This window comes from Phocoena sinus, chromosome 12, assembly GCF_008692025.1.
Source record: "Phocoena sinus isolate mPhoSin1 chromosome 12, mPhoSin1.pri, whole genome shotgun sequence".
NCBI classification, from domain to species: Eukaryota; Metazoa; Chordata; class Mammalia; order Artiodactyla; family Phocoenidae; genus Phocoena; species Phocoena sinus.
The window spans coordinates 2,341,820-2,918,535 of record NC_045774.1 but is presented as its reverse complement, the minus strand read 5'-3'; the positions used below and the strand labels follow the sequence as shown (position 1 = coordinate 2,918,535).

Here is a 576,716-nt window from a genome sequence, read left to right as displayed (position 1 = left end):
GAGGAGGGGAGAAGCATCTCCTTGCGTCTCTGAACACGCAGAGCAGAGCCATGCAGAGCGGAGCTGGGCAGCTTCGGAATTGCTGCCTGTGTTGGTTCCCCCCAACTGGAGCCAAGGCCAGGGGTCCTGGGCCCCTCCCTTGGGCTGGGGCCTCAGGCTCACACGACCTCTGGTGTTTTACAGGCACCTTTGCTGGATGCTCAGTGGGGATATGGTCAAGCCTGTCATCGCTGCAGCCCAGGAGCTGCAGGCCCCGAAGGGCTGCCAGGAGCTTCCTACAAGGGTGGTGGCCTTTGCTGCAGTATCTGGGTGCAGAAGTAAGCAGTCCTGCTAACCTTGGCTCTGAGTTTGGCTGCAAACTCATCAACTATGCAAGGACCTTTTTTTCCCCAGATGGGTTGTCCTTAGTCATCTGCGCTTCTAAGAATCTGAAATCTTCACATTTCCACGTACACAGTATGGGAAAATGTGAGCAAAATAAAGGAACAATGAGGCATATGAAGGTTTTTGAAAACCTGGTCTTGCATCTTTTTAAATTTGAAATTTTGCAGTTCTTATTCGTTAGAAAAGTGAACAGGGTGTCTCCCAAGTGCACAGATTAAATATTACAAAGTGCTCCCAGGAGCTGGGGCCTTGGCTTCTAAGAGAGCGTTGGTGTCACATTGGTACCCGCCACGGAGCTCCCCACTTCTCTGCTTGTGTGCAGGAAATGGATCAGCGGACTGAAGAGGAGACCTTGACCGTCCATGATTCAATCACGTCTTGCTGCGTTTCTGTAATTATTGGAGTTGGTTTAATCCAAAGAAAGAGAATATTCTGAAGACATTCAGCCAAATTCTTATGGACAGGACAGCCGGCCAAGGGAGGCTCTGATCTCCTGGGAGCTGTCACTTGCGGGAGGGACAGGAGCTGCGTTTGCATTTCCGAGGCCAGACCACACTTTTCCCATATATTGCCATTTCCCCAACTATTTGCCCTGATTAAAGGAGGGTAGAAAATTACTTACGCCCCTGAATTGCAACAACAAAGGCTGGGTTTCTCTTTTCAATCAAAACGGCACGGCTGCCTGATTCAAATGCTAATAGCGGGGGTCTGAATTGGCCACTAAAAGAGGGAGACACTTTTCTCTGCAAATGACCAGAAAGTCACTCCATTGCCCAAGAATCTGCAGGATCCTTCCAGCTGGACGTCTGTGAAATTGCTTCACGGGAAACCTCCCGGAGGTGGTCTCAGGCTGCAGCCTGCGTGGGGTGCAGCTTCTGGGGAAGGGAAGAGGACCTTCAATTTGAGCAAAGCTCTGACCCAAGGAACGGGGTCTCTGCGGAAACGCCCCTTCTCCCTGTTGCACATCCAGGAAGAGGTGAACACCTCTGGAGCAGCTTTGGATTTCTTTGCTGGAAAAGGCGGCAGTTTGAGGGTTGGCTGCCATCATCCCAATTCATCCTGATTCCCAGGTGGCCTCGATCCCACTGGCTTTAAGGAGAAAAGGAGGTGTCTCCTCAGCTGCTGCGGCCGCATCCCCCCAGGCCCTCCCACCAGGCAGCCCGGTGCTCTGCTTTCTTGCGGGGGTAGCTGGAGACAGCCGGGCTTCAGCCGATGATCCAGGTTCCAGCCCTGCCGCTTGCTCGGGCCGTGACCAGGCTCTGCCCTGTGTGCCCCTTGCACGCTGCGTCCTCAGGAGTGCGGTCTTAGGGCAGAGGGGGACCAGCGCCTACCTCCCCACTCAGGTGAGGGGCTGTGCCCACACACGCATGGGGACCCGGGCCAGACTGACTGCAGCTCCACGCTAGCCCGGCCCTGACCAGGTCGGCTAGCGCTCCCGCCCGAGTGCCCTTCCACGTCACAGCCGCTCCCGCGACACCAGACGCCGCGCCACGTGTGGGCGCCTGCGCTGTGGGACTCGGGGACCCGGCAGGCGAGGCCTCGGGGGGATGACACAGAGGTTTTCAAAACTTCTCAGTCTCTACGCCTCGCTGCCATTATCACAGTATGTGTCTTTTCAACGTTCGCTTTTTCACCTTACCCACCAATCACGCAGTCGTGCACATGTAGACTTTGCACCCACCCCGTGCCCAGCTGGGGCGCCTTGCTCGCCGAGGGCTACACCCTCGAGCCCCTGGTGCATTGGCTGGACCCGGCTCTATTCTGGAATCTTGCGTGTTGGTGGGAGCAACGCTGATTTTAGATCTCCATGAGTTAAGAGGCTTTAACAATTTGCAGTCCCAAGGGAGCTGTTACATGATCCTCCAAGATAGCCATCCCTTTCTCTCCTCTCTACCCTCCCCCGCTACAGTCCAGGCAACCTCAAAGGACAGGGGTTACTTCTGTTTACTTTTCAGATTTACACTATGCTGGTTACTTTCTTATGGATTATTTATGACGCTTCTTTTACTGGGAAATAGTACTGAAACCATACTGTGGAGTGACAGTTCTTTCATATACCTGTGAAAACACCATGAATATGACTGTGCAAAAGGTATTCAGGATAGGCATTCATGCATGTGTTAGAAAAGGACTTACCTCCTGGAGAACTGCATGTTAGCAAGGGAAGTAGAATACATCTGACGTAAGTGACCAAGATACCTTTTTCTTCGAGAATCCTTCTCATCTGACTTACAGATAGTCTCGTTCTGAAAGAAATGTTTTATTTTTATTTTTTATGTTCATGTCTTACCTCCAAGGCCAGACTTTAAGACTGTCTAAAAGGGCACTTATCCCTCTTTATATTTCTAATGCACAGATTCACGTGTTACACACAGTCAGTGTGCCCTGCATTGTTGTGATAGGGAAGGACCCTTGTCTTCTATTACAAGTTAATCACTAAAGGGATATTGCCAATAAGCTTAAATCATACATAATGGCCCATCTTTGGGAACCCTGCCTTGCAGGTCATGAGCATTAAGCTAAAATACCTTGTTTAGCTCACAGGAAACATTATGACCAGGCCCATCTGTGAATGACTGCAGGAAGGAAGAAATTAACACATTCCCTCCTGAGGTGGACCAGAACCAGGAAGTGTTTGACTTTACTCCCTCCCCTTTTAGTATAAAAGAAGCCTGAATTCTAACTCAGGCAACATGGTTCTTTGGGACACGAGTCCACCACCTTCTCCGTCTGCTGGCTTCCTGAATAAAGTCGCTGTTCCTTGTCCCAACAGCTCGGCTCTCGATTTATTGGCCTGTCGTGCAGAGCAGTACAGCTTGGACTCAGTAACGTTGTTTCTTACGATGAGTAAACCCAGTAGTTATTCTCCATACTTTACATTTATAACGCTTTTGGATGCATGTCAAAATATTCTTGGTATGCTATGAATACTTAGACATCTCTGCCTTGGCCTTCCAGTATAAATTAGTTGACAAGATAACACTGATGCCATTGGACAGCAAAAACATCTGACAGACAGCTAGATCCCCAGGCTAAGTTTGGTACAAGCAAAAAGATATTATTTAGCATAGTGTAATTAAGGGTGGTATCAAGTGCAGTATTTGAGACAATATTTTAAAAATCCAAAACTAGTGATGTAAATTACATCACTGTAAATGTAGAAGATGAGGAGAAATTTAAAAGAACAACATAGAAATCGCTGGAAAGCTAAAGTAATCCCATGTGGTAGAATTTCAGGTTAGAGAAAATTCCAAACAGATGAAAATAAACCTACAAGAAACAAGTAGGACCAGGAAGGCAGAAGAATGGAAGGACTGAGAAATCAATGGCAGAGTGCTGCATTTTCAAACCCTAAGACCTTGGTGAGGAAACTTCATGGCTAACTCAGAACTCATTCTCATTCAGTGCTCCAAGGAAGGAGCTCTGTGATCATGAAACATCCTTTAATTTCATGTCTGCCAGATCGAATCAGCACCGGTGGTCACAGCCAGGTGCATTGATTCAGGATTTCTCAAGTTTGTCTAATCGTCACAGGCATTCACTGAGAAGCTTGATAACAATATAGATTCCTGGGTCCCAACACAGACCAACTAAATCAGAGTCTTCAGGCAAAGGCCTAGAACTACACATTCTACCAGGGGCCCCCAGTGACCATTGTGATCCAGCACATTTGGGGGACACTCGTTCAGCCAAGGATGACTCAGGAAGAGAAACCGGAAATAAGGAAAGAGATGGGTACATTTTTCAGACAGCCCCAGAGCATGTGCATATGACCTACCATTATAGTCTTTGCTTAAAGAATCAGATTTAAAGCTAGACTATACTAGCAATAGGACAAGGTTCGTTTTACACATGAAAGGCACTAGTAAGTGTGTGTGTGTGTTTCCAGTTTACTTGTCCCACTGGGGTGGTGGTATCTGGTCCCTAGATTTCTAGACATGTATATTCATGGCATTTTACAGTCTGAATGAGTCTCTAAGAAGATCATCTTCTCAAACTCCCTCATTTGACAGACAAGAGATGCACCTGTGTGCTTGTAAGTTTGCACATCTGTGCATATAACAGTACATATTATGGGTGTGGGTCTTTGACCCTTTTCTGAGTTTAGGGGAATTCTGGAGGCTACACCCTTAACCTATAGCCTGTAAATGAATTAAACAGAGTCCAATGCTAGCTTTCATAATCCATGACAGTAAGCCTTTGGAAGAAAGTTTGTTCATTAAATTCCACAAGTTTCAAGAATTCACATGCACCCTAAGAAGCTCAAATATGGCTCAGGTTATCCTAACGTGACCTCAACATGCCTTTGGGAGACTGAGCCAATGTATCTGGCTTTGAGTCTGAGGCTCCAGATCAGTAAAGATAGCCCCCCATAGGAACATCTATAGGACGGGAACGTTTGCTCAGCCCTCAGCCAGGCTTTGTGGGTATTCTCATGATAAAGAAAAGCATTTGTCTGTGACCTTCCTTTTCTTCTTCTCCACTACCGCCTCAGGCCTTCTCTCAGGCTGAACCAGCTGAATCCACATGGGGCCCAGTGTGGAAGGAAGGAGGCGGACGGGGAGGGAGGGCGGCGGGGAAGTGTGGAGGGGTCCAGCAGAGAGTGAAGGAAACACACGCACACAACTCACCTTCTCTGGGCCTCGGGGTCACTTGTCTGCAGTTTCTCGCTGTTCACACTTTTCCCTCCACTCCGTAAGCCGAAAAAGAAGGCCCTTAGAGGGAAACGTGAGATATCTTTTTACAAATATCCTTCAATGCCGCAGTTTATTAACACTGTCAGCCGAGCTGTGTCCTTCCAATTTCCACCACAATGTACAAAGTGGGAAACTTGCCTCACCGTTTTGTACCGGGCCAAGGGGCAAGGTCCCCTGTAATTTAAGGCTAAGATTCCAAATGCAGCCCAGTGTGGCCAAGACCCAAATTTCGGTAATAACTTCTCATCCCCAGTTTTAAGATGTGTGCATCTTCTCTCTGGCTTGATGGTGCCAGAACCTATCTTTCTGAATTATGATGATGGCACCGCGTCTTATGCAGAATGACCGCGGCTGTGTTTGCTCTCTTGTTCTCTGGTTAAGTATGAATGCAGTGTATCAGATCTATAACAGTACTGACGATTTCCTGCTTATTTGTTTTGGTTCCTCTCATTGCTGGTTCTACAAGCATTCCGAGCACCAGGTGCAGGCGCTTCACGGCCATCTGCCCGGTGTCAGTGTGGAGTCACTGCCAGGCCCGGCGGGTGGCCAGGACTCTCGCTTGGTGGCCTCACTGCTGGCGGCCCACCCAACACCTGTCACCCATTTTCTTCCTTACTAAGAGTACCCTGGTATTGCTCTGGGGTACAAGGTACCCAGATGAAGAAAACTTCATAGTACACGAGATGCTCAGTGAAACTGGTTAGTTGTGATCCTCTTGTGCTAACCCGCTGTGCCTGGGACTCAGGACCAGGTCAGTCTGTCTGGTTTTGCTCAGTCCCTTCCCTCTCAAACTGGCCCAAATTCCTGGAGCCAAATGTATGCTCTGTCTAACCTCGGGATCAGTGTATTTGCCAGAAAGCATCTAGTCTCTCCCACCCCAGTAGGCCTATCCTTCCAGTCCTCCAGGCAAAACAAATGTAAAGGTTTTCAAATATTGTATTTCCTTGTTTTAGTCTAGAATTTTTTGTATCTCAGAGTTTGTAAACATTCTCAAATATGTCTAGATATTGCAATCTAGATCTTAGGTCACTTAACGTGCTTTCCCTTTATGACCTGTATTCATTTTCTCAACCCATTTTGAAATTTTGCCTGCACTAAAGGGATCAAATCAGTCACCTCCATTTCCAGAAACGTGCTCTTGTTCACAAATGTTTCATGGGCTTACCCACTTTAATCAGAGTACCATCCAATCCGCTGCCATATCTGTATAAGAGCTTAGTTGGATTTCTTCCAGTCTTCAGCCGCAGAGAACTTATTGGCCTACGGCTTCTGTCTCAAATTATTTCTAATTCACAACAAGCTTGTCAACTGGTTTATGAAGAGGATGTTTTCCCACAGGTTCTGCACATCTTAAACAATATCACTGGACCGTCCAAGGGAATCAAAAATGCCAAATTCTGTTGAACTGTTTTCTGTGCTTGGAAACAATACTGACTACTGATTATACTTGCAGTTAGCATTGTAGTTTTGTTTTCATTCTATCTTTACCAGTAATGCTAATATACTGAAGAAAAATAGAACGAAGGCTATTTTTATCTTGGAATCTATGATATCCCCAGGTAAAATTGAGAGGGAATTATCTTTTTAACTCTAAGGTTTTTCTAACTGTTTATTTTGAAACAATTTCAAACTTATACAAGGGTACAAGAATCGTACAATGAACTCCCATAAGTCCTTCAGCTAGATGTATCAATTGTAAACATACTTCATTTTGTGTCACATAAAATGCATGTTTTATGTCTCCCTTTCTCTCTCTTTACATATGTTTTTATATGTAAACATGTATGTACATATACATATAATTATATTATTATTAGTTCACCATTTAAGAGAAAGTTACAGACATAATGACCATTTACTCCTAAATATTTCATCATATATTTCCCAATAAAAATGTCATTCTCTTATATAACCTCAGTAAAGTGACCAAATTTAAGAACTGAATATTGCTATAACGCTATTATCTAATTTACATCCTAAATTTCACCAATTGCTCCAATACACTGATAAAGTTATAATGTTTTAAGGACATGTAGAAATTTAGTCAACATAGACAAGTGGATGTTAACTTGCTTTTGAAAATGAACCTATTCAATATATTATAAAGATAAAAAAATTTATGTGAGAAACAGGTTCTGTGGTGAGAAACAGATTCAATCAACAAGAATTATTTAAGTATTCAAAAACCTATTGGAAGGATCACTTTGGCAATACATACACTAACACTGAAACAATGCAGAGATTAGCATGGCCCCTGCACAAGATGATACACAAATCCTTGAGATGTTCAATATTTTTTTTCAGAAAGGGAAAGAAATGGTTGAGTGTTATGGACTGAATTATGTTCCCCCCAAGTCCTTATGTTGAAGCCTTAACCCTCAATGTAATATATTTGGAGATAGAGCCTTTAAAATAGTAAGTAAGGTTACATAAGGGTGGGGCCCTAACCCAATAGGACCAGTGCTCTTTTGGGAGGAGGAAGAGACACCAGGGGTGCTCTCACACAAAGGAAGGACCATGTGAGGACCCAGGGAGAGGGAAGCCCTTTGTAAGCCAGGAAGAGATCTCTCACCAGGAACCCAACCATGCTGGTACTTTAATCTTGGACTTCCAGCCTCCAGAACTGTGAGACATAAACTTCTGTGGTTTAAGCCACCCCATCTGTGGAATTTTGCTATGGCAACTCTAGCAGTTTAATTCACTGGGTAAAAATAGAGGTAAAAATCATAGACTATCCTTCTCATGAGATTCTTAAATTAGATTTGATGGTTGAAGCAAACATTATAACACTTAACACTATCTGATGTAGTGCTCCATGTGTATAGAGGAAATACTTAAGATAATTTTATTTAAAAAGTAGAAAAGTGTTAAAGGTACCCAAATGGGAGTAAACATTCAATACTTCACTCAAAGTAGTAAGATGTTGATGTAAGGAGGCTGTGATGAGTTACTTATATATGTTGTAATATCTAGAACAACCACTAAGGAAGCTATATAGAATGATATGATCAAAAACATTATAAATAAATAAAAATGCTATTCTAAAATATGCTGAGGTAATCCACAAGAAAGCAAGAAAAGAGAAACAGAGGAATGAGAAACAGAAGAAACAAAACAAAAATTGAAATGCCAGACATAAGCCCTAAGTTTCAATAATTGCTCTCAATGTAAAGGGTCTAAATACACCAATTAGACAACAGAGGGTGGCAGAATGGATAGAAACACACAACCCAAATATACACTGTCTTCACAAAACTCACTTCAAATTTAAGTACAAAAGTAGTTTGAAAGTAAAAGGGTGAAAAAAGATATATAATGCAAAATCAAAAAAGGAATGGCTACATTATATCAGATTAAGTAGACTTCAGAGCAAAGGAAATCACTAGGGACAAAGAGAGACATTGCACCATGAGTAAAGAATCAATTCACCAAAACGATATAGCATTCCTGAATATGTATGCACCAAACAACAGAACTTCAAAAACATGAAGAGAACACTGAAAGAACTTAAAGAAGAAAAGGAGAAATCCACATTTACAGTTAGGGGCTTCATGACCCCTCTGTTAGCAATTGATAGGACCTCTAAACAGAAAACCAGCAAGAATACAGAAGAACTGAGCAATGTCATAAAACAACATCACCCAAGAACAGCAGAATGCACATTCCTTTTAAGCACCCATGGAACATTCACCAAGACAGACCATATCCTGGATAATTTTTTTTAAATTTAGCAAATTAAAAAAAAACTGAAATCATACAGAGTTTGTTCTCTGATCATAATGGAATCATAGTAGAAATCAATGAAAAAAAAAAAAAGAAATCAATGACAGATGGAGTCATGCTAGAAATTGATGACAGAAAGACAAAAGGAAAATCTTCAAACATGGAGAGTAGCCAACACTCCTAAATAATCCATGGGTCCAAGAGGAAGTCTAAAAAGAAATTTCAAAATAAATTGAACTGAGTGAAAATGAAAGCACAACATATCAAAATTTGCGAGATGCAGCTAAGAGGGAAATTTATAACACTAAATGCATACATAGAAAGGAAAAATCTCAAAATGATGTTCTAAGTTCTTACCTCAGAAAACTAGAAAAAGAAAAGCAAAAGAAACCCAAAGCAAGCAGAAGGAAGGCAATAATGAAGATAATAGTGTAACTCAATAAAATTGAAAATAGGAAAACAATAGAAAAAACATCAACGAAACAAAAGGTAGCTCTTTAAGAAAACTCAATAAAACCTGTAAACCTCTAGCAATACTGACAAAAATAAAAAGACATAAATCACCGCATCAGGAATGAAACAGGAAATATCATCACAGATCCTTCAGCCATCAAAATGATAGTAAAGGGGCTTCCCTCGTGGCACAGTGGTTAAGAATCCGCCTGCCAAGGCAGGGGACATGAGTTCGAGCCCTGGTCCGGGAGGATCCCACATGCCATGGAGCAACTGAGCCCATGGGCCACAGCTACTGAGCCTGTGCTCTATAGCCTGAGAACCACAGCTACTGAGCCCGCATGCCTAGAGCCTGTGCTCTGCAACAAGAGAAGCCATGGCAATCAGAAGCCCATACACTGCAACGAAGGGTGGCCCCTGCTTACCGCGACTAAAGAGAGCCTGCATGCAGCAAAGACCCAACACAGCCAAAAATAAAATAAATTAATTAAAATTTATTAAAAAAAAAAAAAAAAAAAAAAAATGATAGTAAGGGAATACTGTAAAATTTATATGCATAAATTTGACAACGTAGAAGAAATGGATCATTTCTCAAAACCCACAAAGTACCAAAACTCAGCCAAGATGAGAAAGATAACCTTAGAAGTCTCAAAACCATTAAAGAAATCGAATTTATAAATCCCCAGACCCAGATAGTGTCACAAGATAATTTTATCTAACATTTAAGTGAGAATTAACACAAAATTTTATACGATCTCTTCCAGAAAATAGATGAGGAAGGAATGTTTGCCAACTCATTTTATGAGGTTAATATTACCCTGACAGCAAAAGGAGAGAAAGACAGCCTCCCTCCAAAAACATGTACAGAGCAATCTCTCTCATGAACATAGACTCAAAAATTCTCGACAGGGGCTTCCCTGGTGGCGCAGTGGTTGAGAGTCCGCCTGCCGACGCAGGGGACACGGGTTCGTGCCCCAGTCCGGGAAGGTCCCACGTGCCGCGGAGCGGCTGGGCCCGTGAGCCACGGCCGCTGAGCCTGCGCGTCCGGAGCCTGTGCTCCACAGCGGGAGAGGCCACGACAGTGAGAGGCCCGCGTACCGCAAAAAAAAAAAAAACAAAAACATACAGCTAACTTCATGTTTAATGGTGAGAAACTAGATACTTTCCCCCTAAGAACGGGAAAAAGGCAAGCATTTCCCCTCTCACCACTCCTAGCCAACACTGTATTGGAACACTGTATTCTAGCTAATGCATTAAGGAAAGAAAAGGTATATAGGTTGAGAAGGAAGAAATAAATGTCTTTGTTCATGCATAATCTGACTGTCTATGTAAAAAAATCCCAAGATTGAGCCCCAAAAATGCCTCGAATTAGGTGATTATACCATGGCTATAGGATACAAGGTTAATATATAAAATTCAGCTTTCTGATATACCAGCAGTGAACAAATAGAATTTAAAGTTAAAAACACAATACATGAGCGCTGAAAAAAGTACTTAGGGATAAATCTAACAAAATATGTACAAGATCTATATGAGGGAAACTACAAAACTGAGAGATTGAAGATTTAAATAAATGGAGAGATATTTCACATTCATGGATAGGAAGACTCAATACCATTAACACATCAGTTCTTCCCAAATTGATCTATAGGTTCAATACAAAATCCCAATCAAAACCCTACCAAGCTATTTTGTGATTATCAACAAAGTGATTCTAAAGTCTATATGAAAAGGCAAAGGACCCAGAGTAGCCAACACAATAGTGAAGGAGAAAAAGAAAGTCAGAGGGCTGACCGTACTCGACTTCCAGATTTACTGTAAAGCTACAAAAGTTAAGACAATGGGGTATTGGCGAATGAAGAGACAAATGGATCAGTGAACTGGAGTAAAGAGCAGGACACAGACCCACTCAGACCTACGCAACGGATCATTGACAAAGGAGCAAAGGCTGTTCAACAGATAAAGAGCAGTCTTTTCAAGAAATCATGCTAGGGCTTCCTTGGTGGCGCAGTGGTTAAGAATCTGCCTGCCAATGCAGGGGACACGGCTTTGAACCCTGGTCCGGGAAGATCCCACATGCAACGGAGCAACTAAACCCGCACGCCACAACTACTGAGCCTGCACTCTAGAGCCCGTGAGCCACAGCTACTGAGCCCACGTGCTGCAACTACTGAAGCCCACGCTCCTAGAGCCTGTGCTCTGCAACAAGAGAAGCCACCACAATGAGAAGCCCGTGCACCAAAACGAAGAGTAGCCCCCGCTCGCCGCAACTAGAGAAAGCCCGCGCGTAGCAACCAAGACTCAACACAGCCAAAAATAAAATTAATTAATTATTTTTTTTAAAAAAAGAAAGAAATCATGCTGGAACAACTGAACATCCATGTGGGGAGAAAAATGTAGATTCAGACCTCAAACCTTTCATAAAAATTCAACTCAAAATGGATCAGAGACCTAAAAGTGAAAGGCAAAACTGTAAAACTTCTAGAAGAGAACGTAGGAGAAAATCTAGGTGACCTTGCTTTGGAAATGAGTTTTTGAGATACTAAACTAAAAGCAGCACAATCCATGAAAGAAAAAATTGATAAGCTGGACTTCATTAAAATTAAAAACTTCTGCTCTGTGAAAGACACTGTTACGAGACTGAACAGACAAGTCAGAGGCTGGGAAGACATACTTGCAGAAACATATCTGAGCGTTTGTATTGCAAATATATGAAGAACACTTGAAACTCAACAATAAGAAAACAATACAATTTAAAAATGGGCCAAAGATCTTAAAAGACAACTCACCAAGGAAGATATACAGGTGGCAGATAAGCATATGAAAGGATGTTCCACATCATATGTCGTCAGGGAAATGCAAAGTAAAACAACAATGAGATACCACTACACACCTGTGAGAATGGCCAGGGTCTGGAACACTGACAATTCCAGATGCTGACCAGGATCCTTTCACTGCTGATGGAGTGCAGAATGGTACAGCCACTTTGGAAGACAGTTTCAGCTTCTTATGAACCTGAACATACTCTTACCGTATGATTTAGCAACCATACTCCTTGGTATTTACTCAAAAGATTTGAAAACATATGTCCACACAAAGACCTGCACACAGATGTTTATAGCAGCCAAAACTCGGACGCAACCAAGATGCCCTTCAGTAGGTGAATGGATAAATAAAGTGTGGTCCATCCAGACCATGGAATATGATTCAGCGCTAAAAGAAATCAGCTATCAAGCCTTGAAAAGACATGAAGGAACCTTAAATGCTTATTACGAAGTGAAAGAAGCCAATCTGAAAAGGCCACATACTGTATGATTTTAACTATAAGACAGGAGGAAAAAGGAAAAACAATGGAGACAGTAAAATGATTATTAGTTGCCTGGGGCTGAGCAGTGGGAGGGATGAATAGGCAGAACACAGGGGATTTTTAGGGCAGTGAAAATACTCTGTATGACACTCAAGTGGTAGATACAGGATATTACACGTTTGTCAAGACTCATAGAATATACATCACCAAGAGTGAACCCCGATGCAAACTATGGACTTCAGTTAAAAATAATAAAATGTGGGCTTCCCTGGTGGTGCAGTGGTTGAGAGTCTGCCTGCCGGTGCAGGGGACGCGGGTTCGTGCCCCGGTCCGTGAAGATCCCACGTGCCGCGGAGCGGCTGGGCCCGTGAGCCATGGCCGCTGAGCCTGCGCGTCCGGAGCCTGTGCTCCGCGACGGGAGAGACCACAACAGTGAGAGGCCCGCGTACCGCAAAAAATAATAACAAAATGTGATAATTTTATCTTTGCTTTGAAGGATCTTGGTTAGACTTTTCTTTTTAACTCTAAAAGGTAGCAATCTAGCAGTCATTTGTTATCACAGAAAAGGTCAGCAAACTTCGAACACTTTCCCTGTGTAGGAGGAAGGTATATAATTCATCAAACATTGAAATATCCCAAGTGCTCCTCTGTGAGGTACGAGAGTGCCACTGCCAGGGCCCATGTCATGACACGTGCCATTATAACAATCCTGACATATTTTATGTTTTATTTTTATAATCATATTAATGATATCCTACTTTTCTTTGCCCATTTCTGGATTCCACTCATTCTGCGTGAGCTTACCTAGGAATGATGCAATGAATTAATTTCACGTATGATGCTGTATCTATAACCTTGCCCCCGAGTCATTCTCTGTAATTCCTGTCAAAGCTGTCACTATATCAGCAATTGCATTTTCACTGATTTTCCATAATTTTTAAATTAAGAAGTTATTTACTCTTAAGAATATATCTTTATTGTATACACCCATGGGTGCTATTCAAAGTGTTTAAAAACGGTATTGCACAGATACCTAAGAGTTCGACCAGAAGCTGACTGTCCCTGGGGTTCAGCTGCTGGACTGTGGCCTGAATGGGGGACGTGGGAAATATTTCCTGGGAGCAGAGGCTGTTCACCAACCTGCAGAGAAGTATTTCAACGTGGTGTCGCCTCCAAGAGCCCACCAGTACATTCAGACTGACCGTCCAGGCACTGGGTGGCCTCAGGGTACTTCACTTACCGGTATGAATTCTTTTTGGTAAAGAGTTCCTCAAATCCCACTTTTGTCCCCAGAACTGTATAAACTCCAGGTCCCGCAATTCCTGGCCCTGCCCTGGCGCTGTGTGACCCACTGACACACGGGACAGTGAGCTCGGGGTCAGTCTACATATTAAATGGGTTACATTTAATTCCTTTTTTATTTTTAGAAAAAAATTATGGATAGACGTTTTCTCCCTCTCCTAAATGGGAAATTTTGAGCAGGCTATTTTGGAGGGCACTGACTCCCAGGCTTACGTTTCTGAATGATGCTTCCGTTTGCCAGGGAGTTCTTACCTAAAAGGCAACCACGGTGGCTGGTGACCAGGCCTCCCTGGGCCACCGCAGGGGATGCAAATCCGCAAACCCTGAACATGAAGTCACAAACAGTGATTTATTCTGCTCATTCAGTGTTTAACGAACCTGTCATATCTGGGGAAGATGCAAAAGGAATACAAGTGTTCTGCGCTGTTGGGGTTTGCAAGCAGCTAGGAGGAGAAGACAGGGTGAGGAGAATGCCAGGTGGACCCGGCAAAGGGAGGTGCGTGTTTTCAGTGGGCAGCTGGACTGTTGGGGGAAAGGGAAGGTGGGAAACAGTGGAGAGAGTGTGGCTTCGGGTGGTCTTTGATGGGAACGCTTTGAACAGGTGAGGGAGAAAAAAGAAGAGTTAAGTGGTGGGAAAACCCTTAAAGCCTGGAATGTAAATGCCAAAGTCAGAGGGCGGAGGGTGAGACAAAGTTCGGGCCAGTGAGACAAGAGGGTGGCTGCCAACACCCCTCCAGGGATCTGTCCTAGCCCAGCAGGCAACTGGGCGGGACTGGGAGTGGTGGCCCGCCAGTGGAATCTTCCAGTTGGGAGGACGGGTGTGCGGCCTGGGGAAGGACTGTGGAGGATCGAGGCGGGGTGTGGTTCCAGCGGTGCCCCCGGGGAGGGCCCAAGGCAGGGCTAAGAGCTTCCCAACAGCAGAGTGAGACGTGCCCCATCCCCGCCCCAAAGGTTTGCAGACCCTGCAAAAGAGAAACTAAAAGTTCCAGATCTCAGACTAACTGTTGACTCAAATTAACCAGTGAATCACTTAAACTTTTCTTCCTTAAAGTATTTTCTTCCTGCGAAAGGATACAGCTGACGTAGATACGATACGACCGAGGGCCTGGGCCCTTTGGAGCTGGTTTCCTTAATCAGGCCGTGGCAGCAGGCGGGGTGAAGGTGGCCATGGGGGTGGGACGCAATCCGGTCCGGCGGGGCTTCCTGTTGTTCTAGCATTAACATACCTACCCGGGATCAAAGGGAGCCTGGCTTCCCCGCGCTCTCCACAGGGGAGAAAAAAGTCTAATATAATTAAAAATAAGCTGCAATTTGGTATCGTCTGCAACTGTGACGCTTTGTTACTGAGGATGAAGGTTTATGGAGAGCAGTTGACTCAGTGCTAGTGTAGGATACTACTGCCACTTTTCTGTGGAAAATGTACTGTCTTTGTGTCTGCTAAGACATTTTCTCAGGTTCGCTTATATCGAATGATCTAGAAATCATTTGGAAGGTAGATGCCATTTCATTTCCCTCCACATCAAAGGCAGTTGGCGCAAAGCCGCATATGTCGTTTAATAGGCAACATGATCCTGTCTGATTGACACAAAGGACAGGAAAAAGGAAATATATATGTAAAAGTGCGTCTTACATGTCAGACTCTGTTACAGGCTTTATTACATTTCTCGTCCACTCTGATGAATATTCCATCCACGATTTATTGAGCGTTTGCTGAGACCTGTGCCAGCCGTGGTGGGCCCACTGGCGAGCAACAAGATTTCTGTCCCCAAGGAGCCCAGAGTTCCTCAGGGGACACAGATGTTATTAACCAAACAGAAATACACCCACAGCTGCAGCTGGGAGAGCAGAATGGGGACCCCGCCCGAGAACCTAGAATAGCAGGGGGACGATGGGCAGAGGAAGGGCTCCTCCAGGAACGAGGCCCACCTGCGAAGGATGAGCGTTTTCTAGGGAGGCAGATGGAGGAGGAGGGAGCAGAAGGGAAAAGCGTGCGCAAGGCTCCCCGTGAAGAGCTGTTCCGTCCACCTCGGGGCCCAAAGGCCAGTGAGATGGGAGCTGAGGGCATGGGGCCCACCAAGATCAGGGTTTTCGTCTTTATATTAGGAGCACTAGGACAGCACTGAAATGTTTGAAGAGGAGGCTGACATGATCCTGGGCGTGTTTTGAAGCCACGATCCTAATGAAAATCCACATCACAAGGACAAGAGTGGATGCAGAGGCCATTGGTCTGGGTGCTGATGACAATGGCCAGGCCCAGCGTGGGATGCGGAGATGGAGAGAAGGCTTGGACCTCAGTGACATTGAAGTCTGGGGTATAAAACACAAGTCTGCGGGTGGACTAAGTATGGGGACGGGGAAGATAGTGAGGGGAGGGGCAGTCCCCAGGGTTCTGGCTCCATAACAGTCCCTTGGTGTTACCACACTGAACCCTCAGGAGGACCCAGCAGTTCACCCTGTGGGCACAGGACCAGACGGCGGGGCGGGGGGGATGGGGTGAGGGAAGTAACATCCATGCCCCCAGCCCCTGGGGCACTGGGTTCCCCCACGGCTTCCCAACGCCGTGCTACACCCACTTCACGAGCACCCCGAAATTCCCTGAAACCCCAACCAGATTAGCCCACAGCGCTCTTTGAAATATACTAACAGGCACCAGGGCCACCTGAGCCAAGTGGCAGGACCTCCGTGTGTGACCACGTGGCTCTATCCACCATCAAGGTGACAGTTATCAGGGGTCATCTGTATTTGTTTCCTACTGAAGCCAAGTGTAGTTATAATCAGAGTTTTATAATTTAGTGAACTATTTACATAATCTGGAAAACTATGTGAGAGGGAATTATTTCTAACCAAAAAGAACCGCCATGCTGACTGCTTTGTGAAGACATGATAACAGTAAAAGACCCCAACGGACTGGGTCAATCGAGAAAACTGTATCAGAGTCTGAAAAGGATTCTGCAGTCAGGTTGGATGCCAGGGGTGTTTAAGTAATCACATAACCAGAAATCTAAAATGTAGACAATGCATCGAAGTTGTCGGTGATGCGAGAAAATACACAGGAAACCCATCAGCCGACCCAACCTCAAAGGAAAAGTCCTTGTGGCCCCGTCAAAGCTGTTGAATGAACTATGCACATTTAGCTTTAAACATATTTGCGTTGAATGAGCCAAGAATAAACCAACTTTTAATATTAACTCACTACCAACCAATCCAGATGGCTCTATCGATTATTATATTCAGACCATGACTTTCTAGGTCCCCTCTACTTAATCAACCCAACTTGATGAGTGCTATTTAAAACATGAGTTCTGGGGCTTCCCTGGTGGCGCAGCGGTTGAGAATCTGCCTGCCAAAGCAGGGGACACGGGTTCGAGCCCTGGTCTGGGAAGATCCCACATGCCGCGGAGCAACTAAGCCCGTGAGCCACAACTACTGAGCCTGCGCGTCTGGAGCCTGTGCTCCGCAATGGGAGAGGCTGTAACAGTGAGAGGCCTGCGCACCGCGATGAAGAGTGGCCCCCGCTCTCCACAACTGGAGAAAGCCCTCGCACAGAAACGAAGACCCAACACAGCCAAAAATAAAATAAATAAATTTAAAACATGAGTTTCCACATCCATAAAAGTAACCAGGGAGGATTCATTCTATGGGATACTGTAAGGTGCTCTCACAGGAATCAGTCAGACAGAATAGAAAGTTTAGACGAAGCCCAAATGTCTTTGAAAGTGTCGTCTGTGGTAAAGATAGCATTCCAAAGAAGTTGGGAAAGATTGGATTATTAAACAAATGGTTTTAAGACAAAGGGCTAAATATTTTGGAAATATAATGTCACATCAAATAAACATAGAATATGGAATTATAACACTACTAAAAAATATGAATCATGGGGCTTCCCTGGTGACGCACAGGTTGAGAATCCGCCTACCAATGCAGGGGACATGGGTTCGAGCCCTAGTCCGAGAAGATCCCACATGCCGCGCGGAGCAACTTAAGCCCATGTGCCACAAGTCAGTAGTCTAGAGCCTGTGCTCCACAGCAAGAGAAGCCACCGCAATGAGAAGCCCTCGCACCGCAACGAAGAGTAGCCCCTGATCGCAACTAGAGAAAGACCGCACGCAGCAGCAAAGACTCAACGCAGCCCAAAAATAAAATAAATAAAAATTTTAAAAATTAAAAAAAAATGTGAATCATGGCTTTCACGCGTGGCTGCAAGGTGGAATTCCCTGGGTAGCTGGGTGGGTCCCAGGTATCCATATTTCTTCAAGCTCCTCAGAGGAATCCCCGCTGCCGTCAACGTGCAGAACCACGATATAGGTCAGTATTTATATAATATTTGCTTTGGGAAGATATACAGCATAAAGGAAAAAAAGGAAACTTTTAAATTACCTAAGAATTAAAACTATCTGTTGCTTCCATAAGTTTAAAATATAGAAGCATTAAAAGGGAATTGACAGACTTGAAATTTTTGCAACTCTACGGCAGGCACAAGGTTAATATTCCACGGAAGAGATCGTAGAAATCGAAAAGAAATCAGACCATCAATACACGCATATGTGTGCACCGCCGCAACTGATGACGATGAAAGTGACCTATGAACACGTATCAGTGAAATAACGCAAGTGTGTTCTATCTCACCGGTAATAAAAGAAATGCAAAACTAGCCATTTTTTATTTGCAATATCGAAACGCCTCAGTGTTGGCCGAAGTGTGAAGATTGATGCTCTTCTACTGTCAAACAAGAAAGTTTAGGCACCAGTTCCTGTAGACACATCATGCACCTTAACTCAGCAACACCATTTCCGAACCTTCGCCTCATGGTGCCCTTATGTAATAATTTGTGCACAAACTTTTGTCCCCCACTGAGGCTTAGCTTCCTTTGGGAAGCATCCCCTGCACGATGCCCTGCACCCTCCGTACAGCTGTCCGAGCTGCTTCTCCATTTGGGAATTGTTCATTTGCTGGTCTTCTTTTGCAGGCAGTAGGCACCTAGCACACTAGCGTGACGCTTTTTGTCCTTATGTCCCCAGCCTAGGGCACAATTCCTGGATCACAGCAAGTGCTCATCACATGTGTAAGGAATCAATGACTCCGCAGAACTGTTGTGGTAAATAACATAATAGTGACTCAACAAGCTTTCAACGACAAGGGGAGGGTAAGAAGGTTGTGATTGGAGCCCAGCTGCCTGGACCGCCCTGGGTGCTGTTTCTCGGGTTGTACGGTGTCACACACTTACCAGCCAGCCCTGTCCCACAGAACTTTCCCTCCCCACTCTGCCTGGTACAATAGCCACTGGCCACTCAGGGCTGTTGGGCACTTGAGATGTGGCCGGTCGACTGTGGGACTAAATTTTTAACGTTACTTAATTGTATTAAATTTAAACTGTCACCCGTGACTAGTGGCTACGGTATCAGACAGAAGAGGTGGAGACCACTTGCCTTACGTTTTCGGAGTCCCAGGGAGTTAGGGATTGGTTTGAAGTCTAACAGCTACGTTGTAACAGCTACGTTGTAAGTGCTCATCACTGAGCACTTCAGTGATGGAACTGTGAGGATCCATGGATTGGTCTCTAAGTTAATTCCCACCCTACAAAGAAGGATGCAAGTATTTATGTTCCTTTTAATAGTTTTGGAGAAAAAGTAAGAGAACTGTGAGGTTTTTTTGGTTCTCTCTAAACATTATGCTGGCCTGGAAACAGCCTTTTATAATGACCCTAATTTTTATTTTAGAACTGAACATCAAAGAGTCTAAATTTGATCCATTCTCCCTACATTTCATTAGACAGAAAGTTCAGAGCATTGTTAAAATGAATGAAGTGACATCTGGAAATCACAACGCTACCAAATATAAGGTATGTTATGTAATTTGAAAGGAATCTTTTATGCTTTTCTCATGTGCGTGGTTCAAACTGGAGACTCAAATCCCACAATCCAGCAAGGTCTTCCCAAGATCAGCGCTATGGGATTCACACACACACACACCCTCCGGGACGTTCCGTGCTAAACTGTACAAAAGTGACAGAACAATGAAAATCCCAGACTCCTTTTTTAAACAAAGAGAGAAAAATACTGAAAGAGAAGTAGAAAGGAAAAGCATTAAAGGGAAATTAAAATTGAGATATGAAAAAAGAGGAAAACATAGCGCCAGAGTTTCAATTCCCTTTCTTAGTTCTTCCTTTAAAGGACAAAAGGCCCAATGCAGAGTAAACACGTGGGAAAGATGATGGGGCTCAGTGATGGCTTGTACCCTTTAACCTTAAACTTGAATCCAGAGAGCTCTCTGTATATGTGTGGGTGTGTATTCTCAGTGCATCGTCCTTTAATATACACCTCAGGCAAAATGCCACACTTCTCATCTGCTTCTCACAGACGTCTCTGAAATGAAGGCCACTCAGCTCTGGAATTAAAATGCTGAGAACCACGAAGCCCCTAAGTGTTGGGAGGAAGTGGACCTTTCCTTGTAAAGTTAGCCGATAGCTGCTCTCAACATACCTGGGACACCAATTTAAAAAGGAAAAAGGAAGTGGTCAAAGTCATGCTTTTTTGTAAACTTCAAAGGTTATCTCTCCCTCCCCCTCTTTACATTTTACTGTCTGGTGAGCTGACTTGTCTGCAGCTGTTGGCAGAGACTGTGTTCCGTGGCGTCAAACCTGCCTCCTCACGGCCCATAAAATTACAGCAGGGAACCAGGACCGGCAGGTGTGGGAGGCCGAGGCCAGGATGCCCCCTTAATGATTCCCCTGACACCCCATGCTGAGAAACGGGAGAGGAGCTGGGGAGAACGGAGCTTCCCTGCCTGGGAGCCGTGCCAGCTCAGCTCAGCTCCCCAGCAAGGCTTTTAGCTCCTAAAATAATTCCCAAAATTTCCGTGCTCCATGTGCCGGGGCATGGGGGGAGCCAGAGTCTCATGACCCCCTCAGACCCTTAAGTCTGCGTGGCTTCCCAGCAGAAAGCTTTAGTGTGGCTCACGTCCACCAAAACTCAGGCCACAGAAGGAGGGAAGTGGACGGAAGCCAAATTAACTCTGACATTTATAACCCAAGTTTAAAAAATGTCTTAAACAGCATCAAGTACCATAACAAAATGCTTCTAAAATCTACAAGACCAGGTTCTTTTACTTCCTTAAATTGGGAGAGATGAATAAACATCATATGTGTTTTCAAAGATGGCAGATCCCTGCTGGTATTTAATAGTAAGAATGTAAAAATAGAATGTATATGTATGTATAACTGAATCACTTTGCTGTACAGCAGAAATTAACACATTGTAAGTCAACTAGACTTAAATTTTTTTTTAAATAGTAAGAATGTAATACATTTTGCCCTCTTCCTTTTCTTTTAGTGATAGAAGAAATTAATAATTATACACCACGTGTCAGTCAATTGTAATCAGACTTTGCAAACCCCTAGCTCTTTATGCCTCATGGCTTAGTGCCAATATTTTTTTTTAAGAAAGGGGGAAAAACAGAAAATAAATTTATTTAAAGCAATCTTAAATTGTTCATATAGTGTTTGACAGATTGAGAAATACACACTTTTTTAAAGAAATGGAGAAGTGGTTGCAGCATTTTTGCAAAAAAAGAAAGGAGAATGGAAAGAAGAAGAACCATCTTGGAGAGAGTCTAGAAGGCCAGTGCAAGGGGTCTGCAGCATTTATTAAGCCCCCACTGTGTGCTGAGTAGTGAGTACTTTGCCACTTTGAGGGGAGGAATGAAGGAAAAAAGAAGCATGAAAGAAATAAGAGAAAGAAAGAGTCCTGGTTTTGCCCTCAGAGACACTACTTTTTAATCAGAGATACCCAACAAATAAACACAATATGGACTTAAACACATTTTAAAAATCAGCGGCCAAGAATTTATCTTATACCTTTAAATTATTTTCACTCTCTAATATTGTGTTTGCACTATACATAACTATTGCTCATAGAGGTGATAAATAGTTTTGATAAATTGTATCTGTTAGGTTCCATACCTTAAATTTTACAGAAAGCTGGTAGGGTTGGGATGGCCCAGGAAAATATTTCTATTAAGGCTGATTATAAAAAAAACCCATCTCTCAGAATTGAAGTCACCCTTTCAGTACTGTAGGATTAGATGAAAATAAGAAATGCTATTATATGGCAAGTATTTTCTGAAAACCTACCATGTATCAGGCATTGGGTTAGGATCTTAGCATATAAGGATAAACATAATAGAGCCTGTGGTTTAGACAGAAGAATGCAATATCATAAAGAAGGTGGCTTTGGTACTTATAGATTCCAAAAGATGCATGACATATTTCAATTCATTCTTCTATAATTTAAGCCCAGAAAGGAGAATCGCCAAGTTAACATACTAGATCAGAGGTCTGCCAGCTATAGCCTGTGGGCCAAGTTTGTGGTTTTTAGATTGTTAAAGAGCTTTTGAAAGAAAGAAAAGAGAGAGAGAGAAAGAAAGGAAGAAAGAAAAAGAAAGAAAGAAAGAAAGAAAGAAGGAAGAAAGGAAGAAAAAGAAAGAGAGAAAGAGAGAAGGAAAGAAAGAGAGAAAGAAAGAAAGAAAGGTGCCACAGAGATGAACGTGGCCTGCAAAATCTAAGATGACTGCCATCTGTCCTTCCCAGAAAATGTTGGCCTCAATTAGAACATCCAGAAGAAGGGCCACGCTTCTCCAGCTTATCATCTTCCTGTTCCTAGAGTTCTCAGGGTTTCAGATATTTGAGTGCTAATATAGGTTAATTTTAAATTTATCTGAATTCCTGGTTTACCATTGATTATGTCACATTTTTCTTAATGAAGGCATCAGTACATTAAACATTTTAACAGTATTCAAATGCTGTTGATTTCTGAAAGATCTTTCTGGCCACTCCACCATGCTACCTCTTATAACCCAGACATTTTACCTGCTTAAAATAAATACATATATTGAATAATATACATTTTAAAGAGCCATGATATCTAATTGCAGTTAAACCACAAAGATTGTTTCATCTGGGGACAAAACTACTTTTCAGATATAATTGAAGACAAGTCTTTATTTAATCACTAAATTATGTCTGTGCTCCCTAATAAAATACATCGTTTAAGCAAAATCTCAGACATTGTTGATTTCTACCAGGAGTAAACAGTGAGGCCGTTTAGATTTCCATGGATAGATTTACATGCTCTCCTTTTCATCACTCTTTTCCAGTTGGTAAACTACTCATATGGTAAAGTTGGAAATTTTAGAATTTCTACTTTATGAATTTTCTATTACTTTTAAGCATACTTTAATATTTATATACTTGGGAGTGAAGAGGGATTTATACATTTTGCGATATTAAGGCAAAAAAAATCAGCCTGGATTTCTTTATGCATATGTAGAGCATCTGCATAGAAAGTAAATCAAATTAGAAGAAAGTTTATTTGGGACTTTCCTCGTCTTACTGATGACATGTTTGGTCAATATAAACATAACAAAACGTGTTTTCCTGGAAGTAGGCAGAATAAAAGTTTGATCCTTGATCTAAGTGGAGGATATGGTTAGTTCCTAAAACCAATGACTCCATTTGGCTTATGCCTGTTTGAGGTAATTAATGCCATTTGTACTACCCAGGGCTGCAGCCACATTTCACAGCCGGCCGGACCCAACAGGGACAGGCACTGAGTTATAGATGACAACTTACCTGTGGGACGAGCAGGGTCTGATTAAGTACACGTTGCCTGCCACAATTAGGCAACTGCATGTAAAATTCCCAACTGAAGCTATAAACTAAGGACAAAAAATGTTGTTTTCAAATCTGCATAAAGGGGCTTCCCTGGTGGCGCAGTGGTTGAGAGTCCGCCTGCCGATGCAGGGGACACGGGTTCGTGCCCCGGTCCGGGAAGATCCCACATGCCGCGGAGCGGCTGGGCCCGTGAGCCATGGCCGCTGAGCCTGCGCGTCCAGAGCCTGTGCTCTGCAACGGAGAGGCCACAACAGTGAGAGGCCCGCGTAAAGAAAAAAACAAAAAAAAAAAAAAAAAAAAAAAATCTGCATAAAGGCAAGCCATCCTGTCAGCTACAGCTACACGCTTTCCCAGAGTTTATCGTTCAATCCCTCTGCATAGAACATAATGAGACACATTTTTTTGTGGCCCAGAGGATTCTGCCAACTTAGAAGTTCAGGGGAGAAATGCTACAAAATAGACACAAGTCATTATTTAAAGATTATTGGAGTAAATCGGAGGACAAAAGAGGCTTGCCGACTTTCTTAAATGCTCCAAAGAAATTTGAGGAAAAGAAATTTTGAGGAGCATGAACGTGACTCTTCTTATTCAGCAAAACCGCCTAAGTGAGCAGAACACCGTCTGTATTTGACGGGCAAGCAGCTAACTCCCCTCGGCAGGAAACCAGGCACTCCTTCAGGCAAGGAGAGCCTGGTGTAGGAAAGCACATGGAAAGACTGAAAGGCGGCCTCACCTTTGATTGTCAGCACCCATCTATTGCCCATCAGCTAAAGCTTCCCATCCCAGCTCTACCTGTAAAAGAATAAAATTGTGCGTTGGATCGATGTGATATGGGACCATTTCCTACATTTATGAAACAGTTAGAGAAAGTGGCTTGTAGCGTCACCTGAATACTGAGTTTATTCTGACGACAAACTTATAAGCAGAGGTACAGTACAGTGTAATGCTCTCTTTCCACTGTTTTCAATTCTTTACTTCACACTCCTATCAGGGCTATTATTTTTTTAATTGAACTCAGTTGGAGAAATAAAAAAAGAAGCAAACACAGTCAATGGGCGGTAAGTCTGTGAGCAGAACTTCGTATGATTTAATTTGTTTAATTGAACTCTGTAATAACCAAATGGGGTAGGAATTACTGCTCCCATTTTACAGATATGAAAACTGAGATGCAGCAGACAGAAGGGACTTACCCAGGGTATGCAACAGACAACTGGAAGAACCAGGCTCAAAGCCCACGACTGGGGCTTCCCTGGTGGCGCAGTGGTTGGGAGTCCGCCCGCCGATGCAGGGCACACGGGTTCGTGCCGCGGTCCGGGAAGATCCCACATGCCGCGGAGCGGCTGGGCCCGTGAGCCATGGCCGCTGAGCCTACGCGTCCGGACCCTGTGCTCCGCAACGGGAGAGGCCACAACAGTGAGAGGCCCGCGTACCGCAAAAAAAAAAAAAAAACGGAAAAAAAAAAAGCCCACGGCTGGCTGACTCAGAATACTTCAACAATATTGCACTTTGCAGTTTAAAAACTTTTCCAACAAAGCTAAAAAAGCGAAGTGCTCTTAGGCATAATTGAGAAAATCCTATGTGTAGGCAGTAAGTAAGCTTTAAAAGAAGATTCTTCCTACCTCTCTCTTGGCATCCTGATTGAGTAGAAAGAATTTTGAACCTTCTCAGCGGTAGGGATTGTGTCTCAAAAGTTGCTGACCTTGCCTTGAAATGAAGCCACGAATCTACAGGTCCCAATGAAGGGCCTCATGATGTCATCGACGCTGGTGACAACTTGTAAGATGTTGCCACACGTGTCATCATAGATGATCCTCGTAACCCAGTATGGTGGGTCAGGGCTCATTCATTCATTCATTCACTCGTTCCTCATACTTTAATATTTATTGTGTCCTACTAATTCTGTACCTGCGACTGTGCTAGAACGTAGATACATAAAGATAAAAAAAAAGATCTAGTTCAGGCCTAAAAACATTCAGTCTCGTACACGGATTAAATAAGAAAACAAGATGAGTGAAAACACTCCAAATTGAATCCACATAACTGAGAATAATTAGTATATTCCCAAAGGAAAATGAAACACTTTAAAAACAGACGCCAGCACTGGTGAGATGATTCTCACCACTTATTTTTTCTTCACTATATATATTAGCCCTTATTCCTTCCATTCTAAAGGCCCACATTTAGGTCTCACAGAGGGTCTCACATTGCTTATGAAAGAGTATAAAGGCTGATCACTTCTCTCAAGCCATGGCATGTTCTTCATTGCAAAGGAAGAAGAGATTTCCTAAAATGGAATTTTGGACCGAAAGACAAGTTCTTAGAAAAGGAAGGTGACTTCCACAGGCCGTCTTTGAGCGCTAACCATCGTCACAATCACACTTGTCCGAGGTGCTGTGCTGAGTGCTCTCCTGGGGATGACAGGCTGAGGATAAAACCCCGCGGACTAAGCAGACGAGCTGTGCGCCCACAGGGCCAGCCATGAGGACTCCCACCCCGGGTGCTTCCTGGCAGAGAAGTCCTGGCAGCCCTGGGCAGGAGCTGAAGCAGAAGAAGCGGCGCACCCCATCTAGGCGTCTACAGCCTCCCGTGCGGGCTAAACTGGAGAGGAGAGCGCACGTCATCAGCGGGATCTGTGGGGGAGGGTTTGCGGCGAGGCGTGAGCTTGGCCAAGGGAAACGTCTGGACGGGTGGAGAAGGACAGCATGGGGGACGGGTGGAAGGGACAGAGGGGCCGCGTGGCCAATGCCGGGAAGCCCAGTGACCACATCCACAGCTAAATGTCTTCATGTGTCCAGGCTCTTGGTTCAGAGACTGTGTGTAATGAAAGAAAATGAAAAGTATTGCCAAGGAAAAAACAGTTTTTAGAAAATTCCCGAATCTTTTCATTTATTCATCAAGTATTTCTTGAATGCCAGGCACTTTTCTATGACACTGGGGATTACAGAAAACACTATGTAACAGAGTGAGAAAGATGCTCGAAGGTAGACGGTAGAGAAAAACACCAAGGAAAATAAATAAATGAAACGTGTATTATGTTGGATGGTGGTTAAGTGCTGAGAAGGGAAACCAAGGCAGGCGAAGGTGATTTAAATACGGGCAGGGCGTGGAGGCAGTGGGGAAACATCACATGGTTTCCTTGGTGCGGCCTTTTTTTTTTTTTTTGCGGTACGCAGGCCTCTCACCGTTGTGGCCTCTCCCGTTGCGGAGCACAGGCTCCGGACGCGCAGGCTCAGCGGCCATGGCTCACGGGCCCAGCCGTGATCGGGGCATGAACCCGTGTCCCCTGCATCGGCAGGCGGACTCCCAACCACTGCGCCACCAGGGAAGCCCGGTGCAGCCTTTTGAGTAAAGACCAGAAGGAAGTGAGGGAGTATGGAGGGGAAGTCTGCGGGAAGTTATTCCTGGAAAATGGAACTTCAGTGCAAAGGCCCTGGGGTAAGAGGACGTCTGCTGTGCTGAGAGAACAGGAGGCCCGTGTGGCCAGGAGCAGACGGCCAACGGGGTGACATGAAGTAGAGGCAGCTTCCTACTGCAGCTCAGAATCATCTTTAGACCTATTTCTGCTCACCTCACACAATGAAGAAATCGATGAAGCACGAACTACAGAAGAAGGAGGAATCCTCCAGGAAGTAGCCCATGTAGGGAGGTGGGTTTCTCTCAGGAACAAACCCTGAAACAATGCGTTTTCTCAGATGCCCTGTAAATGACGGGCGGGGACACCGGGTCTACCTCCTCTGCCCTGACTCAGCCCTGATGAGTCAACAACGAAGAAAAGTGCGTTTGAGGCTGACTGGAGAGCGCTCTAACGTGGGGCTTTGGGGTTGAATGTGAGGTCTAAAGGGGCCGCCATCCTCGCCCTCGTCATCAGCGGAAGTGCCCGCTCTCAGGGGGGCCCTAAAACCAGCAAGAAAAGCCGAGTCTGGTGAACAAAAATGAAGATTTTTTTAGGAACGGACAGACCGCAAGCGCATGTGGCAAAATGGCATCGACTTGAAACCGGAAGAGGAATAAATGGCAGTGTTTACAAGCCAAGGCAAATGTTCAAAGGGAGACTCAGACACAAAGCACAGATGGCGGTGAGAAAGCCAGTGCGTTCTGCCGACGCCCACAAAATGCAGATGCTTTAAGTGCCCTGAAGGCTGTTTATGGCCTGAGCACCCACGACTCACCCCCTCGGGCTCAGGCACCGGGAAGCGGCTCACAGCGTCCACACCTCGTCCTAGAAGGGACAGCATGCAGCCTCTTCTTAGGGAACTTTATTTTTCACGCCAACACCACCTCTATCTTGTAAAAGCCAGTCAGAGTCTCTCCACCTTTTATTTTACAACGTGAAAAAGGAGGAAACTCTTTGCAGCGGGCGATTTGCCTGCTGAAATTGCAAGAAAAACGGGGCAAAAACCCTTTTCTGTCTATTCTAGGGGGTTGTCCACAGCCTGGGGGACCCTGGAACTCCAAGATTCTTTACAAGTCCAATTATGGGAGCTGCAGAAAGGGCTCTGTGTTTTTTACCTCTTAGCAGCATCTGCAAAAATCATTCTAAAGTGTTCCTTCCACGTTTAATGAAGAGCCGTTTAGGGTGAGTATTAAAGTACAGATGAAGGATGCTGATAAAATGAAGGACAAAGCACACAGACAGCAGTAATACACAGCCAGCTTCATCTCCACAGAGAAAAGGCCGTCTCATGGACAGCGTAATTATCAAGCCCACAAACTTAGAGATTGTGCAGTGAACGTCTTGGGGAGGAAGACCGCTTTTCACCACGCTCAGTCCTGGTTTGGTTATCAAGTGGATAAATAACCTTAAGCTTTCCAGGCCGCACTGAGACGTCTTCTGTCACTTACCCAGGGAGGGGGCTGTCTCCCGTGCTGATGCTGGGGGAGACATCAGGGTCTGTAAAGAACAATAAATCCTCAATTCCAACAGCCGGTGAGCTCTGAAGAAGAGACACCTCATTGCACAAAAGCATTTCACAAAAATAAAACACTTCTTATTTGGAGATATTATCATGTATTTCAATATTTCTGGAGTTAAAAACATATTGTCACATGTCTATTTGGTATTTGGTAGTTGACATAACTTTTCCCCCTCTCAAATAAATGTAGTCTTTATATCTGTCTGGTTTCTCCACATGTAACAAACGCCCGCACATAATAAGATGCCCCAAATGTACTGTTATTTCGCATCATTTTTAGAGGAAAATTATCTCTGGTTCTTGAAGTTCTTTTCTGTGAATATTAGCGATGAACAATATTTGTAAAACATAGAACTAAGTATTCAAAAGCCGTATTATTTTACTGCTTCTCAGAATATCTAGATATGCTTTCGGCACAGCCCTCTGGTCAAAATAAGGATGGACAGACAGACTGTCAAGAAAATTAACTTATCATTAGAAAAGTTGAACTAATATATTTTGCAATTTCAGATTCATTAAAACTGGGTCAAATCAAATTAGACTATATTTAACATAATGATAATCATTTTGTCTTTTCATTTTTGAAGTTAGAGAAGTTTTATTATTCCTGATAAATCAACAGCAAATATTTTTTTCCATTTACATTTAAGGAAATGCAGATTTCAACATTATCCACTAAGAGCGAGTGTGTGCTCTAACCGAGTGGATTGACAAAACTTCACCGCTAAACTATAAAGCCTTCAAAATTGTGAAAGGTAGGTAAAAATGACAATTTAAAAGAAATGAAAAATAAAAAGAAGTAAAGAATGGCTAGATAAGGGCTTCTAAAAGAATCTCTCACGTCTTTCCGACATTCTTGGTGTTTTAGAAGCATAAAGAATTCCTTATTACTATCATCCTAGACACACTATTACTATCACTTGTTGTTACCTCCATCCGTCTGAAAACATCAGCAGGTATCTTCCCTGTAGTGTAAAAACTAACGGTCCTCCCAAATGTAAGGGCCCTATTGTTGAACAAAATGCCACGGACGAAGCTTCGAGAATTAGAACCTGGTGTTTGCCATTTATCACACTCTGTAAATAGACTCAACTCAGGTTCTCAGCTGAGTGGCTTAACTACCACTCACCCCAAAACAAAGGCAACGGAAGGAAAGAACTCAGCTCTGGAGATCCCCTGAAGAGCTAAAGCTACTTTATTGCTATATGATATTAACATATTTTCATCTTAAAACTGCCACGTTTTTGTTTACCAACCAGAAAAAGGAGAAAAAAGATTCACTTGATAAGAATTCACAAATTAACAAGATACCGGGGAAGGCGAGAGTCATCGCTCTAAGGTTGAACACTAGTTTAACAGGAAGAGAAGCTTCGCTGATAAATCCTGGGATGCAACAGGCCCAGTCTGGTCCCACGCGGTGCTGCCTTCCAGCACCCACGGGCCTGGGTGTTGTGTCATTGTTCACTGTGGATGACGGCACAGGCAATGCCCCACTGTCCCGTGCGGGCTGAGTTCTGCGCACTGCGGTAGCCAGGGTACATGGGACCCCCCCCCCCTCCAGTCATGCTGGGCTCTCAGCTCAGTTACACGTTTTCTTCAAAACCTCAACCCAGCCAGACTCAGCATATTTTCTGTCTCACATATGTCACAACAACCAGAAGTTAAGGGCCTTGTCTTTTTTTTTGAGCGGCATGTGCGATCTTAGTTCCCTGACCGGGGGTAGAACCTGTGCCCCCTGCAGGGGAAGCGCGGAGTCCTAACCACTGGACCACCAGGGAAGTCCCACGGGGTATTGTCTTATACAGCATCCTTCAGGGCATGCTTATAAAATACAATCTGGGGGCTTCCCTGGTGGCGCAGTGGTTGAGAGTCCGCCTGCCGATGCAGGGGACACGGGTTCGTGCCCCGGTCTGGGAGGATCCCACGTGCCGCGGAGCGGCTGGGCCCGTGAGCCATGGCCGCTGAGCCTGCGCGTCCGGAGCCTGTCCTCCGCAGCGGGAGAGGCCACAACAGTGAGAGGCCCGCGTAACGCATAAAAAAAAAAAAAAAAAAAAAAAAAAAAAAAAAAAAAAAAAAAAAAAAAAAAAAAAAAAATACAATCTGCTCTCAATGTCACCTGAGAGTATCTCTAGGGTTTCCTTAGAGACCAGAGAAGGCTGCAGAGCCAGTTCACAGATGTTGAACTCACAGGTGAGCGGAAGTGAGAGCGGTATCTATGACACTGTCGACTGGATGCGCCAGCTGCTTCAGATGCCCTCTCTGCAGAGAAAGGAGGAAAGAAAAGAAAAACACAGAAACAGAAGCTTCTGTTCAGCACCTCAGTCGTCCACACCAAGTGACACTACTGGCCCGGCTACATTCTCCACCTGGTTTTATGTTTTCTATGCTTTTGTTTTGCTGCTGTAATTTTTAAGTATTTGAGTTTGGACAGATTAGCTCTGGGGGGAGGGGTTTCCACAGTGTGAAGGGGAACCAAGAAAGGTTTAAATACAGTGTATTTTCCAGCTTCTTGTCTTTACACCAAAATAAAGTATTGCCACCCACAAGAAAAAAAAATACAATCTGGCAGTTAGATAAAAACATATGTCTGGATTTACTCGAATGTGTACTTTTTTTTACTCATTCAACAAACATTTGTTGAGTTCTTCCTACGTGCCCGGCACCACGCTGGGCATTGAGGACAGCAGGCAACAAACGGATAGAAATGCCTGCCCACAAGGAACCTGCATCCAGGTGAAGAAAGACAGACAGCAGACAAGAAGCAAATAAACAAGTCAGCTTGCAGACGAGACAGGACCTTGGCTTTTACGACACGTGAAGCCGTGGGAGGGTTTCGGCCGGGAGTACACAGGAGCAGGCTTGCAGCCCTGGGAGCTGGTCTCCGAAGGCAGCCCCAACTTCTCCATCTTTGCCCAGACATGTGGCTGCTTCCATCAAGAGGTGGGATGGATTTCCCTCCTCTGCACCTGGGCAGCCCTGTGACTTCCTGATTCACAGAAGATGACAGAGTGAAATTCTGAGACTTCCAAACCCAGGCCTGAAGAGCACAGCCAGTTTCAGCTGCCTCTTTCTTAGAAGACAGGCACCATTTAGGAAACATGGATGCCCTGCCAGAGAGAGAGAGAGAGAGAGAGAGAGAAAGGGGGTGGGCAGAGAAAGACAGAGGGAGAGAGAGGCAGAGACAGAAACAGAGAGAGAGAGAAAAACAGAGAGAGAGAGAAAGGCACAAAAATAGAGACAGAGACAGAGAGAAAGAAGTCTAAAGCCATCTCAGATGTAATAGAGTCAACCCAGCTCCCAGCTAGATGCAGCCACGTGATTGAGCCTCGGGGAGACCGATGAAAGAATCCTCCACTAGAGCCCCAAGCGGCGCTTAGAAACAGTCCAGTGTTGTTTGAAGCCACTGGGCTTGGGGGCACTTTGTCGCACAGCAGAGACGGCTGAAACGCTGCCACATTGCTCTGCACCTTGTGTTACGTTCACTACTTTCCCCTCTCCTTCCCTCCCCTTGCTTTCTCTCCAGCTAATTCTCCTCTCCTCTCCCGGGACAGCGTTTACACAGAGCCTGGCCGGTGCCAGTTCTACGTCTCGTGCTGTGGAGACAAAACAACGGATCTCACTTAACTGAGCAGAGGAAGAGCTGAAAGCCCACCGGGTACCCTAAAAGCGCGTGGAATCCTGGGTAGAACGTGTGAGGGCTGTCGGCAGCCGTTATTAGTAATAACAGGGTGTAAGACTGAAGTCGAAGCCCTGCAGAGGGTTCAGGGTGTATGCAATTCATGCGATCCGGAAGCACATGCAAACTCCTCCGGGAACCAGTTTTGGTCACCACCCTGTGCTGGGAGGGCCCGGGACCTGTATTCTAGGGAGTGCGGAGCTGGGATTCCCACACACACTTGTTCACATCCCAGGTCTCCTCCTCTCCCCGCTCCTCCCGGCAGGAGAGGCACCTCGCAGGCTCACCGCAGCAGCCCCCAGGGCTCAGACTCGTGCTAATGAACCAGGGTCGGCGGCGTTAGCACAGGGGCCAACAGCTTAACCAGCAATGAATTTCTCATGATACGCTCCACTTGTCGCCGGGTAACTGGACCGGCCAAGTCCACTGCCACCAGTAAGGAGACACCTCAGAGCCCGGCCACCTGATGGCTGATTGGAGTGCAGGTGTCCTACAGCAAAGGCATGGGGTGGGGGCAGCAGCGAGAGCCCCCCCCCCGCCCCTGGGGCTGGCGGGCAAAATGGAAAAGACCCACCTTCAGAGGCAAGCCCTGGTGCGCATTGCCTAAAGGCAAGCAGGTGCCCACTGGCAAATCCAGAAGTGGACCCCGTTCCTACAATCAAATGGGACAGTTAACCCCCCGAGCAGGGTGCTGGCCGGGGCCCTGGTTCTCACACTCGAGCCTGCATCAGAATCACCGGGGGGGGCTTCTTAAAGCAGACTGCTGGCCCCAGCCCAGAGTTTCCGATTCAGTGAGTGTGCTCTGAGCCTGAGAATCTGCATTTCTAAAAGTCCGCCGGGGTTGCTCTGGTCAGGACCGCTCTTGGAAACTACTGATGCCGTGTAGGTATGGGGTCGGGTGTGCTGCTTTCTGATGGGGGTGCAGGATCTATCCCAACAAATACAAAAAGGAGCAAATTTGCTAATACTCCCACATCTGTGCACACAAGTACATTACATCATTCCCGGCAAAGCCAGTCCATCCACGTGGTCAAGGGCTAGATGTCAGAATGCAGGCACTGAGCGGCTGGCAGAGGGGCCCAACTTCCACCAAAATGACAGGCGGCCTCATCCCAGGCCTTCCGAGCTGCCCCCAAGCAGCAGAAAGTACAACTGTCGTGTCTATGAAAAGCAAGACTGCTTGGTGTCTGGGTTTCCGGGAGGTGACACAAGGCCTCTCAAAGGAGACCTATGGCCACGTGGGCCAAGCTGCTTGCCACCCACGTGACCTGGTTTCAGCATCTCAAGGGCATCCCTTTGGGGATTTCTGTGAGGCTTACTGGTTAAACATCGCCCGGCCCTTCATACCGGTGACCGTGCTCACACGTCCGCTTGGATCACTTCGCCCACAGAAACCACAACCCAGTGCAATGTGGTTTTAGAAAGAAAACATGAAACCACGCAGGCAAAAATGGTACAGCTGCCCACACTGCAGGCCACAGATACGAGCATGAATTACGCAGGCTGGCCACGTCCCACTCTTATTTTCTGTTTCTTTAATTTCCTCCCTGTCATTCTTCTAAAGCCTGGCTTGTTCACACTCATTTATCCTCTCTGTTGACAAACTGTTAGAGGGACCACCTTAAACTCATTTTGAATTTAATTTCAAGTGGCACTTCTCCTTTTCATGTTAAGAGGGGTCTTGCCTCATTTCAGCTTTGTTTTTTTCTCGCCTTTCTGTGAACAGTCTCCTCCTTAGGTCAGCTCTGGAGCAACAATATTGAGTCGGAGATATATTTGCCGGGGTGCAGGCAAACCAAACAGGAGCTCGAGGCCGGCAGAGACCCACGGGCCAGATGAAAGGCCGGGAGGCTTTCTCACAGCTCGGTGCGAGCTGCACCCACCAGGCTTCAAATTCACCTGAAGGGTCCTTGTGCAGAAAGGCTCCAGGGGAAAATACTTACACGTTGCCAAAAGCAGTGATCAGAAATGGACTTTCGGGCTTGAGAGTCACTTTCTATCATTTTTCTAAATTGGGAAATGTAGAAAGAAGCCTTCTTATTTTCAGCATACAAATAAATGTTGTGTTCTACGGTTTATAGTTTTGTCTTGTTTCTAATGAAGGCTTTATTTTTTAGAGCGGATTTAGGTCCACAACATGATTGAGGGGAAGGTACAGATTTGGTACAGCCTCGTTGTTTATCAACGTCACTCACCAGGGACCTATATTTGTTACCAAGGATGAACCTACTTCAACACAAAGTCCGTAGTTTACATTAAGGTTCACTCTTGGTGGTTTATGGGTTTGAACAAATGTATAATGACATACAATCAACATTATAATATCGTACGGAGTATTTTCACTGCCTTAAAAATCCTCTGTGCTCCGCCTATCCATCTCTCCCGACCCCAACCCCTGGCAACCACTGATCTTTTCACTGTCTCCCTAGTTTTGCCTTTTCCACAATGTCATACAGTTGGAATCACACAGTATGTACACTTACAGATTGCCTTCTTTCACTTAGTAATATGCATTTAAGTTTCCTCTATGTCTTTTCATGACTTGACAGCTCTATTTTTTTGGTGTTGAATAATATTCCTTTGCCTGCAGGTACCACAGTGTGTTTATCCATCACCTACTGATGGACATGCTTCCAAGTTCTGGCAATTATGAATAAAGCTGCTATAAACATCCATGTGCAGATTTTTGTGTGGACATAGTTTTCCACTCCTTTGGGTAGATGACAAGGAGTGTGATTGCTGGGTCGTATGGTAAGAGTATGTACAGTTTTGTAAGAACCCACCGAACTGTCTTCCAAAGTAGCTGTACAATTTGCATTCCCACCAGTGATGAATGAGAGTTCCTGTTACTCTGCATCGTCACCAGCATTTGGTGTTATCAGCGTTGCAGATTTTGGCTATTCTAATAGGTGTGCAGTGATATCTCATTATTGTTTTAATTTGCAATTCCTTGACGACATATGACATGGAGCATCTCTTCACATGTTTATTTACCACCTGTATATCTTCTTTGGTGAGGAGTCTATTACAGTCTTTAGCCCGTTTTTAAAATGCAGTTGTTTGTTTTCTTATTGTTGAGATTTAAGAGTTCTTTATATGTTTTTGTATAACACTCCTTTAGTAGATGTTGTCTTTTGCGAATGTATTCTCCTAGTCTTGTGGCTTGCCCTCTCGTTCTCTTGACATTGCCTTTCACAGAGCAGAAGTTTTAAATTTTAGTGAAGCCAAGCTTATTAATTAGTTATTTCCTGGATTGTGCCTTTGATGTTGTATCTAAAAAGTCATCACCATACCAAGGTCACCTACGTTTTCTCCTATGTTATCTTCTAGGAGTTTTACAGTTTTGCATTTTACATTTAGGTCTATGATCCGTTTTAAGTTAATTTTTGTGAGAAGTGTAATGCCTATGTCCAAGTTCACTTTGTTGCATGTTGCAATTGTTATAGCATGAACATTGAAAAGGCTATCTTTGCTTATCTGCATTGCCTTTATCCCTTTGCTGAAGAGCAGTTAGCTAGATTTATGTGTCTGTCTCTGGGCTTTCTATTCCATTCCATTCATCTATTTGTCTGTTCTTCCACCAATACCACACCGCCTTGACTACTGTAGCTTCATAGGGTAGTGTCAAACCTCCAACTGCGTTCTTCTACTTCAATATTGTATTGACTATTCTGGTCTTTTACTTTCTATATAAACTTTAGAACCAGTTTGTTGATATCAACAAAACAACTTGCTGAGGTTTTGATTGGGATTGCACTAAATCTATAGATCAAGTTGGGAAGAACTGATATCTTGACAATACTGAGTCTTACTACCCGTGAACATGAAATATCTCTCCATTTATTGTTATTTGATTTTGTTCATGAGAACTTTGTACTTTTCCTTATATAGATCTTGTCCCTATTGTGTTAGAGGTATACCTATGTATTTCATTTTGCGTGGTGCAAATGTAAATGCTATAGTGTTTTTAATTTCGAATACCACATGTTCATTGCTGGTATATAGTAAGGCAACTGACTTGTATATTAACCTTGTATCCTGCAGTTTTGCTATAACTGCTGATTAGTTCCAGGTGTTTTGTTTGTTTGTTTGCTCATTCTTTCAGATTTTCTAAATAGACAATCATGTCATCTGCGAACAAAGACAGAGTTATGTCTTCCTTATCAATCTGTATACCTTTTATTTCCTTTTTCTTGTCTAATTGCATAAACAAACTTCTAGTATGATGTTGAGATGCAGTTGTGGGAGAGGACATCCTTGCCTTGTACCTGATCTCACAGAGAAAGGTTTGAGTTTTCACCACTAACTATGATCTTAGCTGTAGATTTTTGTAGACAGTCTTTATTAAGTTCAGGAAATTCTCTTCTAATTCTGGTTTACTGAGAGTTTTTATCATGAATGGGCATAGGATTTTGTCAAATGCTTTTTTTGCATCTACTGATCCTGGAAAATCAGGATATAGCAAAATTGCAAAATTGTAGGATACAAAATTGCAGGATACTGATCACATGATCATGTGATTTTTCTTTTTAGTCTGTTGATCTAATGAATTACATGCATTGATTTTCAAATGTTGAACCAACCTTGCCTACTTGGGATAAATCCCACTTGGTCAAAGTGTACAATTCCTTTTATACTTTTTTGGATTTGATTTGCTAATATGTTGAGAATTTTTGCATCTATGTCATGAGAGATATTGGTCTGTAGCTGTCTTTTCTTGTAATGTACTTTATATCATTTTATTAACTAATGGTAATTATGAAGTCGGTGGACTAGTGCTCACTGGTCATAAGCTCCTTCTCTGTGCATTTGTTGTACATCATCGGGTAATTTCGTGTTCTATCCTAGAACAGTACAACAGTGATACAACAGTGTGGCTACATCTATGGGCTTTGGAGACAGGCTAGATTTGGGTCCATGGACACAGGGTCCATGCTGTGCTAACTGGTTATCCTGGGCAAGTGAGTTATCAATTGTCCTAAGTTTCCATTTCCTCATCTGCAAAATGGGTTTACTAAAAAATAGTAGGTATACCATTTCACAGGATTTGTGCAGATCTAATTGGGATAATCCATGCACAATGCTTGAAATATCACATTAATAAATATGTAGTGTTATTACTGTAGTCATTTTCCTAGACCACATCTTTTGCTTAAGATAAGAACTGACAAGCCTCTTAGATAGACTTATCCACCAGAGGGCAGACAGCAGAAGCAAGAAGAACCACAGTTTTGCAGCCTGTGGAACAAAAACCACATTCACAGAAAGACAGACAAAATGAAGAAGCAGAGGACTATGTACCAGATGAAGGAACAAGATAAAACCCCAGAAAAACAAATAAATGAAGTGGAGATAGGCAACCTTCCAGAAAAAGAATTCAGAATAATGATAGTGAAGATGATCCAAGACCTCGAAAAAAGAATGGAGGCAAAGATCGAGAAGATGCAAGAAATGTTTAACAAAGACGCAGAAGAATTAAAGAAAACAAACAAACAGAGATGAACAATACAATAACTGAAATGAAAAATACACTGGAAGGAATCAGTAGCAGAATAACTGAGGCAGAAGAACGGATAAGTGACCCGGAAGACAGAATGGTGGAATTCACTGCCATGGAACAGAATAAAGAAAAAAGAATGAAAAGAAATGAAAACAGCCTAAGAGACCTCTGGGACAACATTAAACACAACAACATTCACATTATAGGGGTCCCAGAAGGAGAAGAGAGAGAGAAAGGAACTGAGAAAATATTTGAAGAGATTATAGTCAAAAACTTCCTTAACATGGGAAAGGAAATAGCCACCCAAGTCCAGGAAGCACAGAGAGTCTGAGGCAGGATAAACCCAATGAAAAACATGTTGAGACACATAGTAATCAAACTGACAAAAATTAAAGACAAAGAAAGATTATTAAAAGCAACAAGGGAAAAATGACAAATAACATACAAGGGAACTCACATGAGGTTAACAGCTGATTTCTCAGCAGAAACTCTACAAGCCAGAAGGCAGTGGCACAATATATTTAAAGGGATGAAAGGGAAGAACCTACAGCCAAGATTACTCTACCCAGCAAGGATCTCATTCAGATTCAACAGAGAAATCAAAAGCTTTACAGACAAGCAAAAGCTAAGAGAATTCAGCACCACCGAACCAGCTCTACAACAAATGCTAAAGGAACTTCTCTAAGTGGGAAACACAAGAGAAGAAAATGACCTACAAAAACAAACCCCCAAAAATTAAGAAAATGGTAATAGGAATGTACATATTGATAATTACCTTAAATGTGAAAGGATTAAATGCTCCAACCAAAAGACACAGGCTCGCTGAATGGATACAAAAATAAGACCCATGCATATGCTGTCTACAAGAGACCCACTTCAGACCTAGAGACACATACAGATTGAAAGTGAGGGGATGGAAAAAGATATTCCATGCAAATGGAAATCAAAAGAAAGCTGAAGTAGCAACACTCACATCGGATAAAGTAGACTTTAAAATAAAGAATGTGGGAGCTTCCCTGTTGGTGCAGTGGTTGAGAGTCCTCCTGCCGATGCAGGGGACACGGGTTCGTGCCCCGGTCTGGGAAGATCCCACATGCCACGGAGCGGCTGGGCCCGTGAGCCATGGCCGCTGAGCCTGCGCGTCCGGAGCCTGTGCTCCGCAACGGGAGAGGCCACAACAGTGAGAGGCCCACGTACCGCAAAAAAAAAAATAAATAAATAAATAAATAAATAATGTGGGCTTCCCTGGTTGTGCAGTGGTTGAGAGTCCGCCTGCTGGTACAGGGGACACAGGTTCGTGCCCCGGTCTGGGAAGATCCCACATGCCGCGGAGCAGCTGGGCCTGTGAGCCATGGCTGCTGAGCCTGCGTGTATGGAGACTGTGCTCCACAACGGGAGAGGCCCCAACAGTGAGAGGCCCGCATACCACAAAATAAATAAATAAATAAATAAAGTGGGGCTTCCCTGGTGGCACAGTGGTTAAGAATCCGCCTGGCAATGCAGGGGACATGGGTTTGAGCCCTGGTCCAGGAGGCTCCCACATGCCGTGGAGCAGCTAAGCCCGTGTGCCACAACTACTGAGCCTGCGCTCTAGAGCCCTCAAGCCACAACTACTGAAGCCCACGTGCCTAGAACCCATGCTCCACAACAACAGAAGCCACCACAATGAGAAGCATGCACACTGCAACAAAGAGTGGCCCCCAGTCACCACAACTAGAGAAAAGCCCACATGCAGCAACAAAGACCCAATGCAGCCAAAAAAAAAAAAAATACATAAGAAAAAAAAAGAAATGAATGTTACAAGAGACAAGGAAGGACACTACATAATGATCAAGGGATCAATCCAAGAAGAAGGTATAACAATTATAAACATATATGCACCCAACATAGGAGTACCTCAATACATAAGCAAATGCTAACAGCTATAAAAGAGGGAATCAATGGTAACACAATAATAGTGGGGAACTTTAACACCTCACTTACACCAAAGGACAGATCATCTAGACAGAAAATTACTAAGGATACACAAGATTTAAATGACTCAATAGACTAGATAGGTTAATTGACATTTATAAGACATTCCATCCAAAAACAGCAGATTACACTTTCTTCTCAAGTGCACATGGACCACTCTCCAAGATAGATCACATCTTGGGTCACAAGTCAAGCCTCAGTAAATTTAAGAAAATTGAAATCATATCAAGCATCTTTTCCGACCACAACTTAGATATGAGACTAGGTATCAATTACAGTAAAAAATCTGTAAAAAATACAAACACATGGAGGCTAAACAATACATTACTAAATAACCAAGAGATCACTGAGGAAATCAGAAAATACCTAGAGACAAATGACAACAAAAACACGATGATCCAAAACCTATGGATGCAGCAAGAACAGTTCTAAGAGGGAAGTTTATAGCAATAAAATCCTACATCAAGAAACAAGAAAAATAAAAAATCTAACCTTACACCTAAAGGAATTATAGAAAGAAGAACAAACAAAACCCAAAGTTAGTAGAAGGAAAGAAATCATAAACATCAGAGCAGAAATAAATGAAATAGAAACAAAGAAAACAATAGCAAAGATCAATAAAACTAAAAGTTGGTTCTTTGAGAAGATAAACAAAACTGATAAACCTTTAGCCAGCCTCATCTAGAAAAAGGAGAAGACCCAAATCAATAAAATTAGAAATGAAAAAGGAGAAATTACAAGACATCACAGAAATACAAAGCATCATTAGAGACTACTACAAGCAACTCTATGCCAATAAAATGGACAACCTGGAAGAGATGGACAAATTCTTAGAAAGGTATAACCTTCTAACACTGAACCAGGAAGAAATAGAAAATATGAACAGACCAATCACAAGTAATGAAATTGAAACTATGATTAAAAATCTTCCAACAAACAAAAGTCCAGGACCATGTGGCTTCACAGGTGAATTCTATCAAACATTTAGAGAAGAGCTAACACCCATCCTTCTCAAACTCTTCCAAAAACTTGCAGAGGAAGGAACACTCCCAAACTCATTCTATGAGGTCACCATCACCCTGATACCAAAACTAGACAAAGATACTACAAAAAAAAGAAAATTAATGACCAATATCACTGATGAATATAGATGCAAAAATACTAGCAAACAGAATCCAACAACACATTAAAAGGATCACACAACATGATCAAGTGGGATTTATCCCAGGAAGGCAAGGATCCTTCAATATATGCAAATCAATCAGTGTGATACACCATATTAACAAATAAAGAATAAAAACCATATGATCAAAAAAACAAAATAAAAGAAAAGGAAACAAAAACCAATTTGATCGTCTCAATAGATGCAAAAAAAGCTTCTGACAAAATTCAACACCCATTTATGATAAAAAACTCTCCAGAAGGTGGGCATAGATGGAACCTACCTCAACATAATAAAGGCCATATATGACAAACCCACAGCAAACATCATTCTCAATGGTGAAAAACTGAAAGCATTTCCTCTAAGGTCAGGAACAAGACAAGAATGTCCACTCTTACCACTATTATTCAACATAGATTTGGAGGTCTTAACCACGGCAATCAGAGAAGAAAAAGAAATAAAAGGAACACAAACTGGAAAGGAAGAAGTAAAACTGTCACTGTTTGCAGATGACATGATACTATACATAGAGAATCCTAAAGATGCCACCAGAAAACGACTACAGCTAATCAGTGAATTTGGTAAAGTTGCAGGATACAAAATTAATACACAGAAATCTCTTGCATTCCTATACACTAACAACAAGAGATCAGAATGAGAAATTAAGGAAACAATCCCATTCACCATTGCAACAAAAAGAATAAAATACCTAGGAATAAACCTGCATAAGGTGGTAAAAGACCTGTACTCAGAAAACTATAAGACATTGATGAAAGGAATCAAAGAAGACACAAACAGATGGAGAGACATACCATGTTCTTGGATTGGAAGAATCAATATTGTGAAAATGACTATACTACCCAAAGCAATCTATAGGTTCAATGCAATCCCTATCAAATTACCAATGGCATTTTTTACAAACTAGAACAAAAAAATCTTTAAATTTGTATGGAGATACAAAAGACCCCAAATAGCCAAAGTAATCTTGAGGGGAAAAAAAGGGAGCTGGAGGAAACAGACTTGCTGACTTTAGACTATACTACAAAGCTACAGCAATCAAGACAGTGTGGTACTGGCACAAAAACAGAACTATAGCTCAATGGAACAGGATAGAAAGCCCAAAGATAAACCCATGCATCTATGGTCAACTATCTATGACAAAGGAGGCAAGGATATACAATGGAGAAAAGACAGTCTCTTCAATAAGTGGTGCTGGGAAAACTGGACAGTTTTTTTTTATTTTATTTTTTTATTATTTTATTTTATTTATTTATTATAAATAAAATTTTTTATTTTATTTTATTTATTTTATTAGAACACTCCCTAACACCACATACAAAAATAAACTCACAATGGATTAAAGACCTAAATGGAAGACCAGACACTGTAAAACTCTTAGAGGAAAACATAGGAAGAAGACTCTTTGACATAAATCACAGCAAGATCTTTTTTGAGCCACATCCTAGAATAATGGAAATAAAAACAAAAATAAACAAATGGGACCTAATGAAACTTAAAAGCTTTTGCACAGCAAAGGAAACTACAAACAAGATGAAAAGACAACCCTCAGGATGGGAGAAAATATTTGCAAGTGAATCAACAGACAAAGTATTAATCTCCAAAATATATAAACAGTTCATGCAGCTCAATATTAAAAAAACAACAACCCAATCCAAAAATGGGCAGAAAACCTAAATAGACATCTCTCCAAAGAAGACATACAGATGGCCAAGAGGCACATGAAAAGATGCTCAACATCACTAATTATTAGAGAAATGCAAATCAAAACTACAATGAGATATCACCTCACACCAGTTAGAATGGGCATCATCAGAAAATCTACAAACAACAAATACTGGAGCGGGTGTGGGAACCCTCTTGCACTGTTGGTGGGAATGTAGATTGATACAGCCACTATGGAGAACAGTATGGAGGTTCCTTAGAAAAGTAAAACTAGAATTACCATATGACCCAGCAATCCCACTACTGGAGATACACCCAGAGAAAAACATAATTCAAAAACACACATGCACCCCATTGTTCATTGCAGCACTATTTACAAGAGCCAGGTCATGGAAGCAACCTAAATGCCCATTGACAGATGAATGGATAAAAAAGATGTGGTACATATATACAGTGGAATATTACTCAGCCATAAAAAGGAACGAAACTGGGTCATTTGTAGAGACATGGATGCATCTAGAGACTGTCATACAGAGTGAAGTAAGTCAGAAAGAGAAAAACAAATACCGTATATTAACACATATATGTGGAATCTAGAAAAATGGTACAGGAGAACCAGTTTGCAAGGCAGAAATAGAGACACAGATATAGAGAACAAACGTATGGTCACCAAGGGGGGAAAGGGGGTGGTGGTGGTGTGATGAAAATTGGGAGATTGGGATTGACATATGTACAACAGTATGTATAAAATAGATAACTAATGAGTACCTGCTGTATAAAAAAAATAATTAAATTTTAAAAATTAATTAATTAAAAAACATAAGAACCATTTTGCTCATTATACTATTATATGTAGGATATTTTTTATTTTTAGTTCATTCTCTAAAGCCTTTTCCCATAGCCCTGTAAATATCACAGACTGAAGCCTGTAAGTCTTATTTAAATTCAGCTATTTTTTTATATATATATGTAAAGTCTTACCATCTCCTAGAAAGCTATAAAACGGAAAACTCTAATTGTAGGATCACACATTAACAAGCACTTACATGTGTATCATGGGTTCTGGTTTAGGAACTAGTGTATATATGCAGTCTTCTGTACAGGGGTTCTCTGTTTAGTGTGTTTGTTTTCCACATTGTGTGTTTTTATTTTTCTAGTTGTTTTTTCTCTGTATTTAGATGATTATACGCTTTGAATTGGAAGAAACATCCACTGAGGTGGATTCACCTAGCATCCTTAGGTGAAACTCCATCACTTAGGTGAAACTCCATCTCAAACCTGAAATTCCAGGGTGGGCAGGGTGAAGGGGGTTAGTTAGGGAGAAAAGGGGATGGTAGTGTTTCCTTTAGGCTTCTACACTTCCAAGTTACCAAAGGTCAGCCTGGACCAAGGATACACCTTTAGTCATTAAAAAAATTCCTCTTATATTGAACTGGAATTTACTTCTTTGTAATTACTTCCCACTGGTCCTAGTATGGTCTCTGAAGCTACTTAAGATAAATATGAAATATGTTCATTGGAATATGAATTCAATACGAAATCTGCATGAGAACCCCAAGTGTATGAGGCCACTTATGCTTCCTTAAACATGTCTTCCCAGGCTCAGGTCACCTGTTTGAGTCTTTCCTGTGTGGAAGTTTCTAGAGCCTTACCATCCAGCCCAGTTTTTTTGTTTCTGGGGGGATTTTTTTAAAGCGCATTTCCATCCTTGTCTTGAAACTTCCATGAAATCTTATAAGTTGCCTACCAAAACCTTTCCCACTGTTGCCAGCATAAATACTTCTATACACATGCATGTACGTGTGGACAAAGAAACGGCATTCATTTCTTCTTTGAATGCAGAGGGGTGACCAGAAACCATTAACATCAAAAACACTTTTAATTTCTTCATTTCTGCAGAGACAATAAAGCCTTACTTTCAGGTGGATCATGATATTTTTTCAAAAGCTCCACATTTCTAACATTATTTGAGAAAACCATCCTTCCTAGTCTAATATGTAAGGTTTATCTTGATTGAAAAGTGTTAAATGGAAGTTCTGAGTCTGCAGTCACGAAAGCATCTTGTCTTCTTTCCAGAGAATGCAGGGCAGAAGACGAATGTTGGCTGCAAATTAAACTTTCAGCCGTCTCCAACCGTCCGACAGAGCGGTCCCCAAATCCTGCCCTGTCAAGCGATGGAAAAGGTTGTGCTCCTGACACCCGGGTGCGAAGGTCCGGCCCACCGGGCTCCTCTAGGAGGGCCCAGAGACCGGTGCGCTGGCCCACCAGCGCACCGCAGGGACAAGAGACAAACCGAAACACCTGCCCTCCACCAACGGCTTTGAGTACCACATGCACCCACACAATTTTCTGGTGAAGAAAAGGTTCAGGACACAGCATAACAAGTTGTTCAGAAAACGATTTTGATTAAAAAAAACATACACAACAAAGTAAAATCTATTTTAAACAGCATACACTCTTCACTTTTGTCTTTAAACGAATTTGTGCTGGGCACTTGCCCCTAAGGTTCTTCTCATGGTAACCTCATGAAATAGGCATGACCATCACCACTTCCTAGATGCACTCAGGGGTCTTAGGACCTGCTCAGAATGCCTGTAAAGGAGCAACGCGAGGAGTCAGACCCAGACTGTCTTACTCCAAACCTGAGGGGTCCCTCTATCCTTGCCACTATGTCTGAGTATGCAAATAAAAGTCCAACACTATGAACCAACTCAAAAAAATGATCTCATTTTGAAACCCAACCGGTGAAGTACAGGTATGAAAATACAGCTCTTGATATTTTACATTCTACCCTAGATTCTCCTGTCTTTCAGTTTCTAAGTTGGGCCATGCTAGCTTGCTGAAGATGTTATCTGAGCTCTGGAATAGCAGTTAAAATGCCACTCGGGAGGGAATGGCGATGCACAGAACAGCAAAGGCAGAAGGATGGAAAACACACATCCTATCAGAAGAAACCCATTCTCAGGTCCGGTAGTAGTGGAGCTGGGAACTTAGAGACCATGCTACCTAAACTCACCAGAGACACACGGGACGAGCCCTCTCCTTTCTGGAAAAGCAAATCCTTTAAGACTGTACTAAAACCTACGATCTATAGGAAACCTCCTTAGTTTGTTTTCACCCTGATTTTATATAATAAAGGATAAGAATAATTTATTTTCTTTCTCTCTAAACGCGTTTCTATTTGGTGATTTCATCATTCTCCTTGAGTCACGTTTAGTGTATGTTTTTTCTCCCAGACATGCTACAGTCTCTTTGGAGTCAGGGATCATGACTTCCTTCTTTTACATCAATCAAATGAAACTATTTGGATGATGCAAAACATTATCCCGAATACAGTAAGAATTTTTAAATGCTCATTACGCTAGCCACTTCTCTGAAATCAATATGTTAATTCTAAGTAATTAAAAAGCCTGGGACACAGTAGACATGCAAAAAAAATTCCCGAATGAAAATTAAAATATAGTATTAGAAAACACACTTATCATCAATAAGAGAAATCTCACCTCTTTCCTCTGATCAGCATTGACCAATAGCCTGGTTCCTCTTCTCCTAGGAGAAGACACTGGAAAGAGAACATTTCATTATCAAGGTCCTATTTGCTCGTGTAGTAGTGTATTGTAGCATTTCATATGATAACTTTTCATTACCTTATAAACAGAAAAGAATATGAATTCACATTGACATATACTGCTTAATATTTAAGGCCAAGTTTAACATTTGAACAATAAGTTCTTCCTTTTGGCACAAAACTGGAAATTTACTGTCCTTTCAACTATTCAAGATTTACTCTGGTATTTCAGTATTTAATCTTATTATTTATAAACATAACTGCTGGTAGATTTTTAAATTTGTCATTGTATAAACGTCAAAAAATACATCAATATGTTTTAATTCTTAAAATTCTGAGAGAAACGAAACGTATCTTGGTAGAGACAAAAAAAACACATTTTATATACACCATTTAAATATTCCAACACTAAGGACCTACTGTATAGCACAGGGAACTATACTCAACATTTTGCAATAAGCTAGAAGGGGAAAGAATCTAAAAAATAATAGATATATACATATATGTATAACTGAATCACTTTGCTGCACACCTGAAACTAACAGGACATTGTAAATCAAGTATACGTCAATAAATTATTTTTTAATTCCAAAATTTAGTAAACAACGTTTGTAGACACCTATTTAGATCAAAGTCCTGTACTTTCTAGAAAGTGTACAATTTTTCTTTTGTGAGTGTCTATGAACAGGCTGCCAACCTGGTGCTCAGATTCCCTCATGGTGGACACCTAAGCCTCAGCTCCCAACTGTGACATCTTTGATTGCCAACGATGACTGAGATTCCCAGCGGGAGTGAGGACCCCTTCATCACACTGGTCTGTTACACAACACAAAACAACTTGCATCTTTCACCTTCACACATACACAGTCTCAGTAGTGAGGAAGGTGTTTTTGTTTGACTTTCTATCTCTAATTTAAAACCCTTGTTCATGTAGCCCAGCTTTCTGTGTCCATTCAAAAAGGTACACCCTGAGTTACCAGGATTACGTCCTGCTTACAGAGAGAAATGGGCAGCTCAGCGTGAACACGCATAAGCCTGCATTCAACAGTGACCGGCTCCAGGCTGGGTCCCGCACTCCTTGCTTCCCGACCAGGATCAAACCGCTGGCTCCTTTCCAGAATTGTCTATTCAGAGGAGCTTCCCCAGAAGCCGGCATGCCATCCCCTCCCTTCAGGAGGGCTGCGAGCGCAACACACCACTCCCAAATCTGCACTTGATTTTTCCATTCTAAAAAAAAAGTCACTCTAAGTGTTGAAATCTTCTCTGGAAATTTCATGTTAAATGGATTAAATGCACAAATTACTTAAGAAATATGCAAGTTTGAGCAAAATTTCTTTAGACATTTCTATGGAAACAGCACACAACCACATATGGGGTAATGTGAAAGATAATATTGCTTGTAAAACCCGGAACGTAGTGTCAACTTAAAAAATATTCACAACCAAAAAATAAAAATAAGAAAAATATTCACAACCTAAAACTTGAGTTATGTTTTATTCAGCAGGAATTTTTAGGACTTCAAGCCCGGGAGGAAGCATGTCAAGTAACCCTGAGAGAGCTACATCCTTTGTTTACCGATATGGCAGGAAACAGTCCATTTATCAGTATGTTAGAGAAGAGAGACTAGAATATTCATTCCTGGCATTAACGTGAATGCATAGTTAATAAAAGGTGATGCGCACCTCAAAATACTTTGCCTCAGCATTTTGTCCATAGAAAAACTATCAGTGACTATCAGCCTGTCGTGTTCCCCATGGATCTACATTGCCTAAACCAGTCCTGGCACGGTGAGCAGTTAATAAATATTTATGCAAGAATCCAGAGGGTTTCATCATAGAATACTGCAGACCTAAGGGAAGGTGGCACTCAACCACCGAACTCTATGAGGTTCTCATGAAGGTCATTTGAACCAACCAGTTTATCCAAACGAGCCACGAGCCATGCAGAGGTGCCGGTGTAAGTTTCACTTACTTCCAAATGATTGCAGCCTCTTACTTGCTGAAAAAGTATGCTTCCATTAGCATAAGTGATGCTGTGTGACGTTACTAGCATTACATGACTCAATAAAGAAGCGTTAGCTTACATATTTCCTTGCAGCCTTACTTGAAAATCTCATGTTCTCAAACTTCAAGCAGGTTTGGGGAACCCTGGTTTCTCATCACTCAGGCAATCTGCATTTGTGCGCAGTTCTGAGCAAGAAGTGCGTGCTCCACTTTTAGTGAGATGGATTTCTTCTTTGGTGAGAGAAGCAGCCCAAGTAACGCACTGAGGGAAAAAAACGTGTAGTTTTGTTCACCCTCTGAACTGTAGTTTTTTGTTTTTTTTTTTTTTTTAAATATTTATTTTTTTATTATTTGTTGCACTGGCTCCTTAGTTGCGGCATGTGGGCTCCTTTAGTTGTGGTATGCGAACTCTTAGTTGCAGCATGCATGTGGGATCTAGTTCCCTGACCAGGGATCAAACCCAGGTCCCCTGCATTGTGAGCGTGGAGTCTTAACCACTGCGCCGCCAGGGAAGTCCCTGAACTGTAGTTTTTGATGATTACTGCTATCACTGATGTCAGTGCACTAAACAAAACATCGAACACATAAGCACATTAGAGGGCTTATTTAAGAAATGACATTAAAAATCAATATAGTTTTAAAAATATAGTTTTAAAGTATTTAAAAAATGGTTCTCCTGTAATATTAACCTAATTGGAAGGCAGATTATAGCACTATTTCCCAGAATTAACTGCTAAAAAGTGAAAAAAAATTATTCAAATTCAGAAGAAAAAAAGGATAAATACAAACTTTTTAATTTTATATTCTGGAGTTTTTGTTTGGTTTCTGTTCCACAAGTTTCCTCCTGAATCAGCTTCCAAAACTTCTCACTGGCGTTCATGTTCTTCAAGATTCCACATTCGGTCGGTTCATTTTGCAACCCTACAATCTTATTTTTCAAAAAGAACAGTATGTATGTATGCTGATACATATATATAGCAAAGTGACATTTTTAATGGCAAATTATGTCAGTGGGTAATTAGAAACTTAAAATCCCATTTCTAAGCACCAAAGGATAACATCTGGATAACTTCCAACTATCTAGTTAGGAAAGGGTTATTTTCAACAGTAACTGACACCAAAAAAATAACATCTTTGTAAGTCTCTGTCCCTTAATTCTAGGGGGTATTTATATTTTAAAACTAAAGGAAACAATTTGAGGGGTAGTAAACTGTTCTCCTTTCTTTCTTTAATCCTAGGTAGTGGTAACTAGGAGTTAATACAAGGGGAATTCTTTGGAGAGGATGACAGGGGAGAGGAGGGCTTTAGGAAAGGAAGGGAGAAAGGGGTGGGTAGGCTTGAGGGCAATGAGAGGAAGTAGACAAAGGTATCTTTCCCTTAAAATTCAGTTTCTAGCTTTATCTCCCTTTGACATGGAGACGCTAGAACTACCATACACTGTAAACCAGTTGTCCCATAGGAATACGCTGCTTGTGATAAATGACGTGTTTGCCAAGTTCATAGAAAACAGGCACCAGGAGTCTCACCTCTTCTAAATATCATTTCATCTCTTAGAAATTGGGGGCCACATCAAACTGATAAGGCCTGTTTTAGGAGGTATAACTAGATTTATGAAATAGCTTCTTAAAATAGCACCTCCCCAGAAGAATCCTCTAATTTACCCAAGGATTTATAACTTGAGGGTGGAATTTTCCATTCAAGTCAAGACTACAGTCAGGAAGCACAGGGCTCTAAAAAGATGGGGGGATAAGTTTTGGAGGTTGCCAGTGTAGCTTACATCAGCACCGATCAGACAATTTTTTCAGTCTGATGTCTAGGGCAATTCCTCATTTATTAATACATGAGGTTGTTTTATGCGGACACCTTGGACTTCCTCAGATACTCAGGGCAGGGGCCCCTGCAGGTAGGTCCCTCCCTCCCTCACAGGGAAGAGCTTTCTCCTTCACCAGGGCTGTTCTCAGGACTCTGCTCAAAATGAAGTGTCGGTCTGGAATGAGATTCATCACCAGTCCGCGCTTTGGCACGGACAGCCCCCCAAGAGCGTAAAGCGTTTGGGGGCCGTGGTGTTCGGGTCTCTCCTACTGTCCAGCTCCCAGCATTTCACGTGACCCCGAGAGGCTGATGAGGGCCGGCATTGCTCGCACCTAAGCCTGGGCAGAGGGGCTCCAAGAGCAAAGCCTTGCCCCAGAAGGGTTGAGGGGGCCCGGGACCCCCAATTCCTGAGTCACTCTGACGATGAAGCGCATTTGAGGCCGGACACACAATACTGCGGAGTGAGAATGCCTGTCCCGGGGTTCTCAGCCGTGCGCCCAGCCCCGGCCCGTGTCCTACCAGGTAGGCGCCGGAGCGCGGGGTACCCGCGGGGCGCCCGGCTGTGCGCGCGGAGGCTGTGCGCTGGGGCGCCCGTCCAGCTCCAGCAGCGCGCTGTAGAGAAGGAAAGAGAAGTCGCGGTCAGTCTGCGGTGCAGTAGCTGGGAAACAAAGGCGAAAACAAATGACAAGTAAACATCCAGCCACAGGAAGCCATTAAGCAGAGTGGGCGCTAATGAGCGCGCAGCGGGGACCCGCCGCCCGCCGCGCGCCCCGCCCGTCGAGGAAGCGGCCCGCGGCCCCCAATCCTCCCGGAGCCCCGCTGGCGGCCGTAAACCTGCCGCGCTCTTCTGTCCCCTTCAAGTCGAGCCATTAGAAGCCGCAATTACTGTCGTCCCCAATAAGAGGACCCCGGGGGGACAAAGAAAAGAAATTGGGATGCCTTGATCTCGCACGTTCGCACGCCTTGCCGGGCAGCGAGTGGAAACCTCAGCGGAGGGGGGCGGGGAGGGGGAGGAGCCTCCACCAGCTCCAAGGTAAAGGGACTCGGAGATGTGAGTGCCAGCGCACGTTCCAGAGAGTCTTTTGAAACAGTTTCTCGTAAAAATCAGTCCTTTTGAATAACCAAATGTTCCTTTGTGCTCCCTTAAATTTTAAACCATTCTTTAAAACTTTTTTTCAAGTAGCAGGGGTTTGTCAAGCAAGGGTTGACGGCCTCACTTTAACTCTGCCGTCTGAACTATTTAAGATGCCTTAGAGCTCGCTTTGATTTGCGGAGCGATGGTTCTTTCCCCGGACTCGGGCGGATGCGCCGGGGCAGGTGGCGCGGCACCCGCGGTCCCGGTGCGTCCTCCGCGGGGCCCAGCCCGGGCCTCGGCGATGGGCCAGGTCTTTGCTGCAGCGACACCCCGCGGTCAGCCCGGGCGTCCCAGTCAAACCCCTGCCCCGTCCGCCTCGGCCCCCGGGTCCTTGGGCCCTGGGAACCCACAGGGTCTTCCCTCCCCGGGTTCAGCACCAGACCACACACGGAGATGGGCTTAGAAACCTAGAGAGCTATGCAAAGGAGCTTCCAACAGAACCTGCCTTTTAAGCCTGTTTACCTTTAACATTTTTTTAAGAAAGTGAGAAAGTGCTTACGGTAAATTTCAGAAAAATCTGCATTAGATGCTCCGGCAAGCAAAGATTCACTAGGCATCACCTAAGACTTGAGAATTATTTCTTTATGGTGTCTTTATATGTGATAAGTTCCCTTTGTAGGAAGAAGAAAGATATTTAATCATAAATCTATAGATACATATGAAGATATGAACATTGGTAAAGTTTAAGGAGAGATAGCCACAAATCACTTTTTTTTTTTAAACCACAAATCACTTTAACTAAATAATCCTAAAAGGAATTGCAGTGCAGCATGGTTATTTCCCCACTAAGGCGATTCTACTGTCTTCTGGGTTTTTGCGCCTTTATGTTTTTGTAGGTTTGTCTTTCTCAATGAAAACTCACTGCTTACCAGCCACTACATAAAGCTTCATATGTGAAATTCTCTTTTGAATCGGTCTTAACATCTTATCCCCTTATTAGCTAATTAGTTGAATTAAATCTTTGATACATGTTTGGGTTTTTTTTACTAAAAAAAAATCAGTTCACCCATTTCTCCCACCTTCCAACTCCCCACCGATCTGTACTCTGTATCTATGGGCTTGATTGGGGGTGGGGGGTGTTTTATTTTTTAGATTCCACATATAAGAGAGATCATATAGTATCTTTCTACATTTAATTTATTTCACTTAGTATAATGCCCTTGAGGTCCATCCATTTGTCACAAATGGTAAATTTTCATTCTTTTTGATAGCTAAATAATACGCCCTTGTATATGTGTACTACATCTACTTTATCCATTCACCCATCAACGAACACTGAGGTTGTTTCCATGTCTCGGCTATCGTAAATAATGCTGCATGAACATGGGGGTGCAGATATCTTTTTGAGTTAGTGTTTTTGTTTTCTTTGGATAAATACCCGGAAGTGGAATTGCGGGATCATATGATAGTTTTATTTTTAATTTTTTTGAGGAAGCTTCGTACTGTTTTCCATAGTGACTGCACCAATAAACATTCCCACCATGAGTGCACAAGGGTTCCCTTTTCTCCACATCCTTACCAACATTTGTTATTTCTTGTCTTTTTTATAATAACCATTCTAACAGGTGTAAAGCGATATCTCATTGTGGTTTTGATTTACATTGCCCTCATGAATAAGAATGCTGAGCATTCTTTCCTGTACCTGTTGCCATGTGTATGTCTTCTTCAGAAAAATGTCCATTCAGATCTTCTGCTCATTTTTTAATTGGATTGTTTGGGGGTTTTACTATTGAATTGTATGAGTTCTTTATATATTTTGGATATTAGTCCCTTATCAGATATATGATTTGCAAATATTCTCTCCTTTGCTAGTTTTTTTTTTTTTTTTGGTGGGGGGGACCTCACCACGTGTCTTGCAAGATCTCAGTTCCCCGACCAGAGACTGAAGCCGGGCCATGGCAGTGAAAGCCCAGAATCCTAACCACTAGGCCACCGGGGAACTCCTGCCTTGCTAGTATTTTGTTGAGGATTTTTGCATGTATGCTGACCTGTAATTTTCTTTTCTGTGGCATCCTTGTCTGGCTTTGGTATCAAAATAATGCTGACTTCATAAGATGAATTTGGAAAAGTTGCTGAAACAATAAAGGAAAGTGTTTGCCTTTCCACTACTCATGTGTTCAACACAATTATGAAAATTTAAAACTATTTAAAGATCCTCCTTTTAAAAAATGTATTGGTAAAAGTTAATAGATGAATAAAACTGAGGGAAAAGAATCTTCTACCTCTCTAACACTTAAAATTTTTTAAAATAAACAGCATAATGTATGGTAAAGGACATAAGTTTTGGGGGTACACCTAACTTGGGCTCAAATCCAAGCTCTGCCCTTATGGGCAAGTTACTTAACATCTCCTACCCTCCGTTTTTCAGCTTTATAACTAGACTTAGTAATAATATCTTTCTCCCAGGATTGTTCTGAGGATAAGATCATGTCTGGAAAGTGCCTGGAACTATCTGGTAAACAGTAGGAGATCAAAGCACAATAAGTAACCCTTTTACACCCCATGAGTCTACGTTGATCTAGTAAACTATCAAACTAAAACTGGAGGGCTAAAAAATACAGAAAAATTACTACTATGTGCAAATTGTCTTGAAAATCTTAACATTTATCTATTTCATAAATTAACTGGGCTATAAATATTCTAAAGATATACTCAGATTAATAAAATAATGATGCAGCTAATGATCATATAGCCATTGAAATTTTTACCATTTATTGGCATCACACCCTTTACTTGTGTTAAAGGAATAAATTGCATGCACTAATTATGTGTTGCTGTGTAACGAATTACCACAGCTGTAACAGCTTCAAACAATACCACATTTATGAGCTCCCAGTTTCTGTGAGTCAGAAGTCAGGGATGGATTAGTGGGGTCTTCTGCTTGGTCTCACAAGGTGTTGGGCCAGGCTGTGCTCTCATCTGGAGGTCTGACTGGGGAAGCATGCATACCACTGCTCATGAAGATGTTGACAGTATTCAGTTTCCTTTAGTTATAGGACTATGGTCACCAACATCTTCAGAATCAACAAAGGGAGAGAAAGTGAGTTTACTAGCAAGATGGAATCTTGTAGATTGTACCATGGTCACCAGAGCGACATCCAACACCTTTGTCGTGAGCTATTGATAAGAAGCAAGTCACAGGTCCTGTTCTGTGACTCAGGGGAGGCATTAAGTACCAGGAGGCAAGAATCAGGGGGCCACCTCAGAGTCTGTCTGCCACCATCCACCCTCTGGCCTTTATTATTCATGTCCCTGTCATATGCAAAACACATTCAGCCCCTCCCAGGGTTCCCAAGATTCTTATCTCTTATAGCATCAACTCAGAGTCCCAAATCTCCTCATTTAAATCAGGTCAAAGGTCAGAGAAGCCTCTTGGGAATAATCTTTAAGTTCAATTTCTGCCCATCTATGGACCTGTGAAACTGAAAAGTCGTGTCCTCAACTCACCCAATGTACAAACCGTGGGACGAGGCAGCAGATAAGGGACTATCGACAGTTCAGTTTGACAGAGGAGAAAAAGGAAGGTAAAGGGAGTCTCTGGCTCTATAGCAGCTCTGAAGCCAGATGGGTGAGCTTGGAAGTTCCTTGATTAAGCTTCAAGGCCTGAGGATAATTCTCATGGCTTCACCATCTGGGTTCTTGGTTCTACCTTCTGAGTCTTTCCTTTGTTTTGAAATGAAAGGTAGCACATGTGTACAGCTGAGTAGCCTTCTCAGCCTGCTTCCTGACAGTGGAATTTTGGGGGGGTTTGTACTCTTCCATTCCTTTCTGCCCAAGCTGCCAGTGTTCTTGCAGAAGTAATTTTCTCAGAAACGTTGTGTGTCTCCCATGGGACTTCAATGGGATTCACTCCATGAAACTAAACCTCGCTCATAGATCTTTTTGAGAAGACCCCTTTTTGTCCTGGATCCTGCTGAGATGGACCCTGGGTCGATGCCCTGAAGTTCCTTAGAGGCCCCAGGATTGGTTGATAGGCTCTGAGGCTCCCCCTTAACCCCTTGAAAAGGTCCTGGTGTGACTGGACTCCCCGACCTTGGTGTCTTTCTGAGGCCTCATCAAAACTTTGTACAGTCGCGTCCTTGGCTTCTCCTCCCAAACATAATGTCTTAATTTTAATACGTTTTACCACATCTGGAGAGGTTGACACCTTGTTTTCAGACTTCTGGACGCCAGAACTGTGAGGGACTAAACTTTGGTATCAACCGCCCAGTGTGTGGCCACGTGTTCTGCAGCCCTAGGGAACTACTACGCTGAACTAAAGAACAGATGCAGCTGTTTTTGAAACCGGCGAGCAGTGTACCTGGAGTAACATCAGCTGGTGGTCTCGTGAGGTCATCTTCACTTCCACGCAAATGTCATTTGCGTATGTCTACTTTACACGTCGCCCGCCAGTGTGCCTCTGTCCCCTCCTGGGCTGAATTCCTGAGAAATCTCCTGAGTTTTGGAATGTGGCCTCCCTCACCAGACTGCCTGAGCCCAACTCCCAGCTCCACGCTTTCTAGCTGGGTTTCCGGGACATACCTGACCTCTGCGTGCTCCATTTTTCTCATCTGCAGAAGGGGAAGCGGAATAGCAGAACCCACCCCACGCGGTTGTGAAGACAGCTGAACTGACGCATGCAAAGTGCTGCAAGAGCGCCTCCCTGGAGAGGGCAGTGGGGGGCTTGCTGTCGCGCACGTGTCATACCTCTCGTGCTGAGGATGCAAGCATTTGTGGAATGAGCGATGATTTAATATTATGTCCTAAACATTCAATTCGGTTTGGTATTTTTTTCAAGGTATCATTATACGTGTTTGTGTGTCTTTACCATAAGCCGCATCAGATTCCTTCGGGCAATAGTATAAATTAAAAACAACAATTCATCAGGCCCTCTTCTACTCCAGAAATCTAAGAAGTAAAACTTCAGCCATTCAGAGGCTTAAAGGATTGAGATAAGATAGATTGTCAGGGTGCCCAGATGACAGGATTTTGAATAAAGTTTGAAACATTACATTCGTTTTTCATTTGTTCTTTTCAAAAATGCATCAGCTCCTTCCCCGGCTTTTTCTTTTTCGCTGTGTATTATTATAGTGAGTTTTACAAAAAATAAACATATAAGACTAAATCATCAACGCTTCACATTATGTTTCTAAAACGTAATCAAAGTGATTTCCACTTTCGAGCACCCTCCAAGTCCCCTGCAGTCTGCTGGGTTCTGCTTTCATTACCTAATTCGACAGCTGTGTGTTGAACATATTATAAGCCAAACCCTGTTCTGTGCTCTGGATCTATTGAACTCAATATGAACCCACAGCAACCTTGCAAGATGGACATTTTGTTTCATAGGTGGGAAAACCGCCCTAGAACCAGGTCTCTCGGTGACCCCAGTGCAGGCTGGTCTGACTGGGTTGCCCCACGCATCCTCTTGTGATGAGCTTCGACACCTGTCGTCTACAGAGTGGAGCTGGTGTGCACAGTTTGGCGTTTTGATTTTTTACTTATATGGTGTGCACATTTCCAAGTAATGTAGGTTTTACATAATTATTAGGGTAACATTATTACATCCCAGTAGCTACCTGGATTCGGCTAATTTCCATTCAATAAATATTTTTTGACTGCTTATGTGCTGGCTCCTGTTAAATGCTGGGGACACAAAAGTAATCAATATAGGGTCCCTACCCTCAAACTTTTATCTCTCCAGGAGACAAACATGTGAAAAACTAAGTGTAATGCAGTGTGATACGTGTGTTTACCAATGATTAGACACGGAGCTATTGCTATCTCGGCTGTTACCAATGCCGCTAATACACATATTTTCTGTCTACCCCAGGTGCTCATTTCACAGGTGGGACTGCTGCATCAGAGGGTGGGGACAGTTGCCCAGCACAATCTGATGACCAGACTGGTCCCCAGAATGAGGAATCTGCTTACTTGGTCCCCTGTGGCCTCCCCAGGGTGGGGATTTTTATTCTGGCTACTTTGATAGTAAAATGGCTATAACTCAAGTGACTCCAATTTAAGTTTACCAGTTGAGTTGCACATTTTTTTCTTTTTTTTTTTTTTTGCTGTACGCAGGCCTCTCACTGCTGTGGCCTCTCTCATTGCAGAGCACAGGCTCTGGACGCGCAGGCTCAGCAGCCATGGCTCACGGGCCCAGCTGCTCCGCGGCATGTGGGATCTTCCTGGACTGGGGCATGAACCCATGTCTCTTGCATCGGCAGGCGGACTCTCAACCACTGCGCCACCAGAGAAGCCCGAGTTGAACTTTTTAATGTAGAAGTCTGTTTTTTCTATTCCCTCACGTCCAGGCTCTAGTCCTGGTTCTGCCATGTGCCCTCTGTCCCTCACTGTGGGGTCATGAGGCTTCATATAATCTGTAAACACACGTTGTTGCTGTCGATGTGGAACTGTTAATATCCTTTGAATATCTGATTAGCCAAGTGTGTTATATGTTTATCAGTATCAATCCATATATATTTTGGATGTAAACTTTTATCCTGTTTTCACATTTATTATTTTTAGATTTCAGTGTCTTTCTTATTATATGAAGTTTCTTTTCATTGTGTATAAAGGTTTTTATAATGTTATTGGGTTAAATCTAACAGCTGTGTCTCTGACTCTATTATTTATATCCAATAGGCAAAAATTAACTTCTCCATCATTGAGATGAACAAATTGATCCACTAAAAAAAAAAAAAATGTGCTGTTCACTGTTCACCTGGCTTGAAATTGGGGTGTGTGAAGAGTAAACCTAAGGTAAGGCATTTATCCTGTAGCCCTTCCCTCCTCCTCTGGTTTATTATTCCAGTTTGTTACAGATTCGGCCTGCGTGACTTTGGATTTCTTTCTGCGGTTGGTTCCTGCGGCCTGTTTCACAATTCCGTACGGATAATTAGCACTGCACGATGGCCGTCTCCCTCTCGTTACTTCACTGGGGAGTAGAGGGCTCACCTTCTAACCCGGTCCAGAGAGTGGAGAAGGCGGGGAGTGGGAGCCACTCAAGGACACGCAGACGCTCGGGCCCTGGACCCTCTCCACTCTCTCCGAAGCCACGAGCCTCTCCCCGTGGCGGCCCCGAAGCCCTGCCCGCTGTGTGTGTGTGCTGCCACCCCGCTTCCCACCGGTGGCTGGTTTGCCACGGCCGGCCAGGTCCCCAGAGGCCTATTTTCCTGCTCTGGGGACAGAGGTGCCACTCTTTGTCCCCCCAGCTGCCCCGTCTTGGGCCGCTGCTGTCTCTGTGCTGCCCATTGTGTCCCTCCCCAAGCCTCGTCCCCACTGGGTTGAGGGGGAGGGGCAAGGTTGCCCCCATACGTGCTCACCGCTCTGCCGTCTCCAGCTAAGGGGCAGCTCCGGTCCTAAGTTCCGAGAAGGGAAGGTGGAAGGTACTTTAATGACTTAAACATCCGATTGTTCTTTCCTGCTGTCTATCAGTCGGTGGCTCAATCCTTCAAGTCTAGGGCTCGTCTTGAGGTGCCCCTGCGGTCCTGTGGGCCCCAGAGTCTCAGGTCCCTGCATCCTCATCACCTCAAAGGCCTGTGAGGGGCGGGTGAGGGCCCAGGCCGGGCCTGCCCAGGGCCTCGCTAGATTTCAAACAGGGAGAAACGTTTCTCACAACTCAGCCACGTGCCTAGGTCCACAACCTGTGCATTACTGTGTTGACTATCTCAGGAGCTATGCAAACCATCCTGGTTGCCTTCTTCTCTCTCGGGTTTTTTGCCCTGAGACTGTCATTCTTACTGTTTTATTGCATCCTCTTACCATGTTAATTCTCTACTTCTAATCTGTCATGGGCTGGGAAAACAGATACATATCTGTTAGAATTGGATAGAAATAAGAGTTTTTAAAAGCCTACAAGTATCATGACCATATTTATAAACAACAGCAACAAAATCAGATACTTGGTTGGCCAACTGCACGGAAAATAAAAAGTCTCCACAAAGTCCTGATGAATATTTATCCTGCCTACCAGGAAAATGCATGAGCTTACATGAATGCCTTTATACAAAAGGCCATTTGAGAGGCTGGAAGGTCAACTAAAAGAGTGTGTAGGAGCTTAAAATCTAGAGCCTTCTGCCTGGGTTCAAATCCCAGCTCTGCCGCTTACAAGCTACATCACTTTAACAAGTTACTTCACTTCATGGTACCTCGATTTTCCTCATCTGTAAAATGGAGTTGAAAATAACAGCGTCTAGCTGACGTGGTTTTTGTAAGAGCCAAGTTAGTTGATAGATAAAAGCACTTAGAGGTGGTCTGGCCTGTAGAAGTGCTTGCTGTTACTATATTTTTATCAATTTTATCAATATCAATTTATATACAGTACGTGGACTCTATGACATCTGTTTTGTTTCTTTAAGGTCGTTGAGCTTATTTCCTATAATCGGTAAAGTTCAGAAGGGCTCAGGGTGCTGGATAGTTAATCCTGTGTGGGAGAGAGATCACAGATGCTTCAGGGATGGATTAACGATGTGATAGAGAGGGTTGATCTCGTCCTGTCTTTGCAGTATGATTTTAAAAGTTACACACGCGTATTGACACACATACATATACATATGCACACATCTCAGGCATTCATTTGTGCAAAATAATAAAGGCAGATTTAATGTCATCATGACTAGCAAAAAGCACTCTTCTGAGAGCAATGAAAATAATAATGCTACTGTATTGAAATGGATTGTCTCGATTTAATTCTGATTGCTTTCTTTTCGGGTTACAATGTAGTCTTTCATTGTAACCCAAGCATAGTCTTCTCCACTGAGTTCAAGGCCACAGGAAATTGTAGATTCCCTGACACAAAGCACCGTTTTGATTTTTTTAAAAAATCAATTTTTTCAGTGTTTTGTAAGCAAAGCCCATAAAACAAATATTTGCTGTTCACCGAATGTATGCAAAGTAGCAAAAGAAATAGAATTTTCTATTATTTTGAAAACCAATTATTTCTGGTACCAGAAATAATTTAATTATAATCCTTTTTTCCATTACTGATACCTATATTTTTATTATCTATTTGATATGTCTTCAAGTACAATTATTAATAGAACAATGCCCACCTGAAAAATGTTTGCTGAAAATAATGAATGATATGCTATTTCTAACCCATCAAAGTCTGCCAAATGCTAGCACTTTCCCATAAGTCTCAGTTCCTACTAAATTATTCACATTTATTATATTAATATGCTTTAAGTTATCAATTTCATCTTGGGAATTACTGACTCTCTGAGAGGACAAGCTTATATCAGGTTCTTCTTTTCTGGGAGTGGAGGTTGGGAAACCTCCTCTTCTATGGACTGGGTTAGGGCGGGGCTGGTATCTTTCATTCAAAGCACTGGCCATGGGAATTCCCTGGCGGTCCAGTATTTAGGGCTCCACGATTCCATTGCAGGGGGCATGGGTTCGATCCCTGGTTGGGGAACTAAGATTCCTCAAGCTACAAGCAGCGTGGCCTAAAAACATTTTTTTTTAATTAAAAAAAAAAAGCACTGGCCGTGTGTATGGAATGACTGTCCAGCTCATTGAAAGGAGCCCTGGCATCACAGTCCCTGGAGAATCGACGGGCTGATGCCTGTCGCCAACTCTCCCCAAAATATCTTGCTTTGCATTTGTCCAGCTCTCTCCTCTAGAAACTTAATCCTCCTAACAACAAATGCCACCACCGCTACGCTATGCTTGAGACAAAGAAGTGGCATACATGCTCACAGCTACTTGAAAAGAAAAAAAATGGGCACTGAATTTTCCCAGCAAAGATGGTGGCGCCCAGGAAGCCCCTTCGTGGGCCCCTCTTGAAACACATGGTAAGAGAATCTACATGTGAGGGGCTGGAGGAGGGTGGGGGAGGCCGTGGGTAGTTAGGTGTGGCCCCAGTTCCCACTAATTCTATTTCAACAGTCTGCTTGATGTTAATGTCTATTAATTTGGTTAAATGTGGAAGTCTAGATCTTTCCAATGAAGGAGAAAATCAAAACCATCGAAATGTAAAAACAAATTCAAATTTAGCCATTTAGCAAATGTAGCACAATAGAACTCCAAATCACATGTCCTTAAAAGGTGTCGTTACATCCTAATGAAACTAGGCAGAAGAACTTCAAAATGGAAATGCTGAAAGAAGAGATCAATAAAATATAGTATGGAGGAAATTACCCATTTTTAAGGTTTAGCTAATTCAAACCAACATACATTCATTAAAAGCTTAGAATATATTCATGGCGTAAGTGTAATTAAGTAGATAATGAAATAAACGCATGGCTTGCTGTTGTCCGTGTGCCATGTACTAACTCCCCAGTGAGTCTGCGAGCCCCTGGCAGGGAGACCAGATGGTCCCGAACAAGTCACTCCAGGCTCTGGGCGTTAGCTCTTCTCACTGGAAAATACAAGTCCTTCCCTGAGCTGATTGAAAAGGTCCTCCTCTTTCCTCCTTCCTTACAAAGCCCTATGAACCAACCCATTGCCTTCCCCCGCTCATCTTTCTGTTCATTCCCCCAGCATCAAGAAGGCGCTGTGTATGCGGTGATGATGAAATGCCTGTGGACCTCACTGTGCTACGAAGTATACCTTTTTGTATTTCAGCCCAAGATATTTAGCTTATCCATAGACAATAAAACAAAAACAGTTGTTTTGCCTTTTGCCAAATGACACCACATCCCTCTCAAATAGGTTTGTATTGTAGACGTGACTCATTGTACCAAAGACACATAGTCTGGAAATTCGAGGTACGATGGAAATCATATCTTAAATACACAAACAAGGCAACAACGGGGAGTCATTTGAAGCATCTGGATCAGACAGAGGGCTAAGCTTGGAAAGAACTTCGGGAGGGACCCCCCTCCGCGCTCTCCTACTGGGAAAATAAAGTGCTGGACCAAATGATTTCTAAGCTCCGTCTAACTCTGCAATTGTACAAATTTTAAGAGTTTCACATCCTCGGTCATGAGAAAGATGACGTAACTAAACAAGTCCACTAACGTCTTTAAGATCTTCAATAAATCAGTCTCAGAGACAGGAAGATTTTGTCCAAAAAACTCCCCCTATTTTAACTTCTTGGAAGCATCGAAATTTTACCGACAATATTTGCTGGACATGATTAAACACTTTAAACCTTTGCGTTAAAAGTTGATGTTTTTTTCTCTTTTTACTCTCCGGAACCATTTTTAATCTACTTTAACCATGGCGTGTTATTCTGAGTAGGAAATCTATTCTTTAACGTCCATAAGTATTTGGTTAGAGATCTTTTTATAACTTCCTCATAGGAACATGGTTCAAAGTCTACCGCATTTCAGTAATTGTTTGCCCCGCCCCAAAATAAAAGCATTAGTTAGGTGTTCGTATAAATTCCACACAAAATGCAAGTCCTTTGTAGTCACTAAATTTCCTCAGAATATTTTCTAAAGGGTCTCACCTACGGCTTTAAAAAGGAGGGCAGGAAAAACGCCAGTTGCAAACTCCCGCTCTCATTAGGGCTCCCTGTCAGAAATTGGTTAAGGAGCCGGGAATAAGGGGTCATTTTCCTTTAAAATGGAGAGGAGTTTCTTTGGGAAGGAAATTCCCTGAGGAAGTTGTTTTAGAACAAATCACTGTTCAGGAGGAAGCCAGCAAAAGGTGGGAAGAGGTTCCCTTTGATTTCCCAGGCTGTGTATTTGGGCTGAGACCAGACAACGTTTTATGCACATATTAATAGAATGCAAATGAGCCTCCCGAAAGGACAGTGGTATTTGACACGAAGTATTGTCAACAGAAAGGGTTTGGGTGTATTTTTTAAATCCCATCAAGGTGCCTGTCAGGGGGGTGGGGGTGGGGGCGGTATTGGGGGCTCCTGGGAACGAATTCCGGGTTTGCCTTCCAGTTGGGTGGCGAGCAAAGAGCTTTGCAGTATGACCTCCACATCAAGGAGGTTTCTGAAGGTGTGAGCATTCCTTCAGAGTCCCCAGGTGCCGGTGTTTATTTAGCCCCACTCCGCTCGCCGAGAGCAGGGCTCTGAACCAGGGGCCTCACCAGAATCGCCTGGAGCTTCCTCCCACCCTTTGCCGTCCCCGCCTCGCCCCCGGGCTCTGATTCTGCAGGTCAGGGCGGGCGTTTCCCACTGACGCCCATGCCGCTGGTCCAAGGACCAAACTCGGAGAACCACGGCTCTCAGCATCCATTAGATTCTCAGGCCGCCCCCCGCCCCCGCCCCCCGCAAGCTCGCATTGTTCCTAAAAAGGCGGAAGAAAACTGGAGTTTGCACTACACACGGGATGAGGGAGTTCTGCTCATCGGTGCCAGTAGGAAGCCTAGCCAGCTCCACAGGGTGAGGCCTGTGGGTCAGGTCGTGGGTGAGGAGGTGAGGGAAACCCACGCTTTCAGGTCGTGCAGTTGTGGGGTTTTTTTGTTGTTGTTTGTTTGTTTGTTTTGCAGCTGTCTTTGTACAGAACTGCTCCCTGGTAGGGATATAACAGCCATTTAATTACAGGTTACATTGTTCTATAAGCCATAGACACAGGAGAAACACTAATTGCGTTTCGTTGCTTCACAAACATTTCTTAAATGCCTCCTCTGTGGCAGGCACTGTTGCGGGCTTTCGGGAAGCACTGAGGAACAAGACAGATCAAACAGATAAACCCTTTCCTCCCCAGTGGAGTTTAGGTGGGGCAACCAGTGAGAAACATACTAAGTCAGTTATGCGGCCTGGGAAGGTGGCCGGTGCTGGGGCAGAAGGAGAAGCAGAGGAACGGGGCGTGGGGAGGACAGCTGAGCAGGCATAGCAAGGGGAACAAAGATGAGAAGGTGAGGGGGAAGAAGCCGGCTGTCTGGGCAAAGTTCCGACCCTGGGATCCACCTGTGGACCCAGGAGGTAGCAAGGACGCCAGAAAGGCGAGCGGCCCGGACCAGACTGAGTGTGGCTACCCGACAGAGATGGGACCGCAGTGGCACAAGGTGAAACAGGGCCGGTAATGAGGTGCCACCGTCGTCTGGGGGACGTGGCCTGGACCGGGGCCGTGGATAGGTGACCCCAGGGACAGTTTCCGCATACGGGGAAGAGCCATGAGGTTTGGATACAGAGAGGAGAAGGGGTTGCCGGGCGGGTCCGAGGTTTTGTGTGATTTCCCAGCACACACACACACGTCCGAGGAGGCCATCCACGCTCCACTCAAGAAAGCAGTGGTTTCTGAGCGCGCCCTGACAAAGCAGCAGAGACGGGGCCTTAGAACAACAGAAACGACTCCTCTCGTGGTCCTGGAGGCCAGAAGTGTGAAACCAAGGCCCTAGAGGAGGATGCTTCCGGCCCCTCCAGCTTTCCGTGGTGCAGACAGTCTTCGGCAGGGACCCCAGGCCCTGGAGACACCTCCCCTCTCTGCCTCTGTCCTCACAGGCCTTCCCCTGCCTGTGTCCAGATTTCCCCTTTTATTGGGATGCCAATCACATTGGATAAGGGTCCCCCTCCCGGACGACCTCATCTAACTAATCACACCTTCCCTGACCCTATATCTGGGTTACTGGGTGTAAGCCTTCAGCACCTTTCTTTGAGGGGACCCAATACAACCTATGACAGAGAGCTCATTCATGACACACTTGTTTCTTTGTGGGCCCTTCTTCTCCCTCCACCGTTTGCCAAGGCCTGTCAACTGCCCTGTGTGGGGTCCGGATCCCAAGAGCCACCTGCCCAGCACAGTTAATAAATGTGGATTTTGTGGCCTGGGGCACGCACTGGATTCTCCTGAGACGTGATGTCTCCCCACAACCTCACAAAGGTGCACGGCCAGGGACTTCCCCTGGCGGTCCAGTGGTTAGGACCTGGTACTTTCACTGCCAAGGACCCAGGGTTGATCCCTGGTTGGGGAACTAAGATCCCAGAAGCCTCGAGGCGCAGCAAAAAAAAGAAAGGTGCCATCACACCTTAGGAGACGGACGCGTTCCAGACACACTCCAGCCCTCAGTGTGCTACATTCAAAGGAAACACAGCACAGATAAATACACCTGAGGACACCCAAACAGCAAGAGGCAAAAACACTTGGAAGCATCAGACTGGATTCTGAAACTTGGGAATAAACTGTGAGCTCGTTAATGGTCTGCACCTCTCTCTGCGGAAAGCCTGCAGTGGCGCCTTGTCTGACCCGGAACAAAGCCAGAGTCCCTTCTGGGCCCTGGAGGCACGTGATCCGTGCTCCGTCCCCTGACCGTGGCGGCCCTACTCTCCAAACGCTTTGGTGTCCTCACTGTTCCCTGCACACCACACATACCCCAGGGCCTTCGCACTCGCCGCCCCTCTCCTGGGGTGGTCGGACCCGGATACCCACAGGGGACACGGGAAGGAGCTGCTCCTGGCCAGCCCCTCCCAGCACCCCAAATATCCTTTAACCTGCCCTGTATTTTTTTCACAGCATGTATCCTCTCCCATCATACTGTCCAATTTATTTTTTTATCTTTGCTTTAAATTTTTACATGATTTTCCCCTCATCTGCACCAAGTAAACTCCACGAAGCCTCAAAGTGCATTCGTCACGTCCTCTAGAGAAGGCCCCCACGTGCTCGGAACTTGGGGGCTTGGGGGCTGGTGACGGGCAAGAGGCCCGAGGCCGGCAAACTTCACAAGCGGTTCTGTGTGCGTGGTGCTGCTGGAAGTGGACGAAAGCTCCCTGAACCGGAGGGTTGGCGGGTAGGCCCAGGCCTCCCGCCGTCGGGCACACAGTCTGCTGAGAAGAACCTTGAGTTAGGGAGGAGCAAATATTAGAGCTTGAACATGTTTGAGATGTTCGGGTAGCCTGCCTGGGGAGCCTTGAGAAGGAAACTCAGACAGAGAAGGGATTCAGAGATGGACTCGACTCTGGGCACAGGGATGCCGGGCCTGGACAACGAGGGCGTAGGCGGGGTGGACGGCAGCCATTGAGATCTCGTTCTGCCAAAGGCAGTGAGGAATAGTAACGGGCCTGGAGCAAATCCTGGCTCTGCCACCGGCCAGCTGCGCCCCGGTCGATTCTCTAACCTCTCCCAGCCAAGTTCTCATCTGGGAAATGGGTCTAAATAAAACCCAACTGGAAGGGCTTGCATGTGAACAAAATAGATGAAATGTAACCAGGCACGTGCTAAGGATGGAAAGCCTGAAAGTCGCTTCCCAAAGCACGTTAAAGGCAGTAAACAAATCCAGCCTGAAAGCACGACAGGAAACAGAATCCCTTTCTCTTCTGATTCTCAAGGTCCTGTTGAAATTCAAGGTCAGGCGTTTTCATCTGCACCCATTGCTTCTTCATTTTCTCATGGAGCATCTTCACACACAGAGCGTTTCTTAGTCTGTGCTTGTCCTTGCGGCACTCAAGGTCGTCCTAAAAGAAATATCCTGTTAGGGAATTAGGAATTAGTCATTAAAACAATGCCCACAGCACAGGGGACTTACTAGGGACAGGGTATCCTATATCCTGATTAGGGTGAAGGTCCACAGAGATATACAGTTGTCAAAAGTCATCCATTGGTACACTTAAGATGGGTAAATTTTTGTTGTGTGTAAATTACACCTCAATAAGGTGGATTAATTATATGATTTTTTTAAATAAAATAAAATTTGTCTCTACCCTCTTATTTTACATCATAGATGATTCTTCTGGTAAGAAAAGTTCTATATAAACACGCTTTAAGTATAAAGAAATAAGGTTAATACCCTTAAGCTGGCATGAACATCAGCCGTATTATTTTATAATCAAATAGTCAAAAAAAGAATATAATACAGGACACAATCTATTGCATGGGTAATTTACAGTCGTCTTTGAGAATCACATTTATCCCTTTGACTTAACCTTAAAAAATGACACGTTTGGGCCCAGGAAGAAGATAGAAAGAAAGCAGGAGGGAGCCAAGACCTCCCAGATCGCTCTCTACCCTCACTCAGGGAAAAATAGGAGGAAGGACTTGAAGAAACGTTCACTATCCAAAATTGAGACACACTTTTTCCTGGTGATCGGTGGGCTGTCATCCACCACGCTCGGGAACACTCCACCCCAGAAAAGCAGTACTCTGTCTCAGATCAAGACATTTTTTATCTCTCTCAGAGCTGGGGAGTAGCCATGTTATTTAAATCAAAGGTGTAACTACACTTTAACTTCTTGTTGCTTTTGTCCTTTTTAATCCTTTCACTTTGGAGGAAGTTCGCCTCAGTGAAGTCTCTTCCTCTTTGAAGAGGTAGGATGTTGGATACCCAGTGCCATGAACCACAGTGAGAACGCTCACTGCCTGGGCACCAGCGAATGGAAATGTGCTGAGTCCATGCAGTTGACACATAACCGACTGTCAAGTCCAGAGCTCTTAGCGATGGGAACGCCACACAGCTTCCGTGGTAGGATCGGCCTCAAAACTTAGCACTACACACGTATAGGTCTAGGATAACATGACATACCAGCAATCACTTCTTCAGGTACTAGCGGTTTCACTTTTGACATTCAAATCTCTGAAGCATTGGAATTTATCCTGAGTACAATAAGGGATAATATGGATGTAAATTTACATTTTTCCAAAGGCTATCCACGTGTCTGAACATCATTTAGTAAAAGCCCATCTTTTCTCCCACTAAGATCTAAGGTGATGCATTTATCACCCTAAATTTCCATATGCACAGGGGTCAACGTCTTGATTTTCTGTTCTGTTCCAGTGATGTGCTAATACTACCTTGCTCTATTTATAGAGACTTTATGGTGTATTTTAATGTCTGGAAGGGCTAGCCCTGTCCCCCAAGCTAAATTCTTCTTTTTCAAGGTTTTCCTCTTTGTTCTTACTTGTTTATTTTTCATGTAGACTTTATAATCAATTTATCTACCTTCAGGGGAAAAATTGTTGGTTTTTATTTGGAATTACATAATATTTTGAAAATTGGGAGAATTGACAACTTTATGTTGCTAAGTCTTCCTATACAAGAATATTGTATGTCTTCCAATTTGTTCAGATCTAATTGTGTGTATTTCAGGAGTGGTTTAAAGTATTTCATATGTAAATATATCCTACACAATTTATATATCTTTTATACATTTGCACATATATAATTTGTTTTCTAATTAAACTTTCCATTTTGAGCTATTCGTAGAGTCACGTGATGCAAGATCTGTGATAGCGTCACAATTTCACCCAACGACAGCGTCTTTCAGTGATAGCGTCACAATTTCACCCAACGACAGCGTCTTTCAGTGATAGCGTCACAATTTCACCCAACGACAGCGTCTTTCAGTGATAGCGTCACAATTTCACCCAAAGATAGCGTCTTTCAAAGCTATGGTTCACTATCACAACCAGGATACAGACATCGATATACTCAAGATACAGGTTTCCATTCCCACAATGATCACTCATGTTTCCCTTTTGTAGCCACATCTATGTCCCTCCCTGCCACCACTCCCGCCATAACCCCTGGCCACCACAAATCTGTTCTCCATTTCTATAATTTTGTCATTTGAAGAAAGTTATAGAAATGGAATCATAAGAGTATGTAACATTTGGGGGCTTCTTTTCCACACTCGGCATAACTCTCTGGAGATTCACCCAAATTACTGAGTGTCTCCATAGCTCATTCCACTTTACTGCTGAATAGTATTCCAGTATGGTTGTTTAACTATTCACCCATTGAAGGACCTACACAGTTCAAAGCCATGTTGTCCAAGGGTCAACTGTAGACACAAAAATCTGTAACAAAATATTAGCAAATAAAATTTAGCAAATACATTTTTTAAAATGCACCACAACCAGCTAAGTTCTATTTCAGGTATATAAGACTGCTTGGTATTCTAAAATCAATCTATTTAATCCACTATGTTAACACGTTAGTTCTTTACAATAACACTTATAAGATAGTTTCAAAATAATAATTTTAATATTATGACTAAGAACAAAATGACTATATGATGTTGAAGATTTCTTTGTAACTCCCTTTGTACTTTGACTGTATTCCTCTAAACAAGCACAGAAATATAAATCATAAAAATCTTATGCTTTACGGACCCACGAAATGATTGCTCTCTCTATGTGGTTACGTTACCAATTTGACATATTTACAATTAGCCTCACTAGTTATGGCTTTCAATTTTGCGGTTTGCTTTTTTCGGTTAATTACATGACACATTTACAGGATTTGAAAATCAAGGAGGATTCGAGAATTAATGATTGAAGTCTCATTCTCATTCCATCGTTGTTCTCCCTGAATTGTCCCCATAGGTAACCGTGGAACCGCGAGCTTGTGGTTCATCTGTTTCTCTTTGGGTATACGTGTACATACCTATATCCTATTTCCCACCCACAGTGAACAAGAGGTAGGTTCTGTTTATTCTGTTCTGACTCTTGCTTTTGTTCACCTGATACAAGACCTTGGAGGTCTTAATGTTTCTGTACACAGAGACCTTCCTCTTTCTTGTGTAGCTTCAAATCCAGCCCTTTATTCACGGGTATTTCGGTTGTTTCCAGCCTTGTACTAGCACAACTAACTCTGCAATTGGTAACTTTGTCCTTGTGCAGGTACACCTTCGTGATAGATTACCAGAAGCGGGCTTGCCAGGTTGAAGGGTAAATGCAGCTGTTCTTTTGTTTGTATTGCTTTTAAAAATGAAATCGTGTTTTTAATCTGAAAGCAATCTTTGCTGACCTCACCTCTGTTAGATGAAATAATGTCTCAAACAGGATGAGGCCTTTAGTTGTTTTCCCCTGTATTAAAAAGTAAATTTGTTTTGTATGATACTAATTACTCTGAAACCTCAAAACGATTCCCCTGTCCTACACCTTTGAGTCTTTTCTGTGTCTGGTCATTTGTTTTCACTGTCTTCTTATTCTTCAAGTGTGTCTGTGTGTGTATCTGTATGCTCATGTGTGTGTGTGTCTGTGTGGGTCTGTGTGTATGCTCTCATATGCTCACATATGTGTTTGCGTGTATATGCCCCGTTGGTGTGCATTTGTAAGTTCATTAATTTCAGGCATGGGAGGTGGTGCTTTAGGGTGGAAGGGCCTATGCTTTTTTCAGTATTGATACTTTGCGTTTTTAACTTTTTTCGAAATTTGTGGGTCTCCCATTCGTATCTTTTAATCTACCGACAAAATAAGGGTCAAAGTTATTTATGTTGCTTAATCTAGTCAACTGGAGGTAAAGACACGGCAAAGGAGCTAGCAGCTTTACCCAGGTTTCGTTTCTGCGGCCCCGAGTGAGGACGGAGGTGGAGGTCCTTACTGAATTCCGCGGTGTGTGACGAGATCGCCTTTGTGCCCCCAGAACCCTCGCTAGACTGGCTCAAACATTCTCATCATCACCACCTTCACGGACCTTAGCTTCCTCGTGGTAGCCGTGTGCCGAGCGCGCAGGCACAGTTCCAAGTGTTTTATACAAATTAACCCGTTAAACCCTCAGGGCAACCCAAGATGTATAATAGGTGTGGGTAGTAGTCTAACTTCCAGTCATACACACCTCAGCACAGAGGGATTAAGCAACGCGGCCCGAGCCACACAGGGCAGAATGTGAGCTGGGAAATCAACTAGAGAAATATTAAAGGCCACGAATTCAACTTGTTAACACGAACACAGGTACCACCTGCTCCAACAAGCTTCCAACCTCTGCCGTCCAGTCACACCCCCCAGCCTCACCCGGGCCCCGCTCTGGCCTTTGCTGGCTCACTCTGTGCAGTGTTCTGGAACATCTTCCAGTGTTCCCAAACTACCCACACACGTGGGCTGCAAACCCTGGCGCTCCCTCATAAAGAACACAGAAAGCTCCGGGACGACCTCAGGCTCGCTCCATCCAATCCTGGGACCTGCCTGCCGCGCCCTAAAGTCCCGCTAGAGCGCCGGTGGTTACGGGGGGGAGGGACTAGGGTCTCCCCGCTGCAGGGTCCTGGCCTCAAAGAGCCAGGGTGGACACAGCCTCTCTTCTCTGGATGCGAGTTTCTCAACTTGAAACTGAGAGGACCCCTGAGCGGTTGTACAGCCTGAGATCCCGCCTGCGGACACAGCTGGCTTTCCCAGGAGCGCACCTGCTCGCATCTGCTGCACCTCGACGTCCCGCCCGCCTCGCGTCGCTTCCCCTTTCCTCCTCCAGAGGGCGCCATGGACCAAGGAGCCGCCGCTCCCTCTGCTACTTAGCGCAAATCTTGACACAGCAGGGAAAGAATTTAAAATACGCAACATCTTTGGATTTTCCACATTATTCGTTGACTTCAACTCATGTTCTCTTCTGTGACTGTGGATGACCAAGAGCTGTGTGAAATTTTCACATGCATTCATGTAAAGTGACCTTTTTCTGAAAGGTTTGTTAGAAGGTGCAAATTTATACTCTCAAAGAAAGTTTTAATTTTGCCAGAACTGTCGGCTTTTAGTATAAAGGCACAGGGATATTTCCCGCCACTAATCATGGCCATGTTGTCACATATGGACAGAGGACATTAAATAGACAAATATAAAGACTACAAGTTCAACTTGTGACACAAATGGCTACCACCTACTCCGGCAGGACCTGTTGTATTTCCTTTGTCTTCAGCAGCATGAAAATGTCTGTTGCTGACATTCTTTCCCTTCGCTGTTTTAGATCTTTCAGATTCGTGACGTATTAAGTCACACATTTAAAAAAATGTATCAAATGTTGGATCAGGATAATTTCTATTCTAAGACATGGCTCACGTTGTGTTTTTCCCCACACTTTACAAGCGTGGTCCCTGCAATGTTTGGATGTTCAGTCTGTGCAAACTCACAGCCAGAAGGATGAGCGGGCAGATGACAGAGACAGCCGCCAGCGCCGGCAGGAGGCCCTCCTGCGCCAAGGCCCGGGGAATCTATCAAGCAGAAGACGGCTCCGCAAACCACCCCCTTCCGGGCTCCTTTGGGGCACAGAATGGGCTCAGGACAGGAATGATGATCTTTACAAAAGAAGAAGGCTGTGGACAGGGAGAGGAGCGGAGACCCAGGCGTACGGGACGCTGCAGAGGGAATGTCTTCCCAAGCACAGCAGCCCGCAGTCCAGACCCGCTCTGCCCGCAGAAGCCGTCACCAGGGCTGGGCCCGGGGAGCTCAGCCACCAAGGAACCTTTGTTCTATTTCTTGGCTTTTATCCTTCCTGGAATTCGGAGCCTGGCAACAGCATGGAGTCCTTAGCAGGTGGCTCAGCAAAGGCACCGGGAAACAGTCAGGAGGCCCAGGAGAGCTACAGGAAACACTTTCTTCGTGATTTTGTCCTTATTTCTCCTGTTTTTCTCCCACTGGCGGCTATATTAACCTCTTCTGGAGGTTAGCAGAATATTGTTTTTTTAACTGAGAAATATAATTCACATATCATAAAACTCACCCTTTTAAATTCACAAGGCTGTGCGACAGTCACCAGGATCAGTTTTAGACCGTTTTCATTGCCCCCCAAAAGAGGCCCCTCCCCATTAGCAGTCACTCCTGTTGCCCCTCCCCCCTCGCCCCTGGCACCCACTAAGCCTCTCCTGTCTCTAAAGATGTTAGGGGCTGAACTGTGCCCTCCTCCTTCCTGCCAAATTCACATGTTGGGGTCCTAACCTCAGGACCCCAGAATGTGAGTGTATTTGGAGATGGGCCTTTAAAGAGAGGATCGTTGAAATGAGGCCCTTAGAGTGGGCGCTAATCCAATCTGACTGCTGCCCTCATAAGAAGAAGAGATTCGGGCACAGAGAGACCCAAGGATGCAGGTGCACAGAGAAAAGTCCATGTGAGGACACAGCGGGGAGACGGCCGTCTGCAAGTCAAGGAGAGAAGCCTCAGGAGAAACCAAACCTGCTGACACCTTGATCTTGGAGTGCCAGCCTCCAGACCTGGGAGAAAATAAGTGTCTCAGCCCCCCAGTCTGGTCTTTTGTTAGAGCATCCCCAGCGGACTAATACAATAGCCTTTCCTATTATGGATGCTTCATACGAATAGAATCACTTCATACAAATAGAATCAGATGTAGTTTTTCACTTAGCAAAAGGGGAAACTTTTCCAAGGTTCATCCGTGTTGTAGCAGATATATAAGAACTTAATTCCTCTTTATGGCTAACTAGTATTCCATCGTATGGACAGACCACATTTTGATTATCCATTTATCACTAGATGGACATTTGGGTTGTTTTCACTGTTTGACTATTAAGAATAATGCTGTTATGAAAAGCATGTACGAGTTTTTGCATGAACATATACTTTCAATTATCTTGGGTATATACTTAGAAGTGGAATTTCTGGGTCACACGGTGACTTGATGTTTAACTTTTTAAGGAACTGTCAACTGCTTTCCAAAGCGGCTCTATCATTTTACATTCCCACCGGTAACGTGCAAGGGCTCCAATTTCTCCATATCGTCACTAAGGCTTGTTACCGTCTGTCTCTTTTATTAGGCCACTCTAGTTAGTGAGACAGCTGGTTGTGGTTACGGTGCTCTTTTGGGTCGAGAGTGGGGAACGTAACATAGTTTCCTTCTCTGTGCCTCTCTTTCCAATGTTTTCACAAACATCAGAAACATAATCGATGGTCGTGAGGCCCATTGTCGAATCTTACGTGACGGTTTTGTAGCTCACCCAGGTTGGCAGCGTTGACCTTGTCTAAGTGTGCATGTGCACACGTGTGTGTGCGCGTGGGGTGTGCGTGTGTGTGCGCACACAGACATGTACATGTGTGTCCTCCTCCCACGGGAAGAGATCATCTCCTGCTCAGAGTGACTTTGTCGGTTCCCTGGACCATCCTCCCCACACAAGGTTGCAAACTCAGCTGGTGCTTGACAAACACTGAGAGCTTCTGGGATGGGCTCTTCCAGAGAGGCTCTGAGAGCCCACTCCCACCGTGACGGTCCCTGGGCTGCCCCTCTCGCTGCCCTTCCAGAACACAGCTCTGTCGCCCCTTTACTCCCTGAGACTTGCTGCCACGGAAGTTCCTCTGCCCCTGTGACCTGGTCCTTATCTGCATCCCTGCTTCGTTTTCCTCCATACTGCTTATTACATCTTAGCAAACTATTTATAGATATATAATTCACTTGTGCGAGATTTTATGTGGTTTCATAAATGTTTTACTTTTCTGACTTCCTGGCCGTCTCCCTCCGCCAGAATCAATGCCCACCAGACCTGGGATTTGCGTTTTGTTCACCTGTTGCACCTCTAGCACCAGAACACAGCCTGGAACACAGAAGGGGCACCATGGTGTCCCTTGAGCTGAATGTGTGTTACACTGCTCCGAGGAAGAAAGAAAACCCGTCAAGCTGATGAAAACCCTGCTCACTCTCGTGATAATCTTAATGCCGTCAGAGGAGAAAATGAGAGGCAGTAGCTTCAAGTTCAAGTACCCAGCGACTCTGATCATCTTAAAGGAATGTGTTTAAACCTGGGTCATGAAATACCATAATAGAATTGAAATCTTTTCATGTCAAACTTGAACCTGTGCTTTTAAAGCAATTATATAAAGTCCTTGAGATCTCCATAAACTTCTTCCTGACAAGTGTTGGGCTTCGCCCTGGTAACAAAAATGGGAGGGCTTCAGAGGAAGAAAAATCTTAAGATGCAACAGGTGGGAAATGTCACACATGATTAAAGTACAAATATACGCAGACCTTCTATTTCACAAGCAGCAACATTCCAAATGACGTCTCAGAGGTTTACGAAAAGAAATCATCATCACGTTAAACCCAAACGTTTCTTTCCCAGCGTTGCATCAGAACACGGCGGTCTGGTCGAAACAGGACTAAAGCCAGCACGACCAAGGCATTTCTGAAATCTGTTTTTTAGCGTCGTCACTCTCACAGAGCCCGCTGCTGATGACAGAATTAACCTCTGAAAATCTGAGGTCTGGGTACACATTACACTAAAAACAAGCTACAGTTCATAAAGGAAAGATGGCAACAGTAATTGGACTGCAACTCTGACGAGCTGACTTGCCTTCACTAAAATTCCGATGTTGACGTCTTAACCCCCAGAACCTAGAAGGTGACCTCACTTGGAATAGGGTGGCTGGAGATGTAAGGAGCTAGGATGAGGCCATACTGGAGCAGGATGGGCCCTGATCACATAGGACTGGGGTCCTTATAAACAGCAGAAACTTGGCCACAGACACACCCACGCAGGAGAGCGCCACGAACGTGAAGGCGGACTTGGGGTGCATCTACAGCTCAGGGTCACTGAGGATCGCCAGGGGCCGGGGCCGAGGCCTGGGGCAGATTCTCCTTCACAGCCTCAGCGGGAACCAGCCCTGCCCACACCTCGCTCTCCAGAATTATGAGACGATAAAGTTCTGCTGTTGAAGACACCCAATTTGTGTCACTTCGTTACAGCAAACTAATATAGTACCCATGTCTGAAATTCAGGTATCTTTGTCTATTTGGCTGGGGGAAGCTATTTTTAAAATCATAGAATATTCTGTGTCAAATTTTGACCTGAGGGTTGGTGCTATGAATGCCGCTAATTTAAGGAAGGAGAAACCTAAACTGTTAAACTCTACTGAGATCCCAAATCAAGGAAACTGCAATTCCATTTGTGTGGCCGCACTGTCACCTTGGAGACAGGAGACCTGAAGGGCCAGAGGCACATGGAGGCTGCTTCTGGGAAAGCCACCCCTGCTTCACGAATGTCCTCGAGACACTGGCCGGCTCTTCTTCTAGAGGGGCAGCCACGGGCTCAGAACAAAAGGATCCCCATCCTGCATCCGTCCAGTGCAGAAGTGCAGCCCTGGCCGTGGCTCAGAGGGACCGTGATGACGGGCACAGGGACGTCCTCTAACAGTCCAACCAAGGACGTCAGGAATGTCTCTGAGATGTTAGTTTATCACAGATTCGTCTCCTGTTAAATTAATAAATACTTCTTAAGGCTTCTGTTTGTTTTGTTTGTCGTTTGTTTGTGGCCTGCTAGTCTTGGGATAAGATGTGGAAGTTCACCACTTGCTGGGTAAAGCAGTTCCCAATCCATTTCTACCTTCAACTTGCCTCTCCTTTGAGGATCCCCTTAGTTCTAGAGGCTGCACCTGTCTTCTCTCCCCGCATTTCAGTCGTTACGAGAGTTCAGGGCACAGAGAGTAGTGGCCTGTGAACCGGCAGCCCTCAGGACGTGGTCCAGTGTCGCCAGAATCCCCAAGACCCTTCCGAGTAGTCCAGGAGAGCAAACCAATTTTCTCCATAGTCAGAAATTTTTCTTTCTTTCACTCTCATCCCGTCGTGAGTGTACATTAGAGTTTTCCAGGGGCTTTATGACATATGATTTTCTAACAGATCAAATGAAGAAGCAGGTATGAGAATATGGCTGTTTTCTATTAAGCCAGACATTTAAAGAAATTTGCAGAAACATAAAACAACGCCATTTTTCTTTGGTTTGGAAAATATAGCGGGTTTTTTTCGTAAAAAAATGTATGTTGACGCGCAATGGCTTTATTACTGTCTCAAAATAAATTAACGAGTTGACTGAAAAAAAGAGAGAGTCCATCGTGGGTGACATCACCCAGAAGCACGTGGACGGCTGGTGTCCCTGGGCCCCGCTTCGCACCATCGTTGGTCACCGAGGCAGAGAGAGGCCAGCGGTTCAGTGTGAGCGGTGCAGGCAGGCTCGTCACCTGCTGGCCTCCTGGCCAGCCCGTCCCACACGGGGATCCGGGTGACGTCCGCGTCTGCCTGGGCAAGGCCCGCCCTGTCCCCCTGCACCTTGCCCGCCTCCCCCTCCTCCGCTGTCACCTGGAGCGCCTCCATCAGAAGCAGCGCCCCGGGCCACGCCACGTGCGCACCCTGCTTTGCCTCCGTCCTCGGCCCTTCGGCCCTTTGCCCTCCACGCTCGCCCGCGCCAGGGCCGCTGTCCGCACCTTCGGTGGCCAGGCCGAACCCCTGACGCAGCCCGCCGCCGTCCTCTCGCTCGCATCTGCGCGCGGACCCCGCCGACCAGCTTCCCAGCGGCCAGCCTGCAGCGCAGCAGGGGTCCCGCGCAGCGGCGGCTCGTGATCCCACCGCCCAGCGAGGTCTCCAGCTCCCAAGTCCACTTCCTGTGGCCTCTCTCCTCCCTGCACTGCTGGCTGCGCACCCCCCCATCCCCCCCCACCCCCCGCTGGATGATGCAACCTCAGTTTCTACTTCACAGGGAGAAGCCGGCCCCCCGCAGAGCCCTCCACTCCCCGTCCCATCGCCGCGCCCGCCTTGACCCGGCCCCTCGTCCAGCATCCTCTTCCCTCCCGTTATCCCCCCTCCTCACGGGCGTGCCCCCACCTTCCCACCTCCCCAGGGCCTCGCTCTGTCTTCTCCTGCCGTAAGCCTCTCTCTGTCTGCGTTTCTCTTCATCATGATTTAAACATGCTCAAACCTCTTCCATGTTAAAAAAAAAAAGAAAAAGAAAAAGAAAAGAAAGCCGGCATACCCCGCACCGAGACCCCGGCAGCCGCTCCCTTCCCTGCAGAGGGGAAGCTGAGAGCGCGGCCCCTGCAGCTGCTTCCAGCCGCACGTCTCTTGTCCATCTGTCCACCCTCCCCAGTCTCGTCTTCCTTCCCCCAGTGCACGGACATGGCTCTTGCAAGGATACTGGTGATCTGCATGTAGTTAAATCTGTGGATGCTTCCCGGTCCCTATCTCACATCTGATGCTGTTACCCAAACACGCAACTCTCACCCAGTGACTTCTGTCTCACTCCATCCTCACACCGGCCCCTGCCCCCCACCTGGAACCCCCAGCCCCCCAGAGCCCTCCCCTGTCCTGTCGCTGTCGCTGGAATTCTCCAGACACCCCGCCCTCCAGACACTGTCTCACCTTCTCTCTCTTCAATATGTAACAGTCACTGGGTGGAAATAGTTGGACATCTCAGACATACCTGGAAGGCAGCACGGCCCAAACTGACTCAGGCACACGCCGTCCCCGGCGTGCTCCTGCCGGGCGCACAGCCCCTGGTGATGCAGCATGGGAGCTGGGAGCCTGGTGACCGTGCTCGGCCCCTCCCTCCTTGGCCCTCAACCAGTTCAGCTCTGTCACTGCTGCGTCTGGACCCTCTGAGACCCATTATCCCCTCTGCATCCCCTCGACACCACATCAGTTCAGGCCTTGCTCACCTGGGCAGACCCCACCACCTGGACTTCCGGCCCTTGGTCTCCAAACCAGTGCCCACTCCTGGCCTCAGAGCAGTGTCTCCAGGACGATGGCCGCGTCACATCAGCGCCCCATTTAAAAAATATCTCATGGCCTGCTGCTCCCAAATGCTTTAGTGTGACCTAATGGAGTCCCTCATCATTTAGCAGCTCCCATCCCGCCACCCCATGCACAGCCCTCTCTCATCTCTGTGTTTTCAACTGCCCTTCTCTGTGCCCGGGAGGGAAGATCACCAGGCTTCTCCTGCTCGACTCCCTCTTCCTCAGGGAAGTCTTCGTTGTCCTGGCGGACTGGCCTCCCTGACGTGCTCAAGGCTCTGGGCCCCCCAGCTCTGCGTGCACCACACGCGTGCAGCTGTGCAGGGTCACACCCGCCCCCAAAGCATGTCGTGGTGAGCAAACTGACACCCTGTCTCGTGCTGGAGGAGAATCTCCTTCTGGATCACACAGCTTCAGTTATGCTGCCGAATTTCCCTCTTTGAGGATGTGTGTGTGTGTGTGTGTGTGTGTGTGTGCGCACGCGTGTGCACGCGTGTGCACGTGTGCCCTGGCCAAGGTGTGGTCAGACGCTTCCCTGGTTTTGTTTACATTCTGTGATGGCAGCTCTGTTCCCTGCAGAAGCCCAAGAAAGGGAGCTGTTCCCAGCTGGCTTCCGGATGCAGCCGTATCCCTCCATCTTTAACACTTTATCACCCTCCCCGCCCGCCCCCATTTCCCAACCTGCCACCTGACCCCAGGGAGAGAACGTAACCTCTGTCTGTGGTTCTAGTGGTTTGTTTCCACCAGGCGCCTGTCAGTCCCTTCCCTGCAAGCAAGGTTCTCACCCCAACCCCTGAATGTAGCCGTAGCGCAGGATGTACAGGACAGGCGCCATCCCTGAAACGAGAACAGACAGCAGACGGGATGCCCCTCTCGCTGGCGACTGTCCACACGCCCCTCGAGTCCAGATTCCTTGGATTTTGGCAACTTCATTTCACTGCCAGGAAACCAGTTTTCAACTTTTTAGTATTTCTATTTCGTCCCCTACCAACTAAAACATTCAGATTTTCATACCAACGGGATTTCGTAGAAGAAAATAGTCTTAATTGAAGGCATGGCTATTAAAAGCATTATAATTATTATGCTATTTTCTGTGTGACAGAGTATTAAATACTCCTTTTTCTGTAGTTAACTTTCTTGAAAAAAATTTATCTGAGTACGTAATTTGTCAGTTTTAAGGTGTTGGAGCTAAATTCCTGAAGTAACATGGTTATCTCTAACAATAGTGATTCCATAACATGCGTGAATATGTCTGTGACCCTTAACCGCTGTAACCGAAGAGGATTTCAGCTCTCACATCTATCCTTTTCTTCTTTTTGGCATCAGATACTGATTCTGAGCGAATGGGCTGCCACTGACTCAAAATTTCATGGAGGTTTCCGTAGTAGCACAAGTCCAGAGCTCCAAGACCCAGTTCCCTGTCTGGTGAGAGTTTGACAAATTGAACTGTTGCTTTGAAAGGGAATTTATGCAACCATAAATGCCAATATCCCGCTTTCCAAAACAGTTGCAAAGCCAGTTTCCTGCACAGGGACACTGCATGGGGACACGGTGCTCCCAGCAGAGGGAACCGTGCGGCCAAGGTCACTTCGCGTCATGAAGGACAAGGACTCCACCACAAACTGCAGATCCCGTTTCTGCCCCACAAGCTGTTCTTGAAACTTGGGGAGGGAAGTGGCAGCTGTCTGTGTGCAAGAGAGTTGGGGGGACTTTGAGTCCTGTGTGGAGAGGGGATCAGAGCGGCTCGTGGGGATGCATCACTTGCTTCTAAGCGATTAGCACTTAGGTACCTTGGCCTCTGCTCCTAAGGGATTGTTATGAGCTGGCCTTTCACAACAGGTCGGTGGATTCTACATTAAAAGCTGATGACTCGGGGCTTCCCTGGTGGCGCAGTTGTTGAGAGTCCGCCTGCCGATGCGGGGGACACGGGTTCGTGCCCCGGTCCGGGAAGATCCCACGTGCCGCGGAGCGGCTGGGCCCGTGAGCCATGGCCGCTGAGCCTGCGCATCTGGAGCCTGTGCTCCGCAACGGGAGAGGCCACAACAGTGAGAGGCCCGCGTACCGCAAAAAAAAAAAAAAAAAAAAAAAAAGCTGATGAAGAACCTAGGGGTAAGATGGGAATAAAGACACAGACCTACTAGAGAATGGACTTGAGGATATGGGGAGGGGGAAGGGTAAGCTGTGACAAAGTGAGAGAGTGGCATGGACATACATACACTACCAAACGTAAAATAGATAGCTAGTGAGAGGCAGCCGCATAGCACAGGGAGATCAGCTCAGTGGTTTGTGACCACCTAGAGGGGTGGGATAGGGAGGGTGGGAGGGAGATGCAAGAGGGAGGAGATATGGGAACATATGTATATGTATAACTGATTCACTTTGTTATAAAGCAGAAACTAACACACCATTGTAAAGCAATTATACTCCAGTAAAGATGTTAAAAAAAAGAAATTAGAAACTAAAAAGTAAAACTGACAAAAACATTTGTTATTATAAAAAAAAAAAAAGCCACTGACTCATCGTGGGATTGCTGCTTAGCTCTGTCTCCAGCAGGTACTATGTCATCTTTCCTGATGGTGGTCAGCACAGCCCAGTGGCCAGGGAGCAAGGCTGGTGGATGGGCCGGGAGCCAGTCACCTCCCCTAACCCCTCCCACGAGAAGTGAGGTCATTGCCGACTGCAGCTGTTCCCACACACCCCTAGGGAAGCCTTGTTTCCCCAAAGAAAGATGGCATTATTATCGACTGTTTTTGTCACATCCAAACTCAGCATTCCCTTGCTAAACTCCAGGACCTTTTATATTTTCACTTTAGAGGGAATCTTTGTAAATGGTGCTCTCCGTTTCATTTCATCAGAATTCCTGCCTGTGCTGGGTCTCTGGACAGCTCAGACCTCATCGCTGTGAAGGTGATGAGGGTGAAAAAGAAAAAGACAGAAAGGTGAATGGCTTGGATGTTTAGCTGGACTATAATACCAATGACTAAAGAGAAATATTGCTGCCATTTCAAAGCAGACAGTCATACTCAGCCTCAAGGATGGATGGGAAGGAAAGAGATTAAGTGGGAAAAGAAAGAAAGAAAGGAAGGAAGGAAGGAAGAAAAAGAAAGAAAAGGAAAGAGAGAGAGAGGAAGGAAGAAAGGGAAAGAAAAAAAAGAGAGGGTAGGAAAAAAATAGAGGGAAGCACAGAACCAGCTTTTGCAATTTGAAATAAATATTACACTCCTGTGAGAATTCTCATAATTTTGTGCTTCTTTGCAGAGTTTTATTTTTTCAGTAAGTAATTATACTAATGGCTCTGGGCCCCTCCTGATTTACAATGGCTCTGGGCCCCTTCTGATTTACCATGTAGATTACCTACAACCTAGAAGCTTGTAGCACTAAATTCTAAAAAGAAAGCAGAAGAATTTAAATTGAATGAACTCAATTTTGAAAACACAAATAAAGAGAAATTGAAATGCATTTCTAGACAAAAATGTTTTGACAATGTACCTAACCTTTCTAAACTGGAGGAAATCTCCCCAGAAAACTTTCTAAACTTTGAGGTGAACTGCTTTGGGAGACTTGGAAATCCTAAAAATATTAACTCTTATCCCTGAAAACAAAATGTTTTTCAAGAAAAGCAAAAAGAAGAAAGCAATGACGTTCTGGTGCCTTTGCGGACCAGTTAGAGCCCTACAGTAAAGGCTGATGTATTTCAGCCTTAACTTTACTAAAACCTCAGTGTTGGAAAGCAAAGTTCTCGTTTGCAATTGGACGCTCCTTCCTCCCTGAGAGGGGAAGCAGTGGATGCCGGGGAAGCCCCCGGCCTGGCTGCCCAGGCCCTGTCGCCTCAGCCGGGACCACAGGAGGGCACACCGTGAGTCTGTGCCTCAGTTTCCCCCCACCTGAAAGACGAAAGAAAGAAAGCGAGCCTCTGACCCCCTGGAAGTCTGTGAACCAACAGGCGTGAATTCAGGATCGTGGGCTGTTCGCCTCCCTTAGCTGATCCTTCCTCCTGCTAGGCCGCGAAGCTGAGGACGGGAGAGCCAAACAGGACGCGGAGAGAAGGGAAGCCTGAGCCCCCCACGCCGGGCATAGGCACGTCAATTCGGGCAGTTTTCCAGACCTCAAGTCTGCAACCCCTCGCTCCACGTATCTAGTTCAGGGGATCTGGCCAGCATTTTGCAATGTAATAGAAGAGAAAACAAGGTAACATATATTCTATATAACGTAAATGTAACAGAGCAGAGACTGCATTTCACATAGTAAGGGTGAGGGTGGTATCGTTACATTTTGGTTGTTTCAGACACACACAGTCCCAGTGTAGAGCACATTTCCTCTGCAGGTCACAGTGAAGGTGTGAGGGGGCCGGGAGAGGCTCCCGCGACCCTCTAACCACAAGAGGACACTCTCACCCACCGAGCAGACAGAAATCAGGCTGTGCGTGTGCAGACTTGGCCTTTCCCTGGGTTGCCATGGCAAACTGCTCCCGCAGTCTCCACATTTGCAGGATCCTGTCTTTCTCCCCGATGGGCCTGTGAGAACCCGCTGTCTGGGGGCTCCGTGCATCCCCGGCCCCTGACACCCACAGACCCGGGGGAGGAGGGAGCCCGATGGGAAGCCCCCGGGCCGAAGCCAGCACAGGAGACCCGCCCCGGGGCCCAGCGATTTGTTCTCATCAGCAGGCAAAGCTCTACTGTCGTGTTTTTTCCTGTTACATGAGAAATGCGTTTACAGGGCTCGGAGCGGGTGGAGTGGAAAGAACAGAAGACAGTCCCTGTTTCCCTGGCGACAGCCTGAACCTGTGGTGCAGGATTGGACAGCAGCCTCGGGCCGGGGCTCCCCAGCCTCGCTGATGAAAGGAGAGGGCACTGAGCGCCATTCCTCACGCTCCAGAGACGGAAGGGCCACAAAAGCAGCCCCTGGGGACCACTGTAAAGTGGTCTCATCGAGACGTAGATTCAGTATTTCTATTCAGAGCCCACTTCTTCTTCACGACCTAGTACCTGCATTTTCATCTCAGTCACTGAGGAAAGAAGACGCCTTCATAAGGACAAAAATACCAGAGACAAAGGAGATTAAGAAAACCACATCCAAACCACATCCAACAACTGCATCTGTGTAAGCGTAGTATGTTCTAAATCTAATCCCTCCTCATCAAATATCTGATGCCTTTTCAGTGAGTTCAGGGACTCCTTAAGATTAGAATGAAGCTAATCAGAAAACAACCAGTTTTTTAAACGGGCAAAAGATGTGAATAGACGCTCCTCCCGGAGAAGACCAAGGGCTGGCAAATGAAGACGGTGTTCAAATCGGAAGCAAGGTGAGACGCTACCACAGGCTTAAGAGAACAGCTAAACGTCAACAGGCGGCCACACCAAGTGTGGGCCAGGGCGTGGGATTGTGCCTCCGGTGGTGAGGATGTAAAACGTGCAGCCACTCTGGAAACCAGCTTCAGTTTCTTAAAAAGTTAAACGTACATTTACCATTTGAAGCTCTTTTCTACTTCGAGGTATTTACCCAGGAGAAAGTGTCTGTGCCTATGTGTACATGCGTGTTTATAGCAACCTTACATGTCACAGCCAACGACTGGAAATGACCCAGCATCCATCAAGAGGCACGTAGACAGCAGAGCTCGTAGGCCACACGACGGAATGCTACCCAGCAGTGAAAAGGGGTAAGTCATTGATACACCTGGCACCCTGAAACAAGACCGATTCTCCAAGAGCAAAAAAAAAACAAAAACAGACAAAAAAAAAAGTAAAGAATGTGGGCTTCCCTGGTGGCACAGTGGTTGAGAGTCCGCCTGCCGATGCGGGGGACGCGGGTTCGTGCCCCGGTCCGGGAGGATCCCACATGCCGCGGAGCGGCTGGGCCCGTGAGCCATGGCCGCTGAGCCTGCGCGTCCGGAGCCTGTGCTCCGCAACGGGAGAGGCCACAACAGTGAGAGGCCCGCGTACCGCAAAAATAAAATATTAAAAAAGTAAAGAGTGCATGTGGGAAGATACTTCTTGGATAGAATTCTAGAAAATGCACACTAATCTATTGTGACAAAAAGCCAATCAGTGGAGGATAAGGGGGAGGACTTCCAAAGGGACACAAGGAGATTTAGGGGGTGACGACACACCTACTGTTTTGAACACGGTGATGGTTTCACAGGTGCACACATGCGTCAAAACTGACCAAAGTACATGGGTTTACGTAAGTGCAGTGGGTTGTATGTCAATGACACAGCAAAAAGCTATAAAACAAAAACCCTCCTTTGCCTCTCAGGCCCCTCTTACCCCTGTCAACCATCTTATTCCCTCTAAAGATGACATTCACCTCCTTCACCAGCTCGCCTCTTATTTATTGCCACTGTGATCTGATTTCTACCCTCGCAGCTCTACCGAAACCACTCTCGCAAAGGCCACTCATTATCCGCGGAGTGTGAGACCCTTCTCCCACCAGCTCGCTGTGGCACCCGACCCCTTGGCCCTCTCCTGTTTCCTCCCTCAGCTGCTGGTCCTTTTGTTCCCCTCCTGTCTCCGTGGCCTCTCACCTCCGTCTACCCCGTGGCTCCTCCCACTTGCTCACGTGCAGTTGGTTAGTCGGGGCTCTGTTCGGCCCTTTGGCCCTTCTGCCATGACCCCCAGGATGCTGAGGGGTCCACACCCCAACTCCACATCCATCGGGAGGTCCCGTCAGCCCCCGGAGCCCCATGCGCCCACACCTGAGCTCCTTCTCTTCTCCTGAGGGTCCCCCGCACACCAACACTCCCTGTCTCGGGCAATATCACATGATCAACCAAATCAGAAAACTGGGGGTGCTCGGACACACCTCCCACTGCCCGTAATCAACCAGCACATCCTGTGAAATCCCCCCACAAGGAGCGTTCAGATTCAGTCCCTCTGCTCCAGGTGCCCCGCTGCCCTTTGTCTCGGCCCTCACCCTCTCTAAGCGGCCTGCCTAGATTCCTCCGCCTGCCAGAGCGATCTTTCCAGAAGGGGAATCTAATCACCCTCTCCGCGCGCACACTTACAAAGCTTCCTTTCCCAGCTCTTCCCATCTCTGCGGCACTCAGACTCTAACGTGTGTAAAATCATCTGGGAAGATTGTTGAAAAGACAGGGTCTAACCTCACATCCCAGAGGTTCTGCTCCAGGAGCTCTGACGCGGGCACGGGAACCTAACACTTTAACAAAACTCTCGAGTGGGGTGGGGAGGCCGCAGGCAGGAGGACGGGGGTGTGCTTGTGGTGTCCAGTGAACAGAGGCGGGATGCTGGTCAACATCTCCCAGCATGCGGGGCAGTCCACCCGCCCACCAGCACCGGGAGCGCTCCAGCCTAAGGCATCAGTGTCTGGGCTCAAAGTTACGCTGAATTCATACTGTTCTTCTGTTCCCTATCTCTTTCAAACAACTCGCTGGACCGTTTTTCCGGTGATGTAATTGTGTTTAAGGGAAGGAATTTCTTTAAAACAACAGTGCATCTTTTTTTTGGTTCTAATCTTTAAACTAGCCAACATTTCCCACCTGATTCTTGTTAACCTTTCTGTAGGATAGAATAAAGTCTGCAATCTGGTTACTCTTTTGAAAAACATAAAATAAAATAAAGCATCAGCGACGTGGAGGTTGGGGGCTCCATCCCCTCCTCCGCAGGACACATGAGGCCCTCCGACTCCCCTGAGCGCTGTCCCCGGGGAAGACCCTCAACAAGACCCATGGTTGGTTGCTGTCCCCGTGCTCGTCAGAGCCCCCGCCACCTTCTTTCCAAATCCCCGGTCCTGGCAGCTTCAGCCGGGCGTGGGACCTGCACCTGCCCAAACAAGAGCTTTGGCTTGGATTGTGATTCCCGAGGGGGTGACGCAGAGGGTGTGGTGGCCAGGATGCAGCAGGGCGCCTGCACCCCAGCAGAGCAGGGTCAGTGGGGGCACTAGATGACTCTGCCTGTCTATGACTTTGCCCACACCCGGTCTCCTTCTGTCCCGCTCGCTACCTAGACCCCTTGTCGGCTCTGTGAGCTGCTCACCGCCCCTCCAATCAATTCTCTTTTTTATGAAGTTACTCAGAATTAGTTTCTACTGTTTGTAGCCAAGAGTCTCACTGGTACAGCCCTTGTTACTCAATGTGTCTGGCACTAAAAAGAACTCAATAAATATTTGTTCCATAAATGTCATTACTAAGAAGGAAAGTGAAAAGAATGCATGGTTACATAAAACCAGGGAAATCTGGACGTTCCAGTCCACCAGCAAGGCAGCAGTCACCCTTTCAGCGGACGTCATAGCATCGTGGATGGGGCATGACGGTTATCGCCCAAAAATACAGTTGGCCTCTGTACTACCACGCTGGCTTTTCAGAGTAAACGGAAGATGGATTAGATTATAGCCTCATCCCAAAGCTAAGGAAGTATTTTCCAAAACAGAGTCAGAAAAAAGGAAAATGACCCTGCAAAGGATGGGTGCTGTGGTGGACACACGCACCTCTGGGGTTAAATCCAACGAGCCCACACTTGCTGTGCACATGAAATAAGCCGGAAGAATGACTGGGAACTGTGTAAAACTAATGATTTAACTGAAAACAACACAGAAGAATATTAAATAGAGTGGGGCTTAATGATAGACATACGGTGAAGCCTGAAGCAAAGGTCCAATAAAAAGTGTGCCGTGCAAGTCTCCTAATCCGGAGAAATTCTCTCCTTCGGTTTGTCAGGAGCTGAGTTCAGTCTCCTGATCATTAAAAAAAAGCCACATTTAGAAGATTCTAAGATTCTACGCACATGTGCAAACACACAAAGAGGCAAAGGTCCTTCTTCAGAACAAGGATGCTCAAGTGTGGTTCATGGGACATAAGTACAGAAACTGACAGTAAGGAATGAGAAACTGTTTAGAAAATTGAATGTAGATACTTTACACCTGTGAAATTATAAGAGAAAATGTTGCCTCGCATTTTGTAGGTCTTTTAAAATTTCATTGAAATTGAGAATAGAAAAAACCTGATTCTTCACCCCAGACAACTTGAGAAGCAAAGATACCATATAAAATAATGGGCTGGGCTTCCCTGGTGGCGCAGTGGTTGAGAGTCCGCCTGCCGATGCAGGGGACACGGGTTCGTGCCCCGGTCCGGGAAGATCCCACATGCCGCGGAGTGGCTAGGCCCGTGAGCCATGACCGCTGAGCCTGTGCGTCCGGAGCCTGAGCTCCGTAACGGGAGAGGCCACAACAGTGAGAGGCCCGTGTACCACAAAAAATAATAATAATAATAAAAAATAATGGGCTGATCGATGGAAGTAATAGTTTGTAGAAAATCGGTCAGATCAGTATTTCACCTCTAACAGAACAATCTTCAGGGGGAAAAGCATAGAATGAAAGTACTAAGAAGGGGCAAAGCTTGATGTGGTAGAGTGAGCTCTTTGATATTCTGTTACTCTTCCCCCGGGTGTTTCCCTACCAGGAAAATGAAGAACCTTCCAGAAGCCTGAGCCAAAAGCCAGAGAACACGGCCTGGGACCTACTTCCAGGAAGAGAAGCCGCAGGAGCTAATCGAGGAACACTCCATCCCTCTGCCCCTGGCAGCACTGCCCCTGGGATTTCAGAACCCTCAGTCCTGGACGTGGAGCCTGGGGGCCCGGGGAGGGTCTCCCTTGGGGAGGAAGCAGTGTATTCTGCACGTGGAAGAGAAGAGAAGCAATTCCTTGTGACAAGGAGGAAGAGGATGGTGGATGGTCTTATTTGTTTCCCATTTGCTGTCTGCCTCTCCTGGGCCTGCACTTCGGGGGCACGGCCCCCAACCCTGAAGTCAGGCACTGGGCCTTGCCAGCGTGTGCCCGGGCAGACTGTCACCAAGTTGCACCACAGTTCTTTCCTCTGCCCTGAGCACCATCCCTGCCAGGCTTCTCCGCCAGCCCCAGGCCCCTCGAAGGGAGACGCTGAGGAGGGGGCAGCCTGGCCTGCGGCTGATGTGACTCAGACGCCACCACCGAGCTGTAGGGATCAACACCCCAGAACGACCACACTCAGCGGACACTCTCACCATGGGATCAAAGCTCTAGCCCTCCCTGTTGTTTGCAAATGTATTCACACGGAACTTGGATACATCCAGGGTAGCATGGCGCAATCCATCTCAGCTTGGGTGTGCTGCAGCGGGGAGGGAAACGGAGGCTTCTGTCTGCAGTGAGGCGGGGAAAGGGGAGCCATGCCTGCGGTTACAGCGTGCGGGCCAGAGGCACAGGGTGTCTCCTGCGGGGACTCAGGTTTGAACGTCGGTGAAGCACAGTCTGGCAAGTCACAGGACAGAGCCCATGGCCCAGCGTCAGGCGCACAGAAAGGAAAACCTAAGCCGCCTATTCTGAGGTTGATGGTGTAAAACTGGACAGAATGAGCCGACGTAGAACTGGGTCGTGAACTGTGAGGGAGGGTCCACAGGCAGCCACTCCTGTGTCCCGGGAGCCACTGCAGCACCTTTGATTCCTAAGTGGGGGCGAGCTTGACTTCCGAACCTGATGGCACCTAAAGGGAGGCTTCAACATGGCCGGGGGAGGGCAGGGTCTCTCTCCACCAGAGCAGCCGCCGTGACCCCTATGTCGGGACCCACAGAACACCAACGACCATCTCCAGATGAATCCTTCTAGCCCCCAGCTATGTGACCTCAAGCCTTCATCTTAGGTAGGGGACCAAGAATTGGGAAACGGTTCAGCCGTCTTCTTGGAAAGTGTCCTCCTGCAGAGTAGGATATGCACCATCTCAAGGGACCTCGGTCAAGATGTTTCCATTTGCCCGACACACAGGCCAAGCTGCAGGTTTCTCAAGAGCTCCACCCATGTGACCAGGGACCGCCCAGATGCTGTGGGTCTCCACCTACTTACGTGCAGACATTTCAGGTCAGAGGAAGAGGCCCAGCTTAGGGACAGATGGGTGATTTGAGCCCCATACCCTCAGGAGCACCCATGACCTCCATGAGGTCCGGGAACACAGGGAGAATGCGGGAAGGAGCCTGGAACCATCTGGTCTCTTCACAGATTACACGTTCACAGTTAGAGAAGCTCCAGTCTCCAGGGCCCACATCCTCTGAGAGGGGCCGTATCCAGAGCTCCAGAAACATCATATACAATTCGAAGATGCTCTGCGGATTCTTGCACCACCCCTTCCAGGCCCACCTTCACTCACAGGCCTTCTGCTAACGCCCTGGGACTCAGCACCAGCTGGGAGGGTCATCGCCAAAGCTTTGCAGAACTTGGGATTTCTGTTTTACCAGGATATGCAGGGGGCCTTGGAATGAAGCTCAGCGTTTTACAAACATACAAAATATTACCTATCACTGGGAACAAGTTGTAATTGTGTTAAAATCAACATCAACATTTTATCTCATTAAGACTAGCCGCTTGGGAAGCAGAGACCATCCGATGTGTCGTTGAGTGCTGGGTCTCTCCACAAACACCGCGTCCCTCTACGTGGCCAGCTCTCCATGACTCCCGCCTTGCCCTGAATTTCCACGCACTTTCTCCCATCCCAAATCTGACTTTATTAGAGGCCGGTCATGGAGATAGTCCCAAACAAATGAAGGGGGAAAGACAGGGGGGCGCACCGTTCCATTTCTATAACTGGAATATACTTACTTCCTCTGTTGCCAGTTATCCAGTATACGACAAGTTCATGAGAGTGACACGGCAGGGGCCACTGGGAGAGAGGGAAATGTGATTTCTTGGTAAGGTGAGGGCCAGCCGCCGTCACCTAGAAGGGGCTCCACCACCTGCTGTGAAGAGAGAAGGCAAAGTCGGATCGGTTTTCCCGAGGACACTCGCCAAGGTGTGACACACCAGAGTAGGGTCACAGCCATTCCAAGGACCCCCAGTTCCACCGTCCTCCCCGCAGACCATGTTGGGACGATGGCCAACGGGAAGATGAAGAAAGAGCAAATGGCTGCTACTCTAGGGACATGGTTTACTCCTGGGCAGTCTCCCCGGGCGGAGGGGTCAGGCTGGACAGAAGGTCAAGGCTGACCTTCGGTACCCGCAGGAAAACATTCAATAATAACATGTGCTCCTACGATGATGAAAAAGATGATCTGGTCCATGAGGGAAGCACCTTCGAGCGGAGGGAAACTCAGGGGCTTCTCAGGAGCTCTTCCAGCAGTTGGGGTGCACGTGAGGGGTCCCTCAAGGCTCTGTCGTCTGTCCCGATCACAGAGAAGGCCTGGGGGCAAGGGGCTCCTGGAGTGATGAAAGGGCCCTGCAAGGCGGGAGGCCTGGGGCCAGTGTCCAGGGTCTGCCCTTAACTGTGACTTTGGCCACTCAACTCCAAGCTCAGGTAACCAAGACGTGGGAAGACAGGGGTTCTCCCCTGGGACTCTGACCCCAACTCCGACGTGTATTAACTCTCTGGTCTGTTAGGGACCGCTCGGCCTCCCTTTAAATTCAGTTACCTAATTTCTAATTGGGATTGGAAGAACCCCTTACCTGCCGGAGGCCGGGAGTCCCAATTAATATCTTGGGACCTTGTGGCTTCAGACTCTAAGGGGCTAATCCTGTCCACACCCCTAACCAGCTGGGAGGTGACTGGGCTCTGTTTTGTTCAGTAAAATGTGTGGCTTTGCTCCCCATCGCCTTGGACAAGTTTCAACATACTGAAAGCCAGAACACTGCTTCCCCGGGTTTTTGTATCGGGAACTGAAATTCCCCTGCATCTCTTTCTATTCCCCTCCCACCCCCATTACACCGTGAACATGGCGCTCTCCTGGGACCTGCGTTTCCAAGGTTTCTCCTCTACAAATGATGGTGAGGAAGGAAATAAAACACACCCGGGTTTTAAGTTGCTGGTGTGTGTAATGTATTTAGAGAACTACATAAGGCAGGGCGGTTAGTGTGGGAAGTAAAGTTTTAGACAGAGATTCCCAACTCTGGCCGCCCATTACAATCACCTGGGCAGTTTCAGCCTGATGTCCAGGTCATCCCGGGATTCTGAATCACCGGGCGTTGTCTCTTGTTTTGTTCTGTTTTGTTTCTAATTACCCAGGGGCAGCCAGAGTTGAACACAGATCACCCGCCCATGACACAGAACAGCCATTAACTCAGCTGGGAAGGAAAAAGATAGTTTAATGGCACTGCCACTTAAAAGGTCATTTTAATGACTCAAAAAAAAAAAAAAAAAAAAAAACCCCCCAAAACCCTCCATGTTATTGCCAGGAGTATTTAAGAATATAATACATTTCTTTTTTTTTTTCTTGAATCTTTTTTCATGAAAATTAGAGGAGTATAACAATCTAATCTCCGTTGCTCGATTTATTTTTGCAAAACAAAAACAAATCCAAAAGCTACCAAACAAGGTGATGTTTGTTTTTCCACGGTGCTATTTTAAATAAAGAGGCCTCACAGGCCTGCTGCAGCATTTTCATGCGTGATGTTAATCTCCTAATTCCCTAGAGAAACAGGCCAGCAGTCTTTCCCGGGCCAGCACAGAGGGTGCCCAGGTGGCCTCACCCGGGAGGGGTCGAGGCGCCCATGCCCGTGTCCTTCCCATCTTCTCTCCTCCGCTCCCTTTCACCCTCCTCACGCCTCGCTCCAGCCCTGATCTTGACGACGACCCCCCACCCCCAGCCCCAGACGCCCTCCTGGTGCCCCGCGCGCCCACCTCCCCTCTGCGCTCTCTGGGGCGCAGCTCCAGCCGGCCGGTCCCGGTGCGCGCGGCCCCAGTCCCGGCACGTCCCAGCCCGGGACTCACCGCGGGCCGCGCGTCTCCATAGCCGGTCGTCACAACACACGAGCAGTGCTTGGTGACACCTTGGTGCTCCCAGGCGCTGCTCCAGCATCCTTCGTTCTCATTTACCGTTCTATCAACAGCTGCTGGTTCATGTGGGAATTTAGTGCTGGTTTGTCCTCGCTGTATAACTTTCTTGCTCTTGTTAGATTCCTTCCCCCAAGAAAGCTCCTTGAGCTTTTGGACCTTTGGTCTTGCCTCGAAATTAGTAAGCACTGGGGAACACCCCCAGTGTTTGCATTTTCAAAAGCTGCATGCATTTGTGATACTGAGAATTATACTAAATATATAGTGTGGTAATACCTCATCAGGCTAAATAAGTATGGGAATAGAAGTTACTTTCTGTTTATTATTCAATCAATCACATCATTCCATCCTTTCAGGTGCTTTCATGAATCCTGGCATCAGGAGGGTGAGGAGTGTGGCTTGGGCAGATTTGGGAGCCGGGAAGCTCTGAGTGGACCCACATTCACGGAGGGGCGAAGGTTCTGGTGGCAGGAAACACATCTGAAGTTCCTCCCTTTTGCACTCAATTTGTTTACTCCAGCTGGGAAGAGTGAACAGTTACCCTCAAATGGAGGCTTCCTGTCACCCCACACAAACCTTGTCCACGGGACTCTAAGGGCAGAGCGCTGATCTAACAACTCAAAGAAAAATAGAACCGTTTGGAAGGGGATTTCTTTATTGATTATAAATCTACAAGCCTCCTTCCCTCCATCCTTAAATCCTGTGAGACTGGACGTGTAGCGGCAGTTAGGAGCAGACTGGCCCAGGCTGAATCTTCGCTCCCACGCTCACTGCTGTGTGACAGTGGGCAAGCTGAGCAGCCTCTCTGGGCCTCAGTCTTCATGTCTGCAAAATAGCGCCTACCTCACAAGGTGTCAAGATAATTCAATGAGTTCATATACATACCGTGTGTGGCGTTAAAGAAAAAATTATTCTGGCTCTTGTGAAAGCGGTAAGGAAGATGCTATTCGGGGCTATTGCGTTACGGTCAAGACTGTCACGACAGGGAGAAAGACTGGGCTCAGCTCCAAATACAGCAAAGGCAGCCGGGGGTTCAGAGCCGGGGTACAGTGATGCACGCCCCCCTCTCAGACCAGTGCCGGCACGTTTGCATCTGGTAAGTGAATGCCTGTGGCCACCACATGAGACAATGCACACAGGTGCCCAGCGCAGAGCAGGTGCTCTGCGTCACTGAGTTGCAGTGGCCGGTGGCATCCACACTGCCCTTCTGCGGGCAGACATCCTCACTTCCCCACCCCCACTGGGTGAGGACAAACCACAGCCGTCTTCTCCCCAAAATCTGCAACCTGCAGGGAGTGACACAGAGTCAGTCAAGGCGGGCTCCCCATTAGTGCCTGTGCCCCGGATCCCCGAGCCTGCTCTGGTCCCGCCCTCTCCAAAGCCTGGTTCCTCAGACTTTCCTCCCATTCTTTCTATTTCTTTTTTACATTGAAGTATAATTGACTTACAATCCTACAGTATTGCATTAGTTGCAAGTGTACAGCATAGTGATTTTATATTTTTATGCATTACAAAATGATCACCACGATAAGTCTAGTTACCATCTATCACCATACAAAGTTGCTCCAATATTACTGACTGTATTCCCTATGCCGTGCATGCCCCTCCTCGTTTATTTATTTATTTATATATATTTTTGCGCTACACGGGCCTCTCACTGTTGTGGCCTCTTCCGTTGCGGAGCACAGGCTCCGGACGCGCAGGCTCAGCGGCCATGGCTCACGGGCCCAGCCGCTCCGCGGCACGTGGGATCTTCCCGGACCGGGGCACGAACCCGTGTCCCCTGCATCGGCAGGCGGACTCTCAACCGCTGCGCCACCAGGGAAGCCCCACCATCCCCCCCTCGTTTATTTTAAAGCTGGAAGTTTGTACCTGTCTCTCTCCATCACAGATGTCTCTCACCCCTCCCCCTTCCGTTCTTTTCAGAGTCCATAACCTTCTCAGAACTCTCTTTTCGTTCATGTTGAAGCAAAGTTAGCTTCTATTTTTAGAAACCAAAGAACACTACAAGTAGATTTTGCTTTCTCCATATCCCTATTTAAATGCTCTTATGGATGGTGAAAACCAAAGTTAAAAAGTTGTTTGTTTTTATTTAATAACTGGACTGAGTGTGTAGTTCCTGCCCAAATAACCCTTGACTGGTCACCTCCAAGAGCTGGAAAGCCACAGAGCAACCCCACATTCTGCAGACTGTGGGAGCCGCTCAGGGGCAAGCAGGGCTGTAGATTATGCCTAGCGGATGCATGAACTAGGAGTTCTAGTGTTCATTCTAGCAGGACCCAATACCGAAGAAATAAAGTCAAAATTCTCCCGTCCACCCCAGGGCCCGGAGCCCTCACTCACATCACGACCCTGTGGGCAGAATGCACATCATTTCGTCTGCCCACAGCTCTGGCTGGGACAGGGGCTCCCGGTGAACTGATTTTTGAGTTACCAGCTCTCTTGCTGCCATGTTGAGAAGTCATCAGATCACCATCTCATTTGGCTACTTAATGCTTTAGGTAAAGATGGATGTGAAAGATAATTGAAGAGTGAACGTGGCGAGTTTTCAAGAACTAACTGGAGTGCTAACGTCTATCGGTGATGGGTAGTCCCACTCCACCTAAAACTCTAACAGATCAGAGGGACGGTCGGAACGAGTTGGGAGGGAACTGGGTGAACAGAGCAACACCGTTTCATTGCTGGTTCTCCAGAAGCGTTTGCTCGGTGGTCCTACCTGCCTGTAGATTTCTCCACGTGCTGAGAAAGGAGAATCCGAGTCCCCTTTTACGGGTGTTGTACGAACGATTTCTGATTAGTGAATTGAGCCAGATGGATTGCTCATTTAATCAAAAGGCATTTGCTCACTCATTCACTATTCACTCATTCAAGAGGCATTTTTACACACTGACAACGTTCAAGCAAGTGTCGCAGGACCGGTATTGTGTGTAGCGATGAATCCCAGCTCCCAGCTCCTGCCCTTGGCGGGGATGTGTCTAAGAAGCGAGAAGAGAACGGTGCAAAAATAGCTCCAACTCAAGGCAGAAGACGGCCCACGTCAGGGGAGAGCGGGGCAGAAAGGGAGGTAACTCTGCTGCGGGTGCCGGGACAGTTCCAGCTTGGAAGGGGGCGCTGAGATGTCAGGTGTGACAGTGACGTCTGCTGTCATTAGCACGAGCGCAGCAGGAGAGCCGCTGGGGGCTGGAGGTTGCACAAGAAGAGCCCCTGACACGAAGGGGCCCCAGGGATTGAACTGCCCGCTCTAGGACAGCCCTGAGGGGCAGAGCCAGGCGCCTGCTCAGAGCAGCTCCCAGTCCCTGCCCCTACGTTAGCACCTGTCCTTTAAAATCTCCTCGGACCCTCACACTTAAGGTGGGAGTTAAATATGAGTACAGTATGAATAAATGCATTTAGAGGAGCTGAGAAGGCCAATCAGATCTTAATTAAGGGGACAAACGTGGTTCTTCCTGACATCCAAAGCAACAGGAAGATTAGGGAAGGGTTAATCCAAACTCTTTCATCCTTAGAATTAAACCCCAATTTCAATCTGAACCACAGCAGTGCTCAGATTTGAATTGATATTTAATTCCAAGCACATAACGCATGAAATACTTTTGTTTAAATCTTATTTCTTTCCCTGCTTGAAGAAAATAAGAAAAGGGACGACAAGAGAGAGTTAATCTTTTTGAACAAGATCACGGGATCGCGGGGAGCCTTCCCTGCGTCTTTGCTCCCAACTGATCCTTTATGTTTTTGATTTTAATATTTTGCATAGCTATGCGGGGAAATCTAGTATTTCTGTTCACTGTAAATTATAAGCTGTGTACTTGATCATAAGCTTTTATAAGATACTAAGTTTTTTGAGAAAGGAAAAGCCAAATGAAGAGGGTCCTGCAGTCTAATTAGTTGATAGACAAATAAAACCAACTTCTTGAGAAGCCGGGATCGTGGAGACCTTGGGAACGGTTTTCCTGTTTATGATTGTTTCCATGGTGGCTTTAATCCACTCTGCCCTGGGCTCATTCTTTATTGTGGTTTTGTTATTTTACGATATTATTATTTGACCAAGACATAGAGAGAATTCTGAATAGAGGCGATCATTTCCTCCCTCTGTGTAAGCGTCCCTTATTTATTTGCAATGAGCTGGAAGAGGCTACTACGGAGGAGTACATCGGGGCCTTCTGGATCCTTCCAGCTGGCAGCGGAAAGAGGAGGGAGAAAAATGAAAGAGGCCTGACCTGGGCAGTGGCCCTCGATTTCTCCCAACAGGAGGTAAAGTCGACGTGGGGGAAGAATCTCGGTGAAGCAGAACGTCCCTGGAAAGCCCGGAGTTTGTGGGTGTGGTGACTGTGTAACTGCGTTCCCCTCCATCTCCTCCCGACGGGTGCGGATGAGGCCCCCATGGAAGTAAGGCCAGGGCAGCTGTTCAAACAGCCCACTGTCCTGGCAGCTTGCATCCCAGTGGCTGAGACCTTGACAACCACCAGCACGTTTGCCTAGGGTTTTGCTGACACATGGCCCGGGGCCCGGGGCCCCTTTGAGTCACACCCGTAACCATCAAAGTCTTTCGGTGGGCAAATGGGGGAGTCTTTTTTTCTAATATCAGACGAATATTTTTAATAAGGTTTAAAAAAAACACATAATTTCATCTGTCTTCAGTTTTTTTAATTTTGCAAAATGCACAGGGTAGTAACCCCAGCAGCTGAGGTAACGGCAAATCTGAGGTCGAGTGGAGAAAGCTGGAAGGAACCCAGTCTGGGTTCATCCTGGCGACACAGACTCCTTTTTCTTTAAAAATCTGGTGTCTTTGGTCACGATCAGCACGTGTCATTTTATAATTTTTAAAAATCTGAGAAAGCAAGCTGCGACTGAATCCTCCTCCCGTGTGATGCCTGCTATCCAGTTGACGTGGGAGAACTGCTGTCTCCATCCCGTATCTGGGATTGCAGACGGTACGTGGGACAGCTTCTGGGTCCTTCCAGCACCACCGGGAAATGAACACGGGCCAGCTTAGCATAACCCACTAGAACACACCGCTCACAGCTCAGCGACGTCCGGGAGTAAATCTGCGTGACCCATTCAAGGTCCCCAAAAGACCCCTGGGTGTGTCCCTGGTAGCACCAGCACATCACGATGGCACGTGCCCTGGGCGGGCGTCCACGGTACTGAGCACCGGGGCTCCTGATCTCTTGAAGGAGCAACAATACTGACCAGAGCGAGCAGTCATGTTCTGGAAGCAGTGGGCTCTGCGGCCCCAGCTGAGCGAACAAGCCCTTCATTCTCTGTGGTTCAGTGTGGGACGTTAATGGTTCTTCACAGTTAACGGACAGTCAGGGCTCTGTGGCACGGCCAGCCTCACTGTGGTGCTGTGCAGAAGGAAAGAGCCGCCCGGGACATACCAGTCACCCCGGCCAGTGGGCCGGCATCTGAACACACGTGGTGTGCGTGCCCCCAGGCGGGCACCCCGCCAGCAGGCGTGCCCGGAGCCTCTGCTCACGCCCCTCCCAAGAATGGGGCCCCCAAACATGTCTTACGCTCAAATATATGTTTGAACAATGATGTCATGGTACTGATTTGGGTGTGTTTCCTGAGAAACGGACTCAGGGTGCTTTCCGTACAGAGGGATCCAAACTGCCTTAAGCCTTGGAGAGTTTGCTCAGACCTGGAGGATGAGGGCGAGGGAGGTTTTGGAGGGCGCCTGGCCTGTGCCCTGCCCAGGAGGGTGGGCCACTGGGACCCCCGGGCACGTTACAGAGCCCGCCCCTGGCGGGCCCACCCCCTCCCTGCTCACTGGCTTTCTCCTGCCCCTCCTGCAGGGCTGGCAGACACAACGGCCACAGTGGACGCGGCTGTCCGGATCCTGCATCCCACCTCTCCTGGCCCTGACGCTCCGCCCACCCTCCACCTCCTCAGATGCATCGTGTTCCCCACTCCACCCCCTGGGAGAAAACATCCCATAGCTTGTCCTGGAGCAAACGGGCCACCTCCTGTCGGCCTTGCATGCACAGCTGTATGTAGACTTACCTGCGTTTTAGGGCAGAACTAGAATCTTCACACCACTGACAGTAAGCACGTGCACGCCTAGCTCAGTGACGGGGCGGTGCAGAGCATCCGTACACCAGGCCGACCCCGGCCATTTCCCAGCTCATTTACTTTCCTAACGAGGATCTACTGGTGATTCTAGAACAAAGGTCAGCGCAGCTAGAAGACCACAAATGGCGAAGCATCACTCACTCATGTAATCACAACTCCGTTTTTGCCCGGACGTCTGTTCGTCTTTCCTTTCTACCGATGAGGGGTCCCTTCTCTTTGTGCTGCGTATTTAACATTTTGAGGGCATTTTTTCTAAAATTTGGTCAACTATTCTGTTGTTAGTGGAAGAGCGGGTGTAATTTCTGCCAGGAGCTGCTAGGCTCTGAGAACAGACAGGCGTCCTTGAAAAGGTGCCCCTGACTTTCAGACACGCCTTCTGTGGAGACGGAAAGGGAGGGACGCGGGTGAAACAATCTCCTTAACGTGGCTTCGACCGTGGGGCGGTGGGCGCCCGCCGGCCAGTCTGCCCGGGACAGCTGTGCTCTGTAAAAGGATGAAATCATCTGATTGTCTGTCGTTGGCCCTTCCATCACCCGTGGTGTTTCTCTGCAGGCGCCGGGACAGCACAGCGGTGGGTACTGGCTGTGCTTGGTCATGAGTGAGCCCTTTGTTGGAAGGCCTGTCCCCACCACTAAGAGATTGTTCCAGCACTCTCTGGCTGGGCCTTCTCTGCTGGTGCGGTGCTGTGGTCGGCGGGGTCACGTTCAGGGGTCTGTGCCCAATGACGGCGAGCACTGCGTCACCGTGTGCCAGGCCCGGTCCCCCGGCCGGAGCTCCCATCGCCCTGGTCCAGAGGGGGAAGCCGGGAAGGTGGTGACCGAAGAGGTCACTGAGAACGTGGGGACCAGGGATGGGCCAGGCACTGGGCTCTGTGCTGCCAGCCCACTGGCATCACCGGGTGACACCTGGACACAGAGACCCTCAGGTCACTGAGTCTCCCTCAGGGTCTGCTTTCTCTTTCACCCAGAAAGTTGGTTTCTTCTAAGAGTGCCTTTTCAGCAAGTCCCTGGAATAAGGTTTTCATGTTTTTGGCCTGGAGACCACATCACCCCATCCCGACCCCTCCGCTGTGTGACACACCCGTGGGTCTCAGGTGACTGTAACACCTCACAAGCATCATAACTGAAGGGTGCGGCCCCCCCGACTCGTGAAACTACGGAGTGAAACTACAGAGTCCAGGTCAGGAGGCGTCCTGGGCAGACTTCCCTGGACGCTTCCCTGTGGGCGTGGGACACAGCAGCAGGGGGGAGGGGCGGGCACACCCCCCTCTGCCGCCTCAGCACCTGGGGAGCACCGGCCACAGTTAGGTTGTTGCCACTCATACCTGAGTGCTTGGGACACATCACAGGTGCCCCTTTTGTCTATAAAATTGGCCAAAGTGTTTCATCCAAACTCGTGATGAATGTAAGAGCTCTGAAATGAAGGCTAGCGTTGTTACTGATGCAATAAAAAGGCAAAACAGGGCTGCAGGCAGGCAGCTCCACAGCGCCAGGGACCAGGACAGAGACTCAACCCAGTGGCTCGACAGAGCACAGACTGCTGTGGGGGAAGAGTGAGCCCGAGCGGCCCCGGGGCAGAGAGGGGGGATGCCCAGGGCACAGGAGAGGCCCCGCACCGTGAGTGACGTGGCCCTCAAACCAGGCTCTCCTTGCAAAAGGGAAGTGGTTTTTTCCAGCGTCTCTGTGACTGTATGTTGGAGGCTTTCTGTTTCATCTTTTGCTTAAGGAAACAAGTAAAATCCTCCTTGCAGCCAAATGAGTCACAATGCAAAATAAACATTTATGCCTCAGACATGCAAATATCAGGTGCTTTTACTGTTCGGCAAACTAGATATTGACCTTGAAAAGTAACTTTTTCTAAAATAAACACCGAACACTAACAAACACTAAGAAAACACGTTGGCCAGCGCCTGCTCTGACCAGCACTGCCGGCGGTGGGTGGGAAGGCAGGCCTCCTTCTGTCTCCCGGTCTAACTGCCCTTTTAAAATCTGTGGGATTTTGCAGTTAAATCCCTCCTCTTCCTTCTGATCTTGGCGATTCGTGCTTTTTTTTTCTTTTTTTTTTTTTTTTGTGGTCACACTGCACAGCAATGCAGGACCTTAGTTCCCGGACCAGGGTTCGAACCCACGCCCCCCGTTGTGGAAGCTCGGAGTCTAAACCACTGGACTGCCAGGGAAGTCCTTCATTTTAACTAATCTTTAAAAAGAACCAACTTAGGGCTTTGTAAGTTTTCTCTATTGTAAGTGTCCTACTTTGTTGATTTCTGGTGTGATCTTTGTCTATAAAAGGTTTTAAATCTAAGCTCCACGGAAAATTCAAGATTCCCAAAACCCACCGAGGGAGGTTCCTAGAAGGGGCGCCGTGTGAGAGTCCTCCCCACGCTCGCCCACGTGCCCTCCACATTCACTAGACCCTCTGTGTGAAGGTTAAGAAGTTGAATCCGGAGACCTGGGTATGAGGTCAGCTCTGCGACTGGGCGGTGGTACAGGTGCTGGAGTGAGTTGCTTTCCCCTCTAGGACTCGTCTTCTACATCTGCAGATGGAGACAAGGCTGCTGTGTCCTTGCAGCCGGGGCTGCATCCCGAGCCTTCTACTTGCGGAGGCTCCACCTGGGGCACATGGGGAGGCCCCCCGGGAATCCCGCAGAGGCCGCAAGCCCCGGCTCTGTCTTCTCCTGCGCGTCTCCACCAGGTAGAGCGCGCTGCGGCCATTTCAGGCAGAGGGAATCTAACACCGCACGTGGGTTTCAGAACGCAGAAGGGCTGCGGCAGTGGTGGCGCCACGCAGTCGGCCTGAGTCGCCCACGGTGGTTCCTGCAGGCCACGCGGCTGCCAGGTCCCCTTCTGCCGGAGCAAGAGCCCCTGAGAGCTGCCATCTGAGGCTGCTGGGCCCCGAGCTGCCCCGAAGCTGGTCCTGCTGTCTGAGCCGGCCCCGCCTGAGGTCTGCTTAATTAGGACGTCTAGATGGGGTCTGGATGGTCTGTGTCTTCAAATGCTTCCCCAGGATTTCAGACGTAGGCCTCCACCCCCCGCAGAGATGACAGGCAGCAGGAACTGATGATACACGTGGTGGAAACGAGTGGTTCTCAAAGCGGGCTCCAGGGGCTTCTGAGGGTCCCCAGATTCTTCTAGGGTCTTGGCTTGTATTTCTAATACAAGAAGTATTGATAGAAATATAATCTACATAGATTTAAGCTCTTTGGCCTCCTTCAATAACTTTTAAGCATAGTATGTTTTTAAAAGTTTTGGTCTTGAGACCAAAAATCTTGGGAACGGATTTGCAGACAATTTTCTGGTGTTTTAGGCTTGTCGTTGCTAAATAGTTAAGCAGATCTAAAACTACTTCCTAAAGACTATTATTATTTTTTCAGGTTTCCATATAATCCACCTCCATCGCGTGGGACAGCCCAACATGAGAGAGGATGCAACTGAATTATCCCATTGGCTTTCATTAAGAACTAAGAGTAATATGAAGAACATTTATGCATCTTCTGGAAACTGCATTTAAGGATTCGGTCTACCGTATTGTATGTAATACAAATATATACGTAACACAGAAACAGTTTCCTCTAAGAAAAGGTTTGTCTCTTGTAATGTGTTAGTGTGTCTTGTTATTAGATATGGAAATTAACAGCTCACTACTTTAAATTTTGCCTTTGCTACCAGGAAGCTCAGAGCTAAATTTTGTGTTTGGCTTGAAAAAAGTCTGAAATAAGGAGGTGAACCACAAGACAGGTTTTTATTTTAAACTCCTCAGGGAAATAAATCTTTAGCCCTCGCCACACATGTGCATTCAATGGTTAGAGAGAAAAATCTCAGAATACTCTAGCCAGGGAGGGTTTTGATTTTGCACACATAAGTGCCAGAGAATCATGTTTTTGGAGAGTAAACATTCTCTAAAGTAGTAATTACAGCTGACCTTGAGCTGGGGATGCACCGTGTGGTCCCAAACGCTTCACACACACACCTCAGCATAATCCTTACCAGGATCCACCGTGTCCTCTTATCCCCATAACACTTAAGAGATGGAGACGCAGAAATTTAATGAGAGGTGGCTGACAAAGAACAGCAGGCTGGACGGCTCCAAAGGCCACCTGTGACCTCCAAGTGAACGTTCTCCTGGACCACACTGGGGAGGTGCTCAGTTTCTAAGCTGAACACAGGGCCACCATGCCAGGCCACGGGAACAGCAGCCCTCTTCACCGGGCAGCATCTGGACAAAGGCAATGCTGGTCTGAACCAGGCCACTCTGGGCCCCTCACTGGTGACAAGGTGTTTGTGTGCAGGTCTGTAACACGCAAGTGTTTTTACTGCTCATTTCACAGTTGGCAGAAATGTCCATGCTAACGTCAAAGGTACAAAATTACAATTTCAGAGTCAGTTTAATAGAACCAGATCCCACAGGTCACCACCTTCCACAGAATTGTATCATTTCTTGTGAAAGCACAAAACTGAAGTTTCTGATTTCTGGCATCTGCTGTTTCCGGAAAAGACGCATCTGCTTTCCAGCAAGACGCTCTGCCACTTATCCTTAGGAGTATATCTGAATGTGGCTTTCATGGGGGGGTCTGTGCCACGACAGGAGGTTGAGTACCGTTGCCAACCTTATTTCAATACTCTTTGACCAGCATTAGAATTATTAAAATCCTGGTCACTGCTGGCAAGTAATTAAGGCCAATGACCCTTTGCCAACCCCTGGAAATTCCAGAGCCCCAGGTGGGGCAGCACCACGGAGAGACCATCTCAGATGAACTTTATTTATTTATTTGGTCTCACTGCTCAGCTTGTGGGATCTTAGTTCCCTGACCAGGGATCGAACCTTCGCCCTTGGCAGTGAAAGCACCAAATCCTAACCACTGGACCGCCAGGGAATTCCCTCAGAAGATCTCTAAATACCTCGGTGATCTCTTCCTGACCAGTGTTTAATATCCTCCTAAAAAGAAATACAGTCATCAAATTTCTCTTTTATTTAAGCATTGAGAAGCTGCAGCACAGTGACTTAGAAAACATCCTCAAAACATCAGTTACAACATGAACAGACGTCACGTGTCATGTGTAGAACCTTTCTCGTGTTTTACTGAGGGTCGTCAACCAGCGTAGTATAAACGTTCCACACATCTGCTTTTAAAGTGACGAACAAGGCACACAACTCTCCCCGACGTCGCAAGGGAGAAACATGTGCGTGGTGTCTTCCTGCTGCCAGTTAAGAGCGAGATGGGGCTGGGAGCCCAGAGAAGGGGGGAGGGTGAGGAGAGGGAAACAGACAAAGGATAACACAGGGGCACGGAGACCACGCATGACCAGCAGCAGGACCCAGACACACACGGGCAGACGCAGAAAGACGCTCTGCAAACGTCGATTCCTTTAGCAAAGTCTTTAAAATGCTGTTATCGTCACGATGGGCAGGACCCTGGGCCTCTTAATCACCGGTATTTGCACTAAGTGCAAATGAGACCAAGTTACGACTCTGCCCACCTTGAACTCACAGTTCACGCTCAACCTGCTGGCTGACGTCCAGAACGAGCTTTCATTTCTCCCCCAGGACCCAACTCTGCAGACGCCACCGGGGGTGCCCGGAGCATTCATGAGACACGTGTCTTAATTTCACCTCCGAACGATTGCTGACTTTGCCTCTCTGGTAGTAATACACTCATTTAAAATAAAAGACAGTCTGCTCTGTGCATTCAAACAGGAGGCAAGCTATTCAGTGGGCGGGGTATTTGGTTTTGCATCTCATCTGGCGGCTGATCTAGCTCCCACAAAATTAGATGCTCCATGTCTACCTAGATTTGTGCCTGGCCCGAGAGAGAGAGATTAGAGCAAAGATCTCCACAAGAAAAATACAAACTGGTTTTTAAAATTGTAAAGCTTCAACGTAAATATAATCAAGACTTGACACATTAAAGTCTAATGAGATAAACATCAAACTAGTTATTAACTTTTACAAAATAAGCCCAAAATTGAGGTAATACATTACACTGTTCTATAACGAGCTTTATCTGATTATAACATTTTTCCCCCTTCTCAACCTTCCAGTGAAATAGATGCATGGAAAAAAACAAATCTAGAAAAATCAGCCTGGAGTTAGTGGGGAAGAGCATGACCCCTGAAAGGCGGAAGAGTCTCACCCTTTGTTCAAATAATAGAAATTTCCTTTTCTCAAATCACTATATACAAATGTGCAAAGCCACCACGTCACTGATTTTCACACAGCGATTAAAAATACTGAAAACACACATCTGCTCTGCACTCCCCACTTTTCTCCCTGAACAAGTGGCTCTCTGGCCCGGCACATCTTGTCCTGCGTCTGGGTCCAGCTCTCTGCGCTCTGCCCCCTCCCTCTGCCTACCCTTCCTTTCTGTAGCACAAAAGACATCTGTGAGCAGCACTTCAAGTACAGAGGATGCATTTTCCAGAAGCTGAGCCTCGCTCCGGCTCACACCTTACCCCGGGCGCTGAAAACAATTCCCGCAGCTGTGCTTCAGAAAGCCTCGTGTGTGTGTGCGCGCGCGTGAGGTTTGTGAGCATGCACGTGAACCAGTGTGAGTGTGAGGACGTGCGAGCATGTGTGCCTGTAGGAGCATGAGTGTGAGGTGTGTAAGTGGGCATGAGAGCACGAGTATGAGTGTGAGAGCTGAGTGCGTGTGTGAGGGTAAGCATGCGTGAGTGCGCGTGTGTGTGTACCTGGGCTCGAAAGCCCCCACGAGTCAGTGTTGTGACCACCGGGCACTGTGCCCGTCACAGCGCCCACTCTCCAGGCGTACCTTCCTGGTTGTCACTACCCTCCCCCTTCCCGTTGGGAAGTTCGGTTCACTTGAGCCCCCAGACCTTCCAGTCCCCGAGACATGCTTCTACTCAGCAGAAACAAAATCCTAAGTGCGGCACCGTGCCCAGCTCTGCACCAGACGGCCACCCTCCTGGTTCGCCCCGCACCCACACGTGGCTGTCACCCACTGCTCGGACCAGGGCACCTGGCGTAGCGCACCCGCAGAGCGACACCCACAGACGGGGGCCCGCGCCCCGCGGAGGGTCTCCGGGACCTACGCGAACCTTAGGAGTGGGAGCTGAGAGGCACCTTCACCCCCGCTCATCCCCCCCACCACCACGAGCCCCGAGGACACCTGTGGGCGTGGAAGAGACCCGCAGGTGCAGAAGGCAGACCCACAGGCCCCGGCGTGCGGCAGGGAAAGGTCAGCGGCCGTCCGCCCCCGCGGGAGGTGGGCCGCGTCCGGCGTGGGCCCCTCGGCTCCCGGGAGGGGCGCGGGGCGTCAACGAGGCCGAGTCCCCCCGGGAGCGCGGTCACAGCGAGCTCAGGTGCGGCAGCGCGTCCAGGGGCCCCACCCGGTCACGCGCGGCGGCCGCCGACTCCACGCCGCGCAGCCACTCGGTGCACTTGCGCACCAGGCCCTCGTCGGCGGCCGCGACCTCCTCCTCGTACTCCACGTCGTCGTACTTGTGCCGCTCGTTGAGCAGCGACACCTTGAGCAGCGGGCGCAGGTCAGCGGGCCGCGGGCCGGGGTCGGGGCCCTGCGGGCCGCCGGGCAGCAGCGGGCGGCGGCCTAGGCCTGCGGCCCGGGCCCGGGGCCAGGGGGCGAGCGGGCGCCCGGCGTCGGTCGAGGGCGTGGGCGCCGCCCGACGGGGCCGCGCCAGCAGCTGCTTCTCCAGGTGGCGCCGCTGGATGACCAGCACGGCCTCGGGCGTGAGGCTTAGGGAGAAGCGCAGGGCGGCGTCGGGCCCGGCCCCGGAGGTGGCGACCCCCGCGGGGCCGTCGCCGGAGCCGGCCGGCCGGGGCGTGCACGGAGCCGGGGCGCGCGGGCGGCCGGGCGCGGACGGGGGCGGGGCGCGCGGGGAGGCCGGGCCGGGGGCGCGGCGGGCCGGCGGCCTCTTCAGGGTGGCGGAGGGCCAGGAGCTGGACAGCAGCACCGGGGGTCGCTCGGGGGGCCGTCTCTTCTCCGCGGCCGCGGCGGGCGGCAAGGGCCCCGGCGGGGCGCAGGCGGGCACGGCCGCCTTGCGGGTGGCGCCCGGCTTCCGGGGCGGTGGGCGCGCGGCCGGGACCCCCGGGGCGGGGGTGGGCGGCGGCGGCGGCAGGGGCGGGAACGGCATGGTGCTGCCAGGCCGGCGGGTCGTCAGCGCCCTGGAAGGAGAGGAGCGGCTTTAGTCTCGGTGCGCGGGGCTCAGCGCCCTCCCCGTGGGTGGCCGGGGTCTGGCCCTCGTCCTCGCTCCGCACCCACCTCGGTCCGGCCGCAGCATCTCCGGCTTCCTCACGTCCCGGCGCCCACAGCCAGGGCTTCACGCCAAGGCACCCCTCCCTTCCTTCCTCCCTCCCTTCTGGGGCCGGGGGCTCTGCCCCGACTCGGGTCTCCTCGCCTGGCTCGGCGGGCACAGCACCGTCCGCCCGGGCCACGCCGAGCCAGACGCGCTGGCGGGAGAAGGAGCCGAGCGCGGTGGCCGAGGACGCGGCGGGGCGAGGAGCCGCTGCGCCCGGCTGGTGTCACGAGCGACTGGACCGGGCGAGGCTCCCCAGTCCAGCTGGCCTTCCACCGCCAGGGGCTAGATTTAATCCACCAGAGGCGGGGAGAGCCGGGCGTGTCCTAAGCCCTAGGCGGAGTCCTTGCACGTTGGAGAGAAAATCCTGAGCAGCCTCTCGGTGCCTTTAAGATGGTGGGCCAGGCGGTGGCGGCGGGTGGTACCTATGGCCGGGCCGGCCTCGCAGTCCGGTGTCAGAGGAAAAAGCTGGCTGGAGCTCAGAGGTGGGGAAAAGACATTTCAGGGAATCTTCCTGCTTTTGCTTTTATATAATGTTGATGCCACTGCTGAAAGACTGTCATTTTAAAATTAAAAACCTAGTTTTCCTTGAATAGGCAAAATAGACCAGTTTCAGTTAAATCATGATATAGGAAGTACCAGACATTAAGTTCTTTTCAGGAGTGATTCCTGTGAGCAAAGGAGAGTATTTATTGCTGCAACAGTGGTTCAGAATGAATGAGACAGCTTCACCGTCAACTTAGATTCTAGTGGTAGAGACATGAAAACACTCCTTCGATATTCAAACGTTTGTTGAATACATGAATAATTCAGTGAATAATTACAGAGCAATACGTCATAAAGTCAAAGTTTCATACAAGCAGTCCCTGCATTACTTATGGAGAACTGTCGGTTGTTTAGATCTGCAAAAAAACATTTTCCATAGGATATGCTCTTCTGGGCTAACCCAGAAACGTAAGTAGGTTGTGTGGGGTATGGCCCCAGCTTAGCTAAGAGCATTCAAATGTGGGTAAACTCGTATGTGACCAACGGCCCCAGTGGCCCCGCCCAGCTCTCTGAACGCTCCTGTCGTGGCACCAGCACCTCTCTGTGGTCGGTGGCCACGAGGGCACTGGTCACTTTCCCCCCTGCCTACTCTGATGTGTCCCCACTGGGTCAGGCACAGCAAGAAGGAAACTTGATAGGTGACCAGAAACATTTCTCATGACGGCTGGGGGCGGGGGTAGGTTTAGGCCCCATCATGTCCACCAGCACCCTCAAAACCAACACCACCACCCCACCACACACCCCACCCCCCCCGTTTACCTCTTCTGCATAAAATATACAAACACAGCTTCCAGACATGGACCTTCTCCCCTTCTCCACCAGGGCCTCGAGGCAACCTGTCTCCTCCCATAGCCCTGGGTGAATACGTTTGAGACCGTTTAGGTCATAAGATATCTGTGTTGTAGGTCCCGAAATCACATATGCATTTTATTCCAGGTATTTCTGGGTGGGTGTGGACTAGGTATGTTAGCCGTGGCAGCAGGTGGACACTCCTGCCGGGAGTGTGGAGGGCAGGAGATGAGGTGAAGCCAGTGAAGACGGGGCGGGGGGGGCGGGCTGGAGGCCGGAGGACAAGGAGGGGGCTATGGTACCACTTCTGCAGGCACAGCCCAGCGGTAGCTGGACGCCCAGCGATTTGAGTAGGGACCCCAGCAGTTCAAAAGCTGTAACCGTATCAGCGACTGGGTTTCTCTCCTTCCGATTTCCTAATTCTTAGGCTGCTTCAGAAGTAATGACAGTTGAAGGGTGAGGGTCGGAGGTGAGTGTGGATTGGCATCTCATAATTATAACAGCTAAGGGATGTGATTGACGTGCTACGTGGCAGGCACTCTCCTGACCCCTCTGACTATCTCCAATCTACTAGAAAATGGGGGCTTAGGTGCGGAAACACCTCCCAACAACACACGGCTCCAACTGGATGGAGATGAGCCTCAGTACCAGCGATGGGGTTCCAGAGCCGTGTCTGAGCCATCACACTAACGAAGAGAAGGACAGTCTTTGGGCAGGGGTGATGGGGCTAAGTAGCCTCCACCACCCACACCAGCAGAGACTGAGCAGTCTCCCCCAAGAGAAAGTAAGAGTCCTCAGTTTGCCCAGCACATCTGACCAGACTTGTCACTGGGATTCTCCCAGGCACCCCCCATGTCTTGTCCCAGCCCAGAAGCTTGGGGACTTGGGAGGCTACAATCCGCGAGACCTCTGAGGCAGGAGAGTAAATGCTGAGTGCCTGCCCCCCGTCACCCGCCCAAGTCGGAAGGGCATTCCTCTGCCCCCTCCCTGCTGAAAGCCCCACAGTCCCCCCGGACCCATGGGGGAAGAGGAGTTCCCGTGCCTCGTGGCGGGTGGTCTGCTGTCCCAGGAGCCACAGGGGAGTTAGCATTTCTGAAGGGCCTCCGGCCTGTAGACTCTGCTGACGCACCCAAATGACAGCATTACCGGTCCCTGCCCGCGACCTCTTCTACCTGAAACCTCCAGCCCCTCGAAAATCAGAAACCCCAGCAAGGGCCTGGGAGGGAGCCTGGGAAGACAGCACGGGTCTCGGCACTGTCACAGGCAGCTGGCTGTTAAAGAATCTATTTACACATTCTGTTTGGTTGAGTTGCTAGCCGGTGACAGTTACCAGTAAGGCAAGTCACACCAGGAGAAGACTGCCAAACTTACGTTCAGATGGAAAAGGGATTAGTCAAGAAATACAGTACAATTTAATTCATAATTTACATAGGATTTTGCATAACAAGCCCAGAACACAACATTGGGGATAAACTGTTTATATATTAAATAGTCCAACTTAGCACTAGAATCTCGTGGTGAGCTTATCAGTTGCACAAACGGGTTTCTGGGATCATCAGAAAGGGCTGATCTCCAAAAAACACGACGATTACATTTCACCTCGAGGATGCGAAATTTACTATTTCAAATAAGTTTGTTGATTTGAAAGGAAAAATCAGATATATGTATTTGAACTGTCCACATTTTTTATGATATTTAATTTTCAAATTATGTTTATTCTATTTTCAAATTTCAAATAAGGACGATACTTTTCCACCGTTTGGAAATTAATGGTAAGTTTTCCTCCTACTATTGTAGCAGAGCCAGTGTATGGAGAAAGACTCTCCACTGTAACAACCCTTTAAAGTATTTCCAGGATGAGTAAAATAAATGCAGAAAATATTTCAATCATTAAAATAAAATACCAAGAAGAGTATATCCCAAGTAAAACTATAGAGGGTTACTGGTCCACAGGTTTGAAACTGAACTGAAAATTATGGAGGCTGTGGTATGATGACCCCGCTCTGCAAATAATGGCTGTAGACATGCTCCCACTTCACACCTGGACCCCACAGATACATCCAAAACGGACGTGTGCTCTTTATCACACAGACATGTGTGATCAACTGGTCATCACCAGAGTTACCAGTTGATTAAATTACAGCCAGTGATCGCACCATAATACCAGGAAATTAGCCATTATTTCAAGAAATGTTTCATTTTCCTCATTAACGTTTTAGGTTCTTGGTTTTACTAAGGCATATACTTCAACGTTCAGAAAAATTTCAAAAAGGAAAATAAATCAATCTCATTTTTCCAGTTACACCCTCTTTCCATTTCTATATTTTGATTCAAAGCATTTTACTTTATAATAGAGCGAGAAGTAAATGTTCTAGATCCAACATCTAGAACTAAAACTAAATCTGAATTTTAAAACGTGGAAAGCTCATTCTAGTTTTAAAAATCCTATTTTATTCCTGAGACATAGAGAATTTGGCCAATAACTGGAAAACACCTCCATTTTTCCTTGTGACACTGGTCTGTTACTGTGAAAGCCTTCGCGAGCAGAAAACATTTAGGAAATTGTTCAGATATTATTTGCTTTAGTCTTTCTTTTTTCCCATCATTAAGATAATAATCCGCTTTACCGAGATTACTGCACTGAAACCTCTTGAGAGTCTTATGAGAGAAGAAGCAGTAACACTTGCATTTTACAGATGAAGAAACTAAGGTTTACCCAAATAGCCCCAGAGCATGGTGGGGGCAATACCCGTCCAGGGAGGGAGAGCCCAAAGCACGCTCACCACTCAGCGCCAGTGGGTCTCAAGACCCCTTTACACTCTCAGGACCCAAAGGGCTTCTGTTCTGTGGCCTCTATCTACTGATGTTAACCTTGTTAAGAGTTTAAACCGAGGGGCTTCCCTGGTGGCGCAGTGGTTGAGAATCCGCCTGCCAATGAAGGGGACACGGGTTCGAGTGGTGGTCCGGGAAGATCGCACATGCCGCGGAGCAACTAAGCCCGCGAGCCACGACGACTGAGCCTGCGCTCTAGAGCCCACGAGCCACAACTGCAGAAGCCCGCACGCCTGGAGCCCATGCTCCGCAACAAGAGAAGCCACTGCAGTGAGAAGCCCACGCACCGCAGCAAAGAGTAGCCCCCGCTCGCCACAACTAGAGAAAGCCCACGCGCAGCAACGAAGACCCAACACAGCCAAAAATAATGATAAAAAAAATAGTTGGCTTAAGGATTTAAAAAAAAAAAAGAATTTAAACCGAGACTTTAAAAAAAATGTTTACTAATACATTTAATGAAAATAATATTTTCTAAAACAAGTCAGAGATGAGTGGCGGGCTCTGTGCTCCATCCCTGTGCGATCGCACGCCCACAGCCTCGTGACTCCACTGTGCACTCACGGTAGAGTGAACAGTGCAGTGTCGGGGTAATTACCAAAGTGGACCCTGAAAGGGTCTCCGGGACGCCCAGGCATGTCGGTGGCCTGGGCCACACTGAGAACTGCTACACTGCCTGCCAGGCGGCACAAGGAACACCTCTCTGATGTCGCCAACCATCACCATCATCATGTCCTCCTCTTTGAAAGCAACACTTAATACTTGGTTCCTTCTTGTAACAACCTGGAAAAAAAGGGAAGCAAGTAAAAACATGAGATCATACAGGAAGAAAAGTCACAAGCTGTACTATTAAAAATGATACGCCTTCAGTTTATATTACCCCTTTTTCTTGCAAAGCTCAGGCTTTTAGATGTATGAAATGTACTTAGAGTCTTCCCACAGGGCAAGGAGAAGCAGCAGCTGTAAGTCTCATTTATCCTGTGCTTGGGACGTGTGTGCAGGTGAGCGCTTTCTTGGAAACCCCAGGCCAGCAGATGCTTCCGGGAATGGAGAAATGGAGTTAGGTGGCTGCAGTCCTGGTGGAGTGAAAGAAATGGGGCTGGAGGACAGAAAAGCAGTGGTCCGAGCGGCCCTGTGGAGGCACCGCTGCCGTCACCTGGGCAGGTGTGCCTCGCTGGGGCCTCGCCGCCCACATTACCCGCAGGTGAGCGTGCTTTCTCAGGGCGGAACCCTTCTGTGTGACTGCGCCCCTGCTCACCTCCACGCACCCCATGACACGTTAAATACACGTCTCCACGAGAGGTAGGTAGCGTGATGTGCTTCCTCACCCCACAAAAGCATCTCGCTGTAAGCTGTTCCTTAAATAATTCACTTGAAAGAAAAGTGCCTACATTAAGGATGGCGAGAAGGCCACTGAGGACGGCGCTCTTTAACGCAGAGAGTCCCACGTGGGCCGCGACTCCCCTGCGTGTCCCGTACCCCCAATCCAGCACTGCAGGTGCAACGACAGCCTTAAAGCGGCTTTGTAGAAGCAGACCGTGATTTTAAATGACCTTGCAGATGTTTTCACAGCTAGTTCATATGTCAAGAGATGGCTTAATTACCACTGGAAGAGAAGAACAGAGCGAAGTCCCCATCTTCCCGGGTTACACGAGTCGGGGAGAGAGAAGATGAAGGATCTGCAAACAGGAGCTGCTGTCTCTTCGCCCTGCTCCACCCTGACTCCGGTGCGGGTCCTTCTCCCAGACCCCCACGGGTCCTCTGTGGACACCGCCACACGGGGCCCGTCATCTCCCAGCCCAGTTCCTGACTGGACGCCAGCCACTGACGCCCCAGGACCTGAGAGGCCGCCCCAAAGCCCTGTCATCGCTGCCATTTCCAGCAGAACACCCTTGGCCCCGCTTCCCGCGGAAGCTCCTACATGGCGATCCTGACGCCCTCGGGCCTGTGGGGCTGGGCAGTCCTGAGGGTCACTCTGGGGCCTCTCGGGTACAATGCACTGTGTCCCAAAGGTTCGCAGAGATGAGTGTAAAGCAGCCTTTCCAACAGATGCCCGCAGGCTCTTTTAATCGTCTGTCTACAGAAGGCTGCTGCCAGGCACTGCTCACTCCTTTATTCCTCCCAGCCGTCCTGCCGGGCAAACACCGGTAGAACCCCATGTTTAGACATTTTCTTGAGATGAGGAAATGGAAGCTGACAGAGGTAAGCACCTTGTCCAAGCTCGAATAGCCAGACGTGCGAGGGCCACCCCACGCCCGAGACACGCTGTCCTCCCAAGGGTGGCCAAGCTGCGGGCAGTCTTGGTGAAGGTCACCGAGCCCCGCTTCCCCTCCTGACGGCTGCCGCGGCCTCAAGCGGAGGCCCCTCAGGGGTTACGGTAGATTGTAACTTCAGGGAGGAGTGCCTTTGAGGAGCTGGCAAAAGCGATGGGACACAGGAACTCTAAGGTTTGCATACGTGCGGGGACGAGGGGAGCCTCCCCAGGGACCAGCCAGGGGACCGCAGCAGCACGAATTGCTCTCGGGGAGGCCAAGAGGGAGGCGCAGGCAGGTGCCCGGGCCGCCGTGCTCTCCGTGAGCGCTGCCGGCTGGCCGCAGGGCCAGCGGTGACCCGGAGGTGAGGGCCGCTCTGGGGCTGATCCTGCTGTGGATCGGACCTCCGACCACAACAGGCCCCCTCCCAAGGGGGACCCCCCTGCCGAAGGGCTGCTGGAAGTAGTCTGACGAGGAATTCTGCAAGTAACGAGAGACTGGTCTGCACTTCCACGCAAGGCAGGGCCCAGCGCGGCGCAGGCAGACCTCGGACACCGTCCCTTCCTGCAGGGGTCACACGTGCACCGTGTCCCACTCATGCCAACAGGCTCTGAAGCTCACTGAACTGTCCCCCCACCCCCTGTAGGGGGACACGGAGCAGCTACGGGGGGGACGCCAGGAGCATCTGCGCTGCTGCCGCCTGGCTGGACAGAGGGTCCCCCTGAAGCCGGAGAACTCCGAGGGGCCGCAGCCCGGCTGTCTCAGGGCTCTGTCCCTCCCTCCCGCACCATCGCAGCGGACACAGTGACCCTCCCCCCGGCCCCCCCCCCCCCCCCCCCCCCGTCCCGAGGCCACGCCCCACCTCCACGGAGCACGTCTTCACCCGAAGCTGCTCTGTACCGTCCCGGGATCCTCTGCACCCACACAGCAACGGGCTTCCAGTCGGCTCTGCGGACACGTGGCTCTAAAGCATGACTCCAACAGTGGGCTCGACTGGAGACGAGGACCCCGTCCAGGACGGGGTGTGTCTGCTCTCTGCTCACCAGCCCAGCCCTCGTGCTGGTCCCCAGCAGACCCCTCACCCACTCAGCAAGTCCTTCTCCCACACCCTCCCGGGAGCCCATCCTCGTCCTCCCCCGCTCTCCTCACCGAGGCCGCCTTCCCTCTGCCCAGGGAGGTGTGGTGCCGGCACCGGGCCCCGGGCCAGTTCCCTGCAGACGAGCTGGCGCAGGCCACGCAGGCTCTCCCTCCTCGGCGGCCCGGCTCCTTCCTCTCGGCAGGCTTCCCCGACCCAACCTGGCCGGTCAGCCCTCCTCGCTCCTCTGCTCCGACCCGCCTGCCTCCTCGGGCGGCCGTCCTGGCCGGCTCTGTGTTTGGGCTCGCACCCTGAACAGCACACTGATGAATAAATGCTCTCACTGTTACTCGGCCCTCTCATCCTTCACAGATTTGTGCTCAGCCCCATTATGAGGACAGAGATTGTATCTTACTCGTTTTTCTGCAGAAAGATTGCATAAGTGTCCAAACTAAATTTTATTCAACTGAATCAATGTACCACCCACTTAAAACATAAATTTGATCAAGAAAATGTTTTTCCCAAGTGTGGGTTTATTTCAAAATTATAAAGATTTATATATTATTTTTATTACATATAATTAGCAATTTTTAGCTTATAAAAATTTTCACATTTAAAGTTTTTATTTTAAAAAGATATTTTTAAAATGTAGACATTTTAAAACCACCAAAAAAGCTGAATATATCTTGCAGCATAGGTTTACCCTTAAATATACACATCTCAGATGCTGTTTAGAAAAGATTAAAAAACTGGCTAAAAATCATTTACAAGTGGCAATGATTAAAATCTCCTTATCTCTGGAAGAGCATCTTAATGACACAAAATGAATTTAACATCACAAGCATTTAACACTTTAATTAGCATGCAGTTTTTATCAGTATACAAAATGGTCTTAAATGGTCAGTGCAGTTGTTTTTTTGGAGTGATTACTGTATCAGGAAAAGTATACTTCACCAAAAACAGAACATCAGCTTTCAAATGGCCTTTTCAAAGAGTTTCTGATTTTTAACTCAGCAAAGAAGAACAGCATTTAATTACCGCATCCCTGGTGAAAAAACAAAAGAGGAAAAACAATATAATAATCTGCCTCCAGAGTGAACTTGCAAAAAGATTCCTGCCGAGAGACAAACACACGATCACCTTTTCCCATCAGAACTCAGTGGAACCCCCAGTACTTTTCCATAGTTAAAACTTTGTTGAATATCACTTGAAATCAAGAACTGAGACATGGAAATAATTTCTTAGTTGCTAAAATGGTATTTGTTTCGAAATCTTAAACAACACATATGCTAAGAAGAAATAAATGTAAATACCCAAAACAACAAAAGTTATTTTTAAAAAGAAACAGCGAACTGGATTTTAAAAAGCAGAACATTTATAACTATGTCCCTAAGAATTCCAAAAAAATTCATGTGAAAAACCTCATTCGCCTTTCACATTTCTCTTCACAACAGTTAGTTTGAACTGTTGTTATGTGAATACGGACTGTTAAGGCGAGCACCAACAGACTGGAGATGTACGGACAGACTGTATGCTGCTCTCAAGGGCAGGGTCCGACACTTCTGGGGAGGGTGGTCACTGCCCAGACACCCTGCCCTGGCTGTGAGCTCCAGCCCTACTGCAGTGGACATCATTTGGGGCACCTTTTCCCCTCGTTGAGAAACAGCAAGAGCTCTCCCAGCCAAGGTCCTGAGGACTGACTGGCAAGTTACCTCTGCGCTCCTGTTCTAAGCCTGCTCTCCTTTAGTTGACCCTGCTTTGCTTTTTCTCCTTTTAAGTGTTCATCAAAAAGAATCATCCATTTGAAACTGAATAAAAATAGAACCGCTATCAGTTTCCTTCACTGTTATATCAGGCACACAATTCTGCTGTTTTTCATATGCAACCTATGTTCCAAGTTTCACGAAGAAACAAAGCTGTGCCTGAACTGAATATTCCTCCAAACCGGTCAGACTGAAGACTGCAAGTAAGTATTGGTTTTTTCCTCCATAATTAAATTAGAACCTTTCTCTGAATAGATACAAGAAAACAGCAATTACCTCTTGATATACAAAGGGCAATTACCTCTTGACACACAGAATAAATATGTTTCTACTGGCTTAAAACAAACATTTCTATATCAGATTCATTTTTTCATTAACTTTCTTTTTTTTTAAAGTAGAATTTATTTTTGCTGAAGTCTCCATATCCTATTTACTGAATACTTGCAGTCGCGGAAGGATCTAGAATCTCTTGCCAAAATTCACTAGCTGCAAACGTTCAGGTGGTAAATCAGAAGTACATTCCCAGCCTACCTGTTACATCTGTTCAACATGTTTTTTACTTCATATGGCAAGTTTCTATCCCACTCATTTAAAAAATAATTTCCTTCTGGGAACAAAGTCAACCAAAACCAGCCTTTTAAATCACATTTTAATATGAAAATTATTAAAATTCACGTATCTGTGTAAAGAGAATTAGAGGAGCAGAAACAAGACAGAATTGAAACAAGCTCACCTTGCATACGGGATGTATGACAGACTATACCTGCAAGAAAAATTCAAGAACGTTGAAACTAAATGAGATGTTTTCCTTTTTACCAAATGGCCATATTCTAACACTATGAAAAATGAAGCAGTAGACTACTGCACAGTGATTCTCAAAGTATGACCCCTGACGGCATACAGCATCACCGGGGAACTTGTTAAAAACGCAGATTCCTGCCACCCCCCCCACCTCCTGAATGAGAAACTGCATCTCAGTAAGCAACGTGCTTTTAAAAAACTCTGATTCTGATGCCTGCTGAAGCCTGCTGTAATAAAAAGCCTGTTGTATTACCCCTTTCGAGTTATTTTTTTAAAATAAAAACTATAAAATACAGAATAAACTGCACTCTCCTTCAGGGATAAGGCAATCATTAAGTACAGATTAACAATAAAAAGCAACATATTAATAGAAAATAACAAAGATTTAAATTTTCCCACATTTCACTGAAAAAGAGTAAAACATCATAAGGTTCTTTTGTAACACGTAGAGAACTGCATTTAACATCTGTTGACATTCCATCAGCGGAAAGGTAGAAACAGCCTCAAAACAAAGACTGGGGCTTCCCTGGTGGCGCAGCGGTTCTGAGTCTGCCTGCCGAGGCAGGGGACACGGGTTCGTGCCCCAGTCCGGGAAGATCCCACGTGCCACGGAGCAGCTGGGCCCGTGAGCCATGGCCGCTGAACCTGCGTGTCCGGAGCCTCTGCTCCACAACAGGAGAGGCCACGACAGTGAGAGGCTCGCGTACCGCAAAAAAACAAAAAACAAAAAACACTGATCTCAGATTGGGTGATATCAAAAAGGAGAAATTTAAAACAGCCAAGTCAGGAAGGGGTTTACTGATGATTGCAAGGAAGCAAACAAGACTGAGCTCTAAAGAAAAAGGAAAAACACTCGTAGAAATATTTTGTACGTGAAGAACACCTTTCTGGCCTGACGTGGGAGCGTGCAAGGAGGGCACATTCAACTCAATCGTATTCGCCGGGCAGTCAGCTCAGGACCTGAACGTGGCCTGGGGAGGGAGCGATCAGGAAGGACGGCGTGACTGAACACTCGGAGGGGAGGACACCTCAGGGAGAGGCAAGGGCAGAGCAGCCTCGCTGAGGAGTCGGCACCACAACGAACTCAGTCGGCAGGTGCTCAGCAATACCAGGCAAAGGGAGCGGTTCCCCGCCGTGCCCTCGGGCTCTTCCTGTGACTCGGCCTGACTTCAGGGCTCGTGTGGCACCACCTAGCATTTCTCTTTCACACATTAGAGAAGAAGTGAACGCAGCCCTGTGTGCCTGGGCAAGCACAGCCCCCAACTCTCCTCAGCTCTCCCACATTTAGGCCCCCCAGGACACACTGCAGACCTCAGGTACCTGACCTCTCAGGAGGCCCTTCCCCTCCAAGGCACAGGCTTACCTGACCCGGTAAAATGCCAATGACCTTCCTAGGCTTACAGGCTCGGAACAAAACGCGTGGCACTGCTTAGGAAATTTTAACTTTCTATTTAGTGTAAGACTTACCAGGTCATTGACAAGAACTGCAATATGCAGAATAATAAGGCCAGCCCCTTCTTATGCCACTGACAACAGCAAAGACAAAGAAATAATGAGTTAAACATTTTTTAAAAAAGTACTTTTCACAAGCAAGTTCAGTTCCCCCCCTTCAAAAATATAAACGATAGCTCCAACTTATTTCATTAAATCCTAGTATGACAAATTTAAGATTCAGGAGATCTGAGAATTACATATCCATAAATTGTATCTTCTTTCTAGAATCCTCTGATTCCATTTATTCAAATGCTGCTAAGTATATGGCATTAAACATTAATGAAATAAATGTGCATAGGCCGAAAATATTAAATCTCTCTCATGTTAGGTCCTTTAAGTCAAGGTTAACCTTTCTAAAATACCCACTTGGTTATTAGATCTGTATCCTATGTGGAATTTACGTATCTTTCTCATTCACACTTGTTCATTTTCTTGAGTTATTTTTTGAACTAAAACTGTATTTTATTGTGATCTTCTGGAATAATGTAAGATAAAGTTTCCACAGTTGTTTTAAAATGATCTATTTTTAGAATTTCTTGTCCATCTTTCTTTTAAATTTTTATTTATTTACTTTTTCACTTATTTTTAATCTACTGCTTATAAACAGACTGCTGGACCTTTCCAAACCAGAAATCAATTTTCCATAGGGAAATGCGAAGATTGTTTACGAAAATTCTTTTAAGTTATCACTGGGAAATGAGGTATTAGGTGCATTCTTGCATAACTAAAGTCCGGTCCTTAAATCATCAAAATTAAAAGCAGAACATTTTTGATGAACGTTTCTGCAGTGTGTCGTACGCCACCCCATCTTCTTTAAAGTGCGCTGTGTTCTTGGGAGCTCAAGAACCTCCTCAGACCCCTTTGGAGGTAGATAAGGAACAATAAGCAAATGTAATGAAGAATCAGGAGCATCGACGAGTAAACTGAATTGTAATAAAGTAACTTCTCTGAAGGCTAACGAGGAGCCGTTCACCTCATCCGTAAGTGGTGCAAGAATAATTTAAGTCCTCTTGTCCCTCCGTGTTAATCTGTTTGGGCTTGTTTTCCGGCCCTTTCTCCTCACTGTGTGGACACCCTGATGCTCACGATACCCTCCCCACCCTAGAGCCACAGCTCAGCGAGGCTATCAGCACAGCAGACAGAGCACGCAGACCCTCAGCGAGGGCCTCTCATGGCCCTGGGCCTGAGAGAGGGGCCAGTCTGACCTGGACGCAAGCACGAGCTCACTTCTGTCTGTTTTAGGTGGCAGAATCCACTGCAAGCCTAGCCACTAACTAGGTTTTAGGGACACCCAGTCTTTGGTGGGTTTTAAGAAACCAGACTTTGAGCTCCTTGGAGATGATGGTGCGATGACAGTCTACCTGGTGAGGGGCCAGTTAGTAGAAAACAGATATGGTTGAGGTAACTTACCCAAAGAGCAGCGCACAGGGTAAGTATGAAACACAACTACAGGAAAGGAAAGAAAAATTGTCAATTTGAGCCTTTTCCAAAGCTTAACAAAAATGCATACACTATTCTGCATTCATTTGCATGACAACACACTAGAGAACAAAATTAATGAGACCGCTTACTCTAGTTGTCCTTATATATTCCCTGAGTATTATTTTAAAGTCTGTGACTGCTGCAATATTCCTTGGCAAACTGAAAGCACATAATAAATCACCTGTTGACTAAGCCAACAGAGAGACTGTCTCAAGAATGAATGAGAGTGACAGCAGCTGTTGTTATGGATTTATGAATGCTTGCGCTAACATTTACTAATTCAAGCTGCCACCACAGGACTCAGTACTACCGCTCCTGCACAGTAAGTTCTGTTTTACTTAGCTTTACATAGGAACCTGTTATAATGATTTCACACAGAAAGACTGCACTGTCATTCCACAGCTATGTCCCCCAGAGGAGGCAGGGGAGAGACGAGGAGAGGCAGGGAAAGCAGTGGGGCAGGTGTGGAGACAGAGGCCTAGGTATTTGTGCAACAGTCCAACGGGGGAGCGACAAAGGCCAGGTGACAGGCCACCAAAATTAAGCCAACTCTCGCTGAGAAGCCTCATATGGACCCAGAAGTGACCCGCCTTCCAGGCCCACCCTCCAGAAAGTACACACAGGGGTCCATTAAGGTGCTCCATGGGGCCCGAAAATGAAATACATGCAGCTCTCATTTTCACGTGCAATACACAGAGCTACACAGTTAGAATACACAAAAGAAAACAGGATTCACCCAGCCAATCATTTTAGGTAATGCTACATAATCCAAACTCTTCAAACACACAGCCTGAAGAATGTGACTGTCATATTCCACAAGAGAATTATAACATTAGTACCTCCCAAAGTAATGCAAAAAGAAAAGAAAAACTCGAAAAAAGTTTTTTAAAAGTATCATTATTTACTTACAAGCATAACAATCGTTGCAAGCAATCTCGTTGTTTCAAACATTTTCTTCAGTTGTTTCACGGGTCCCATTAAAAAGCATGTACTATTTGAAACGAATAAAAGAAATGAGAGAGGGAGCTATTGCGCGGCTGTGTAAAAATAAGTACTTTTAAGAAAAGAAATCCTATGTTAGTTTAATTAGAAAATCTCACTAAGTCTGTTGCATTTCTCCTTAACATTAGAAGGAAGCGTTAATCCTTCTGTCTTCTGCGACACAGGAACGCCTCTCACAAATCACTCACAGCGCCGGTGAGCGCGACCGCTGAGGCCAGTCCAGGCCGACAAGGCAGCCTGCTCTCCGTTGGTGCCAATTCAGCCACTGCTTCCTCACCTCTCCGCACGCTCCCCGTCATAACAGGGAGCACAGCCCCTCAGGCACTGTCGGCGTAAAGCTTCTAAGGGCAGAAGTGTGCAACTGCGCCCTCAGGCCTCTTCCAGGCTGCGGTCTGAGGAGGGGCATCGGGGCGAGCCCAGGAGAGCGGGCCGAGCTTGGCCACGGCTCACACCCCTGCACTGGGCAGCACCTCTGATGCAGAACGTCCCTGAAGAGGCAGGAGCTCACTCTGAAAGCTGAGAGCTCGTAAATGTGACAACTACGCTAACAGACATCAACTCCCCCAGAGATGCACCCGAGGCCCCCAGGGGGGACTCCCTGAACGCCCAGTGCACAGTCCTCAGAGTCACTGCCACTGTGTGGTCCTGTCCAACTCCTGGGCCCGGCACTGCCACCCCCGATCTGCTTCCGCCGCTGGTCGGCTGGGCATCTGACGGTCCCCTCGCCGAGGCAGCTACAAGCCGGGGCTCCGGAGGACTCTCGGGTGGGAACCAGGCCTGGTCACCTCACTAGGCACCCCCCCCGGGGAGTGACCCCCCGCCCCGCCCCGTGCTACTACACCCTGCTATAAGATGGGGTGATAACAGTGCCCACCTCACAAATGGGGTGACAGACACAGAACACTTAGGATAGGGCCTGGCACACAGTAAGTACCTCCAAATGCTGGCTATTCTCACCATGAACACTCTATGATGGCAGCTGGCACACAGCAGGAGTCTAAGTATCTATTGAATGAATGTAAATTTTGAATTCACAGTACGTGTAGATCTACAGAAATATATCCTATTAGAAAAGAAAATTTTGATAATGATAGCAAATGAAATATTTTGAGAAGCCAAACTTCTGTACATACCTGGCTAAGGCAGCAATATTTCCAAGGGTATAAAACACTGCAAAAAGCTTTATGCCACCAGGAAGCCACAGCAATCCAGTTCCCTGAGTTAAGACATTATAGTTATTTAAAAGTAATTTTACCACTGTAATAGGTTAAAATATAAATGTGCTACTATAGTAATAATAGAACAGTAATAATAGAATATATATATATTATAAAGTTTAGGTATAAATGTGTTAATATATAGTCTCTAATTATATAGTTTTTTAAAAAGTAGTTAATTTTCAATGTTATTTGCTAATTTGAATCTTCTGCCTATTTGCATATAAGTATATATAAATGAGCCATTACATAACTAACTTTATACATCTGAGTCTCACTCTACTTAAGTATTCTTTTTATAAATGGCAAGTCAAAAATCTAAATCACATCTAAATCACTGACTGCAACTCTCCTAATACACACTGATCTTTCTTAAATGAAATTATTTTAACAATCCATAAACCCTCCAAAATATTAATCTCTGCATCTTTTTATTGATCTCTACCCCTTTATTTCAGGGGACTAAATATGTCCCATCAGAACAGTCCAGATAAAGTGGACTGCATGTTGGGACTAAATGGAATGATCAGTCTCACGCAAAACAGAAATTACGGAGCAACATACAGCCTTAACGCACAAGAATAGAGAAGACGATGCCACTGGCGAAGCATATGGCAAACCATTTCAGCCTGGTGTTGAAACTGAGGGACGAGGCGTCCAGGACCTGAGGAAAGAAGAGGAATTAGAACGTGTTTTTAAATCATCACTTGCTGACCTGATGCTTTATACTACATTAAAGCAAAGCTTCATGTTAATATAGACAATGAATCTGTTTTACTTTGCACATTGTAGTGTTAAGAATATTACAATTCCATGGCCGTAAAGGGGAATATCAACAGGTCTGGGAATGAGACGGTCCTGAGGAGTCACTGTTAACTTTGCCAGGTGAGATAACAGCATTATTGTGTTATACAGTTTTAGAAAGCTCTCACCTGTTAGGGACAGGAGAAGCACTGATGTGGATGAAATGACGTAAGCTATGAGATACCTTATAAAATACTCATTGATTGAAAAGTAGGGGAAAGATGAAACAAAACGGGCAAAATGTTGACAGGTGTTGAGGTGGACTCATGGACACACACCTTCTCTCAACATCTCTATGTCCGAGGGCATCTGGGCAAAGTCCCTACACGCAGAGCCTGACACAGGGACTGTCCTGCCGGAACCTCTCTGGGGGCAGCGGAGGCGGGGGGAGCCCTCAGGCAAGGGAGGGAAGCTGGCCAGAGAAGGGGAGGGACGAGTGAGGCCCTGCTTGCAGCTGGAGCTCAGTGAACACCATACCTCACTGTCTGTGCCGCTTGAGGCCAGGCCGCCCTTCTGGAACCCTCCTCCCAGCAGCTGGTGGCTGGCTGCAGGCAGAGGGCAGAGGGCCCAGGCTGCTGCAGGAGCTACAGCGTGAGCACAAGAGGACAGCTGTGAGCTGCAGGGCGGCGGGCACGTCCGCCCAGTGACTGGGACCGGGGGAGCCCCCGCAGCGTCTACCACGGGGCACATCTGACAACCTCAGCTACAAGTCACGGAAGCCCTGGCGTCCTCACAACCATTATTAGAAACGCACTTTGGAACGCATGCAAATTAACTGCAGGGGGACGACATCCCCGCATGTCACATGGACTCCAACCAGATTATACGGGGCCGCACTCCACACACGTCACACAGAAACGATTAAGCACACATTTCCTTCCACTGAAGTACAGTGGAACTGAAGTACTAACAATATTATTATATTATTTAAATATTACATTCGTTTCAGCTGTACAGCACAGTGATTCAATATTTTTATAAATTATATTCCCTTTAAGGTTACTACAAAATAACGGGGATATCCTTGTGCTGTACATCTCAGCTGCTTAGCTATTTTATACACACCAGTTTGTATCTCTTAATCCCCTCCTCCTATATGGCCCCTCCCCCCTTCTCTCCCCACTGGTAACCACTAGTTTGTTCTCTATATCTGTGAGTCTGCTTCTGTTCTGTTATACACATTTGTTTTATTTTTTAGATTCCACATATAAGCAATAACATACAGTATTTGTCTTTCTCTTCATTAAGCTTAATACTCTCTAGGTCCATCTACATTGTTGCAAATGGTAAGCACACATTTACATTACTAAGTACACCATTAAAACTCATTTTCCCAACAAGGCTGAAAAAGTATCAACAACAGATGTTTCAAGAAACTAGAAATATACAATAAGGATTTATATTCCCAAATTATTATTAACTTGCATTATCATATACTTAAAAGACCACATGCTTATAATGTATTTTCAAGAATAATGATGCAAAAATACCAAGTTTTATATGCAAAAGCTCAAAATTCCTTACCTCAATAGACTGATCTGTGAATCCTTATGCAGCATGAAAAGCAGATAAAAACAACTAAAGATTCTGTCAATGTAACATCCATCATTTTTGAACACATTTTAAATATTTTTTAAAATCTGATTTAATCCACAGACATTCTTGTTTCCAGCAATGTCATCTGTTTATACTAAAACTGATCACTGTCTTTTAAACAAAGAATGAACCTGCCTATAAAAACATCTAAATTTCATTTTTATCTGATCAGGTAGAATACACATAGAACAGAATAAAGCCTGAAGACTGCATATCGCACAGGGAATCTACTGGTTTGTAAAAAAGGAGAAACGGTACCCTAAGTAAGCAGGGTTTCTAAGTGGTCAGTGCGAATACACGATGACGTGAGGACTTAATGAGAGTGGAAGAAGCATCTGTTTTTACTTCCTTTACAAGTTTCAATCACCCCATTGTTCTTAAGTTCAACTCAGTATTAAGCAGAGTCATTTGTATAAACAGTAGATATTTTTCCTGTCATTACCATCAGCCAAGTGATCTTTAAATCGAAACATGTAACAAATTCTTTCCATTTGTAAATTTGGAATATTTGATCCACAAGCAAATGACCTGTCGTAAGCCCTTCAGATTGCCCAGGATACAGAAACAAGTCACAGATTCCCTAACTCCCAACTGGGAAAATGATACAGTGCCCACCGTGCAAGAAAACCAGGCACTGCCCTGTCCATGAGGGAGACGGAGGGAGCCCTGACCCCGCAGACCCGCGTTAGCATGAGCTTGTAGGTGTGACGTGCTTGTCCAACGGGATCAGGAAGGAACCCACCAAAACCAGCAACTATTCTGATCTTGTAAATTTAGTCTTAGCAAAGAAATACACATTGAAGTGGCCACCAGTTATTTTACTTATTTGTTATCAAAGGAAGAGGAAGCCAAGAATAAACCTCGTGAGAGCAGGAGCGACTCTCCCATTCGCCGGTGCCCTCTTCCTGCTGCAATAAGTCAACCTCACCTGGAGCCAGAACTTATTAAAAAAAAAAAAGTTGGAAACAATGGAGGAAAATGTCTTCACCGCAGCACCAACATTACAGGTGAATGAATGAACCCATGGCACAGATACGAGCTGCCTTCCTAGGGGATGGAGAAGCCGGGAGGAGAAGGACACCATCACAAGGGAACAGCGTGGGCACCTGGGCCTGGCTCCCGGGCCACCACCACTCGAATAAAGGGAACCACCGCGTACATGGAATTCCTAGAACTGCTCCTCCAGAGACCGTGGTGGACGATGAGATAAAGACGAGAGGACAGCGAGCACAGAAGCAGGCGCCCACGGCCCCTCCAGTGCGGTCCTGACCCACCTCCCCAGGGGTCCCCTCCCCTACTCAGAGGCTCCTCATCGCCGTCACCCACCGCTCTCCCAGGCACCCCCTCTCACTCAGCAGCCCCGACCACAGGTCCTGCCCCAGATCCTAGCAGAGTCTCGGGTGCTTTCTACATGCACGTTGACAGCCCAGCCTTTCTGTTCCTCACTCTCTCCTCTCTAACAGCCTCTGCTCTCCCCTCCACTCAGAGACACTGGGACTCGCACTCCCCGAAATCACTCCAAGTCCAGGCCACACTGCTCTCCAGCTGCGACATCCTCCCCAGGGCACTGATTCAAGGGCTCCTGCCTGGATGCTTCGCAGCCTCTCGGGCCCCTTTATCCCCTCCTTTACTTCAATACAAAAGCGCAAGTTCCCTTTCTGCTCTATCCACCAGCAAAACCCTGGCATGACTCAAGCCCTCCTTCCTCTTCCTCTGGGTGGAGTCACACGGCAGGACGTGGCATCCTAACCAGGGCATCGCCAACTTCAGGGGGCCCTGGGCACTGCCTGCCAGGCGTCCCAAGTGCACTGCTGTTTAAGTTGACCTGCCTTCTCACTGTCACCCCCTGACCCTGCCAACCCACCTCCATTTCAACCTCCAGTTCCTGCCCTGGCACCTCCCCAGTCAGTAGACACACTGCCTCTATTTCCCACAGAACACAGAAGCCCCGTGGGGATGCCCTGCACCGCCTGCTGTTGCCAAACACCAAGCTCACCCTGGGAACACTCACCCTCCCTTCCTGGCCCCAGACCACAGCACAGGGGCAAAGGCCAACGTGTCCGCCCTGCTTTAGACAAGCCCTCTGACGTCCCAGGGAACTGACACGGCTGGCTTTTCTCCCCGTGTACAACAGTGAACCACATTCTTGCGGAGACCCCCTTCCATCAACCTATGAACACGCGTAAGCCTCTTCCATCTCAAACAGACAAAAAGCCTGACTTCACCCTCCAGCCTCTGCTCAGTCATTCACTGATTCACTCAACAAATACCTACTGGGTGCTCCTGGGTGCTAAATGCGGGGTGAGGGCCTGGCTCTTGGTTAAAAGGTGCGGGTTGGGGGGGAGCCTTCCCTGGTGGCGCAGTGGTTGGGAGTCCGCCTGCCGATGCAGGGGACACGGGTTCGTGCCCCGGTCCGGGAAGATCCCACGTGCCCCAGAGCAGCCGGGCCCGTGAGCCATGGCCGCTGAGCCTGCGCGCCCAGAGCCCCACAGCAGTGAGAGGCCCGCCTACCCCAAAAAAAAAAAGGCACGGGGGCGGGGGTGGGGGGGAAGCTGCCGGGCCCACAGCCCCTGAGAGGAGCTGCAGGCAAGGACAGCGGCTGGTCCTGGCCTTTCACCTCCCTGCACCCCCAGCCCCGAGGCTCTTTGTCTGAGGCCCTTAGGAGAGCTCCCTGTCCAACAGGGGACACGCTCCTCGTGACTCGTCCCCCTCGGCCCTCCCAATCGCCCTCCTCCCCCGACCTCAGAGTCCATGAGACTGCCTGACCCCAGGCCTCCGCTGCCCCATCAGACCCCAGATCACCGCCCGTCCCTGGTTTTAGCCCCGGGCTGGTTACATCGCAGGAAGTGATCTGCGGCTGAATTAGCCCCTTCATTTGTGGCTCTGCTTGAGCTGCTGAGCTCCTCTCTGCCAGGACCTGGCCCTCTCCAGGTTCCCAGTCTCCTGAGCTCCTCTCTGAAAGCTCCAGAGGTCAAACCCTGGGCCTCCTCCCTTTTCTACTTACCTACAATCCCTTGGTTATCTCAAGTATTTCCTCCCAGGAGCTCTAGAATCTGCACTCAGATGCTAGCTGGCATCTCACTCAACATCCAGATGACCCCCCAACGTGCGCCTTCCATGTCCCAGTCAAGGGCGACTCCATCTCTCCAGCGGCTCAGGTCAAAACCAGAGGCACCCGGGCCCCTCCAGCAGCACTCACACCCAACCCGTCAGCTCTGCACTCGGACCATTTACAGAGCCTGGCCACTCTCACTTTAAGCCACCGTCACTCCCACCTCCCTGACCCAGGTCTCCTCCCAGGACCACTACCCTAGTCCTCTGACCAGGCTCCAGCTGCCACTCTTGCCCCTGCAGTCTGTTCTCCTCAGACCAGCCAGGGCGACCCTTTAAAATCCAAGGCAGTCACATGCCCGCTCTGCTCAAAACCCAACGGCTCCTCAGCACGCTCAGAGTAAAGGCTGAAGTCCTTACGGTGTCCTGCGAGACCCCACATGACCTGGAGCCCACCTCCCACCTTCCCTGGCCCTTGGCTCCAGACACCCTGTGGCCTCTCTACGGGCCTTGAACGTGCTGAGCCTGTTCTCAGGATCTGTATTTGCATGAGTTGGGAGATATTTACTTGTACGGGTTACCCAGATATCCCAGTGCTCTTCAGATCTATGCTGTAATGTCACCCTAACAGACCATCCAACACAACAAGATGATCCCAACCTCATCCACCCACTTTACCTTCTTCCATGGCACTTATTATCACTGGCTGACATATTTTTATATTTACTTGTTTATTAACTGTTTTCCCCAATTAAAATGTAAGTTCCATGTAGGGGAGGCCTTTGTTTTGGTCACCGTTATAACACCAGCATCTTGAACAGAGCCAAACATATGCAGGCACCAAAATATTTGTTGAATGAATAAATGATCACCTCCTCTGAACTCAATGCACTTGTCCATTCCAGTCAATCACTCCAATCTTTGGTCAATGACTTCCCTACATAATTTTTCTCCCCTCTAGAGAGTGGGCTCAAGAGAAGTGGCACCACCACCTTCACGCCCCCAAGGTTTAGAGCAGCTCCGTCTAACAGGACTTTCTGCAATGGAATGCCCCAAGCATGTACTGTCCTATGCATCAGCCACTAACTTACTTGCCCACCCAGCACCTAAAACGTGGCTGGTATGGCTGAGAAAGGAATTTTAAATCTTATTTAACTTAAATTTAAACAGCCGCATGTCGCTAGGGCTACTGTTAGTACAGCACAGACCTAGAGCATAACGTGAAGCACAAAACAGTGGTTTAATAAATGAGCTGGGGGCTTCCCTGGTGGCACAGTGGTTAAGAATCCGCCTGCCAATGCAGGGGACACAGGTTCGATCCCTGGTCTGGGAAGATCCCACATGCCACAGAGCAACTAAGCCCGTGCACCACAACTACTGAGCCTGCGCGCTAGAACCCGTGAGCCACAACTACTGAGCCCGCACACCACAACTACTAAGCCCACGTGCCACAACTACTGAAGCCCGCGCGCCTAGAGCCCATGCTCCTCATCAAGAGAAACCACCGCAATGAGAAGCCCTCACACTGCAAAGAGGAGTAGCCCCGCTCGCCACAACTAGAGAAAGCCCGTGCGCAGCAAAGAAGACCCCACGCAGCCAAAAATAAAATAAAATAAATAAATTTATAAAACAATTAAAATTAAATTAAAGAAATAAATGAGCTGGGTAAGCCATTGCTGCCTAATGGACGTTTCTCATATTACCATTTATAGGTTCTTGTACTACCATTACGATTTGCCAAACTGGTTAGAGTTCACTTAGAGCAGATGCCTGGCTTTCAGTCTCTGAACCCTCACAGACTAGTCCAGAATCCTGTTCACAAGAGCTGCTGTTTATAACAAGAAAGGAAGTTAGGACAAGAAAAGGGACAAACAAAAGGTCCTTATGTAATACCGTTTCATTTTAAATGTTCCACTTCTGTGACAGGCAGGCAAGAATTTGTCTGCATGCAAATAACAAAGATACTTATAAAGCAGTTCCTCCTGCACTATTTTTATCCCTCCTTTTAAAGGAAGTAACCCTTTTCAAGTCTCGTGGGTAAAGTACGCAGACAAGGATTGTTTTTTAAAAAAACCGCTTATGAGGGCTCAACTGACAACTTTTAATTCAGTATTATTTCACTTCTCAATGACCTGTGTTTTTTTCTTTTCTCCCTCCAGTCTCCCTCCTTCCAAAAAACATACACTCACAACACCTCACTTAATTCCAGGGTCTAACAGATGCAACGAAGCTTTAAGATTTCAGCTTATGCAGCTGGCAGGACGAGCACCCGCACAGCTACTGCGCTGCCAGCCCGAGTTCAAAGTCCACACCAGGCGCAGAAAACCAAGCGGAGGCTCGGGGAGAGCAGCGTGGGGGCAAATGGGTTATTTGGGAAAGGAAGGCGTGCAGCGAAGTACGTTCCTGAGAGTCGCAAGGCCAAACTGGAGGGGGGGGGGGGTCTCAAAGTGAGCTTCTGTAGACTACATGGAAACCTGGAAAGCGCCCCAAGTTCTTCCCGGGAGGCCCGTGGCGCCCTCCCGCATCACCTCTGCAAGTAGAAGCGGCCCGCTGCCCACGCTCCGCGGCCCCGCCCCAACACACGTTCACCCCAGAGGCCGGAGGCAGGCTCCCTACCTGTGCAGTCAGGTCCTGCTCCTCGTCGTCCTGGCCGCTCAGGACTCGCCGTAGCTTCTCCATGGCCCTGCTCCCGGGCCGCGACGGCCCCTCTCGCCCGCCGAGAAACCCGGAACCGGAAACGGAAACTCTTGGGGTCGACCGGAAGTCCGGGTATCCCGCTTCCGGCGCGTCGGCGCGGCCCTTGCGGCCTCCGTAGCGGCGTGCGCATGCGCGTCGGGTTCCGCCGCTGGCCTGTGTGGGCCCTGTGGCCGCGGGCGGGGGTGCGTAGGGTATAGCGTCCACGTTGTGCTAGCTGCTCGCCGGCCCGCGGGGCGGAAGCTGTCAGGGAAGGACGCGGAGAGCCGCGGTCTCCCGCGCTCGGGTTCAGCAGTCGCTGCCTCCCGCCTCCGGGAGTCGGGACCCAGAGGTGCGCACAGCCGTTGCTTGTTGGATGAATAGACCCACGAACGCGGATCCTCACGAGTGTCCTCGAAGCCGCGTGCCTTGCGCCCACGTCCAGGCCTGCGGACCCGGGCTCCAGTGCCGGGACTAGAAGTCTAGGTCTGCAGACTCAGGTCCAGTACTGAGGCCCCGTGCCCTAGACCCGCTTCCAGGCCCGACAGAAGAAGGCTGGGGCCCTTGTGCCAATACTGGCAGGGATTCCTTTCTAAACTGCCGTTCGCCGAGTATCTTCGCTCGAAGGGAGTCCGGGGACAAGGGGCAGGCTTTGGGCGCTGGTGGTGTAATAGGGAAGAGCTAAATCCGACTCCCTGTTCCGTCTGTTTCTTTGATTTCAGCCTTTGCTTTTCGTCGCTTTTGTTGGTGTAATCATATACATATATTATGGCCTGCCCCAGGGAACCCTGCCCCTCTGCCTGAATGTTAAACTAAAGACCCTCTCTTCGTTTTCCAGGGAGACAGTCTCACCCTGCCCACCTGTAGATGGCTGCCAAAAAGAAAAAAAAAAAAAAAGACATTAACACATCCCCTCGCTCAGGCTGGCAGTTCCAGGGAATATTTGCAAAACGTATGGCCTTTTTACTTTGCTTCCTCGTCTCTAACCCCTTTCTGTGCTATAAAAGAAACTGGCATCCAAACCCCGATAAGATGGTTTATCGGAGACACTAGTCTGCCATCTTCTCGGTCTGCCGGTAGTGACTTCTTTTCTCTCTTATTCTCTACCTTGCTAAGGAGAGAGGAGAAACTAGGGCTTCCTGTACAGTGTGAATTCCAGAGAATCCAGGGGTTTTCCATAAATACACTCCTGCTTTCCAGTTTGGTGTGATCGTGATGAAATGCCTACTGTTTTGTTTTATTACGTCACCAACTCCGTTCCTTCCCTAAAATGTAACAATTAAAAGGTGGAGCCCCAAAGGCTTTTATTGCCCATCCTTACTGCCTTCAGTAGAATTTTATCTAATCTCAATGAGATAGAAAACACATGGTAAGACCCCTAGAAACACAGATGATACACTTGCTCTGATAAAACAGTCCAATGTTCAGCATCTTTTAGGTGGAAGATACTTATATTTGGCCTGTTTATACTGAAGTGTGAGATCCTATTCTTTTGTCCTTAACTTAAAAAGATCAGAAAATAGAGCGGAAAAAGTGCTATGAAATAATAAACCTGTGTGCTTCTATAATAAGAGTACATCTATACATTCCCTAAAATTTTTCCATTTGAAGTATAGTATCTTTAGTTTTGCGTATGCAAAAAGATGAAATAAACGGATACCTCTACCAATGGGGAGAAAGCTTTCCAAGGATATGTGAGGTTGAGCTGTGGAATTTGCCAGTGTCCAATTGTGTTTAACCTAAAAAGGGCAATTTCATAATTTTCAACCTGTACCTGGGTGTAAGAAATTTTACTTAGAAAAGAATATTGAAGATTTAAGAATGTGATTTGGGCCTTTTCACTTCTCATGCCCTATGAGCCAAGCTTAGTGTCCTAAAAAAATACCACATAAAATTTACTGAAGTCATAAGCCAATGGAGATAATTGAATAAGAGTCTAGGCTCCATAGTCAAACTGCCTGGGTTAGAATCCTGGCTCCCCCATTTTGTAGCTGTGAGGTTTGGGGCAAGTCAACCTAAACTCCTGTTTCACTTTCTGACATGTGAAAATCAAGGTGATAATAGTTCCTACCTTGCAGGGTTGTTATGAGGATTAAATAATACATCAATCGACCCTCATTACTCAGGGGTTCCATATTACAAATTCACCTACTTGCCAAAATATATTTGTAACCCCGAGATCAATACTTGCAAGCACTTTCGCAGTCACTCAGGACATGTGCGTAACAGTGAAAAGTTAGTCACCCGACACTCAGCGTCACGGCTGGGGTGGAACAAGGCGGTGATGTGCCTTCTTGTTTCAGGTCATACTGCAAACAGGCGCGGTTTCTGCGGTCTGCTTAGTGCTACATTTTCTCGCATACTTGTGCCTTTTCTTGGTGATCTCACTGTTTAAAATAGCCCCCAAGCCTAGTGCTGAAGTGCTGTCTAGGGTCCGAAGCACAAGAAGGCTTATGGGAAAAAAAAGTATGTGTTAGAGAAGCTTCATTCAGGCTGTTGTATGCTGACGTCTGTGAGTTCCACATTAATGAATAATACATACTGAATACGAAGTTTTTAAACAGAATCACTTCAGACAAGGTTATGGGTTGATCAGTTGAGGAACGCGCAGTCAGAGGCTCGCAGGACCCTGACCTGTGTCGGCAGGGGTGGGGCCTCAGTCTTTGTAAACCAGTGTTTGCAGCGACTTTATCAAACGTAACCTGCAGATGACAAGGATCGACTATAGGTGTAAGGACGGGGCCTACCACATGCCAAGTGCTGAACAAATGCTGGGTTTTGTGATTCTAACCATTATTGTTGTTTCATCGTGTCTAATGTCTGCTCTGGGTCCCCGTCTCCCTTCCCATCTGTGGAAGGAAAATCTAAACAGAGTCATTATTGCTCAGAGAGCTCTGTGACCTGGAACCAGGAAGCCACGGAGGAAGGTGACGTGCATGCCTCAGCCTGGATGGACTCTGACCTTTTGACCTGATGAAGTCGTCCAGAGCACCTGCCAGAAACGCAAGATACTTATCGGACCCTTACCCTAAAATAACTTGAGACAGTCTATCTCCTTATTGGACCCCTGCCCTAAAACAACTGACGGTGCCTTAAGGACAAATCTTCCCTCACTTGCGACTGTCAATCACGGTTCTTGCCAGGCAACCTTTAACAGCCTCCTGGCTTGTTTTCTTTTTTCCTGGCTTTGTGTCTTCAGAAGCCCCTGATCCTTTCTCTTCCTTAGAACACTCCTTTGGGGTTGCCCTGAATCTGTCTCCCAGACTGCAATTCTTAGGACCCCAAATAGATTCTTCCTATTTGCACCCTGCATTTTTTTTTTTTTTTTTTTTTTTTTTTGGAAGCCCGAAGTTAGCTTGTACTTCGTGCCCAGAATCCTAGAACAAAAGCCGGGAGCTTCCTACTTCCTTCCTCTTCCTGCTTCTCAGCCACAGAGCTTTCCAGAGGCAATGGCCTATCCAAACATGAGGCAGCCGGACAAGAGGAGACGGTTCCAAGTGGTGAGATGCGAAGCTTGAGAACATCTTTCCTGGGCCCCGAGATGAGAGTCCCCGCTTCCTTCCAGGCCCGCCAGAGGGGGTCTCCGCACCTGCGATCGGTCCCTCCTCCCTCCTCCCTCCACCCACCCTCCCTCTGTCCCTTCACCAGCCCGCAGGGGAGCCTGAGTGAAGGAAGCAACAACAAGTTCCAGCAGAGCCCCCTGTCAGGGAAGCTGAGGTCCCCCCTGGGAGACGTGTGGTCCTTTCCGGAGGCAAGCCCAGGGCCAGCCCACCCCCAGAGGCCACTCCATCCCACGTCAAGACCTCTGCCCCCAAGGGGCCCCACGCACAAACCAGCACCCCTTCACAAGCTGACTGTGGTGAAAGAGGCTGGGTTCCCAGAGGGGCCTTAGGAGAGGTAACACCTGGTGAGCCTCTGCGGGAACCCTTCCCCATGGAAACATTTTAAGCATTTTGAAACAAAGACAATGCAAAACATCTCAAGTTTCCTATTCCCATTTCTTAAGTTTCAGACAGTACTTTGTAGAAAAATGTATCAGACACTCTCCAGTGACAATTCAGGTAGGAAATTACACTTGAATCTGAGCCCCTGAGCGGCTAGAGGGGCCTTAGAAAGAGTGCAGCAGCCATGAGTTGGGATAGAGCTGGTGACAGTTCATCATTGGCCCTTTACTCTGTCTCATAAGCTTGCCTTAATCCCTTCTCTGGACATGATAGCAAAGCTGGGCACAAAATGTAACACAACAGCTTTTCTTCCTTGAGGACTGAGGCCCCAGAATGCTTTGTGAGTGAACCAAGTCGGCTGCCCGTTAAGGCCGTGAGGCTGCCCCAGGCAGAGGGTGGGGACCAGCTGTCATTGTGCAGGGGTGGGGATGGAGAGACCTTCATTCCTTTCTGCCTCCCGACCACACCCCTGGAAACAAAGTGGAGCGCCCTGACAAGCCCTGCCATAAGGGCGACACTCAGAGTGTCTCACTGGAACAGGAGGTGGGCACCGTCGCCACGCTCCTGGGTCAGCAGGGACCCTGAGATGATCGCCAGACCGCTCCCGCACCCAGGGGAAGGCAGACGGGCGGGCAGACAAACAGCATGTGGTTTGGCAACGCCACTGTCCCAGGACACACACGGCACAGAAGTGGCCGACGTCAGCTCCAGCCAGTCCCTCGTCTGGCCCCGCAGCCGGCCGTTCTCCACATGTGGCGTGGAGGTCATTGTAAATCTATTCATCTCACTCCTCTGCTGAAAAACCTCCAAGGACTCCACTCCAGCCTCAGAGTAAAGGGCGCTATCGTGATAACAAAGGGCAGGGTAGATTAGAGAAATGCACAGAGCTGGTCCTGACCCAGCCCCGGCTCTTCTCTCCAGCCTCACACATCACCACATCTTTCTTTCCACAGCACATACAGGGGCACACGTACGTGCATGCCTGCACGCACACCGTGTAAACACACGTGGAGACCCACCTGTTTAGCCAGGCCTCTGTGCTCAGTGTCTGCAGCATCCACAGGCCTGTTCTCGTTGCTTGAAATCTTGCCTCCCGTGTCCCCCAAGGCCCACCCCCAACTCCTCCAAACTTCCTTTCTTGGCCAATGCCCACTTGACCTCTGGGTCTCCTCCTCGGGGGAGCCCTCCCGGACCTTTTACGATGTGGCCAGGGGCCCGAGCCCAGAGCCCTCCTCATGCTCTGTCCATCCCTAAGCAGGGTCACCAGTCTCTTCCCAGCTTTGCCTGGCCGAGGTCGGTCATCCCACTAGACTGCCCCGTGTCCAGACCCCACCCCATGATAGAAGCTCAGAGGATGTTTATAGAATGAATACATGAGTAACAATAACGAGAGCATATTTAAAGAATCTGAGACATAATTTGCCTCAATACAACATCTAAAGTTAATTGTAGGGGTGAAAGTAAATCTAGGTGTCAATAAATGAACAATTATGTGTTGAGCATGTTCTGTGTGTAGCTGTCCCTTCAGCGGGCTGGTGAGGTCTAGAAAGATACAGCTGAGCATTCAAACGGCCCAGATAAGCCAGGCATTTCTTCCACCGTGGGTGCTCACGGGGCCTCACTCCACTACGGAGGAGGAGAAGGTCCGAACGTTTGCCATGTGTGAGCTAAGTGGTGTGCAGTGTGCTTTGACCCTCAGGCTCCCTTCTCACACACTGAGCCGCGTGAATCACTGAGTGCTGAGTGAAGGGGTGTGTCCCCCAAAGATCTGCTCTTTTGGAAAATATCCTGCTTCTTAGTTTTGCTCAAATGTGTTATTCCAAAGAGACACAAAGGTGATTCTTTTTATGATTATCTGTTGGGCATTATGTCTTTCCAGGGTAGAAGGGTTTTTTTGTTTGTTTTTCTTAAGATTTTTTGATGTGAACCATTTTTAAAGTCTTTATTGAATTTGTTACAATATTACTTCTTTTTTTTTTTTTTAAATGTTTTGGCTTTTTTGGACCCGAGGCATGTGGGATCTTAGCTCCCCGACCAGAGATTGAACCCGCACCTCCTGTATTGAAAGGCAAAGTCTTAACCACCGGACCTCCAGGGAATTCCCCAGGGGAAAAGTTTTTGCAACTCAAACCCATTGACGAGAGAAAACGCCACCCCCAAATCCTGTTTCCTGAGAGAGAGCAGAGAGCCTGGTAGGTAAGAACAGAACTCTGCTCTTTCTCTGTCTTTCTGTCAACAGGTGGTGTTGTCAGCCATAAAATCCCTGCTGAGGTCACAGCTCTGCTGTAAATGGAGCTTCCAGTCACCCTATTAATGTCCACTTGAGGTCTTCAGGAAACTCCTTTACTAGTTCCTCAAAGCAAGGGACCCTCTCACGACTTTGAATGAGTGAACCAGCTATAAACGAGTTTTGGATGTTGCTTGCTTAAAAGCAAAGGTAAATCCAGCATTTTGATAATTTATTTCTCCCGCTCCATTTGCTATATCCCTACTGGATGATGGAAACATGACTGCAGTATTACACGAATGGTTAAAATATGTTCCCGTGGTAACTGCGACCAGGATGCAATCTATAGAAAAAGAGTGTATCAGTGCAACTAAATTACAATCCAATTAAAAATAACCCAATCTGCCTTTTGAGGAATTAGTAGATTAACGTGCGTTTGTTGTTACTTGTTATTTTGTTCAGAGAAGAAAAAGATACTATCTCACCCTTGAAGAAGTTGCAAATTAATTTTTGAAATGATATTTAATCATAAATGAACAAAAGCAAGACAGCACAGGGTGAATTTTAACTTTGGACATTCGTGGCCCCTGAAGGCAGCGCCTGGGACGGTTTTGGAAGCGTAGAGCCTCAGGCCCTGGAGTGAGGGCTTCCCGCTACCGGGCCCCTCGGGTGATGAATATGCACAGTGAAGTGTGCAAGGGCTGGCCTCCACTAGGGAGACAGGGAGATCCCTAGGCAGCTTTATTTAGGAGGCGGATTTGGAGGAATACTCGTATAAAAACAAGGATTTGCTGCCGAATTCCAGAGACCTTACTTTCCAAATCTGTATCGATTCCGTTCTTCTTTCTCCATCTCAACTGTCTCGGCCGAGCCCAAGCCTCGGCCCCCCTCGGCGGGCATCCCTTCTCCTACTCTGATGCGGCTCCCATCCCGCTGACCAGTGAAACGCAGGTGACAGCCCCTCGGCTTTCACACCTGCGTGCGGCTCCCTTACAGACAGGTCAGGTCCTTACCACCTGCCCCGACTGGGTTCCCACGGAGACAGTGCGGCAGGTGTCTGTGTGCAGGATGCAGGACCAGCCCCAACAGGGGCGTGACAGGAGCAGGGGTGCACCCAGACGATGGCATAGAATCTAGGCAGAGGCTTCGAGCCCATCCCGCGAGGCAACCCATCATGAGGGCAAAGGTCCAGGCCTCCACTTCTGTGTCCATCTGTCACTGGACAGTACTGCCCCTGGGGACAGGCGTGACCTGGTGTGAGGCGGCCATTGCCCAAGAGGACTCAGCCAGCACTCAAGTGGCTTCACCGAGGTTACGTGTGAGAGGGGCGGTCAGCCTGGGAACCAAGGAGAAGTGAGCACCGCCGTGGGGCCAACTGCAAGGTCAGTGTCAGGAGCTAAGCCACCGTCAGCAGCAGCCACGGCCAGCCGGCCAGTGTGAGTGGGGCGGGGAGATGCAGCTACAGCCGCCGTGGCCAGAAAAGGTTACTGGCCACAGGGGGACTCATGTGGGAACGGAGAGCGCTGAGTTAGACCCATACCCCTGAGTCCTGGAAGCTGGTTTGGCTGAAGAGGAAGTCAGTTTACAGACAGCTTGGGCACCGCTTATACCAATGTTGGGTCTCTGTTTGAATCCTGTCACTTATATGACCCGTTCACTTCATATCTGTCTCTGTCTCCTTTTTCTTCTCTGTAAATTGGGAATCATAATAGTACTGACATGATGGGGATGTTGTGAAGTAGTGATCTTGGACTGTGCCTGCTACACACTGAACGCTTGCTCAGTGATGATGGGTATTAGCATCATTTATTTGGATAAACCTGTAATTATATTCCAGCCTGGCCTCTTAGGTGCTGTGACCTTGTGCAGGTTTTCCATTGCTGTTTTTTTACTTCATGTCTCTGCTTAGAAATAACATTATTTCATGCACTTTTCGTTGATTGCATCTTTTGGAAATTCTATTCCCTGATTAAGAAAATGAATTGCAAATTTGTATTAAGATAAGCAAAGATTAAAAGGAAACATCTGTTTTGTGCTGCTACAAAGAATATTAACATCCAAGATGCATGAGCTGGGGTCTCACTTAGCACCCAGCACTCTCTTTCTTGGTGCTCCATTACGTGGGCTGACTGAATCACAAGCTATCTTTACACCAAAATAATGCATATTTCAACTTCAGAAAATGTATTAGACGTCTGTCACGATTGTCAAGTCTGTCTTTGTTTTCCTATCATCAGAACAGTGAATGTATTTTACAGGAATTTAGGCAGGGACTTTTCCTATGTTGTATAAAAAGCTCTTGCAAGTGCAGGAAATATAACTGATGCTGATAAAAGTTAACCGGCAAACTGTCCATTCTAGGTGCTTATATGAGTTTCTGTTGATGTAAATGGGATGATTTGTGACAATTATTATAAAAGCCAGGGTAACCCAAGAGATGTGTGCACTAGTTTTCTAACTAGGCTTTCAATAATCCTTCTAGAACCTTTGCCAGGGGAGCACACCTGTATACCTGGATTAAATGTCCACGGGGGCTCTCCAGCTTTACCCGGCGGTTGGTGTATTGCAGTAAGTAGAGGGTCATTTTTCCATAAGCTATGAGGTGTTTGAGCAGGTACAAGGTGATTTCCTCAGCTCTTTGCATGGTTTTCCTAGGATCAGAGTCTGGACTTATGATTGTGGTATCCCTGCCCATTGACACTGTACACTCTTCCCAGTGAAGAGGGGGAACAACTCCCCTCAGGGTAAGCTTGTTGAACTCAGGTACCACATCGATGTCATTCTGTTTGTTTCCTTTTCTTTATGTATTCCCAGAGTCTGGCAGAGTCATGTAACATAGTAAATGTTCCATAAATACTTTTTGCATGAATGTACGAACAAAAAGTTATAACTCCAACAGTTCACTAGAAATTATCTCATCTTTCCTCCTTCTTAAATAAATAAGGCAAGCATCCTCATTCAGTAACATTCTTACAGCTGGTTAAGAGCTGAGCAAATGTCACCCACATCAACAGACCGTTGGTGACGAGACTGGCTCATTTTGCTCGGCCTGAGTGGGAGAGAGGTCATGAGGACGGTTCCCAGACATCCTTCCTGACATGCAGGGTCTTCTTCACTCACCACTTGCGTTTCCTGTCCAGAGATATTTATGGAAGCAGACGGTGGTTAAGGGGTAGATTTGTTTTTGCATCAAGTTCATTGTTAATCACTCTTGCAGAAGGGTTGGTTACGAGCAAACAAAAAAATAAAAGTTGTACAATCTAAAGCACTTTGTTTTCAGACAGTCTTGGCCCTGCCTGAACTGGCCCAGACGCTAAATCTGAGAAACGTGTGAGCTTTTTGTCCTAGGTTTTCATGTGTATGTGTGTATGTGTTTTTTAAAGTGTTGTTATATTCCTTACAACAAACATTAGCTGAACACAAATCACAACTCCGTGACCTCAGGGTTTGAATCTTGTGAGGCCACAAGGGGGCGTAATTTGGCCACAAAAGAGTCTCAAGCCTGGAGAGAGCCGAGGAGGGCAAAGCCGCTTTGGGAACCACCTGCATCCGGGAGGAGAAGCGGGTGTCTGCGGTTTCCACCTTCTCCCTCAGGTGCTCCTTGCTCCCAAAGCCGGGGGCAGAGTCTCTTCCAGCCCAACCCAGTGACTGTGTCCCTGGGGCATCACAACTTAACACAGAAAGGAGATCTTAATGATTTGTGTATTTTATTGAAAACCCCAAATATTTCATTGGCTGCTAAAACCTACGACACACAAATTCCTCCCTCCTTCCACCCCCGCCCCTTCTCTTTCTTTCTAACTCATATTTAGGAGACTCCATCCCCTTTCTTTCTTTCTTTTTTTTTTTTTTTTGCGGTACGCGGGCCTCTCACTGCCGTGGCCTACCCGCCGTCGCGGAGCACAGGCTCCGGACGCGCAGGCTCAGCGGCCATGGCTCACGGGCCCAGCCGCTCCGCGGCATTTGGGATCCTCCCGGACCGGGACACGAACCCGCGTCCCCTGCGTCGGCAGGCGGACTCTCCACCACTGCGCCACCGGGGAAGCCCTATCCCCTCTATCTCTTTTGGCCCTGATCTTGCACCTCTGCCTGGGGACCAGCCCACAAGTGCCAGTGTAAACAGGGGAAAGCGCAGAGGGTTAGGCCTGCCCTGGGAAGGCAGCTCTGTGCTCCAGGCTTTCTGGAAGGACTTCTTCTCATACTGGTTGTGCTGCTTCCACAGGATGAAAATTATTTTCTCTGACTGTTGTGTGTTATCTGAGTTCCAGTTAGGAAAACTCCAGCTGGATGGCAGATGCCCGTACTCTTCTTATGGAACTTGAGCTGAGATCAGGTAAAATAAGACAGACGTCTTTGCTGCTGCGACTACCGGCAATTAACAAGTCAGAACTTGTCTTAGGTGAACGTTCCACGATTACTGGGGACTGAGGTTGACCATGTTGCTTAGCGGTTGGGTGGTGGGCTCTGGTCTTAAAGACCTGGGTTCAAACCCTGAGCCCCGTGCTGTGTGACTGATCTCAGACAAGCTATCTAACCCCTCTGTGTCCAGTCTCTATCTGTGGAAGAGGGAACATAGTGGGATGTAAAGTACCCAGAGCATCTTAAGTGACTCCTATACACTTGTTATTATAATGTCCTAATTTTTATAGGAGCTCATCTTTGTCCTTCAGGAGTCTCCTTTCAGAATAACTTTAGACTTGAAAAAATATTGCAGACATAGTAGAGTTTGCTCATAGCCTTCACCTAATTCTGCCTAGTGTTGACATCTTACATCACCAGACCGCAGAGATAAAACCAGGAAATTCACGTGGATGCAGTACCATTAACTAAGCTGTAGACTCTATTCGTGTTTCTCCAGCTGTCCCCCTAACGTGCTGCTTTGTGTCCGGGACCCAGTCCCAGTGGGTTCAGTGGCCACGACTCCTCAGCCCCTAGCGGGTCTGCAGGCTTCCTTCCTCTTTCACAACCTGAGCCCTTTGGGAGATTCCTGGCAAGTGATTCTGTAGAATGTCCTTTGCTTTGGGCTAATCTGATACTTCCTCACAATTACACTGAGCTTACGCATTTTGGGGCAAGAATACCGCAGAATTCTCAGTGCATCCTGTCAGGAAAGACGTGTGTTGATATGTCTTATTACAGACACAGTCGGTCCTCCGTATCCATGGGCTCCGAATCTGGTGGATTCAACCAACTGAGGTTGAATGAAAACATTAAAAATAAATTTTTCCAGAAAGTTCCAAGAAGCAAACCTTAAATGTCAGGTGCCAGCAAATATTTACATAGTATTTACGTTGTACTTACAACTACATGGCATTGACATTTTAATAGGCATTGTAAGTTATCTAGAGATGATTTAAAGTATAGGAGGATGTGCATGGGTTATATGCAAATACTACACCATTGTATACAAGGGACTTGAGCACCTGTGGATTTTGGTGTCTGAGGGGGGTCCTGGAACCAATCACCCTCGGATAATGAGGGACGACTCTTCTGTTAACTTTATTCCAGTGGCTGTAGAGTCACTGTTTTCCCATCTGTAATTGGTACACACCTTGGAGGAGATACATTGAGACTGCAGCTATGCTCTCTCATCATGACCACACCCACCACGCTTAGCACCAGTAGATGGTTCTGGCCTAGGCCCATTATTACTGTGGTGTCAGCCTAAGGGAAATTTTCTATTTCCATCATTTACATTTACCTTTGTAATTCTGCTATAAGGAAGAACTGGCCCTTCTCTGCTGCATGTATGTGTGTATGTGTGTTCATCCATCCATTCATTCGTTCGTTCTTCATTGATATGACTATGGACTTACAGGTATTGATTTTTTTCTATGGGTTGGTAATTACTATCATTATTTTATTGCCAAAATTGTCCCAGATTTGGCCACTGGGGCTCTTCAAGCAGGCTCCTGTGTTCTTCCAGCATATGCCCTCATGATTTTTTCAGCACTTCCTTAATTTCTGGCACCATAAAAATGTTCCAAGCTCATCGTGTGTTTTCCTAACCCCACGCTGGAGTTGACCATTTTCCAAGGAGTACTGTTTCCTTTATTGGAAACTCATACTTAGAAACGGGTATCTGACCTCTAGGTGTGCTCACTGCCCCTGGGTGTCCTTGACCCTCAGCCACCCAAGCAGACAGAACTGGATCAATATATAGACAGCATGAGTTGATTCTTATACCCCCCATTCATCCTGTCCTCCCCTTTGCCTGACTCATAACTGTCTTTTTCTGACAGTGAGAAACCTGGCTTTTATCATCCGTGGTGTATTTACATATTTGCTCCATCCTAGATTAAACATAATTCAGTTCACAATTTCTTACCCTCACTCCTTGGGAAACACGTTTCCTAACGAGAGTGAGATATTTGAACATGGATCGTTTTGTCCTGAGCTTCACCGTGCAGTCGATATACCGTTTTCCAAACGTAACGGGTTAGTGATTTTCTTCCCCACTCGCTTCATTGCCTGTGTCATTCAGTCTCCCCACAGCCAGGTTCATCTGGAACCAGTGCACTACATCCGGGCTACCCCACATCGTGGCTGATTTGAAGTACTTATTTGAGGGAGTTGTTCTAGAACCAAAGGATCCACAGAGGTGTCTCTCTCCCCTCACCTCCTTTTCCTCATTCCCTTCCCTTCACTGTCTCCACCCCATTCCCACACCTGCCTGGCTGGTGACTAATCTCATTAATTTCTAGTTTGTGCTTCTGCGTTTCTTTTGCACAAAGAGCAGATACATGCGTATTTTCCTGGGTCACCCTTCTCTCTTACACGAGGCTGGTATACTAAGGTACTCTTTTGTATTTCACTTTTCTCACTTAGCAATATATTCTGGAATATCCATATCAGTTCTTAGAGGTCATTTTCTTCTTCTTTTTTTAACAGCTGCATAATGCTACATTGTATTCTGCAGTTTTCTTAATGACTACTTAGGTTCTTTCTGCATTTTTTTCCATAACAAATAATGCTACAATGAATAACTTAATGCATACATATATAGATACATGTATATACACATACATATATGCACATACATACACATACATATACACATATGTGTGTGTGGAGCTATGAGCTATCTACTGCTGCCTAACAAATTCCCTCCAAATATAATATCTTAAAACAACGAACGTTTATCACCTCACGGAATCCAGGGCTCAGGAATCTACGCACGGCTTCTCTGGGTCTTCTGGCTCGGGTCTCTCCCAGGGTGCTGTCGAGGTTCCAGCAGGGCGGCGGTCTCAGCCGAGAGGACACAGGTGCAGGCTCACTCACGCGGCTGTTGGTAGGATGCCGTCACTCGGTGGCGCTGGGCTGAGAGCCTTGCTGGCTGCAGGCTGCTCTCAGTTCCCAGGTCATCCACAGGAAGCTGGCTTCCATCAGCGTGAGCGAGCAAGACAGGACAAGACCTAAGTTACAGGCTTTTTGCGGCCTAATGTCAGACGTGGCATTCCATCCCTTTGCCACACTCTGTTCATTAGAGGTGAGTCACGAGGTCCAGGTAACACTCGAAGAAGGGGAGTGCACGAGGGCCTGAATTCCAGGCGGTGGGATGCCGGGGAGCCGTTTCAGAGCCTGCCTGTCACAGAATGTATCTTCGGGGTAAAGCAGAGGATTGCTGGGCCAGAGTCCGTGTGTGTAGGTTTGCTGGACATCGCTGAATTCCCCCGCAAGGTAGGTTACACAGATCTGCATCCCCACCAGTCACATGTACGAGTGTGTTTGCCCACAGCCTGGACAACACGATGCATCACTGGGCATTTCTATTTATACCCATTTGACAGGTAAAAAATATTTCAATGTTGTTTTATTTTGATTTCTTTAATTATGAGTGAGTGTGAACATGTTTTACATACATTTAAGTACCATTTTAATATCTTTTAGGTGAATTGTCTGATGGTATATTTTTCCTATTTTTGTATCGCAATTTGGTTTTTTGTTCTTCAGTTTTAAAGAGTTTTTTATATATTATAGTTATTAGCCCTTTCTCTGTAACATGAGTTGCAAATATTGTCTCCCAGCTTGACAGCTGCCTTTTGACTTTGCATGTAGTGCTTTTTCCATGCAAAATTTTAAAATTATTTTGGTAAGTCAAATTTATCACCTTTTTTTGTATTACTTCTGAATTTTGAGTCATAGTTAAAAAGCCTTTCTGTCCACTAATGTTAAAGAGGAATTCACCCATGCTTTCTTCTAGTGTTTGAATGGTTTCCTTTTTCACTTATGTCCTTGTTTCATTTGGTGTTTATCCTCCTGTATGGTGTGACGTAGGACTGTGACAATGTCTGTTTGCAAATGGCTACCCAGTTGTCCCAGCAACATTTATCAAAGTCCTCTTTTTTTTTTAGAGTTTTGACTGTCTTCTTCTTCTTTTTTTTTTCTTAACATCTTTTTTGGAGTAAAATTGATTTACAATGGTGTGTTAGTTTCTGCTTTATAACAAAGTGAATCAGCTGTACATATACATACATCCCCATATCCCCTCCCTCTTGCGTCTCCTTCCCGCCCTCCCTATCCCACCCCTCTAGGCAGTCACAAAGCACCGAGCTGGTCTCCCTGTGCTATGTGGCTGCTTCCCACTAGCTATCTATTTTACATTCGGTAGTGTATATATGTCCGTGCCACTCTCTCACTTTATCAAAGTCCTCTGGTGTCCTGTTTTGCTATTGAGAAGTCCACTTCAATCTGACTTATTCTTTGCCCCAGTGACCTGAGTATATTACATTTTCATATGTGCTTGTATCTATCCCTGGGCTTCCTGTTCTCTGCCACTGGTCTCTATCTACTCATGCCCCTGCACCACAGTATTGTAACTTCAAAGGTTTCTGGCAGAGATAAGCCACCCTCATAGTTTTTCTTTTTTAGTATTTTCCTAGCTATATTTACATGTTTAATTTAACAAATGAACTTTTTTTTTTGTTTTTTGCGGTACGCGGGCCTCTCACTGTTGTGGCCTCTCCCGTTGCGGAGCACAGGCTCCAGACGCGCAGGCTCAGCGGCCATGGCTCACGGGCCCAGCCGCTCCGCGGCATGTGGGTTCTTCCCGGACCGGGGCACGAACCCACGTCCCCTGCATCGGCAGGCGGACTCCCAACCACTGCGCCACCAGGGAACCCCCCCAAATGAATTTAAAAAATTTTTTTTATTTAGTTTTGGCTGCATTGGTTTTTTTTTTTTTTTTTTAACCGTACGCGGGCCTTTCGCTGCTGTGGCCTCTCCCGTTGCGGAGCACAGGCTCCGGACGCACAGGCTCAGCGGCCATGGCTCACGGGCCCAGCCCCTCCGCGGCATGCGGGATCCTCCCGGATCGGCGCACGAACCCGTGTCCCCCGCATCGGCAGGCGGACTCCCAACCACTGCGCCACCAGGGAAGCCCTGCATTGGTTTTTTGCTGCTGCGCGCGGGCTTTCTTTAATTGCCGTGAGCGGGGGCTACTCTTCGTTGCGGTGCGCGGGCTTCTCATTGCGGTGGCTTCTCTTGTTGCAGAGCATGGGCTCTAGGCGCGCGGGCTTCAGTAGTTGTGGCTTGTGGGCTCAGTAGTCGTGGCACACGTGCTCTAGAGCACAGGCTCAGTAGCTGTGGCGCACGGGCTTAGTTGCTCCCCCGCATGTGGGATCTTCCCGGACCAGGGCTCGAACCCGTGTCCCCTGCATTGGCAGGCGAATTCTTAACCACTGCGCCACCAGGGAAGTCCCCGAAATGAACTTTAATATTAACTTGTCTAACTCCATAAAAAAAGCCTATGGATATTTTTATTTCTATTGGGGTTTTATTGCATTCATAAGTTAATCTAGGGAGAACTGACATTTTTATAAGCTTGAATCATCCTATCCAAGAACAGGTGGTGTCTTTCCATTTGTTCAAGTCTATTTTTGTGTCTTTCCAGAGTACTTTAAAGTTTTCCTCCTATAGTTTTTGCATATTTCATGGTTTTTTTATTCCTAAGTATTTCATCTTCTGTTTATTCCTAAGTATTTCATCTTCTTTGTTGCTTTTGTAAATAGGGTTTTCTCTACTACCGTGTCCTCCAATTGGTTATTGTTTGTGTAAAAGAACTCTTGATTTCTGTATGTGAGGTTTATATCTTGCTACTACATTAAATTATTTTATTGAGTTAGTTTTGTCATTGATTTTCTAGGGTTTTCCTGGTATGCTTTCATATCATATATAAAGAGAGAGTTTTTACTTCTTCTTTACCAATTCTTACACCTGTACTTGATTACTCTTCTCTAATTGCATTGCCTAGTATCCGTATACAGTGTTGAATAGTTGAGGAGATACTGGGCATCCTTAACCTTGTTCTTGATCTTAGTAAAAATGCCTCTAATGTTTCTCCATTAAATAAGATGCTGGCTTCAGGACCAAGGAATATGTATGTTATCTTTATTATTATTATATTAAGAAAGCATCTGGGGACTTCCCTGGTGGCACAGTGGTTAAGAATCCGCCTGCCAATGCAGGGGACCCGGGTTCGATACCTGGTCTGGGAAGATCCCACATGCCGCGGAGCAACTAAGCCCATGCACCACAACTACTGAGCCTGCGCTCTAGAGCCCGCAAGCCACAACTACTGAGCCCACGCACCACAGCTACTGAAGCTGCGCACCTAGAGCCCGTGCACCGCAATGAAGAGTAGCCCCCACTCGTCAAAACTAGAGAAAGCCCGCGCCCAGCAACGAAGACCCAATACGGCCAAAAACCAATCAATCAACCAATCAATCAATTTATCAACAACAAGAAAAAAAGAAACCATCTTTCAAAACCATTGAGTAATTTTGATCAGGAATGTGTTCTGAATTTTGTCCAAGGCTTTTACGGCATCTGTGGAGATACTGTAATTATATGATGTCTTCCTGGATCTGTAAATATGTGAATAATATTAATGGATTTTCGAATATTGAACCAACTTTGCTTTCCTGGAATAAGTCACACTTGGTCATGGTGAATTATTTTCCTAATGTGGTATTGACTTCTACTTGCTACCATCTTATTTGTATTTTTGTCATCCATTATATGCAATTTTTTGGTACCTTTCTGTTTTAATTATGTCTCTTCTAGACATCATATTATTGGACATTTTTTAAAATAGTCAATCTGAGAGTCTTTATCTTTTATATTTGTAAGTTTTATCTATTTATAATTATTATGGTGACCATATACTAGGATTTATCTTATTTCATATTTTGCTTTTATTGAACTTTTTTTTGGCTTCCTTTATTCTCTTTTCCTGTTTTCCTTTGGTCATTTTGAGTATTCTGCCAGTTTAAAAAGTTAAACATTATATTTTCGTTCTTACTGTGGCTACCCTCTATTTAAAACCTATAATTATGCATGTTTACCTGCAGTAGTAAACTTAGAAATGTCTTATTGTGCCCTTATAAGTCAGGATTTCCTGCCCACGATCAGGTCCCTTGGTCTCCCTCTTCCCTCAGCCCCATAGTGCTATTTTAGTTCTAGACTTATGGACAGTCTGTTTCCCACTTGGGTCCTATAGTGGACTTTACCTAAGCACTTGGTTATCCTTAATTCCACACCTCTTATAGCAATCTCCTGGATTTGTCTCTTTTCTTGTCTGAAGCCTTCCTTCAAGAGCGTTTCCACTGTGTGATAACATTTCTGAGGCCTTATATGAGTGAGAATATTTATATCCTCACATCTGAATGACAATTTGGATTAAAAAATCTGACATTCAAAGTTCTTTACTTTTACTACTTTAAAACCATTACACCAGTATCCCCGTGTACCATTTCCCTACCAGTCTGTCTCTTACTCCTTTATAGGTTAGGGTGAAGATAAAATTTATCGTTCAACCAGGACACATTTGAGAGTGAAGAGGGCACTACCAGTAATTAAGCTTGGGCGGTCGGTGTAAACCAGGATGACCCTGCGTAAACTGAGACATAATACTCTGCTTACTTACAGGTGGTTTAGTCACCCCACTTATAGATGATTAATTCTTTCTCTCTGGAAGCTTTTAGAATTTTCTTTCATTTGATATTCTTGGGTTTTGCTATAACACTTTTAGGTGTGGTTTTCTCTTTTTTTAAATATTTATTTATTTATTTATATTTTTGGCTGCGTTGGGTCTTAGTTGCAGCAGGCAGGATCCTCTGCTGTGGCCCGCGTGCTCAGTAGTTGTGACCCATGTGCTCGGGGGTTGTGGCACGGGGGCTTAGTTGCCCCGAGGCATGCAGGATCTTAGTCCCCCGACCAGGGATCAAACCGTGTCCCCTACATTGGAAGGCAGATTCTTAACCACTGAACCACCAGGGAAGTCCCTAGGTGTGGATTTTCTGTTGTCCCCTACTTGGTCTTCTATGAATTCTTTCCATTTGAGCCATATCTTCCTCCCTCCCTCCCTCCCTCCCTTCCTTCCCTTCCTCCATCTATGTCCCAGTGACTCCTGCTGTAATTTCTTTCACTCCCAGACTCTTTATTGTAGTCAAATGCAGAGAGTCACTTATCCTGCCAACAGGAGCTCTTTCAGTCTATGTGAGACGTATATTTATTATTGCAAATTTTTAAAAAGGATTTTGTTTTGCACCTGTGTCTCCAGTACATTTTAATTTTTGAGTGCTTTCACAGCCTTAGGCACTCTGGGCCTGCGGAGTCAGGAGCCCCACCCCCTGGCCTTCCCTAAGAAGACATTACACTAGGCTAATCGTAAAGGATATTTCCAGATGCCCATGGCTCTACTGACGTCTCATCAGGAATCGTGGACATGAAGCCTAAGACGTCACGTCCCTTGTCTCAGGATGGTTAGAGCTGCTGATTGCAAACAGTGGAGTCTACTTGGACCAGTTTAAGCAGAAAAGGGATTTACTAAATGCTTTGAGGTCCACCACGGGATCGTGCAGGACGGAAATGAGTTTTAAGACTATGTTTCCAGGACCAGCACCTGGACCGTGCGATGCGACTGGACAAGTGAGAAAGCAGCCTCCACCCGATTGAAGCCTGGGCATCTGCTGCCGGAACTGACGCCCCTTCTCAGTGACGGAAGCTGCACGGGGACCCGCAAAGTGGACGCTGTGTGGACAGCCTGCTTCCTGGGATCTCGCTTCCAAACGCGGGGTCACGTGGGAGGCCTGCGTGGCACAGAGGGAGCCCTCCAAGCCTCCCGGCTGCCAGGGAGGCTTAATTAGAAAGACTTTTAGAAGAAAATGGAATGTGGTTGGATTTAAATGGAGCAAAACTTGAAAGACTGGATCCATCCATTATAGACTGTTATTATCGTCTATATAATAATGCAGATTATTATATCTGTAGTGCTGGTTTAACAATACAGAGGAGGGACTTCGGCAGGCCCAGGGCAGGTGCCTGGAGCCTGTTTGAACGTGTTTCACCCCGTGCTCTTGTTTCACTCTTGGCCAGAAGCAAAGATACTGCAGCGAAAAGTCACTGCTGCACACATTAGACTTCCAGCTGGCTCGCTTGGACCTTTACCCTGACTTCTGGCAAAAATTGTGTCAAAAGTGGTGCTGCTCTTGCAAACTAAGCACATGTGGTCAGGCTAAACTCTTGTGTTTTATTTGTATTTTAAAAAACGTAACCATAGTCACTATAAGGTTTGAGGTGGGTGAACTACTTAGAGGGTATTTGATTGTGCTAGAAAATATATTAAAAAAGCAAACCCTGCATTTTGACTTCTGAGCGAAGAGAGGATTTCAGACAAAAATTTAAAAAATAAAGAGAGCTTGTTTTTACATGTGTTGCCTTTGCTTACCCTGTGGAATCTTGGGACCATGTGTCTCCTCAAAATCTCCCTACAAGAAAATTAAACACTGAGTGCATGCGGTTAAGGAAATACCAACTGAGAATTATTTGAATGTATGTAATGTAAGCCTTGGTGTGAAAATACAGAGCGTGGTATGCAGAAAATTTGGATATTATTTTTATTTAAAGAGAAAAGCGATAGCTCAAAAAGGGCACAAAACTTGCACGTCAGTACCAGATTAAAAAATTAAACTATGTAGGTTGTAACAGTACTAGAAATTAAGTAGGAAAAGGTAGAGTTGATTTGTTCAGCCAGAACCCATGAGTGTAGACAGACTTCACCGTCTACACTGGAGAATTGAAGCGATCATAGAGATGGAATTTCCCGGATAGTCATTTAACTGTTAGCCTGGCCTCCAATTTCCTGTACTAGGAACACGAGCCAGGAGCTGCCACCTTCTAAGAAGTAGCAGCTGCTAGAATGCAAGAGCCTTCACAATGAAAACAAATACGAACAACTGTGTTGAACTCTACATTGGGGAAGTGCTTGCGTAGCAGAGACAAAACATTATTTTAAGTGAATTTAGAACGATTACTTGGAACCTACATACTTGGGACGTTCATTCCAAGGACAAAGAATAAGGGAAATTTCGGGCTTGTATTCAGTAGTTTCATTGTTTACAGTAATAAGGGTGTGACCGAGAAACCATTTTTCTTTATATTGTTGGGTAAAGCAAGTAAGTAATGAAATGTTTGTGTTAGAAATAATGCAATTCAGTATAAAAGATTCAATTACGAAAGTGAAAGAAAGTAGAGGTACTATAGTAGAATTGACAGGGAAGTATCAGTATGAATGCATGATTTCTTTTTAAAGTCCTTTTGAGTACTGTGCGCTGAACTGGCCAAGGAGCCCTGTACCTCTAGCAGCAAGTGGGTACCGAGAGCCCGTGTGTAGGGCGCAAACCCCACTCCCCATATACATGGAGCCCGCGCTCCCCATACACGTAGAAATGTCTTCGTGGTGGGGAAGCGAACATTCAGAGTGGGCAGGAGGCATCGTGCCAGGAAACGTGGAGGCTTAATGGGATCAAAGCCCAAGAGACCTGGAGGGGGGCTCCCAGTGGCCAAAGTTACGACAGTTCAGCCAAAAAATGATAATAAACACTGTTGATAAAAACACTTTCAATCTATGAAAATTCGTGAGTCTGTTATGCTCAAAAGGGAAACTGCCAGAAAAATTAATTCAAAATAATGTGTTACAACTGAAACAGCTATTGAACCAGTTATACTTTAAAAATTGGGCAGAAAAGGAAAGAATTATTTATCCTGCCTTTTCAGTAGGGCCCATGTCCAGGTTAGGGTATAGTCTTAGTTAATGGAGTAAAGCCCTAGTTTATAGAAGGCCCTCTGATAACTGGACATAGAACACCACTGTCTAGCGGCCCTCATGAATGATTAGGTGAGAAATACTAGTTGGGGCTGAAATATTGTCTCGATGGCCTCAGCTGGACCTTCAGAGCAACTGAGAGGAATCAGAGCCGGGCTCCATCAGGAATATAGACCAACAGCCCGTTTTGTGCCCGCCGCCTTAGGAACGTTTGCCCAAGGTGCCTGCCAGCAAGCAGGTCTTGGCTTTGAGATCAGCTTTTGTAGTAAAGCTCTCAGGGAGGGTAGCTGATTCTCATGCAGCTTTTCTGTGGAGCTGGGAGCGCCATCACAATCCTGGGAGCCCCGTGGCCACCCCTTGGCCGGCACCTCCCCCCAGGCCATCCTCCGCCCTCCTCCCACCCCCCATGGCTCCAAGGCCACGGCCCTGCCTGGGGCTACCGCCCCCCAGTCACCAAGCTTTGCTCTTGTTGGCTCTCTCCTGGGCCTGAAAAAACAAATTATTTTGAGACAATGAAATTGATCTCAGAGAGGCAGCAGTGGCTGGTGGCTTGAAGCGCAATCTTAGTTCCCTGACCAGGAATTGAACCTGGGTAGCCTGGATGGAAACCAGGAATCCTAGCTGCTAGACCAGCAAGCCACCAGACAAGCAAATTTTCCCTGGCTCTTTCCCCCACTGAAAAATGCATTTCTCCCATAATTCAAAAAGACACATGCACGCCAATGTTCACTGCAGCGCTATTCACTATAGCCAGGACATGGAAGCAACCTAAGTGTCCATCGTCAGACGAATGGATAAAGAAGATATGGCACATATATACAATGGAATATTACTCAGCCATTGAAAGGAACTGGGTCATTTGTAGAGACGTGGATGGACCTAGAGAGTTTCATGAAGTAAGTCAGAAAGAGAAAAATAAATATTGTATATTAACACATACATGTGGAACCTAGAAAAATGGTACAGATGATCTTATTCGCAAAGCAGAAGTAGAGACACAGACGTAGAGAACAAATGTACAGACACCAAGGGGGAAGGAGGGGTGGGAGGAATTGGGAGATTGGGATCGACACATATATATTATTGATACTGTGTATGAAATAGATAACTGAGGAGAACATGCTGTATAGCACAGGGAACTCTACTTAATGCACTGTGGTGACCTAAATGGGAAGGAAATCCAAAAAACGGGGATATATGTATACGTATGGCTGATTCATTTTGCTGTACAGCAGAAACTAACACAACATTGTAAAGCAACTATACTCCAATAAAAATTAATTAAAAAAATAAACAATGCTGATGGGAAAAATAAAGAAAGAAAAATGCATTTTTCCCAAGGAGGCAAAAGCTGTAAAAACAGGTACAAGTTTATTATTAGAGATACGGCACCACAAGTGGGAGAGCACACAGAGAAGCAGTTTGTTTAGTTAAGACAGAAGCAGGGCAGAGATGCACCCCGGCAGAGAAAGGGTGTGGGCGCCCCCCACCAACGAGGAGGAGCGCGGTAAAGAGGCAGTTAAGCCATTGACAGGACACTCCTTCCAGGTCTTTGTTTGCCTTAGGCCAATTATCTGGTATCTTTCGCCACACCTGACCTCCCCTAGGACCCTCCCCACCGTGCATGTGCAACTTTTTTCCAAGATGGATTCCAGCCCAGAGGCCTATGGGGGGCCTTGGCATCACATATTATGGGGTGGTGCCCCCTCCTTTTTGACCCCCAAGGAGCCTTTCTGCACATGCGCAATGTCTCCCTTGCCCCAAGGATGGGAGATACGTGACCTGTGGATCTATTACTCAAACAAGGGTTAGCTCCTCTCTGTTCCTGCCGCTACTGTTATCTTAAAGTGTCCTCAGGAGGCAAAATCCAACTATTTACCCTGGTCCTGTTGTTACTTCTATCTCAAAGTACAAACAGAGGGCTGGTTGTAAATATCTAGCCTGGAGCCCACTTGCCTCCCGCCTCAGGAAATGTAACCAGGAGGCTGGTTGTAAATGCCCAGCCTGGAGCCCATCTATCTCCAGCCTCAAAATGCCTGGGAAGAGCTCTGATGTAATGTCGGGTGTCAGGACCTCAGATGTTGTAACAGCTCTTGCTGCTTTCCCGCTACTGTCTGCAAACCTTCCGTACACATGCACCTGAGAAAACGACTAAGAAATCCTGGATGAAAATGTAGAAAGTCAAAAGGAGTCATTGAGCTCTGCAGGGAGGCGTGTGGCAACTGTCACCACCGACGCTTATCACCTTTTGCTCCCAGGGAGGCACACGTCCCAGCCCAGGACCCACGCTGTGGGTGGGAAAGATGGGGCAGTGCAGGACGCACTTCACAATGGTCACCTCTGTCCCGTGACTTGTCAGAGGAAGGAAATGCTCCTGGGCTGAAGCCCTCGTGGCACTTTGGCCCTGACAGTCAGTGTCCCTTATCATGGAGGTGGCATAGTGCATTCGTAGCTTCAAATTCTCTCTGTATTTTATTATTTGAAATGAAAAATATTTTGAGATCTTGAGTATTTTTAGAGACAACGTTATATGTGGTAATTTAAAAATCTGGAAATGTATTTTTACCGACCCAAATCTGGGTCCACTTGCCCGCACGGTAAAGCCAATCCACTGACCCCGGGCTGTGGGGAAGGAAAGTGCAGAGTTTACTGCAGGCGCCAAGCAAGGAGTCCAGACAGCTTGTGCTCAAAACACCCGAACTCCCTGATGCATTTCAGGAAAGCATTTTCAAAGGCCAGCTGAGGGAGCAGGGGGGGTCCCAGGGTGTGTGATCAGCTCGTGCAGTTCTGATTGGTTGATGGTGAGGTCACAGGGCGGGGTCACAGGGGGTCACATGATCAATCCTTAGGTGCCAGTAGGGCTGGGGGCTACGTGCCCATGGTCGTCAAGTAGTTAATTTCTTCCATTTGGTGGCGGTTTTAGCATCTGTAAAACAACTCGGGAAAGGTGCATCAGATACTATGATCTGGGTACTTCAGAGCGGAGCTGATGAAGAGGACCTGGGGGAGGGGCCTGTTCCAGGAAGGCCCCATCGGGTCCTGCTCGGTTACAGGATCATTGGGCTTTTAGAGTAATTACATTTTGCATCAACCCAGTCCTTGTGTTTTCATGTTTTAGCTGTGCAGCCGTTACTGTAAATGTGAACTCCTATTCATTGTTAATGTATTTACGTATTTACATTGCTGGCAGTGTTCTCTACTAATACACCCCCAATGCTCAGGTATGATGCCCTGAGGACACCCTGAAGGGAGCAGGCACTGCTCTCACAGTGTAGACCAAAGAGCCACATTTTTTCTTTTAACTTTATTGGAGTATAGTTGATGTACAGTGTTGACCACCAATCTGTGATGACACACTTCAGATGTCTCCACAAGACAGAGCTCTTTAAGTTCCCAGGAAGAGCACTGAGCTTGCCCAGGCCCTGGAGTCGGTGCTCCCAGGAAGGCTCCTGTCCAGTCCCCACGGCAACGAAGTTTTCATGCCGTTTGGTCAGTCTGCTTGACTAGGCTTTCAGTTATAAATGGAACGCCCACTTGTTTTAAGTGTCCTGTTTGCTAATGAGACACTGGTCACTTTAAAGGAACCAAGAACCTTTACAAAATCTTGTTCCAGAGCACAGTTTTTCCTGTTGGTGTCGACGCTGTAGGAAATTAGGGGTCAGATGCCAGCCGTGGAACACTGCACACCTGCCCCACCTTTTCTCATTGTTCACTTGGAATCCTTGCCTCTGTCCTTGCCAGTCCTCGGGACACTGTGCTCAGAGAAAGAGGACAGCTGGGGGCTTCCCGAGACCCCATCAGGGAGCTGCCAGGGTACGAGACCCGCGTCCTCTGTCTGGGCCCCTCAGGACCCTCTCTGATGTGGGCCGTCCACCTTGAGGCTCCCACGGGACCCCTCCCCGCACACCTTCTGCCCGCGCACACGCCCTGCTCATCCGTGTTCATTCACAGCCTTAGTGACCTTGCTGGCCTCTGCCCCGTTTCCTCCCCAGGTGTGAGAGCAGCTCAGGGAAGCAGACCGTTGACTGACGTTATCGGGCCCTCTCCTGCTCCCATCTCTGCAGCATCTCTCCCGGGCCTGGGGCGGCATCTGTCCCGGCCCTGGGGCGGCATCTCGGTTTCCAGCTCGGCTGACCCCCGCGGGCTATCCCTGCTCCTCACTTAGCACTAGAGACAGGTAGGTAGGACGAGTTTCCCAAGGTGAAAAGGGAAGCGGAAGGTCCAAAACCACAAAAGCTAACAGTGGTGACTCCGGACAGACGGGACAGGAAGAAAGGCATGAGCGTGCTGTGGCTCCTTTGTATGCATCTGTATAGTTTGAATTTCTTACCAGTTATACTACTTGTATGTCAGATTAAGCAGGACGCACGGCTTTAACTGAATTAAACCCATCTGGGCTCTTATCGCCAGCTGCTTTCAACCACCCTCAACTCCAGCGAGCTGTGGAGGAATGCGCCTGAGGGCCCCCAGCCCCGGGTGGCGGGGCAGACGCAGCCGGCGTGTCAGGAGGCCCCGCCACGCACACCCCCTTGTACCCCGTGTGGAAGCGCACCAGTCCGGCTTCACAGGGCTGCGTGTGGCTCAAAGAACGCATCCGAAAGCGCTTTGAAAGCGGTGTAACGCCTCTGAAGGAAAGAAAAAGTGACAGAAGTGATTCAGAGGGGACAGGCTAGCTGAGGAGGTGCTGGGACACAGACCCGCCGACGTCAGCCCTGCGCCTGCTGCTCTCGTCCACTATTGCCAGGAGATGGGAAACCGTGCTCACGTTCACGGTGAAGGTTGAAAAACTCCAACTAAGTGCGTGATGTGACCTGAGGCGTGAGGACTGTGCTCTCAGGACGCTCTCGGGCCGCGGGTCCACCCCTGCCCCGCAGAGCTGGCTCCCTGCCCAGAGGTCAGCCTCCACTCCCGGGGCCCAGCGCGGCGCTGGCCACCAGGCCGTCGACACGTGCTGTGGGACTGCAAGCCCCACGGCTTCCCTGGAAACAGCACAGACGTTAGCTGACCTGCCTCGGGGGGAAACTCAAGCCCAGGATGCTTCCGGGCAGCCTGCAGTCAGCTAGTTCGGGGCAGTTTTAGGCGCAGTGCTTGGGTGCCTTTTCTAATACCTGCCCATTGCAAGAGCGCATTATGGATAGCTGGGAACGTGGATGCTTTCCCGAAACTGGCCCCCAGCTTGTCACTTCCCTAGCCATCTTAATCATTTTCAAGGAGCTCCACTTTTCACCTGTAATTGACCTTTTAGGGATATGGTTCTTCAGTTTCTTAAAAGGCATTTAATCATGCTCATTTGACAAATATTTAAATCATTTATTGCCATTAATTTACAGCATTTCAATATACACACTGCATGGAAATACAAATACCTTTTCAAACACTGGCAATGTGATTTTAGCTATGTGGCCAGCTGCCAGCTGTCTCATGGTCATTAAACGAAAGGTCAGGATTTCTGAGTACTTAAATGCTGATGGTTACAAATTTTGTTCTCGTCGGTTTTTCATTAAGTAACTTCTCACAGATAACATACATATTACTGCAGACAGAACCACCTCTGGGAATCATTACATTGATCGCATATGTGAGCTGTGCTTTCTGAAGAGAAGTAAAACATTCAGTACTTGAGTGGGTTTGGGAACTCCCTGCTATTTCTAGAAGAATCGTCTGGTTAGTAAAAATAGCATTCCGCATATTTCTCTTAGCAAGACTATCCACTAGGGCGGAATCTGTGACGCAGCGGCAGCTGGCAGTGCCACTCCTTCAAGAAGCCGGTCCTTCATTTTCCATTGTTATGCTGAGGCATTTTTAGACATCCTGGGAAGGAGCACAAAGACAAATGCAATGGGAAACACAACTTCACCGCCAGCCTCGAAGGCCTTGGGGGGCTTTAAGAAGACACCTTTACGTTAACGTGTATTTCAACTCGCGATGTCGTAAGAACAGTAATACCCTATTTCATGCTAATTTTCACGTTTGATAAGTGAATTCTCATCACACTGTCTCAACGGCGCAGTCGCTTCTCAGCGTATTTCTGCTCCGCGAGTCTCCCCAGCTGCAGTCACAGCCCGCCCCGCGACAGACACAGGCCTCCCCAGCTCCTCAGAACACAAAGGCTCAGCGGGATCTACTTACTCGTGCCGGAGCAGCCGTCCCCCCTGGGTGAGCTGGGCTACCTCGTTGGTGGCGTGGCAGGCGAAGAGCAGCCAGTTGCGAGGCTGCACCTTGTAGGCGAATCTCATGAACGTCAGCGAGTAACAGCAGAGGGCTGCCGGGGACATGCAGGACAGTGACCTACAGCCTCCAGCTGAGGGCTGCCGGGGACATGCGGGACAGCGACCTACAGCCTCCAGCTGAGGGCTGCCGGGGACATGCGGGACAGCGACCTACAGCCTCCAGCTGAGGGCTGACAGGGCTCAACTGCCTCAGAAAAAGAAGCTCTTCTGCTAAAACCTTTACAGATGATAAAAGCTATTGCTTAGATGCTTCCATGAATGGGAAACTCATCAGATGGTTGGCTCCCCTGTTAGGTATTCTGTTACTTATTACTTAAACAGTTAAAGAACATAATGGCAGTAAACTGACATCAGTTCTAACCTCCTTTTCTGTCCCCTAGAGTGGTTTATAGTCCCTTATCTGAAAGAACTGCTATTTAATCCCCTCAACGAGTTTTACGTTCAAATATCAGGATTTCAAGTAAACTTTAAGATACCTTTTCCACATAAAGTTCAAGAGGACACACTCCTTAACTAGGGGGACTACATCTGAAAGGCAAACGGGACCTTAACAAATACTTCCAACTACAGTAACCCTTTTCCTTCCTTACCATGAGGAGTAACACCCATCAATGACGTCAGGCGCTCTACGTTACTTTCTAAGAGTGACTTTAGTGTCTGGTGCTACAAACTTGAAATGTAAGCAGGAGCTGTATTATGCTATAATTTTATATATAAAGATCCTCCCAATTATTCAAATCTGCATCCTTACCAAATGTCATCCGCCCACTGATAATCTCCGGAGACTTTTTCATGTCATTGATGGCGGCAATGGGAAGACCCCAGTTGGCTACTGGGCCCCAAAAGTGCTGTTAAAAAATGAGGGGAGAAAGAAGAGGAAAAGTGAAGACAGAGCATGAACAGCTACAACTTCTCTTAAACAGTGACGTGCAATGTGCGGTTAACTGGGGAAGGTTACCGGCGCAGGCGTTCAGTGTGCAAGTACGGGCCTATGAATCAGCATTTCTCACAAGGTGAGCGCCCCAAACCAGAAGGGATCAGACACTTTACCAAGGTCCCTACCAGCTTCCAGATCACAACTAAGTAATCTCAGACCGTCCCGTTTAGAGAATTTTCAAATGAGATTCAATTCTTACACAAGTCACTCTTGCTACAACTTAAACCTGTTACGACCATTCTCTGTAATGTAACGTTTAAATCTATCAAACTTTTTTCAAATTTTCATTAAGGTATTTATTTGTGAACATCTCTTAAGATGCAGACCCTAAGTTGGATACTTTTTCTGAAGAAAGTAACTTAATAAGGGAAGAACTTGCTTTTCAGCTCATACGAGCTATATGAAGATCAGAGAACCTAAAAATCTACACTCAGAGCCCCAGATAATGAGAAATTAAACTGAAAATTAATTCTGAAGCAATCGGAACAGCCTATACTTAAGAAATGATCAGGAGTTTCTCATGCACGGCCACGGCCGTCCCAGGGTACCGAAATGAACAGCCTATACTTAAGAAATGGATCAGGAGTTTCTCATGCGCGGCCACGGCCGTCCCAGGGTACCGAAATGAAGTCGTCCACGTTGATCAGTAGCGACATGCAACTTAGTTTAACTTCCGAGGTTGAAATGAGTCCAGGGGCTTTCCCCATTAAATTAAAAATTGTTTTATTTATGTACGATTTGCAAATAATGCTTTAAAATATGAAGGAGGGAGTTCCCTGGCGGTCCAACGGTTAGGACTTGGTGCTTTCACTGCCCTGGCCCAGGTTCCATCCCTGGATGGGGAACTAAGATCCCGAAAGCAGTGCAGCACGGCCAAAAAAAAAAGTGAAAAACAAAAAATAAAATAAAATATGAAGGAAACCACACAGTTTTGGGTGAAGACCCTTTTCAGTTATCAGAACATTAAACAGTGCTTTATTTCTGCCTATCAGAGCATTTAAGATACACGCAGACTGCAAAGTACCTTTCTAGACCTGCATTTCTAATACTGACCAAGAGTCATTAAAATCCAAAAACTCCGTAAGAATGAGAAACAAGGAAATGCAAGAAAAATAAGTGAGAATTACCTTCGTCATGATTTAAGAATATTTTGAAACATTTACATAACGTGTTTAATGTAAGCACGAGGCCTCTGCCTTAAATAGCTATAAAACTGTCAGAGCTTTTCTACTGCCAGCATGGTGAGTACTGCAGAATCCCACACCTGAGTTATGGACGCTGCACCTCAGGCACAGTTGGTATAAAGAATCTTTGAGGTTCTGGGGAAGGCTATTTAGTCCTCCTGCTTTCAGACTGGATTTTGTCTCAGCTACTCATTGCTGACACTTTAATGTTTCTTGTACCTAGATGAAGCCTGGCCATTTTCCTCCTTCCTCATCCTCCAGACCTCTGGTGATGGAGTATCTATCCCTCCTCACCTACCCACCTGTTTCCCCTCCTGTCCTTTCCTTTGTGTCCCTTCACTTTCAACTCTCTTGTTACTCCAGTGATGTTTCTCTCCTCCTTTTTTTGACCACGTCAGTCTATTCCCATCGCTTGGCTGTTTAATCACTTTCCACCGCTCTGCTCTACTCTGCACGGTGGCCCCCAGATCCCCGCATTATGCACTCAGCGCTGCCCTGAGGGGCTCAGCCATGCCAGGCGTCTGCGCTCACAGCTGCAGCCAGGTAGTAAGAGGCCACGGCATAAATCTGAAACCTGAGGCAGCCCGGGGGACTTCTGGTCACAAGACAGTATTCAGAGTTTTACTGTGGTGAGTGTAGGGTTATATGAAGCAGCGCTCTGCAAGTTAAGGGCTATATATACACTCGTGATTATAAGCATTGAGATATACTTGAGACAGTTCATAAAAAGAACATAAAAGGCAAAGATAATTTCAACACTAGTTACTAAAATATCTAACCACAGGAAGTTAATAATGCATCTTTTCTATGGAGTACAAGACTCTAGTTCTCACTTCCCTTTCCTGGAATACATGTTTGGTCTGTGCTCTGTCAGATACTCGTCAGTCAATGCACCGGTCCTGCAGAGAAGTCAGTGTCCAGAGTGGAACCGGAGGACCAAGGGGTCACTGGAGGTGCCCTTAGCCCGGGACCCACAAGGATGTGGCATGATGGCTGTCTCCTGTCCATACTCTGTTAATGCAGAAAGTCTGCAGAAGCCCGATATGAAGTAGCGACGGGTTCTTACCGTACTATTTTGTGAGGAGTCACCGAGGTTCAGACAGGAGAGACATGAGGGGAAAAAAAAAGAAGATCAGATGCTTTGAAAGATTTCGGTTACTTTAACCTCATACACGTATTCAAGTTTCAGTAACAGAACTACAACGCTAGCAGCACATATTCTCTTCTTTTCCTTGAGAAGATCTAGTGATATTAGGTCAATAACTTTGACCTAATGAAAGTAAACCTGAATTTTATGAAACGTAAACTTAATCCTTAGAGTGGAGCTATCCAACAGGAATATAATGCAAGTCACGAACAGGAGTCACATGAAATTTAAAAATTTCTAGAAGTCATGTTAACAAAAGTGAAAAACAACAGGAGTTAATTTTATTATTTATTCCAACATTTCTAAATATTTTAATTTGAACACGTAATCAATAACAACCTATTGATGAGGTATTTTACATTCTTTTTCGGCACTGAGTCTCCGAGATCCGGTGGGTGTCGACACCGCTGCACAGCTCAGCTCGGACTGGCCACCCTCCACGAGCTCCCCTGCCACCTGGGGCTTGTGGCTCTCAGACTGGACAGCACGGGCTTATAGGGGGCATTTCTTTGAAAACGACAAGTTGGAGAGAAGCACAATGCTGCAGAATTCTACCAGCAACGGACTTTCCATTTTTACTTACCAACAGGCCCTCACCAGAATGTAAGCTCCTAAAAATAGGCGTGTAATTCCATATTCTGTTCACAGCTGAAACTCTGGCCCAAGCGGTGCCCAGAATTCACGAGGCACTCAAAAAATGTTTGCTGAATGGATGAAGAGAAAAGTCTTCTAATGTTAAGTGAATTGTTTTCCTGAATGCTAAAATTAATACCATTCAGAAATACGTCGAATTACTTTTACTTCTGAGATGGCAATTCTTCTTTTCAGGATATAGCTTCATTGTTCTGATAAGGCAAACTCTTAAAAGTGTAGCTCCTGAAAGAATCACTGAAATAAAATGATGAAATCCTCTATACACACTGTCTCGTCCAAACAGCTCCGCTAGTTGTTTTGATGTAGAGGTCAAGGAGGTTCTAATCTCCAGCATGACAGTAGCTGTTGACGATGCTAATAATATACTTCAAATAGGTTCTGTTATGAAATACGAACAGCCTAGAAAGAGTCCGTCTTTCAACGTTAAGGGCACTGTTTTCATAGATAACGTTTCCACTGCGGTAACAAATTACGTTGCCAAGGTTGTATTTCACAGCAAGTCCAAGCTGAGCACAGTGTTTGGACGGCAGAGAGGGCGAGTCCCTTATCGGGTCAGAGGGCAGGATCCAGTAGTTTATGGACTACAGTCACCTGTGGTGTCACTTTCCTTTGTTCAGGATCTGAACACAGGCCTTTTATTTATCTATAAATTACCAATGGCACATTTTTTTCCTACAAAAATATTTTAAAAGATGTGTTTCTTAAAATCGAACTTGTCAGCTCGGAGATAATTGAGTTTTCAATTCCGGACTCTTTCCTTGAGTTGTGCAATAGTTCAAGTTCTACCCTGTTTTACAACAGGCAGGTTATAAAGGAGTGCGAAGGAGGAATAACTTCTGCCATCATACCCTGCTCAATCCCAAAGTCCTATGTGAAAGCGACCGCAAAAATAATGTTGATCACGTCACTTTAATAGAGGTTTAATGACGATAAGCCAATCTGAGGATAAATTTATTCTAAACATCCCTGGGAAATACAAAAAGCCACAACTCAGCATCCCTTAATTCTATGTCAGAACTGTGTCCAAAACATGCATCAAGTACTCAGGCAAAAAATCTGAGAAGCATACTTGTGCAGAGCCAGACTGGACAAGAAAAGCTTCCTAGTGTGTATTAGTTTCTGTTCCAAAGAAAGATAAACTTATAAGCAACACAAACTGCAGCTGGCGGACAATAATGTTAAAACTGTGTGGAAAATACCCTTGACTTTCTCTTTATTCGGTATGTTGCCTGTATTTTATTTCAGTGAAGGTTAAAACAACCTCAAAATGCATAAGGGTTTTCTTGGTTCACTTATGACCTTGAATTCTTGTGGAGGAAAAACCGATCTCCCCCGTTAAGAATGATGATGGAGGTGACAAAGGAGGATGACTACCGTGAATAAACTTTATCCTCTGTTTCTCCTTAATTTGGAATACTGTTTGTTTGGCTCCAGGTTTCTTCTAAGCTCATTTTTATTTCCTTAGTGTCTTCTCGGCATTGCCAATCTGTTTCTTCCTTTCCTAAAATTACTGACAGTAACTGTTAGCTTTCTCTGAAAGTACTGTGAGTAATTTATAACTTGCTTACACAGTACTGAAAGGATCTAAGTGGCAGCCTAGCATAGTCTGTTTATGTCGTCACTGAGGGCGGGGTAAGGCTTGGAGACGCTCTAGACTGCAGTTCTCCTACGGGCTGAAAACGCTCACTGCCATTTCAGTTATGCTCAGCAACTTGTACCTCATTTTCCAGTCCAAGTTAAAATGAGAGGGAGTTTTAACAATCAGAAGGTGTGGTATTCAACTGTATTTAGGTGGTCAAAACTAAACTGGACGGCAGAAAAGAGATTCCTGTGGCCAGTTCTGCTTCAACACTTTCAGCCTCAGTAACTTTCTGAAGGTCATTTACATGGCAGGGAAGTAAGGCCAGGGGCGGGTCTGCAAGCAGCATGGCAGAGAAGGGAGGCAGACACAGGAAAAGCAGGTGCAAAGAAAGTACCTGAAACCTTCTTTTCAAAACCATTTTTGTGCATAACCATTTCCCTTTAAATCTGAATGTCATCTTAATGACATTCCTGTTTTGGCTTCACAGGTTTGGCGTCCAGAGGGTCTCAACTTTTCCGCCTGGTTTGGATCTGTTTTTCCATATGGCAGATGAAGTGTTGGACTACCTGATGTCTGAGGTCCATTCCAGCTCTAATATCCTATAACTTGTGAAAGACTCCCTGTTTTCCACTGCAACTTCTCACTTGGGCAGTAAATATAAATTCTTAAAGCTCTCCTGGAAACTAAGAAGTTAAAATAACTTAGAATAGATAACCTCATTAACTGGAGAATATTCACCGCCAACAGCCGACTCACTTCGGATTTACAAGAGCATGCTGACTGATTAACTGATTTTCAAATACTCGTGATCTAGGTTCTACCTAAGGAAACATTCTTTGCACATATATCCAAATACATATGTGCGCGTATACCTCTGTTCACTTCTCTGAGGGAGGGGAGTAAATCTCTAGGATAAATATACACAGACCTTGACCGACTCGGTCCCTAGAACATACATCCTACCTCAAAACTTAGTTGCTCGTTCTAATTTATTTTTCTTAACCAAAATTCAGGAGGGAGAATAAGGGCAAAAAAGAGACAGCTATCTTCTTTTACTCCACCAATAACGTATGTGAGGAAATAGCTTATTTAAAAAAACAAAACAAAACGATAATAGAGATCCAGGAAGTTCCTGATTCGAGATTCTCATTAAAGTAAGTAAGAAGAAATCAGTGAAAGGAAGGATGGAAGGCATCAGGAGCACTGGGAGCCCAGGGATTAAACACAGAATACTGATAACAGTAACAATAGAACATTTACTTCTGTAATATACACAGCGCTGTGCTGTGTTGTCAAACAGCTACCAAAGCCCCAACACCAAGCAATTTGTCCAAGACTACACAGCTGGAAAGCAAACGGGCTGGGCTGCAAACCCATCATCAAACCCATCACCTATAGGTGTAATACTACTGCCATCGCTTCCAACAAAAACTGTCAGGAATTACTTAACAGTTTAATACTAAGACCCAAGTTAAATGCCCCAGTTGTCCCAGTAATGCCGTTTATAGCTGTTTTTTCCCATATCAGATCCAATCAAAGTCCACACACTGCCTTTGGTTACAGCCTGTTCTTCTAACTCCCGTTCCTCGATGAAAAAAAAAATCAACATTTTAAAATACACTTGGAAATTCACTTTAGTAAGAAAGACATTTCAGTCTTGTCCATAAAATGTAATTGACAGGAGGTTATAATCTATGTAAAATATGACTTTAAATTTTTGCTAAAAGCTTCAACTATGTTGTTAATAAAATGACTTTAAAAATTCTAGAGCAGTTTTAGTTTGGAAAACCTCTACACCCCTTCGGCAGGCTGTAAAAAGAACTCTAGAGAGCTTGAGTTGTTCAGGAGTGCAAATGACTGACGAGGCGAGAAGGCACAGGGCCCCATCTCTGATTGGAAGAGAATATGAAATTGTCTCCTTATGGCTTTATTTATTTGCCAAAGCAAAGCAGGGGCCGTAAGCAAGAAGACTAGAGGAACAAACAGGGGAAACGTTCCTCTAATAAATGCTGGGGAGAAGGGACTCCTTTCTGGAGGAAAAGCTAATGAAAGAGCTGCTGCTGAGCGTTTTGATATCAGCCCAGTCACTCAATCACTGCTCTGCAGGCTGGCATGAAGTCCCCCTGCTGCCAGGAGCAGCAGGGAAGACAAGGCCAGCGGACATCTCACTTCACCTGTTCAGTCCACAGAAGGATTTCCAAGTCAAAATCGCAGAGCTTTACGCCTCATGAAACTGAGCAGGACCCTGCAGGGCCTTCCTGAGTACAAAAGCCCCTCTGTGTCCCCCGTTTCTTGTTGTAGAAAAAGGCTTTAGTCTTCCAGGCCTTCCCCAAGTTCCCAAGGGCGGACTCAAGCAGTTACTAACAGGGAAGTGAGGGAATGCAGGAAGAAGGAAAAGCAGTTAAGCAAGGCAAGTAATGACAGCTTAAACAATGGTTCAGCGATAAAACAGAGCCCTAGTTCCTCCTGAAGGGACATACGTATCAATCTAACACGTATCTTTGAGTTGTTCTGCGGGAACTAAGGCTCCCACCCGGGTGGAGGATGGTCACTACATTCCCCCCACGAGAAGCAGCCTTCAGACTAGCTGGAACCAGAAGGCTGACACTGAGATTCCCAAAATATCACCCTGTTACCTCACCACCCACCAGTCGGAAGAAAGTCCACAAACCGATCAGGCACCCTGCAACCCTCACGCCTCATGTGCCTTTAAAACCCCTCCCTGAAAGCCATCTGGGAGTTTGCGTCTCCTGAGCATGAGTTGCCCCTTCTCCTTGGTTGGCAGGCGCCCTGCGGTAAACGCTGCACTTCCCTTCCCCACAGCCAGTGTCAGGAGACCGGCTTCGCTGTGTGCCGGGTGCACAGACTCAAGTTCTGTTCAGTAACACTCACACTTAAGGTTTTAACTTTTCCCATATCAGTACACTTTTTTAAATGTTTCTGCTACAAAAATAGCAAGATGTACTAGAAATACGTAGTGATTTGGGGTTTCCAAGTATTCTCACATCCCAACCAGACAGGGCACTGTCATTAAACCCATCTCACAGACAGGGTAACAAAGTCCACCGGGATTGCCTGCTGGGGATCCCTCGGCTAGAAGTCATTCTTCAGAATCCTAGCTGGATGTCCTACCAGGCAGCACTATTCCTGGACACTGCAATTCTCTTTTTTTCCTCATTTAGTCAGAGCTTGATACAATTAAAGCAATACTAGAAAAGGCATGTAAACATTAAAGCTACATGAACTTGATCTTTGAAAAAAGGTTACACCATATATCAAAGTATTCAATTGAAATACCTGGCTCACAGACACCTGGCTAGTAAAAAAAACATACATTTAGAAAAGCAGGGCTAACTCTCTTCATTGAAAATACATATATTTTACAAATTCTTCTTGTGTAATAGAACGTTAGGTAATCATCAGCATATTTCTAATATGGATATGACTTTATTCTTAATTACATCATACAGTTTTACCCTTAGCTGTACTTAACTATTAGGAAGGCTCATACAAAGGAGAAACATTAGTAAAACCTAAGGTAATATGTGAAGTCATAGAGAAACTTGACTGCAGGGACTAATAACACAGCCTCCCATGACCACTTTCCTCCGATCTCCCCAACACATTACTCTGATAAATACTCTGCTCCACTGTGCTAAACATCTATCCTAATTAATCATGGTCCTATCCAAGTACACAAAGTTCGTTTTTGGAAAGTCAAGAGTGAAGCTTCTGTTTCCAAATTTACCACGTGGCAGACAATTATTTTTCTTACCCTACTGCCCTTTAAAATCACAAGCAAGCAGTATTTGCAACAAAATTCCGAATTTAAAAAAATAATCCTTTTTTTTTCTTTTACTGGTAAAATGAAGCTGCCTTCATACTGTACCCTATGGATAGTTATTTCTCCTCAGCTGTCATCACTTCACCTCTTTACTAGACTAACCTGTTGAAAAACACTGCAGCCCTACACTAACCCAGGTTTTTAAAAAAAATCACACAAAGAAAAACTAAAATGTATACACCTAAATAAACTATATTAAGACGGTTTTAAAGTTATATTAAATAAATGAAATAAAAAGCAAGCATCTCAAGATTACAGGCGAAAATAAAATACAGAAAGTGGGACTTCCCTGGAGGTCCAGTGGTTAAGACTAGCGCTTCCAATGCAGGGGGCGCAGGTGGTCCCTGTGCGGGGGCGGGATTAGGACCCCGCCTGACGAGCGGCGAAGCCAAAAAATAAAATAAAACATAGGAAGTAGGCTTTTCATCCCGCCACTGCCCTTTCTTTCTCATTGAAAGTAAAGACTTAATGGAAAGCAGAATATTAAAAAGTATGCCCTTGGTTGGCAGAATATTCGTATGTTAGATTTGATTCCGTCCCACGCTTGACGTCCTGAAGCTGCGAAATCCGAAGGGCGAGGTCGACCGGGCAGATTCAGTGCCCTTGTCGCGGAAAAGGAGCACCTGCGGCTCACCTTCCACCGAGCGATGCCGGGACGCGCCCTCCCAGCCCGCGCCCGGGGCAGGTCCGCCGCACACCTGGGCACACACCTGCCGAGCCGGAGCCCCGGCCCCACTCGCCGGACCGGGCCCGCTCTCGGCGCCCGCCCGCGCCGGGGTGGGGGTTCCCCCGCCGGGGCTCCGGCCCGCCCCGCTGCCCCACTGTCCGGAGCCCCAGGCGCCACTACCCCGGGACCCCGCCCGGCTGCCTGGACTCCCGCCCCGCGGCCGGGAACCCCAACCCCGCTGTCCGCAACCCACCGCCCCGCCGCCCCGGAATCCCCGCCCCGCTGCGCGGAGCCCACCCCGCTGCCCGCACCCTCGCGGCCCCTCGTCCCGGCGGCGTCGGCTCCGCACCCCGGACCCCTCGGTGGGTCCGGCCCCGGGGACTCGTCACCTCATGAGGTAGTCCCGGAAGTCCTTGCTCCGGACATAGTCCGCCGCCTTCCGCACCAGCGCGCCCGCCATGGCCGTGCCAGACACCAGGCCGCCCGCGGTGCCCTCGGCGCCGCTCCTCCGAGCCCAATGACGCCCGGCGGAGCGGACAGCGCGGACACCACAACCGCCCGCCGGCGTGCCTCACGACAGCTCGGCCCCACCGTACGGTCGCGGCCCGCCACCTGACTCTGGGCCAATGGGAGGGCGCAGGGCGGGAGGCGGCGGCACGGATTGGCTCGCGCTCGCCGCACACCTCCTCCCCGCCCCTCGGCAGCGCGTGGGGGGCGAGGCTTGCTGCCGTAAAACGGCCGGGGTCCGGCGGCGATTGGCTGGTGGTTGCCAGGCACCCGCGCTGGCGCCCTCCGGGCTGGCAGATGATTGTCCGAGGGCGCGCGGGACTGCCCGCCGCCCGCATATCGTGGGCCTTTGCTGCATCCGCGAGCCCCCGCGGCCGCCCGGGCCTGCAGGCTCCAGATTGGAGGTGGGCGCCGGGAGGAGCGCAGCAGCGGCGCGCGGGCTGCGTCCGCAGTTGCCGCTACACGTGCCGGAGAGCAGGTCCGCTAGCTCTGGACCAGCGCGGGAACCGCAGCGCCACGTGTGGGGCGCACCGCGTGGAGAGGGAGACGTGGGAGGCTCCGGCTGTTAAGGGCTTTGTTTTGTTTCTGTTTATTGTAAATGTTTTACCCTGGCCAAAACTGTAGACGGCTGCGTCATCTAAAATGCCCCGGATGAGAGCATGGGGGCAGAGACCCTTGGGCATCTCTAGCAAGGACTTCAGTTGGCATGTAAACACCATTATTTTTGATATGGAAGGATTGGAAATGAGTTACATACCCATCAAAGGGACAGAGTCAAATCGTGGTGCATCCATTCCATCATCGAATACTATACGGTAGTTTAAAAGAATAAGGGAACTATGTGTGCTGATATGGAAAGATCTTTAAAATTTATAGGGAAAAAAATCAAGGTGCAGAATCCTGTGTGAAGTATGCCAGTCATTTGTACATAGGGACAAAGAAAGTATAAATTTGTCTCCAAAGATAGAGGAGAAATGTTAGTGTCTACCTGTAGGGAGGGCTAAGGGGGTGAGGGATGGAGGGAAACTTCACTGTATACCCTTGTTCCTTTTGGAGCGTGTAAAATGAACATATGCTGTCTATTCAAAATAAAAAGCATTAAAGAAGAAACAAAATGCCTTTGAGAGTTAAAATAGCAATCGTTTCATTGAATCAGATTTATTTCCTGTTAGGCTGTCTATGGGTCACACCTAACCTTGATCTTCTGTGAAAGTATGTCTTAATACATAATGTTGCAATCCCATAGTAACACCAGGAAGGCCGTTAGATTCCACTGGTGCTTTATGGTGGAGAGAGGAATGTACGACCTAGAAGGACCAAAGCAGTCTTTATTATTCATAATATCATTAATACCTCCCATTTGTTGACCAAGAGGCACTTTATTTATTTATTTTTGGCTGTGTTGGGTCTTTGTTGCTGCGCATGGGCTTTCTCTAGTTCCGTCGAGCGGGGGCTACTCTTCGTTGTGGTGCGCGGGCTTCTCATTGCGCTGGCTTCTCGTTGCGGAGCACAGGCTCTAGGCACGCGGGCTGCAGTAGTTGTGGCACGCGGGCTCAGTAGTTGCGGCACACGGGCTTAGTTGCTCCGCAGCATGTGGGATCTTCCCGGACCAGGGCTCGAACCCGTGTCCCCTGCTTTGGCAGGCGGATTCTTAACCACTGGGCCACCAGGGAGGTCCCAAGAGGCACTTTTCAAATGTAATTTCTCCTCCTCACATCAACCCAGAAGGTGGATGTAAGGAAACTGAAGGGCTTTTTAAATAAAACCAAACTGTGTCTGCCCCCTGCCATGTGAGAAGGGGCTCCTGGATCTCAGTGGTTCAGTCTTATCCCCTAATATTTTTCTTTCCCTCATGAGCAGTGGTTCTGAAACTTGAGCTGTCAGAAGAGCCCCCAACCTCAAAGCCTCAGGAGGTCCAGAGTGGAGCCCTGAGCCTCATTGTCAAGTGACAGCACTTGGAGAAAGGCTGCTGAGGCCATCTGTCCCAATTACTGCTGTCCTCTCTCGGCCGGCCTCGAAGACTCAGCTTTCCCATTTGGGCCTCAGCTGGGCCTTTGAGCTTTCCATTGGTTTCCCATTTTGTGGAGGAATGTCAACTGGAGTATTTAAGTATAGGAATATACTGGATAAAGGAATATATAAATGTCCTACTAGGTAGCTAACCTGGGATCTGAACCCAGTTCTCTTACTCTGAGAGCCATACTTTCTGCACTATTTCAGATGGTGGGACAAAGAGGATTTCATGTTAATAGTATCTTTGCTGCTTTAAATATGGAGCAGGCAGTACGGGCTAATGTATAAGAAAACATAACAGTAGATAAGAAAGCCAGCTACATTATTCCTAAATCTTCAGAAAGGCCCAACCCTCCGTGGTCCCTGCACGGACAGAGTATGGGAGGTGAAGATGCAGACATCACTGGCTACTTTGAATCCCAGGTTTGCGAAAGTGACTGCAAAGGCCTAGCAGTGAGTGGGGAACCCTCATGCCCATCCAAGTCCAGGAAAGGCGGTCACCGCCGAGGCTGCGCTCTGAGCTTCCCTGTTGGCTGAGGAGCAGACTGTGAGCTTTGACAGATTGCTGAAGCCAGAGGTTGGAGGGAGGCTGGCCCCGGGTTCAGAGCACCCTCATGGCCAGCTCTGTTAGTACGGACTGTGTTTACCTACGGTGTGTGCAACGGCAGTGCTTGTGCTGTAGAAGGGCGGGGATGTCCCCTGGCTGGGTGTCCCGTGGAAAGCTTCACGGCATGCAGCTCCGTGATGCTTCGTACAGAAGAGCTTCCGTATGGTATAAACAAGCTGTATTTTCTCACCTAAGTATCAAAATAGAAAAACAATAAACAGTAGGTCTAATTATGAGCTGACACACTGAATTCCACAGGTCACAGACCATATAATCTGTTACGATGAAAAGAGGAAACATCTGAGGAAGTACTTAGTGGATGATAGAAGTGTCATAAATGTAAAGAGGTCTTGTTTTTGTCCTTCTGCCCGGTTTTCTTTTGTCCCAACACCTGCCTTTCTTGGGTTCCGGTTAGGCAGGCACGGGTCAGTTTGGTTAGCTTAGAGTAAACCAAGCAACTCCAGGACTTCGACGAGAGCCATGACACTTAAATTCAAAAGCCAAAGTACCTTTTTGAATCTGAAGGCATAATATCTTAGCCAAGTTAGCTCTTCCTGTCTGGCCTGAAATTAATCCACTGCGCTGCCCCCAGCTGCGCTGCCCACAGGGCTTGGAGAATTAGATTCCTCCCGGGTCACTGTTCTAGTACTGAGGTCAGGGAAACCACACACTTCACAGGCCAGGAATCTTCACTCTGCCTAGCGATTCAGTAATTTGCTGGTGAATAAATGGCAAAGAAATAAAGGAAATAGAAACATCACTGTTTTGCCCTTCGTGTGGAAATGTGTGACTCAGGCAATCATCAACGGACAGAACCCATCCACAGAAAGGTGAGAGGAGCTGAATCCGCCCAAGGTGCCCGGGTGTCGCCCACAGTCGCTGGCTGCTGGTCACGGGGAAACAGGCTCCACACACCGTGGAGACGGACAGCTTTCCGCAACTCCTGTGTCCTCTGGAGTTTTTAGGGGGGAAATGGTGAGAGCAGTTTTCTAGGTCAAAGGTTTTCGAAAACTTATTTGAATCAGACAAGGTTGTTTTTTTCTGCAGCTCCTCTGAGAGAGCCTTTACTAAGCTCCCGTGAATGAGAGCATAAAAGAAGCTTATTCTACGTTGCATTTCCCAAACTTCCTTAACCATGAAGCCCTTTCGGAAGGAGCATCTCATGGACTGTCCGTCCGCCGGGTCCAGTGTCTGGGTTCCTGCCTTCCAGTCCTCCGAGCCAGGGCGTGGCGAGGAACTCAGGCCTTGCAACCAGGCGTATGCTCCCACTTTTTAGCTGGCAAGTTATTCAAACCCCCCAGGCCTCAGTTTTTTAATCTATAAAGTGGAACCAATAAGTATCACATCATACACGTTGCTGGGTTTTTGTTAGAATTAAAAGGAATGGTGTCTGTGCAAAGCCTGACACTGTCAACAGTAGATTTCCACTTCCCTGCATCCCCTTAGGACTTAAATGTCCAGTTCTCCTTCCCTGCGTCCCCCTTGGGAAGGGCCTGGGCTCCCGCCTGCCCTCCTGTCTTTTGCTACTGGGTTGTTTGTTTTTTTATTATTATTATTAGGGAGAGGTTGTACCTTGCACCACCCTTTAATCCTCTGAGCATTATCTACTCTCCTGAAGGACAAAGGTGGAGAGAGGTTATCTGTGTGGATTTCTGTCCTTGGAGGAAGGTCGGAGGGGTCAGAGCCCGCCGGCGGGGTGGTGGGGTGGGGGTGGGGGTGCTCATCTCTGCTTCTCCTGCACGATCATTTGGTTCTGTATATGCGGAAAACCAGGTTGGGGGAAAACCAGGTCCACCCAAAGGGTAGCTCCCAGCTCCGACCCAGGCTTAGCTGGTGGTAGGACCCTGCAGGGGGAGCTGGCCCTGAGCCCTGTGAGGGGCTCTGGGGTAGTGGTTACAGGGGCCTGGGAAGTCCTCTCTCATCTCCAGCTAACACTGACCTGAAATTCTACCTCTGTGAGGACACTCTTGAAGACAGTCGGTGTTGTATTGACAGAACAGGAAGCCGTCCTTGGAGGGTCTCCCCCTGGCTAAACACAGGCTGAGTATTGAAAAGAATGACTACAGACAATGGAAACATGCATGCGATTTTGTGAGTTCACAGCTGTTAAAAAAAAACAAAAAGATAGATACACCACAGAATGGGAGACTTTTGTAAATCATACACCTGACAAGCGACTTGTATCTAAAATATTTAAAGAACTTTTAGAACTCAATAATACAAAGAACCCCATTAAATAATAGGCAAAGGATCAGAATAGACATTTCTCTGAAGAAGATGGACAAATGCTCAAAAAACGCATGAAAAGATATTCAACATCATTAGCAATCACGGAAATGATCATCAAAACCATAATGAGATACCACTTCACACTCTCCAGTATAGCTACAATCCAAAAAATGGAAAATGGTAAGGATGTAGAGAAATAGGAACCCCTGTGCACAGCTGGTGGGAAAGGAAAATGGTGCATCTGCTTTGAAAAACAGTCTAGCAGTTCTTTGAATGATTAAACACAGAGTTACCATGTGACCCAGCAATTCCACTCCTAGGTGTACACCCAAGAGAAGTGAAGACATACATCCTCATAAACGCTTGTATACGAATGCTCATAGCAGCCCTGTAGATAATAGCAAAAAAGTGAAAACAACTCAGATGTCTAGTCAGCTGTGAGGAGGTAAATATGGAATATCCATAAGATGGAATATTGTCCAGCAATAAAGAGAAATGAAGTTCTGACAGGTGCTACAACATGGACAGATCTTGCAAACACTGCTAAAGTACAAGAAGCCAGACACAAAGGAACACATGTCCTGTGATTCCACTTACGTGAAGAGTAGGCAAATCTGTAGAGACAGTAAGTTGCCTGGTGGCTGCCTCCGGCTGGGAGGGTTGGGGAAACAGAGATGCTAATGGGTCTACGCTCTCCTCTTGGGGTGATGAAAATGGTCCCACATTGGTTGTAGTGATGGTTGCACATCTGTGACTATGCTAGAAACCATGGACTTGTACGCTTTTAAGGGATGAATTGTAGGATATGTGAATTATATCCCAATAAAGTTATTTTTTAAAACTTAACAGAAAAAAAATCTTTAAAAAGATGCACAGAAAAGCAAACAGCAAAAATCCTGAAACCCCTTTGTCATAATCAGTACGCCAACTCTTGGTAATTAAAGGGGAAGAAGCATTTAACTGTATGAACTATTTCAGACAGCCCTAGTCATGAAGGAAAGCTCTTCTTTTCAGAATGAGTCCAGCTAATAAATATGAAGGAATGGCAGAATTAAAAGAACAACAGTCTGTAATCCCAAGTGAAATATTGATTCAGACAAAGATCATCAAGGACGCTAACCCTGTTCAGTAAAGGAACGGGAACTGGGGCTAGCAGGGCAGCAGTGTTATCCCAGGGATTATTTGCTGGTCTGAAAGGGGAAAATGCAAATTTGCAAGGAGGCATGCAGCTGGACCTACTCAGCATCACAGCTGACTCTTAAGTGCTTCCCGGCAGCACCTGGCCTACAGTACCCCCACCCCCAACCCCGCATCTTGAACCTGAATCCGATTAGGCATGTGGGTCCATCTTCGAGTTCCCAGGAAATGAAGGTGCTAGAGGAACTAGTCAAGGGAAACTAGTGAGGGAGTGACCCAGCTTCTCCAGTAAGTGGAACATTTTAATAGGACAACAGGACAACGGAAGCCCTCTCTTCCCTGGCCTGAGGAAGGAGGACGGTCCAGATCAGCAGTGCCCCGTAGAAGTGTAACAGGAACCAAAACCCAAGCTCTGAGTATTTCAGTAGCTACATTAAAAACGTAAAAAGAAACTGATAAAGTTAGTTTTGATAATGCATCTATTTAGCCCAATATATCCAAAATATTATTTCAATATATAATCAATAACATATATCACTGAAATATTTTATTTTCTTCTTTCGTACTGTCTTCAACATCTGGTGTGTATTTTACACTTATAATTAATCTTAATTCAGATGCTAAATTTTCACTGGCAATATTTGATCTGTATTTAAATTTCATAGCATTTACAGTTTAAAAAAGTATATTTACACACCCAAGTTGTTCCAAACATACTGAAAAAATTTCCAAAACTGAACCAAAAAAGAAAAGAAATCATTTTCCTTTAACATTTGCATTTGCATTGACAATTCAAAATTACATCAGTTCAATTTAAATTCACCTACTCTTGTTTCAACTCAGTCGTGTTAACCTTAAGGTCAAAGGTTAGTTACTGCCCGACTTCCCTGGTGGCGCAGTGGTTAAGACTCCGCCTGCCAATGCAGGGGACACGGGTTCGAGCCCTGGTCCGCGAAGATCGCACATGCCACGGAGCAACTAAGCCCATGCGCCACAGCTACTGAGCCTGTGCTCTGGAGCCCGCGAGCCACAACTACTGAACCTATGTGCTGCAACTACTGAAGCCTGCGCCTAGAGCCCGTGCTCCGCAACAAGAGAAGCCACCGCAATGAGAAGCCCGTGAACCACAACTAGAGAAAGCCTGCATGCAGTAACAAAGACCCAACACAGCCAAAAATAAAATGTAAATAAATTAATCTTTTAAAAAAAGGTTAGTTATTGCCTAAATGGAAAAGCATCTCTTTAGTCTGAGGGTAGTTTTTGCAGTTAATTTACATAATGCTGTTTATTACTATTAAAATGTCCTGCCTATGTATTCATGTTAGGAAAGCTTTGTAAAATCATTATTATTGATCTGTAGTCCAAAAATTTCAATTGCAAAAAAATTCTCATACCTGTCTAGCTAGGACACAGATGTGAAAAAGTTCACTTTTTTTTAAAGAAATTTTTTTTATTTATTTGGTTGTGCCGGGTCTTCGTTGCGGCATGCAAACTCTTAGTTGCAGCATGCATGTGGGATCGAACCCGGGCCCCCTGCATTGGGAGCGCGGAGCCTTAACCACTGCGCCACCAGGGAAGTCCCCCCTAAATTCACATTTTAAGTGAAGTTTTTAAGCTTCAGGTTTAGCTCATTCATATGCAGTGTGATGCTGGGGAGAAAACCCAAATCACACAGCTGTTTGTTGCCTTTGATTACTGAATATCTGGCCAACAGTCCCTTTATTTCAAGAAATCCTTGAACTGGAGGTAAAGTAGGAGTAAAACTCTACCAGTGAGCATTGGCACACATCATTACATTCCTCGTCCTTAATGGGTTCTTTCAACAAAACCATCAAACTGAGGATGGGTTATAGCACTGGCACACATTTAAGGAACAATTAAAAGAAAAACTATTTATGACACTCTTTGCAGTGTCTGCTTCAGAAAACCGGATGCGAATATTTTCAATACGCATCACGCAACGGAACAAAGCAATAAGAGAAACATCAGTGTCATGTTTTTAAATTCCAGGGACTTCCCTGGTGGCACAGTGGTTGAGAATCCGCCTGCCAATGCAGGGGACACAGGTTCGAGGCCTTGTCCGGGAAGATCCCGCATGCTGTGGAGCAACTAAGCCCGTGGGCCACAACTACTGAGCCCACGTGCCACAACTACTGAAGCCCGTGGGCCTAGAGCCCATGCTCCGCAACAAGAGAAGCCACTGCAATAAGAAGGCCACACATCGCAACGAAGAGTAGCCCCCGCTCGCCACAACTAGAGAAAGTCCGCACTCAGCAACGAAGACCCAGTGCAGCCAAAATAAATAAATAAGCAATTCCCCAAAATTCCTGATTTCCTCTAACATAGTTGGAGCGCCATCCATTGTGTTAGAAATTACACCCGTTTTTTTCACCTGTAGCTGACGCCCTAAAAGACCCCAAAATGCCCACCTTGGGCTCTATTTTCCAGGCCACGAATTGGCAACAATTCTTTCTACCTTTGCAAGTCAGCTGCTGGCCTGGTACGTGGCTTCAGCCTTGGACCAGCCCGTGCCATCTTCCTTCATTTCATATCTCGTTCCATATTCGACATGTTTAGGTGCGTTTTAGATCCGTTTATTATTATTACCTTTTGATGTTTCGAGCAATTGAAAGATGGGTGTATTCTGAATACATAATATTGGCAACTTGCCACCAATTTTTCATGAATATGAATTTTCTTTATCATAACATGCAGTGCCCACCCTGCTGTGTCAGTTGCTAGTTTCTTCGAGACACATTACAGACCGTTTCCTCTGATGCCCCATCCTGGTTTCTTCCTGTTTCACCTGCGGAACACCCCACAAGCTCTACCAGCTTTCCACAGCGGTGCCTCGTCTCAGGCTGAAGCCAGTGGGCTGGGAGCTTGGATTCTAACGGCTCCAACTAGGCCTCAGTTAACACATCTTCTAAATGGGAACAAGGACACAGATGAAAGTAGCTGGTGGCATTGGGGCATAGTTGAAGTGCATACCCTATCAGTAGAGTCACAAACACTGAAACCCAGGATAAGATCAATCGATTTCTTCAGAAATCTTTCACCCACAAAATGGGTTAAAGTTTGACTGGGTTAAGTCTATTGACTTGACCTCAAAGACACTTCCACATGGGCCATGCCCTGTGGTCTGGATTGCAGTTCTGAGTGGCAAATCTAAAAGCTAATATTTGCTCTGTCCTCATCTGTTATCCTCGGCCTAGGTCTACACTTCAAAAGAGAAGATGCAGCCTTACAGGAGTCTATGCTGATCAAGCAAACGCTAGTGTCCTGGGGTCATTTAGCTGAAGGAGGCGTTGCCTGCAACAGCAATAAGAGTTACTCTGGACGTTTCCACCGAGAGAGAGAGAGAGGGAACCTGTGAGGCACCTCCCGTGGTCCCCACGTGTCACGCAGCTCCCCTCCTGGGGAGAGAAACAGGACGGCCCCAACTTCACTCCACATTCCCTTCACCGACGCCCCTGAGACAGGACAGGTCCTCACGCAGCTCAGAATAGCCCAGGGTTTGAGCCTGTGGCTTCCAGGTGCCAGAGGGAATGTGCTTTTCTATTTTCACACACGGCTGGTACCAGCTGTGGACATGAAGTCTTCCAGTGACTTTGGGTGGGGTGGGGAGCGGAAGGAGGAGGTTTTCTCTATCTAGTGACCCCAGATCTTACATGCCCCGCCCCCCCGCCACCGTCTCTGCGCTGGCCCCCCTCCAGTCTCCATCCGTCCCACGGGTGCTGCCTGAGAGCCCGGGAGATGCCAGGTGGCGCACCTAAGGTTCAGGGAAACTCAGACAGATGAGGACTCTGCTCACATTCCAGCAGAGACAGACAGACAGACAAGGAGACGAAGAGAACGAATTAATGCGCTTCTGCCAAGCGCCAGGAGGGGCAGGCAGGGTGATGAGATAGAGCAGGACGTGGACAGGGCGGGCTAGGCGGGCCCGCTGCTGCTTTGGGTGGGATCATGGGAGAAAGCCTCTCTGAGAAGCTGAGGCCTGAAGCCCCAGCAGGAGCCGCTAGGGAAGGGTGTTGGGGCAGAGGAGATGGCAGAGAGGACCAAACCTCCTTTTGTTAGAGAAGCAGCTGGGAGTCGGGGTGAGGGACCGGGCTGGTCGCCCAGCACAGGTGTGTCGTGTCAGCTGGTGTCTCCGCCCCCTGGCACCTTCCACATGGCCTCCGGGGAGGCCTCCCGGACTGGCTGAGTGAGCCCAGCTCCTAGACAGCCCTGTGCAATCAGACGGCCCCCATCAGGCTTCTTCACACAACAGCTGTGGGCTCACGAGCGCCCGTCACCATGGACCCGCCCAGTGTCGTTTCTGCCCAAGGGGCTCGGAGCAAAGGGGGCGCGGGGAGCTGAATGCCGCATCCCCTCCAATCCATATGGTGAACCCTAACCCCCGTGTGATGGCATGTGGAGGGGGGCCTCTGGGAGGGGCTTAGGGTTAGACGGGATCATGTGGGGAGGGGCTCTTACAAGATGAAGGGACCAGAGCCTTCTCTGAACCAGGAAGCGGGTCCCCACCAGACACCGAGTGGGCGGGCGCCCCGACCTTAGGCCCCCGGCGCCCTGGACCGTCTGCTGCTTCAGCCCCCAGCCCGAGGAATTCTGCCTGAAGGCTGATGTCTCCGGATTCAGGGTCCTGCCCAGCTTCCTTAAGGCCTGTGCTGGTGTCAGGGTAGGACAGCGCTGGGGCCGCCCGCGGAGAGGTCACCGTGCGGGGACTGGGGTGTGGTCCCGGCCCAGGCGGTGGGCACTGAGACACCGCAGTTCTGGGGCTTTTCTCTGTCGGGCCCGAGGGGCTGGAGAATGAGGGGCGCAGGTGCTGGTGGGACCCAGTGGGCCATGAGCAACCCGTGTCTTGGCTTTGCCTGTGCCTTTGGGCGCTGCAAGTGGGGAGCGAGGAGAGAGTGTGTCCCCGGGGACACAAATGCAGCTCTATCAAGCCGGTCTGTCAGATGCCACCAGGCTGCATCGCAGGCCAAGAGCTGTCACCGCGTGGTTACCTCTCCTGATGAGCCGGCGGTGGATGAGGGCTCCTGCTACAGTGGGGAGGGAGGAGGCCCCCACGCACAGCTCGCCCAGTGGGGAATATTGATGGGGGACCGGGGACCACACAGTGAGAGCTGCCAGAGGCAGAGAACGCTAGACACAGGCCCGGACGAAAAGGAAGACAGAGTCCCAGCCAGTTCAGATGCTAGTGAGGGAGGGCGTTGGCCGCAGCAGGTGGCCAGGGAGCCACCACGGCTCTGCCAGCAGCCTTGGGGTGAGGGGGTAGAGTGAGCTGTCTCTGGCCGTGCAGCTTCCAGGCCTGCTCTCTGGAAAGTTCTGCAAGGTACTTACTCCTCTATAATAATTCCCTTTCTGCTTAAACTTGCTAAAGTGGATTCTCTTGTTTGTAACTAAGACTCCTGACCAATGTGCTAGAACAGTGCCATCCAGTGGAACTTTCTGCCTTCATGGAAATGTTCGAGAATCTGGGCTGTCCAACCCGGGAGCCCTGGCCTCCTGCGGCCGTGGGGCACTTGAAATGTGGCCGGTGTGGCCACAGAACCGAATTTTGGCTTTTATTTAATTTTAAGCAATTTAAATTTAAATAGACAGCCGTGATGGGAGTGCACCCTGTTGGACGGCACGGAATTATAAACTTAAGGTAGGGTGCGCCTCGAGATTAGCTGAGAACACACCGGCCAAGGTCATGGGGGTCAAATACCAGATAAATAGGCTGGACTTTCTCCAGAAGAAGCAGAGCTGCTGAAGCTTTTCCTTTAACACAGTGAAGGGTTACGGGTGCCACTGTCTGTTGATGGAATTTTAAGCCTCAGAGTGGACAATGGGCTTGGGGGGCAGTGCTGCAGCGGGGAGCCCAGTCAGGAGGTCACTGCGGCTGCCCAGGTGAGCAGAGAGAAGCGGGGATAACGGGAATGAAAGGAAGCCCCGGCTCAGGAGGCGAACCAGCAGGATCTGAAGGTTGATGATGCGGGAGGGGCTGGGGGAGAGGCTCTGGACAAAAGGATGGATCCATCTCTGGATGGATCCTTGGGAAATGGTGTGAGTCAAAGTGTCTCCACTGAGTTCGGGGATCAGGAAGGAGCGGCAAGTTTTGGGAGGCTGGGGTGAAGACGCAGGTTCAGGATTGATGAACCAAGATGAAGTGCTTGGCAAACGTCCGCGTGGTGACGAGCAGCCTGTAGTGGCCAGCAGCTTGGGTGTCCAGCCAGGGTAGGACTTGGTTGTTTTTGGAACTTAGAGCCACGCATGGTATTCCGCTTCTCCAACAGGGCCGATCCATGAAATCACGGGGATGCTTTAAAACTACAGGTATGCTCCAAATCTATTGTCTGAGCATCTCTCCTTGGTGGTTACCAGAGTCATTGATTCACAGCCATTTTCACCATCAAAGACCTTTTTTGAAATTGGTTTTCCTATAGACCTGTTTTAAGAAAGACTGTCTAATGAAGATGTATTTGTTAAGTAACTTTTCTGCTCCTCTACAGGAGCATTTTTTTTTTTTTTATAAATTTATTTATTTATAATTTATCTTTGCTGTGCTGGGTCTTCGTTTCTGTGCGAGGGCTTTCTCTAGTTGTGGCGAGCGGGGGCTGCTCTTCATCGCGGTACATGGGCCTCTCACTGTCGCAGCCTCTCTTGTTGCGGAGCACAGGCTCCGGACGCGCAGGCTCAGTAGTTGTGGCTCAAGGGCCCAGTTGCCCTGTGGCATGTGGGATCTTCCCAGACCAGGTCTCGAACCCGTGTCCCCTTCGTTGGCGGGCAGATTCTCAACCACTGCGCCACCAGGGAAGCCCACAGGAGCATTTTAAAAGTGAAAATTTTAAATTTCCCCTACGTGTGAGATAATTAAAGTTAATGTAAGCCAACCAAAGCCCAGAGGAGCCTGACGTGTTGCCCGTGTAGTTTCCTGGTGTGTAAATCTGTGCTCCTCACACAGCTTTTGGCAACGTTGACATAGATCTCAGACGCCCAGATCTGCCGAGAGCTCAGGCTGGCAGTCCCTGACCGGGTATAAGGAACCAGGGGCAGGATTGGGGACAGCTGCCTTCCCCCCACCGTCCCAGGGAAGCTGCGATCTGGGAGGGGTGCCGGGGAGGGAGGGGACACTTTCAACACTGCACTCTAGTGGCACATTGTGACAATTGCAAACTCACGGAAAGCCCTTGCTCTGTGCCTGAGGCTGTAGTGAAGCTTTGCGGGGAGGAAATGAACTCACGTGACTCTCCCTGCCCTGCAGTACCTGCCCCCCACCGCCAGGTGCTGACCCACCAGTGACGCCTCCTCCGAGCCTGTTTGAATTTGCCCACCGCTGCCCACCTTGTCCTCTGTTTCTCCCACAATGCTCAGTACCGTTTGAGAGCCACATCCTCTGTGTGGTTTGTTTCTTCTGATTCCCCTCACTAGGAAAAAGGCTGATGGAGAGCAGAGAGCTTTGTCTGCTTCCCTGGCGCCTGGCGAAGAGCTGGTGTCAGGAAATGTTTGTGTGAATGAACCAGTAGATCGAGAGCCGTCCGACGGAGAACCTCCCGGACAGTGGCTCAGCTTCCTGGACAGCACTGGACACCCCCTGTGGTGGGCCCTTCCCTTTCAGCGCCTCCATCAGCTGTCAGGAGGCTGAGACCCCCGCCCAGGGGTCACTGCCTTCTCCCATTTCCGCAGGGGGTCCTGGAAGGTTTTGTTGGAGGAAACGGAAGTCTGGAGTCACTAGAACGTTCGGGGGATGTGGGAGCCTGAGTCCCAGCCTGTGAACTGTAGTCTGGGAGGCGTACTGACCTCTGGCTTCCTTTTGTCTAAAATGTCAGGGACAGTCGCTTGTCCGGTTCCTGTGAGGCCAACGTTTATTATTTTATCATTAATCTTCTCAAGGGCTTAGACATTAAACTTTCACTACTGCTCATATCAAAGTCTTTTAGATCGAGTTCTATGTGAGTCTGGGTTTCCTTGGATGCTTTCCAGGTTTCACTGGGGATGTTTTGTAACTAGGCGAGAGTTTACGTTGTTAGCAAAACCTTAGGCTCTAAAAACGTGTTTTAAAGTTATGTGAAGAGCTTAACTCTGCTCTCAATTTCTCTTAAGCAAATCTTTTCTTTAGTCTGAACACTTACTTATTCAACTGTTATTTAGGACTAAAAACAAACCTGATCGATCCAGTTTCCAAGTCCATAAAGAAGCAGGGTTTGAAAGTCTGTGGGTTTTGATGTGTCTCCACGCGACCAAAGTTTCCCATTTCACAATCATCCATCCCTCAGCCCAAAGCAGACCCAGGAGAGCTGAGATCAGGGGCCAAACTGGCTTCCTAGTCCCTCGAGAAAGAAAACCCCGTGTGATAAAATTTGGGGAAAACACCGAAATGAACAGAACTTGCGGCCAACGATGACGCTCCGGAGCTCCGGAGTCACAGCTGTGACTGGAGATCGTGGCTTTCCTGCCCGAGCTCGGGTGTGACGAAAACAGCACAGTGAAGGTGGTTTCTCTGCCAAACATTTATTTGATGTCTCTCCTCACCACGGTAAAGGACAAACACGTGCCCACACTGGACGTATGTTGTAAACGAGTGTTCTTGATTTTGGATCCTGAATTATCGCCATTATCAGGGAATCAATGAAATAAAATTCAAAAGTCATGGGCTCAACATTGAAAGGTTGGTAACATCTGCTGCTGAGGAGAACCAGCAAATCTTAAGGATTAGTGCACGTTCTGAATTCCCTTCCTGAATAAAATGGCAAGTCCCCTTGGTCCGCTCTGCTTTTCCCTCAGAGGGCTCGCCACCTTGGCATCTACTGTTTATGTGCTTGTTACTGGTTTGCTTTTTCTCCCCTGCTGGAAGCGTAGCGTCACCAGAGGAGGGCCCTGCCCTGTGGCTGAGGAACCTCTTAGGACGGCGATGGGAGTGTGGTCCAAGCTCAGGAAATGTGTTTCGATTGAGTGAATCTCTGCTATGAGGGATCATCTGTTTAGTCTGAGTTTCCACATGCCAGGGATGAAATGACTGTCACTATGTGAAAGCACTGACAAGCTGAAACGGCTGGGGCGGTTGTCCTCCCATCAGTGGAGGTGCCCTCGACCCTTGTACGGCCAAGGAATCCGAGCCCTGGGATGGGGACGTGTCCACACCACACTGGCAGCAGAGCCCGACCCCATGCCCAGCCTCTGACTCGGGATCCCGAGTCACAAGCTGCCCTGCCACCTGCCCTCGTACACGAGATTTACTCATTTTACCTAGGAGGTCACAGACAGGATAAAACACCAGGGATTTGGTGGGCGGCATAACTGGGTGACCCGGGGGCTGCCTTGGAAACCAGGAGCCCAGGCTCGAGGCTCCCTTACCCGCACCACGTTTCCAGCATCTTGGGAAGCAAATACGGCCAGTGGTCTGGGTTGGCATTACTCAGGACAAGTGGCAAGTTGGATTTGCAAGTATAGATACAACGCTCTGCATGAAAGGCACCTGGAGGACTAGGTGACATCCTGCAAAAGATGGATGTGTGCGCTTGCGGCTGAGTTAGCGGGACGTCCCCCGAGACACTGCACAGCCGGGGAGACAGGACTGCGCCCCCGTCCCGGGCAAAGGATGGATGTTTGCCTGCAGCCCTTTATAAATGACTGGTGTTTCCCAAGTCGGGCCCCAGCTGTCACACAGCCCTCTGGGCAACCCTCGGCCTGGGCCACACTCCACCACCCCCGTGAGACCGGGGGGGCCAGGGGACTGACACACACGGGGTCTCGCTGTTTGCTATGGGGGTGGCTGGGCTCTGACCCGGAGTCTCGTGTCTCGGTCCGGCATCCACGAGACTGCGGCAGGTAACTTGTCAGCTTCTGAGAAAGCAAAGCCCCAAAGCGACACATTTCCTGAATCTCATCCCCCTGTGAACCACACACAGGCTGAAACGTGTGGCCAGATCTTCGCTGGCCCGGCAGACAGAGTGACGGGCCCCGCAAAGATGTCACGTGCTGGTCCCGGGGCAAAGGGGAGCTGAGGTGGCAGGGGCAATTCAGGGCGCTAACCAGCTGGCCTTACAGAAGGGAGCGTGTCCTGGGTGCTCCAGGTGGGTGACAGATGTGAGGACCGTAGCTTCGGCCCCTGCGGCTGGCTCTGAGGCTGGAGGGACACTGGGAAAGGGCTGGAAAGGTCTCCCCTGGAGCCCCCAGAAGGAATGCAGCCCTGCTCACACCCTGATTTCACCCCATGGGACCCATCTCGGACTTGTGACCTCCACAGTGGCAATAAAAGATAACGCACGTCGGATGGAAGAGATGCTTTCTCCAATTCAATCTCTTCCAGTTGGCGTTTCCTGAGCACGCTCTGGGGCAGCAGGAGAAAGAATTCCTTGGGCGTTATCGTTGGCCCTGAAATTCAGCGCTCCACCTGCAGCACCGTGAGGCTGTAGGATCTCGGGAAGGTCCCTCAGCTGCTGGGGAAGCAGCCCCCAAACGATGGCAGAGATGTGTGCGTGGGGGGGTCCCACCGGCTGACACGCAGGTTAGGAGCTGACCAAGAGAGAAGAAGAAATTAGGTTGCAGAGCTCACGACCGACAGCGTAGCTTCTTGTTTTTTATTACTGTACGAAGAAAAGCTGGGCGTGAGGTGGCAGGTGGCACACCAGCGAGAGACCGCGGGTATGGCGCCCAGCAGCCCACCCAGGCCACCTGCTTCACTACCAACATGACCACCCCGTCTCCTGCTGGGCTGCACGGGGAGCGGACGCACACACACGTGCTCACATGGGCTCACACGTGCAAACGCACACACACGCGCATCACACAACGCACTTGGGCACGCGCTTACACACCCACGCGTGCACGCACACGCGGCCCCGTGCGCGCACAGCTCTCAGGGTGGGGGACAGCCGTGCCGCCCGCCCCCACGAAGAGGCCAGCTGGTGGCAGCAGAGGCGGGAGCAGCCGGAAGGCGGTGCAAGGGGAGGGGGAGGGCCTGGTAAGAAGCTCACCTGCAGACTGTTACTCGTGACGGTATAGAAAGTCCAATATCACAGTTATGCTAGAAAAATATTACACTTCATAAAACCCATGTTTATTTAAAAAATCTATTCAGAAAGTCTGGAAAGCGTAATAAATATCGTAGAGTGGCCGCCCATCTCCAACATAAAATATAAAGCGTGAACACGAGAGTCCCCTGTAAACACGGACGCGGGCAGGGACACAGAGTGCTGGCGGTGTCCTCGGGGGACCGCGGGCTCGGCTGCAGCTGGCGGGTCCCTTCCCGGTGACGCCCTGAGCCTGCGGGTGGCTTCTCCTCGTCACTCAGGGCCTGCGGTGTCCTTTCCATTCTAGAATCCCACGGCTCTCGGAGCGGTGAGGGCCACCAAACCACGTGGGAGAGGACGAGTGCAGATCAGATCCCTCCTGTGCTGGAGGCACCCAGTGAAGCAAGGCCACCACCCCAGAGCAGAGCTGGGTCACGCCACTAGTGAGCAGGGCTGGCTCGCATCGGAGCCATGGCCACTCGAGCCCTGACAGCCGTCCGCGCAGCAACACACACGCGGGTAGTCTGAAATCACGCCCCACTGCCCCTGGGAAACAAGTGAAACCTCACTCTTGCCCAGTGTGATGTGGGGGGCAGCATTGGGAGAAGCTCTCCCTCCGGGGGGCGTCAGGTGTTTCTCTTAAAGTGGGCAGGAGCCGGGGTGGATGGGACTACAGTGGGTGCCACGGAGGGGGACCGGCAGGGCCAAAGGCCTGAGACCCCGGGCTCCGGTTTATCACAACCAAGTCTGGTTCTGGTGATCCAGAGGGGGTCTGACTCTACAGGAGGGCAGGGCAGCCAGTTAACTTGCTGGGCTGTCACACCACGTGTGCAAATCCCGCAAGGCCTTGCGTGAATGGTGGAGGTGCCCCGAATAACGTGGTGACGGCACCTTCATTCACATACCGACTGCCGGTTAGGAAGCCCAGCCACTGGCTACTTGAGACTTAAGCCAGTTCAATCAAACACAGGCTCTCAGCTTCTCTAGGCTGCCTCTCTGCAGAAGGGTGTCAAGTACCACTTTGTTTTGCAGAAGGGCGAGGGAGTGGAGGTATCTCAGGGCATTTGAGTTGGTTCAGGAGAGAGTGGGGAAGAGCCGGGGTGCCCCTGCCACGGGCGGGGTCTGGTGCGGGGCGAGTCCTGGGGTCCCTGTGGGGCTCTGAACGGTCAGAACTAAGGCTGCACACGTAAGGGGGCTGGTGTGACACACAGAAAACACGCACTGGCCGCTCTTCCAGCCGTGCTGCATCTCTGTCTCTCCTTTCTGTCCCCTTCCATCGCAACACACGGACTTCAAGCAAACCAGCAACGTGCCAACAAGCCCAGGACAGAGGCCCAGGCGGCTGATGGACCGGCCGTTGCCTGTGCGGCAAACACAAGATACAAGGACCACTGTCGATTTCTGGGAGGGCAAAATCTGTGAGCTGGGCCACCCAGGTTTTCCTAAGTTTCTAATAGCAGACAAAATAGTTCTGACCTAAAACAAAACTCTTGTGGGTGGAAGTCTTTTGAGCCTTGGGAAAAAGCACTTTCTATTGAGAAATATGCCAAGTGCCCAAGAGGGCTTTGTGGGAAAACAGGTACATGAATCTGTCCCCACCTTTTTATTCCTTGTGGTTCTGAGGGGAAAAAAAAAAAAAAAAAAGGCTCACGGGATAATTAAAGCTTCTGCGATACGTTTATATTTTCAGGTCTGAAAACCATTAGACCAAGCTAGGGAGCTAATTTTTAGAAGGCGGCATTGTTTTTGTTTTTGTCGGTCGAGTTGGGTACCAGAGTGAGTTAAAATGGAGGGACTTTCAGAAATTGTCTTCTTGGTGAAAACCCGGCTGAGACCAACAGGTGCCCCCCCTCCCCCCGAGGGCAGGGGGTGCCGAGTGATGCTGCCCAGTCACAGCACGGTGGGCAAGGGCCCTCCAGTCAGCCGGCCGGCGGCCCCCTGGTTTGGGGCCGGCTGGGAGGACACAGGCCTCTGTCCTCCAAGCCCCGGCGGTGGCTCGCCCTGCATCACACCCACTCCTGTGTTCACACGCCCCGGGGGAAACATTAAATATCCCTGACATGTCAGGTGAGCACAGACCTGTGCAACAGAAACACAAAGCATGACACAAAAGCGCAGCTTCCACAAAGGGCACCGCTGCTCTCAGCAACACATCCTCTGCTCCCCTCTGGCCCCGGGCAGGGGGCAGGGTCTCCAGGGGAACCGAGAAGGGACTGATGGGAGGCAACCCAACTGAGGGTTCCCACGGGCCACAGGGTTTCCATGAAAGGGGAAAGCCAGCACTCAGGGAAGCCCAGGCCCTCTCGGAAGCTCGGGGCGGCCGCGGCGACCCTTGAGCCGGGACAGGAGTGTGAAGAAGCCGCTCCTGCAGACCCCGGTCCTCAGGAGAACGCGAAAACATGGGCACAAGTTGGGTTGGCTCCCTCCCGGGGACGCGAGCGATTCTTGTGAAACGTGGCCACCGAGGCGAAGTTGCTGCTCCCGGGGCCGGGGTGGCCTCGCCCCATCAGATCTGCAACGGGAGAGAACATGGGGGCCTCAGTCCCAAGTGGGGGGCAATGAGACGAGGGCTCTTTGGATCATCTGGAGGGACCAGGCATCTGCTCCTAGGTGCCCTGTGCCCACCGGTCACTCAGCCGTGGGCAAGGGCAGAGGCGCAGAAGCCGGGCCCCCAGGGCTCTGCCGTTAACTGTCACCTTCGCACCGTGACACCCGGGCTGTGTGTGCCAGAAATCAGACCAGGTCACTGACTTTATAACTGGAAAACACATGTCTCCATGGAAACACAAGCCATGACTGGGCAAGACCCACGGGCTGGAGGAGCCTCCAGGCACTCGGCACGGTCCGCAGTGGAAGGACTCCGTCTGGTTGGCTGGGGGTGGAGATGACAAGGTCAGCACAGCCAGGCGTCGGGAGGTCACCCGCCTGGATCCTCTCCGGCTGCCTGAGAAGGTGCAGGATGAGCGGGCGCCGGGCTCGGCTACAGCCGCGTAGACGTGAGTCTCTTCATGCCCCGGCGCTGGGCCAGGCTGGAGGACAACACGGGCTCCAGCCGCGGGGCCTGGGGGGCTCTGTTCAGAGCGAAGTAGGTGGCGGCCATCGCTCCCTGCAACACAAGCGAGCGGCGGTGACGCTGTGCCGGCCCCCGACCCGGCCTGGGCCTCGCTGAGCCTGGGCTACGGGAGGCCTTCCTTCAGGGCCACGGAGCACCGGCTCTCAAACATCAGGGTGTTGCTCTGATTGCCGTGTCCACCCGCCCCCCCGACCCCATCTGTGAACCGTGCGGTGACTGGGGGTAGACGCTCTGGGCTCCCGGGGAGCCCCGGGGTGAGGTTCTCCCGGCCCCCGATCCGCTCTGCGGCTGCTGGGTCCCTGGGGTGCCCTCCTGGCAATGGCACCCCAGCTCTGCCAATCTTGAGGATCCGGGACCAACCTGGGTGACTGGGCCCCTCCTGGAGCAGCTCTAAACCCTCGGGTGGTCTTGAACGGGCGGCTCCCAGCAGGAGAACCCCAGCCGTGCACACCTCCCAGAAGAGGGGACACCCCTTCTTTGTTAACAGAAGTTGTCACTTACTCAGAGTCTGGCATGTGACTGCACGTATGGGATGAACCAAGTAACCATAAATACACCTGGGATGCCTATCTGGGCCTGTTGCGGGTTCCCTTCCGGCACCCCGTGACCCCTGGGGTTAGCTGTGAGGGTATCGGGGCGGCTCTCCGGAATCCCCGCTCCCACCATTCTGCCGTGGGGACCAGCGGTCGGTACCTTCACCAAGTGGACGTCCTGTCTGCGGAGCTGGTTTGGGGACAGGTACTCTCTGTTCACAATCCACGGGTGTCTGAGGACTTGGACTGCTGTCAGGCGCTGCTGAGGATCCACGTGGAGCATCTTGGACACGACATCCTGTGGGGGGAGGGCAGTGGGTGCCGCTGCTTCTCAGGGGCTCCCAGCCAAAGTCCTCCCCTGCTCACGGCGACACCCAACCACCATGCTGACAGTGAAGCTCCGGGCCTGGGGCCGAACGTTTACCCCCAGGTTTATACACATGTGAATTTTTTTAAAGTTTTAACCGTCGTCAATTTGGTGGATCACCCCAGGTTCATACAGTATTAAAGATTTTATGTCTGAAGAGAAATCAAATGTGGAAACGTTCAATAGCAGGTGTAAGTTACTGAAACAGCATTTGAGTAAAAACGATAATCTTCCAACGGGAGAAGTTGAAATAATGACTATCCCACAGGCATAAACCAATCCTAACAATGTCCTCAGTTACATTTTAGCACATATAATAAACATTACTATCCTCAAATCCACAAATATTTGCTGCAAATAATCACCAACTGTGGAATTAATAATCTGCTGCTCTTACTTGTGTCCAAAGGGGCTCATGCTCCATAGAGGTGATTTTCTTATTTGAGTTTGTTCGTTTTTTTTTTTTTTTTTTTTGCGGTACGCGGGCCTCTCACTGCTGTGGCCTCTCCCGTTGCGGAGCACAGGCTCCGGACGCGCAGGCTCAGCGGCCATGGCTCACGGGCCCAGCCGCTCCGCGGCATGTGGGATCTTCCCGGACCGGGGCACGAACCCGCGTCCCCTGCATCGGCAGGTGGACTCTCAACCGCTGCGCCACCAGGGAAGCCCTGATTTTCTTATTTGATTGTAACGTAATAGCAACAAAAACTCCTACAATGGGTTTAAAGACTGAGCTCCACTTTAGATGTACATGTGGCAATACATGCAAACGTGTGTACCTACGTATACACACACGTACAATCAGAACTCTGAGTTGCATCTGCATGGCTGTCCTTGGGGGAAAGAGGGTGAATATCACATCCCTGTTTTGTAGGTGAAGACGTGACGTGTATAGTTATTCACCAAGTGCCCAAGGAAGAGCCTTGGCGAGAATCTGTGCTTTTCTGCTAGCCTCCTCTCCTTCTTTTACTGTTGCCATCACATTCCAAAATGAAATGAAATCAATTAGAGTATCTGTTTAATGTGAAGTTGCATCACTCAACAGAATTTGTGGTCACCAACCGCAACAAAGAAATATTATACACTAATAAAATATCCTTCTTCTACAGAGAAACACAAGGCCTTTTGATATTTGATAACATTAATCTTGGTAACTTCTTGAAACAAATATCTCCTGGAAGGACTGTTCTCCCCATTTCCATGTGTGGAAAATGAAAGCAGGGAGACCTTTATTGACTTGATCAAGACCTCACAGTAGGGAATTCCCTGGCGGTCCAGTGGTTAGGACTCCGCACTGTCACTGCCAAGGGCAGGGGTTCAGTCTCTGGTTGGGGAGCAAAGATCCTGCAAGCTGCGTGGCAAGGCCAAAAAAAAAAAAAAAAACTCACAGTAAAGCAGTGTGTTTTTATACAAGGCATGCAGGAGGCGGATAAAGTATTATAAAAACATACAAATCCATAGGCTTTGCCTCTTTTTGGAGGATTGGAGGTTTTGTTGTGTGGCGAGCACAGAGTGGGGAAAGGCACAGGGGAACGAGCGAGGGGAAGATATGGCAGGGAAGGAGCAGGGAGAAGCCGGCAAAAGGTCCTGGGAGGTAGCGAAGCCCTCTCCCTGCAGCTGTAACCTGTAACGTGTCCTGTACCTGACGAACTCCTTTCCTGACACCTTTTCCCTGCCCCCCACTCCTGTTTGAAATCACCTCTCAAAGAAACCACCAGCACCCAAGTCCTGGTCTGTGGCTCTACTGTGGGAACCGGAACCAAGACAATTCCCATACCCATTCAAAACAGAGTGGATGGAAGGAGCAATGCGGGTGTCAGGGTGCGACACAGGGGAGGTGCTCACTAAATGCCGGCTGCCATTACCTCCACCATCACCTCCACCATCTCCTCCACCATGACCTTCACCATCTCCTCCACCATGACCTCCACCATCTCCTCCACCATGACCTCCACCATGACCTTCACCATCTGCTCCACCATGACCTTCACCATCTGCTCCACCATGACCTCCACTATCTCCTCCACCATGACCTCCACCATCTGCTCCACCATGACCTCCACCGTCTCCTCCACCATCTCCTCCCCCATGACCTCCACCATCTCCTCCACCATGACCTCCACCATCTCCTCCACCATGACCTCCACCATGACCTTCACTGTCTCCTCCACTATCTCCTCCACCATGACCTCCACCATGACCTTCACCGTCTCCTCCACCATGACCTCCACCATCTCCTCCACCATGACCTTCACATCACCTCCACCACTTCCTCCACCATGACCTTCACCACCACATCCACCATCTCCTCCACCATGACCTTCACCATCACATCCACCATCACCTCCATCGTCTCCTCTGCCATCTCCACCATCCTCTTCACCACCTTCATCACCTCCATCATCTCCTCCACCATCACTGTATGAGGTCACACAGAGACGGTAATGGCAGAGCTGGAATCAGAACCCCAGAATTTCTCCTCCTGTGGTCATTTTATAGAAACACAGGAAATAGACTGTTGATGCTGTTTCTTACCGTGGTTGGACTATAATTCACTATTTGATTAGAGAGGAACTCCAAGTCTGATGGACAGAGAAACAGGGCTGGTCACAAATGGTGCAGACGCAGAGAAGCCCCAATTCAAAGTATTTTTTAATAGCAGAAATACACCCCCGTACCAGAGTTTTACTTGATCAGTCTGTGAACACTCAGGGCTATCATTCTGCAACATCCCTAAAAGTGTGATGGTTAATTTTCTGTGTCAACTTGGTTAGGCCATGGTACCCAGTGTTTGGTCAAACACCTGTCTGTTTTATAACAATTATAAATGGAGTACAATCTTTAAAACTTGTGAATCACCATGTTGTATACCTGCAACTTACATAATGAACCATACTTCAATGAAAAAAAAGAAAAACAAAACAAAAGACACTCGTCTAGAGAACTCCCTGGTGGTCCAGTGGTTAGGACTCTGCCCTTTCACTGCCGAGGGTGCAGGTTCGATTCCTGGTTGGGGAAGTAAGATCCCCCAGGCCGTGTGGTGAGGCCAACCCCCCCACCCCAAAAAAAAAATGAACCAATAGTGATCTAGATGTTTCTGTGAAGGTGACATTAACAATTAAATCTGTCAACTTCTCCATAATGTGCGTGGGCCTCATCCAATCAGTTGAAGGTCTTAAGTGAAAAAAGACTGAAGTCCCCGAGGAAAAGGGAATTCTGCCAGAAGATGGCCTTTGGACTAGAGCCGCAACATCTACTCTTTCCTGAGTCTCCAGGCTTCTGGCCTGCCCTATAGATTTTGGACTTGCCTCCACAATTCCATAAAAATAAATAGCTCATCCTCTGTCTTAGTCTCTCTCTGTCTCTGTCTCTATACATACACATCCTATTGGTTCTGTATCTCTGGAGAACCCTAATACACCAAGGCTGTAGAAAATGTGAAAAGTGCGATGAAATATTTTTGCAAAATTTCTTTTTTTTAGCTGTGTGTCTTAAAAATATCTATGAGTATAAAATATCTGTATGATTTACACGAAAAGTATCCTCTAGTATTCTCAAAGATAAAATGGTTACTGCAGAATCTCCATACCTAAGAAGAGCATTGGGCAATGTACTCACCTTTGCCGCATCAGATATGGAATCCCAGTTTCCCCCGGAAAGGGCGTACTTCCCGCTGCCAATCCTTGCCAAGATATCCTCAGGGGTATCATCTGGTCCGTTTGCAAAAGGGGTAAATCTGTGTGATGAGAGAATTTGTGGTAATGAGCTTCCATTTTATAATCTAAGATAAAGTTCATTTCGCCTCTTTGTTGTAAAAAGAATAATATTTTCTTTCCCATCATGCCCCAAATCCAGGATTCAGGGTAAAGTGTAATTTATTTCTTACTGCTGTGTCTCTTTTCCTTACTCGGCCAGTGAAGGAAGTTCTGTGGACCCAAGGATGAGCCTTTCTGGACCGTTTCTGGCTTCCCTGGTGACAGTGTGGTATATAGTGGATGGGAGCCTGGGATTTGAAGTCTGAGAGACCCGCGGTCGATCTAGTACCAACTCTGGCTTCTCTGACGAATGAAGTTTTTGAACCTCAATTGCAACACGGGCAGAATAATACACTCGCGGGTGCGCACAGACACACACAAAACGCAAACGGTTCTTGCCCTACTGTAAGTGTGTGACAGATGTTTATTGTCACCCCTTCACACAAACCAGGGTGGGTCAGTGTAGCCTCCCCAGAAAGAAAATTATATGTAATCCTAACGCACTTCCTTCAGTGGCAGGGTTTGTACTCCTAGTTTATGTATTGGCAAAGTAAGCACCAGAAGAAACACAAAGTGTGGCATTGGGAAGAAACTGCAGGGCCTCCTTTGCTATTGCAGCCCTCAGGGCACGGCCCCAGGCTCGCCGGGGCTCCCCCCTCCACTGCGACACTAGTCACTGATTGACTAGGAAATAGCTCACTGAGGCCACGCAAAAAGCAGGGCATTCTCAGTCACTCCTGTGATTCACCCGGGAGCAGAGCTAGTGAGGGTGAATCCATGACCCCGGAGCTTGGGCTGCCTGCCTCTTCGAGACGCGGCTGCCTCCTGGCTCGAGAAGATGTCTGTAAGGAAAGATGCCGTGACCTCTGTGCAGAGGATGCGTGGTGCAGAGGCGAGAACGTGGACCCGCGGTCAGAGGCTTGGGTTTTTGTTGATGAGCTGGGCTGAGCTGTGGAGCCCCAGTTCCCTAATTCCAGAGACACACTTGAACGACAAGGCATGACTTTCTGCCCTTGCTCTCTGGTTGTCCTGCAGGGGCCTCGGGAGACTGAACTCAAGGTCTGTAGGTATGGGCCCACACCCGTGCACAGGGACAGGCCCACAAGGGCCAGCAGCCTCGGCTGGGGCGCCCTGAGCGCCGACACCCACGTGAGGGTTTGCGTTACCCCGCCAGCATGGTGTACAGCAGGATCCCCAGACTCCAGATGTCACAAGCCGCGTCATAGCCTTGCCGCTTCAGGACCTGCCAGGGGAAAAGCAGACGACGGATGAGCACTTGGCAGGGAAAATTCAAGGTCACAGCATGTTGCTGTGATGGATCCATAACGCCGGTGGGGGTCGGGGGGATGGCTGGGGATGCGGGGTGACTTCAGTGGAACTGTTGCTTACCGCCGCAAAGCCGACCCTAATTCCTTGCAGTAGGATTCCCCAAAGACCCGCGCACACAGGGAGCCCTGGCTCTTGCCAGATACACGACAGACTGAAGAGGAAACAGTTAATTTTTAAGGCAGAAGAATTTTGGGAGTTCCCCGGTGACCCAGTGGTTAGGATTCCGGGCTTTCACTGCGGTGGCCCAGGTTCAATCCCTGGTCGGGGAACTGAGATCCTGCAAAGCCGTGCGGTGCGGCAAAAACCAAAACCAAACAAAACCAAAACCAAAACAAAACAGAAGAATTTTTTTTACTCTGATAAAATATACTTAGCATAACATTTCCCATCTTTGCCGTTTTTAGGCGTACGGTTGAGTGATACTAGGTACATTCATACTGCTGGGCAGCTGTCAGCATCACCCATCCCCACAACGCTTTTCCTTTTGCAAAACTGAAGCTCTGTCTCCGTGAAACAACAACTCCCCCTCCCCTCCCCCCAGCCCCTGGGAACTACCATTTAACTTTCTGTCTCTATGAATTTGCCAACTCTAGGTCCCTCATGTAAGAGGAGTCACAAAATTGTCCTTTTCTTCCTGGCGTGTCACGCTCAACCCAGTGTCCTCAAGGTTCATCCCTGCTGTGGCGGAGGACAGGATTTCCCTCTTTCTTAAGGCTAATATTCCACTGTACCATCCATACATCGATGGACACGTGGGTTGTTTCCACCTTTTCGCCGCTGTGAACACGGGTGGACAGATATCCTTTCTTGCCTCTGCTTTCAACCCTTCTGGGTTTGTACCCAGAGGTGGAGTTGCTTGGTCACCTGGTAGCTCTGTGTTTGAGTTTCCGAGGACTAGTTAACACGGGAGAGTGTTCGTGTCCCGGGGTTACACGCTTCAGGGGAGGGCAATCCTCTGAGACGTTTACGGTTGAGTAACAATAAAGAAAGCAGCACAGGCACGCCGGGCGACTGCAGGTCCCTGGACTGACGTTGAACGTGAAGTCAGGAGAGCCGGGATCTTTGCACCTCAGGCGTGGTGCCTGCAGCATGGCAGCTCACCGAGGCGTGTGAAAACACCAAGCGTTCGGTGTCGAAGCCCTTGCCCGTGTTCACTAGCTGAGTGATCTTCAGTCCCTTCAACACATGGGGTCTGTTTTTCTTTTAACCTGTGAGCTGTTTGTGGCTAACAGTATCTACCCTGCCCACTCCATGTGGTATAGGCGGATAAAAGCAAAAAATACTGGTAAAAGTGCTCGGTAAATGGTGAAGTAATATACCAACGTGAGGTAGTCTCTAATCACTAAAACCAATACTATCAACATTAGTAGCGATCAAATAAGGCAATAGTATCGCTCAAATAGAACCAGATTGTTCTTAAAGGGGCTACGGGTGGCATCTGGACAGCCTAATGATGGCCCCAGCTGCGTAACCATCCGCATCCTGGCAGGCACGTGGACATCCTCCTCGTGGACCCCACCTGGGTCACCCCTCAGCTCACAGACTGGCCACTAGGGGCCAGCATGCCTCTCTCTTAGGACTTTCTGTACTTGTCACTGCACCCACCAGGGCCACCCTGGAGCAGCTTCACCAACCACCAGAGGGATCCACGCAGAACCTAACGTCTGTTTTCGTTCCTGACCTCCCCCCCCCCCACCCCACCCCCATCAGCAACGTCAGCCTCTTCTGTTTCCAGCTCTGCTCTCACCAGCATCTTGGGTTTGGTTGCTTTTCTAAAAAGCAAGAAACTGGATTTGTCTCCACAAACACATCAAGGAGTTCAGGACCTACCGGAAATGATCCCCAGGAGCCTGAAAAGGGCACAGCACATACGAGATGTGCTGCCGAGGCCTCTGATGCCCTGAGACGAGGGGGCGGGAGGGAGGGCCCGCGGGATTCACGTGCGTTCTCGTCCGCAAATCTCGGCGGAACCCCAGCGGTCGGTCCCATAGCACCTGACTCGCCCCTGGAGCTTTGGGAAACAACCTAGATCAAGAGCTCTGGCACCAAGTCCACGCACGTGCGCTCTCTCCTGGCGCAGCTGCTGGGTAGATTTCTGATCCCAGGTGACCCACTGGCTCCCTGCCCGGTTGTAGGAGAGACGGACGCATTATTTCTCACCGCAACTCCTAACAGACAGGCAGATTTGAGCGAAATCGTCTAGAGCACAGTGACAATTCCACGTGCAAACCTCACCATTACGAATTTTACGAATAGGAAATAAAATGATAAAACAACTGTGTTTGAGCAAAAAGAGACCGAAGCTTCTCATTTCTGCCCTCTAGAATTACTGCTGACGCCAACACACCGAACCGCGCGTGACTCTGAAAGTAGGAAAGGGCCGTCTTCCCGCTGGCTCAGTGGCCCTCTCACCTCCGGGGCAACGAAGTTGGCTGTGTAGCAGGGGGTCATCAGCAGCCCGTTCTCAGCTCGCAGCTGCTTGGCAAACCCGAAGTCACAGATCCGGATGGACTCGGGGTTTCCAGACTCGTCCATATACAGAATATTGCTTGGCTTCAGGTCTCGATGAACGACCTAGAGAGGCAGGAGGGGTCACGCCGGAGCTGGGGCCCAGGCTGGAGCAGGGGCAGAGCGGGGACGCACTCAGGAGATAAGGGCTTATGTGGAGTCGTTTATTCTGGGCAGGTCCTGAGGCAGGAGGCAGTCGGCTGGGATGCTCTCATCTCTGTAGGTCCTCCCCCCTCGCTTTCTCTCACACTGACACTCAACAATCGAGGACCCCACCTAAGCCCCTCGGATGGTCAGTGAGTATCTGGATGAAGAGATAAGTAAGCATGTACCCAAGATCAGGGAGGCCCGCTGGGGCCATCACACAGACACTGGTGGTGAGCTCAGTCACACGGATGGAAGATTTCTAAAGATAAACATCTGTTGTGTGATGCCACGTCCCAGCGGGCAGGTGTCGGGCACCCCAGCGGGTGATGAAGACAGGGAGCCTCTGTCATGCGCACATGGCCAGTGGACAGAAATCTGAGAGCCGCATCTGTGCGGAGTGAGCCGCACGGCGCTCTGAGCACCAAGGACGGGGCCAGAGGCGCCTCAAAGCACAGCGGCTATTTAGGGCACACAGCGGTTTCTTCTGAAGGGGACAGAGGCCGATTGTAAGAACATGTGGTGTGTCTGCATGTGGCTTGGGGCCCACGTGTCTCATTGTCCTGCTAATACCCAGGGAGAGGACAGAGAAGGGAGATTAAAGGGCCACGGCCGGCAGCCGGCTTACGGGGGCTCCGATGGCCGGGAGACAAAAGACTTCGATTCCAGGTCTATTGCCCCCCCTCGTGCAACAGAAGCCAATCTGCAAAACCGTCATCTGCAGGGCTGCTGCTACAGTCTGACCGTCCTGGGAAATGACCATCGTGTGGCCCTGGAGGAATGTCCTGGTCAGACGGGGCTGCATTTTAAAAGCTGACCGCCACACGTGCACGGCTGGCCAGGGAAGCACCGCTGCTTCCTGGGAGGTGCTGAGAACGTGGGGGTCCGGGGCTGAGGGCAAGGGGTCTAGAAGCATGGTGCTGGCTTAGAACCCGGCTGTGCGTGCAGCTTTGGGCGCGATCCTCGACCCTTCTGCGCTCTGGTCTCCTCATCTGTGAAATGGGTGTGATCCAGAGTCTAGAACTGCCCAGACGAAGAGCTTAGCGCAGCACCTGGAAGCCTCAGCGGTCGCTGTCGTTTTACCACCATACTCCTTGGCATTGGTGGAGGAATTCAATTCTAAACAGGGCAACCGAGGAACATTCCAAATTTCCCTTTATCAAGCCCAAACTACCTTTTTGCTATACCTGGTCTCGGGGAGTTTAATTTCTTGACCTAGCTCCTGGACACACAGCGTGTGTGTCTAAAATCATTTAGACCCAAGAGGGACGGTTGTGATTCACAAGGAAGACGAGGACACCTGAGTTCCCAGCTCTTGAGCCCGTGGCCTCTGAGTGCCCCCGGGGTCCCGCTCTTCCTCTGTCCTCCCCGCGGGGCTGCCTGGGGGCGTGGCCTTACCCCCTGGGAGTGGAGGTAGTCCATGGTCTTGGTGATGGTGCACAGCACGTCGCTGGCCTCCCGCTCCGAGAAGTACCTCTGCCGCAGGATACGGTCCAGCAGCTCCCCACCCCGCATCAGCTCCATCACCAGGTACACGAACTTCCCGTCGTCGTAGACCTGGGGGTGGGGCAGGAGAACACACAGGCCTCAGGGACCTCGCGGTCACCCTCGCGGGCCTGCTGGCCACTGGGAAGGAGGGGCCACCCCGGCAGGGCCAGGGGGCGTGTCAGTGCGTAGAGCCTGGAGTCCCAGCGCTCCGCTTGGAGCGGACACAAGACTTCTGTAGAAAATGAGTGAGGATTTTCTAGTCATGCCAGACGAGGCTCTTCTTGGGGAAAAAAACCGCTTTAATGATCTGCTGCTGGGCAGGGCATGGGTCAGCAGCGTGAGAGCTGCATGGATGGATTTAGCTACAGTGAACCCTGGTACTGCCCCGCCTCCGGGACAGCGATGTTCAGAGACGGACAACGCGATGCTGGCCCAGCCCCAAGTGGCAGCGTTCTCCAGGGCCGCGCTTCTCAAACCTTACCAAGCAGGTGGTTGGTGGGGAGCCTGACCGCGGGGGCCCTCTACGCTGCTGTGCTCTGTGCGGGGGACAAGCCCTGGGAGTCCGGGAGGAGAGGAGACAGGAGGGCTGGTCTGCTCTTATTTCAGAAAAGCAGTAGATGAAGAGAGCTTTAGTCATACTAGCGTTAATCTCCTGAACGTAAACGACACACCAAGCCAACAAGCTCTGGGTCTCTGTCAGGCCGATGGCCCAGCAGAGGGGCCGCCCAAGTGCTGAGAAGAACCAGAGAGAGACGGAGCAAAGCACCTGAATACGGTGACTTTCTAGCTTCCAAGCCAGTGATTTCAGAACAAATCACTAAAACAATCTGGCTGGCACAGAGCTCAGTAAAGGACGTAAAGTTCATCTTGTTGTATTTATTTCTGAGTTTATGAGCAAAGGCTCTGCTTTCAAGCATGTGCCCAGGGTGACATCACTCATCCCGAACACAGTCAGAGCTCTTCGGGAGTTTTCAAATTCGCTGATTTCTGTTTGCGGATCTTCACATACACACGGCAAAGGCCAGAGCAAGGGGACTGATCTCGTGCAGGGGAGCTGACTGTGACCCCCAGGGATGCAGCACTTTACGCTTTGCTCACACAAGGCCTGTTTCACGCTTTCCTCAGAACTGAATTGGCATCTGGAAGGCCTCTTACTCCAGGCATTTATGGGGCCCAGAGGAAACTGAGGTGGCCCCAGTATTTTGAGGTTTTGGGTTCACGACGCTGGGATCACTCTGGAGTTGGAGAGGAAGACAAGGCTCTCTCCCCTGCCTGACCCCAGAGGCCCAGCCCTAGGCCCCTATGGATGCTGCCAGGTGCATCCAACTGGCTCCAGTGTGACTGGTCCCTGCTCCCTTCCCCTCTTTCAGGGACAAGGGCCACAGATCGCTCAGTCGGGAAAGCGAAGGGAGCTGGGAGGGGCTCCGGGTCTGGAGTCTCAGAGCTGGAGCCCATCTCATGGGCCCCACGCTCTCCATGACAGCGAGGTGAAACACACCTGGATTAGAATCCACACCAGCTCTCTCTCCTCTTTCACACGTGCGCATTCTGTGATTTGGGAGGAGTGCGGTGCTGTCAATGGGGTGTGAATAAGCGGCCCGGCAGGTCGGGCTACCCAGCTGCCGGGTGACCCCGAGCTGTCCGGGCAGCAGCCCGCTCCGGCTCCGAGCTCCTGGGCGCCAGGAACAGCTGGTGAGCCGAGCGGCCAGCTTGCACCAAATCAACGGTGGCTTCTGGCGCCAGCTGGAGGGACACAAAGCACAAGCGACACCGCTGTTGCACGAAGGCGCTTACGTCTTTGAGGGTGATGATGTTGGGGTGCTGGCCGTACCGCAGGAGGATCTCAATCTCTTCCGAGGGGTCCCTTTTACTCTTATCGATGATCTGAAACAAACAGAGGTGGACGTGAGGCTTCCAGCTGGCGCCTGTGGCTGGGACCCTTTCTGCCCCTCCTCCCCTCCGGCTCAAGCTCAACCACGATAACCCGCAACTGCCTAGGAATTCACGGCAATCCTCGCTTTCCCACTGAGCGGAAGAGACTGACGTTAAAAAAAGAGAGCACCTGCCTCCACACGCTAATGTTAAGCTATGACAGGGCTGGATGGAGAAGGGTGGGTTTGGGGCGCTCACACAGGCACCACCGAAAACAGAGGGCGCTCTTCCACAGGCTCTGGGTTGGCGGCCTGTGCCCCCTGCCCCATCCAAAGTGGGCCTCCGGCTGCCGTGCATCTCTCTCCCTGTTTGGTGGTCGCACGCCGGCAACAAAGTGAGACCCAGTGTGGTTCTCACCAAGAGACGCCACGGCGGCGTGCGTGCCGAGGCTGCGCTGTGACTTACACATACGGACGCTCCTTCTGGCTCCTATCTCCTCCTCCTGGTCTTAGGATGGCAGATAAAATCCTCTTACCCCATGAAAACAGATGGCTTCCAATCACAGGGTGTCATGAATGAAAGCCCAGCTGGAAACAAGGGGTCACCTGTTGGTGGACAGTCACTAAAACCTCTGGGGACAGCTTCCTGGGCCCCAGCTCCTGCTTCTTACGGGGATGGAGCTGGCTGGGGAGGGGACCCCACTCAGGCGAAGGCTACAGCACATGTGTGGGAAACGACACTCAGAAGAGAAGGATGGTTTTTGTGCCTTAGCTTCACCCAAGTTCAAAACATTCGCCATGTGGACGACGTGCAGTCATTTCGCTGCTAGAGTGTGAGGGAAGTTCACTTCCACTCTCTATCACGTCCAAGGCTCTGAGCGGAGGCTTGCGTGAAACTCACTTTCTTCTTTAGATGAACTAAATGCTCAGGTGGCACAGGACCCAGTGTTGGAGCTCTGCCCGCCCGACGCCCTGCCGCCCCTTCACTGCAGTGGAAGACGGTCATGGTGCCCGCGCTTCTCTCAGTTTTAAACCCACTGCCAGGCTCTGACGACATTGGCGCCCAGGACCATGAGCCCCATGACACACGTTGTTCAACAAGGAAAAACCCAAGCTTCTTTTTTTAAAAAAAATAATAAATTTATTTACTTTTTGTTTATTTTTGGCTGCATTGGGTGTTCGTTGCTGCGCACGGGCTTTCTCTAGTTGCGGCGAGCGGGGCTACTCTTCACTGCGGTGCGCGGGTTTCTCATGGCAGTGGCTTCTCTTGATGCGGAGCACGGGCTCTAGGCGCACGGCTTCAGTAGTTGTGGCACGTGGGCTCAGTAGTTGTCGCTCGTGAGCTCAGTAGTTGCGGCACGCGGGCTCTAGAGCGCAGGCTCAGTAGCTGTGGCACACGGGCTTAGCTGCTCCGCAGCATGTGGGATCTTCCCGGACCAGGGCTCGAACCCGTGCCCCCTGCATCGGCAGGCGGATTCTCAACCACTGCGCCACCAGGGAAGTCCCAGTTTCCTTTCTTGACACAGCTTTCCTCCTTTTGTTACTAAAGTTCTAGCTAGGACACTGGGATTACTTCTGTTATTGATAGAAGCCAACACACAATGCATCCTTCTAGAGGAGATTTTTTTAAAGGCTCATTCAGTGGGTGATGGAGGGGATGCCTTAACATGTGGGTGCCTAGGCAGCCACGGGGCAGATCCTTACACTGCCTGGATCACATGTTGACCAACAGGGTTCTAGGACCGTCTCTGCCCCAGCTGCCTGCCGGGCCATTCAATCCCTGGGCTGCGATCCCTTTGCAATTTGAGAAGGTTAAAATCACTAGTGATTTTTTTAAAAAGTTAGTGGTAGATTCATATTTTTTCAAATAAAATTTCATGATAAAGGAAATGTATTTTTAGCACAAATCACAATAGAATAGGATGCAAGATAAACAAGAAAGAGGAAGCCTTTTCTCTATGCCGATGGCCCAGAGCAGGGGGAGGAGGGAGCAGTTATGGGACCAGAGGGGCGGCTGCACGAACAGGGCACCCACGGGGGCTGGGGGCTCTACCCTCCTCCCTCCTGTGGCGTCCACCCCGGCAGAACCGACTGGAAGCCAGAGGGCAGGCAGGGTGGGGTGATGGGGTCCCCAGCGGGCATGGAGGAGAGGGTGGGTGCCTGCCTGGAAGGGAGGCCCCCGGGGAGTGGAGGCAAGCACGGGCTCCTGCACCTGCCCAGCCGGCCGCTGCCTCTCCTACAGTCTGGGCAACGTGGGACCGACACACGGGAGCAAGTTCCGTTCAGACCCAGCGCTGTGATCCTGATCGCTGTCAGCAAAGGCTGACAGCTTCATCCACAAATCTTTTTCCCGGATGTTTTTGGGAGAAAGGTCAGGAAGAAGAGACACAGAGCAGTGAGGTGTGATGACTGGTCCCTGAGCACAAAGCCCAGGTCTGTGGGGTACAGCGGAGCCTGGGGGAGGGGGGCGGTTTGAGCACATTGTTCAGACGCATCCAGGAAGGAATTTCTTCTCCGTGGGGTCCATTTCTCGGGATTGCTATTGTGGGACTGGCTTCTAGTTCAAGCCCTGGCTAATCGAGTCCCGTATCTTGAGAACAGTATTGTTTTATAATCTGGCTTATGCAGCAAAACCGAGGGAGGCGCTCTCAGCAAACATGTTTGCCCGCAAGGCCTCCTCTCTCCATGCCGATGCTCAAATGATGCTGACGGACCACGAGCGGGGAGGAACGGTGGATCTGTCCTCACCCGCAGCAGGAGGCCACCCACAGGTCAGCACCCAACGGGCCTGGCAAACCAGACTCTCACGGGGCCGCTGTTTGACAAGCTGTATATTTCCACAGTCCCTGAAGCGAGGCTGGCCCCAACGAAGGATGGCAGACAACGTGATTCTCCTCAGCAGGTGAAGCGTGTAGGTGGGCATCGGTACATCCTTATTCCTGGTGGCTGAAGGCGGGGGCAGGACTGGTCCAGGCTTCACCACCATCCACGCACTCTCCCCTCTGCCTTTTGGTCTCTGCGTTTGCCCATCTCCCTCTTGCCCATCTCTCTCCAGCGCAGGCTCCCCTCCTGGACACTGAATGGCGTGGGGCTTCGAGGTGGACAAGAGGCGGCCTGAGTTCACAGGCCGGCCGAACACCCTCCGGAGGTGGGCGTTTCTGCTGACGTGTCGAGAGGATCCATACATTTGACACGGGAGGAGTAGAGCACGGAACCCCTTGTAAAATTCAACAGATACCTTCTCCTGTTCAATTACTTTAAACAAATGACACAGAGAAAGGACTCCAAGTTTTCCTGCCGGAAAAAATTAAAATGTCCATGCCAATCAGTTTTCCTTCTAAAAATAAGCTCTATTCACGTCAGGCATCTGTCAATTCCATTGCTTTTTCTGGCTGACAAATTACATACACAGTAGGAAAATGAGCCCAGAAACGCGATGTAATTGTCAACGGTCTGCTGTGAATACCAATTGGGGCTCCTTCTGGAGAGAGCCAGCCCAGCTTCAGCCCTGAGTGTATCAGCCACACTTCACTAGAATTAAGGACTGCACGACACAGACTCCTGTACAATTTCAAGGATCTCACTTTATTTTCACTCGATTCTATTGCTACTTTAATAACACAAAAATCTGCTCCCGAAAGGACACGCAGCTGTGCTTCCCTCCAGGAAAACGTGGCCACGGCTGGTGACATCCATCCATCCCTGAGTGAGCCTCTCAGACAAAGAAGGGGGCAAATGTGCAAGTGGAGCTTTGAATGAAGAGAAGCGTGTGTCTGCATGTTGGAAGATAAAACAGGCCAACAGGAAAGGCTACAGTGACAGAAAAGCTCCCTTAGCTTCTGATTCTTCAGTGACATTCCCCTTTATGCTATGGCTTCTGGTTCTGTGATCAGTAAAATCCCTCCATGGCTGGATTGTGAGTTCCCTGAGAACAGGTTTGTTTTTGCCTGGAACCTAGCACTGCGTCTGCCTTGGAAAAAGTGTTAATAAAAAATTTGTAAAAACGAATGAAAGGAACTGGTTACTGAACAGGGGAGTCCCTGCAGAATGAAATGCATTCTAGAGACAAGAAATGTTCTTTGGAGCAGTCGTACTGCCCACTCGACAATAAAAAAGCCAAAGAAGGGGATGAGGTGATTTCGAATTTGGAGAAAAGCTCCTGATTTATATTTCTCTCTCTCTTTTCTTTTTTTTTTTTTTGGCTGCACCACTCAGCTTGTGGGATCTTAGTTCCTCGAGCAGGCACTGAACCCAGGTCCCGGCAGTGAAAGCGCGGGGTCCTAACCACCGGACCACCAGGGAACTTCCGGTATCTTTCTCTCTTAAATAACATTGGCCCTCGACACCACCAAGCACCATGACGGGGGTGTGGAGACAGGAAATGAGCTGCGAAGAATGTCAGGGGTTACAAAAGCCCTAAAGAAGGTACTGAAGGCGAGGACGATGGGGGAGGACCACATCGGGGTCAGAGGTCAGCACCCAGGCTGGGGAGGAAACCGCTGGGCTCAGGGAAGAGTGTGTCGCCCTTGCGGGAGAGGGCTGGGGACAGAGGAGGGGCCTGAGGAGCTCCAGGAACGGGGCTGTGGGGCCCTGCTGGCCACTGCAAGGATCTGGGCTCCATGTGAGCGAGACAGGAACCACTGGAGAGGGGGATTTATGCAAATGGCAGTGTCCAGATCCTGGATCATGTCAAGCCACAAAGACCTAAAACCGAAGTAAAAATGAAACCTTGTGCAATTTTTGTAAAGTGAGTACAGAACCTTTCATGAAATAAGAACATTATCTTTTCCTTCCAAATACACCTCTCCCCTTTGAATCCTACCCTAACACAGTTACTTTCTGCAGTTCATCGTTGATTCCATTCCAGTCTTATTTTAAATGACAGGTGCATTAATGCCTTGGCATCTATGCAGCATTATGTCACGCTGATTTCAAAGCCCTATACACTTTCACCTCCTACCACTAGCCTCTGGGGCTGGCTACGGAGACAAAGGTGGACCTGAGTTTCACATCAGACTCCTGAGCTATTTTGTCCCACGGAAATAGCTCCGAGAGCTTGTTTGGAGGTTCTAGCAGGGGAGCACAGCTACTCCTATACCCTTGACCAAAGAACGGTCCTCCTCTATCGGGGAAGGTCGTCCTCTTCGACCGAGCGTACAGCTTTGGGAGGGACGCACGTGGAGTGGTGAGGGAGGAAGGGGACACCCGCCTAGCCAGCCAGATCAGCTGAATCAACCCTGGCGATCAATGGGGTGACAGATGTCACAGCCAGATGGACTTGAGGATATGGGGAGGGGGAAGGGTAAGCTGTGACAAAGCGAGAGAGGGGCATGGACATATATACACTACCAAACGTAAAATAGATAGCTAGTGGGAAGCAGCCGCATAGCACAGAGATATCAGCTCGGTGCTTTGTGACCACCTAGAGGGGTGGAGTAGGGAGGGTGGGAGGAAGGGAGACGCAAGAGGGAAGAGATATGGGAACATATGTATATGTATAACTGATTCACTTTGTTATAAAGCAGAAACCGACACACCATTGTAAAGCAATTATACTCCAATAAAGATGTTAAAAAAAATTGAAAAAAGAAATAGCTCCGAGATCTTAGAAAGTAGGGCACATCTGATGTGTCTGAGAGGACGTCACGGTTTTTCTCACTCAGCCATCCTAGCCCAAGGCAGGTGCACTGGGAGGACACCCCCAGCAGGTGGAGGGCGTCAGCACCCTGTCCTCTGAGGCCAGATTCTCCCGGTGGAGGATCCCGGGCAGCCTGATGGTGTTTTGCCACAGCAGAAGGGAGGGACCAAGCCTAGGGACCCAGACTCTGAGTGAACCCACACTTACTGAGTCGCTATTCCATGTAGGCACTGCCCTAAAGGTTTTGTTACGTGGTAGCTAGAATTGGTCTCACTAATTTAGGGCCTGCGCACAAGTATGCAGCTGAGAGCAAATGCAAAATCAGCAATCTTGTTGCCTGGGGTACACTGGGGCAGGCTGCTTGTTGCCTGGGATACACTGGGGCAGGTTGCTTGTTGCCTGGGGTACACTGGGGCAGGCTGCTTGTTGCCTGGGATACACTGGGGCAGGTTGCTTTACGTATATCGGTTAAGTTAAACTCAAATGCGGTTAATATGATGACAGAATAATTATTGTGCAAAATTAGGTACTTATAAGACAGACATAAACTTAAAGCAAGACACAATGGTATTTCCAAGAATGTGAGACCCGCTGTATCCCACACTCTTGAGTTTGGAGGCTGACCGTTAAGGGCTGGCACTGCCGTTCCCTCAGAAGGACCGCACTTGATTCCTACCCCTGCACAGAGGGTGGGAGCCACTGTGCTCTTGGTCTATTACCTTCCTGCTGCCAGAACAGTGAGCAGACGCTCAACAGAGAGGCAAAACCCTGCCTCATCTCCGGATACCAGCTGCTGGAACTTATCTACATAAGATACCCCTTTAACTCTATGCTTTCGGCTGGGGTTCCCAACCTCGGCACCCAGACATTTTGGCTGGGTGAGTCTCTGGGGTGTGTGGGCGAGCGTCCTATGCAGGAGGCAGGGCAGCACCCTGGCCTCTGTGCACCACATACCAGGAGCGACTCCCACCCCAGGCGTGACAGTCAGAAGGTATCCAGACACTGCCATTGTCCCCGGGGTGGGGGGCAGAATCACCCCGATACGACGGCCTCAGGCAAAGCCCGTGTACTCGGGCCACAGGGCTACAGTCCCCTGGGGACCTGCTCTCTTCCTGGTGCTCTGTACTCAGTGGGGAAGTTCCCGAACCCTCCCCGTAGCTGGATGGAGGCCCCGACGGGATTGTCTCTCAAAATGAAACGGACACCGTTTTCCATCCAAGAATCTGCAGAGCTGGGTTTGCAAACTGTGGTGGCCCAGAGAGGTGATGCTAAACTCTAGTGGCTGAATCTCAACGGGGCTTTGGCGGATCTACTCTCAGCCAAGTCACTGGATGGCACCCTTGGTTCCATGTTATATTCGAGAACACGCTGAGCCGTGCAGTTTCTTAGTTCCTCCAGCAGTAAGTGGGGGTACTTCTGCCCATCAAGATACAGAGTAGAAAAAAGCCCAAACACATTTCAGCTACGTTCTACCTGGAAAACGCTGGAAAGGGAACAGAATAGTGACCCTAGGCGGGTTACAGCAGTTTGGGTAGCAAACGGGCTCATTCTAAACACTTTGCCAGGGCACTCCTGCTCTTCCATCTTTGAAGGAAATCTGCCCTCGGATGGATGAACCGACCTGCAGCGCGCGGCTTAAAACGTGCCCCGAAACAGCCCTGGGTCCCGGGGCACTCATCTCACTGGAAAGTCTCTGCTTCTTCCTGTGCTCGGGTAGTTCAAGCATCTTCCAGACAATGAATCATGACCCACCAGAGTCTCGGAGAGGACGAGGGAAAGCCTTGTAACGTCCACCTGCCCAGTTCACCCCGGGAACTTCAAGGCTTGTAAAACAGAAACAGGACGCCTGGCTCTTTGTTTCTCCATCAGTTGCAGCCTCAGCTCCTGGCTTTGCTGCCAGAGAGGCCGGGGCTGAAATTCCCCAGAAATTCCCATCGCGGGGTCTGATCTTTGGGGATCGAGCTATAAGCCACTTGTTGACAAAGCTGATTCAGATGGTATCTTTTTGTGAGAGCTGGATATGGAGACATAAGACACTATTGCCTTTGTCTGGGGATTTATTTTCAGACACCTCCCAGCATCAGGCTGTTTTCTAGAAAGGCATCAGGGTCAGCGAGCTTGCCAAACACTAGACGGGTTTCTCTGCACTCAGTGGAAGCCGCGATTGTTTCTAGGACTGCTGCTGGCCACCTGATAAACTGTCTAAAGAAATTCTGCGAGAAATGACACATGCAGAAAGAATTTTAAGATGCCTATACACGCTTACGAAGTATGTGAAATATATTTAAAGTAAAAATGAAATTCTCTCGTCTGAGGCAGGACTCGTGTCTCCTCTCCATCATCGGCTCGTCTGGACATGGGAACGGCATCACCCGAGCTCCCCTACAAACTCTCCCAAGGATGGGGAAAAATAAAATTCCTCAACGATCCAAATCCCAAAATACATCAGGCCCACATGCCAGTGGCTCCCGTGCAGTCTCAAGGCCCTCTCCCAGGAATTTTAAATCGTGCGATGTTTCCTCCCGTCACCCACTCCTCAGCATGTTCAAGACACTGGGCAGGCTGATGACCACGGACCCAAAGGACCCACACACTGAGCCTTCCTCAATGTAAACATTCTTTTTTGTTTGAGGAATTCAAGATAAACTTGCCAAAAAGCCGCAAATTCCCAACCCCAAAGTAAACCAACGGACCTGCGTTTTTTGGGGCTGGTGACTTTTTGGACAGGGCAGAGCATTTCCTCAGGGCCAGAAGCACTCTGCAGACATCCCAGCAGATACGAGAGTGTATCTGCTTCCACAGAGCGGCCGTGAGCCATGGGTGAGGCGGAACGAGGCCATCGCTTCATCGTCACTGTTTTGAACAATTTTCTCAGAGCTTAGGAAAATCACAACGGACGGAATGACTCCTCTTACACGGCTGCCTGCTGGACAGGCTCCATCTGTCCCCAAAAGTTCTTTGAAGAGCAGGGTAGTGTCATGTGCTCCAGATGAGTTTGGGATAAGCCAGGATGGTCTGGTCACCATGACACCGGCTGGACCTGGGTCCTCAAGCGCCTCCAGGTCAGCTGAGTGGGTGAGTGGTGGACAGACCAGCTCTCGCTCCCTTGGAGGGAGAATATACAATTTATGCTTTTTACAATAATTAGATTACGACTTTAGCAGAACGCTTCAGCTTTTACACACCAGGAAACGCAAGAAACTGGTAACTTGGATTTCCAGATCAAATATTTAATTTAGCAACGATTATAGAAGCCAAAGGCAGGATGGAGAGAGTGCCCAACTGGGCTGTAGTTGTTATTCTTTTCTTATGTATTTACTTATTTATTTAGGCTGCACTGGGTCTTAGTTGCGGCACGTGGGATCCTTTAGTTTTGGCATGCGGGCTTCTTCGTTGCGGCACGCATGTGGGATCTAGTTCCCCGACCAGGGATCAAACCCCGGCCCCCTGCATTGGGAGCGCAGAGTCTTACCCACTGGACCACCAGAGAAGTTCCCTGTTACTGTTTTCTGTTCTTGATGATTCAGGGTAAAACTACCAGCTCTCTCCTTAAGGTTTTGCAAATATTACAAAATATTTGATTCTATTTATTTCTTTAAGTTTTGGTGACTGTAGCTTCCTTTCCCTTCTCCTTTCCTCCTTCACCCCCTCCCTCCTTCTTCCCCTCCTTCCCCAAATGTTCTGCCTGGCCCCCAACTCTATATTTTCCAAAATGCTGAGTGCCCAGAGCTTTTGTTCCAGCGTGTTTTATGTAGAAAGTTACTAAAGGTGGTCAGTACCTACACGTCGGCTGGAGCAGAACATATTCATGATTTGTAAAATAGTTTTTTAACGTGTGACCTAATATCAAAGTCAATGGAACGGCCCCACATCAGAGCTTAGAAGAGGCCGAGGGAGAATGTCTGCGAGGCTGGGCGTGCCCGCCGGGGCCTGGGGCCCAGGAAGCTGCAGATACGGCCGCCGCGTGTCTCACTCTTACCTTCACGGCGTACTCGGCGTCTGTGGCCATGTGCACACAGCGCTTGCATACGGAGTAGGCGCCCACCCCGATGTCCTCCTTGACCTCATAGCCATCGGTGAAGCGGGTGTTGTTCCCGTGTAACTGCTGCAGAGAGAGCGGGTGGGCAGAGAGCGCGATCAGGGGCCTCTCGTGCAAGGGCACCGAATGTGGTGCAAAGGAGGCTTCAGCCCTTGCATGTGGGGACACGGAGGCCAGGAGGTGGTGGCGTCCTCGGACCACAGTCACGGAGCTAGCTGGCCGTGGTTCCAGATCTCAACCCAGCTTCCCCATCTGTCGGGTCACGACCCTGTTCTCAGACACCCAGCACCCTGTGTCAGCTGACCTGCCTGCTTCCCCACAAAGGTCCGAGAGAGGTGAGAGGTCAGACGGCCCTGAGACCGGGTGCAGCTCTGACGCTGGTGTCCAGAGCGGTGTCCGGATGCCGACGTCTGATTGGGAATCTGACCCCCTGACGCCCCCTCGCCACCCTCACCCTACTGACTAAGGGCGCAGAGAGCGTCACCCGTTACAGTGGACACTGCCACAGCAAGTGTCCACTCTAGACACGCCGTGTCTCCCCGGAGGACCTTGGGGAGAGAAGCATGGAAGTCCAACGCCATCTGCTGTGCCCTGCCTCGGCTCTTCAAGGAAACGTGGTCATGATCCCTTCTAAGATTCTCTACCTCTGCTTGTATTAATACAGTGGGAAACTCCTTATAAAAACAGCACCTTCACTGAGCCCCAAAGACTACATTTCGCGATGGGGATTGGTGCCCACAAACCCAGCCACTCTCTCGCGGTGCTGGCTCGACTCTGCACAGCAGAGACCCCCAAGCATGAGCCCTGCTGGGGCTCCAGGCACAGCCACACCACGATGACATCCTTCTCAGGACTCTTTCTGTCTTGAGGACGAACGTGAAGCACGGCTCAGATCACCATCTCGATGACCCCGGGGAGGCGGGGGGAGGAGTTCGTGAAGGAAGTGCACCCCAACTCGGCTGAGACAGCTCTCGGTCCATGGGTCGCCTCAGTGCGGCCACCTCCTTGCCCCAACCTGCTGGGGGCGAGCGGAGTCGGGCTCTACGGGACGCCCTGCACCACGGGGGGCTGATTACCTGCACGATGGGGTGAACCGCGGCTTTGTGCAGATCTTGCTGCGAGGGCTCCTGCGCCAAGCTGGAGGCCACAAAACTGAATCCTCTAAACAGGTGATGAGCGTTGGCACTGGGGGGGACGCCAGGTGAGTCTGCAGGGAACAACCAGAGAGTCAACAGCCACGACGCGGTGAGGTAACCCTGTGGGTGTGTGATGTGTGCGTGTGTGTGCGTGCATGTGTGTGCAAGGCGTGAGGCGTGTGTGTGCCAGGTGTGTGCGCACGTGTGCATGTGTGTGTGCATGTCAAGTGTGTCAGGTGTGAGGTGTGTGTGTGTGTGTGTCAGGTTGCGCACGCATGTGTGTTCGGTGTGTGTGTGTGTCGGGTGCGTGCACACGTGTGTTTGTCAGGTGTGAGGTGTGTGTGTCAGGCGTGAGGTGTGTGTCAGATGTGTGTGTCAGGTGTGAGGGGTATGTGTGTCAGATGTGTGTATGTGTCAGGTGTGTGCGCACGTGTGTTTGGTGTGTGTCAGGTGTGAGTTGTGTGTATGTGGTGAGTGAGAGAATGGGGTAAAACGGAGATCAGACAGGCTGAACCATATGAAACCACACTTTATTCTGGGTGGTGCCAGTGGTTTGATACCCGGCAAGAATACCCAGAACAAAAACTTGAGGGAATCATTGGTCCTCACTTACTAGACATTCATTCTCAGTGGCAACCCTCTGCCCTGCGCACTCCGGACTGAGCCCAGAGCCACCAGCAACCTCGGGGTGAGCTGTCACTCCCGGGCCAGAGGAGGCCACCCTCTGAGTTTCTCAGGTCAGCAGGAACCGGGCACAGGGACGCAGGCCCGGGCATCGGTGACTCTTCTGTCCCCCTGCCCCAGGCCTGAGGGGCTCGAGGGCAGCACGCAGGGTGCTCTGCTCCCGGGGACCCTCAGGAAGCCCTTCAATCGTGACCCCTCTAAGCTCTGTCGATTTGTTTGAAGGCTTGACTGCTGTTGAGATGCGGCTCAGTTCAAGTTTATCATTAAGGAAAACAAAAGGATAAAAGATTGGTGGAGAGAAAATATTTGCATCATATACAACAGACAAGGGACCAAACTCTCTACTATGCAAAGAGCTCCCAGAGATCAATGAGAAAAAAGGAACATGCCCAGAAGAAAAATGGGGGCAGGACTCAGATACCGACTGCTCTCCTACCTGAGAAGGTGCTCAGTCCCTCTAATGGGGGCACGTACACATTTAACCGGGGTAACACCTTGCCTAACAAATCAGCAAAATGTAAAGTAACCAGTTGCATGTAGGTTTGGCTGGGGCTGGACAGTGCGGTGGTAGGTGGGAGCCTAAGCTGGCATAATCTTTGCAAGGTAGAAGAGGAGTTATCTACCAAAGTATAAAATACACCTGTCTTTTGAAGAGCAACTAGACTTTTATGAACTTATCTGACAGAATTACTTTCAAAAGTGCTTAGAAATAAATGTAGAAAATGTTTGTCTTGGTGTAGATATATACTGATACAATGGCATATTACTCAGCCTTTAAAAAGAATAAAATAGTGCCATTTGCAGCTACACGGTGGACCTAGAGATTATCATACTAAGCGAAGTAAGTCAGAAAGAGAAAGACAGATACCATGTGATATCACCTATATGCGGAATCTAAAATACAACACAAATGAACCTATCTACACAACAGAAACAGACTCACAGACATAGAGAACAGACTTACGGTTGCCAAGGGGAAGGCGGAGTGGGGAACAGAATTACTGGGAGTTTGGGGTCGGCAGATGCAAACTATAATACGTAGAATGGATAAACAACAAGGTCCTACTGTAGAGCACAGGGAACTATATTCAATATCCTGTGATAAACCATGATGGAAAAGAACATGAAAAAGAATATATGTATAGCTGAGTAACTTTGCTGTACAGCAGAAATTAACACAACATTGTAAATCAACTATATGTCAATAAAATTTAAAAACAAACAAAATGTGATCTTTAAAAACGCTAAAGAAAGAGAAAAAAAGAAAATGTTTGTCTTAGCAATATTTGTAATAGCAAAACAAACAAACAAACAAAAACTGGAGACAACCTAAATATTCACCACTGAGGAAACCATGCACAAGACCGACAACGTGCATGGGTGCAGGTAACGCTAGTTAAGACTACGATAGCCGGGATGAGACACGGCTGTGTGAACTGACACAAGAGTCTGGCGAGTCAAAAAAGAGAAAACAAGCTGTAGAACGTACACACTGTAGGAAAAATTTTTTTAATTTTTTAAAACTTTTTTTAAACATCTTCATTGGAGTATAATTGCTTTACAATGGTGTGTTAGTTTCTGCTGTAGAACAAAGTGAAATCAGCTATGTATGTACTAAAACACATTACAATAAACTCATAAGCAATATATAACAGTGTGATAACATAAATTCTATCACTTAGGCATTTTATATATATATAAATCTATAATAATACACAAAGTATATAATGTGGATTTAAATTTTTCTTACAATGTACATATGTAAGATTTAAATCCATATTATGTGGAAAACTCTGGCGAGTGGGACTGGAAAGGCCATAGGAGCGGGTGTTTGCTTTTCTACTTTCTACCTTTTTACTTGGTCTCGATACTTCACTTTGATGTGGAAACTATACACTAAAGCTTCCATGGTGCAGCAGGTGGCTGGGGGCTTGGAGGGGTGAGCTGTTGCAGAGAATGTGGGTTTTATTCCTGAGCATTTTATTTTGAGGGAAAGGCGACTGGGGCGCTCCTTCCACACCCGGGAGCTGCACCACGAGCTGCGTGATGTGGGATCTCTCCCTGCAGATAAGCGGCCGACCCGGTGGCCCACACGGCTCTTCCAGGAAGACCTTGCCAGGTGACAGGGGGCTTCACGTGCCTGGCCCACCGCACCTTCAGCATCCTGGACCACGAGGGAGAGGACTCGGGTCTCAGCCCCGTACCTGTTACCTCGCAAAGAGCTCCAGAGTCACCCCGGAGTTAATGAGATCAGAGCTGACTGTGTTTGGAAATAAGCTGCGGGGCTAGAGAAGCTTAATTAAAAAGCACAAGGCTCGGCTGAGTCATTTGTAGAATTTGGAAATGATGCACCGCAAGACAGCAGAGGCAGCAAGTGTGCTCTGAAGATGCTGGGCTTTGCTCCCGGGCTGGCTTTGCGCTTTGCCTTGCTTTGCCCTGCAGAGAACCCTGGCTTTGAGATCTGCCTGCAATTAAAAATCCCCCAGGCTACCGTGTCCTGCCCTAGGTCTGCACCAAGCACTGGGCTGTAGCGTCGATTCAGCCACCGTCAAGCCCTGAGGCGCGGGTTTTAGATGGAAGAACTGGAGCCCGACCCAGGAACTAGTGTGAGCTGTGCAAAGGTTGAGGGCCGAGTGCGTGGAGGCTCAGTTACAGCACCTGGGAGTGTGCGCGTGGTGGAGAGGCACCGTCCGGTGAACTTGAACTGATACACCTTCCCTAGTGAATGGGAAGTCTGTAGATCAAATAAGCAAGGACTTTCAACCACCAAGGAGGCGTGAGGCCCAGGGCCATGCCTTCTGTGCTTGGGCTGCCTCTCTGTGTGCTCAGCTCGGGCTGTTCAGACCAAGAGATCAGCTGAGGTTCACACGTACTTCACGAGAGGCTGTCACAGCCAACACTGGGTCCGTGTAGCTAGATGGTGACCACGTGGTAGGTGGTATCAACGGCATTTAACACGCTTTATAAGTGGCTAGGGAACGCCGATTCTTAGCTCGGTACGAAGAGAAGAGCAAAGATGTGAGCTGGATGAAAGGAAATTTAAAGGTGAGTACAGTCAACCTTCGTTGATCCTAGGAGTGATTTCCGACTTGTGCAATACGTTTCTGGGTCTTTAAATCCTAGAGTGGCATCTCCCATCGGTCGGCAGGCTCTGATGGGCAGCTGGTGTGTCTTCAGGGAATATCCACCAGCTTCAGCATCGGTTTAAGTTAAAAAAGAAAGACTTCAAGGCCACTACAAAAAATTCCAACAGTGCAGCATCCGAGCCTAACGCAGGATGTGGGTTACCCGCTGTTTCAGAATCACGTCACCTCTGCTGCCCTTTAAGAGCCGTGCGCTCAGCTCATGTGCTTAGAAAATTCTACTCTCTTATAAATATATAGAGAGAAGGATTTTTCTGTGTCTCGGCACTTCAGTGACTACCTCCTCAAAGGCAAACTGTGTCCTGCAATAAGTTGACTTTAAGTACAATTGATTGGAGAAATCCAAATAGTAAGGAGTAAAAAAGCCATTTCTGGACGTCATTAAAATGCATGGTGTCTAATTAACATTTTCCTTCGGCTAATAATAAAATAAATTTGAATTCTCTGTGCACAAAAGGTTCATGAGGTGCTAAAAAAAAAAAGCCTGCTAATCACAAAGGCCGACTAGGTCGGTGTTTAAATTCTTCACGGATAACACAAAAAGCATGTAAAGGCGAATAATTTCGAGTTGGCTCTATGAGCATTTTCTTGCTAGGCAGCACAAACGTGGTCTTTATTTCAGTATTTTAAGCACAGAGTCCGAATGACGGAAACCCTCGGTGAAACAGTGCACATTTCATTACGGACCTGGAGGTCGTGTGGGTGGTGGTCACAGGCAGTGTCCTTTGTCAGGGTTAATCGTTTCTGTGTTCCTTTACGTTCAGGTAAACCACAGGAGGAGAAAGAAAGCGACCTGCTCAGGTGAGCTGCGGGCACACCCGGGATGGAATCCCCAATCCTTCCCCGTCTTTCCAAACTCTGAAGCTAAAAAGTAATCTGATTCTGTGAAGTGGTCAATTTCGTCAACATGAAGGACTGACCCCAACACCCAAGAACTTTCTGAGGCCGTTGAGAACTGGAGAAACATTGGACCGTCTCTACTAAAGAGGACAGACCTAGATGTCCTCCACCTTCTCGGCAGCCACGGTACATCTCGCAGCAGCGATTACCCCAGACTGTGACAGCAGGCATCACCCTAGCTCTGTCCCTGAGGACAGTCTTAGTTTTATCTGGGGGCTGCACGAGGACCCGAAAGAAATGAGTGGGCGTCTGCGTCCTGACTCCTTCATTGATAGCCCCCAGAATTTGCTTCTTTCTTGGTCCTGGAGCCCCTGCTGCGTGGGTCAGGAGATGCCCTGGGACCACCAGCGGCCCCATGGATGCCCCCAACCCTCTGTGTTTGCACAGAGCTCACACCCCTAATGTGCCCGCCCCCGGCATGTGGGACACAGGCTCTCACCAACAGCTTAAACCAGAGGGAGCCCAGTGGATTCTCTGTTGCAACTTTATCTACTTGATATTTTCTATCTGACCATCTATTTGTTTCTCATGATCCTTTTTTAATCACAGAAAATTTCAGATGCAATAACAGTGAGAAAAGCATGGGAACCCCCCATGGGCACATCACACAGCCCCAAGAGCTACCAACTGGCTGAACTTTTCCCACCCATATCTCCAGAAGGGGCATGTTAATTTGTTTTTTAGACAAAATCACCATACCTTCACTGGGATGAACTGAACCGTGCCCCACAAAATTCACGTGTTGAAGCCCAATGTGGCAATATTTGGAGAAGGAGTCTTGCGGAGGGTAGTTAAGGTTAAATGAGGTGATGAGGGTGGGACTCTGATTCAGCAAGACTGATGTCTTTATAAGAAGAAGGGACACCAGGGACTTCTCTCTCCTTCTCCTTGAGCACAAAGTAAGGCCATGTGAAGACACAAAGAGAAGGAGGCCGTCTGCAAGCCCAGAAGAGAGCTCTCACGGGAAACCAAGATAAACTTCTCTAGTTGAAGCTGTCCAGCCTGTGGTATTTTGTTATGGCCGCCTGGGTAGACTAGGACAATTACCATATCTAAAAAAGGTTAATATTAATTTATTCATATCACAAAATGACAAATTTTAAAGGGAGCTGACCAGCTCTGATTGAATTTGGTAGACCTTAGGAGTAATTTAAGACGTGTCATAGAGGCTAAATACACAAGTCCATCTGCCGTGCCGAGGTACAGCAGCTGATGCAACTTTTCAAACAGGTGTTTGTTCTTTGTATGAATAAGAACAATAGTCCACACATTAACAGACTTAAGAGACAGGCTCCCTCTTCCCAGAAAACCTCCCTAATTAAACAAGAGATTCTCATTGCCTTGAGGTTCTTTTCTCGAGCTTGCCCGGGTGTGTCCCTCTGACAGGTGGTCACTGGATTGACAACTTAGGCCAAGAGGCAGCATGAGGGGGGCGGGGGATACAGAACACCTGGGAAATTTCCCAGCTGGGTGTTACCTGGGGGCTAACTGATAAGTAGCTCTATCACGTTAAGCCTTTACTACGAGCAGAGGAACAAGAGGACTGAGGACTATATCCCATGGAAGGGCCCTTGAACATGGCGCTCTCTGGCTCCTGGATGCCTGTCCCTACCTGGCCAGGCTGGAGGACCCGCCATGCGAAAGACACACAGGCCCGCCCCCCTCTCCCTGCCTGCACACACCTGTGGGCGTCCTCGCCGTGAACTCGGGGTCGAAGTGGAAGGTGTCCTCTGGCCTGCCCACCGCCGGCTTGAAGGGCGGCTTGATCTCCTTCCTGTACAGCTTCTGCATGGACAGCAAGACAGGGCGCTGAGGGCCAGCAGGGAGAATGCGGGCGGGAAACCCATCTGTGCCACCTGCCAATCAGGTGCTAGCACACGGCAGCCCCTCCCAGAGCTCTGACACGTTCAGTAACACACATAAAATATGACGTCTGTTGTATACAACATAGAATATAGTTACATAGTTTATACAGAGACATAAAAGCCATAGCTCGAGGGAAAAGGGGCTGGGGACATCTAAGTATTCTTGATTTTAGGGCAATGGTTTTCAACCTCTTTTGGGCAGTAGAATCTTCTTCTTCAAGTAAAATCTGACAGGACAGCTATGCCCTGCCCCACCCCCAGGTAACAGCAGGAAGAGTCCTGCTCCTTGGCAAGTGCTTCCCACACCGGCGATCTCGGAGCCAGCACCCGGGACCCTGCTCTGCGGGGACACAGACCCCATCCAGGTCCTTCCTCACCCACGCCCCAATGCCTGTGCACCTCCCTGGGGCACCTACTCCGGCTGCCACCAAATTTGGGCGTCCAGACCCCTCTGCTCAAGTCGAGGGGCTGCGTCAGGCTCTTGGGTTTAGTTACACATTTTTGTGCACTTTAAGGGCCTGCCGAGCACCAGCCAGAGAACTGGCCACATGTGGCGCTGCCTTTGGTGGGATGCAGAGGCCACACCCTCACGTGCACTGTTCCAAGCCTCGCAGGCCCAGCAAGGACCCTTCTGCTGGAAGGGGTCCTGATCCAGGACTGTTTCCCGGCTGGAAACACCAGGCTCAGGCACTTTTTGGAGCTCCTGTTTCACCAGGTCTGGACTCAGGACGCGCCCCCCCCCCCCCCCCCCCCCGGTCGGGGGAGTCTGGAAATGGAGCCAGTGACTTGTGGAGATCCGCTCTCAATCTTTCAATAACACAGTAAAGCAGATTTTGTCACCCGAGTTTCCAGACGAGGAAATAGGCTAAGATTAGGTAAGACTCCCTCCAGGGTCAAGGGCGACGAAGGAGCAGACGGGACGAGGGCCTGGGTCTCCAGACTCTTCCCATCCCAGGGGAGACCCCGCCCGGAGCACACCCTTCCAGAAGGCGCCGTCAAACAGCTGCACTGACCGGTGGCCGCTGGGCTCCCTCCCAGGGCTCAGAGCAGCCGCGGCTGCAGGCACACATGTGGAGCTGGGTGGGGGCGCAGTGCACTTGGGAGCCACCGGAGGAGAAAAAAACGAGTTAATTCAGTGCAGCATTATTCGGTCATTTCCTGCCCTGGGTGAAGAGATGTCATTACGAATTGAGTTACTCTATAAACCCTTTCCAGATAGGAGGATGCCTTCCACGCGGACACACCAGTAGGGAGGGAATGCACCTCCCTGATGCATGCACTTCTCAGGGGAAGTCTAATAAGCAGGGGTGAGCTCAGCACCCCGATTCAAATGCTGCCCAGCCTGGCCTGCAGGGCTCAGCTCTCCCCTCCCACCAGCGATATTTGAGCTGGGTTATTAAATAAATATCTGTCCTGATCCAGTAAAAATCACATCCTCATCCCTCTGCCTTCACGAGTCCTCCTGTAACTTCCCAGAGAAGGGGGAGGGACAGGGGAATCTCCACCGCAGCAGGACTCCTGCTTCTACGTCGAGGGGGGATTTGTTTACAGGAGAGATTTCCATTATAAAAACACACGTGTGGCTGCCAGAGGTGGGGTGGGGCTTGGGAGAGTTTGGGGAGGGGGGTTGGAGGGGCTGAAATGGACCCAATGAAAGGAAGAGGATCGAAAGGTGCAAATTTTCGGTTATAAAATAAATAAGTCCTGGGGATGCACGGGACAGCCTGGTGGCTACAGTTCGTAAGACCGTGCTGCAAGTTCACAGGAAAAAAACCTCTTATAAGTGTGCGGTGATAGATTTTAAGTAGACTTATTGGGGTGATCACTTCACAATGCAAAGATCAAATCATTATGTTGTACACTTGAACCTAACGTGATGGTTTTTTAATTTATTTTTTTACTTTTAATTTTTCTTTTTCAAACAGTTTATTTGTTGTTTAGCTTACAAATGACCAAGTTTTTTTAGGGGGGGTTGTTTTTTGTTTTTTACAGCCCACGCTGTCTCTTTTTCTAAAATTTAATTAATTTATTTATACAGCAGTTCTTATTAGTTATCTATTTTATACCTATTAGTGTATACATGTCAATCCCAATCTCCCAGTTCATCCCACCGCCCGCTTTCCCCCCTTGATGTCCATGTTTGTTCTCTACATCTGTATCTCTATTTCTGCCTTGCAAACCGTGAACCTAACATAATGTTATATGTCAACTGTATCTCAATACACACACACACACACACACACACACACACACACACACACACACACACACAGAACTGCTTGTCATTTCATGCAAATGAGAGACATTTTGCATCTGAAGGCTGAAGCTCATACATTTCAGTTCCTCTCCCCACCCCAACTCCCAGGCCGATCCTTCTACTTGCCTCCATTGACTGCAGCTCACTGGTCCTGGCTGGGAGGCTGACCCCTTGGGAGGAGACGCAGCCCCTGACTTCCAAGTCCTCAGCCATAAGGAGAAGAGTTCGTCGGAATCAGACTGTCCCCTGGCCGTGAGCTGCTGTGGACTTGGTTTGGGTGGAGAGCATTGCACCCTTTTAACTGAGGTATCTAGTGATGACTCGGGAAGCAAGAGAGGACGTGGTACCCGGGGTTCCCCGCCCAGGACGGTGCTCGGCTCACGCTTGCCCCACCCTGCCCCGTGTAGAATCCCAACTCCAGACGCCCACCCAGTCCCAGAACCCGGTGTGCAGCGTGTACAACCTCTGGCTTCACATGGCAATGTGTGCAAGCACATGTCTGTGTTTCCTTGCATTTTCCAAACCGCCTCTGTAAGCCTATGCATCAGCTACGGAGAGCCTGACTGACCCGAGGGACAGCGTGGAAGAAAGCTTCCCAAGGCTTGCAGGAGGGCAGCAGGAAGTCCTCTCGAAGACCCCTCTTCACCCCGACACTGGTCCCTGCAGAGACAGAGCCTGTGAGCGTAATCTGCCCACCGGCCCCCAGACCTCCACCCTCTCTGTCTCCGGCGGTTGCTGTGGTTTCATCCTGGTTTCAAGTGGGCAGCAAAGAGCTGTGTAGGCCACCCGGGGTGTTTGGTCACCCTGCCCTTTGGATACACCCTTGTGTTTGCTGCAGTCTTAGAGGCCTGTCAATGTCTTCCTGTTACTGGATAAACATTTTGGAAAGTGCTAATATGTGTTATTCTTATACGTGTTTTTTCTTTCTTTCCAGGTGTCCAAACCTAGGAGTGGGTTTGAGGATTTAGGGAAAGGTGACCTTGCTTCTCATTCTGTAATGTCCGCTGCTGTGCAGGGGGTGAAATGGAGAACGAACAGGCAGATCCATTTTGTGGACTTTGAGCTTGACGAGATGCAGCGGAGTTCTGACCGAGATTCCCCTTTCTGAGCCTCTGGAACAATGTACCCCACACTGATGGAAAGAAAGTGGGATCTCATGACCAAGTTCGCCAGGCATCACTTTAAGTCATGGCATTTGTCCCAGGATCTCAGGATGAGGATCTCAAGTTGCAAGTTGTAGCAACGCTGGAACGGATTTCACGTCGCACATGTACAGGCTGGGATGCTCTTTGCAGGTGCATCGGAATTCTACTTATACCTAAAAGGCCTTCAGGTGACTAGGGAAGGAGAGAGGGAGCAAAATAAAAATAGCAACTGAAGAGATAATGAAGAGAAGACTGATTCTAGTTCGGGGTCACAGACCTAACGTCTGTTTTCTGCCAGCACTTTTGGCTCCGGGCATTTCAAAATCAACATGCTCCAATCAGGCAAAGGGCACCGTTAGAGATGATTCCTGAAATAGCAACGCAGAAATGACGCAGATCCAGATGCAGAGTGACGGCAGGACAGGAGGAGGAACACGAAGAATTTCAATGACTGCAGCATGCCGTGGGCGGATCTGGGGCGTCTGGTCCACGAGGTGCAGAGCTCTGCTTCCACTGGTGACCCCACCGTGAGCTGCTCCAACCCCAGTATCCGGATTTACAAAACCCCTGAGCCAAAGGGCGATTAAGTCTTTGAACAGACACCTGTCGGCTCCTTGGAAGGGTGAGTTCTCCTGGTGTACTTAACATGGAAGTAGATTGACAGCAATCTTCCAGTGGGCCGTGGAAGGGGCCCACGCACGGTGAGATGCCAAGCAGCAGCGGGTAGCTCCTGGGACCCAAACCGGAGGGGTCCCCCGCTCTGCGGCCCGGAGCTCCACTCTCCTCCTGCCAGCCCACACAGCCGGCGATCTGGGGGCTCTGCACACGATACCAGGTCGCCTAGGGATGGTGCGCACTCCTCTCTCAGTTCCCCCCCGGGGAATCCCTCCCATTTCACACCCGCCAACCGGTGATGTGCTTGGAAGGGTTTCAGAAAGTAAAACGAACAGCACAAACACACTCCCAGCGTTAATAAAAGTGACTGGAAGAATGAGTCGTCAGTTACAGGGCGGGCCTTGGCTGTAGAAGCGTTATTCCCGCTGTGAGGGGAGCCCGGCTCACGGGACCCGAGGTGATTAACTTTGACGAAGCTTATTTGGGGTCTGTGCTCATTTTTGTGTTCTCGGCACCGCTCCAGCCACAGGGGAAAAGTCAACGCAGCTTCTGTGCCCGACCCTCCCATCACCGGCTGCAGAGGCTTTCAGTCTATAACTAACTTGTAATTGTTCATTTCTCCTATCGCAGGGAGCGAGCTTTCAGGGAGGATGCCTCCTGGGCAGGTGCTAATTGCTAGGCTCTGAGGACAAGGTGATGGCAGAGCAGGACAAACGGGGCAGTGCCCCCCCCACGTGCAGTGTCCCTGGACTCACTCTGCCCCAGCAGGAAACCCGAACACCCCAGGGAGAAGCGCTGGACGACAGGTATTTACTTAAAAAACCCAGAAACTTCTGCTGGCAGTTCTGGGTCACAGAAGGAAGCAGAGGTGAAGTCATATCCTTGTATGTCCCAAGCTGGATCCTGAGGCCGGCTCTGGGGTAGAGTCGAATAGTCAAGGAGATGCCTTGTCACGGTCACGCTGAGCATCTGCCTGGCAGTGGGAAGGCCCGTTGGTACTAACGGCTTTTGCAAATGCATCTCCCTCCCCTGTGGTTTCCAGTTATCTAAGCTGCCGAAAGCAGAGCGAGCACATCTGGACAAATCTATCCCGTGCACGTCCTTCTAAAGCCGGGGCTGGTCGCTGGCCAGGACCCAGCGGCCCCTACGGGGCTGACCAGCTTGTGCCGGGGCTGGAGGGGAGGACAGCTCATCGCCCCAGGAAGGGCCCGAGCGGCTGGAGCAAGGCTGCGGTCCCAGGAGATCTTTGCTGCCCCCTCCCCCGCTCCCCCCTTGTCAATCCTCCTCAAATCTCTGTGGCGTCACCCGCTCCCAGACGGGACAGCCCCACCGCACGCCTCTTCCGCGGCTGGCTGACGGCACGCCTGCACCCCCGGACTTGAAGCAGCTTGAGGACACCTGTGTCTTTGCATCGTTATGTCCCAGACACCTGCTCACCTTGACACGCGCGAGCCCCAAGTATTCATTAAATACACCAATGCCCACAAAAGTGGTCTCAGGGTGCTCCCTATCTCTGGCTGCTTCATCCAGAGCGAGGGATGCAATGAGGTCTTTCCACGCCTCTGGCCCTGCCTGGCCATCCTCGGGGAAACATGGAAATGACAGTAGGTAAGGCTGTCCGAGTGCATCAGAAGGGCCTCTCTCAAAAACCAAACCAAACCAACACGAAATGAAACGAAACGCTAAAAGCAACGGAAGAAACTTCCCAACCTAACTCCAGCCCGATCGCTCTGACGTGACGCAGAAGTGCCGCCTTCTTGGTACAGGAAGCCAGGGGCTTTGCGCCGACCACAGAGCCAGGCCCAGCCGTGCACCAGGGCTGCTCTAAATGGCCGGGCGCCTCAGCTCGTGCTCAGAGCTCACGCAGACCTGGGCTTTCTGGAACGCACGGGAACCCGGCCTGCAGTGTTCTAGGGCCACTGCGCTGTGAAAATCCCACGCACCTCACGAAGCTGACTTGGATCCCCCCGTGACAAGCCCCTTCTTTGGCGCCGTCCTGGGGTGAGCATCTCCCCAGCACCTGCCCACGGCCCCCCTTCCAGCCAGGCTCTAGTGTTGAGCGGTGTGGCCGCCGGGACCCCCTCCTTCCCCTTCTGTGCTGGTCCCTTCCCACTGCAGCCCCTGCCCCAGCGATGCTGTCCCTATTTCCCAGGCGCCTCACGTCACCAGAGTGTCACCAGGTTTCTCTCTACTCTTACCTCTGAAACCGAGTCTAAGTGTGTGCACATATTCTATCATCGGCATCTAAAAGTAGGTTAGCAAACTGCCCCTACTGCCAGTCGGAGTGCTTCCTGGGCTGAGGTGGAGAGCGGAGGAGAGGCTGTAGGGGTGAGGCTGGGAAGCTCGGCGAGCAGCGGGTTTTACGTGCCGTTTGTGCGAAAATGTCCCCAGAGGTGAGACCTGGGGCGGGGCCTGCCCACCCACCGGAGCCGAGGTGCCACCCCTTCCCGAGGCTCGCGGACACCCCACACTCTGCGGGGAGGGGACGGGCAGACACGGGCACTGCCCCCTGCAGCATAGAGACTTTCACTTCGTAAACATTCTGGTCAAATCCTGGCTCAGGAAAAGAAAACCCCAAAGCTAAGAGCCGTGCGTACCCAGTGGGAAAGGACCAAGGACCTGCTCCCAGAGGAGGCCTGCCGCCTCCAGACGGGGAGCCTGGCCCGGTGGTCGGCTGGCGCCCCGGGAGCCGCCCGCCCTGACCCTCCCCCGCAGAGCCAGCAGCCGGGCGCCGGGGAGGTGAGAGTCGGGAACTTCTGAGCCGGCGTCCAGCTCCACGCGGCGTCCAGTTGGGCGGCTGGGAGCGCTGGACCCGGGGGTCCTCCCTGGCGGGGCGGGGGGGGGCGCAGTCCACATCCATCCGGCAGTGCAGAGCCGGTGACGTCCCCTGACTCTGACCCGACCTGCCCAGGCCCCCGAGCTCTCCCCAGCAGGCCTGACTGATGGATTTGTCTGGACACCTGACCCGGCTCAGCAAGAATCCTGGTCGGCGGGTTTAGCCGGAGGCCCCTTACCCTGGTGCCTCCTCTTGGTCCCTTTCTGGCCCCTGACACGCCCCCTCCTTCCTTGTTGCATTCGGAGTTGAGCCCCATCTCTCTCCTGACGGCTGGACCCCCTACCCCCCTGCAGTGGTCCCCACGCCATCTCGACAGCCCCCTGAGTGAAGTCTTCTTTATGTCTTTAACAAGCGTCCCGAATGGCTTTGTCTTTTCTGGTCTGGATAATGTTTTTCTGCAGCAACATCTACAGGACTGCTGAGTGCGGGCGTGATCCTGTTTAGAGGCAGGAAGCAGTACCGAATCTGGGCGCCCAGAGGCCCCAAACTGAAAGCTCTGTGCAGCCCGGGAGCGGCCGAGGGGCCCCTTCAGCCTTCTGCTGGGCCCAGGGTGGCCTCTGCTCTGCCCTCAGGGAGGTGGCCCGGCTGCAGGGCCACTGAGGCCGGCCGGTCTCTGACAGGGAAAGTGTGGAAGGGGCTCCAGGCCTGGAGCCGCCGGGAAGGGGTGGCGGTCCCTGGTCTGCGCCGGGGAAATGCCTGCGCGTTCAGAATCCCCCGAGGGAGCGCGCGCCCCCAGGTGACGGGTCTACACTGACCTCGGGTTTGTACCCAGCAGCTGCCGACTCCCCTGCCCCACCTCCCTGTGCTTTCTGTGCAGTCGGGACCCTGGCCTGCAACTTACGTTCCAGTCGATGGTGACAAAGAAAGGGTGGCGCTTGATCTCCTCCACGCCGTCCAGGCCAGCACCTGCCGTGACCACAGAGCAGAGATGAGCATCAGAGCAAACCCGTGACTGCAGTTCTGACGCAGCAGGGAGGGGGCTGGGGTCCTGATGCCCTCCAGGGGGAAGGAGCCCCCAGCTGCGACCTCTCCTGCCAGCTGCCCCCTCACAGCCCACAGAGGCCACCACTCAGCCCTGCAGAGCTGTGACCAGGTGAGGTGGCAGAGAGGGGGGCGGGCAGGCTAGAACCTCCTGCCGCAGGTGCGGGGATGCCCGGGCATCCGGGCAAGGAAGTGGAGGCCCATCCCATCCCAGTCTCCACTAGAGCCAGCATCAGGCCGGGCCTTCCAGAGGATGAGAAAGGATGAGAAAACGCCGGTGAGGGCAGGGTGGAGGCTACGGCACAGAGAGCCTTATAAAGGCTGCTCTGGGGCTTACAGGGAAGGGGAAGGAAGCCAGGGCCCGGAGAGGCCTTTTCTAGCAGGACGGGAACCTGGAGAGAGACGGAGGTGGCCTGTGTCCACCCGGGCCTGCGCGAGACAGAGGTTTCTTGTCACCTGGACACTGTGTACAAACAGTGCTGCTTCGCCGGCTCCTTCTGCCTGATCTCTCCCTGCCTTGTTGCTTATGTGAAATCCTGAGCCCCAAGGGAGGAGGGATGGGTGAGGGCGTGCAGAGGACTTCGGACACCTAATGGTAGACACGTGTCGTCACGCACTTGCTGAAGCCCGTAGCTGCCCCTCCCAGAGTGAACCCTGATGTGAATCGCGGCTTTCGGGTGGTAACGACGTGCCGATACTGCTTCACCACTTCTAACAAGCGCGTCAAGTCAGCAAGCGCTGACGCCAGGGGACGCTGCGTGCAGCGGGTGACGGAGCATGTGGGACTCGCTGTACCTTCTCTTCCATTTTTTCTGCAAACTTAAAATGGCTCTAAAAATAAGTCTATTAATTAAAAAAAAAAAACCCAAAACAAAATTCAAACAGCCAAGCCCTAAGGCCCCATGAGGTCTGCGTTCTCTCCAGGATGGGAAGGTGAGTCAGGGAGGGGCCGGGAAGCAGCGCAGATGCGGGAAGGGGTAGCAGGCAGCCTCGGGCCGGGCGACTCCTGCTCCCGCTTTGTCTGGGGAAACAGGTCCTGCGTCTCAATCGACCAGGTCGTGCGTGAGGCCCACACAGGCTTCCCGGTTCTGCACCCCGAGCGCTGGGGCCCAGCCCTGCCCCGTTCAGAGGCTCGGCCCGCGTCTGCCCCACTAGGCTGAGCCGCCCCCCTCATCCCCGGGAGGGAGGCAGGCGGCTGGGAGGCTGGAAGCAGGAAGGTATGGAGGACAGCGCGAGGCCCCCCGAGCCGCCGTGGTCACCGTGGAGCCCCTCGCCCGGCCTCGCCGTCCAGCCTGAGAAGCGGGAGGACTCTCCCCCCGGATGCCGGGGGTCCCGGGAGACACAGCCCGCTGTGGGCTCATGGCTTCCTGTTGTCATCTCCGGCCCTGTTTCCTGGTCAAAGCCGCGACATGGGCAGAAAAGGAGGCGCGAAGCTGCCCGTGGCATCAGGGTCGCCTCTAGGTGGACGAGGGCCCAGCTAGCTCCCACTCCCTGGGGAAGCCTGGCCAGGGCAGCACCCTGGGAAAGAGGAGCCCCTGGCCTTGTCACCACGCTGGACTCCGGTGACCTGGTGATGGTCACTTTGGTACGCAAATGGACGAACAAGGGGAGGAAGCTGTCAGACCCGGAATTTCCCCCTCTAGGGACACGGGGAAGTGCCGCGGGGCAGACACATCACAGACGTTCTCCCGCTAAATGCCACGAACACCCAGTGCCTTGGACACCATCCCTACTCTCTAGATAAGGAACCAGCCTGAAGGAGGCTGGGTAACGTGCCCAGGACCAAACCGGAGTTTAGGAGCAGAACTGGAAGACAGATTCCGCTCCCCGCCCCTGAACCCCACCCCGACGTGTGTATCCAATTTGGCCTTTCTCCTGAGACATTAGGATATAATAAGAAATACATATTTTGGTCTTTGTCTCGGGCTCCTGGCCAGAGCTCCTAAGATGCTCGTAATTTCCTGAGTGGTAAGAATGATGGAAGCATCTCCTGTTTTCTTTTTTTTTTTTTTTTTTTTTGCGGTACGCGGGCCTCTCACTGCTGTGGCCTCTCCTGTTGCGGAGCACAGGCTCCGGATGCGCAGGCTCAGCGGCCATGGCTCACGGGCCCAGCCGCTCCGCGGTATGTGGGATCTTCCCGGACCGGGGCACGAACCCGTGTCCCCTGCAACGGCAGGCGGACTCTCAACCACTGCACCACCAGGGAAGCCCGCATCTCCTGTTTTGATGTCTGGCTTTGGTCACTGGCTCCTGGAATGGCTCCAGGAGTGAAAGAGGCATCTCTTGTCATTCATAATAAGCCCCTCTCAACCACCCCTTAATTTGTCTTAATGAGGTGACTTGTGGAAAGACCCTACAGATGGAGCCAACCCTGTGACGAGGCTTGGAACTTTCATCCACCTCTGACGAACTCGCCCACATGCCCCAACTGCAGGGAGCAGAGAAGGGCTGAGACGGAGTCCAGTCGCCAACGGCCAGTGATTGAATCAATCACACCTACATAATGGAACCTCCAACAAAACCTGAACACCACGGTTAGGGGAGTTTCTGGGCTGGTGAACAACCAGGAGGGTGGCTCCCCCCAAACCCCGAAGGGACAGAAGCGGCTGGGCTGGGGACCCTTCTGGACCTCGCCCTATGCACCTCTTCATCTGGCGGTTCATCTGATCTTGTAGAACATCCTTTGTAATACATTGGTAACAGTAACTCACTAAAGCGCTTTCCTGAGTTCTGTGATCTGTTCTCGTGAATTATCACAGCTGAGGAGGGGGTCTTGGGAACCCTGGGTTTACAGCTGGTGGGCCGGAAGCACATGGACAACCTGGCACTTGGGACTGGCATCGGAGATGGGGTGTCTGGTGGGAGTGACCCTGACCCTGGGGTCCGAGATAACTCTGGGTGGTCAGTGCCAGAACTGAGCTGAATCGTAGGACACACAGTCTGTGTCTGCAGAGAAGTGGAGAATCAGTTGGTGTGGAAAACCCCACACGTCTGGTGTCAGGAGTGTTGCTATGAGTAGAGAGAAAGAGTTTTATTGAGGACCTCACGCTGAAGACCCTCCGGATGTCCGTGTCCATCCCTTGCTGTGTAAACCCCTGACCTGAGTCCAGAGGTCTGGTCTCAGCCTGGGCATCCCCAGCTAGAGGCCCTCCACAGGTGCCCAGGCAGCTGCTGGAACAAGATGTCGAGAATGAACAGTCTGGCTTCGTGCCCACCTGCGTGCAGCCCTCCTTTGATGGAGACCAGAGCTCGGGACTGAAAAAGTCCTCTGGCCACGACGATTAAAGAGAAACGAAAAGCCGCCTCTGACTTGTACCTCCTCCCGCTCTTTTTGGTGAAGGCGGGTTGCGTTGCCAGAAGCTCTGTGGGTTAGTCGAAGGTGGGAGACTGGTGCTCACACGTTGAGCCCGGGGAGAGGCACCTGTACGGTGACTCACTGACTGTGTGACTTTGAAACATCGACTTTGCATTTTGTACCCACTGCATTTCATGCTCATTCGTCATTTGCAAGAATGCTCAGCAAGAATCAAAATGAAGTAAAACAGAGGAAATGCAGGTGTCGGTGTGGCTACAGTTGTTTGCTGGTACCAGCTGGGCTGTCTCGGGCGCCTACTCAGAACATTCTAATCTGCGTCCTCGTTCTTCCACTGCAGTGAGATTTTGCACCACGTTCGTGCTTCGAGGCCTCAACAAACACTCGAGAGCGAATTAACACTTTGGTTATTACTCAAAAATTCCAGGTGTTCCAAAGAGGGGAAAACGTAAAAGAGAAAGAATTTCTGCACAGAGTTCTCTAAAGCCTTTGTCAACCTTCCTAGGGCACATGGGGTCATTATTTTGGATTCTAGTTCTATTTATCCTCTCCTGAAACATGTTAAAAGAGTCTACTTTGTGCTGGACAATTCCTTTTTGTTTAATACATTTGACAAACGGCAGCGAGCAGAGGTCCCAGCTGGGACAGTCCAGAGATTGTGTCTGTGTCTGTCTCTGAGTCTCGGCTGACTTGCTGTGGGGTCATCACCAAATGCACTCAAGGCTCACTCTGTCCCGAAGAGGAGGGCTCACGAAGAATTGACAAGAACAGGTACTTATGGACAGAAACATGGAGAACGGAAGAACAGCATTCTCTCTATGCAGTTTGGCGAGTCTCGATTAAGATCCCCAATGCCTGGCAAATACGCAGAAAGAGTTCACTGGGGCAGCAGATTCAAGAATTCATGCTTATTCTCTGGTGTATGAACATTTAATTACTTTTGTTCCAATCGCTTTTGGGCTGTCTTCCCGAACCTCTGTATCTGGACCCCCGTCTCAATTTCTCCGCGTTGGTTGAGGGGTAGCTTTGCATCCCGCTGGAACTGTCTTCCACCGGCACGTGGCTATAAAACGCAGTGCTGTGCCTGAGGCTGGGACCTGTTCTATGGCCCTGGGTACCTGCAGCCCTTCCACCTCACATTTTTAACGAGCCGACCCCGTTCCTTTCCTCCTGGGCTTAATCATCAACGGGCTTCCACTTCCACAGTAAATCATCCCCCAAAGGTTTGGGGATTGGCCAGAAATGTTTTCCTTGAATCTTCCTGTCCACAGATAGCTTTGGGAAATGTTTAATCCCTGGACCCTTTGTGACTCTGTTGAAATATTTGTTTTTGTCGTTTGAGAGTCACACAGAGTCCCTCTCTAATTCTTTTGGGCATGTTCAGAATAAACTCACGTCTGGCTCTTTTCCTTGCATACTTTGTGCGGGTCTGGTCTACCGGACCCGCACACTCCTAAAGGCCAGTCCATAACCACCCAGTGTCTGAACACCAGGTCTGCTTTTTCACTTCTCAATCACTTATAGATCACCTACACACTTTTAGTCTTAAAGTATTGCCGGTCAGCTTGAAATTTCATTTACTGTTTAAAATCTTTGCTTGGCGTAGCTTGTGTCTTCTGTGACCTTCTGGCTGAGGCGGGGCCCTGGCAGCACCCTCAGGGCTGGCTTGGGACCACCAGCTCCAAGCCAGGGGCTGGGGCGTTCGCTCAGCCTTGACCAAGCCGTCAAAGGCTGGCCCTTTACAAGAGGTCACAGCAATGCCCGTGGGACTGGAATGAGATGGTTGGAGCCCAGAGCGGACTGTGTTTGAAGTCAGAACAGGAGAGCACACCCTCTGGAGATCGAGTCTGGAACAGAAAATGGAAACACGAAAAACAGAAGTCCTGGGCGAGTGGACGGGCCCTGCCCACACGTGTTCTCCGGTCACCAGCGGCAGTTTACCGGCTGCGCTGTTTTATGCTCACGGGCACGTCTAACGCCTTTCTAACCTCTGCCCCGTGTTCCCCCAGGAGTCCAGCATGTCCAGGACTTAAGCTACAGATGCTCACAGGGGTGAGCTAGAGACGCCCCAAGAGGGTCTTTCTCTAAGTCACGACTAGAACAATCGATCCTCTGAGAAACAAGACTGCCGCGCTCCGCCTGCTGCGTCCTTACGAGGGTCCCGACCGGGGGACGTCGCAGCCCCGGCCTGGCCCAGGCCGCTCCGCCTGCCCTGCCCTCTCAGCCCCCAACCCAGGCCGCCTGGAGGGCACGCGTGCTCTCACGTGCTAGTCTTCTCCGCTTCTGCAACTGCGCCTGTGACATTCTCGGGCCTAGAACTCACGCCCCCGACTGCCCCCTCCCCAGCACACGCACAAGCCTGCAGATGCCGCCCAAGGTCCCAGGCAGCCCTGCTGGGCGGGCATTTTGCTCCTGCTTCCATCAAGGGCGAAACCCAAACAATCCAGTTTTCCAGCTGCCGGGTCCACACGCCACCGTGGTGGAAATAAACTCAAATTTGACTCCATTTTTGACAAGAGTAAAATCTCTCCACTCACGGCACGGAAAACCACCCGTTCCCTCCCTCCCCTCCACTGACCGCTCAGCCCTGCCAGGCCCGGCCTGGGTGGGGGCCTGTCTGCCTTCTCTATCTGTCTGTCCCTCCAGCACCACCCTGGCCCTGCCCCCGCCCCTCAGCCCTGGCGTCCTGCCCGGAGGAGGGGGCTCCCTCTGGCTGGCTCCTCAGGTGTCTCAGGTCTGCAGGGGAAAGGCGGGGGGATCTCTACCTGAGATTTCTGGCCTCTTTGCCCACACGGCTGGGTTTCCCACGCGGCAGCATCCTCTACCTGTGTGTCACCAGCACCTGCCACAGGTGCATGGGGCACCTCACTGAGCAGTGCACACTGCAGTCAGCGGTGGGCTGGAGACTTAGACTCGGACTCTTTGGGTGAGGGCAATGCATCTTAAGGGGACAACGGGGGGAAACGCCAGCTCTAGCCTCGGCAGCCATGCCGCCCTGGGCAGGTGATCTGGGGCGAGGACCTCGGTCTCATCACCTGCCGAGCGTGTGACATCAAGTGGAAGAACCTCTGCCATTTCTTCCACTGCAGATGCTGTGGACACCCTCTCGGAGGCGCTGAACTGGGATCCTCCAAATCCAGACGGACACCCTCTCGGAGGCGCTGAACGGGGATCCTCCAAATCCAGACGGACCCCCTCTCGGAGGCGCTGAACGGGGATCCTCCAAATCCAGACGGTGAAGTCCTAAGCCCAGAACCTCAGCATGTGACCTTACTTGGAAACGAGGTCGTCGCAGATGTGATTAGAGAGGATGAGGTCACACTGGGGCAGGGTGGCCCCGGATCCAATATGACCGCTGTCCTGATCAAGAGGGGAAATTTGGACAGACAGGTCTCTTCAACAGTTCAAGTGTCAAGAGACAGAGATCTGGGCTGATTCGAAGGTAATGTGGTTAAACCACAGATCTACGTGAGGAACCGGGGTTTGGGTGAGGCCTTCTGATATTGACGAACTCCCCAAATGGCCAGCGGACTTTTTGGGGGGGAGTCAAGAACAAGGCTCAAGGCAATCAGAGGGGGAAGAGTCCCAGCCTCCTAGTCTAGCTCCCTGTGCAGACCACGATTAATCTACTCGACATAGTTTCCACCTTAAGGCTAAAGATTTTCAGGCAATTAAATTTAGTAGCTGACCCGGGTCCAGTTGGGTGAGTAATAATTCCGACTATAATTTCTTTTTATGTGAGTCTGGACATCTTGGGTATGAAATACTGCTGCAGGATGGTCCATAACTCCTGGAAGGCTTTATGATAATTCACTTTAGAAATTATCTGAAGGGCAATCTTTGGCCGTGGATGGGCCATTTTCCATGCTTCTGTGGGCTCCACTGGGCTAGTATCTTTTTTCTTTTTTGCGGTACGCGGGCCTCTCACTGCTGTGGCCTCTCCCATTGTGGAGCACAGGCTCCGGACGCGCAGGCTCAGCGGCCATGGCTCACGGGCCCAGCCGCTCCGCGGCATGTGGGATCTTCCCGGACCGGGGCACGAACCCGTGTCCCCTGCATCGGCAGGCGGACTCTCAACCACTGCGCCACCAGGGAAGTCCTATCTCTGCTTTTTTATGCATTTATTTGTCAAACACCCTAGAGTGTTTCCTACGTGTCAGGCACTGGTCCAGCTCTTTACGTCTTCCTAACAACCCTCTGAAGAGGTTCTGCTATCACCCTCGGTGCACAGGGCGGGAAAGCAGGCACAGAGAGGGGCAGCCATCTGCTCAAGGTCGCCCAGCAAGTAACTGCTGGGGGGGGGGGGGGGGTGGATCCCCGCCCCTCTGCTTGGTGCTGCCACTCAGGGCTCCTCGCTAGCTCCCTCCCCGGCTTACGTCTGTGCTCCCTCCACGTTCCAGCAGGCCCCCCGGCTCCTGTCCCTTGAGGTCTTCCCCCGCTCTTTCTCATGGCAGCCGAGGCGTGTTTGTGTGCCCCATCTTTTACCATCCTAGAGGCCCCATGAGAACGAGGGCCACAGTTTTGCTCCACTGTTTCCCCAGCGCCAGAGCCTGGAAAGTATCAGGGAACCGGTGAAGGTGTGTGTATTTCTGGGTCACATATACATCGTCCCTCTCCTTCCTAATTAAAGGGCCCTTAGTATCTGCCGACAGGAAGGCAGGCCAGGCCCCAAGCCCCCGACGAGTCCACACTCTTGCCATCTGCCCGTCTGGGCAGCTCCGAGGCCAGGGATGGGTTCCTGCACCACACAGGAGTCTCTGAATATCCCGTGTTTCTCTCAAAACCAAATTTTACAAAACTAGGCTTTTCATCATAAAACGAGCGTGTGTTATTGATGAAAGAATCAAACTATTGACGTGTCTGGGGTGAAAGGAAAAGCTCACCTCCCCACCCGGCCCTCCACACTCGCTGCTAACAGCTACTCGTGTGTTTCCAGAAATTTTCTTTGCTCACCTCTCTCCCTCTCTTCTAAAAATAGGATCATTCTGGACATTTGCTATTTTTCCTTAACTCTTCATTTCTGGCTGAGACGCATCTCCGAGCTAGTGGTGCAGACCTGCCTCACCTCCCGGGTAGATGGACCCCGCTTCCCTGAACCATCCGTCGGTGGTGGGAACGCGGGCTCCTTTCTTCCCCTCCTTCCTGCACTAACAACATCCCGTACGTCTCTGGGTACTTGTGCGACTACGTCCTAGGAAACATCCCAGAAGCGGAATTACTTGGATGAAGAGTACGTGCTTTACTTCGACAGACATTTTCAACTGATTTATGGAAAGATCGGGGCAAAAGCACCCCCTGCCGAGGGTTCCTCTGTCCTCACACCTCACCACAATGGATGGTTCCAGACATGGGCCGCCATGCCGGACCGAGAGGCTAAAATGGTCCAGAACACTTCTACAGTTAGGAAGAGGGCACAGCCACTGTGGAAGATGGTCAGGTTGCTCCTCAATAAATGAAGAAGAGAATTACCACAGGATCCAGGAATTCCCGCTTCTGGAACTCAGGGTCTTGAAGAGCTATTTGCGCACCCACGTTCGTCGCAGCGTTATTTACAACAGCCAAAAGGTGGGTCAACCCAAATGTCCACGGGTGGAGGACGGACGAGCACAGTGTGGTATACCCGTTCCACGGAATATATTCAACTTAAAAACGAGGGGAATTCTGACATCTGCTACAATACGGATAAATCTGTGGACTTTATGCTAAGGGAAATAAGCCAGACACGAAGAACCAAATTCTGTATGCTTCCACCGACATGAGGCCCCAAGGGGAGTCAAAACACAGAGACGGAAAGCAGAAGGGTGGGGGTCAGGGGCTGGGGGAGTGCGAATGGGGGTTTCTTGTTTCATGGGGACAGAGCTTCGGTTCTGCAGGATGAAAAGGGCTCTGTGGACGCACGGTGTTGACGTTGCCCAACACTGCAAATGTACTTGACTCCTGAACTGTGCCCTTAAAAACTGGTTAAGACGATACACTTTTTGCTACGTGTGTTTTACCACAGTTGGAAAAGACAGGAGGGGGATACGATATCACAAAGAACTGCACAGGCACTCGCTGGTTAAAAAGTATAGCAATTATGAAAAGCGAGAAAAAAATTGCCCTGGCTATGGCCGCTTTACGACATAGGGAGGTCTTTAGGTAAAAACTGAAACCCTCACCTCATGCTTGGGTCTGATAAATACACCATCTTATTCCTCAAGACTGTGATTTTATGTATTATCTCCCTTGTGTTTTTCTAAATCTTGATACCTTTTGTCCAATTTTTCCGCAGAAAGAAAATTCCATATAAAATGAAAACAAGTTGAGATTTTCACACAATTCATTAAATCCAATTACAGTGAAAATTCAGGGAGTTCGCTACAGGCGAAGGGAGAAGAATTATATCCTCAGCTCAAATTAAAGTAAAAAAGAATCAAGTTGTGAGCTAAAGATAGTTCGAGGGAGGGTGAGGGTTGAGACTTGGAGAGACAAGGAGGGCGGAGGGCGAGAGACCCCCCATATCCTATTTTACACGAAACACCGAGCCATTCTCCATCACTCCCATCAGAGAGTCAGTCAAACTGGGGGGGACTGTTTTTAATTAGTTACCTCCCAAAGGTGGATGGTCAGCCTGAGACCATCAGTACAGAGCCCCAGTATTCCCCCAGTTGCCTAAAAAGCAGGCATTTCTGAAACACCAGCGGGACGTGGTGCCCCAGACCTGCACAGTCCGTCAACCACAGGGACCAGAAGATGAGCTATGATGGGGCCGGTTTCCTAGGATGCATGATGAGGTGAGGGGGGCCCCGGGATCCCGGGGGCGTGGGGGGTACACGTGGGACCCTGTGCCCACAGAGCTGGGAGGCTCTGGTCAGGAGCCACCTCGTGCTCCCTTCACCATGAATGTGATGCCTGGAGCTGCAGCAGCTCTTTTGTGATCGTAAGGCACCATGTGTGAGGATGAAAAGGCAATACACTAAGGCTGGTAAACGAAGAAGACAGACCTATCGGGCTTTTGAGAGCAATAGTTCAGCTGCCCAGCCAACGCTTACAACCCTCTACTGCAACACGGCTTGTAATATGAGAAGAATAAGCTACAGTTTGAAACATTAAATTAGCTGGGTTAAATAATTTTAAATTATTTAAGAGTTCTTTACTTTGCAGCTAAAAGCAATTCTTAGGGATACACCTCTTTTCGTAAGTGAATCTAACATTTCTCCTTTTATCTACTTTGTAGTGTTGTGAGGATTTGAATGAGATAATAACTTTATTAGTGCAGAATTCCGTGCGTATCATTGTCATCCCGAGAGGAACCAGAGGCTCAGGAAGAGAAATGACTTATTTACCAGGTTTGTGAAAGAACCAATCAGCAGAGGACTGTGAGAGGCTGTGTGTCTGCCTTGCCCCTTGCCCAGCCCCCTGGCCTCTCAGTGCTGTACGGAGAGCCTGTGTCTACACTGGATGGGGGTAGAGCACCAGGAAGGAGTCACAGAATCAAAATAAAGGGGTAATTAACCCAAAGTAATTGTTGGGATCAAACATTAAAAGACTGATGATACCAGATGGGGATGGGGCTCTAGACTGGGCAGGCTCAGGGGTTCAGACAGGGGCAGAAACGATGTGCAAAGATGTTTACGTGCACTTTGAGGTTTCACAGCTCTGCAAACCGGATTCTGAGGCAGGTGTGTTCTAAATCGGGTTAAGATCTGCTGAGCTGAAAGACAAGCTGGCCTTAGACTAGCAGAGATCATTTCAGTGTCTCTGTTGAACTGATGGAGGCATTAACGAAAAGCAATCAATTAATTCATGATCCAAATCAGAACTGGGCAAACCATTATATTCTCTCTGTAACATTCAAGGACAAATTAGGTGGGGTGGCTTTTCCACCCCATCGAATTAGATGGTTCTGTCTTTAGTTTACGGAGTTCTAAAGTGCCACCATTTTGTGTAAAAACGGTGACTGTTAGCTAACAATACTTGGGCAGCGACCGTGTGTTTTTGAAATCCTCGGAGCTCGGACAACACGTGACAGAACTTGCCCCCCTGCGTCAGGGCCTTTTGCTGTCAGAGAACGTGGTGAAATGCGGGGCCAGACCAGAGCAGAGTGTGAGCATGTGGGCGGCCCGGGGCGGGCGCAGGGGTCTCAGGGAGCCTTACCCAGCCGGTTGCAGGGGTTCCGTTTGAAGAGGGCTCTCAGAAGACTCTGAGCCTCCACGCTGAGGAACTGCGGCATGCCCAGCTTGGCTCTGAAAAGCACAGTCGTATTTTCGGGTAAGAAGGATGAGCCCCAAAGGGAGCAGGGTTTTCTTCAGGGCTCAGCATTCACAGACAAATCCAATCACATCCACGTGACCCAGAGCAGCTGTTTACAACAGCTATATAATGATTCACTAAAAATAACAAGGCCACTAAAAATAAACAAGAATGATCCCACTAACATACAGAACATTTTAAATGGAAATTAACTATGGTTTCCAAGACAACAGCAAAAAGGCTTTGGAGAGATGCCAGCATGCTTGACATTTTAGGACTCTCCTCTTGGCTTGAGGAGACAGCTGGATTCTCTCCTCTGCCTCTGGTGTGGTCTGCGGCAACATCTGGGGAAGGAGGGCCTCGCAGGACCGCACTTTGGGAACCACGTGTCCACAGTTTGCTGCTGCCCCTTCAGAAATGCTGTCACTCCCAACGACAGGTTACAAGTTCACACCTGGGATTTGCTGGAGGGAATTATTCTACAGCTTTAGGAAAAAAGGTCTTGTTCCCTCTTAAAATTAAAAGGAACAAAGGCCATCAAAAAGAAAAACACATAGTAGACTGTAGCTACACATGTCATCCATAGTGTAAGGTCACGTGATACAGGGAAACACCGTTTACATCCTCTCTACGGGTTGTCTTCCAAGAACTGCTCTCCTGTTTATATAATGATGTATCTACAAAACCGTAAGCTTTGCAGGTGCCTCCTGGTTTTATAAACGTTGCGTGTCCACCTGCAAGCAGAGTCTGAGAGAGCTGGTCGTGAGGCCAAGCACCTTCATGGATTCTCCTGCAGGTGCGGTGGGCCCAGCCTCTCACTGAGCAGGGAGACAGTAACTTGGAGCCTGCCTGATTCCAGGGCCACTTCCTCACCCCGTCCACCCTCCGTCAGCTTCTCTCTCCCAGAGTTTTCCCTCTGACATCTCGCTCAGAGGAAGCCTGCTCTGATGAAGATGTTACGGCAAGGGACTTCCCTGGCGGTCCAGTGGCTAGGGCTCTGCGCTTCCACTGCAGGTGGCATGGGTTCGATCCCCGCTCAGGGAACTAAAATCCCGCATGCTGTGCAGCACGGCCAAAAAAATAAAATGATGTGGTTTTTTTGTTCGTTTTTTCTTTTGTTTGTTTTTTAAAAGCTATTACAGCAAGACTGGCTCTGGGTTTAGACTTCTTTCTAGGGTTCTAAGAGCAAAACCCATTTTTGTGTTAAAAGATTCTTCATGAGAATTAAGGAGAAAATTATGTTCGTACTCAGTGACTCGGGCCGTATGATTCCCGCTGACGTCAGGCAGGAGAGCTCAGGCACGTGCACGAACGGGTCAGCAGGCAGAGAAGGGAAGGCTCTCTCAGGAGCCCCTGCGGCCCTCTGCCCCCTGAACCTGCACTTTTGAAGGTCACCAACCATCATGTCTAAAGACCTTGCTGTTGGACAACTTAGCTGATTTTTACTGATGGAAAACTTTATCTTTGGTAGGAGATTTCATGAGAATCACTGAGAGATGCCACTGGCTTCACCCACTGACGTGAAAATGCCAAGAACGCTCATTACCGTGATTGCCCACTGAACAGTCCTGCTTTTGAAGACCGAAGCTCTCGATATCAGAAGGCGCTAACACGTACTGGGGTGGGTCCCAAGGTGGGTGTTTTACTCACTTGAGGATGAGCGCCATGGTCTCCTTCCTGTCCTTCCCCTGGAATGGCAGTGACCCCGTGAGCATCTCGAACTGCAGACCAACACAGAACAGAAGCAAGAGTTCAGAACCAACGAACTTCACAGTGGCGAGACCCAGACAGGCAAAATGCCGCCCAAGTTCACGTACCCATTCAAAATCTGGTCAGTTAAGTGCAGGCGCTGGCCTACATGCTTGGTGTACATCAGCGAACAGAACTGCATTGTGGACCTTGGCATTCAGTGGGGAGACTGATGGATGATGGACACAGTAAACGCTTCAGCTCTACAGCCGTGAGAAGGTGCTCAGTGCCATGGAGAGGGGGATGGGGGCCTGCAGCCCATGGCCACACACCTTCCACGGGGTCGACTGAGGACCCGTCCTTCTCTGGAGGGTGCCGTGGAGGGGCTGAGCGAGGAGGGGAGGACAGGGGTGGGGAGAGAGCGCTCCGGGTCCAGGTCGAATGGGAGGGTGCTCTGCGGACCCTGAGTGCCCGTGACGACCCTCCTCCCTCAGGCTACTGTGACCCGCCTCCCCAGCTGTTACGAGACACCGAGAGTGAGGGGACGAGTCTGTCAAAGGAGTGAGCAATTCAGGGAGGAATGTCCTGCGCCCGAGAGCAGGGTGGCGGGACCGTTCCCGGCATGTGGACCGCGGCAGACGGCAGAGGCCGGGCCTCTCCTGGAAGAGGCGAGGGGCCAACCTCTCCGGTCACCTTCTCCAAAGTCCAGGGGCATTTCCCGTCTCATGGGGGCAGGAGGCGCAGGGGCCGGGGGAGCCCAGGCCCGCTCTGCTCTCACTGCCTGTGGACCCTCGGGGCACAGACCTTCCTGGGCACGGGCACCGCCACCTGATCTAGGGACGCGTGAAGGTCATGCCCTGTGCCCGGGAGACCCTCACAGAGACGCGTGTTCACAACACAAGATGACAGGGCCCGTAAGAGCATCACGGCAAAGCACCAGCCATCGACAGCTGGGGAACCAGAAGAGGTTCCAGAAGTGTGTGGGGAGCCTGGGGAAGACGTGGAGGAAACAAGTGGGAAGAAGCCTGACTGGGGGCATCAGCTCAGAGCAGGTCACTTTCCTCCTCCCTTTCTTGTCCCTCCTCCTTCGCTACCTTTTTTTTGTTTGTTTTTTGTGGTACGCGGGCCTCTCACTGCTGTGGTCTCTCTCGTTGCGGAGCACAGGCTCCGGACGCGCAGGCTCAGCGGCCATGGCTCACGGGCCCAGCCGCTCCGCGGCATGTGGGATCTTCCCGGACTGGGGCACGAACCCGTGTCCCCTGCATCGGCAGGCGGACTCTCAACCACTGTGCCACCACGGAAGCCTCTTTCACTACCTTTGACTTCTCTCCTCTCTCAGTTGTTTTTCTTTCCATCTTTCTTTTTATGTCCTCACTGCCCCTTTTATTTGCTTTCAGCCTCTCCATTTATTTCTTTAACATGCAACGATTTTGATCAGAAAAAAGTATGAAAGGCATATTTTATATTTATGGGACAGATTTTATTAATATATCTAGAAACAGACGAGGGGGATGGCATATTCCCACTCCCTTCTACCCCAGAAACCTCACAAAACTAACTCCAGGTGGCTTTGATGTGTGTGTGGTTTTAGCTGCAGTTTTCTCTGCTGTGCTGGCCGGTAAGACAGTCCTTCTCTCCAGGCTTGGGCCGGCCTCCTGCTCTTTTAAATATCATTTCCACAGAGACACACGTGGCATTCTGTGACTTCAGAGCATCAGGCAAGGGTTCCCTGGAGAACCGCTGTATGGTCACTCGTGAGCCCAGCCTACATCGTTTTTGTTTTGTTTGTTTTTTTTTTTTTTGCAGTACATGGGGCTCTCACTGCTGTGGCCTCTCCCTTTGCAGAGCACAGGCTCTGGACGCGCAGGCTCAGCGGCCATGGCTCACGGGCCCAGCCCCTCCGCGACATGTGGGATCTTCCCGGACTGAGGCATGAACCCGTGTCCCCTGCACCGGCAGGCGGACTCCCAACCACTGCACCACCAGGGAAGCCCCCAGCCTACATCTTTAAGGGCTTCGCGAGTATCCCTGGGATCCAGGGACAGGACGAAGCCTGTGGTCTCCCTCTGGGAGCCCACCCCACCCTCCAGAGGAATGTGCTTCTCAGGCGGACGCGGACTTAAGAATTGGAATCACTCCCGAAGATGCAGAGCTGTAACCTCAGACCTGGGAGCCGGTGTCGGGAAGACAACATCAAACTTCCAGTAAAATCCGCAGCGAGGGTGCGGAGGCCCCCGTGCCCGCCCCCCACTACACACCCTCCAGACAGGGTAACGGGGAAGCACCCACGTGGACAGGAGCAGAGCCGAGGATGCAAAGTTACCCTGCCGAGGAAGAGGCTACCCTGACGGTCTCACCGACGTATCTAAAGAGAGGTGATCGGTGGGAAGGTAAGCAGAGCGGGACGTCCCTGTGGCTTCTGGCGTGGAGACGGACTGCACCCCAGCAGAGGCTATTCAAGGTCTGTATAACCACGAACACAGCAAGCGTCATCAGCGCCCCGGCAGCTGACGCTCACGGAGCCCTCGTCAGGTCGCGAGCTTGGGCCCGTCACTGCTTGTATTAATGTGTTTAATTTGTTGTGATTCTGTCTTGGGAGCAGTCTTCTCATTACAGCCTGACTTCCCTCGTAGGTGGCTGACGGGGGCAGAACGCACTGACCCTGGAGACGGGGGCACTGCCCCACGTGGTGTGACGTCACCTACTGTACGCCCGTGAGCTGGCATCCCGGCCGGAGCCGTGGGAACTGCCTCCCGAGCTGGTTTGACGTGTCTGCCCCCCACAGACAAGGGTCAGCCGTCCGTGCCGACAAATCCAACACAGCCAGCGCTTCCGAGCCCACGGGGCCGGGGACCAGAACCGAGAGACTGAGCGTGGCCTCCTGGGTACCAGCCTAGGGGCACCCGGCTGATGCCCTGCACCGTGAGCAGGACCCAGCCCAGAGGTCCCAGGGCGAGAGGCATGCGTGTGGGAAGGAGGCTCTGCCAGTGCTGGCTGAGCGACGCGCCTCAGTTTCCTCGTTTGTGGAATGCACAAGGAGGGGGCTGACAAGCCGGGAATGCCACGATGCTCCTCCCATCCAGTCAATGTGAGACTCACAGCCCCGGAAGTCTGGTCCACGCCGAGGGCCCAGCGGGCCCGGCTGCGGGGGACGGGTGGCAGGGGAGGGGGAAGGGAGGAGAGGAAGGACCGCGTGAGGCGGGGGGACGGCAGCCAAGCCCGCTTCTGTTGTGACTACAGACCGCCCCGGCTAGACCGCGTTTGCTGCACGCTCTGTCTGCGAACGCGTGACCCAAAGAAAATCCAAGTTTCTAGATGCAGATGTAAAAATGCTTCACTCTACGTGTATTTTGGTTCATGGTGATTTTGATGACTAAGTGGAGGGATTCTGTGTTTGAAATAAGAAAAAGATCTTTAATCTGGAGATAGCTGCATCCCTTCAAATCCTCCTGCTAAACCCATAAGAGCGTTAAGGATAAAGGTTTGACTCTTAACACATTTGCATCCTAACTTGAATCCCAGCTCTGTTTCCTGATGGTGGGAGTCTGGAGGGGGGACAGAGAGGAGGCTGCCAGGAAATGCTAGGGTCAGGAATTGGTGGCCCCCCTTGTCCTGAGTCACACAACGGGCACTGTTTTCCTCGGGTCACTCCTGGACCTCTGAACCCCAGGAGTGGGCGGGCGCTCAGGGGACAGCCACGCGGGCACCTTGGGGACGGCAGATGCCACGCCGCAAGCCCGTCAAGCCACGAGCACATCATATCCCAAGCATACCATCCCACGAGCACACCATCCCACGAGCACGCCATACATACCATGAGCACGCCAAAGGACCACCAGTCCGCGCTCTGCGTGTGGCCCCGCCGGTTCACCACCTCGGGCGCCATGTACTCGATGGTCCCACAGAACGAATAGGCCCTCTTGTCGTGGTCGATGGCCTCCTTACTCAGCCCGAAGTCTAAAAGAGAAAGAGCACACAGTGCTCAGTCTCCGGGCGGCACCTGGAGCCCTGCTGCCCGGCCGGCCCACCTCCCACCGCTGTCCTCTTGGGGCCGAGCTGCCCACAGAAGCTGAACCAAACCCGACACCTCCCGGTGAGCTTCTATAGGGACCCACACGTTCAGGAGTGCTCCCGAGGGCGCCTAGAAACTGCATTCCCGACGCCCGACACCAATTCCCCGGGAGCCTGTTTTTAGCAGGACACCCTGGACGTCAGCGGCCCCAGCGGAGAGGCCTGCGGGGCTACTCCGAAGGAAGGGCAGGAAGACGGCGCTTGTTCTGAAGGAAAGGGCGGGAAAGGGGTTACGAGCAGGAGGCCACTCGGGAAGGAGGTCCCCGGCTGGTGAGGCACGAAGGGGAAGGCAGACAAGGTGGGCGGGGCTTCAGAGCATTTGCCATGGGGTATCCTCCCCTGGACCTTGTCCACAAAACCTTCCGCCAAGGCCGTCGTCCTCCAGTGCCCGTGTTACTGCACCCAGTGGATGAAGGATGCAGTGAACACGCTGGTTCTGAGATTACAGAGCCCTCCACGTTCACCATCTGTGAGTTTAAGGTTGACATCCCTTCTTCCTGGGGCCACGTGAGGACCAAGTGAGCTCACGGCTAAGTGAGAGTCTCCAGCACCCACGTGGGGCTGCTCCCTCACTGCCGAAGTGACTCACTCGGCACGTCAGAGTCTCGAGGCTTGTTTGACCACAATGACTAAAACAGAGGAAGCCAAAACTCTACAATATGACACATAAATTTAACGTGGTAGCTCATACTTATTCCAGCTACCTCTGTACACGTGAGATTCATATAATATACGTGCGGTTCCTCACTCAGCAGAGAAAACCAGTCAAGTACTAGCAGACCCTCCAATCTCCACGAAATGCCACGCGGGCACTTTTGAACTGCCTTAACCAGTTGTAGAAGTCAAGTCAGGTTTACTTTCTCAGCTTGTTAAGGGTTAATTTCTTCTGCTGTTCTACACATGGGAAGGCACAGAAGGCCCCAGCAGGTCAAACTGGACTCATTGCGGGGGGCAGGTCCCACCAGCAGACACTGCGGACGCCCTTGGACCTGTGCAGCCCCTGCCAGGAGGTCGCCGTCTAAAGGTCTGTCAGATGAGTGCCGTGCTCTTGTGTGTAACTCATGAGAAATTTAAGAAGTCTCACCGTTTGACATTAACGAGCCGTAACTGTCAATTGTTCTGTGCGCTCTGCTGGGACTGGGGGTCCATCAAGAACGGGGTGAACCAGAGAAGGGAACAGGCGGAGAAGGGAACAGGCGGCAGCGAGACCACATGGCGTGGGGCTAAGGTGCAGAGGACAGGAGGCTCTGAAGACAGAACGGGGTAGAGCAGGTGTCCCGTCTAAGCAGAGACAGCTGCCACTGGAGGCGAGGGGGGAGCATTTGCGCAGGGACAGCCCGCTGGTGGACACGGGGAGCGGGTGTGAGTGGAGACCAGGCCAGGACCCGGCCAGTGGGGGGCCAGCGGAATGGCCCCCAGAGACGTCCACGCCCCAACCCTGGAACCTATCAATAGGTCACCTTACCTGGCAGAGGGGGCCCTGCTGTATCTCGAGAAGGGAGGTTATCCCGGGGCGCCAGGATGACGCACAGTAAGTACAGGTCCTTATGTGGACTTGGGGGCAGAGGCCAGAGTCAGAGAGAGACTGGGGTGCTGCCCCCTGGCTCTGAAGGAGAAGGATGGGGCCGTGAGCCCAGGGAAGTGGGCAGCCGGAGAGGCGACAGGACCATCCGCCCCTGGAGCCCCCACAAAGGAGTGCACCCCTTTTGATACTAGCCCTGTGAGACCTGTTTTGGACTTGTGGCCACCAGGGCTGTTAAGATGATGAGCTGATGCCGTTTTGAGCCACCGAGGTTGGTAATTGTGACACAGCAAGAGGAAACTAGCACAAGCGGGTGACACGGAACAAGGGGGGGCGGTGCTCGTTCTGGCGGAGCCGACGGCAGTGGGAGGGGTTTGAGGTTTCAGTGGGGAGATCGGCCCCGCAGACATGCTGAGATGAGATTCTTGAACACAACATCCAGTGACGCTGAGCGTCAGCAGGAAGGCACTAGAAGGCTCTTAAGTCAGAGGGAGAGAAGGAAGGAGGGCCGACCGGGGAAGCGCAAGCATCCCCGGGAAGACACACACCGACAGAACTGAGCCACGGCCACGGGGAAGGCAGCCCTGCGTGCACACGCTGGTGTGACGAGAGAGAGGGCTTGAGCTCTGGGTCGGCCCCCAGGTACCAGGGGCGCCAGGGTGACGGCACCGGTCGGTGGCGGGTGGAATTTTACAAACCTGTGATCTTAATATGTCCCTCTTCGTCCAGGAGGATGCTGAAAGAAAGGGGGGGGGGGAACAGATGCTTTAAAAGAGATGAGACACACGGAAGGGCACGGAGACCCCAGGGGAGCCGCCCAGGCCCTTGGGCAGCAGTCTCCAGGCTGGCTGGGGGGCGGCAGGTCACCTGCTGTTCGCAGACGTGGCCTTTAGACCACTGCTTCCCTAGTCGGCAGCTTCTGCTGGGTCAGGAGCACAGGCACATCCGCAGTGTGCGGGGGGCAAAGGGCAGCCCCATGTTCTTGTGGCTGGCTCAGCAGGCTCACACTGGGGACTGCAGGTGTGAGACCCTCTCAAGCCCAGGGGAAGGTCTGGGGACCCCCCAGGCTGTCTGTCCTGCATGAATGGGCCTGAGAGGGTCCGCAAGTGCCCTGGCTTGTGCAGACGCCGAGCTGCTCAGAGGGGACTTCCTGAATCCAGGCGGGCCCTCGACGGCTAGAGCCTGCTCTTCCGGCCAGACCGCTCCACGAGCCCCGCCTGACCCTGGGGACCACCGCGACCTCCGGGGGAGTCTGTGACGCCTCAGGCCTCAGCCCCCGGGAGCCATGTTGTGGGAGCCGGTCCCACGGGGTCCCTCCTGGTGCCCTGGACCAAGCTCTCAGTATGCCTGCATCTAATGTCCAGATGCCCCACGGGGAGCGCTGTCCTGTTCCTCCCAGCTCTCTGTAGTACGGCGAGGCTGACGCCCACGGGAGGGTGGAGGGAGCGTCTGAGGGGATGGACGCAGGCGAGCCTTCCACGAGGCCCTTCTCCAGCCCATCAGCCCACAGGCCCCCGGGGCTCCTGGCTTGCCCTGTTTCTTTCTTTGCTGTAATTAAACTCTGTTCCACCAGCTCCTGGGAGGCACCAGCCTGGATCTAAAGAGACCAGGACATGGGCTGTGAGGATTAATATGTGGTACGTTAAACACATGTGGGAAAGGAAGGAAGTTCTGACACAGGCTACCACATGGATGGACCTCGAGGACACCACGCCGAGGGCAATAAGCCAGCCACAAAAGGACAAATACTGTGTGACCGCCCTTACGTGCGGTCCCCGGAGCAGTGAGATCCACAGAGACAGAAAACAGAAGGGAGGGTGCCGGGGCAGAGGGAGGGCGGTGGGGAGTTAGTGTTTCATGGGGACAGGGTGTCAGTTTTGCAGGATGAAAGAAGTCTGGAAGATGGATGGTGGAGACGATTGCACAGATGGTGTGAATGCTCTTAACACGACTGAACTGTGTACTTGAAAACGGTCAAGGTGGTAAATTTTACGTCATGTTTATCTTACCACAATTTTTAAAAAGCTGCCATGGGAATAAAAACCATACCTACTATTTTATGGAAACGGGAAGGAAAAAGTTACAGTGTATAATTAAGATGACAACTTATAATGAAAGAAGCGAATGTTCTTATCTTTGCTTTTCAGTTATACTTAATCTTTGCCCAGAAGTGAGCAACTTTCAGGATTAATTCCCTACTAATTCTAATGGAAACAAAATCCTTTCTCTTCAATCCTGCAATTACATATTACTATTTTTAACTATAAAGATCCCTTTGACCTTTAACTAGAGGGAGAATCGGGGTGCCGCCTTCATGGTGCAGAGCTCACAGCGGAGGGGAGCAGGTCAGCAGAGCTGGCTGTGACAGTGGCCTCAGCGCCTGTTTTCCGAAGGCGATGCTGAGTTTGCAGGACGTGGCTCTTATGGGGATACTCAGGAGAGAGCCTTTCACAGTTATTTAAACATCATTTACGCGTGCAGGCAGTGATGCTGTACCCGGCTGGTGGTTAAGCTGAAGCCGTGCGTGGGGAGCACTTCCCTCTGGTCACAGGCAAATACGCTTTGCATCAGGGACATACACAATGTTCCTGGTCTCTAGGCAAACGCAGGCGTTTCCCTTAAACGACTGCCACTTCTCAGAGCAGAGTTTGCATTTTTCTCAGTTCCCTGCAGGTGAAGAAGTAAGGGACCAGGAACAAGGGCTGGGATCTACTTCCTGTGCCCTCAGGGCCTGGGCTGCCTTGTGCTCCAAGCCTTGGGGTCCCACCAGGCCCCACATATCCAGGGACAGGCATGGACCTCAGTCTATAGGGGGACAGGGGGCCGTTATCAACCACGTCACAGGCCAGAGGGAGAAAATCATCAACTTCACTGCAGGGACCACTGTCAGGTCAACCAAATGAACTTAAAATAGCATCCTCTAGGTCCTTCCTTTTCAAGTGGATCCTCCTAGTTTGTGCAGCTCTACACAGAAAACAGCAGGAAAAAAACCTGAAGTAAGAACATTATTATCTGGAGGGACTTTAAAAAAAAGATTTAGACTGGATTAGCAAAATATCCTAGAAATAATATTACAGATGATCATTGCCAAAGATACACAAATCTTACTGGAATTTGGGCTGGGAATCTGGTGCCACTGTCTTTTAGAAAAACTCAGAAAGACTCATCTGACTCGTCACCTAGAAATGGGCCTGTCGAGACAGCTGAAAGGGCTTTCCAAGGTGGAGGTGGAGATGGGGAAGAGACCGGCACAGAAGACACACACTAGTGAGGGGGTGGCGTGTGAGACATTCCCAGTGCAGGATGGGTCCCACCTAAGGAGGGAGGGCAGGGGGTGTGGGAGGAGGAATGGTGGGCTGCCTACCTGCCCAGCCTCCTCTACCTGCCCAGTCTCCTCTACCTGCCCAGCCTTCCCATCTGCCCAGCCTCCTCTACCTGCCCAGCCTACGCGAACTGCCCAGCCTCCACTACCTGCCCAGCCTCTCCACCTGCCCAGTCTCTCCACCTGCCCAGCCTCCCCTACCTGCCCAGCCTCCTCTACCTGCCCAGCCTCTCCACCTGCCCAGCCTCCCTACCTGCCCAGCCTCCTCTACCTGCCCAGCCTCTCCACCTGCCCAGCCTCCTCTACCTGACCAGCCTCCACTACCTACCCAGCCTCCCCTGGACCACAGGGATGCAGGCCCGGCCCTGCCTCCCTTGGAGGGTGTTACGAGGGTCAGGTGAGAATGGGCTGGGACCATCCCACACAAATCAGCACAAGCCACAGCTATGTCTGGGCACCTTTCCAGGGGCGGGCAGGTGGAATCCCTGCCTGTGGGGTGCTAGCACCGGAATGTCCCCAGGCTATGCCCTCCCTGGGGAATTAAGTACAGGGACAAGGCGACGTGGGCAGCAAGAGGGCCCTGCCCTGCCTTGTCCTCACTCACTTTTCTGGCTTCAGGTCTCTGTAGATGATCCCCAGACTGTGCAGGTGGTCTAAAGCCAAGGCCAGCTCAGCCAGGTAGAACTTGACATCCTCCTCCGTGAACATCACCTGGCAGGAGAGAGAAAAAGACTTCAGCCTGCTCTGTGGCTGCTGGCTTTAAAGACAGAGGCACTCAGCCCCACGAAGACTCCGCTCCGCTCTGCAGACCGCGGCCCCCAGACAAGGCTCTTCCGACTCCTACAGTGGAAACATGAGTTCTCAGCAAAGTTTTAGGACCAGTGAAGGGGTGGGGGCACTCCTCACAAAGCCCCTCGGCCTTGTGGGCGGAGCCCCGGGCAGAGTTTCCTCCCCCGACCTTTCTTGCCCCACAAACCATGCAGCTCTGGAGTGTATTTCTGGGTTTATGTTTCAATATGTGTGCTTCTAATGTAACACTTTAATACAAAAAACTAAACCACACTGTGAAGGTCTGATACAAACAGGCCTGAAGGATTTACTGAAAATGTGTCTCAAATTTCATCCCTCCTCCCTTCAAGTTCACCTCTTCCCCCTTGGGTTTATGCAAACTAGGAACTGCTACCTCCCCAAAGTGGGACGAGTCCCACCAAATACAACCCGCCCGTGGAGCATCGGTGGGCGCCCCTTGCCGGAGAGGCTGGTGGGAGAGGGACCCTGGTCTAGCTAAAACACACACGAGGCCATGGCGCCCAGCACACCTCAAGGTCATTGTCTCCTACTGTTTCCCTGTCCCTGCGGTTGTGAGAACCGCATGTAATTTGGTAGTCACCTTACCAGCAAGCCAGATGGTATCAGAAACCATTCTTTACCCGCACCATGAGAAATGAATGTCACAGAGACTAGAAATCCATGTCATGACTGAATTCTCTCTGAAGGCAGACGCGTGAAAAGTCAATACATGATCAGAAGGTTACCTGGAAAGCTCAGGATAAGGGCAACTTGGGGAATTGAACAGTGACTACATCAGGCTAATGACGGTGGAGCACATCCATTTCACTAAAGGGATGCCTCCCAGTGGGGAGGACGTGCACCCCAAGTCCTGGACGACATTTGGGTGCCACCAACCCTCGTTGCCCCTCTGGCCTCTGGAATCTCCTGTTCTGCCATCCACACTCGACCAGCACCTTTCCTGGTTGGGTATTTCTTTTCTACATTGTTTGGCATACTCAGTGGGCTTCCCTGTGAGAAGGATTTCCCTGTAGGAAATCCTGCTGGCTGTCGAATTCTCTTTATCCCGACTTCCTCCATCTCTGTCCATAACCACACAGGCACATCTACAGCTTAGTGCTCAGGGACGGCCGTATGACTCTCCTTGGCCGCTCTTAGGGCACAGATCTGCGTGGCCTCCAAGTGCAAATGACAAAGGGTTTCTCTATGGGAATGAAACACCCATGGATGTGAGTTCTTGAAGGCAGTCAGTACGGAGACCGACACACACAAGGATGTTGTCTAGTGGACTCGGTGAAGAGGATGGAAGGGAAGTACTTTTTTACATAGGGTTAGGGTTAGGGTATCATTCATTTCCTGTGTTTCTGTGAACCGAGACCCTCTTGAGCCCAGGCTGGACAACTTCACTTCTACTCTGAAATAAAGGGTCCTATGGGTACCCTGCGTGTTGCCTTTTTGGTCAAGAAGCCCAACAACAGGGTGTGTCACACTGGATTCTGGACAGACCAACCCCCAGTGGCCTGACTTCCTTCGGCCGGGGTGGGAAGGGAGCAAATCAATAGGCATCAGATGAGAAACTGGCCGAGGTCAATGATTCGCCATCTTTGGAAACGTGAGCTCAGCTGTGAGGCAGTTTAAGGGACCAGAGACCTGATCCAAAAGGGCTTTTGGAGAACTTGGATCTGAATCCTTCAGCCTGTGCTTTCAACCTGTATCACCAAGAGTCCAAAACATCAACTGTGCCATTGCCTGAGGGACCGTCAGGAAACAGAGGGAGAGAGCAGCCCGAGGTCTCGGGGAGCCCACTGCCGCTTCACCTTGACTGACAGCACTTCGGAGTTTCACACAGGATGGAGGGATCTCCTGCTGTAAAAGTGGGCAGTGAGGAAAGGGGGAGGCCAGCCCGAACCCCGGTGCCGGGTGAGGTTGCGTCAGAAGGGCCGGGAACCTGTTCTGAGCAGCGTGTCAACACACTGTCACCTTCATCATGCTCTTCTGTATGAAGGAAACTGCACAGAATCAACGGGATTAAAAGCCTGGCATCATCACTGCCTCGAGCAGGGTGCTGGGTTTCCCATCCCACGAAGCAGGGGGCAGAGAGCTTCCACACTGCGCTGCAAGACATCCCGGAAAGCTCCTAAGTCAGGCAGTGGGGGTCAAGGACAAGCCCTGGGGGGCACGGAGCGCTCACGGGTGAGCCTAATTAGACACTCCCGACGCCCCTCCCAGGATGTGTGGTCAGCGTGTTAATAGCGTCTTCCTACGGTGGAAAGTGAACCGTTGTGAAAGAAAGTCTTCCCTACGTAACATAAATCAAGTTTCCATCTGCTCTACACAGGGAAGGTTCTAGAGCTCCACGGGGGTCTTGGGAAGAGTCCGTTTTCTTAAGATCTTTCGAGCACGACAGATTTCTTCTCTGTGTGACTCGTGAGACATCTTTAAAACACGCGCGCACACCACACACCATATACCCTCACACCAAATACGTACACACACACACACCACACACACACACACGCCACCCACCACACACACGTGCGTGCATGTACACGCACGTTCACACATTCCCTTGCACACACACCACACACACACGCACGTACACACACACACCCCTCCCCCTGCTCTCCTGTCCCTCGAATTCTAGGCAGAAGCCCACAGCCTGCACTCCGTGTACCTCTTTGGAGAGCCTGGTGAAGAGGTCTCCTCCGCGCAGGAAGTCCAGAATCAGATAGAGTTTTCCCTCCGTCTGGAAGGCTGCGGAAGGAGAGAGTTGAGAGCATTTCGGCGTCACGGTCCCCTGCGGTGGACATCATTCCCCTGGGTCCAGGCTCTGAGTGCAAAAAGCCCGTCTCTCGTTGGCTCAAACAATACTGCGTAGCCTGTAACCCTGGGTCATTTCAGAAACAGGACTGGGGCCGGGCTGGAGACCGCACAGCGGAGAGGGCAGGACTTGGGGAAGGGAGTGGACGGTGATGAGTTCTGTCTCTCACTTTTACTCATGGTCTGGAGGTTATTTCTCCTCCTCTCCCCACCCCTTCCCCGCCTCCTTCCTTCCTTCCTTCCCTCCTTCTCTCCTTCTTCCTGCCTTTTTTTTAATCACAAAGGGACTGAAAGACACATGGAGAAAAGTATGTGTAGGTTCCACTTGCTCTCATCACCACTACTGACATGGGGCTTTGGGCAAAACCGTGTCTTCTTAGAGACTTGGCTTTGCTGGCAGGTGTCTGGTAAGGAGCAGGGCGATCGTAGGGCGATCGTCGTGAGCGTTTGGGACGAGTCCCCTCCCCTTCCTATGGAGTTGTGTTTGGTACAACTCAGGGCTCAGGGATATCCACCATCTGCTCCTTCTTTTACGGCTGCGCTGGGGACGGGTCGGCCCAGCTACCTGTACCTGGTGGCAGCAGCGCTCGTGTGCTCTCAGTTTGGTCCCTGAGGGCCACAGTTATGGGCATGGAGTTCACGGTTCAGCCCCCGCCCGCCACTAGCAAGGGCACGCCTTGGTCAAAGGTGGGGACGGTGCATGCGCGTGAGGCTCAAGAGAAACTAACCACCGTGGCTGCTGGATGGTCAGTTCAATGTTCCCGCTGGTCTGGCACGTGGCATCTGTTCTACACACAAAGGAGGTATGGCTGGAAGGGGTGCTGACATCCCCACACACTTGGGAACTTTTCATTTTCTAAAAGTCAATGCCAGAAGCATTATAAATGTTGGGGTTTTAGAAACATAAAGCCTCGAACTAGAAACTGCAGCGTGGATGAATGCTCTGTCCTAGGGCTTGACGGGCAGATAGAGGACAGGTATCTTTTTTTTTTTTTTTTCCGGTACGCGGGCCTCTCACAGTTGTGGCCTCTCCCGTTGCGGAGGACAGGCTCCGGACGCGCAGGCTCAGCGGCCATGGCTCACGGGCCCAGCCGCTCCGCGGCGTGTGGGATCTTGCCGGACCGGGGCACGAACCCGTGTCCCCTGCATCGGCAGGCGGACTCTCAACCTACGCCACCAGGGAAGCCCGACAGTATCTTTGGATCAATCACACAGGTAACGTGGAAGATGCCTTTAAAAATCTCTGCAAGATCCCAGTTCTCAACTTCTTCAGAAAAACACCTGGGAAACCAACCGAAATGACACCTGGATCGGATCTGACACCAGCGAATCAGCAGCGCTGAGGCGGCCGTGTGATAAAGGGGGGTCAGCCTGCCGCCACCGTTGGGATCTAAGGGCACCTGCCCGTGGCCCGAGGGATCCGGTCACCACGTGGCTGCCCGCAAGGTCACATCCACATTGGCTCTTATTATTTCTGAAAGGAGAGGCCATGGGCTTTCCAAACAGGACTTTCTAAACTGTCTTCTTAGGAATATCAGAAGTTCACGAGCAAAGAGCCCTGTCCTCCTGGCTTTGCGTGTCTTCATGCCTTCACTCCCAACGTCGGTAAAAGTCACGGACAGTCTCCTACAACTCTGCCCACCCCCGAGCCCCTGCACCAACAAGGTACGGGATTTGTCCTTGTTCCGCCCAGCGCTTCGCCCACATTAATTACTCAATTAGGGCACAAAGCTGTAATGCAGTCTGCCATGACTCTGGAGCCACCATCTCATTATTTTTAATTTGAAGGTTTCACTTATTGCTTCTCCGAGGAGATAAAACGGCAGAAGGCAAATGAAGAAGCCTTGTGTGGCGTCGCAGATACGTGGCCTCAGAAATCAGAATGATTCCGTCTGAGTCTCAGTTTTCTCTTCTGAAAACTGGAAACAATAGCCTACCTTGAAGGGCAGTTCTGAGGCTCAAAGCGCTACCGTCTTTCAAATGCCTAAAATATCGTCTTTACTTAGAGCGCAGGAGATGTTACCACTCTGGTTTAAAGAAACTATGGGGCCATAGGCACCCTACTCTGAAACAACACAAAAATATGTCATAGATTCACCCCATCTAGGTCGAGACCTTTTTTTAAAACCACTTTCTCCATGATGATGATTTAATTAAGGGTAACCTCTCGCTCCCTCAGATTCGGTTTTTCGAGATGAAAACAGGGCATCTTCCTCCCCCAGAGAAGGAGAATCTGAGGCTCAGGAACCCGGGGGGAGAAAGCTCCACCCCAGACAGGGCCGGAGGCTGAGACAAGGAATCTACATCGATTTCCTCTGATCTGGGGGAGGGTTGGTCTAGGTCCTCTCAACAATAGGGAATTGTTTTTCCTCCCTTTACCGTAATGAAGCTTTACGATGAAGGGGTGATTCACTTCTGCCAAAATGTCTCTCTCCATCTTCGATCTGACTCGGTCCCGAACTGCAAGACAGAAAAATCGAAGGCTTTCAAAGGCAGGATGTGAAACACAAGACATCAGATATAAATAATTTCCCCCGACTTTTTGTTACAAACTTTTCAAGCACACACAAAAGCTGAAAGAGTAGGTTGAATGGCCACCCCTAAGTCCTCCACCCAGACTCAACACCTGCTTACATTTCCATACATTTTCTCTCCCCCCTCTCTATCTCCCTCTCTTTCCGCACACACGCACACATTTTAGCCACAAATCTGACAATAAATTGTCCACACTGTGACATTCAACGCCAAGGTGCGTTTACATGCAGCATTCCCTAAGAACAGGGTAATCTCTTACATAACCCTACCGCGACTGTCGCCCTGAAGAACATTCACCTCATTCCACAACATCATCTAATATCTGATCCATATTCCAATCCTGCCCGCCCTGCCGTGTCATTTATAGCTGTTACTTTTTCCAACCTCGGATTCGGTCAAGGTTCCCACGTTAGATCTGGTTGTTATATTTCTTTATTCCTTTTGCTTCTAGAATACAACGGTCCTGCATCTTTTTTTTCCCCTGTGCTTTTTGTGGGCTTTTTGGTTAAGTCCAGGTCAGTTTTCTTGTAGATTGTTCCTACGTGTGTCTGATTGTTTCTTTACTGGTTGCTCTAACTCCTATATTTATTATAAACCGAGGTTAGGTCTGGAGGCTTTATACGGTTGAGGCTAAACATTTTTGGCAAAGATACCTCCCGGGTGATGCTGCAGGCCTCAAGGTGCAGCAGATGGGGGAGGGGTGCCGCGGTACCCTTGCTCAGGGATGCTAAATTCCACTGGGTCAAGGTGGCAAAGTCATCAGCCTCTCACTGCCAAGATGTGTACATCCCCTTGTAAGTAACAAGTAACGTGAGGGGTGATATTTTGGTATGGAATGACCTGTGGGTTCCCTTACAATCCTTCATCTGTTAGCTTACGTATATGATCCTTGCTTATACGGATCAAGGATGCTTGAGTCATTTAGGGTTACAAAATGGCAATGTTCTCATTTCTGATGGGACTAGAAATCAAGAGGAAAATCCCTTCTCTTCCTCTTCCTGAGGATAACTATGGATTATGGAATTTTTAAAAAAATGAGTGTGTTATAACCAATTACAATATTATTCTTTTCAGTGCTGACATTGCCTAAAGTTTAGCCATCTGGGAATACAGATGGGATTCGTTTTGAGGAAAAAATAAACAAAAAAACAAACAAAATCACCACTTGAGAATAAGGACAACTCCAAGATTCCACAAGCAAATTGGTACACCCAGGGCAACGTCCGAGTGACGTCCTACGGCCCCACGTGTGTGAAGGCAGAAACTTTCCTCAAATATTTCTAAGCGTGACAAGTATGATGAATAGCACCGTATGGACCAGGTATTTAAGTTGTTCATACTGTGGTCTTATGTACTTTTAAAGTTTTATTTAAAAAGCCCTTCCCATGGGCTTCCCTGGTGGCGCAGTGGTTGAGAGTCCGCCTGCCGATGCAGGGGACGTGGGTTCGTGCCCCGGTCCGGGAAGATCCCACATGCCGCGGAGCGGCTGGGCCCGTGAGCCATGGCCGCTGAGCCTGCGCGTCCGGAGCCTGTGCTCCGCAACGGGAGAGGCCACAGCGGTGAGAGGCCCGCGTACCGCAAAAAAAAAAAAAAAAAAGTCCTTCCCAAAGGATGGCTATAATAATAAAAAAAAAACCCACAAAAAAAGGAAAATGACAAGCGTGAGTGAGGATGTGAAGTTGGTGGGAACGTAAAATGGTGCAGCCACTGTGGAAAACAGTTAAACACAGAAATACCATATGACCCAGCAATTCCATTCCCCAAAGAACTGAAAACAGGAATTCCAACAGATACTGGACACCCACATTCACAGCAGTATTATTCACAACAGCAAAAATATGGCAGCAACCCAAGGGTCCACTGATGGACGCCTGAGTTAGCAAATGGGAGTTTGTCCGTGCAATGAACTATCACTCAGCCCTAAAAATAAAATCCTGACACGCACTACAGCAGGGCTAAACCTTAGAAACACTACACAAGCACAGTAAGCCAGACAGAAAAGGACGAATACCATATAATTCTACTTATATGAGGCCCCTGGAGAAGTCAAACTCATAGAGGCAGAAAGCAGAAGGGTAGGTGCCAGGGGCTGGAGGAGGGAAGTGGGAAGCGTTTAATGGGGACAGAGCTTCTGCCTGGGGTGATGAGTAAGTCTGGGGTAGAGACAGCGGTGATGGTCACACAACGTTGCAAATGTATTTAGTAACACCACTTACAAATGCTTAAAATGATGGATATCCTATTATGCATACTTTATCACAATTAAAGAGAACAGAAGTCCTTCCTGTCCCTGGGCCCCAGGACAGTCTCCTGCGTTTTACTCCATGACTGGTTTCCTCTCTCACACTCAGGAGCTCAGGATCCCTGGGGTCCACCTCTGCTTTGGCGCCCTGGCCGCTCACCTTCCCGGGAGGTCTCTGGCTGAGAGCCTGGGGCCCGCGGCCTGGAGCACACACAGCCGGGCCCCGTCTCTCCCAGCGCACGGGTGGCTCCATTCTGCTTCCTCCTCTGTAATCTGGGGTGAAGATGGCACCTGCCTCACGGGGTCACGACGAGAACAACGGGTAGCGTGTGAGCACGACGGTGCTGGTCCCACAGCCCAGGCCACGCCTGCACTGGGGTCACTTTGCTGCCTAGTACGTGGAGTCGGCTTCACTGCATGGTAAGAGGCAAGGGCTTGTCCCTCATCTTTCTTTCTGCTCTGATGCTTGGTTGTGCCCGGTCCGATACAGACCCCTATGACCGCAGTGGCCCCAAATCGCCCTGAGACGCTGGAAGGGCCGAGCGCCGGCACACAGGACGCAGAGCTGCCCCAGCAAGTGGGAGTCTGGGGGCCACAGTGTGAGGAAGGAAGAGGGGAGCCTCCCGAGGGCTGTGTGCCCGGGGGAGCGGGGGCCAGGGGCCCAGGGAAGTCTCCATGGGTGCCACCTTCAGGGGCCCCGGGAGGGCAGCAGCTCCTCCGCTGGGGACGCAGCCATGACCGCGTCCACCCCTCTGGAGGGAGGCGAGACACCGGGTGTGTGATGGGGTCGCTGGGCAAGACCCGAGGAGAGGTCGGTGTCTCTGGGTGGCTTTTTTTGGTGTCGTTTTAAGAAGTTTTGATATGCTTCTTAACTAAAACACATTTCATCTACTCATTCTTTAAAAAAGTAGTTTCTGGTATAGGTAAAAATAAGGGGGTCTGTTATCGAACACGACTGCAGCTACACCAGAGAGAAGGTTTTATGGCAGCATCTGTGCGGCTCCATCAGGACACGTTCCCAACACAAGCTCCTCCCTTGGTAGTTCTTGCCGTGGACACCCCAGCACGGCCGCCACTTAGGAGAATGAACAAAGGGGGCAGAAGCAGACAATTCCCAGGCAGACGGTACAAGGAATCTCTCCATTTCCTGTCTATCCCGAGTTACAGGTTCCAGTGGCTCTGCCAGGGAGAACAGCAGAGAAAGGGTTTCAGGAGAGTCAACAGAAGCAAAAGCTGAAACCCATTCATTCAATAAAAGACACAGAGGATGCCAGCTAAAGACCCTGAAGGAAGAAAGGGATCCCACGTAAGCAGTGGGATCCAAAAGACGTCTCTCCAAACACGTGCGCAGGCTGAGAAGGAGACCTTCGGTGGGACAGGGTCACAGGAAGGACGGGGGGATGCGTCAGTGACAGGGGGCCTGGGGCCGCCCCTCCCAACCCTGGCTGACAAGGCGGCTCTCTGAGCAGCTGCTGTGCAGACCCCTGGGCTCCTCACAGTGGGGACCTCATCCGACGCATCTCAGGCTCCTGCGTCCTTTGCCTCAGGGAGCGGAGCCGGCTGAGAAGGGCCCGCGGGAGACAGTCTTCTGTCACCCCCATGTACTGCCACCCCCAGGCACGTCCTCCTCTGGGGAGAAGCCCTGGCCCACTCCCACCCCCACGACGTGATCTGGTGAAGCAGGTGGCAGAGGACCAGAACACTGTGTCCCTACCCCCGTCTTGCCATCTCCTTGCAAAGCTCACTCTTTGACTTTGGTTAAGAAAATCTAAAAATCCTCTAAATGGGATTGACGTTATTATCATTGATGAAGATAGTATTTGTAATGGAAAGCAAAGGCCATAATAAGCCTGGTGACAAAATTAGAAAAAGATGCTTACATTCAAATTTCCAAGGGGCTGTCCGGTTATAGGGGTAAAATAAATATATATTTCTTCCCTACATTTTACACAACAATAAATCCAAGATCGATTAAAGAGGTAGGTGTTAAAAAAACAAGCTGTAAAAATGGTAACAAAGATGAATATTCATCTGATGTCTGGGTGGGAATCTTTTTTTTTAAAAAAAGCAATGGAAGAAATAACATAGGAGAGAGCGATAGACTGAGTTACCAAACAGATTTCCCATCCAAAAGGCCGTAAAATTAAAAGGCAGAGAAAAAACTCAGAGATTATCTGAAACAAACAGAAAAAGGGCCAGGAGCCTAAATGCACACGCTCTCTAAACACTCTTATTCTGTCTAAAGTAACAGAGGAGAAACCAAGACTCCAGCCCCAACAGTGAACTTAATGGAGCGCAGATAAGACACATCGGTTTGGGGAAGATGCTTTCACAAACATGTTTGGTAAGACTGACCCCCGGGGCATAAGCTGCTGGAACACAAGCATACTGGGTCCAAGGTGGCAGGAAAAGGGAAAGGCTGTGTTCATGCCGGGGCAGGATTTTATCACTGCAGATGGCCCACGGGGGAAGTGACCGGGGCCAAGCTAACACGATGCGGAAGGACAGCTGTCACACAGGCAATGCCCTTCAGTTGTGGAACAGCAGGCGTGAGGCCAACTCTGCAAAGGTGACTGGGCATCTCCGGGTCTGCAAGTTCTCGCTTTGCCGGGCTGAACCGGCACCTGACCTCACCACTGCCCGGCACCTGACCTCACCACCGCACCGACCACTCGGGCCACCAGGGATGGAGGGAAAGGCCCCGAACGGTGCCTCAGCCATCTGACGGGCAGCTACAGAGTGGTCCCTCCACCAAGAAAGAAAACCGACGTGAGAGCAAGTGCTTCATTTCTGACGCTGAGCATTTCAAGCTGCCTCTGGAGGCTAAGGATTCCAAGGGATTTTGAGTCCCAAGACTCAGATGCATAAAAAAAAAAAAGCCCAGAGAGATGCTTCGTACATCCTTCCATTGCTACCGTGCCAACGAGTTACACAAATGGTGAGACACGCCAGCCTGAGGCGAAATGTCCCCAGTAATCTGCCGCTGGGTGTTCTGGACCGGCGCAGGGTCTGGGGCCGGGCCGCTGCCTCCCCATGATCTTTACTCTCTGGCATGAGACGTGTGAGTCTGGAATCGAGCGGGGCTTGACCGTATAGATGGAAAAACCCAGATGTCCTAGACTATTCTGAGATTCACTAATAAACCGCAGACACCGGTGATAAATTAAAATCTGTTATACTTCACATCAACCCTGTACTTGTGGCTGACCCGCGACGAGAAGGATTAGAGTGACGTGCTTTCCATGGTTGCTTTGCTCTGTACGGTAACCTGCAGCTCCAGGTGCCGGCTGTGACCTTCCCGTGTCCTTCAGCCTTCCGGGCCCGGGGCTGCCCCTGGGGCTGACATGAAGGCGGGAGTGCCTGTAAATTTGTCCTACCTGAAGGGCACAGTTTCCTTCCCAGGAAAGTAGAGGATGAAGCCCACTGTGGGATTACCCTGCTGGACGTGACACACAACACAAAACCAGAGCTGCTTTCTGGAACCCCCGCCCCCACATTTTTCGGATCGGGCCCACGTCCCCAAGGCTTCCATGCCCCCCTCTCCATCAGACAACTTCAGGGGCACCTGCTCCCAGGTGCTCCTGTGGAACCGAAGGCGCAGGACATGCTACCCTGTTGATTTTCTTTCCTCAACCACGTGGCCTGTTCTGGACTTGTGGAGTTAAAAAGTTGGCTAATGCCCCTTGTGCCCTAACAAAAGGTCTCAACATCTGTAGCCCTTTGAAGTCTCTGGCAAGTGACAAACCACAATGCACGCAGGTGCCTTTTGCCAGCCAGCCGACGGCTTGGCGCCCTGAGCGGATTTGAGCCTTGAGGCCTCCTGGGAGTTCCTGCATCCCCACCCTCTGCGAGTCACCACAACTCTCAGAAAAATGGTCCATACGATCTCCTAGAGCCAGTCGGGAAATGCTCATGAAACTGATCTTGAAGTACGTGGCGACTGCAGGCTGCATAAGAATCCCTGGTAAGAATAATTAACCTACTTTGGAGGATGGATTTACTTAGGAGAGCCCCACCTGCAACGAGGCTGGGACCAAAATCCTCTCGTTAGAGTTGGACATCATTGCCTGTATTTGCCTGTTTTTAAATGACCTCCGTCAATACACATTACTTTTACGCTACATTATATATCATGTCATATCATGTTACATTACGTTACATTATATTCCACTATATAGAGACTGTATTTGAAAAGAAAATGAAGCGTAAGATAAAAACAAGTCCTATCGGTCACGGTGAAGATGAGAGATGGCCAGGTAGGCGGTACACCTTAGAAAAGCCCTGGGTCGCTGTGGACGGGGCTGCGACATCCCTCAGGGACCGCGGGGCGCGGGACCGCACGTGCTGCACGCAGCCACGCATCTGCAGGCGGCCGCGGTCACGGGGAGGCCTGAGCCTTTTAACTGGAGCCGGACACCAGGCTGGTGAAGAACTCAGGCTCTGCCCGGCTGAGTGACCACGCTTACTGCCTCCTGCCTCTGTCCACAAAAACCTGCCAGGTGTGCAGTTATATCCCAAGCGGTCTCCTGGATGCAGGATAAAAATCCACCTTCACACAATATCTTTGAGCCCTCAAAGGTCTAATTCATAGCAAAGAGGGGCCTCCCGTGGGAAGTTGTGTTGCTAAACATTTGGTGGCCAAAACTTTGTACTGCTCATCACTTCAGAGAAAAAAGGAAGAAAACCATGAATGATGACAATGAAAACGTTAGCCACATTGATGATCATATCAGGCACAAGATTTGTTGCTACACTAGATTATTTAAACCAAGACTGGGGCTTCCCTGGTGGCGCAGTGGTTGAGAGTCCGCCTGCCGATGCAGGGGACACGGGTTCGTGCCCCGGTCTGGGAAGATCCCACATGCCGCGGAGCGGCTGGGCCCGTGAGCCATGGCCGCTGAGCCTGCGCGTCCGGAGCCCGTGCTCCGCAACAGGGAGGCCACAACAGTGAGAGGCCCGCGTACCGCAAAAAAAAAAAACCCAAGACTGACATGGTTACTTAACTAACTTCTTTACCAGAGAATCCTTCTGTGGGTAAATCTTCAGCCCATTATGCTTTCATATTTACAGGCATTAAAGATGCAAGTAGTGAAAAAGAAATCTATTTCCTACTTTTTCTCTACAATGTAAGAAATGCAATTCTGGTAGAAATGAACATATAAAGGATGCCAAGGCACACAGCCGGTGTATTACAACAAACCGGAGAGCTATTACTTAAGGATGATGTTTACATGTTACTTTTTGTCTTAGATCTACTGGGAAAACAGCTCCCCTGAATAGTAAATATCCCAGGGACAGCTGGATGAGGCTTCCTGATGAGGAAATGATGCCCTGGGGGTGGGGGGCACGGCTGGTCCCAGGTGCCCCCCTCCTGGGAGGGGAGGAACACGGGATAGAGACCCCGCCACCTCCAAATCGTGTGATTCTGGGTGTGCTGCTTCACTGCATTGTGACTCAGTTTCCTCATTTGTAAAATGAGGATAAGGGCACTTAAAACGTGTGCTTGGGGTTTGTCTTACCTCCCCCCCCCTCCAGGAATCTGTGATCATCCCGACGTGAGTCAAACGACATAAATGCATCAGCGTGGAAACAACAGCTGCTCAAACTAAGGCACCGATTAAAGCTTAGTTTCTAAGTCAGTGTTTTTCAAACAAAGCATCTTGGTGTAAGAGAAGAGGAAATAAAATGGTGTCGGAAACCACATTCTGAGGTTTGAAACCAACCAGGCTAACTCTGACCAGGGGCTATTTCAAAATGTTGTAATCAGCGTGAATGTAATCCATGCATTTCTGTCCTGGTCACCCCGCACACTCCCGCATTCCTTCCTGTATCTGCTGACATTCGAGTGATGGAATCAGAGCTCTACTGAAAGAAAGGATAGAGGAGTGACAGAAACTGGGCTCCAAAGGACAATCCGACAGGCTCAGAAAGCACCGTTCGGGACCATTTGAGTCTTCTCTCCCAGCCAGGCTCTGGCAGTAACCCACACACAGCTGGCCAGAAACACCCGTGAAGTGGCCGTAACGGTCTATTAGTTACTTACTAAACAAACGGTCTATTAGTTACTTACTAAACAAAGAGATTTTGCCAGAATAATATTTTATTCCTTTAGAATCAACAGGACACAACTTCTTTCCTTCAAAGAAAGGAGCATGTATTACCTTTGGGCTTAGAAAGTTGACTTATAAGGAAAACGGCTGAAAAATTAGTTACCAGGCATGAGAACACAGATGAAGTCATTGCGAAGACATATTTCACATAGAAGCTCTCTCCACATCATGGAGCGGTGTTTCAATCCTCACTGAAATGAGAATTCTACACAAGGAGCCATCCTGGGGTGATGTTTGTGGTCCCCAGCAGGTACCAGGCATCCTTGGTCACTAACACGATCACAGGCTCTTCACGTAGTGGGAGGAACCAGGGCTGAACAGAGACGTTAAGTCTTTCTAACCAGATGGCAATTAATGCTCAACCCTCATCCTCGCCGCCCCCCCTGCCCCCCACTTAATCAGACCTAAGCCAAACCTAGACCAGAAGACTCCTAACACACCTCCAATGCCAGTTTTCATGGAGAAAACGACCAGAAATGAATACAGCTGACGGTGAACCTTGTGCCAGCAGCACCTCACGTGCATTGACGGATTTAATCCTCACATCAACAATGCTGTGAGGTAGATACTATGACTGACATCATCTCGTTTAAGTAGGAGGAAACAGAGGCCAGGAGAGGTTCCCCAAGGTGACACAGCCAGTGGAGTCTCAGCCGGATGGGGTCCCAGAGTCCAGTGTCTGTGCTCCCAGCCACCACATCAGGGTCCTCTTGCTGGCAGTACCCTAGAGACACCCGGATACTCATGCCCAGACCGCATCCAGACCAGGGATTCGAGGAGTTGACCCAAAGCGACCCCAGCATTTTGTGGAAGTCCTGCAGGCCATTCCAGCTTGTGGCCCAGGCTGGGAACCACCTTATTAAGGTTTTGCCAGCTCACTAGATGGGGCATATGGAGATCAGGCTTGCTTCACTTGTGGTCTCATGCTTGGGAATACACTGACAGTCTTTTTTGTTTTGTTTTGTTTTTTGCGGTACGCGGGCCTCTCACTGTTGTGGCCTCTCCCGTCGCGGAGCACAGGCTCCGGACGCGCAGGCTCAGCGGCCATGGCTCACGGGCCCAGCCGCTCCGCGGCATGTGGGATCTTCCCGGACCAGGGCACGAACCCGCGTCCCCTGCATCGGCAGGCGGACTCTCAACCACTGCGCCACCAGGGAAGCCCCACGCTGACAGTCTTTTAAACCAAATTCCTCTACAACACAAACTGGGGCGTCACCCTTTGGAATTCATTATGTTTGGAATTCCTTACGTAGAACTGTCACCTGCGATAATTCAGTGTTGAGTCACGAATACAGAAACTTTGTCAATCAGAGACATTGAACACTTTGAAAGGGTCCTCAAGCGACGGGGGCACAAGCAGCGCCATCCATGCTCGCGAGGGGGGCTGCGGGTTAGGCTGGGGGTGGCTCACGCCTGCCTGCTCGTCACACTGTCAGCTGCTTCAGCCGTTGACATTCTCCTTAGAAATGGCGTGCCACCTCTTTAAAGAAAGGCGGGGGCAGGCACCTGACCCCTCCAAACCCATTTAAAGGAGAAACAGAGCTGTCATAGACTATTATCCATTTGCCAAGTTATTTGGAATCCAAATGACGACGACGCTCCCTTCTGTACACGGGACAGCCATCGCGTTTCTGAGAAACCATCCGGAGGCTTGCAGTCATTGCCGTGGGTCCTCTGCCGCCCTCTCCGTTTTCCCCTTTTCAAAGTAATTTCACTATTGAAGTTCCTGGTCTGCACTCCTGAAGGGCACCGCTCTCACCCACATTTCTTTTCTAACCCGTTCTTCTGATTCACTAATGAGCCTGCAAACTGGTGATGCTCTGAGGATGGAGAATGGCTTACGAATATTCGAATCTCTCAGGCTAACAGAATGCAGAGGTGTTGGAGCCAAAACAAATCTAAACAACTGGCTTCTTTCACAAGGGAGGAGAAAAGAAGGTCTAGAAAGCTCAGAAGGCCCCTCGGTGGCTCAGAGACCTGGCCTCCGTGCTGGACGTCCTTGGTCCTCCTATCGTGGGTCCAAGCACCACCTCACACAAAGGACTGTTTTGTAAATCTTCTATATCTTCTCTTAGGGAAATAAGTTCTGATTGCACTTCTGGGGAAAAAAATCTGTTCTTTAGTGATGGACCATTTTGAAAAGCTAAAATAGTAGATGATACAAAATAACGTTTGGTTCAAAAGCTGGCTTTTAAAGGAGCACTCGGAAGTGGGAAACTTTTCTGACTTCACGCGTCTAAGTTTTACGCTTATATGGCTCACTCTCACAACGTAAAAATGATTTTACATAGTCAAGCGTATTGTTCTGGAATACTACACAAAAAACTATATTATACAAAGTCAAACATGTTCTATGTTTGTTGAAAAGTTGAAATATAGAACGCAGAGAAGAAAATAAAAGCTCCCAATAATCCTATGAGTGTTTTCGTTTTGGCATATTTCCTACATGCATGACATATATTCAATATTCGTACACACCTGTACACGTGGAGGCATGCGTGCATTTAACAACATCACTGTCGTTCTGTAACCCAGTTTTATATCCCGCCTAATCCATGTAACCTTGTATCAGGAGCACTTTCTCAAGGACACTGGATCGGATCATAAACAACTGTGGAGACTTGCGTTCCCGTGGAAGCTGAGATCACCGAGATGAGTGTTTGCACACGCGCTAAGAGGTCAAGGCTGAGGCCGATGGACGGGCTGAACAAGGGCAGCGCCGGCCCAGCTCCTGGCTCTCTCTCACGCCTCCAGAGCAGGGTGAACACACAAGTTCCCCCACGGTTCCAATTTCTCTCCCACTTCTCCCTCTTCCTCCTTTGGGGGCAGGAGAGGGTGAGATGGTATTTGATGGGAAAGAAGGAACAGTTACAACTTGAGGAGAAAGGGGACAATTTAAGGGCACTGAGCACGTGCTGGTGAGGTTATCAGATGTGCTGATGGAAGGTGAGATGGGCGGGGGATCTCACCAGGAACAATCTGGTCAGAGGATGAGCTGACATGGCTTCTGCTTCGACCTGCCTCGTCTTCAACCACAGGGAGCTGCCCGCTCTGTGTCTGAGAGAGTAAACCTCCATGCTTTGAGGATGAAAGAGTGGGTTTTAGCAAATGGCCATGTTACGTACCAGCTGTTCATTTGAAAAATAACAGCTTTACTGAGATATAATTCACGTACCACTCAATCCACCCAACGTGCACAAATTGATGGTTTTTGGAATATTCAGAGTTGTGCAACCATCACCACAGTCAATTAGAAAACATTTTCATCACCCTCAAAAGAAACCCCATAGTCATTAAGCCACCCCATCTCCCTAACGCCCCAGGCCCCGGCAGCCACTCATCTACTTTCCGTCTCTGTGGATTCTCCTCTTCTGGATTTTCACATAAATGGAGCCCTACAATATGGGAGACTTTGGGACTGGCTTCTTTTTACCCAGCATAATGTTTTCAAGGCTCCTCCAGGCTGTGGCATGCATCAATATTTCATTTCTTTTTATTGCCAAATAATATTCCGCTGTATGGATGTACCATACTTTATCCATGAGTTCTTGGATATTTGGGGGTTTTCCACTTTTTGGCTACTGTGAATTAGCTAGTGCTGCTATGAACATTCATGTACAAGTTTTTGTGTAGATGTATGTTTTCGCTTCTCTTGGTTACACCTAGGCTAGAATAGTTGCGTCATGTGGTAACTATTTAACTTTTGAGGCAGTGCCAGAGAAGCTGTTCACTTTTTTAGACAGTCCGATGATCTTGAACTAACATGTTTAATTTGATTTTCTATTGCTATGGAACTACTGTTTAGTGAAGAGATTATTTTATTCAAAGTTGGGGATAGAAAGTCAAAACCTGCTTTGTTTCCTATACATCTTTTAACGAACAATTCTTTAAAATTATATTATTATGAGGATCTTGGACTATTTGGCCACGATCAATCGACAAACAATTTTAGAAATATTATTATAGCTACAATTAAAAAACGTTCACTATAAATAGCACGGTTTAAATTATGTTGCTGAATTTAAAACTCCAGTGTCAACAATAAACTATAAAACCAAAACTATATCATAGAACCCAAAACTTTTGTGTACGGAAGAATTACTGGGACAGTTTGTTAGAAAACTCAAATTCTAGGCTCTGCCCCAAGAGATTACGATCCAGTAGGCCAGAAGTGGGGCCTTGGGATCTATTTTTAACAACTTTCCCCAAACACACATAGGTGATTCTGATGTAGGCTCCAGTCTGGCCAAAGTGGGCAGTTTTTGTATTTTCTTTCATGGGTTGTGCTGACAGTGTCAACTTGATTGCTGTTTTCTATAGAAATATTTACCCATCCTTTAAGAATTGTCTCGCTCACCTTCTAAATCCTTTTTTTTTTTTTTTTTTTTTTTCAGTATGCGGGCCTCTCACTGTTGTGGCCTCTCCCGTTGCGGAGCACAGGCTCTGGACACGCAGGCTCAGCAGCCGTGGCTCACGGGCCCAGCCGCTCCGCGGCATGTGCGATCTTCCCAGACCGGGGCACGAACCCGTGTCCCCTGCATCGGCAGGCGGACTCTCAACCACTGCACCACCAGGGAAGCCCTCTAAATCCTTTTTGAATGGCCTCATGTGGAAGAACTCTTTCTTCCTTTGTATCTAAAATGTTTAGGTCTATATATATTTGGTCTATGCATTTATTGTTCTATATTATTGGTTCTGTGTGGTTCAAAATATATCTTATTTACCAGCTAGACAGTAAGTGACCTGAAGGCAGAGAATGACATATTTTTGTGCTGTCCCCTGCATGTAGGTGCTGAGGACATTGTGATATAAGACCTACAAATTCAAGAGCTGCCTTGACATCTCTGAGTTTCATGGGCCCCAAAGGCTTAACCACGAGTTCCCCTGCCCTTGACAGATATGCCCCCCACCTAGCAGGAAAGACTCCCTACCCTGCTGGTTCCCTATAAGCCAGACCAGCTGTACCCCATCTGGTCTTTAACCTAACATGTTCAGTTCCCTGCCAGCCCACAGAACTATTCAAACAAGCCCATCACCTCTTCCCTGGAACCAGGGGCCACCCCACCCTCTTGTTACTACAAAGCCTGCATCTCACAGTCCCTGCAGCTCACTCTGCTTCTGTGCAGCCCCTCGTGGCCCAGCATGCTGTGCAGTGCCCTCCCCCCCCAGTGATGAGTATAGGTGACTGATAAACTGTCGTCTCACCTGCCCAGGCCAGGTGTTGTGTGCCCAGCCTCTAGCACTATTTAGGACACGGGTCCCTCCCTCACCAGTGGGTGAACAGGAGGTGGTCAGAGCTGACGTAGTTGGTGCTCAGCTGTACGTACTGCTGGCTAAATGACCCTGAGCTTAGAATAGAGATTTTAGATAATAGCTTACCTTGACCTGAGTTATGTGTGTACACTTCTCTGGAGGGGAGGAGTATAGAAGCAGGGAATCAGGTGTTGGACTGAATTTCTAAAACCCAGTCCGGGGGAAGAAAGGGAAATAATACAGCCGTGAATCACATTTTGTTTAAAACTGAGCAATCCAGTCTGAAGGATGAATTTAAGCTGATTTGTTGCCCAATGCAGCCAAAACAACCTCTCTTGCTTTCCTCCTCAGTGCTCTTTTCCCCAAATGGTACGTTACAGCAGAGCATATGTGGAGGATGGTATTTACACAATATGGCCTTCCCTCTGAAGATGGTGGAAATTGTGCAGGGCTCTGTTAAACACTCAGGAGCACGCCTGTATTGTGTATTATCCATCAGAGAGTAACACGTCGACATACAGAAATCATGCAACACTAAACGGAATGTCTCTTTCCCCCAGTAACAAGCAGAGGATAAACCACAGTTACGTGTCTCCCCCTCTGTGACCTCTCACCTTTCAAGGTGGCCTTCTTCAGAACCTTCATTGCGTAGAGCTGTCCAGCATCCGATCCCTTGACCTTCCTCACCAGGAACACCTGGTGAGAAAGAGAACACAGAACACCTGCAGTTGATATGACTGTAAATTCATTTTCCTTATTTGATTTGACACGGGGATACACAGGGAGTTTAGGAAACTCCAATAAAATAAATACACTGTAGGAAAAACCTAAATGTAAAATCTTCTCCAACATCTGGGATGTCAGGAAAAGTTCATCTAATTTATTACAACCCTGTGAGGAGCCGTGTTACGTGTTCGTATGAAGAATCACATTTGTTTTCGGCACCACTCACTTTCTACGAAACATTTTATATCAGAAGGAATAGCACCCTCCTTTGAAAAAAAGACCAGTTGTTTAGAAAAACAAACACCATTCAGAAGTTTTCAGGGAGGTCATTTGGTTTATTGTAAATACGCCCTGTAAATCCCCAAGGCGAAGGCCACCCTGAGAGTCACTGCCAACCACACAGGACACTCTGACTCTCAAGATGAGCTAGGCTCTCTTATTTTGATTTTTCTTCACCCAAATTTCAGCTTTGAGTAGCTTAAGTTTAGAGTTGGAGCTGGTTTCTAAATGGCTCTTACATAATCTCATGTGGACACATCTGCTGGGATACATTGTGACGTGTATCGTGGAGGAAAAGACAATTGTTTGAGAGGCTGAGCTAAAAAGACACATTCATAGTTGTTGAACAAAATTAGTAAAAAACCAACCAACCAACCTGGGGTATCCGTTACGAACAGAACACCTTCCACGCAGATGAAACAACAGTATTTGCTTTTCCTAACAGTATTTACCAATAGATGCAAAAATCTGCTATCGTGACAGAGACGCGGGTGCAGATGACATGTGTGTCCAGAAAGCACAGGTGCTGCCCGCGTGTGTGCTTGGAGCTCCACCGCGTGCAGTCGCCACGGATCGCGTTCAAACCACAGGGGCTGCAGGACGGAGTGATCTACCCACCGTACTGCAGTGAAGACGACTCATTACCCCAAGACGAGGCATTCGTCATGGGAACGCTAGTGACAAGAGTAAACCCCCTCTTTCAAAACGAGGGGACAACGGAGAAAAATGAGGACAGGTATATGCAGGATGTGCATTCAGGGAATACCCAGAGTCGGTCTTCTCTTTCCCCCTTTTCATTCCTTTCTCCGCCTCTTCCCCACAATATAAGGGGGGTCCGTAGGAACTCACACATGAATATGTATATGAGGTACATGCGTGGATTCAGAAGTAGGGAAGACTGTCCACTCAAGTCCACACGGAAGGCCGTGCTCACATGGCATCTGACCATGATGGTTTAGTTTCAAGGATGCAAATCTTGCATGGATCGCTTCTCATGAACCTGTTTTCTTTTACTGCAACTCAGGTCTTATTAATAAAAATGAGATGATGGATAATAATGGCTATCTATATTCATCTGTTTTAAAAAGGAGTTCTACTTTGATTTTCAAAAGAACAGGAAAAGAAACTCCACACTACCAATATTTGTCAGGCTCCTGCCACACGCCAGGTCCTGCAAGAAACGCCCTACAGCAAGCAGAGCACCCAACAGGAGACAAACGCATTTCGAGAGAAACAACAAAAATACGGTAACAATTGACTTAAAAGTGGATTTAATACGAGTGAAGAGCTTGTCTCTGTCTGCCCGGGGAGAGCCCTCCCGTCCGAGGCATCCCGTACCTCTCGCCTCTTCATCCTAACGTGATTCAGGAACACATTCTAATGTAGTGAGATAAGTTCCCAAACGACTGGACAATTTCAGCAAAGACAGCTGCCGAATCTCTAACACTTAACCCAGGGGACCTTTCATGTGCTCCCGCGTTTTATTTTTAGAGCTGCTTCTTCAGAAGCTCAGCCGAGACTCTGCAAAGCCCTTCCGTGAGCACACGTGGCGACAGATGCCGTGTCACCCGCAGCTGCCCTAGTCTCCATGTATTACCGCGATCAGCCAAATCACTACCTCATTCTCTGAGCGAGATTTTCAACTCTGTCTCAGAACTGGAACCTGGCAACTGGTCTGCAGCGTCCCCTCAACACACGAGCCTGGCAACTGGTCTGCAGTGTCCTCCCAGCGCACGACCCAAGTGGATGGCGGCTGTGCGCTTCCAGAGGACGCCAGGGTACCAAACTTCCCCCCAGAGGAAGACATTTACAGATAGTCACAGGGGAGCAAGGACGTTTCTCATTGGGGTTTGATCCCACCTCAGAATGCGGTATCACAATCCGGTCCTTATCTGCCTGGGGAGACCGAGGGGCGGGTGACGAGCCAGGGAGGGGGCAAAGGCTTTGTTTCCACCTTCCTTGAAGGTCTCGGGGAACATCTGGGCAGAGCCACACATTTTAACACTCGGACACCCTCTGCCCCATTCCTCAGAGTGTTTCACTGCCTTCCCACCGTCTGCTTGGCCGTTAAGGATAGGCTGTCTTCCTCTGGTCCCAAGCACTACCGACCCCCTGCTCTCCGGCCATCACTGAAATAATCATGGTCTGACCAAATTACTAATGGCCGGAAACTGTCCCCATTATTCCCAGCAAATTCCTCCGGCAAACGGGCTACTTGGCTCCCTGGGCTCTGCAGGGTGGAGCGTGGGGATGGCAGTGCACGCTGCCCCTTGTGTGGTCCCGTCTGGCCGCCAGCCTCAAACATCCCTGTGACAGACCCTAAGCCTAAGCCGGCCCCCCCTTGGGGTTGAGCGCTGCTCCTTTCCAGCAACGATCTTCCGGCTGCACAAGGGGAGAGCGGGGGCTGACGAAGGGGAGTGAAGGGTGCGGACGGAGGACAGTCACTTGGGCGATTCCCAGCAGCAGCGTGCGGCCAGCAGCAGGCACGAGCGAGGAGGTCTTGGTGGCATTTTATCCATTTCCGCGTCTCCAACAGCTGCAGTCACTGAAGGGGTGAGACAAAGAACACAGGGACCCGGTGGGGGGCGAACGTGAGCCCGGAGCCCAGGTTCACGCCAGCTCCCTACGCTCTGGAGTCTCTGCAAGAGACGTCTGTGTAACAGGAGCTTCCTCCAGGATGCAAACACGTAGTCGTGCCCTTCTTCTCTCTTACCGAGAGCAAAAGGAAGATACTCCTGCATAAGGACATGTGATTTCCATTTAGAGATGAAGAATAAAATAATATGGGCAGTAGGACACATGGATTTCCCCCTCTTGTCGTTAGTTTGGCTTTTATAAAACATTCATAACAAATACTGCTGTGTGGACACATAAGATTTGTCATCGTGGTTCTCTAGTGCCCACCGTTCACAGGGGATGTCTGGGTGGAGCTTTCCAGAGCCCTGTTGGGTCGGCACAGCAGCCTCGTCCACCGGGAACCCTGAATCTCACCTCCAGTGTCCACGACGGTCCTGATCCGGTGACCAGGCCCAACACACAGGCAGTGGTTGAGCTCGTGAGTCAGTAGTTAATGGAGGTTAAACATCTGTAGGCGTTGCCACTGCCTCTTCCTTTTATTTCTCTTCACTTACTTATTTTACTTTTAATCTCTTAATTTATCTGTTTATTTATTAATATCAGAAGATATTAATCTTTTAAACTTTACTTTTTTATGCCTCATACAATGATGGCTGGGAAGGAAAAGTGTGGAGTGTTACGAAGCTTATCGTTCCAAGGGGATTCCGCCCAGCACCAGGATTTCACTGGTTTCCCAAAGAATTTTTTTTTTTTTAATCAAAATTGAAATTCAGACTTTGCAGGGAATTGGAAAAAGTCTTTTCTCCTTTCATTTTTAATGCCCAGATCTCTGAGCAGGGCGTCGTCAATGTAGCTTTTGTTCAGCCGAGTTTTGAACGGACAGGCTCGGATCCATTTTCCTTGAGCTCAGAAGGCATTTTCCATCTCTGCTGCTTCCAGACACCCTGGCGGGAGGGCGCTCGGTGAAATCAGGGTCCTGCAATAGGCCGGGGTATCAGCCAGTGCCCACCCATCAACCCTGGGCCCCGCCTGCGAGGTGGGTCCCCATCTCCATCACTGGGGACAGAGGTGATTCAGCTGCACTGGTCCCGCGTGTCCTCAAGAAACAACTTGTGGGCAGCGTCTCTGAAAGGGAGCAAGGGGCACCTTGCTCGTCCCTATTTCCACGTCATGGTTCTTAGAGAAAGACTTATGCCGCTTCATCTTTTTCCAACATTTCTAATTAATGGGAAGACAGTCCATTACCACATAAATAGGTGTTACTATGTCACTATGTTTTAGTAACAGCTTTTTACCCTGAGAGCCTGAAATCTTCATTTCCCTACTTTCATAAATGCCTTATAAACCGTATGAAATAGCCATTTTTGGAGGCCACAACACTTTGAACACTGGTAATTTCATATGGTTCAAACGAACATGTCTGTAGATACATTAGTATAAACACATGTTCCATACCACATTGTGTAGAAAAGAAAAAATAAAATAAAAAAAACATTCTACCTTTTAAGAATGGCAAAAGAGAGGTTTCACAATCAAATTTTCGTGGTCTGTAAGAGATTATCTAGAACATCACTAACAAACTATTAATCCTACATGAAATCGACATGCGCTGGATTTCATCTTGGCACAAAGTCCTATGAAGACTGGGGAAATTTGGTGAATGTCCACATACCACATATACAAAAATAGTTACTTTAAAAAGCCAGGACTCTGTTCTGCTTAAACTCTAGGAAAGGTTGGCTTCATGGTTTACCTCAGGCCCTCATGTTCTAGAAATCTTAAGTCTGTATAATTTCTAACAGTTACACCAAGGACGTAGAGATATTAGCACTGCCCTGGAATAATTCACTTGTCCTCGTGAAAGATGTATTGACATGGTGCTGTATGTGGACGTGGCCCTATATAAAGAGACAACTATTTCTCATTTCCTGAGAGAAATCAGTTCTCATTTTAATTTGAAGGTGAAAAAGAAAGGAAACGAAAAATTCTAGTACACAGGTTCATCGTAGACGATTGCTAGACGTCTAGGAGTCATGTCTTATTTAATCCATAGAATAATTACAGAAAGTAGTTCACATGATGTCCCTTTCATAGACGGGGAAACTGAGGCTTGGACAGGCAAAGTATCTGCACAGTTTACACGGAGGGTGAGGGGAGCCAGCCTGCAGTCCCAGCCTCTTTGACTCCTTGGTGACGGTCACATGAACCGGTCCCGAAGGGCACCACCTTCTCTGTTCCTTTCTTCCTTGTTCTCCTACTTTTTCCTTCTTTTTGAGAAATACTTGTGGGGTATGCACTTCTAAAGATGCATGGTTCAAGTTCAAGGACCCTAGCCAGCACGGTGATACACTAAAGGCCCACGGAAGCTACAGGAGAGGGAAGGTGTGTGGTGTCCCTAAGCTCAGCTCCATGGTCACGGGCTTCAGGCAAACCGAGGCCCCAGCTCCAGCCACCACGGGACCCACCACGTGGGCGCTGCCTGTACTTCTCATTCCCTCAGCTTGGGGCCACCTCTCCCTTGGGCTCGGGAGGCACCTCTGCCGTCTCCTTCACCAGACATTCAAGTGCTTCGCCCTGACGGGCGGGACCAGCGCCAGTGGAATGAGACCCGCTTGGAGGGAACCATGGACCTAACTTACCTTTCCATAGGACCCTTGTCCCAAAACTTTTAACAGTTCAAACTGGGAAGGGTCGGCCTTTTCAAAGCCTGCTTTCACATGATGACTGATGTCAATCTCCTTCACGATGCCCTCTTCCTGCAAGAGAAAAATGACAAAAATACAAATCAAGGGGTTCCTCTGGATTCGTCCTCTGAAGTTACAACAAGTCAGGTACGTTATGGATTTTCAGGATAGGAGTTTAAAGCAGTAACACCACAGAGCTTTACAAAATCAACTTGCTTATTTATACCAAGGATTCCGTTTGTGAGCCTGTAACTGTTTCCTTTCCCCATGGAGTTGTGTCATGTTGTCTTACCAATATCTCAGTGAAATCCATTCTGCTTCTTAACAGTTTGGGCAAAATTTTGGACAGGGAGGAATGTGGGAACCATGGAACAAAACGAACCTCTGAGAACCTGTCTTAACGTCTACACTGCTGTGGTCAAAAAGGTTATCAGGGGCTTCCCTGGTGGCGCAGTGGTTGAGTGTCTGCCTGCCGACGCAGGGGACGCGGGTTCGTGCCCCGGTCCGGGAAGATCCCACGTGCCGCAGAGCGGCTGGGCCCGTGAGCCATGGCCGCTGAGCCTGCGCGTCCGGAGCCTGTGCTCCGCAACGGGAGAGGCCACAACAGTGAGAGGCCCGCCTACCGCAAAAAAAAAAAAAGGTCACCAATAGGGATCCACAGGCAGAAGTCGTCTGTGAATGCAGATTTTTTTTCTCCTCCTTCTTATAATTCTACTCGCCCTTATATTTTTGCCAGAGCTAATGCAAAGAATGATTCATTGCCATCCCAGAGCTTATATTTCAGAAGAAGCAGTCAGATAGGATTTTCTGCCAGTCCAGAAGCCTTCCCAGTAGGAAAAAAAAGCCCTTGATCTTTAAATTAAAACACTGGCAGAAATCACTACAAATTCTCATCAGAGAACTACCTGTCCCCAGAGACATACTACTTCAACTGTAAGGGGGTATGCCACCTATCCACCACCAGCTATTTGACATGGAAAAACTGTAAAGTAGGTGTTTTTCTGTGGGGAGGTGCATGAGGTCACTCAACCTGCTGTGACCCCCTCGGCAGGCAGGTGACCCAGCTCCTGCAGTGCAGCATCCCCGGAGGGGTCCGTGCCCCGGACCCCAGGATTCCCGCCCAGGGCCCCGCGTCACCCCTCCTGTGAACAAGCAGCCCAGCACCCAGGCCATCAGGTCTCCCCAGCCCAGCGCATCCCACCAACACGTCAGCATTCACCTTCCTGAGTCATCACTGCCTGAACATTTCGACTCAAAGGCTTAGAAGCAGATCTCTCTTAACATTGCATTTCGTGTAGATTCTTGCTGTCCAAGTACTTACAGCAAACGCACTCAAGGCACGTACCTAACCTCCTCCTCGGGAAGGGCGTTAAAACCTCAGGCTGCTCCCTGATAATGCTACAATGCAGTTAATGTCCCATTTAAGACCAGTACGGTCTAGAACAGCAAAGACTCTCAACTACCCATAGAAAAAGGAACCAAGAGTTTCACATTTTAGATTTTAGAGTTCTGCATTCATAGTGACATTTTGGCTTGAACTTGCTTGAGATATTTTGTTTTCCTCTTTCCCAAGGATTAAAAAAAAAAAGAAAGAAAGAAAGAAAAAAAAGAGAAAAGGTCTGGAATCCAATGCTGATTGCTGTGTGCACAGGAAACACCCAGATGGGAGCACGGGGAACGTGCCCGGGCCTGTCTGCTTCTAACTGTTTCCAGACTGGACAGTGATATTTTCTGAATCATTTTGTGACTACTGCCTTAAAGGGCAACCAGATATAAAATAGTGTCTGTGCTTCATTTTGAAATAAATGCCTTTTCCCTTTTATGAGGCAGGTCATTTTTTCTAGAATTCTATGTGGATTTTAATGCCATTCCCTTAAGAAAATAAAGTCTGTTCCCTCTACATATAGCACTGAAAATTTGGTTTGTAGCATAACTCCTATGAAAGAGTATTTTTTTAAATAACTTGAGAGATCTGTGGGGAGAACCTGGTGTCATGGTCAGGCCCTTGCTCTGTAAGCAAGGATTTCAAAAATGTTCTAATGCGAGAGAGAAAAACTAGAGAAATGACATCAACATAGGACAAAATAATTTATGACAGTGAATTTTAGACTCCCTGTTGAAATTCTGACAGATGGAGGAAATTCCTGTGCAGGTATTAGAGACACAGGGGCAGTGATGGAAACGGCCGGAGGGGACCCGTCGCGGTGCCCTCCGTGCTCTGCCCGCACGGAAGTCACCCTGGAAGGTAACTTCCTCTGTTCTGAATCATCCGCTTTTCATGTCATTAAAGGGAGAATATTTACGAAAAGTAAACACAGATTAAAAGTTGTGAAATATTCAATGTTCATTACAGCTCTATTTACAATAGCCAGGATATGGAAGCAACCTAAGTGTCCATCAACAGATGAATGGATAAAGAAGATGTGGCACATATATACAATGGAATATTACTCAGTCATAAAAAGAAACGAAACTGAGTTATTTGTAGTGAGGTGGATGGACCTAGAGTCTGTCACACAGAGTGAAGTAAGTCAGAAAGAGAAAAACAAATACCATACGCTAACACATATATATGGAATCTAAAAAAAAAAAAGGTTCTTATGAACCTAGGGGCAGGACAGGAATAAAGACGCAGACGTAGAGAATGGACTTGAGGACACGGGGAGGGGGAAGGGTAAGCTGTGACAAAGTGAGAGAGTGGCATGGACATATATATCCACCAAATGTAAAATAGAGAGCTAGTGGGAAGCAGCCGCATAGCATAGGGAGATCAGCTCGGTGGTTTGTGACCACCTAGAGGGGTGGAATAGGGAGGGAGGGAGGGAGACACAAGAAGGAGGGGATATGGGGATATATGTATATGTATAGCCGATTCATTTTGCTAAACAGCAGAAACTAACACACCATTGTAAAGCAATTATACTCCCATAAAGAGGTTAAAAAACAAGTTGTGAAATATTAATGACAAAGACGTAGAAAATAAGAATCGGGCAAGCGTCAGCTTTGTCTCCAAAAAAGGGGGACAAGGTCATTCTAGAAATCACTGATTTGCATGAAGAATATCATTTCTCAGAAAGAGCAAAGAATAAGTTATTAAACGGGTGACTCGTGAAAGTGCAGAAAAGAACAAGGAAATCACCGAAACTCTGACTCGCTCTGAGCAAGTCCTGCCAGGCTAACCCCGTCCCACTCCGGGCGCTGTTAACGCAGCGGTGGCCCGAGAACTGCAGCCTGGCTTTCCGGGGTCCCGCCGGGAGCTCAGGTCAGCAGAGGCCGACATCTCGAGGCATCTCCCATCAGGGCACCACGGCTCCCTCTTCTAGAGCCCAAAACAGGACGTCCTCGCCAGGGAATGACATCTTGTTCTGGAGGCTGTGGCCGTGGTGCCCCTGCATCAGAACCACCAGGGAACTCGTTAAAAATGCAGATTCCAGGCCCAGGGCGGGACTACGGAGCCTGGAATCTCTGCGAAGGACGGGGCTTCACCTCAAGCCCCACTCCCCGCCCTGCAGGGTGGTTCCCTGCAGCACACAAACAGGCTGTCCTGTCCGCATGCTTCTCAGGAAACACAGACTGCGTGGTCCCACCGCCGCCCACCAGCTCTTTGAAGGGATTTCCACACTCGCTGCCCCACCTCCCTCCTCTCCTCTCTCACACCCACTGCCACCCACTCTCTTCACCTCATCAAGTCATCAAAACCCTCCACTGGGGCTCAACCCAGGGGTCAGACCTCAGAGTCCACGCACTGGGCACCATCCATCACCCCATCTTCCTCGAAACGCTTCCCTCACTTAGATTCCGGGACATCACACCCCTCGGGTCTCCCGACACCCCCTCTCTCCCGTCTCCTTATCTCCCTGTCTCCCAACATCCCCTGGACCCCGGCTCTTCTTCCCCGTCATCACCCCCTCGGGACCTAGTCCTGCCTCGGGGCTTTGTGTTACCATCTGAACACCGACAGCTCTCAGGTCTGGACCTGCCCCCAGAACTCCAGACGTGAGGCTCATCCCAGGTGAGGTCCTGAGTGTGCGCGTGAGGTCGGGGAGACCTCGGGGGCCGGGAGCCTCCCGGGGCCTCTGCTACATGCGGGCGGGGGAGAGGGCTACGGGGCAAACCTGGCATTTGTTGCTGGCCCTCTGCCCTGTCAGCTGCTCTGACCTGGGGCCTGGCCTCTGAGTACTCCTACCACTTCCCAGCTCAACGATGCATTTAACTGTTTAAAAGAGATATTTTATCCATACTTTCAACTGTTTTTAGACAGAGGGCTCACCACACCTAGCCCACCGTACTGCTAGGAACAAAGTTCAGAAATGCTTTGAAAGTAGAGAGAAGTCACCAAGTAGCTCATCTGTCTATTTGTGAAGACAGGGGACCCTTGAAAAGTCCCTTGGGGAGGCGCACCCCACCCCCAGTAAAGCGTCCAGAATCAACGACACAGGCCGTTCACTACAAAGACCCCCGAGGAGACGGCTGTGCACACACTATAACACAAGGCAGAAGGACCAGGCGTGAGCCTCAGACTCAGAGCCAGAAGGAACCTCCTCCTTCTAGGCAGGTCCGGTGGCTTCTCCAAGGGAACCCAGGGGCCGAGCCGCAAGCGGATCCCGACCTCCCGGGGCCCAGATGGGATGCAGGCTCCGGGCAGCGCGGCTTCCTCTCCCACCCGCCCGAGGAAGCTTCTGAGACGCAGTGGCTCATGCACTGCACACTCTTCTCTGCTCTTTAAATTGCCCTTCACGCGTCTCTGCCAATGCGTCTGCTCCCGCTGGCGTGAGCAAATGTGAGATGGAGTTACAGGACCAGCTGCACTGCTCCAATCGGTTCCTCGGGAAACTATTTCTGCTCAAAGTTTCCAGGCCGTTTCCAAAGGGCTAAATATAAGCTAAGGCATTTAGGATGGCGACACTTCCCCGACGAGAGAACAGGGACGGCCCACTGAAGAAAAACAAAACCCTGCGTGAAGGCACAGGAGCAAGGGAACGAGACAGGAAAATGCTGGAGGAAGCCAGAGGCCGGGGGCAGCGGCTCTGAGACTCAGGAGAAGGACGAAGCACAGAGCGGTGGCCCCTGGGCCTGAACCGCAGACCCACCTGGTGCAACGCCCGCCTGGATGCTGCAACTCCCCGACGGAAAGATCGTACAGTGCACACAGGGCACTCTTCTCACGCATCTTGGAATGGCGTTTTCCCTTTTTTTTTAACCAAAGAAAGTGACCCAGCCCCCAGGGCAGTCACGGCAGTAACACACACAGGGACAACCAGCCAGGCGTGTCCGCCTTCAGAAAGAAACCTTGAGCTGCTTCTGAAGCCCCTCAGGGACTGAACTGGGCCGAACTTGGGACTCAGACATCACAGCAGGGGGAAGTGAAGAAACTCAGAGGAGAGGGGAGGAGAAACAACCAAGACACGTCTCATTTTTATTCTCTGCCTTTTCCTTCCCATCCAGACTTTTGCCCTCCACCTCCCTTTTATTAATTTTGTTATTAAAGGCAAGGTGGACTTTTCCCTCTGTTTTTAAATGAAAGTGCCACCCCTCACGGCTTCTGTCTTTCTTTGCCCTCGTTGCCTGTCGCTCCCTCAAATTATCTCCCCTTCCATCCTTCTGAAAGCCTCTCCGTCTGCTGGTATTTTTATAAGTCACAGTCTATGCAAATTGGACGCCCTGGAAGCTGTGATTATAGCGGTGACGGGCAGACAGAGCCGCGTTCCTGCAGGGGCCTCCTTGCACAGAGAGAGGAAGACACAGGCGCCCACAACACACGCGCTGCAGGCTCCCAGGTTCTGACACCTCGACGTCCCTCAGGTGGGTTAGTTCTAGTAAGTTCCATCAATCCTTGAGCCCCCGGAGAAAGCAACGCTCTGTGGAACATGAGCTGTGAAGTGACAGAGGCCCTGGAACCTGGGTGTGGTGTTTCAGGCGCAGGTTCTAGATGCGGCCATGGACAATTTCCATCTCACCTGGAAAGCCACCTTCAAGGACGTGCTTTGTAAAGAGTCACTTTGCACACGGATGAGGAAGTCATTATCTGCATTTGTCAAGAGGCACTGAGGAATCGCCAAAGGGCCTCAAAACTGTGGATGGAAACGTATGTCGCTATAGGTCCCGAAGCAGAGAAGTTTCCTTACGGAACACACAGCTCTGTACGGGGACAGTGTCTGTCCTGGGGCAGCGGGATGTGTGCTGACGGGGCTAAGTCTTTATTCTTTAGTACAACTTTAAAAATAGTGTCGAGTAAAGAGGGTGATAAAATGATACCAGGCTGCCTGCCTGCCTGCCGTGCACCGAACAGGCAATTATCACCGTTTCCCATCCGTCCACATACTCAGAACATTGTCACTTCGGATCTGAGATGTGTGGTGTGAAAGAGAGAGAAGCTGCACCGAGAGTTGAGAAAAGCTGACAACATGGGCTTGAAATTCCCAAACGAAAAACCTCCGCGACGATCACCCACTACCAGTGTAACTATAGTCTCATCCCAGTGAGATCGACTGGGACCGCTTCACGGTTTTTTCCAGAAAAGGGAAAATTTCACTTATCTGAATATCATCATCTCCAAGACTTAATTATTTACATATTTTCTGACTTGATATCCAATTTTTTTTTTCAAACTCGACATTTCGGTAAATATCTTATCAGAACAAGTTGTTGGTAACTGTGATGTTTCTGACAGAGGTAAGGACATGCTGAGTCAGCTGGTGTCAGGGACTCTGTGCCCGTGGGACGCGTCCCTCCTGCCAGGCTGTTTTCTGTTCCAAGTCTCTGTATCTATTGTCAAGGGAAGGCCCAGCATTCCCCGCTCACAACTGTGCTCTCTCCACAACAGAAACGGGCTGAGCCACCTGTACAGACAGCTGGATGTCAATTCTCACTATTCCATGAGGCCAGCTCGCGCTCCTTCTCTAGTAAAAGGTGACAGACTCATAGGGACACGTAATTAGCGGAGAACATCTACCAGCATCATTACAAAGGTTTCACTTATTTTTCTCTTCAGGTATGAAACCAAAGGTCCTCCAGAACCATCTGTAAGAATTTCTTTGCATTCTAAGCTGGTCGCCAGATGGTAGGTTGCAATGTTCAAAAGGGCAAGAATATTCTCAAAGATAATGTCAAAATTCAACGTCTAGTGGATTGTGTTTTTCTTGCTCTACTGGGAAGAGTATCACTGTACATTTGTGCATGGGGACATTTAAGCCAAAGGTACAAATTGTAACGAAAGTACAGATCCGCCAGCACCCACTGGCACACTAGACATAAACAGTGACTCAAGGGTAAACACCAAACTACAGCAAAAGCTCTGGGCTGTATCCATCCAATCACTCAGACATCCTCTGAAGACTCGGGTACCACAGACCAGTACACTGCACCCTCCTGTCCAGTGAGCAGGCACTGACTGGGCATCTCTAAGCAACACTTATGTGGAGAAGGGCCATTTGGTTTCTGCAAAGAAAACACTGCTAAAGTAACAGGCTTTTTTTAATGGTGCAAAAAACACACAGCAACAGTTACTAAAACTGATCGCTATGATTGGGAAAGTCTGATGCTGGAATGTCTATATTTATAGCCCTTCCTCAAAGTAGAGATCACTTCTTCTTCAAAGAATCCGCCTGCCAGTGCAGGGGACACGGGTTCGAGCCCTGGTCCAGGAAGATCCCACATGCTGCGGAGCATCTAAGCCCGTGCGCCACAACTACTGAGCCTGTGCTCTAGAGCCTGTGAGCCACAACTACTGGGCCCGTGCGCCACAACTACTGAAGCCTGTGCACCTAGAGCCCGTGCTCTGCAACAAGAGAAGCCACCACAATGAGAAGCCCACGCACCACAACCAAGAGTAGCCCCCGCTCGCCGCAACTAGAGAAAGCCCGCACGCAGCAATGAAGACCCAACGCAGCCAAAAATAAAAATAAATAAATGAATAAATTTATTAAAAAAAAAAAGTGACGTTGCAAACATGCACTAGCAAGCATGTCTGTGATCCTCATGAGGGTGGACAAAGCAGAATCCGTGGGGTGTAGATAAGGATGAATTATTCAAACCGGTAACGTCTTAGCAAACGGGAATAACTTGCAAAAGGATCGTAAGCTGCCGCTTGGGTGAGTGGAATGACGGCAACACAGTTTAACATGTGGGCAAGTGCGCAGGATGAGGTCATGTGTTTGGGAAAGCGATGATTGTGCCCTACAAAGAATTTTATATTTTGACAGAGAGTAATCAGTCACAAGGCAGGACAGGACCTAAAAACCACCGAGTCCACGTCTTGGAAAAATATATGCCGCTATGAACAGAAAGCCATTGGTCTTACTGGACAGCTGGGCAGACTGGTGGGCACTGAGCGGGAAGCCTGCTTTCATTCACACACAAATTCCACGGTCACCAAGAGGCACACACGTTCACACCGCCTGACCCAGGGATCTCACTCCTCAGACTTTATCAAAACAATCTGAATATGGAAAGCTGTTCGTTACAATGTTTTTTTTAATGAGGGTGAAGAAATGAGAAACAATTTAAATGTCCAGAAAACAGTGGAAGAATTAAGTAAATGATGACATCCACCAAACGAAATTTTACAAAGGCATTAAAAGTGATTACACCATTTACAGTTGCTCCCAGAATAATGAAATACTTAGGGGAAAAGGAACAAAACACGTACCGTATCTGTGTGCTGAAAATTCCCGAACGCGACTGAAAACAATCAGAGAAGAGGTAAAAAACTGAAGGGACATTCATGTCCACAGATTGGAGGACTCAGTAAAGGGTATAATTCTCCAAACATTGATCTGTAGGCATAACACAATTCCCATCGAAGTCTGAACAAGGCTCTTTGTAGATACAGATAAGCTTACTCTAAAATTTATATGGATTCCATATATATGCAATCACATACAGTATTTGTTTTTCTCTTTCTGACTTACTTCACTCTGAATGACAGTCTCTAGGTCCATCCACCTCACTACAAATAACTCAATTTCGTTCCTCTTTATGGCTGAGTAATATTCCATTGTATATATGTGCCACATCTTCTTTATCCATTCGTCTGTTGATGGACACTTAGGTTGCTTCCATGTCCTGGCTATTGTAAATAGTCCTGCAATGAACATGGGTACATGTCTCTTTTTGAATTATGGTTTCTCAGGGTATATGCCCAGTAGTGGGATTGCTGGGTCATACGGTAGTTCTATTTTAGTATTTTTAAGGAACCTCCATAGGATATATGTATGCATATGGCTGATTCACTTTGTTGTACAACAGAAACTAACACAGCATTGTGAAGCAATTATACTCCGATAAAGATGTACAAAAAAATAAAAATAAAGCTTATATGGAAATGCAAATGACCTAGAATCCCTAAAAACAATTTTCAAAAAGAATAATAAAGTGGGAGGAATCACTCTACTGATGTTAAGGCTTACAACGCAGCTACAGTAATCAAGACGGTGACGTACTGGTGGAAGGACGGACACACAGACTAATGGAACAGAACAGAGAGCCTGGGCATGAACCCATCCCATTCAAATACACCCAACTGATTTTTGAGAGGGTTGAAGAAGAAATTCAGTGGAGGAAGGAGAGTCTTTTCAACAAACGGTGTTGGAGCACTGGAACTCCAAGGCGAAAAAAAACAAAACAAAACAGACCTAAATCCCGTTTTATACAATGAACTGAAAATGGATCACAGACTTAAATGTAAAACATAAAACTATAAAACTTTTAGGAGAAAAGCTTCAGGACCTAGGAATAAGGGGGAAATTCTTAGATATGATCTCCAAAGCATGATCCATCGGTAAATTGAGCTTAATCAATGTTTGAAACTTTTGTTCTGCTAAGACTCTGCTAAGAAGATGAAAAGAGAAGCTATAGCCTGGAAGAAAACACCTGCAAGCCACTTATGCAACAAAGGTCTTGTAGCTATAACAAATAAAAATTCTCAAAACTCAACAGTAAAATAAAACAAATAATCCAGTTAGAAAATGGGTAAAAGAGATAAACAGTCATTTCACCAAAGAAGATATACAAATGGCAAACAAGCACCTGAAAATATATTCAACATCATTAGCCACGAGAGAAAGGCAAATCCACCGTAAGATATCACTACACACCTGTCAGTGGCTAAAACAGAAAATATAGTGATAACATCCAATGCCGGTGAGGATGCAGGGAAACTGGATCTCTCATCCATTGCTGGTGGGAATGGAAAATGGATCAGCTGCTGGAAAACAGTCAGGTAGCTTCTTACAAAATGAAACACGAACTTACCGTACAACCCAGTAATTGCATTCTCGCACATTCATCCCAGAGAAATGAAGAGTACGTTCACGCAAAAACCTGAAGGTGATAGTTCACGGCAGCCTTATACCCAAACAGGAAACAACCCAGACGTCCTCTAACTTAAATGCTAAGCAAACTGGGACACATCGTCGGCGACAATAAAAAGGGACACACTAAGGATACACGCGACACGAGTGTGTCTCCGCAGAATGACGCTGAGTGGAAAAAGCCAATCTCAAAAGACGATATTTATCCTGATGAAACAAAAATCCCTATTTGGAGGCAACACAAGAGGAATGTAAACATGAAACGTTTTCTCTGCCTGTTTGGGCCTCCCTCCCTCCCCTCTAGTTTGCTCTGTGCGTCTGCAGTATACATTAACCAGACCTCCCCAATGGCAGTAATACCAGCTCAGCCATGAAGATCAAGTTTACTCCTCCTGTGTCAGCCATACAACTCCTCAGAAGATAGCATTCCTTCCTCAATCCTGTAAGGGGTCACGATCACCCACCACTAGCCTTGTACGTGCAGACAAGCCTTACGTCCGATGCCAACACGTGGATTCCTTTAAAGATAGTGATGGGTGCTGAGCAGTCTGGTAAAACAACCTGGGGAGATACTGAGCCACACCTAAGGGAAGGTCTTAGCTTAAATACCTATTTATGACCTTATTAATGTTACCAGTTACATTACTTGTATTCTGCCTCTTTTACAAGATTATTGGTTCTTGCATTACCAATTGTGTGACTGAGTCTCGGATAAAAGTAACAATGTTTAGGTGACTTGAAAAGATGAATCGAACATATAGTCCTACAAGGTGAATGATGGTAACAGTGTTGACTCTAGATTTGGGAAGAAGCCACAAGAGGGAACTGTCTCCTGGACCACAACAGACCAGTAAGACAGGTGGTCCACAGGTTTTTGGGTGCTGTTAACAGGGCCTAGCCCAGTAACAGCACTTGGAGCGACCTCTCGACAAAAACCTCCCCTGACCCGGGGATGAGCACTCCTAGCGCCTTGGGGCAAATGGGTCAGGAAATGCCTCCTAAACCTTGGTCAAAACTAAGATTGAAAGGGAAGGGATTGCAAAATAAAGACTGTTGCCCACCATCCAGTTCTACAAGAATCATATCATTAGCCACTGCAGTTGCTGACCTACAAGACACCCTGAATGGAATTCAGAACAAAGATAAGGATGAGGCCCTCTGTGCTCTGGGAAAACGGGCAGAACCGGCCCTCAGAGAGTTAGATATTCTCAGGAGAAGCTTTTTATGAACCTGGATTCTTGCATCTTCCCATACTTACAAAAGCACTAAAACCATTAACTAAGATGTCTTTTCCTTGTACATAGCAGTAACCTTCTATCAAGATGTATGCCTGATTGCATGTACCCACTTTGTCAAAATCACGTATACACTGGCCTCCCCCTTACCTCTTCAGTCCTCAGAGCTCTCTAAGAGCCTGTCTCTAGGGTCATAATGCCCAGATTGGCTCAAATTAAAATTTCCATTTCTTTCTTAGATTGACTATTGATTAATTCTTCATCAACAATATGATCCCCATTTGTATAATATCTTTTTTTTTTGGCCGCCTTGGGTCTTTGTTGCTGAGCGCGGGCTTTTCTCTAGTTGCTGTGGGCTACTCTTCATTGTGGTGCGCGGGCTTCTCACTGCGGTGGCTTCTCTTGTTGCAGAGCACGGGCTCTAGGCGCGCGGGCTTCAGTAGTTGTGGCACACGGGCTCTAGAACGCAGGCTCAGTAGTTGTGGCGCACGGGCTTAATTGCTCCGCCGCGTGTGGCGTCTTCCTGGACCAGGGCTCGAACCCATGTCCCCTGCATTGGCAGGCGGATTCTTAACCACTGCGCCACCAGGAAAGCCCTTTATAACATCTTTTTTTTTTTTTTTAATTAATTTATTTATTTATTTTTGGCTGTGTTGGGTCTTCGCTTCTGCGCCAGGGCTTTCTGCAGTTGCGGGGAGCGGGGCCACTCTTCATTGCGGTGCGCGGGCCTCTCACTGTCGCGGGCTCTCCTGTTGCGGAGCACAGGCTCCAGACACGCGGTCTCAGTAGTTGTGGCTCACGGGCCCAGTTGCTCCACAGCATGTGGGATCTTCCCAGACCAAGGCTCGAACCTGTGTCCCCTGCATCGGCAGGCAGACTCTCAACCACTGCGCCACCAGGGAAGCCGTATAACATCTTGAAATGACAAAATCTTAGAGAAAAAGAAGAGATTAGTGGTTGCCAGAGGTAAGCGATTGTGTGCGCGTGTGCAGGTGTGCATGTGTGTGCGTTGCATAAAAGAGTAACAGGAGGGATCTTTGTGGAGATGGAAAAATTCTGCCTTGATTGTGGTGCAGGTTACATGAATCTACACGTGTGATGAAACTCATAGAACCACACACACACACACAAAAGAGCACGTGTAAAACTGGTGACATCTGCATAAGTTCTGTTGATTGCATCAAGTGTCAGACTCCTAGTTTCTGTGCTGTACTATGGTTATACAAGATACTACCAGTGGAGGAATTGGGGGAAGGGCAGACAGGACCTCTGTACTAGTTTCTAAAACTTTCTGCTATTTTATAATTATTTCAGAATAAAATATTTTTAAAAAGTGATTTTGAAGTCTACTTGCAATGTTGAAAGAGCCTTGTTATAAGATTTTAAATTAAAGAAGGCAGTAAATAAATTTTATGTATATGATGACTACACTGACATTTAAAAGAGCTGTCGGAGAAACATCAATGGGAAATACATCAAGAAGTTAACGGTGACAGTGTTACAGAAGTATAAGTGGTTAATTTTCTTTCCTTTGTTTTCTAAATCTTTTATATAGAAATGTAAACGTCAGCAAGAAGACTCAGGCTTCCATGTAAGGAAATTTAAATCAATAAAGTCACCTTGTTAACCACAGATGTGGGATTCCTATACTCACCCACCGCTATCACATCCAGCTAAACTGAAATACAATGGGAAGCTTATGCAAAATGAACTGTGAGTTTTGAAAAGCAGATAAGATCAAATAACTTGCAGGAATACAAAAAGATGGAAGCCAACATGAAAGAATCTGGACACCTTTTCTGGATGCGGAGAATAAACCTACCATTTGGTGAAAAACAAAGGCTCGATATTTTTAAAGCTATTAAAATTTTTTTTTTTTTTTTTTTTTTTGCGGTACGCGGGCCTCTCACTGTTGTGGCCTCTCCCGTTGCGGAGCACAGGCTCCGGACGCGCAGGCTCAGCGGCCATGGCTCACGGGCCCAGCCGACCCGCGGCATGTGGGATCTTCCCGGACCGGGGAACGAACCCGCGTCCCCTGCATCGGCAGGCGGACTCGCAACCACTGCGCCACCAGGGAAGCCCTAAAGCTATTAAAAATTTTAAACTCAACATGCAAGGTTCATCTTGTGGAGGAATACAGTATTTCCAATCAGGGCACGGACGGTAAACACAAGAATGTGCAACGCGGAGACCAACACAAACTTCCCAGCCTGGCGGGCGGCCAGGGAGTTAACAGAATTTTTTCCTGGGAGGTGGGTGGTATGGATTTACTGGAAACTGAAAAATGAGGAAAAAAGGTTTAAAAGTGAAATTAGAGATGACTGTCTGCTATGGTGTACTAGACAAAATGGCTTGTGTGATACATTTATTTCTCTTAAATAGTTTCACAGATGTAAATATGAAGGGGTTAAATTTTTTTTTTCTTCAACAGCCATGAGTAGCAATCTAAGCGAAATCAACTGTAGTCACTGTTGTAACGTGTGTGCGCGTTGGATCAATAATCCCCAAACCTTCGAGGGGAGTTTCCACGTGGGTGGCATCCCCCATACAAGGCCAATGCATGAGGGCCATGCTTAGGGCAACAGACTAGAACTACTGTCAATACTCTGGTCCCAGCCATTTTTCCTGCTAAAAGTAGATCGTCCCACATATCCTTAGAGAAGACTGCCAATTTGGCTATCGGAGTCTCAGAACACACATGACATGGAGCTAGCCCTGGCTGTATTCCCTTTCTTATCCCGAAGATTCTTACACACAGAATCCAGACAGAGAACAGTCATGACCTTCAGAATTAAGCTTAAACAATTTCAGTGATAATGTGCTTTTATCAGGTTTCCAAACTTTTGAAAAGATGAAACTTTTGGCCGAAACCCTCAAAGAAGTTAGCTGAATAACCACCCCTCTTCCTCTTTTTAAAACCAACTTAGTTGACATTTAAAAGAAATATAAAACATTCTGCTAAAAAAAATCAGATACGTGTTAAAGTTTTCAAATGCCCCCATCAGCCCATCCACATCACACTGCCCTCCAACCCCGAGGGTGGAGCTGTCAGAGCTGCGAGAACTCGGCCCCAAGTGACCCCTCAAATGGAATGAAGCTAACTGGTGAACTCCACACATATGTACGCTTTTGCCACTACAAGCCAAAGATGCAGATTTCCAAACAGGCGTGAGCACAGATGAAGTATGTCAGGTGAGGTGACAAACTGATTTGGTTTAGAGGGTACAGTGGCCTTGTTGCCATGCAGCTCCCTGCGACCAGCATGGCCACGGTTCCCAAAGCACCAGAGACTGAGAATCCAAGGACCCCCGCAGGGCCACCGAGGGATCTGGACAATTGAAATTTTACTCCACGGTAGATGGGTTTCATCTGACTCAAGCTGATTGCTACCCAATGACCTGTGAGGCTGTTTGAGAGAGGCAGCTGGCCTGCAGACACTTCTTGGAGAAATCAGAGATTACACGCAGGGTAAATACAACATCACTGTCATTATCCCCCGTCGGCCTGGCCCCTCTGTGCAAATACCCGTTTCGTTCTCGGTGGTACCCTCCTACCTCAAAGCGCCCAGCGCACAGCATTTACTCGATACGTGTTTGTACAGGAATAAATGAAGACCTTGTGGGTGCTTTAAACAAGGTGCACTGAACGCCCTCGCGTCTGTTATCCCATGGGATGCTCGGTCCAGAGTACGTCTGCTGAACAAGGCCTGCAGCACACCGAGCCAGCCTGCTGAGACGCAATCTGGTTCATGGTGTAAGACACGGGCTTGGGAACTTCCCACATTCGTGGAGTCGTGATCTGCGTTATATACGATTTTGAAATCCAAAGAAATCGTATTATAAAAGTTTGTAAAAGTCTATCCTAGCTTGGGTTTTGCCAAAATGCTTCAGCCCCGTCCAGCAATTCGAGATATCTTGCTGTACTTCAAGATCACACACTTTGTCTACAACAGGCTTAAGTGATGGTGGCGAAAATCCTAAGACTTTTCTGAGACTCTGGTAGTAGTATGTCAAAAATTATTTATACCAGAAAAAGTGATTTGAAAATTTGTTTAGAAAGCCCCTTCAGCTGAGGCTATTATTCCAAACTGCTGAGAAAAGTTCTATCATTTCCTACAAAGACAACTAATTCTTTACTTGGTGATACAGCAGAGATGAACCAACCATTACACCTAAGCCCTGAACCTCGGATGCAGGCTGGGAGCCTGGCGACAGCTGCAGGTGCTCTGTCACTTCTGCGGTCAAGCTGTGACACGCCGTCTACCAGGCTAGGTCAACAGTGTCCGATCTGAACGGTTCCATAATCACTAGCATACGAGCACACTCATATAATACTGCCGGATTTAAAATTCTCGCGGTAGGCTGAGCTCATACGCTGTAGGTATGAAGTACCTTGGCCACTTAACGCATGTTTTTTTCACACTATTTTTTCTATTTTTTTGGTTAAACTCCTTGATACAAGCAATGCTTACAAGGACCAGGATTCATTCAAACAGACTGGCAACCACTGGTGATGTCGTGAGTAGCAAGCATCCCGGGCAGAGTAGCAAGGACCCTCCCTCCCAATGCCCTCTCCTCTCTCTACCCGCTGGGTCCTGCCCTGACTCAGCTGTCCCAGTATCACACGTGTGGCGCATCTCCCTGTCGATGACTTTGTTCCTGAGCCAAACGTGGCGTGGCTTTAAATGGACTTGGCTGTTTTCTGTCGGCAGTTACACACTGAGAGACTGAAGAAGGACAACCAGCCTGCTGTCATCTGTTTCTGAATATTTCCAAGTTGCTCTTCTTTCCCAGAATGATGGCTTTGGAACTCCAGTGCAAATCCCACTGAGATTTCCAGCATCCTCTTGGATCTTACCCAGAACTGAGTCCCACTGGAAAAATCACAGGTTTAGGTCAGAGACTGTTCATGGGAAAAGAGCATCTGTGTCTAGGAAGGGGCTCTCGCCAGCAGGCTGCCCCAAAGTGGTGGCTGAAATTGCACCCAGCCCTCCGTGTGCGTGTGCGTGTGCGTGTGTGCACAGGGGGACTCCAGGGAATGATCTCAAGCAGCTCTTGGAGTGAAGAGCTCTTGGAATGATTGGTGACGCAGCTGACACAGTTCATAAGTTCAGCTTTCAGCTACTTCTTCCCACAGAGTGACACAGTTTTCTCATTATCCTTCGAACTTTTCAAATAATGATTCCCTGGGAAATTACTCCTTAAGTGCGAGCTCTGCAAATTTTCACTAGTTGGTGCACACCTCAACTTCTGTCTCAAGCCTCATGACTACAATATTCCCAGATCGCCAGGCCCGCTTTATAAGATGGATGTGAGACAAAGTTTAACCTGTCTCTTTTGTTGTGAAAACACTGGACTTCGAGCTGCTGACTGAATAAAAAGCCAGGTGAGCTTCCGTGCCCGCCTCTCCCCGGATGCGCACGCTGTTTCGAGGGGGTGGACAGAAAGGCTCAGGAATAATGCCTGAGACTCGAGCCTTCACTGGACGAGAAGACAGAGGCAGAGGTGCTGGTGGCAGTGAGGACACGGTCCCCAAAGGACACACACTGGCCCATCAGACATGAGATCAAGTCAACGTGCTGTCGGAAAGAGTTGCGGGTTTCTCTTTTTGGTTTTTTGAGAAAACAGTGTGACCTTCCACCCCGGGTAAAGCTGAGGAGACACTCTGGACGACACCACCAGCAACTCTCTCGGAAGTCTTAAAAATACTCAAATTGCACGTACACTCAGGGCCCCGCAAACGAAAGGCAGTCACGAGTTTTACAAAGATAAATTAATCGGTAATTTTAAAAACCTGAATTTGAAATGAGTTTAGGGATTTTTCATTCCTTGACCTTTTCCCTATGTAGCCAGAATACTGTCCCAAGTGATGACAGAAAACATCCATTCAATAAACACCATGTAAAAATGTCCCATTTCTTCAGCAGTTTGGACTCAGATGTACTGAAACAGCTTGAACCAGCAACACTGCACCTAAGCAAACAAAGCTGCTTTCCTTGCAGGTACGTGGCAGGATCTACACGACGGACAAGACGGGGTCCGTCTCCACATCGTGGCTTTTCACACCTCTCTCTATGAGACACTCCTATCAGCTTCAATATCTGAGATTTCGGGCTTCCCCGGTGGCGCAGGGGCTGGGAGTCCGCCTGCCGATGCAGGGGACGCGGGTTCATGCCCCGGTCCACGAAGATCCCACACGCCGCAGAGCAGCTGGGCCCGTAAGCCATGGCCGCTGAGCCTGCGCGTCCGGAGTCTGTGCTCCGCAACGGGAGAGGCCACGACAGTGAGAGGCCCACGTACCGCAAAAAAAAAAAAAAAATCTGAGATTTCTTCATTCTGACAGAGGACACAGAGTCATCATCGATCAAGAGCATCCTTTTTGAGGAAAGGAAAGGGATTGAGGGACGCTGGCCTCTAGACAAGGGACCACTAAGGGTGAAGGTGACAGAGACGTGCCAGGACACTGCCTTGAACTGAATGTGTCCCCCGAGATTCAAAGACTGAAGCCCTAACCCCAATGTGATGGTAATAGGAGCTGGGCCTTTGGGAGGTGATTGGTCAGGAGGGTGGAGCCCTCAGGAATGGGATTACTGCCCTTACAAAAGAGACCCATGGAGCTTCCTCGCCCCTCTGCCACGTGAGGACGCAGCGAGAAGACGGCATCCATGAACCAGGAAGCGGGTCCTCACCCGACACTGAATTAGACATTCAGCCTCCAGGACCTCAATAAGTAAATTTCTGCTGTCCATCAGCCACTCAGTCTGTGGAATTGTGTAACAGGAGCCTGAATGCACCAAGACAAGCATGAAAGTACGTATGTGCGGCTCTTGAGGGGGCAGAGCGTTGGAGACAGTGAGCGCCGAACGGAGGGGCTGTGTCTGGAAATCTGGGGGAAGAAGAGGTGATTTCTGATTCTCTGTCTCTGATGAGCCAGGAATGATCAGCACGTCCTTCATCCAGAGCTAATCTCTGGGGATTCAGCAAGCAGTCTGTTCCCGGGCCGTTCTTCGCTCCTTCTCCCAAGTTCTAGGTCATCAGGAAGCCTCCCTTCCACAGGAGACCCCACTCCAGCTCCTAAGCAGCTGTGTCGCCTGCCTGCCGTGATGTGAACGGCCGTTTGAAGGACCTGGCCCTGCACACTAGGTGCTCAATTCACCAGAATGGGTTCCTCTGTGTCATTATCATCGCATTTTCATTCTTCTTGACCTGTGAGCCCCTGAAGGCTTTCCTCTTAATACTTGACATTATGGGAAAGACCATTCCTACACCCACTGAAAAGTACCTAAATATGCTCATTTCCCCTCTGAATCACTGGGTCTTTTTCAGCAAACCGGTCCTTCATCTTAGAAGGAACGTGAACTTCCATAAGAGCTGTGGTTGAAGATCACTTAGTACTTAGAGGGCAGGAGAATCCCACGCCCAGGAAGGAACACCGTCGGAAAAGGCCTGGAACAGACACGTGTGGGCAGGAGCACTTGGTGAGGCCAGATGAACCAAGAAACAACGCACACCTTCCTTTAAACAGAGGACCATCATCAAGAGAGAATCTGAAGTTGCTGTTCTCATGCAGGACATAACACTTTCGCATCCAATTGTCTGAACTGAGCATCTTTATTCCAGGTAAAGGATCTACAGTCTTCCAAAAAGTTCTACCAGACACCAAACCAAACCCAAAGGCTTGTCTGGGTACCCTTGGTAAGAGTACACTGCTCTAAGAAACGTGTTCCATCCTCTTACCGAGGCCACCTTAAGAGCCTGTTGGAGTCTTGGGGTGACGGGCATGAACTGGGTGTATCACTGGTGTCCGTTGTCCCAACAACTCCACACCTTCCCAGTTAGACCAGTGCCAAGAAGCCAAATGCCAACACCCAGATGCCAGGGGCACTAACCAGTACCTACGAATCATACCCCGCTTTACCAAATATGCTGTCTTTTCCGGTCGTCCGACGGCGCTGACTGTGCACGGGCGAGAGCCCACGGTGAGTACGCCCTCATCCCGTCTGCACAGTGGGCCGGGCAGCTCCCTGCCCCGACACACAGCAGCAGACACAACGGAGGCCTGAGTGCACAGGGATACACTCCCGGCTGCAGGGCGTCCTTCCCAGGCTCGCCTGCGGAGATGAAGCCCTGAGGCCTCTCTGACCAACATAAATGGGGTCCTGGGAACCAAGCCCCCGTAGACTTTCGACAGCGGGCAGCTCGGGGCACCCCAGAACTGGACTGTTCTCACGCTGAGTGGTGTCTCGTAGTGCCTGGCTGTGACTCAGTTAAAGTTAACTTGAAGTTCTGTTGTGGAGCTTGGGGAAAATGAACGGACTGAATTACGCCAATATCTCCTCTACCCAACATCCTAACTGAGAGAGTTTTTCCATCACCCAAGTTGAAAGGAGAAAAATTGGTTTTGGGTTTGCATGGCTGTCCGTTAGCAAAAAAAAAATGTTAATGAAGATATAATGCCACGTACTAAAACATCTAGGGTTTTCTATAATGTAAGGAAGTAACAGAGGTAAATTACGAGACAGTCAAGTTACTCCCAGGTAAGTATCAAGAGATCAAAATAAAACCTGAAATCATTCTGGGCTCTAATTTATATACGGAATCCCCATGTCTGAACCCTCACTTTCCTAATATCCCCTATAATGACCTGCAGGACGTGTTCCCCCCAGTTCACCCGCCATGCAGGAAGCCTGGGACAGCCTGGACCACACGTGTGCCCCAGCGACAGCCCTCAGGACCGATGAGAGGGCGGGAGAGGCTGCTCTCCTCCCACAGGATGGGGGCCGTGCCCAAGGTGTCACAGGTGTGGGGTGTCACTGTAGTCTGCCCCACCTGGGGAAAGGAAATGTCCTCTAAGATGATGGAAAACCCCATGAAGGAAGTGGGTGAGTCTAAGGGGCCGCGAAGCCTGCCCAGTGGGAGGAAGTTCAAAGTCAGGACACTTGAGAGGTGAGCTTGTGCAGTTGGATGTCAGCCGTGGCTCGTCCGAGACGGACCCCACTGTGAACACGGGGACAGCCAGCCTGGGTCTCCCGTGCTTTGAGTCAGGCAGGAATCCTGGGGTGATGATCCTGCTGGAGTTTCAGAGAGTTTTAGCGATCTTCGGGGAAAAGGAGTATGCTTTCGAGTCGGTGGAGCTGGGGACATAGTATAACGTTTGCCATTTAGAATGAGGGAATACAGGGTTCTGACGTTCACAAATGAGCATTGTGAGGATGTCCAAGTCCTCACAAGAGGATTAGATCTGGGTGGAGCGGGAGGCCTCTGGGACTGGAGCGTGACCCTCCAGGCACTGCCATCTCCTGATGTGTGGAGTGCGGAGAGCAGGGGTTCAGCAGAGCTTGTGTTTTCTTTTTCGACACACGGAGAGCTCCAAGTATATAACTCGGGAGGACACACTGGGGCAGGAGTATATGACCTATGAGTTTTACTGGTACCACCTCATTTCCCAAACGTGTACCCATCCGCCAAACATGCAAGTCCTCAGACAGTTTCTGAACACTGAGACCTTCGGTCAGAATGGGTGGAAAAGCATGGTGCTAAGTGATGAACACTTTCCTTATTAAACACTAGTTAATAATTACGCTGTAGTCAGTACACACATCCTAGGCCTAAAGTACCACTAGTTCAGTGACACGTCTGAGTAAAAATGGCCATCGTGTTCTCTTAAATGCTCCCAAAAAGAGGACATCTATGCTAGGACCAATGGCCCAATTTTCCAAGAGCTATCAATCATTTCTTACGGTGTTCAGGAAGACACTGGAGAAGATGCGGGTGTGAGCTGACCCGGAGTCACACCACGGGAAGCTTCCTGGTCACTAGTGCTGCAAGGTGCAGAGCAGAGCTGTTTACACAGATGTGTGCTCCGTTCAGACTGCACACCCCCTGCCACACCTGGACACAGGCCATGAGCCACGACACCGACGCACACCGCGCCCCACACCTTCCTACCTTATGGGTCTGGATCTACTGTCCAATCCCTGGGACTGTAAGCACATATTTCAATGTGCTTCAATGAAATAGATTTTTATTTCAAAGAAAAACTAGTCTCAGCATCTCTTTAAAGGTCTTAACAAGCACCTTACAGTAAACAGTAACCAAGCACAACGAAGGAAGATACAAAGCTAATACATTACCTGCTTTGTCTTCCTGAAGAAATGACTCTCCTAGGGCATGTGTCACAAGGCGGCGTAAGGAACAATGTCTTCCATGCCCGCCCCTTGAGATACGTGATCAGAATTCAGACGGGGTTCAGGGTCTTGACATGCCCAGAGGGGATGTGCCATTGGGTAGGGGCACAGAACCCACGTCCACAGGGACAGGTAAGTAGTAGCAGAAGAAGAGAATGGAGTTGTCACCAACATCCCGGGCGCTGGGCACAGGGGACCAAGTGCTACAGGGGAGACGGGTTCGGGTGCACCTTCCCCCCCCATCGCTCCCCCGCGAAGGGAAAGACCGGCCTCCTGGTCCGAGCCTGCGCCATCCTTAGAATTGTCTTATTTTTCTTTTCTCTTTTCTTCTTCCCTGACCCTTCCTCGAGCGTAGGTCCCAAGAAATGCCACCAGTGGTCACTCATTCCCATGCAGGTGGCCTGTCCCGTGATCCTTTGGGAGCGCTTCTCAGCCCAACGTGGTGTTTTGTTTCCCGGGGCTCCTGGCCTCTCACCAGCGTGTGCATCTGGGGTGCAAGCCCTCGCTACCACCCTGAGGGAAATGTGTTCAACCTACCGACCATTTCAAAAAGAAAAGAAACCCAGGGCTATTACTTTCAGCAGTAGTAACAATAATTTAAATGGACCTTCCTCCAGGTTGGGGTGTACATACATGCTCTCCTCGAGGTCACCTGATCCTGGCCACCACTAGAGCGTCCGTCCACTGTGGCGGAGGACAGCCTTTCCTCAGCGGCCCCGAGTGGCCAGGCCTCGTCTCAGCAGACCCGGGTGTCCAGGAGGGGACGGAGGCCTTAGGATACGGGATGCCCCGTGTCGGAGCCGTCCACCTGGGGCCATGACCTGGCAGTGCTAACTGAGAGGCTTTGACTTAACTACCCCTAAGAGGTGCAGCAGAGAGCAGAGCAGGCGACCAGCGGCTGCCGGGTAAGGTGGGAAGGGTGCTTCCTGCTCCAAGTTCATGTGAGTGAGAAGAGCCCCCTCATCCAACGGGACTTCAATACCACGGGGCTTAAGAAATAGAAACAGCCCCTTGTGTAACAAGGAATCAGCTTGTCTCCTCTCAGAGGCTCATGAAGTAAATCCCTAACACTTAAAAGAAAAAAGGAAAATGGGTCTTCTACAAAAGTCTCACCCAAAGCCACACTTCGTGTTCTACGGTATAAAACTGTTTTAAACGATGCAGATGTGCTTCAGAGAAGCCAATTGTATTCTACAACCGAAGCAGTGAATCTAGGTTAACGGCTCGCACGGGGCTCTTATAAAAGCTCAACAGTCCTAAGACTGGTCCCGCTCGTCCTGGCCTGTGACACGAGAGCAGCGTGAGAATGACTCTGCTCGGCCACCTGCTGACGGGTTCTGGCTCCCCTGCACCTCCCCCCTCCAAATAATTTAATTTACAACCAATTCCAAATCATTAAACTCAGGGGACAGGACCACTCTTTAAGCTGAAAGTCAGCCACGACGATGAGAAGGAATCTTAAGAGTCCTGGATTCTCTCTCACATCTTACGTTTGTCTTTCCTCCAGCACCCCCCAGGAGGCTCTCGATGTGTGTTTCATTCTGGCTCACCAGGCCCTGGATCCAAATGTCAGAGCTGGCAGTGACCCTGGGCGACGTCGGTGACGGTCAGGGTCTCAGTGGTCCTGCCCCGCCGCCAGCCCAGAAGGGCTTCCCTGAGTGTGCTCGGCCCCTCAGCTGCACACGTGGCCCAGTAGCAGCTCCCCAAGTGGGCCTGGCTGGTCCCCAAGTGCTGTCAGCTCTCTGCTCCTCAGCTGTGCCGGGACCTGGCAGCAGAGCAGAGCCAGGCCCAGATGGTTTAGACCATAATCAGCAGTGGATGCCCTGAGCCCGTCAACTGCCAGCTGGCGGAGCCCAGCGCCAGCCCGGACAGGTGGTGTGCAGCCTGTGGAGAGCCAGCACGGACCAGGGTGGACGCCCCGCCGCAGACAGCATCCCTGAAGACGGCAAGCTCTGGGTCGCGTGCAGGCTCACAGGATCCCAAGTGGGTCCAGCGTCACCTCGGGCCATCTCAGGAGACACTGTCCATGAATTCTGTAGCCAGGAGGCCAGGAGGAAGGCCACCTGTCTGGGTGTAAAGCTGCCACGTCGCTCTGATAACTACCTCTCAAGAGAGACACCTGGAAGCCGGGAAGGGATAAAGAATGAAAGGTTTTCACATCAACCCAGACTAGGATTTAGGGCTTCGCCTGTAAGTGACGCCTGAACACGTGACCACTTATCATCAGGTGGGCACGAGATTCTTCCACTCCCAAACCCAATGTACAAACCCAACCTCTCACTGCCAGCACTGTAGGACGAGGCTACCTTCCTCTGTAGGAGGGGCCTACATCAGCGTCATTTCTGAATGTTCCCCCCTGAAAGTGCCCACCGGCTGTTTCTCAGCATCTGCAAAGGGACCCTCACTCGTGCCGGGTCGCAGCCTGACGAGTGTGCCCAGCCCCCGCTTCCCCCTGCTCCCCTGCCCAGCCTCCTGAGGGGGGAACCATGCTGCCTACCCTCTGTCGCCTTGATTGACGACGTCCCTGTGGGTGTGGAGCTTCTGCCCCCAGGTACGGCCAGAGGTTCATCTCTGGATGACTCGGACGCATCGGCCCTGGGGGTCCCGTTGGGGTAGAACTCACCAGGTGGGGACAGCGGCGTTTGTGCAAAACCCTGTCCTCTTCCCCAAGGCCTCCCCTGCGTCTGGTCTCCTCAGTTTCTGAGCATCGCCCAGCGCTGGCCTGGAGTCTTCCCAAGCCTTTCTGTTCACTTCTGGCCCTCAGGCCTCTGGGCGAGGGGCTCCACCTGCTGAGAGGCTGGAGGGAGAGCGCTCCCTCCTCACACCTGCACCCACCTGGACCCAGAGAGGCTCAATGATGGCTCAAGGTCACACAGCAGACGCCCAGAGGTCTAGGGCCAGAGGAGCACAGGCCATCATGTCACAGAGGGTGAACTGAGCAAAAGGGATTTTCCCTCAGATTCTACCGACTCACAAAAGAGAAGTCCTATTTACACAGCAGACGGCAAATGTAAAGTGAAGGCCCAAAGAGTTGGGGGTATGCAGAAAACAGCTTCTAGAACAGGGTCAGATGAATTAATGGATAAAGAGATCCATGATGAGCTACTGAGGTAAATTAGGAAGACATTAAAACATCAGGGGTCCTCTTAACACTCTTCTGCAAATACCTTTTTTGCTAAAAACAGACTCTTAAATTGAGTTGACTACAGGTCAACCATGACTTGAGAAGTGGTGCTCCAGGGACCTGCTAGTGACGGCCTGGGTCCTTGGCTGCTGGCCTGAAAACCTGGACCTGTTCTTGGTATATGTTTTCCATACATGGGGCTGGGCATGAGCGATTAACAGAAGCTGCAACCAGAAGATTCAGAGCAGTGACTCAAAAACCAGAATGAAAAATGGGCGGCCAAGTTAGAGAGACAGTAAGAGATGGGCAACACCCAGAGGGGAAATAAGAAGAGAACTAATTTTGGTCCATTTCCCAGGGCTCCAATTTAATATAAGAGTGTAGACTTGGACAGATTAACTACACAGAAATGCTGACGTGTTAACAGTACTAGGTATCCAAGAAAATAATTTTTGACCGGGAGGCTAGCTCCAAGCAGAGAGAGCCACACCAGCAGGTGATTATAAGAGGATATGCAATTCACTGCATCGCTGAAATGGAGCCGCGACTGAGACCCAGCCCGTCTGCACTGGAAAGTCTGCTCAGAGGAAACCCAGGGTGCTGCAACGCGACAGGGAGACCTGCTCAGACCAGCAGAACACAGGAGCGTACAGCTCTCTCAGGTAATCCGGGATCAACTTAAATTCACCAAGCGTCTGCTAAAAAATGGCCCAGAGAAACCCATCTCCTTTGTCTTAATCTAAAAGCCAACTCGACTGCGGAAAGAGCAGCACGGAAGTGGAATTCCTGCAGCATCCACGCCAGGGCAGCCCTGCTCCCAGGAAACCCAAGGGCTGGGTCTCATCTCTGGTCTGGAGGATGAGGACAGACGCCCACTGCCCAGAGCGCCCTCACCTGCGGGTCCAGGAATCAGCCCGTCCCCCAACTGCTGCTCCCGGCCCCCTGTAACCACCAAAGGGAACTTCGTCGCATGCAGCAGCGAAATCCTTGAGAATGTGACAGAATCCTTGGCCTCTTCTTCCCAGAAAATCACACAAGGGCACACAGGCAGGACACGTGTCACAGGATGTCCAGAATTCCTGAGAGCCATCCAAGGACACAAAGGGGTCACGCAATCTGGTCTCAGCTGCCTTCTGCCCACCGACCTGATAGGAAGTTACCTGGACAGCTATAACCGGTCCACAGTCAGAGATTAACGTCGCCAACGACAACGCTTTCATCTTTCTTTCTCGTATTTCATCTGCAAAAACAGAGACAACCGCCCCCCGCCCCCGCAAACTACAGGGCTTGCAAAAACACACATAATTACCGTCATTATTTAACAGTCCCTTGGAAATTCTAGAAAATGCAATAAGCACGGAAATAGAAATAAGAACTACAAATGTAAGTCAAAGGCAGTAGCGAGTATGTTTAGCATAAACCAAAAGAAATATATTAGATCTAATGATAGGAGGTTTGGATGCAAAACAAAATACAAAACTCAATTCCATCCTTATAACTCAAAATTATCAAGACAGTGAATGCAACAGGGAAACGAGATAACATTCAAAGGAGTGATAAAATATTAAAATTAACAACTAAATGGTATATAGAAAAGTAGACCAAAACATCACGGAGACACAAAAGTGGACTTGAATGAGTAGAAGGAAATGCTGGGAAGGCTGGATGTTGTTAATTCTTTCCAACATAATGGATGTTTAGCTCAGTTTTTCTGTTATTTTAAATTTTCTTAAGTTTCAGCTTAACTGAGGTATAACTGACAAAATTGTAAGACATTTTGAGAGTACATCGTGGTGGTTTGATCTGCGTGTACATTGTGAAAGGATTCCCCCCGTCGAGGTAATTAACATCCACCACTTCACATATTTATGACGCTGTTTAAATTCAAATTTTAAGGGGCTTCTTTAGAGATTTTTTAAAGACATGATTTCTCTAAATTTTACATGAAATAATAAGGAGTAGGATAGAAATCTGGGGGAAACGGAAAGCATTCCAGGGGAGTTTGCCTGTCAAGCGCTGACCTAGATTGTTAAGTCTGGAACAGGTACCAAGTGTGGAGCAGGTGCAGGGGCTGCCAGCTTGGTGGGCAGACCCGCTGGACACAGAGGCTGACCTGCGGGGGAGAGCCGGCACTCGGTGACGCGGAGAACAGCCTGGTATCGGGGGAACCCAGCCCCTCTCCAGCCAACGTCAGCTACCAAAACACCTTCCGGCTGGTTTAAGGTCAAGGCACACACACCGTGGAAAACTAGGAAATGCAGACATGAAGGCCTCCTGCTTTCAGGATGGGAGGACAGGAGGGAGAGGCAGGGGCAAAGCAGAAAGAGATGGAACTACGGGAAAAGTTCTAGATGTTAAGAGTCCATAAACAACACTAAAAGGCCAGTGTCAAACAGGGAAAAATACCTGGAACCAAAGCAACAGTTAGTGTGTGTGTGTGTGTGTGTGTGTGTGTGTGTGTGTGTGTGTGTGTGAGAGATGTGTGTGTCTGTGGCATGACTTGTGTGGTTTGTGTCTATGGTGTGATGTGTGTATATGTCTGTGATGTGATGTGTGTGTTTGTCTGCGTGCAGGTGCGGGCACTACAAAATGAAAAAGTGGTCAATGGAAAGACGAGAGGGTTTACATGTAAGGAAATTAAATCTCCAAGAAAATTATTTTTTAAAGTACCTCACCAGTTATCACAGATTCTAGATTGGACTCCCTATACCATTAAATAGATGAGACTTTTCTGTCTACCTAGCTAGCCAAGATGCTGAAAATAAAAATATCCAACGTTTGCCAAATTGTAGTGATCACCTGCTGGCAACTGTCAGGGCAAACTGAGATTAAACACTTGCTCTGGAAAGCAAGTCGGCACCTTTGTACCAAAAACCTTAATCTTGAAACAAGTGATTTCACTTTCAAAATTTTTGGAAATAATCAGAGGGAGGGACAAATACTTACATGTAAGGATGTAAGGATGCCATTTTAGCATTAATTACAGTGAAACACACGAGGGAAAAGAAAAGCACTGAATATTCTGTGTTGTTTAAAGACATACAACAGATCTTTACATATAAAATAAAATTCATTTATGATAATATTTAGTGACATGGAAACATACTATAATATTCAGTTATTTTAAGGGATACAAAATTCTGTGTTCAGAATTATAGCAAAATTATGCAGGCACGCACTTCAGAAAGAATGAAAACGTCCCCGAATGTCATCTGCTTAGGTCTGAGTGGGATTTATAAGGATTCTAACCTTCTTGATCATTTTCTGCACGCTGGTGTAGTGTCTTCCACATAGTAGCTAATAAATACTGGTAAAAAGAAGGCAAGTGTTTCCAATTTCTGACATAAGCATACACAATTACTAATTTTATATTAGGAAAAGAACAAAAACCTCTTGTAAAGCTAAATTAATTAAAAACTGATCAGTGTAAGAGGACCGTCCTCCCGGTAGCAGCCGGTGGCGGTGGCCGTCGCCTGGCGCTCCTGAGCGCGGAGGGATGCGCACTCCTCAGGTTTCACGGGAAGGAGCCCTCCAGCTCTGCGCTGGGAGCAGCTCCCGAGAGGACTGAGATGCTTTCTACGGGTCACGAACGAAACAAGTCCCTGATCGGCTCTCCCGGTGGCCGGTCCCCTCGTCAAAGGCTCCCGGCTGAGACCCCGGGCCCCCTGGGCAGGGTTTCGTACCTGGGACGCTGGGTGTGGAGCCGGACCTGCCAGCGCTCCTGTCCCTCCGGCTGCCCGGGTCCCGAGGGGCAGCAGGACCCACACCTGGACCGGTCACTAAGGACACCATGGGTGCCCCCTACACGGAGGATGCGAGACCAGAGCTCCCAGGGCCCCAGGGTCCCTACAGTCTGGGAGAGGAGCCCACTCGGGCTCGGGCACAGAGGCCGTGGGGTGGGGAGACCCCTCCCCCACCAGGGGACGGCGGCGCCCGGCGGGTGCCCGGGACTGTCAGGAACCACTAGGAAGTGCCCCTCCCTCTCTGGCGGGGGCAGCCTTCTGCCTTATCCTCCATCTGTGAAGCTGCACCGGAGGCGGAAAGGCTGTTTCAGAGACCAGGCCAGCCCCGCGAAGCCCGGCCACGCCTCACCAGTTCCGGGCCTTACACGCCCCGGAGAAGCCGCCCTGACGTCTGGTTGGCGCCCTTGAACCGCAAGCTCTGTGCGCACGGACGCAGGCATCACCCTGCGATCTGCTGCGGAGGAGAAGGGCGAGGCCTGCACGGTGCATCCGTCCTTCTCGGGGTCGAGGACAGCGCGCCGTGCGCACATCCACCAGCGGGCTGCTGCTTCTTCTCACCCGGGCGGGAGCGACAGACACCTGCCGGGGAGGTGGCCAGGTGTCTCCGTGCACCCCGCCCCGGGAGCATCCAGGGCAATCACTCTGCTTACAGACCGTAAAGGTCCCACGGGCTTATTGTATCGACTGTCCTGGGATAAGTTCTTCCTGAGATTCCCATGGTCATTAGAGCTGGAGAGGGAGGGAGTCCAACCTAGAATCGATAAGCTGGGGAGTGAAGTGGTCTGGGATTTTTGCCAACTTTGAAATAAAGTTATAGATATCCCCAAAAAAACCTTAAAGAGTTCAAAGGCAAAAGATTTTCAGTTCTAATAAACTCAAACCCATTTCTATGCAGTCCGATCAGGACGCAGTTAGGCAACATCACAGGTAATTATACATCTCTCTATCCCACAGACAGGTAACACACGGACCCCACACGCTTCCCATCCGTACGTCCTGATGCACGGACTCACGGCGGCCCACAAGAGTATGTCACATGTAACTGTACATCGATATGATGGTAAAACGGAAACAGGAACCATACAAATAACTGCAGGAAAACCCTGTTAATTCAGCGGGCGGCTTGAAAAGCAGGACTTTCTGAAGGAGTAAAATATCTGAGTAATGGCCTTCATAAAAATAAAGCTTTTATTCCTTTAAAATATAATAGTCTTATTAAGACAATCAGGAAGAGTTCCGAGGGGGTCCTATTTTTACCAACAGACAAGAATGATTTTAAACTAACAAACCACGATGTAGCAAATACTTAAAAACCCACGGTGCTCACTTCCCAACAACCAGAGTTATTGCCGCAGCCAAAACTGTAAACATAAATCACCAAGCTCCTTGCGCATGGCTTCTGCTTCTACGAGCTGCACGTTGGTAAAAGCTTTACAACGTCTCATACCACACTGGAGGGAAGATTTTTTAAAATATAAAATGGTGAAGTTAAACTGTGAAGAATTACAATGGCTTCTGTGAACCTCTTTGTCTTTACATTAAAAAGTCAGAAGCGTGACCCCAGGTCACACGCCTGATCGGGGTTGGGGAAGCAGGTAGGGCTTCTCCCAAACGTCCTGAGAAGAGCCATTTCCAGCGCTGGCTTCGGCGTGGAGTCCAGACTTGCCAAATCCAGCAAGAGTGGGTACCTTATTTGCCAAGACAAAAAGCACTTCATAGGAGCGAGAGTGTTCATTTCCTGTTTCGTTTATGTGAGAAGTGGAGCTTTTCAGAGGAAAAAAGGCAATTTCTGTTCTTATTGACGATGCACTGATTGGCCAATGTGTTTGGTGTTACTTCTTGTTTATTCTCTCTACGTCTGGAAATATCTCACCACTTAACTTCTTTTGCAGGATCTTTGTTACTAAACACTTTATCTGAAGAGAGTTAAGAGCTCACAACAACACCCACCCCCTGGATGAACCGAAAAACAATGAACAACGAAAAAAACCTGATGGGTTGTTGTCTCTTTACCAATAAGGATCACCGTGTCTTTTTAAAACAGAAATCTCTCCATGGATTCAGTTGGAAGAATAAAATTTTCAGGCAAAAGGGAAGTCGTCAGGACATCCATCATTTCAGATGAAGAAATGATTCTTAAGTCGAGAGTGAAATGACTTGGAGTCACTAACAGCACGAGGCAGGGCTGGAACCCGGGGTCCTGTGACCCCAACACTCACCTAGTGCTCCTTCTATCGGGAAGCACCTGCTGTGGCCCTTCATCCCTGCCCCGAATACGTGGCTGCCACACACACAGATGTACAGACATTGCGTAAAATGAGTTTACATTCGGAAATCTTAGGAAATAAAAGGCTTCTGAAACAGTGAGTCTGAAAGATACACCTTAGGAGAGCACGGGAGCCCACGAGCACTGAGCCTGGAGGATGCTGGTGTCGGGGGGCTGCCTGGGTCCAGGTCCTGGCACCAGTATCATGGGCCGCGTGACCCCGGCAAGTACCGTGGCCGTTCTACACCTTACTCACTTCTCTCTTCTGCAAAGCAGAGGCGGGGGCTTCACCAGTGAAGTCTAAGCGCGTTACATTATTCAGAGCAAAGCGAGCATGGGAGGAATCTTGGCTCCCACTGTAACCACTCCTTGCTTCTCTCCTGGCTTAAACACTCCCTCTTGGCTCAAACGTGGAGGTGAGGGTTTGCAAAACTGGTCCTCCGGGACAGACGGCATCTGAACCCGTAGGGGTGCTGAAATGCAGGGTGCAGGCCCGCCTGCTGAATCAGACCTCTGGCTCAGCTACGAGAACTTCCACCAGGAGTCTCATGCCGTTTGGCTCAAATAAAACTCTTTTCTATTCCTTTTATAGATTGTTTATTGATTATTTCCGTGGACAATTCCCACCAAGGGTAGCACAGGTCAAGGTCACACTTGCCGGGGGAACTTCCCACCTGGGGTGGGAGTTCAGACCAGCCCCCTCCCTCCTGGGGCTGCCTGCCCCTGGGGGAGACCAAAGCCGCCGGGGGAGGACTGGACGTTGGATCTGATGGAGGGAGAATGAGTGGGGATGTTAAACCTTTAGATGGAGAAAGACACAGAACACAGCAATTAAATCACCCCGCTGCATATCCATATTGCCTATAATTCTCTGTTTGAAAATTCACTCAAATAGCCAGTCCACCTTTGATATCGTCTACTTTTCCCACTACAAACACTTTCCCTGGGACACATGTGCCAGGAACATGGACACAGGAGGCTGAGCCTGCCTAGGTGCCCAACCCGACGGCCCCTGGGCCTCTCTGACTGCCAGGCCTTCTCCACCAGACCCGCCACAGGCCCACTCCCACCCGGGCGCCTGGATCCACCTTGACCCCCGCCCAACCCCAGCGAGGGAGCTGATGTCCCCTCTTGGCAGTTTTTCCTCCCCCGAGAAGGGATCCAGTATTTCCCAAGGGCCCAGGGAGAGACCCGAGCAGAAGGTCAGGCCGTAGATGAGGGTCAGCTTCTAGCTGGTTGGGCGGCTGGTGTCATTGCGAACCTCTCCTCCACTGTACCCTTCACGTTGAATTACGTGGACGTGGGCCAGACACATGACTTGAAAAGCCCTTAGAAATCATCACTTGCATCTCACCTTGGCTGAGCAGGTGCAGCCAGGGTAGGAGGGCCCAGACAAAGGACCCGGGAGAATGCAGGCCAGGGCCCATCTCAACTACGGGTCATCAAGCGTTATTTGGATCTGCTAGGCTGGTTTCCAGGGACACGAACTCTTTGAAATAAAGCCTTTGTATCTGAACGGGGACACATCCAATAAAACCAAACTTCTAGGCAAAGTGAAAGATGTTTAAATGACCATTACTAACCCATCGCATGGACCACTCCCAGCGGCCTGGCACCAGTGACCTCATTAACCGGTGTCCATGAACGTGCAGTAACCTTAGAAGCACAAATTATATTTCACAACTCAAATGTGTCACGGAACTGTGAGAGTTCTTTTTTTAATGACAAGTTTTATAGCATCAATTAATTTTTACCGAATTCATAGCATAACAGAAATGCATACAAAATTTAATAGGCATTTATTTTCTCTATGGAAAAAGTGCCAAAAAATAAACAGAGAGTAATAAAATTTCCACTATTAAAAATGTTAGTTGTGATTTCCATCTTAACTGAAAAAGCCAGAATACTTTGAAAGAAACTTTTAGAGTTTTATGTAAGGAACATTATTATGCATCCAATTTACCAAGTAGGGGAAAAAAAAACAAAAAAAAACGTTGAACAGTAAAAGCTATAAATATTTTTTGTAATTTGATGTGGACAGTACTTTGAAGGAAAAACACCTCAGTATATTTTTATCCTCCATGCTTTCTTAGAACGTACTTTCAAATACATTCAATTTAATTTTGTTTATTCACAAAAAAATCATTTGTGGAAAACAGAATTAAAGCACATATAAATATTGAACTTGGAAAACAAAATAGTTATTCCAGCATCAATTCTAATTAAGATATAGCCATTTTAAAATCCATTCCTCCCACCCCCACCCTCTGCTGCTGGCAACCACCCCTCTGTTCTCTGTTTCTGTGAGCTTGTCTTGAAATCCATGAGCACAGACTATCTTTCCATTTGTTTGTGTCTTCAATTTCTTTCACAAATGTCTTATAGTTTTCAGCATACAGGTCTTTCACTTCCGTGGTTAAATTTATTTATGGGTATTTTATTCTTTCTGGTGCCACTGTAAGTGGGATGGTTTTCTTTATTTCTCTCTCAATTGATAAGTTTTACTCTAACTTTGGGTGTTTTTTTCAAAGTATCATATTACACATAAATTAGTTCCTGGAAACCACCAAATTACTATTTATGAGCTAAAAGCACTGAATTTGTGCTTGTCGAGAAAGCACATGGCCAATCCAAAAACGGGCAGAAGATCTAAATAGACATTCCTCAAAAAAAGATATACAGATTGCCAACAAACACATGAAAGGATGCTCAACATCACTAATCATTAGAGAAATGCAAATCAAAACTACAATGAGGTATCACCTCACACCAGTCAGAATGGTCATCATCAAAAAATCTACAAACAATACATGCTGGAGAGAGTGTGGAGAAACGGGAACCCTCCTGCATTGTTGGTGGGAATGTAAATTGACACAGCCACTGTGGAGAACAGTATGGAGGTTCCTTAAAAAACTACAAATAGAACTACCATATGATCCAGCAATCCCACTACTGGGCATATACCCTGAGAAAACCATAATTCAAAAAGACACATGGACCCCAATGTTCACTGCAGCTCTATTTACAATAGCCAGGACACGGAAGCAACCTAAGTGTCCATCAGCAGATGAATGGATAAAGAAGATGTGGCACATATATACAATGGAATATTACTCAGCCATAAAAAGAAACAACATTGAGTTATCTGTAGTGAGGTGGATGGACCTAGAGACTGTCATACAGAGTGAAGTAAGTCAGAGAGAGAAAAGCAAATACCGTATGCTAACACATATATATGGAATTTAAGAAAAAAAATGTCATGAAGAACCTAGGGGTAAGACAGGAATAAAGACACAGACCTACTAGAGAATGGACTTGAGGATATGGGGAGGGGGAAGTGTAAGCTGGGACGAAGTGAGAGAGTGGCATGGACATGTATACACTACCAAACGTAAGGTAGATATCTAGTGGGAAGCAGCCACATGGCACAGGGAGATCAGCTCGGTGCTTTGTGACCACCTAGAGGGGTGGGGTAGGGAGGGTGGGAGGGAGCCGCAAGAGGGTGGGGATATGGGATATACGTATGCATATAGCTGATTCACTTTGTTATACAGCAAAAACTAACACACCATTGTAAAGCAATTATACTCTGATAAAGATGTTAAAAAAAAAAAAAAGAAAGAAAGCACATGGCCCTCATCTGTGGGATGTCCAGTGTCAGTGACCAGGGTCTAAATGACCGCGTCCGGGCAGGACCATCACACTGTCCCCTTTGACCTGTGGGAATGACTCCCTTGATTCTGCTCGCCCCACACCTTTGTGACCATCCACCTCACACCCCTGCGGAAGGTTTGCATGTGACAGTATGACATAGGAAACTTAGGCCAAGCCCGTCAAACTCCTTTTGGATGTTTATTAAAAGCCCAAAGAAATGACAACTATCACCAGATTCCTGGCTCCCCACTCTCAGGGGCCTTGGATGTCTCTGTTTAGGTTCATCTCCACCGAGGAATCACTGTACAAAGTGAGAAATGAATCTGTTCAAAAAGAAATGTGCACGTTTGCCGGTTCTCATATTCTTCTACAGCATTTTATTTCCATAAACGTACCACAGGTTCTATTTAATGGTGACATAGCTAACAGCGCAACAGTCAATCCATTTATTTAGAGCAGTTTCATAAGCTCACCCAGTGGTGAGAGAGACACTCCAATTAAGGGCCAATAAAAATTTACATCTTAAAATCTATTTTATGGCCAGGATATACCATGCAGTCATGCCACGAAATACTGTCAATAAATGAAAAATGCTTAGGCACTCTATGCCTAGCACACAGCCCTACAGTATGCAACATACTGAGTCATACAGCGCACCCAATTGGCTCATTTCTATCTGTGATTGTGATCACATCTGTCACTTTTCCAACCTTAATTTACAGTGGGTCCAACTGAAAGTTTAATGAGACAAAGCAGTTAGGCTGCCATGCCAAGTTTTCAGTCAATAAATTCAGGGAAGAGCTGTGGACACAAAGATCATTCCAAAAGGAATCATCTCCCATTGAGCAGATCGTGAATGATCTATTTGCAATGATACTGGTCCAGAAACTCAGGAACATTTGGCAGAACTCGGGGGTTTAAATGAACAACAGCGACTAAAGATTCATCGGGGGATATTTTAACGTCATCGGAGGCGGTGGCACGTCAAGAGTGTCTGAGAAACACACAGCAGATTTCTACTATGGCAACTGACGCGGGGATCTGCACGCTTCTCGGCGTCTCTGCCCCTCTGGAGGCCGCGTGCGTACAGACAAGCGCTTGCAAGGATGGGGGCTCTGGAAGCCTAGGTTCTCTCCATATTTTCCTTTCCCCCCAGAATGTCCCAAAGTAGATACAAGTAGATATGACACTGGCTACGTGTAGGTGGTAGTGAGTACAAGGGCTGGGAAATCAAGACACCCCACTGGGGTATCATTTCATTCTCACACGTTCAACTACAGCTTCTGAATTATAAGTGTTTCCCTTTGGGAAGTGAGGAACTGAGGTGTGCTCACATACTTGTATTGATTAGTTAACAGTTCTCCACTATGGCTGGCTGTCAACCTAAGTACAGACCTAATTTTGAAATTTATTTACAACTGTGTACAATTGCCCAGGATGATTTTATAACATTAAAGGGAAAAACTCAAACACGCTATCAAAAGATTTTTTAATAATGCTTAGGAACTACTCCATAGAATTACCAAGGTTTATTCTGAAGTAGTAACAGACAATGTAAATCATTTACACGTGGAGTCCCATTTCCTGAATACCACCGCCAACAGCAATCCACCTTCTCCCCTCATAGGTGGGAGGCACGATGAGGGCCTCCCAGCCCAAACTACATTTCCCAGCGCTCCTTGCGGCCAGGTGTGGTCACGTGACAAGATCTGGCCAATGGGAGGGGAGCAAGGGTGGACCTTTCAGAAGCAGCTGCACTCTCCTTCAGTCTCCCCCCTCTCCTGGGAATGCAGAGCCTTCCAGGCCCTGGCAGGGGTGGAACTGTAAGATGAAGGAGCCTGGAGCCCTAACCTGGTGCAGGAGAAAACTGCCCACCGACCAGGAACACCGACATTTGGCTGATACTTGAGCAAGACACGAATCTTGCTTTTGGTACCTCACTGCAGCATCACACAGGGCACGGCACCAAAACAGCAGTAGAGTCCAGAGCCCCCGGGTGACGCTGCAGCCCGAGAAACGCTGGCTTAGCGGACGTCTTCTAAGCTCACACACTGTGGGTCAGGACAAAGTGACTGCAGAATAAATGAGCACAAGCTGGGGAGCCGCCCACCCAGGCCAATTCCAGTCACTGTCATTCTAGGCAGGCACCTTACTCTTTATTTCCGTCCCCTCCTCCGCCGAATGGGACAATCCTACCTTGATTGGCTGAAGTGAGAAATAAATGAGGTAACGCATGCAAAACACTCGTCCCAGTACCTGGCACATGGCAGGCCCTCAAAATACTACTTGTCATGAGACATTACGATGATGATTCCTGAATATCTGATACGGTGACACAACACCTTCCTTGAAAAAGTTCGTGCTTCTGTAGTAAAAGATCAAGAAAGCAAACCATCAGAAAATAAACATGATATATAAACAAATTTGGAAGCATAAGACGGAAAGCCTGAATCTCTGAAGAAAATACATCTTGAGATGATAAAACCAAAGGTTTGGTCTTGCTGAAATGTTCAGCAGTGTGATTTCCTCCTGGCTCTCATGGTGGTGACAGTGGCACATACGGCACGATTTCACTAACACTTGCTTCCCTGTAGCGTTGGGAGGGCCTGGCCCCCTGCCCTGCATAGATGTGAGCTCCCCCTCACTTGTGACAGTTCAAGAATTTTAGGACCAGGAACTAAACCTGGACTTCTCCTAAAGAAACAGGAGGTTCCTCCATTTTGCTCCCCAATTTAAAAGCCTAAGTCGAGATCTGAAGTAACCCAGGTGCGCCCAAGGAGAAGGTGGGAACTCAGCCCCCCACCCCCCTGCTCACCCTCCACCCTCGGCTGCTTTTGGCGTGAGGTTTGAAAAGAGGGTCAGAGACCTCCAAGGAGTCTGCTCCACATTCAGAGGGGATGCGGGCAGCATAATCAAATGTTTTCACGGAAACGGTATGTGTGTGTGTGTGCATGCATGTGTGTGCACCGGTCTTTGGATCAAATGAATCTGCGCTAAATTCCATCACCTCCACCGTTTAACAGCCGTGGACCTTTGTTCCCCTCCATGAACCTACTTTCTTCCTCATCAGGACGACGTGGGAGATAATATTTACAGTAAGATCGTTCTGAGGATCAGATAAAAAATTTTAAGTTTTAAAGAAATATTCAAAGCACCACTTAATAGGCCTGCCACACGGAAGTTGCTCAAAAAAAATGAGTCACTATTTTCAGGCGGGGAAGGAGTAAGTCGCTGCTGGGTGGGTGAGCAGGACACTCAGGGGCGCATGGACCCAGGGCACGTGGCTGCTGGGACTCCGGGGCTCAGGGGACGCCTCCCCGTTGCTGGCACAGACACGCCTCACTGCATTCTCTCCAGGCAGGGCCTCCCAGCACAGGGCAGGGAAGTTCTGTAGCCTCCACCCCTCACCCAGGCCAGGCTGAGGACACTGAGCCTGGGAGCGGTTTCCAGGGCTGATTTTAGCTCTGCACGAGCATGGTTCATATTCCCACAGGAAAACCATCAGCGGCAGCGTGGACCCTGACCTCAGTTCCCACAGCTGTCGACTTGGTGGCTGGGGTGACTGAGGAACACCTGCGGCCCAGGGTTTCTACTGTGGCCCTGATGATGGACCCAGGGGTTCCTGGAGGCCCGGGGACCCGAGAGCGCAGGAGAGGTAGCAGCGCCCAGGAAAACGCTGCTGCACGTTCAGCCCAGGGCCAGACACACGTCCTTGCTCCGTGTCCACAGGACCAGGAGACTCTGCACAGAATCCCGGGTGCCGCCCCTCCGGCTGTGGAAGGGGTGGGGTCGCTCCCGCAGGGCTTATTTGCGAATGGACAAGGAGGAGTGAATGGGTCAGGGAACCTAGGAGGTGGCTGGCCAGGGTCGGCCCGCTGCAGAACAGGAGGAAAAAGCTCTCAGCCTTTGATGAATCGTGACGGAAATCAGTAACGTGCCTCCCAAGGACATCGGGGTGTCGCCCCTCTTTCAAAAATTAAGTGCCTTACAGAAGAGCCCAGACGTTCTGGAAACAGATGGTCAGGTTGAAAATGAAAACACTGGCCAAGGGGCCGGTTGCCTCCTGCCACCCGCAGAAGCCGGAAGTCCTCGTGGGCACCTTTGCTCACTTTCACGGGAAGAAAGAAAAGGGACGGGCGGAATTCGTCTGCAGAACTGCTGGACTAAGTGGGAGGTTTTGCAAACGCATGTTCTAAATTACCACCCTTACTATCCACCCTGGAACTGGAGGGTCAGCCAGCCTGACTCACTGGCCCAACGACCTTGCCCCCGTGATCAGAATCGATTCTCCTCCTGGCAGGAGGGGTTGTAACTTCCAACCGGAAATCAGTTGAAATGAGCCATGATTTGTAGAAAAACTGCACTCACGATGCCATTCTGCCCTTAGGTCTTCTGTTTTATCCTTATTTTATTTTTTTCCTTCCATTCCATTTTATTAATAAGAACTTCTAACCCAGCTCAAAAAGTGCATTAGGAGACCGGGACCTCTGGACTTGCAGCTTCGCTTCAATGCCGATTTCTAGAGGAAAGCAGTGCAGAGTAGGGCTGCGTTTTAGACACGCAGCTTTTCATTAAAACAGGGCGTGCAACGTCAGTCTCATAAAAAGACTCTCATGGACTATTCAGTGGTAACTGTTTGTTAGAAACATTTTCAAAATGTCTAACTCCCTTACTTTGTATACAATACAAAGTGAACTCGGTAAAATGAACAGAATGGAAAGAAAATTGTAATCTAACTGGAGAGGCAGATCATCTATCCCCAAACACAGATGTCCAAGATCATGGACATGCAACGTGAGATGCACGAATGATAACAGCAGGAGAGGTCACAGGAGCGGGGACGGGCTGGTGTGGCTGGGGCCCGCTTCCGGGAGGGACCGAAGCTTACGGTGGGGCAGGGCATTCCAGGAGGGACAAAGCAGCCCAAGTGAAAGACACAGGGGCTGGCGCTGGCGCCATTCGAACAATAGAGACTACGTCTGCCATTGTTTTGTTTTGTTTTTTACTTTTTACATAAAACTTGGAAATAGTCGGAAATAAGATCAGAATAGCAAGTTACTAGTTTCCACGTCAACAGGCCAAGAGGAGCAAGGACGCCCCAAGATCTGGGAGGTGTGAGAGGCACTAGGGTCTGGCAGATAAAACATCAACTTAAAATTAATTTACAGGTTATCGGATGTGACCTCAGATCTCCCTCAGATTTGGGAGAGAGAAGATCCTATTTCAGGGCATGGAGCACATGAGACGGACTGCTTTAATTTTTAATAGATGCAGGGAATGGAAACAGAGCCGATCTGAAGGCCTCAGCAAAGATACCGACCAGGCCGTCTTCTTCCAGAAAGTACTGAAAGCGTATCTGAGTGACGTCAAGATATGGAACAAAGCTAAAAGCTGGGCGATGGAAAACTTCCATGTGGCATTAGCAGTATGGTTTTAGACGGGCAGTGGTGGGACTGCTCTGGTCAAAATGGTCATTGGCACGTGTTATAGGTTGAACTGTGTCTCCTCCAAAAATATATGTTGAAGTCCTAGCCCCCAGTCCCTGAGCATGTGTCCTCATCTGGAAATAGGGTCACTGCAAAGGTACTTAGCTAAGACGAGGTCAGGCTGCAGTAGCGTGGCCTAATGCGGTCTGTCCTTGTAAGAAGGCCGGCCGCGTGAAGACAGACACACGGAGGAGAGCCAGGTGACGGCAGAGGTTAGAGTGACACATCTCGAAGCCAACAAGCACCGGGAGCCACCAGAAGCTGGAGAAGGCGGGCAGGACCCCCCCCACCTCCCGCCCCCCGAGGGGCTTGAAGAGAGCACGGCCCTCCTCACACTTTGACTTCAGACTTCTGGGCTCCAGAGCTGTGAGAGCATGGATTTCTGTTGATGTGCCCACTGGTTTGTGGTGGGTCTGTTCTGACAGCCACAGGAAACGAACCCAGCATGTAGCCAGCACCGCGACTTTTCCTAAACCATCACCAGGACACCAACGGCCCGCAGTGACCCACCGTGACCCCTTCCGAGTTTGCCTACTACTCTGTGCAAAATCGGTGTCACAAATTTTATAGTAACAGCGACCAAACCTGAACCAGCCCCAACCCAGAGGACTGATGAATCTCTCGTATCTTCAAGGAACAGAGAACATCTGTGACAGAGAACTCGATCAGAGCTTAGAAAATGAGAAAATGATGGAAGATTTACTTAATAAAAAAAAATCACCCTACAGCCTTGCTGGACAACCTGTCAGGATGCAGCAATGGATGGGAAAGTTTGCAGAAAGCCTGAAAGGTGGGAAAGAGGAAACTGATGTTACAAATCAGCAGAAAGAAAACTATTTCTCAAGGGAACTGCAGGGTCAAAAACTATAAATAGTAGGTGGGAGTCACGAGGAAATCAACAGGGTAACTGAGGAGCTACTGCACTGGGAAGAGCTGGCCTCCAGCGCATCAGCTGGGTGTTGTCTCCAACTAAAACCAGAGGACTGCTCTCCAGGGAAAGAAGGGGCCTGGCGTGGGCACTGCGCACACTGACAGTGACCACTGACCCTTAGTGGCTACCACGTGCCAGGCCCTGTCCTCAGAGCGCCACGTGCGCTAACGGATTAACACGACCTTACGAGTTAGGCCCTGCTTATTAATAAGCTCACTTTACACAAGGGAGACAAAGTAACTGACTAGTTCCTCACCTGACTAGCAAGTGGAGTCTGAGGCCAGGACCCAGAGTCAAAGTTTCCGACCACTCTACCTACTACAGCGCAAGATACACAGAAAGAAGCGAGTCGGAACTTGAGTTAATTAATGCCTGTCCCACATCAGACCCCGGGGGATAAAAGAGAGAGGCACGGAGGGGCGGGGTCTGAGTGGGGAGAGCAGGCAGGCAGTCCCGGAGGAGAGGGCTGCCTGGAGCACTTCTTCCAGTGAAGCATCCTTACCTGGCAACCTGCGGGGTCCCAGCCCACCTGCTGCCTGACGGGAACACCGCCCTCCACTTGTCCTCTCTTATTTCCAGAAGAGGCTTGTGGAGAGAACAGACCATACCAGCAACCTCTCCTAATTACATTCATTTATTCATGAGTATGAATCAATAACAAGGGATCCTTAGACATCTGAGAACAAAATCATCAGCATGAATCCTGGAGGGGAAGGATCTTGAACCTCTAAGTCAACATCTATCCCAGTATTAATCACACGAGAGGGCAAAACAAAGGTATTGTAGTTATTCAAGGCCTCCGAGCTGATCACCCCGCAGCCTCTGTGACAAAAGTGCTTGTTTGCAGGAGAGCAATTGGAGAGCTCCAATTACGTGTATCTGGGGATCCTGAAATCTCAATGTGGATTTTTGGATCCTGAAAAAAGAATTCTAAGTGTTTGGAAGAAAAATACTGTAAAGGTTATACCATCATATAATTCCTAATGCAACTTTGTCCTCTGAAAGTCTACGATGCTGTGTCATAATTCCAAAACCCGGGGCTCAACAATAGGAAAGCTCAGGGAGGTGGGCTGGGCCCCAGGTCCCCCCAGACGAGGCCCATCCACTGGGACTTCACTCCTCAGATAACTTTTTAATCGTAAGCCCCTCTTCCACTCTGAAAAATAGAAAAGTCACAGCTGGGGGACAGTCACAGCTGGTTCTATTTTGCCAGTAAGGCATAAGCACATATTTTTACACATTAGTAACCTCTAGAAATCGTAATAACTTCACAAAAACCCTATGTAACAACACTGAGACCCACACTGCTAAGAAGCTGTCTTGTTAGGAAACCCAGCCCACACGTTTTAGAGACTCATCTAATGTGCGTTGACCTTCAGAGACGTTCTGTGCCGACCTGATCTACTCTGACAAAGATGCGTAAAGGATAGAAAAGAACGACAGAAGAGCTTATAACGAATTCAACTGATTATTACCGAATCAACGAACTGGATCCCTTACTGGCCGGCCTGATGACCAATCCAAGCCAATCACAGATCAAGACCTCTAGACGTGGAATGCCTCTTAGAATTTATGGGAACGGTATTCAGTCAGCTTTAACAAGCTTAAAATAAGATAGCGTGGAAGTCTAGAGCCGGGTCTGGATATAGACATCTCTGAACACTTACTGGTATCTGACCTTGCAGGAAGGGAAAGCGTTTCGATGGGTTTAAAATCTGTGAACTGCACTCGGATGCCAGGGACGCTGCTCTGCAGGTGACATGCAGGAAAAGTCTGGAAGGCGTGGTCACCAGTCACCGTGGGGAGGGGACAGGGTAAGGACCAGAGTGAAGGAAGGAAAAGGTGACCTGGATGTGGGAGATGAGAGGCTGGAGGGTTTCCACCACTGAGATTTTCACTGTGACTAGGAGAGAGGTTACAAAACCAACACACAGAGATACGGAGAAGGGAGCTTTGGAGGTGCACGTGGTCTACCTCCGCAGCTGTGCAGCTAGAGACGGGGGACCGGATGAGGGGTGTGCAGCTGGGGCAGGGAAAGGGCTGAGAACCGGACTCTAAGCACCTAACTGTGGAGTCCGCCGCGTTTGCTGGGGAAAGGAAAAATCAACGAACACCTCGCTGAGTGGGATCTAGAGAGAAAGGAGGAGAAACAAGACAGGCTGCCACGTGGCAGGAGGGAGGGAGGGAGGGGAGGTGGTACTAGATAAGGGCTGTGCAACCGTGGAGAAAAGCGGGGTCTTCACAGGGGCTGGCTGGCACGAAGCTCTAGAAAGCGCAGCTCCAGGGCTGAAGCTGGAACACGGCTGGTGAGGGGGAGAGAGGTGGGTGAGCAGGTGAGGCGGCCCTGGTCTGAGAAGAGGGCAGAGGAAGAAGACGGAAGAGACGTGCTGGCAGCCGGTATGGCCCAGGGACCTGCGCATCCTCCCAGCGCAGGAGCGGCTGTCGATGCAGAAGGGGAAGCGTTCCCAGGGAGGGAGGCCTGCAGCCAGAGGAGACAGGGGTCTGGAAGCTAGGGGAGAATTCGTCAGAAAAGAAGGAAGAATTTCTCTTCTTCCGGAACAAAAGAGGGGGAGAGACTGGTGTGCAGATAAAGATATTCAGTAGATAAGGGCAAGTTCGACGAAAATATCAGGGATGTTAGAAAGGGAATGAAATGATTCTGATGATACACAAAACTGTTGATCTGATCGATAGCACAGGCAAAAGCAAAACGTTCATGAGTTTTTCTTTGGATTTAACAGTAACATCCACATGGACCTTTCAAATAATTAAACATAAAGAGACAAGCAGCACCCAAGGGGCACGACCCCGTGGAGGGCAGAGGAGGAGAGCAGAAACAGGTCCAGAGCCTGAGGACGGCGAGAGTGGTCCAGCTGCCCGGCTCTGCCCTCCACTCCGCCGGCCGCTGCGCCCGGCCTGGGCTGGGCTTCTCTCCACCCGCATCTCCGGCTGCATCGGGAGTGCTTGCCCGCCGCCTAGAAGCACCGCAGCCATGCAGCAGAGCTTGTGTGCAAATGGCATTCTCCTTCCTCTGTTAAAACGTGCCACTCTGGTCCCACCCAAATGGCTCAGGAGACACCTCCAGCCCCACTGGGACACGGTTTGCTCTTCCAGGGGTTCCCAACAGCCATAGCTGTTGCTGTTATTTCCCCTTACTGTTCACCTCTCAGGCAGAAAGCACATAGAACACTTCTCAGGAGGGAGGGGAGAGAAGGCGTGGGGGGCAGTGGGAGCACAGGAGCTGCCCCTGCTGAAGGCTTCGGCTTCCTGGGGCCTCACCCCTCTGCCCTCCTCCCTAGCCTGGTGGGCAGGGGTCCCTGCCGGAGGCAGTGGGGCAGACATACCTCGTTTTATTTTCTCGTGGGCATGTATGCTCTTACAGGAACGATTTAAAGAGGCTTATGGATGGATGAAATGGTTTGCAGAATTAACACCGGACTCCACAGTGGAGACAGGCAGGGCAAACGAAGCGATTGAGAAGCCACCCACATTCAGGGCTGATGCAACTTCAGAGCGAGCTCTGGAGAGAGAAGTTGGAAAAAGATGACCCTTTGAACGTCAAGACTTTTGGTTAAACAACCTGGAATCTGCTCATCATGAACTAAATCCTGTGTGGTTTGTGTGGGTAAAAGCTCTAAACATTTTGGTTCTAAGTGCCTCTGTTTATACAACATTCTTTCCTCTTGTGTCAGGAAAAGGAAGCCTGTTTTCTTTGGGAGAATGGAGGCGGGGAAGAGAAATCGTGTCCCGATTCTGTCACGATCCAGGAAACAAAGAGGGTTTTCTTTGTCTAAGCACCCAGCATCTCTCTTTTCTGCCTCTCTTCTTTCTTCCCTCCATCTCTGTCCCCTTCCCAGTGGATTAGGACTCCGCCCCATCAGACACCTGGGCCACTCTCAGAGGATGGGACAGATCGCCGGTCCCTCACGACCCAGGAGGGGAGGGATGGCTGGGAAGCAGTGTACAGGCACTGCCCAGGTCACCTGTACATCTAACATGTTGTAACTGCTCACCTGGGTTTACACCCGTGTCACAGCTCAGTGACTGCGACTTGAAGACCTACTCTTGGTGATTTTTGAAAAGGCTGAACTGATAGCAAGAACTGAAGACATGCAAAGGTTTTTAGGAAGGTGCGTTCTGTAAACTACAGGCCAGGAGACTTGAGGGCAGTTGAGAACATGTGAGATAGAAAGCTGGGATCAACCATAATCAGAGGGTTATACTAAAGGTAGGCAGACTTCCTTTTCTACGTCGTTGAGGTTACCTGACAGATAGGCGAGGGAGATGGTAAACATGGGAAGACGTTTTATGACGTTTCTCATTGGTACACTGAATAAAACGAAGAAATAATGACCAATGGGTTAATAGCTGACTGACTGCCTTAACCAGAGCAGAGTAATTAACCAACCCACGCCAACCGGGAAAGCTTCTGCCGGGCCAGCCTTGCCTTCTTCTAGGCAGCGTTTGTCCGGGTGCCTGTGTGAAGCAAGATGCTTCCTGTCCTTTGCAAGAAGACAGAATACATGTCACCAAAAGTACCGATAAATTGCGAGGCTGAACTTACCAACAAGCTAAAGCAACAAAGATAAACGTAAGGTCTTACTCTTGTCAAACAAAAAACGAATAAGCCACAGACTAGAGGAGCCAGAGTAACGACAGGTTTTAGCCCAACATGAGTTCACCATGTGATGGTAACATGGATGGGATGAGCTCTACACGCAACAGGGAGATGACAGCGTGAGTCTTCTCTGGGCGGGTCAGATCACGTCCAGTGGGGCCCTGCCACACTTGCTCCCAGACACACTCTTGGGCTTCGGCCTGTGCTGGTCTCTCTGTCCTCCCCTCCCAGACTAGACCCTTCAGTTACATGCACCACGGCACTCTCTACGACTCCACTCAGGACGCTAAAACTGCGGCTCCAACGTCTGTCTTCCCAAGCAGACCACGGGCTCCGAGGGCAGAGACGGTCTCTGTCTCATTCTTGGAGGTTTTCCCAAGGCGGCGCCTGGCATGTTGTCGAAATTCCATACGGACGTGTTCACAAAGAAATGAACGAGTCATTCCGTCAGATGTGGCTTTCCTATCTGAATTCATCTAACCTGTCCTCTTTGACATACTCCTGGGGAACTCAGGGACATCTCTTACTCTTGATGGATTTAAGATCCTGTAGTGCAGGGAGTGTGCCTAATTCATCTTTGAACAAGCACCTGTGAGAGTATCACGCCCAAAGGCTGGTTGAATAAATGATGGGAGAAGAAATGATAATTCTTTTAACATAAAAGTTGCTGACTAAATAATAAAGCTGCATGTAGAATTTTTTAAAGTGAAATGAAATTCTGAATGTGTAGAAATCAGTGAAAAAAGCTCTTTAGTTCACAAAGTGAATACAATGGCAAATGGTCTTATCAAAATCAGTAGGAAATTAAATTTGAAACTTGAAGCCACTTTTATTATAATATTCCTATTAAATTTGTTTTGCTTTTGCCTAGTAGACAAAGGGGGCAATTTATTAAAATACCTTGTGTATCCAGTACTTCTTAAAAGAAAAAAAAAACCTCCTGCCCTCACCTCAAAAAGATGTGAATAAAGGAAGAGTTAGAAATACTAAAAAGAAAAAAAAAAAAACCCAACCAACCGAAGAGCTAACTCATCGACCTTGAGCCTGACTGACTGATGATTCCATTCAGACAATATTTACTGAGCACCTAGAGGCTACATGACATTATAAAGAGAAAACAATGAAAATCAGGCCATATTTCTTTACTTGTAAGCAAGTTACATACTAGCTGATCCATGGAATACATAAAATTTTCTTAAATCCGTAGAAATCACAACGCTTTCGTGATGTAAATACCCACAACTTAAATCTGTGCAGCCCCCCACTGCTTATAAAACACTTCCACAGAAAACATCTTAATTAACCTGAAAATAAGTTACTCCAGGTAGGTTCAAGATTTGTGTCAATGCTAAACTGCCATTGAAGCTAAGATGATACTGAAGGAAAACAACGTGGAGGCAGGAACGCCCTGCTGAATTTGATACCAAGGTTTATTTTAAATCAACAGGAAGTGAGGGTGGTTTCGGCACAGGTTAGACAAATGGGACAGAAATGGACCCAGTCCTTCTGGGAACCCCGCGATGTGGCAGAGTGGCCGTGCGGTGGAGAAAAGATGGACAATTCAACAAGTGGGGCTGAGAAAATGGTTACATTATTTACAAAGACAGGAAACAAAATTAGTTCCACATACAAAGGCTGTAAAAAGAATTCATGGCCAGTAGTTAAAGGCCAAAATAAACTTTATAACTTTTAGTTGAAAACAGACTGTCTTTATGATTTCAGAGTGAGGACAGATTTAACGCAGAAAGCGCCAACCATAAAGAAAAAGACTGAGAGATTCAGCTACATAAAAACTAAAGACTTCTGCATAAAAAGGGTAAAAGATGGGTCACGCACTAGAAGCTGTCTACCTCACATCTAACTGATGAAGAATTCTTATTCAGAATACATAAACAACTCCCAGAAAACAATTAAAGAGCCAGAGAAAAGGAGAATTAAAAATAGTTACACAAAGGGGCAGTGCAACTGGAAATGCGAATGACCAGTGACACGTGAAAGAGGGCCAACTGCACCCGTCGTGGACAGAGTGAGTTGGAACCACGAGACATCACCCCACAGGCATCACTGGGCAGACACCTGACTTCCGACGCCTGCTGACAGCGAGAATGCGGAGACCGGGGCCGCGTCTGTTGCTCCTGGGGGTATGGGTTATACCACCCACTCGGAGGGAAATTTGGTAACATTTCGTAAAGTTGAAGACCTTGTGCTCCACAGCCCAGCAACCTCACTCCCAGGAATATGTCCTAGAAAATACCTTCCCCCATGCGTACAAGCAGTACTGCTCACAGTAAAGACAGAAGGAGCCTGCAGGCGTCCACCCACAGGAGGACTGACGATGAATATTCATAGAGTACATAGCAAACACCACACAGATGCAAACATAAGGAACCCAGCTATTGGATCAACATGAATGTATCCCAACAATATCACAGTGCATTAAAATATATGCAATGTGATTCCATTTATAAAGCATGTACATCATGAAAAACTATGATAGTGTCTAGGATATATACATAGGAAAAATCAGAAGAAATGAAGAGGGATGATGGCATAGAATCCGGGAACGGTAACTTCTGGATGAGAAGGACAGGAACGAGGTCGGGGAGCTGTATTGATCATGTTTATTTCCTACGCTGAATTATGGGTATGGAGGTGTCTGTATGGTATTTTTTATTTGCATTTATGTCTGAAATATCTCGTAATAAAAATGAGAAAGGAGTTAAGTCAATATTTCTGTTTATCGAATTAAGGCCCTTTTCTGCAGAGCAATAGGCTACGTACGTAGTCGCGAAACGTGGAAAGACGTGGCTTTCACCCTCTGGATGAGTTTGTCCGAAGACTCAAAGCTCAGTGATTGTCAACGTGAACATTCACTTAAATCTACATAGGCTGCTGACGTCATGTTCTTCTGAAATGATGATATAAGCCCTCAGTGTAAAAGGGAGGTCAAGAGCTGAATATTCTAGATCCAGAAAGACCTTTCCTTCTGCCAACTCTTGCCTCTCTGAGAGCCACGTGACCCACACCGCGGCTGCTGAGGGAGGGAAGCTGTGCTGGACTCCGCCAGGTGCATTCTTGCCTTGATGGGCGTGGCGCTTCCAAAAAGCACTCTGCTCCTCAGTTCACGTAGTCACTCAGGAACTGAATGCAGTCTCGGAGCACGGGGTGGGGTGGGGCAGCGGCACAGCTATGGGAGCGGGGTGACGCCCTCCTTCCAGTCCGTCATCCGCCAGGAACATGGGGCTGGGGTCACACGTGGGCTCTGCAATGCTTCATCTGGCTCGAAACGGGATCGGCGTTGGGGCGTCCCGAGGACGCCTGGGTAGAGAGCTCTCCCGCGAGACACTGGGGTTCCTGAGAGGTCGTGGGGAGGATTTTAACGGTGGTTTTCCCCACTTTCCCTGGCAGAGTGCCAGGAAAGATGGCAAGTTCAAGCTGACCCAGGTGCCAGGTGAGCAAAGTCACAGGCATCACAAAGGACCCTCAGTAGCGCAGAGCCTGGGAGGGGGCGGGCCCAGGTGCACCAAATGAGCCCCCCGGTCCTGAGCAGCAGGGCGGAATGGCAGGGCTGGTGGAGGATCCAAAGACCCCTCCCCCAACAGCCGCCAAGCTGGCGGCCAATGCTGCCGCCGGCAGAGACTGGGCAAGCGCCACGTGTCCACGCGGGAGGGGGTGCGGCTGTAGCTGAGAGCTTCTCCAGCCGGGCCCACGCCTGCCCCTCCTAAAGGTCACTAAGGAAAAAGGCGAAGGCCTGCAGAGTAAGAGGAATGAGATGCCAAAATATTTAAAAACAAGTGATCATGAAAACATTTCTAAAAGCTCTGTTCTTACTAACCCTCCATGGAAACATTCCCAGCAGGAGACTGTTCCAGTTTAAAGTTTTCACCGTGAGCAACAGTGTTTCAGAAGGCATGTGTACTAATACTTTCCCCTGCAGACACTCTGGCATCGAGATGAGATTCGGACAAATGGTCTAGGAAACAACTGCTTTAAAATCAGTGTCTCGAAGTTTCGGAGTTTACTTAAATGGGAACGTCACAGTGCGCTAAGAAAAAGCAGGAAAATGTCTTACTTTCTTCTTAAAACTTTCCCCCAACAGAGGTTTGCTTATGTGACCTATCTGGGGGTTTTGGAATGAGCTTGTGGAAAACTCAAAAAAAAAAAAAAAGGAAAAAGGAGAAAGCCAGCAGCAAATAAAGGGACGAACTCCACATTTAATACTGTCCACAGGGGCCCATGGCTCCCCGCGAGAGGGACTGAAATCGTCTTGAGCTGACTCAACTAGCGTGCAAACAGCAGACTTCTGTCAGACAGGATGGGAAGGCCTTCTGGGCTGGCGCCAGCTGAGCTGGAGGTGAGGCTGGGACGCACACGTGGTCCCGCGGACCTTCAGCCAGTCATGGAATCATTTGGTACCTTCACGGCCTCACCTGCAGGGCAAGTGAATAAAAGCACTTACATCGTGGGGCTGTCGTGAGGATCAAACATAAATATGAGTGGGAAGCAGCCGCATAGCACAGGGAGATGAGCTCGGTGCTCTGTGACCACCTAGAGGGGTGGGATGGGGAGGGTGGGAGGGAGGGAGACGCAAGAGGGAAGAGATACGGGAACATGTGTATATGTATAACTGATTCACTTTGTTATAAAGCAGAAACTAACACCATTGTAAAGCAATCATACTCCAATAAAGACGTTAAAAAAAAAAACCCATAAATATGGGCCTGCTTAGAGCACAGTGCATCTGGGGCCTGAGGAAGCCAACCACTAAGAAACGCGGAGATTTCTCCAGCAAAGCAATGGTTCACGTTACTCCAGACCACAAAGAGGCCCGCGCAAGCCCGCCCCACCTAACGGGCGCCGGCCGGGGCTGTGCACACGGGCTCCCCGCAGCTGCTCCCCTACCAGCTCCACCAGGGGCTTCACCGGCGTGGTGTCCTCACTCGGAGCACCCGTCCACTCTCACATTCGCCATCCTACCCCCTCTGTGCCTCTCCTAAAACCTCCCCCAATCAGACTTTCTCTAAAGATTCCGGCTGGGTGTAAGCTGCAACCTGCAACAAGTCATCTGCATTCGGGTCCTGGTGCCCAGGGTCAACGGACATGAGTTCATTACATCAATGAAGAGCTCCGCCCTCAGAGAACTTCTCTTTCTTCGCAAACCCTATGGTCTTACGGTTGATTTACAATAGTAGATTTATGATAGGTAATTTATGCCATGCATGTGACAAAATCTTACAGCATTCATAATTACTGCAAGAATATTACTTTTGTCTCCTTAATTCGATTATACGCTCCTTAAAAGGCAACCCTTGGGTCATCACTTAGCCTTGAAAACGAGATGAAATATGGCTTGGAGCTTAAACTTGCTTGTTTAGGCTTAATCCAATTAAAGTATCAGAATTTATCTTTGTAAGTTTCTAGTAGATTTTCCTATTTAAGTTTTAAAATATCATGCTTTCTCTCTAGGCACTTAAAATTTGATATGACATTATAGCAACAAATGAACATGCAGGCTATGATTCTAACTGTGAAAGGGCTGTGGGGTAGGCGTTTTAGATAGAAATGCAGGCAGAAACACCCATACACTCCCTGTTACGCATTCAGCTGAGATGTTCTAAAGGTGACATAAAATAAAAATAGCATACACATTTTACTGAAAAGAGCAAACCCAAAGATTGCTTTCTGTGGTAATAAGGCCTGAAATGAAAATATATGATCAATGGGTGAGATATAAAGGCTTTATCCTGCCAAAGACATGACAACCCAAATAGAAAGCTTTTTACTTTGCAGGCTGATACGAATTTAGCCTAAGGCACAAAATCACCACCTGTTATCAGATCATTGGCCTCTGGGTCCTGATTCCCTACTGCAGGTTCAAAACCTTGATTAGCGTTTACATGAAAGCAAAGCCAGTGCAAGGCTACCCTTGCACTGGGATGGGACGGGAGCGAGGCAGACTCCATACATGAGATTCTTCAATCCTTTTTTGTTACAGCTACAGCCCTGGGTTGTGGTTTCAGCAATTCCTGCCCATTTGAAAACAAGATGGTGGACGCAGTACAGGAATAAATAGATCAGATTTCAGCCAACTGTACCCTATTTCTTTTGAGACCCATAGACCTGAGTACTTGTAGGAGTTAAAATGGATTCCTTTGAAATACGCCTACCTGTTCACAGTGGGGAAACCAAGCTAAGGGTCTCCCTTGCCTTCCTTGCTTTATTACATGAGAAAATCAAGTGGCCCTGTGAATTCAATTCTTCAAAGATATATCCCATAGGGGTGGGATGGGAATAAAGACGCAGACCTTCTAGAGAACGGACTTGAGGACACGGGGAGTGGGGAGGGTAAGGTGGGACAAAGTGAGAGAGTGACATGTACATATATACACTACCAAATGTAAAACCGATAGCTAGTGGGAAGCAGCCGCATAGAACAGGGAGATCAGCTCGGTGCTTTGTGACCACCTAGAGGGGTGGAGTAGGGAGGGTGGGAGGGAGACGCAAGAGGGAAGAGATATGGGAACATATGTATATGTATAACTGATTCACTTAGTTATAAAGCAGAAACTAACACACCATTGTAAAGCAATTATACTTCGATAAAGATGTTTAAAAAAAAAAGATATATCCCGGACACAATACCCACCTGGAAATCTGGATGTCCAGCAGGGTTGGGAAGGGCCTTGAAAGTGACTGCAAATCACGGTGGGATGATGGGGTTAACACAGAAGTCATGGCACTTATGCCGCAAATGATACCGTCAAGAAAACGAAAACACAACCCACAAAATGGGGGAAAATATTTGCAAATAATATAGCTGGTAAGGGACTTGTATCCAGAATATAAAAAAACAACTCTTACAACTCCATAATTAAAAAATCACCTACTACTTAAAAAAGGTGATCTGAATAGATATTTCTCCAAGGAAGATGTGGCCAATAAACACATGAAAAGATGCCAATACCACTAGTCATCAGGCAACACAACCCAAAACCACAGTGAGACACCACCTCACACCCACTAGGACGGCTCTAATCAAAAAGGTGAGCAGTAACGAGTGTTGGTGAGAAACTGGACACCTCGATCACTGCTGCTGGGAACGTAAAGTGCTGCAACCACTCTGGAAAAGTCTGGAGGTTCCTCAAAAGCTTAAACATAGAGTTACCATGAGACCCAGCAATTCCAGTCCTAGGTATCTACCCAAGAGAAATGAAAACATATGTCCACACAAAAACCTGTTCACAAATGTTCACACCAGCTTTACTCACAATAGCCAAATAGTGGAAACAACCTAAATGTCTATGAGCTGATTCCTGGATAATAACATGTGCTATGTCCACGCAATGGAGTATTTGGTGCTCAAGAGAAGTATCTGGTACAGCACGGATGAACCGTGGACACACTGTGATAAATGAATGAAGCCCGTCACAAAACACCACCTATTCTATGATTCCACTTATATAAAATGTGCAGAATAGGCCAACCTATAGCGATTAAAAGCGATTAGCAGTTAACTTGGGCTGTTGGAAGGAGGGGCAGTGGATGGAGAAATGGAGGGTCATGGGCAATGGGTCCAGAGTTTATTCTGGGGTGATGAAAAAGTTCGAGTTGTGGTGATGGTTGTACAGCTCTGTGAATATACCTTGGCACTGTACACTTCAAAGGGGTGAATTGTGTGGTATGTGAACTAGATCTCATAAAGCTGTTTATAGAAACAAGAAAAAAGTCATAGTATTCAAGGGAACTTAGGACAGAACAACTACTGAGGTGATTCAAAGGAGAACTTTCTCGGTACCTTTCATGAAAGTGCACGTTAAAAAAAGAAGCAGCGTACACGCTTCTCACGTATCTGATTTTAATTCTGCGTCAGTTCTCAGGAAAATTTTTGGAGTTTTTCACAGAGACAGCCCCCCCCCAACACACACCCAGGAGATACTGGCTGAATGTATGATGGGCAGTCTCCCAGGATATTTGCTTACTGACAGTGCAAGAGAATTTAGGATGGGCATTCAACACATTTTGGAAACAGAGTTTCCAGGGTATAGACAACCCTCCCTTAACAATGGTATAAAGCAACCACTCACAGTTTAGAAGTTGGATAACTTTAATTGTATGTGGTAACAACAAGTATCTCTATATCCAAGAAAACTTAATCCAATTTGGTGCTACAAAAATACAAAAATGTTTGGCTCAAAATTCTCACATCTAATTTAACAGTCTATCAGTACATGGAAGAAAAAAATCCCCATCCAGAATTTCCAGCTACAGATTCGGAATTATTTCCGTCTGTGAGGGAGATGAAAGCAGGAGTAACTTTTGAGTCTTGGGGAAAACATAACATTTTGCCTTACCGTTTAGACCTAAAAGGCATATATGAAAGCAATGTCCCTGGATCCCACACAGATAGAGGCCACCCCGCAGAGCTTGGTAAAAGGGTCTGAGGACTTCTCCCCACGAGCCTGACGGAAGGCTCCCTGACCCCTTGCCAGCCCTGCTCTATGAGCAAAGACCTTCTCAGTTGTGGCCGCTCTCTTGGATGGGGGTGTTTATTCTGTGTCTTCCACAGCTGATAAACAGCTAGACGTAAAGTCATGTTTATTCCCAGATCCAAACAACCAGGATGCTAAGGACATTTTTAAAAAACAGAACTTTTACGAAAGAGAAAAATGAACTAAACGTGAATAACTAAACAATTTAGGATCGGGGACTGACTCTGAAGCACAACTTCAAGGACATACAGTAGGGTCAGCCCAAAGCCAACCTGGCCTCTGCTGGCATTTGGAGAGAAGAGAGCAGGCTGCTCTGTCAACTTTGCTCTAGGACGAATGTGTGGAGACAATAAAGGGGACAAGGCTGCTATCTAGTTGCTTGTCTAGACTGGTTGCTTTTCAAACTGGGGCTCTCTGGGACCCTGGGGTCCTGTGATCTGGCCACAGATCGATGGGGGAGAGGGGAGGCCACAGGGAGGCCAAGACCCTCTCATCCCCTTGCAACCAAAGTGGCTCTTCTTCAAAATCTGTTTCATGTACTGCAGTTCCGCATGAGATGTTTGAAAACAGGGTTCCAGTGTAATAGACAAATGGAAAAACCTTGATTCAAATTTACTTTCAGGGTAATTACAGAAAGGACCGCTGAGCTGCTTGACCGTTAGATCAAATGATTCCATCGTTTTTCTATGATACTACGGTATGGTTATAGCTACGGTGCTGGACCACAATGTTGGATATTTATATTGATGACCTAGGAATATGGAAACATCATAAAGTACATTCTGAATTATCAAACGCTTAATTTTATTCAGAGAAGTTTTAGTGCCAAGTATATTTTGTTAATTTGTACTTACTTGGAAATGGGGAATTCACAGACTAGAATACTCATGTAATCAGATAATATCCGTCTACACTCTTTCAAGATAAAGAGAATTTATTAGCTTTAAATCACTTATTCTTGTTCTTTTTCTATCCTTCTTACTCTTTTTTTCTTGTTTTAATTTATTTCTCCACTCCCTTCTCCTTACTATATCTCTTGCTATTTATTTCGAGACAATATCTTTCACTACTAAGTAGCTTGCTAGAAACAGCAATATTTACTGGTAAATATCACGTAAAAATGGTCTTCTGAAATGGCTCTGTGAGCGTGAAGGCATCTACTACAGGGTGTGGCTTATCATTTAATAAATGTATGAAAGCAAGTCATTATTCTCCAATCAAGCAGTATGACACCACCATGGAAGAAAATGAAAAGGCTCTCTCTTTTTCATCCCTGTGAATAAAAAGACAATCAAACCAACACAGACACTGGTGGCAGAGCGAGGCGCAGGAAATTAATGTGAATTTCCTGAATTCTGAAGGAATTAGCTGTCCATCATTTATAAGCAAAAATCAAGGACGCAATTCAAAGGAAAGAACTCATGACGGTTAAAAAAAGATAAAATCCTATGCAATTAGGTTACGCGTTCCATGATGCCAAACACTTAGAAATGCACTGAGTACAAAGTTTGTGGATACTTCCAGGGTAGAAAAGGCTGCTTGCTCACGAGTCTTTATCTTATATACCATAGTTTCGTACATTGTTTTATATAACAAATTCTTTCTAGCAATTTATCAAAATGTGACCACTACAGTTAAAAGGTAGTGTTGGCAAAAATTTGGATAAAAAAGTATATGAAAAATAATGGCAAAGAAAACAATGTTACAGTGTTTTCACAAAATGTATTCTATAAAATGAATATATGCATATCCATTTTTACATAGAGTTATATGGCTGAATGATTTTAAGAGCAGGAATCTAAGTATAATAAACAAAATACTCTTTCTAGAATCAATACCACTTCTATATTGTGACTCCTTATTTCTTTAAATTATTATTTACATAGTCTAGATTTTAGACTGGAGATAGTTATGACAAAGAAAAGTAGACAGAAAAGGAACAAAAGTATTCTTAGACCCACTAAACACACTGAAAGAATGATTGCAAACATAAAATAATACATTTCAGTTTTTAGCACAGAGAACTATATTCAATACCCTGTGATAAACCGTAACGGAAAAGAATATGAAAAAGATTGTATATATATACAAATATATATACATATAATATATAATATATATTATACATATTATAATGTATATATAATTACATACATATATAATAATATATATATTATAACTTAATCACTTTGCTGTACAGCAGAAATGAATACAACATGGTAAATCAACTATACTTCAACAAAATAAAATTTAAAAAACACATCAGTTTTTTAATGAATAAAAAAATTTAATTTTAATGTTCCCAATTTGCCATCTCAATTAAACTGGAAAATCTGAAAAAAGTCTTTCTACTATGTTTTGAAACATAAATTTAAAGGTATTATTATATTTTCCAAATAATGTATGTTATTATCCTATGATGACACGTCCCTATTCTTCACTGACAGCCATCTGGCAGAGCTCTCTCTACATTTGCAAAACCGTTAAATATACCACATATGTCCCTTCATCCAAATGAACCAACAACACAAATGCATCAGCAGGACCCAGACCCCAGGCAGAGATGCCAACAGGCTGTAACGACCTCTGCGGACAAGTACAAGCCTCACTTGTACTTTCCTCATCCTGCCTCTCACTGGGACCTTTACCTCGGGACACAAAAGGTGAGCAAAAAGGAAGATGGGGACATGCCTCTTCTGTAATTATAACAGTTATCCGTAATTATAATATAATTATAATTACGGATAACTGTGTTTTAGTGGAATCTGGAACCCTGGACCTGGAGGGGCTGGCCCCACTGAGCTCTCGGGTCCCCCGGGAGAGGGCCAGGAAGCATTCACACGCTCACTCCTTCACCACTTATTTTAACTGAGCACCTAGGTACACCAGGCACCTGCTACAAGGCAGTCCAAACCTTAAACATAATGTATAACCTGTAAGCAAATCCCCTTGTGATTTTTTTAGACAGAAAACGTCTTCAGGAGAGCAGTTTCCTGGCCAGTGTGAATAGAACAGAATTACCTAGTCTAAACGTGTTATTTTAGGTCTAGTATATATCACAGTGGTTAAAGGCACAAGCTTTGGAGGCAAACAGAACCAAGTTTGATACTTGATTCCCCACATACTATCGGGATGACCTCAGTCAAGTTATTTGATCTTTTAATATAGTTGCCTCATCTATGAAAAGAATATAATTGTACTCATTTTTAGGGTTCTAGTAAAGAGTTGATTAGATAGTAAGTGTATCGGGACGATTCTATTTGCATAAGAGAAAACCCAAATCAAACTGGCTTAAACAATAAGTGGAACTGGTTCGATCACGTAACCAAAATGCCCCAAGGTAATAAAGACTTCAGGCATGGGCTGATCAAGGCTCCAACCTCATTTCTCTACGGTTTTCTTGGCTCTCCTCTCCTCTCTGTGTTGGCTGCTCTGTAGGCTGGGTAAGCTCCTGGTCTCAGAAAGCTCCCAGGCTCCACGCCTCCTTGTTCCTCCACAGCCGATGAACAAAGGTCCCAAGTTACATCCCATTTTGACTGTCTTGGACCGCACGCTCAACTCTGAGCTAATCACCGTGGCCAGGAAAACGCCACATGCAGTGTGCGCACTCGTACACACACACACATGCACGTAGTTAAAAACATATGTACATAAAAACTTAAATATTTATAGAGAGCTGATCATTTTAATCTCCAGGTTGTCAGAGTGAATATTTCAAACTCGTCTTTGCTGAGAAAGAAAACTTGTATTATTTAGTTTTCAAATGGTTCAGACCCCTTCACCTTAAAACCTATAAAGTGCATGAAAGACCTGTTGGCTGGAAAAATAATAGTCATTTTAATCCTGATTTTGTCTCTACTTTTTTTCTCCCAGAAGGAAGAGCTCTGGGGGTGAGAGTATCTGTCACTACTTCAGTGGCAGATGTGTGTCTTGGAAACATGGAATGCACCTGAACGGTAATTACGGATAACCACGTCTTTTCAAACACAAAGGTGAGTTGCTGATGCTGACATAAGACTGTAAAAGAGTGACACTCATAGAATACGTTGGTCACGAAGAACTCGGGAAGCGAAACAAACCCTTGTAAGTTGCCATTCTGGATTCTTTCATCACAGACATTGTAAAAACTCTTAAAATCAGTCCTGTGGGCTCCTAAGAAATGTTTTCCACTGTTGTGTGGATGACAATACAGTACCTTCCTACATTTCCATAAAGCTTTAAATCGTTTTCAAAACTCATCTTGCCCCACCAGTGGGCCAGGGATGTCCCCACTGGGCTGGGGGGAAGGCACAAACGTGGATCTCGAGAGGGGGTGGGGGGCTGTGCACGGGCAGCCAGTCACCTAAGTACCAGCATCCTCTGAGAGCAGGGCCACCTTGCTCTCCGTACCTGCTGCATTTGCTAACTGCAGGAGAGACACTGTGAATTCACGAAGCCTATGACTTTGTGTCCAAGGTCCCTTTCCAAATCCTGTTTGCTTCTTCCTCCAGTTTTTCTTTGCTGTTCCAGCCCTGGATGCCAGGCTCTGCCCACTCGTCTCAGGGAGGGCTTGGGGCGGCAGGAGGGATGTCTTCGGCTGTTCCCCCAAGAAGGGCCTGGAGATTCCCGGTCCTGTCCTGCCGTGTCCACCAGGTATGGCATAAGCAAGGAATCCGCGACTCCAGTATTTCTGGTACCTCGGCCATCTGCTCCCCACCAGCGCATTGGCGGAATCCCGAATCCTAGCTCCTCTTTAGAAGGAAGATTTCACGTGCTTCTGGGTCCCCTACAGGAATGTAGCCTTCACCCCAGGTTCATGTTCTGGAACTTCCCACGCCTTGTGCCTCAGCTACAAACAGGGCAAGGGCACCAGAGTGAGGAGCTCTGTCTAGGATCCCTGCTGGCTGCTCGCTGACCCTTTCCTCTTGACTGTGTCTAACCCTATGACTCTAATTTAGCCAGAAACAACTTCGGGGAGGCCACAGGTGACCCTCCGTCTATTACAGGGCTAGGCGTGTGCTACTCTCACGCTCGGGGGGGTGAGGGCGGCCAGGCTCTACAGTTTGCATGTAACTGCTTCCCACATTCTGGTGTTTTTCCCTAAGCGGCCGCCTCAAATCTCCTCAATGCCAGTCCCCCTCCTTCTCAATGCATCTCCCTTTCCGTATCTGACCCGCCTGTCCCTGCTCCCTCATGGCCTCTGCTGCTGGCTTCTCCCTGTTTCTCTCACTCATCCTCCCCCTCCTCTTCCCTTCCCTGTTCCCCCCCCCTTCTCTCTCCTCCAGTCCCACTCCTCTATTACCTTTCAAAACTAAGTAGCAGTTTGGTGTTATCAGGGCTCAGAGAGAAGGCTTAGCCACAGGAAATGGAGCCGTCCATTTGTATTAAATTTTCAGAACCTTTCCTTGTATTTCAAGCCTGTAGTGAAAAGCATGTACCTGCACTGTCTAGGTTGGAAGGGAAGTTTGATTTAGTGTCAGGAAAAAGTCCAGTCCTGAGATGTGAGTGCCTCTGCCTGGAACCCTTCACCTTAAGTGGCATTTGTAATTTTTTACTAATGCTTCTGATGTTGTATTTAATAAACCCCCTGATTGCAGCACATCTGGCTGCTGCCGGTATGCAGGACCCCGAGACCGGCGTGCGGGACCCTGAGGCCGGCGTGCGGGACCCTGAGGCCGGCGTGCGGGACCCTGAGGCCGGTGTACAGACTAGAAGCAGCGGTGCAGGAAGCTAGGGCTGAGTGTCGTAAACAGATTGCAGTGTAATGGGAAACATGGAGTTGTTGTTTTTTTTAACTAAGTGCCCACCGGGGCCCGTGGACAGGCCATTCCCTCTATTCCTGGCTAGATCCCTGCAGGCAGGTATTGTACCAATTTTCAGCGGAGGAAACTGAGCCTCAGGAAGGGTTAGCTGGCCACCTGCCCAAGTCACACAAGTACTAAGTGGCTGAGCAGCGACAGAAACGTGGGGTCTCCTCTGACCCCACCGGCCACTTGTGTCACAGGCAGGAACAACCTAGCTGGCTGTGGTGCAGGTCAGGGTGAGGGGTGAAGCCAAGGCAGGAGAAATAACCGCACGTCACTGGCAATGGCTAACGCCCTGCACAGCCAGCAGCCAGCAACGCACCCCTGTTTCCTGAGCGGGGTCGTCTCAGCCACACTCCCCACGGGGTGGGTGGAGCTCCTTCTCAGGGCTGGGGGCTGCTCGGGGCCAGAGATGCCAGGAAGACAAACTGGACCCTGGGCTTTCGGGCACCTACTCCCGGGGACCCCGGAGGCCGGCCGGCCTTGTCCTGCTCTTGCCTCTGCCTGGGCCACACGCCCAGGACGGTGGGGTGGAGCACAGCGATCGGCCCTCCAGGTACAGGGTTTGGGGGGCCGCAGGTGGGGCACACTAGGGCCTTCCTACAGGGGCGCAGGCTCACGTGCTCCGTGGGCTGCGAGTCCAGGTGTGGCGCTGGGAGCAGAGGGCGCCCAGCTGGCCGCTGTGTCCCTGAGGAAGGGGCCCGAGGTCCCACGCACAGAGGGAATCCTTCAGAGAACCGGGATCCTCCAGAGAGGAGGGCACTCCACTCCCTCTCCAGGGCACAGTCGTGGGCTGGTAGGCTTTAAAGTGAAATCGCGCATCACAAAACTCAACGTTAGGAAGTCAAAAGCTTTTAAATTTGACTAGAAATTGCTTCAAGATGTCATAAAAGCCATCTTCCTGGAATTAACTCTATTCCTCTGTAAGCACCGGCTTTTAAAATAAAAGCCCCCTTGACTTTTAGCGTTTTTCAGTTTTTAAAAATTGCTAGTATTCAAACATTTTGAAATTTCTGAATTTGCTTTTAAAATGTTGACAGTTTTCACCCTTCGAAGATATTTTACTGAAAATTTTTTAAGTGAGGAAAATGATTTCTTTGGTTTTTCCATACTTTTTCCTGCAGGTGACACTCTCTCAGCTATACTGTGAATGTAGATGAGACAGTCTTTCTATGGAAGATTTTAAATGCCAAACAGCAGACTTGCAGTTTGTGAGCTGCGTATGTGGGCCTACCTCAAGCGGGCGTGAGCTTTTGTAACGGCTTCTTAGTTACTTCACTTCTACAGAGGTTTTAGTTCGCCACAACTAGTCTTAGGTCAAGGCCATTTCTTTCTACTTTTTAACCCTCTAAACGCAAGTCCTACAGATAATCGCCAGGCACGCGGTGAATGCTGAGTTAATACCTAAGACGGAAGTTCCGAAAAGACCTCCACAGACTTCTCACGCGTTGACCCAGAAGGCGCGCACCACAGAGAACACGCGCGCGGGACACAGCAGGGCACCCACAGCCACCCACAGCTGTCCCTGGACACAGAGCCACCGGAGCCGAGCCTGACGTGTCCCAGACCAGCCACAAGCTGGCTAAAGGAGGTTTCGTGCAAATTCACGCACAGCAACGAGGCGAGGCTCGGAGCTCGCGCAGAGGTGCGGGCGGTGTCCACACGGAGGATGCCCTCAGAGAGGACAGGGGTATCTCCCCAACAGCGGAGGCAGCACGCAGCTCCCGGGCCCGGCCTGGCCCCGCGGGATGGTCTGTGATTCAGTGAACTTCCTTAAACCCAGAACTTGACGGAAACGGATGACAGAGCCCAAGCCCCCGGGAGGAACTCTTCTAGTGGCTTCTCTGCCCAGCACCCTCCTCTGGAGATGGGGTGTGATGAACACGAACCGCCCTGGCGGGCCCCGACTCTGGCAGCGGGCTCCACGCCACCCTGGGCCACACGGCAATGACTACTCCTCCCCAATTCCCACAGATCTCCCCCGTCCAAATCCAAGTGCCGCAGGCCAGAATCTTCGGAAGAAAGCGATGGCCCTGAATCTAAGCCACGGGTCAGCTCAGAGCCAAGGGGGAGGCTGGGAATGGAAGCAGGTGGATGGGTGTGGGCTGCCATGTGCCTGAGTGGCAGGAGTCACAGGAGGGAGGGCATGGAGGGGCGGCCGCAGATGGAACAGGCTGGGTGGAGGGAAGGAGGGGTCTCACGGAGGGGGACAGGGGCTCTGCGAGCTCACTCAGCTGGGTGGGAAGTGGAGGCATTGGCAAACGTCCGTCACCCCGCTGAGCATAAACCCCATCCTCGTGCACATACACAACGACTACAGCCGGTTCATTCTGACAAATCAGTCCCACTTCCTTACACCCACTGCTGGAGTTCCACTGTGACGACCTCAACAACAAGTCAAAGAAGAAAGTGGGACACGCTGATGGAGGCGTAAGACGGGGCTCTAAGTGCCCCAGCTGTCCTGCACGCCGACCCTTCACAGATGGGTTTCAGCATCTTCTGACCAGGTTCAACATTTTTATTCACATCTCTGTCGGGGTGGATTCTGCAAAGTCTTAACTGAGTCACACATCAAAATTCATGCCTTCGGGGGTTTCCCTGGTGGTGCAGTGGTTAAGAATCTGCCCGCTCAAGCAGAGGACACGGGTTCGAGCCCTGGTCCGGGAAGATCCCACATGCCGTGGAGCAACTAAGCCTATGCACCACAATTACTGAGCCTGCGCTCTAGAGCCCACAAGCCACAATTACTGAAGCCCATGTGCCGCAACTACTGAGCCCGTGTGCCACAACTACTGAGCCTGTACTCTAGAGCCCACAAGCCACAACTACTGAAGCCCACATGCCGCAACTACTGAGCCCGCGAGCCACAACTACTGAGCTCATGTGCCACAACTACTGAAGCCCGCGCACCTAGAGCCTGTGCTCTGCAGCAAGAGAAGCCACCGCAACGAGAAGCCTGCGCACCGCAACGAAGAGTAGCCCCCGCTCAGTGCAACTAGAGAAAGCCCACGCGCAGCAACGAAGACCCAACGCAGCCAAAAAGTAAATAAATATATAAATAAGTTTTTTTTTTTAAAAAAGAGAGAGAATGAAGAAGGGGAATCCTATTAAGAATATAAGTATATATATAAAAAAATTCACGCCTTCTCTTTTTTGCTGAGGTCTAGAAATACAAAAGTCACACCCAACCTCACGCTGCTTCTTGGGGTTCTCTGGGGCGAAGGCAGGGAGCAGTAATCGCTACCTTGTTCCAGCAGCCCGTCTGCCCTGTTCCCTAAGCTGATTACAAACTAAGCAGGATGCAAGAAGCCGAAGGTGCTCTAAAAGGAAGTGCTCCTTTCTGGTTTTTCTGGTTGTTTTTTCTTTACTTTATCTTCAAAGTCAACCAAACAGAGTCACTGTAGCAAGTCAAGAGGCAAGAGTGTCTGTCCCCTGTGGCCCCCTTGCACGCTCAGCTTGGGGGTCTCGGGGTACACAGAGCCCGCCCAGCCGCCCAGCTCTTGCAGCTCATCTCTGCCGCTGCCCTCCCCACCTGCACCCCCAGCCTCCCTCCCGTCAAGGCTCTCCAGAGCACCTTCTCCGATCTGCGTTCTACTCACTTTTCAGAATAAGAAGTTTTCTTAATTTTTCATTCTTAGAAATTCCACACTATATTTTGATTGTCCACACTATATTTTGCATGTTAAATATATATTTGGAGGTTAATATTATATCTAATCTAATATTATATTAGATAATATAACTAACTTTCCTTAGTCGTGGAAAGTTTGCAATTATCCTGGGCCAAAAGTGTTACAATTGGGACCTGAATGAGCGATTTCCTAGGTAGTCACTAGAGCATTTCCACCGTAGGCATTCCAAAAGAGAGTCTTTCAAAGTAAATCCCTCCATCCCTTTTCCTTAAAGATCTGACCGCACGTTTTAAGGAGTAAAAGCCACCTCGGGCAGCCTGGTGTGGCCTGGGTGTCCTGACTCAAAGAATGTCACGGCTTACGTTGACTACACAGACACGTCAAAGAGGTCCCGGACTCCAGGTCTGGCTAATATCCACCCGAAAATCCCAAGACTGATGATACGGCACACAAATCACCCAAGCGTGTGAGGCAGATTTTTCAGAGCTTTTCAGTCTTATTCAGAACCTTCTTTTCTTGGGCAACAGGAGGAAACACGCAGGCCAACAAAGTAAACACTCCTCAGATTTGTGTCTTTGAATCATTAATTTAACATAGGAGAGTAGACTAGCCAAAAGAAAAAGCAGTTCTTCTCCCTAAGAAGTCAGATCATTTCTACCAGTTCCTCAGCCCCTGGCTACAGGGCTGACACCAGGAACAGGATGAACCTCTCTGCTTTACAAGAGCTGCTGCTTCCATGAATTATGTTTAAAGTGGCAGCAACATGGATAAGAGCGTCACTCCCAGGAAGCTCAGCGTAGCTACAACCTAGAAAAGCTGGCTCCGTGGTGACAGTACTAACTTGAAACAGATGAGTCCTCAGAAGCGTGAGGGCGAGGAGGCTGGCAGACGAGGAAAAGCCTTCTTTCCCCATAATGTAGTGCAAACCCCCTTCCAGACGGGGTCCAATCAAAGCCAGCTTATTTGTGTGACATCACAGAATGCCAAGGGCGAACTCTTCCAGGCGCATTTCACCTTCTAAGCATTTAATAACCTGAGGACACAGCATTATCATGGGGCAATCCCTGTTTTGCAGCTGAGGAGACAGAAGCTCAAAAGCATGAAGTGGCCTGGTGGGGCTGACAGCAGAAGAAGGAAGCGCCCAGGGCCAGGAGAACAGTAGGTCCGGGCACGTCCAGTGGAGGGAGCGTGGGAGCCCTGGGCCGGGGAAGGGGGCCCAATGCAGGGCGAGGGGGAAAGCACCTGCCTGGCCCACGGGGACAGAATCTTGGGGCTCTTAGCGGGAGGGCGGCCTGCAGACCCTAGGGACCTTTGCAAACCAAAGCTCATGGAGAAGGATAGGCTGCTGAGTGTTTGCTGGTTGGAATCAAGTAGGGCTCTCTGATCAGTGGTGTTCCTGGGACCCCCGTTAAGAGATCTCAAGGAACACATGCAAATTACTACTAATAATAGGTACTGCTCGAGAAAAATTATTCTGGCACTTGTTAAAGATGGTGAGGAAGACTTTATTCAAGGGACCACTGCAGTGGGGCTTGCCGCAGGGGTAAGAGATGGAGCTCGGACCCCACACAAGAAGGACATGTGGGGATCTGCAGCAAGGGGCAGGAGCAGGGCGGTGGGGTAGGGCAGCTCCTTCTAAACTGAGCTGAAGGCAGGTCAGGGTCATCTCATCTCACCTGCGGATGTGGGGATGGGGAACTGGACCAGATATAGAGGGTGATCAAAGGCCGAGGATGGATCGGGGTGCTCTCTAAATCAACTCAGCAGAATTCTTGCTAAACCGGGTTTTGCAAGCCCAGCAAGGATGACACAGAAGCCCAAGGTCCGGCCGAGGTGAAAAGAGGGGCCAGAGAGCCGGGCTAAAGTTTGAGGGAGGAGAGCTTCGTCAGTGCGCATCTCGGTGGTTGCAAACACTGGCTCTTGCCCACTTGGTGCCAACCACAGTGATGCGGCCACTGCAGTCACCCCCATAGCCCGGGGGGCAGGTTCCCAGGTTTAAGTATAGCTGCACCGCCATTACGTCTCCCTAGCCAGCTCACCAGCAGGAAAGGCTTCCTACACAGCTGCAAATCAGACACGATGAACAATATTTTATACTGAATACATTTGTGTCTGAGCCATTTGCTTGATTAAATCACACTGTAGCTTAACAGACTATTTGTTGATAATTCCTACTTGAGTTTAATTTAATAGCTTTTACCAGTGAAAATGGATCAGCAAACATATGACGCTGGGGGAAAAATACAACACAACAGAGCCCAGCGCCATCGGAAATAAAGGCAGAGCATTCTAGAGAATGCTTTTAGTGCTGCACCGGCTTTACTTACTTAACAAGCCCAGAAGCTTGGACCAAAGATGAAGAGCATTTCTGGCTAAACTGCTGGTTACCAACTGGATTTCATACAGAACAAGCTCACCCCCAGTCTCCCCACATTTGGAAGGAGCGCTCCCCACTGGAGCCCTGCACTGACTAATCCCCGGCTCACAAGGCTCGCTCTTCACCTGCTGCCCAAGCCCCTGCTCTCTCCCTGCCCCAGGGTTCCGACGCCTCCTACCCACTTATAAACTTGACACATCTAGGAAATCGCCCACCCAGCATGCAAGAAACAGAGCGAAATCCTGGGTAAGCAGCAAGTCAGATGATGTGGACATCAGATATTCCAGTTTTCACTTAGTGTGATTTCAGTTTATTCTTGTACTTCGGAATGCATGAAAAATATACATGAAGAGTCTTTGCTGCATCGGGATGTGTGGTGGAAGAGTCTCAGAATGAATAGGTCAAAGAGGTGGAGAGAAAAAAGGGTGAATCTATGAAACAGACTCACAGACAGAGAGAACAGACTTGTGGTTGCCAAGGGGGAAGGGGTGAGGGAGGGATGGATTGGGAGTTTGGGATTAGCAGATGCAAACGATTATATATAGAATGGATAAACAACGAAGTCCAACTGTAGAGCACAGGGAACTATATTCAATATCCCGGGATAAACCATAATGGAAAAGAACATGAAAAAGAATGTATATATGTGTATAACTGAATCACTTTGCTGTACAGCAGAAATTAACACAACAGTGTAAATCAACTAGACTTGAATAAAATAAATTTTTTAAAAAAGGGGTGAAGTATGGGCTTCCCTGGTGGTGCAGTTGTTGGGAGTCCGCCTGCCGATGCAGGGGACACGGGTTCGTGCCCCGGTCCAGGAAGATCCCACGTGCCGCGGAGCGGCTGGGCCCGTGAGCCACGGCCGCTGAGCCTGCGCGTCCGGAGCCTGTGCTCCGCAACGGGAGAGGCCACAGCGGTGAGAGGCCCGCGTACCGCAAAAAAAAAAAAAAGGGGGGTGAAGTAATATTTTGGGTTGTCTTTTCACATATTTTTAAATAAGAAACAGTACTTTGGGGAGTTTTCTTGGATGTTAAGGAGAGAAAAGTATGTAATGAAATTGCAAAGATAAGGCAGACCACAAATAAGGAATTAAGTCTAGTGTCTTCAAAACGGAACAAAGCATAAATAGGCAAAACAATAAGCAAGTTAAGTATTCACTAAAATGGACTATTTCTTGTGGTCTTCTCTGACTTTTTGGTGTTGTTATTGCTATCCAAAAGCCCAGCAAAATCAGGATGAACACAGAATTTCTTTGGGTGCATTTATTGAAATTACCTGTAAATTATTTTTAATTAGAAATGGTTTTCCTGGAAACCTCCCAATATCAAGAAGAGTTTACCAGTGAAGGACCAAGAATAAGCTCGAATGTTTAACTTTCCAGGAAGTTTTCTTTCTTTTTCTTTTTTTCATGACCGGAGCCAACACGGCTCTATTTACTAAGAGTCCCTTAACATTCAATTTATTAGGATACCATGCTTCCTTTAAAAAGGGGTAAGCAATTAAAATACACTCATGTGTGCACATGTGCACATAGATAATGCTTGATTATCTGTGAGCGTTGGAAATCGGAACAGATTGACAATTCATGTAATCCGACCATTGAACTCCAATGATGCCAATCATTTCACAGGACTTACACCCTACACAGCGGGCTTCCATTTACGTGTTTGGCTCTCTCTCTCACTAGATGTTAAGTTCACTGAGGGCAGGGATCAGACCTTTATATCTCAACTGCTTTGCACAACGCACACGGTATACACTAAAAAGTCTGAGTATGTAGATAATTGAGCTAATAAATAAATGCAATTCTTCTCCACTCAACAGTTTACCACTATCAATACCCCAGAGAGAGGACTTATCTTTTGTCCTTCTCACTCACCCCCAGCTGTCTTTCAGTAAAAATGTCAAAACCAGATGAAATGATAGGTAAACAAAGAGAACCAACTTCCCGTCTTTGGTGATAACCTCAAGCAAAATAAGTACTCCCTAAATGAACCGACACTGAGTATTGATACGTTTAGCAGATTGGTAGATAAATGAACCCACACTGAGTCTTGATACGTTTAGCAGATTGGTAGATAAATCTTACCCCGAGTAAACAATATCACTTTTCACTAACTGAAACCCAATATTTCCTCCCAAGCCTTTCCTGGCCAACCTCTCTCAACCTTCCCCAGCCCCAAGGCTAGGCTTTGGAGTTGGCTCACACTTTGGAGGTTTTCCTGGGCTACTGAAGGATGAGTAGGCAGGCTTCCTTCCCAAAGCTCTGCGAAGTCCGGACGTTGACGCTGGGGCAGGTCCTGACTCTAGAAGCAACCTGAGCTCTGGGTGCCGCGGCTCCAGGACCTGCGCTGTAATGCATTCTCGGATCCCAGGGTGACAGGCAAGATAAGGAAAAGGACTGTCACCATCCCAGCCAGATGACGGACTGGGGCTGTCATCTTAGCAAATGGGGCCAGTCCTATCGAATGAAACAGGCTGGAATCCAGCCTGGGAGGATTGATCTCTGCCTATTCTTCCCCAAGGCACTCAGCAAGGGCGCCTCAATGATTAATTAATTACCAGGCTGGGAGACAGCACAAGCCATGGGCTCCGCAGGCCGTAGGGGCAACCTCAGCTTCAGACAGAACCAGCAGACACTGAGCAACATGAAAAATATCAATGAACCCGGGAAATATTTTATCAATATCCATAGGTAACAATGATTGATTATTGATTTTATCACCCAGACTCCGCATTAAGCCTTTACATATGTTGGCTCATACCCCTCATACTAACCCCAAGAGGCAGGAACTACTACCATCCCCATTTCACAGTGGAGAAAAATGAGGCTCAGGGAGCTTAAGGAACTGCCCTGCTGTGAGAGGTAAAAGTGAGAATCCAATTTTAGTAAATCTGATGCAAAGCCCAAATTCACCTGGAACTTTCTAACTTCCAGAAAAGGTTTTCTAGAATAACTTTAGGTTACGAAGCACATTCCAAAATGTCCCCTAGAGTCGTTTCCTTTTAAAACTTGGCACAGCCTTCACTCACGCGTCATCTAATACTTGGTAAACTCCAACAACCACGCAACCTGAAATGGCTAAAATTAATAATAAACGGTACATGCTCTTATAGTAAAGAACTCCCTGTCAAACATTTTAGGAGCATAGCAAGTCATTTTGCTTCCCTGGGCCCCATTTTCTCATCTATGAAATGGACAGTTAGATGAAGCAATGGTTACACCTTCTAGAGGTACTATGGCTCTCAGGCAATGTTGTCAATGACCTGATATCAGAGCTTTCTCGGGGGTGAGGGTCTGTCTGGCAGACGCTGAGCCCTGAAACCATTCTAGGCCATGCGCAAAGAAATCTGTGCAAGACATCCAAGTTGCCTTTAGAAACCCCCAAAATCATCCTTGTCAGAGTCCAAGATCTAGCCGTCTCAGCTGCTGCAATGCTGGTACACTGTAAAAACATCTAAGCTGTAATTCATAAACCGATTCCAAATCTGATCAAACAACCTGGCTTCTCTGATGGTTTGAGTTGACCAAATGCTGAGTTCTAGATCAGAGAGTCAAGTCAAATTTAAAAGCAAGTGTGAAACACTAAGCCTCTCCCTAAAAGCCTTTTTGACAAAGATGATACTGTTTCAACCTTAAAGTACGTACTGTTACTTTCCTGTTAATGTCACTAGATTCTGAAAGTAAACAAAAATTTTCAAAGTCTCTGTGTATATTTTAAAATATAAATTTCACACAAAGAGTTTAAAAATAACCACGATTCTTTTTACAAAATGAGTTATCTTTTTCATTAGTCCAAACAGAGGACTACATACATATCCCTCTTAAGTACTTTATATGTCCTACTTCTCAACCTCAAATTATTGACAAACCTGCCTCCTAATTTTCACAATTTTTGGTGAGTGCCTCTTGGTCTATAATCTGCTCTGACTATACAAACGAATAGACAGGCTTCTTTGGGAAATGATGGAAGGTAGCCGGGCAGGAACATGGAATTTACTGGACTGAAGCACTGGTCAGTCAGTCACTGATTCGATCCCCCACTAGGTGGAGGCACCATGAGGCCAGGGCTGCTCCGTCTTATATTTTTTGGACCTACAATGCCCAGAAAAGAGCTGCACACATAGGAGGTTCTCAGTAAACACTTGCAGAGTGAATTAGCTGTTCGGTTTTCAGCATGATTCTCAGGTTTTGTTCTCAGGGTTTTTCCTCCCTAGCAGTAGAACGAGGAGAGTAACACATGTCTACCTGGATTTTCACAAGTATCAACTGCAAGCAGCGGCTGAGAGCATCTGCAAAGAACAGAGCACTGTTATCAGTGCTGGGCATCTTTATCAGACCTTCTGTCCAGCCCCCACAAGCACCTGGGTCAGACAAAGTGCTCACTGACCACATGCTGACAGACTACATTTCTTCCTCGTCGGCTTGACCTTCTGCATAGTTGATGGTTTATTTATAGTTTTATTTTGTATACAGAAATTTTATTTTCACATTGAAGCAACATCGTTTCTAAGCAACACTTGGTTCCTATTATATATTTTTTTGAGGCACTTCCACAACCCGGCTCTCCTTGCCGAACCAGAACACCAGAGGTGAGTATATCGTGCCGAGAGGACTCCTGACCCCACGGCTTTGCCAGTGTTTATGCCCCTCTTCTTAAACGACTCCGGGACTTTACTGCCTCGCCTTGACAAGGACAATAAATGGAAGGAGACAGGCGCTGAATAATAAACTTGGCATTCCCAAGAATAAAGACATACTAGGTACAGAGGTGAATACTCTCCTGAGTTTCTATTCTTGTCCACTTTCGTTTTTTGAGTGCCTGAGACCCAGGAAAATGACTTATCTCAGTGAACTTACGCTTCATCTCTGTCAGCCTGAGGTTTAAAGCAAGCCCTCCTCCACAATTTAATGAATAGTTGTATTTGTTTGAAAGATATGTTTTACCCTCAGAAACCTAACCTAGTTCTTAAAATTCTGATTTAGTGATATCATAACAGAAACTTTTAAAACAAGTAATTCCCTGTTGCTTTCATGTCTATTCCTGAGCTTTCCCTAAAGCCCTCTTAATTGTTGCAGAACCCATGCCTGTATCTAATATCATGGCAGCCAGGACAAAGAAACTCAAGATGAAAAATGTGACATTGTTCCAATTGATTTGACTTCGTTAGAAAAGAACACATCAAAACCTCCATAGGTGCCAGCCTTGTGGCACAGGCGAGAGCAATGTCAAAAGAAATCTCTAGGCTGTGTCATCACCTCCCACCCCTCCCCCCAAACCCCACAATGTCTTTTTCTTTTTTTTTACTTAAACATGCTTCACAGTTAGGTCATCTATAGATTCAACCATGTACTCTGGACACTGGGATGAAGAGAATAAGATGTGATTGTTGAAATACAAAACACATTAGAGAGCCGTCCACAGATGACTTGGAAACCTGAACATGACATGATGCAGGACCCGAGGAAAGGACACTATTTTCAGGGTCCTCCGGCTTTCGGGACGAATCTACATCAAACCCCGAGCTGCAGAGATACTGCCTCGGGCACTTTACTACTGAGCACCGTTTCAGGCTGGTCCAAGTAAATTGTGTTGCTGCCTTTTTTAAAAAAAGAAAAAATCCCTTTTTGTCAATTCTACACTGATTTCAAATACACGAACAATCTACACTACATGGTAGTATTTGTGTGGCTCTGGGTCAAAAGGCAAAATAAACCCGATCAACACCAGCCTAGGGTGGGGCTAGGCAGGTTCTGTACTTGGGACTTCTGAGGTGCCACAGCGAACGACACGGGCTGAAAAGCCCTCCCCACCCGGAGCACCCCTGTGGGCACCCAGGGTGACTACCCCAAACCCTGCGCAGAGCGTGTAACAAAATTAGTTAGAAATTCAATGGGGGCAAAGTTTAGTCCCTGTTGAGGACCCGAGGACCGGTCCAGTTATCAGTAAGTCCCAACAATAACGTTCGGTTTTAGGAAAACCGGACCAGCTTTCAACTTTAACTCCCTGACATGGATCTCAGGGTGACCGTGCATGTGACAATAGGAAAGGGCTCGGGATGGATGGCCCCAAGACCCGCAGCATCCTCCAGGGCGCGGCGGGGACCTGGGTACCTGCGCGCTCAGAGGCTAGGGCATTTACCTCGAGTCGGCTAAGACTGGAGCTCTTGGAGCGCGACTTCTTGCGCAGGTACACGGAGAAGAACCTGCGCACGGTGAACTTCTTCATGCTCAGCTCCATCGCCCGGCGCCCAGCCGCGAGGAGCCGCAGGGCCGGAGGACGCGCATCCCCGGCGCATCCCAGGCGCGCGGGGTTAGGTCCGTCTGCGGGCGCGAGCGGTCGGGAAGCCCGGCGCAGCGGCCATCGGCACGGGGCGCGGGCTGCGGGCACAAAGGGCAGGCCGAGCCGGCCACGGCGGCCGGGGGCCCAGCGCTCCCTCCTCCTCCTCCTCCTCCTCCTCCTCCTCCTCCTCCTCCTCCTGCCTGCGAGGACCAGCCCCAGGCAGCCCCGCCCCGCCCCGCCCCCAGCCACTACTGCCAATCAGCACCTGCCGCCCCGCCCGGCCCTCCGCCACTACCGCCAATCAGAGTCCGCCGCCCCAGGCTCTCCCTCCCCCTCCCTCTCCCCCTCCTCCTCCTCCTCCTCCTCCTCCTCAGGCCCAGGGAGGAGCCGGCCCCCGCCACTACCGCCAATCAGAGCCCGCCGGCGCGCCCAGCCACGCCCACCTCCTCCTTCTCAGCCACTACCACCAATCAGCGCCCACCGCCCTACAGCCCCAGGCTCTCACTTCTCCTCCCCACCCCTCCACCCCAACCCCCGCCTCCAAGTACTCGCTCTCTGCGGCTCTGCCCCGCCCACCACCCCTCCGCCAATCAGCGCCCTCGGAGGCGCATGCCTGATGAGCCCGAGGAGGACTGCCGCGCCGCGCGGGGCGGGCGGTGAGGCAGCTCAGCTGCGCCTGTCGCTTGCTCTCTGTTCTACTTCCTTGGCCTGTTGGGCTTTTTTCTAGCTTGGGGTGTCATGTTTTCTTTCCTTAAAGCACCCATATACAGACTTTGGAATCATGCTCTTCTGTGCCGTACAAAACTTTAATTGCTGATTAGCAAACACTTCTAGAACCTGGAACAAAAGGGTGGAGGGGTGCACCATGAGCCTGCACATGTGCGCTCTGCACCTCTCCTCGCCCCTTGGCCCCTGCGGCCCTCTTCTTGAGCCCGTCCCCGCGGCCCGGGCTCCCGGCCTGGGGGTCCGCCAGTCCTTGCCCGGGTGATGAAAGGATCCCCACGCAGCCCGGGACGCCGGCAGCCAGCTGGGGAAGCCTCCCAGGGCAGTGTTTGGAGAACAAAGACACATCCGTTCTCCATGACCTCCGACTCCATGTATAGAAAATTATCCAAACGGATGATTATCAGGGCCTAAACACAGAGTGTCCCGAGTCAGGGCTCTCAGAAACCAGCTGCAGGGCTGCAGGGGATTTGCCTTAAAGGGGAACACCCTTTGTTTTTCTTTTTTTCCTAGAAATGCTCACCAGAGGGCTGTAGGCAGTTCCAGATTTGTGAGCTTAGGACTCGGTGCAGCCTTTTGTTTTCCTCTCGTGCACTGTCCACGTATTTTTATGTTTAAAACAGGGCCAAACAATCTCATTAGCATACTGCCACCAGCCCCTGAAAAGTCCAGAAGCATTCTTGCACCCGCTGCTGTGTGCCAAGCACCGCGTTGCTAGGCAGATTGTGAAAAATCTACATGTCACATCATCCCTTGGCTTAATCAAAGGTCGCATTAATACTTGTGTCAGGCTATCTTTGCTGAAGTGTGTAAAGGCAGCGGATGCTCCCAGATAAGAACTGGTCAGTTCGTGCTGCATCTGGGTCAAGAGGTGAGGTCAGATAGTCTCCCCGGGGTTCAGTGGTGGTAAAAGCACAGTTTGGCATCACGATGCTGGCACTGCCACTTCCTTGCTTGATGAGCTTCAGCACACTTGCATGTTCTGTGTTCCCGCTGTGCATCCCCAAGATGAAAATATGCCCCAAACCGGTTCCTGCTTCCCGCAAGGATTCTTCTGCTGGAGGGCCATTATCCCTACGCCGGGAATGAGCTTCTTACCACCCTGGGTCTCCCGCCACCACCACTCAGGTATCCCAGCTCTAAGCAAACAAAGACACGCCAGGGCTGTGCCACGTTGCTTCTCTGGAAAAGACAGCAGCTGACGGACATCAGACATCAGGCTGGTCACCTGCTCCAAGAATGAGGAAGAAGCCGGCTGTGAGTAGATGGTACAACTAGTCAGAGACAGGAGTATGGTTTGTCAATGATGCTAGCTCAGGGGCACCCTGCTCAGAGCAATAGCCTTGGGGCAGGCTTGCGTTTTACCAACAAGAGCATTTTGAGACTTCCCTGGTGGTCCAGTGGTTAAGACTCCACACTCCCAATGCAGGGGGCCTGGGTTTGATCCCTGTTCAGGGAACTAGATCCCGCATGCCGCAACTAAGAGCCCATATGCTGCAACGAAGACCTGGTGCAGCCAAATAAGTAAATAAATTTTTTTTTTTTTTTTTTTTAAAGAGCATTTTGACCTGGTGTAACAGGACTGGGAAGGCAGGGTCTTATGGGACATCCACGATCCCTCACAGCTGAGTGCTACAAAATGGCTCTACTGAACTTGGACATCTCAAAAGAAAAGAAAAAGCAGCTTCCATATTTCAACTGAGAAATTCATTTCACTGCTAGAACAAGTCTGTTTGCCCTTCTGCCAGTAAAGCAGAGGTATATCAAAGTCTCTGGCAATCACTTACCACCAAACCCTCCAGACCACCAAATCTGGGGTAGGTATCAGGGCCCACTTTAACTTGGGTCCAAATGATCCCTAGCAAATTTTGGGAAAGAAAAAGTGAGCTTAATAAAGGCTGGGCTGGTGCCCAGATGATGGGGTGGGGAAGCTTGGAGAGAAGACCAGAAGCTCAGCAGACACGTGATCATCTTGAGTTTCTCCCTGACTGAAGCACGATCGGTCTGGGACTGAACTCCACGGCTAATGCTGCTTCCAAGAGAGGACCAGCCTGGCTGGCGTGCATCCAATTCAGCTGAACACACGATTATGAAGCTCCTCTGAGCACCTGGCCCAGTGCTTGGCCCAGGGGAAACGGACGTGATTATGACACGGCTCCTGACCTCCAGAAGTTCACAGCCGTGTGTTAGAGAAGGAAAGTGAACAGACAAATCGGATGCAGGTTTTACATAATGTGAAAGAAACATGTAAGAAAATGCTACAAGAACAGAGATAAACGAGGAGCGAATCCTAACTGGAGAAGCCGAGGAGGCGGCATTTGGGGTGAGCTCCGCGGACAAGGACGTGGGTCCTGGACAGACAGAGGGGACGCGGTCCCCAGCCGCGGAAGAACAGGATTATTGAGAACTTGGAACAAACAGAATTTCATGATTGATGAACGGAAAGTAAAGTTCCAACCAAGTCCCCGATACACAAGGGGTTAATGATTTCAGAATTCCAAGGATGATAACTGACAGCCTTCCAAAGCCCTGGAGCTGCCCCTTCTCTGAGAACACAGGACGCCCTGGGCAGGAAGGGGAGGGAGGCTTTTGTCAGCAAGGTGACTGGCAAAATCTGTGCCATTCCACCTTCCCTTCCCTCCACCCAAAGGACTTTCCGGGGTTGGGGGGATGCCCCCTCCTTTATTTCAAGCCCCACCATGACAGCTGTGATGTGCTGGGGCCTGGCTTCTAAAGGAGGGAGCAGGGCGGCCATGGCCCCGGGGAGGCACCAGGAGGGACTGCTCACAGAGTGGCCTGCGTTCCCAGGGCCTGTGGGGAAAAGGATATACCAATGTCTCCGACAGATGAGACGTGGCCGTGCAGGAGACGGGCACGTTTGGAGGTCCATGAGGCCCTGCCCGGCACCAGGCCCAAGGCTGAGGGAAGAATTCTAAGTAACTCCCCAAATGAAAGGCGCTGTCCTGTAAGTGGGCTGCAGCTGGGGAGGGAGGGCACGGGGGGGAGGGTCTCCAGCCACAATAACCTCGGAAGAAGACGAGACAGCTGACCATGAGAGAAGGGGTCAGCTGGGCCAGGAGCAGTCTAAGTACGTCTTCATCTCTCCTCTCCTCCCGCTCTGACCCTGAAAAGGATGCTGCAGGCTTCCAGGGTGATGGAAATTCAAGCTGGGCAAAGAGAATGTCTGAGTTTGATCAGTCCTAGGACTGGAAACACTAACTTGCCGATCAAGTTTAAAACCTAAAGTGAATGCAGTTGTCTCTTGTTCAAGAAAGGGAAGGAAAGCCGTCGAAATCGCCAGCGTCCTTTCACTGTCCACTCTTCCGACAAAGAGTGGAAGGTGTGTGATGATCCAAGCACAAGCCAGGTTTGTGCAACAAACCAGTTACGATGGAAGTGGTCAGTGCGGAGCCGAGAATGCCGTCCAGGGTTGCAACCTGGAGATTCAAATTTAACCCTCAAGGGCCACAGAGGTCAGACGCCCAGCCACGCAGGGTGGGGTGGCAGGGAAGGGAAAGAGCACAGCCAGCCCTGACACAGGCCTGTGGACCTAATTCACTTTCCATGTAACCAAAAACAACAACAAAAACGCAAGTTGAGAACTTAAAGAGGTCTCAGCTGGTTCTGAGCCCAGGTGCCCAGCAGAAACACACAGAAAAATGCTCTCTAGAGAAATCCACGTTAAACCTAGGATTCAAAGAACTCCTCGCACACAGTTACCAGGAGCACAAGCTCACAGCCACTGAACGCACAGTTCACGAGGACACGGGGTATCGGCAAAGCCAGCAAGACAACCGACTACAGAATCAGACGCGTGGACTTCAGCTGCTGGACTTAGCAGACGTCGAATGGAAAATTATCAAATCTAACATGTTTTAAGGAAATAAAAGGAAGAAATGAAAATGTGATGCACGAAGAAGAGACCGTAAAAATGTATAAAATACTTCTGGAAATGAAACGATGTAGTCCTGGACACGGAACAGATGTAGCTGAACGTAAATGTCCTCTTTGTTAAAGAGCAAATACGATATAGCTGTGGCTCGGGGAGCGATATCTAAAAACGTACCGTGGTAAGAAGCATCGCATCGTGGAACGTACGTCAGAAAGTGAAACATCTTGAATTAAATTTCTACCCACTGTTCCGATTATGACTTCACCTTTGCCAAAATCCTCCGAGCCTTTAGAACTGGGGGTGACTTTGTCAAAGGGACATTTGGCAATGTCTGGAGACGTTTTGGGTTGTCACAACTGGGGGTGACAGGAAGGATGCTGCTGGCATCTAGTGGGCAGAGGCCAGGGATGCTGACGAATCTCCACAGTGCACAGGACATGCCCACCAAGAACGATCCCATCCGAAACGCGTCAGCGCTGAGGTCCAGAAAGCCCACACTGTGTGATGAAGGGGGAGCGGGGGAGGGGAGGGGGGAGGGGAGAAACCTGTCTACTTTCCTCTCAAGGTTGTCACCTACAAAACTGGCAACTCCACACAGTAAACCAGTATGAGGAAGTGCTCTGTAAATTGTAAAGTGCTCAACAAAGATGCTACTTGTTAAAATCCTGGAGTTTCACACAGAAAAACCAATGACACGCCTGGGAAAGGAGTAGATCCCCCTTTTCTAGAATTTTAACCTGAACGCTCTCTCCTTTAAACTCTATTGTCCTGTGCAGGGCACGGCCAGTCACCCCACCGCCTGAACCAGAAGATGAGAAGTAGCCACTCTGTCACTCCTTCATTCCGTACGTGTAACGACCCAGACTTGCGACGCTTTCTAAGTAGCGTTCCTGTCTCCCTTCCTTCCAGCCGCATCAGTAACCACTGGTGCAGGAGTATAGTAACTCCTGGCTCCATGCTGCCCCCGCCCCGCCCCGCCCCGGCAACCCGTCTGCAATCCCACTACCAAAGCGATCTGTTTAGAAGCAAACAGCACGCCATAGCTCCAGCGTCTGCAGGAACGAAGTGCGACCCCAGAGCCAGGAGGCTGTGTTCTCCTCCATGACGGCGCCCTCCCCTCCTGGGCCCGCTGCACGGACACCTGTGTCAACAGGAACATCCAGCCTCCACTGCGCTGTGGCCACTGCCTGGACGTCCTTCCCACCCGCTTTCCCACCTCCTTCAAGACTCACTATTGTTGCTGGGAAGCCTAATGGAATCCCCGCACCCGCAGGCTGTGCTAGGGAGTCCTCCCCTGGGGCCCTTGTTTTACTTACTACGCTGGGTTACGACTCCTGGCTTCTGCGTGTCTCTTACCCACCTGGAAGCACTCAGGATGGCCACTGTCTACAGCAAGCACTCCGTGCGTGCTGGCTTAAAGGGATTCTGTGGTGACTGTTATCAGGGATTTGTTGGTTATGAAGATCTGGGCCTACATTATTATTCCATCTCCGTGACACACTGGGAACTCCATGAAACAGACACAGTGAACCCCATCTTATGAGGTGGGTGGAGAAACTGAGGCCCAGGGAGATGAACCAACCGTCTAAACTGACACAACGAGAGAAGAATTCAGACAAGGTCTGCATATCCAGGACCTCACAGATTCACAGTGTATCAAGGCAATAGCGGCTGGGCACCAAAAGAAAGCACTAGAAGGGGTGGCAACCGAGGGGAGACAGGCTGGGGTCCTCATTTCCCTAGACAGCTGCACTTGCCCAGGAAATGCCCCTGGGGCCAAGGGTCTGCCATCAGAGCATCTCACAGACAGAAGCCCGGGTGGCAGCCGCCAGCGGCTCCATTGTGGCCTTGGGGACAGGCAGCGTGAGTGCCTCTGGGAGCAGAAAGCCTAGGTTTCCTTGTGAAAACTTAGTTTACACAGGATGCAGCGGAGGGACGCCAAGGTGAGGCGTCTGACTACGCGTCCGTGCCGCGGCAGGACACTTGAAAACATTAATGCCGGTGCTCTCACTTGGTCTTTTCTAATTATCAGTGTTTTAAAGGGCGGAGGGGCAAAACCCCACAGTCTGTCAGCGGGAGGCGACAGCATCCGTAGGACTTCCGGGTTTGAGCTTCACTATTGTTTACATGTTGTTACAGGTTGGGTTGTGTCCCCTCTAAAAGCACGTTAGAACCCTGACCCCCAGGACCTCAGAATGTGGCCTTATTTGAAAATAGGGTCATTGCAGACACAGTAAGATGAGGTCATGCTGGAGTGGGGCGGGCTTAATCCAGTGAGACTGGTGTCCTCGTACGGAGGCCACATGAAGGCGGACAGTGGAGGAGGCCACATGCACGGAGGCAGAGAAGGGAGAGACGCAGCCATGGCCAGAAGCTAGAAGAGGCAGGAAAGGTTCCCTACAGGTTTCAGAGGACCAGCGGCCCCCCGATGCCTTGATCTTGGACTTGTGGCCTTCAGAGGACCAGCGGCCCCCCCGATGCCTTGATCTTGGACTTGTGGCCTTCAGAGGACCAGCGGCCCCCCGATGTCTTGATCTTGGACTTGTGGCCTTCAGAGGACCAGCGGCCCCCCCGATGCCTTGATCTTGGACTTGTGGCCTTCAGAGGACCAGCGGCCCCGATGCCTTGATCTTGGACTTGTGGCCTTCAGAACGATGAGACGATACAGTTCTGTTGTTTGAAGCCACCCTGTTGGTGGGGCTTTGTGCTCGCGGCCCTTTGCTGTGGAGACAAACACACTCCTCATCCCACAAATGTGCAGTGAACCTTCATGACAAAGACGGTCAGTAGGAAGGCTCACGACTGAACGGAGAATCTGGAATAACAGTATGTGAGGAAACTGACCTGCGAATAGAGACATAAGGGCTTTTTCTTGCCAACCTGGGCCTATACATAAATGAGAGAGGAACTTTAAAAGGAAGGGAGTTAGCCGGAAAGAGGAAACAGGTTACAACTATAGCAGGAAGGATTTTTGCAACTTAAAAAGAAAAAAAAAAAAAAAGACCTCTTATAATAGAAAAGTCTCTCAAGACCTGGAATTGGGTACAAAGGAGAATGTGAAATCCTTGCCAGAATTTTTTTTTAGCAGGAAATGTTCATCTTTTAAAAAATATTTCATAGACATCTACAGCCTTTCAGGCACTAGATATTTATTTTAGGGATGGGAACTAGATAAGCACATTAAAAAATACTCAGGGACACTAAAAACAAAACCATAGGGGTTTAGGCTCCATGGCGTGTGGTGTCCTGCGGTCCATCCCTCATCACCCTCATGGGAAGGCCACAGGATCAGGCTGGGGCAGGGTGAGGGCATTCTTGGCAATACGGCGGGTTACGTATGTAGAGGCAGATTTCCTGAGATACGTAAAACAAAGGGAAAATCCTCTCTCTTTTTTTTAAAGCGTGGAGGAGCCAATAGTAAGTGGGGGAAAACAAACTTCGACAAAGGATGAGCATGAGAAGATGTTCTCCAAAGGTAAGCAGCATTCTGAGCAACATTTGTCCTGTAGCCAGTGTCAATCCCCGTGATCGAGACCCAGGTCTTATCAGGCTCTGGGGAATGCGCGGGTTGGGGGAGAACTGGAGAAAGCCTGGGGCCCATGCGCAGGGTAGGAGGGCAGGTCAGACCCACCCTGAAAGTCAGGACCCTGGTGGGGCAGAGCCTAAGGTAGGCTGGGAAATTCTCTCCCTGCAGGAGGAGAGCTGCTTATGCAGGTGTGAGCGCTGGAAAGAGACAGAGATTCTCCTTTGATGTTTCTGTGACTCCTCTTCATGCTAGTGGAGGCCAAAATTCACACCCTGAAAAACTCCAAGCCACATATTTACTTTTTTTTTTCCGTTTTCTTTTTTGCGGTATGCGGGCCTCTCACTGCTGTGGCCTCTCCTGTTGCGGAGCACAGGCTCCGGACGCGCAGGCTCAGCGGCCATGGCTCACGGGCCCAGCCGCTCCGCAGCACGTGGGATCTTCCCGGACCGGGGCACGAACCCGTGTCCCCTGCATCGGCAGGAGGACTCCCAACCACTTCGCCACCAGGGAAGCCCAACTTTTTAAACATCCCAGCTTATAGCAGCCCAAGGACCACATGGAAGCAAATGTCAGTACTCTGGAGGGGTCTCAAAGTTTAACCACAGAGAAAATTATCAGGAATATGGGCTCACGATCATGAATTGCTAAATACACGAGTAGGTAAGCCACCGGGAGCAAACAGTGAGTAGAAACAGCAAGTTGCAGAATCAGATGTGTGAAGACTGCAGAGGCTGAAACTTTCGTATAAATAATATAAAATACATTTGCTTAATATGTTTAAAGACCAAAAAGGGGGCCTGAAGACATTACAAGGAAATTAGAGGTTATAAAATGGTCCAGCAGATTTGTAAACAAAAGTAGAACTTTAAAAATAAAATCGTGGGCTTCCCTGGTGGCGCAGTGGTTGAGTCTACCTGTTGATGCAGGGGACACGGGTTTGTGCCCCGGTCCGGGAGGATCCCACGTGCCGCGGAGCGGCTGGGCCCGTGAGCCATGGCCGCTGAGCCTGCGCGTCCGGAGCCTGTGCTCCGCAACGGGAGAGGCCACAGCAGTAAGAGGCCCGCGTACCGCAAAAGATAATAATAGTAATAAATAAATAAAATCGTAATGATGTAAATTTAAAAACAGGTAGATTAAACAGCACTTTAGACAAAGTCCAAGGAAGAGCTGATAAAGGAAAAGTTAGATCTGCTGAAAATGGACAGAATGCAAACCAGAAAGACACTTCCAGATCAAGAAGCTGAGAAAGTTCACTACCAATGAAAACATATGGGGAGAGCTAAACGCTCATGGACTGCATAAGAAGAAATAAAAGTCAAGTTAGAAATGAAACCTTGATTGAAAAAACAGCATATGCATAAGGAGGGTGATCAGAGTTACAATCTTCTAACGTCCTTGTATTTTTTCTGGAAGTCAATAAAGATGCAGATTACTTTTAGACTAAGTTAAATATACATGCTAAAATTTCTAGAGCAACCAATGAAAAAGTAGAAATTCACTGTGTACAGCTGTCCATTGGTATCCATGGGGGACTGGTTCCAAGACCCCCTCGGACACCAAAATCTGCAGATGCTCAATCCCTTATATAAAATGCTGTCGTACCATCGGTGGATCCAAGGTTGGTTGAATCCATAGATGCTGAATTTGCAGATATGGGAGAGCTGACTGGAATTCTTAAATTAATAGAGACAAAAGTATAGAGCAAGAAAATATTCCAGAAGTAGACAAGAAAGAAGGGGAAAAAAGAAATTCAGAAAAAGGAGGATAAGTGGAAAACACAAGCTGTTGGGAGTGGCAACCACCCGGGGCAAGCGTGTCTCTGCATTCGTCATCCATTCATGCCGAGTGTGTGAGGAACATATTGCACACTGAGCATTCTTAACCCATTTCTCAGGCTTGTGTTTGCAGCGAGCAGCTTTGCAGGATGAGGTAACATTTTCCTCCAGGACAAAGAACAGGCTTGCTTACCCCTTACTATAAACACGAGGTCGCCAAGCTCAGTGTTCCTCGACTGGGATGCAGGTTCACTGTGCACATAGCATCCATCTGCTTCCCCTTCACTGCACCTTGAGTGGTGGGGGGCAAAGGAAACCAATGCAAATATGGCACTCATGTCACTAGACTGGTAAGGTCCCTTCTCTCTGATCCTGGAAGCTTATGTCTTCTTGTGACACCCATAAAACAGGAACGTGCTAATTTGTTAGTTTGAAAGTAAGGCAAAGTCAGATCCTAGACCTTACACAAACTAACAGCATAGGAACAAATAAAAATACATCAAAAATTACAATCAGTGTGAGTGGGCTAAACTCTCCAGTTCAAAGACAAACAGTGCCAAACTGGTTTAAAATGAATTTAGTTATAGAGACACTTCTAAAATAAGAGACACAGAAGATCTGAAATAAAAGAATGGAAAAGATATATCGTGCAAATAGTAATGAGAGGAGAGCTGATGAAACAATATAAATGCAATACGAATTACACAACAAGCGTCTGAAGATAGAAAAGACTCACTACATATTGATGAAGTTTAAATTCACCAGGAAGATAACAATATTTCCAAACCCGTATGCCCCAGATAATAAAGTTTCAAAATATATTAATCAAAAATTGACAGAATCAAGAGGAGAAATTGACAAATCCATTATCGTTTGGGGAAATATCCAACACATCTCGCAATAAATGATAAATCAAGCAGAGGAACAAAAATCAGTAAATATTTGAATAATTAACAATACATTTAAGAAAGTTGACATAAAGAATATGTATATATATCCAACCACTTTAGACTGTGCATTCTTTCCCAGTTCATATGAAATAGTCACCAAAAGTTGACCATGTTTTAATCTAGGCACAGCTATCTAAACCATCTAAAACACAATCTCACGAGTAATCGTTGCCATGCAGATTGATTTTTCTTACCACACCACAAGGATCACTTTTATGTCATTATTAATAACCCCATACGATTGGGAAATTTTTAAGTACAATTTTAGTAGGATTCCCTCTATCAGGGGCTTTAAGAAACAGCCATAATGTTTTTTTTTTTTAAAAGTTTGATGGAGTCCAGTCTATCATTTTTTGTTTTTAATAATTGCCACTGTGTTGCAATTGTAGAATGCTAATTTTGTTTGCTTATTTATTTATTTATTTATGGCTGCGTTGGGTCTTCGTTTCTGCGCGAGGGCTTTCTCTAGTTACGGCAAGCGGGCACCACTCTTCATCGCGGTACGCGGGCCTCTCACTATCGCGGACTCTCTTGCTGCGGAGCACAGGCTCCAGACGCGCAGGCTCAGCGGCCATGGCTCACAGGCCCAGTTGCTCCGCAGCATGTGGGATCTTCCCAGACCAGGCCTCGAACCCGTGTCCCCTGCATCGACAGGCAGACTCTCAACCACTGCGCCACCAGGGAAGCCCAGCCATAATGCTTTGACACAAATCTCAAACTTATTTCCAGATCAGTGCCTTGGGCTGCCTTTCTTTCCCTACAAACCCAAGCAGGGCGTCCAGTCACACCCAAATCTATGGAAACAGCCTGATGTAAGAACTGAACTGACCTCAGCCCTTCCGACTCATCTCTCCACACTCTCCTCCTGCTCCCGGGCTCCAGCTACACTGACCTGCTCTCAGCTCTCAGATATGCCCCCTCCTCATTCTCTCGGGGCCACTGCACATCCAGTTACCCCCAGCTGGACCATGCTGTGCTCCCACTCGCACTCACGAGGTTAGACTCCACCTCTAGCTCTCGCCTCCAACACCAGTCCTTCAGAGATGCTTTCCAAGAACCCCCAGAATCAGCCAGTCCCCACCTGAGATGCTCTTAAGGCGACAGCAGCTATTTAGACTGGAATATACTCAGGTGTACACGTGTGACGATTCGGTTAATTCTTGTTCCCAACGGACTGTAGACTCTACGGGGGCAGGAATCGTGTCTGTTTTGCAAACCACTAACCACACTGCCTGTCATGATACCTGAACATGCAAAGCAAAGATCTGCTGAGTGGACGTATGAGCGCACCAGGCAGTGGACTGCCAGGCCGAGCGCCACCAGTGCTTCCAACACAATGTGCTTTGTGACGCAGGACGGAGGGCAGAATGAGGACTGACTTGCAAAGATCAGATGCCCACCCTCTTCTTCTCTCCCTCCCTCTTCCTGTCTTTCAGCCAGTAATTAGCACATCACCTCCCATAACTGAGGGCCAGATCAGCCGTATGCTAAGGACATATGACATATAGTTTCCAAAAAAAAAGAATTCTTTTGCAGGGAACAGATGTTAGACTCACAATGGTACATCCTGAAGTTCGACGCTGTGTACAACCCACATTTCTGAGCCAACATGCCCCATCTCCTGTGTCTGCTTCTCCAGCCCGTGACGTCACTGCTTCCGGTTATTCTTGTGACTGTGCTTCCTTCCCGGGACAACTGGCTGCGGAGTCTGGTGACTCCAGGAAGTCAGAGACTCCAATCCTGACACCCTCTGCCAGGAGCAACTGCCTCAGCTACATCTCCCAACCTTCTCAAGAAGGATTAGACTGAAGTTGCAAACATGAAAGCATATTGCAAAAGCATTTTAGCTTGGAAATATTTTAAACGACGGTCTAAAAATGTGAAAAACCTGGGAATTTGTCGTTTTCATGTAGCATTAACGTGACTGGGGGTGTGGTTGGTGTCCCCCAAAACATAGTTTGAAGTCCCAACCCACAAAGCTGTGAGTGAGACCTTATTTGGAAATAGGGTCTTTGCAAATGCAATCAAGTGAAGATGTCACAATTGGATGAAGGTTGGCCCTAAATCTAATGTCTGGTGCCCTTGTAAGACACACATCACAGAGAGAATACCATGCAATACCATGCAACCATGGAGACAGGGATTGGAGCGATGCGTCTACGTGCCAAGACTCGCCAGCACCAGAAGCTGGAGACAGATTCTCCAGCACCTTCAGAGAGCACAGCCCTGCCAACGCCTTGGCAAGGGGAGGGCATCATGAGAGCCGGGGGTAGGGCGGGGGCCTTGGGGGTCACTTCTTTGAGAAGTGCTGGTTCAAGAAGCCCCCCTGTAGAAAGAATTAGGGTCCCCGACACTGCATCCCAGAAGATGATCCCGCCTTCAGGGAGGGCTGGGTGAGCCAGGAGGACGTGTCCAGGATAGAGGCTGAGCCCCAGGACAGGCCACCCCGGCGGGGGGCTCCCTCTGCACAGACACAGCCTCTGGAAAAAAGAGTAGACCCACGCTACTTGGGGTTTCCTCCTCTCCTAGGACTTATCCTTTCCATGTCAATGCCGCTGACAGTCAATTCCACGGCTTAATTTTGTTCTTTGAATACTACAGCTCTTCTTTTGGTAGCAGATTTATTTTGTTTTGTTTCTCCTACAGCCTCTGGGAATGTACTGATTGTGGGGTGACCCAGCCCCGCTCAGAATGGGCATCCATGCTTCCCGTGTTCAGTCTTCCCTTGTCTGAGCTGCTTTCCCTTCTGTCCACAGCCCGGCTGTGTGGACTGACCTCTGCTGGTCGAGGTATTACACACTTGCACCGCTGTGCCCACAGCATGCCAGCCTCCGCGCTCAGGGCAGGAAACGGCTGTGGAGGGCGTGTGGGAAGCCACCTGCCTCCCGTGGCCCTAGGAACCTCTCAGGTATGCGGTGAGGGCTTCTGAGTTTGGGGGTCATTCCACAAGCCATTCGGATATGTTTTAAAAGTCTGGTCAAGCCCCCCTTTATCTATGACTTCTATGATTTCCCATACTTTTAAGGAAAAAGGTCAAGTCCCTTAGATGAACCCACAAGGTGCCCACGTACCTCTTCAACCTCTTTCCTTGCTTGTCAACAATAGGAACTCTTCACTACGGTGGTTCTGACTTACTTGAAATCACCCAGACAGAGTGTTTCTGTTATTTCTCAAAAAATAGAATCTTCATTTGTCCAATTTCCTCTGATCCTTCAAGAATTCATTTAGAACCACCTCTTTTGGGAAACTTTCCTACACACGCACACAGGCGTGCACACACGTGTGCACACACTGATACAGACATCCCCACACACACATGGCCCCACCCCTGATTTTCATGCCTGTGCGCCTACGCTGTGATATACACACACGCATCACACACTTTACAACCACCACGATAGCTCATTCGCCTTTGTATCTGTGACTGGACAAACAGCCAAGAGAGTGGAAGCTGTGTCCCAGCTGCCAAGAAGGCAACTGGTACCAGAGGGACATTTAACAGATGTTCCTTGACTGAATGAATAAAAGAATTCAGGTATTTGTGAACCAATGATCCTCACTCAGGAGCTCACCATTTGAGCATTTTCATCTATCATCTTTACACAGCTAATTTCTGACCCTATACTTCCAGCTCCGACAGCTCTCGATGGCTCCGATCTCATATTTATAACTGCCTGCTGGATGGCTCCATCTGGACGCTCCGATCTGTATTTGTAAGATTTATTCCCACACCTGCGTCTCCTCCAAGGCCCTTACCTTCAGAACGGCATCACCCGTCCCCTGCTCACTCAGCTCTCAGACTCGGAACGAGGGTGCCCGGCACTAGCGCGCGTTGACTCCTTCCTCGCGCTACCCCTTAGGCGTTCCATCAATTGCAAGGCCCCGTGGAATTCACCTGTGCGGCGTCTCAAAGGTTCACTTTCCCGTCGACCGCCTCTGCCCCCGGGTCTAGGCTCTCCTCGCCGACCTCCTTCCTCAACTTCAGTCCAGTTCACACGTCACTAACAGACTTGTGCCTCTACACTGCTCAGCCCTCAACCTCCCCTGCTGTGAGTGATCCGTTTGCATTTTTCGATAAGTTAGCAATACAGTAATTTTTTTTAATTTATTTATTTTTGCTGTGTTGGGTCTTCGCTTCTGTGCGAGGGCTTTCTCTAGCTGTGGCAAGCGGGGGCCACTCTTCATCACAGTGCGCGGGCCTCTCGCTATCGCGGCCTCTCTTGTTGCGGAGCACAGGCTCCAGACGCGCAGGCTCAGTAGTTGTTGCTTACGGGCCTAGTTGCTCCGCGGCATGTGGGATCTTCCCAGACCGGGGCTTGAACCCGTGTCCCCTGCACTGGCAGGCAGATTCTCAACCACTGCGCCACCAGGGAAGCCCAATGCAGTATTTTTTAATTAAAAGTTGTACATCCTTATTTTTTTAGACATAGCGGTACTGCACACTTAATAGACTACAGTGTAGGGTAAAGAGACTTTTATAAGCACCAGGAAACCAAAAAATTCATGTCACTGGCTTTATTGTGATATTCGCTTTATTGCGGTGTCTGGACCCGAACCCGCAGTGTCTCCGAGGCCTGCCTGTATTCGCTCTTGTGTGGTCCTTCCTGTTAAATCAAACGCTCCCTGCGGGCAGGGATCTACGTGACTCCATGCGGCCTCCACTTTGAGGACAGCATCTTGCATGTAGCAGGTGTTCAGTGAGAGATTAGGGTTTGGGACTGGACTGCAGACACTTGGGTGGGCTGATGCCGGAGGATCCCCTGCACCTCGTCAGGCGTGCGGGCTTGTGTGCAGGTGAAGCGGGGACCACGGTGATGTCTCCCATGATTGGTGCTACCGGAAGCACAGGGCTGTCTGGAGCCTTGTCTTCCTGCCACCTTTCACAACAACGGGCTCCTAGCACAGAATCTGGAATCGTGTGTCAGACCTAAGTTGACAGGTAGTGGTCACCGTGAGGGTAGAAAGATGGTGGTCTTTCTTTAAACGATTCTGATTTACAAAGTCGTTGTTGGGCTTCCCTGGTGGCGCAGTGGTTGAGAGTCCACCTGCCGATGCAGGGGACACGGGTTCGTGCCCCGGTCCGGGAGGATCCCACGTGCCGCGGAGCGGCTGGACCCGTGAGCCATGGCCGCTGAGCCTGCGCGTCCGGAGCCTGGGCTCCGCAACGGGAGAGGCCATAGCGGTGAGAGGCCCGCGTACGGCAAAAAAAAAAAAAAAAAGTCGTTGTTGCCCTTAAAAGAACAAAGGCCTGAAGGCTGAACTGTTAGTCGGGGTGACATGATGGGCTCTTGTCCCTTAAAAGCAGAGATTTATATTCAGGAGGAAGACTCCCTCAGCATCACGCTCATTTGTTTTGCTGGGAATTACCATTTCCTTACACCCCAAGCTGCCGAGCCAGATTCCCTTTCTCCCTCTGTGGGAGTGAGACTAGCCCTCCTGGGCTTTCTATTCTGGGGTCCTCGCGGGAAGTCCTTCATCACTGCATTCTTACTCACAGACACTGCAACAATACGACATCCGAATTGCAGCAGGCACTAGGAGAGGCTGACAAGAGAGGAGAATCTCCTGCCACCCAGAGGCAGAGGGAGTGGGGGTCCCTTTTTATCGTCCTCTTTCCACTATCATCACTTTAGCGTCAAGAAACGATGACCTTTTTTCACACCCGTGTCCTGTATGCACTACAGCTTGCCTCAGACGCAAAGCCCTAAAGCATCAATATTCCTGTAATGCTGGGCATAAAGGTGAGCTGATTCAGGCATGTAAGCAAGGGCGACGTTCCATGGGTGGGAAGAATTGAATTTGTTGGCTTCAAACTCCCCAGTTCCCGCTCTCTCTCTTTCCCTCCTTCTCGTTCTCTCTCCCTGATGTCTCAGCTGAAATTCTAAGTGGTGTCGACCCTCAGAGCCATCTGTAGAAAGGTTCCCCCCGGGACCTCGGACAGGACTGCAAGACTCATCCGCGTTGGGCAGCTTCTCGGGTTTGAGAAGGTGCGGAAGCTGCGGATGCTCAGGTCGGCTTGGGTCTAGCCCCTGGGCAGGCCATTTTGTTTGTTTCCGGCATCTAAAACTATGTCCCATGGACGGCTCCGTGCAAAGGTCCCCTGTCTGCAGGACCTGTACCCGAGGGGACCCCATTACAGAGCCTCACCCAGCACCTCCTCTGAGAGCTGGGGACACCTGCCCACGAGGAAACACCAGTGCTTTGCTCACGAGCACATTTTCGGTTGGAGCCCAGAGCTTTCAACTTCACTGTGGTCCTTTCTCTACTCTATCTCATGGTTACATCTTAATATTATAATTTTTTTTGGTGAAAAGCAGAACATATCTTCTTGTAATCGACCATCTGCAACCATGTGTGCAGCTCAGCAAGTACAGAGAAGTGTTGTATCATGTGGGCAGCGATTCAAAGATTTTTTTTTTTAACCAGATTACACAGCATTATGTAAGTGCACCTGAACAACAGGCCGTTACAAGGAGTAAAACTAGAGATGTGCAGTTGATTCACTTCTGGTGTATTTCTCAACCTTGCAAAGGATTTGTGATACCCACTAGGCTATTTCCTTGCATAGCAAGAGCATTTTATCAATAGGAAACAATCCTTCACAGGATGACAAAGGAAACCCAAGGAAAAGTATGACTGCTTTTATCTCAAGGAAGGGAGAAAAAATGTCCTTGAAGCACTTTACGCTGTCACTTTGAAATCCTGGTGGCAGCGATCAAAGATGCCACCAGTTACTAAGCTTAGAAGCCAGAGAGACGCCAACAACCCTTACGCAGGATTCTTAAGTAGTATGAATGGGATGACACGTGACATTCAGGTAGTGATGTGTGTATGCTTAAGAGGCGTGGATACAGGGACTTCCCTGGTGGTCCAGTGGTAAAGAATCCACCTTACAATGCAGGGGACGCGGGTTCGATCCCTGGTCAGGGAACTAAGATCCCACATGCCGCGGGGCAACTAAGCCCAGGCACCAGGACTACTGAGCTCGCGCGCCTCAACTAGAGAGCCCGCGTGCTGCAAACTACAGAGCCCACGTGCCCTGGAGCCTGCGTGCCTCAAGTAGAGAAGTGAAAACCTGCACGCCACAACTAGAGAGAAGACCACAAGCCACAATGAAAGATCACGCATGCCTCAATGAAGATCCCGCATGCCGCAACTCGGACCCGACGCAGCCAAAAGTAAATAAAATACATAAATAGTAAATAAATCTTTAAAAAAAAAAAAGGGCTTCCCTGGTGGCGCAGTGGTTGAGAGTCCACCTGCCGATGCAGGGGACGCGGGTTCGTGCCCCGGTCCGGGAGGATCCCACGTGCCGTGGAGCGGCTGGGCCCGTGAGCCATGGCCGCTGAGCCTGTGCGTCCGGAGCCTGTGCTCTGCAGCGGGAGAGGCCACAGCAGTGAGAGGCCCGCGTACCGCAAAAAAAAAAAAAAAAAAAAGAAAAAAAAAAATCGAAGCATGGATACAGCACACTGTCAGCTGAATATTCATTTGAACGCATCCTGAGAGCTTTTTCCCTGGGCCCATTTGCAAAGTGCTCTCTCCCGAGGAATCCCCGTGTGAGCTGCTGCTCTGTATTATCTCAGGCGCCCACGTCACAGTGAGCCAGACCAGTCCCTCTCTGTTCTGCCCCAAATGCTGGCAGTGCACAGGTCTTGGGGGCAGGCGGCCTTTTGAAAGCGTGTTCTCATTACTGCTACGCTTTCACTAGACCTTCGTCTATTTCTGCTCTTGGGTTTTCAAAACCACTGATGCTAAAAGAATTTAAGAATGGTAGAGAAGGTTAAAACAGAGGCTATAGGAGAATATTGCCCTTTGAACATTTTCACTACACAGAAAGTAGAAGCCGGAGGGCTAGCGCTGCAGATTGCCTCGGAAAGAGGAAAAACCTGAAAATTACACGTGGCAAAGGCCATTTTGGGGTATTACACCCTCTCATCTCTCTTTGCTATTTTAAAAAAAAGTCTTGACAGAAACTTATTATTATGTGCATTTTACATTCCGATTCTCTTCCCAACTTCGAACAGTTTACATAGCTAAACTAACTTTTCTTGGGAAATTCACACCAACTGGGTTTACTCAAAGCATGGTTCAAAGTGCTTAGCCAAAGACACACGGAGATGGCTTTCGGGTGATGGGACCATGAACCCAGTCACCATTTCTTGACTGAACCAAATTATTTCCTCTTTTTTGCTCCTAAGGAGCTGCTTTACGTCCTTGATAAACAGCCCGCCCCCGTGGCAGAAGGTGACATCATCCGATGCTGCTCCAAGCACCTCGTTGGGGTCAGAGCATGTCCAGCGGCTTGGAAGGACTGCTGGTCCCTGGGAGCTGCTCCGGGGTTTTCAAGCCCCCTGTCTTGGTCAGTGTAGACTAAGAGACGCTCTCTTTATTTAAACAGGCAAGCGCCGTATTTAAATTCTCCCTGCCATCAACCACACCGAGCACACGTGGTATGCCATCCCCCCCCCCCCCCCCCCCCCCCCCCCCGGCTGCACGTCGGGATGCGGGAGATCTGTTCCCTAGAGTAGCCCTGAGCTCCGGAACCTGCCACGATGTGGTTCATTATGACACTCTTTTCTCCTAAGTCTTCTTTTGAGGAGGTAAATCATTCTCATCCAACCACCAGGCTCAATCTTGGTCTGAGCTCCAATCAAGCTGGGCCCCTCTGTTCGTGAATCAGGCAAGAAGACAGAATCTACATTGTCATCAGCATTTAGAAAGGCTCGTAAGCCCTTGCGCGAACCATCTTCTCTTCCTAGAAAAGCACAGATGTTTCCCTGGACTTCCTATTAATAACCAGGAGTGCAGAGTGCAGAGGAACCCAACCTGGTACAGATTTCCTATGACCTGATGAAAATAGCTAGTGGCATTTTATTTGTGACCCTTGGTTCATTTTATCAACTAAACAGATGGAAAAGAGAAAGGAACGATAACTGACATTAGGTCTGAGAAGTGCTGTGCGACTCTAAGTAAGGGCTTCCTCTTTATAGTAAGAACAGAAATAAATGGAGTGGCACCGAATAGAAACACATGTTCAAATGCTTACTACTGTGGATCATAATGCTTTGCCCAAGTCATGAATAGTCTCAACCTGTGTCACAAGGACATCCTTCCCACCACTCACTGTGATGCCAAGCAGAACCCTCGTATGAAAAATATCTATTGTGAGACGAGGAAGACGAATGAGATCTAATAGCAGGTTGTATTTTTAGCTAAACTGAATTATTCTTCAACCATGTTGGTCAAGTTTTCAAAAACACTTCCCCATACTCCGGGGTAAAAGATTCTTAATGTCTTCTATTTAATAAGTGTTTGCCTCCAAACTATTAAAAGGAAAAAGAGTAAATGCTAGAAAAGAAAGCAGCCACTGTTGCACGTTACTCTTCTGAAAATGAGATGCTTTTCTGCAGATAATATTACAGAACCACAATAAAGATAATCAAATGCTTTCCATCAAGTACTGAACGTGGAACAAGCAACCTTACTGGCTGTATTGGGTATGAAAGGGCTTAGGTCCCGTCTGTGAGCTCCGTGAATTACAGCAGACCTTCGCACAGACACAGAGCTTCGCACAGACACAGGAGGTGGGGAAGAGGTGTGGGCGGTGAGGCTGAGGCTACGGTGGGGTTATGCTGCGTTCTGCATTTATGATCTTAGGCAGCTTATCGCTCTCAGCCTTTAGTCCTCTGTAAAGTCAGCGTGTTTTACTGGATGATCTCACAGATAATTTCCAATACGTTATGATCAAAGAATCTCATTTTCTTAAGGAAGAGGAAATTACTGGGAATTTGTGAAATACAGTCCATCAGGATGTCTCCCTGATGGAGCTTCTTTTTCCACATGGCATTTCCTTTCCACGTCACCCAGAGCCACGTGGCAGGAGTAGGGGTGGGTGATCAGCCCCCGAGAGGGTGAAGAGCTGCTATGGACCCCGAGGCCACAGGGGCCTCAGAGGCCTAAGGGACGCTGCACGCCTCCTGCTCTGCATCTTGTCACCCTATGACTTGGTTATGTTGTCAGAGACCCACTAGACCAAGGAACGCAATGGAGCCAACTCCCTCCATGGCCATCGGCCTGCAGCGGGAGCCAGCTTAGGACTGGAAAGGGAGTTCCCAGAACCTGAGAAATCCGGTGGTGACGTCACTTATTTCCCCCCAGAGTTTTATTAGACGTCATTTCAAACGCTTCTTTGTTCTTCAAGGCCTGTTAGTCTGCCATTTGCATTTTTCTTTTTCTCTAACTTTTTATTTTTGAAAAACTGAAAACCTACAGAAAAAGTACAGTGGTCCTGCACACCTTTTCACCTAAATGCACCGATTTGTGAACATTTCGCCACATTTACTGGTTTTTTCTCATTCATATGCGTATGCATATAACTATTTCTACACATGTTCTCACTAGGTGGTTTGGAAAGCAAACTGTAGCTAGCATTCACCCCTAAAATGCTTCAGCATGCATCTCCTAACAAACTCGACACAATCACAGTCGTTAACACGGCCTAGAGAGTTAGCACGTGTACAATGTTATTTATCTAACTGGCAGTCCGTTTTCAATTTCTCTAGTTTTCTCCCAAATACCCTTAAAACAGCTTATTTTGCTCCATCCAAGATCCAACCAGGGATCAAGTTTTACATTCAGTTGTCACGTCTGCGTAGTATTCTTTGATCTACGGGAGTGTCCTCTATTTGTGTTTGGTTTTATGACATTTACATTTGTGAAAAAGCCCCAGGTAGTTGTCCTGGGGGAGGCTTCACAGCCTGGACTTGCTTCGTTGTTTCTTCTCGATTAGAGGTAAAGATAGAATATTTGCAGGAAGAGTGCAGGCAACCAGAGCACCTGGCATTGCATTGTCTCTGGAGGCCCGGGAAGCCAAGTGACCGTCACTGAGTTACCACGTGCCGTCTGGTGAGATCCTCTTTGTAAAGATGACATTTCCCTTTGTGACGGTGAGCACGACGGGAATGATAGGTGTGACAGATAGTTCAGGTTACGTAACTTGTGTCCCAAGTTCAGATTATGTAACTTGTGCCACAACCAACTTTCCCCTAACGGTCTTACCATCCTGAAGGAGAAATGTAAAGGAAATTGCCTGAAAAAATAATGATCTTTTGCTCCTCTCTCTCCGTATTATTTACTAAATCCCCCAAGAAAACTGGAGAAAGATACATTCGGTTTGTTGGGCAAGTCTCAGCAGTTGGATTATAATGCGTGGTTTCTAATGGATGCTCTCGGGGGTGCGTTCTAAACCTTCCCCCTCAATACAGTTACGCATTTACACGAATAACCAAACTCTGGTAAATGCACCCTCCTCCCGACCTTGTGGCCAAAGGTTCTAATCAGGAGGAAGGAGAAGACAGGAAGGTTACTAGGACGCCTGCACGTACAGTGTCCCGCTGGGCACCTCGGGAATATCCCACCTCATCCTCATGGTGATCAAGGAGAACGCACAGCCCCATCCTACCGATGACGACACTGATAATCAGCAAAGTGAGCTCCCTGTGCGAGAACGCTCGGCTGGAGAGGTGTGAAGCTGGGATGCGAGGCACCTGCAGTGACAGCAGCACCGTCTAGGTGTCTCCTTTACGTTCTTCATGTGACTTATCGGCACCTGGCTTATTATACACCTCTGTCTATCGCTTCGTTTTCTGGTTCTCCCGATTAGAAGGCAAGCTCCCTGCTGATGGAGACTTTGCCTGTTCCTTCCGCTGTGGTCCTCCCAGCACTCAGAAGAGGGCCTGGCAGGGCAAAGACCAGCAGTACATACACGCTGAGGCCATGAATGAATCAGGTGGTCCTGTCTCTGGAGCCCAACGCTCTCCCACCTGCAGACCCGGCACAGCTAAGAAAGAAGGTCTTTTCCTGTGTGATGTGAACCAAAACTGGTAACTAGCACCACGACTTCCCTCTGCTCCCAGAGGCCATGCTGGGTGGGGTGAGTCCAGGGACAGGAGTATGGGGGGTGTGGGGCGCCTGCAGGCAGAGCAAGAGCTCGGCTTTCACTGGGAGGGAAACGGGAGGGGCAGCTCCAGCTAAAGTCGCCAAGGGGCCTCGGCTGTCACCGTGAAAACAGTCCACAGCTGAGCTGTCCAATCAGGAGCCACCTGCCGCATGAGGCTCCTTAACTCCATATTAACTAAGATTAAATACAATTTAAAGCTGAGCGCCATTAAAGGAAAAACGGATAAAAATCCAAGTCAAGTCTGCAGTTTAGTCCATAATAATAACACACCAATGCTGGTTTCTCAGTTTTGACAACCGTACTGTGGCCATGCCGTTTAGATGAACATAGGGAAACAGTGAGGAGTGCACAAGGACCCTCTCTCTTAGCAACTTTTCTGTAAATCTAGGAGCATTTCAAAACAAAAGCCAGAACAAAACAAAACAAAATGTAGTTTCTTAGTCGCACTGGCCACATTTCCAGAACATTTCCATCATCACAGGAAGTCCTAGGGTTCAGTGTCTGTCTATGAGCAAGAAAGGGCGGGAACTCCCGCCATAGCCCAGGGACCAGGGCAGCAGGGGTGCTAAATGCTGTCACATCTCAAAGCACAAGACCATTCAGCCTACAGATTCTGCGTTCAGATATACAAGCGGGTGTGCTCGGCCTCCAAAAGCCAGCTTGAAAGGTATCCAGCTTCCGGGGCTCACAGGCAGCCTACACAGGCACCCTGGAGAGACCGCGCACCTCCCCCCCACCCCGAGTCCACCCCCCCACGCCCCCTTACGCCTTTGTTTCCTCCCAGGACTCAGCAGAGACTGTCTCACCTGACCAGTCACTACCAGCAATGTATCAGGAAATGTGAAGTTTTGCTTAAGATAAAGGAAACTATGAAAGAAATGAGATCAACTCCCCAAACACTCTATTTTAACATAAAACACATGTATTTATTTGCCAAATGTTTTAGGTAGGCTTCTTTGAATGTGGGTCCATTTTCTTCTTTGGCTAAACCATACCCCCGCATACGGGACTGTAGCAGGCTATTTTCAGTTGCAAGCCATTCGAACCGGCATAAGTAATGACAAATTCCTTATTCCCGTATCTAGGGCTCCAAGGGTTAATGCCAGCTCAGGTCCCAGCTCATTCCCACTCTCCCCTGCAATCCACAAGGTCAGCCCGATGCGAAGTGCATCTCTCCTCAGAGTCATAAGTGAAGCAGGGCTCCATCCATTCAGCTGGAAAGTGAGAACTTGCCCCCATTATGGAATCCTATACTTCATCTCTTCGGAGATGCTACCCATTCTAAAATGCATTCCATTTTCAGTAGTATTAACATGTAAAAGAAAGGTACATCTCAGCACCAATGAGACATGAGGAAATTTTACCCTTGGTTTAATTGGCCAGTTTAGGTCACAGGCTCACCCCCAGACCAACAGCGCTGTAAGAGAATGTCAGGTGCCAGTGAGATGCTGCCTGCCGCAGGGAGCAGGACTTAGTGCGGTGGGCTGTGCACCCACTCTTGGGCTGAGATGAACCTGTCCCGAAACACATGGGTGTAGAGATGAGGGGAGAACACCTGAACAAACGCAGCACCCTGGGAAGAAGAGAGGGAGAAGCTGACGTGGGTGGTCACCAGCGGTTTCCAGCACCCCACGATTTCCAGGTGTGAATTCTCAAGGTAGAAGAATAGGGGAGAATTTAAATTAACTTTGCAAAGCACCCCAAGGGCAGACTCCCTCGAAACAACTGTAACTCTCCTCCCCAAATGTTTACGAGTATCTCACCCAACGCTTTTCAGTAGCAGTTCTCATTCGTGTTCACGTACGTTGATTGTTTCCAAAGTATTCAATTTACCTTCCACAGATATTGCTTTCTTTTCTCCACACTCAAGGTTCATCTGTTTGTAGTAATTAATTATCATACCTCGTGAACCTCAGGTAACACTGATTGCAGGGGGCACTATTATTTACACCCCACCCAGGACGCAAACACACTGCCCACTCAATGTGACACAGCGTGATTGTAAGAAGCGTCAGAGTTCAGTGACGGTGTTCACTCCTATAAATGATGCCACGTGCACAGAGTAACGTGGACACAGGTTAGGGAACCAGTACAGGTGGTTCTTGGAAAGCCTGTAACTTCACTGCTGGAGCTGAGCCACACCGACCTGCTGGAGGATTCCGCCCTGGCCATGGCCATGGCTGTGCAGCCCAGGGGTGTGGGCTGCATGCTCTGCACATGGGACGGGGCTGAGAGCAGGTTAGGCTGGTGGGCGGGTGATGGGAGGTCGGACAAGAGAGATTCTATTTGTTACTGACTTCACAAAAGTTAGCAAATAAAAAATTAACAGTATCGAAAAGATCCATTTTCCTTTCTTGTTGAAATTCGAAATAGCTGACGGCTGTGAAAACCCTGCTTGCTACTCAAGGCTGGCAAGAATGCAGGGCAACTGGCTGGGAAGACAGTAAGCTGGTGTGACCAGTCTGGAAAGCAGCCATCTGGGAAGGCTGCAGGTCTTCACGCCCCGTGGCTCAGGACTGCAGACCTCAGCCACCATATGGAATGTGGCAGCTGAGTGCTCAGAGACACGCCCAGGAAGCCGCCTCGCGCTGGAAATGACCTGTCGTGGTGGAAGGAACACACACACCGAGGCAGAGCAGGCAGGAGAGCATCTCCACCGAGAGAACAGGGAGCCGCAACCACACGCAGTGACACGCAGACTCTTCGTGCGTGTAAGGATGAGCGAGAGAAGAGAGACACAAGAGAAAGGGCGAAGATGGCTTCTGTTTACATGAACTTCAGAAACAGGGGAAACACACTTCTGGCTCAGGACACACTGCGGGGGTAAACTCTAAGGAAACAGAGCCAGAGCGTCTGTGTCCTCTGGAAGGGGAGGAGGGCCGGCCGGCCTGAGGGGGGCGTCTTGTCATTTCTTCAGCTGTATGTTTGTCCTCCAGGTTCCCTTCGTGCAGGTGAACTGTGTTTCAGACCATTGAGAGGTGCTCTTCCTCCCAGCCCAGCTCAGATGGCCCCTCCGAGGTCTGAGGTGCCGTGAGCCCAGATGGAACTCTGTTGACCGTGTGGGTGCTCACCCCACATGCCTTACAAGGTGTGACTCAGACACCGTGCGTGTCCCCTAGTTCATTGTGTGCTTCCCGAATTAGAGACTGCAAGTTGCCTAACATAGAGCCACTCGCAGGAGGCTGAAGTCAGCAAGGGTGTATTGATGAGCACGGCACGCAGCGGTTCGGTCCGTGCCTACGTAATCCTCCTGCTCAGACGCAGATTAGGAGGCAGCACGGTGCGGTGCCTGACTTCAAGGAGCTCTCGATTTAGGCCGAGGGGAAGACAAGCGTTTGCACCGCAAGCTGAAGGCCATGGGCACCAGGATGCCCATGACAGGTCCACAGAGAGACATCATCTCTGCCCACCACTGGACTCAGTTCAGCATGGAGCAAGGCAGGATGTGCAGGGGGACGGCCCTGACCCAGAACACAGGCTCTGGCACAGGCTGGAACATTACAGAACCTCTCAACCCCTTTTGTCCAAGAAGATACAGCCCCTCCCAAGAGCTGTTGACCAATAGCCGATGGTTTGGGTAAATGTCCGCTCAACCAACGGAGCTGCTCTTGTCAGCATCTGGGTTTGCTGAGACCTTGACCGAGAAAAGAGGACAGGACAGCTGCTCTGTTCTTAGGACCAGGATCTGAGTCACTGACTCCCTTCATGGCCTTGGGCAAGAGCCTTCAGCCTTCCGGGTTTCTGCTTTCTCACCTACAAAATGGGAATAACCACCTAGTTAGGAGAGGGGATGAGCCAATGAGATAAGAGACAGAAGGTGGGCTCGAGGCTAAAAAGCAGCATCATTGGTCCCTGAGCCCCAGGAGCCACGTCATCACCAGTGGGCAGAAGACCTAAACGGACATTTCTCCAAAGAAGACATACAGATGGCCCACAGGCACATGAAAAGATGCTGATCGCCGTTAATTATTAGAGAATTGAAAATTGAAACTACGAGGTACCCCCTCACACCAGTCAGAATGGCCATCCTTAAAAAGTCTACAAATAACAAATGCTGGAGAGGGTGGGGCGAAAAGGGAACCCTCGTACATTATTGGTGGGAATGTAAATTGGTACAGCCACTGTGGAAAACAGCATGAAGTTTCCTCAAAAAACTAAAAATAGAGTTGCCATATGATCCAGCAATCCCACTCCTGGGTATATATCCAGACAAAACTATAATTTGAAAAGATATATGCACCCCTATGTTCATAGCAGCACTGCTCACAACAGCCCAAACGTGGAAGCGACCTAAGTGTCCATCAACAGCGGAATGGATAAAGAAGATGCGGTGCCTGTATACAACGGAATATTACTCAGCCATTAAAAAGAACGAAACGATGGCATTTGCAGCCACATGGATCTACCTAGAGATTATCATCTGAGCAAACTAAGCCAGAAAGAGAAAGACAGACACCTTATGACACCGCTTATGTGTGGAATCTAAAATACAACACAGATGAATGTATCTATGAAACAAAACAGACTCACGGACCTGGAGGACAGACTTACCGATGCCAAGGGGGAGAGGGGGTGGAGGAGGGATGGAGTGGGAGTTTGGGGTTAGCAGATGCAAACTAGTATATATAGAATGGATAAACAACAAGGTCCTACTGTATAGCACAGGGAACTACATTTAATATCGTGTGACAAACCACAGGGGAAAAGGATATAAACAAGAATGAATATGTATGTGTGTGTGTGTGTGTAACTGAGTCACTTTGCTGTGCAGCAGAAATTAAACACAACACTGCAAATCAACTATACTTCAATAAAATTTTTAAAAAGTCATCACGGGATATGAAATCCACCACCTGGGCGAGGGTGTCACTTCCAGTTTAAAGAAACAGAACAATGAGTAAGGCTGGGTGACAGCACCAGTGTCCTTGTGTTGGGTAAATGCTAGATGCTAAATAGTTTGTCCCACCGTTGCTGATTTTCTAAAAAAAGAAAACTTTAGGGAAGCTTTAAATAGACACTAGGAGAGACAAGTACGTTTTAATGATAAAAAAACATAAGTTCACCAAATGATGGCATAGATGAGGCTCAAATATGCATAACCGTAATATTCCTCATTTCCTGTAACAAAAGACTAACCTCTGGGGAACTGCAGAAAGGCTGTGTGGAGCTCGCAGCAAAGGACCACACGACGGAAAGCACACGCAGAGCCGCGTCCTTTCTGAGCCAGGATGTGCAGAAGGGTGTCGGGGGGAGGAACTGGAGAGGGGCAAAGCCTCACATTTAAGCAGGTTTCGCCCCTAAAGGACATAGGGAAAAGCAGGTTTTGAGGCAAGAAGCCATGCAAATACATATGAGACGTCTTATGAAAGAGAACGGAAACTTAGGTGCAGTTCAGCCGAAGGTGAGCTGGGATGAACTGACTGTTCTCAGCCAGGGCTGATTTCTGACTCGAGTATCATTTGTGACAGATGGGAAGCAATGAGGAAGGTTGCCCCGGATTAACCACAGGTGTCAACACTGAGCGTCTACTCTGTGCCCATCACCCTGCTAAGAGCTCATGTAGATTCTCCCTAATTTTCCCGACAGCCCGTGGTACACAGGTGACCGAGGCCGCGGAAGTTTAAGCCGAAGACTTGGGACCAGGCTCCATCCGAGCCCTGCCCGGGCAGCATCACACACCCTCTGCCGCTGCAACTCGCGGCCTCTTCTCGTTACGCTGGCTTCAGACACGACTCGCATCAGGGCAGGTCAGCGTCCTGGGTCAGAGGCTACTGTAAAATTATGTGCTGAAGGTCTTTTAGACAAAGAGGCCGAACGGCTTAATAAGAGCCATCATCAACCTGAGAATGCACCTTGACACCTCAACAGAATCATCCAGGGGCTCTGGGAGCAGAAGACACCAGAAACAGCCACGAAACCCACTGAAGTGGGAGCCGCCGGGCTTCCCCACGTGGTTCGGCTGTGGCTTTCACGTGGGCGATCCTGACCTCCAGCATCTCCAGGGGGCTTGCTGAGCCACGTAAATCCAGGCAACGCAAGACCCTAAACTTCCCCGTCCCCGACAGCAGAGGACAAGACAAGAGAGTAGGAGCTGTGGCTGGAACGTGTCCTTGGGGGCTGGAGTGGACAGACTCCGGCCGTGAGTCCTTGGATGTGGACCAGCGGTGTGTTCTTGGAGCAGAGGCTGCGCCCGAGACGGGGAAGCGGCGAGGCATCGACGCAGGGTAGCTCGGCCGACTCTGCCCCATTTCCTGTCTGCCCTGTGCAACACGCGTGTCAGCGCATGACACAGGAGCGCTCGGACAAAGAGAGGGGATGTGCTGGGAACACGCCTCGTAGCCCTGATGTAACATCCCTGACATTTAACCGGATAATTAAGTACCCTGGAACGAAGACCGCCAAATCTGCCCCCTGACAAGTACCAACCTCCAGCCCCTCCAGGATCATATCTGCCCCCCCCAGTGAACTCCCCGATTCATGTGACCATCTGTCCTTCCCTCCTCAGCCCCACCGCACGTGACCATAAAGCAACTTCACTGCCAGGGGCCTTCGTGGCACTTACGCGGGGACCACGGAGTCATCAGCTGAAGATACAAATTGGACAGATGTCTGAAAGGAAATGCTAATGCAGCAGGAAGAAAAACAAGTTAAATATGGTAAATATATGAAGACAAAAAGCACCCATTTCCCAACATCAGCTCTATTAATTAAAAATCAAATTTAAAATTATGTCGGATCACTCATTAAGTCTTTCTTTTAAATACTGGTCAAGAAAACTAATTGCACTAAAAATCTCCCCCAGCTGTTCCCTGCTGGCCCTGACAGTCCTAGGACATCTCCGGGTGATGCCAGCCGCAAAAGCTCACCCGCCCTGCAGAAGGACAGAGCTGAGGTTATTCAGGGGTGATGGGTTTACTTGTTTTTCTTCACTACCCTGCAAAGAAAGTGTTTGCTTCCAAGTTTTGTTTTCTTCTTTCCTAAACGGGGACTAGAGCCATGAATGTGCATTTCACTTCCTGCAAGTGTAGTGGGTTATTAATTCCAGGGACTTGGGTGGAAGGAGGAGGGTGGTTCAGTGCCGCTAGTCCCCAAGGCAGTGATGGGACTGCACCGGGGTGAGTGTCCAGACTCAGCGGCCTCACTCTCCAGCCCCTGTCCTGCTGTCCTCTGGCTCCTACACCAACCACGTGACCAGGGATAGCACCTCCTGGACCCCATCTCCTTAGTGGGAACACGAGGGGATGTTTGCTCTTAGTGGGTGAATCAAAGGAATCAAGGGAAATTAAGAATACTCAAAAATTAGTTTTATAAACTGGAAAGCACTAGATAAGCGCAGTGCATTAATATTTCCCACTAGGAGAACTAAGGAATTTCACTCTCTTAATTCCTTTACAGTACTTATAATGGGTCATTGTTTCATAAATTGGATGGAAACATAATGGCATGTTTTTTAAAGTAAAGAATCTTACTTATATAACAGTACTATTATTTTGGTATATTCTCTTCCAGTGTGTGGGTGTGAGTCTGCCTGCATCTCACTCTGTGTGTGCGTGTGCGTGTGTGTGTGTGTGTGTGTGTGTCTGCCAGAGAGAAAGAGAGAGATTATTGAACAAATATTTGAGTGCCTGCCTAACACACAACACAGCATGCTGGGAATATCCTTCCTGGGGGTACAACTAAAATAAACACAGTTCCTACCTCAGGAGCATAAATTCTATCTGGAAAAGCACAAACAATTATTTTCACAATTAATGGTTTAATCACAAGAGGTCAAGTGTCGCAAAGAACAATTTGGGTGACATGAGAGTGTATAATAGGAGAACACCCACCAAACTAAGGCTTTACAGGACATTCAGTTTTCAAGCCTGACTGTGTAACAGGCATTTCCACAGGCTTTCTAATGGTTTCATCATCGTATCATGATATGGGGTAGTGCAGTTTGATCATTTCCCCATTGTTTTATTTCTTAAGTTAAAAATAATACTGCAAGGAGTATTCTTGAACATAAATCATTAATTAACGTCTTATTTTCTTAGAATATTTTCCTACAAGTTGGAATACTGAGTTAAAAATCACAAAAATTTTGAGGTTAATAATACATATGTCAAGTTGTTTTCCAAAAGCTGAATCAATTCACGCTCCACAGCAGAGCTAAACCACATCACTCAAAGAACACCTACTAGTAGTAAGTATTGCCCTTAAAAAAGTGCCAATTTGCAAGGTCAAAAATCATTTATTGGGACTTCCCTGGTGGTCCAGTGGTTAAGAATCCGCCTTCCAATGCAGGGGATGTGGGTTCAATCCCTGGTCAGGGAACTAAGATCCCACATGACGTGAGGCAACTAAGCCCACGCACCGCAATTACTGAGCCCGCGTGCTCTGGAGCCTGTGCGCCACAACTAGAGAAGCCCGCGTGCTGCAATGAAGATCCCATGTGCCGCAACTAAGACCTGACGCAGCCAAATAAATAAATAAATATTTTTAAAATTGTTTACTATTTTATTTTGCATTTTTTCAGTATTAGTAATGTTTAAAAAAATTGGCGGCTGTATTTTTTTATTTTGTAAAGTATATGCATATCATTGGCCCATTTTTTCTATTGGCAAGTTAGTATTTTCTCACTATTTTCCAAGAGTTCTTTATATATTAAGGAATTAGCCCTTTATCAAAGTTTGGGTATATATATTTTCCTAGTCTATTGCTTTATCATCTTATTTATAAAATTTAACATATAATATCAAATTATTCAGTTCTCAATATTTTAGTAAGTCAAATCAAATGATGTCTTTTTGTGAGATTTTTTCCTCCCTTTCCATTATATGCTTTGAAAGCCCTTACCCATTCTGAGATCAGTTAAATACTCAACCATATTTTCATTTCTTTATGATTTAGTAATTTCTCTTTAACTATAGCCCGTCTGGAGTTGGTTTTGGAGCACATAATAAAGTGAGGGTCTTCATGACTCATACTCAACTTTCCAACATGACTTATTGATCGTATATATCTCCCCCAATTTTGAGGATTTTGAGGTAGTCCTCAGGCTGTTACACCCCGTGCGGCACCTCACCGACACGAATTCTTCGTGGGGTTTGTGGGAATCCTTGCCTTGTTCCCGACTTAACAGTGCTGCCTTATGTGAAGAAGACAGGTTTTCTTTACCATCTTACAAATATTTCTAACTATTTACTATCTTAAGATTACAAACACCTTAGATTTTACCAAATTACTCTTTTCTCTTTTAAGATTATCGCTGCTGTACAATTCATTGCTTCACATGAATTTAATTCTTTGGTCCTCCTCTTTCTGGGATGTTGCCATTCTAATATGTGACGCAAAGTTGGGGTGAAGGCTTTTGGGGGAGGTAATTTAGCTCTCAGTGGGCAGGCAGTGGCCACATCTGATGCAGCAGTGGTGAGAGATGGCTGGCTCCGGGGATACGGAGACTCGTCAGATTGCAGATTACAGGACTCCAGTGAGTTGTCTGCTTTCGGGGGTGGGGCTGTAGGAACAGCTCTGCCTGCAAGCCCAACCTCCCTGTTTCCATATTTGGAAAGCGTCACTTAGCATTATGAGGGGCTGTTTATGTATCAACATCAATCAATTAACACCAGGTCCGGGCATGCAGAAATATGGAAAGAGACCAGAAATGAAATACAAAAGACTGATTTCTTAATGTAAGCACAACAGGTGAACAAATATTCCGTCTGGAACCAGCCCATCCTCATACAGAACCATCTGTGCCTGCCTGGCTCACTGCACTCAGTGTAAACGTGGAAGCAAACAGAAAATAAGCTTAACACAGCGACATCACTGAATGCATGTGAGTGTAACCAGACACAGCGTTGGGGGCACAGAAATGTGACTCGTGTAGCACATACCTGGGCTCTCTGATTTTGCGTATAAAACCAACATTTCATCACAACCCACTAAACAAAAGTAACTGTTATGGGCTTAATTGTACCCATCTCTCAAATTCAGATGTTGAAGTTCTAACTCTCAGGACCTCATAATGTGACGGTATTTGGAGATAGAGCCTTTAAAGAGGTGATTAAGTTAAAATGAGGCCCCTAGGGTGGGCCCTGACCCCATCTGACCGGTGTCCTTATAAGAAGAGGAAATCTGGGCCCAGACACCAGGGGTGCCGTTGCACAGAGGGATGGCCATGAGGAGGGGCAACAGGAAGGTGGCCGACTGCAAGCGGAGGAGAGAGGCCTCGGAAGAAACCAACCCTGCCGACATCTTGGTCTTGGACTTGCAGCCTCTGGAACTTCGAGAAATAAACGTCTGCTGTTTTATCCGCCCAGTCTGAGGCACTTTGCTATGGCAGCCGGAGGAGAATAGTACATTAACAGAAAACTGGCATGTCCACTGCTTCCCCACCAGGGATCTGAACTGAAACACTGTCATGAAACAAAAACCGATGGATAACCGTCCTCTCTGGACTTGCCCGTAAGAATGAAATCTTTCCTCTGACACGCTAGGCTTCACCGGGGAGCTATTGACGCAGTCTGTAAAGACAGCTCTGGGGGAGTAGGAGGGCCTTGCAGTCTGCAGCTGTGATGCTCAGAGCCCCTGCTTCCCACCTCACCCCCAAAACCCAGAGTTCACCCCTGAAAACGCAGAGACCAGGTGGCTTCCCCACCATGTTGAGGGGTGCTCCAGGGATGCCCCAAAGGATGGGGGGCATGAAAGGGGCACCCCCCTTTGTTGCTCCAAAAGGAGTACCTTCTTTTCTGGATGGTTAGAATAATGATTCCCACTGTCCTTCAAGGAACCTGGATCACCTAGAACGGCACCTGGACGAGAAGTAGGTGCTGGAGGTCCTCACCTCCTCCTGAAAGGGCTTTGGAGGAGGGGGTGGCAGGGGGGAGGAGAGTCCCCGCAGACAGAACGGGAACACGGCCACGGCGACTGGCTTGAGCGCCCAGGAAACCGGCATGTGGCGCTGTACGCATTCACTGCTGAAAGGGAGGAATTCAGTACCAGCGAACGGCAGATTCCCTGTCCGGGCCGGCCTTTAAGCTCTGAACTGGTGATCCGTCAGCTGTGGGTCTTTAAACAGACTACTCGGACGAGAGATGTCTCAGTTTTATTACCCGTAAAACAGGACAAGCTCTACCCAGCTCATAGGTTTTCTGGAAAGTTCAGTAATGGTTGAAAATGCTTTGTAAACTTTCTATTTATAGAGGAAACTCTTAGCATCTTACTTGTCCATCTGCACGTAGCAAATGGTGCAGGCCACTCCTTTTAGCATCACGCTTGGACTTGATTTAATTTCCCTTGTTCTGTTCAGCTTCCAAGGCCATAATGAACATCACCATGATGTTTCTGTTTTTGTCTCTACTGGCCGTCACTCTGAGTAAACCTTGGCAACAAACAAGGCATTATGCCTCTTCCTACAAAGCCCAGTGCCACCAGCAAATGGAAAATAAACACAGTTTAAGAGAGACAAGAGTCACAGCCAATGTTTGGGATATTCACTTACGAATAAAATGTTCTTAGAACCACTCATACAAATACTCAGTATCAAATGTGGACTTTAAAAGATGCTTTAAAGGGCCTGTCCTTGAGAGATTAATACACACACACACACACACACATACACACACACACACACAAATACTTACGCACATACACCCCCTTTTGTTTTATTTTGTTTCATTGTGTTTTACTTGTTTAAGAATAGGAATTGCAAAGCCATCGGTAAAGAATCTTGAATGGTATAATAAACAAATTATTAGGCTGAGTCACATTCAATTTCCAAAATTTTGTCTATTTCTAAATTAAAATTACAATTTTGTATATTATATTTTAGAACCTACAGAAGAAGAAAATGGCCTGTTACATGGTATTTGTGAGAGATTATTCCACGGTGGCTGGACTAGGAAAAGAGGAGACGTTACAACTGACAGCACCTCCTAGATCTGGGGTGCAAACGGCAGGCTTCACTCTCCTTAAATCACATAATCCTCATGACCACCCCAGGGGCAGAGGCTCCATTTCGCAGATTTGGAAGTTGAGGGTAAGAGCAAATAAGTCACTTCGCAGTTAGTGAATACAAAATCAGAGTTCAAATCCTGATCTGATTTTAAAGCCAAATTTCAGCCAAAGATTGAAGACTTTGAGCTGGTGGGATTGAGACGGTTGGCAGGAAAAGGGGAGTTGCCAGGATTTGGTCACGGAATCAGCCTGCTAAGCAGGTGTCCCTTCGATGCTGTGTGGCGGTGTCTGTCCCGACAGAGACAGGGCACGGGCCACGGGCTTCACCGACCTTCACGGCCTCGTGAGCCAGCCTGCGGGGCTGGGAGCTGATGCCGCTGCTCCCGGGACACAGACAGCCCTGGGCTCCAGCCACGACGCTCCTTCCGACAGGTCACAGGGGAGGCATCTCACCATCCTCTCCTCCCTCTGCAAAGTGTACCGCTTGGTGTTCTGAGTCCACGGTCCTGCCGACAGAAGCACCGGGAGCCTGAGAGCGGCGCTGCGGCCTCTGTGAGCCCTTCAAGCACAGCCCGAGGGCACAGATTGGCCACGGCCAGGCCTGGTCCCCGCCTGAGCTGGCGGCCTCACCAGCCTGGTCGGTGATGCTGCTGCAGCCGCCCCCGTGGGCCTGCGCCTTCCTTACTTTATCCCGGGGTTTAAGGGAAAGTAACTCTGCAGGGAGGTCCCTGAGCCTTATGAAACACATACCCAGCTCTGGACACCCACACTGACTGCAAACAGGCTGTCCCTGTCTGCTCTCCAGGCCCCCAGCCTCCCTGGCCCCGGCTCTTCTCTGCCCCCACCTGAACCCTGTACCACGTTGCCATCTAGGAGGCGTCTCCCAAACCCGCATCCCACCTTCCTTCCCAGCCTCAACTCCCCTCACCACTCACGCTCTGGGGAGTCTGAGTTCTCGCAGGTCTCAAGTCACCACGTTCCACCTGCACCTCCTGGGGCCCCGTCCACTCCCTGGAGGCCCTGCCACCAGCTTCGGCTCAGCACAGCTTCCTCTGGGAGGCCGCTCGCCTCCCCTCGTCCAGGGCCGCCTTTCTCGACCCTTCCTCACCCGGCGCTCCTCCCACCTCAACGGTTTCGCTCACTGGCATGTCTCCAGCTGGACGAGACCCACCCCCAGCAGCCTGGGCTTCCCGCCCTGGCGTCCCGTCCCCTGCACGGAGCCCCTCCCGCCGCGGGCGCCGAGCGCACGGGTTAGGCAGAGAGATGCGATGAGGGGATGCGGTCCTCATTTGACCCCCTTACTTTCCAGAATAGGACTTCATTTCCCAATTTCATAACGTTGGGCCTGAGACAGTGGTGCCTACACAAAAGTCAACTTTTCCTTTTCCATTTTGGCTTCATCCTTCCCCAAAGTATAACAGTAATGAGTTTATTTTTTAATTTTTTAAAAATTTTATTTATTTATTTTATACAGCAGGTTCTTATTAGTTATCCATTTTATACACATCAGTGTATACATGTCAATTCCAATCTCCCAGTTCATCCCATCACCACCACCTCCCCCTGCCACCTTCCCCCCTTGGTGTCCATACGTTTGTTCTCTGCATCTGTGTCTCTATTTCTGCCCTGTAAACCAGTTCATCTGTACCATTTTTCTAGGTTCCACATATATGCGTTAATATACGATACTTGTTTTTCTCTTTCCGACTCACTTCGCTCTGCAGGACAGCCTCTAGCTCCATCCACGTCTCTACAATGACCCAACTGTGTTCCTCTCTGTGGCTGAGCAACATGCCACTGTACATACGTACCACATCTTCTCTACCCATCCGTCCATCGAGTTTATCTTTATACCTTGAAAATTTTACTAATTTTAATAGACTGCAACACCGAGAGCGAACCCCAATGGGCTATGGACTCTGGGTAACTGGCACGCTATGGACTCTGGGGAGTACGGTGTGTCGATGGAAGTCCATCAGCTGTGGGCTATGGACTCCGGGTAACTGGCACGCTATGGGCTCTGGGGAGTACGGTGTGTCGATGGAAGTCCATCAGCTGTGGGCTATGGACTCCGGGTAACTGGCACGCTATGGGCTCTGGGGAGTACGGTGTGTCGATGGAAGTCCATCAGCTGTGGGCTATGGACTCCGGGTAACTGGCACGCTATGGGCTCTGGGGAGTATGGTGTGTCGATGGAAGTCCATCAGCTGTGGGCTATGGACTCCGGGTAACTGGCACGCTATGGACTCAGGGGAGTACGGTGTGTCGATGGAAGTCCATCAGCTCACACTGATGTGGATGCTACCAGTGGAGGAGGCTGTACATGACTGAAGGCAGCGGGCATGTCGAAAACCTCTGCACCTTCCTCTCAGCCTTGCTGTGATCTAAATCCGCTCTAAAAAATAAGGCCTTTTGGGATTGACATATATACACTAATATGTATAAAATGGATAACTAATAAGAACCTGCTGTATTAAATTTTTTTTTGAAAATAATAAGATCTTTTGGGTTTTTTTGCACTGATCATAGAATTTTTTTTTTTTTTTTTGGCTGCTCTGCGTGGCATGCAGGATCTTAGTTCCCGGACCAGGGATCAAACCCGCACCCCCTACAGTGGAAGCGTGGAGTCTTAACCACTGGACCGCCACAGAAGCCCCTCAATCATAGAATTTTGACACCAGAAGAAGCTTTAGAAACCTGACAAAGAATGTTATTCTTGGGATCCCTGTGGCCTTCTTAAGGAATAATCGTGTTCCCAGATTTTCAAATTTTGAAAAGCCTCTTATAAAACTTTTTCCTATGATAAAACTGACAAAAGAGGTAAGTCTCCATGCTTTTGGCTACAGTTATAGCTACTTGGCACGATACAACTGGTTGACTTATCCTGATCAGAATTTGGCAGTTATGTGTTTGAATAATAGAAGTTCTCTGAAAATATATTTTGCTTATTAGTTTTGATACAAAAGTCTTAGAAAACATGGAAACGTAAGGACAAAGATGATTAGAAGGCTGGGACCCACTGCTTTCGTCAAATATCTTATTTTGCACATGAAGAACCCGAGGCTTAAGGACCCTGGTACATTTAAGACCATCTGGGGACGGAGCCCAGGCTCTTGAACTTGGGTCCAATGCCATCCACACAACAGCACGTGCAGAAGAGCACCAGAAGCAAACCTCGAGCTGGGACCGATTTCCAGGTGTGTCCTCACAGCTCGCTACCAGTTTGCTTTCTGAGATCAAGAGCAAGTGTCTGAACCCCAAATCGCGGCCACACAACCACCAAAGATGCCCAGCTTGGCTCGTCTTACACACTCTTCTCTGTCACCTACGCAGTTGTGTAAGGAAAAACTGGACACACAGGCTTAGGATGTGGGAGGATGAGAGGACGCTTCCTGTCCGTGGCGGAACCCCCCTGGAAGCCCACCGTGCCAACAGGTGTATCAACGGGATTCCTACACCTGTCAAGGGGCGTCCCATTCATTTCCCTCCACGGCTATCAGTTCAGGCTGGACGGTCCTGACTGTGTTACCACGTATGGATCAACAACACTGCAGTCATGCTGCTTTGATCTCCGCTCTGCTGTGCGCTCGCGACCCAGCACCAGGGTGGGAAAACGCAGGAGGTCATCGAGGGACTGTCCCATGAGGACTGCAGGGTGAGGTCTCTGAACTCCCGGCTGGGCTGGCTAATGCAGAGAGACAGTAGCTGTGGCTCTCCAGAGTTCTGGCTGTCCCAGTGGTTGTGGTGGACGAGGGGGGCACCTGGGCTCATCTTGGCGTTTCTGCTTCCTCTGGGCTGCACAGTCATGCTGGCCGTGCTTGGCAGGGGAAGGTAGGGCGAAAGGGTCACTGCTTCACGGTCACCCCCGTGACTGAACGGTGGCAGCAACAATCCAAGCCATCAGCCGCAGGAAGATCTTTAAGGTGAGAGTGTTCGCTCTGGGTTTAGACCTGGGGAGAGCCAGACGGTCCGATACCAGCGCTGGGTCAACACGACACCAAAATGGTAAAGACCAAATGGATGTTTAAAAATATCTTACTAGGGGCTTCCCTGGTGGCGCAGTGGTTGAGAGTCCGCCTGCCGATGCAGGGGACGTGGGTTCGTGCCCCGTTCCGGGAGGATCCCACGTGCCGCGGAGCGGCTGGGCCCATAAGCCATGGCTGCTGAGCCTGCGCGTCCGGAGCCTGTGCTCTGCAGCGGGAGAGGCCACAACAGTGAGAGGCCCGTGTACCGCAAAAAAAAAAAAAAAATCTTACTAATCATTGGTTGATCACCAGTTCAAGCAGGCCGTGTCAAACTTTGCAAATCAATCTTTTACTTAAGGCTACAGCATGGTTCCTTCTGGCCAAAGTGTATGTACCCAAAATTAGCTGCTGGAATTTCCAGCAGACCTTCCACAGGCCTGTGGATGTCTGGAGCGTGGACTCTCCCCTCTATCCCCACTATCCACATACAAAATTCAATACAGCCTAGCTTTTTGGCTTCTTCTATATCAAACAGCAGGCATACATACTAAAAAAAGATGGTAAATGAATAGAAATTATAACCAGTTACCAAGGTCCAGTCGTGGTTCGGCCACACAGCGGCGTGACCTTGGCAAAAGCTCTGGACGCCTTTGGACCCTCACCTCCTCCCCGGTACAGCCGGGGTCATTTCTACCTCACAAGCCTGTAGCATGTTTCCACAAATGAAGCTATGGGATTCCATATCCAGTTGAGAATAATGGCCCTATTTTAATCCTTACTTTAATAAACATAAGCTAGAGGGCCCAATATTTTTATGCCAATAAGATAATGTTACTACCGTAAATGTCTTGAATTCTCATCCGCGTTCCTCTGCAGCTCTCCAGCTCTTCCCTGAAAAGCACAGTGACCTCGTTAAATACCCTCCTCCCTCCAACCTGACTGCATAAGTCTGAGCACGTCGCTCTCCCAGATTCCTGTCCCGTGGGCTCAGACATGCACGTCCCACGTGGCGCTTTGTGGGTATTATTTTAGCTGACATTCTAGCTTCTGTTTTCGGCACCACCTCCTCCAACAACTGGTGCGCATCTCCAAGGCCCACTCTCCTCTGTGCCTCAGGGCCTTTGCTCGTGCCATCGCGTCCGCCTGTCCTGCTCTTCTCCCGACTCATCTGCACAGGGTGGTTTGGTGCCCTGCCTCGACAGGCACCTCGCCGGCTGGCACAAAGTACTTCATTTGTTTCTTATCACGGCATTGAACGTGAAGCCGCAGCAGTTAGCCCATGAACCGTCCACCCACGAGGGCTGCATGTCCCAGCTGTGCTCTACTGAGACCTGAGTCTATCGAAATACCGCTACCTGGCCCACAGCACATGGTTAATAAATGTGAAGAACGCATGTAAGAACGATTTTATAGAACCGCCTATTACCAAGTTTTGGTACAGCCATCTATCTGTATTTGAAATAGCTTTCAAAAATATTTCTTCTTTAATAAAGGAGAAGAGTTCTAGATCATTGGAAACATGGGGAGTGTGGAAGCTACCAGAATGCTGAAAAGAGACATTTGTTTATGGGATTCTCCAGGAAGGAAAAGCAGTACACCTCTTAAGTGTATCCATTTATACTCAGAAGATCAACACTAAATAAAACCAGCCTGCAGCCTCACAGCTGCTGAGATGTTCAGGTGGGTTCTGCTTTGCAAACAGAACAAACTCTACAGGGCAGGTGCACAGAGAAACGGCCCCGGATGCCGCTGAGGCAGGTGAAGGAGATCCCTGGGGATCTGTCGTGAGGCACACACACCGTGGTTGAATTTACAGGGCACTCAAGTCACAGCGTCCCTAAATTGGTGTTAAGAAAACAAAGTAAAGGCTTAAAGGAATCAAAGTATGTTATAAAACCTTTTGCAGGGCTTCCCTGGTGGCGCAGTGGTTGAGAGTCCGCCTGCCGATGCAGGGGACACGGGTTCGTGCCCCGGTCCGGGAAGATCCCACATGTCGTGGAGTGGCTGGGCCCGTAAGCCATGGCCGCGGAGCCTGTGCTCCGCAACGGGAGGGGCCACAACAGTGAGAGGCCCGCGTACTGCAAAAACAAACAAACAAGAAAAAAAAAAAAACCTTTCGCAACTGGCACTGGGCTTTCTCCTGTGAGTCTACAGGCACTATTACCAAACCTAACGAAGGCTCTATTGCAGCAGTGGTCAGACAAAACCTCCGGGAGCTCAGTCCCACCCTCTCCTCTGGGAAACCTCCAGGTGGCCGTCCCCATTTGTGCAGACAATCACAGTTCAGGAAAGAATCAAGTACAGAAACCAAGCACAAGCACGGAAATACTCAGAGTCACATTTACACTCTGGGAGACCCCAGAGCTGGTGCAACCCTCATTCAGAACAAGACCAGAGGCAGGAAGTTACTTTCTAAGATCACCCAGCGAGCTGGAAGCAAAGCCCCAACCAAAACCCAGGGTGGAATGAAAAGCGCATCCCTCAGAACTCGTTCCGAGCTTCGCTTGGGGACTAATTTGGTTTTCTGTCCCCACGTCACCAAGAAGGAAGCTGAGGGAGGGAGAAATCAGGGACCTTTGCAGAAGCAGGAGCGGCTCAGAACAGAGCAGATGACCCTGCTTGGCTGGCGCAGCCCGGCTGCCGCTGCAGGGAAATGCAGAGAAGAAATTCACAGTCCCGAGAATCTGCCTTGAGTCAGGGTGCTGAGCCAGATTACACACGCACGGCTTACATCAAAGTGGGAAACATCAAGGGGGCTTATCGTCCACTTCATCCTCCCGTGGGCCTGTGAGCTGAAAAGAGCAGTGATTAGCGACCCCAAAATAGAAGAGTTACTGAAAGGCAATCTTCTTCCAGCTGAGGGATCCAGAAATGACAGAAGAAAAAGGCTGAACCCTTGTCAGAAGTTCGTGACCTTGGCAAAAGCTCTAAAATTGGAGACTCGCTCTATAAGGCACGCCTGGGTCACCCACGCCCACTGGGCTCTGCATGTTCTCCTATAAGTCAGAGAGACAGCAGGTCATGTGGCATCTTCCCGGGGACACAGGCCACAGGGGCACTCTTTAAATGTCGTTGGTGGTTTCTAAACCAATCCCTCTTCCTGCTGATGTCAATAATGTTCCATTTGGTTAAACGGTCGGTCAGGTATCTGAATCGGACATTTGTCTCATCTGTAGAACTACTATAAGGTACCACTTTAAAATGCCAATATATTTTGTTTTCATTTGTCAAACATGAGGATAAATTTTCCAAAGAAGATATACCAATGGCTAACAAGCACATGAAAAGATGCTCAACATTATTAATCATTAGGGAAATCCAAATCAAAGCCACTTTGAAAATACCACCTCACACCTACTAGAATGGCTATAATAAAGAAAAAAAAAAAACACAGGAAATAACAAGTGTTGGTGAGGATGTAGAGAAATCTGAACTCTTGTGCACAGTTGGTGGGGATATAAAATGGTACCGCTGCTCTGGAAACAGTATGGCAGGTACTCAAAAGATTAAACATAGAATTATTATATGATCCAGAAATCCCACTTCTGGATATATACACCCCAAAGAATTGAAAGCAGAGTCCCAAAGACATCTGCACACCCCCATTCGTAGCAGCATTATTCACAATTGCCAAAAGGGGGAAGCAACTCACGTCCATCAACAGTTGAGTGGATAAACAAAATGTGGCCCATGCATACAGTGGAGTGTTATTCAGTCTTAAAAAGGAAATCCGTTCTGCCACCGGCTACAACATGGATGAACCCTGAAGACAGACCTTATGCTCAGTGAAGTCAGTCAGTCACAAAGGACAATTACTGACAGTCACCAGCTTCAGAGACAGAAAGCATTGGTAGAAGGATGGGTGCCAGGGGCCGGGGGAGGGAGATGGGAGTTACTGTTTAATAGGTGCAGAGTTTCAGGTCTGCATGAGAAAGAGATGCATGAGGAGATGGGTGGTGATCATGCCTGTACAACAATATGAACGCACTGAATCGCACTAAGCCGGACACTGAGAAATGGTTAGGACGGTAAATTTTACGTTACGTGTCGTTTACCACAATTAAAAATTTTTTAATGTGAGGATGAAAAACTGCTGCAGATATAAACTCAATGAAAACAGCTTGCTGTCCTGCTATTCTGTTTTAACATGATCGAACCATAGTTGAATTTATAATTCATACTGAAACTTTTTGGTGTTGCATGTATCCGTGTAAAATCTGAACTGTCAGACCTCTTCACAGAACAGGCACACCGGCCAGATTTCATGTCATTTAGTCAACAAAATGTATCAGAAGACTGCACAGTTCTTTATAGACAGCAGCCTTCAAAATTTCCCACTCTGGACCACCTGGATGGGTCAAAAAGAGCTCACTGCAATCCTGCCCGTTGTGAAGATGTAGAAACATGTGCCGAAGACAGTGGCCGGGTAAAGAGCACATCGTAAACAACTCTTGGGGGAACCACACTTGTAACGCCATTGGTTACATATTTTGAATATGATGAAATTCGGAAGATCTGGATGCGGGATCCAGAGTACTCGGTATAAACAATACAGGATCTTTCGTGGGAGCCCAGGAGAAGTTCGGGAAGTGAGTAACCTCCCCACTGAACAAAATCTCCCTGATGGAAGCAGACAGCGCACGGGAGCACGGGGGCCCTGGAAGGCCAGAGGGGCAAACACAAATTTGGGGGACTGATCCCGGAATGTGAGACCGTGGAGCAATGATGAAGGGTTACTGGAGCATTTGGACAAACTGCAGAAAACAGAGCGAGGAGGCCGCCTACAGCCCAGAACGGAAAAGCACGGTCACAAATCCCTCCGAATTTCCTCCGCGCTCAGGGGCCCTTTGAACTTTGCCCCTAAGTTCACAGGCTGACTCAGCACCGAGAACACGCTGCTTCCAGCCCGACTATGGCCGTTTTCATCCCCAAGTCACAGAGCATCCACACACGAACTTTCTCGCAGCCGGGCACAGTCTCGGCATGTGGACGACTCAGGGCTAATCAGGACACTAGAAACCACACCAGTTATTTTAACAAACAGTGTTTAATATAAAGACCGAGATCTAAAGACACTCAAGTGTTCTTCCACGCCTCCTTGGGAGGCGTGGCCCGGCAGTCACCAGGTCTGGGGGCCGCCCTCGCACGTGCAGGCGCAGAACCTCAGCCCTTCCGGGTGGCTCACACTGACCAAGCTCACAGACGTGCAAAGCAAAGCACCACCACCTTAATTTAGAATAGAGAATATTCTTTCCCAGTCAGTGCCGTCGCTCAAGTCCCGTCCTCAGGACGGCCTTCCCAGTGTCACTAACCAGGAGGGTAACTGGCACCAACGCCCCAGTTCTTCACCCGCCCACGGAGCCCTGTGCTCTGCCACGTCACCTGCAGCCACTTCACCCTGAGATGCTGAGTTCGGCCCATGACTTGCTCTCGTCGGTGGGCCGCTGGCTGACGTGACTGACACTCGTGTGATGGGGCTTCCCTGTCGCACTCTCTGCCCTGGGGGAAGCGAGCTGCGCTTCTCCACCGGGTCTGACTGGAGACGAGAGTCCTCCCCACGTGTCCTCCTGCTTGTTTAAGAATGCCATGGAGTTTCCTGACGGGGCTTGGGACGGGAAAACACAAAGAAGAAGAGAACAATGACAGGACTGAATTTCTGGGCCGCCCTTGCTAGTTTGGGGGGAACAGACTCAGAGCAGACTAAATTGGTTTAAAGGGATTTTTTAAAATGGCATTTCTTATATCCATGCTATTACTGTAAAAGAAATTCATGCCGACTACAGAAAGATCTAGGCAACAGTGAATATTAACCCTCCATAAGATCTGAACTTTGCTTATAGAATTTGTGATTCAGGAGTGATCCTTCTTTTCCAGTCTCACGGCCTTGAGGATTTTCACAACGCTGACAAAATAATAGCAATAATCGTCCTCTTCTCCAGCCAAAAGAACCAGAATAATACGGAAGGAAGAGGTTAGCTGGGATCTTGCTTTCTCTCCTCTTTCCCCATGAAATGAATAATTCCTGTCTTAAGCAGCAGTGTCCTGGGCAGCCTGCGAAATGTCCCAAATGATCCTTGCCCCCTGGCATTCACCCGCTTGTACAATCCCCTCCCCTTGAATTCCAGCTGGAACCAGTAACTTGCTTTCAACACGCAGAATACAGCGGAAGTGACGGGATGTAAGTTACGGAAAGACTGTGGCTTCCGTCTCGGTGCTTCCTCGTTACCCCTTGGATGGCTCGCCCTGGGGGGAGCCAGCTGCCATGCTGTAACTCAGACCTGTGGAACGGCCCATGTGGCGAGGGACGGAGGCCAACAGCCTCATGAGCGAGCGGGGAAGCAATTCCCCACCAGTCAGGCCTTCAGGTGAGACCACAGCCCTGGCCACAGGCATTAAAAAATGCTTGTTTTTTTAATGCCGATAAGTTTGGGGGTACGTTGCTAACCATTAAGAGGTACTTAATACAGGGAGTAAAAAGCTGAAACATATTAACTCTGAGATCACGTGACTCGACTCCCAGACTTTGAGATGATTAGTTTTTAATGCTTATTCCTCTTCAAACATAAGCATAATCTTATGTGCTAATTCATCAAGATTTGCCAAAGCAAAGCAGGCAACTGTGCACCATGTCACAGTGTGATCCTCACCTCCGAGAGCCTTTTATCCAACGTTTTACTTGTCACCGTTGAAATGTGACAACTTATAGTTCCTACAGATGGTAGGAATGAAAGGCATTGCTCTACAATTCCACTAAGTGTCCAAAGTGTTACTTACATGCAATTTTCCTGATTCCCTTTTTGCCAGCGCACCACAGAGTAAAAGGTCAGACAGGTTTAAGTGAAGTACAACTCGGGTAGAGGGAGCATATCTCATCCATCCCTCTAGTCCCACCTAAGCGGAGCGCGTTAGAGCAGGTGTGTCTGGTAACCGCCTCGACGCAAAATTGGACACAACGCACCGACCCGCAGCTGCGTCAGGTAGAAGGCATTTCTTATTAACAGCTGTGATTACCGGATGTGAATTCCCCAGGCAGGTGGTGTCACCCCCAGTGGTGTATGGACGGTGGAGGGACAGCCGCCCCAGAGCATGACTCTCCTCAACATCAGTAGACAGACACGCACGCTCAGTGGTACCAGCCCAGCGAAGCTGTCATGCTGGGAAGAGGCATCGCACAGCCTCAGGAGGCTACGTCAGCTTCACCAGCATCCGCCTTCACCTCTAGGCTCTGAGATCAACCGAGCGAAGGGAGAAATGCAAAGCCTGGGCGAAGACACGGGCTGAATGGGAGACGCTGCCCAGTAAGCCAGAGTCAGGGCTGGACCAGCCCACGCTGGGAATCTCAGGGGGAGCTGGATTTTCTAACTCCACATCTGTGAACCAGCAGCCTCCGAGGTCTGAATCGGGATAAGAGTTCTCCAAGGCTCAGATTTACGGGGAGACGGGGCAGAATCAGAAAGGTCGATGCTCAGTGGAGGGGGAGACGCTGAAGGTCCGAAATCAGCCTTCCTGCCAGAGGCAGCCCCTGCCCACCTCATCCTGACTTACAAGTCGGAGCCACGTACACAGTCCCTGAGTCCCTGGAGGGTCCTACCAGTTGAGGGATTACAGGTTGTGTGTATATTCTGACGTCTGTCTGGAGAGAATACATAAAAACAAAGAAGAAAATGGTTTTGAGATATAATCAGTGGAGACTAAAGGCACACAGAGTTCCGTAGAAGGAGGCCCTGCCACGGCGGGCGCGGGATGGAAGAGGCGACACACCGGCGAGAGCGCCGCAGGCCTCCGGAACCCAAGTGACGTTCCTCCAAAATTCAGGGCAGGTAAGAACAGTCAGCTCGCGACACGCATCTGTTAGTGTCACACACCAGACAACAAGCAATTAATTAACCCACAGGTACTAAATCCCAGTATTTCCTGAATTCCCCCTCTTTGAACACTCGGCTAGTAATAGGTGGAAAACTTTCAAATCTCTACCTTGGTTCTTTGAGTGCAGTGGAGACAGGGTGATATTTCACTCTCATCAGATCTCCCTGCATCCTTTCCTTGATCCCAGACAAGAAAAATTCAGAAACTGTTCAGTCCTGTAGACCATCTGTTGCGATTCTGACAGCTGTGAGCGTTTTACCAGGACACGGTCTCAGACGGGGTAAGCTCGCCAGACACCAGAGCGTCTCGGGACATGCGGCCTCCCCTCCCGTCCCGGGAAGCCTTCTGACTCCGCGTGTAGAGACAGGAAGTTCTTGCCTCTCAACAGGGAAGCCTTCTTGGCTGAGGGACGAAGGCTCACCTTGCGCCGAAGCCTTCGCGGAAGCAGGCCTCACAGTCTCCTGTGCCCCCGGCTTTGGGAGCCACGGGAAAGGGGCCGGAGGGGGTCCAGCCCTGGACAGCCCTCCTCCCGCCCTCCCCACCTCCTTCCACCTCCCCGTCAGACACACGCTTACTATCAGGACAGTCCCGTGGGACCTGGGCCCCTCCGTGCCCCCTGCCCTGTGCTCAGCCTCCGTCCTCTGCACACACACACATCTAGGGCCCCAGGCAGTTGGCCTGAGAGCTGGGCTCTGCACTGGGAAAGGCCTCGGGGAGCACTGCTCCCCGGGGCCGGAGCCTCTTCCCCCTTTGCCGACCCCGGCGGGCAGCGCACGGAGCCCACGGCCTGGTGGGCCCTGGCCGCCTGGTCACCTGCCAGGGACCCTCCTGAAGGGGCTCCTTGAGTCCCCGGCCGACCCCAGCTCCGGAGCACCTGCAGGTATGCTGGACGGGGTGCGCGCTGGCCGAGGGCACACACAGAGGGTGTGCAGGCTGCAGCCAGGCTTCCGAGGCGGGCACCGTTTCCTCCCCATTTGCACTAAAAATAGCCTTGATTTTCACTGGTCCTAATGTGCTTGTTCACACAGGCTGCCATCCGATAAACAAAAAAGAGCCCAAGGACTCCCGCCCTTGGCAACACGCGCTGTGAACACTCCTGTCCGCAGAGTGTCCGCGGGCACCGAGGGGAGGTGCTGTCTTGGGGGAAAGAGTTCTTCTTTCTGATAAAGAAAATGGGTACCAGTGCTCTCACATCCCTGCAGAGTCCAAAAACAGGAAATGTCGAGAGCTCCTCACCAAGACACTCTTTTATAGTCATCCGTGGCAATAAACAGATTATTTTTAAAAGGAAAGCAATGTAATGCGTTCAGGAAGTTATCTCTGCGAAACAGGAAAGCTCTTAGAAGATCCGTTGCCTCTGATTAAGGACAACAGTGCTTTGAACACACAGGCAGGTGGGCCCTCAGCGGGAACCCTGCCGGGCCGGGCAGCGGGCAGCAGGTAGCGAGCGAGGGGAACACTGTGCTTCCGTCCAGTCCCGGGGAGGGAGGGAGATGGCCAGCTGTCAGCGCCTTGGGTCTGAGGGGACGGCCGGCTGCGAAACCCGCCGGACACAGAACAACGGGCTGATGCCTCTGCAGGGGGGCGGCTGAGTTGAGCATTTGGGAATTAGGAAGCACAGAACAGGAAATCTAGGGAGGCGCTCACGACTTATTTGCAGACAGAGCTCCTACTTGAGAGAAGTGGGAAGTGAACCAGAAATAAACACCATGATCCCAAAGCAAACTGTTTCAACTCGTGTTTCTACAAATATTTCTGACACTAACACAGATACATGAACAGTATCTGCGGCAACAACGAAGTCAGGTCCTGAGGTTCCAGAGGTCCTCCTCCTGCTTCCAGGGCCCTCGGCCTGGGCTCTGCACTGGCCCGCCCAGCTCGCGGACAGACAAGCGCCCGGTCGGTGTCAGCACCCACCTTCTCATTTGAAAAGGACTCAGGAGGAAGCAGAGAGCCCCGGGCAGGCCTGTGGAACCTTGCCCCTCACTTGTTCCCGGGGGAGGGGAGGGGACCCGCACCCCCCACCCCAACCCCGGCACCTTCAATCCCTCCCAGCCCTGCTCCCAAGTCGCCCTGTGGTTCCCCTCAGTTCATAAGCCCCCTGTGTCACCCGGTCCTGGTTTCAGCCCTTCTGGGTGGTTCCCTCCGCGGGTGTGCACAATGACCGGGTCCCTTCCTCCCTGGTGAGTTAAGAACGCGATGGACTCACCGCCATGACAGATGAAGATCTAAGGAACTTTCTTCTCTTTTCAATCATATTTTCTGTGTCTTTTTCCTTCGTACTAGAAGAATTCGTCAGCATTTCCCCACTATTTCTGGGTTTTTTTTTTTTCAGCAATTATGTTTTTGTTTTTGTTTGTGGTACGCGGGCCTCTCACTGTTGTGGCCTCTCCCTTTGCGGAGCACAGGCTCCGGACGCGCAGGCTCAGTGGCCATGGCTCACGGGCCCAGCCGCTCCACCGCATGTGGGATCCTCCCGGACCGGGGCACGAACCCGTGTCCCCTGCATCGGCAGGCGGACTCTCAACCACTGCGCCACCAGGGAAGCCCGGCAAATATGTTTTAAGTCTAAAAGAATGCTTTCTTCTCCCTCAATTACTCCTTCTTCATCCCATCCCGTTTAGTCATGGCTTTAGTGCCGTATGTTCTCAGATCTCTCGGGTTTTAAAGTCTCATCTGTTCCCCGAGCTCTCTTTGCTTCTCTGAGGTCACTGTCTTGTTTTCTCTCCAGGTAAGGACAGAAAGCCGAGTGCAAACTGGCTTTGCCTCGGTACAGGAATTTACCGCTCACAGATGACAGCTCCAGGGTGGACCAGCTTCAGATCATCCTTATCCATCTCTTCTCTCCTGAAGTTCTGAAACAGCCCTTCCCTGGTCTCCCCTATAAAACGGGGCAGATTAGTCTCCTGAAGGGAATTCCATCCCTGCCCTTTTGCTCCTGAAATCCTCAGTGGCTCCGCATCTGTCTCACACTTTCTAATCCCTCGTTCTCGTTTACAGTCATGAAGGTAAGATCTCACCCACCCCGAGTAGGTTGAGGCCCCAGATGTTCCTGCTTCCTCCTGCGCAGCCCCTCCGGGGGCGCCCCCTTGCCATGCCCACCGGGAGCAGACTCTGTGGACCCCCGCCTGATAACACGTTTGAACTTGTGGTGTGAACACCACTGAGAGTCTACATGCTTACTCCCAGTCAGATTCAAACTCTGGCAGTTCACACCTTTGCATGTTACCTGCACCACCGAGCACGGTCATGGCTGATCATCACGAATGAACTATTTTTCCCGTTGCCTCCACGCTTTGACCGATCACTTACTATTGAGGGAAGACTCTCCTGTCGCAAATGGACTCAATTCTACCAAACTTAGGGGAATTTCCGTGTAGCTGTTTGCCTATTTTGAAAATGTATAAAGACAGAACTTCTGGAAATCTCAACAACTCCCCCAGGGAGCTGGGTCAGTGCTGGCTCCCCTCCCCGGAGACCCAACTCGGCTGGATTTTACACACAGGAGGTGGGATCTCCTGGTACTGAGAAATGGGGACCAGCGAGACACACACAGGAGGAGCTACGAGATCTCACCGTAGAGAACTTAAAAATAATAATAAACGTGTCCACATCAAGTTCATCTGCCAACCTGAAGTAGGTATTGGTGCTACTTAATTTTTGCCACTTAAAAAACTGAGGGAGGATATTGTTGGACTAAATTATATGATGACTACGATTTGTCTCAAAATAATCTGGAGTGGGGGCAGGCAGAGAGGGCAGATGCATAAATAAGATAAGACTGGCTTTTCCTTGATAATTTTTGAAATTATGTAACTGTGGTGACACATCCGTGGAGGTCTGTTCAACTCTTTTCTTCTATATGTGCTTGCAGGAAGGGATTTAACCTCTCAAGCAAATGACTGTGGTTGTACATTATTTGTAGAGGTTATGGCTTTTAAAAAGCTTCTAGTACCAAAACCACTCCCAGAGCAGCATGGAATAAGCCACTTTTAAAGCCGGTATGCTCAGACGTAGCTGGGACCCTGAGCAAATACAGAACTAACTTTCTACACTGAACCGCACTTGTGCGGTGTCCCCCTGGCTAGCCCAGCTCAGGGACACACGGCCGCCAGGCTCTGTAACGTCCCACCACAGTCTCCCACCGTGGGGGGCCACGTCCTCAGCCCCCTCCCCGTTTCACCTTACTTCCCTCCACTCAGCTGCTCTCAGGGCCTCAGATCCTCTCTGCTCCCTAGAAAGGCTGCTCCACTGTTCAGAGCATCTCCTCACCCCCCTGAATGTGCCATCAGCCTCCACCCGTGGAATCAAATCCATCCACAGCTACAGTCTTCAAGATGCCCCGAAAGTCCACGGAACAAACGAAGATGAATCCCATAACAAGTTAGCTCGAAGTCTTCTCCAAGTTTATTTTACTTAAAAGCAATTTAAATAAAGACACAAGTTTCTGCCTTCATTTCTTCTCTCCTTTGTTTCACATAAGAAATGTTGGTTCTCCTAAGACTGAAGCTCTGCCAGGTAAGGATGATGCAGTAACATCTTTCCCAACAGGTAAGATCGTTTCTGCAGATGTTCTCATACCTCACCCGATACATGGGGATTGAGGCAAGGTGAGAGACTGAGCTTCAAAGAGGCCAGGAGACCTGCATCAGACTCCAGCTGGGAAACGGCCCAAAAGGCTCAAAGTGTGGTTTTTTCTTTTCTTTCCTTTTTCAATTGAAGTATAGTTCATTTACAATGTTGTCTTAGTTTCAGGTGTACAGTGAAGTGATTCGGTTATGTATACACATATCAATTCTTTTTCAGATTCTTTTCCCTTAAAGCTCATTGCAAAATATTGAGTATAGCTCGCTGTGCTATATGGTAGGTCCTTGCTGGTTATCCATCATTCCAGTTTCTACACCTTCTGCCGCAGCCCCTGCCCACCTTGCTCACCATATTTAACACACAAGTACATCGGAAATATTTGGTGACCGCAAATGAATTTCTAAAGTGTGGCAAAAGAGTTTAAAACTCTAGGAACTGTGCAGATTTAGATGTGTATCCCAGAAGTGAATTAATTATTTCCTAGAATAAATTTTGGATCGCTTCCATTAGTACATAAAACCATAATTTTTTTAACCACAAATATTAATGCTGTAGGATTTAGTTCACATCGCAAAACCTGGCTTCACCAACTAGCACCAACTTTCTTCTTACCTAAGAAAATAGTAAGTCTTGAGAATAAAACTGCAAACAAAAAGACAAGTGGAAGATGTTGCTTTTTAAGTCCCAACACAACAAAAAAGTAGTACAGTCTACCCTCCATACCCGTGGATTCCGCATCCTTGGATTCAACCCACTGTGGATTAAAAATACTTGAAAAAAAAATGACAGAAAATTCCAAGAAACAAAACTTGAATTTGCAGAGTGTTGGCAACTATTTACATAGCATTTCCATTGTATTTACGACCATTTACATAGCGTTCACACTGTGTTATAAGCAATCTACATGATTTACAGGATTACGGCAGAGGGTGCATGTAGGTTCCTTGCAAATCTTACACCATTTTAGATAATGGACTTGAGCATCCACCCATTCTGGTAACCCGCGAGGGTTGTGAAACAATCTCCGGCGGATACTGAGAGATGGCTATAAATATTTTCACTTAGATTTGCCATTTAAGACAATGCAAATTAAGAAAAGCTGAGAAAACATGCAGGACATAGTCAAAAAGAGGACATAAATGTAAAAGGAGACATTCTGCAAGCAGCAACGCAGGTCAAGTCTCAGCCAGATGTTAAGTCAGAAATGCTCCCGCCTCACGGCCGTTCTCGTCTTTTATTCTGGGAGGCCTGCCTGTGGGCAGCCTGAGCAGCTCCAGAATCAGGAGTGTGCTCTCTTCCCCATCAGTCCCTTGTCTCCTCTGTCTCTTCTTCTCCGTTTCTGCTCTAAGTAAGCCTCTGTTCCGCAGTCAAGACCAAAGACAGGAGGGGAGTCAAAGAAAAGAGCCAGAAGGAAAACGGGAGTGAACGTTAGAGCAGGAGCAGAAGAATCCTTTCCACGAAGTATCACCAGATCCGGAAAAACTCGAAGACGTATAAGCAAGGCTCCACAGCTTAGAACACCGCACTCTGAGGAAGCATCCGAGGACCAGAAATAGACACCACACTCCAAGACAGAAGGAATCGGCGGGCCGCATGGTGGGCTTGACTTTCACCATCCCTAATACAAATGACCCTCATCACCCCAGCAAAATGAGGCAAAGCCGACGGCCTGGGAGGCGACAGTATACACGGAATCACTGCCCCGCTGGAAGCCAAGTCCCAGTTCCAAGCTCTGTCTGGACACACAGGACAAGTCCCCCATCAGCAAGCCCGCTCGGCACCCTCACCCGGCAGGACTGCCCTCGGTTCTTCTCTCACGCCTGCCTCCTGGTGCTGGCCTGGACCCCAGGAAGGCTGAGCCTTCTTTCTGCTGGTTGCACCAGGGATTCTGGGCATCGAAGGGGAGACCGTGCCTGGGTGGCTCCCAGCCTCAGTCCCCTCCTCACGAGATCCCAGGTCCCAGAACTGCGCTTCTGCTTAGTTTCTGCTCCAGATTTGCTCCTGGGGGCCTCTCTCTCAGAGACAAACGTCCCATCTTGACCCCCAGGAGCTGGGGCTGGGGCCCTGACACCCCCGACACATCCCCCAGGATGCTAATCCCGTCGACCCTCCAGGGCCCCTGGCTAGCGGTCCTGGGAGGGAACCCTGTACTCAATTCCCTCTGCATGTCTCTCAGCCTCCACCAGGCCATTCTCTCTCAGGATGGGGGCTTAGGTTTAAATCTTATGACGATAAATAAGAATATAAAAGAAAAATGGCCTACACAATATATTGTTTATTGTGAAATATTGCTCATCCTTAAGGAGAGTTCTAAGGGTTTTCAGATGCTGCTTTTACATTTAACCTGTGGGCAATTTACCCAAGGAATATGTTTCAAAATAAACTTCCACTGAATAATTATAGGCAATAAAATGTACCAGCTTCTCCTTTTCCTTCATTAATGAATTGGGGAACATAAAAGCTCAATTAAAATTAAAGGCACAGGGACTTACCTGGTGGCTCAGTGGTTAAGAATCCACCTGCCAATGCAGGGGACACAGGTTCGAGCCCCGGTCCGGGAAGATCCCACGTGCCGCGGAGCAACTAAGCCCATGCACCACAACTACTGAGCCTGCACTCTAGAGCCTGCGAGCCACAACTACTGAGCCCGCATGCCGCAACTACTGAAGCCTGCGTGCCTAGAGCCCGTGCTCTGCAACGAAGAGTAGTCCCTGCTTGCCGCAACTACAGAAAGTCCACGCGCAGCAATGAAGACCCAGCACAGCCAAAAATAAATAAAATAAAATTATAAAAAAATATTTAAAATAATAAATAAAGGCACATGCACCACTTAGCTCTTCCTTCAGTCCCTTTAATTTAATAAAGCACTGGTGTTGAAAGGCCACTGTAAGACAATGAATATTAGTGCTCGGGGCTGACACCCAGCTCACACCGTCAAAGCAGGGCACGTCCGCTCACCTCGCTCCATCGGAGCCCAGAGCTCCCGCAGCCCGCAAGGTGTTGGCCCTGTACAGGCCAGGCTGGGAGAGTGGGGATGAGGTGCGGAGGGCGAGCTCCAGAGGGGGTGGAGGCTCTGAGGCTCCCCCAGAGTCTGCTGAGAAAAATACAGTGACACAAAGGAGACAGGGGTTGTTTCATACCTAGAACAAGATGATTCAGCAGACACTCTGAAATGAAATTGGAAACCAAAAATAAGTCTCCACCCCCCACCCAGTAAAACCACTGCCTTGTCTGTCTGTCCTCAGAATGTGCTTTGACCTCCCACTTGAAGGAAAAACACAGCCGTGCTTCCATGGCGTCCTAAGACTTGCATTCCCTTCTGTAACTGATGTTCCTTGTAAGACCTTTAGTCATTCGAGTCCTAACTTTTATCATCATGTTCTTTACAGCCACATCACTCTATTTAAAAAATGAAAAAATAAATGAGAAAATTATTAAATGAGGGATGATGGGAAGGAAGGTCAGGCAGCAGGTGGACATGTGGTCCAGTCGCTGGTCTGGTGAAGCCAGCCCTGAGGTCACTGAGCTGCATTCCTGTCAGAAGGGACTCCCGCCTCACCCCAAGGCCAGTGTCACCCACAGGGCAGGAGCTCCCAGGAGGGCCTCTGTCAGCACCCTGGCCACAGAGGCAAAGCTGAACACAGAAGCCAATGCATCCTCAATCACAGTTAACACAGGGCCTCTGTATCGGCAACCACTGCAGATCGCAGACGTCTAGAGCCTCTGTATCGGCAACTACTGCAGATCGCAGACGTCTAGGGCCTCTGCATAGGCAACCGCTGCAGATCGCAGACGTCTAGAGCCTCAGAAGGTTTTAATTTAGAAATGATACGCACTTATGTTCTCTTAATTAGGAGAAAACATTGAAAAGGCAAGAAAGGACACAATATTCTCCAAATCCAGCAACAAGTAAATAGCAACAAAACGTCTGCCTCTCGGAGTCCATTACAACCTACAGGCCACATTCCCTCCGTCCCAGAGATCAGAAATATTTCAACTGGTCCCAGTGTGGACGATTAGTTTTGAATTTACCTAATTACTTATGTGGTCACGTAATGTCGAGTTTCATTTGCAATAAATCAGTGATTCGTCGAAGGATGAGCCAGAACTAAAACAGTTCCCTCCATTAATCAATAAAGGTCCCTTTGCCCGGCAGTGCGTCCCTGTCAGGAAAATCACTATATACACAAAAATGCCCCCAGAGCATCTCGGATTAAGAAGCACAGAGGGAGAATGTATCCAGAGCCTTGAACCCTGAGGGGTGGAAACCCACGGCTTAGATGGCGGAGCCGGTCCCCACACCAGCCACAGACTGTGAGCCAGAGAGGGGTCTGGGGAGCGTCGGCCGCCACCTGGCCTCTCGGGATCAGACCCAGACCGGCCGCAGGCATCCAGCGACACAATGTCCCCTCTGCTTCCCGCGAGCTTCTCCTGCATTGAGACCCAGAGCCCACTGGGGTTCACAGCAAAGGGTTCCAGAGCCCGAATTCCACCTTGCACCATCAGTCCCACATGTCCGGCAACAAACTAGGGGAGCGCGTGAGTCTATTAGGAGGTCTTGTCACCCAGCTGTGTAGACACCGAGGGCCAGGTAACCCTCCCAGGCAGAGCTGGGGCCTCGCGGCTGCCTGCCCCAGAGGGCCCAGGGACCCCACAAGCTCTCATCAGCTTCACCTCTCAGCATGAACGTTTATCAAACACTTTCCCCCAAACAGCTCGATTTGTTTCCCAGAAAGGATGCTGGGGGCGGGGAGATCGTGGCGCTGGGCAGCAGCCTCCAGCCCGCCAGGGCCTCCTGCTTAGCCCCTTGCAGCAGGCAGCAGTGTGTAGATGCTCACAGAGGCTTTAAGCACTGGCACAGATGCACGGGTGCGAGGACGGAGGGGCTCTGAGGGCTGCGGGGACCATGATGCCCTGGTCACTTCCGTCACTGTGCTCCCGCCCCTCCTGCCTCGGCTACTGGATCCAGAGTGGAAAGACCCTCAGCCTCTGCCCTCCTCTCTACCTTCGGGTCATTCAGGATAAACCCTGCCCAGCACACACCACGCCCTGCAGCCTGTCCTCTGCCTGCAGACTCAGGCGCACCCACAGCCCTTTGTGCCCCAGCCTGTGTGCCCTCCTTTCTGCCTCCCCTGGCCCAGCCTGTTTCTCCTGTGGAACTTGCCACTTCTTCCAGGAAGCCTGCCTTGACTGCCCTAGGTTACACGTCTTTCATCTGTCTTTCCGCAACATCTGTGGCAATGCTTTCAGTCCAGCTGAGGGCCCCGTGTTCATCTTTGTGTCTCTGCGGTGGGTGCTCATTCGTCTTTGTGGGGCTCCTTCATCAGTGGTGGCAGAGTCAGGCCCCAGGACAAGCCGGGAAGGACCGAGTCCAGTGTGAGATGCAGCTGCAGGTCACGGTTACAGCAGCCCTTCCCCGCGCTGTTGGAACAACCCACGTGGAAGAGAGGAAATGGGCCAAATCTCTGGTCACCTGCACTTCTGCCCACAACTGCTCAAGGCCAGAGAAACGGAAGCGCAGCTACGTGGTCCTCCCCTCCCCCCTCCTGCTTCCACCATCTCTGACAACGTGATAGCCCCTAATCACGACAGCTTCGCGTGCTTAGCGCCTACTGTATGCAGAGCAGAGGTGACCGCTAGCCCTGCCTGACCTCACCTGATCTTGACCTTGGGCCGAGAGGCAGGCACCCACTTCAGGCCCAGCTTTCAGACGAGGAACGTGAAGCTGTGAACTGCGCTGGACAGTTACATGCTCAAGCGCTTGACGGTGTAAACCACTATTATGGAGGGTAAATTGGTGCTGTTGAAATACTCATTCCTGAAAGAGTGGCAGCAGCCCCTTCCTGTCCCGGGGCATCCCTCCAGGGGCTTGGGAGCCAGGGCCAGCCCCGCAGAGGCAGTGGAACTTCCTGCCACTAAAACTGAAGAACAGGTGGTTTTGAGGAAGAAGAGTTCGCTAAGAGATTTTATAAAACTGCTGGTGTCCATCTGATGTCATCATATGTGTTTCTCCCTGAAGACAGCTTACCGCATTATTTGGATTGCACGTATCCAGTCATTTATATTTGCCCAGATGGAGCTTGTTAGACTTTGATTTTCTGTGCTGAAGAGCAAACAGAATGTTCAAACAAATTAAATTTGGGAATGTTTAAAGAAGGCCCAGCACCGTCTCTGAGCAAGCAACAGTGGCTCGCAGACACCGTCCCGCGTGAGGCGCTGTCGGGGTTTGTCAGACAGTGAGCACAGCCGCGAGTGACCGTGCTCCCCAGAACTGCTCTCGCACTGCGTGTGTGCTCACGACCAAGGCTCCGGCCTGCACTGGGAGGGTTCCGTTGGCCGGAGGGGTGCATCACCAGTCCGGACCTCCCGGCTTGGGAAGAGCTGGGCAAGCAGAGCAGCTCTGCTTCCCGGTCGGGTGGGACTGGAATTTGACGGCAGGGAGATAGGGGAGAGAAGGGAGGGGGGAGGGGGGGAGGTGTGGGGGGATTCGAGCAGGGGCCGCTGGGCCTGGGCTTGGGTGGGAAGGCTGTGCGTTGGGGGTGGGAAGGCCAGGGCAGGGGTACAGCGGGCGGGGGTGTCTGGAGGTAGAAGATGCAGCAGGATTTCTGGGTTTCCTGTGAGATGGTGGGTGTAGTCGTTCTCCTTCTCTGCCTGCCCCTCAGAACCTTGGGCCTGTCTTCCCTGCTCCCCAAAAAAGCTGCACATGGGGACATCCGGGGCGATGTGAAAAGGAGCCGAGTCTGCGTCTGCGCCTGGTGGACCCACTGCACCACAGGGGCCCGGGGCCAGGGGGTGGAGGCTCTGCTCTCTCACCCCCAAGGTCCCCGCTAGGGGGTCACGTTCCCACACGCGAGCCACACCCCTGCAGAGGGCAGGACTCCCGGAGAGGCCGGCGATGAGGACCCCGCGTCCCAGGTCAGCACTCGGTTAGCCTCACCACGTCCACTCGTGGAAACTCAGCAAACGGCAGAAGCAATTTATCCTCACTGATAAATTTCTAGGGAAGAAAGACAGCTAATCGAGGGCACACAGTGACATGACACCTGGGCAGGGGAAGGTGTGGGTGAGGCCGGCCGAGTGGAGCCGGGGTGACAGAGGAGAACCACAGGTGTGTGCGGGGCTGAGGAAACGCCCAGGTCAGCTGCCCGACGCGATCCTGTATGCGAGGAGAGCTTGGGAACAGCTTTATACCCACCGACATACTCACATATAAGCACCTCGGTTTCCTCACCTGTAAAATGGGATAGTAATTGTGCGGGGGGGGGGGGGGCAAGAATTACGAAGAGTAAATGAATTATTATGTGGGATGCACTTGGCAAACTTTTAATCGGGGAGTGAGAATTTTAGATCTCTAAGCAATGAGGACCTATTGCATAGCACAGGGAATTATACCTGATATCTTGTAATAACCTATACTGGAATATAATCTGCAAAAAACCCAAATCACTGTGCTGTACCCCCAGAACTAACACAATACTCTAAGTCAACTATCCATCAATAGAAAAAAGCACCTTGGATTCTACCCCAACTTCACTTTCCAGATTTAAAACCTAAGGTCCAAAGAGTTTGACTGGCTTTGTTAACATCACGGAGTCGGTGAATTAGGGAAAGACCCGGGGTGAGAACATATCTGTCATGGCAGCTATGGGAACGAGGTCGGAGCTGAAAGGTGGAGAGGAGATGGACCAGCGCAGGGATCAGGGATCCCAGGATTGTGAGCCACAGGTCAGCCCCCATGCATACGTGCACACACCTGCACACCCACGCACACCTGAGCCCCAGGAAGTCATGACCATCAAGAAAACCTCGGCGTAACCCCCAGTAAGCAGATATGGGCTCATGGTGCAAAGGGAACCCCTTCAAGGTGGAGGCCAAAGACAAAGGAAGACCCCCAAATCCACGGGGTGTACAGACAGAGCGCGACTCCAGGGACACGGGAAGGAATGAACCCCAGGCCGTCCACCTGCCCCAGCACACGCTGTGCCCTGACGGCAGCCTGTCCCTCCAGCAGATCCCAACCGCTGCCCCCAAGACCCCGACTCATGGCGCGCCCACCTCTCCTGGCCCGGAACCTTCCCTTCCCCTCATCTGCACCGTCCCCCCTGCTCAGAAAAGCTCACTCATCAGGGAGCAGAGCCCGGGCTTGGGAAACAAGGAGCGCGTTTGCCAGCACGTGGAGGGCAGACGCAGCCCAGAGGTGCGTGTACCTCCGTCCGTGACGCCACGGGGTGCTGTCCCTTCCCATCACCATCTCAGGCCGCCTTTGCCCAGTAGTCGCCGGGCTCAGCTCCTTCAGGGGAAGAAAGGGTCCCTTTGCCCACGGGGCTCGGGCAGCATCTGTTTCTCCAAGATGCAGCTGCCTAACGGGCCTGCTTTTCACCTTGGCCGTTTCTGTCAAATGACCACATTTCCTGAGAAAGGGCCTCTGCCTGGCCGTCCTCTGAATGGAAGTGAAGCACTATCAGCTGAGTAGAGATACCTTTCCCTTTCTTCAGTCCAAACAACTGAAACCACTTAAACGTAACCAAGCTCCACCCAAAGGCGGCCTCTAAAGCCACCTTCCTCTCGGCTCTGCGTAAGACCAGCCGGGATCAGTGCCGGCCCCCAGACCTCACTCTGGGTACTCAAGGCTGCTGCCCTAAGAACTTCATGCCATAAAACCACTGGTTTCCCAACCCCAGGTCCCTCACGCTTCTGTATGAATTTATACTATTTCTTCTACTGTAGAAGGACTGGTTCCCCTTCTGCAAGCAGAATTCATGTCTGAATTCACAGGAAGAGACACTCAAACCTGGGCACCTGGGATTGAGAGCAGAGATTATGACAATTTCAAGGAAACCTCCGACGCAGACCTCTGAGCGCCCCGCCACAGGTATGTGTGCATGTGTCCCCTCAGTCTGACGAAAAGAGCAAAAATACAGGCACCATCTCCTTGGATGAGCGAGTAAAGGATGCCGAGGGGAGGAGGTGGGGTTTGAGCCGTGCCAGTCCCACCGCTTAGGTCCCAGAGTGCTCCTCCCGGGTCAGACCCTTCCTGCTGCCGCCGCAGCCCTGGACCAGCTGGACGGACCCCACAGGACAGGCGTGGGCAGTAGATGCAACCATTTCAGCTGCTATAGCCGCCTCGTGCATTTATTGTTTTCAGATCCTTGGATGCTAACAGGCATTAGACAATATCCAACATCCATTTTTTTAAAACTGACGTATAGTTGATTTACAGTATCACATTAGTTTCAGATATACGGCAAAGTGATTCATTTATACGTACATATATCCATTCCTTTTCAGATTATTTTCCTTTATAGGTATTACAAAATACTGAATAGAGTTCCCTGTGCTGTACAGTAGGTCCGTGTTCTTTATCTATTTTATATATAGTCATGTGTATATGTTAATCCCAGACTCCTAATTTATCCCTCCCCCCTTTCCCCTCTGGTAATCATAAATTTGTTTTCTACGTCTGTCTCTTTCTGTTTTGTAAATAAGTTCATTTAAATAAGTGCCCCCCACATAGTCCCTACGCAAATATTTGGCACCTCTCTGAACAAAACTGTCCACCTGTAACTCAGGAAGCCGGCACCTGCCGGGCCTTCACTGCCCGGGGCTGAGCCCAGATCCCGGGGCAGTTTGCTGGGAGGGTGCCCCACACTGCAGAAGGAGGCCGTGACTGGTGAAGCCACCCGCCAGGTTGGTATTCTGCCTCCAAGTTGACTGGCAGGAAGTTGGAGTGGGACCACCAGCATCTCCGAGGTCCCCGATCTTGCTGGCGGAGCCAGGGGTCCTGACCACATCCCTTCCCACGAGGGCCCCGGGAGGTGGCCTGTCCAGGGAAAGTCCATGGTGGGAGTGGAGGGGGGAAGATAAAGGCGAGAAGCTGTACATCCCTGACCCCCAGATGCAACAGTCCCAGTCAGGAACCCCTGCCCTTGGTCACCTCCCAGCTCCACACCCATCGTTAGCTCCACTGTTGGAGCTGCAGAGGCCTTTGTCCGAGGCTCTCACACAAATGTGTACGATGTATCCAGAACGACTAGTCAAACCTGCTCTGGGACACAGAGCGGTCCAGCGTGCCACCTGCCCGGCCAATGTCCCCAGACACTTCTGCTCTGGGCCAGCCGCTCAGACGCCTCCCTCTCCCCGTGGCCCACTGCACTCATCGCTCCCACGTTGCACCCCCCATCCCCAGTCCTCCAGGGCACAGGGCTCTCAGCCAGTGTCCCCTCTGGACGCCTTCAACCCTGCAGGGCCCAGCGAGGCCTGACCCTCTCTGTGATGCTTTCCTAACCACGGCACGCACCGGACTCCGGATTCTGTCTGCACCCTCCATTCACACCACCATGTGCGTGACACACAAGGGATGGAACGGTTTCTAAGGACCCCTATCTAAACAGCTTATCCTCAAAAGGACCGAAGGCACATCCCAAAGAACAGTGCTCAGTACATTTCAGGCATTTACTCAGGTAATTACTTACTTATCCACAGACTAGAAAAGAAGAGCGAGAAGCACAGTAGGCTGGAAGGAAGCTACCCAGGCCACAGGCCGCTGCAGCACTCAAGATGCTCAGTGAAGCACCGTCCGTGAATTAAAATCACCCCTTTACCTGGGATCAGTAACGGGACAGGGTATCCCGTGTTGGGGGAAAAGAACTACAAAGTAGCAAAGATGCAGTTAAATCGGACAACATTCTAGAGGGGTAACAGAGAGATGGGAGTGAGGGTCCTTGAGACAAAGTCCCACAGACCAGGCCCAGGACAAGGATCCCACCTCCCGGCTGACCGTCACCCTCCCAGCAGCACCTGCTGCCTTAGGGAAGGAAGTATAGGGAGGAAAAGGAGGAAAGGAGAATAAAATCGGGAGAAAAAGACAAAGGAAAGATGGAGAGAAGGAGTACGAGAGAAACAGAAAAGAAAACACCACTCTCCCACTGGCTCGTACTGAGGCTTCAGATAAACTGAAATCATCCCTCACTGTAAAGAAACCACAGGGACGTCCCCCGTAAGCACGCAGCCCTGCGAGCAGAACCTGTGCAGAGACACACGGGACAAAATGAACTTCAGCAAACTCAAGAACAAGATTAAGTAACAGGAGAAAGAGCGCCTGCTCTGCCGAATGGGGCACTTCTGCGAGCCCAAACTGAAAGGAAAACAGAAATAGAAGAGAACGAGGTTGGACCCAAATGAAGACAAAAATGAGAAAAGTGAATGTTTAAAAAATCATACTCGGGCTTCCCTGGTGGCGCAGTGGTTGAGAGTCCGCCTGCTGATGCAGGGGACACAGGTTCGTGCCCCGGTCTGGGAAGATCCCACATGCCGCAGAGCGGCTGGGCCCGTGAGCCATGGCCGCTGAGCCTGCGCATCCGGAGCCTGTGCTCCGCAATGGGAGAGGCCACAACAGTGAGAGGCCCGCGTACAGCAAAAAAAAAAAAAAAAAAAAAAAAAAAAAATCATACTCGAAGTCTGACATTAACGAAAATAAGGAGAGAGGGGGGAAAAGGGTTACAAATGTCATACATGACTTTGAAAAAATCACTACCTAAGTGACCGGGCAGTTGACTTCCAAATAGGATTGGGGACCGTGTTGAAAAGAAAGCCCTGCACACTCCAAAGGGCTCTGTAGAAACGTAAGCCAAGGTACTTACTAACAGTGCCCCACAGAATCTGGAGAAGGCTTGGTGGAGGCAGGAGAGCATGACCCCTAATGAGAAATGATGTCAGTTATGGCCGGGGAACCAAGCAGCCTTCCTCTTCAGGCATCGAGGCTCTTACTCATCCATGTGTCAGAGAGCAAACCTCCAAGAGAAGTTTGTAAACATTCAGGCAGGTTCGTCACCCGAAAAGGGGGCGAGGACACAGCTCCGCTTCCTTGGGGCCAGGGTAAGTCAGAACCACTTTTAGTAACTGACTTAATCGAGCGCCTTGGGGTCATTTACTTAATATAGGGTCTGCTATTTCCATGGGTGGCAAGCTTTCCAAGCGTGGCCACCTGTTCTGCTGCAAGCCTGCCCGTCTTGAGCCAGCCACTGTCGTGCAGCCAAGAGGTGACAGGGCGGCACAGAGCCGCGGGCATTGGCCTCACGGCCACGTGCAGTGCTGTGGTCCCTCCGCTCACCTGGAAGGCTGCAAAGTGGTCTCCAAGAAAGGGATTCTTAACGGCATTGTTGATATTGTTTTTATGCACTTTTTTTTTCTTGGAGACTCTGTTGGTGTCATTTTGAAACTCTGACCTCCTTGCACCCTGGGTAGGTCCTCTCCGGAAGAAACTTAACACTGGGAGAACTATGTCCGAGGCCACACAGCTTGACCACAAAGCCACAAAGAGGATTCTCTGTTCCTCGTGTCCAGGCTGTTCTCCTTACGGTCCTAAATCAGAACCTCTCTCCCAATCTGTAGCCACGAGTAGCTAAAGTAGACTCAGATTATTCAGACAATGTTCCCAGCAGTTTTGTAATGATGTCGTTAAAAAAGTCTACAGCGGCGAGGCGGCGTTGTTCTGTTTCCCCGTTAGTACAGCACGTCCACCAACTGCAAATTCCTGCCACAGACGCTAGATTTTGGTTCTGTGCTTTCCCAAGAGCAGCTGAATTGGGATTAGCAATTTTGGGGGAAAGTAGCAAAATAAAGGCAATTCGTACAAAATAAACTCCACCCATCATGCTCTGGCTGACACACCTCTTAGTCAAAGGTTACTGGCCTGGTTTGCTGAGCGATGGGGCCGGAACCTCAGTTCACATGACCTTAGTTATAAGTGTCTCTCCGTCCTCCCTGCAAGGACATTCTTCCCTCACTTAATTATGAGTCTCACCATTCTGCTGAATGACAAAATCAAGAAATGTCTCTATCGTGCATTACCTGGATTTGCTATTCCTCGGAAACTTCTTTAACAAGGATCATCTTTAACAAGAAGGTAGAGAGTACCTTTGTGCCCATAAATCTCCCAGGGAGGCCCGTCCAAACGCTCTCCACTGCCCACACGTGGTTTATCTACCACGTGGAGACTAAAGGCTTGGAAAAGAATTCCACCGGGCAGATCATAGCTACACAGAAACCACGTGTTTGTTTCCTGGTGAAGCGATCACCTGGGTCTCAGAAGAGCAGAACTTCGTCTGCTTTTTTTCCCGTGTCGCTGGGAATCACCCCTCTGTCCACCCATCGTCTTCCAGTACAGTGAAGTCAGCATCGTGGTGACTAGTCTCGGTAACTGTTGCAGTGCAGAGATTTCCAGTAACGTGGAAGAGATGAGGATGGAGTTCCTGATCAAATGAAAAGATCTTTGAAACTGCCAGTGCCAAGGCTGGCCGTGTGGGCCTCCACCTCCCATTATGTGCGATGTGTGTGGCCAGAGTAAATGGCAGGGGACACTGTTGGCTGTTGTCGCTGAGGCTGTAATTCCAGGCCCCAGGAAGGCGGGGCTGGTTTCTACCCACGGATCTAAACATCACGCACAGCCTGCCAAATCCAAGCGAAGTCTCGAGCCGACACCTACTCCTGAGCTGCAGAACCCGGCACCTACCACCTGCTGAACAGGTCCTCTGGGCGTCCAGCAGGCAACGCGGTTCCAGACATCCACACGGAACTCCTTCCCCACCCCCTCCCTGCTTGCGCAGGACATGGTCCCAGCAACGGCACGTCCTCCACCCAGTGACTCAGGACAGAAAAGGGGACGTGGTTTCTGTCCCCCACACTGACCCGTCTCTCCGCCCTATCTTTGTATTGCCAGCCTCGGCCCCCCGGCGGGGGCTGCACATCCCCTGGGTTCCGGCAGCATCACCACCCCCGGCCCCGCCCAGGCCCTCCAGGTCCAGTTCCGTCTCAACCCATTCTGCACGGAGCATCCAGACCGACTCTAAAATGAGAACCTCAAATCCTCCAGGACCCTCGTCATCCTCAGGGAGGAGCCCAAAAAACCCCTGAGATCGGCGCCCGAGGCCCGACCTGCTCTCCCGCTCTGCCAGCCCGGCCTCAGCCACCCTCTCCTCGGCTCGGCACCTTCAGCCCGGACGCTGGCTCCACCCATTCCGCTCTCAGGGGGCACCTCCGACCCACCCTCTGCGCTTCCAGAGCACTCTGGGCCACCCTGCCCGCACACAGCCGCGTCCTGCTCTGTCGCCCCCTGTCCGCAGGGCCCTGCGGGCCGGGGGGTACCTTACTTGCCCTCATAAGGACAGTCGCACCCCCAGACCCAGAGCCTGGGCCCGCGCTTCAGGGGTCCTCGCCTTCACAATCCCAGCACAACCCACGCCCCAAGGGGTCGGTGTCGCGACCAGCTCTGTTCAGGATCCAGGAACTGCTATTCCAAACTCCCAGCCGCAGAGTCAAACCCCACGAAGGTGGGTGCCGTGAGGGTGAGTGTGATGACCTGGGAGACAGACGGACGGACACGGTCCACGGCGCGGGTGTGGACGGGCCGCACCGAGCTAGAGAAGGCGAGTCAAGCCCGCTCTCAGTGTGGATGCCCTTCCCACTGGTGCCACCTGCACGTTTTCTCGCTTCTCCTCACGTGCCGACGCACGATTTACGCAGCACCGTGGGATCCGCAAACTTGCGGGGGCAGCTGAGGAAGACTTTACGATATTCAACAATTCGCATCCTTCCTGAACGTGTACCTGCTCCCCTAAGCATCCGTACACACGCATGAACGTGCTGCTGGCTCTTTCACCTCCACTGTGTGGAACCAGAGGCTCCTCTAAGAGATGGTAAAAACAGCAATGTGAGTGACACCAATTTATATGACGAAATACAACGTTTGGTAAAATTTTTTCTGATAACAAAGTTATGAGACCTCATTACAAAGGTGGAGCAGGAGATACAAAATTCTCAGTTTATATCTAAATCTAAGCACGCCTTAAAGAATTTTATGGATGATTTCAGTTGCTTTTGGCAGAATTAAAGTTTTCTAAAATTAAATGAATAAAAAGTTAAGTACGCTGACTCAAAAAAGGTTATGTAATTTGGCATTACTGCTCATAAAGCAGTGTATGTGAAAAACCTGACTGTAACAGCGTAATTAGTTAATTCTGCTGAATTTAAGGGAAGGAAAATAAAATGTATGGAATAACGTATTTTGTACATTATGTATGCTTTAATTTTATTACTCATCCAACTGTCATTAGCCTGTCACCAACCAGACATGAATATTTAAATTTAGTCATTATGGGTATTTTATTGATTTTCAATCATAGATAACGCATAGTTTTAAACTTATTTTTTGAAATTTTGGTGTTTGGCAACTCTATTTGTTGGGGTGGGAATAGATAACATGTTTTACTTACAACTTTTAAATGTTTTAAAACATGGGATAGGAGGGCCTCCACTTACACACTTCTGGGTCTGTTGTGAGAGTGGTCACTGATTGCACACCCACTGGTAGCCTGCCTGCTCACTATGTATTTCTGAAATGAAATGCATGTGTATATATGTCTACGGTTACACAGGCAAATTTAAGAGTTATGTGAATTGTTTAATACTGCAATAACATTTCTGAAAGGAATTAATGACTCTCTTTCTCTATCAAGATAGAAGATACCATGAATCAACTCACATTAACACATCAAGCCGCTCAGAAAATCCCAGCTTTGAGGTGTGTTTCCCCTCAACAGCTGAAACACACGGTCGTCAGGAGAGAACGTCTGGACTCTGGTTCCATCACCTCATGAATGCACCTTTCCTCCAGCTTGGTCTTAGCTACCAATGGGATCAGTGTGTTACGTGTTTACGCAATTCTGCTCGCAATATCCATTTATTCAGGAAATCAGTACTAATCCCTGAGGCTGTGAAATAACCTCTGAAGAAGCAGTGGTGAACAGGGAGATGCTGGCTTCACAGAGCTGGCCTTCTGGTGGGGGAGCAGTCACGGAACAAATGACAACATAGTTAACTGTGCATGTACGGCTGTCATGGGAACAGGTAACAGGAGGGCCTCATCCCAGGCCAGAGAGACAGGGAAGCCCCAGGGAAAATGAAAAGCAAAGGGTGAGTTAGGTATTATCCTGGCAAAGAAAAAAAAGGAAGAGAACCACCCACACAAAGAATATGGAGTCCTGATCAAAACACAGCCAACCCCACGTGAACAGCCCCCGAGCTTGAGACAGCTTGGTGTACTCAACGCCCGTGAGAAGGGGCCTCCAGGGAGGACAGGGGCCCGCCTTCCTCTCCAGAACTTTAGGTTCTGTCCTGAGTGCAAGGGGCCACTAAGGGGCTTTAATCAGAATGTTTTTCTCCGATTTTACACTCTGTGTGGTAACTGACTCTGATCCAGGAAGAGCAGGAAAAGAAGGGTAAGAGGTGCTGGCACATCTGCAGGAAGCAGACGGTGGGGCTGGGCCAGGGCGTGGTGAACAGCAGGCCCGTGGAGACCTCGTCGGCGGGAGCATCAGCTGGACTGGGGATGGACCAGATGACGGGCGGACAAAACCGAGAGGGCAAAGGTGATGGTCAGAAACCTGACAGGGTAGCTAGCTAGAGACACACCATTTATACTCACATGGTATCTCCATTCTTATCTCTGTCCCAGACTTATCTACCAAGCTTCAGACAAATGTATCCACTCGCTGCTGGAAACTGTAACTCCACGATCTCCCTGGAGACTCAAGTAACACATCCAGACTGAACTCATCATCTTCCCCTGACTCAGCCAGGAACACAAACAGCTCCTCCATTTTTCCTTATCATAGCAAATGTCCTACCATTTGCTAATCACCTGTGATGGTTAATTTTATGTGTCAACTTGACCGGGTCAGAGGAAGCCCAGAATTTGGTCACACGTTATTCTGGGCACGTTTGTGGGGAAGTTTTTGCACGAGGTTAACATCTGAACCGGCAGACAGGGTGAAGCAGATGGCCCTCCCTAGTGTGGGGAGGCCTCATCCCATCAGCTGAAGGCCTGAGTACAACAAACATGAGAGAGACTTCCACCTGCCCGGCTGCCTTGGAGCCGGGATATCAGCCTTTTCCTGCCTTTGAGCTCAAACTGGAACACTGGCTCTTCCTGGGTGTCAAGGCTGCCAGCTTTCAGACTGGAACATATACCACTGGTTCTCCTGGGTCTCCAGCTCTGACTGCAGATATGGGACTTGTCAGCCTTTGTAATCACATGAGCCAATTTCTTGTAGTAAATCCCCTTCTGTCTCTGTCTCTCTCTCTCTCTTTCTCTCGCCGTGTGTGTGTGTGTGTGTGTGTGTGTGTGTATATATATATATATATATATATATATATATATATATGTATCTCCTATTAGTTCTGTTTCTGGGGAGAAGCCTGACTAATACATCAGCCAAAGAGGGGATGGTGTTGCCTGGGAGGAAGGTAAACTAAAAAACGAAACACACAAAAGCCCCCAGAAAACTCGTATAAGTTACAGGGTACCCTGATGTCATGAATAAACTCTAGAGCAAAGAAAGAGAATGAGGCCAGAGTTTACTTCAAAGTCATGCAGGTTGGACTGTGGCAGAGTTTCACTGGGTGCATGGCCACCCCGCTGGGGGCTCTACCTCGCAGACCTGTATACTGCTAAGTGCGGCTGTGTGGCTAGGGTCAGACCAACGGAACATGAGGGGAAACTGATGTAACTCCAGAACATCTCAGTAAAGGTGAAGTCATCTTCCTAGACCTTTACCTCTTCTGGTTTTTGAAGGTCGGAAACCTAATTTGAAAATGGTCTGCTTTTAACCCCAGGGACCAGCACCACACTCTGAAAGATGCTGGAGGAAGGAGATGGAAGGAATCAAGGCCCCTGAATGACCTCATGTAGCGGAGCCTCCACACCAGCGTGGGTTGTCGGTCCGTCTCTGGACTACGTTCCATTAGAGAGATGAAGCTCTCCCCTATTCGTCACGATATTCTGGAGTCTCTTTGTTACAGCAGTTCAGCTTTATCATAACTGAAACAGACACATGGGATTAAGCACATGGGGAATCACTGCGGTTCCACACAGTGGGGACAGAAGTGACATTTGTCTTCTGTGTTCACTGCTGCAGCCCAGAGGACGGAACTACTGGTATCTGCACGTAGTAGGCACTCTGCAAGCATGTGTTGAGTGAATAGATAGGGGGAGTCAATGCCAGATTGGAATTGAAAGGAAAGTGAAGAAGTGGGGGCGAGGGTATCGAGTGACATGTCTGTTACAAAGATCTGCTGAAGAGAAGGGAGCGGCTCTGAGGAACCCTCTGAGTGTCTCTGCGTGAGGATGAAGGCACGTGTGCGTGAACGTGACACTGCAAAGACAAGGGCAGAGCTAAACAAAAATGGAACACGTACAGTATGAGAAAGGAGTGAGACGAAAGAAATGAGTATTGAACAGTCTTGTGCATTTCCTGATTACCCTTAGCGGGGGTAAGATACTTTCTTAACGTTGCTGGAAGGGAAGAAGGAGGGGCTGGGTATAGACAAGTATCAGCTGTAGGGTCAGAAGCAGGTATCTGAGGATGTTTCTGAGTGTTGGCTTCTATTTTTTTCCTCTTTCTATAGAGTAGGAAGCAGGGTGAACCACTGGAGAGAATGGTGCCCAGAATAGGGGCCCAGCTGATGTGAGCAGAGGAAGTTGAAAACAGTCATCGTGGAGAAATAGCAGAGGGAGCGCAGGACCACGCTGGGAAGAAAGGGGCATCCTGAAAGGCTCGCTAATGAGGCTGTTACAGTCACGATCCACCCGGTATGTGTTTCCCTGGTAATCTACTGTCAGAGTTCAGACACAGACACGGAGGACGGAAAAGGACTGGCTTCTTCCAGGGTTGTGCTTTTCCCAGATGAACAGAATTAAACGGCTATAGGACGAGACGTTTCAGAGAATCACACTAGACTAACTGCTGGACCCTTGTTGGATGAAAGGGAAGTGGTGGCAGGAAGGGCTGGTGGGGCAGGTGGGTGGACTCATCGATGGCCTGGAGGGTCTTAACAGGAGGATGAGAACCTACAGTGTGGCCCCATACCTGGCCAGTTAGGACAGGAAACAGAGGCAAACAGAATGGTTTTGTAAATTAAGACTGATTAATTTCCAGCATGACAAAGTTGAGAGGAGGGGGCCGGTCTGGAGTAGAAGAAAACGTCACTGCGGGTGAGGGGGCAAAGGAAGTAAGAGACCATGTGTACGAGATGAGTTCCTGGTGTGGATGTCGAGGGCCCTACGGGAGGGTGCTCTCAAAGTGGCCAGAGAAGGCGCCACGGCCACACCAAGTGGGGCAGACAACAGCCAGGAGTGGAGGGGAAGGCGGTGAGGCCAGATCGTGCGAGATTTACAGGAGCAAAAGCTTTCCAGCTAAGAGAAGAGCTGTGGTCGGAAGGCTACCCGAAGGGCAGGGAGACAGTGACCCAAGCTCCGGCGCTCGGGCGTGAGGGGCAGTGGGCGGGCAAACGGCCTCCACCGGACAGGATCCCAAAGGATCAGGAACCAGCCAGGTCGCGGTTACAGAGCAGAAGGGATACGAGAGGAGCGTCTAGGAGTCGGGAAGGGTGGGTGGGGAGAGGCACGTCCCAAAGGCTGGGTTTGGGAGGCTGTGTGGAGAGACAGAGCGTGAGTGTGGGAACGGTAACAACTGGCTGACGAGGCTGCACCTTGAGTGGTGACGGGACAAAGGGACACAGGCTCTGGTCAGCTTGCAGGGACCGCTGCACACTCTCCTGGGGGTTGACAAACTCATCCGATGGCTGTAGCTCCATCTTTCATCCTTGACAGAGACTCCACTGTACCTTCCCGAACAGTCTGTCTGTCGCTGTAAACGGGGTCGGTCTGAGATGGCCGGTCCTTTATCAATCAGTTGCTGTTCCTTTTGTCGATGCGTGTGGACTGTCCTTTGTAGACACCATCCGTCCTGGACCTCATCTAGTCATCCACGGGCTTCGGACATCTTCAGTTTCACAAACTCATAGATTGATGTACACATGTAATCCGTGAGGAACCTTGTCCAGACCAGGAGACTGGGACCCACAGTGAGCTTCAAAAGAGAGGTTTTATACTCCTTTCTCTATTACTATTAACCTTGTGTATCCCCAAAACAAGAGAGCTTGGGCCCTGAGAACAGGTCTTCTGAGCCCTGGCTCTGCCGCTTACAAGCCCTGCGACCTTGAGAAGCCTACAGGGAGCGTCCCACAAGCCAAGAACCGTAATCTCATCTTATAAAGGGAGATAAGTGCCCTACGGTGCCTGCCTCGTACGCCACTGTGGCCGCTGAGCGGTAAGAGGTACACGGTGCTCTCACGGTCACAGCAGGAGTGCAGCTGACCATTCATAGTTCCGGGCAAACATAAGATGGCGTGTAGGTTCAAAATGCCTGTTTCCTAAGCGGGGGCTGATTCCTTCTGATGCTGTGATGAGGGATTTGTCTTAATCCCCCTGGTGTGTCTGCTTCTGGCCTTTCCCACCTGTGCTTTTCCAAGCTGCCCCTGGGAAGCTACTTGTGGGATCAGACTGGATTTTTGAAAATAATTTCTCCCTTTTCCTTTTCATTAGGACCACGTGAAGTTACATTGCCTAAATTGTGCACTGAGAATGTCTCTTGGGAGTTGTTTCCCTCTGGCTTTGTCAAAGCACCTGCTTCATAAGGCCTGCCTCCTTGGAGCCTGGGACACGTCTGACCACCCAGCTCGTCCTCCGTGACACAACTGTCCCCGTACCTCTGCTCGGACCTCCCCCGATAAACCGCTCCCATCTCCTTCCTTACTGGCTTCCCCTGATGACCCACGGATTTCCCTGCAGTCACAGGCCTTTTGCTGGGGGCTCAGCAAGTACAGCATCGTTCGTTCTGACTCCCCCATCCATCCGTCTCTCTGAATCTGCTAAAACTTTCTTAGTCGCTCTCTAACCATGACTCATCTCACCAAGCAAAACGGGTAAAGCCATGTTATTAACTATGTTGTCATTTTAAGTTTACAACCCACGGAATACTTATTCACCGGCGGATGTCGACAGCTAAGCATGTTGATTTAAACACCCTTTTCCAATTATGTCATTATGGGAATAACTGGACACATTTTGAATCTTAATTATCTTTTTATGCTATACCGTAGGCCATAGGTGAGGGATGACAGCTTTCTTTGGACTGACACCCTAGCTTGTACACAGGGGTCAAGTCACATGAGCTGAGATCCGTTTTAAGTTCAAAGAATATACGTTTTAACTTCCTGAGGAAGCAGAGACCATGATTTTACCAAGTTGCCACGTTAATCAAACAGAGACACAGCCTTGAAGGGGAGTGAGTTCACAATCAGAGCTCAGGCAGGTCAACGGTGTGTCCCGTGAGAACGGCGGCCACCAGGGGTGTGCCATTGCTTTCGGAACCCGCGTCATTAAAAATACATCTTCTCTTCTCCAGTGTTCCCCTTGGTTGCTCAAAATTTCTTCACAGAAGAAATACAAAGAAGAAGAAAAAGTAATACATAGCACACGAAATCAAAGAACCAGGGTTTCGTTTAGAAGAATGCAAAACTGTATTTACCGTGATTACGATTCAGAAAAACTGGCAGCCTCCAATTTCTTTTCTGCAATTCAATTAACCTTATGCGTACCTTTCTGCTTTAAGGTGTTAATTTTTTTCCACTCAAGTGAAAACAAAAGGAGAATGAAATAAATTATGAGAATATGAAATGTAACTGATTAAAAAAATGGAAGAGATTGGCATTTCTTCCTCGGGGAACATTTGTTTTAGGGGTCACCTTTCCATTCTTCTAACTGCTGTCTTCAGAAAGACTTATATTATTAATTCTGGATATTATTAATTCTGGATATTAATTATTTTCATTTTTTTGAAGAAACTGGCTCACGTTTCTCACAATCAAGGAGTTGGAACTTGATTTTGCATAAGATATGAGCATTGCATCTGGAAAAGAACTGCCCCATCTCCCAAATAATTAGGATAAGTTCAAGGAGATCATAAGTAACAGACGCTTAAATACCCCTCACACTCACAAGGAAATCTTCAGATAGAACAGTACTATACAGTCTGCAGCCAGGGTGGTTCAAGGTCAGTTTCTCCTTCCAGATGCATCTGCAGACAGTCAGCATCTCCCCACCACTGGACCCTCTACAAAAAGCACATCTAGAGATACGCAAGCTGTGGATGAAATGCAGCGGGTTTGCTAGGGGCACGTGTTTTATAACATGCATGTGTAACTGATGGACTTGGGACCGACCAGGTGTGAATATAACGTAAAAGCTGCAGCGGGCGTGGACCAATGTCTCTGGCGCACAAGGGTTGTAAGTCACGACACTAAACACAAAAGGCTAACACAAGTGAGCAGGGCAGGACGCAGAGGCGCGCTCTTCCATAAACGATGCCCTCTGACCCCACGCTGTCCCTCTTGGTCCCGTCTGGTCACATGTTCCGCCTTGAAAGTGTCTGTTGCACGCGTCTCCGGATCTTTGTCAAAAGAAACAAGCGCAGACAGTGGTCCAGAACGGCCGGCGCTGGCATCGCTGCGTTTGCCTGTGGCCATCCACCTCTGTCCTCGTCTCCAGGGCCAGGCACCTCCACCCGTCCTCCCCTGGTCTTTCATCAAGCCGCCTTTGCCTTCCTCTTTATTAAAGTTCTGTGTGTACCGCAGCTTACTTCATCTATCAGGAATTTCATACGCCCTTTCTGTGCAAGGATCTTAATTAGGATTTTTTTTTTTTTTTTGGCTTAGTGTTCCGGTTACAAAATTTCCAAGGTTTTGAGTATTCTATCCCAACCCTACGTCTTCCCAAATCCTTGCTATTCTCAGTGGATGAGTTTGCAGGATGCATACTTCACAGTAACACACCTGCACCGCCAATCCATTCCTGAAAACTTCAAAGGTAAAACAGCTCACTGCATTCAGTGTCTCACTAACTTTTAACCCAGTTATGGTGGTGGATGTACGGAGTTATAATTCATGTAATTAAAATATATTCGTTTCTTCATAGTTCACAGTTGTTACTAAAACTTTGAAGAGTTTATAATTATTCACTTACCTAGACATTTAGGTACAATTGCTATAATTTGTGATGTAATGTTTAGCCCTTAGGAACAAAACTTTCTGCCTGAATGGGAGCCTCTTCAATTTCCCCTGCAACACCTCTTTAAACTGGGTATTCTGATCTTTTCCCAGATAGTTATTTTCAGCCGTGTCTCTGATTACTGCTTCTGTTTCTGCTGTTCCATTCTGCCCCTCTGTAACATCGAAAATACTGAAGTTCACACTGGTTTCCTAGTGGTCCATATCCATTAGCTTTCAATGAGGTTTGAGTCTAGACTGACCCAGATCCCTCTTCTGCGCTCCAGGCCCCTGGGTCCTGTATCTACCCAGCACCCTACTGTGACTACCTCGAAGACACGTCCATGTCACCTTGTGCAGCCAGTACCTCTTGCCGTGTTCCCTACCCCAGCAATGGCGTCCTCCCAGCTGAGCAAGCCAAGAGCTGGCAGTCAGCTCTGACATTCCCTGTTCCTCCTTCCCCACATCCTGTCTATCACCAAGTCCCATTAATCTCCCTTTAAGCAGTTCTCAGATGACTCACTTCTCTTTGTATCCACCGCCACCCACCCTCCTGACGCAGGCTGCAGTCTCGGACTTGGGCCACCGCAGCAGCCCCTCTCTGGACCCTCCGAATGCAATGGCCAAGGTGACCCTGAAGAGACACCAGACTGAGCACATCACCAACCCCCATCTAAACTCTTCCAGAAAACTGGGAGTGGAAGAAAATGTCTTCAATGTGGTAAAGGCCACATTCCCCAAACATTTAGCAAATATCACACTTAGTGGAGAAAACTTAAAATCAGAAGCAAGGATTCCTCCTTAACATCACAACTGTTAAACAAAGGTCCTTACCAATGCAGTGAGATAAAAGAAGGAGAGGGAGGAGGGGGAGGGGAGGGGAGGGAGGGGAGGGGAGGGGAGGGAGGGGAGGGAGGAGCGGGAGAAGGGGAGAAAAAGGGGGAGAGGAGGTAGGAAAGAAACGAGTGGCACACGGTTTGGAAGGGGGAAGGTGAAAGAATATCCTTATTGGCAGATGACACAGTCCTAACCATAGAAATCCCGACAGAACAGAGGGACTTAAAACTAATGAAAGTTCCAAAAGACTGAGGGATATAAAATCTGCTTAAAAATCAATAGTATTTCTCTATGACTACAATAAACAAAGTTTTTATCAAACTTCTGTGTTGAAATTTCATCAACTGCTTTTTCTGTATCAATAGAGATAATCACATGGTTAATGTACTTATCAATGAGAAAAGACAGGAACCCAATCAAAACATAGGAACATTCTGAAAGCAGTTTGGAGCAAGCGAAATCTACATGACTGGAAAGTACATGAAGACACTCTCAACTCATTAAACATGATGAGAAAAATAAAATAAAATGAGGAGACGTCACTTTACAACCATTATATAAAATTTTAAAAGAACGATAGCACCAAGAGCTGGCGAGCAAGTAACCCGTCATGCACATGCCCCCGCATCACCAGGGCCTGTGAACAGGACTTTATTTGGAAATAGGGTCAAAATAAAACAAGTCCGAGATATCCATAATCAGTGATTGGGAAGAGGAAAATTATCCAGAAAAGTCTAGAATAAAGGATGCTTAGGGAAGAGAATTAGTAGGAAAAGAGAAAGAAACCTAGCATCTACTAGGTATCTACCTTGTGGTTAGGGCTTGACATCTATCATCTTATAAAATGTTCTCAGTAACACTGAAGTAGGCGGTGTCATCTCTTTACATAGATAGAGAGGTGACTTCCTTAAAACCAGACAGCAGGACTAGAACCCAGCTCCATCTCACCTGGATAGCTACAGCTCAGGAATAAGAGAATAATCAGTTTCCAAATGCAGCATTAGTCTTAATGAGGAAATATTGATGATTTACTAAGAAAAAGGTAAACAGTAGCCTTCTAGAAACAATTTCAGTGGCATGGTAAGGGACAAAGCTGGGTTAGCGGTAACAGAAGAATTCAAATTACCTTGACTTAGGTCTTCTCTGGTGGCGCAGTGGTTAAGAATCCACCTGCCAATGCAGGGGACACGGGTTCGATCCCTGGTCTGGGAAGATCCCACATACCGGGGAGCAACTAAGCCCGTGTGCCACAACTGCTGAGCCTGCGCTCTAGAGCCCGAGAACTACAACTACTGAGACTGCGTACCACAACTACTGAAGCCCGCGCATCTAGAGCCTGTGCTCCACAATAAGAGAAGTCACTGCAACGGGAAGCCCGCGCACCGCAACGAAGAGTAGCCCCCGCTCGCCGCAACTAGGGAAAGCCCGTGCGCAGCAATGAAGACCCAATGCAGCCAAAAATAAATAAATAAAAATAAATAAATTTACAAATTATCTTGACTTATACTAAAGGTTAGTGAATGTCTGGGCACATTTAAAATGATGGAAGAAATATAGAATAAAGGTGTTAACAAGAAAAAGGGGAGGGGGGACCTTGAAGATGGCGGAAGAGTAAGACGCGGAGATCGCCTTCCTCCCCACGGATACACCAGAAATACATCCACACGTGGAACAACTCCTACAGAACTCCTACTGAAGGCTGGCAGAAGACCTCAGACCTCCCAAAAGGCAAGAAACTCCCCACGTAACTGGGTAGGGCAAAAGAAAAAACAGAGACAAAAGAATAAGGACGGCACCTGCACCAGTGGGAGGGAGCTGGGAAGGAGGAAAAGTTTCCACACACTAGGAAGCCCCTCCGCGGGCGGAGACTGCGGGAGGCAGAGGGGGGAGTTTCGGGACCGCGGAGTAGTGCACAGCGACGGGTGCGGAGGGCAAAGCGGGGAGATTCCTGCACAGACGATCGGTGCCGACCGGCACTCACCAGCCCGAGTGGCTTGTCTGCTCACCCGCCGGGGCGGGCGGGGCTGCGAGCTGAGGCTCGGGTTTCGGTTTTGGACGGAGCTCAGGGAGAGGACTGGGGTTGGCGGCTTGAACATAGCCTGAAGGGGTTAGTGCACCACGACTAGCCGGGAGGGAGTTCGGGGAAAAGCCTGCACCGGCCGAAGAGGCAAGAGACTTTTTCTTCCCTCTTTGTCTCCTGGTGCGCGAGGAGAGGGGTTTAAGAGCGCTGCTTAAAGGAACTCCAGAGACGGGCGCGAGCCGCGGCTGAAACCGCGGACCCCAGAGACGGGCGGGAGACGCTAAGGCTGCTGCTGCCGCCACCAAGGGGCCTGTGTGCGAGCACAGGTCACTCTCCACACCCCTCTTCCGCGGAGCCTGTGCAGCCCGCCACTGCCAGGTTCCCGGGATCCAGGGACAACTTCCCCGGGACAACGCACGGCGGGCCTCAGGCTGGTGCAACATCACGCCGGCCTCTGCCGCAACGTCACGCTGCCTCTGCCGCCGCAGGCCCGCCCCGCACGCAGTGCCCCTCCTTCCCCCATCCCCCAACCCCCGGCCTGAGTGAGCCGGAGCCCCCGAATCACAGGCTCCTTTAACCCCGTCCTGTCTGAGCGAAAAAACAGACGCCCTCCAGCGACCTACACGCAGAGGCAGGGCCAAATCCAAAGCTGAGCTCCTGTGAGCTGTGAGAACAAAGAAGAGAAAGGGAAATCTCTCCCAGCAGCCACAGAAGCAGCGGATTAAAGCTCCACAATCAACTTGATATACCCTGCATCTGTGGAATACCTGAATGGACAAGGAATGATCCCAAATTGAAGAGGTGGAATTTAGGAGCGAGATCTATGATTTTTTTCCCTTTTCCTCTTTTTGTGAATGTGTGCGTGTATGCTTCTGTGTGAGATCCTGTCTGTATACTCTTGCTTCCACCATTTGTCCTAGGGCTCTATCCGTCCATGACTTTTTTTTAAAAATTCTTTTTCTTAATAATTAAGTTTAATTGTAATAACTTTATTATACTTTACCTTCGTTCTTTCTTTCTTTCCTTCCTTCCTTCCCTCCTTTAGACAACGAATCACCCCAAATTGAGGAGGTGGTCTCAGGGAGCAGGATTTATGATTTTTCCCCCTTTACCTCTTTTTGTGAAGGTGTATGTGTATGCTTCTGTGTAAGATTTTCTCTGTATAGCTTTGCTTCCAACATTTGTCCTAAGGTTCTATCCGTCCCTTTTTTTTTTTTTTTTCTAAATATTTTTTAATTCAATAACTATATTATACTTTATTTTATTTTTACTGTATCATCTTTCTTTCTGTCTTTTTTCCTTCTTTCCCTCCTTCCTTCCTTCCTCCCTCCCTCCCTCCCTCCCTCCTTTCTTTCCTTCTTTGCTTCTTTCTTCCTTCCTTCCTTTCCTCCTTTCCTTCTTTCTTTACTCATACTTCTACTAATTCTCCCTACTTTTTCTCCCTTTTATTCTGAGCTGTGTGGATGAAAGGCTCTTGGTGCTCCAGCCAGGAGTCAGGGCTCTGCCTCTGAGGTAGGAGAGCCAACTTCAGGACACTGGTCAACAAGAGACCTCCCAGCTCCACATAATATTAAACGGTGGAAATATCCCAGAGACCTCCATCTTAACACCAGCACCCAGCTTCACTCAACGACCAGCAAGCCACAGTGCTGGACAACCTATGCCAAACAACTAGCAAAACAGGAACACAACCCCACCCATTAGCAGAGAGACTGCCTAAAATCATAATAAGGCCACAGACACCCCAAAACACACCACCAGACGTGAACCTGCCCACTAGAGAGACAAGATCCAGCCTCATCCAGCACAACACAGGCACTAGTCCCCTCCACCAGGAAGCCTACACAACCCACTGAAACAACCTTAGCCACTGGAGACAGACATCAAAAACAACGGGAACTACGAAAGTGCAGCCTGCAAAAAGGAGACCCCAAACACAGTAAGATAAGCAAAATGAGAAGACAGAAAAACACACAGCAGATGAAGGAGCAAGATAAAAACCCACCAGACCTAACAAATGAAGAGGAAATAGGCAATCTACCTGAAAAAGAATTCAGAATAATGATAGTAAGGATGATCCGAAATCTTGGAAGTAGAATGGACAAAATGCAAGAAACAGTTAACAAGGACCTACAAGAACTAAAGACGAAACAAGCAACGATGAACAATGCAATAAATGAAATTAAAATCACTCTAGATAGGATCAATAGCAGAATAACTGAGGCAGAAGAACGGATAAGTGACCTGGAAGATAAAGTAGTGGAAATAACTACTGCAGAGCAGAATAAAGAAAAAAGAATGAAAAGAACTGAGGACAGTCTCAGAGACCTCTGGGACAACATGAAACGCACCAACATTCGAATTATAGGGGTTCCAGAAGAAGAAGAAAGAAAGAAAGGGACTGAGAAAATATTTGAAGAGATTATAGTTGAAAACTTCCCTAATATGGGAAAGGAAATAGTTAATCAAGTCCAGGAAGCACAGAGGGTCCCATACAGGATAAATACAAGGAGAAACACGCCAAGACACATATTAATCAAACTGTCAAAAATTAAATACAAAGAAAGCATATTAAAAGCAGCAAGGGAAAAACAACAAATAACACACAAGGGAATCCCCATAAGGTTAACAGCTGATCTCTCAGCAGAAACCCTACAAGCCAGAAGGGAGTGGCAGGACATACTGAAAGTGATGAAGGAGAATAGCCTGCAACCAAGACTACTCTACCCAGCAAGGATCTCATTCACATTTGATGGAGAAATTAAAACCTTTACAGACAAGCAAAAGCTGAGAGAGTTCAGCACCACCAAACCAGCTTTACAACAAATGCTAAAGGAACTTCTCTAGACACGAAACACAAGAGAAGGAAATGACCTATAGTAGCGAACCCAAAACAATATATAAAATGGAAATAGGAACATACATATCGATAATTACCTTAAATGTAAATGGACTAAATGCTCCCACCAAAAGACACAGATTGGCTGAATGGATACAAAAACAAGACCCTTATATATGCTGTCTACGAGAGACCCACTTCAGAACTAGAGACACATACAGACTGAAAGTAAGGGGATGGAAAAAGATATTCCATGCAAATGGAAACCAAAAGAAAGCTGGAGTAGCAATTCTCATATCAGACAAAATAGACTTTAAAATAAGGACTATTAAAAGGGACAAAGAAGGACACTACATAATGATCAAGGGATCGATCCAAGAAGAAGATATAACAATTGTAAATATTTATGCACCCAACATAGGAGCACCTCAATACATAAGGCAAATACTAACAACCATAAAAGGGGAGATCAACAGTAACACATTCATAGTAGGGGACTTTAACACCCCACTTTCACCCATGGACAGATCATCCAAAATGAAAATAAATAAGGAAACACAAGCTTTAAATGATACATTAAACAAGATGGACTTAATTGATATTTATAGGACACTCCATCCAAAAACAACAGAATACACATTTTTCTCAAGTGCTCATGGAACATTCTCCAGGATAGATCATATCTTGGGTCACAAATCAAGCCTTGGTAAATTTAAGAAAACTGAAATTGTATCAAGTATCTTTTCCGACCACAACGCCATGAGACTAGATATCAATTACAGGAAAAGATCTTTAAAAAATACAAACACATGGAGGCTAAACAATACACTACTTAATAATGAAGTGATCACTGAAGAAATCAAAGAGGAAATCAAAAAATACCTAGAAACAAATGACAATGGAGACACAACGACCCAAAACCTATGGGATGCAGCAAAAGCAGTTCTAAGGGGGAAGTTTATAGCAATACAAGCCCACCTTAAGAAGCAGGAAACATCTCGAATAAACAACCTAACCTTGCACCTCAAGCAATTAGAGAAAGAAGAACAAAAAAACCCCAAAGCTAGCAGAAGGAAAGAAATCATAAAAATCAGATCAGAAATAAATGAAAAAGAAATGAAGGAAACAATAGCAAAGATCAATAAAACTAAAAGCTGGTTCTTTGAGAAGATAAACAAAATAGATAAACCACTAGCCAGACTCATCAAGAAAAAAAGGGAGAAGACTCAAATCAATAGAATTAGAAATGAAAAAGGAGAAGTAACAACTGACACTGCAGAAATAAAAAAAATCATGAGAGATTACTACAAGCAACTCTATGCCAATAAAATGGACAATCTGGAAGAAATGGACAAATTCTTAGAAATGCACAACCTGCCAAGACTGAATCAGGAAGAAATAGAAAATATGAACAGACCAATCACAAGCACTGAAATTGAAACTGTGATTAAAAACCTTCCAACAAACAAAAGCCCAGGACCAGATGGCTTCACAGGTGAATTCTATCAAACGTTTAGAGAAGAGCTAACACCTATCCTTCTCAAACTCTTCCAAAATATAGCAGAGGGAGGAACACTCCCAAATTCCTTCTACGAAGCCACCATCACCTTGATACCAAAACCAGACAAGGATGTCACAAAGAAAGAAAACTACAGGCCAATATCACTGATGAACATAGATGCAAAAATCCTCAACAAAATACTAGCAAACAGAATCCAACAGCACATTAAAAGGATCATACACCATGATCAAGTGGGGTTTATTCCAGGAATGCAAGGATTCTTCAATATACGCAAATCTATCAATGTGATAAACCATATTAACAAATTGAAGGAGAAAAACCATATGATCATCTCAATAGATGCAGAGAAAGCTTTCGACAAAATTCAACACCCATTTATGATAAAAACCCTCCAGAAAGTAGGCATAGAGGGAACTTTCCTAAACATAATAAAAGCCATATATGACAAGCCCACAGCAAACATCATCCTCAATGGTGAAAAACTGAAAGCATTTCCACTAAGATCAGGAACAAGACAAGGTTGCCCACTCTCACCACTCTTATTCAACATAGTTTTGGAAGTTTTAGCCACAGCAATCAGAGAAGAAAAGAAAATAAAAGGAATCCAAATCGGAAAAGAAGAAGTAAAGCTGTCACTGTTTGCAGATGACATGATACTATACATAGAGAATCCTAAAGATGCTACCAGAAAACTACTAGAGCTAATCAATGAATTTGGTAAAGTAGCAGGATACAAAATTAATGCACAGAAATCTCTGGCATCCCTATATACTAATGATGAAAAATCTGAAAGTGAAATCAAGAAAACACTCCCATTTACCATTGCAACAAAAAGAATAAAATATCTAGGAATAAACCTACCTAAGGATACGAAAGACCTGTATGCAGAAAATTATAAGACACTGATGAAAGAAATTAAAGATGATACAAATAGATGGAGAGATATACCATGTTCTTGGATGGGAAGAATCAACATTGTGAAAATGACTCTACTACCCAAAGCAATCTACAGATTCAATGCAATCCCTATCAAACTACCACTGGCATTTTTCACAGAACTAGAACAAAAAATTTCGCAATTTGTATGGAAACACAAAAGACCCCGAATAGCCAAAGCAATCTTGAGAACGAAAAAAGGAGCTGGAGGAATAAGGCTCCCTGACTTCAGACTATATTACAAAGCAACAGTAATCAAGACAGTATGGTACTGGCACAAAAACAGAAAGATAGATCAGTGGAACAGGATAGAAAGCCCAGAGATAAACCCACGCACATATGGACACCTTATCTTTGATAAAGGAGGCAGGAATGTACAGTGGAGAAAGGACAGCCTCTTCAATAAATGGTGCTGGGAAAACTGGACAGGTACATGTAAAAGTATGAGATTAGATCACTCCCTAACACCATACACAAAAATAAGCTCAAAATGGATTAAAGACCTAAATGTAAGGCCAGAAACTATCAAACTCTTAGAAGAAAACATAGGAAGAACACTCTATGACATAAATCACAGCAAGATCCTTTCTGACCCACCTCCTAGAGTAATGGAAATAAAAACAAAAATAAACAAATGGGACCTAATGAAACTTCAAAGCTTTTGCACAGCAAAGGAAACCATAACCAAGACCAAAAGACAACCCTCAGAATGGGAGAAAACATTTGCAAATGAAGCAACTGACAAAGGATTAATCTCCAAAATTTACAAGCAGCTCATGCAGCTCAATAACAAAAAAACAAACAACCCCATCCAAAAATGGGCAGAAGACCTAAATAGACATTTCTCCAAAGAAGATATACAGAATGCCAACAAACACATGAAAGAATGCTCAACATCATTAATCATTAGAGAAATGCAAATCAAAACTACAATGAGATATCATCTCACACCAGTCAGAATGGCCATCATCAAAAAATCTAGAAACAATAAATGCTGGAGAGGGTGTGGAGAAAAGGGGACACTCTTGCACTGCTGGTGGGAATGTGAATTGGTTCAGCCACTGTGGAGAACAGTATGGAGGTTCCTTAAAAAACTACAAATAGAATTACCATATGACCCAGCAATCCCACTACTTGGCATATACCCTGAGAAAACCAAAATTCAAAAAGAGTCATGTACCAAAATGTTCATTGCAGCTCTGTTTACAATAGCCAGGACATGGAAACAACCTAAGCGCCCATCATCGGATGAATGGATAAAGAAGATGTGGCACATATACACAATGGAATATTACTCAGCCTTAAAAAGAAATGAAATTGAGCTATTTGTAATGAGATGGATAGACCTAGAGTCTGTCATACAGAGTGAAGTAAGTCAGAAAGAAAAAGACAAATACCGTATGCTAACACATATATATGGAATTTAAGGGAAAAAAATGTCATGAAGAACCTAGGGGTAAGATAGGAATAAAGACGCAGACCTACTGGAGAACGGACTTGAGGGTATGGGGAGGGGGAGGGGTGAGTTTTGACAGGGCGAGAGAGAGTCATGGACATATACACACTAACAAACGTAGTAAGGTAGATAGCTGGGGGGAAGCAGCCGCAAGGCACAGGGATATTAGCTCGGTGCTTTGTGACAGCCTGGAAGGGTGGGATGGGGAGAGTGGGAGGGAGGGAGACGCAAGAGGGAAGACATATGGGAACATATGTATATGTATAGCTGATTCACTTTGTTATAAAGCAGAAACTAACACACCATTGTAAAGCAATTATACCCCAATAAAGATGTTTAAAAAATAAATAAATAAATAAAAAAAAAACAACCTCAAAAAAAAAAAAAAAAAAGAAAAAGGGCAATTATGAGAGAGTTATTCTAGAAAGGTGAAGAGGAATTAGATTGAGAAGTGGACTAAAGAATTATCTATTATTATTATTGCTCATCATATTTTATTTATTTATCTTGGCTGCCCTGTGTGGCATGCGGGATCTTAGTTCCCCAACCAGGCATCAAACCTGTGCTCCCTACATTGAGAGGGCGGAGTCTTAACCACTGGACTGCCAGGGAAGTCCCTATTACTGCTCGTTATCTTTAAAGAAGAGACTTTTTCTTGCTAATCCTGCACAATCACAGAAAAAGGAAAATATTCCCTAGTGTAATTATATCTGTGTATTGACAGTTAAAATTCATATTTAGTTCATTAAAATGTTTGTGTTCTTTATTGGATCCGGAAAAAAACTAATTTAACTCAGCATATTTTTGTCATGACTAATTCTGTTGGAAACATACTAGGACTAAGCTTGATATCAAATACAGAGTTGAATCACTTGGATTCTACACAGAAAATTTCCATCTCTCAACAGCTGAGCTGTACCAATGGCCTCCTTTATTAGGATGCTGTAAACAGGATGCTTGCTAGGATGTTAAAAAGTAACTGGTGTAAACAAAGGCTCTTCCCTGCAGCTCCCGTTTGTCCTGCCTTGTGATTCTGGCTCGGAGCCAGGAATACAGAAGATGCTGGATGACGTCTCTTGGACGAAGCGCCTGTGATCAGCAGTGTGCTCTGGGAACCAGGCAGACCTGTGCTGCTGCTTACATCAGTGGTCCTCAGCCCTTTTAGCACCAGGGACCGGTTTGGTGGAAGACAATCCTTCCACAGACAGGGGCGGTGGGGTGGGACGGCTCAGGTGGCAATGGGAGCGATGGGGAAGCAGGTAAAGCTTCACTCCCTTGTTCACCGCTCACCTCCTGCCGTGCAGCCCGGTTCGCAACAGGCTGCGGACCGGTAGCGGTCTGCGGCCCGTGGGTCGGGGACCCCTAGCTTAACGATTAACAGCTGTTAACTTACTCTAGGTTTCACCACCATGGCTTACTTTCCCAAACAACTGAAATCTTTACACTGACATTTTCACTATGTGATCGGAATAGGTGACTTCTAAACTGAAGTCCCCACCACTGGTTTCCGTGAGCAAGAAATAATAGACATGATCAGTTGTACCACCAAATTAAAATGTATTGAGTTCTGTGGCTTAAGCTGAGCTAAGTATGTACACAGCTAGGAGGAATAAGAGACAGTCATGAGCTGGACAGTGTGTAGCCGTCAGAGAAGAAAAGGAGGAGCAGGGTTACACACGTGCAAGCCGGGAGCCTGGACAGGGCTCATCCCTGACTCTGCCACCTGGGACATCACTTATCCCAACGGGGGCTCAGTTACCTCTTACTTAAACTGGGCATAATTCATATACGTACCTCCCCGGGTCCTCACAGGGATGACGCCTGTGGAGTTGCCCGTCAAGCTGGGCACAAATGTAACAAATCACTACTTTCATTGATGGAGGAATAAGAACAATGGCCCCAGAAGCCAGAAATAAAGACGGACATGGGGCTTCCCTAGTGGCTCAGTGGTTGAGAGTCCGCCTGTCGATGCAGGGGACACGGGTTTGTGCCCCGGTCCAGGAAGATCCCACATGCCGTGGAGCAGCTGCGCCCGTGAGCCACAGCTGCTGAGCCTGCGCGTCCGGAGCCTGTGCTCCGCAACGGGAGGGAGAGGCCACAACGGTGAGAGGCCCACGTACCGCCAAAAAAAAAAAAAAAAAAAAAAAGATGGACATGTACTTAAGGATAAGTACATGCAGAGAAGAAGAAACTACTTAAGATAACTTTGTACGCTACCTTAATCTCAAATCACATTCCATTTCTTTTTTTTAAAAATTATTTATTTATTTATTTTTGGCTGCACTGGGTCTTCGTTGCAGTGCGCGGGCTTCTCATTGCAGTGGTTTCTCTTGTTGCGGAGCACAGGCTTTTAGGCATGCGGGCTTCAGTAGTTGTGGCACACGGGCTCAGTAGTTGTGGCTCGTGGGCTCAGTAGTTGTGGCTCGTGGGCTCTAGAGCACAGGCTCAGTAATTGTGACGCATGGGCTTAGTTGCTCTGAGGCATGTGGGATCTTCCCGGACCAGGGCTCGAACCTGCGTCCCCTGCACTGGCATGTGGGTTCTTAACCACTGCACCACCAAAGAAGTCCCTCACATTCCATTTCTAATCATTCCTAATCTTTACACCACCTTGTTCTCAGGAAAGTCAGAATCTCCAATGAAATTGGTGAAGACCCTGAGGTAGAGGTGGGTTGAGAGGATTAGTAAATGTCAAATAACAAAAGAGAAGAAAGGATGAATTAAATCCTGGTCCATTCTTCAGTGAGCTGTATGCAATCTTTCTGGTCCCCGCCATCTCTTGGATTTATAGATGTATAAACATAGCCTCTATTCTCCAGGATGGATTTAATTACCATCAATGAGTATTTTTCAAGTAAACACTTCAGTTTCTGCGTCTGCCTCTGACTCAACACAGCTGAAAGCAAATTACAGGTTAAAAAGGTTCATATCATGTACAGAACAACCATGATTTTCTAAATGGAAGGACATCTTTAAACATCTGAGAGGGCTTCAATTTTCATAGACGCCATATTCTATATTTAACTAGAATCGACAGTATAATGTTCAAAATACCCATGGAATACTAATGAAATCAATGCAACTTAAGTTTAATCATGTTTATGTCTCAAATCACCATGCAATGTCTTCTTCTCCTTTCCTTACCAATCTCTTGATTTATTGCTGTAACGATACTCCTTCGGTACCATCATGGGCAAGTCAACTGAAAAATGTATAACTTGAATCTCTGAACATCTGCAAGATTCAGTCCAATTTTGCTTATGTTAAGCCTTATTTCAAATCTGGAGCATTAAAGCTAAAACTTTAGCCTTAATCCCTGAAGCATGCCAGGGCTTTAAATCAATAACAATGGACAGATATTCGCAAACGCTGCCTTCAGTATTGTGATCATTTCCCCAGCAGAATGCACTTTGCTCTGAATTCTTCACTACACTTTCTTGTAAAACAAGGTGCACATGCACACACCCGCACGTGTGTGTGTGTGTGTGTGTGTGTGTGTGTGTGTGTGTGTGTGGTCCAACACCGTCTCTTTTAATTTTTTCCTGGAAGTACATATATTACGTCTTCTACTTCCAGGAAGATGGAACACATGCTCCTTTCCCTATTCCTCTCATTATGAACAACTGAACATGCTGGACATTTCATATAAAACAAACATAAAGACTCTGGAAGGGGGAGAGAAGAAGACCTCAGCTGAAGACTTCAGGCCCTGAGGAACGACACAGTGGTGATGAGTTCCCTGGGTTTGCTTTTTGCCTTGTGTATCTCAGACTTGCAGCTGAAGAAACCAGTAACCCAGAAATAGCAATGGGCACAGACCAAAAAAACCCAAGAAGCCCCAACAAAAGCCTGCTGTCTCATGTGAGAAGCCTATTGTCCTCCCTCACCAGGCTGGAACAAGATGCCCCAACACCACCACCGATGCCCAGTGGACACAAAGGCTCCAACCACTGCCCAGTGGTATTGACACCCTTCCCCTTGGTACCAGTGGAGGCTATGAAAACCTGGAATTCTTGCACCCATCCCTGTGATAATGAGGTAGACCCTCACTTCCTCTGCTGGAGTGGTGTCCGAGCACACCTGTTAAACAAGAGCCTTAGACGAGATCCAGAGTTTCATAGCAAAATACCCCAAAAGTCCAGGTTTCAATCAAAAATCACTCATCATACCAAGAACCAGAAAAATCTCAATCAGAGTGAAAAAGAGAACGATGGGTGTCAAACCAGGATGACAAAAATGTGAAGAATTACCTGACAAACATTTCAAAGCAGACATGAAAAAAAAATGCATCCACAAGCAATTTCAAACAGGCTGGAAAAAAAAAAAAAGATAGAAAACTTCAGCAAAGAGATGGAAAGTCTCAGCTAAGAAACAGGAGATATAAAGAAGAACTAAGTGGAAATTTGGAATCTGAAAGGCACAATAACCAAAATAAAAATTCACAGGTTGAGCTCAAGTAGCTGAATGAAGGGAAAAGAGGAAGGAGCGGGTGAGACGGAGAGTTAAGCAACAGAAAACGCTCATCTCAAAGACCTCAAGAAAGAAGAGCAACGTAAACCCAAAGCAAGCACAGGGAAGGACATAAATAAATACAAGGAAATGAATGAGTGGATCAAGGAACAGAAAGAACGAACAGAAATAAATGAAATTGGAAAGAGAAAATCAATGGAACAAAGAACTGTGTTTTTTAAAAGATCAATAAAACTGACAAATCTCTAACAACACTAACAGAAAATAAGAGAAGAAAGCGAAGACACGGATTACAAATACATCAGGGATGAACGAGGGACATCACTACAGACCCTGCAGACACGGAAAGGTTAACAGGGGAATCCTAGGGACAACTCAGCACACATATTTGACAACATGGATGGAATGGACACGGGGATGGACACACCGCTGGCGTGGTCCACCCCTGGGGCGGATGGACCTCCATAGGAGTCCCACAGAGGCTCAAGAAGGAGGCTTGGTGGTCATGGGTACAGGAAATTCTGGATCCCAGGCACCTGGAGCATAGTCTAGAAGGGAGGGGAACAGAATCTGGAGGAGCACACCTTTAGTGAGGGGCAAGGCCAGTGCAGGCCAGAGGGAGCTTCTAGTACTCAGGGCCCAGGCCCAGGCTCCTCTTGTCCAGGTGTAAGGACTGTACTGATTAAAGATTTTTTTCTTGCTACTGTGAGGGGATGACCGTGAGTTAGAAGATACAGAAGACTACTGGGGATTTGGGGCCGGAGTTAACACCCATCCTGTAGGTTTATATGTGGCTTTATTTAATAAGCATTTATGGGTCTTTGCGATGAGCAGGAGCTGGGCTAAGCTTACAGTCTGGTGGTAAAAGGAGACCCCAGCGGGGCCATGAGAGCGTGGGGAGAGAGGCGCCAGCTTGCCTGCAGCACTGGCATGAGCCCCGCACGCCCTGGGGAGGCCACTACTCTCCCCGTGCTGTCTCCATGTGGTCCCACCAAGGTCCACAGCTGTGCTGTGTCCCTACATGTCTAGAAAATTACTGAAGCCGGAGGGCTCTACCGTCTCAGTTCCTCATCCTATATGTCGTCATGATTTCTGTGGATGGACAAACGTGATCTACATGTGGCCACTGAGACATAAAGTTTATCCCGAGTTTTCTTCTTTTACTGGCAAGGAAGTAAGCTACTCAGTATCTCATGGAGGTGGGTTAATTAGAACACACCAGCATGCAGATTTGGGAGCTGAGCATCTGAGACCTTCCACCTGGCAGTTATTCCTGTAACAGCTGTTTGTGTTTAATTACTTGCTCTGCTGCCCTCAGGTGGGAGTGAAGGTTCTGCTGGGAAGAGAGAGGACTCTCCACCAACGAGGTCTGGCTTCCTGACAGCTTATTTAGAATTAAGCCAAAAACTACAGGAACAGATCATGAAAACACAGTCATAAAATCACTAGGAATGATCAGTCTTTCCTCCAAAGCTGCATCATTGGTCACGTTCTCCAGGGCTCGGTCCCAAATTTAGTTTTTGATGAGTTTCCATCCTTCCCCTGTAGCACCCTGGCTATCACATCTCCCTGCACAGGCACTCTGCCTCACCACCTACACTCTCCCACCACTGACTTTCACTCACCACCCTAGTCTAAGAATACATTTTTTTCCCCTTCAAAGTGTAGGAACCCTGTAGCCACAGATTGACCCTGTGGCCAGCTGGATTGCTATAAACTAGAAGAACACAACAAGGGAAAGTAAGTGTAAGAGTTTTTTTAAAAAATCATACTTGATAGAATAAAATGAGAAAAATAAATCTAAGGGATACTGAAGGGCATGACAGAGGATTTTTATGAAAAATTGGTGCAATCTGTGCAGATGGATTGTGCAAGAAAAGTACAGAAAACAGCCACTGCTTTTTGCTCTGTTCTTTTAAACAACAAATGTCTAGATATCTGGGTCATAGCCCTGAGCAGAAATATAAAAACATTCATGCATGATACAGAAGGAAAACAAAGAAGAGGAATATCTAGGAGTGGCTGAAAACACAAAAAGAACAGACAAGGAATGGATGATGAGTCCCAGAAGTGAGATTATTCCAGACCCAATGAGTCATTTGTTCAGATTCACTACATGAGCAAGCGAAAACCACGACACTCCGAGTTTCATGAAAGATTCAGAGTGAAACCAGAAGCAAAAAATAAATAAGACCTTTTTGCCCGAGGGTCAGTTTTGGCCATGTTACTTGCGTAGGTGATGGATGTCATGGTGACCAGCTCACCAGTGCACCCGTCACAGCCGACCAGTCCCCATATCCTGTTGATGTTTTCCACAAAGTCACTCTGCTGTCACCACATTAACCCCATCACTGTGGCCGCCACCCAGTCCCAAGCCTCACTGCTTCATGCCTCAACCCCCATGGTAGCTGGTCTGACCCCGCCTCTCCCTCCCAGGTATCTCAAGAGCTCTACTGGGCTAGTTTTCCTGACACCTGCCCCACCGTGTCCATTCCCTGCTCAATCGTCTATGGTGGACCCTTTCTTCCTGACCTGTCCAGTCGTTCCAGCCCCACACGGCTACACTGGTTATGTCCCCAACATCCTGCAGGGGGCGAGCAGGGAGGCAAGGTACTCGAGTTTGGATGGTGTGCCACTGGATTGAAACATGGACACATCCTCATGTGGAAGCAACACTCTGGACCACGTCTGGTTCACAGAAAAGCCTTTGACTCACAGCTGAGCCCCATAATGCAGGCTCAGGTCTCAAGAAGACAGAGCCATGAGATGGAGGACGAAGGAGGAGAAAGAAAGTATGGGTTGAATTGTGTCCTCCCAAAAGATATGTTGATATCCCAAACCCCAGAACCGGAGAATGTGACCTTACTTGGAAATCGGGTCTTGGCAGCTGTAAGTAGCTAGAATGAGGTCATTAGGGGGGGCCCTCATCTGATATGATGGGTGTCCTCATAAGACGAGAAGACAGAGACACACAGAGAAAAGAAGGTCCTGTGATGACAAGACAGAAATTGGGGTGATGTAGCTACAAGCCAAGGACTCCAAGGACTGCCCACAACTCTAGAAGCTAAGAGAAAAGCACGGAACAGATTCTTCTTCAGAGCTCTTAGAGGAAGCAACTCTGCTGACACCCTTCAAGTGTGTGGCTGCAGACTTGCGGGAAACTCAATTCCTGCAATGTCACCCAGTCTGTAGACCCTCACGATGGCACACCCAGGACACTATTACCTGTTCCTGGGCAACTTTTTGTCAGAAGGCACAATTTGGCTTCAGCACCATGTGTTGAACCCTGTGTTCTAGACTGTTCTCTATGGTCTGAGGGCCCAGGCCTCATGCTGCCCTGGGCACGTGTGAGGTGGCCACCCTCACCTGGCCTCGTGTCCTGCCATGTGCTTCTCTGGCTTTGGATCCAGCCTAGGGACGTGGTGACATAAACACCGAACCACATCAACACAGTGGTTCATGAGAAGCCCTGGAGAGGCCTCTGCAAGGGGACAGTGAGAACGGGTAGGAGGGACCCTTGTGAGGGAGGCAGCTGTGAGCAGAGCCCCTGCCAACGCTCCTCAGTGCCCTGCTCCACACCTGGGCTCAGGTGAGCTGGCAGGACTCCACTTCAGGAGGAGGGGCTCGGGGCGTGAACTACCCTCCTGGCCCGCAGCTCTCAGGTGGGCATGTGAGCCCTGCCGAGGGAGCCCTACCAGCCCCACCAGCTGCCTTTTATAAAGGAGTATGGGCGGGGTGAGTCAAGGGGGTCAAAGGGTACAAACTCCAGTTATACGGTGAATAGGACTTGGGGATGTAACACACATCTCACGACTATAGTTAATAAGTTGATAACCTGACAGCTGCTAGAAGAGTTCTCGGAAGGTCTCACTGCTGCACACTTGAAACACCGTAAATCAACTAGACTTCAACAACGAACCATTCCAAAAAACAAAAAAACAAAAAACAGTCACATCATTACATTAAAATCACTTTAACATTCAACTTGTCTGTCACCCATCAAAAGAAATTCTTTAAAAAGCATAGCTTTCATGTGAAATACTCCATCATAAGCTCAAGGACATTCAATCTCCAATTTTATTTCTAGAGTGCACCGGAATAAAATGAGTCCTACAGAGAATTTGACCTTTTTACAGTCGGTACCAACGACTGAATATCTGTGCGGGTAATTTTATGATTAAAATATAATTTGATCTTTTTATAGTAGGTACCGACTGAATATCTGTGGGGGTAATTCTATGATTAAAATATAATTTGATCTTTTTATAGTAGGTACCGACTGAATATCTGTGGGGGTAATTTTATGATCAAAATTTACTTATGCACTTTAGTATTTCACAAACTGGTTAATCAATGCACAAAGAAATGACTCACCATTTTTTTAAAAAGTTCTCATCACCAGAAAAGAAATATGTAACTATATGTGGCAACAGATGTTAAATAAACTTATTGTGGTGATCATTTTGCAATATTTACAAATATCAAATCATTATGTCGTACACCTAAAACTAATATAATGTTATATGTCAATTATATCTCAACAACAAAAAAAATCACACAAAAAAATAAAATAAAAGTAACTATACTTATCTAGGAGACTAAATCTGTGAGAATAGCCCAGAAATCCCTGGAGAAGAAGAGGAATGAGAGGCAGCTTATCTTAGCAAATATTAAAATATAATATCTCTCAGTCTTTCGGCTAAGATCAAGTGTAAAATATAATATCAAAAATAGTATGAAAATTGGCAACAAATTCTTGGGTATGACACCAAAGGCACAGGCAGCAAAAGCAAAAACTAAGTGGGACTACATCAAACTAAAAAGCTTCTACTCATCAAAGGAAACCATCAACAAAATGAAAAGTCAACCTACAGGATAGGAGAAAATATCTGCAAACCATATATCTGATAAGAGGTTACTATCCAAAATATATACGGAGTTCATACAACTCAACAGCAAAAACAAATCTAATTTAAAAGGGACAGAGAACTGAATAAACATTTTTTCAAAGAAGACATCTAAATGGCCAACAGGTATATGAAAAGGTGCTTGCAACAAGTGTTGTCCAGGATGTGGACCGTTAGTGGAAATGTGACCTGGTGCAGCCACTGTGGAAAGCAGTATGGAGGTTTCTCAAAAAATTAAAAATAAGAGCTACCATATGATCCAGGAATCCCATTTTTAGTCATATGTCCAAAAGGAAATGAAAACAGGATCTCAAAGAGATATCTGTAATCCCATGTTCATTGCAATATTATTCACAATAGCCAAGACATGGAAACAACCAACAGACCTAAGCATCCATCAACAGATTAATGAGTAAAGAAGATGTGTGACATATACATTATTCATTCATGAGGCAGAAGGACATTCTGCCATTTTCAACAAATTGGATGGACCTTGCGGCATTATGCTAAGTGAAATAAGTCCTACGCAGAGAAAGACAAACATTGTATGATATCACTTATATGTGGAATCTAAAAAAAGTCAAACTCATAGAAACAGAGAGTAGAGTGATGGCTACCAGGGGCAGGTGCTGGGGAAAACGGGGAGGTGTTGGTCTAAGGGTACAAAGATCAGTTATAGGATGAATAAGTTCTGGGGCTGTAATGTACAGCATGGTGACTGTGGTTAATAATACTGTATTATACGTTGGAAGTTACTAAAAGAGTAGAACTTAAATATTCTCACCACAAAAATGAAATGGGAATTATAAGTAGTGATGAAGGTGTTAGCTAACATTATGGTGGTAATCATCTTGTAATATGTGTATCAAATCAACACATTGTACACTTTAAATTTATATAATTTTATTTGTCAATTATATCTGAATAAAGCTGGAAGAAACAGTATGAGGAGGCAGGCTAATGTAGGAGAAAAATCCAAAAACAGAGCAGGTATATACGAGTTTAGGACATAAGTGATATCTGTAGTCAGAACAGAAAAGTTATCATAACAAGTGATTAGAGAATAGGTCAGCAATTTGGCAAAAATTAGTTAAATCCCTAGGATACAACGCACAACCTAAAATGCCGGAAAAATCAAAAGTCTAAATGTGACAAATTTAGACCAAAGTATTAAAATAAAACAACATTTATGTCATCCTTTGATGGATGCAACTTTTCAAATGAAATCAAGACTAAATTTAAAACTTTTGGATAGCAAAACCAAAACAGAAACAAACTGCAAAAAAAAAATAATTCATAACATGTATATAACAAAGAGTTAATGTGCCATCTAATGAGCTTATGCAAATTAGTAAGAGAACAAGGAAACTGTTTATAAGCTGAGAAGGGCCCAGTGAGTGGGAGGGACTGGAATTCCAGGACAGAAAATGGGCGGATGGACCAAGCCTGGGAGGAGAGACAAAGCGGGAACAAAGGTGGAAGTTCAAGAACAGGATGGGGGGGGGAAGGGGGTGGGCGCGCTGGACACACAGAGCATATCTGTGTAAGCTCCAGAATGTCCCAGTAATACAAACTGGCATCCTGGAAATGCCCCAGACATTTCATCAGCAGTGCTTTTCATAACTAGCTTGCTCTTGAGGCAGGTACATTCGACAGAGATTTTCCACTCATGACTGTTTTACTGGGCACTTTGCTACAAAGACAAAAATAGCTTTATGAGTCTACCTTCACTTCCCCTTAAGAGCTTCCTTAGTTACAGGCACAAAGGGAACCAGCGAAGATCTTATCTCCCACAGGCTGCCATTCTGTCTGCAGATAGCAGTTATCAGGGGCTGGCCTTGGGAGGAAGTTACTGCAGGATGGTCCTTAGAAAACAGCGCTCAGCCTTATCTGTCAGGCTGAATTTTAGTTTACAAGGGGAAACCTAAGCCAGTGCGCATCAGGAAAAACTAAAAGCCTTTGAAAATAATTTTCCCTTTAAAAAGACTAAGCGTTCCATGTTTGTTTGAATAGAGTGGATAATCTTAAGACCGTATCAAAATCTAAACCAATACATATTGACTTTTTAACCATACAGTAAAATACAAATATGCCTGAAAATATAAGACAAAAGAGTTTGGGCATATATTCCTCTTAAAATGATCAAAATAACTTGACCCCAAAACATGGATTAATGAGGTGTTTCTAAGAAAGTAACTAACACATATTTCAACACAGACATATCTCAAAATCTCACCCACTGTTGTAAGATATCTGCACCCTCCCACACACACGGGCAACGTGAACTTGGCAAACACTTTGAGATCAGTTATGTCTCAATAGCTGACCTTGAGGTTATGAAAAGTGAGATCCCAATATTTCTAGACACACTGAACAGGCCTTTTGCTTGCAAATAAAATTGGGGGTGGTGGTAAATAAAAGGTCAACCAGGTTACAAATCCAGCCATTAGATATTTTTCTTACTTGTATGTGTGTCTGTGTACATGTACATATATGTGTGTGTTGATAAGTAATTGGACATCTGAAAGTTACTAAGAATGGCAGGAAGCCAAAGAACCTGAGGGTTGTCTAATACCACAGAGATGAAATCCTCAATATTCAACCAAAGGTTGACTCTGAGAGTCAGTGGATTAAAGTCTTCCTGTAGAAGGCAGATAGTAAATATTGTAGGGGCCACCCGGCCTCTGTCACAATCACTTAACTCTGTCACTGCCGCAGGAAAATAGCCATAGACAACAGGTAAATTAATGAGCGAAGCTGGGTTCTGATAATACTTTATTTATGGATGCTGGAATTTGAATTCCACATAATTTTCATGGGTCATGAAATATTCTTTTTTGATTTTTTCCCAGCCATGTAAAAATGTAAAACTCTTCCTAAATTTAAGGACCACACAGACAGGTGGTGGGCAGTGGCTTGATGACATGGGACTGTGGTGCCTCCATCCCTCGAGGGTCAACAAAGGATGACCACATCAGTGATGAAACTGGGAATGAACGGTAGCCAACCGGTGGGAAGGCCAAGAGGAGGGTCCTGGCCCTTCCGGGGGACCAGAGAGCAGGCCCCTCCTGAGGCCCCTCTCCGCTCTGCTCTGGGGGTGGCCTCTGGTGCTGTCCACTTTCTGGTCTTCCCACGATGCTTTCTAACCCTTCAGTGCCACCTGCTAAAATGGCCCCAGGCACTGACGGAGCCTTCTTCTTTCTCCAAATGTCACACAACCAGAAAGCAGGCGAGGTTTGAGATCAGGTAGAACTTGGAGCAAAACTCCATTTGTTTCAAAGTCATGTATGTGCTGCCCTACTCTGCCTTCTCTCCCATTGAAATACCGTCAATTGAACAACATGTTGCCTCATTTTTCTGTGTATCCACTTCTGTTTTGAATGGTTTTCTTAAACCCCACGATGGATATTCTGGCTCCAGTCCACTGATCGATAATGTATTGTTAAATATATCAGATGAAGGAATGATTAAATGATGCATCTCAAATTCTGCTCACTTATCATCAATAGCAGACGGCCAGCCAGTGGGCACGTGAACAGATGCCCAACGTCGCTAACCATCAGGGACAGGCAAATCAAAACCACAATGAGGTATCACCTCACACCTGTCAGAATAGCCGTCATCGAAAAGAACACAAATAACAAATGCTGGAGAGGGTGTGGAGAAAAGGGAACCCTCGTGCACTGTTGGTGGGAATGCAAATTGGTGCAGCCACTATGGAAAACAGTACGGAGGTTCCTCAAAAAACTGAAAATAGAACTATTATTTTTTTAAAGATTTACAACATATATTTATTTTATTTTGGCTGCGTTGGGTCTTCATTGCTGTGCACGGGCTTTCTCCAGTTGCGGTGAGCGGGGGCTACTCTTTGTTGCGGTGCGTGGGCTTCTCATTGCGGTGGCTTCTCTTGTTGCGGAGCACGGACTCTCGGCGCATGGGCTTCAGTAGCTGCGGCACGTGGGCTCAGTAGTTGTGGCTGGCAGGCTCTAGAGCACAGGCTCAGTAGCTGTGGCACATGGGCTTAGCTGCTGCGTGGCATGTGGGATCTTCCCGGACCAGGGTTCAAACCCGTGTCCCCGACATTGGCAGGCGGATTCTTAACCACTGCCCCACCAGGGAAGTCCTTAGGCCCCTTAAGAGCTGCTTCTTATCACTACTATTAATAAGACTTTCACTTATATAAGCCCTTCTTATTGTAATAACTCAATATATGTATTTTAAAAAATGTAATATAGGCATTTGCATTAAATATCTATTCATATTTTATTTTAGGTGGTAAGTGCTCACATTTGGAAAATCACTCCCATTTAGTGAACTCCTATTATGTGCTAAGAATGTGGTAGCTACTTCATAAACCCCTGAGTTGGGAGCATGATATTAACTACTCTTCCAAGCTCACTACAAAGAGTAATGTTCTAATAATCGCAATGAATGGATGAATATGTTAATTCTACAAAAGAACTAATCTCTCCACAATCGAGAGACGGCATTGAAAGTTGAATACCACTGATGTACTTCTTTTCCCCAAATTAAGCCAGGAGCCCAGAGGAAACCCAAGGCTGTCTCACCCAGAAACAGAGCCGTCAACCTCCACAGAAAACTGCCTTTCAAGAAAAAAGGCAGGGCTTCCCTGGTGGCGCAGTGGTTGAGCGTCCGCCTGCCGATGCAGGGGACACGGGTTCGTGCCCCGGTCTGGGAAGATCCCACATGCCGCGGAGCGTCTGGGCCCGTGAGCCATGGCCGCTGAGCCTGCGCGTCCGGAGCCTGTCCTCCGCAACGGGAGAGGCCACAACAGTGAGAGGCCCGCGTAACGCATAAAAAAAAAAAAAAAAAAAAAAAAAAAAAAAAAAAAAGAAAAAAGGCATAAGACAAAAAATGCATTATCGAAGGAAATTGAGTCAGTGCTTGAGTGAGAAACTAGCATTGAGTAATTACCAGCCTCATTTCTTCCTGTTAAATCATCACGAACTTCCTATCACCTCCCACAAAGAGCCCCAGCGTTCACATAATAAACTCCCATATTTAACCTAAGATATTTGAGAAGATGATACTTTTTAAGAAGCTGCTTGTTCAGTAATAAAGGGTAATTTTGCTGTTAAAAGTCCTGTTATACAAATGTCACAGAAAACGGAAGTGACTTTCCCGGCTTGCATATTTTATAACACCTGAGTTCATACAAATACTCTATGTTATTTTATGAGATGACTAAATGGCTTAACGATTCCCTGAGGATCTCAACTCAAAGTCCGTAGTTAAAATTGGTGTGACTAATAAAGTGGTTTAATTTGGAAACAATTAGGGATGAGGGCAAATGAAATAACAAAAGGGTCAATGCCTGAAGCGTTATGGTGCCACTTGGACAGAGTTTCCAAAGCGCTCACAGCCACCAACAAAAAGTTAAAGCACCTGAGAGGAAGAGTTATAACCGAGTGAACTTAGAAGGGGATTCGCTGTCCAGGACCCCTGTGTGGAAGGCCACCCTTCGGGAAAACGTCCAAAACATTTGATTCCACACCATGGGGCTGGTGTGAAAGGAGGTTGTGTTGCCGGGGAAGCCAAACGAACACCACGGGTTTCAGGTGGGGTTCAGTGGAGCTGCCGGAAGTCAGTCTGCTTCTGTGTGGACGGAAATAGTCACTTGGTGAGTTTCCTCATCCTTAAAATGAGGAAGTTGGAGCCTACAGGGCTGGGTCCTTCCCAGCTCTGAAATTCTGTCAACTCTAAGGCTACGGCAGGAGACTCTTCGGGCCAGGTGGCAGTTAGCAGAACAATGGTCCTGAGATACTCATGCATCATTGTTAACAACAGAAAAAAAACACAGCTCTAAATGCCCATCTATATGGAAATAACTTAATAGGTGACGATGCTTGCCAGCTGCTGCTGAAAAGGATAATGGAGAGTTACCTCCAAGACACGCTGTTGAGGGAAGAAGCAAGTTGCAGTTATGATAATTATATGAATCCTCTCAAAGTACTGCTGTACACTTTATATAACGAAATATACCTTTCTGCAATAAGAAGAAAACCCACTCTAGAGACAGGTACGCTTGGTAGGATGGAATTTTAGGGCAGGAGTACACTCTATGGTCCAGCAAACTTTCACCTTATCTGTAATGTTTATATTTTGGCAAGGACTTGATATTCAAATAATCATGAAAAGTAAACGGCATCTAGGGCATCTGTCATGTAATTTTAGCCACCCTAAGGCTTCAGTGGTCCAGGTTTATTTGGGAGCTTGGTCCTAAGGAACTGGCCTCCCGCTGGGCTCTCAGGCTCTCTCTCCGGCAGCACCTGCCTCTGGAGCAGCTTCTCCAAGCAGATGTGGAGCCCAGGAGAGGATGTACAGCCCAGCTACTGGGACCCGGCCCACAGCACCCACTCTGGCCAGCAGGGAGCCCCTGGAGACGGACAGAGCCTGGGTCATGGTCAGTTAGGGACCTCCCGGGCAGTTGAGGGACCTTGAGGGTGGGAGAGCATGTGAACGGGGTCTTGGATGAGCTTGGAGGACTCTGGGGCCCTGTGTTTTATGGAGAAGAAACTGCAGAGCAGGCATCCAGGTTTGGAGTCAGGACCCCCGGTCTGAGCCCTGCACTGACTAGCAGAGGCTTGGGCATGTGGTGTGGATTCTCTGAGAGCCAGTCTCCTCATCTGGAAAACACGGATGATCAGGACCACGTTTGTACTTCACACGGTAGGTTTGGGAACCAATGAGACAGGAACATCAGCTGTAGACTGTACAGCGCTTTAACTATGCACCTGTAACAAAATACTGACTTCCCCAAAGACTTCAGTGTTGTTTAAAGCCACAACTGTCACTACAGAGTAAAGGGAAGCCAACAAAAGAAGAGCTGGCAGGTATGATGCCAACGCCCTGGTGAGTCAGGCAGGATTACAGGGAGGAACAGTGGAGGTGGGCAGGTATCAATGGACTAAACAAACAGTCTTGCAGCCGACGAAAATCTCCCACGTTGTCCATCACGACACACAGAACTTCATGTAGTGGGTGAGGGAGCAGACGCTGCAGTCAGATGCTCAGGTTCAAGTTCCATGTCCACCTATCACCAGCTGTGTGACCTTGGGCAAATTACTTAACCTCTCTGATCTTTGGTTTCCTCCTCTGTACAATGTAATGATAGTATGACCTCATAAGTTGTTATGAGGATTAAATAAGTTACTACTGATAACGTACTCAGAACAGTGCCTGGCGCGTACATAACAAGTACTGTACCATATAGTCATTTGTGAAATAAACAGGACAACCTCGGTCTTCACGCCCACCACCAGGATGTCCACTACCGAGACCATCTGGACTTTCTCGTACGTTCCCAAGGTGCTTTGCAGCTGATTAAGTACATTTACATGCAGCATCCCATATGGGCTGCCTTGTGCCATTCACGGTGTCCTGCTGTTTCCCACTGGATACCCTGGTTGGCGGATACTTGGTAAGGCGGGGTTTTAAAGTGCCCTGTGAGAACATTCTTTCATTCAAACGTTGCAAGGCTCTTTGCTGGGAGCTGCAGAAGACAGAAAGTGGTGGAAGTTACAGGGGTTTTCACGGGGCCGACGATGTAGAAAGGAGCTGTCATCTTTGGAGAGAATCTGATTTTGGGCAGCCGGTGGTTCTCATTTCCAGCTCTGTCTTTCACCACCCAGTGAAGACAGTTACAAAAGGAATTGTACCTCCAGCCTGGCATCGCTTCCCCGCAGGGGGCACACGTGGCCAGGCCCTTCTCCTCTGCATCTCTCCATTCTCAAGTCCCTCTCTCACCAAGGATTTTTTTTTTTTTTAAAGAGGGTGTTAAAAAAAACACAAAAAACTTCTAGAAGATGTAGCTTTTTTTTTTTTTTTTTTGCGGTACGCGGGCCTCTCACTGCTGTGGCCTCTCCTGTTGCGGAGCACAGGCTCCGGACGCGCAGGCTCAGCGGCCATGGCTCATGGGCCCAGCCGCTCCGTGGCATGTGGGATCCTCCCGGACCGGGGCACGAACCTGTGTCCCCTGCATCGGCAGGACGACTCTCAACCACTACGCCACCAGGGAAGCCCGAAGATGTAGCTTTTTAAATGGCTTTTTGTTTTCTGAGCAAAAGTCACATATGAACATGTCAGAACTGCTTAAAAACTAAAGGATAGTGTGCTCTCCTCATAATGCTGGTTGATCCCAGTCGATCTGCGAATGAGTCCTTTCCCCCAAGGCAAAACCCCAAGGAAAGGCCAGCACACGGAGCTGCTCTGGGCTGTTTCCCTGGATGGCAATGGAATTAGCAGAACTGGGAGCTCAAAGTAAGCCCCTTCTTTGTTTTGCAACTTCTGTCCATCAGCTGAGCCATTTGCCTTCAGGGGCCGCCAACTCAGAGCAGAAAGGCAAGTGCCAGAGACCCCCGTCCTTCCATCCAAAAACAGCCCTATTGCTACTACACGGCTCTGCCTGCTAGGATGCCACCGAAGTAGTTAGCTACCCATGTCACACGCATAGTCGTTAGAACAGTCGATTTTATTTGGAATGTCATAGCAGAGTAAATATAAAATATAGTAAGAAAATAAAACTGAGACAAAATATAATCAGAAAAAACCCCAGAAAATATAAGCAGAATAAATCAGTAGGCGCTGGTTTCCTCCGAGTCTAGTTCTGAAACACTGGACTGCCCAGAAAGGCAATATACATTTTGGGTACTGGTTACATGGAAGTAGGGGATGGTTCAGAGATCCCCAAAGGTCATTCCAAATTCTGGCTCTGTGTTCTAACCTCTTTTCAAAGTCATGTCAGGGCATGCATGCACTTAGAGGTCAGAGATCCCACTTCTTTTCTTCAAGGGGAAGGAAGGGTTGACAACAGATTTAAGGTGGAGTGTTTTACAAGGTCCGGCAGACATTCAACAAAGCAGATAAAAAGGAAGAAATGGACGGGCAGTGGGGATGGGGAAACAGAGGCAAAGCTCGTAGGAAGCCTCACCACATCTTAGGTTCCTCTTTTGGTCGTGAGGACAAATGGGTCATGGCTCTAAAAATACCTGTGCCGCATCCCGAGGCACCAGCTGACCACTGGGTCGTACACTATGGAGCTGAGCACCGTCTATCAACCATCTGACGGGAGTAAGATGCTCACTCGATTTGGGTTCACCGTTGGTTCTTTTATCATCCTTTCTCTGCAGTTCTAGAAGAAAAATGCCAGGACCCCTTTCAGTTGGGGTTGCCTGAAGTTTGTTGTGGCCAGAAAGCTTTTTCACTTTCTTTGACCTCGTCCTCCGAAAGATCTGGTGCTTTGTGCATCCCTTTTGGAGATTTGCCCTTCTTCCGTCTACTGAGATTTTACTTTCAATTATTCTTCTGTGGGATCAACCACTTCATTTTCAGTTCATGAATCCTGTTCCTTTCTGCATTTCTGGAGTAATTTCAGCCACTCTTCTTTGAGCAGCCCCACTCCTCATGACTTCACGTGGCACCAACCCCTCCCACCTTGGTCCATCCCTGTACTGGGGTCCTGGGGGAGATCTGCATGCTGACCGCAATCTTCTGGGCCTGTATTCCCAGGGGGAATTACAGAGACGTTCTGTAAAGATGAACAGTACAAGGGCCTAGAATACTGTCTGAATAGGGACCAGATAAAACCACAGGTGAGTTAGGGAAGGTGTGCCTTCAGGAGGACCCAGCTCAGTGTTAAGAGCCTAGGCCGTGGCCAAGGGTCCTGTCCCTGGCTCGGTGAAGAATCTCCAAGGTCCCCCTTCTGAAAAGTAAAACCCTAACTCCTCAGGACCAATGAGACACCATGTGGACGCATACAAACCTACCGATACATACACGTGTGTGCTATGTAGACATGAAGAGAGAGACAGAGAGAGAAATCCACTCCGGAAAACAGACTCTACCTGCCTTTGAAGCATCCACAAAGCATATTAGGGAAATGTACTCTGATTTTTGTCCTCAGAGAAAAGCTCTGTCATTTCCTAAAAGTAGCTTCAGTTCAGACCATAGTCTCTGATCACAGCGTATTCTCTGATCACAAATAATGTCCTCACTTTTTTTTCATTTTCCTTCTGCAATTTGACTCCAGCTGCCCCCTTGAAGAACGGACACCAGCCCCCTGGAGCTGCTGGTGGTCCCCAGGGTGCAGGGTGATGACAGGTGGATCTGACACACTTTGGGGGCAAGGAGAGTGCTGGGGAGACCAATGTATCCCAACAGAGGCGAGCTGGAATTTCCTAACTTGGGGATTCTTTGCTCTTGTATTTTTGGCAGGTTTTGCTTCATTGCTTTTGACACTGCTGCTTGATTTATGGCTTCATGACAGTTAGAACTTCATTATCGATTGTACCTTTATCGTCATAACGAGTGCCGTTTAATGTCCTTGCCTTGAACCTTCTTTGTTATGCATCTTGCAGACTTTGCTTCCCTTTTTATTTGAAATTCTTTTAGTCTAGACTTTTAGAGTCAATCTTTCACAGATACACTATTTAGGATGCATTTTTTAAATACAGATTGGTAGGTTTTGTTTTTTAACTTAATCTGAGAATGTTTTAAATGTATGTTTAACCCATTTATATGTTTTGAAATGACAGCTGTGCTAGGTCTTAATTTTGTCATATTTCATATCATGTTTCTCGGTTTTCTTGTTTCTTTTGTTTTCTGTGTTTTGTCACTTGTCTGTTTCCTGAGTTTTGTCCTTTGTTAGCTTGGACCAACTTGTTTTAATTAAACAGTTTTATGATAAATGTAAACATTTATCCCTGATTCATCAATCTTAGACAGACTCCCTTGGTGACCTAGTTTGAAAGACAAACATGTTTGCTTACTTCCTCCACCTCCCCTCTACCTTTCATTTCTGGTTTATTAAATCACAATATTTAATTTTTCTAGTAATTCAAAAACTTTACGCTTGATTTATCAACTTGAAATACTTTCTCCTGACTCGTGGCTCTGAGCGTTGAAGAGACAGATGCAGGCTTTTCCCACCTCATCTTCCCCATCCCATGTCTGCGTGTTCCGATTTTACATGGTTCAAGTCGGTGACATTTACGTTCTCTTCTAGAACAAAATCCCGCAGTTATTTGGCTTCGATTCTGGATTTAAATAGACTCAATGTTTTCTATTTTCCATGGCTTTCCCTATATCCCTTAGCTTGCTGGGCTTAATTTAAATTTTTTTTTTTAAAGAAAGGCTTATTAACATTGCACCATTACCTGATTTCTCCTTTATTTAAAAAAATGTCTCAAGGGAAAGGATATGGGGATATATGTATGTATGTAGCTGATTCACTTTGTTATACAGCAAAACACAACATTGTAAAGCAATTATACTCCAATGAAGATGTTAAAAAAAAGTCTCAATTTTCCTTATCTTTGAAGACAACCTAGGTTCAGAACTACATTTTTATGTATGTATTATGCCACCACGTTTTCTCTTTTAAACATAACATTTGGAAAAACTGTATGTATTATAGCATCCTAAGTTCTACAACTTATTTTTTAATCTTTATTTATAATATATCAAGGTGACCAACTTGTTGAAAATTATGACTGAAAATCATCTGAGATAACCTGAACATTCAGATAATGGTTTAAGAATCTTACATATCAAAAGACAAATATTCGGACTTCCCTGGTGGCGCAGTGGTTGAGAGTCCGCCTGCCGAGGCAGGGGACACGGGTTCGTGCCCCGGTCCGGGAAGATCCCACATGCCGCGGAGCGGCTGGGCCCGTGAGCCATGGCCGCTGAGCCTGCGTGTCCGGAGCCTGCATGTCCGGAGCCTGCGCTCCGCAACGGGAGAGGCCACAACAGTGAGAGGCCCGCGTACCGCAAAAAAAAAAAAAAAAGACAACTATTCAAACTTGTATTTGATTTAAAAAATTGATGGTGAACATGATCAACTCTTGACTTGCTTCCACATCCTATTATGAGCAAACTTTGCCTTAGCTTTCTCAAGACCTAGATCTTGTTAGCTGCTAAAACTGCCTTTTATGTCTAAGTTACTGTAAGTAAAATACTTGCAATCACTTTGAAGGTACCATCACAGAATTCATGTAACTGTGATGGGTAAAACACAACTGAGGACAGTCAATCCTCTATCAAAGAGTGTGACGAAAGCCCTAAAAGGAAAACTCCCCTTTCTGAGTGAAAACGTCCTACGAACACGTTGAGCTTGGTTGGTTGAGCTTGGCTGCGACAGGCTGTGCCTTTCTCTCTCTCCCCTATTCTACGGCCACGTGGAGGAGCCAGGGTTTGCTTTTATACACATTGTCCATTTATGTATCAAGCTTTTATTCAAGCTCAGAAACTGACAGCCCTGCTCTTCTGCTGTTGAGCAGTTAGATCAGGAGAGCTGAAGGAGGGAAAGACCCACTCACAGGGGAGAGGAAGCAGGCGACGGTCTCCGGCAAAGTGCGGAAGTGCTGGGGGAGGGGCCAGGGTTGCTCCCTGGAGAAAGAAGGCGGCCAGACAGCTGGACGTGCTGGACGTCCTGCAGGACACAGACTCAGGCTGGAGCGAGGACAGGTGGCAGGGTGTCCTTTCCATTATGTCTCCTCATTTATTTCGGCTCAAGTACCTCTGAAACCCCTGAGATGAGCCGCCTTCCTGCTGCTGGTCCTAGAAGTGCCGAGAGGTGCCCAGCGTCCCAGTCACTCTCAAGAGGAGACCCGGGCTCTTGCTCCACAGAGAAGGCCAGGGCCGTACGGCGCGAGTCGCCCGTTACTCGTCCTCCACCCTCGGGTCTTCTGGACTCTCCCACGCCCACCCCGCCTGCTGCTTCCCGACTCTGTCCCGGCCCTGGAACCTGCATCCACTGGTGTCCCTTCTAGTTACCATTCTGGGCAGCCCTGCCCGTCCGAGTCCACCCCCCACTGCACCACCTGCTTTGCCCCTTTGCTCAGCAGGCTCTGACCCCTCATCTGCCTTTCCCGATGGCCCCCCAAGCCCAGCCCTCGCCCCAGCGACCTCTCTGTCACACGGCCCTCGACTTCCTCCTGCCCTCTCACCATGCTTTCCACCACCTCAGTCCTTTACGGCCCCTCCCCTCCCCAGGGGTGACCCCTGCTGCTCGCCCTGGGGACATCCATCCAGTGATGTGCCTTCTACTGCCACTTACATGTCAAAAATTCATCTTCTCCCACAAGCTGCCATTTAGCTCCTAAATTCTAAAATCTGCATTTCTAAACATCACCTGGAGACTCAGGAAGAAAGTACCCCAGAAATCTCAAAAGCAACACGTCTGACAATAAACTTACCTCCTTCCCCCCAAATAGATTTCCTATCTTAAGTAGCATCACAGTCTCCCCGCTCGCCCAGGCTAAAGACTGGGGTCTGATTTGGGGCTCTTGCTTTTGCACTATTGCATTCCATTAGTCATAAACGCTTCTCAAGTCTACCCGCGAGGCTCTAACACGCACGCGTCCCCAGCCATGTTGTCCTCCAGCCCCCCTCCCCCCGCCCATCTCACCTGGGCACTGACCTGGAGTCCAGACTCCTGGGTTCCTGAAATAGGGAAGTAAGTGCTCAATCCATTTTGCCAAATGAATGAACTGAATGGGTGTGAAGTCCAGGGATAATAAATTCCCATCTGCATCCAGCACTTCTCAACCTCTAAGCACTCAGGAAGTGCACGCCTGTGCAAGCTGACTCTTCCCCAGCAGTGTTCCTGCCACAGTCGCTGACGTTGCCACACTCAGCGACCTTACCCCCATGAGGCGGAAACCCTGGCAATGGGCAAGCCATCTGACTCCCCTGTGCTGCAGGGCCCTGACCAAGTGGGACCCAGGGGAGCTGACAGCAAAGAGAACCACTTCTCCTTCCACAAGCAGGTGCCCTTGCACATAGACAAACAAGGAAAAACTTCTTTTATTATAAAAGGAAAAAGCTCTCCCCTTCAAAAGTGGTGCTCAGCTTTCTAACGCAGGCATCTGATACACAAGGATGACCCGGACCGACCTGACAGGCTGCTTCATTCCCTGAACATTGAGCCTGCTGGAGCATCACCGCTCATGCCTCCCCGCTGGAAGCGTCCCTAGGGGTGGAGAGAACATAATGTAAACACAGCGTTTGCTTGCTATCTGAAATAAGTGTCTTTCTTAATATGCCAGATAAAATTAAAAGTACATTGCAGATAGCTTCAAGACAGCGGAGGAGTCAGACGTGGAGATCACCTTCCTCTCCACAAATACACCAGAAATACATCTACACGTGGAACAACTCCTACAGAACAGCTACTGAACGCTGGCAGAAGACCTGAGACCTCCCTAAAGGCAAGAAACTCCCCACATACCTGGGTAGGGCAAAAGAAAATAGAATAAACAGAGACAAAAGGATAGGGACGGGACCTGCACCAGCGGGAGGGAGCTGTGAGGGAGGAAAGGTTTCCACACACTAGGAAGCCCCTTCGCGGGCGGAGGCTGCAGGTGGCGGAGGGGGGAGCTTCGGGGCCACGGAGGAGAGCGCAGCCACAGGGGTGTGGAGGGCAAAGCGGAGTGATTCCCGCACAGAGGATGGGTGCTGACCGGCACTCACCAGCCCGAGAGGCTTGTCTGCTCCCCCGCCAGGGCGGGCGGGGCTGGGAGCTGAGGCTCGGGCTTCGGTCGGAGCGCAGGGAGAGGACTGGGGTTGGTGGCGTGAACACAGCCTGCAAGGGGTTAGTGCGCCACGGCTAGCCGGGAGGAGTCCAGGAAAAGTCTGGAGCTGCCGAAGAAGCATTGTTTCGGGGTGCACGAGGAGAGGGGATTCAGAGAGCTGCCTAAACGAGCTCCAGAGACAGGTGCGAGCTGCGGCTAAAAGCGCGGACCCCAGAGACGGGCATGAGACGCTAAGGCTGCTGCCGCCGCCACCAAGAAGCCTGTGTGCGAGCACAGGTCACTCTCCACACCTCCGCTCCCGGGGAGCCTGTGCAACCCACCACTTCCAGGGTCCCGGGATCCAGGGACAACTTCCCCGAGAGAATGCACGGCACACCTCAGGCTAGTGCAACGTCACGCCAGCCTCTGCCGCCGCAGGCCCGCCCCGCACTCCGTGCCCCTCCCTCCCCCCAGGGCCTGAGTGAGCCAGAGCCCCCGAATCAGCGGCTCCTTTAACCCTGTCCTGTCTGAGCGAAGAACAGATGCCCTCCGGCGACCTACATGCAGAGGCGGGGCCAAATCCAAAGCTGAGCCCCTGGGAGCTGTGAGAACAAAGAAGAGAAGGGAAATCTCTCCCAGCAGCCTCAGGAGCAGCGGATTAAATCTCCACGATCAACTTGATGTACCTGCATCTGTGGAATACCTGAATAGACAACGAATCATCCCAAATTGAGGAGGTGGACTTTGAGAGCAACTGTAGACTTGGGGTTTGCTTTCTGCATCTAATCTGTTTCTGGTTTTATGTTTATCTTAGTTTAGTACTTAGAGCTTATTATCATTGGTAGATTTATTGATTTGGTTGCTCTCTTCCTTTTTTTTAAATATATATATTTTTTCTTTTTCACCTCTTGTGAGTGTGTATGTGTATGCTTTTGTCTGTAGCTTTGCTTTTACCATTTGTCCTAGTGTTCTGTCTGCTTTTTGTTTTTTCTTTTTTTCTTTTTAGTAGTTAATAGTGCTTGCTATCATTGGTGGATTGGTTTTTCGGTTTGGTTGCCCTCTTCTTTCTTCCTTTCTTTCTTTTTTTAATTACTTTTTTATTTTTAATAATATTTTTTATTTTAATAACTATTTTATTTTTCTTTCCTTCTTTCTTTCTTCCCTTTTCTTCTGAGCCATGTGGCTGACAAGGTCTTGGTGCTCTGGCCGGGTGTCAGGCCTGAACCTGTGAGATGGGAGAGCCGAGTTCAGGACACTGGTCCACCACAGACCTCCCAGCCCCACATAATATCAAATGGTGAAAGCTCTCTCTCAGAGATCCCAAACTCAATGCTAAGACTCAGCTCCACTCAATGACCAGCAAGCTCCAGTGCTGGACACCCTATGCCAAACAACTAGCAAGAAAGGAACACAACCCCACCCATTAGCAGAGAGGCTGCCTAAAATCATAATAAGTTCACAGACACCGCAAAACACGCCACCAGACGCGGTCACGCCCACCAGAAAGACAAGATCCAGCCTCATCCACCAGAACACAGGCACCAGCCCACTCCAAGAGGAAGCCTACACAACCCACTGAACCAACCTTACCCACTGGGGGAAGACACCAAAAACAACGTGAACTGTGAACCTGCAGCCTGCGAAACGGAGACCCCAAACACAGTAAGTTAAGCACAATGAGAAGACAGAGAAACATACAGCAGATGAAGGAGCAAGGTAAAAACCCACCAGACCTAACAAATGAAGAGGAAATAGGCCGTCTACCTGAAAAAGAATTCAGAATAATGCCAGTAAAGATGATCCAAAGTCTTGGAAATAGAATAGAGAACATACAAGAAATGTTTAACAAGGACCTAGAAGAACTAAAGAGCAAACAAACAATGATGAACAGCACAATAAATGAAATTAAAAATTCTCTAGAAGGAATCAATAGCAGAAAAACTGAGGTAGAAGAATGGATAACAGACCTGGAAGATAAAACAGTGGAAATAACCACCGCAGAGCAGAATAAAGAAAAAAGAATGAAGAGAATTCAGGACAGTCTCAGAGAACTCTGGGATAACATTAAATGCACCAACATTCAAATTATAGGGGTCCCAGAAGAAGAGAAAAAAAAAGGGGGGCTGAGAAAATATTTGAAGAGATTATAGTTGAAAACTTCCCTAATATGGGAAAGGAAATAGTCAATCAAGTCCAAGAAGCACAGAGAGTCCCATACAGGACAAATCCAAGGAGAAACATGCCAAGACACATATTAATCAAACTATCAAAAATTAAATACAGAGAAAAAATATTAAAAGCAACAAATAACATACAAGGGAATCCCCATAAGGTTAACAGCTGATCTTTCAGCAGAAACTCTGCAAGCTAGAAGGAAGTGGCATGACATAATTAAAGTGATGAAAGAGAAAAACCTACAACCAAGATTACTCTACCCAGCAAAGATCTCATCCAAATTCGATGGAGAAATTAAAACCTTTACAGACAAGCAAAGCTAAGAGAATTCAGCACCACCAAACCAGCTTTACAACAAATGCTAAAGGAAATTCTCTAGGCAGGAAACACAAGAGAAGGAAAAGACCTACAATAACAAACCCAAAACAATTAAGAAAATGCTAATAGGAACACACATATCAATAACTACTTTAAATGTAAATGGATTAAATGCTCCAACCAAAAGACATAGACTGGCTGGATGGATACAAAAACAAGACCCGTATATATGCTGTCTACAAAAGAACCACTTCAGACCTATGGACACATACAGAATGAAAGTGAGGGGATGGAAAAAGATATTCCATGCAAATGGAAATCAAAAGAAAGCTGGAGTAGCAATTCGCATATCAGACAAAAAAGACTTTAAAATAAAGACTATTACAAGAGACAAAGAAGGACACTACATAGTGATCAAGGGATCAATCCAAGAAGAAGATATAACAATTGTAAATATTTATGCACCCAACATAGAAGCACCTCAATACATAAGGCAAATGCTAACAGCCATAAAAGGGGAAATCGATAGTAACACAATCATAGTAGGAGACTTTAACACCCAACTTTCACCACTGGACAGATCATCCAAAATGAAAATAAATAAGGAGACACAAGTTTTAAATGATACACTAAACAAGATGGACTTAATTGATATTTATAGGACACTCCATCCAGAACCAACAGAATACACTTTCTTTTCAAGTGCTCATGGAACAGTCTCCAGGATAGATCATATCTTGGGTCACAAATCAAGCCTTGGTAAATTTAAGAAAATTGAAATTGTATCAAGTACATTTCCATCCACAACACTATGAGACTAGACAGCAATTACAGGAAAAAAACTGTAAAAAATACAAACACATAGAGGCTAAACAATACATTACTAAATAATCAAGAGGTCACTGAAGAAATCAAAGAGGAAATCAAAAAATACCTAGAAACAAATGACAATGAAAACACGATGACCCAAAGCCTATGGGATGCAGCAAAAGCAGTTCTAGAGGGACTTTATAGCAATACAATCCTACCTGAAGAAACAAGAAACATCTCAAATAAACAACCTAACCTTACACCTAAAGCAATTATAGAAAGAACAAGAAAACCTGGAAGTTAGCAGAAGGAAAGAAATCATAAAGATCAGATCAGAAATAAATGAAAAAGAAATTAAGAGGGGCTTCCCTGGTGACACAGTGGTTGAGAGTCTACCTGCTGATGCAGGGGACACGGGTTCGTGTCCCGGTCCGGGAAGATCCCACATGCCGTGGCGCGGCTGGGCCCGTAAGCCATGGCCACTGAGCCTGTGCGTCTGGAGCCTGTGCTCCGCAACGGGAGAGACCACAACAGTGAGAGGCTCGCGTACCACAAAAAAAAAAAAAAAAAAAAGGATGCTATCTCTACATTAATTCTTTTTATCATCCACTGGACTTCTAGAGCATTTTAAATGAAACTTTCTTTATTTTTAACGAGGATAAAGTTCTGCCATTTCTGTCCAGGAATCTCAGGATTGAAAAGAACACAGAGGCCATCTAGATGCATTTTAGATACAAAACCCCCTTTAGGATGGCCCTTCCCTAGCAACACTCAGGTATCTGCTCTTCAAAAAGAGCCAAGAATGGGGAGTCCACTGTCTCCGGAGGTAACTCCAGCCCTGGCTGTGATGGAGGAGCTGCGACCTTGCTCTAAAACTGACTGGCTCCCCCCAACCCCTTCTCCACATTTGTTCCTGTTTTATCCACTGGACCTGAACAGAATAAACTTAATTAGGTTCCCACATTAGCACCTCAAAGATTCTAGCCCAGCTACGCATTCTAGCCCCCCAACCACGTGCTTTACGTATACAGCAGTTCCGCTTTCGGGGGTATTTATGTATTTTATAAATTTGTCTCATGAAATATTAAGCAAGCTCACCTTTCTCATGACAGCCTTTTCATACACAGAACGATAAAATATCGCGGATTTGAAAAGTTCCTATCTCCTTGTTTCCACAATCAGTAGAACATTACTCCAACAGAAAGGAGTCTCAGGTTACAAACTATAAAACTCTGCACCTATATCCTCGTGCAACTTTACATTCAGTTTCTGAGTCTTGGTTCACGGCAAGACAATCTCGGATTAAATTTCCATCTAATCTGAAAGAACGCTGAGAAGTCCTTTTGCTTGTCCATATGGGAGAGCCATCAACAGCATAAGGAACACTGGCTATGACTGTCCTTTGTTCCCCAGCTGCTCTGCTTTTAGGCACATGCCATAGATGCACAAGGAAATGAGTTGATGGCAATGATTTGCAACACAAAATAATAATAACACCAAAAAAGGAAAAAATCCTGAATGTCTATAGGTGAGAGAATTGATAAAAATACCCTCATGATGGACTAGTCTACGTTTACGGGGACACTACAACAGAGAGCTCTGGAAAGCTAAGAGAGAGGCGGTATAATGTATGATTTATGGGTACAAATTGAATCCCACGGAAAAATGTACTGACTGTTTTATTAAAAATATGTTACGTAGGTTCCCAAATGATAAACTTCATGGTAAAACTCCCTGAAACAGCCAGACCCATCAACAAACGCAGAACAACCAACTTTCTAGTTGTTTACCACTGAAATGACATTAATCATATACAAATAATTTGGAAATTAAATCTGCACATGTGACATTATCTCTGTTACCTTCCGAAAATTCTTGAGGCTCGTGGACCTAAAGACATCTGTACTTCACATCTAACGAGATAGGGCTGAAGTTACTTGTCTCAAAACATATTCAACCCACCGAGTCATGCCGTTCTGTTCTTTTCTGGATGTTACTTCAAAGCAGCGATCTCTGTTGAGATTTTTCTCCAGAGCCACACAAAATGGTTTTATACAGGAAGAGCACATCGTCACTGTGTATCACCTACACACTATTCTCAGGTGAGTCCCAAATTAAAATTTTATTTCTGCCACCGCTGCCATCTCAATGGAATCAACAGAATGGACTCTGTAATGTTTTTGCTGTTTTTTTCTTCCAATTCCTTTTCATTTGGCAGTAAAATTTATCCAAATTCAAGAAACAGGCACAAAATATCCAGGTTGCGTGTAGTGGGGAAGGTCAAGACCACTCAAAAATTCTTCTTGGCCACAAGAAAAATCCATTCCAAATACGCAAAACACTAAAAACGCTAAAATATCAACAGCTTATCCTGTCAAAACAGCAGTCCTGTTGCTCTGCCAGCTCCCCTGGGCTCAGCCCCCTACCCCACCCCCCAATCCCTGCACAACCCCTGCAGATGATCAGTTTGCGGGCACAGGCTCTCTGTGGAGGGGGCGGTGCAGCTAACTGATGAGGGGAATTTCAGAGGGAGTAGAAGAAGCCTTTTTCTTCCAGTTAGAAAGTTCATGAACCACAGCCTAGCTGACAGTTATAATGGCAAGAGGAAATGCAAAATACCTCCTGGCAGATTTGACAAAATTGGAAAATCCCTGAAGACCTGTACTTCCAGAACCAGACTGATTAAAGGGAGGGAAGACAGGAAAGGGAGGAGGGGGAGGGAACAGAAGAGAAGGCAAGAGAGATGGACCTAACAGGGGCAACAGGATAGACAAGGCAGGTTGTCCTATTGCCGGGAAGGTTCTAGACTTTGAGAAATCCTAAGATACAAAATTTTCAGGTCATTTCCTTTCAGTTGCCAGATAGTGATTATTCTGTGCTCTATCTACAGAGAAAGGGACGGCACTTGTAAATTACTTATAAGCAAACAGGCCTGCAAAGCTGTCAACTTCCTATTACCCAATAAATCACGCTCGGCCGTGACCTTCGCCCCAGCTGCAGCTTGGTGTGATACAATTGGTATGTACTCACAGTTTGCTTTTTACTCCAAAAAGTGCTTAATTACCTCCTTTGATTCCTAGGCGTGTGTATTCAGGCACCTTGGGAAACGACTTGTGTACTCACCCACCTCTATCGTAATCGTCATCATGCAGACCGTGAAAAGTAGGTAAGTGAGAAAGGCGCTGTACACTCCGGAGGCAGGGAGGACAATTCCAAACTTAACAGAATGAGCCTTCTCACCTAGGAGACCCACGTACTCCTCTACAGCTACGGAGACAAACTCAAGCGAGGAGCCCCGCCGGCCACGCCTGCCTACGCCAGGATGCGGCCCACAGGTGTGAGGCCCCCTGACTGGCTCCTGGTGTAAAGGAGCCATTGACACTCGTGAACCCGAAGACGTGGTACCAAGGGAATGGGTCTCTGTGGGAAGAGGAGCTGTGATCCTGCCACTTTAAGTGTGATCCAGAAGCTCATATAACGACCCTGACATCGGAAAAATTGGGCCGAGCGGTAGAGAAAACCAGTGGTTCCCTTCCAGGGAAGGAAAAGCAAAGCACGGAAAAGGGATGTGCTTTCTCTGAAAGGGCTATGAGGAGGGTTCTGTGTCTGAAACTAACGTCACTTGTTTTACTCACTGCTCCTTGCTTTTGAACGAGCTAGTCACCCACCCCACCCCCAAATCTGCACAAAGAACTCACACGTGCCTTTGACATGGTCCCCAGTGAACACACCTCCTGGGACTCATCCCCTTGTGCTCCCCCTTTCCCCAAGTGCGGGTCAGACTCAGTATCTTGCTTCTAACCAACAGCATGTAGCAGAGACAATGGAAATGTCACTCTTGCAAGTAGGTTACAAGAAATTATAACTTCGTGTTGCTAGCGATCTACTGCATTCTCAAGTTTGCAGGCTCTGAGAAAGCAAGCTGCTGTGTCCGAGACGCTTGTATGCCAAGAAACTGAGGCCCTTGGTCCAACCAAGTGAGGTTGGAAGTGAGTCCTTCCCCAGCTGAGTCTTCATTCGAGACCAGTCCTGGCCAACACCCAGACTGCAGCCTGTGAAAGACCCTGAAGCTCAGGACCCCGATTCCTGACCCACAGAAACTGTGAAGTAATAAACCTGGGTTATTTTAAGCCACTAAGTTTTGGGGTGGTTTGTTACACAGCAGTAGATAACTAATGCACTCCTCTTTTATTGCACTGTCCAAACACCACCTTCCCCCTGGAAATTTCTTGGTCCCCCCACCCTCTCCCCCCTCCCCTCCTTTGTACTTTCACAACCTGATCTGTCTTCTCCTCTTGTCATCACTGTACTTGCCTCTTTCTGTCTCAGAAACTCTGTCTCAGAGTTTTTTTGAGCCTATGGTCCTAGCTAGATTACATGCTACCCGAGGGCATCAGTGCCAACATCCTTCTAGCCCCGATGTGGCTATGTACACAAGAAGAGCTCAAATATTACCTGATGTAACTTAGAGATAAAAAAATATGCCTCTACTTTTGGAAAATTTAGGGCAGGAGTCACATGACAATTAGAGGACAAGAGACCGCCCACAGAAGCAGACCGCCCACCTCACTGCTCAGAAAATATTCTGAAAGCATTATATTCCCTGCTTAGATGAACCTTAAATCCCCTTTATTTTACCCTATTTATTAATTTTTTCATAAGGAGAAATAACCTTATTTTTCCAATTATGAAAAAAACTACTATTTCTCATTACAAAAGAAATGGGGGCTTCCCTGGTGGCGCAGTGGTTGAGAGTCCGCCTGCCGATGCAGGGGACACGGGTTCGTGCCCCGGTCTGGGAAGATCCCACATGCCGCGGAGCGGCTGGGCCCGTGAGCCATGGCCGCTGAGCCTGCGCGTCCGGAGCCTGTCCTCCGCAACGGGAGAGGCCACAACAGTGAGAGGCCCGCGTAACGCATAAAAAAAAAAAAAAAAAAAAAAAAAAAGAAATGGGAAAAAAGTATACCAAGTAAAATAAAAAGTCTGTAACACTACCACTTACAGAGAATCACTTCTGACATTGTCTTTTATGTCCTTCTAGAATCTGTATGTATAGATAATACTCATTTTTAATTAAAATATAATTTTTGCCAAATGACTGCATAATTCGCCTTTCGCATTTCATACATGTGGCTATTTTTATCAACTAACATTTCAATATCTATTTTATTGTTGAATGTTCCAATTCTGTATTAATGTACAGGATACAGTCATATACTTATATAATCCTGTATTAATGTAGGTTGTTTCCAGTTCATTATTATCACAAGTAAAATGACAGAAAGGAAAGTTATAACTCAACAATCCTAAAAAACTACTGTTTTGGGAGGAAGTCTCCCAACATTTTAGAAACGCTTCCAGAAAATTCCATAGGTCCGTCCCCCAGATGCATTACTTACTGGAAGGCAATGGAGCCCAGCTCTGGAGGAGGACTTGGAAGGACAGGCGCAGGGAGAAGGGAAGGGCCAGGTACCAAGACCATTCAAGAGCAGAGCCAGGTACTGGGCAGCAAGAAGGCCAAGGCATCATGACACAGAGGGCTCCACTGTGGCCGTCACAGTCAGACAGCAGCGCTGGCAGCAGCTCACACTAGAGCCTTTCACGGTGACTCTGAGCCAGGTGCTGCCTCACACTTCGGCATATTTAACTGTCTTCCAAGCTTGACCAATTCCATTGTCCCTAGAGCCCTAGAAGCTGTATTACCAGAATGGGTCCCACTTCACAGATGAAAGAGAATATGGCTTTGAGTTAAAAAAATCTACGTAATTGGATACAGTGAGATGAGCCAGGGAGACGGCAAACTTTTACACAGAACTTGGGTGGTACCAATCCATGGAGTTTCGAAAGAAAAGTCCTGAAGAAGAAATCTTTGATTCCAGGAATGGGATCTGCCACCAAGAAAATACCCAAAGGCATTAGAGGTTATTCAGTCCTTTCCTGCCAATGGTTCCATGACACATTCCCGAGCCTAACACAACAGGGGCGTGATTAGAGCCCAGACACATCGATTGTATGTTTACAAGATGAGTATCTGTGAAAACACATATGGGTTGAAAATGTGAACAGTCTCGGGCTTCCCTGGTGGTGCAGTGGTTGGGAGTCCGCCTGCCGATGCAGGGGACACGGGTTCGTGCCCCGATCCGGGAAGATCCCACATGCTGCGGAGCGGCTGGGCCCGTGAGCCATGGCCGCTGAGCCTGCGCGTCCGGAGCCTGTGCTCCACAACTGCAGAGGCCACGACAGTGAGAGGCCCGCGTACCGAAAAAAAAAAAAAATGTGAACAGTCTCATACAAATGCCAGCAATATTGTTTCAATGGAAACTGTAGAAGAAATTAAGAGTTATTTTTAAACAGAGAGGGAGAAAAAATAAACCCTAACATCAGAAATAAAATTTACAAGAGTTATAGCAGATACTTATAAAACTCAGGACAAGGGCTTCCCTGGTGGCGCAGTGGTTGAGAGTCCGCCTGCCGATGCAGGGGACACGGGTTCGTGCCCCGATCCGGGAAGATCCCACATGCCGCGGAGCGGATAGGCCCGTGAGCCATGGCCGCTGAGCCTGCGCGTCCGGAGCCTGTGCTCCACAACTGCAGAGGCCACGACAGTGAGAGGCCCGCGTACCGAAAAAGAAAAAAAATGTGAACAGTCTCATACAAATGCCAGCAATATTGTTTCAATGGAAACTGCAGAAGAAATTAAGAGTTATTTTTAAACAGAGAGGGAGAAAAAATAAACCCTAACATCAGAAATAAAATTTACAAGAGTTATAGCAGATACTTATAAAACTCAGGACAAGGGCTTCCCTGGTGGCGCAGTGGTTGAGAGTCCGCCTGCCGATGCAGGGGACACGGGTTCGTGCCCCGATCCGGGAAGATCCCACATGCCACGGAGCGGATAGGCCCGTGAGCCATGGCCGCTGAGCCTGCACGTCCGGAGCCTGTGCTCCGCAACGGGAGAGGCCGCAACAGTGAGAGGCCCGCGTACTGTAAAAGAAAAAAAAAAAAAAAAAAAAAAAAAAACTCAGGACAAGCTTAGTGTCTGCAACGAGCTATTCAGATTTAACTTGTCTAAACTCATGTTTTCACCAATTTTAACATTTCCTCTTTGCCTTGATAGTTTTCACGGTGCTATTCCATATTTAAAGTGTTCTAAACCTGCAAGTCACTTAAAGCTGTGATGCAAAAAAATCCTTGGTCAGATAGAATTATGCACTCCCAGAAACCCGCTAGGTGTAAGGACCCCCAAATGGATCACTTGGACAGGATTGTTAGGTCGACAGCACAACCCTAAACATTTATGAAAACACTCTAGCTTCTAATCAGGGACATCCTTATGAGAGCTTTCTCTAAAAACGGCACCGCCAGTTAGACCAGACGGGAGTCCGTCGGCTCCATTTCTTAAGGTTTCACTGTACCTGAGTCGGGTGACTGAGACAGAAAAGCATGAACCCTGTAAATTCCATAGAGGACAGAGAAGGAGCTTGTTGTTGACGGACCGGGAGCCTCAGGCTGAGGACCACCAGGATCACGGAGGACACTCACACTTCTGCACAGCCCGCCCTCTGGCCAATGCCACCCCACGTAAACCCCCAGTACGGGACATACATGTCCACTTAGGTGAGTCACTGCATCCTGGGAAGGCTCCAAATCTGAGAAGAGCTTCGTGTAAACCAGACATGCCTCCCCACGGCCTCTGCCCACTGCACCCACGGTATCCAGAGCCCCTCTCCACAAAATGGCCAAGTATTTGGAAACCTAGCCTGGTTTTTTTGGGTTTTTTTGCGGTACGCGGGCCTCTCACTGTTGTGGCCTCTCCCGTTGCGGAGCACAGGCTCCGGACGCGCAGGCTCGGCGGCCATGGCTCACGGGCCCAGCCGCTCCGCGGTACGTGGGAGCTTCCCGGACCGGGGCACGAACCCGTGTCCCCTGCATCGGCAGGCGGACTCTCAACCACTGCGCCACCAGCGAAGCCCATCCTAGCCTGTTTTTACTGTGCTCTTTCCCGCATGTTACGACACCAGTTCCTTCATTGTTTCCTATAGGACATGCTTTACAGGAACTTATTCACTAAGTATTTACGGAGCCCCTTCCAGGGCCAGGCCTGCTCCAAGTGCCGAGGCCCATGTCCAAGGCCCTTACATTCTAGCAGGTGGGGGAAGGGTGCCCCTAAGACATCTATGAACCCCTCCTGGTTTCTGTTCCCTGCAGAGCGCAGGGTGTGAGCACAACACAGTAACCAGGTGTGATCTGCCCTGCTCTGGGTCCAGATTCAACGCCTCTTCTTCTGCATCCTAAGAAACAATTTGACTCCAGTCCAGCATGGTTGAAAACTATGATTCAGAATGATCACGTGTCCTAGTGCCTATGTCAAAAATAATTTTCAGCCTAATAATCTGTTTACCTCCCTGGTGGCTAAGGGGCTCATAGCACCTAAAATGTACAGAGAGAAAAAGAGGCAACTCAAAGATGGACTGTTCAATGGATCCATAGAGAATAACTGTCTCTCTACAAGAAATATAAAATTAGATTCCTATATCACCATATACAAAATCAAATTTAGTACAGTAATTTAGTATTAGGAGAAAAAGGAGATGGTCTTTATGTTTTTAGGTAGGAAGAACTTCTTAAATGACAAACAAAGAGAAAAACAACAAAAATACCGATGGGTTTGAAGAGCTCAAAACCTTCGTATTACAAAAGACCCCGTACACAGACAAAGTTAATGACAATAAACCACGTGAAGTTATTTGGAGCCTTAATGACAAGGGATGAGTGTCTAAAATTTATAAAGATCATCAGGGATCATTGAGGAGAAGACATAACCCAACAGAAAAATAAACAGAGGACGTGAACAGACAATTCACATGGAAACCCAAATGGCCAACAAAATATTTCAATAAATGCCCAACCTCACCAGTAACAGAGAAACACAAAATATTTCATGCACTAGTTTGGCAAAATGTTTAAAAAAGTCTGCAGACACCAAGTCCTCCCACTTAGTAGAAACTGAAACAGAGAGCAATTGGCAGCACCTAATAAGGTTGAAAATGTACACACTTTACGATGCAATTCCACTCCTATGGCTGTAACTGCAGGAAACTCGGGCTGCCACTGCAGCCGTGTCTAACAGCCCAAAAGTGGAGATAATGTGAGTGCCCGTGAAGGGGAAAGACAAAACAATCAGTAACATGTTGAAGGAAACAGGCAGTGGCAGAAAAACCTGTGCCCTGTAATTCCACTGATGAAATGCTGAAAACGCATCAAACAGTTCCACGTGCTGTTTATACACAGCTTGGTTACACGTACGCTTTAAAACACAAAGATGTGGAGAAGAGGGACCGACCACACGTCCAACTGAAGCCAGTGGCTGCCTTTGGCGGGGACTGGGTGGCGGGTGGGACTGAGGGGGTTTTCGAAGGGGGCTCTGGTTGATTTTAACACGATCTGAAGCAAACGTACTCTATGTTATTCTGGCGCCGTGGGTACTGAGTGTTATATCTGAGTTCAGACGCTGAACGTCAAATCATCCTTTACAGGTCCCTAAATTTAATTTCCTCCTAATTGAAAATGGAAACTCACAAAAACAAACAAGCTGGCACTTGAGAGTAACTCAACAGCCCCTAAGGAGCACACACCTAACTGAATCGGGATAATTAGGATCCTCCTGTCATTAAGAATGTGCTGAGGACTCATGTCCTGCTCACACCCACCCCGCGCGCGCGCAAATGAGGAAGGGCCCAACCCAGCAGCTGTGTGAGGGCGGAGACACAGCCCACCCTCCTCCGGGTGCTCGTGCCTGTGGCTGAACCTGGACCCTCACCCCTCCACTCGCGCCTCAGCCTCCCCCCCTCCCAGCTCTATTCCTTCTCCGCCCTTTACTTTTCTCCACGGCATCACAGTCTCACGCCTCCGTATACTTTTACGACTTACAACGTTCACTTAACGAATTGCTTACTCAAATGTAATTTCCATCCGGGGAATGAGAGGACAAGGACAAACCACATTCCAGGTGGTGCCTGCTCCCACACGGTGAGGCGACACGCAGAGACCCCAACACCACGGAGGCTCCCGGAAGGAAGCGGAGCTGCTGGGGATACAGGCGCCGGGATAGACCGCGACCAGCCATCCGCCCGCCAGCGCCAGAATTCTCCCCAAGACATTTATGATGGAGCTAAGGAATTGTAAAAAAAAAAAAAAAAGTTAATATATTTCCCCAAAGACTATTCTGATAGGGAAAAAGAAGACAAGAAAGATCTGTTCGCGCTGCCACCCGAGCTGCCTTTTCTGTACTTTGTTTCCGCATATTTCTCTGAGAAAGTAGGCAGGCCCAGAGCCAGGGCAGACTAGAACTACCCTCCTGCACGGGGCTGAGCTGTCAGCCCCACAACGGGACGCACAGGGAACCTCCAGGCACCGTCTGGGGACTGAGCCACCACCTCCAGGAAGGCGCCCAGGAGAGCTTATGTCCCAGCATCTCAGGCTCATAGGCCCCGTGGCAGGCGAGGACCCCTCGGCCCACATGGCAGGACTGGCCCCTTGGGGAGGACTTGGAGAGCAGTACCCGTGGGAAACCACGGAGCCAGACGCCCAGGCAGAGTGCAGAACAGGCCTGAATCTAAGTGCATTCTGAATTCCAGTGCTTCACCGCGGCCCGCGGCCTAAGGCGTGTGGGATATAAAACCACCATCTGCTACTATATAGAAAATAGATAACTAAGAAGGACCTGCTGTAGAGCACAGGGAACTCTACTCAATACTGTGCAATGGCCTATATGGGAAAAGAATCTAAAAACAGCCTGGATATATGTATATGTATAACCGATTCACTTTGCTATACACCTGAAACTAACACAACATTGTCGATCAACCGTATGCCAATAAAAAATTAAAAACAAAAACAAAAACCACCATCGGGCAGATGCTTCTGGCCGTGCATACTTGAACAGGCAGAGGAAGTCAGTGGCCCCCGGTTGACACAGCAACAGCCCTGCTACTCTGCGGAGAGCACACTATGCCCCCTGCACCCAGGGGGCCACCCTGTTCCCTCGGGACCCTTGGTGCAGCGAGACCCGCACGAGGATTTGACGAGGCTTTGACTTACTGGGCGGATCTGTGCACCGTCTTATGGACACAGATGCTGCAAGGGGGCCTCTCCCTGTCCCTCCTCACCTTTCCCACCATATCATGCAGGCCCTGGCCCCCTATCTGGGCTGGGCCTGGTCTCCCTTCGAGGCAGAAGTAGAGAAAACGGAGATTCGGAGGGACAAGGGAGTTTTGAGCATTTTCCTTTGCGCACCAGGGGTATTTCCTGCCTTTCAGAACACAGGCCTCCGCGACAACAGGCAGGAGAAAGAACCGGGCTGGCTCTCTGCGCCAAGGAGAGCCGGAGCCGCAGGTAGAGGGGCACAGGGAGGAGGGCAGAGAGCGCGCAGGGATGACGACTCAGCCGGAGAGGCTGGGGCTGCACCTGCCTGCCTGATGGCTCAGACACACTGCGGTGTCCTTAAGGGCGAGGCCACAAACACCGGGGAGAATGGGGGTCCTGCTGGCGGTGCTCCGTCCCCGCTTACAGAAGGACTGCAGGGGCATCACCCCAGTGCACTCAGTGACTAGAGCCTGAACTTGGACTCCAGCTGCAGACTGGACGCAGCGCCCTCAGGAGGAGGGGCCACCACCCCAACCTCCAGGGCAATGCGTCCTGGCAGGAACACCCCTGCCCTCTGCCTTCCTGCTCAGCACTCTTCACTGCATGAGTCAGCGAGGGCTGCATAACAAACAGCCAGACTGAGGGCTCAGACAGCAGACGTCTCATCCCACAGTCTGGAGGCTGGAAGTCTGAGACCAGGTGTGAGTAGGGCTGCTTTCTCCGGCCTCTCTCCTTGTCCTACCCCTGTGTCCTCACACGGTCGTCCCTCTGTGTGTGTCTATGCTCTGATCACCTTTCTTATCAGGACGCTACTCATGTGGGATTAGGGCCCACCCTAATGACGTCATTTTAATTTACTCGCCTTTGCAAAGGTCCCTTCTCCAAATATGGTCACATTCTGGGGCCCAGGAGGTGAGGGCTCTAACATGTGGACTTTTGAGGGCATAGCTCAGCCCCTAACAAGGACTGGATCCACTTGCTGAGTTTCTGCAGGCCACTCATTCAGGGAGCAGGCAGGCACGGCCAGGGCTGCTGCTGTGAGCATTACAAGCTCACAGGTCTGTGCGGGCAACGCTTTTCCACCTACCTCAGGCCCTGGGGGACTCCAGGCCTGGCAAAGAGTCTCTAGCAGGTCACTGTCTAAAACGATCTACCAAATGTGGAGATGGTAATCCATCGTCCCTACAAATACAGATGACTCAGAAGACAGGGGCTGATAGGAAAGAGCCGTGGCACGTTCGCGGTGCTACCGCGGGTGCCCAGTGAGGATGCCGCCAGGCGGTACCCAGAGCGCCTGACAACAATCTCAGGACGACGGGGCTGCCTAGTGGCCACTGTGTGCTAAGGATGCCCCCTCCACGTCCCCCAGCAACGCCCGTCCTGAGTCCCGAGGCGGAGTACGTGTCCTCACACGGCGAACCTGCTCACCCTGGTTGCCAGGAGGCCTCGACACAGTGTGGACGCGGGGCACCCAGTGCACGCTCACGCCGGCTCTCCCGGGCCAGGGACCCTCCTGCTGAGTGTCTTTGCTGCCTCAGCAGGAGGACAGTGGGGCCTCCCGCTGTGGGGTGGCCACAGCGAGAAGGAAGCCCGTGTCCCGACACAGGGTCCTCCAGGTGCACCATCCACGGGAAGGGGCAGATGCCATAAAGCAGATCTGCCGCGTCGCTGTGACCCATGAAGCTGGAAATCCCATAAATCCAAGCTCCCCGCGTTGAGTCACTCAAAACTGGCCCAGAGGTGCAATCTCCCTCTTGCTGTGTAGAGTGGGATCACATCCAGAGCGGAAAAGCACAGCTCTCGGGGGACAAATTCTATTTGCCCTAAACAGAGGCGGGGCCGCATCCTGGCCCCACTGAAGGTGTGAAACGTCCTTCCTTGGGGTGTCAGCAAACCACTGAGCTCACCAGGCTTAAGACCTGCAGCTACAGGTCACGGCAGCCTCCTCGGGTCAGCGGGGAATCAGCACAGAAATAAGATATTACAGCATTAGTTCGGCAAATCAGCAGGAGGTTTTGCTAACCCCACACTGCCCTGAAAACTTCACAGTTGTGACTTCAACAAATACCGTATGCTAACACATATATATGGAATCTAAGAAAAAAAAAGTCATGAAGAACCTAGGGGTAAGATGGGAATAAAGACACAGACCTACTAGAGCATGGACTTGAGGATATGGGGAGGGGGAAGGGTAAGCTGGGACGAAGTGAGAGAGTGGCATGGACATATACACTACCAAACGTAAAATAGATAGCTAGTGAGAGGCAGCCGCATAGCACAGGGAGATCAGCTCTGTGCTTTGTGACCACCTAGAGGGGTGGGACAGGGAGGGTGGGAGGGAGACGCAAGAGGGAAAAGATATGGGAACATATGTATATGTATAACTGATTCACTTTGTTCTACAGCAGAAACTAGCACACCATTGTAAAGCAATTGTACTCCAATAAAGATGTTAAAAAAAAAAAAAGCTGTGGGCTTATTCTTTATAGGTGAGGTATGGGAAGACCCTGTGGCCAGGAGAGATCAGATGGAGAATCTCACAGGCCAAGGGGACGGATGAATTCCAGGGGAGGGGGCTGCACAGTCCTGTGTCAACAACCCCAGTCACGGGGGGACTTCTCTAGGTTCACTGCGGGCAATCTGCTCCACTGCAGGAGACGGTCAGCACGTGCCTGAACCCTCAGAGGGGAGCCTGAAGCTGGTATGGGCCTGTCCCAGGGCCTGTCCCCATGGAGAACTGCCCTTCAGTGACAGATTCCAGATGCTGACAGCAGGCAGGGACGAGGACCCTGTCTTCTGCTGAACCGCCTGTGTGAGGACATGAGTCTGAAACAGCCGGTGGCCACAAGGTGGAGCCTGGGAAGAACACACCCAGGCCAGGAGCCTGGATGGAAAGTGTCTCTGAACTCTGAATCACGGATTTCTAAATTTTCAGTTTGTGAGCCCCGTAAGTTCCCATTTTTTTGCTCAAGCCAGATGCATCGCATTTTGTATCACTAGTGGATTCTGATACTTAGCTTATTTGGGGGGGTTTATGCAAAGCCAAACAGATGCACAGACTCCTGGAAATTTATAGACCAAACAGAACTGTCTTCGTGACATTCATAGTCATACCCGAGGAGCAAAGAAAATCCTGAAAGGCGGAAGCCAGTCATCTCACGAAAAGGGGCCCTAAAGAACACAGAAGCAAGACCAGGCAGGGGCTGTGTAGACTGCGAGTTACCGCTTTCTTCCTGTCCAAACAAGAGGGCGTTTAATCTGCACCTGGCTGCTGACATTTTAAAATCTTGCTCTGAAGGCTGTATCAATGGCTCATGTGCATTTACTAGAAACTAGATCCAATTGATACATATCATTTTACATAAAGACTTCGCTTCTGTGTTAGTTATTAATCATCTGTGACCCTCCAGACAGGGCTAGCCTTAGTCCCCTGGGCAGTACCCACCTAAGGCCCATCTGTACACATGCTGGAGACTTCACACAGGGGCACAGCCTCTGAGTCGTGGGTCTGTGAAGCACACCCACGACGCTGAAGGGAAAACTAGAGCACAGACGGTCTTTGAAAACCGCTGCTTCAGGTTCAAGAACGGCAGGAGGCACTTGAGTGTAAGGAGACAATTTAAAATAAACAGAAAGAGAGAGAGAAATCTCATTTTATGCAGTAGACAGCAAAACTGTAGGGAGGGTTACTTCAAAAGATGACACTGGTATAGAATATTAATGAGTTATTAAGTATTTAAGTTAACTCAAGGATGGTAGATCCATAGTGAGTGATACGGTTATCATAGAGGAGGAGGATTCTTGGCCTTGGAGATCGTTTACTATCTGTTGAGATTACCGCCCCCACCCCCCACATCCTCCCCACAGTTTTGTGCTGGTGTCGGTTCATTTCTTGGTGAACTCTGGGCCGGATGGATGGATGCTCTTGGGGACGATTTACTTGGGAGGTTGCCGAGGCCCCATCCCTGATCCTCGTAGCAAGCCTTATGTATTCTGCTAGGAGCTAAATATTTCCATGCACCAACTGCACCTGGCCTACGTGCTCTGATACACAGGGCCCAATCCTGAAGTTTATTCTGCGGGTGTAGTCACTGCGGAGGGCAGAAACAAGATGCCGTTTCCCTTGCATTAAAAACGAACTCCTCTCGTCTGCAGTTTTGCTATTTCTGTATCTCACTCCTCAGCATCATTTATCTAGGGCACAGGGGCTGACTGTCCTGCAAGACTGTAAGCTACTGAGCGTAAGCCCACCTGTCTGTTAGGGCTGTACCCCTAGACCCCAGTTGGTGCAAATCAAGTGCCCCATCAATAAGTATTTATGGAGGGGATGGACCATCGTCCTCAGGCAGAGCAAAGAGATGCCATCTCTTACGGTTATATAGCGGGACTCACCCAATTTTCTTTGTCCATTTCAAAATAACCCTCTTGCAACTAAAACTTTAGCCATAACTTCAGAAAATTAATCTCTGTAAAGACCCTATATCTTAAAATCTCTTATATTTTCCAAGGCAGGGGCCATCTCAGTATTTTCTTGATACCGCCCTGCATGACAGAAAGTGGATCCGCGTTTCTTTCCACTCTGTTTTCAAACCGCCACAAACAAGGGGTTTTAAGAGCCACAAGGATGGCCCCGAAGCTATTGGAGTCACACCCACAGTAAGAATACTAACCCTTTCTTCCCTGGATTCTAGCTGCTGACCTTCTTAACCCTGTCTCCTCAGCTTCTCTGAAGCTCTGCTGCTGTGAACTTCCTCGGAACGTAAGTTCTCATTGATAACATGGGAAGAGAGAATCAATAAATCGGCAAATGTTTATTGGATACATTTTGCAGACCCCGCCCTCTCCTCCTTGACGTGGGTCATGTATTTCTGCAGCCACTTTTTAACAATTCAAATAGCAAATGTTTGGGATTAGCCATCTTCACATCATCTCAAATACAAACTGCTTTTTAAAATGCGTCTCTGGGGCTTCCCTGGTGGCGCAGTGGTTGGGAGTCCGCCTGCCGATGCAGGGGACGCGGGTTCGTGCCCCGGTCCGGGAAGATCCCACACGCCGCGGAGCGGCTGGGCCCGTGAGCCATGGCCGCTGAGCCTGCGCGTCCGGAGCCTGTGCTCCGCAACGGGAGAGGCCATAACAATGAGGGGCCCACGTACCGTAAAAAAAAAAAAAAAAAAAACAAAGAAACAAAAATGCGTCTCTGTCCGTGACTCTTAAATGTGGTAGAAATCTGTCACAATTTTATGTTTTTTAAGACAACACAATTACATTTCTCCTCCCTAATCTGAGCAAGTCAAAACTCTGCTTACACTTTATATCACAATATAGCTGTGTATGATGCTGTCAGAAGTTTTCCTCTCATCCTTCATTAAACACAAAATGTCCTATATTGATATAAAAATCACCATCTCTGGGTTGACGCTATACAACATTCTTCCACAGCTGTCTTTTCTCATGTTGTAAAAGCACAAAACTTACTGACTCAGATGGCTCTGAGAATAAAATCCCATCACAGTTTGGAAGTGTACCCACAGGGAAACAGATGAGCTGTTGTCAGCATGGGAACTCATCACATCACTGGAAGCCCATTTGGACTGCTACCTACGTCGACTGTTAACGTGAGGTGTGACTATCACGAAGTTCCTATTAGTATTACAGGCAGTGTGACTGTGAGACCGTCCTCAGCATCTGTGAAACCGGAAAAACGCCCGTGGGCTATCAGGGGTTAACCATGAAAACACGAAGATGCTCACTTACCTGAAATTTTAGGACAGATCAGTGTCAGTAACCCAGTAATCCAACGCAACAATGACGAGGAACCCAGATTCTGGGAGACACCTTTGCTCAGCCGCGCACTTCACCTGTAACGCGCTCCTTTGCTGCCCCCCAGGCTGGGCGGCCCCAGACCTGCAGCCCTTAGCTATCTCAGCCCCTCGCAGGACAGGGCACGTAGCACCGCAGCCTCTCCTTAAAGCAGAATCTGTGTGGTCTTTGCTTTCATTACAGTCACTCCTGTGCCCGTCCTCACCTGGAGTGGTTTCTCAATTTCAGGAACTTGGTCCTACTACTGTCTCATTGCCCACAACATACGTGCTGAAAGTTTCAAAAACAACTAACAGTGTCTTAAAGTCCAGGTTTCATTATTATTATTTAGGTGTGGCCAGGCCAGTGGATCAGGAGACAACGACCACTGAGAAGACGGTTTGTTACCCACAGATCCCAAGAGGGAAGGAGGCCCCTGGCTCCCTGTGTGGGGAGGACTACGAAGGGAGGCCGGCCAGTCAGGAGGGGGGAGGAGGGCGGGGGTGAGCCTTTACTGTAGTTTCCACGGGAAGGAACAGGCACAGCTGGGTGAGCAAAGCTCAGCACAGGCTAGTCTGAACCCCTCCTGGGGCTGTCCCCAGCCGTCGGGTACCTGGCCCTGGGGTGATCAGGGCAGGGGACGGTGGCCTGGAGTGGGAGAGTGCCACAGAGCGAATGGTTAGGGTGTGGGCTCTGGGTGGTTGGTCTGTATACGGAAGGTGCCCTCCCGAGCAAGGGATTTGGAATCTGCCTTAGCTAGCCCGTTGGGACAGCGCGGTCACTCCAGGGTCAGCAGCCCCATAATACAGACAGGGTTAACACAGGCGGGGAGACACACTTCCAGCCCTCTAGCGGCTCTGCTGAACCCTCCCCACCATGGGATAAAGGGAAGAGCTCAGGAGTGGGTGTCCGAAGCTTCAGGTCTGGCCCAGGCTCTGCCACTCACTCATCCTGTGATCTTGGGCAAAAGGCATTTCAGCTTCTCAGGCCCCCAGTCTCTTCATCTAGAAAATGAAGTGTATGGGCTGTGAGATCTCTAAGAGCTCTTCCAGCTTCCAAATGTTATGAGCCCCTCCTCGTAACCTGCGACATAGAGAATCTGCACTCCTGTACTTGTCAAGGAGCCCAAACTAAATCCTAACGAAATTTATGGATTTCCTCCCCAAAGCTACGGAGAACTGTCTGGGGGTGTGACATCAGATGGCTTCAAATGTCCCTGGATGATGCAGCCCTCCAGAGAGCTGTTTACCTGAACCACATACAGCTGACTTTGGATAGAAGTGCTTTTCTGCTCTGTACTTTGGGCTGCCCCCTCCACTTACAATTCACAGCATTACAAAAGGCATTACCAAGAAACGTGCTGCACTTCCCAGAGGCTACCCTTAGGCACACGGTTCACTGCATTTACGCGGTGCCCTCTTTAGGAGGACCCGCGGGAGATGCTCCTCTCTGGGCTCAGGGACAGAAAGAGATGTGTCCACCCGAACGACTGGGTCTGGGCTATTGTCTGCCGTGTGAGCTCACACTGTGCCCACCCCTGGGAAGCCAGCCAGCTCAGAGCTGGCCTCCAGCCTGCTCTGCCTTGCTTCCTTTGCCTCAATATCTGCACTTACTCACTTTTTAATCTCTTACTGAATGTATTTGCTAACTTTATCGATGTCTTTGGGAATAAGAAGGGGTTTCAGTACGGAAATACTCCCAGAGATGTGAGGTTCATTTACATCAGGGCAAAGGGCCACATGGGGAATGAGGGTAAGGACGTCGCAGACGTAAGGGCTGGGTTGGGTGAGGGGCTGGGATCCAGAGGGTGCAGCTTTTACGAGTAGATCTGTTCATGCTTCTGAAAGTGGGCATGTGCCCGGTTCCTTAATGCCTCGGTTTTCTTAACCCCTAAACTGGAAGGAAACGACTTTCATTTCCCTTTATAACATCATTAGAAATATTATTTCAGGAGTGATTTTAAAGTGAAACATAAGTTTAGTTCAATATTATATTTTCATGCGTACAGATCTACACATAAAGAATATTTATTAACCACAAGTTTGCGATATATGCATATGCACGCCTAGAGATAGTTACTAAAACAAGAGAATCAGAACATTTCTTGCCCAACTTAAAAAAAGTTATATGCACGTTGTTGGAAAGTCACAGAGTTTCTTCAAAAAAGTGTTATGACTCACAAATCCTATACCCCTGCGTATGTCTGTGATTTTTAAGACCCTGTATTTCATACCTATCGTTTTTAAAGACAGATATGAGATACAATGCAAAGTAATTTCTCTAACAAATCCAGAGAACAGACTGCAGGAGTTATTCTGCATGACCCGGCTTGGACTGTAATCTGAGGCATACTTATTACATATGACTATTACGTGTTTGAGTTATTTCACTTAAAAACGGGCCAACTCGGCAGGGTGGGGCAGGAGGAATGGGGAGTTATAATTTCATGGGCACAGAGCTTCAGTTCGGGAAGACGAAGACGTTCTGGAGACGGACAGTGGCAACGGCTGCACGACAATGTGAATGTACTTAATGCCACTGAAAGTGGCTAAAATGGTAAATTTTATGTTATGTATATTTTACTACAATAAAAAGGTTCTAAAAAAGGCAAAAAAAATGTTTTTAAGGGCAAACTTCTAAATCTGATTCTCTTCACCTTTTAGTAATTTTACCTTTTAGTAACAGCTTCAATAAACATCAACTTTGTCACGTTTTCTCCCCTTCGCTTCTAAAATTGCAGGAAAATGACTGAGTGGCCCCGGTTGCCCTCGACTGTGAAAGCACACGAGAGCATAAGATTAAATCCATTCGGGCTGTAACACAACCTCAAAAAGAGGGCGACCGCCTTCACCCCAGCTGCCGACCTGCTCTTTGCCTCCATCTGTGATCTACGACCCTTTCCCATTTAAGGACACACAGAATTTCACTCTGTCCCAGAAAACAACTTTCGAACTTGCCCTTCACCTGCCAAGATCTGTCACATTATCGGTTTCCCAGCAGAAAATAAAAACCGTCAAAACTTCCCCGGACCCCAGTTCTAGTGCGAGGGCTCGCCCTACCTTTCTGAGAAACAGTTTCTGCAGCTTCTTGCGCGGCAGCCCGATCATCCTCCGTCCCCTCCGTCCGCAGGCCCAGGGGCTGCTGGGCTGGTCTGAGCCATCGCGCGTCCCGCATCCCGCATCGCCGCCTCCTCCCATCCAGCATCCCGGCCACCGCCCAAGACCACGCCCCCCGCCTTCCCCGCCCCTCCCCTCCCCCAGCAGAGGACGTCCGCGGGGCTGGCAGGGCTCTGGCGGCGGGACGCACGTGCTCTGGCCGCAGCCCAGACGGCCTGCGCGCCCACCGCGGGGGGGGGGGGGGGGGGGGGGGGGGTGGTAAGGAGCGGAGAACCAGCCCCCAGGCTGCCCGCGTCCGTCTCCTCGCAGAGTTAACGCGCAGCGCTCGCAGCCTCAACAGGTGTACCCGGCCTCCGGCCGAATCGCCGAAGCCGGAGTCCACGTGGACCGAGTCAAGTGTTCAAAACTGGGAAATTTTCAGAGACGCCACGAGGGGCGGGCTGTGAGCCCCTCGCTGCAGCACACCTGCCACCTGCCGGCGCGCGAAAGGCACCCCCAGGCACTGAGAGAAGGAGACAGATAGAGGAGGGGGCAAAATAAAAAACGGTGGCTTATTTTTTCAGGTGGCACCGGGTCAACTAATGCGCACTGATTGTGCAAGGTTTGCGTTATTCGGTGTTATTAGTCCTTTCAGTAATCCTTCCACATGGACGCCTAGATAAACACACTCACATGCACACACACACCTGCACACGCACGCACACAACACTCACACATGCACACGTGCGCACAGGTGCACGCTCTCCCATGCACATGCACTTTTTCTCTCCATCTACTGCAGGCCAACTTGGAGTATGTCCCATGTGGGTAACAAAAAAGTCTGCTTTGCCTTCCCTGTGAAAACTGAATCCCTATGTTTCCTCCAGAACGATCAGCCCTGTATGGCTGTGCGTCAAGCTGTGTCTTGGTACAGCCAGAAGCATGCAAGGTGCAGCATCAAAGCAACCTCTGAGAGGAGAGCAGCAGCTCAGAGGTGGACCTTTGCTGGTTAAGAGTTTCCTTTTTTAAGCTTCTTTTTAATACATAACCAGGCTCCTCCTCTGAAGACCTAAACATGAAATATGAAAAAACTACCAACTAACAGTCAGCTTTTTAGGTGACGGATAATACAAGTCATGGCTAAGGGTGTGGGTGTAAAAATATATTGGTATAAAATGACAGGACCTGAAAAGAAGGAATTGAAGATAAAGAGGATATTCAAGACTGAAATGGACAGAAATGGCCCAGATTTGGGGCAGTGCACAGCCCTGCCCATCTCGTCCTTTAATATGTTAAACACATCTTTCCAATCAAATGAAAATGGCTGAAGTACGGTTGTTGTTTCTCAAGTGGTTGCTATTCCAGGAAATTTGTTCTTCCAAAACAGCTTACCATTCATTCCATTGCTTCTGGAGCACATGTTCTATATGTTCTTTTTCCTGAATAGGAGAATTGATTAACATGCAGTTATCCAAGTAAACATTGTATCTGTCTGAACAACCCCGACCTAAAACAATCAGACTCTCTGTAACACTATCCTAACTGCAATTCAACTCAAACTTCCACAGGAATTAAAAGGTCATTACCTCGGGCTTAGTCCTTTGGAAAATGCATTAGCAAAAAGATGGGGTCTTGGGTCTCTGGCTAAGCCACGGTCATGTCAGATCTAGTGGCTTTGCGATAGAAACCCTTCACTGCCGATGGAATTTAACGGCAGGTATGCGTAAGTATGTGAACTGAATGTTGCCATGGTGACTATAGCAAGAAACTGCCTTTTATTTTATGCCATAGAAAATTGTCATGACAATCTTGGCTTACTCATCTTCCAAATACATTTTTAAAAGAAATTATTTTGAAAAACAGCTACCACTGTTTTCTGGTCCCTGCTTGAAAGGAACCGCTATCAGACTGGGCATCTCTCCTCCAGCAGCCGAATCAAAAATGCTGGCACAATCAAGCCCAGGAAATAAACCACCATCCCCACTCTAAAAAGTACCCATCTTGTGCTTCCATGACACCATAATGTCACCTTTGAAGCATCAGGCCGTGGCTTCCTTTACAAAACCTAGAATTCCACTTCTCTGGGCCCCCAAGGGATCAGACAGACATCTCAGAGCTGTAGTGTCCAAAGCCACCCCACGTGTTCACTACGTCTTTCCTCTTCCCAGGCCCGGGATGCAGGCGGGTTGGTTAGGATGGGACCACGTGGCTGAGTCCTCACAGCTGGGATCAGGAGTGCAAGTGACGTTAAAAGGGCGTGGGCTTCCCTGGTGGCACAGCGGTTGGGAATCTGCCTGCTAATGCAGGGGACGCGGGTTCGTGCCCCGGTCCAGGAAGATTCCACATGCTGCGGAGCGGCTGGGCCCGTGAGCCATGGCCGCTGAGCCTGCACGTCCGGAGCCTGTGCTCCGCAACGGGAGAGGCCACAACAGTGAGAGGCCCGCGTACCGCGATGAAGAGTGGCCCCTGCTTGCCACAACTGGAGAAAGCCCTCGCACAGAGATGAAGACCCAACACAGCCAAAAACAAATAAATAAATAAATAAAAAGCCAAGCATTTGAAGCCCTTTAAAAAATAAAATAAAAAGTAAATGTACACGTGGTGTAGCTTGCAAGTATGAACAGCACGATGAATCATTCATTTCATTTAGAGGCGCCTAAGGATTCGTGCAGCTTTGCTCAATGCATGGATAACAAAAACGCAACCACTGGGATGTGGCTGGGCGGCCTGTGATTTACTATTGTTTTCATTTTAAACAAGGAGTCTCATACTAAAAAAAAAAAAAAAATTGGGGACCCGCTGACTTAGAGGTCCTGGAGCAAAGGGCAGGATCTTAGGAGGAGCCCGATTTCTTGCCTCAGAGTTTCTGACTTCCAGGCTTAGCTGAACCCTGCTTGATGTCGTTTGGTTAGCATGGAAAAAGTGGAGGCTAAGAGTAATTTCAAATTCTTTATGAGTCATCAAAGGGTTATATGAAGAGAATGTAAAAATGTTATTTACTTCCACAAAAGAAATCACAGGAGAAAACCGTCTTTGATTTTGGCAAATGTCTACAACTCAGCACCATCGCTGGGCTAAGACCCTAGAGCCAGAGAGCTCAGGTTCAAGTCTCAGCTCCACCCTCAGCTGTGCGACCCTGAGCAGTAACTGCCTCAGTGTTCCCGCCTGTAAAACGGGGACAGTAACGATCACGGTGACTACTTCATACGGATATGAGCATTAAAGAGTTAATGTCTGTAAGGTGCTTAGAGCAGTGCCTGGGACATAAAAGTATTATACAAGGGTTTGTTAAACAAATTAAAGGAAAACAAAAGATAAAGAAATAATAAAAACCAAAGAAATCAACAAAGCAAGAGATACAAATGTCCTTTTATCTTGAGAAAGAGCAAAATATCAAGTAGTCCTTTAAAGATTTTTCCTCAAATTTATGACCTCATGATTCGGTTTTTGTCCACACGTCCACCATCCAATACTGATTATATCACACATAACGCTTTTCAAGAACTCCTATTTTAGGATTCTTACTGTTTAGCTAGAAAGAGTGGAAAGCACGCAGAGTTCTAAATGGAAGGGACATGTGTGGAGTCTGCGGACACCAGGGCTGCTGTCAGTGTCTTAATACCGAGCATGTGATCACACCCGCACTTTGGGTATCACTGCTCAGGGGCTGGTGACCCCCAGTGGGGGAGGGGGCCCACAAGGAAGAACCACAAGGCCAGGGGAAGCCAGGGGCCTGACCCACCACCGCTAAAGGGAGCAGGCGTTCCCGAGAGGGAGTGTGGTCCACGCTACTGCCGCTGCTGGAAGATCAAGCTGGAAACGTACCAGGAGGCCATGCAGGGGATCTAGCAACACGGAGCACATTTCCCTTCTCCTAAGAGCGGCTGTGGTGAGATCGAAGCCACCAGAGTAGGTCACAGGCAGACAGAGAGGGCTGGGGGTGGGAAGGGGCGAAGCTGACACGCGGGGACGTCCCGACAGGAAGGCTGGTCAGCCCACCGCCAGCAGGTGTGCAGGACCGGGGGTGGCGGGATGCTGGCCTTTTACCACCCGCTCGAGTCAGGGCCATGAGCCTTCCCAAGCACCGGAGCTGGAGGGTCAATACTCTCAAAAGTGCCGTGGAAACCCCTGATGACAAATGAGCAACTTCTAATAACGTGAGCGGAACGTTTCTGAAAAGAATCTGGAGACCACAAGCAACAAATATATCTATATTTTTGTGAACGCATCACTTGTATACTACACATTTATATATTTATAGAGAGAGTATATCTGTATGTGTTTATGTATATGTATAAATATATACATGGAAGAAAAACTAAGTACTTAGAAGATCTGACAGTTTGTCTCCTGTTCAGCTCCATCGTTTCACAGCCACCCAGCCAGGTGACCTGGCCTCTAACCAAAGTCATATTTACCAAGTAGCCGAGTGGGGCAAGGGTAGGACTCCGCCCCAGGTCTGTGAGCTTCTGGTCTGGTCCTCTTCTCATCCTACAACGTGACCACACTACTGGCCAAAGCCAGTGCTGTAACGAACGGTATAAAGAACGGTCGCTGTGTGCTGAGGAAGGGAAGCATCCCCGAGTAAAATCATATGAGAAGCATCACAGGACTAGGGCGACGTTATGCCTTCGAGAAAGGAGTATGGAGAGCTCTTTCTGTTGAACCAGTCGCGGGTGTTGACATCGTAAGGCCAGGGGCATCTCTAGCCCAATAAGTTGTGTTTCCCAGGCTATGCTCCACAGAAAACCAAGGGCTGGGGAAAGCTCCCAGGCGTTGCCGGGGCCACTGCTGGCTGCTATTCCGCAGGTGCGTCAGGTACGGCTGGCCGGCCAAGCAGCTCCCCACTCTGACTTTTTTTTTTTAAATAAATTTATTTATTTATTTTTGGCTGCGTTGGGTCTTTGTTTCTGTGCGCAGGCTTTCGCTAGTTGTGGTGTGCGGGGCTACTCTTCATTGCAGTGCACGGGCTTCTCATGGTGGTGGCTTCTCTTGTTGCGGAACACAGCCTCTAGGCACATGGGCTTCAGTAGTTGTGGCTCACGGGCTTCAGTAGTTGTGGCTCAAGGGCTCTAGAGCACAGGCGCAGTAGTTGTGGTGCATGGGCTTCGTTGCTCCGTGGCATGTGGGATCTTCCCGGACCAGGGCTCGAACCCATGTCCCCTGAACTGGCAGGCGGATTCTCAACCACTGAGCCACCAGGGAAGCCCCTCCACTCTGACATTTTTAATCCCCCCTGGAGTCACTGCATCTGTAGCTGATCGACAGGCTGGGTGCACACTAGTATAGAGCCTCATACAAGGCCAACTTGTAATAAAACAATAGTAGCTTTGTTTAACTTTTAGGAGATTATAAAAGATAGCTCTGATTTCCCACGGCTCTTTTCTCCCCCATGAGACCATGATTTAGAAAATGCTACCCTAAACTGCAGTACCAGGTGTAAGATGGCGAGCTGGCATTTAGAAGAGAGAACTGAAAAGCTTCCTGCTTGTTTGAAAGACACAAGACTCAGCATCACCTTTTGGTTGTACTGACCTCCAGTCCCTCGTCTGTACGAGCAGTACCAACAGTAAGGAAACAGTGACCCCGTGAAGCTGCCTGACCGATGGTAGGTACACAGCTCTGATGAGTGGAGGGAGTGAGAAGGAAGTGAGGTGCTGGCCTTCACGAGGGCACAGTCCTAATGCCGTTAGAAATAAACAGAGCACTTCCTCCTTCTCTGATTCGCCACAGGGCAATGTCATTACAGCCCTGATTACGACTGAGACATTTACAAGGTGAACTACAAATGTCAAGCAGAAATCTCAAACCCTTTGGGTTGCTTGGGTGTGTAACTATGATGACAGCTCTTATGCTGCATAGCAAATGGCAATGACTTGTCAATTAATGAACTGACCACTTCTTTTCATGCCATTTGTCACTAAACGCCACTAAACTTCCCCTTCAGTTGGTGAAATTATGTACGCTATTAGTTAGCCATCTGTTACGAAATCCCAGACATCTGTAATATAATCATCACCCAACGATTATAGTTATTTTAATATTTTTAGGATGACTTGAGTCTTGGCTAATTATTTCTTAAGATACGATTATTGCATTAGTAGTTTAGATTTCTTTGGAAATTATAGAAAAGCATGAGGAAGAAAAAAGGATCACCTGGGATCCTAGAACATAATGAACAGGCTTAGGAATTCTGGGATGTTTTTGCCTGTAAATCTTGTCAGTTTTGGTTGGGGGATGGGAATTAAGTTGTAGCTGAATACGTTAAAAGTTGGGGTGAGTTTTTCCCTAAAATTAATGTTTAGTTTTTTCCCCAGATATCCCCAAAGGAAATTTAAAAGTATGACCTCGATCAAAGGATATTCCTAGCTCCACATGTGCCTCGGAATACTTAGCTAGTTTCCACTGAAGGGCTACACGCAGACTGGGAGACATCGTCCAACAACTACAGAAATATAGGAATGAGACTGTATTTGTCTCTTTCGTACTGTTCAAGGAGGGAATGAAAAAAAGCGCAGAGGTTGCACTGTGCTTCTTTTTAGTTGTAGGCATCTCCTCTGCTACCACCACTGCTCTGGAACCGTCCCTTGGTGCCCCACCTGCCCCGTGGAGATGTCTGCACCCATCCTTGTGACACTGCAGTCCTGATGTACCTTCGTTTACCTGCCCCAGGTCTGCGATGGGGCGGGGGGGGGGGGGCAATGTAACCCCTGCCCCGCACAGACGTCCACACACCCACTGTGGCCTGAACGCGGGAAGAGCCTTAACCCGGAGCTGAGTTAGTGGGGGTGGAGGCAGCTCAGCTCCACGGTAGAACTTCTGTCCCTGAAAACAGACTGAAAACCCAGATTCCTGCCTTTGATTCCCTCTGCTTCACACATCTGTTAATGTCCCCCATCACCGTCACCTCATCAACACGCAGAGTGCACCTGTGAGCATCAATTCATACGCTTCAGGACTCAAGGCAGAGGCAAGAAAAGATCTGATGACAAAGACGCAGTAAAACAGAAAAATCACCCTTATTCCAGGGCTCCACAGCCTCAGAGGATCAATTCGGTCTTGGATGAGCAGCTTAAGGCATGGTCATTACAAGGCAAAACAGAAAAGAGAAGCCAGCTCACGCTCCCCTTTCAAACTGCGAAACTGAAAGCTACTTTGTGACGCAGCTACGGACTGTCTGTCATACAGGAGTGTCTCAGCCGGGCCTCCACTCGCCAGGAATTCCGGAAAAGAGGCGAAGCCGGGTTAATGTTCCACCAGTATTTATTGAGTGGTCACCGTGTTCCACGCACACCAGCAGAGTTTTAACTAAGTTTCTTTTCAAAGGGTTAAGTTTGAGTCACCACCTTATTTAGTTGCATACTGAGGTATCTGGCAAAAGAATGGATTGTTTCAGAAATTATTAGGAATTAAAACAACATCAGGGCTTCTCTGGTGGCACAGTGGTTAAGAATCCGCCTGCCAATGAAGGGGACATGGGTTTGATCCCTGGCCCGGGAAGATCCCACGTGCCGCAGAGCAACTAAGCCCGTGCACCACAACTACTGAGCCTGGGCTCTAGAGCCCGCGAGCCACAACTACTGAAGCCCGCGTGCCTAGAGCCCGTGCTCCGCAACAAGAGAAGCCACCGCAATGAGAAGCCCGTGCACCGCAACAAAGAGTAGCCCCCGCTCGCCGCAACTAGAGAAGGCCCGTGCGCAGCAACGAAGACCCAACGCAGCCAAAAATAAAAAACAAATAAATAAATAAATTTATTAAAAAAAACAAAACACCAAACAAGCACAACACAAACACACACACACACCCTGATGTCAGGCAGGCGGTGGACAGGTGCGTGTGGGGCACAGGGCCTGACCTCACACCCGGGCACAGCCTTGGCCTTGCTTTTCATCTTCGTGCAGGACTGTATGTCTGCCCTCGTCTCCCTGGTAAAGCTGCGGTCTGGCCTCAAGTCCTGCACGGTAATGACCAGGAGTGGCCTCATTCCTCTGCTCCAAACAGCAGGAAACTGAGGGAACAATTGCTTTTTCTTTCTTATAAAGTTCCGCCCAATCAATAGCTCACTGAACAATCCACTCTCTAAAAAGGGCATGTGTGTTCATTCCAAAGCAGTAAAAAAAAAATAAAGAAAAGAGGAAAAAGAGGGAAAAGACCAAAACCACCCTTAGAGGGGCAGAAGCTGCTCTAAAGAAGCCACCCTTCTGTCCTGTGCAGGGTGAGTGCTTGGGCAAAGAAACGTCCTCCCCTTGGAATGTTAACCTCCTCTGTCTCCTTTTTAAATTTCTTCTTATAAAATCAAATAAAGAGTGAAACCATAAAAGAGAAAGAGGAAATTCAATTCGCTGTTAAACAGGAGGCCAGCGTCGGGGGTGGCGGGGGGCGGGGGGCGGTTATCACGTGAAAGATGCAAATGACTAATCGCTGTGTCAGCCAATCAGCATCTTCCACGACATTCCTGGTAAAATATCATTGTATTTCCTATCAAAGTTGTAAGTAGCACCTGCTCACACCCCAGCAGCTAAATCTGTTAGGATTTTAAACAGGAGCCCCTCTAATACTCTCAGTTGGCGTAACGACCTGTTCAACACAGAGTTTTGCAAAGTCTTATTAAAAATACATATGGAAAGAGAGGGGGAGAGAGAGAGGGAAAGGAAAACTTCTGTGATCCACGGCTGTCCTAGGACCTTTTCCGCACTTTCAGGTGCTCCCAGGCCTGATTCGTGGGTTTTATCCTCAATATAAGAAGGGACTCCTACTCATCACATTGAAGGTGGATCTGAAAACACGGCCAAGCATTTTCACCCACTGGAGGGCGAAGAGTCCTAGAGGGGACCAGGCCACCCCCAGCAGCTGCTCCCGGGCTCCCAGAAGCCTCCACTAGGATGTGATCCAGGCCTGATGGAAACAACCACCCTCCTTGAAAAGCTTTGCAGTCCCGACCGCGGCTCTTACAGGCCACACCTTGTAGGCCTGGCCATCGATGGCACAGGAAATGACGCCCAAGGGCCCCGCATCTCTATCCCACCCCAGCACCCAGTCCATCACCCACCAGACTCCTTTTATTTGCCTACGTTCATTTCTCCGACCAAGAAAAGAGACACGTGCTCATCCTGAAACGCCACTCCTGTTCGCTGTGGCTGGTCTACATGGGGATCATACGATGAGACTCGATTTTTCCAACAGACACACAGTCCCTCCCACATCTGTGTGCTTCCACATAAAGCCAAATGAAATTTTCCTAAGAATCACCAGCTAGAGCTTAATTATTCTTTCCTTGAACAGGTTATTAACTAGACCTAGAAAAGGTTATGAGAAAAGTACAAAAGGTCCATTTCGTGCCACAACTCACTTTGCTTCCTGAGTTTACTAAAATTAGGACGCAGTTCAAAATAGTCCTGACATCTGTCTAGTCACTTAGCTAAAATAATTAGAACCACCTTGATTTTATATAGCCATGTAAAAAAATCATTAATTTTTAATTCTACTGACACAATTTTTATGTCTAATAAGGAAATCTAATTCATACAAGCTGACAGTAGCGAGGACCTTTTTTTCAACCAAATTCTTTGTGTTGGGCTGTTGATAAAAATACAATCAGACCCAGAGAGGAAAAGCCCAAGTGTGTAAAAAGTAAAACCCTGGCATTCGGTGATAAGCATTGTTTGCACGCATACCGGCAACCAAATGCAAGCTCGGCCACTCACAGCCCCAGCTTCCTTTGCTCCAGGAATACAGGTCCTGGAACTACTGGGGCTCCGCGCAGCCCCTGGGGACCCCAGACCCACGGTGAGTTGCTGAGAAGCCATCACTTCTTGGAGCAGCTCCCGACCTGCACGGGTTCCAGGTGGCCCAGCACCTTGACAAGGCTGGTGAAACAGGACTATTAGAAAGATGTCAATATGCCGAAAACCAGGAGTATTGCTGTCTAGGAGGAACAGAACGCAGTCTGATGCAATCACGTAAATTAAATAAGGCTGACCTGAACCCTGGCTTCTGTGACCTGTTTGGTAGCTACAGGGAACGGGCCCATCGTACCTGCCGTGCCTGCGGGGAATCTGCAGCCCCGACAATTACAGGTGCCTTGGCTTTGCTAGTACACGTAGCATTACTATTGCTGGGATCGTGGGAGCTGGAGAAACAAAACACCCAGAAAACCGCCTCATAAAATTCCTTATTTACAATGTGAGTATTCGAACCAGATAGCTACTTGAAATACTACGAGAAATCTACCTCCATCTAAAACAATTCATTTTAGGCCTAATTCCTGCAAAAGCTTCTGATGGACCCTGAACACGCACGCAGTAGGGTCCGGAAGCTGGCCGGCCGCCAGCCCACCAATCCCCAGGCAGACGGCGTGCGACACCCGGCATCCCAGCCCTGCCTTGCTTTGATATCTCACTTGCTGCTTTTAATGCCAGCGTATTGTGAAGGCACGTAATAGAGTTTTAAAAGAATGGCTGCACATAAAATCACATATATGATACCCCCAATGGCCCACAGACTCAGAATAAAACTCTCAGTCTTCCTGGGAAAGCAGGATGACTTTCCCAGTTTGACGCACAAGGCAGACCCCTGCCGTACAAAGACGTTATTACACAACTCGCGTTTCTGTGTTTCACGCAGAACATCAAAGAATTTAAATTGTACTGTGTAGGGCTGTGCTCTTCTGAAAGCGCACCACGGCTGGCTCTGCTGGACTTTGGGCAGCGTAAAATAACCAAAGAAAATTGAAAAAGACTTCACGTTTAACATTAAAAAAATGTAACTGACATTTGCATGCTATGTGAGCGCTACTTACCTCAGCTGATGAGGCTGCCTTTGTCTCAAGCGAGGTCAGGTCACACTTGCCCTGTGGGAGCAGAAAGTGAAGAAAATTCCTTTAAGTCACAGGGCCTCGTTGACGGTAGCTCCTTAGTGAGGACAGTTACACGGACACTCACCAAGCCTGGCAGTTTTCTGCTTCTAAACATAAATCTCCACATGATTTTCAATAATTTGAGGAGTTTCACTAGCTTTCAGGAAGCCCTTCAGTAAACACCGAAAGAAGGGAACTGGCAAACTTTTGTGCAACTTTTACGATTCAGCCAAAGGAAGTGATGTTCCCATCACCAACCTCAAAACGCAACCAGAAAAAAAAAAAGTCACTTGTTAATCTCCAAACGCACAGCATTTGACTAAGGAGCTGTGCTTATCACCAGGGACTGGGCTAACGTCTTAAGGTGACTTCAAGGCCCTCCATCCTACAGAAGGTGTTCATTCCAGCTACAGGGGAGAAGAATTCTAATCTGTAAACAGGCTAAGGAACGCCTAATTAAAATTCCAAACATGTTCAGTCATCAGGGTTCAGCCTAGAGACACACACACATCGAGGACACTCTTCCTCTTCCCAAGCCTGTCTTTGGCTGGAATCAAAGTTTGAAATAACCTGAAGATTTTACTTAGGAACGTGACTTTAGGGTCTGGAGAACAGAACTCACGCCTCTGCCCACTTCTGCACACACGACCTTGTGGATGTGCAATTTTCATTCTCTGCGTTATTCCTCATTTCTCCTCTGTTCTCTGTTCCTGGGCTCAAACCCACTAAAACACAAGATGGAGAAAGGGGCCACATTTAAGTTAATCTCTTTCACCCCTGACTAATAATGGTGGCTCAAGGGTCAGAAGACAGAGGGGCCGAATCCCCCCCATGACTTCGGGACACGCTCTTGCCTAACAGGCGAGAATGGGGGCCCTGGGGGTACTCCACCGAGAGAGAAATCTGCACAGCGGTCACTACCATCCCAAGCTCACCCTGCAAGGGTGACACCGCCTCTGTGTCCCAACACCACTGACAGAGGACAGTTACCTGCAAGGGCTTTAATTTCTTTACATTCCTGGTTCTCCACATTGGATGCACGTTAGAAACAAGCTCCCAGATCCAATAACCCAGTGCGTCTGGGGACAGAATCCTGGCCCATCAGTCCCTGTAACACCTCCAGGTACAGCTCAGTGCAGACAAGGCTGCGAGCCCGGCCCCTGCTCTTCTGTCCTGGCTTTATGTCCCCTGACCGTTAAACGGCAGGAACACGTTTCCTTCTACGTGATTTGCTGCTTGTTTTTGCAGCTCCTATACCGGCTTGCACCGCACGAGGCACATAGGGCCAACGTCTACGGTCTTTCCACCCACAGCGCTTCTCCCTCCGCAGCCAAAGCTACCTTTCCTTCTGTGGGAAGGAAACCCCACGCGGTCCAGTGAAAGCGACCCCACCACAATCACCCACCCCCGGCGGGGGTGTGAGTCAGGCCCCGTCATGCTTGGGTGCAGTGCTGGCTCAGAGACAGGCATGAAACCCACAGCAGGAGAGGCCGGCCAGGCTGGAGCCACTGGTGGCCACTATGCGGATGCTCTGAGCCTGGAGTTTGTTACCTAGGAAACGGGCCTGGGATCAAAGATGCAGAGAAAGTCCGCGTCCTACTGACAGTTTCAAAACCTCTGGATTCACACCTGCCAGAAGCCACCTCTTCAATGACAGGAGCTGATAAACTGACAGTTTTGCTTAAGCCAGTTCGATGTGGCTTCTGCAACTTGAAAAAGGGTGGAGCCCTGACGCCACGTAAGTGATGTGTTTACAAATGAACGCCTCACAGCAAGAAATGGGGGTCCCCAGCGCACCACAACACCATGCATCCACCCATTACCTTACCCCACGACCAAGCCCCAAGGACCACCTTCTCATACGGGGTGCACCCTGACCCCGGCCATCCCAGAACCCAGGGACTGTGCACACGGGCACGCAAGGTTTGGGGTTCTCCCTGAAAAAGACAAGTTGCTAAATTCTGCATATTCCCTCCTTTAGGATCACTAATCCTCGTTCTCGTTTTTCTGGGTCCCCACTTTGCAGATAAGGTTTAGAGAACTGAACGGGGGAATCAGGAATGACTTAGAAATGATGACTCTCCAGTCATTCCGCAGTCACACTCTCCCGCCATTGGCTTGTCCTCTTCCTCCCGCTGCCCCCCGGACGTCCCCTCCACTCCACGGTCAGCCAAACTCAAACGTGGGTGCACGGGGGCAGGGGCTCTTTCAACTTCAACGGTGAAGCCCCAGGCCTTACTACTGCAGTCCCCGGTGAGGTGGAGAGCACAGGGTGCCTTTCCAGATCCCACCTCCTTCCCCGGAAGCACACGTGCAGGTGGCAGGCGGGCTGGAAGACAGAGAAGGCAGTGGGGCGGCGAGGATGCGCACAATTCCCGACGACACCCCCGGCTCAGGGTTTGCTATCGGCCCAGCGGGAAATCCTGACTCTCAAGCGGTCCATGTTCCTTCCTCTTCCTCCTCTTCCCCAGAGCCCATCCTGTCACATCCCGGCCACCTCGTTCACGTCAAAATGTGTCTAGCGTGATTTCAATAGCATCACGGCTAGCTCTGCTAGGGAACAAAAGCTAGAGTGCAGTGATGTAAGACCCTTCGTGCAAGTGGACTGAACTCCAGGCGTATTCTGTGAAGAGGAAACTTGTCAGCCTTGTTTGTGGGAAACAAACCTGGGCCAGCAACTATTTTTGTGTTTTATTGGTTTGAAATAAAATACCAAACATTTCTAAACAAAAGATCAATGACCATTTTGGGAAAAAACGTGGCTTGAATATTTTCGTAAAGCTCTAGAAAGTAGTCGTGTGCCGTGGGTCACATGTGAGAGGCATGCGCTGCTGTGTTCACGGTGTTTGGAATTTCTCGTCTGGATGACAAAGCTTTATGTGACCTTTGTGGGTCTTTTAACAGCAGCCTTTAGGTATATAAAGCTGACAGTCCAGTTTTATAATGCGAGAGGGGTCCGGCTCGCTCCCCTGTTTACTAGAAGACTTTGTGTGCAGTCCTCAAAAGCTGCATTTAGTTAGGCAAGCAGTTGACAGAATGAATGTGCTCTTACTTCCTGAATGAGATTAGTACATGGGATTGATTCTTGGAGAGCTCGGTCCTCTCAAGCCAGGACTTGGCTGGCGTATTGCCGATGTCTTTAATTAACAAATGTGCACACAGGTGACGGCTGCCGGCCTTGGAGAAGGCTGGCGCTCACCCTCCTGCCTGGCCCCGCCACCGGGCCCAGCAGCCAGCACTGCTGACCATTCAGGAGATGCAGCAGCGTGGGGCTGGGGCTCAGGCCCTGGAGCAGCAGACCAGAGGGTGTTTCCGGGCACCAGGCGCTAGGCGAGTCACTTAACCTCTGTGCCTCGGTTTCCTCATTTGCAAAGCTGAGATGAGGCAGTACCTGCCGTCTGGGGGAGCTGGGAGAAACGAGCTGTACATTTTAGGCGCCCAGCATGCAGGAGCCTCAGTCAGTGTTGGCCACGGGGATGCTGTAGGAAGATGAAGGGGCTCTCCAAGTGGAGTAGTAGACAGGGGCCCCAAGACAGCCCGCCCTTGTCTGCGAGCACTGCCATCCGTTCTGGGATCCCCGAGGAGTCAGCATCCAGGGGCTTGAGTAGATCTAAGGGTCCTTTATTCCACCTGCTGGCTTGTGAAGGTGGAACAGCAAAGCAGAGACAGCAGAGGGCACCAGAGACACTGGTACACAGGACTGAGGCCTCCTTGACCCGAAGACCGCGCTGGACACCACGCAAATCCTACTCGTTATAAACAAGTACGCTACAAATCAATACAAGGGTCTGTTGTTTTGGAACCCTTTAGAAATTACCAAAACAGTTCACTTAACCTGTTGGATAAACCGTTCCTCTGCCGTACTGAGTCTTAAGTGTCTTTGCATGGCGGTGGCTTCAGTGTCCACATCCACCCCTGCCCCACACACAGCCCTGCAGCGGGGCCTGCTGTTTTGGGCGCGTCTGTGGGTCCGCGTGTCCTATGACCCTGGCTCATCGTGCTGGCTTCTCCCGCCCAGCCTGCGTCGTCCACCACGAGGTGGCAGCAGAGGACGCAGCCCGGGAGAACCTCCTGCCTGGGCCCCTGCTGCCGGACAGGCCTCTGTCCTCAGGCCCTACCGAGGCTCCCGGGAATAACACGCTGCCTTCACACGCGGACCAACTGTAGGGAAGGCAGGGCTTGTTCTCCATCACCTCTCCCTTAAAGACCCTCCTCTCCCCCTTCCCTGGGGACCCAAAGCTCCAGAGATCCGTGGGCCGTGTCTGGGTTTCCACGGGCTCTAAGGGGTTAACAGGTGTGTTACAGTGTCAGCCAAGAAACCTGCCCTCTTCAGCCGTTTGCTGGTTTCTGGGCTGTGCCCTGTGTCCTTTCGAGATAAAACAAACCAAGGGGTGTGTCACTAGTTGCAGGGGAGGCCAAGCCCTGACTGGATGGGAATGGGTGCCCCTCCTGGCAGCTGCGGCTCCTTCCCCTCTGCCCCGCGATTCATGGACGGAGAGCCGCTCACAGGACATCTGCCTCCGGTGAGAAGCAGATAAAGGTACCCGAGGACTGTCAGTGTGCACACTTAGAGATGAGGGAGAGCAGAACAGAAAGTGGCTCAATGAATAACTGAGCTGTAAAAAGGAAGCAAGGAGAGGTGAACCCACGGGGGCTACAAGGGGGGGCCCAGGGGGCTGGACCACCCCTGGGGTCTGCAATCTCTGTTTAGGTTTTTTTAAATTTTCTACATTGAGGTGAATTTCACGTAAGATGAAGCAATTAAAATGTATAATTCAGTGGTTATTTAGTGCATCCACGGTGTGTGTAACCATTACACTATCCAGTTCCAAAATGGTTTCATCACTTCAGAAGAAAACCCCGTGCGCATTAGGCAGTCCCTCCCCACTCCCCGCCCACACCCAGGCCCTGGCAACCAGCAGTCTACGCTCTGTCTCTGTGGATGTACCCTCTGGAAATTTCACATCAGTGGAATCAGACTGTGAAAATAAATAAGGAACATCATTTAAATGGAGCTGGGGAGCCCTGAAGGGGCAACTCTCCCTTGTACACCAGCCCTTCATCACCAGCGGGAAGAAGGAAGATGAGAATCATTTTGACGAGGAAGGACACTTTTCACCCAGGAATTTCATCTCCTGCTTTAAGAAGAGAAGGAAGGTCCGATCCCTCGCTGCCCCAACGATAAGGCGCTAGCTACTGTTTGCAGCCAAGGAGAAACCGCCAAACCTCAAACTCCAGGTTCTTCCCTGGTAAACCTGGGTTCAAAACAACCCTCCCCAATTTCCTCCTAAAACCTAATACAGGCCAATCTTCCCCTCGTCTCTTTGGATTTGGCTACGGTTTACCATAGCCTGCTTGTCCCAAGTCGCAGTTCCTCTGCTCTTCCCAAGTAAACTCATTTTTGCTTAAATAAAATTGTTCTTTGTTCCCTCTAAGGTTGACAAGACAATACGTGGCTTTCTGTGTCTGGCTTCTTTCACTTGGCCTCAACTTTTTGAGGCTCGTCCACATTGTAGCGTGTGTCACTACTTCATTCCACTGTCTGTACACCCCGTGGTCTGTTTATCCATTCCTCTGTTGATGGACCCTTGGGCTGTTGCCACCTTTTGGCCTTTGTGAACAATGCTGCTATGACCGTGTATGTACATGTATGAACGTGCGTGTATATGAATGAACATGCGTGTCCGGGTTTGAGTCCCTGGGTATTCATCTAGGAGTAGAATTTCTTTGCTCCTACAAACAGCATGAGTGGGACAAATTGTATCCAACGGCAGCTGGCGAGTACTATGGGAAACAGGAAATCTCATAACGTTGCTAGAAGGAGAATAAATGAGTTAACCACTTTGCAGAGGAATTTTTCAATACCAAGTTAATTTGAAAATGCACGTGTCTTGTGGTGCAACAATTTCATTTTTAAGTCTCTAGACCAGGGAGAAAAATTCTAGTGTATGTTCATGAGACATACAAGATTTTCCACTGAGCACCGCTTAGAAGAGCAAAACAATGGAAGTCATCTAACTTGGTTCCTTGGTAGCGGAACAGAAAAATAAGCTGGTATGAAATACCATGAAATACCATGAAATACTACACAGCACTTACAATGAATGCAACAGAAGCACATGATCAACATGAATAAACCTCAAAAATACCAAAAGTTTTTTAAACAGTAAGTTTCAAAAGGGATCCATGTAAAAATTTAAAACACACCTATCATTTATAAATACAAACTATTGTGGGCTGAGCTGTGTTCCCTCAAAGAGTCATATTTTGAAGCTCTAGCCCGTAGCGCCTCAGAATGTGACCGTGTGGGGAGATGGGGTCTTTACAGAGGTGATTAAATTAAATAAGGTCATGTGGGTGCCCCTAATCACATATAACGAGACTAGGGCACAGCCACCCACAGAGGGACGCCCACATGGGGACACAGGGTGATGCCAGCCATCTGCAAGGCAAGGAGAGAGGTCTTAGAAGAAACCATCTCTGCTGACACCTCGATCTTGGACATCCAGCCTCCAGAACTGAAAGGAGATACATTTCTGGTGTTTAACCTGCCCAGTCATGGTATCTGTTACAGCACCTCTAGCTGACGAAAGAGTCATGGAAGCCAGAGGATTCCTTTGTGGGTCAACCCAGAATAGCGAGAGAACGAGGTCAAAATATCCACTGAGTATTTAAACAATTGTAGTAATTAGACTTGAAATATAAGCCAGTCCTAGACATTGAAGAGTCCACTGGGATTGTCCTATGCGCGCTTAACGTGCTGTTTACAGCCTTTCTCTGCACCTGTAGAAAATACATGCTTAGCTAATACTCAGGCGTCCACAGCACTGCTCTGCAAGTCAGTCCTGCGTGGTCACCATGGTCACCAAACCCAGTTTTTCTGACTCTGAAATGTCTTACGCCAAGCAATCACTGCTCGTTCAGTAACACACGTGGCCCATGGCCACCTTGTCCAAATCACAACCGCTTGGATGTCCTGTGTTGTTTTGCTACTACAAAGAGACTATTATCTACTTATTATCGAATCCGACTAGAACATCAAGCTCCTCTCCCAGCCCTTGAGGACTAGAAATCCGTCTAAGTAAACAGTATTGCAGGACTGTGGGGCAGAGCTCTCTCCTCTCATGGAAACACAAACCATCTCGCTCCTTCCTCTCTGCCTCCGTTTAAGAAGGCCGTGCCTTCCGAAGACCGATCTGTATCTGTATACGGATTAAACTGAGGGCAGAGGACCCGGGTGTGGAGAAGACCCACCTCTCCCACCAGCCTGGAAACAAGGGTATTTAGGACCAAGTTGGGTATCAACTACTCTCCCAAAGAAGCTAGAAGCTATTTCATTCTTAACTGTCCACAAATTGATGGTGCGTTTTTGGATTATTTGAGATAATATGAGGGGCTTCTCCCGTCCTTGGAGTGTGTTCCTACTTAACTCCCCGACTCCCGGTATCCCGTACACTCCTGGGGTTGGGCAGGTGGTCGGCCGGCAGGCCCAGCTGCAAACGACGGAGGGACCGAAGGGCAGCCTTCTTGCCGTCAGAGGGCAGAGCAGCCAGGTGTGGACACGGCATCTCAGATCAGAGAGGGGGCTGAGCCGTGAGCCACGAGACAGCGGAACACAGGAGGGGCGGATCCGGGAGGTTCCAGAGGCGGGCTCTTCCCAGGGAATCGCGGACGAGCAGTCAGTCATCCCTTACACCTGTCAGCCGCCTTCCCCGACCGAGCCTGCTCTGTTTTCACAAAATCTTGCTCGTCCTCCAAGAGGCATGTGGCCTAAGCGATAAGATGTTTGCTTGAGTGGTTTTTTCGGGACCTTGGAGTCAGCAGTGCCCAGTTCGAGCTCAAGTTTGTTAAGACTGGTTGGGACCCACGACCCGCCAACTGGGCATGCGCGAGTGTCCCCTCGGTGACCATCTGACGCCGGAAACTCCACCCTCGGAGCAGGCCAACGCTGCCATGCGTCCCAGGGAGAAGCCTGTGGGTTAGGTGAGCCTTCACAGGGCCCTGACGACCTCACCTTTTTCTTCTCTCCAGTCACCTTTCCCCTCCTCCCCAGACCTCAGCTTACCCCGTGAATGCCGCGAGGCCCTCGCCTCCGGGGAGGTGGATTTTGAGATCTGTCTTCCCATCTTCTTGCGTGGCGCCCCCCGTGAATAAACCCTTTCTCTGCCACTGAACCCCGGCTGATGAAGCTGGCGGGGTACCTGGAGCCAGCATTTGGGGCCCCTTGTCCCAGCCTCAGCGCCGTTGACATCTGAGGTGCGGGGGGCCGTCCTCGCCCTGTAGCATGTCTAGCAGCATCCCTGGCCTCTACGCGCCGGGTGCCAGGAGCACGCGCTGCCGCCGCCCTCGGCGACGGCCAAAACCATCTCCACAAAGTGTCAGGCATCCCCCGGGCCGGGGCGGGGCAAGGTCATCCCTCAGCGAGAACCAACCACGGCTTTAGGGGCAAGACTCCAGCCTGTCGGGGCTGCGGGCTGGGTTTGGAGGCCGAGGACCCGGGTATCACAGGAGACTCACACCCACACATGGGGCCGTTAACAGGTCCTGGCCACGCTCTCCAGAACAGCTCAGAAGCCCTGTACTAAGACTGTAGCTCAAGGTCAGAGCCACCAGGAGAAATCGTGCCTGGATTCCGAGGCCCAGGGAGCGGGGCCGGCTGCCGTGAACCGTCCCTCGGCACGGGCAGGATCCTTCCAGGCCTGATCCGCGGGGCAGAGGCGAGCGGCTACACCAGGCTCCAGAGGGAAGCAGCCAGCCGCGCCGACCAGGGCCTCGCTGCTGTCAGGGACGGTTCCCCCCGCTCAGCCTCGTGCCTGACAGAGACCAGGGTGTGTGCAAGGCAGGAGCATGTGCTGACAATGTGTTCACGACCCCCCAGGTGTGGGAGCTTCCCAGCACACCGGTGCTGCCCCCGCCCTGGATGGGCACAGAGCCCCGCCTGGGACCTGTCTGCTCAGCCTCAGCCAGAGATACGCCGTTGCTTACCGGGATGGCGAGTTTATGTGTCAACCGGGCTGGGCCACAGTGCCCAGAGTTCAGTCAGACACCAGTGTAGTTGTGGACGTAAGGCTATTTTCAGGTGCAGCGCGGTTAAGATTTAAATCACTAGGCTCTGAGAAAAGCAGATGACCCTCCCTGCAGTGAGTGGGCTGCATCCATCAGCTGAATGCCTTAAAAGGCAGAAGTCCCCGTGCAGAAGGAATCCTGCCCCCAGATGGCGCATCAGGCTACGTCCTCAGCTCCTGCTGGAGCAGCCAGCCTGCCGGGCCGTCCCGCACACTGCAGACCTGCCGGCCCTCGCAGCCGTGTCAGTCAATTCCTCATAATAAATTTCTTGCCTGTCTCTCTCTGTACAGATATACACATACATCCTGTGGATCTGTTTCTTTGGGGAATCCTGACTAGCTCAGTCCCTTTCATTCCTAAGGGCACTTCTTATCCTGAAATGACAGGATTCTCACAGTCCTTGCAACACTCAAACCCTCCAGCTCGATGTGAAATCTCCCCCTGCCCGGGAAGGGAAGGGACTCGCTGCGTGGCACCACCCACTAGGCTGCCTGGGCAGCTCAGACCGGCTCTGGAGGCCTCACCGCCATGTCAGGGGTTCGAAGGATGGATAAACACTAGTCGCCCTGTTGGTTTATGGGAGCTATTGCTCTTTTCTTCTACTTACTACAAGGTTTATTATTTCTAAAGTAATTACCTCCTGTACACAGTGTTCCAGAAGACATCTGAAGAACAGCAAACAGATTAGATGCCTCCCTGCCTCGGTCCCCATGGTAACTCCACGAGGTGCGAACTCCACGTTTCTGATGATGAAACGAACACTGACAGAGGGTAAGAAATTTTCCCAAAGTCACACAGCTGGTAGAGCTGGGATTTGAACTGAAATTCACTGAATTCCAAAGCCTATATTCTTAACCATTATAATTTGCTTCCAAACATTTTGTTTTTAAAAGCATTTTGTTTTTAAAAGGCTCAGCGGCCATGGCCCATGGGCCCAGCCGCTCCGCGGCATGTGGGATCTTCCTGGACCGGGGCACGAACCCGCGTCCCCTGCATCGGCAGGCGGACCCTCAACCGCTGCGCCACCAGGGAAGCCCCTAAATACTTTTAAAGCAGCTGTGTATGATTTCCAGATCCTCAACTCTTTTCTAAAAGTTATGTAAGAACTCCTCCGGCCAGTTCCCCTTTTCCACCTGCCCCTTCACAATCTCTGCTTCCACTTTGCAAAATAAAGGTACACCTCTCACCCCTCCCCAAACCTTCCTCTGGAGGATGGAAACCCCGAGTGTGGACAGAGCTCCTGTTTGAAACACGAGTAGCTGACTGCACTCGGATGACCGAGGAACCAATCTTCTAGCAAGTGTGACAGTTTCCAGTTCTTTACTTCCAACAAATTTGAAGGAGAATTTATTCAAATTTTCAGCTGATAAGAGCTTTAGAAATAATCTTTTGTAATAATCACAAGGTGATTTTTGGCATCCAGCTTGGAAGGAGCTTGAAAACATTCCTGGCATTATTCTATCAAATCTTTTTCCTTTTCCATCTTTCACTTCTATTTATGTGACCACGTTGCCTCAGCTCATAAGAATGAAAACTAAAGAAAACTCGGATGCTTGGTCCTGCTCACTGTGGCAGCACTCTGTGGATACATGAACCTGGGGGGCTGTCCTTGTCACTCACATACTCTGAATTTCCCATCATTTTACTTGTTATATTTAATAATTATCAAGTTAAAATATTTTATTTTAATCAACTGTATACCAATAACTCTAATAATTGAAAAGAAACTTGAGTCTTGTGGTTATAGAAAATTAAATTTAAAAATCAATTTCTTTTTTCTGCCAGAATATAAGGAATAAAAGACTTTCTAGCAAATATTCATGTATATCACATTAGGATAATATTCTAAGTGGCAAGTGGGACGGAAATCTGAATTCAAGGAGAAAAAGGAGTCACAAAACATTTTTGCCTGTTTAGAGAAAAGCATTTTCATGTATTTTTTCAGAAGAATCATGGTAGGTTATCAAATTGCTACAGCATTTAGATTCCAGGGGAAACGCTTAAGAGTGCTGCAATTGTTTTCTTTGGAAATACCAACGTTTTTAAATGTCAGAAGATATCCCCTTTGTAACTAACAAAACTTACTGTTAGATGCAACTCTTTTAAAAGGGTTATCTGCGGGCCCCTCCCCTCACGCCCAGCTAGGGAGACCCCTCTGTCTGGTGCGGGATTTGCAAAGTAGCAGCTCCACTGGGATTAGGGGCCCTACAAGACCAAAAGACAACCCTCAGAATGGGAGAAAATATTTGCAAATGAAGCAGCTGACAAAGGATTAATCTCCAAGATTTACAAGCAGCTCGTGCAGCTCAATAACAAAAAAACAAACAACCCCATCCAAAAATGGGCAGAAGACCTAAACAGACATTTCTCCAAAGAAGATATACAGACTGCCAACAAACACATGAAAGAATGCTCAACATCATTAATCATCAGAGAAATGCAAATCAAAACTGCAATGAGATATCTCACCCAGGTCAGAATGGCCATCATCAAAAAATCTAGAAACAATAAATGCTGGAGAGGGTGTGGAGAAAAGGGAACACTCTTGCACTGTTGGTGGGAATGTAAATTGATACAGCCACTATGGAGAACAGTATGGAGGTTCCTTAAAAAACTAAAAATAGAACTACCATACTATCCAGCAATCCCACTACTGGGCATATACCCTGAGAAAACCATAATTCAAAAAGAGTCATGTACCAGAATGTTCATTGCAGCTCTATTTACAATAGCCAGGACACGGAAGCAACCTAAGTGTCCATCATCGGATGAATGGATAAAGAAGATGTGGCACATATACACAATGGAATATTACTCAGCCACAAAAAGAAACGAAATTGAGATATTTGTAGTGAGGTGGATGGACCTAGAGTCTGTCATACAGAGTGAAGTAAGTCAGAAAGAGAAAAACGAATACCGTATGCTAACACATATATATGGAATCTAAGAAAAAAAAAAAAAGGTCATGAAGAACCTAGGGGTAAGACGGGAAGAAAGACACAGACCTACTAGAGAATGCACTTGAGGACACGGGAAGGGGGAAGGGGAAGCTGGGACAAAGTGAGAGAGTGGCATGGACATATACACTACCAAACGTAAAATAGATAGCTAGTGGGAAGCAGCCGCATAGCACAGGGAGATCAGCTTGGTGGTTTGTGACCACCTAGAGGGGTGGGATAGGGAGGGTGGGAGGGAGGGAGACGCAAGAGGGAAGAGATATGGGAACATATGTATATGTATAACTGATTCACTTTGTTATAAAGCAGAAACTAACACACCATTGTAAAGCAATTATACCCCAATAAAGATGTTTAAAAAAAAAATCAGGCACTTGTTTTGCTTCTAGCAGTCTAGCAGTCTCTGATGTGATGAACTCATTTAAATCCTGGAGAACAGTTGTTTCAATTAGGACAACTCCTCAGGAGTTCTAGAAAAATATTTTAAGTCAGTGATTCATCTGAGTCCCAGATAGGAGTACACTCTGGTGCAATTAGGCCCACAGAGTAGGAGTCCGGATAAAAGGTTTTCGGTGATTCTGACACATCTGTGGCAGTGCCTGCCCTCAGCCCACCCAGAACACAGGCAGGGGACGAGATGCAGCCCAGCTCCTGACACGGTCCATCTCCACGTCCTGGTCCCCTGTTAAATCAGGAGCTGTGAGCGGCTAAGTTTTTTTTTTAAAAAGGAAGGGGTTGAGAAGGGAAATGTAAACTGTAAGAACGCGCTACCCGCCAAATCGCACTTGTGTGTATTTGCGTAGTCAGCGTTCCTGCACCTGGGATGATTTCAAATTCCCTCGCCCTTAACTTCATCATCTGTCCCAGGGAAAATACTTTACTTCATGAGAGGCACTGGAAGCATAAGGCTTCAGTTTGCTCTTAATTGCAAAGGACATTTATAACGTAAAATAACTGACAAATGATTCTTCACTTCAGCTTTTAAACAGGAAGAACCCAGAAGGAATAAAACTTCGACCCTACAAAAGGAACTGGATAAATGCCAAAAGTTTTAGATATAACAGAATTAACAGTGAAATTGAGAAATTCATGAGGTTCTTACGGACTCAATGTCTCTGCAGAAGAAGACAAGGAAAACAATTTAAACTGGGAATTAGCACTTTCGTAAGTGGTTTTTCAGAAGTGTTGTCATCAGTTTTGTAATAATTTAACCGTGTATCTTTTAAGGACACTTACTGTGTGCTTTTAAAGAAATTTAAAGCATTTAAAAGGCTCTGATATGCTAGACTTATCTAGCATATCAGAGCTAGAAAAAGCATAATTGATAAAGTTATCGATCCAAAGGTAAAACATAGAGGATCCAGAGAAAAGAGAAATGAAATAGGAGGGGCAGGGGGGAGGGGAGGTAAAGGGAAAAGAAAGGTTTATACAACTTTTAATGAAGCAAGTTTTATTTTTATAATTATATTCAACTTTTAAACTCTAAAAATTTTATATTAAAAATGTTTCACATACATATATCCACACACATAATTTTAAATCAATGAGTATATCTGATTGCAAAAAATTTAATATTTTGAGAAATCAAATTTGTTCAACTTATGTTTTATCACTTATTAGTTATGCAAATAGTTTATAACCAATTAAAGGAAAAGGATTAGGAGGAATAATTATTTCATAGTCTTAAAGGTGTGCAATTTGAAAAAGCCAGGGTAGGGTTTGGCGGGGGGCCGTTTTCAGAAAATGTTTTTTTTAAATCCCTCCCTAGACTTCAGCAAACACAGAAGAGAAGTGAATTACTTCCAGCTAGTTGTAGGGACTCTTTACTTTAACTTATTCACGAAAAAATAGACTAGATAATAAAATAAGATTTTAAAATAAGACCCAGTCTTAGATTTTGGAGGGTCTTAAGTGCTTAAAATAAGGTAGAATTCTGACACCAGGAGATGGGGACATCCCCACAGCAAAGCCACCACCTCTGCTGGCTGATGCCAGGTGCCAGGCACTGGAGCGGATGTTTTTAGGTCACCCTCTCGGGGCGGGGGTGTGGTACAGCAGGCACCCCAACCCCAGTATGGAGAGAAACTGAGGCCACGGGAATTTGGGAGCACTAAGCCAGGGTGCGCCCAGCCCACCACTGGACCCAGAAGCTTCCCCTGGACTAATTACATCAGAGCAAAGTTTAACCAGTGGGTTGGAAGCTTTACTAAGAAATAGAGGAAAATTAGACAAGTCCACCTCCACTAATAAACACAAAATAATTTATTCGTATGTAACCATAAGGTTTTAAACTTACTACCTTAAACGTATAGTTACTACTATTGAAGCGATCGATTCTCTGTGATCAAATGATACACAGCACCTAACATGTTATAAAATGATGAAATGAGACCAAGTAGAACAATTTTTTTAAAACCTAAATTGACTGTATGTCATTTCTTTTAACCAATACTCCTTAAATACTGGGTATTAAATATGTCTTTTTGGCCCTGAGGTTTTGTACAGACTAATTAATTAGGCCTTAAAAAGAGAATGTCCAGAAATGGGACCCAGAAATTATTGTACAGTTTGACTAATATCCTCCAAAGGAAAATCAAAAGTATTTGAGACATGAAGCTTCCACTGGTGAAGTGCACGAGAAGCAAATCGTTTATCAAGCCCACTGGGTGTTACCTGGACAGGTAAAAGGTATTCACATTTACAGCGTAATTGTACCAAAAGTAAGTGCACCCGTGCCCACAGTTCATAAATGCTCCACCAGGATGCGAGATGCAGACTCAAGTGGCAAGTAACAGCCCTTCTATTCAGACGTGGTTTTTGTTTGGGAAACAGAGGCCCGAGCCAGGCTGGACATCACAGTTATGGGCCCTTAAGCCCCGCTCACCTGGTCAATCTGTGAGGTGAGGACCCCAGCCAGGGTGTCCCTGCCCTTCATCCAGACCTGGCCACGCTGAGGAGGTGAGAGACATGGGAGAAGGCACAGGTGAGAAGCCACTGAGAACAAAAAGCCCCCGTGGGCAAGGCGGGGGGGCAAGGGTCCTGGTGAGGGTCCTGCCCCCATACAGGTTCCATGGTCGTTCCTGAAACCCCAGCAGGAGGACGTGGGCTGGGCACCCGCCTCTAGCAGGAAAGGAAGGAGGCACTGAGGAAGCAAGAAGAAGAAAGCATCCCTGTCACGAGCCCCACACCGGCAGTTTACCTAAAGATCTGAGTCGTGGCAATCACAGGCAGGAAGTATCCCGACAGCCCGGCAACGAGACCTGAATCACAGGCCTGGCCAGGACCACCGGGCGCCAAATGCCTGCAAACCACGTCCCACACTAGACTTTACAGGATCTGGGACTCGGCACCCACAGGGCGGGGCCTTGTTCCGCTCTTCTGCGTTGCTCACGGTCACCTCGGAGGGAAGAGCTGGGAAGCATGTGATGTTTTAATTTGCATAACATCTAGAAAATGTCCCCTGAATTTTCCATAGCTGCATTTCTAAGCCATTTTCTAAGATTCACACGTGGAAACTCCCGAGGGGATGAGCAAAAATCGCTGAAAATTGTTTTTAAGATGTTAGAGGATGGCTAGATGTACGGCTGCTGTGGAACTGCCACTGAAATCACATATGTCATTATCAGTCCGTTCTTGTGGAACCCATACTGTACACACATGAGCCTCTGAGAATTTTCCTCTTGAAATTTCTGTCAGGTTCCTAAAGTCTTGAAGATTCTGGTTGTTGTTTCGATTATGCTTCTGATCTCCCTAACTGGCTTTTAAAAGTTAAGCGCTACAATGTGAAATAATAAATATGGACTAAGATACTATATAGACATAAAAATAAATTCATTAATAAGCTGCAGTTAGGGCTTCCCTGGTGGCACAGTGGTTAAGAATCCGCCTGCAAATTCAGGGACATGGGTTCGAGCCCTGGTCTGGGAAGATCCCACATGCCACGGAGCAACTAAGCCCGCGAGCCACAACTACTGAGCCCACGTGCCACAACTACTGAAGCCTGCACGCCTAGAGCCCGTGCTCTGCAACAAGAGAAGCCACTGCAGTGAGAAGCCCAAGCACCGCAACCGCGTGCAGCAACGAAGACCCACGCAGCCAAAAATAAATAAATTAAATAAATAATTTTAAAAAAGAAAATAAAGCTGCAGTTAGCACTAAGTTTCCTATCATAAGATAAATTATGACCCTCAGGCCATAAAAATAAAGAGTACCATGAAAGGTCCAGGCATTACCAAGAGTATTGTATATTTATCTGTATATAAGGACCCTCTACTTGTGTACTTTATCCCTCTTTTGTTATTATCCATTAATGTTAAAAATTCTATGAAAGATATAAGCATTTTGTGCATTCATGTCCTCTGGAATCCCCCTGTGGGGAGAGCAAAGTTATTCTTTCCTTGAACGGAAGGGATCTGTGCACCTGCACTGACAGGAGAGGTGACGTGGAGCTGGGAGATGAAAAGCATCCCAAATACTTAGCCTTCAATCAAAGAAAATGCATGTAGTAAACCCGCAAAAGGAAACCAGTGCACTGGCAGGTCCAGCAACCAAGGCAGCAGGCTGGCCTTTCCCCTCTCCTCCTGAGAAATTATTATTATTATTATTATTATTATTATTATTATTAAAAAGAAATGTGCCAGGCTTCCCAGGTGGCGCAGTGGTTGAGAATCTGCCTGCCGATACAGGGGACGCGGGTTCGTGCCCCGGTCCGGGAAGATCCCACATGGGATCCCACATGGGAAGATCCCACGGAGCGGCTGGGCCCGTGAGCCATGGCCGCTGAGCCTGCGCGTCCGGAGCCTGTGCTCCGCAACGGGAGAGGCCACAACAGTGAGAGGCCCGCGTACCGCAAAAAAAAAAAAATTTACTCTAGAATCAACACTTACTAATTTAAAAAGATAGTTCACATGTTCAAAAATTCTTTTTAATCTTTGGATCAAAGGCAGGTATCCCCCGACCTTTCAAAATAAGTCCAAAATAGCATTTTTGGAAATCTGAGTCCAGCATGCAAGCTATAGTTGCATGATCAAGGAATGGAAAGTCTTGGTTAATTGTTCTTCTTAAGTCATCATATATACAATGCCTAGAACAATAGCTCTCAAAAATTAAAACCTACTTAACAAGAAAATTGCCTGGAATATAATGCAGCCTTTCTTTCTCCAGGGGTTCCAAAGTCATCTCAGGTATTTCAGTACCTGTTTCAGGATGTTAATTATAAGCTGAACAATGGTTACCAGTCACTGTAGGCTCAGAGCTGTGCAGACGGAACGTCTTATAAAACCTTACCACCGTCTCGTCTTGGAAGATGAGGGGATGAAAGCAGGTGTCCAACCCATCGATACAGCCCCCTTTGGCTTCAGTCCAAACATCACCCTAAGAGGGGGGCCCCCAGGCAGCACTGTGGAGTGGAGTCCCCTGTGCCCAGGACACCCTCTCAAGCCTGCAGCGTCCTCTGGGTTTCTTTCCTGGCCTTTAGCACAGTGGAAACCCTGATGCCGCGTGTGTGTTGGACACCTGGCCCCCTCCCCCGACTCGACAGTGAACAGGAAGAAGCTCAGGTGACCGGCTCCCAGCACCTTCTCAGGCAGGCTCCTGCAACTTCACACCTCATTTTATGAGTAATTTTAAACTAAAAGCGTCAAACACCTTGAAAGGCCCTACCCAGCTTGCATGTTTTCGAGTGATCTAATGAGCAGATCAGTTTAACAGTGTCACGGGTTTTCCACCTTTTAGGTCCACTGTTCCTCCACCGAGAAATCTGCCAAGGAGCCTCTGATGGGCTATAAATTCAACGATCCCGTCCCAAACTAAACAGCGCCCAGATAAAGAGTACTTCCTGTAAAAGTCAGAAAACTCTCCCTTCCTAAATGAAAATAACTTTAAGACAATTCAGAGGAAAAGAGGTCTCATAGGTTGTATTTTCAAATGACTCAAACTGAATGATGAGACCCTCGTCAGGGCGTCTCTGTGTCCTCTGGGTCCTGTCTCTGTGTTCTTGACCCTCCAGGGATCGAGGTGACATGGAGGCTCCCAGGGCGGGAACCAGGAGCCACATCTGACAAATCCCCTCCCTGCTGCTGCCGCCCAAACCTCACTGTCACCCCCACGACCAGCTTCCTACAGCCAGCAAAACCTATAAGGGTGATTCTGCTAAAACCAGATGTGATTATGTTACGCTCTAACAAGATTAAAAGGAACTGATTCTATATTTTATCATTTGTTTTTCTGAGTTTATTTATAATACATTGTATTAGTCTCCGAGGGCTGCCATAACAGAGCCCCACAAACTGGGGGGATGAAAACAAGAGAAGTGCTTGTCTCACAGTCTGGAGGCCGGGAGTCTGAGGTCAAGGTGCTGGCAGGGCTGGGCTCCCTCTGAAAGCTGCAGGGAGGACCCTTCCTTGTCTCCTCCAGCTCCTGGTGTGGCCGGCAACCCTCGGTGCTCCTGGGCTTGTGGAGCATCACCCAACCCCTGTCCCCGTTGTCACGTGTGTGTCTGCGTCTCTTCTCCTCCTCTTGAGAGCCATGCTGGGCCAGGGCCCACCCTGAAGACCTCACCTTCGCTTCTTTACATCTGCAGAGCCTCTTTCCAAAAAGGGTCACATTCACAAATACTGGGGGTTAGGACCACAGCACATCTTTAGCGGGGGTTCAAGTCAACCCGTAACATATAGTATTGGAACATTTACTTTCACTATAAAGAAAACTCTTTGGACATTATTGCTGTTGTTTTTTTCCCAAAGGAAGCATGTTAAAATTATAATTGAATTTAGAGCACGTTATGGAGTAATAACATGGGAGATAGACTAGATTTCTACTTCACCTTCCTCCAGCACATGTATGATGGATATTTAAGTTGGACTGTCTTGTACATCAGAGCTGAGGGATGACTGGTACCTAGTATTCTATCTGGCCCACAGCAGACACTCAATAAATATTGACTGGCTGGTTGATAGTTACTGATCAACTCCATGTCACTGGTATACACACATTTTTAGAATAATAAACATAAAATATATTTAAAGTTTTTCAAAGATATTGAATGGCTTTATGCCCAGGACTTCTAATTGCACCCAGACCATCTTACTGGGACACCACATCAAAGATATTATGTTTTATAAAAGGATTGTCTGCAAAACCAATTACAATCAAGAACCATTTTCAAATGTTGGCTATGTTAACCCATAAAGAACCATGAGAACACATTTTTTTTAAAAAAAGAGAACATATTTTTAAAATCTAATCTAAAAATCATATGAGCCCTTTTACCTAAAGGCACAGCAGAGCAAGAATAAATATCTGCCTTTCAAATTGCCCATTATTATTCACTGAAGCTAAAGGAAAATATCTTGGCAACACGTGCTAATGCCTTCTCTAAAGCTGGATCTATCTGAGCCTAGCATTTGAGAGAGCTCTAAGGGAAGTGCCGTTTCCTGTGCAGGATCTATGATCAAAGATTGCTTTTTATGAACGTAATACATGAATTTAGAAATTATTCTGCAGCCGCCAATCTGCAGTCTAGGAGAACTCTCATCTCTTCATTTCCCCTCCCACTGTCATGGGGACCCAGTGAGACCTGCGAGGCGAACCAAGGCTGTGGTGGCACTGACCGACTGAAGGGGCTGGGCCGCAGCGCACTGCCTGCAAAGGCTGCCCACCAAATACTTTACTGGACGTGACACGGGCAGGGATGAACCCTTACTTCTTCAAACTGCTGAGCTATTGGGATAGTCTGTACTCTTTCAGCCTCCTTTGATTTCTAACTGCTAACATACAATAACGCCCGTATGACCTACATACTATTGAAACCTAAATTCAAACGAACATACTTTACCAAAATTGTATCATCTAGCCTATAACTTAAGACCTACAGATACTAATTAATTTAAGAAACAGTGCAGTGCTCAGAAAGAGAAATTCCCACTGAGAGGTGGCGCTGCCTTTGAGGGTCCATTCCCATCTCTTCCCCCCATTCAGCCAACAGGACAGGCATTTCAGAGAGAGCGCGAGGGCCTGAGATGTATCCATGGCAACAGAATCAGACAGAAAGAGACAACAAAAAGAGAAATTCAAAGGAACTGCTGAGTGAGTGCGCAGGGAACAATCCCAGAAGTTTTTAAGCCCGAGGAGGGCTCAGTACCATGGACAGGGATATTGTATTGCTCTTTGCCTACTTTGCCTTAGTTTTCCATCTATACTAATTCATTCTACAAATAAAAGGAGTGAATAAAAACCACAGCGTAGCTCACCGAGGGTAGTAGCCGTACTATCTGCTTCTACACAGCACCAAGCTGATAAGACAGTTTTCAGTAGTTTTAAAAAACAGTGCTGTTGATATTGATGCCTGTTCTAAAGATGTCAAAGATGAAGAAGTGTAAAAACTATGCCGCAAGTTTTTTGGTTTTTTGGTTTTTCTTTTTTGGTACGCGGGCCTCTCACTGTTGTGGCCTCTCCCGTTGCGGAGCACAGGCTCCGGACGCGCAGGCTCAGCGGCCATGGCTCACGGGCCCAGCTGCTCCGCGGCATGTGGGATCTTCCCGGACCGGGGCACGAACCCGCGTCCCCTGCATCGGCAGGCGGACTCTCAACCACTGCGCCACCAGGGAAGCCCTATGCCGCAATTTTTAAAACATGAGTATGGGTGACAGATATACAAAAGACTTCCACTGAGATTTTAAAATAAGGGAAGAACCCGTCCACAACTTTACATGGGCATCCTGCTGTATGTTCCACAGCTGCATGTGCCACATCGCAAGGCCTTGCAGGGTCTACGTGTTCTTAGTGTGTGTGCAGCGTTGACCTCAAGACATCACTGAAGTGAACTGAACTGGAAGATGGTAGGAACACCTTCCGCATTACTCGTTCTCTGAGGAAAATAAATGGTAAGTGGATATAAAACAACTCAGTCTGATTTCAAAATATTTGAAACCAGAACTTCTTGTATGTGTTACTCAGTGGAAGCATTAAAAAAATTAGATAACCTCTCAGGAGGTTATCAAATGGGCAACTAGGGGGAAAAGAAGCAAAGTTTCAACTTCACACGGATTCATATGCTTCCCTCCTAAGACAGATATGGTTCAAAAAAATAACTCACAAGGCACTGGTCCGTAGAGCAGTAACCCACTGACAAATACCTGGGTCCAACATGGGTCGGGACCACTAAGTGCTCATGCACCCAGGAGTCCACGCCCAAGACACAAACGCACAGGCTTCCTCCGGATGGGGCTGCAGTGACCTAAACCGGGATTCCAACAGAGAAGTCAGATTCTTATCTTGTACAGAAATAGGATGAAATGTGTGAGCCTTTGGGAGTAAAGGGTCAAAAGGAATAAAACATATATGTATTTCATTCTAATAGCGTCTAATAAAAGTCACAAATCTGACCTGAATGTCAAAAAGCTACGCTCTTCCCTTTCCTGTGCCTCTCTCCCTCAGCACCACGACGTAAGCACTGGATGTGAAAATGTCACCAGAAGCCGTGATATTTCCCAGCCACAAAATTCAGGACCACTCCTGGTGGCTCAGTGCAGCCATGCACAGATCACTGCTCTGTAATCAGACGGGAACACAGATCCTCGTGAGCCAATCAAGAAAGCAGCACACACGTGCATGGGCACACGCACACACACTGCGCACACACATACCACGGACCACAATCAGCAAAGCAGAACCACACACAGGTGTGTAAAATTAAAAACCTGCCCGCCAGCTGCTATGACCCCCTCTGAGATCTGCTGAGAGTCTAGCTTTTCCTCCAAATGTTCTATGTGAAACAATCACAAACCCATAGAAAGGCGGACAGAACAGCAAACACCCATGTGCTCTTTGCTTTGGTTCACCAACTGCTACCATTTTGCAATATTTCTTTTATTTCTCTCTATATAATTACATACGAATTTTTTTTGGCCAAACCTATCAAAAGTAACTTGTAAGCATCTTGACATTTCAACCTCTTAATATTTCAGCATGTTCTTCTAAGAGCCAGGATGTTCTCCATGGTCACAATAATATTATCATGTCTGAGAAATTTAAAATTAATGATATTATAAAAAGTACAGTTTCTAATTAAATTTCTCCAATTGTCCCTAAATGCCTTTGCAGCATTTCTTTTCTTTTTTTTTTTTTTTAATCTTTTAAATTTTTTTTTTGGCTGTGTTGGGTCTTCATTGCTGCACGCGGGCTTTCTCTAGTTGTGGTGGTGCACGGGCTTCTCATTGCGGTGGCTTCCCTTGTAGCGGAGCACGGGCTCTGGGTGCACAGGCTCAGTAGTTGTGGCTCGCGGGCTCTAAAGCGCAGGCTCAGTAGTTGTGGCGCACGGGCTTAGTTGCTCCGCAGCACGTGGGATCTTACCGGACCAGGGCTCGAATCCGTGTCTCCTGCGTTGGCAGGCGGATTCTTAACCACTGACCCACAAGGGAAGCCCTTTGCTGCATTTTTTTAAGCCAGGATCAAAATGTTGGTTATTCTACATTGTGCTGTTACAGCTCTTTAGTCTCACTTAATCTAGAAAAACTCTCACCCTTTTATCTCTGAAGAGTCCAGGCTAGTTGCATTGCAGACTCCTCCACAACCTGAATTTTTCTATTTGTTTCCTCCTGTTAGAATGAGATTAGACCTTTTTTTGGCCAAGGATGTTTTTGGCGAGAAGGCTGCGGAAGTGGTGCTGTGTATCGTCCTTTGCCGCTCATCAGAGGAACGTTACTGCTCATGCCATGTGTGATCGGATGATAAAGGAGGTGTCTGTCATACCTGTCACTGCAAAGGTCCCCTTCCTAGTCCCTGGTCACGAGTGGTTTGTGTGGCGATACACGGAGATTGTGTGACTGCCCTGCTTCCCAACCTGTCACCCGGTGGTTTCAGTGTCCACCCAAGATCCTTGCCTGTACTCCTTAGTAACTGGAGGTTGAAATGGTGATTTTCGAATTCTATCATTCCTTTGTCATTTATTAACTAACTTCCTTCTATTAAGAAGAACTCCCTCTCGGTGGCAATGTAAATTGATACTGCCACTATGGAGAACAGTATGGAGGTTCCTTAAAACACTAAAGATAGAACTACCATCCGACCCAGCAATCCCACTACTGGGCATATATCTGGAGAAAAACCTGGTTCAAAAAGATACATGCACCCCAATGTTCATTGCAGCGCTGTTTACAATAGCGAAGACATGGAAGCAACCTAATTATGTCCATCGACAGCGGAGTGGATAAGAAGATGTTGTCTATATACAATGGAATATTACTCAGCCATGAAAAGAATGAAATAATGCCATTTGCAGCAACATGGATGGGCCTGGAGATTATCATAACTAAGTGAAGTAAGTCAGACAGAGAAAGACAAATATTATATATCACTTATGTGGAAATCTAAAAAAATGATACAAATGAACAGAAATAGACCCACAGACATAGAAAACAAACTTATGGTTACCAGGAGGGGAGGGATAAATTAGGAGTTTGGGATTAACATATACACACTACTATATATAAAATAGATAACCAACAAGGTTATAGCACAGGAAACTGTACTCAGTATTTTGTAATAACCTGTAAGGGAAAAGGATCTGATTCAGTTTTATATATATATATATATATATATATATATTATATATATATACACACACACACACACATATAAATTTTTATATATATATAAAACTGAATCATTTTGCTGTATACCTGAAACTAACACAACACTGTAAATCAACTACACCTCAATTTTTTAAAATTGGAAGAAAAAGTGAGAGGCCCCTCTCACTTTTTTTCCTTTTAGTATCACAATAGATTCATCAATTTTTTACATTCTAGGCTTGATAATCTATTGCCACTATTATTTGTTTTACTGCATAACTTTTCAAAATTTGGTTAATAGGTCTTCTAAAGAAGGCTACATGTTCTACACGTCTCCACCAGGCTTGCCTGTGCTTTGCCTGCTCCAGACCTGGAATCATCCGCTACTCCAAGCATCCTCCGTCCCCTTCAGTGGGGATGTAACTCAGAAAACAAGATCTAGGTGCAGGTTCTCTCATGACTACTGGGGTGTCCTCCTGGAAATCCTTGTCAGTGGACAAAGCCATGAAGTTATGGCTGTTGGTATATAAACACCCCGTTTAAAAGTCAAAAATAAACTGTTTGAAGTATATTAAAAGTACCTGAGAAGTCTCAATCTAATCCTTATGCTTTCTGCACCATTCCTACTCACGCTATATTCATTTTTGGTGTATCCCCTCTGTGTGGTGTTTGTTTTTACAAAATAAGCAACTATTTATATTTATACTTAATATTTATAAATATTTAAAGTATATATGTGCATTTTAAGTTTCCCTCACTTCTATTTTTTTCTTTATTTGAGTATAATTGCTTTACAATGGTGTGTTAGTTTCTGCTTTATAACAAAGTGAATCAGTTATACATATACATATGTTCCCGTATCTCTTCCCTCTTGCGTCTCCCTCCCTCCCACCCTCCCTATCCCACCCCTCCAGGTGGTCACAAAGCACCGAGTTGATCTCCCCGTGCTATGCGGCTGCTTCCCACTAGCTACCTATTTTACATTTGGTAGTGTATATATGCCCATGTCACTCTCTCACACTGTCCCAGCTTACCCTTCCGTTTCCCTCACTTCTTACACAAAAGGTATATATATAACACGCTATATACATATTATACTTTACAAAGTCTTTTAGTGAAAAACTTAAAAGTAAATCCCAGAAATCAGCCCCATAATATTTCACAGGGATCCTTCTCATTCTTTCTCAGGGCTGCACAGCACTCCATTCTGGGGATGCCCCACAGTTTATTCCATTAGTTGCCTAAACAACAATAGGTTGTTTCCAGTAACTGGCTACACAAGTAAGGCCACGAGGAGTAACCGTTCCTCCGTAAAGTATTCCCCAATTTCCTTCCTCTACCTCAACCTGAGATTGAGTTCAGTGTCTCTCCCTTGAGCCCCAGTTATCGGATTGAACTTGGTTTAAATTATGTTTGGATTCCTGGGCTGCATCAGTGGAATTTAAGGAGAGGCCTGAGCAGGCAAGGCTTTGTCTTGGGAATGTGAAGCCCCCAGGCTGGTCAAAAAGATAAAAAACATTCACGTGCCTGTCAGTGTATGATTCAAAGCAAGCCCTTTATCTCACTACCACAAAGTTGAGCGACTGAATGTCTCTTTGCTGCAAAGAACCAAACCCTTTCTTATAATATTGAAAGGTTTGTTCCATGATTCCAAGAACAGCTGACTTGTACCCCTGAATTATACACATGTTATAGGAAACCAAGTTCCTCAGATTTGTTGTAAAGAATTGCGCTCGTGAAATTTTAAACTATGTTTGTCACAAGAGAGTAAACCGCCTCCTTAACAAAAAATAACCCACTTACGATAGCCTTAAATTATAATGAATCAATTGCTGAGTTAAAAGTGCCCTGTTAATTGCTAGTTTAGGAACATTATTTGAAATCTCTCCTCCCTGCCTAAATTCTATGTAAGTAAAAGTAATAAGTATCTCCAACAGATAAATTTTTAGACATAGCACAAAATAGTATTTTATCACAGAGAAAGCTAGGGACTCAGAGCTATTAAGATTTGAGCATCTATGTTGATGGAACCATATTTATACTCACAGGCCAGCTGAGCTAGGATGTGTGAGTTCTATGCATTAATTAGGATGAAAGAGTGTAAATTAGGCACATTTGAAGTGTTATTTCAAACTGTCAAATGACTTTATTTTTAAAATATAGATGTGGGCTTCCCTGGTGGTGCAGTGGCTAAGAATCCGCCTGCCAATGCAGGGGACACGGGTTTGAGCCCTGGTCCGGCTGAAGATCCCACATGCCGCGGAGCAACTAAGCCTGTGCGCCACAACTACTGAGCCTGTGCTCTAGAGCCCGCGAGACACAACTACCGAAGCCCACACGCCTAGAGCCCGTGCTCTGCAACAAGAGAAGCCACGGCAATGAGAAGCCTGCGCCCCGCAACGAAGAGTAGCCCCCGCTCGCCCCCACAGAAAGCTCACGCGCAGCAACAAAGACCCAACGCGGCCAAAAATAAATAAAATAAATAAAAATTTAAAAATAAAATAAAATAAAATATAGATGTGACCATATAACACCTAGACAAGCATTTTTTTAACTCTCCTTTTCCATCAGAAACACTCCAGGAATGACAAATGACATTCACGTGATACCCATTCAGAGAAGACTGCATTGCAGTGAACCAGGAATGTCTTCTATTATGCAGATGGCACTGAATCCACCGTGGTGTGAAAAGTACAGGAAATCATTTATAAGTACTGGGTACAAAACAAGACCTCCTTGCCTCGCCTCTCAGCAGCTGGAGAGGAGCTGGTGAATTCAGGCCGATCTGACGGGCAAGGATCCAATCAATCCCATCAAGTCTCATAAATGCTTCAAATGACTTGGTACATTGATATTAGAAGTTGGCTCTCTTTTTTCCTGCCAAGTGGGAAAGAGTTTGTCACACAAGCCCTAGTTAACAGGAAGGAACATGTGGTCTCTAGGAAGTCTCCAGCTTCTCGAGGGGGCAGCAGACAGGCACTCAGGAGGCCCTGCTGTGCTGCAGGGGACGTTGAGAAATCTCTCCTGCAGAACACTCAACAAGCTGCCTTTCCGCAAGATCCACAGGAAGAGCGTGACACCCTCTCAGGCAGAAATCTGGAAAACCCGCCACACACGTGACTCAGTGTACGTTTCTTTCAGCCTTTCTGTGTCCCCTGTATTGTGGACATTTGAGGCAAAGTGACGTGAGAAAATGCTGCTGGGACTTGAGCCTGAAGCCAGAGCATGAGTCCTTCAACACAGGTGCTGACCATCCACTCTGGGGCCTCTGCGCTGCCCAGCCCACGAATGTGGTTCCTGCGGGAGGGGTGGAGGGGTGGTGGGGTGGAGGGGTGGCGGGGAGGAGGGGTGGAGGGGTGGAGGGGTGGAGGGGTGGCGGGGTGGAGGGGTGGCGGGGTGGAGGGGTGGAGGGGTGGAGGGGTGGAGGGGTGGTGGGGAGCAGGGGTGGAGGGGTGGAGGGGTGGTGGGGTGGAGGGGTGGAGGGGTGGCGGGGAGGAGGGGTGGAGGGGTGGAGGGGTGGAGGGGTGGAGGGGTGGAGGGGTGGAGGGGTGGTGGGGAGGAGGGGTGGCGGGGAGGAGGGGTGGAGGGGTGGAGGGGTGGCGGGGTGGCGGGGAGGAGGGGTGGAGGGGTGGCGGGGTGGCGGGGTGGCGGGGTGGCGGGGTGGAGGGGTGGCGGGGTGGCGGGGTGGCGGGGAGGAGGGGTGGAGGGGTGGAGGGGTAGCGGGGTGGAGGGGTGGCGGGGTGGCGGGGAGGAGGGGTGGAGGGGTGGAGGGATGGTGGCCCCGGGGCGCAGGTGGCAGGAAGAAAGCTCTGGATGTAGGGGAGGGGACTGAGCCTCACTTTCTCTACTGCTTCCTGCCCTTTCCAAGACCTCTCTCTGGAGCTAATCCTTGGCTTCTCCGCTGGTCATTAATGGACGTCTTAAGGTGTTCACACCACAACTCTGAAAAGTCTTCTCTCTCAAACAGACTTTTCTCCGCTGTCCCCCTTCCCAGTTAACAGTGTAGGCCCCTCCTTGAATTCCTCTCCCCCATCACACCCGGGGCGTCCGCCGGGTCGAGGCCTCCCCCTTTATCTGCAGCACCAGCCGCTGCTCCCAGGCCACCACGCGGGCGCCTCTTCCCGAGCAGCAGTGGCCTCCTGGCTAGCGCCCTGCTTCCCCTGCACCTTGGCAGGCTTGTCCTCACAGCTCAAGTCAATTTTAAAGCAAATCAGCTCATAACTGTGCACTGCTCGACATTTTCTACAGTCTTAGGGGCTGAAGTGTGTCCCCCAAACTGGGGTCCTAACTCCCAAGACCTCAGAATGTGACTGTATTTGGGAATAGGGTCTTTAAGAGGTGATTAAGGTAGAATGAGCTCATTAGGCTGGCCCTGTTGCAACGTGACTGGTGTCCTTCTAGGAAGAGGCGGTGAGGACCCAGATGCAGAGACACAGACACTGTGGGCAGAGGGACGAGCCCATGAAGAGGCAACAGCAGGCGGCAGCAGCAGGCCAAGGACAGAGGCTCAGGGGAGCCCAACCTGCCAGCACCCTGCCCTTGGACTCCCAGCCTCCAGAACTGCGAGAAATATAGATTTCTGTTGTTTATGCACCGCCCAGTCTGTGGTGTACGTCTATGGAGCCCGAGCGAACCAGCGCAGACGGCTTTCAGGGACGCTGAGCCTAAGTCACACTCCTGGTCCTGGGGTTCCTGTGCTGTGCCCACGTCACGTCCAGCATGGTCCCCACCACGCCATCCAGCTGCTGTATTTGTTTGTGGGCTGCTCTCAGCCAATGAGGAAATCAGCACAAGACCATCACCTGTCTGCCTCACTCACTGTGTGTCTCCACCGGCGAGGTCTTCAGAAAATCAAACCTGAATAACAGTAAGACTCAAGATCCAACTTCCAAATTACAGGAGATACAGGGGGACAGGGGAACCCGTCCGGCGACACCGTAAGGAGGAAGTAAGATTCAGAACACTGGAAACGCTACAGGACAACTAATCCAGTTTCTTTAGCAAATAAAAAGGCAATAAAAACAACAGGTGGGAAGGAGATTAAAGATTAAGTGAGACTTACCAGACCTATCAACCAGTCACAAGATACGACCTCACTTGGCTCCTACTTCAAGCAAAGTATTAAAAATCAGATAACTGGGGAAAGTTGCAGACTTGACACTTGATGATATTGACAAATTATAAACTTTTATTCACTATGCTGGATTTGTGCACATCTGTGTGTTTTTAAAGAGACATCTTATCTTTAGAGACATTGCCTGAAACAGCTGTAGCTGAAATGATATGGTAGTGAATTTCTTCAAAACCATCTGGAGAAGGTGGGCTCGGGGGAAAGGGGTGGGGGAAGTGAACCAGGTTTTCTGAGGGACACTTGTTGAAGCTGTGCAGTGGATGAGACAAGTCCATTATGTTAGTCCCCTATCGCTTAAAATCTTCCTGAATAAATGTATGTATAAAAACAGAAACTAGGGCTTCCCTGGTGGCGCAGTGGTTTAGAGTCCGCCTGCCGATGCAGGGGACACGGGTTCGTGCCCTGGTCCGGGAAGATCCCACATGCCGCGGAGCGGCTGGACCCGTGAGCCGTGGCTGCTGAGCCTGCGCGTCTGGAGCGCAACGGGAGAGGCCACAGCAGTGAGAGGCCCGCGTATCGCAGAAAAAAAAAAACAAAACAGAAACTATGCAGCGCAAAGGGCATGCAGAGGCATTTCACAGGAGACAAATCAATGTAGCCACTAAAAATACAAAAGGACGTAAACTTTATTTGACTGAGAAGTGCAGTTCTACCCATTTAACTGGTAAAAAAATTTTAAAGTCTGACTATACCAAGTGTGGGAGAGGGTGGTGAGCCCCAGAATCTCTTGTGTTTTGCTGTTCGCGTGTAAATTAGCACAACGGATTTGGAAGATGGCATGGCATTCCTCCTAAAGTTGAGTAATTATATTCTCCACGTGCATGTTTACTCAGCAATCCCATCTCAGGTGGTGTGTGTGTGTGTACATGTACTGGTACACACACGACAACACATCCAGGAGAAACTCTTCTGCATATACTCCAGGAGTGTGTAGAAGAATGTTTGTAGAAAATAAATAAATCACTAAACAAGTCAGGAGAGCTGTGCATGGACCAGTGATGAAAGTGTGGCTTGAACCAAAACCAGCACTGGAACTAAGGCCATCCTCTGCCACTAAGTACAGAGCAGCCCCCTTTGCTGGGTGACTCACGCCAGCCTGCGGCCCGTCCAGCCTGTTAGCCCTGGGCTGTGTCAGCAGGTAGAATCAGATTTTCATTTTGTAAGATGCTGCAGGGACACATTTCCCAACTGCACTTGAAATAAAACTTGAGTATTTAATCTGATTTCAGGTCAAGTCTTTCTGGCTGTGTGTGCACATGTGCCTGTGTGTAACCTTGAACTTGTCCCATTGCGACAGTTAAAAGCCAAAGCGTCACATGCGTCAGAATCACCTGCTGCCTTGCAGTCCCAGCGCCCTGCCCCCGCCCGCCCAGCCTGCTGACTTGCTGCATCTCCAAGCGAATGGAGAAGCCTGGGCTGGAGGTCCTGGGCGGACAACGGGAAGCGGGTGTGCACCTGCCGACTGGCCGGGAAGGGACAGGACCAGACCCGAGGGAAGAGAAGCCAAGGTGAACTTGCTGCTTTTCCCCACAGCCCGTGAGCCCCGAGTCTAGGGAGCCGGGACCGCGCAGAAGGCAAAGTTTTCTAAAAGGAGGTAACGTGGAACTCTTATTTTAGGTAGTGGCACGTTTCAAGAGACACCCACCCCTGCCCGGACTCAGCCGGACGTCACCCTGGTGAGGGGGACCCCGGACCCTGCAAACCAAATCTCCCCGCAGTAAAGACCGGGGCCCTTGGTGTGGCTGTCACCCTACTGTCCTGCATTTAAGGTCAGCAATCTTGAGAGAAAATAAAGACAACGGAATTCAATTAACCTGAAAGAATGCATCAAGGCAAATACAACGAGTCATTAAATAACACTTTGGACATAAACAGATGTTCTCTTTGGGCAAATTTTCTAGGTTGGTGGGTATTTTAAGCTTTACTGGGGACAACAGATGCAAAGGTTATTAAGTGGCTGGAGTAAGTGGAGCATCACCCATCTGTCCCTTGTTTTCTCCGAATCAACTCTAAGTCAGTATGTGTTTATGTTTGTAATCTAAAAATTCATCGGAAAGTTTCTGTTTCTTCTGAAGAAACAGAAAAGTAATAATACCTGTTGACTATTTCCACATCTTTCTTACGTTTAGAATGTTCAATTCTATTATATACAATCAACCCAAAGAGCGGTTAGTTGTCCGGCCCCCACCGTGTCCCAAGCAGGGTGCTAACACCATGGGGAACGCGAGCCCACGTCCTCAGAAAGGAAGGTCAAGGATTTGAGTCAGGGGTGCACAATTCGAGGAGGACTCTGCCACCCTCCTGCGTGCAGAGAACTCTGATTGGCTCTTACAAAAGCTTAGTAGGTAAATCACTTTCCTTGGAGATTGCCAGAAAAGTGTTCCACCCATGCACTTTCCTACGAGGTATAAAGTTGCCCCTAAATTAAGCTGGAGAAATCACAGGCTCCACCTTGTACCACATGCCTTGTCTCCCATGAAACTGTTCACTGACCTCTGTTTTGCCATAAATTCTCAGATTATATCTATAAATACTATATGAGGGATTATAGAAAATTCAATGCTATATTCACTGTGGAGATTATTTCTGAGAGTGATGTCTTTATACAGGATACCCTTGATGGGCACATAACGGAAGAATTAACTTCAGACCACATAGCTCTAAGAAAGGCCGTATTCTCCTGTGTTTTAATGTGTAGATGCTGTGAACTGCATAACTGATAATGCTTCCCCTTTTGCATCAACCTCCGGGAAGCTCAGAGTTAAATTCTAAACCCTCCTTTAACAGTTGGGAGAATGGGATTTAGCTCCTGTTTCACTTCATTTTCCCCATCACCTTGATCTGGTTTTCAGTTTCAGGCTATTGTGTCGGGAGCATCGTTAATGACGTGGGTCAGATTCCTCTTGGCATGTAGGGTAGATACAAACGTATTTAGGAACCACACAGATGCCTGTATTCCACGGAAGAGATGTCATGCTGCAAGTCAACCTCACAGAATGTGGTACCACGAACCACGAACACACACTGGAGGGAAAACATAAAACCCCACGGATAAAACCTCACAATGGAGAAAGTCAGCACCCGGGGCCAGCACGTGATACCCGTGCTCACCCTGTCCTGGTCCAGCCTCAGCCCGTATTGTTGCCAGCGGTGACTCCTCTGATGGCCATAGGATGTGGGAGCAGAATCTGTGCCCAACAGCCAGAATGGCATGGAAGGCGACCCCCACCAGCCTGCCCTTCTAGCCCTTCCTCCTGGACTCCACACCCCACCCTTTGCCCCAGGACAGAATTCAAGCAAGATGCTGCCGTAGCACAGTCCCCAGGACCACATGACAAACCATCTGGATTCACCCCATACCCTGCTTTTTCCCTGACTCTTCCTTCCAGAATTCTTTTTGCATTTACTATTTCCATGGTAGAAGTGAAGAAAGTGCTTTGCTCATGAGAATAAATTTATCACAAGAAAACCTTACGAAGGCCAGAGACAAAAATGTTCAATGTACCTTAAGAAGTGACATCGTTGATTCAACAAATGGTGTTGGAGAAACAAGATATCCACACGCTAAAGAAAGAAGCCTTACCTTACACCATATACAAAAGTTGACGCAAAATAGATCAAAGACCTAAACATAAAACCTAAAACTATAAACTTCTTACCACAAAAAAACCCAAAAAAAAAAAAAAACTATAAACTTCTAAAGAAGAAAGCAGGGAAAAGCTTCACGGCATGAGATTTGGCAATGACTTCTTGGATATGACACCAAAAGAACAGCAACAAAGAAAAAATAGGTGCATTGGACCACATCGAAATTTAAAACTTCTGAGTATCAAAGGACACAATCAACAGAGTGAAAAGGCAACCCAGGGAATGGGAGAGAATATTTGCAGATTATATACCAGTTAAGAGGCTGATCCCCAGAATGTTAAATAATTCTTACAACTCAACAACAAAAAAATTCCTGTTAAAAAATGGACAGAGGACTGAAATAGACATTTCTCCAAAAAAGACATACAAAAGGTCTTATAAGCACATGAAAAGAGGGTGAACATCACCAATCATTGCAGAAATGAAAATCAAACCCCAGTGAGATACCACCTCACAGCCAGTAGGATGCCTACCGTAAAAAAAAAAAAAAAACAGAAAACAGCAAATGTTGGCAAGGATGTGGAGAAATTAGAACACTTGTGCATTGGTGCTGGAAACGTAAAACAGTGCAACTGTTGTGAAAAACCGTATGGAGGTTCCTCAAAAAATTAAAAATATAATTATCAGATGGTACAGTAATTCTACTTCTGGTTATAGACACAAAAGAAGTGAAAGCAGAGATTCAAATGTCTGTGCACCCATGTTCACAGCAGCATTATTCACAAGAGCCAAAAGACAGAAGGAACCCAATCTGTCGATAGATTAATAGATAAACAAAATGTGGTCTATACACACAATGGAATATTATTCAGCCTTAAAAAGGAAGAAAACTCTGACACCTGCTGCAACATGGATGAACTTAAAGGACATGATGCTCAGGGAAACAGGCCAGTCACAAAAGGACAAAAACTGTGTGATTCCACTTACACAAGTGGTCGAGATCATGGAGACAGTAAAAGAATGTCTATTTCTTGTGCGGGAGAGAGTGACAGAAGAGGGGATGGAGAGTTACTGTTTAATGGGTACAGAGTTTCAGTTTTGCAAAATAAAGAGATCTTCTTGCATGGTTGGTGGTGATGGTTGCACAGCAATGCAAATGTACGCAACGCCACTAAACTGTTCACTTTAAAATGGTTAAGACAGTAAATCTTACGTGTATTTTACCACAATTTTAAAACTATCCCCCCCAAAGAATGGCGTCATTGATCCAAAGTATGAAGCATCTCTCTCAATACATGCACGAGAAATAACATATACCAAGTTCATGGACATCTTTCTGCAAGGCAAGTGAGACAAGGACTGTTGTCCTAGAGGTGGAATTCAGCAAGTTCACACCAGTCTGCATTCCCACAGGTGTGCTTTTCATCCACCCAGTCCCTGCTCTCTCAGCTCCAGATCCTGAAAGCAGGTCTGGAGTTGGCGCTGCTGCCTTGCCTCCCCTCTCCAGGTCCGGGGTGGGATCCCAGACGCGTGGGCTTCCATCCCGACTTCTGCGCCAAATTTTAATATCTTTTATTTGATATTTTCGGTATTTTTTCTACTTTCCCCTTCCCTTCTACACTAGAACCGTTTCCCACACTCTTTCCATCTCACTAGAGCCCTGACCACTAAATGCGCACGGCCAGATCCTCTCTCGTCTTTGGAGCTGGACCATGCCATACAGTGGGGGTGTTAACATCTATAAGGAAAGGCCTCCCTGTAACCATGGAATCACCAGGTGCCTGACTGCAGACTGGGAGGTGCTGCCCAGATCGCCAACCCCACCCCTGCAGGATGGGAGCACATACCCCCTCCAGCTGTTGGGGGTACTAACACCTTCCAGGGAATTGCCTTCAGCTCAGAGAAACCCCTCACCCAAATCTCACCCCGTTCCTGGGGTATCCCACATCCAGGGATGGGGTGCAATGACCCGGTCCCTCCCTCCTATTAGGATTGGTGAAGCCCGTGCTGTGACTGCACACGTGTGTACAACCTCTCCCTCTGCCTAATCTTTCCCTTCATCCCCACAAGTGGGGACCCAGAGAGCACTCCTGTGAAACTTACTGGAAGGCAGGTGTTCATCTCAGAGTCTGAGTTCCAGGCAGCTGAAACCAGAGGCCCTGTCAGAGACCATTCCCTCAGGACCTTCCTCGACCCTGGAGATCATGACCACAGAGCTTCCCTGAAGAAGCAAGTGGACTCTAGGGCCGGCCGGGAGAGGCGATAAATACCCCTCCCACTCAAATTTACCCTTAAACCTCTTTGCGTGTCTCTATACAACCATCACACCTCCCCTTCCCCCTGCCAAAAGAAAAGGGATCAACTCTACACACAACGAGAGCAAAGCCCCTGAGTCGACTCTCTTGTCCTTCTCTGCACCTCTTGACAGCAGTGGTCCTCCTGCAGAAGAGGTTTCACCCTTCCTGGCAGGAGTTCCCCTAGGACACACATTCTCTTTCTTCTTTCCTTGCAATGTTCATTCTCATCTTCCCTGTGCCTAGTCAAGTAGCTAAAGACTACACAGAGAAATTCTAAAACTGAGAATGGCAATGACAACAGCAAGTATTTCAAACAATTATATTCCACCATACATACATATAATCACGTAATTATGTGATTACCTATGGATAGGTAGGTAGATAATAGATTGATATATAGCAGATAAATGGATGGATAGACAGATACACAAATGATAGATAATAGATGCACAGATAATGGATAGATAGATAAGTAATAGGTGGATGGATCAATAGATAAATAGATATCAGTACACAGATAGACAATAGGTGGATGGATAAATAATAGATAAATAATAGATGGATGGATGGATAGACAGATGGACAGACAGACAGGAAATGTGTACACAGTAATGGGTGGGATGAATCGTATAACAGAGGTGGAATACAAGAGGCATACCAGATTCCTGGTTTGGCTTTGAGAGAGACCTGGGAATACTTTTAATGATTAAAGGAAAGAGAATACACAGGAAGAAAAGAGTGGTGACGGCATTTGCAAGCCTAGAGAAGGCAGGAAGAAGAGGGGTCACAAGGAGTCAGATTTGGCCATGCTGGGCTTGAAGCTGGGGCATCGCCCAGTGGAGCTGGAGTAGAAACCTAGACTGTTGATGCCTATTTGCAACTACTCGAACTTGTAGAAGCCAAGCCAGGATTTGAATTCAGTTCGAATCCAGTTCTGACAGGCTGTAGATTCTAGGCCTGGAGCCCTGGGCATTCTGCCCCTGGTCCACCACTACTGCTTCTAGAGACCGTAACACAACACACAGGAAACAACCAGCTCTTAAAAGTAATAAACAGCAGAAAAGTGGGAATCACATTGGTGTTTTCTCTGTTAGGTCAACTCAAGAGAAACTAGTTTCATCTTGAAAACAAATTTTTTCTGAACTTCAGAAAGTCTCAAAAAGTGTGCCAGGAAAATCAAAATGTCCCACCATTTCAACATTAAAAACGTAGAGGAACCAGAAAATTGACAGATGTATTACTAAACTTTTGTCTTTGAATGTTCACTGTCATTAATTTGAATTCAGTGGAAAAACAAACAGCCTGAATTAATAAAAACCATGACCGATGCATAATATTTTCTAAATGAACCTTTATTACTTTCAAGCCCTCATAATTAAAGGAAGTAAATTCTGGGAAAGCACTGTTCAGCCAAAGCTTTGTCCACGATGCCTTAAAGAGCAGAAGTTTGTAACTTTCACATTAAAATCTCTCATTGTGAGTACATCTTGCCAATGTATTTGAAAACAGCATGCTCCCTTAGGTAAGGGCGATTTAATTTGCCTAGCTGAGACGTTCCGCAAGCTTTTCCTCCCGTGACGAGGTCGATAACCTTAGCACGAACATTTACTGAGGGCTCACTGAAGGCAGGCCGTTAGCCAAGCACTTGCAGAGCACTCCCTCGTTCAATCCTCAAAACACGAAGAGGACACAAACGTTATCCTCACTCACTCACGACGCAACTGAAGCACAGGGAGGGTCACACAGCTGCGAAGGTAGGAAATAGGTCAGCCAGGGGATCTGAGAGACCATGCTTAATCAACAAGGGGAAGGGTCAGAAGCAGCACAGAGTCACCCATCCACAGTCCGTACTGATGAGGGCCTCATTCGTGGAGTTTATGGCTGCAAGTGTGGACTTTTCCTTTATTACATCATCTTTCAAACTGTAGCTCCCCAGAGTTTATACATTTTTAAAGTCAGGTTTATTGAAATATAAATTGTCTACAGAACAATTCACTTCCTTTAAGTATGCAAGTCAATGAATTCTGACAGATTCATCTGGTCATGTAACCATCACGACAATCAAGATATGCAACACGTCCCTCATCCTAAAAGCTCGTTCATGTCCCTTTGGGGTCAATGCCCTTCTGCAGTCCACGTTCTCTGGAAACCACTGATCTAATTTCTGTCCCTCTATAATGGAATCCTAGAGTATACCGTCTCCGGGGTCTGGCTTCTCTCGCTGGCATAAGAACTTTGAGATGCAGCCATGTTGCTGCATGTTCTTTTTTTTGCTGAGAAATATCCCCTTTGTAGAGATGTGACACAATTTGTTTATCCATTCACAAGTTGGTGGACATCTGAACTAGTTCCAGCTTTTTGTTATTATGAGTAAAACTCCTGTAAATGTTCACATGTAAGTACTCGTGTGGACACAAGATTTTATTTTTCTTGAGTAAATACCTAAGGGTGGAACCGTCGGCTCGTATGGTAAGTGTATGTTTACTTTATGAGAAGCTGCCAATGTGTTCTGAAGTGCTGTACCATTTTGCATTCCCACCCACAATGCAAGAGAGTTCCAGTTGCTCCACAGTTTTTCAAGAACTTGATATTGTTGGACTCTTAATTTTACTACGTATGAGGTGGTATCTCACTGTGGTTTTGCATTTTCCCAAGTGACTAAGGATGTTGAGCATCTTTTCATGTACTCATTTGCCATTCTTAGATCTTCACTGTTAGAATACCTGTTCCAATAGTTTGCCAGTTTTTACTGGGTGTTAGTCTTCTTATTTCTAGTTTTAAGAGTTCCTTATGTAATCTGGATATAAGTCCTTTATCAGTTACGTGTTTTGAAAATATTTTCTCCTAGTCTGTGGCCAGTCTTTTTTCTGATGTGTCTTTTCAAGGACAGAAATCTCGTTTTTTAGAAGTCATATCTATTCTTCTTTTATATTTTATGCTTTTTGTGCCCTACGCCCTCCCAGTGTCTTAGGCTTTCGCATCACGTGCTGGGCAGGGGTTTGTGCTGTGCATACTGAGGGGCTCCCTCAAGGCAGGCCCTGACTTTACACCATATACCTCCAGGGAAGGCCCACGGAGAGAACATGTGAGGGAGGGTGGGATCCCGTACCTGGGGCCCCTGGATTCTAGGCTGGTGCACGAGCCCACACTCGGTTGTCTCCTCCTCACCCACATTCATGGTGGCCGTATCTTCTACCTCTTCTCTGCCCAGGAGAAACAGATCATGCCCCAGCCCTCCCTGAAGGGGCTTGTCATCCTTTAGGGTGAAGTTCACTGGTTGCCTGCTCTCTGATGGGCTCAAGGAAAGTTATAACTTTGCAGGTTACCTGGTTTTTTCTCACTGTTGACAATGTTCTCTGTTTTTCTACATCCTAAGCAGAACCAGAACAACAAAGCATTTTGTTGTTAATTGTTTGCTTACTGATTTTACTGATAACCTATCCAAGAATTAAATACAGCTTGCATGTGAGAAGTGACACTCAAGAAGCAGAATTTGTCCTAATTCACAGTTAGCTTAAGAGCTAGTTTTCACTCCTGCTACCAAGGCACACAGAGCCAGCGCTGGCAAAGGCTGCAGGTCACAAACCCCAAATCCCCGCGTGGGAGACACAGAAGGCCTGAGTCATGGGCTGGGCACCCCCATCCTTAAAAGCCTTGGAGGAGGAGGAGGTCAGCAGCGAATGCTCTCAGTTAAAATTAACAGCTAGAAATCAATGCTCTGTCCAACAGAGGTACAATTTAGCTAAACTGATTTTTTTTCAAGGAAGTAAAATGACATGGAGAGAAGGGTGGGTAGCTTTTAACTTATAAAGTGAAATGTTTTTGACCTTCCTGATTCAGCGGTTTTGGCGAAGGCAGAATGAAAGCATCAACCTCTCAGTCACAATGGGCACTGTGCTTACGCAGGAAAACATTCTTCCTTTCGAGAGAGGCATATTGAAATATTTAGGAGTGAAACGTACGGTTCACACACTTCACCTAAAAATACTTAAGCAAAAAATATTCACCGAAAAGTTAACCAAAAAACTCAACAAAGGGCTTCCCTGGTGGTGCAGTGGTTGAGAGTCCGCCTGCCGATGCAGGGGATGCGGGTTCGTGCCCCCATCTGGGAAGATCCCACATGCCGCGGAGCGGCTGGGCCCGTGAGCCGTGGCCGCTGAGCCTGCGTGTCCGGAGCCTGTGCTCCACAACAGGAGAGGTCACAACAGTGAGAGGCCCGCGTACCGCAAAAAATAAAAATAATAAAAATTTTTAAATCTGCAAACAATAAATGCTGGAGAGGGTGTGGAGAAAAGGGAACCCTCTTTCACTGTTGGTGGGAATGTAAATTGATACAGCCACTATGGAGAACAGTATGGAGGTTCCTTAAAAAACTAAAAAAAGAACTACCATACTATCCAGCAATCCCACTACTGGGCATATGCCCTGAGAAAATCATAATTCAAAAAGACTCATGTACCAGAATGTTCATTGCAGCTCTATTTACAATAGCCAGGACATGGAGGCAACCTAAGTGTCCATCGACAGAGGAATGGATAAAGAAGATGTGGCACATATATACAATGGAATATTACTCAGCCATAAAAAGAAACGAAATTGAGTTATTTGTAGTCAGGTGGATGGACCTACAGTCTGTCATACAGAGTGAAGTAAGTCAGAAAGAGAAAAACAAATACCGTATGCTAACACATATATATGGAATCAAAAAAAAAAAGGGTTCTGATGAACCTAGGGGCAGGACAGGAATAAAGACACAGACCTGCTAGAGAAGGGACTTGAGGATATGGGGAGGGGGAAGGGTAAGCTGTGACAAAGCGAGAGAGGGGCATGGACATATATACACTACCAAACCTACGGTAGATAGCTAGTGGGAAGCAGCCGCATAGCGCAGGGAGATCAGCTCGGTGCTTTGTGACCACCTAGAGGGGTGGGATAGGGAGGGTGGGAGGGAGGGAGACGCAAGAGGGAGGAGATATGGGAACATACGTATATGTATAACTGATTCACTTTGTTATAAAGCAGAAACTAACACACCATTGTAAAGCAATTATACTCCAATAAAGATGTTAAAAAAATAAACAAATAAAATAAAATACCTTTCTGCATCATTTTATGCATTTATCACTGTATACTTTGTACCATAGTTATCACTGCTCCTACACAACACACACCCTGAAACCAGTGGACACGTGTCATTCATCACCGGGTCTTGTAAACTGCCTTTTACAGGACAGATGCTGAAGAAATATTTCTTAGATAAATAACTGGATAAATGTTTACTATTCCTAGAGTAACTTTTAAGAAAAATAAAAGAAGATGGAGTAAGGAGAAATGGGGAAATACACCATATCTGAGAGTTTAGTTACTTTACATTTATTTTCTAAATGTAAACTAAACTGTCTTACTTCTTGTCCTAGAATGGAGACTTTTGAGTTTACCAGTTTAAAAACGAATGCCATCCCAGTGTAACACAAGTGTCCTTAAAAGAGGGAGGCAGAAGGTCACAGTCAGAGCAGGAGTCACAGAGGAGAGAGGGTGCTTGGCTCTGCAGATAGAGGAGGAGCCACCAGCCAAGAAGTGTGGGCGGCTGAGAAGTGGGAGGAGACATGGAAACGGATTCTCCCCGCGGTTCCCACAAGGAACACACGTCTGCCAGCACGATGATTACGGCCCCATGTAAGTGACGGTGGATGTCTGCGCTCCAGAACTGTGAGATTAAAAGTTTGTGCCAGGCTTCCCTGGTGGCGCAGTGGTTGAGAGTCTGCCTGCCGATGCAGGGGACATGGGTTCGTGCCCCGGTCCGGGAGGATCCCACATGCCGTGGAGCGGCTGTGCCTGTGAGCCATGGCCACTAAGCCTGCACATCCGGAGCCTGTGCTCCGCAACGGGAGAGGCCTCGACAGTGAGAGGCCCGCGTCCCCTGCATTGGCAGGCAGATTCTTAACCACTGCACCTCCAGGGAAGTCCCAGTTTGTGTTATTTAAAACTAGTAATAATTAAAATGGAAAAGGACAAAAGCCTACCTCCCCAGGAGATCATCAGCTGAACCACTGAATAAAATTAGTATTAGTCACATGTTTAGCAAAATATTTGTGACACAGCAATAAAAGCAGACACTAGCAACAGCAACAGAAAAGCAGATGCCACAAGGCCACTTGCTGGAGAAAAAAGGATCTGGAAGCCAGTGACAGACAGTGTTCTCACAGACTGCCCCAGGCGGCTCCTTTGCTCCTAGAAGTGCCTTCTCTGAGTACCGTGCCCTTGTTCTGAGGGTCTGTCCCCATTAGAATTCGGAGTGTGGTCCAAGGACCAGAAGAACCTCATCCCTGGGAAGGAAGCCAATTAGAAATGCAGACTCTCAGGCCCACCGAGGCCCACTGATGCTGACGTGCAGCTTCATCAATATCTGCAGGGGATTCTCGAGCTCGGCAAACAGGACCCAACGCCCGCAGAGGGTCCGCACCTCCGGGGAGCTGGATGGCTTCCTCCCTCTCATCCCTCCTCCCAGCTTGGGCACAGCTGACCCTCTGTGGGGCAGCCCAGGCCCGACAACCACAGGAAGCTTGCCTGGCACAGCCTGTGCCAGGGTTGGGCAAATGGTGGTGGGGGGTGGCTTCCAAAGTGCCACCAAAAGCCAAGAGTAACGCAAAGGGACCGGACTTCACCTCCTTGTCAGTTTCATCAGCAGCGCTCTGGACACAGAACCGCAAACGTGTTCTAACTTCTGCAGTGGCCACTGGGAGGCAGGGGTCTCAGGTCAGGACTACCAGCCACCAAGGGTGGAAGACGAGCAAGTCAGGTGTCAGGAAAGCTGCAGAAGACACAGCCTTTCAAAGTTACAGGAAGAAAGATGACGGGACAAGAACGGAACCTAACTGCAGAGCAAGAAAACAGAAATGAAAAGGTGTGAGGCTGCAGCTCTTTACAGGTGTGTAAGAGGACAACGCGGGGACTGCACCTGGGCCCCCAGAGATGCATGGCGGCCGGGTCAGAAAAGGACCTGTTTGTCGGGCCCCTCTCTGAGAGAAGGCGAGAGAGGGTGTCCACAGCACAGTGACAGGACCTGTGTCGTGTTCCTCCCTTTCACTGGTGTCAGCGTGACACCCAGCTGACTACCCTCTAAATGGGACAAGGACTGGCCAGGGTAAGGGTCGTGCAGGTAGAGGACAGGGGTCTGATGCAAAACCACTGCAAAGTATTCTCTGGTCTCAAACTGGGCGCCCCCAGCACCGGGAGTTCGGGGTGGCCCAAGTCTCGGGTGCTCGCCTGTGCTCTGGTGCCCTTAGACAAGCCTCAAAAGTGACCCAGCCTCTGCTGCGTGAAAGTGTGTGCCGCGCAGAGCGCAGCAGATGGGACTAAGCACACGGCCTGGCGGGGGCAGGAGAGCCAGAGAGGGCCACAGAAATCCAGTCCGTGGACATTCACGGGCTTAGTTCATGCCCGGAAAAGCACGGTCTCTGGCCAAGACTTTTGAGACCTGAACCCAACAAAACTGAGAGTCCCAAGTGTCATATTTGTTATGGGTTGAACCCTGTCCCCAGAAGATCTGTCAAAGCCCTAAGCCCCAGCGCCTCAGAAAGTGCCCTCATTTGGAAACAGGGTCTCTGCGGGTTAGTTAGGAGAGTCATCAGGGTGGGCCCCGCTCTGATACGACTGGTGTCCTCCTCAGAAGACGGCCAGGTGAAAACCACACAGGGAGAGGCCACGGGAAGACAGAGGCAGAGACCCGTGATGTGTCCACATGAAGGAGCCCCAAGGACCGCGGCCGCCACAGAGGCCTGGGGCAGAGGCCTGGGGGGAATTCGCCCTCACAGCCTCAGAGGGAACCAACCTGACACCTTGATCTGACCTCCAGCCTCCAGAAGAGCCAGGGAACGGACTGCTGTTGTCTAAGCTGCCCCGTCCGTGGAACTTCCTTCCGCAGCCCAGGAAAGGATCCGGTACCGCGGCCGCAAGAGGCCCAGCTGTAACGCGGCGACAACTCGGGACTCTGCACCCCAACACCCCGCCCCTCGCCGGCTACAACACGGCGACACCTCGGGACTCTGCACCCCGACACCCCGCCCCTCGCTGGGACCCGGCGGCAGCCTCCTAACCCGTCTCCCTGCCTTCACTCTTTCCCCACGAACTCCCTACTTCCCCACCCAGCAACCAGAGGGACTGTGCTTTAAGAAAATCTACGCCATCACACCATTTTCCTGCCTAGGAGTTGCCAGTGGCTTCCCAGAAAACTCAGAATAAAATCCGAAGACCTGCCGGGTCTCCGCATCCCTTCACAGGGCCTTCCTCTCTTCCCTCAGCTCCCGCGAGCCTGGGCCTGCTGTAGGCAGGGGCTGCTCCGTCCCCGTCCCGTCCCCACCCCACCCCACCCCGCCCCCCAGCTGCCCTGCGGCTGCCTCTGCCTTGAACCATCTTCCCCCAGGTCTGGGGGGTTGGTCTCTTCCATCGTTTAAGTCCCAACCTAAATTCCACCTGCTGGATGAGGCCTTCCCTAACCACTGCTCTGCTAATCTGGCCCCAGCTCAAATCACTCTCGGTTTCCTTGCTTTCTCCCTCCATAGCCCTCACTGCTACACGGAATGATCTTATTAGTCAGTTGTTTACTTGCAAGAACACTGAGATGTAAGGTGCGTGCTGCGGAGACTCTAGCTGACCTCATTTATCTGAATCACTGAGTCGCAGGAGCCTGGCACAGTGCCAGGCTCGGCACCATCTCTCAGTAGACATTTGCGAAAGAAATAAGAAGAGGGAGGCAGAGGGAGGACAGGGGCGGGGGAGGGAGAACTGGCTTGAGCCAGAGGTATAGCCGTGGGCTGTGTTGCCCACGGCAACCTGCCACACCCACCCGGGATACACCTGAGACCGTCCATCGTTCTAGGAAGGGTGCTACAAATCACCCTCTTGTGTTTATCCTATTATTTTAAAAATAGGCACTTATGTGTCTGGATCCTCAAATCAAATCGGGACTTGGAATCCTTCTTTTGTCTTCTCCGTATATGTTACACGCGGTTGCTCCGTTCATTCTACCTGAGACAGAAGGTGAGAACCGACTTACGGATGGAGGAGCCGGGACCCCCCGCTGGTGTCCCCAAAGGTGCCCGGAGGAGGGAGCAGTCGGGGAGGCGTCTGCTGCCATGAGCCAGGCACTTGCTCAACGCGCACTTGGCAGTGTGGGCTGTTTTGGAGCCATATCTCGGAAGAAGTGTTTGAAAGATTCCCTAGAGATTTGTATGACTCACATAAATTGCAAAGTCCATGTCTCCGCACCCGGCTCCCAGCTGCATCTGTGTCACAAGAGCAAAAGGGTTTTAGGGGGCTGTTTTACTTCAAAGTAGCTGAAGGATAAGACACTACACAATTTTCTGTCTCATACTTTGAATCTTACCCACACATGTACAGCATTATTATGGAGGAAGATCCGCTCTCTCGCTCTCTCTCTCTCTCTCTCTCTCGCTCCCTCTCTCTCTCTCTCTCTCTCTCTCTATATATATATATATATCTCCTCTCTTACCATAATTATTCAAATGATCCATTTCATGTTAATAAAGTATAAAAAACTTTTGTGATTCTAGTAAGTCAACAATGTATCCCACCCATGACAAAGACACCCGCCAAAAAAGCAGCGGTGGGGTGTGTAATCTTTCAACAGGACCTCCAGCTCAAGCTCCCCTGTGTTTTCCATACACATAAAAAAAGATCAAGTTTTCTATTTTCCCAATTTGAAGGAAGAAGGAGAGAGAATTTTGAAAAGAGAAAAGGGGAGAGAACCAGAGTGACACTGCAGGGTCAGTGGGCTCCACGCGGCCACTGGAAATAGATGGGGCTACAGCAAGGCTGCTTCTAAGCCCCCGGGGACACGGGGCAGGGTCCCCGAGGCACCTGTAATGTTGTTTTAAACCCAGAGAAGAGGACAGAGCATAGCCTTTGACCCCAGGCCCTGATTCCACTAGCCAACAATCTACCATCTAACGTCAGGTATCTTGAGAGCAATCAGTGATTTTAGGAAGAAAAAATAAGCCAGTAGAAAAAGCTTTGCTTTGAAGTCCCCTTTTCGTTGGTTCTCTGCTATAATTAGCAAATTACATCACTTTTGACGCCTCAATTTCACCACCCGAAAAATAGGGAAAGTAACAGACCTCCCTTCCAGGTCCCCGAGTCTGGGAAGATGGAAGAGGATATAAATCAGATACATTAAAAGCAGGGTTCTTACAAAGCATCTCTGCAGGCAGAGGTGCATGGTCATTCCTATGGGGGTTCAAACACAGGAGGCCCTAAAAGACACCCAAACTCGATCCCAGGGCTTCCTCCAAGCCACCGCTATGCATTAAATTGCAGGGAAAGGGCAGCTTTGACTAGCGGTTTTGCTTCATGATTTGGCAACCATCTCAACACAGGAGGTTACTCTTGGCCATGACAGGGTGGGCACCTTTTCCCGGCGAGACCACCCGTGAAGTCACTGTGCTGGCAGGGAAAGCCCTGCCCCCCAGGGCTGTCAGGAAGACGCAAGCCGCTGGCTTGTTCACACGGGCGACGGCTGGTACCCAATAAGATGTGAACAATTCGCTCTGCTCGCCCAAAGATGGGGCGGCAGCAGACAGCGTCCCACACGGGTGCCCAGGGCTCTAGAGACTGTTCCTGTGAGCACGGAGTAGTCCTTTTATTCTCAGAGAGAAAGCACTCTGAAAGGTGCTCCTGCTGACTTGGCTACAGAAGCAGGAAGACAAGGATCGCAGAAACCGGAAACAGCTGCAAGCCGGCTTCCGGCTTCCAACAGTGGTTACGGCGGACACTTAAGGATGATGGGATACCCGAAAAGGCCGATGTCTCCCGATGACAAAGCCAGGCTTCCTGGCTCACGTTGATTCTTGCCAATAACCACCACTGACACATCAAACACGCTCCACCAACTTTCAGCCCCAAATCGTGCCTTTTCCTTCGTGTCTGCCCCAGTAAGTGCTAACGTCTGGTGAAGCCAATGTTACGGTTACAGCCGTGCAGGGCATTTAAACGGTGGCTTAGTCACGTTAGCCTTTCTCCAAAATGCACTGTGTTGACATTGCTCTTTTCTAGACTTTCCGTAAGGCTTACGGGGACTCCTGCCTTTTGCTGGGCAGAAAACAACACGGAACGCAAATGCAAACAGTGACGTGGTCGACATGCCTTTGCCGACTCCAGCCCCCAGAAACAGGTGGATGCTGCGAAGGCAGCCTGCCGGCAGGTAACAAACAAGCTGGGAAGATCATCTGTCCATCTCTTTTCAAACTCGCAACCATCTTCTTAAGCTGTAACTGCACTGCTCGTAATTTTTTTACTCGTTCTGAGGTTCCATTACTCTTCTTGTCTCATTTCTATGCAATCCAGTTTGGATTGTTTCTCCCGTCTGTCTTTTTTTTAAGGAACAATGAAACTGTCTAGATTCCCGGGGCGGGACAGGTAAGAGGCCATCTGCTGGCATCTGCAGGTGACCTGGGTGCAGGCGGCTCAGTCCTGACCCGGCCGAGAGCCTGCTGTTCCCATGACTTAGGCCAAAGGGCTTTGAAAACACTCTTGGGTGATCCTCTCCTTCAAGCTTAAAGGGCCCCCCCAAAGCTTGTCCCTGTCCTGCCCCTCGCCCCTCTTCCCCAGCAGAGAACTGCAGACGTCCCCCGAGCTGCAGCTGCTCCGAAGTCAGGCGGCTGGCCACTGAAGGAGGTCAAGCTGACAGATGCTTGGGGGTCACGGTACACCTGCCCGAGGAACTGCCCACTCATCCCCTGAACCCCGAGAAGAGGGTAGGGGCCGGGCAGCTGGCACTCGGCCCTGAGAGCTGCATCTGCCTCCCTCTTCCACACCCCTCGGGGGCAGGTCTCTGTGACAACAGCGCTCTCCTGCCAACCGACGGCTGACAACAGGACGGCTGACAACAGGACTGCCACCCCACCCCCGCTCCATTCTGCCTCCAAGATGCCAGAATTTCTGCTATGAAAACCGAGGGCAGAATTTTAGGAGGAGAGGGAAACACCTCAGGAGTCACGAGGAAATAGAGTGAAACCACGATAATGTTGGAAACAGCTTCTCTGGACCTGGTCTCTAAGGTTGACCAGAGAAGAAAATGGTCTTTATTAATAAACAGACTCCTGAAATCTAAGCACTTGAGAAAACACATGCAACAAGTTCTAATGTTTTCCACAGGTTGTTCTGTGAAATTAGAAACTCGCCTAAAAATCCCCCATGTGTCTGAAATACCTGGAGACGGAAGGCTGAAGGATGGAGCAAGGATGCAGGAGCTGCTGCTGACCGGCACCAAGAGGCTCAGCACCTCCATCTCTGCAACGTGGAAACGGCCCGGAGCCGCGGGCCACCGCTCCCCCCGGCCCCGCTCTCCCCTTTCCACACAGCACCCCTCCCCCACCTTCAAGATCAACCACGGGGCTCTCGTGAGCAGGGTTGGGAGGCTGCGGTCACCCGTGGACTAACCTTCCAGAGGCTCCCACCCTGCACCGCAGTGTCCCAGCCCACCGAGGCACGTGCTTCCGCGTTAAACTTTTAACTCTGTCCGGTGTCCTAATTTCCCAGCATTTCCACTGGCTTTGCTACGCACCACCTGCCAAAAGGAGCAGGGAAATAGGACCACAAAACCCCACAGAGCAGGTGCCTCCGACTTGTTCTCTCTGCCTGGCCCCTTCCAGGAACCCCTCGAACAAGCAGTTGAGGGAATATCTCCTAATGGGATCTGCTGAGGCTTTTCTGTTTTGTTTTGTTTTGTTTTCCAGAGTATAAAGGGTGATGGCCTCTGACGGGTCAAGTGAAATCACGCTGAGTCACCCCCCTGTGAATTTATGACACGAATCCCTACACGACACGCACTCTCCGAGAGAGGAAGCCTTTCCCTCCGCAGAGGTGAGGAAAAGTAAGTGGCAGGGACACGCAGCTTCTGACACCGACTCCTGTCTCAGTTTCATCTTTAGTCTTGACCTTCACCAGAGCTCTTTTTTCAGAGGTTGGACAGAGCTGTGGCATGAGATACGAGTGGACAAGAGTCACATGTGGAGATACTTATGCATAAACTATCCCAAATGTGTCCTATACTTTATACATATATGTATTAATATACACACACACGTGTACCTGAAGAACACTCCACACGCAAGAAGCCGTATCAGTTAAAGGTGCTACGAGGCTGGAAGCGTCACAGTCACTCCCGTTCATCTACTCATACTTCCACACCGAGCGCGAGGCTTTACCCACAGGCCTCCAACAAATACGCGTGACTGACTGAATGAATGAACGCACTGTGGCTGAGGTGAATATTTTTTCCTAAACGAGACTTTTTAGTCATCGTACACCTTCAGACTGGCAAAAGGTGTGAAGCCTTTCACGCCCAGTTCAGTTGCCATCTGATTTCATTGATCTGAGCCACAAATCCTCTGGTTACAGATGGCTTGCAGAGCGCCACTCTGAAGGCTAAGGGGGACGCACAGGGGAAATGTGGCCCCAATAAAAATTAGACAACTGCTCAGAACCCCCAGGTGACCTTCACCCGCTGCTGGGCTGAAACCCGCAGCAGAGTTTTCAGCATCATCTGTCAGAAGCAGCCGCCAACAGCTGGACACCCCATGTCTTTCAGTTCCCACAAACGCTACGAATGCACCTACACATCAGCGCTGTGTCCTGTAAAATACTCCTAAGATACTCTGCATTCATCAAGAGCCAAAGACATGCTGGTATTCTGTCATCCGGACTAGGTGACATGGCGAAACTGTAATCACTGCCTCTATCTCGTGTTCTGTTGTCAAAAATAACTTCAAGGGGCTTCCCTGGTGGCGCAGTGGTTGAGAGTCCGCCTGCCGATGCAGGGGATGTGGGTTCGTGCCCCGGTCCGGGAGGATCCCACATGCCGCGGAGCGGCTGGGCCCGTGAGCCATGGCCTCTGAGCCTGCGCGTCCGGAGCCTGTGCTCCGCAACGGGAGAGGCCACAGCAGTGAGAGGCCCGCGTACCACCAAAAAATAAATAAATAACTTCAAGGGGGTCCGCTGATATGACTGCCTTCCTGCGGTAAATTAACACCCACCTTTCCATCAGAAGTGTGAGGGATCAGATGACTTGAGACCAGGAGGTCTCAGGAAATCACCGTAGTTCATGAAGTAACAGACTGTCGAGGGGGTCCTGGTACACAGGCAATTGTGTCGCCGGTTTGATCACCACTGTGAGCACCGCGGAGCCTGCCTCTGGCAGCTGACAGCTGAAGGACCTCAGCAGTCTGTACGCAAGAAATACGCCGAAGGTTCCCTGGAAATCAGAGTCCCCACACACCCCAGTGGCAGGCGCAGCGTGGTTTGGATCCTCGGAGACCCTGACCTGGGGCCTCGCTCATCTGCAGGGGTGGGTATTCCTTCCGTACTTGCCCCTGCCCCTGGGCAGGTATGCAGTTGAATATCCATCTCTTCAAATAAGCCAGGGGCTCACCTGTCTATTTACCCTTTGACCTCTTTGGAACTGGCAAAAGCAGGGCTACACCTACCAGCCAAAAGTTCTCTTCTTTTTGTTTTTTTGTTTGTTTGTTTGTTTTTGGTTTTTTTTGCGGTACACGGGCCTCTCACTGTTGTGGCATCTCCCATTGCAGAGCACAGGCTCCAGACACACAGGCTCAGCGGCCATGGCTCACGGGCCCAGCCGCTCCGCGGCATGTGGGATCTTCCCGGACCGGGGCACGAACCCGCATCCCCTGCGTCGGCAGGCGGACTCTCAACCATTGCGCCACCAGGGAAGCCCCCAAATGTTCTCTTCGTGAACGCAGGAAGATGACCGCAAAGCCAGGAGCACAGCTAGGCTCCACGCTCCCAGATCAGTGACGAAAGCACAGAAGGAAAGCAGCCAGAGCTAAGGATGAGGCAGCTTCTTGCTTTTCTTCTTTATTTAACCCACATGATATGTCACGTGATCATAAGATCCAGGGGCACTGGGCTTAAAACGTGTGCGGTGTGGACGCGTCTGGATGGAAGTGACACGCTTTTTCAGCATCCCAGCAGACCGTTTGCAAAGCCCGCAGTGTCCACGGATCTGCCCCTCCCAGCCCAGCAGACCTCCCTCACCAGCCATTTTTAAAAGGCCACAGAGTTGCAAAACTTTACAACTGTTATGGTTCCAAGTGGCACGGGGCTGAGCAGCTTCGGTAGCTGAGGCCTCCATTTAACTGCCTTGTCGACTTTCCAAGGCTGCTGAGGGAACTTCTTTACAAGGGGTGGAAATACGTCTGCTTAAACAGGATTCCTTTACTACAGCGTCATTCTACTTTGGATGTAGCTCTTGGATGTCCTAAGTGCCCTCTGAGAGTGCTCGTCGGTCACGTTTCCCCCACGACGCCAATGCCGCCTGGACCTTCCCCTCGGCGAGAGCCCATGGGGCCCCTGCCGCCCGGGCAGGAAGTGGAGGACCAGGCGGTCAGCGATGCCAATGCACTTTGTTCCCTTCCACGTCCACCGCAGGACACCCCCCTCCCGGCAACGCCCATCACTCCTTTTCCAGACCCTCTCGGCCCTCCGCCGGCGCACGCCTCTCCTTCCGCCACCGCTGCAGGGGCTGCTTCCTGGCAAAGGGAGCGCACCTCCGCCCGGGGCTCCGACCCTATGTCACCAAACATTCTAAGAGGCTACATTACCTGACATCCGGCAGGTAAAACGACTCATCACTTCTCTATGCCCGACTGGCTTTCTCCACATTTGCCTTAATTGGCAGTGACGTGCCTTTTCCCCTTTGACAAGTTCACACCAGAAGGCTCTGAATCTTACCTTGGTTGGTAATTTTTCCTCCTACGTTCTAAGTATCCCTCTTGAGGGAAACTGTTGACTATAATATGCATGCAACCTATCCGTGTGCACGCGTGTTTGTGCGTATGTATATATACACGTATTTCACTAAAATAACCACTTGGGGGCTATTGATTTCAATCTTCCATTTCCTCCCTCTACCCCACCTTCCTCCCCCAGATAATAAACTATATAAAGTTACTTCTTCCACAGCGTCTGTTACGGTGGGCTCCGAGTCGAGGTTCAGATCCTCCGCGGTGGCCTGATGACAAAAGATACACATTAAATGCTGTTAGCATGCCTACATTCTTGTAAATAGCACCACACAGGTGATGAATGCAAATGACCAACTAGAGACTCAGTATTAGGATAGCAGGACATGGGAATGGCATCAGGGTCCCTTTCCACCAGAGCTTGTCTGACACCCTACGATGCTTCATGCCAGAGACAGCTCCTTTATATAACAGGAGGCAAATAAGGCAGCGAGTGTTTCTATCCATGATTACAAATTACGAGATCAGTCAAATGTGTGTGGCTTATACCACAACTGCAAGGAGAAGCAGGTAGTTTATAAAAAGCCCTGACCAGCAAGGTGAGGGCGGGGTGCAGATTTACATGACCCTGAGAGACTCGGGCTGTCAGGACAGAAACAGCTTACAGGGGAGCTGTCTGCGTCTGTCTGTCAACTTCAGAATCTCAGGCCAAAGCGCAGAGAACGAATTCAATCAGAGAGAGTCAAGTCTCCGGCTCATGAAAACATAAAGCGCTGTGTCTCTGCACGAGGTAGGGCTTGAACAGGAGGGTCTGGGTCTGAGCTCTGCTTACCACTTAATGACTTCAGGCGACATTGCTTACCCCACACCTCACTTTCCCCACATACAATATCAGGACCGTAAGAATATCTACCGCCTAGAGACGCGGACAGAATTCAGGGAAATAAGACCTCACAGCACTTAGCACTGGCTCTGCTGAGCAAGCAGTGGACACTCGGAGTTGGGTGCTGTCATCACCTCTCCTAGTTTCATTTCTAGCCCAGGAGCCGTGAGACAATCGTCCCTGTACAAGCTGCACTGTGAACTTCAGGGAGTCCTGTTTGATCTGCACCGTTTAAAAATGGAGCTTCTGCTTTCTCTAATGCGTGATGACATCCCCGAAGGAGAAATCGTGCTCACTCCTCGGAAGGAACAAATAAAACGGGCGGCCGACCCCTGTGGGCTGGTTCCCGCACTGCCTTCCTCAGGACACCGCCGGTGTCCTCACCTCTCCCCAGAGCACGCCCTGGGTGCTGGGCCCCCGCTGAAGGCAGTGACTGAAAAGTCCTGCTTTGGAGACGTGCGTTTAACTCGCTGAAACACCATTCACACAACACTGCATGCTTCTTTGTGATGCCAGCTCCTTCCGGGATTTTATGGAGGTCCCAGTTTTTAATTAGCATACGTTTCCTCCTCAACATGCCTCATTCGTGGGTAAAATACGCCTTCCAAAATACCTCAAAACAATTCACAAACCATAAATGCTTTTCCTAGACAATGAAATGAATTTCCCCTGGTCTGTGTGCTGAAGCAGAAATGATTTCTGTAAGGATACAGTACACAAGGATACAGTCCACTGACCCTCAAATCCAACCTAGTTCAGTTCCCTCTCACTGCAGATGAGAAAAGAAATCAGAGGGGAAGCAACTCATAGAGGCAGGAAAAACCTAGCATCCAAGAGCGTTGATTGCTACCCCTGGAAAACCAATGATCGGTCATGTTAAATGCGTGTAAAAGCAAATACCGTAAGCACTAACATCACACAGCAGGTTTTCCCGTGAAAAGCACGCACACTCTTTATGCAAGGATTTTACGACATCTAACTTGGAGTTCAGAGGCCAAATGTACTCCATCTGGTTTTGCCCAATTTCCTGATATGTGAGCTATTTTAACATCACACAACATAAAACATGGGCAAAACTGGAAAATAAAATCAGCCTCTGAGCTCCAAAACAGAGAGATTTCATATTTTCCCGAGAACCTGAAATATCTCAGGGTTAATAGTTGAGGCTTAATCTTTCTGTGGAAAGAGCCCTCACTTCTGGGTTCCAGATAAGCAGGGATGAAATGCTCTACCTTAACACGCTGCATAGGATCTACTACCCGAAAAACATTTACCCAGGAAGCCTGAAGAAATTTTCTTTTGCCTCAGGACCATTTAATTTATGGCATTTTCATCATTTGCTTTTGCATATACACATCAACCTCAAAAACTTATAAATTTGCCCTCTCGATGGGGTGGCAAGGCAGTGCAGTCTCTCAGCCAGCTCTGCTTCAGATCCTTCCAGTTTGCAAGGTCTTTCTAGGATCATGGTATCATTTTTTAATGATGTGAGTATATTCATTGCCGGTCCACTCTCAATCATTTTGGAAGTATTTCAAGCTCACGCTACTCCTCAGAGCTTGGGTCAGCGGCCACGACGTAGAGTCCAGAGTCCCAGGAGACATTCTCCAAGCCTCCTTCATTCCTCGCCCCCGTCCTTTTTTCTAAGCCCAGGGCCAAATCCTCCCCCCTAAAGAAGGGCTTCCTTCACGGGGCCTGGCTGCTGAGGGGCTGACAGCTGGGCCTCTACCACCACCAGCAAGTTCAGATAACCAGGAGGGGTTCGGAAAGCATCAGGAAATAAGAGTGGGACTTCTGGTCCATCGCTAATTCAACTTTTTAAAAACCCAATCTTTCTCAAAAGAAAAAAATAAACATGACTTGGCAACCTTTGTAAGCGAGAGGCTCTTTCTCAGGCACTGCCGCCGCCACCAAGAATAACATGGTGTGCAGAGGCATCAACAGCCCCGGAGAGCCTGCTGTCATCTCCTTCCACTTAGGTGCTCCTCACCAGCAAAGCGTCTGTGTTGTTCCATCTAAACACTAGGCTTAATATCTGTGCTATGCCAGACGACCTCCTTTGACCAAAGTATACATTCCAAGCATGAATAAGTTAGTCGGGCTTCCGAAAAAGTATTAAATATAAAATATTAACTAACTTCTCTTCTAAAACAGAATCCTCCTCTTCAAAATTCTGTGAATGTCTCAGTATATAGTACGTATATATAAAAATAAGTAACATTTAAAATAGTAAGAATTGAACTTATAATGCCGCATACAGGAGATAAGGCAAAAGTTAAAGGTTGGATTTTGCAGAGGTAGTCAGTCACTAAAATCTGCCATTTATAAATGCGATCTGAGTTGCTGTAAACACAGCACAGGCATATCAATTTAACAGGTTTAATAACTTCGGGGAACTTTCTCTTCTAGGAAAAATATACGCTGATTGTTTCTGATTCAAATTTAACAAATCAAAATCCATGCAAGGAGAGCTCCATGTCCCTGGGGGAGAATACGGTTAAGCGGTGTCAGAGGTGCTCCCCACAGGCCAGCCAGCCCTGACACATTCACTTCACTATCTTTTCATCTTCAATCGCTCCCCTTTATTCAAACATACACCCTATTCAGGCTGCATGCTCTTTACGCCTTGTTTCTTAAACAAGAATTCGTCGCTGGTTCTCCCTTCTGGTTTTATCCTGCACTGCAGCAACCGGGGAGGTCTTAGCATTTACAGCCACTTGTTGAAGGAAATCGCGCCGAGGCAGATTAGTTTGGAAGCATGTGGCTCCTTTAAGGCAAACACAGACTCTAAGAAGCACCCTGAAGTTTGGCTAAAGAGCAACCATTTTTTTTCCTTCAATTAACTCATTTTCATTCATATTGTTACACCACACACGACGCCTTGTGTGGGTGCGTGTACACACAGATATGTACTGTTCCTATGTGTGTACACACATACACATCTATGCTCGTTAAAAATCCCAGACTCGCTCACGTACTAGCCACTCAATAAACATGAATTCATTACGGTAAACAGACGGTCCGCCGGCCGCAGAGCCAGGGTTTTTCAGGATACTGTGGAAAAGGACACTCTTTTCTCACCTCTATTTCCATGGGCTCCACCTCTATCTTTTTCCATAGCTCCAGCAACTGTGCAATCGGCATCTTTGAAAACTTTCCCTCTGATCGAGTACTGAGAGTGAGAAAGATGATAACCAGAGGCCCCAAACAGCACAGAGATGGCCAGACAGGACGTCAGAGCCCGCGGCGGAGGCCGGCGCTGCTGGCAGGAAGGGGGCTGCTGAGGGTGAAGTCAGGCCGGGACGACCGCGGGCGCCGGCGGGGCCCTGGGGTTCTGGTGTGCGGAGGCGGCCGTGGGGCTTCAACACGGCTGCTCGGCTGGCGCGTCCTCCCCCGCCCCACGCTGGCCCTGGGGCTGCGCCAGGGGCTGCGGCTGCGTCCCGCTCGCTCGGGCTGGGCGGGGGAAGCAGGAGACAGAGCTGCAGCTTCAGACTCCGTGCTGCGACTTTGGCGGAGTGAGCGCTCCCCTCGCAGCCTCGGATTGGATTCCCTGCTTCGCCCCCTCCCCCTTACATTGCCACTCCCTCCCCCCTCCCCCCACTATTTTACCTTAATTGGCTCTAAATGATGGGTGAAAGTTGGGTCTGAGGATGCCGCTGCCATAGAAACCTCATAGCAACCGAGGGCTGGGGAAGAGGGGAGGAGAGGAGGGGGCCTGCAGCAGGTTCTGCCCTGATCCCTCCCAGCGCACACGCGCGTGCACTCACGCACACACACCCCTCCCTTTGCCAAGGACTCCTCTGAGCCCCGTGGAGCACTAGGGGCGAAGGCAAGAGGCCAGGTGCCGGGGAGCTGCTTTTCCTACATCAATATTTCAGAAACTCCCTGCATCGTGGAATTGCCGCTGACGGGGCAGCTGGAGCAGCAGCCTCTCCCCTAGAGGGTCCCCCCGCCCGCCCCCCAAGCGTTAGGACAACACCCTCGGGGAAAAGGAAAGGAGGGCCCAGGAGGGCTGGGAGTGAGCCCAGGGTCCCGGCGCCCCGCTGCCTCTCCCTTAGGCCTTCGGCTTGTCCTGCTCCAGCCAAAGCCGCCCTGGGGCAGAAGTGTGGCCGCAGCACCTCGGCAGTGTAGCAGCTGTGCTGTTCTCGGGAGACAGGATGAAAAGAGGGTGGGCTGCTTAAACTCCCAAACGATGGGATCTGTTGAAGTCCGGACAGGGACTGGGCAGGGAGGAACGTTCATCCAAACAACGTACTATCAGCCGTTTGCTAAGTTCCAGGAAAGATGCCGCGTGCACCACGCACAGTTTCTCATTTAATTTTCCATCTGATGTGGATTTTACCATCCCATTTCATAGGTGAGAAAACCCTGAGGCTCAGAGGGAGGAACTTGCCCAAAGACACACATTCCCCCAGTGGCAGAACCGGAAGTGAAGTCCCGGCTGGCTCAGCTGAGGATCTATGACCCCAGTTTTCTGCAGGAGGGAAACCAGGAGTGCAATTTTCTAGGGAACATTTCCCTCCTTTATTTCTTTTTTTTTTTTTTCTTGGTCTCTTTTGTCTATTTTCTCACACCGTTTCTGTCTTAGAACAAAAGACATGTGCACGTGGAAATACATTCATCTCCCCACATTTCTGAGGCTAATCTGTTTTTGATTCCCTCTTTTGGGAAATGGTGTTAAAGTCTAATACAATTTAATGCTGCTTCTGGAAGAAGTGTAGTCATTTCTATGGAAAATTCCTTTATCTCTGGGAAAAATATCTAAGAAAATGGCTTACTTCTTCCAAAACTTATCAGTAATCTCTGTTTTTATTTTTAAGTAAAATCCCTAAGAAATCCAATTCACTATCAAAGTGAACAACAAACTCGCTCAATTCCCAGATACTTCATGTTTCAGAGGAAAAAATATAGTCAGAATTAACAGTAAAGTTTCTGTTCTTAGTGTTGATTTACAAAAGTCACTTTATCTTTCTATAAAATGGGACCAGTAAGGATCTGAAAAATTAATTCCATTAAAATAAAAATAATACCAGTATTGTTTGTTTTCAAAGGTTGCATTCACTGATTGACAGATCAGAGCGAAGGGTTCCAATGTGTTCACCAAAGTAAGGTAATTTGGGGCATAAAGTAAAAGGTCACAGATTAATAACAGATAAACTGAAATGGTTTTGCGTAATAAAGAGAAGGAAATCACTGATGTAAAAAGTAGTGCTGACGAGATGTCAAGACTTTTCCATCTGAAGGACTGAGCACAGGGAGATCTTGAAGCGCAGTGGGGAGAAAAGTAAAATGGGGCTCCTTACTGGGAGTTCATAAAGCCTACACTTTCTGGAATTTTCCACAAGTATTCGGAGATGGGCAGACTGAAGGGAAACACTGGTCCTTGCGTCTGGGGGAGGAGCAAGGGGGAAAGGAACGCTGGATGGGACCTCCTGTGATGGACCAGCCACCTGCATCCCTGGGCTGATGGGCTGGAATCGTACAGATCAGACGAGCTGTCTGCAGACACAAAAGAGCTCATAATAAAGGTATATCTTAGGAGTCGCTGAAAACACAGTGCATCGTTTAGCATGTCATCTCTTTTTAAACTATGCAAATGTGACACTAATAAAGAGACTGAAGTCTATTCAGCGGTTTCGCAGGTGAAGCAGAGGCTCCTTGGAGGAGTGAAGTGATCAATCAAAGGGGCGGGACTGGATTCTGTACCCAGGAGCCTGGGATCACGTGTCCGTGCCCACTGCACTCTGCACGGCTGCCTTTCAAACACCGAAGATTGTTACTCAAAAGCAAACAACTACCTCAGTGAAGTCTCCTCCCACGTCTGCCTCCATGGGTGCCACCTGCCCAGACAGGGTACCTAGCAACCCGGATGGAGAGGAAAGAAGAACAGACTACCTAGGAAACCAAAACATAAAATAAAGTAAAAAAGACAACTTTCAAAAAGATGTATCTGTCCGGTAAAAGATCAGCCCCATTTGTAAAGCTCGAATTAGGAAACGGGAACAATGAGAGGACTATTTCTCAGAAGGGAAATAATGATGACACCCAAATAACTAAAAGGATAAAGGTGCAAATAAAGGACAAAGAAATTAAGTCCGAAATCCCAAGAAAACTTGAACAACTTTTTCAACAACACCTAAAGAAGCTGATTTCCAAGAACCCCACACACAAGCATCAATTTCCAAGAAGAAACAGTAGTTGAAGCATCCTTGCAGAAATGAGTCTTTCACGAAGCAAAGCCTGCAGACTAAAAGCAGTGGGAGTGTCTCAAGAGCCCCTGGTCACAGTCACTGTGAAACGAGATGTGCAAATTGACATCAAACTCACAGAAACCAGCCCCCAACAAAAATCCTCTCTCTCCTGAACTAATGAAAAATTCCCAGCACCTCCTGTACTCACTACGCCTTGAATCTTAAAAGGGGTCTCTTTTCTGAGAAAGACGGGCAGGAGGGAGATGGAGGGGCGGCGGAGGGAGAGAGCCCGTTCGCCCTGTGGATTTCCACAGCCAAAGGACTCTTCCCGGAACAGAGGTGGGAATCAGAAAATCTGATAGCGGCCCCACTTCTGCCACCAAGGCCCAACTTCTCTGCAGTTCACCTTCTCGTCTGCATGCTGGGGTCTCTCTCACAGACAACACGGCAGGAAATGTGTGTGTAAATGTGTCTCCTGACCTACAGGAAGGGACCCCGGCTGATTTCGAGTTACCCGGTACTTGAGATGATAAGACGGGCTTGACGTCCGCGCTAAATGACCCAACGGTTTACCCAGGGCTGTTGCATTTTGCAGGTTGCTGTGACCAAAGGATTTGGTAAAGTGAAGAGAATTACTCATTTCTAGTGAAGTGATCACCAGCCTTGGTATTTCACTCTCCAGGTTTCACAAATTGCTCCAAAAACCTCAAAACGAAATTAATTTTCATTTAAAGAGAAAGGCATGGTATCCATTGTTACAGGCTGAATTGTATTTTCCCCAGCTCCCTCTGCCACAAAATTCACAAGCTGAAGTCCTAACCCCACTACCTGAGAATGTGACCTTATGTGGAAATAGAGTCTGTGTAGCTGTAATTAGCAAAGATGAGATCATACGGGCGTAGGGTGGACCTTAATCCATTACGACCGATGTCTTTACAAAAGGGGGAAATGTGGACACAGGGGGAGGCCTTGTGAAGACTTGCTTCTGCTGCCACAGCCAGGGAGCTGGCAGAACCGGAGAGCGGCCTGGGGCAGACCCTCCCAGGGGCCTTCAGAGGGAGCCCGGCTGCCAGCACCTGGATCTCAGACTCAGCCTCCACACCTGAGAGACAGAAATTTCTATTGTTTAAGCCCCTCAGTTGGTGGTCCTTTGTTATGGCAGCCAAGCTAACACCCCCCAGGGGACCAGGGGCGGCTATAACAATGAATCAGGAGTCCCACAGTGATGAGGACCCAAAGGTCCAGTCAGACTGGTTCACAGAGACCCCGGTTCACGCCTTCCCTCTTCAGGGACGAGCCAGGGCACAGGGGACAACATTTCAGTTGGCGACTGTTAAGCTTCAAAGAAGCCTAAGCCTCCAAAGAGGCTTCCAGAAGCCACTTTATATACTAACATCCTGCAGTTTGGTCCAGAAAGACACAAAAGCTCACTGGAATCCAAAGCCCCATTTCCAACACTACAGAGTCGTGACGCTGAACCAGAACCGCGGCTTCTTTCCAGAAGAAATTATGCACGAGGAGGAAAAAACGGCTGAGCACAGAGTAAACAGCATCTCTTTATTATGAAAAGTAAATTATATGCTAGGAGAACATTCTAAAGAAGAAGCCTTGTTTGCAGGCTTCCCAACTAACGCCTCATCTCTGCTGGGGAAAGTCAGTGTGACCCCAGCCGCAGGAGCTCTGGTCGCCTCAGCTGGGCCCCAGGTCTTCTGTGCCATGAGGGCACCTCACCTCCGGGTAGAAACACAGCCCTGGGCTCCAGCCGCATGAATGTCATTCGTAAGAAAGAACATGCACAGGCAAATACAGAAGACAGTAAAAATGATGAAATAGCTACACTGACCTCTTCAACTCACTCCTTCGCCCACATGTAACGCTTCCCAGAAATTAGCACCATCTTGTAAAAATACTATATATACACTACCAAACGTAAGGTAGATAGCTAGTGGGAAGCAGCCGCATAGCACAGGGATATCAGCTCGGTGCTTTGTGACCGCCTGGAGGGGTGGGATAGGGAGGGTGGGAGGGAGGGAGACGCAAGAGGGAAGATATATGGGAACATATGTGTAGCTGATTCACTTTGTTATAAAGCAGAAACTAACACACCACTGTACAGCAATTATACCCCAATAAAGATGTTAAAAAAAAAAAATACCACCTGGTGATGTGCAGCCTCCCGGTTGGGAGTCTTACTAACTTGCCGGGCCTGTCCTCCTTTCTAGTTCGGTATACGCTGCAGTAATTGTCAATTAAGTAATTTTCAGGGATTTATTTAATTTAGCTTTGAGCCACATATGTTTGCTCCAAAATTTATTTCCACTTTCATAGCCTAACCATGCAGCACATCAGCTAACGCCACAGGAACAAAACATCATATGAAAGATGTGGGACCTTTGCCGTTTCCCCTAAGCCAGTCCTCATCTGAAAGATGCTGGCCTTGCAAATGCCAGGCATTTCTGCTGGAATTCACGTGAGAAACCATGGCCTTCAAGAAAGAATGCTGGGCTTCCCTGGTGGCGCAGTGGTTGAGAGTCCGCCTGCCGCGTAGGTTCGTGCCCCGGTCCGGGAAGATCCCACATGCCGCGGAGCAGCTGGGCCCGTGAGCCATAGCCGCTGAGCCTGTGCGTCCGGAGCCTGTGCTCCGCAACGGGAGAGGCCACAGCGGTGAGAGGCCCGCGTACCACAAAAAAAAAAAAAAAAAAAAAAAAAAAAAAAAGAATGTTAAAGGAAAATAAATATATTTCTAGATTTTTTAAAAAACCACTCCCTGTTGAAACAACTCAGGTTCCTTTTGAAAACAAAAATATTAATAAGCTGAATATATAAAATATATAAATACCTCTTTAAAAAGACAGTGTGGGGCTTCCCTGGTGGCGCAGTGGTTGAGAGTCCGCCTGCCGATGCAGGGGACACGGGTTCGTGCCCCGGTCTGGGAGGATCCCACGTGCCGCGGAGCGGCTGGGCCCGTGGGCCATGGCCGCTGAGCCTGCGCGTCCGGAGCCTGTCCTCCGCAACGGGAGAGGCCACAACAGTGAGAGGCCCGCGTAACGCATAAAAAAAAAAAAAAAAAAAAGACAGTGTGAAGTCTGTGGAAACCGTAGACACAGTGTCTGGCCTTGAGGAGAAGTGAAGACTATCAGTAACCAGCCCAGACCGATGATTCGGACAGCAAAGTGACTCAGTTATGCAAATACATATATCCACTCTTTTTTTTTAGATTCTTTTCCCATATCAGTCATTACAGAGTACTGAGCAGAGTTCCCTCTGCTATACAGCAGGTTCTTCTTAGATATCTATTTTATATATAGTAGTGTGTATATGTCAATCCCAATCTCCCAATTTATCTTCCCCCCACCCCCACTCTTATCCCCTGGTGACCATAAGTTTATTTTCTACATCTGTGACTCTACTTCTGTTATATAAATAAGTTCATTTGTACCCCATTTTTTTAGATTCCACATATAAGCAATATCATATATTTGTCTTTCTCTGTCTGACTTACTTCACTCAGTATGACCATCTCTAGGTCCATCCACCTCACTACAAATAACTCAATTTCATTCCTCTTTATGGCTGAGTAATATTCCATTGTATATATGTGCCACATCTTCTTTATCCGTTCATCTGTTGATGGACACTTAGGTTGCTTCCATGTCCTGGCTATTGTAAATAGTGCTGCGATGAACACTGGGGGGCACGTATATTTTCAAATTACAGTTTTCTCTGGTTATATGCCCAAGAGTGGGATTGCTGGGTCATATAATAGCTCTATTTTTAGTTTTACTTATGTTTTAATAATAGTTGAGTCTCTTTACTAAGAAAGAAATGACCATCAGTTATCAGGTTAAGAATGCAAGAAGGCGAGAAACAATAAAAATAACTAAAGACCATAAATAGTAAAACTTTGAAGACCGTTCTGCCCCAGACTCTATACTAGACCTTGGAAGGAATTGGAACCAGTCATAATTTGTACTGACATCAGAAAATTAAGCATATGCACGAATGGCACTTGGTAAATTCTTAGAACCATGAGAGTTACTCTCTTAGAATACAAACAACCACTAGAAACACAGGAATCTTCCGAATAATCTACGGAATCAAGTGTCTACTCCTGGTGAAAGTATTTGAAGTACACGGTAATAGTCACAATTACAGAATAATGACTACAGCGGTACAGAATTCTGTTTTATTGGAGAAAATGGAAATGAGATGGGCCATTTGAAACCACAACTGAATTAGGCTCCTCAAGAGAGGAACCCAAGGGCAGGAGCATTTCCAATGTGAGATGCACTTCTCCAACTGCAAGAACACACCAAATTCTAGGTGCCGGAAGCCCCAGCTCTGGCTCCTCTGCTTGTGTGGACTAGTTTTTCTTCATGCTCTTAACTTTGTCTACATCTGATTTTCTTTTTAAAGATTCACGCTTGCTTATCTTGTTAGGAAAATCTAAGAACAGAGCGAACAAGCTAACCTTGACACAAGGTCTTACAAGAAGAAAGATTTTCTTTGAAGCATTTAGCTTAAGGGATGACTAGACCAGTAAAAACAATGGCCATAGCCATTTCTGCATCAGCATTTGAGATCTGAAAAGAATTCTGCAAAGCAAAAGCATGGAAAGATACCCTTAGGATAATAAGCTACTAAGACCAAAGGACCACCACCACCAACACACCTAACACCGTACCCACACTCACCCTGACGGGTCTCAAAGGGCGCATTAAAATTCCTCCGAACCAGAGAGGTGCCCTTTCAGGCTGGGATGTCAGGGAGTCTGTGAGAAAAATGGTGCAGTGACAGTCCTCCCCTGGTCAAGACTGGAGGTGTCCCGTGTGTGGGCCCAAGAGCCTCAGTCTCACCTGCAGGCTGGTTGGGGTAGCTCTGTCCCTCCTTCAGGAACAGGGTTTATGTTTATTAACGTAAACCAAATGCCAATAAATGCTAGAGGACAAGTTATTCTGCATTCACCAAAGCACCCAACGCAGTGCTGAATATGTGTTAGCACTTAATAAATGATAACTGATAGCTGCTAAGGGGATTTTTTTAAGGTGTCAGCAAAATAGTGTGTGTGTTTGTGCACATGTAACTAACCCATGCACTTCCTGGAAAAAATGAAGTTCCAGAATTACCAAGCACTCTCTACCCCTTTTGTCGGGTTCTTCACTCTTCCAAGCAAAACCACGTGGGCTGTGGCTCTGCTGTGGGCCCCTCCCTGAGGGCAGGACTCTCACTTAGCAGACAAGCACAGCACTGGGTCTACATTTTGTCTTTGGACAAGTCTTTGCTGGATAAAGGGATATTTGAGGGGTGGTTGTTGGGAGTGGTAGGGGTAGGACATAAAAACAATGGATGGGACCCAGCAAGATCTATCTCCCAGGATGCATGCGTTGATCATTGATTTTGCCAAAGTGTTATAGGGGTAGAAGAGTGATGATTTTTTTCCCCCAGTTTTAAATGCAAATTCTTTAAGATGAATACTGAGTGCATTAATGAAAACACTGGTAAAGGAATCTTCATAGCAGGACATTGTTTTTTTTAATGGAAGTGTCCCTTTAGTATTGCTAGGTATTTCTCGAGAACAGTTCAACCTAACCTTGAATTCTCAAATTAATGTAGGGAATTAAGTAGGATGCATTTCTTGCAAGGATAAGAAGTCTTCGGTTAAGCTAGTTCTGGGTCTTCCCCCTGAAGTCCCCAGGAAACTGATCCTTCAAGGTGATGGCAGATAGAGCTCCTGGGTTGAGCTGGGACATCCAGCCAGTGAGGGAGGCCCTCTGGGCCTGAGCAGGAGTTTGCGTCAAGGATCCATGGCTTCAGGGGCCTCCGTTTTGCCCACAGCACACCCCTTCCTCTCCCAACCACCCCAAGCTCGCAGCACACAGGTTCCCCGTGGATGAACACAGATGCCTAGGGAAGCAGCTGGACCTGGAGGGAACAGGGAGAAGGGGCAGTAGGTGACCAGAGAGGACCCCGGTGCTATACAGCCATCGTATAACTAGGGGGAGACTTCCGGAGGTCCCCCAGGGGTCTGGGATTTAATCTCAAAATTCATTCGATTTATAGAAAAGAAATGCAACGGTTTCTGCACAACTGTGTTTACAGGCTGGGTCTTCTAACACGCGTTAGGTTTTCCCTGCGATGGACAGGGGGTCAGCCTTGCCCTGGATGCGATCTCACAGCTGTCAGACTTCTGGGCTTTTGAATGACAAAATCAGGTGTGGAGCTGGGCAAGCTTGAACACCCTTGATAATGTAAGAAGATTACTTTGCGCTGTTCTTTCCAGCTTTTATATTTGATCCCCAGCATGTCGCATCCACAGCGTAGCTAAAATCAAAGTGCTTATTCAAATCCATGTCCCACCTCTCTGGGGACCTGCTGGACCCACCTGGAGCCCGAACCGTGGGACCAGAACATTCACACTTTCTGCCAGCGATTTCATTACGTGTTTTCATATCCTGGATTCCTTTCACATAAAAATACTGAAGTCTGGGTTTTTTAAAACAAGCCAAATAGCCTTCTGATTTGTTTATCTCATCCAGCTTTTTTTGTTATCTGGCTTGATTTTCTCTAGAAACAGCCTTTGTCTCGTGTTCTGAATATGTCTTTCTTCCACGCAGCTGATGACCGCAGCCTTTTTAGGTGGCACTTCCGTCAGCTGAGAAGGCTCAGCTAGACTTTTTTCCTTCGGTAAAAATAGACGTTTTCTGATTGGAGCTTACGGAATCTTCTCTGCATTGTCACATGCCGATCCCTCATCCATATAAATCTTTACTGTCTCTGAAGAAATAGTTTCTAAACAACTTTTCAGAAAGCCAGAAGAGAGGGAGAATAGCTTTTTAGGACGTCTAGACTGTGTGTCACTGGTCGTCTGGTCGACCAGCCTGGGGGACGGGGGTGTGAGAGCGATGCCCAGCTGTCAACCATGCCTTCCTCCGAGAAGGGCAGGAGGCTGAGATGGTCGGCTTGAGTCTGGCCAGCGCGATACGCAGGCCACACTCCCTGAGCCTCTCTCTGCATCTGCCTTCTCCCTCCCTGACCGACTCAAAGTCATCAGACCCTGGGGGGCAGGAAGTTCCCGAGCAGGGGCCACTCTCATAGGTAAGGGTCCTCACACCTGCTTGAAACCTGGGAGCCTTTCCAGCCCAATCCAGAGTGAGGGAGGGGAGGGGCGCGGGGAGGGCATATGCTCCTCCGCCGCTGAAATGGCGACACCCTTCCCACCTAACTCTCACCCAGGGAAGCAGCGCCCTCCCGGCTGTTCTGAGACCCGCCCTCAAGAAACTGGTCGGCTGTAGCCCCTTCGGTCAGCCCTGTCCCTCTCCCAGTTTTTTTTATTATCTATTAGATCCTCAGTAGTGAATACGGATGGGTGTGCAAAGCTGCTTCTAGCAGGAGCCAAGCCAGCTTTCTCCATCCTCACTGACAAGCTGATGTAGCTAAAATAAGAGAAAATCAGTAACACGATGGTCCCAGGCCCTCTATCACTTCAACTTTGCTTACAGCACTTGTTTATGTGCCCAGGTGCCTTTCCATCTGGCCTGGGTATATGACCTGAACAAAACAGACAAAATTCCCTGTCCAGGTCACATTTTAGCTGGAGGAGAGCGACGAGAAACCAATAGCTAAGCACTCTGTATCTAACACATGACGACTGGCAGGTGGATGGGGAGCCAGGCAGGGGCTGAAATTCCAGATGGAACAGTCCAGGAGGTCCGCACAGGAAGAGAGTCTGTGGAAAGACTTGGAGATGGCGAGGGCACGGTCATGCGCCGTCTGGCGGTGGGGGGACCGTCCCAGCAGAGCCAGCAGGTGCAGAGGCTTGAGGGCGCCATGACCTCGGCATGTGCAAGTGTGAGAAAAATCAGGGAGGCGGTCTGGCTGGTGGAGAGGGAGCGAAAGGGGAAGAAGTAGGAAACATAAGGAAGAAACGCTTACAAGTGACGCACCATCCTGCAGCATCTTTCAAAACACAGCGTATTAAAAATGCTTCCGCGCTATTACATCCTCAAAATCACTGGAAATGTCTGTGTAACATCCCATTATTTGACATACTTGAATTTGTGGAATCGCTCCCCACAGAGGACTGTTTCTGCCCCAGTGAACACCTCTGTGCACAGAGCTTTTGTGTTGTGCTTCAGAAAATCCCCAGAACGTGGCCTTGCAAGGTACATGGCTATGAAACGTTTTCACAGCTTCTTGTTATAACGCTACAATAAAATAGCTTTAATGCGAGGTTCGCTTTACAATAGGCGACACGAGCTTTGCTTCTCTGGGTGATGTTAGAAGTGTCCTGAAAGATTTCTACAGCTCAGACACACTTTCCGTCCTGGCCGACTTTCATGAAAGTAGATATGGGAGCTTAAACCGATTGACTTACTGACATGAATAATGAAGTCTTATGTCATGTTTCCTGAACTAGAAAAGCTGAAAATGTACATGTGTATGGTCTACAAAAATTAATTTTAATTGTATGGTGACTACAGTAAAAAATCCAATTGTGGTTTATCATTTAGAAAAATAAATAAGAGTTTAAACAAAAAAACAATAACAAGAACAACCCCTGCTATATCAGATATAACATACACTCTCAAGGCACATTAATTAAAACAAAGTGGTAATGGGACAAAAATATACACATAAACCGTGGGTGAGAGCAGTTCAGTTAGTAGCTGCAGAAAATATACGGGGACTTAAAATATGATAGAAGAAATACTGAATACCAAATTACCAAGTGACAGATTATCTGAGACCGTCGTGGGGAAATTGACCATTTGGAAAAAAAACAAGTAGTTTAAATCTCACTTCCCAAATACACAAAATTAGGGATAATTAAAGGTCATTATTATAAAACATGAAATCGTAACAACAAAAAGAAAATATAGGTGAATATTTATGTGACTTGGTTGGGGAATAACTTTTTAAACATAAAAATGGAATAATCACCAAGGAATAGACTTAACAGATTTGTCCTACACAAAATTTAAAGACTAAGGACTTCCCTGGTGGCCCAGTGGTTAAGACTCTGCTTTCCCACGGCACAGGGTGCCGGTTCGATCCCTGGTCGAGGAACTAAGATCCCGCGTGCCACGCAGTGTGGACCAAAAATTCAAAAAATTTAAAGACTATACTTAAAATCCCAAAGTGACAGAAAAGGTCTGCCACGACCACCTTTGCATAATTCATGTAATTACATTTGAAATAGATGGACAAATCCACATCGTTGTTAATATGAACGTATTTATGAAATCTTCCCTCTCCTTTTTGGCTTAGAAACAAAACTTTCTGCCTCTCTCCTATTTGGGGGGAGGGCGTCTCTTCAAACATGAAATTGAAGCATTATACATATATTTCATTACGTGTCTGTAACACTTTTGATGTTTTCTACTACATTTTAATGAACCATCTGTCCAAAAATTAGTTTCAAAAATTAAAAAATTAGTAATTGGGTAAATTATAGACTTCTTTTTGCTTACATTCTTGGTGGTGATCTAACGGTTACCATCTCATCTAAATGTTCCAAGAAACCAGGATGCAACTGTACGTTTAGACGTAGGACCCCAGACGGCAGCTCAAGGTGAGCCGGTGAAATGTACAAGTGTGTCCCGAGTACTCTTCGCAAGGACAGGGATGTACATCACCGTGTAGCCTTGAGGAAAACTTCCAAGTGGATTCAAAACAAAACAAAACAAAGCTAAAAAGCTAGATTCATTTGGGTCAGATCAGGGCGTGAGCAGAGCGGTGCAGAATAGTCCCCACATAAAATACAGAATCGGGAAGGTGGGGGAAGGCGGCGGGTGAGCCCCTGAGCAGATGACTCAGCAGACGATTCACGACCTGAGCGTGAATAAAGAGAAGGTGTTAAATCCACTACGGAAAGAACACGAGCTTGGGCTAAAAAGACCACAGAGTCCAAGCCCAAGACCCAAGTCCACGCCCCGGCTTTGTATTATTTACTCATCTCGTGACCTGGGTTGATGGCTTCCCTTCTCTGGGCTTCAATTCCTCCACAGCAACAAGAATGTTGGCCTTACAAACACCAACGATGGCAGCCACACCTGCCGGACACCACAGTTCACACCAGAGACAGGCTGGGACCTGGGCGCCTTTGCTGCACCTGGACACACGTCTCCTCCAGCAACAAAATACAAAGAAACTATAAGGGACTAAAAATAACTGTGCATGTGCAGCTGGGGAAAATTATGGACGAAAAAGGATACAAAAACACCAAAAACCCAACTGCCACTTCTGAGGAGCCAGGAGCAAAAACAGGGTGTTGGGGAGCAGAAGCAGGGGCACTGCGCATGCCCCCTGCACACACCACCACCTAAGGGGGGTGGGCAGACCACCTAATGACCCCCCCCACCCCCACCCCAAATAAGGAACCAGCTTGACCCTCCCCACACCTTGGAGCAAGCGAGCAAGGGAAACTGTCACTTGTCCTCACTCCGCCCTGCTACAGCAGGGGCCCCAATAGAGCCTCGCCTGGATTTCTTGTCTGGCTTCTTATCAATTTCTCTTATCAGCTAAAGAGGCCAAGAACCCTGGTCGGTAACACACCCAGGATGATCAGTGAGCTTCCCGGCTCCAAGACAGGCAGGAGCATCTCCCACTTACGTTACAGAGTGGTGCAAACCCAGAACCCAGGAAGGAAGGGCTGCCCCCTGAAAGCTGTCCATGGGTCAGATGGTGAGGGAGCTAAGTGCTCAGTGAAGCGTCTGGAATAAGTGGAGACAGTGAGTCCTGCTGGGTCGGGAGAGCGTGTGCTCTCGGTGGCTGGTCTTCCCTCCTCCATGTGCTGGCCACCACCTCCTGAATGGGAGCCCCAGCTGGGCATGGAGGACGGGAACCTGTCACCTCTATTAACTTCACCAGGTTGTTGGGGATCAAGTGGGTTAATGCCTGTGGAAGTGTGGAGGGCTTTTGTCTATCACGATCAACTCTACAGATATTAATGTGTTCTATCATTGTTGGTGACTGATTATTCGTACTTCAAGTCTTCCTTCAAAATTTGGTTCTCCTTGAGGCTTTCTTTTCTTCTCCTTGAGGCTTTCCCGTACTCTTCCAAGGCCACTGTGCACCACTGTGCACAGCTCATGCCGGGAGGGGAGCTGTAATGCCAATGGTGCCACTAGCATTGTCCTGTGCCTACACAGCTGTATGCAGTGACCCTGTTCCCAGGCTGCTTTGCATAAGCCTTCTCTTAAATCCACACTGGATTTCGTTAGGACCTTTATAACAATTACCTAAGCGTGTTGTACTTACTTTCACACACTGATGCTTTACGCCCGCCTGTTCAGTCTTCTGACCTGGAATCAAATGATTTGAGAGCTTAATTCTTCAGCTTTATCTCTAACACCTACAGAATGCCTTGGAATTTGCTCAATGAATTAATAAAGTGAATTATTATTATAACTTTAACACTGCTTCCGTCACAGAATGATCAAACCTCATTCCAGCTGGAGCTGTGTGTCAAGTGGTCCAAGGACCAGCACAGGTCAGAAGACAGACCAGATGGTAGGGGAGGAAGTTAGCATGGGTTTATCAGGGGAGTTTACAGGTTGGACTGACACTGGTCCAGGCGAAAAAGAACCACAGCATGAGGGTATTTTTACATTGGTTGACAGTATTGATAGGGGTAGTGTTTAAGGATTAAGTAAAACGCTTTTTTTTCAGAAAAGATAAACTTTGTTGTCATCACTCAACAACCAACCTCCTGAAAGTAACAATCACTGACTGTATACAAAATACTAAAGCACCTACCCGAAGGCTCTGAGGATAAACGAAAGCAGGTTCTGGAAGGGAGACAAAATTTGGAAATTAAGAAATAACACACGGTGAGTTTCTTCTTTTATGATTTTTTCGGCATCGTCACAGTACGGTTCAGCTAAAACTGATCAAAACCCACAGGAATTTCTGTTTTCAGCCAGGATGAAGTAACAGGGTCTGGATTTGCCCTCCGAGCTTAAATAAAAAGATATGAGACAAATATATTTTTCAAAATATGTGAAACAATGGATATGGATCATATTCTGTTCCTTTGCTTGGCTGATCATTTTGACTGGACACTGGACATGTTAAATTTCAGCTCAGGACACAGATCCCACTGACCACTTGCTTGAAAGAAGAGAAACAGATAAGGTGAAGCCTAGGACTGCCCCACATTACTGCCTGAGAAGAGTTTCCAGGTGACAGAGCAGGAAGTAAGAGTCTAAACAGAGTCTGGTGGTCCCCCTGAATTAAGGAAACAGATTTGGGATTTGGGAAGATAACAGCAGCTAGAATTTCTGGTTTTAAAACCAATGAAGGGGGTCCTCCCTGGTGGCGCAGAGGTTAAGAATCCGCCTGCCAATGCAGGGGACATGGGCTCGAACCCTGGTCTGGGAAGATCCCACATGCCACAGAGAAGCTGTGCATGCCACAGAGAAGTAGTGCGCCACAACTACTGAGCCTGCACTCTAGAGCCTGCAAGACACAACTACTGAGCCCGCTCGCCTAGAGCCCATGCTCCGCAACAAGAGAAGCTACCGCAATGAGAAGCCCGCGCACCGCAACGATGGGTAGCCCCCGCTCACCGCAACTAAAGAAAGCCCGTGCGTGCAACAACAAAGACCCAACGCAGCCAAAATAAAAAAAAAAAAAATGAAGGGAATCCCCTGGTGGTCCAGTGGTTAGGACTCCATGCTTTCACTGCAGGGTGAATGGGTTCGATCCCTGGTTGGGGAGCTAAGATCCCACAAGCCATATGGCACAGACAAAATAAAATAAAATAAAATAAAACCAATGAATGTGGGGGATATATATATATATATACTGAGCCTTTAAAAAGAATGAGATGATGCCACCTGCAGCAGCATGGATGGACCTAGAGATTCTCATACTGAGTGAAGGGAGCCAGAGAACAATATCACACGATGTCACTTACATGTAGAATCTGAAAAAATCACAAAAGAACTTTTCTACAAAACAGAAATAGACCCACAGGCATAGAAAACACACTTATGGTTACCAAAGGGGAAGGGGGGGAGGGATAAATTAGGAGTTTGGGATTAACATATACACACTGCTGTGTAATAAATAGACACCCAACAAGGACCCTATTATATAGCACAGGGAACTATACTCAATATTTTGTAATAACCTATAAAGAATCTGAAAAAGAATATATATATGTATTATGTATGTGTATGTGTATATATATTATATATATATATATATATATATATATATCACAGGAAAGGATATTATTGATAAAATGCTCTATATATAGAAAATCCTAAAGAATCTATGAAATAATTACTATAACTAATAAGTGAATATAAAATAGTGCTAGGTAATCAGGTTAAAAAACAAAATTCATATTTTTATGTATTAATATCAAATAAATGGAAAATTAAATTTAAAACAAGCACATTTAAAATACCATCAAAAAATAAAATATTTAAGAATAAATTCAACAAAAGATGCAAAAGATCTCTACACTGAAAACTACAGAATATTTTTAAGAGAAATTAAAGAAATTCTAAGGAATGGAGAGATACATCATATTCATTGATGGAACACTCAGTACTGTTAAGATGTCAACTCTTCTCAAACTGATCTATACATTCAACCCAATGACTCAATCGCAATCAAAATCTCAGCAGATTTTTAAAATAAAAATTGGCAAGTGGATTCTAAAGTTTATATGGAAATTCAAAGAACCTAGAATATCCAAAGAAATCCCTTAAGAGGAAAACCAAGTTGGAGAACTTGAACTACCTGACTTCAGGATTTGTCAAAAGCTACAGGAATCAAGCCAGTAGGATAGAGTATGATTCAGCAGAAGTACTGACAAACAGATGGGAGTATAATGGAGACCCTAATAATAGACCCCCATTTATATAGTCAACATGATTTTCAATAAAAACGCCAAAACAATAATGAGGAAAGGAATGACTGTATAACCATGTGGTAAGAAAAGGAATCTTGACTCCTCATACTCTACACAAAATGATTTGCATTTGATCACAGTTAAAGCCACAAAACTTTCAGAAGAAAATGTAAGAAGAAACCTTTGTGACTTAAGAATAGTCAAATACTTCTTAGATAGATCGCAGAGGGAAGTACCATGAGAGAAAAAAATTAGATTTATTCAAATAAAAACTTCTCATCAAAACATATCGTCAAGGGGCTTCCCTGGTGGCGCAGTGGTTGAGTCCGCCTGCCGATGCAGGGGACACAGGTTCGTGCCCCGGTCGGGGAGGATCCCACATGCTGCGGAGCGGCTGGACCCGTGAGCCATGGCCGCTGAGCCTGCACGTCCGGAGCCTGTGCTCCGCCACGGGAGAGGCCACGGCAGTGAGAGGCCCGCGTACCGCAAAAAAAAAAAACAAAAACATATCGTCAAGGAGGGACTTCCCTGGCGGTCCAGTGGTTAAGATCCTGTGCTTCCAATGCAGGGGGCGCGGAATCAATCCCTGGTCAGCGAATTAAGATCCCACGTGCTGTGTGGCACTGTCAAAAAAAACAGAAAACAAAACAAAAACTGTACCATCAAGGAAATAAACTAGGCAAGCTACAACTTCAAAAAATTACAAAAACCTATATCTGACTAGAACTGGTGTGCATGACACGTAAAGAATTTCTACTCCACAATAATAAAAACACAAACAATCCCCTGAAATGGACATGAGATTTGATTAGACACTTCTCAAAAGAAGATACAGACATAGTCAATATGCACATGAAGAAGAGCTTAACATGATTTGTCACCAGAGGAACGCAAATTAAAACCACACGAGGTACTACCACCAACCTACTAGAATTCCTACAGTTAAAAAGGGCAGTGCCGGGGCTTCCCTGGTGGCGCAGTGGTTGAGAGTCCGCCTGCCGATGCAGGGGACACGGGTTCGTGCCCCGGTCCGGGAAGATCCCATGTGCCGCGGAGCGGCTGGGCCCGTGAGCCATGGCCGCTGAGCCTGCGCGTCCGGAGCCTGTGCTCCGCAACGGGAGAGGCCACAGCAGTGAGAGGCCCGCGTACCGCCAAAAAAAAAAAAAAAAAAAAAAAAAAAAAAAGGGCAGTGCCAATCTGTATGGAAACACAAAAGACCCCAAATAGCCAAAACAATACTGAGAAAGAAAAACAGAGCTGGAGGAATCAGGCTCCCAGACTTCAGACTATACTACAAAGCTTCAGTAATCAAGACAGTATGGTACTGGCACAAAAACAGAAATATAGATCAATGGAACAGGATAGAAAGCCCAGAGATAAACCCACACACATATGGTCACCTTATTTTGATAAAGGAGGCAAGAATATACAATGGAGAAAAGACAGCCTCTTCAATAAGTGGTGCTGGGAAAACTGGACAGCTACATGTAAAAGAATAAAATTAGAACACTCCCTAACATCATACACGAAAACAAACTCAAAATGGATTAAAGACCTAAATGTACGGCCAGACACTATAAAACTCTTAGAGGAAAACATAGGCAGAACACTCTATGACATACATCACAGCAAGATCCTTTTTGACCCACCTCCTAGAGAAATGGAAATAAAAACAAAAATGAACAAACGGGACCTAATGAAATTTAAAAGATTTTGCACAGCAAAGGAAACCACAAACAAGGCGAAAAGACAACCCTCAGAATGGGAGAAAACATTTGCAAACCAAGCAACTGACGAACGATTAATCTCCAAAATATACAAGCAGCTCATGTAGCTCAATATCAAAAAAACAAACAACCCAATCCAAAAATGGGCAGAAGACCTAAACAGATATTTCTCCAAAGAAGATATACAGATTGCCAACAAACACATGAAAGGATGTTCAATATCACTAATCATTAGAGAAATGCAAATCAAAACCACAATGAGGTATCACCTCACACCAGTCAGAATGGCCATCATCAAAAAATCTACAAACAATAAATGCTGGAGAGGATGTGGAGAAAAGTGAACGCTCTTGCACTGCTGGTGGGAATATCCATTGATGCAGCCACTATGGAAAACAGTATGGAGGTTCGTTGAAAAACTAAAAATAGAACTACCATATGATCCAGCAATCCCAGGGCATATACCCTGAGAAAACCATAATTCAAAAAGAGTCATGTACCACAGTGTTCACTGCACCACTATTTACAATAGCCATGACATGGAAGCAACCTAAATGCCCATCGACAGATGAATGGATAAAGAAGATGTGGCATATATATACAATGGAATATTACTCAGCCATAAAAAGAAACAAAATTGAGTTATTTGTAGTCAGGTGGATGGACCTAGCGTATGTCATACAGAGTGAAGTAAGTCAGAAAGAGAAAAACAAATACCATATGCTAACACATATATATGGAATCTAAAAACAAGTGGTTCTGAAGAACCTAGGGGCAGGACAGGAATAAAGACACAGATGTAGAGAATGGACTTGAGGACACGGGGAGGGGGAAGGGTAAGCTGTGACAAAGTGAGAGAGTGGCATGGACATATATATCCACCAAATGTAAAATAGAGAGCTAGTGGGAAGCAGCCGCATAGCACAGGGAGATCAGCTTGGTGCTTTGTGACCACCTAGAGGGGTGGGATAGGGAGGGTGGGAGGGCGCCGCAAGAGGGTGGGGATATGGGATATACGTATGCATATAGCGGATTCACTTTGTTATACAGCCGAAAGTAACATAACACTGTAAAGCAATTATACTCCAATAAAGATGTTTAAAAAAAAAAAAAAATATATATATATATATATATATATATATAAAAAAAGAATAAAAACAGCAGTGCCACCAAATGTTCGCAAGAACGTGGTGCAACCAGAAGTCTTACACGTTGGCGCGAGGATACAATGACATAACCACTTTGGGAAAAGGCTTGCAGTTTTCAAAAGTTAAACAGATACCTATTCTCTGACCCAGCAGTCCCAATACTAGGTAATTACCCAGGAGAAGCAACATATATGCCCATCAAAAGGTCTGAACAAAATAATCAAAGTGGCTTTATTCGTAATAGCCAAAAATGGGGAAAATGCCACTGCCCGTCAACAGAATGGAGGAGTAAACTGTTCTGATACAGTGAAATACCGCTCAGCAATAAAAGGAAGAAGCAGCGACTGATACAAACAAGACGGCAAATCTCACGATTGCTATGCAGATGTGGCCGGGCAGACAGAAGATGCCCCCCCCGTAAAGACACCCAAGGGCTAATCCCCGGAAACTGTGACTAGCCCAGCTTATTCGGTTTCCCTTGGCCAAGGGAATTCAGGTTGCTAACCAACCCATCTTAAACAGGGTAAGTACCCTGAATTACCCAGGTGGGCCCAGAGTAATCACAAGTCTTTAAAAGTCACAGAGGGAGGCAAATACAAATCGGGGAGCTGCAGTGTGAATGCCTGATGGGCCAGGGCAGGACTTGAAGATGGAGGAAGGAGGTATAATGTGGTCATATAATAAATATAGATCCTGGTCTTTGTCTACAGTTCTAGGCTCCTAGCTCCCAACACCTTATAATTTCCTAAGTGATTAGAGCATCAGGGGCACCTTTTGTCATAATATTTGGTTTTCAGAGGCCTTGCTTCCTGAAATAGCTTCAGAATAATAAAGGTGAAATGGGTTTTTTTGTTATTCATAACAAACCTCTGAGTTCACATTAACGAGGTGACTTTTGCGAAGCCCCTAGGTAGGGAGGGGTGGGCGCTGATTGGCAGGGGAACCAGCCATGTGATTAGAGGTTTCAGCTTTCAGCTCCACCCCCAATCTCCAAGGAGGGGAGGGGCCTGGAGGCTGAATTAATCACCAACAGCCAACGACTTAATGTCAGGCCTACGTAATGAAACCTCCATAAGAACAAAATGGGATATGGGGTTCAGGGAGCCTCCAGGTTGATGAACAAAAATACGTCCTCGTGCTGGAGGGTGGTGCATGCACATTCCGTGGGCACAGAAGCTCCTGTGCTTGGGAGCCTCTGGACCCTACCCTGTGTACCTCCTCATCTAGCTACTCATTTGTAGCCTTTAATACTCTTATGATGATGAGACTTTTTGTGTTTTGATTCTGTCAACTTAAGAAAAACACGCAACATAGGAGTTGTGAGTCTCAGTTTTCTTCGGGGACCTTACTGAGGACTTCGGCCCTGGAGACGGCCTCCCAGTAGCTCTGAGCAGCTGCTCTGAAGAGGAGCGGGGAAGCCAGTTTATGGGTGCTTTTTGTCTGGGGAATGTGTGACATCAAGTATACACATCTTGGTAAAGGACTACTGCTAGTCACAAAGACGAGACATCTCAAGTTAATGCTTTTAGTGCTTTTCTGTGTTTGGGAAGCTACAAGAACCTGGGCTCATTGAGTTCCTCCTGAGACAGACAGGCACCTGTATAAGGGGCTGCTCGTCCACAGCACAGAGCATCCTGTTACCCTCTTAACTCCATCTCAGAGGGCACATGGGTCAGAGCCTGCCACAGGGTGCGACTCCATCCTTGTAGAAGTGGGTGGTGAGCAAAAACGCTCTTCGTTCTTCGTTGTTAAGAATTCCTACTCATCTTGTGTGAAACTTAGAGAGTTTAAGACATGTTTAGTTCAAAATGGAGTCAGAACGGCTAACGTGAATTTCTGCATTAGCTGTTCTGACAAAGCCGCTGTAGGATGTGAGTGCCTTAGAGTGATTCTAAGAAAAATTACTCTAGACAAGAAGTCTGATGGGCAACGGACGTCACCGGGACAGACAGACCACTGGTAGAGTCAAGACCCCTCCCCTGGGGTAACACTCCTTAAAAGGAGACCACTGAGCCCAGTGACCTGGAGGCTCTTGGCTGCAGGACCCGACCCCAGTCACCGAGAGCTGGTCCAGGTTCCACAGGAGGCCCTGGGGGAGAGGAGGGGACTTACCCCTCAGGCTTGTCATGGGACCCTTGCCAGACCAGAGCCACTGCTCGTCCTGAGATGCCTTGTCCCCGACTTCTCCTTGGAGTGGCTCTTTTCCCCTTTTCCCTACTCTGACTAACCTGTGTTGTGCGCTCACTGTGTGTAATTAACCCGGTGATTCGTCAGTTGAGTGCTGGCTACAGTTTTGTGTTCCTCTAATTCTCGCCTGCTAGGCCCTGCGACAGAATAATTCTTTATAGTAAGCCAATACTCTGTAATAGTAAGTAAACCGTCTTCCTGAGTTCTGAGGGCCGAGCAGGCAAATCAGTGGAACTCAAGGAGGAGCCTGTGGAAACCTCTGATGTACAGAAGCACAGGTGACAGCCTGGACGCATGTCTGGGATCTGAAGTGGTGCGTGAGGGCAGCCTTGAGGGACTGTGCCCTTCACCTGTGGAGTCTGTGCTCTCTCCTGGTAGACGGTGTCAGAACTGAATTGAATTGTAGGCCACCCAGCTGGTGTTGCAGAATCGCTTGGTGCTGGGAGGGGGGGCACCCGCACATTTCATAGCCAAAAGTGGAAACAGGGTCTTTGCAGATGTAATAAGACGAGGTCATATTGGAATAGGGTGAGCCCTAATCCAATGACTGGTGACCTTACAAGAAGAGAGAAATTTGGACATAGACACACAGGGGAGCGGCCACGTGAAGACAGAGGCAGAGACTGGAGTGAGACACAACCAGCAGCCTGGAGAGGCGAGGAAGCATCCTCCCTACGGCCTTAGAAAGAGCACAGCTCTGCCCACACCTTGGTTTTCGACTTCTGGCCTCCAGGCCTGGGAGAGAAGAAACGTCCGTTATTTTCAGCCACCCCGTTTGTGGTAGTTTGTTATGACAGCCCCTCGGAAATTAAGACAAGCAAGACCTGTCACTCTAGCTCCACCTCTATCCTGTGTTAACTGCCAGACCTGCCATCTCGGCAGGCAGTGACAAGGGAGTAACAGCTAGAGCCCCAGCCCCGGGCAGGTTTCTGCAGCATCTCTGCATCCCCTTCGCTTTGACAAGAGCCTCTCCCCTTGCAGGCAGAGTGGAACGTCTCACAGTGTTTATCGAGCAGGTGACAGGGGCGGAAGGTGGACTGATGCCCCGAGGACCAACCTGATTCTTCTCCTGTGACTCCTGAATGTTAGAAGGTGCGCGCCGGCCTCACTCCCTGTGCAGAGGGAGAAGGGACAGATTGTGGTAGAGGGAGCGCAGAGGGGCTGCCGTTCTGAAAAGGCTCGTTCCTTCTCTTTCCCCGGGGCCTTCGGTCTGTGTTTCATGGGCTCTCAGAACCGGGATACAAGGACCATCTCTTGGTCTGTCTTTCCTGAGTGGAGACGGACGACGTGCAGGCTTTTTCACTCCGCAGCATCTCTGTCTGGTGCCACCTGAAGGCTGAACCCCATGCAGAACTGAGGGGGACCTTTGCCTGGTATCACTCACTGGGAACAGCTTTTGGTGGATTTACGGACAGACTTGAGCAGGCCCCCCAATTTAATTTTCCCTCCCAGCATTTAGAGAGCGTATGCTGGATCCCTCACTAAACGTCCGTGTTTCGGGACACGACAGACATGAGATACTGAAACGAGAGACTGACTGTCAGACAGAGAGCATTTCCCACACCCACTTGCTGGATGTGGCCCTGTCGCTGGCTCTGGCCGATGGGTGTGAGAGGGACGGTGTCCGTCCAGCACAGGCATAAGAAGTGACTGTGCTTTCGCTGCCTCTTCTTCCCTGACTCGTGCCCGGAGGTCTGAACCTGGGTCAGAATTCAAGGGCGTCTGTGAACTCGAGCGCCAGGAGAAAATGACATTTTTATTTCTAATCTCTACCCGATCTTTAGCGTCTCCTTCAGTTATGAACGCAGGCAAAAAAAGCAGCTGCACCAGGATGAATGATTTTGTATTAATAGAAATCACGTTTTCATATTACATACTTCGCTATCCTATGTGCTTTTCAAAATGTATTTAAAAACACTATTCTGAGAAAAAGCCCATTCACGAGACCACCACACGGGGTTCATGGCATAAAAAAAGATGAAGCCCACCGATAAGGAGAAAGGGGACCCACGGAACCACCACACCAGGAGCCTGGACCCCAAGTCACCGTGTGGAATCTGCCCAACAAGTAAAACATGGGTGCTGGACATTCCAGAAGTGAGAAGTAAACTTGCAGGGTGGGGAGCCGCTGAAACGCTGGGTATGTTATTACAGCAGCTAGATTGCCCAAGTGGTACAGAACACACCAGGCAATGGGTGGGAGCGGGGGTCTCTGCAAATCAACAAGCCTGGTTTGCACACTGGTGTGGACGGCCCGGTGTCCTGCGATCTCTGTTCACCTCCCCCGCATCACAGCGCCATCCTGGGGGTAGAGGCGGTTCTGGGCCAGCCCGAGTCAGGCTGCATGGACTGTTCCTCCAGCAGGTTCACAAAGCTCCGCCCATCTGAACTTTCTCTCGGTGAGACGCAAGGCCAGTGATGTTAGGTCATTATCACCCTGGCCTTGGAAATGAGGCCACAGGTCACGTCGCCCACTGGCTTCACAAGGGTTGTGGGAGAGTGGAAATGGTTGTGGAGTGACACCCTTTCATGCAAAGGTGTCCAAGATTTGTTTAACCAGCAACTCTCTTTCCACCACAGGGGATGGGAAGTCACATCCACGCTGGAACGCAGCCACGTTGCGGGAATGCTGAATCCTCAGCAACGTGGGACAGGAGGACAGGAGGCTGGGGCCGTGGGTGAGGATGGGACCTCCACCCGCAGGAGGGTGGGCCGCCTCCCGGACCAGGGTGATAACTGCGAAACCCCAGCTCGTGCCAGAGTCAGTCTAAGCCCTTTATACCTGCCACTCCCTAACGCGTCCCATTTCACAGCGAGGAAAGTGAGTCAGGAAGCCGGCAGGTACCACAGGCAGCTGGGAGGCAGACCCAGGGCTCTGCATCCCTCCTGGACCCTCATGATCCGAGGCCCCTGCCTATGGGTTTTGTTGCTGTTCTCACTGCCCACAGCCCCCGACCCTGTCTGTGTTCCTGGCTTGACTCAGCCTCTGGTTGCTGTCTCAGTGGTTGTGAATATACATGGGTCCATGCCCTAGATCTAGAGCCCTGTCCTACATCTGCCTGGCCGGAAGCAGCGTGGCACAGAGAGGAAGCTTCTGGTCTTCCCGTGGGAAGGATGGGGCAGGGTCACGCAGGCCACAAGACCTCCCAGCTCCAGGCCCCTGGCTGGTGTGTCACCTGAAACCACGCTTCTCACCCTTCACCAAGCACTGTCATCACCTGGGACCCTGTGAAGATGCAGACTCTGACCCGCAGGGCTAGGCAGGGCCCGAGACTCTGCATTTCTAACCAGAGGTGCCGATGCTGCTGGCCCGGGGCCCACACTGGAGTGCCATGACCTCTAGAGCTGTTTTTCACATCCTTTAGGATGGGCGTGAGTACACCTGCCCCACTCCCTCCCGAGGGCCGCTCAGAGGACCCGGTGGGTAGCAGCAGGAGGAAACAGTGAAATCAAAGCTCTGCCCACGCCTCCGTGATTTGCTGCCGGAGGGACCTTTTGGGTTCCCGCTGTCAGTCCCTGAGGAACCAGAGCGGAGATCTTAGCTCAGAAGGCTGACAGCAGGGGCCGGCTGGCCGCCAGGCCACACAGAAGAAAAAGATGCAGACCGCAGGAGCCGGCGGGGAAAAAAGCACCCACAAGACATGGCTCCCGGCTGACAGTTCCCTGGTCAGCTCCCGACACGGTGAGATGGACACCAGCAGCTCGGCTGTTACAGTGCCGGGGGCAAGAGGATGCCGGGTAAATCCCAGGTGAGCATCTCAGCTGGGATGTAATTTAAGGATGAAAAAGTGTGTCACTTCTGGTCTCTCCCTTACTCCTTGAGGGTTATAATGTTAAAAGGATGTTAGAGCCACTAAACACTTGCCCAGCAAGTCCCAGCTGGAGAAGTAAAGCTCAGGGTCAGCTGGGCCTTCTGGTCTACCCAGTCACGTGGCTCCGAGCAAGTAACAGCACGTGCAGGACCGTGACCCAATAGAAGGGTGCAGGGCCATTCGGTGCAGTGACTGTCTGGGGAGCAAAATACCGCAATTGTAGCCTCAGCCCAACTCGATAGATGTGGGCTTTGAAATTCAGGTCACAATTCCCAGCACCGAGATTAAGAAGTCCAGCCTGTGGCTCTGTGTTTCCGCATCCTGGCCCACCTCCTCCCTCTGCTCCAGCCTTGGCTGTGGTGGGAGGGGCCCCCAGGCTGAGCTGGGTTTCCATGGAGGTGCAACGGCTCACAGCACTCGGCTCTGGAAACTTGCAAGAACACATTACGTAACGTCCACAGCAGAAGGGCAAGGACACCCAGTGGTCTTGAACTCCTGAAGGTCTTTGGGGAGGTTTGGAGAGAGATTGAATTTTTTTCTGTTCTGGAAACCACAGACACAGGGCAGGAACCAAACAGAATGTGGAAGCAGATAGAAGAGAGACACTTGGGGACTTGGGCAAGATCACTCGTGACCTGGGACGTCCCCCGAGGGCCTCCCGACCCTGACCTCACACCTCACATGGGAGCATTTAAGCGTCGTCTTCTCTGATGGGCAGGAAGAGGGAGGGGCCACATTTCTCCTGCTCACATGTGTCCGCAGCCTGGGGCTCACCACCCCTCCCCCCAGCAGGGACTCCGTGCACTGCTGTTGAATAAGTGAATTAACAAGTGAAGACGACACTGGGTGGGAAGCACAGGAGCTGCAGAGGACAGGGTGACAGACCCTCCCTGGGAAAACGTCCACCACCATAAATAATGAGCCCGCAAACCACCCATCTCAGAAATGTAAAACACAGCTCCACGCGTATCCAATGTACATTTTCTCCCTCCAGAGTTCACGCGTTCTTTTCCTTAGGACAGATGGGACACTCTGGTAAAATAATTTTTGTCCAGGAAGCTACTAGGAATCCTGGTGACTCTCAGTCTGGGATTTCCGGAGGGGCCTTTCGCACGGCCTCTCAGTCATTCCCAACAGAATGTGCTGTGGCCCTTGACACCCATCCCAGCCATAGCCACACACCCTCCTTCCACTCCACAAGTTCCGTGAATGGTTCTGAACCCCTGCAGTGGACAACCGTTCACTCGAGTGCCGGGTCCAGCTCTGCCCTGCCCCAGCCTCCTTCTGCCCCAGGCCTGGTCCTCCTGCTTCTTCCCTCACTATCTCTCCTCTGTAAGCTCTCCAACATTCGACTGGAATTGGAGGTGTTGGTGTGAACTCATGGTTTGCCATAGACGTGGATCAATACAGAAATACGTGTAGATGTTAGCGGTAGAAAGGTATTTTTTCTTTGGAGAGAAGGTTGGTTTCAGCACTGGAAAGTACGACACGACCTTGAGAAACACTATTGTACCAGAAAGTCAGGAAATGCTCAGCTGATAACAAAGACGTGTGGAGGGAACAGGGCCAGCCCACAGGCTCCCGCCAGCCGAACTGGGGGCTGTCTGCACATTAGAACAAATAACAGAAGGAATGGATTGTTACTCAAGGAGGAACATAGGAGCCTTGAGTCCACAGTGACTTCAATTACTAAACTGAAAGGATGATAAGAAACGGGGTATTAACGTAACTCCAAATCTGTCCACACACAAAGCCGTTTTTAATTACAAAGAAGGAACTTGGCACCTGCGGGGGTGCTGACAGGCACCCGCCTGACGGGTCACGTAGGAACCAGGCACCGGCTGAGCGGGGCCCGCGGAGACTCGGTAGGCGTGACAAAGACGCGTGACCCGAGGAAACATCAGACGAAGCCACGTGGGGGACAGCCTACCAAATACCTGCCTGTGAGTTCACAGGTGCCAAGACCATGAGAGGCACCTTAGTCGCGGGGAACGGCCCAGACTGAAGCCGACGGTGGCCACTAAGTGTGGGAGGGGGTCCTGGGTGATGCTTTGCTCCAAAGGTGATGTCGGGACAGTCAGTGGAGGTGGCGTGAGGTCTATGGATTGGGCAGCAGTGGGGCATCAGGGCCGCTGTCTGGATCCAGGCGGCTGGGTTGTGAGAGTGGAAGAGAACGGCCTTCCTTGTAGAAAATGCACAGTAAATGTTTGGGGATGATGTGTGTCGTGGCAGCAACTTACTCTCAAAGCCTTCAGGGGGGCAAACATTCTTTGCACCATTCTTGCAACTTTCCTGAATACTTAAAACTCGTTAAAAAGAGGAAGAGATATGGTGTCAGGTGGCCACGTGTCCCTGAGTGACTAAGGGGTAGGATCAGGAGGGAGGGCCACTGGTCATCACATACTTTGGTTCCACGTTTTGCCTGTTTCCACCTATTCTGTTCATGTTGGTAGTAACATCTGTGTATTAGGGTCCCCAGGGAAACCTGCAGGTTTATAGGATAGAGATACACGTAAGAGGGGATTTATTGTAGGAAGCGCCTCATGCAGTTATGGACACCAGAAGTCCCACAGTCGACCATGAGAAAGCTGGAGACCCAGGAAAGCCCATGGTGTGATTCAGGCTGAGGTCAAAGGCCTGAGAACCGGGGGCTCCCATGACCAAGGGCAGGAAAAGGTGGCCATCCCAGCTTCGGCGGGAGAAGAATTCGCCCTTCTTAACCTGCTTGTTTCATCCGGGCCCACCTCAGGCCACTGAATCACACGCTCTTCTCTTCCGGAAAGCCCTCACAGACGTAACCAGGAGTCTGGGCACCCTCAGCCCAGTCAAGCTGACACAAAGCATTAAGCATCCCAGTCTCTATCTGCATGTGCTCATTCTTTCTTGGACGTGGGGACCCTGCAGGACGCCCGGCATGAAAGCGTCAGATGCTCTCTTCATCTGCCCTACAAAGGAGAACACCAACAAAACAGCCAGCTCAGAGGGAGACCCAGGAGCTCAGCTGGTGGGGGCCTTGCACGTGTCAAACAGGCAATGCGTAACTCAAAGTGTATACATGAGCCAGGGTTCTCCAGAGACACAGAACCAATGGGTGCGTGTGCGTGTGTGTGTGTGTGTGTGTGTGTGTGTGTGTAGAAAGAGAGAGAGATTTTAGTTTAAGGGCTGGCTCCCATGATGATGGAAGCTGGCCAGTCCCAAACCGGCAGTCCAAGTCTGAAGTCTGCTGCGGAGTCCCCTGTTGCTCAGGGAAATCAGGCTTTGCTCTGTCCAGGCCTTCAGCTAGTTGGCTGAGGGCCACCCGCAGTGCGGGCACCATCTGCTTTACTCCAAGTCCACCCCTTTAAAAGTTAATCTCATCTAAAAACACCCTCGCAGAAATATCCAGAAAAATGTCTGACCACATATCTAGGCCTTGTGGCCCGGCCCAGCTGACACAATAAATGAACCGTCACAGTGGATCAAGACATTGACCACAAAGCCCAAAAGGAAAGCAAAATAAATTTTCACTTCTCCTAGGCTGTCTTTTCATGATATAGTTTCATTGTTTTAATACAGGGTAAACTGCCTGAACTTCATGGCTACGGCCCCAGTGCGGCGACATGTTCAAACATCCATGTCCCTGTTCCCCTGCGTTACCAAGTGTGATGGATAGCATAGTGGCCCCCCGTAGCATTAAAGACAACACAAGGGCAGACCCGTCCTGAGCTCAGCGGAATGGGTGACCCGTCTGTGGAATTTACAAGGCTGGCAGACTCTTTCCTAGAGACACTGTCGACCACAGAAAGTCCCTGGTGAGATGTGAATCCCAGCAGCCAGGGAGGAAGGTAGAGGAGAGCTCACGGATCGAGGGCTGACCACCCAGCCGCTTCTGCAAACCAGGAAGTGACAGCAGTGCCAACAGCAAAGCCGAGCGAAGAGGAACCAACAACTAATTTTATCGTAACAAGCCACACTCACCTGCCATCTGCCTGCCGTCGCAACCTTGGGAAGTTACCATTCGAATCTTCTGATCGACAGACATGGTCGTGCTGTCCTTCCTCAAAGCTGGCCGGACTGGGTACAACTCAGAGGTGAGAGACCCGGGACTGCGGTGTGAGGCCGATAGGACACAATGTGGAAAACGCTTTGCTTCCAAAAAGGCTCAGATCGTCTTCAGGGCTCTTGTCCCCGGAACCCAAGGTGTCAGTGAACCTGTCATCGTGCTTCCCACAAAAAAGGAGGCACCCAGGCCACCCAGTCCTCCTGAGACTCAGCACCCTCGAGGCTGTGCTGGCTGCAGGTGACACATGTGGAAAAGAGGTCGCAGGCCCGAGTCAGCGCCATCCTCTGCTCCAGCGAAGAACTTGGGGAAAAGGCGTCACCACAAAACCAGCCGCCCCTGATGTAAAGCACTCCCGCCAGCAGCGGGGCCGAGGGCAGCTTGCTGTCTCCGGACAGGACGCGACCCCGGTGTCACGGCATCATCGGAGCCGCCGGGGGCACAGGTGGCCAGAGCGCCCCTGCCCGGACGTCCACAGAGCCATTTGAGGAGGTGTCCGGGGGTCTGTGTCCGCAGAACCCCAGCAGGGTTGTTCTGCTGACCCCCGACCTCTGGGGACCTGGACAGCCCTGCCCCGGCCAGCGGGCCCCCGGGCCCCAGGGCAGCCTCCACCAAGTCCAGAAACTTCTCTGCGCGCAGCAGGGCCCAAAGGAGAGCGGGACACACGCAAGGCCACACCTCGGGCCTCTACCCAGAGTTAAAGAAAGTTGGAGACGCCCCCGTAGTAACTCAACAGAAACTCCAAACAAATACAGCTGAGCGGCCGGAGGGGCAGCCTTGTGCCCTGTGACCTTGGCGGAGCCCGACGGGAAGAGAAGGACTCGGCCAATGACCGTGCGAACCGTGACTGTGGCCCTCCCACCACTTCCTCTTCCTCCCGAACGCTCTCCGGCAGCTGCCCCTCGGGGACTCGCACGGGCTCGCGACCCCGCCCCCGCACTGCGAGTCTCTGCTGATCCCGGGAAACCCATCTTTTTTTTTTTTTTTTAATTGATTTATTTTTGGCTGCGTTGTGTCTTCCTTGCAGCGCACGGGCTTTCTCTAGTTGTGGTGAGCGGGGGCCACTCCTCATTGCGGTGCCCGGGTCTCTCATTGCGGTGGCCTCACCTGCCGCGGAGCACGGGCTCCGGGTGCACAGGCTTCAGTAGTTGTGTCTCGCGGGCTCCAGAGCGCAGGCCCAGCAGCCATGGCGCTCGGGCTCAGCTGCTCCCCGGCACGCGGGATCCTCCCGGACCAGGGCTCGAACCCGCATCACCCGCACTGGCAGGCAGACTCCCAACCACGGCGCCACCAGGGAAGCCCAGGAAACCCATCTTTGCCAGGCAAACCCCTGCCAGGCTGTTTCAACCAGCAATCGGCCCGGGTTGTCCGGCTGAGCCTGTGCCCCCAGCGCCAGCCTGGGAACAGGACCGGAGGGCCGGCGGGGGAGTAGCCTGGCCTGGGAGCAGAGGCTGGTCACCCATTTCCGCCCTTCACAAGCTTGATGGGCAATCTGCCCTGGGACCGGGAGTGTGCTCGGCTGGCATTTCTAAAAGTTCCAATGCATTATTCATGCCAGTAACCATCACTGTGTCCTTAGCAAGTTGGTTTACGTTTTTTTCCCCCTCTGTTCTTAGTTAAAATGGCCAGGATTACACCCTGCAGGGTTGTTACGAGAATCAAATAAGAACATTCATGTAAAATAGCTCGTATGTGACTTTAGGCACTTATTATGTATTACAATTAAGCACTAAACATAAAATGTGGTTTCTCTGCTGGAATCCCCCAGCTCTGAATAGTGCCTGTAAGAAGGGGACCACTTGACCTTCTATGTCTTCTACAGAAGGAATGAAAGAGAAAAAGGAGTTTAGGGAGACTCGGTTCTGGAGAGAGTTGTTCTGCTTTACAAAGGAAATGACCTGGAACCTGCTGCCAGGTGGGCTGGAGGCCTGGCACAGCTGCTGCGGTTTTGTCCCACGTGGAAGCCAGGCTCAGGGAAAAGCCACCATGTGGAGGAGGACAGAGCCCAGCCAACTGTGCAGTAATGGAGCTGGGCCCCTGATCAAACTGTACCTGAAGGTAGTGTTTTCAATTACTTGAACCAATTAATTCCCATCATTTTAAAGATAGCTTCCATTTTTTTTTTGTTATTTATAAGTGTAAGTGTCCTAACTGCTAAACATACATGCATATCATGTTTCCATGAAGGTATATGTTTATATTTATGATGGTGATATATGAATGTGAAAGAAATACCTATAAATGTGATCATGGATCACTAACACACTTAAAAGGGAAGATTGTCCTAATTCTAGTAAATCCTCCTTCATTGCTGCCTGCTGGGTAATATTCTACACCTCAGGTCTTTCAGCAGTAAGTGGCACCCCACTGTCCCCCACATCGCCAAAACCACTGGGTTTCTAGGTGTTGCTATAGATTAGACCCTCAGTTATAGCAACATTGAATTATATTCATGGGGCTACCCTAACGGCACAGTGGTTAAGAATCCGCCTACCAATGCAGGGGACATGGGTTCGAGCCCCGGTCTGGGAAGATCCCACACACTGCGGGGCAACTAAGCCCGGGCACCACAACTACTGAGCCCACACGCCATAACTACTGAGCCCACGTGCCTAGAGCCCGTGCTCCGCAATAAGAGAAGCCACCGCAATGAGAAGCCTGCACACCGCAAGGAAGAGTAGTTCCCGCTCGCCACAACCAGAGAAAACCCGTGTGCAGCAATGAAGACCCAACTCAGCCAAAAATAAATAAATAAATAAATAAATTTGTTTAAAAAAAAAAAGATATTCATGGATTTAAATAGAGCTGCCTACCCAGGAGGGAGACACCTAGCACCCTGGATGGGGCCACTCAAATATTTCTTGCTGTGGCTGTTTCTAGTCTGCTCTAAAAGAGAAAAACAATTCAGGTGACATTCAAGTCTCTGATTAATGGGGTACCATACACCTGAATAGGGGGAACATATTGGTGATTGGCTGAATTTTCTATTTTCAGCCGCTAAGTGGCCATTGATGAACATGGTCATCTTTGATCCATTGCTGACTGTCTCTCTCCAATTCTGGGTAAACATTTACTAAGTACCTACCATGTCCAAGCAGCTGTCAGGACACCGAGGCAGCAGGAAGAGCTCACATCTCGTGGTGGGGCCCGAAGGTACCCCAGTAACCAAGAGGGCAGCACAGGTAGGGACCGGGTCACCCCAGCTGTGCAAGCTGGGTCAATGTCTTTGCTGGTAAAAATTGGCCTGTGTTATTCTGTGGGCTGTTCAACATCAAAAAGGAATAGGAAAAGTTATTGCATAATTCTCCTCTAGAAAAAAAGGGCCCGTGAATGTATGACAGCTGCACAGGTTGAAACGTTCAAGGCAAACCCGTACAGTCACTGCAGGATTTTACAGGTCCTCACCCTGTACATCTCCAGCTTCCTAATAACCTCACCTCATCTGAGCCTGGGATGCTAAACCTGTCCTTTCTGCCTATAGTAAATGCAAGACTCACTATAGTCACTCATAGAAATGGAATTCCCATCCCAAAAATTATGTAAACTTGCAGCATTTCTGTCTGTCAAAGGTTTTGCTCAGGACAAGCAAATCCTAGTCACTGCCCTCCTCCCGTCTATGGGAAACTGAGACCATCCCATAAATGATGCAATAGATTTATCTTCTTATAGAAGCACAAATACTGATTTAAAACCAGGGATTGTGTCCTGCTCATTTCGTTTCCTGAGCCAGATCTTGTGAGGAAAAGTAGCTTTCTTATCTTCCCCTAAGGGTTTTTCAGCCCTCTGCAGTGATGAATAGAGCCAAAAGAGCTGAATTTTGAAAATAAACACTTACAGTACAAATTCAGTTGCCTTAGGCCCTGGATTAAATTCTTTTTATTCCTGATCGAAAGTTCACAAAACACCACGGAAAGATAAAACAGACAATTAGACAATTTGTGAGCCCTCCTCCTCTGGGCAGGATGTAAGCTAACATGCTTCACAGATGTCTCTGCCACATGCATCTCTTCCTTCATTAGTTCATTCATTAATTCACACAATGACTAGACAACATTGGTGTTGAGCTAATGCCCCTCCGGACTCTTTGGTGATTCCACGGGCACAGAAATAACTCCCTGCCTTTAAAGGTTGAGATGACCTTTGAGGCCCTACACCACTGCTGCCTGCTCACAGCCCAGTGGGCCAGTCGCAGCGGCCTCCCTGCTTTTCTCAAACACACCAGGTGTGCTGCTGCCCCCAGGCCTTTGCACTTGCTGTTTTCATCACCTGGAAGATTCTTCCTCCATGGTTGGCTGCCTCACTTCCTTCAGGTCCTTGTGCAAAATTATATTGAGTGAGGCCTTCCCTGATGACCCTGGCTCCTCCCCTGGGTTTCAGGCTCTGAACACCAACTTCTACCTCCCCTGTCCCCTACGGCCTGGTGCTTACTGGATTTGATCCAAGTTATTAGACATGTCATCACTACCTGCTACTATGCTCTAGGCCACACGGAAATGTTGATTAAAAGTCATAAGCATTTACTGGGCCATGAACATGTTACGAACTGCTAAGCCTGCTCTTCTATTTATCCCATTTGGTCCACAAAACAGCTCTGAAATCACGACGGTCGACATTTTACACTGTGCTGCGTTTCACTCCTCAGACCACCCCCCTCACTGTTACACCATCCTGCTGAGGTCCCAGTCTACCCTCAAGAAATGCTCAGACTGTATAATAATAATTTTTAAAAAGACTCCATTTTTAAAAAGAGTAGCCTATTAAAAAGCGCACCCAGGGCTTCCCTGGTGGCGCAGTGGTTGGGAGTCCGCCTGCCGATGCAGGGGACACGGGTTCGTGCCCCGGTCCGGGAAGATCCCACATGCCGCGGAGCGGCTGCGCCCGTGAGCCATGGCCGCTGAGCCTGCGGGTCCGGAGCCTGTGCTCCGCAACGGGAGAGGCCACGGCAGTGAGAGGCCCGCGTACCGCAAAAAAAAAGAATCATTGAGTTTCAGGTGTATCTCTTTCATACACCATAGTTAGGTTTTGCTTTTGAGCCAATTTGAAAAATCTCTTCTTTTTAAACCCACAGGTGAAGTCCATTCCCATGTATTTACATGGCTATGTTTGGTCTCAATTCTGTCAGTTATATCACGTTGCAATTACTGTGTGCATTATGTTTCGTTTACTGTTTCCCTGTGTGGTGTGTCCTTTTTGCTTTGTTCATTTATTTTGGTACTTAGGAAGGTTTGTGTTTTCACTCTAGTGATAATCTTTATATTAAGGCTCTTCACAGTGTAATTGTGTTACCGAGTCCAAGCTCGCTCTGCTCGCCCGCTGCACAACAGGCCAATGAATCAGAGATGAGGTGTTGAAGCAAGGAATACGACCTTATTCGGGAAGCCTGCAGACCAAGAAGATGGCAGAATAAGTCTCAAAATAACCATCTTATCGGGGTTTGGATGCCAGTTTCTTTTATAGCACAGAGAAGGGGAGGAGATGGGGAAGTAAAGTATAAAGGCGATAAGCTTTGCAAATATCCCGTGGAATGGCCAGCCTTGGGGAGAGAATGTGTTAATTTCTTCTTTATTGCAGCCATCCCCAGGTGGACAGGGCCCGGATGTTTCCCTGAACAAAGGCACTT

General features: G+C 48.5%; 4 protein-coding genes, 2 long non-coding RNA genes and 1 other non-coding gene across 14 annotated transcripts; 3 read left to right on the top strand and 4 right to left on the bottom strand.

Moving 5' to 3' along the window:
* The first annotated feature begins 7,277 nt into the window (after window positions 1-7,277).
* On the top strand, window positions 7,278-7,379 carry LOC116763834. Its single transcript, XR_004352648.1, has one exon. It is a non-coding gene; the product is annotated as a U6 spliceosomal RNA (small nuclear RNA).
* Window positions 7,380-102,724: 95,345 nt separating this feature from the next.
* On the bottom strand, window positions 102,725-105,894 carry PRR18 (proline rich 18). The gene has a single exon (XM_032651347.1). The coding sequence runs from the start codon at window positions 105,873-105,875 to the stop codon at window positions 105,072-105,074; it is 804 nt and encodes a 267-aa protein (XP_032507238.1). The 5' UTR covers window positions 105,876-105,894; the 3' UTR covers window positions 102,725-105,071.
* Window positions 105,895-114,041: 8,147 nt separating this feature from the next.
* On the bottom strand, window positions 114,042-129,481 carry SFT2D1 (SFT2 domain containing 1). Its single transcript, XM_032651043.1, has 8 exons — window positions 129,355-129,481; window positions 121,865-121,951; window positions 121,204-121,286; window positions 119,978-120,059; window positions 118,997-119,032; window positions 117,560-117,618; window positions 116,025-116,054; window positions 114,042-114,573 (listed from the first exon to the last, which is right to left on the bottom strand). Exons 1-8 carry the CDS (start codon window positions 129,415-129,417, stop codon window positions 114,534-114,536), a joined length of 480 nt encoding a protein of 159 aa, XP_032506934.1. The 5' UTR covers window positions 129,418-129,481; the 3' UTR covers window positions 114,042-114,533.
* Window positions 129,482-136,605: 7,124 nt separating this feature from the next.
* On the top strand, window positions 136,606-139,321 carry LOC116763396. The gene is made up of 3 exons (XR_004352504.1): window positions 136,606-136,964; window positions 138,065-138,150; window positions 138,238-139,321. It is a non-coding gene; the product is annotated as an uncharacterized LOC116763396 (long non-coding RNA).
* Window positions 139,322-155,974: 16,653 nt separating this feature from the next.
* MPC1 (mitochondrial pyruvate carrier 1) lies at window positions 155,975-167,525 on the bottom strand. The gene is made up of 5 exons (XM_032651623.1): window positions 167,323-167,525; window positions 160,106-160,109; window positions 157,670-157,766; window positions 156,818-156,950; window positions 155,975-156,499 (listed from the first exon to the last, which is right to left on the bottom strand). The coding sequence occupies exons 1-5, from the start codon at window positions 167,391-167,393 to the stop codon at window positions 156,475-156,477; spliced, it is 330 nt and encodes a 109-aa protein (XP_032507514.1). The 5' UTR covers window positions 167,394-167,525; the 3' UTR covers window positions 155,975-156,474.
* Window positions 167,526-184,448: 16,923 nt separating this feature from the next.
* On the bottom strand, window positions 184,449-541,341 carry RPS6KA2 (ribosomal protein S6 kinase A2). Of its 8 annotated transcripts, XM_032650891.1 has the most exons (24): window positions 486,940-487,008; window positions 486,798-486,848; window positions 355,122-355,219; window positions 346,259-346,963; window positions 272,847-272,963; window positions 267,240-267,321; window positions 252,865-252,945; window positions 250,340-250,419; window positions 247,481-247,587; window positions 244,253-244,290; window positions 241,776-241,918; window positions 237,923-237,993; window positions 236,177-236,265; window positions 224,588-224,652; window positions 216,711-216,813; window positions 210,242-210,372; window positions 209,106-209,231; window positions 199,412-199,501; window positions 197,528-197,686; window positions 195,890-196,051; window positions 193,315-193,391; window positions 192,012-192,129; window positions 188,190-188,327; window positions 184,449-187,529 (listed from the first exon to the last, which is right to left on the bottom strand). In XM_032650891.1, exons 6-24 carry the CDS (start codon window positions 267,268-267,270, stop codon window positions 187,404-187,406), a joined length of 1,935 nt encoding a protein of 644 aa, XP_032506782.1. In that variant the 5' UTR covers window positions 267,271-267,321; window positions 272,847-272,963; window positions 346,259-346,963; window positions 355,122-355,219; window positions 486,798-486,848; window positions 486,940-487,008; the 3' UTR covers window positions 184,449-187,403. The 8 variants fall into 8 exon arrangements, with proteins under 8 accessions (XP_032506782.1, XP_032506776.1, XP_032506781.1 ...); XM_032650885.1 differs by lacking the exons at window positions 346,259-346,963; window positions 355,122-355,219; window positions 486,940-487,008 and adding exons at window positions 537,452-537,511; window positions 541,207-541,341; XM_032650890.1 differs by lacking the exon at window positions 346,259-346,963.
* LOC116763334 lies at window positions 409,755-419,905 on the top strand. Its single transcript, XR_004352482.1, has 3 exons — window positions 409,755-414,522; window positions 414,658-414,841; window positions 415,862-419,905. It is a non-coding gene; the product is annotated as an uncharacterized LOC116763334 (long non-coding RNA).
* Window positions 541,342-576,716: the final 35,375 nt, after the last annotated feature.

Excerpts from the sequence above, each read along its gene's own strand:
- MPC1 (XM_032651623.1), bottom strand. The coding sequence starts at position 167,393 with ATGGCGGGCGCGCTGGTGCGGAAGGCGGCGGACTATGTCCGGAGCAAG. Across the intron at positions 156,951-157,669 it reads CAGTGGGCGGATGACATTTG|CCCTCTGCTGTTACTCGCTG; the intron begins GTAAGGATGCAG and ends TGTCCCCGGCAG. Across the intron at positions 156,500-156,817 it reads GGACGGCTGCTCCGGCACGA|GATGTCTAAAAATGCCTCAG; the intron begins GTAAGTAGATCC and ends GCTCCTTCCCAG.
- PRR18 (XM_032651347.1), bottom strand. The coding sequence starts at position 105,875 with ATGCCGTTCCCGCCCCTGCCGCCGCCGCCGCCCACCCCCGCCCCGGGG.
- SFT2D1 (XM_032651043.1), bottom strand. The coding sequence starts at position 129,417 with ATGGAGAAGCTACGGCGAGTCCTGAGCGGCCAGGACGACGAGGAGCAG. Across the intron at positions 121,952-129,354 it reads AGCAGGACCTGACTGCACAG|GTCCTGGACGCCTCGTCCCT; the intron begins GTAGGGAGCCTG and ends TTCTTTCCTCAG. Across the intron at positions 116,055-117,559 it reads CAGTTCTTGTCAATGACCTG|GTATAGTCTGTCATACATCC; the intron begins GTAAGTCTTACA and ends TTTTTCTTGCAG.
- RPS6KA2 (XM_032650885.1), bottom strand. The coding sequence starts at position 541,269 with ATGCCGATTGCACAGTTGCTGGAGCTATGGAAAAAGATAGAGGTGGAG. Across the intron at positions 267,322-272,846 it reads GACAAGGGTCCTATGGAAAG|GTGTTCCTGGTGAGGAAGGT; the intron begins GTAAGTTAGGTC and ends CTTTCTCACCAG. Across the intron at positions 196,052-197,527 it reads ACTACCTCCACTCCCAGGGG|GTCGTTCATCGAGACCTGAA; the intron begins GTAAGGCCACGC and ends CTGCCTCTCTAG.